The sequence below is a fragment of the Molothrus aeneus genome, chromosome 26 (assembly GCF_037042795.1).
Source record: "Molothrus aeneus isolate 106 chromosome 26, BPBGC_Maene_1.0, whole genome shotgun sequence".
Taxonomy (NCBI): Eukaryota; Metazoa; Chordata; class Aves; order Passeriformes; family Icteridae; genus Molothrus; species Molothrus aeneus.
In genome coordinates this window covers 5,741,645-6,318,360 of record NC_089671.1, presented here as the reverse complement: position 1 = coordinate 6,318,360, position 576,716 = coordinate 5,741,645, and the positions used below count along the sequence as shown (strand labels likewise).

At 41.4% G+C, this 576,716-nt stretch overlaps 2 protein-coding genes across 2 annotated transcripts; one reads left to right on the top strand and one right to left on the bottom strand.

The window, feature by feature from the left end:
• The first annotated feature begins 52,846 nt into the window (after positions 1-52,846).
• Positions 52,847-110,904, top strand: LOC136566656 (E3 ubiquitin-protein ligase TRIM58-like). The gene is given in 8 exon segments (XM_066565896.1): positions 52,847-53,098; positions 78,544-78,658; positions 102,904-103,056; positions 103,334-103,501; positions 105,313-105,477; positions 106,380-106,544; positions 109,363-109,408; positions 110,340-110,904. Coding segments are annotated over 8 exon segments (1,629 nt in total).
• A 112,754-nt stretch (positions 110,905-223,658) lies between these two features.
• CA10 (carbonic anhydrase 10) lies at positions 223,659-437,213 on the bottom strand. The gene is made up of 10 exons (XM_066566019.1): positions 436,974-437,213; positions 435,887-436,381; positions 397,975-398,049; positions 357,904-358,046; positions 265,146-265,331; positions 234,874-234,969; positions 233,173-233,245; positions 227,107-227,261; positions 225,711-225,885; positions 223,659-224,835 (listed from the first exon to the last, which is right to left on the bottom strand). The coding sequence occupies exons 2-10, from the start codon at positions 435,945-435,947 to the stop codon at positions 224,813-224,815; spliced, it is 987 nt and encodes a 328-aa protein (XP_066422116.1). The 5' UTR covers positions 435,948-436,381; positions 436,974-437,213; the 3' UTR covers positions 223,659-224,812.
• Between the last annotated feature and the right edge of the window lie 139,503 nt (positions 437,214-576,716).

Sequence of the window (576,716 nt, the reverse complement as noted above, 5' to 3'; positions counted from 1 at the left end):
AGCTCCCTGCGCTCGCCACAATGCTCTGTGTGCGAAGAAGCCGCTTCTTCGCCTCCAGGAGAATCGGCGAGCGGCAGCTTCCCAAAGGCGAAGATGCAAGCTGCAGCACACAGGCACAGTGTGGGCAGCCTTCAGACTTAGAGAAAACAGTACTTTACCTCCTTTCTCCTGCCTTTTCCATGGTTATTCTATTGGAAAAGAATGAGTTTTGGACAACTACCTTTCATTCTTGCCAAACTCTTTGCAGACCCCCGTGCAAGCTTTAGAACAAGATTTTGGATGTTTTTCTTTCCTGGCAGAGTTTCTCCTTGCAAGATATGGTGGAAAAGCTTTTTGCTGAGTGTAGAGCGGCAAGACACGCAGAAGACGCAGATACGCAGCTCTCCGAAGCTAAGTGCCGGTCCCGGGCTTCTTTCGGCACAAACCGCTCTCAGGAGCTCCCCCTGCGCTCGCCACAATGCTCTGTGTGCGAAGAAGCCGCTTCTTCGCCTCCGGGAGAATCGGCGAGCGGCAGCTTCCCAAAGGCGAAGATGCAAGCTGCAGCACACAGGCACAGTGTGGGCAGCCTTCAGACTTAGAGAAAACAGTACTTTACCACTCTCCTGCCTTTTCCATGGTTATTCTATTGGAAAAGAACGAGTTTTGGACAACTACCTTTCATTCTTGCCAAACTCTTTGCAGACCCCCGTGCAAGCTTTAGAACAAGATTTTGGATGTTTTCTTTCCTGGCAGAGTTTCTCCTTGCAAGATATGGTGGAAAAGCTTTTGGCTGAGTGTAGAGCGGCAAAGACACGCAGAAGACGCAGATACGCAGCTCTCCGAAGCTAAGTGCCGGTCCCAGGCTTCTTTCGGCACAAACCGCTCTCAGGAGCTCCCTGCGCTCGCCACAATGCTCTGTGTGCGAAGAAGCCGCTTCTTCGCCTCCGGGAGAATCGGCGAGCGGCAGCTTCCCAAAGGCGAAGATGCAAGCTGCAGCACACAGGCACAGTGTGGGCAGCCTTCAGACTTAGAGAAAAACAGTACTTTACCACTCTCCTGCCTTTTCCATGGTTATTCTATTGGAAAAGAACGAGTTTTGGACAACTACCTTTCATTCTTGCCAAACTCTTTGCAGACCCCCGTGCAAGCTTTAGAACAAGATTTTGGATGTTTTCTTTCCTGGCAGAGTTTCTCCTTGCAAGATATGGTGGAAAAGCTTTTGGCTGAGTGTAGAGCGGCAAGACACGCAGAAGACGCAGATACGCAGCTCTCCGAAGCTAAGTGCCGGTCCCGGGCTTCTTTCGGCACAAACCGCTCTCAGGAGCTCCCTGCGCTCGCCACAATGCTCTGGGTGCGAAGAAGCCGCTTCTTCGCCTCCGGGAGAATCGGCGAGCGGCAGCTTCCCAAAGGGCGAAGATGCAAGCTGCAGCACACAGGCACAGTGTGGGCAGCCTTCAGACTTAGAGAAAACAGTACTTTTACCACTCTCCTGCCTTTTCCATGGTTATTCTATTGGAAAAGAACGAGTTTTGGACAACTACCTTTCATTTTTGCCAAACTCTTTGCAGACACCCGTGCAAGCTTTAGAACAAGATTTTGGATGTTTTCTTTCCTGGCAGAGTTTCTCCTTGCAAGATATGGTGGAAAAGCTTTTTGCTGAGTGTAGAGCGGCAAGACACGCAGAAGACGCAGATACGCAGCTCTCCGAAGCTAAGTGCCGGTCCTGGGCTTCTTTCGGCACAAACCACTCTCAGGAGCTCCCTGAGCTCGCCACAATGCTCTGTGTGCGAAGAAGCCGCTTCTTCGCCGTGTGCGAAGAAGCCGCTTCTTCGCCTCCGGGAGAATCGGCGAGCGGCAGCTTCCCAAAGGCGAAGATGCAAGCTGCAGCACACAGGCACAGTGTGGGCAGCCTTCAGACTTAGAGAAAACAGTACTTTACCACTCTCCTGCCTTTTCCATGCTTATTCTATTGGAAAAGAACGAGTTTGGACAACTACCTTTCATTCTTGCCAAACTCTTTGCAGACCCCCGTGCAAGCTTTAGAACAAGATTTTGGATGTTTCTTTCCTGGCAGAGTTTCTCCTTGCAAGATATGGTGGAAAAGCTTTTGGCTGAGTGTAGAGCGGCAAGACACGCAGAAGACGCAGATACGCAGCTCTCCGAAGCTAAGTGCCGGTCCCAGGCTTCTTTCGGCACAAACCGCTCTCAGGAGCTCCCTGCGCTCGCCACAATGCTCTGTGTGCGAAGAAGCCGCTTCTTTCGCCTGCTGGAGAATCGGCGAGCGGCAGCTTCCCAAAGGCGAAGATGCAAGCTGCAGCACACAGGCACAGTGTGGGCAGCCTTCAGACTTAGAGAAAACAGTACTTTACCACTCTCCTGCCTTTTCATGGTTATTCTATTGGAAAAGAACGAGTTTTGGACAACTACCTTTCATTCTTGCCAAACTCTTTGCAGACCCCCGTGCAAGCTTTAGAACAAGATTTTGGATGTTTTCTTTCCTGGCAGAGTTTCTCCTTGCAAGATATGGTGGAAAAGCTTTTGGCTGAGTGTAGAGCGGCAAGACACGCAGAAGACGCAGATACGCAGCTCTCCGAAGCTAAGTGCCGGTCCCGGGCTTCTTTCGGCACAAACCGCTCTCAGGAGCTCCTGCGCTCGCCACAATGCTCTGTGTGCGAAGAAGCCGCTTCTTCGCCTGCGGGAGAATCGGCGAGCGGCAGCTTCCCAAAGGCGAAGATGCAAGCTGCAGCACACAGGCACAGTGTGGGCAGCCTTCAGACTTAGAGAAAACAGTACTTTACCACTCTCCTGCCTTTTCCATGGTTATTCTATTGGAAAAGAACGAGTTTTGGACAACTACCTTTCATTCTTGCCAAACTCTTTGCAGACCCCCGTGCAAGCTTTAGAACAAAGATTTTGGATGTTTTCTTTCCTGGCAGAGTTTCTCCTTGCAAGATATGGTGGAAAAGCTTTTTGCTGAGTGTAGAGCGGCAAGACACGTAGAAGACGCAGATACGCAGCTCTCCGAAGCTAAGTGCCGGTCCCGGGTTTCTTTCGGCACAAACAGCTCTCAGGAGCTCCCGGCGCTCGCCACAATGCTCAGTGTGCGAAGAAGCCGCTTCTTCGCCGTGTGCGAAGAAGCTGCTTCTTCGCCTCCGGGAGAATCGGCGAGCGGCAGCTTCCCAAAGGCGAAGATGCAAGCTGCAGCACACAGGCACAGTGTGGGCAGCCTTCAGACTTAGAGAAAACAGTACTTTACCACTCTCCTGCCTTTTCCATGGTTATTCTATTGGAAAAGAAACGAGTTTTGGACAACTACCTTTCATTCTTGCCAAACTCTTTGCAGACCCCCGTGCAAGCTTTAGAACAAGATTTTGGATGTTTTCTTTCCTGGCAGAGTTTCTCCTTGCAAGATATGGTGGAAAAGCTTTTGGCTGAGTGTAGAGCGGCAAGACACGCAGAAGACGCAGATACGCAGCTCTCCGAAGCTAAGTGCCGGTCCCGGGCTTCTTTCGGCACAAACCGCTCTCAGGAGCTCCCTGCGCTCGCCACAATGCTCTGTGTGCGAAGAAGCCGCTTCTTCGCCTCCGGGAGAATCGGCGAGCGGCAGCTTCCCAAAGGCGAAGATGCAAGCTGCAGCACACAGGCACAGTGTGGGCAGCCTTCAGACTTAGAGAAAACAGTACTTTACCACTCTCCTGCCTTTTCCATGGTTATTCTATTGGAAATGAACGAGTTTTGGACAACTACCTTTCATTCTTGCCAAACTCTTTGCAGACCCCCGTGCAAGCTTTACAACAAGATTTTGGATGTTTTCTTTCCTGGCAGAGTTTCTCCTTGCAAGATATGGTGGAAAAGCTTTTGGCTGGGTGTAGAGCGGCAAGACAGCAGAAGACGCAGATACGCAGCTCTCCGAAGCTAAGTGCGGTCCCGGGCTTCTTTCGGCACAAACCGCTCTCAGGAGCTCCCTGCGCTCGCCACAATGCTCTGTGTGCGAAGAAGCCGCTTCTTCGCCGTGTGCGAAGAAGCCGCTTCTTCGCCTGCCGGGAGAATCGGCGAGCGGCAGCTTCCCAAAGGCGAAGATGCAAGCTGCAGCACACAGGCACAGTGTGGGCAGCCTTCAGACTTAGAGAAAACAGTACTTTACACTCTCCTGCCTTTTCCATGGTTATTCTATTGGAAAAGAACGAGTTTTGGACAACTACCTTTCATTCTTGCCAAACTCTTTGCAGACCCCCGTGCAAGCTTTAGAACAAGATTTTGGATGTTTTCTTTCCTGGCAGAGTTTCTCCTTGCAAGATATGGTGGAAAAGCTTTTTGCTGAGTGTAGAGCGGCAAGACACGTAGAAGACGCAGATACGCAGCTCTCCGAAGCTAAGTGCCGGTCCCGGGTTTCTTTCAGCACAAACAGCTCTCAGGAGCTCCCCGGCGCTCGCCACAATGCTCTGTGTGCGAAGAAGCCGCTTCTTCGCCGTGTGCGAAGAAGCTGCTTCTTCGCCTCCGGGAGAATCGGCGAGCGGCAGCTTCCCAAAGGCGAAGATGCAAGCTGCAGCACACAGGCACAGTGTGGGCAGCCTTCAGACTTAGAGAAAACAGTACTTTACCACTCTCCTGCCTTTTCCATGGTTATTCTATTGGAAATGAACGAGTTTTGGACAACTACCTTTCATTCTTGCCAAACTCTTTGCAGACCCCCGTGCAAGCTTTACAACAAGATTTTGGATGTTTTCTTTCCTGGCAGAGTTTCTCCTTGCAAGATATGGTGGAAAAGCTTTTGGCTGGGTGTAGAGCGGCAAGACACGCAGAAGACGCAGATACGCAGCTCTCCGAAGCTAAGTGCCGGTCCCGGGCTTCTTTCGGCACAAACCGCTCTCAGGAGCTCCCTGCGCTCGCCACAATGCTCTGTGTGCGAAGAAGCCGCTCTTCGCCGTGTGCGAAGAAGCCGCTTCTTCGCCTCCGGGAGAATCGGCGAGCGGCAGCTTCCCAAAGGCGAAGATGCAAGCTGCAGCACACAGGCACAGTGTGGGCAGCCTTCAGACTTAGAGAAAACAGTACTTTACCACTCTCCTGCCTTTTCCATGGTTATTCTATTGGAAAAGAACGAGTTTTGGACAACTACCTTTCATTCTTGCCAAACTCTTTGCAGACCCCCGTGCAAACTTTAGAACAAGATTTTGGATGTTTTCTTTCCTGGCAGAGTTTCTCCTTGCAAGATATGGTGGAAAAGCTTTTTGCTGAGTGTAGAGCGGCAAGACACGCAGAAGACGCATATACGCAGCTCTCCGAAGCTAAGTGCCGGTCCCGGGCTTCTTTCGGCACAAACCGCTCTCAGGAGCTCCCTGCGCTCGCCACAATGCTCTGTGTGCGAAGAAGCCGCTTCTTCGCCTCCGGGAGAATCGGCGAGCGGCAGCTTCCCAAAGGCGAAGATGCAAGCTGCAGCACACAGGCACAGTGTGGGCAGCCTTCAGACTTAGAGAAAACAGTACTTTACCACTCTCCTGCCTTTTCCATGGTTATTCTATTGGAAAAGAACGAGTTTTGGACAACTACCTTTCATTCTTGCCAAACTCTTTGCAGACCCCCGTGCAAGCTTTAGAACAAGATTTTGGATGTTTTCTTTCCTGGCAGAGTTTCTCCTTGCAAGATATGGTGGAAAAGCTTTTTGCTGAGTGTAGAGCGGCAAGACACGTAGAAGACGCAGATACGCAGCTCTCCAAAGCTAAGTGCCGGTCCCGGGTTTCTTTCAGCACAAACAGCTCTCAGGAGCTCCCGGCGCTCGCCACACTGCTCTGTGTGCGAAGAAGCCGCTTCTTCGCCCGTGTGCGAAGAAGCTGCTTCTTCGCCTCCGGGAGAATCGGCGAGCGGCAGCTTCCCAAAGGCGAAGATGCAAGCTGCAGCACACAGGCACAGTGTGGGCAGCCTTCAGACTTAGAGAAAACAGTACTTTACCACTCTCCTGCCTTTTCCATGGTTATTCTATTGGAAATGAACGAGTTTTGGACAACTACCTTTCATTCTTGCCAAACTCTTTGCAGACCCCCGTGCAAGCTTTACAACAAGATTTTGGATGTTTTCTTTCCTGGCAGAGTTTCTCCTTGCAAGATATGGTGGAAAAGCTTTTGGCTGGGTGTAGAGCGGCAAGACACGCAGAAGACGCAGATACGCAGCTCTCCGAAGCTAAGTGCCGGTCCCGGGCTTCTTTCGGCACAAACCGCTCTCAGGAGCTCCCTGCGCTCGCCACAATGCTCTGTGTGCGAAGAAGCCGCTTCTTCGCCGTATGCGAAGAAGCCGCTTCTTCGCCTCCGGGAGAATCGGCGAGCGGCAGCTTCCCAAAGGCGAAGATGCAAGCTGCAGCACACAGGCACAGTGTGGGCAGCCTTCAGACTTAGAGAAAACAGTACTTTACCACTCTCCTGCCTTTTCCATGGTTATTCTATTGGAAAAGAACGAGTTTTGGACAACTACCTTTCATTCTTGCCAAACTCTTTGCAGACCCCCGTGCAAACTTTAGAACAAGATTTTGGATGTTTTCTTTCCTGGCAGAGTTTCTCCTTGCAAGATATGGTGGAAAAGCTTTTTGCTGAGTGTAGAGCGGCAAGACACGCAGAAGACGCATATACGCAGCTCTCCGAAGCTAAGTGCCGGTCCCGGGCTTCTTTCGGCACAAACCGCTCTCAGGAGCTCCCTGCGCTCGCCACAATGCTCTGTGTGCGAAGAAGCCGCTTCTTCGCCTCCGGGAGAATCGGCGAGCGGCAGCTTCCCAAAGGCGAAGATGCAAGCTGCAGCACACAGGCACAGTGTGGGCAGCCTTCAGACTTAGAGAAAACAGTACTTTACCACTCTCCTGCCTTTTCCATGGTTATTCTATTGGAAAAGAACGAGTTTTGGACAACTACCTTTCATTCTTGCCAAACTCTTTGCAGACCCCCGTGCAAGCTTTAGAACAAGATTTTGGATGTTTTCTTTCCTGGCAGAGTTTCTCCTTGCAAGATATGGTGGAAAAGCTTTTGGCTGGGTGTAGAGCGGCAAGACACGCAGAAGACGCAGATACGCAGCTCTCCGAAGCTAAGTGCCGGTCCCGGGCTTCTTTCGGCACAAACCGCTCTCAGGAGCTCCCGGCGCTCGCCACAATGCTCTGTGTGCGAAGAAGCCGCTTCTTCGCCTCCGGGAGAATTGGCGAGCGGCAGCTTCCCAAAGGCGAAGATGCAAGCTGCAGCACACAGGCACAGTGTGGGCAGCCTTCAGACTTAGAGAAAACAGTACTTTACCACTCTCCTGCCTTTTCCATGGTTATTCTATTGGAAAAGAACGAGTTTTGGACAACTACCTTTCATTCTTGCCAAACTCTTTGCAGACCCCCGTGCAAGCTTTAGAACAAGATTTTGGATGTTTTCTTTCCTGGCAGAGTTTCTCCTTGCAAGATATGGTGGAAAAGCTTTTGGCTGAGTGTAGAGCGGCAAGACACGCAGAAGACGCAGATACGCAGCTCTCCGAAGCTAAGTGCCGGTCCCGGGCTTCTTTCGGCACAAACCGCTCTCAGGAGCTCCCTGCGCTCGCCACAATGCTCTGTGTGCGAAGAAGCCGCTTCTTCGCCGTGTGCGAAGAAGCTGCTTCTTCGCCTCCGGGAGAATCGGCGAGCGGCAGCTTCCCAAAGGCGAAGATGCAAGCTGCAGCACACAGGCACAGTGTGGGCAGCCTTCAGACTTAGAGAAAACAGTACTTTACCACTCTCCTGCCTTTTCCATGGTTATTCTATTGGAAAAGAACGAGTTTTGGACAACTACCTTTCATTCTTGCCAAACTCTTTGCAGACCCCCGTGCAAGCTTTAGAACAAGATTTTGGATGTTTTCTTTCCTGGCAGAGTTTCTCCTTGCAAGATATGGTGGAAAAGCTTTTGGCTGAGTGTAGAGCGGCAAGACACGCAGAAGACGCAGATACGCAGCTCTCCGAAGCTAAGTGCCGGTCCCGGGCTTCTTTCGGCACAAACCGCTCTCAGGAGCTCCCTGCGCTCGCCACAATGCTCTGTGTGCGAAGAAGCCGCTTCTTCGCCTCCGGGAGAATCGGCGAGCGGCAGCTTCCCAAAGGCGAAGATGCAAGCTGCAGCACACAGGCACAGTGTGGGCAGCCTTCAGACTTAGAGAAAACAGTAATTTACCACTCTCCTGCCTTTTCCATGGTTATTCTATTGGAAAAGAACGAGTTTTGGACAACTACATTTCATTCTTGCCAAACTCTTTGCAGACCCCCGTGCAAGCTTTAGAACAAGATTTTGGATGTTTTCTTTCCTGGCAGAGTTTCTCCTTGCAAGATATGGTGGAAAAGCTTTTGGCTGAGTGTAGAGCGGCAAGACACGCAGAAGACGCAGATACGCAGCTCTCCGAAGCTAAGTGCCGGTCCCGGGTTTCTTTCGGCACAAACCGCTCTCAGGAGCTCCCTGCGCTCGCCACAATGCTCTGTGTGCGAAGAAGCCGCTTCTTCGCCTGCGGGAGAATCGGCGAGCGGCAGCTTCCCAAAGGCGAAGATGCAAGCTGCAGCACACAGGCACAGTGTGGGCAGCCTTCAGACTTAGAGAAAACAGTACTTTACCACTCTCCTGCCTTTTCCATGGTTATTCTATTTGAAAAGAACGAGTTTTGGACAACTACCTTTCATTCTTGCCAAACTCTTTGCAGACCCCCGTGCAAGCTTTAGAACAAGATTTTGGATGTTTTCTTTCCTGGCAGAGTTTCTCCTTGCAAGATATGGTGGAAAAGCTTTTGGCTGAGTGTAGAGCGGCAAGACACGCAGAAGACGCAGATACGCAGCTCTCCGAAGCTAAGTGCCGGTCCCGGGCTTCTTTCGGCACAAACCGCTCTCAGGAGCTCCCTGCGCTCGCCACAATGCTCTGTGTGCGAAGAAGCCGCTTCTTCGCCTCCGGGAGAATCGGCGAGCGGCAGCTTCCCAAAGGCGAAGATGCAAGCTGCAGCACACAGGCACAGTGTGGGCAGCCTTCAGACTTAGAGAAAACAGTACTTTACCACTCTCCTGCCTTTTCCATGGTTATTCTATTGGAAATGAACGAGTTTTGGACAACTACCTTTCATTCTTGCCAAACTCTTTGCAGACCCCCGTGCAAGCTTTACAACAAGATTTTGGATGTTTTCTTTCCTGGCAGAGTTTCTCCTTGCAAGATATGGTGGAAAAGCTTTTGGCTGGGTGTAGAGCGGCAAGACACGCAGAAGACGCAGATACGCAGCTCTCCGAAGCTAAGTGCCGGTCCCGGGCTTCTTTCGGCACAAACCGCTCTCAGGAGCTCCCTGCGCTCGCCACAATGCTCTGTGTGCGAAGAAGCCGCTTCTTCGCCGTGTGCGAAGAAGCCGCTTCTTCGCCTGCGGGAGAATCGGCGAGCGGCAGCTTCCCAAAGGCGAAGATGCAAGCTGCAGCACACAGGCACAGTGTGGGCAGCCTTCAGACTTAGAGAAAACAGTACTTTACCACTCTCCTGCCTTTTCCATGGTTATTCTATTGGAAAAGAACGAGTTTTGGACAACTACCTTTCATTTTTGCCAAACTCTTTGCAGACCCCCGTGCAAGCTTTAGAACAAGATTTTGGATGTTTTCTTTCCTGGCAGAGTTTCTCCTTGCAAGATATGGTGGAAAAGCTTTTTGCTGAGTGTAGAGCGGCAAGACACGCAGAAGACGCAGATACGCAGCTCTCCGAAGCTAAGTGCCGGTCCTGGGCTTCTTTCGGCACAAACCACTCTCAGGAGCTCCCTGAGCTCGCCACAATGCTCTGTGTGCGAAGAAGCCGCTTCTTCGCCGTGTGCGAAGAAGCCGCTTCTTCGCCTCCGGGAGAATCGGCGAGCGGCAGCTTCCCAAAGGCGAAGATGCAAGCTGCAGCACACAGGCACAGTGTGGGCAGCCTTCAGACTTAGAGAAAACAGTACTTTACCACTCTCCTGCCTTTTCCATGGTTATTCTATTGGAAAAGAACGAGTTTTGGACAACTACCTTTCATTCTTGCCAAACTCTTTGCAGACCCCCGTGCAAGCTTTAGAACAAGATTTTGGATGTTTTCTTTCCTGGCAGAGTTTCTCCTTGCAAGATATGGTGGAAAAGCTTTTGGCTGAGTGTAGAGCGGCAAGACACGCAGAAGACGCAGATACGCAGCTCTCCGAAGCTAAGTGCCGGTCCCGGGCTTCTTTCGGCACAAACCGCTCTCAGGAGCTCCCTGCGCTCGCCACAATGCTCTGTGTGCGAAGAAGCCGCTTCTTCGCCTGCGGGAGAATCGGCGAGCGGCAGCTTCCCAAAGGCGAAGATGCAAGCTGCAGCACACAGGCACAGTGTGGGCAGCCTTCAGACTTAGAGAAAACAGTACTTTACCACTCTCCTGCCTTTTCCATGGTTATTCTATTGGAAAAGAACGAGTTTTGGACAACTACCTTTCATTCTTGCCAAACTCTTTGCAGACCCCCGTGCAAGCTTTAGAACAAGATTTTGGATGTTTTCTTTCCTGGCAGAGTTTCTCCTTGCAAGATATGGTGGAAAAGCTTTTGGCTGAGTGTAGAGCGGCAAGACACGCAGAAGACGCAGATACGCAGCTCTCCGAAGCTAAGTGCCGGTCCCGGGCTTCTTTCGGCACAAACCGCTCTCAGGAGCTCCCTGCGCTCGCCACAATGCTCTGTGTGCGAAGAAGCCGCTTCTTCGCCTGCGGGAGAATCGGCGAGCGGCAGCTTCCCAAAGGCGAAGATGCAAGCTGCAGCACACAGGCACAGTGTGGGCAGCCTTCAGACTTAGAGAAAACAGTACTTTACCACTCTCCTGCCTTTTCCATGGTTATTCTATTGGAAAAGAACGAGTTTTGGACAACTACCTTTCATTCTTGCCAAACTCTTTGCAGACCCCCGTGCAAGCTTTAGAACAAGATTTTGGATGTTTTCTTTCCTGGCAGAGTTTCTCCTTGCAAGATATGGTGGAAAAGCTTTTTGCTGAGTGTAGAGCGGCAAGACACGTAGAAGACGCAGATACGCAGCTCTCCGAAGCTAAGTGCCGGTCCCGGGTTTCTTTCAGCACAAACAGCTCTCAGGAGCTCCCGGCGCTCGCCACAATGCTCTGTGTGCGAAGAAGCCGCTTCTTCGCCGTGTGCGAAGAAGCTGCTTCTTCGCCTCCGGTTGAATCGGCGAGCGGCAGCTTCCCAAAGGCGAAGATGCAAGCTGCAGCACACAGGCACAGTGTGGGCAGCCTTCAGACTTAGAGAAAACAGTACTTTACCACTCTCCTGCCTTTTCCATGGTTATTCTATTGGAAAAGAACGAGTTTTGGACAACTACCTTTCATTCTTGCCAAACTCTTTGCAGACCCCCGTGCAAGCTTTAGAACAAGATTTTGGATGTTTTCTTTCCTGGCAGAGTTTCTCCTTGCAAGATATGGTGGAAAAGCTTTTGGCTGAGTGTAGAGCGGCAAGACACGCAGAAGACGCAGATACGCAGCTCTCCGAAGCTAAGTGCCGGTCCCGGGCTTCTTTCGGCACAAACCGCTCTCAGGAGCTCCCTGCGCTCGCCACAATGCTCTGTGTGCGAAGAAGCCGCTTCTTCGCCTCCGGGAGAATCGGCGAGCGGCAGCTTCCCAAAGGCGAAGATGCAAGCTGCAGCACACAGGCACAGTGTGGGCAGCCTTCAGACTTAGAGAAAACAGTACTTTACCACTCTCCTGCCTTTTCCATGGTTATTCTATTGGAAATGAACGAGTTTTGGACAACTACCTTTCATTCTTGCCAAACTCTTTGCAGACCCCCGTGCAAGCTTTACAACAAGATTTTGGATGTTTTCTTTCCTGGCAGAGTTTCTCCTTGCAAGATATGGTGGAAAAGCTTTTGGCTGAGTGTAGAGCGGCAAGACACGCAGAAGACGCAGATACGCAGCTCTCCGAAGCTAAGTGCCGGTCCCGGGCTTCTTTCGGCACAAACCGCTCTCAGGAGCTCCCTGCGCTCGCCACAATGCTCTGTGTGCGAAGAAGCCGCTTCTTCGCCGTGTGCGAAGAAGCCGCTTCTTCGCCTGCGGGAGAATCGGCGAGCGGCAGCTTCCCAAAGGCGAAGATGCAAGCTGCAGCACACAGGCACAGTGTGGGCAGCCTTCAGACTTAGAGAAAACAGTACTTTACCACTCTCCTGCCTTTTCCATGCTTATTCTATTGGAAAAGAACGAGTTTTGGACAACTACCTTTCATTCTTGCCAAACTCTTTGCAGACCCCCGTGCAAACTTTAGAACAAGATTTTGGATGTTTTCTTTCCTGGCAGAGTTTCTCCTTGCAAGATATGGTGGAAAAGCTTTTTGCTGAGTGTAGAGCGGCAAGACACGCAGAAGACGCATATACGCAGCTCTCCGAAGCTAAGTGCCGGTCCCGGGCTTCTTTTGGCACAAACCGCTCTCAGGAGCTCCCTGCGCTCGCCACAATGCTCTGTGTGCGAAGAAGCCGCTTCTTCGCCTCCGGGAGAATCGGCGAGCGGCAGCTTCCCAAAGGCGAAGATGCAAGCTGCAGCACACAGGCACAGTGTGGGCAGCCTTCAGACTTAGAGAAAACAGTACTTTACCACTCTCCTGCCTTTTCCATGGTTATTCTATTGGAAAAGAACGAGTTTTGGACAACTACCTTTCATTCTTGCAAACTCTTTGCAGACCCCCGTGCAAGCTTTAGAACAAGATTTTGGATGTTTTCTTTCCTGGCAGAGTTTCTCCTTGCAAGATATGGTGGAAAAGCTTTTGGCTGGGTGTAGAGCGGCAAGACACGCAGAAGACGCAGATACGCAGCTCTCCGAAGCTAAGTGCCGGTCCCGGGCTTCTTTCGGCACAAACCGCTCTCAGGAGCTCCCTGCGCTCGCCACAATGCTCTGTGTGCGAAGAAGCCGCTTCTTCGCCTCCGGGAGAATTGGCGAGCGGCAGCTTCCCAAAGGCGAAGATGCAAGCTGCAGCACACAGGCACAGTGTGGGCAGCCTTCAGACTTAGAGAAAACAGTACTTTACCACTCTCCTGCCTTTTCCATGGTTATTCTATTGGAAAAGAACGAGTTTTGGACAACTACCTTTCATTCTTGCCAAACTCTTTGCAGACCCCCGTGCAAGCTTTAGAACAAGATTTTGGATGTTTTCTTTCCTGGCAGAGTTTCTCCTTGCAAGATATGGTGGAAAAGCTTTTGGCTGAGTGTAGAGCGGCAAGACACGCAGAAGACGCAGATACGCAGCTCTCCGAAGCTAAGTGCCGGTCCCGGGCTTCTTTCGGCACAAACCGCTCTCAGGAGCTCCCTGCGCTCGCCACAATGCTCTGTGTGCGAAGAAGCCGCTTCTTCGCCGTGTGCGAAGAACTGCTTCTTCGCCTCCGGGAGAATCGGCGAGCGGCAGCTTCCCAAAGCCGAAGATGCAAGCTGCAGCACACAGGCACAGTGTGGGCAGCCTTCAGACTTAGAGAAAACAGTACTTTACCACTCTCCTGCCTTTTCCATGGTTATTCTATTGGAAAAGAACGAGTTTTGGACAACTACCTTTCATTCTTGCCAAACTCTTTGCAGACCCCCGTGCAAGCTTTAGAACAAGATTTTGGATGTTTTCTTTCCTGGCAGAGTTTCTCCTTGCAAGATATGGTGGAAAAGCTTTTGGCTGAGTGTAGAGCGGCAAGACACGCAGAAGACGCAGATACGCAGCTCTCCGAAGCTAAGTGCCGGTCCCGGGCTTCTTTCGGCACAAACCGCTCTCAGGAGCTCCCTGCGCTCGCCACAATGCTCTGTGTGCGAAGAAGCCGCTTCTTCGCCTCCGGGAGAATCGGCGAGCGGCAGCTTCCCAAAGGCGAAGATGCAAGCTGCAGCACACAGGCACAGTGTGGGCAGCCTTCAGACTTAGAGAAAACAGTACTTTACCACTCTCCTGCCTTTTCCATGGTTATTCTATTGGAAAAGAACGAGTTTTGGACAACTACATTTCATTCTTGCCAAACTCTTTGCAGACCCCCGTGCAAGCTTTAGAACAAGATTTTGGATGTTTTCTTTCCTGGCAGAGTTTCTCCTTGCAAAATATGCTGGAAAAGCTTTTTGCTGAGTGTAGAGCGGCAAGACACGCAGAAGACGCAGATACGCAGCTCTCCGAAGCTAAGTGCCGGTCCCGGGCTTCTTTCGGCACAAACCGCTCTCAGGAGCTCCCTGCGCTCGCCACAATGCTCTGTGTGTGAAGAAGCCGCTTCTTCGCCTCCGGGAGAATCGGCGAGCGGCAGCTTCCCAAAGGCGAAGATGCAAGCTGCAGCACACAGGCACAGTGTGGGCAGCCTTCAGACTTAGAGAAAACAGTACTTTACCACTCTCCTGCCTTTTCCATGGTTATTCTATTGGAAAAGAACGAGTTTTGGACAACTACCTTTCATTCTTGCCAAACTCTTTGCAGACCCCCGTGCAAGCTTTAGAACAAGATTTTGGATGTTTTCTTTCCTGGCAGAGTTTCTCCTTGCAAGATATGGTGGAAAAGCTTTTGGCTGAGTGTAGAGCGGCAAGACACGCAGAAGACGCAGATACGCAGCTCTCCGAAGCTAAGTGCCGGTCCCGGGCTTCTTTCGGCACAAACCGCTCTCAGGAGCTCCCTGCGCTCGCCACAATGCTCTGGGTGCGAAGAAGCCGCTTCTTCGCCTGCGGGAGAATCGGCGAGCGGCAGCTTCCCAAAGGCGAAGATGCAAGCTGCAGCACACAGGCACAGTGTGGGCAGCCTTCAGACTTAGAGAAAACAGTACTTTACCACTCTCCTGCCTTTTCCATGGTTATTCTATTGGAAAAGAACGAGTTTTGGACAACTACCTTTCATTTTTGCCAAACTCTTTGCAGACCCCCGTGCAAGCTTTAGAACAAGATTTTGGATGTTTTCTTTCCTGGCAGAGTTTCTCCTTGCAAGATATGGTGGAAAAGCTTTTTGCTGAGTGTAGAGCGGCAAGACACGCAGAAGACGCAGATACGCAGCTCTCCGAAGCTAAGTGCCGGTCCTGGGCTTCTTTCGGCACAAACCACTCTCAGGAGCTCCCTGAGCTCGCCACAATGCTCTGTGTGCGAAGAAGCCGCTTCTTCGCCGTGTGCGAAGAAGCCGCTTCTTCGCCTCCGGGAGAATCGGCGAGCGGCAGCTTCCCAAAGGCGAAGATGCAAGCTGCAGCACACAGGCACAGTGTGGGCAGCCTTCAGACTTAGAGAAAACAGTACTTTACCACTCTCCTGCCTTTTCCATGGTTATTCTATTGGAAAAGAACGAGTTTTGGACAACTACCTTTCATTCTTGCCAAACTCTTTGCAGACCCCCGTGCAAGCTTTAGAACAAGATTTTGGATGTTTTCTTTCCTGGCAGAGTTTCTCCTTGCAAGATATGGTGGAAAAGCTTTTGGCTGAGTGTAGAGCGGCAAGACACGCAGAAGACGCAGATACGCAGCTCTCCGAAGCTAAGTGCCGGTCCCGGGCTTCTTTCGGCACAAACCGCTCTCAGGAGCTCCCTGCGCTCGCCACAATGCTCTGTGTGCGAAGAAGCCGCTTCTTCGCCTGCGGGAGAATCGGCGAGCGGCAGCTTCCCAAAGGCGAAGATGCAAGCTGCAGCACACAGGCACAGTGTGGGCAGCCTTCAGACTTAGAGAAAACAGTACTTTACCACTCTCCTGCCTTTTCCATGGTTATTCTATTGGAAAAGAACGAGTTTTGGACAACTACCTTTCATTCTTGCCAAACTCTTTGCAGACCCCCGTGCAAGCTTTAGAACAAGATTTTGGATGTTTTCTTTCCTGGCAGAGTTTCTCCTTGCAAGATATGGTGGAAAAGCTTTTGGCTGAGTGTAGAGCGGCAAGACACGCAGAAGACGCAGATACGCAGCTCTCCGAAGCTAAGTGCCGGTCCCGGGCTTCTTTCGGCACAAACCGCTCTCAGGAGCTCCCTGCGCTCGCCACAATGCTCTGTGTGCGAAGAAGCCGCTTCTTCGCCTCCGGGAGAATCGGCGAGCGGCAGCTTCCCAAAGGCGAAGATGCAAGCTGCAGCACACAGGCACAGTGTGGGCAGCCTTCAGACTTAGAGAAAACAGTACTTTACCACTCTCCTGCCTTTTCCATGCTTATTCTATTGGAAAAGAACGAGTTTTGGACAACTACCTTTCATTCTTGCCAAACTCTTTGCAGACCCCCGTGCAAGCTTTAGAACAAGATTTTGGATGTTTTCTTTCCTGGCAGAGTTTCTCCTTGCAAGATATGGTGGAAAAGCTTTTTGCTGAGTGTAGAGCGGCAAGACACGTAGAAGACGCAGATACGCAGCTCTCCGAAGCTAAGTGCCGGTCCCGGGTTTCTTTCAGCACAAACAGCTCTCAGGAGCTCCCGGCGCTCGCCACAATGCTCTGTGTGCGAAGAAGCCGCTTCTTCGCCGTGTGCGAAGAAGCTGCTTCTTCGCCTCCGGGAGAATCGGCGAGCGGCAGCTTCCCAAAGGCGAAGATGCAAGCTGCAGCACACAGGCACAGTGTGGGCAGCCTTCAGACTTAGAGAAAACAGTACTTTACCACTCTCCTGCCTTTTCCATGGTTATTCTATTGGAAAAGAACGAGTTTTGGACAACTACCTTTCATTCTTGCCAAACTCTTTGCAGACCCCCGTGCAAACTTTAGAACAAGATTTTGGATGTTTTCTTTCCTGGCAGAGTTTCTCCTTGCAAGATATGGTGGAAAAGCTTTTGGCTGAGTGTAGAGCGGCAAGACACGCAGAAGACGCAGATACGCAGCTCTCCGAAGCTAAGTGCCGGTCCCGGGCTTCTTTCGGCACAAACCGCTCTCAGGAGCTCCCTGCGCTCGCCACAATGCTCTGTGTGCGAAGAAGCCGCTTCTTCGCCTCCGGGAGAATCGGCGAGCGGCAGCTTCCCAAAGGCGAAGATGCAAGCTGCAGCACACAGGCACAGTGTGGGCAGCCTTCAGACTTAGAGAAAACAGTACTTTACCACTCTCCTGCCTTTTCCATGGTTATTCTATTGGAAATGAACGAGTTTTGGACAACTACCTTTCATTCTTGCCAAACTCTTTGCAGACCCCCGTGCAAGCTTTAGAACAAGATTTTGGATGTTTTCTTTCCTGGCAGAGTTTCTCCTTGCAAGATATGGTGGAAAAGCTTTTTGCTGAGTGTAGAGCGGCAAGACACGTAGAAGACGCAGATACGCAGCTCTCCGAAGCTAAGTGCCGGTCCCGGGTTTCTTTCAGCACAAACAGCTCTCAGGAGCTCCCGGCGCTCGCCACAATGCTCTGTGTGCGAAGAAGCCGCTTCTTCGCCGTGTGCGAAGAAGCTGCTTCTTCGCCTCCGGGAGAATCGGCGAGCGGCAGCTTCCCAAAGGCGAAGATGCAAGCTGCAGCACACAGGCACAGTGTGGGCAGCCTTCAGACTTAGAGAAAACAGTACTTTACCACTCTCCTGCCTTTTCCATGGTTATTCTATTGGAAATGAACGAGTTTTGGACAACTACCTTTCATTCTTGCCAAACTCTTTGCAGACCCCCGTGCAAGCTTTACAACAAGATTTTGGATGTTTTCTTTCCTGGCAGAGTTTCTCCTTGCAAGATATGGTGGAAAAGCTTTTGGCTGGGTGTAGAGCGGCAAGACACGCAGAAGACGCAGATACGCAGCTCTCCGAAGCTAAGTGCCGGTCCCGGGCTTCTTTCGGCACAAACCGCTCTCAGGAGCTCCCTGCGCTCGCCACAATGCTCTGTGTGCGAAGAAGCCGCTTCTTCGCCGTGTGCGAAGAAGCCGCTTCTTCGCCTCCGGGAGAATCGGCGAGCGGCAGCTTCCCAAAGGCGAAGATGCAAGCTGCAGCACACAGGCACAGTGTGGGCAGCCTTCAGACTTAGAGAAAACAGTACTTTACCACTCTCCTGCCTTTTCCATGGTTATTCTATTGGAAAAGAACGAGTTTTGGACAACTACCTTTCATTCTTGCCAAACTCTTTGCAGACCCCCGTGCAAACTTTAGAACAAGATTTTGGATGTTTTCTTTCCTGGCAGAGTTTCTCCTTGCAAGATATGGTGGAAAAGCTTTTGGCTGAGTGTAGAGCGGCAAGACACGCAGAAGACGCAGATACGCAGCTCTCCGAAGCTAAGTGCCGGTCCCGGGCTTCTTTCGGCACAAACCGCTCTCAGGAGCTCCCTGCGCTCGCCACAATGCTCTGTGTGCGAAGAAGCCGCTTCTTCGCCTGCGGGAGAATCTGCGAGCGGCAGCTTCCCAAAGGCGAAGATGCAAGCTGCAGCACACAGGCACAGTGTGGGCAGCCTTCAGACTTAGAGAAAACAGTACTTTACCACTCTCCTGCCTTTTCCATGGTTATTCTATTGGAAAAGAACGAGTTTTGGACAACTACCTTTCATTCTTGCCAAACTCTTTGCAGACCCCCGTGCAAGCTTTAGAACAAGATTTTGGATGTTTTCTTTCCTGGCAGAGTTTCTCCTTGCAAGATATGGTGGAAAAGCTTTTGGCTGGGTGTAGAGCGGCAAGACACGCAGAAGACGCAGATACGCAGCTCTCCGAAGCTAAGTGCCGGTCCCGGGCTTCTTTCGGCACAAACCGCTCTCAGGAGCTCCCTGCGCTCGCCACAATGCTCTGTGTGCGAAGAAGCCGCTTCTTCGCCTCCGGGAGAATCGGCGAGCGGCAGCTTCCCAAAGCCGAAGATGCAAGCTGCAGCACACAGGCACAGTGTGGGCAGCCTTCAGACTTAGAGAAAACAGTACTTTACCACTCTCCTGCCTTTTCCATGGTTATTCTATTGGAAAAGAACGAGTTTTGGACAACTACCTTTCATTCTTGCCAAACTCTTTGCAGACCCCCGTGCAAGCTTTAGAACAAGATTTTGGATGTTTTCTTTCCTGGCAGAGTTTCTCCTTGCAAGATATGGTGGAAAAGCTTTTGGCTGAGTGTAGAGCGGCAAGACACGCAGAATACGCAGATACGCAGCTCTCCGAAGCTAAGTGCCGGTCCCGGGCTTCTTTCGGCACAAACCGCTCTCAGGAGCTCCCTGCGCTCGCCACAATGCTCTGTGTGCGAAGAAGCCGCTTCTTCGCCTCCGGGAGAATCGGCGAGCGGCAGCTTCCCAAAGGCGAAGATGCAAGCTGCAGCACACAGGCACAGTGTGGGCAGCCTTCAGACTTAGAGAAAACAGTAATTTACCACTCTCCTGCCTTTTCCATGGTTATTCTATTGGAAAAGAACGAGTTTTGGACAACTACATTTCATTCTTGCCAAACTCTTTGCAGACCCCCGTGCAAGCTTTAGAACAAGATTTTGGATGTTTTCTTTCCTGGCAGAGTTTCTCCTTGCAAGATATGGTGGAAAAGCTTTTGGCTGAGTGTAGAGCGGCAAGACACGCAGAAGACGCAGATACGCAGCTCTCCGAAGCTAAGTGCCGGTCCCGGGTTTCTTTCGGCACAAACCGCTCTCAGGAGCTCCCTGCGCTCGCCACAATGCTCTGTGTGCGAAGAAGCCGCTTCTTCGCCTCCGGGAGAATCGGCGAGCGGCAGCTTCCCAAAGGCGAAGATGCAAGCTGCAGCACACAGGCACAGTGTGGGCAGCCTTCAGACTTAGAGAAAACAGTACTTTACCACTCTCCTGCCTTTTCCATGGTTATTCTATTGGAAAAGAACGAGTTTTGGACAACTACCTTTCATTCTTGCCAAACTCTTTGCAGACCCCCGTGCAAGCTTTAGAACAAGATTTTGGATGTTTTCTTTCCTGGCAGAGTTTCTCCTTGCAAGATATGGTGGAAAAGCTTTTGGCTGAGTGTAGAGCGGCAAGACACGCAGAAGACGCAGATACGCAGCTCTCCGAAGCTAAGTGCCGGTCCCGGGCTTCTTTCGGCACAAACCGCTCTCAGGAGCTCCCTGCGCTCGCCACAATGCTCTGTGTGCGAAGAAGCTGCTTCTTCGCCGTATGCGAAGAAGCTGCTTCTTCGCCCCCGGGAGAATCGGCGAGCGGCAGCTTCCCAAAGGCGAAGATGCAAGCTGCAGCACACAGGCACAGTGTGGGCAGCCTTCAGACTTAGAGAAAACAGTACTTTACCACTCTCCTGCCTTTTCCATGGTTATTCTATTGGAAAAGAACGAGTTTTGGACAACTACCTTTCATTCTTGCCAAACTCTTTGCAGACCCCCGTGCAAGCTTTAGAACAAGATTTTGGATGTTTTCTTTCCTGGCAGAGTTTCTCCTTGCAAGATATGGTGGAAAAGCTTTTTGCTGAGTGTAGAGCGGCAAGACACGCAGAAGACGCAGATACGCAGCTCTCCGAAGCTAAGTGCCGGTCCTGGGCTTCTTTCGGCACAAACCGCTCTCAGGAGCTCCCTGCGCTCGCCACAATGCTCTGTGTGCGAAGAAGCCGCTTCTTCGCCGTGTGCGAAGAAGCCTCTTCTTCGCCTCCGGGAGAATCGGCGAGCGGCAGCTTCCCAAAGGCGAAGATGCAAGCTGCAGCACACAGGCACAGTGTGGGCAGCCTTCAGACTTAGAGAAAACAGTACTTTACCACTCTCCTGCCTTTTCCATGGTTATTCTATTGGAAAAGAACGAGTTTTGGACAACTACCTTTCATTCTTGCCAAACTCTTTGCAGACCCCCGTGCAAGCTTTAGAACAAGATTTTGGATGTTTTCTTTCCTGGCAGAGTTTCTCCTTGCAAGATATGGTGGAAAAGCTTTTGGCTGAGTGTAGAGCGGCAAGACACGCAGAAGACGCAGATACGCAGCTCTCCGAAGCTAAGTGCCGGTCCCGGGCTTCTTTCGGCACAAACCGCTCTCAGGAGCTCCCTGCGCTCGCCACAATGCTCTGTGTGCGAAGAAGCCGCTTCTTCGCCTGCGGGAGAATCGGCGAGCGGCAGCTTCCCAAAGGCGAAGATGCAAGCTGCAGCACACAGGCACAGTGTGGGCAGCCTTCAGACTTAGAGAAAACAGTACTTTACCACTCTCCTGCCTTTTCCATGGTTATTCTATTGGAAAAGAACGAGTTTTGGACAACTACCTTTCATTCTTGCCAAACTCTTTGCAGACCCCCGTGCAAGCTTTAGAACAAGATTTTGGATGTTTTCTTTCCTGGCAGAGTTTCTCCTTGCAAGATATGGTGGAAAAGCTTTTGGCTGAGTGTAGAGCGGCAAGACACGCAGAAGACGCAGATACGCAGCTCTCCGAAGCTAAGTGCCGGTCCCGGGCTTCTTTCGGCACAAACCGCTCTCAGGAGCTCCCTGCGCTCGCCACAATGCTCTGTGTGCGAAGAAGCCGCTTCTTCGCCTGCGGGAGAATCGGCGAGCGGCAGCTTCCCAAAGGCGAAGATGCAAGCTGCAGCACACAGGCACAGTGTGGGCAGCCTTCAGACTTAGAGAAAACAGTACTTTACCACTCTCCTGCCTTTTCCATGGTTATTCTATTGGAAAAGAACGAGTTTTGGACAACTACCTTTCATTCTTGCCAAACTCTTTGCAGACCCCCGTGCAAGCTTTAGAACAAGATTTTGGATGTTTTCTTTCCTGGCAGAGTTTCTCCTTGCAAGATATGCTGGAAAAGCTTTTTGCTGAGTGTAGAGCGGCAAGACACGCAGAAGACGCAGATACGCAGCTCTCCGAAGCTAAGTGCCGGTCCTGGGCTTCTTTCGACACAAACAGCTCTCAGGAGCTCCCGGCGCTCGCCACAATGCTCTGTGTGCGAAGAAGCCGCTTCTTCGCCGTGTGCGAAGAAGCTGCTTCTTCGCCTCCGGGAGAATCGGCGAGCGGCAGCTTCCCAAAGGCGAAGATGCAAGCTGCAGCACACAGGCACAGTGTGGGCAGCCTTCAGACTTAGAGAAAACAGTACTTTACCACTCTCCTGCCTTTTCCATGGTTATTCTATTGGAAAAGAACGAGTTTTGGACAACTACCTTTCATTCTTGCCAAACTCTTTGCAGACCCCCGTGCAAACTTTAGAACAAGATTTTGGATGTTTTCTTTCCTGGCAGAGTTTCTCCTTGCAAGATATGGTGGAAAAGCTTTTGGCTGAGTGTAGAGCGGCAAGACACGCAGAAGACGCAGATACGCAGCTCTCCGAAGCTAAGTGCCGGTCCCGGGCTTCTTTCGGCACAAACCGCTCTCAGGAGCTCCCTGCGCTCGCCACAATGCTCTGTGTGCGAAGAAGCCGCTTCTTCGCCTCCGGGAGAATCGGCGAGCGGCAGCTTCCCAAAGGCGAAGATGCAAGCTGCCGCACACAGGCACAGTGTGGGCAGCCTTCAGACTTAGAGAAAACAGTACTTTACCACTCTCCTGCCTTTTCCATGGTTATTCTATTGGAAATGAACGAGTTTTGGACAACTACCTTTCATTCTTGCCAAACTCTTTGCAGACCCCCGTGCAAGCTTTAGAACAAGATTTTGGATGTTTTCTTTCCTGGCAGAGTTTCTCCTTGCAAGATATGGTGGAAAAGCTTTTTGCTGAGTGTAGAGCGGCAAGACACGTAGAAGACGCAGATACGCAGCTCTCCGAAGCTAAGTGCCGGTCCCGGGTTTCTTTCAGCACAAACAGCTCTCAGGAGCTCCCGGCGCTCGCCACAATGCTCTGTGTGCGAAGAAGCCGCTTCTTCGCCGTGTGCGAAGAAGCTGCTTCTTCGCCTCCGGGAGAATCGGCGAGCGGCAGCTTCCCAAAGGCGAAGATGCAAGCTGCAGCACACAGGCACAGTGTGGGCAGCCTTCAGACTTAGAGAAAACAGTACTTTACCACTCTCCTGCCTTTTCCATGGTTATTCTATTGGAAATGAACGAGTTTTGGACAACTACCTTTCATTCTTGCCAAACTCTTTGCAGACCCCCGTGCAAGCTTTACAACAAGATTTTGGATGTTTTCTTTCCTGGCAGAGTTTCTCCTTGCAAGATATGGTGGAAAAGCTTTTGGCTGGGTGTAGAGCGGCAAGACACGCAGAAGACGCAGATACGCAGCTCTCCGAAGCTAAGTGCCGGTCCCGGGCTTCTTTCGGCACAAACCGCTCTCAGGAGCTCCCTGCGCTCGCCACAATGCTCTGTGTGCGAAGAAGCCGCTTCTTCGCCGTGTGCGAAGAAGCCGCTTCTTCGCCTCCGGGAGAATCGGCGAGCGGCAGCTTCCCAAAGGCGAAGATGCAAGCTGCAGCACACAGGCACAGTGTGGGCAGCCTTCAGACTTAGAGAAAACAGTACTTTACCACTCTCCTGCCTTTTCCATGGTTATTCTATTGGAAAAGAACGAGTTTTGGACAACTACCTTTCATTCTTGCCAAACTCTTTGCAGACCCCCGTGCAAACTTTAGAACAAGATTTTGGATGTTTTCTTTCCTGGCAGAGTTTCTCCTTGCAAGATATGGTGGAAAAGCTTTTGGCTGAGTGTAGAGCGGCAAGACACGCAGAAGACGCAGATACGCAGCTCTCCGAAGCTAAGTGCCGGTCCCGGGCTTCTTTCGGCACAAACCGCTCTCAGGAGCTCCCTGCGCTCGCCACAATGCTCTGTGTGCGAAGAAGCCGCTTCTTCGCCTGCGGGAGAATCGGCGAGCGGCAGCTTCCCAAAGGCGAAGATGCAAGCTGCAGCACACAGGCACAGTGTGGGCAGCCTTCAGACTTAGAGAAAACAGTACTTTACCACTCTCCTGCCTTTTCCATGGTTATTCTATTGGAAAAGAACGAGTTTTGGACAACTACCTTTCATTCTTGCCAAACTCTTTGCAGACCCCCGTGCAAGCTTTAGAACAAGATTTTGGATGTTTTCTTTCCTGGCAGAGTTTCTCCTTGCAAGATATGGTGGAAAAGCTTTTGGCTGGGTGTAGAGCGGCAAGACACGCAGAAGACGCAGATACGCAGCTCTCCGAAGCTAAGTGCCGGTCCCGGGCTTCTTTCGGCACAAACCGCTCTCAGGAGCTCCCTGCGCTCGCCACAATGCTCTGTGTGCGAAGAAGCCGCTTCTTCGCCTCCGGGAGAATCGGCGAGCGGCAGCTTCCCAAAGCCGAAGATGCAAGCTGCAGCACACAGGCACAGTGTGGGCAGCCTTCAGACTTAGAGAAAACAGTACTTTACCACTCTCCTGCCTTTTCCATGGTTATTCTATTGGAAAAGAACGAGTTTTGGACAACTACCTTTCATTCTTGCCAAACTCTTTGCAGACCCCCGTGCAAGCTTTAGAACAAGATTTTGGATGTTTTCTTTCCTGGCAGAGTTTCTCCTTGCAAGATATGGTGGAAAAGCTTTTGGCTGAGTGTAGAGCGGCAAGACACGCAGAAGACGCAGATACGCAGCTCTCCGAAGCTAAGTGCCGGTCCCGGGCTTCTTTCGGCACAAACCGCTCTCAGGAGCTCCCTGCGCTCGCCACAATGCTCTGTGTGCGAAGAAGCCGCTTCTTCGCCTCCGGGAGAATCGGCGAGCGGCAGCTTCCCAAAGGCGAAGATGCAAGCTGCAGCACACAGGCACAGTGTGGGCAGCCTTCAGACTTAGAGAAAACAGTAATTTACCACTCTCCTGCCTTTTCCATGGTTATTCTATTGGAAAAGAACGAGTTTTGGACAACTACATTTCATTCTTGCCAAACTCTTTGCAGACCCCCGTGCAAGCTTTAGAACAAGATTTTGGATGTTTTCTTTCCTGGCAGAGTTTCTCCTTGCAAGATATGGTGGAAAAGCTTTTGGCTGAGTGTAGAGCGGCAAGACACGCAGAAGACGCAGATACGCAGCTCTCCGAAGCTAAGTGCCGGTCCCGGGTTTCTTTCGGCACAAACCGCTCTCAGGAGCTCCCTGCGCTCGCCACAATGCTCTGTGTGCGAAGAAGCCGCTTCTTCGCCTCCGGGAGAATCGGCGAGCGGCAGCTTCCCAAAGGCGAAGATGCAAGCTGCAGCACACAGGCACAGTGTGGGCAGCCTTCAGACTTAGAGAAAACAGTACTTTACCACTCTCCTGCCTTTTCCATGGTTATTCTATTGGAAAAGAACGAGTTTTGGACAACTACCTTTCATTCTTGCCAAACTCTTTGCAGACCCCCGTGCAAGCTTTAGAACAAGATTTTGGATGTTTTCTTTCCTGGCAGAGTTTCTCCTTGCAAGATATGGTGGAAAAGCTTTTGGCTGAGTGTAGAGCGGCAAGACACGCAGAAGACGCAGATACGCAGCTCTCCGAAGCTAAGTGCCGGTCCCGGGCTTCTTTCGGCACAAACCGCTCTCAGGAGCTCCCTGCGCTCGCCACAATGCTCTGTGTGCGAAGAAGCTGCTTCTTCGCCGTGTGCGAAGAAGCTGCTTCTTCGCCTCCGGGAGAATCGGCAAGCGGCAGCTTCCCAAAGGCGAAGATGCAAGCTGCAGCACACAGGCACAGTGTGGGCAGCCTTCAGACTTAGAGAAAACAGTACTTTACCACTCTCCTGCCTTTTCCATGGTTATTCTATTGGAAAAGAACGAGTTTTGGACAACTACCTTTCATTCTTGCCAAACTCTTTGCAGACCCCCGTGCAAGCTTTAGAACAAGATTTTGGATGTTTTCTTTCCTGGCAGAGTTTCTCCTTGCAAAATATGGTGGAAAAGCTTTTGGCTGAGTGTAGAGCGGCAAGACACGCAGAAGACGCAGATACGCAGCTCTCCGAAGCTAAGTGCCGGTCCCGGGTTTCTTTCGGCACAAACAGCTCTCAGGAGCTCCCGGCGCTCGCCACAATGCTCTGTGTGCGAAGAAGCCGCTTCTTCGCCGTGTGCGAAGAAGCTGCTTCTTCGCCTCCGGGAGAATCGGCGAGCGGCAGCTTCCCAAATGCGAAGATGCAAGCTGCAGCACACAGGCACAGTGTGGGCAACCTTCAGACTTAGAGAAAACAGTACTTTACCACTCTCCTGCCTTTTCCATGGTTATTCTATTGGAAAAGAACGAGTTTTGGACAACTACCTTTCATTCTTGCCAAACTCTTTGCAGACCCCCGTGCAAGCTTTAGAACAAGATTTTGGATGTTTTCTTTCCTGGCAGAGTTTCTCCTTGCAAGATATGGTGGAAAAGCTTTTTGCTGAGTGTAGAGCGGCAAGACACGCAGAAGACGCAGATACGCAGCTCTCCGAAGCTAAGTGCCGGTCCCGGGCTTCTTTCGGCACAAACCGCTCTCAGGAGCTCCCTGCGCTCGCCACAATGCTCTGTGTGCGAAGAAGCCGCTTCTTCGCCTCCGGGAGAATCGGCGAGCGGCAGCTTCCCAAAGGCGAAGATGCAAGCTGCAGCACACAGGCACAGTGTGGGCAGCCTTCAGACTTAGAGAAAACAGTACTTTACCACTCTCCTGCCTTTTCCATGGTTATTCTATTGGAAAAGAACGAGTTTTGGACAACTACCTTTCATTCTTGCCAAACTCTTTGCAGACCCCCGTGCAAGCTTTAGAACAAGATTTTGGATGTTTTCTTTCCTGGCAGAGTTTCTCCTTGCAAGATATGGTGGAAAAGCTTTTGGCTGAGTGTAGAGCGGCAAGACACGCAGAAAACGCAGATACGCAGCTCTCCGAAGCTAAGTGCCGGTCCTGGGCTTCTTTCGACACAAACCGCTCTCAGGAGCTCCCTGCGCTCGCCACAATGCTCTGTGTGCGAAGAAGCCGCTTCTTCGCCGTGTGCGAAGAAGCCGCTTCTTCGCCTCCGGGAGAATCGGCGAGCGGCAGCTTCCCAAAGGCGAAGATGCAAGCTGCAGCACACAGGCACAGTGTGGGCAGCCTTCAGACTTAGAGAAAACAGTACTTTACCACTCTCCTGCCTTTTCCATGGTTATTCTATTGGAAAAGAACGAGTTTTGGACAACTACCTTTCATTCTTGCCAAACTCTTTGCAGACCCCCGTGCAAACTTTAGAACAAGATTTTGGATGTTTTCTTTCCTGGCAGAGTTTCTCCTTGCAAGATATGGTGGAAAAGCTTTTTGCTGAGTGTAGAGCGGCAAGACACGCAGAAGACGCATATACGCAGCTCTCCGAAGCTAAGTGCCGGTCCCGGGCTTCTTTCGGCACAAACCGCTCTCAGGAGCTCCCTGCGCTCGCCACAATGCTCTGTGTGCGAAGAAGCCGCTTCTTCGCCTCCGGGAGAATCGGCGAGCGGCAGCTTCCCAAAGGCGAAGATGCAAGCTGCAGCACACAGGCACAGTGTGGGCAGCCTTCAGACTTAGAGAAAACAGTACTTTACCACTCTCCTGCCTTTTCCATGGTTATTCTATTGGAAAAGAACGAGTTTTGGACAACTACCTTTCATTCTTGCCAAACTCTTTGCAGACCCCCGTGCAAGCTTTAGAACAAGATTTTGGATGTTTTCTTTCCTGGCAGAGTTTCTCCTTGCAAGATATGGTGGAAAAGCTTTTTGCTGAGTGTAGAGCGGCAAGACACGCAGAAGACGCAGATACGCAGCTCTCCGAAGCTAAGTGCCGGTCCCGGGCTTCTTTCGGCACAAACCGCTCTCAGGAGCTCCCTGCGCTCGCCACAATGCTCTGTGTGCGAAGAAGCCGCTTCTTCGCCTCCGGGAGAATCGGCGAGCGGCAGCTTCCCAAAGGCGAAGATGCAAGCTGCAGCACACAGGCACAGTGTGGGCAGCCTTCAGACTTAGAGAAAACAGTACTTTACCACTCTCCTGCCTTTTCCATGGTTATTCTATTGGAAAAGAACGAGTTTTGGACAACTACCTTTCATTCTTGCCAAACTCTTTGCAGACCCCCGTGCAAGCTTTAGAACAAGATTTTGGATGTTTTCTTTCCTGGCAGAGTTTCTCCTTGCAAGATATGGTGGAAAAGCTTTTGGCTGAGTGTAGAGCGGCAAGACACGCAGAAGACGCAGATACGCAGCTCTCCGAAGCTAAGTGCCGGTCCCGGGCTTCTTTCGGCACAAACCGCTCTCAGGAGCTCCCTGCGCTCGCCACAATGCTCTGTGTGCGAAGAAGCCGCTTCTTCGCCTCCGGGAGAATCGGCGAGCGGCAGCTTCCCAAAGGCGAAGATGCAAGCTGCAGCACACAGGCACAGTGTGGGCAGCCTTCAGACTTAGAGAAAACAGTACTTTACCACTCTCCTGCCTTTTCCATGGTTATTCTATTGGAAAAGAACGAGTTTTGGACAACTACCTTTCATTCTTGCCAAACTCTTTGCAGACCCCCGTGCAAGCTTTAGAACAAGATTTTGGATGTTTTCTTTCCTGGCAGAGTTTCTCTTTGCAAGATATGGTGGAAAAGCTTTTTGCTGAGTGTTGAGCTGCAAGACACGCAGAAGACGCAGATACGCAGCTCTCCGAAGCTAAGTGCTGGTCCCAGGCTTCTTTCGGCAGAGGCCGCTTTTATGTGCTCACCGCGACCGGCCCAATGTTCTGTGTCCGAAGATGCCACTTCTTCGCCTCCGGGAGAATCGGGGAGCGGCAGCTTCCCAAAGGCGAAGATGGAAGCCGCACCATGCAGGCACAGTGTGGGCAAAATGCAGAATTAGAGAAAACAGTACTTTACCACTCTCCTGCCTTTTCCATTGTTATTATATTGGAAAAGAACGAGTTTTGAACAAGTACCTTTCATTCTTGCAAAACTCTTTGCAGACCTCCGTGCAAGCTTTAGAACAAGATTTTGGATGTTTTCTTTCCTGGCAGAGTTTCTCTTTGCAAGATATGGTGGAAAAGCTTTCTGCTGAGTGTTGAGCGGCAAGACACGCAGAAGACGCTGACACGCAGCTCTCCGAAGCCAAGTGCCGGTCCCCGGCTTCTTTCGGCAGAAGCCGCTCTTAGGTGCTCACCGCGACCGGCCCAATGCTCTGTGTGCGAAGAAGCCGCTTCTTCGCCTCCGGGAGAATCGGCGAGCGGCAGCTTCCCAAAGGCGAAGATGCAAGCCGCACCATGCAGGCACAATGTGGGCAGCATTCAGACTTAGAGAAACCAGTACTTTACCACTCTCCTGCCTTTTCCATGGTTATTCTATTGGAAAAGAACGAGTTTTGGACAACTACCTTTCATTCTTGCCAAACTCTTTGCAGACCTCCGTTCAAGCTTTAGAACAAGATTTTGGATGTTTTCTTTCCTGGCAGAGTTTCTCCTTGCAAGATATGGTGGAAAAGCTTTTTGCTGAGTGTTGAGCGGCAAGACACGCAGAAGACGCAGATACACAGCTCTCCGAAGCTAAGTGCCGGTCCCGGGTTTTTTTCTGCAGAGGCCGCTTTTAGGTGCACACCGCGACCGGCCCAGTGCTCTGTGTCCGAAGAAGCCACTTCTTCGCTTCCGGGAGAATCGGGGAGCGGCAGCTACCGAAAGGCGAAGATGCAAGCCGCACCATGCAGGCACAGTGTGGGCAGCATTCAGACTTAGAGAAAACAGTACTTTACCACTCTCCTGCCTTTTCCATTGTTATTATATTGGAAAAGAACGAGTTTTGAACAAGTACCTTTCATTCTTGCAAAACTCTTTGCAGACCTCCGTGCAAGCTTTAGAACAAGATTTTGGATGTTTTCTTTCCTGGCAGAGTTTCTCTTTGCAAGATATGGTGGAAAAGCTTTCTGCTGAGTGTTGAGCGGCAAGACACGCAGAAGACGCTGACACGCAGCTCTCCGAAGCTAAGTGCTGGTCTACGGCTTCTTTCGGCAGAAACCCCTCTTAGGTGCTCACCGCGACCGGCCCAATGCTCTGTGTGCGAAGAAGCCGCTTCTTCGCCTCCGGGAGAATCGGCGAGCGGCAGCTTCCCAAAGGCGAAGATGCAAGCTGCACCATGCAGGCACAGTGTGGGCAGCATTCAGACTTAGAGAAAACAGTACTTTACCACTCTCCTGCCTTTTCCATTGTTATTATATTGGAAAAGAACGAGTTTTGAACAACTACCTTTCATTCTTGCCAAACTCTTTGCAGACCTCCGTGCAAGCTTTAGAACAAGATTTTGGATGTTTTCTTTCCTGGCAGAGTTTCTCTTTGCAAGATATGGTGGAAAAGATTTTTGCTGAGTGTTGAGCGGCAAGACACGCAGAAGACGCTGACACGCACCTCTCCGAAGCTAAGTGCCGGTCCCCGGCTTCTTTCGGCAGAAGCCGCTCTTAGGTGCTCACCGCGACCGGCCCAATGCTCTGTGTGCGAAGAAGCCGCTTCTTCGCCTCCGGGAGAATCGGCGAGCGGCAGCTTCCCAAATGCGAAGATGCAAGCCGCACCATGCAGGCACAGTGTGGGCAGCATTCAGACTTAGAGAAACCAGTACTTTACCACTCTCCTGCCTTTTCCATTGTTATTATATTGGAAAAGAACGAGTTTTGGACAACTACCTTTCATTCTTGCCAAACTCTTTGCAGACCTCCGTGCAAGCTTTAGAACAAGATTTTGGATGTTTTCTTTCCTGGCAGAGTTTCTCTTTGCAAGATGTGGTGGAAACGCTTTTTGCTGAGTGTTGAGCGGCAAGACACGCAGAAGACGCAGACACGCAGCTCTCCGAAGCTAAGTGCCGGTCCCGGGCTTCTTTCGGCAAAACGGCTCTCAGGAGCTCCCTGCGCTCGCCACAATGCTCTGTGTGCGAAGAAGCCGCTTCTTCGCCTCCGGGAGAATCGGCGAGCGGCAGCTTCCCAAAGGCAAAGATGCAAGCTGCAGCACACAGGCACAGTGTGGGCAGCATTCAGACTTAGAGAAAACAGTACTTTACCACTCTCCTGCCTTTTCCATGGTTATTCTATTGGAAAAGAACGAGTTTTGGACAACTACCTTTCATTCTTGCCAAACTCTTTGCAGACCCCCGTGCAAGCTTTAGAACAAGATTTTGGATGTTTTCTTTCCTGGCAGAGTTTCTCCTTGCAAGATATGGCGGAAAAGCTTTTGGCTGGGTGTAGAGCGGCAAGACACGCAGAAGACGCAGATACGCAGCTCTCCGAAGCTAAGTGCCGGTCCCGGGCTTCTTTCGGCACAAACCGCTCTCAGGAGCTCCCTGCGCTCGCCACAATGCTCTGTGTGCGAAGAAGCCGCTTCTTCGCCTCCGGGAGAATCGGCGAGCGGCAGCTTCCCATAGGCGAAGATGCAAGCCGCAACATGCAGACACAGTGTGGGCAGCATTCAGACTTAGAGAAACCAGTACTTTACCTCTCTCTCTTCCTTTTCCATTGCTCTTATATTGGAAAAGAACGAGTTTTGGACAACTACCTTTCATTCTTGCCAAACTCTTTGCAGACCTCCGTGCAAGCTTTAGAACAAGATTTTGGATGTTTTCTTTCCTGGCAGAGTTTCTCCTTGCAAGATATGGTGGATAAGCTTTTTGCTGAGTGTTGAGCGACAAGACATGCAGAAGACGCAGATACGCAGCTCTCCGAAGCTAAGTGCCGGTCCCGGGTTTTTTTCGGCAGAGTCCGCTTTTAGGTTCACACCGCGACCGGCCCAATGCTCTGTGTCCGAAGAAGCCGCTTCTTCGCCTCCGGGAGAATCGGCGAGCGGCAGCTTCCCAAAGGCGAAGATGCAAGCCGCACCATGCAGGCACAGTGTGGGCAGCCTTCAGACTTAGAGAAAACAGTACTTTACCACTCTCCTGCCTTTTCCATGGTTATTCTATTGGAAAAGAACGAGTTTTGGACAACTACCTTTCATTCTTGCCAAACACTTTGCAGACCCCCATGCAAGCTTTAGAACAAGATTTTGGATGTTTTCTTTCCTGGCAGAGTTTCTCTTTGCAAGATATGCTGGAAAAGATTTTGCTGAGTGTTGAGCGGCAAGACACGCAGAAGATGCAGATACGCAGCTCTCCCATCGCACCGCTAGAGTGTGCGTAGATTTCAAACTTGCAGAATACCCTATTTTCCACTCTCTTGCCTTTTGCACTCCCCTTACATTGGAATAGAAAGAGTTTTGGACAACTACCTTTTCCTTCCTTCTAAACACTCAGAAGACCACTGTGCAACTTCAAGAACAAGATAGGGGATGTTTTCTGTACTGGTAAAGATTCTCCTTGCAAGATATAGAAGAAAAGGTTTTTGCTCTGTTGTAGGCGACAAGAGAGGCAGAAGATGGAGATCCGGAGCTCTCCGAAGCTATGTACCGGTCCCAGGCATCTTTCGGCACAAGCCGCTCTCTGGACCACAGCGCGACCGGCCAAATGCTCAATGCGCAAAGAAGCGAGATCGTCACCTCCGGGAGACAGAGAGAGCGGCAGGCTTCGAAAGGGTAAGAATCAAGGGCACCACAGCGCTAGAGTGTGTGAAGCTTTCCAACTTACACAAAACAGTACTTTTCCACACTCTTGCCTTTTCATTTACTTTATATTCGAATAGACAAAGTTTTGGACAACTCTCTTTTACCTCATTCTAAGCAGTCTGCAGACCAATTTGCAAATCTGGAAAATAATGGGGATTGTTTTCTGTACTGGCACAGTTTCTCCTAACAAGATATAGAGGAAAAGCTTTTTGCTGTGTGTTAGGTGACAAGAGAGGCAGGAGACGGCGATACGGAGCTCTCCGAAGCTAAGTGCCGCTCCCGGGCATCTTTCAGCACAAGCCGCTCTGCGGCGATCTCTGCGACGGGGCAAATGCTCTGTGCGCAAAGAAGCCGCTTCTTTTTCTCCGGGAGACGGAGAGAGCGGCAGCTTCCCAAAGGCGAAGAACTAAGCCGCACCACACCAGTATACAGTGCGTAGCTTTCAAACTTATAGAAAACAGTACTTTACTACTCTTTTGCCTTTTCCATTCACATTAGATTGGAAAAGAAGGAGTTTTGGACAACTATCTTTTGCTTCTGCTTAACAGTCTGCAGACCTCCGTGCAACTTCTAGAAGAAGATTGGGGATGTTTTCTGTACTGGCACTATTTCTCCTTGCAAGACATACTGGAAAAGCTTTTTTGCAACTGTTAGGCGACAAGAGAGGCAGAAGACGGAGATACGCAGCTCTCCGAAGCTACGTGCTGGTCCCCGCCATCTTTTGGCACAAGCCGCTCTACGGAGCTCCCTGCCACCAGCACAATGCTCTGTGCGCAAAGAAGCCTCTTCTTCGCCTCCGGGAGACGGAGAGAGCAGCAGGTTTCGAAAGGCGAAGAAGCAAGCCGCACCACACTGGTATAGTGTGGGTAGCTTTCAAACTTATAGAAAACAGTACTTTACCACCCTCTTGCCTTTTCCATTCACATTAGATTGGAAAAGAAGGAGTTTTGGACAACTATCTTTTGCTTCTGCTAAACAGTCTGCAGACCTCCGTGCAACTTCTAGAAGAAGATTGGGGATGTGTTCTGTAAAGGCGGGTTTCTCCTTGGAAAACATAGTGGAAAAGTTTTTTTGCTAAGTGTTTTGTGACAAGAGAAGTGGAAAAGGGAGATACGGAGCTCTCCGAAGTTAAGGGCCGGTCCCGAGCATCTTTCGGCACAAGTCGCTCTGCGGAGGTGTCTGCGACGGGGCAAATGATCTCAGCGCAAAGAAGCCGGATCGTCGCCTCCGGGAGACGGACAGAGCGGCAGGTTTGGAAAGGCGAAGAATCAAGCGCATCGCACCGCTAGAGTGTGCGTAGGTTTCAAACTTGCAGAATACACTATTTTCCACTCTCTTGCCTTTTGCACTCACCTTATATTGGAATAGAAAGAGTTTTGGACAACTACCTTTTCCTTCCTTCTAAACACTCAGAAGACCACTGTGCAACTTCAAGAACAAGATAGGGGATGTTTTCTGTACTGGTAAAGATTCTCCTCGCAAGATATAGAGGAAAAGATTTTTGCTCTGTCGTAGGCGACAAGAGAGGCAGAAGATGGAGATACGGAGCTCTCCGAAGCTATGTACCGGTCCCAGGCATCTTTCGGCACAAGCCGCTCTCTGGAACACAGCGCGACCGGCCAAATGCTCTATGCGCAAAGAAGCCAGATCGTCGCCTCCGGGAGACAGAGAGAGCGGCAGGCTTCGAAAGGGTAAGAATCAAGGGCACCACAGCGCTAGAGTGTGTGAAGCTTTCCAACTTACACAAAACAGTACTTTTCCACACTCTTGCCTTTTCATTTACTTTATATTCGAATAGACAAAGTTTTGGACAACTCTCTTTTACCTCATTCTAAGCAGTCTGCAGACTAATTTGCAAATCTGGAAAATAATGGGGATTGTTTTCTGTACTGGCACAGTTTCTCCTAACAAGATATAGAGGAAAAGCTTTTTGCTGTGTGTTAGGTGACAAGAGAGGCAGGAGACGGCGATACGGAGCTCTCTGAAGCTAAGTGCCGCTCCCGGGCATCTTTCGGCACAAGCCGCTCCTGCGGCGATCTCTGCGACGGGGCAAATGCTCTGTGCGCAAAGAAGCCGTTTCTTTCTCTCCGGGAGACGGAGAGAGTGGCAGCTTCCCAAAGGCGAAGAACCAAACCGCACCACACTGGTATAGTGTGGGTAGCTTTCAAACTTATAGAAAACAGTACTTTACTACTCTCTTGCCTTTTCCATTCACATTAGATTGGAAAAGAAGGAGTTTTAGACAACTATCTTTTGCTTCTGCTAAACAGTCTGCAGACCTCCGTGCAACTTCTAGAAGAAGATTGGGGATGTTTTCTGTACCGGCACTATTTCTCCTTGCAAGACATACTGGAAAAGCTTTTTTGCAGCTGTTAGGCGACAAGAGACGCAGACACGGAGATACGCAGCTCTCCGAAGCTAAGAGTCGCTCCCGGGCACCTTTTAGCACAAGCCGCTCTACGGAGCTCCCTTCCACCAGCACAATGCTCTGTGCGCAAAGAAGCCTCTTCTTCGCCTCCGGGAGACGGAGAGAGCAACAGGTTTCGAAAGGCGAAGAAGCAAGCCGCACCACACTGGTATAGTGTGGGTAGCTTTCAAACTTATAGAAAACAGTACTTTACCACCCTCTTGCCTTTTCCATTCACATTAGATTGGAAAAGAAGGAGTTTTGGACAACTATCTTTTGCTTCTGCTAAACAGTCTGCAGACCTCCGTGCAACTTCTAGAAGAAGATTGGGGATGTTTTCTGTACTGGCACTATTTCTCCTTGCAAGACATACTGGAAAAGCTTTTTTCCAACTGTTAGGTGACAAGAGAGGCAGAAGACGGAGATATGCAGCTCTCCGAAGCTAAGCGTCGCTCCCGGGCACCTTTTAGCACAAGCCGCTCTACGGAGCTCCCTTCCACCAGCACAATGCTCTGTGCGCAAAGAAGCCTCTTCTTCGCCTCCGGGAGACGGAGAGAGCGGCAGGTTTCGAAAGGCGAAGAAGCAAGCCGCACCACACTGGTATAGTGTGGGTAGCTTTCAAACTTATAGAAAACAGTACTTTACCAAACTCCTGCCTTTTCCACTCAAATGATTTTTATAAAGAAGGGGTTTTGGACCACTATCTTTTGCTTCTTTCAAAACACTTGGCAGAAGTCCGTGCAACATCTATGTCACGGCTGGGAAAGTCTTCTGTACTAGCATAGTTTCTCTTTGCAAGACATAGTGGAAAAGCTTTTTGCTAAGTTGACAAGAGGAGCAGAAGACGGAGATACGGAGCTCTCCTAAGCGGAGCGCCAGTCCCAGCAATCTTTCGGCCAAGGGCGGTCTCTGGAACACACTGCGACAGGCACAATGCTCTGTGCTCGATGAAACCTCTTCTTCGCCTCCGGGAGTCAGAGAGAGAGGCAGCTTCCCAAAGGCGAAGAACCAAGCCGCACCACTCCCGTATAGTGTGGGTAGCTTTCAAACGTACAGAAAACAGTACTTCACCACTCTCCTACCTTTTCCAATCACATTATTTTTGAAAAGAAGGAATTTTGGAGCACTATCTTTTGCTTCTTTTTAAACCCTCGGCAGACCTCCTTGCGACTTCTAGAAGAAGATTGGGGATGGTTTCTGTACTGGCACTATTTCTCCTTGCAAGACATACTGGAAAAGCTTTTTTCCAACTGTTAGGCGACAAGAGAGGCAGAAGACGGAGATACGCAGCTCTCCGAAGCGAAGCATTGCTCCCGGGCACCTTTTAGCACAAGCCGCTCTACGGAGCTCCCTGCCACCAGCACAATGCTCTGTGCGCAAAGAAGCCGGATCGTCGTCTCCGGGAGACAGAGAGTGCGGCAGGTTTGGAAAGGCGAAGAATCAATCGCACCACACAGCTATAGTGTTCCTAAGTTTCGAACTTACAGAATACTGTACTTTACCACTCTCTTGCCTTTTCCTGTCATCTTATTTTCTTCAAGAAGGAGTTATGGACAACTATCTTTTGCTTCTTGCTAAACGGTCTGCAGACCTCCGTGCAACTTCTAGAAGAAGATTAGGAATGATTTCTGGATTTCCACATTTTCTCCTTGAAATTATTGTGGAAAAGCTTTTTGCTGTGTGTTAGGTGACAAGAGAGGCAGAAGACGGAGATACGCAGCTCTCCGAATCTAGAGTGCCGTACCCGGGCATCTTTCGGCACAAGCCGCTCTCTGGAACACAGCGCGACCGGCCAAATGCTCTATGCAACTTCACGAACAAGATAGGGGATGTTTTCTGTACTGGCAGTTTATCCTCGCAAGATATAGAGGAAGAGATTTTTGCTCTGTGTTAGGGGAGAAGAGAAGTGGAAGACGGTAGATACAGAACTCTCCGAAGTTAAGGGCCCGTCCCGGGCATCTTTCGGCACAAGCCGCTCTGTGGACATCTCTGCGACGGGGCAAATGCTCTGTGCGCAAAGAAGCCGCTTCTTTCTCTCTGGGAGACGGACAGAGCGGCAGGTTTGGAAAGGCGAAGAATCAAGCGCATCGCACCGCTATAGTGTGCGTAAATTTCAAACTTACAGAATACAGTATTTGCCACTCTCTTCCCTTTTGCACTCACCTTATATTGGAATAGAAAGAGTTTTGGACAACTATCTTTTACTTCATTCTAAACAGTCTGCAGACCACATTGCAAATCTAGAAAAAAATGGCTGTTTTTTTCTGTCCTGGCACAGTTTCACCTAGTAGGATATAGAGGAAAAGCTTTTTGCTGTGTGTTAGGTGACAAGAGAAGCAGAAGACGGAGATACGGAGCTCATTTAAGCTAAGTGCCCCTCCCGGGCATCTTTTGGCACAAGCCGCTCTGCGGCGATCTCTGCGACGGGGCAAATGATCTATGCGCAAAGAAGCCGGATCGTCGCCTCCGGGAGACAGAGAGAGCGGCAGCTTCCCAAAGGCGAAGAACCAAGCCGCACCACACCAGTATACTGTGGGTAGCATTCAAACTTATAGAAAACAGTACTTTACCACTCTCTTGTCTTTTCCATTCACATTAAATTTGAAAAGAAAGAGTTTTGGACAACGATCTTTTGCTTATTGCGAAACAGTCTGCAGTCCTCCGTGCAACCTCTAGAACAAGATTTTGGATGTTTTCTGTACAGGCGCTGTTTCTCCTTGGAAAACATAGTGGAAAAGCTTTTTTGCTCGGTGTTGTGTGACAAGAGTAGTGGAAAAGGGAAATACGGAGCTCTCTGAAGTTAAGTGCCGCTCCCGGGCATCTTTCGGCACACGCCGCTCTGCGGAGATCTCTGCGACGGGGTAAATGATCTCTGCGCAAAGAAGCCGCTTTTTCACCTCCGGGAGATGGACAGAGCTGCAGGTTTGGAAAGGCAAAGAATCAAGTGCATCGCACCGCTATAGTGTGCGTAAATTTCAAACTTACAGAATACAGTATTTTACCACTCTCTTGCCTTTTGCACTCACCTTATATTGGAACAGAAAGAGCTTTGGACTACTACCTTTTCCTTCCTTTTAAATACTCAGAAGACCACTCTGCAACTTCAAGAACAAGATAGGGGGTGTTTTCTGTACTGGCAGTTTCTCCTAGCCAGATATTTTGGAAAAACTTTTTGCTGAGGGTAAGGCGACAAGAGAGGCAGAAGATGGAGATACGGATCTCTCCGAAGCTATGTACCGGTCCTGGGTATCTTTCGGCACAAGCCGCTCTCTGGAACACAGCGCGACCGGCCAAATGCTCTATGCGCAAAGAAGCTGGATCATCACCTCCAGGAGACAGAGGGAGCGGCAGGCTTTGAAAGCCGAAGAATCAAGGGCACCACAGTGCTAGAGTGTGTGAAGCTTTCCAACTTACACAAAACAGTCATTTACCACTCTCTTGCCTTTTCCATTTACTTTATATTCGAATACATAAAGTTATGGACAACTATCTTTTACTTCATTCTAAACAGTCTGCAGACCAATTTGCAAATCTGGAAAATAATGGGGATTGTTTTCTGTACTGGGCAGTTTCTCCTAACAAGATATAGAGGAAAAGCTTTTTGCTGTGTGTTAGGTGACAAGAGAGACAGAAGACGGAGATACGAAGCTCTCCGAACCTGAGTGCTGGACCCGGGCATCTTTCGGCACAAGTCGCTCTCTGGAACACAGCGCAACCAGCCAAATGCTCTATGCGCAAAGAGGCCGCTTCTTTGCCTCCGGGAGACAGAGAGAGCAGCAGCTTCCCAAAGGCGAAGAACCAAGCCGCACCACACCAGTATACTGTGCGTAGCTTTCAAACTTATAGAAAATAGTACTTTACCACTCTCTTGCTTTTTCCATTCACATTATATTGGAAAGGAAGGAGTTTTGGACAAGTATATTTTGTTTCTCTCTAAACTGTCTGCAGACCTCCGCGCAACTTCTAGAACAAGATTTGTGATTTTTTCTGTACTGGCACTGTTTCTCCTTGGAAGACAGACGGGAAAAGCTTTTTGCTGAGTGTTGTGTGACAAGAGAAGTGGAAGACAGAGATACGCAGCTCTCCCGAATGTATGTACCGGTCCCAGGCATCTTTTGGCGCAAGCCGCTGTCTGGAACGGACGGCGACCGGCCAAATGCTGTATACCCGAAGAAGCCCCTTTTTCTACTCCGGGAAACCGGAGAGAGCAGCAGGTTTCGAAATGCAAAGAACCAGGCTCACCACACCAGTATAGTGTTAGTAGCTTTTAAACATATAGAAAACAGTACTTTACCACTCTCTTGCCCTTTCCATTTACTTTATATACGAATATTCAGAGTTTTGGACAACTATCTTTTACTTCATTCTAAATACTCTGCAGACCTGCTTGCAACTTCTAGAACAAGATTCGGGATGTTTTGTCTATTGCCACAATTTCTATATTCTAGACATATTGGAAAAGCTTTTTGCTGAGTTTTCGGTGACAAGAGAGGTAGAAGAGGGAGATACGGAGGTGTCCGAAGCTAAGTTCCTGTCCCGGGCATCTTTTGGCAGAAGCCGCTCTCTGGAATGCACCGCGACTGGCGAAATGCTGTGTATGCGAAGAAGCCGCTTTTTCGCCTCCCTGAGACGGAGAGTGCGGCAGCTTCCCAAAGGCGAAGAACCAAGCCGCACCACACCCGTAGTGTGCGTAGCTTTCAAACTTATAGAAAACTGTACTTTTCCACTCCTCTGCCTTTTCCACTCACATTATAGTCGAAAAGAAGGAGTTTTAGACAACTATATTTTGCTTCTTTCTAAACCCACTGCAGACCTCCTTGCAACTTCTAGAACAAGATAGGGGTTGTTTTTTGTACTGGCAGTTTTTCCTTGCAAGATTTAATGGATATGCTTTTTGCTGAGTGTTAGGCGACAACAGAGGCAGAAGACGGAGATACGGAGCTCTCTGAAGCAAAGTGCTGCTTCCTGGCATCTTTCAGAACAAGCCACGGTCTGGAGCCCACCGCCACCGGCACAATGCTCTGTGTGCTAAGAAGCCGCTTCTTGGCTTCCGGGAGACAGAGAGAGCTGCTTCTGTCGAGAGGCGAAGAACGAAGACGTAGAACACCGGGATTGTGCGCGCAGCTTGCAAACCGTGAGGGGACAGTACCTTAACACTCTCCTGCCTTTTCCTTTCACATTAACATTCAAATTGAAGGAGCATTGGACAACTTTCCTTAATTCCATACTAAACTCTATGCAGACCTCTGTTCAACTTCTTGAGCAAGATCAGAAAATGTTTGCTTTACTTGTACAGTTTCTCGTTTTCAGGCATTTGGAATAGCTCTTTGCTAAGATGTAGGCAACAAGAGACACTAAAGACTGTGATACGCAGCTCTCCGAAGCTAGGCACCTGTTCCGGGCGTCTTTTGGCAGAAGCCGTAATCCGGAGTGCGCTGCCATCGGCACAATGCTCTGTGTGCCAAGAAGCCGCTTCTTCGCCTCTGGGAGACAGGGAGGGGAGCTGCTGTCGAGCGGCGAAGAACGAAGCACCACATCACCTGGATTGTGTGCGCACTTTACAAAACGAGAGAGGCGATTACCTTAGCACTCTCCTGTCTTTTCCAGTCACATTTGAATTGATGGAGTATTGGACAACTTTTTTCCACTTTTGACTAAAAGCTATGCAGACCTCCATGCAACTTCTAGAGCAAGATCAGGTGTATTTTTTCTGTACTGACATAGTTTCTCCTTTTAGGCATTGTGGAATAGCTCTTTGCTAAGGTGTAGGCAACAAGAGAAACTAAAGACGGAGACATGTGGCTCTCCAAAGCTAATCTCCATTCCCGGGCGTCTTTCGGTCCGCGTTCCGGAGGGGACCACCACCAGCACAATGCTTTGTTCGCGAAGAAGCTGCTTCTTTGCCTCCGGGAGATGGAGAGGGCAGCTGCTGCTGAGCGGCGAAGAACGAAGCATCACATCACCAGGATTGTGTGAGCACATTACTAAACGAGAGAGGCCAGTTCCTTACCACTCTCCTGCCTTTTCCAATAACATTAATAGTCAAATCGAAGGACTTTTGGACAACTTTCTTTTGCTTCTACCGAAATACTATGCAGACCACTGAGAATATGCAAGAGTATGATCAGGTGGGTCTTTACTGAACTGACAGAATTTCTCCTTGCAATTGTGGGAAAACATTAGCTTAGATGTAAGCCACAAGAGACACCAAAAGGGAGATACGTGGCTCTACCAAGCTAGGCGCCGTTCCCGGGCATCTTTTGGCAGAAGCCGTGATCCGGAGTGCACCGCCACCGGCACAATGCTCTGTGTGCTAAGAAGCTGCTTCTTCGCCTCCGGGAGATGGAGAGGGCAGCTGCTGTCGAGCGGCGAAGAACGAAGCACCACATCACCAGGATTGTGTGCGCACTTTATAAAATGAGAGGGGTCGTTACCTTACCACTCTCCTGCCTTTTCCTATAACCTTCATAGTCGAATCGAAGGACTTTTGGACAACTTTCTTTTGCTTCTTAGTAAATGATATGCAGACCTCCATTCAACTTCTAGAGCAAGATCATGTGTATGTTTTTCTGTACTGGTACAGTGTCTCATTTCGAGACATTGTGGAATAGCTTTGCCAAGAAGTAGGCAACAAGAGACACAAAAGACGGAGATACGGAGCTCTCCGAAGCCAAGTGCTAGTCCCATGCATCTTTCAGCAGAAGCCACGTTCCGGAGCGCACCGCCACTGACACAATGCTCTGTGTGCGAAGACGCTGCTTCTTCACCTCCGGGGGACGGAGGGAGCGGCAGCTTCCGATATGTGAAGAACATAGCTGTACAACACCGGGATTTTGTGAGCAGCTTTCAAACTGAGAGAAGCCAGTATCTAAAAACTCTCCTGCTTTTTTCATTCACTGTAACATTCGAATAGAAGGAGTTTTGGACAACTTTCTTTTGCTTAGCATTAAATATTTTGCCGCCTTCTGCGGAAATTCTAGGGCAAGACCTGGAAATGTTTTCTGTACCGGCATAGTTTCTTCTTCCCGGACAGAGTGGAAAAGGTTTTTTCTAAGATGTAAGAGACAAGAGATGCTAAAGATGGAGATACGGAGCTCTCCGAAGCTAAGCACCGGTCCCTGGCGTCTTTCGGCAGAAGCCGCGCTTTGGAGCCCACCGCGACCGGCACAATGCTCTTTGCGTGAAGTCGCTTCTTTCCCTCTGGGAGATGGAGAGAGCAGCAGCTTCTGAAAGGTGAAGAACAAAGCCACACAATAGTGGGATATTGGATGCCACTTTCAAAATTAACTTGGACTGTTCTATACCACTCTCCTACCTTTTACATTCAAATTACCATTCGAAGAAGAGGTGTTTTGGACAATTTTCTTTTTCTTCTTTCTAAACACTATGCAGCCCTCTGTGGAAATTCTAGGGCAAGATCAGGAGATGTTTTCTGTACTGGCACAGTTTCTCCTTGTGAGATATTGTGGAAAAGCTTTTTGCTAAGATGTTGGAGACAAGAGACGCCAAAGACGGGGATACGGAGCTCTCCAAAGTTAGCCGGCGGTCCCGGGCGTCTTTTGGCAGAAGCCATGCTCTGGAGTGCACTGTGACTGGCACAGTGCTCTCCGTGTGAAGAAGCCGCTTCTTCGCCTCTGGGGAACTGAAAAAACAGGTGCAAGCTTAAGATCCAATTGCCACAATTGTGTAGAGCTTTGGGCGCTCCAGCCGGATTAATAGTGCCATTACTTATGGCAACTGTCCCTGCTAGTCAAGAATTTGACTACGCTTAATAAGTTGGGATGCTGGATGGTCAAACAAGTAAAGGTAAGGTTAGCTATTTTAAATCAAATCTCACTGTTGTACATACCATTAAACATGGCACACTGCAAAATAGTGCTTCTTCCAATTTCTTTTTCTTAACATATGGGCACAAGTGTGAAGATTTTGAAGGAATGTGTTGTATGAACCTCTCTGACCATTCTGCAGTCATTAACAGGAAACTCAACGACAATATAACATGAAGAAATTGATTAGGAATAAGTGGGGTATGCATGAATGGTTTGAGGGATGGGAAAGAACTGGATGGTTGAAAGATCTCGTAAAGGGAGCTTAGTTATTACTAGTAGTCACTATTATATTGCTTTGTGTTATTCCATGCATCATTAAATTGGTCAGCCACTTGGTAGAAAATATGGTGGAAAGGGTGTGGCTGGTGCAAGAAGAAGAAGGGGAAATCGTAGCAATGTATCTGAACCACTTAGACTACAGGGTGCACCAGCCATCCAGCTTGGAACTGTTCTTATCAGAATTTTCTCAGGGCCTTCTGGAATTAATCAAGGTTACTAAGACATAAGCTGTGCTAAAATAAGAAAGGAGAAGCTGAGAAACCAAATTCCAAGACCACGAGAACTTGACAATGGGGGGGGGCAAAGCACCTGGACTGTAACCAAACACATCTTCTGAGAGGTGCACACAAAATGCCTGGACAAGACAAAGGCATCAATAAGAAATGCGTGACTAGCTGGTACCGAGAGTTAGAATGTATAAGTGCATCATGTAAGCAAGAAACGGCTTCTGCTCAATCATATTGGGCTGTTGTCCAGGAGTCCTGAATTTCCCACAAGAGATACTTATAAAAGGGCTTAGATTTTAATCATAGAGTTACTGTCTATATGATGATTGAGCATAGTTCTTTCAAATCCTTCCCTTGCTGACATCAGTAAGTTTCATCTTTTCCTGATTGTACTGGTGGCTATACATTAGTTATGAACAGAAGGGAATGAGTTTTAGGGATATTTTGGAAGGAAACAGATTAGTAGCTCTGCTTCCATTTCCATTGTCTAGGAGGACTCCGATTATTTTTGGACTTTTCATAGATCTCTGTCTAGATTAGCATTTGTCTGTGATCGACCCTGTAAATTTTAGGCTACTAGGCTTGACCAATGAATGGAAAGGGGAAAGTCACAGAGCTTAAGTGGTTCATTTGTCAGCAACTTCTCAGTAGTAGGGAAATTTCTGTCTTCAAATGTGTGTTACTTCAGCTACCAGATTATGCTCACTCCAAAAGAAAGTGAGAAGGTTGCTTCCCTAAATGGTCCAATAATTCTTCCTGCTATTTGTGACCCTTTTGTATGACTGGATTTTGTATTCCTGGAGTTTGTTAGAGAAAGTTGGATTAAATTGCATGCATCCACTCTTGGGGGAAAAGGAGTATTTAGCCAATAGCATCTAGGCTTTTATTGACCTGAGATTGTCTTACTGGACCAGACGCTTAAAATAGCAGTAATTCCTGATAGTTCCAATTCCATTTTTAGACTCGACAAAGCAAATGGTAAACCTGCACCAGTAGGGAGGGACATTTAATTGGACTTACTCCTTTCTAGAGAGAAGCTAATGAAAAAGTTTCCCCAGAACCAGAGAAGGTTCCCTCCTGCAGTTCCATTTGGAACTTAGTTGATATTCCAAAGCTAAATATTCCAGGCCTGTGAACACAAGAAACAAGAAGATCATTATGAAAAGAGGCCAATGCTAGTAATGCTCTTAGTATTATTATTTTTATTTGAACTTGAATGAAATGTGTCAACTCTGTGTTCCTGGGTAGCACATCAGTAATAGGTACTTCAACTGTTGTACTTTTCTCCTAAAGCTAAAAATATAATCCAAATAATCATGACTTCATGGTCACAATTCAATTGTGATGCTGACAGGTGAAAAAGGAATGGAAGGTGCACCTGTGAATTAACATGAATGGCCTATCTAAATCAGCGGTCACTGATTTCCTGAAGGCTTAAACTGGTCAGTTGCCCATGTTTTTCTTGGGATTCTTTTAATCTTTTCCCATTAGTTCAGCCACTGCTCCCAGTCCTTTGCTGACATTTGAAGTATCTCGATAAGCTGGAAGTGTATTGTTTTTATTTATCGCATCATTATTTCCTTCAAAGGGTTGTTTGTCTCAAGTCTCATTTTGAACTAGCATTTTCTGCTAGTTCATTGTCAGATGGCAGCAGGTGTTTTGTAATAGCATATACACAATCCTATAGCTTGCATTTCTTTTTATTTGGCCTGTCTAGAAAATGGAATGACTGAACATCTCCAACAGGATTTTCTCTCCACAATATGTTTCACTGGATGGGCATAGATTTGTATCTGCAGGATTATCTACCAAAACTCTTGTCACTGAAGAAACCAATGGTTTGCTGTTGCATACAGGCAGAACCTTACAAAAGGAAGAAAGGTCTTGTAAAACAATGGCCTATTACTTTGGCTAAGTAGAAAAGGACTATGGGAAAGTGAGGCAGCTGAATTAGAGGTAGATCAACAAGTTCTAGAACCATTGCGTGTTCACAGCCTGGTCTATGGTGGTTGGTTGAATGATGTTTGTTATGGCTTAAAGCTATGTAACTGATAAAGGCCCGACTGCTGCAAAAGCCTGGTTTTTGCAAAAAAGCAGCTCTCCTTTGCACCTGCCTGGGGACTCTGCATCACTACGGACCCTCACTCCCAGTTTGCCAAGGAGATGATAGGAATGTTGCAGAGCTCCTGTGTGCGTATTACCAGAAGGGCAGAGAGTGAAGTGGTGGACATTTCTGGGGTTTAGCACAATACTGCTGCATTGGAGCCAGTTTAGTCGGTTTTCCCTCAGTGGCATTTCTGTCTAGAAGTACACTGCCCAGAGTCTTTCTAGCATTTGATGCCATTTCCTTCCTGTTGTTTTAATACCTTCCTTCAGTTTAAAGGATGATACAATGTTTACATTTTGAAGATCCCTGTAAGGAAACAATAGGCCAGAGTAGTCATTGCTCCCTTTTCTTTTGCCTTGTTTATAATTTTCATAGACTCATTTCAAATTTCTGCTAATGTCAATAAGAATACTGAGACTACTTAGCAGGGTTGACGGTCTCAGCTGCTTTCCTCTTTCATACTGCTTCATACTGTATGTGACCTAATTGCCTCATTTTGTCATCTGCATTTTGCTGTCGTTTGGTAAAAACTGTCTGTCCTGGTTTAGGGAGATTCTGGGAGAAAAACCTCTAAAGAGGTTTCCTCTAATAAAACAAATTTAAGTGGCCTCTGCCCCAGCTGGTTCAGGAAATACTTCCTTGGAGAAAAGTGGAAAAAACCTGTTTATTTGACAGGCAAAGCATTCATCAGCACAAAAAATGAACAATATTAAACAATAAAACCTCTTGCCATTCCAAAGGAGATGACAAACTCAGAAAAGTCCCCTTTGTGGGCTGTAGCTTGACTCACTCAGTCTCTTATCAGTCCCTCTGGCACTGGAAATGCCACAGCCCAGGCTCGGCCTGGTGGGCCACAGGTGTGAGCTGCCGGTGCTCCTCTGGGTGTTCAGTCCAGAGCAGGTTTAAACAGGTCCAAAGAAATAAAAAAAACCACAGTCCAGGGAACTTGTCTCCCTCAGCTAGCTAAAAAGTAACGAAAAGCAAAGGAGAGCTCTGTCCAGCTGTGTGTCTGTCTGCAGACAACACAGTCCAGGAGCAGCATGCAGAGGAGCAAGTGCAGTTCTGATAACAAACTGCGCACTTCTTCTCTCCCTGCTTCACCCTCTGAACAAGTCTTAAAGGTGCAAAACTTATTATCCACCATAAACAAAACAGATTATTGGGGATACAAGCATCATATAGCCAACCCAGGACACTGGCATACACTGCCAAGTCACAACTTGTGTGTTGAGATTTAAAGGACTTTAATGGGCTCCTTTCTGAGACTGCCACGCGCTAGACTTTCACATTCAGAAAGATTTCATCTTACATAGGTCGTTTCAGTGTTTAATACTCTTTCTTGGAATGTAGGCAATATAGCAGCAAGTACTTAATTCCCTGCAAGTCTTTCCAAAGGACCAGTTAAGAAGTTTGCTTTTCCCCTCTGACTAATCTGCCAATATTTGGAGAATTTGGTAACTTAAATGAACCTCTTAGAAGGGATCTCATCACAGACAATATCTCAGGCTTTCTTGAAATACTTGCTCCTTTGGATCCTAATTCCATTCGGAGTGCATTTAAGATTTTTTTTCACTGAAGCCATTCAACAATTCTCTTATAAAATGTGATGTGCGTGACAAAGACGGATCCCCATGAAAGTTTATCAAAGTTAATCATAAGAATGGTGGCTCCCTCCTGCAGTTCCATTTGGAACTGAGTTGATATTCCAAAGCCTGTGAACACAAAAGGAAGTCTTTGTCTTTTTCAAGACTTACACATCCTAGGAGGATTTGTGTTAATTTTGATTCCTATGGTGTTAGCCCTGTTGCAGAAAAAAAGTAGATTGTACTCTCTTCTTGTGCTCTCGTTCCCCCCTCTCTGCTTTGCATGCCCTAGTTAATCTACCAGCGTGACTCATTTGGCATCATCTCACAGTGCAAATTCTGCGAGAACATTAGGACACAAAACATCTTTGACCTATGTTATGCTGTATTGATTTTAGTCCACTAATTACTATTATAGTGTTTGGCCTTTAGTACATAGACTTTGAAATCAAGCCAAATATTTTGGCTATTTTTTTTTATTTCTAGTGGAGGCTTTGTTTCTTAAGGAATATTCCAGAGCAAGAGCATCCATGGTAGAGTTATGCTGTCATAATCAAAAGCGCCATAAATTCTGGTACAGTTTGTGCTGGTAATACATCTAGAAATGAAAGGTTTTATATCTTTTTTTACTTTCAAATATAGCCATTGCTTGAAACAGTTAAGAGTTGGGGGTTCCCCCCCCCCCCCAATCGCAAAATAATTCTCTCTGAAATGTTACTCAGGGATTACACATAAAAGCCCACCCTGTTGCAGATATGTTGCAGATACTCTGCAGTAAGTGCAGCATAGCAGCTAGAGAAGATAACGTGGGTTAAATGGCATTCCTTCTCCAGTGATGGAAACTCTGTCTATGAAGACATACTCAACAAATGTAACGATGGCTTAGCTCCATGTTAATGTGCATTTTAAAACTTCTCAAGAAGGTGAATTCAAGCTCCTTCACTGTTCTGCGCTGGAGTCCAAAGAGAATTTCAGTGTGCTTTTTGTCATTTGCAGCTGTCATTGCTTAGCTTTTGAACATGAGACTCCCTTATGACTGATAAAAATTGTCTAGTTAAGAGTGGGTCAAAGACACGCTCCTGCTCTAGAAGGAGATGAGAAGGTTTCTGCAGTCTTTGTCATCTCTACTGCTTGTGATTTCTCTACAAAACCAGTGGGAAGTTTTCTGAAGGCAGTCCAGAAGCTGGCAATATGGACAGCTTAGAACTGAACACTTGCTGCACTGCTACCATGGCGATAACAGAACGGACTTTAAAAATTTAAAAGGGTAAACAAAGCAGTTGAAAGGAAAAGAAAATCAACCATTATTCCATTCTGAAAATATATCATTCTCTAAATCATCATTTTCATGAAGTTTCATGGCTTGCGTTGGTATCCCTGAAAAGAAATCTGAGACAGAGTAAACTTTTTAATAGAGCAGATATGATATATGCAGGCCAAGTGGCAGTTTTATACATCAAATATCAGTTATGCTTGAGCTACACTTTCCTTAGGGTTCGCGCTTGCTCAGAATTTTACTGTCGTGATTGTCATTGAAACTTTTCAAGGAAAGCTCTGACTAGCAACGTTTGAGTAAAATAGTAATTGATCTGCCATATTTGTGTGAAGCAGGTAAGTTTTTTGCCATCAACAGTGTTGCTTAACCTTTTGTCTTATCCCTCTTCCATGTTGTGCTTAAGGGTAATTAATCTACTTCAGAAATGGCACGTGGAATAAGAATCCTTTTTTTTTTTTGAAAGCTCATACAATTTGGCCTGCCTTCAGCAAATATTTCATTAATTTTAAGTCCCCAGCTAGCATCTTTTACACATATTCTAACCTTCTAAAGAAGTAACAAAAGCACTCTAAAATACATTTTTAAGCACAAGAAATGCTTCCCTCCTTTGCAGTTGGCAACTCTAAAATGAACCACATGTCTGCAGTATTTTAACGTGCGCCATATTTAGCCAAGTAATTCAAAACAAATAAAAACTAGTCCCTTCAATTTGGAAATCTTTTTACGTTGTTTTTGAATATACAAAACATACCCTTACCGTACGCATTGCATGTGGATTTAACTGTCGTGAAAGCAAACTTTATGTTTCTATTCGGATAGCATAGTTTTCCACAGTTTTTCACGATTGTTCTTGGCAGAGTTTTCCACTTACGTGACTGTTAGGACACTCGAAGGTACTTCTAAGGTACTGTAGTAAGCAGAAAAGGAGGAGAGGTTGTGCCTTATTTCTGGCTTCCTTTGGTTTTCTTTTTGGTCTTCTTCCTCTTGTTCTTTTTCATGTCATCTTTCTAGATACTGTGATTTAGATTTGCAGTTTACTAAGCTATGTTTTCTGTCTGGAATTCTTGTCAATTCTGAAAGAAACCCAACCTGTAAATACGCATCTGTTTGCGATTTACTAGCTACATATAAAATCTTCCTGCTTCTCTAAAATGCTTTAATTTGATATGCATTTTTATCACCATTCAAATCAAAAGAGAGCAGTTCCTATATTCACTGCTTTTGTACTGGACTCAGTTCAATGTGTGCTAACGCTGCAAAAAAGTCCTGCTGGAAGAAAGGATCTGCATACAAATTGACCAAGACACATGGTACAAGGGTCCTGTAAAGGTTCAAAGTTTCTCTACTTTCTGGCAGTCTGTCTTCACAGCAAGACTTGATGAGGTATTTCGCTAGCATTTCTTTGACAGAAAGCGATAGCAAAGCAAGGCAAATGGAGCAGCAAAAGAAGATAGCAGCAAAAGGTACATTTTCCCCTCTGTTATTTATCATTGTCAAAACAATTTTTTTCTTGCCATGTTATATAAAATCCCTTAGTAGAGCTAAAGACTAGAAAAATGCAACTCTGTTCTGAATTCACTAAAACCAAAGCTATCTGTGGACAGAAGTGCCCAGTGTGGTGCTGGGAATTCCTAGCTGGTTTCAGTAAGCTGTCTGGAGAACTGCATTTTCAGTGGGCTTTACTTGTGTGTCTGTAAGGTGGGGAGTTTATGTGCGGCCTTGAGCCCTGAGAATGCCATGGGCACAGAGACCCATCGTGTAGGTCTCTGACCAGCCGCAGCACATGAGGCATGATGGATTACTCCCAGAGTTCATGTGGTAGAAAGTTTTCTGCTCCTTTGAAGAAGGAGATTTACGTTTTCCTGTACAGAGCCATTCTGTATGTTACAATGATACCGTGAATTAATCAAGTGCTATATGCACAATGGCCAGTGAGCTTGGATTCTTAAGCTTCTCGTGCTTGATCTGTTTCCTGCTTCAGTAAATAGCAAAACTTCCAAGGGCTGCAACGACAAGAAGATGAAGCTCCTACCGTATTTCAAATGTTTGCGTAATAAAATGGTAATTCTTGCAAATATTCGCAATGGTAATTTCAGGTACTGAAACACCCGAGCTCTGCTCGGGGCAATTCTGAAATGGACTTGAGCTGTTTTCCATGTTTCTTAGCCGGGGAAATTGAAACACTTCTAGCTTTCAAGGCAAGGCGTTTGACAGCAGCCTCAAAAAGGCTCAGGCTTCTGGAAGAAAAGGTGAAAAAACTGGGGTGAATGGGGGGAAATTTCACTTCTGGTTTATGTCATAGATTCAGCCAGATGATCAACAATCATTAGTTTAATGAGGTAGCAACACAGTCTTTCACTCTCGCAGATCCCCAAAAGCTTAAACCATCCAGCAGCTTCTTCCTTTCAACACGTACTACAGCCAAAAGCCAGGCCTGGCCGTCACCTTCTCCTCGCAGCCTACAAACTCTGCCAAAGGTACTGGTGATTCTCACTTTCCTTCTCAGCTACATGGACAAGCACATCCTCTCAGTGCCACTGAGCCCTTAGTGAAACCAAACAGTGGCTCCCCCTCAAACAGCTCAGTGTGCCAGGACAGAAAGCTTTCACTGACCTGTCCCCATGCCTTTTCCTGTTCCACAACCAGGAATAAGCAGGCACTGCGTGTAGCCAGGTAGAGGACAGGGACAATTCCATCTATTGTCTGTGTGGTCAGCAAGGCTTATTCACCTTTCAACAGCCCTATATGGCCAGTGCATATGTCCAGTGGAGAATGGAGATTGACAAGAGATTACTGTGGCCTGAAGGAGGTCACACCACCATTGAGCGCTGCCGTGCCAGACATGTTGGAGCTTCAGTGCAAGCTGGAGTCCAAGGTAGCCAAGCGGTACGCAACCATGGATATTGCCAATGCCTTCTTCTCCATTCCTTTGGCAGCAGAATGCAGGCCTCAGTTCGCCTTCTCCCAGAGGGGAATGTGGAACTGACTGCCCTAGGGCTGGAAGCACGGTCCCACAATCTGCCACGGACTGATCCAGACTGCACTGGAAAAAGGCGAGGCTCCCAAACATCTACAGGGTATTGATGACATCATTGTATGGGGGAGCACAGCAGGGGAAGTCTTTGAAAAAGGAAAGATTATCCAGATTCTGCTGAAAGCTGGTTTTTCCATTAAGTGAAGCAAGGTTAAGGGACCAGCTGAAGAAATTCAGTTTTTAGGAGTCAAGTGGCAGGATGGATGTTTTCAGATCCTGGCAGAGGTAATCAACAAGATCACCGCTATGTCTCCACCTACCAACAAGAAGGAAACACAAGCTTTCCTAGTTGCCGTAGGCTTTTGGAGAATGCACATTCCTGAGTTCAGCCAGATTGTGAGTCCTCTCCACCTGGTCACCTGCAAGAAGAACGATTTCCACTTGGGTTGTGAACAGCAGCAAGCCTTTGCTCAGATCAAGTGGGAGATCGCTCATGCAGTTGCCCTTGGCCCAGTCAGGACGGGACCAGAGCTGAAGAATGTGGTCTACTCTGTGGCTGGGAACCATGGTCTGTCCTGGAGCCTTTGGCAGAAGGTGCTTGGTGAGACTTGGGGTTGACCACTGGGATTCTGAAGATGGAGCTACAAAGGCTCTGAAGCAAACTACACTCCCCCAGAGAAGGAAATCTTGGCTGCCTATGAAGGAGTTCAAGCTGTCTCAGAAGTAATTGGCACTGAAACGCAGCTGCTTCTGGCACCACAGCTACCAGTGCTGGGGTGGATGTTTAAAGGAAATGTTCCTTCCACACATCACGCCACCGACACCACATGGAGAAAATGGATTGCCTTCATCACCCAGCGCATTCATATTGGAAATATGAATCAAAACCCTGGGATTCTGGAAATTAGAACAAACTGGCCTGAAAGGGAGACTTTTGGATTATCTTCTGAGGTCAGAAGAGGAAGAAGAGGAGCAAGTGGCACATGCCGAGGAAGCCCCACCATATAATGAGCTACTGGAACGTGACAGACAATATGCTCTCTTCACTAATGGTTCCTGATGAATTGTAGGCACTAACTGGAAATGGAAAGCTGTAGTATGGTGTAGCATTGTGTGTTTATATGGGTTTTGTTGTAAAGTTGGCTATTTTTTAGAAGTTAAGATTTTAGTTTGACCCTCGGTTCCCCCCATGTTCTCCCTCCTAATGGTTTGCTCCTCCCACCTGTTACCTGTCAGTCATTGTAACCATCCCCTTTCATTTCAAGAGTCTTCTATGTCAATCATCCCTCACCTAGCATATGATTTGTCCCCCAAGCCTTTTACCTCCCCTGGGCCCTTCCTATTGGTTCAGTTGTGTCCCTCATTCCCCCCCCCCCCCCCCGGGTCTTGCTCATTGGTCCCTCGTGTCGCTTTCCGTTACACCCTCCCCTTTATAAGTGCCTCCCTAATGGTTTTTACCTGACACTGTTACTGGCCCCGCCTGGGTCAAATAAAGCACCTTGGCATCCACACGTGTGTCCACTCCTTCATTCCTTTACCTCAGTTCTTCGCAATCCTGCTCTCGCCTGCATCATCACGCCGCAGACGGAGCCACTACTCAGGGTTCTTGTAGAGAATCTGGGAGTGGCGGGACCTGTAGTCTCCACCAGTCACTCCGAGAGTGGCTAGCCAGCCTGTCAGCTCCAGTGGCCACAGACAAGGTGGATCGAGTCAGGTTGCAGAGCGTAAAGCCAGCCAGCTGGTTTTGGATATTGCTGAACAAGAGAAGTGGCCGAGGCTCTATCTCTACACTGACTCATGGATGGTAGCTAATGCTCTGTGGGGATGGCTGGATTGCTGGAAAAAGGCCAACTGGTGGCACAAAGGGAAACAACCCATCTGGGCAGCCGAGATTTGGCAGGACATTGCCACCTGAGTAGAGAGGCTGACTGTGAAGATTTGACACATGGATGTGCCAAGAATCAGGCTAATGAAGAGCATCACAACAAGGAACAGGTGGACCGAGTTGCCAAGGTGAAAGTATCACAGGTGGATCTAGACTGGCAGCACAAGGGAGAATCATTCCTAGCTTGTTGGGCCCATGATGCCTCTGGTCATCAGGGGAGAGATGCAATATACTGATGGGCCTGTGAGCGTGGGGTGGACCTTACTATGGACAGCATCTCACAGGTCATCCACAACTGAGATCTGCACTGCAATCAAACTGGTCAAGCGGGTGAGGCCTCTCTGGTACAGTGGGCGATGGTTGAAGTACGTGTATGGGGAAGCCTGGCAAATTGACTACATCACACTTCCCCAAACCCGCCAAGGCAAGTGCTACGTGCTGACCATGGTAGAAGCTACCACAGAATGGTTGGAAAGCTACCCTGTGCCTCACGCTACTGCCCAGAACACACACCATCTTGGGCCTAGAAAAGCAAATCCTGTGGAGGCATGGCATTGAGTGGGACATCAGAACCCATTTCAAGAATGGCCTTCTAAACACCTGGGCCAGAGAACATGGTATTGAATGAATCTATCATATCCCCTATCATGCACCAGCTGCCAGGAAAGTTGAACGATGCAACGGACTACTTAAGACTACCCTGAAGGCACTTGGCAGAGGAACCTTCAGGAACTGGGAATTGAACTTAGCAAAAGCCACCTGGATGGCCAACACCCGAGGATCTATCAATCCTGCTCCTGCCCAGTCTGAACCCCTGAACACAGGGAATAGACACATGGTTCCTGTGATACACATGAAAGTTATTTTAGGAAAGACTGTTTGGATTAACGCCACAGCAGACAGGGGCAAACCTATCTGTGGGATTGGTTTTGCTCAAGGACCTGGTTACACTTGGTGGGTAATGCAGAAGGACGGGGAAACTCATTGTGTACCACAAGGAGACCTAATTTTAAGTGAGAACTGTGTAAAGTTTCCTTCTGTGTTATACATACAATATATATGTATATATGTATGTATGTATATGTATGTATGCATGAAGGTATGTATGTAAGTAAGAGGATATTGATTTGGGTACAGATGGCAATAGAATAAAGAGTGGATTATGTCCTAGGTTACAATATAAAAATGTATTCTGTTCCCATCCTCAAGAGCTGCTGAAACCAGGAGGGGCATAGTTTTTTTCCTTAACTCCTGTTAATGGGCCTATCAATATCTTGTAACATGACCCAGAGATAACTCCCTCTGGGAGCCATTTCTGTCTAATGGGTAATCAAGGACCCATTGCATGATTCAGAATGATATCAGCCCATTGTGAGATGCTCTGCCCAGAAGGAGGAGCTAAGCATCTCCACCTGGATATAATCTGGGTTTTGGGATGCCACAAGCAGTCTTTCCACTGGATTCCCAGAGGAACGGCCGCCCTTAGCCACTGGTTTTCCAGAGGACAAGAGCTACCAGATGGTTTCTACAGGATCACCACTTCAACAAGACCATTGCATCCAGCCTGTTGCCACCACCCTAACTAGCAGGGTGTCAGGTTGTATTCTGACTCTGTCAGTGGTGTTTTCTTTTGTATTATTTCATGTATTTGGGTTTTTTCTCTTTTCCTAATAAATTGTATTTCTGACTTGGAGCCTCTCACTGGTTTTGCTTTCAAACCAGAAGAGGTGCCAGCAGAAAAAATTGCAAACTTAAGAGTTAACTGGCTGCAGTTTTGATTTCCATCTTAAATATATCACTGAGGCACTGCCAGCTTCTCTAATTGGCTTAGCAGCATGTCTGTTCTTAGTGCCAAGCAGGGATTCACTTTGCCAGGCATGGAGGAAGCTTCGAGGAGCTTTTCACAAAAGATTCACTTCTGTGGCTGGCTTCTTCCCTCCCCACCAAAAACCAAGCCATGCAAAACCAACACCTTAACTAATCCCTAGTACTTAGTATGCATCCAATAATTTCTTTTAAACAATACTTTACATTTTTTACCAAATGCACTGAAAAGAAATGGATCAATAATATTGATTGGGTCATGCAACTCTGGTTTACATAACCGTTTTTTGTACAATACACAGAAGCTTTTTTCGCCTCTAAAGAAATATTTTTCTGATGTTTGGATCAGAAGATCCAGTATTGACATCCTGAGATTTTTGTTTTGAAGGCCATAAGCTGTGCTCAGTGTTTTGGGTATAGTCTTTGTTGTGCCTTGCGTGTATTTTGGATAGAAAGCCAGTATAGATGGTGTCCTTGCTGCAGTAGCCATGCTAAATAAGGCAGAGTGTCTGGCTGATGTACTGGGGCTGTAGACTATCCACCACTCGCCCAGGGTGGTGAGGATCTCTAAAGGAATATAATCTTGGCTATGCTCTGGAAGTTTTACAGAGAGAAAGAGCCTCATAGCTCTAATCATTTGTCTCCTGGAGTTCTGAAGAATATGTTGTAAAGAAGAAGGCTGCTGTCTTTCCCAAAACTCTTGTATGCATTCAAGAGGATCATTTAACTTGTCTGAGAATGAAAGAAATATTAGTAGTAATTAGTTCTTTTTTCTCTGTCGGTGCATCACTGATTGAGTTTGGGTAGGTTACATTTTATTTCTTTTTTTTCTTTAAATATTACATCGTAAGGTGTTCCAAATTCCCAAATTCTGCTTCACTTTATTTTGTAGGCCAGACTGGTTCATCTTCTCTCAGCTGTATTATTGCAGACCATATCTGAATGGATTTTTTTTTTCATTTTGAACATTATTAGATTTAAACTATATGAACAGAACACTTTATTTATCATTATTTTACCAGTTTGCAAGGAAATATAGAATTTTGAAGATAGGTCACGTGACTCCACTTGTGGTTTTCAATGGAAGAGAAGAATAACAATGTCCTACATTCACAGCATTGTTTGCAGTAATATTGCAGCTAGTTTCCAGCAACTTAGGTCAGGTTCTGGAAGCAGGCACCCATGATAGTATAGAAGTCTAAAAAGTTTGGTGGCTTTTCTTGAAAAATAGCTAATATGTCTCAACGTTGTGCTGAATCTTGTTGTACAGACACTCCTTTTGATGACTGAACTCCTTGCTGGACTTCTGTATCTCAGAATCAGCTACAGTAAACCTGTGTTTCCTTATATAATTCCTTTAAGAATTTGGTTCTAATCTATAAAAGCAAGAAAAGGTTGCCATATTAGTACAAGATAAAGAATATGTCAAGAAAGCAGTTAATGGACTGCTTTTTTTCTACAAATTGGAGCAGAGATTTAGTTGTTTGATGGAGTTTTTTTTGCTTCTCAATAGAATTTTAGAAGTGGTGGGGTAAGAAAGTGTGGCTTTTTACAGGTTTACCTTAAAAGAAGAATTACGGGGGAAACTGTTGAAAATAATTAATCCAGAACTCTATGTCTTTCATACAGAGTTTCAGAAGTGAAAAGCAGGAGAAAAGAGCGCAGACAAAATGATTTAATAGAATGAATTCAAAATAGCATTCTTTTCTCTCTGAATTACAGCTCTAAACCTCACGGTATTAATAGGAAATACATCACAATCTCTAAGATTTAAAAATGGATGATGAAGTTTTATATCCAGTAAAGTGTAAGGCTTCACATTTTAATCTGATTTCCATTTTGGTGAAAGCCTGGAATCTTTTGCAATTTGCCAAATAACAAGGGATTTAGAACAGTAAGTATACAAGTAATCTTTTGGACCCTTCATCTCCCTTCTTGTGACAATGAATACATTTATTATGCTCCTATTTTTATTCCATCAGGGGATTTGATCATACAACTGTTTTCTTGTTTTCAACCACTAAAAGAGCATTAATCAAAACTATTCAGAAGTTCTTGATCTGCAACAGTGACAAGCACTAGACTGGTAAGAGTCAGTGGGCATCAGCAGATCCCCTATGACAGCACATGGCAGGCTGTTCTGGCAGGACTGATGTTTGAGGTCCTCAAATTCTGTGAAATATAACATTCGAGGGATGAGAAAAATGGAAACAGATTCTGAACTTTTAACCCAACACATGAACAAGTAATAAGGCAGGTAATTTTCTGTGGAAATTTATTTAGCCCCAATGTTGTGGGTGATGATTACTCTTCCTACCTCCTTTGGCCAGCTACCAATGTGGACACGTTACTCCGCTTATGGACAGAAAACCAGAAGAAGGGATTTTTGACCAAAACACCTATCAGGACCTTAGAGTGTTTTTTGCTCCAAAATGTTTCAAGGCAGATAGGGAAACAATTCCATTTTCGAGAGTGTGTTGAGAAGACAAGGTTGAAAGTTAAAAACCATGGGTTCTGTTTCTATATGTTACTGATTGTGCTTATTATCTTAGTAATGTTAAATATATATATATATATATATTTGGTAAGATTTTTTCTTGTTTTCTTTTTCTTGTTTTCTTTTTCTTTTTTTTTTTTAATGCATCCTTGAGATTAAAGCTTAACATAGAAAAGTACTGTAAGGTTAAAATAGTTTTTGTCGGGTTCGGCTGTCTGTCTCTGCCCCGACACGGGTAGAGTGGTTCTTGGGTGGCCCGCGTTTCAAAGGACGAGTCTGGACTCTTCAGCTTTTCGATCTTCAGATTGTTTATTGTTTCTTATCTACAAAATTTTCTGTCTGCCCAACAGAGGTCTGATCTGCAAGGCAACCACAGGCACTCTCTGACCACCCACGGGCGGTCATGTCTTTTTATACTAAAATCTACGTACATAATATTTACCTTTATTTTCCAATACTTTTCACCCATGTTAGCAAGTGCACCTTCACTATAAACCAATCCCCAAGTGGCAACATCACCACAGGAGATGGAGGACAAGAAGAAGAAAGAAGAAGGACGAGACATGCCCTGATCCCTCCATCTTGTCTCCATAACCCCCCTGTACCAAAAACCTTAAAGTCTATATTTCACCCTCTAAACGTGTTCCTTTTACACCCTTCACTCTAAAGTGATTCTCATGTCCTCAAATTCTTGTCACTTCTGTGGATGGATCAAAATCAAGCCACCAAACACTCTTGGCAACATTCCAGGATTTCCGAGACCCCCAAGGGTTCTCCTGGCATCTCTGGACATCGGGAACGATGTGCTGAGATCCCACAAGTTTTGAGATGCCTCATGCTGAAAAACTTGTAGCTACTACTAAGGCCCATTGGCCAATTCCTGCTTCATTTCTGAGAAGCTATAAAATTCCCATCTGTATTTTAGTACTAATGATCTGTTGTTATGGTGGAGATGCAAATTAAGAACAACCATTTTTGAATCTGTAGGGATGTATTCACCATTCTGTAGCTGCATTTTCAGTTTCTGAGCCATTAATGAAAAAAAGGAGAAGTATCTCCAGTGTTTTCAACCTGTAGACCATCCACTACTGTCCACGTGCTCAGATTCAAAGCCAAACAATCCTGTCTGGCCTCATTGGGAGGAAGTATTTGCATTCAAAATACTAGACTAGTATTTGATTTCCACCAGCAGAGTCCATTGGCCAGCTTCTATCATCTTCATTTCAATATTTAATCCTCCTCTATGTTTACCGTGCAAAGCTCTTTCAAAATGATGGTGTGCCCACTGTCTCACCAGCTGTGATGTTTGCACCGACTCTCCCATGGAAAGGAGCTGTAAAAAAGGCAAGCCAGGGCAGTGATTTCTGTTGCTCACTTGCAATACTCACAAATCAAAGCTATTTAGCCTAATTTAAGGCTGAAAAAGAACATGCCTTCAAAGGATTCAAAAAATCATCATTCAATACTGCAGTTCAGTATACAGGACAAGAGCACATCCCACAGGCTGAGAGAATTAGAGCTCTTTAGCCTGGTGAAGGGAAGGTTGCATGGAGACCTCACAACACCTTCCAATATCTGAAGGGAAGCAGGAGAGGGACTCTTCATTAGGAACTCTGGAGACAGGACAATGGGCAATGCCTTCAAACTGAAAGATACTAGGAAGAAATTCTTCCCTGTGAGTGTGGTGAGGCACTGGCACAGCTTGCCCAGAAAAGTTACAGACACCTCAGCCTGGTGTTCAAGGCCAGGCTGGATGGATGGGTGTCCTAGGGTGACGTTAGGATGCTTGTATCCCCATTCATGTGTTCTGTTAATGTTGGATATTATGTTCTGTACCTTTAAGACCGGCTCTGAAGAGGGAAAGTTTTGTTTTGGTTTTCTTATCAGCCTGGCGGGACACAGAGACTGCAGTTTTTTTTGCTTTTGGCTTTTGCTCTTTAGCTAGTTCAGCTAAACTGTCCAATTTCTTCCTGGACGGTTTCTCCTTTCCTTTTTCTGATCATTTCGAACCTGCTCCGGACTGGGACCTGAGAAACACCAAGATCCTGCACCTTCTGGCCTGCAGCAGCAGCCCCAGCACCGGAGGGACTGAGAACACAGTGACTACCCCCAGAGAGACTTTCTGAATTTGTCATCTTTTGCAGAGTGGTGTCATCCGGTATTGTTCATTTTGTGTGCTGGGGGGTGCTGTGCTTGTTAAATAAACAGGTTCTTTCCACTCCTCTCCGAGAAATCCTTCCCGAACCGGTTGGGGGGAGGGGCTGTGTGGGTTTGCTTACTGGAGGAGCCCTAATTTAGAAATTCTCCTCCAAATTTGCCCCTAACCTCAACAATGGGGCTCTGAGCAACTTGGGCAGGTAAAAGGTATCCCTGCCCATGTCAGAGGGTTGGAACTAGATGGCCTTTAAGGTCTTTTTCAACCCCAGCCATTCTATGATTCTGTGATTCTGATGTGGTAGCGTTCAGGATGGAGTGTGTTCTGCATGTTGGCCATTTCCAAAGCACCACTGGTTCCAGGTGCCATACACTAGCTTGCTACCTGAAAATTTTGTCAGAATGAGGAACATATCTATATATATATCTTATACGTATAATAAATGAACAAATGGGTTTGCACATTTGTCCACTAAGTTTTTTATGAGATTTCTGTGAAGTTTCTTTTGGTTTTCCTGTTTGCTCATGAGGCCAACTGTCCTTGTGTCAGCTATCTCAAAGGCAGCATGTGCCTCCTCCTCCCTCCTCCCTCTTTCCCTTTCTTTCTGTCAACAATTTAATGTGGTTTTCCCTTTCATACCTGAAAATCCCTGCATGCTTCTGGGTTTTCTCCCTTTTCATACAGATCTTCTTCCATCCTTGACAATCCACACTTTTTGTAACATAGAGGCATGTTTGCAGGCATAAAAGACTTTGATTCCTTATCGTATCTATGGGAATTCAGTTAATTGTGGAGAGCTTTGTGGACAGTTGGCTAGCTGAGAAAGGTCACATAGACATGATACCGCTGGTTAAGATAGAAGGAGGCAAGTCTAGGAGTCAGCAGTCAGTGTCCAATCACTGATGTGACCTTGCTGCAACATTAGGATGGGGGAGAGGATCTTTTGCCAGAAATATGGAGATAGTTTCAGCAGAATAACCACAAGAATGTAGAAGTAATAACAAAATAACTATAAGAATATAGAAGTAAGCGTGGTTGACCCATTGCAGTATCAGCTTCTAGACAGCACCCTACCCATGCAAAGTCTTCCCTCTTCAACCATTCTACACTTGTTTCATTTGTGGAAAGATTAATACATAAAGCAAGAAATTGCTGTGCTATTGAAATGTGCCCTGTCAATACCTATTCCATCTCTCCAAGGAGCTATAAATTTGTGGGAAAGGCAGTTACTCCAAAAAGAGAATGAATTGCCCCTATGAAGATTAATATTCTAATAAGAGGCCATTCTTTGCATAATCACAACTGTTCTGCAGGAGATTTTCCTTTCTTTATGTGTCTCTGCCTTACTGTCCAAACATTTGACTGAGGAATACTTTTTTGTCTTGGTTTTGGTTGGGGGTTGCTGTTACATTGCTCTACATCAGTGGTTCCAGACTCTGCTCCATGCCATTGGAGCCCCTGGGTTGATAGACAGGGACCTGCACCTATCACCTTCCAGCCTGGCCCACAGGTGTGGTAGTTTGACGGTTGCCTGTAGTTTTAATATAAAAGTTAGAGTTTTTATGTTAGTTAGTCAAAATGGTTTCTCCGATGTACCCCGTTCTATTCCCTCATATTGGTTCAGTCCTAAGTTGTTTACCTCAAAGTTTTCCCGCCACTTGTCTGTCCCTCATTGTGTCAGTCTCCCTGCTCCTCCCCTCATTCCTTTATATGCCCTTGCCAATCCTGGTCACCCTGCCCCTTGCTCCTGACAATTACTGTTACCACTCCCTTTGTGTTCCAGAATGTTCCCCATCAGTTAGCCCTGCTTCTATGATTTATTGGTTCAAGAGGCTTCTTCCCTCCCCTGAGTGCCCCCTCTTGGCTAAGTTAGGTGATGTTGTCCTCCCCTAAGATCCCCCCATTGGTTAAGAGTTGTATCCACCCCTCATGCCCTCCCCTCTTTAAAAAAGCTCGCCGGACCCCCTTTGCTTTGGCATTTGCTCCTGACCCCCTTCAGGAAATAAAGTTTCTTTGGAGACTCAGGCAAGTGTCCTTTCCCTGCTTCCTTTGCTTCATGTTCCTAGTGCTGAGCCTCTGCAGTGTCACCCACACCGCTGCAATTACTGCCACCCAGGACGATCTCAGCAGAGATTGGGGGCAGCCATCCTTGTGTGTGCCCTCCAGCCACCAAGGGTGTTGCTAGCCTGCAGACCTTCACCCCGTGGCCGCAGACTGCTCACACAGCAGGTACCTCATTAGTCAGGAGTTGGGCTGTGTGAGGATCAGACCAAATGAGCTGGGAGTTTTGAACTCCCTATAAAAGTAAGCTCTGAACAATAAAACAGGCTGTTTGCCACAAGGACCTTTGGAGTGTGTATCATCTCTATCTCCAAGCTACAGCCCTCCCCATAACAGTGCTCTGCTCTTACTGCATGTGTGTGTGAGCACATACATCTCATTGATGACACACAAACCTCTGTCTACATGTTCCATAGCTGGGACATTTGATTTTTCCTTAGACAGGCAGTATTTGCATGATCTAGCCAGAAAAAGCCCACTTATGAAGACCCTGAAAAACACTCAAGTTGGAATTTCCTGAGTGTTGGGGAAGATGAAACAGGAAAGCCTTATAAATATGATTGTCTGGCAAAAGATTTTGAGAATATAGAAACTATAAGCGAGATTGAAATGAAAGCAAGCTTTGAGATACCTTAGTTACAGAACAACTGGAAAACAATGGTGTGGCCGGCTGAAGGTAATCCCCTTTTGATGAAATAAGACCCTCTGCTTGCAGGCAGGTCCAAGGGTCTGAGCAGACCCTACCAGCTTGGCAGAAGGGGTCCAAAGAGTATTTTTTAGGGTTTAAAATGTAACACAGTATGGTAATGTAGTGATTCTTATAGGCTGTATGTAAATGCTGCAGAATTTGTATATTGTACTAGATTGGTTAGTAAGAATCAAAATATTCAACACAGAAGATGATTTATTGTATTCTAACAGGAACTTTGCACTCTTGCCTTTTACTCTCTTACCCCGTTTATTCTCTTACCTCTTTTACTCTCTTATGCTTTTGCTCTCTTCCCTCTCTTATGCTCTTTCCCTCATCCTTTCTACCCCTCTCTTCTCTCGGGCCTGCTCTGAGCTGTGGCTGGCAGCTCCCAGCAGGGCCCTGCACCCAGGCCCTTTGCAATAAACCGCAAGTTCCACAACCTGGCTTCAGAGATCTCTCGTCTCCATCCGTCCTGACCATGCTACCCCCGATGCTCCTACACTGAGAGAACTGGAAGAGGTGTGGGAATTGGAAAGATAGAAATCTTCACAGACTCAAGAGGATTTTATTTACAGCCTTAGAAAAAGCTAAGATTGATGTGAAAGCACGGTGCACAGGCATTGAACAGAGAAATCACCAACTTAGGTTTCTATTGTTATAAGTAAGAATAGGCTTTAAGTAAGTAGGAAACTGTATTAGATAAGGGAGGGTTTTATAGTATAGTAATGTAGTCATGTGATTGTAATAGAATAAACTGAGAGTTTAGATATTATAATAGAGACATATATGTGTACATGTAATCAGACCTTACTGGGCAAAGGTATCCACATTGCAGTAGAAAGAAGTAAAGGTGACAAGTTAGAAAAGCAAAACATACTCTCTGGCAACTCTCCATTCGATTAGAAAGTTCTATGGCTACAAGCATATTCTCAACTAACTGTGAACGAGCTCTTTCTCAACTTCTGCAATGAGGTACACTGCACACAACATCGCAGTACTCTGCTGCTTCATTCTGTGATCTGCACAGAACTGAAGCTCAGCGAAGGCATTCAGCTTTGCCTCTTTTCAGCATCTGTGCTGCACAAATGCACTGTCACATCCCTCCGGATCTTTTGCCCTTGCGAGGCTCTAACGTGCGCACTGGTACTTCAAGTTAAGAAGGAGTGGGCAGAGAGCACTGCCATCTGACAGTGGTTTGCAGGTTGTATAGGAAAGAGGACTGCCCCTTGAATGTGGTGCAAATACAAATTACCACCAGTTTCAGGGCTACGCTCCAGCCAGGCTTATTGTCTTGGGACATTTTCTCTCTGTGAAATGCTTTCCGATATGATATGGATGACAAGAGACGCAGAATACAGGGCTACGTAGTGCTGAGAATGTAAGTGACTGGCCCGAGTGTCTTTTGGCAGAAGCAGTGGGCTAGAGCCCTTCGCTGCTGCCACAATGATCTGTGAGAGAAAAAGATGCCTATTCCACTCTGGGAGAGTAAAAGCAGGACTGGTTACAAGAGTCGAAGAATGAAGCCACAGAGCACTGGGCTGGTGGCTGCAGCATACTGGCTGTAAAAAGAGCGTGGCTGTTACTGGCCTGCCAACTGAATTCACAGTGGCAGTGGTAAGGATTAATGTTCAGCAAGAGCTACTTGTGCTGCTACCTATGCCTTTTCCAACCCTTCTGTGAAAACAAATGTGCCTACCTTTATGTTCCAAGATCCAGAGAAGACAATGGTAGATGCAGTGGAGAAGGGAAGGACAGAGTGCACTGGTGAGTTTGATGTGGCTTATGTGGGACAGGCAGAAGGTGCAGCCCAAGGCTCACTTTTATTTCTAGAGCCTTTTTCTGCGCAAACAGCTGCTGGATGTTTGCAACAAAGATGTGAGAATGAAAAAGTGACGGTAGGTCTATCTGGGAAAGAAGATACAGAGCACTGTGTGCAGTTTAAAAGCTGTAAAAAAAAAAAAGGAGGTACTTTGAGAACATCTTCTGTCTTGACACTTCCACCTGTGTGACCTCTAGCTGCTTGGACACAGCCACAATGAAAGAATGTGAAAATATTTGCGCTGCCAATGTCAGTTTGCACAGGAAAGAGGGTAGTGGCATTTGGCAAATGCCTTCTGTCCTGGCACATCAGTCAGTCAGAAGTGCAGCTGAAAACACTTGGCTGTAATGATAGTCTCTGCCACTTTGAGAGAATGTGCTGATGCTATATATATGTGGTTGAGAAGGAATGTGCGAATCACTAGCGTGTTTCAGTTAGTTGACAGACTGCAAAGGGACTGTTATGGCCAGCAGTGCCTTTTTGTTGTAGGACTTTTTCTTTGAGAGCAGCTGCTGGACATTTTGAAGTGGTTTAGGATCTTCAAGAGTTAGAGTGCAAGATGGTACATAGATCTTGAGGGAAAGTGCATATCTCCAGGGAGCTGGATGCAGTTCAGTGGGTGCGAGTTACATATTGAGCAGCTGATGGCACAGAAAATATTCTAAGAGGAAGAGGCCGTGCTGCAATTGCCTTTTATTTTGAAGCTGTGCAGCCAATAATGAAATGATTCCTCTTCCTTCTCTGCTACATGCTGACATTCTGTCAGTGCCCAAGAACCAGGATCCACAGTGGAGTTCTTGCCCCATCACACTCTCTGCCCCATCAGACAGTCCATGAAATGTAGGATAATCCACATCATACATCATGCTCTTCCATCAAAAACCCAAACATTATCTCCTAAATGGATGGTATTCAGCCAATACACTCACCAGACACATTCTTGTTTCAGGTACCATATAGTCCAAATGCCCCTACTTATGGCCAAGCCACAAGCGTTACCCAAACGACCGGGGCTGGGCTAGAAAAGCATTTGTCTTTTTCCTGGGCACTGTCAGCGCTCATCTAAATAACCACACCATGGCATTGTCAACTCACAAAACAAGGACACGCACCAAGCCCAGCTCGAAACCACCCCCAGGACCCAGCCAAGTCAGAAACGTCCCTGCTCTCCAATCAACTGTGTCAGGACAAAAAGATTTCCAATTTTCCCCTTCCAAGTGGATACCCTTCTTTGCCTAGACTCAAAGGCCAACACCAGCTCTTCTGCCCTAACAAACTTTTTCTCTCTCGTAGAGTCTGGTAACAAACTTGAAAACATCTGCCAAAAACAGAGGTCACAAAACTGTTGGTGGAGAAAGCTCTTTGCTGCCTGCAATTTCAATTGCACCTATCAAACTACAAACACACACCCTGCTATCGCCACTTTCCTTCTCAGCTCTAGGTACCACTGTAAGCCTTCAATCTCACAAAGTCAGCATCCAAATTGTATGGCACCAGGACTGCTCACACACTAAAGCTACAAGGGACAAAAACTTCTGCAGAGGACTGGTCTCTGCATTCCCACAGACAGTTCAACAACTCTAACCCAGGGAACTGCCTATTGGGAAAAGCATTTTAATTCACTGAGACCACCCAAAGTGCCCATCCAAACTATGCCAAAGTGAGGAGCTAGAAGCCCATCTCAAAAGAAATGGCATCCCCTCCTCCAAAATCCAAAACATCCAGGGCCTGATCCTATACAAAGGTGTCAGAACTGCTATTGGGCATTACCTGCACAGGGCACTAGATACGCTGCACACCAGGACCCAGCGCAGCTCTTTACCTTGTCCAAAAGAAGTGTGCTGGGTGAATTTCAAGAAGGCTGCCTCGAGGAAGTGGAAAACACATGCCAAATGGATTCTTTCAGGAGGGAGACCACTTTCCAAAGATGGATACTCTCTCCATGATTGTATGAATTGAGTCAGTTCTTCCAAATTAAATATGCCAGGATAGAAAGTTGCTGCTGCCCTTAAGCTGCACGACACAGCTTCTTATCTGCACCTCCAACACTGGGGCTAAGTTCTTTCCTTCCCATGAGAAAGCATTGCTGTTCTCGTTCAGGAACTTACCAAACAAAAGTTTCATACCACGCCCCGTACTGACTCTGTCCAACAATGGCTCCTACACAGAAAGGGCCAGGAGCTTGTAGCTTTAGTATGTGAGAAATGTCTTGCTGGACTCTAGCTCCCCACGATACCTTATCAGCTGCCCTACCAACATTGCCATCATATCTTTTACTTCCCAATGAAAGGCACTCCAAGTCACTTGGCTTTGCCTTGCCTCCAGTACCATGCCTAGTTTTCCTAGCCTACCCTAGCTTTGCTTGCTTGCCTATGTCTGCCTTGCCTAGCCCTTCAAATAACTTCCTGGCGTTGCTTTGCCTTGTCTACCACTCTTTGCCTTGCCTTCCATGCAGGTAAGGCAATGCAAAGCAAGTGTAGGCAATTGTAGGCAAGTCAAGGGAGAGGCTGGCAAGGCTGAAGCCGTGAGGAGAAAGCAAATGGAGTGGTAGGTGAGAGAAGTCCCAGAAGTTATAGGCAAGGCTGGGCATAGTAAGTAATGGTAACAGGAAGGGCTAGGCAAGGCCAAGCCCTGAAGGAAAACTGTAGGCAGGTCAAATGTGGGGCATGGGCATGCAAGGGAATGCAAAGCAATGGAGAATCAGCAGGGCAAGGCAAGGCAACTGTTGTGTTGCCAAAGCAAGGCAAGTGGCAGGTCCATTCAAAGATTGCTGGTACACAAAAGCGGCCCAGACAGACTGCTCTGTCCAGCCTTGGTCTTGCATGGGCCATGTCTAATCTGCACCTAAGACACTTGAGTTGCCTGCTTTCCTTTATATGCAAAAGAACTGTCATTCTGGTCCTGAAGTCCAAGGGTGAAAGATGAATTCTGTGTCCAAAATTCAAGACATGTAAGGATAGATGTCAGAAGAAAGCTGTCAGGACAGACAGGTGCGCTTGCATGTGACATCCTCCAGGCTTCCTCTCACGTGCTCCTGAAACACTGGGGCCTGAGAAAAAAAAAAAGACAGTGAAAGACTGGAGAATCCTAGGAGAAACAGGCAGGGCAATGCAAGTTGAAGAACTTCCACAAAAAGAGAGGTTGTGAATTCCAGGTGGGGGACTGGTGAGCAAGGTAATGCAAGGCAAGGAGAGGGTTCAAGGGCAAGGCAAGACAAGTGGTGGTTTTGCCAGGCAACACAAAGGAGAGGAAGGCAAGGCAATGAGAGTCCTAGAAGGAGAAGGAAATGAAAGATTGGAGCTGGACAAATGGGAAGGAAAAGAAGGATAGGTGATCAAGTGAATGCAAGGCATTGGGTTGGTATGAAAGGCAAGGGAAGGACATGCATGGGTCAGGAAGGGGGAGTGGGAGGGGGAGGGGGAGGGGAAAGGGGAGGGAAGGGAAGGGAAGGCAAGGCAAGGCAAGGCAAGGCAAGGCAAGGCAAGGCAAGGCAATGTGGGAGAGGGATAGGCAACACCATGGATATCTTAACAGGAAATGTCCATGCACAGCAAGGCCAAGAGAAAAGTGGTAGAGAGGTCAAGGTGGGAAATAGGTGAGTGTGTGCAGCTAAGAAAGAAAGAAAGAAAGTGCATAGCTCTCGTGTGTGTGTGTGTGTGTGTGTGTGTGTGTGTGTGTGTGTGTGTGTGTGAAGTTTGCGGGATGTAAAGCAAAGAAAGCTGTCTCTTCATGGAGTGGAATGAACAGATGTTTTTGAACGTAAGTGGCAAGGTCCAGCAACCTTTTCATCCTAGCATGTCTGTGTGTGTGAGACATAGCCAGAAACTTCTCTGTTTAGATTCAGACTGCAAGCAGGACACAGAATGTGACGGTGCGAATAGCTGAGCAGGAAAGCACATAACATCTGCATGTTTCAGCAGAAGCAGTTTGTGCAAGAAAGAGATGGACACGTGAGACCCTAGCAATATGACAATGCACTCAGCTGAGAAGCAAAGTGCAATGCCTCTGCGTCATCTGAAAATAAAAGGTTGCAAGGAAAAGGCATGGGGACAGGTCAGTGAAAGCTTTCTGTCCTGGCACACTGAGCTGTTTGAGGGGGAGCCACTGTTTGGTTTCACTAAGGGCTCAGCGGCACTGAGAGGATGTGCTTGTCCATGTAGCTGAGAAGGAAAGTGAGAATCACCAGTACCTTTGGCAGAGTTTGTAGGCTGCGAGGAGAAGGTGACGGCCAGGCCTGGCTTTTGGCTGTAGTACGTGTTGAAAGGAAGAAGCTGCTGGATGGTTTAAGCTTTTGGGGATCTGTTTGGAGAGTGAAAGACTGTGTTGCTACCTCATTAAACTAATGATTGTTGATCATCTGGCTGAATCTATGACATAAACCAGAAGTGAAATTTCCCCCCATTCACCCCAGTTTTTTCACCTTTTCTTCCAGAAGCCTGAGCCTTTTTGAGGCTGCTGTCAAACGCCTTGCCTTGAAAGCTAGAAGTGTTTCAATTTCCCCGGCTAAGAAACATGGAAAACAGCTCAAGTCCATTTCAGAATTGCCCCGAGCAGAGCTCGGGTGTTTCAGTACCTGAAATTACCATTGCGAATATTTGCAAGAATTACCATTTTATTACGCAAACATTTGAAATACGGTAGGAGCTTCATCTTCTTGTCGTTGCAGCCCTTGGAAGTTTTGCTATTTACTGAAGCAGGAAACAGATCAAGCACGAGAAGCTTAAGAATCCAAGCTCACTGGCCATTGTGCATATAGCACTTGATTAATTCACGGTATCATTGTAACATACAGAATGGCTCTGTACAGGAAAACGTAAATCTCCTTCTTCAAAGGAGCAGAAAACTTTCTACCACATGAACTCTGGGAGTAATCCATCATGCCTCATGTGCTGCGGCTGGTCAGAGACCTACACGATGGGTCTCTGTGCCCATGGCATTCTCAGGGCTCAAGGCCGCACATAAACTCCCCACCTTACAGACACACAAGTAAAGCCCACTGAAAATGCAGTTCTCCAGACAGCTTACTGAAACCAGCTAGGAATTCCCAGCACCACACTGGGCACTTCTGTCCACAGATAGCTTTGGTTTTAGTGAATTCAGAACAGAGTTGCATTTTTCTAGTCTTTAGCTCTACTAAGGGATTTTATATAACATGGCAAGAAAAAAATTGTTTTGACAATGATAAATAACAGAGGGGAAAATGTACCTTTTGCTGCTATCTTCTTTTGCTGCTCCATTTGCCTTGCTTTGCTATCGCTTTCTGTCAAAGAAATGCTAGCGAAATACCTCATCAAGTCTTGCTGTGAAGACAGACTGCCAGAAAGTAGAGAAACTTTGAACCTTTACAGGACCCTTGTACCATGTGTCTTGGTCAATTTGTATGCAGATCCTTTCTTCCAGCAGGACTTTTTTGCAGCGTTAGCACACATTGAACTGAGTCCAGTACAAAAGCAGTGAATATAGGAACTGCTCTCTTTTGATTTGAATGGTGATAAAAATGCATATCAAATTAAAGCATTTTAGAGAAGCAGGAAGATTTTATATGTAGCTAGTAAATCGCAAACAGATGCGTATTTACAGGTTGGGTTTCTTTCAGAATTGACAAGAATTCCAGACAGAAAACATAGCTTAGTAAACTGCAAATCTAAATCACAGTATCTAGAAAGATGACATGAAAAAGAACAAGAGGAAGAAGACCAAAAAGAAAACCAAAGGAAGCCAGAAATAAGGCACAACCTCTCCTCCTTTTCTGCTTACTACAGTACCTTAGAAGTACCTTCGAGTGTCCTAACAGTCACGTAAGTGGAAAACTCTGCCAAGAACAATCGTGAAAAACTGTGGAAAACTATGCTATCCGAATAGAAACATAAAGTTTGCTTTCACGACAGTTAAATCCACATGCAATGCGTACGGTAAGGGTATGTTTTGTATATTCAAAAACAACGTAAAAAGATTTCCAAATTGAAGGGACTAGTTTTTATTTGTTTTGAATTACTTGGCTAAATATGGCGCACGTTAAAATACTGCAGACATGTGGTTCATTTTAGAGTTGCCAACTGCAAAGGAGGGAAGCATTTCTTGTGCTTAAAAATGTATTTTAGAGTGCTTTTGTTACTTCTTTAGAAGGTTAGAATATGTGTAAAAGATGCTAGCTGGGGACTTAAAATTAATGAAATATTTGCTGAAGGCAGGCCAAATTGTATGAGCTTTCAAAAAAAAAAAAGGATTCTTATTCCACGTGCCATTTCTGAAGTAGATTAATTACCCTTAAGCACAACATGGAAGAGGGATAAGACAAAAGGTTAAGCAACACTGTTGATGGCAAAAAACTTACCTGCTTCACACAAATATGGCAGATCAATTACTATTTTACTCAAACGTTGCTAGTCAGAGCTTTCCTTGAAAAGTTTCAATGACAATCACGACAGTAAAATTCTGAGCAAGCGCGAACCCTAAGGAAAGTGTAGCTCAAGCATAACTGATATTTGATGTATAAAACTGCCACTTGGCCTGCATATATCATATCTGCTCTATTAAAAAGTTTACTCTGTCTCAGATTTCTTTTCAGGGATACCAACGCAAGCCATGAAACTTCATGAAAATGATGATTTAGAGAATGATATATTTTCAGAATGGAATAATGGTTGATTTTCTTTTCCTTTCAACTGCTTTGTTTACCCTTTTAAATTTTTAAAGTCCGTTCTGTTATCGCCATGGTAGCAGTGCAGCAAGTGTTCAGTTCTAAGCTGTCCATATTGCCAGCTTCTGGACTGCCTTCAGAAAACTTCCCACTGGTTTTGTAGAGAAATCACAAGCAGTAGAGATGACAAAGACTGCAGAAACCTTCTCATCTCCTTCTAGAGCAGGAGCGTGTCTTTGACCCACTCTTAACTAGACAATTTTTATCAGTCATAAGGGAGTCTCATGTTCAAAAGCTAAGCAATGACAGCTGCAAATGACAAAAAGCACACTGAAATTCTCTTTGGACTCCAGCGCAGAACAGTGAAGGAGCTTGAATTCACCTTCTTGAGAAGTTTTAAAATGCACATTAACATGGAGCTAAGCCATCGTTACATTTGTTGAGTATGTCTTCATAGACAGAGTTTCCATCACTGGAGAAGGAATGCCATTTAACCCACGTTATCTTCTCTAGCTGCTATGCTGCACTTACTGCAGAGTATCTGCAACATATCTGCAACAGGGTGGGCTTTTATGTGTAATCCCTGAGTAACATTTCAGAGAGAATTATTTTGCGATTGGGGGGGGGGGGGAACCCCCAACTCTTAACTGTTTCAAGCAATGGCTATATTTGAAAGTAAAAAAAGATATAAAACCTTTCATTTCTAGATGTATTACCAGCACAAACTGTACCAGAATTTATGGCGCTTTTGATTATGACAGCATAACTCTACCATGGATGCTCTTGCTCTGGAATATTCCTTAAGAAACAAAGCCTCCACTAGAAATAAAAAAAAATAGCCAAAATATTTGGCTTGATTTCAAAGTCTATGTACTAAAGGCCAAACACTATAATAGTAATTAGTGGACTAAAATCAATACAGCATAACATAGGTCAAAGATGTTTTGTGTCCTAATGTTCTCGCAGAATTTGCACTGTGAGATGATGCCAAATGAGTCACGCTGGTAGATTAACTAGGGCATGCAAAGCAGAGAGGGGGGAACGAGAGCACAAGAAGAGAGTACAATCTACTTTTTTTCTGCAACAGGGCTAACACCATAGGAATCAAAATTAACACAAATCCTCCTAGGATGTGTAAGTCTTGAAAAAGACAAAGACTTCCTTTTGTGTTCACAGGCTTTGGAATATCAACTCAGTTCCAAATGGAACTGCAGGAGGGAGCCACCATTCTTATGATTAACTTTGATAAACTTTCATGGGGATCCGTCTTTGTCACGCACATCACATTTTATAAGAGAATTGTTGAATGGCTTCAGTGAAAAAAAATCTTAAATGCACTCCGAATGGAATTAGGATCCAAAGGAGCAAGTATTTCAAGAAAGCCTGAGATATTGTCTGTGATGAGATCCCTTCTAAGAGGTTCATTTAAGTTACCAAATTCTCCAAATATTGGCAGATTAGTCAGAGGGGAAAAGCAAACTTCTTAACTGGTCCTTTGGAAAGACTTGCAGGGAATTAAGTACTTGCTGCTATATTGCCTACATTCCAAGAAAGAGTATTAAACACTGAAACGACCTATGTAAGATGAAATCTTTCTGAATGTGAAAGTCTAGCGCGTGGCAGTCTCAGAAAGGAGCCCATTAAAGTCCTTTAAATCTCAACACACAAGTTGTGACTTGGCAGTGTATGCCAGTGTCCTGGGTTGGCTATATGATGCTTGTATCCCCAATAATCTGTTTTGTTTATGGTGGATAATAAGTTTTGCACCTTTAAGACTTGTTCAGAGGGTGAAGCAGGGAGAGAAGAAGTGCGCAGTTTGTTATCAGAACTGCACTTGCTCCTCTGCATGCTGCTCCTGGACTGTGTTGTCTGCAGACAGACACACAGCTGGACAGAGCTCTCCTTTGCTTTTCGTTACTTTTTAGCTAGCTGAGGGAGACAAGTTCCCTGGACTGTGGTTTTTTTTATTTCTTTGGACCTGTTTAAACCTGCTCTGGACTGAACACCCAGAGGAGCACCGGCAGCTCACACCTGTGGCCCACCAGGCCGAGCCTGGGCTGTGGCATTTCCAGTGCCAGAGGGACTGATAAGAGACTGAGTGAGTCAAGCTACAGCCCACAAAGGGGACTTTTCTGAGTTTGTCATCTCCTTTGGAATGGCAAGAGGTTTTATTGTTTAATATTGTTCATTTTTTGTGCTGATGAATGCTTTGCCTGTCAAATAAACAGGTTTTTTCCACTTTTCTCCAAGGAAGTATTTCCTGAACCAGCTGGGGCAGAGGCCACTTAAATTTGTTTTATTAGAGGAAACCTCTTTAGAGGTTTTTCTCCCAGAATCTCCCTAAACCAGGACAGACAGTTTTTACCAAACGACAGCAAAATGCAGATGACAAAATGAGGCAATTAGGTCACATACAGTATGAAGCAGTATGAAAGAGGAAAGCAGCTGAGACCGTCAACCCTGCTAAGTAGTCTCAGTATTCTTATTGACATTAGCAGAAATTTGAAATGAGTCTATGAAAATTATAAACAAGGCAAAAGAAAAGGGAGCAATGACTACTCTGGCCTATTGTTTCCTTACAGGGATCTTCAAAATGTAAACATTGTATCATCCTTTAAACTGAAGGAAGGTATTAAAACAACAGGAAGGAAATGGCATCAAATGCTAGAAAGACTCTGGGCAGTGTACTTCTAGACAGAAATGCCACTGAGGGAAAACCGACTAAACTGGCTCCAATGCAGCAGTATTGTGCTAAACCCCAGAAATGTCCACCACTTCACTCTCTGCCCTTCTGGTAATACGCACACAGGAGCTCTGCAACATTCCTATCATCTCCTTGGCAAACTGGGAGTGAGGGTCCGTAGTGATGCAGAGTCCCCAGGCAGGTGCAAAGGAGAGCTGCTTTTTTGCAAAAACCAGGCTTTTGCAGCAGTCGGGCCTTTATCAGTTACATAGCTTTAAGCCATAACAAACATCATTCAACCAACCACCATAGACCAGGCTGTGAACACGCAATGGTTCTAGAACTTGTTGATCTACCTCTAATTCAGCTGCCTCACTTTCCCATAGTCCTTTTCTACTTAGCCAAAGTAATAGGCCATTGTTTTACAAGACCTTTCTTCCTTTTGTAAGGTTCTGCCTGTATGCAACAGCAAACCATTGGTTTCTTCAGTGACAAGAGTTTTGGTAGATAATCCTGCAGATACAAATCTATGCCCATCCAGTGAAACATATTGTGGAGAGAAAATCCTGTTGGAGATGTTCAGTCATTCCATTTTCTAGACAGGCCAAATAAAAAGAAATGCAAGCTATAGGATTGTGTATATGCTATTACAAAACACCTGCTGCCATCTGACAATGAACTAGCAGAAAATGCTAGTTCAAAATGAGACTTGAGACAAACAACCCTTTGAAGGAAATAATGATGCGATAAATAAAAACAATACACTTCCAGCTTATCGAGATACTTCAAATGTCAGCAAAGGACTGGGAGCAGTGGCTGAACTAATGGGAAAAGATTAAAAGAATCCCAAGAAAAACATGGGCAACTGACCAGTTTAAGCCTTCAGGAAATCAGTGACCGCTGATTTAGATAGGCCATTCATGTTAATTCACAGGTGCACCTTCCATTCCTTTTTCACCTGTCAGCATCACAATTGAATTGTGACCATGAAGTCATGATTATTTGGATTATATTTTTAGCTTTAGGAGAAAAGTACAACAGTTGAAGTACCTATTACTGATGTGCTACCCAGGAACACAGAGTTGACACATTTCATTCAAGTTCAAATAAAAATAATAATACTAAGAGCATTACTAGCATTGGCCTCTTTTCATAATGATCTTCTTGTTTTACAAGAAGACCGTCATGAAAAGAGGCCTGCTCTGATTCTGGTGAAATTTTTTAATTAGTTCCTCTCGAAAAAGGAGGAAGCCCAATTAAATTTCCCTCCCTACTGGTGCAAACCATTCAGTTTGTGGAGCCAAAAGATGGAATTGGAACTAGCAGGAATTACTGCTATTTTAAGTGTCCAGTCCTTTAAGACAATCTCAGGTTGATAAAAGCTTACATGCTATTGACTAAAGAATATTCTGTTTCCCCCAAGAGTGGATGCATGCAATTTAATCCAACTTTCTCTAACAAACTCCAGGAATACAAAAGAGTAACAAATAGCAGGAAGAATTATTGGACCATTTAGGGAAGCAACCTTCTCACCTTCTTTTGGAGTGAGCATAATCTGGTAGCTGAAGTAACACACACTTGAAGACAGAAATCTCCCTACTACTGAGTAGTTGCTGACACGGGAACCACCTAAGCTCTGTGACTTTCTCCTTTCCATTCATTGGGCAAGCCTAGTAGCCTAAAATTCACAGGGTCAATCAAAGACAAATGCTAATCTAGACAGAGGTCTATGAAAAGACCAAAAATAATCAGAGTCCTTCTAGACAATGGAAATGGAAGCAGAGCTACCAATCTGTTTCCTTCCAAAATATCCCTAAAACTCATTCCCTTCTGTTCATAACTAATGTATAGCCACCAGTACAATCAGGAAAAGATGAAACTTACTGATGTCAGCAAGGGAAGGATTTGAAAGAACTATGCTCATTAATCATCATATAGACAGTAACTCTATGATTAAAATCTAAGCCCTTTTATAAGTATCCCTTGTGGGAAATTCAACACTCCTGGACAATAGGATTGAGCAGAAGCTGTTTCTTGTTTACATGATGCACTTATACATTCTAACTCTCTGCCCAAGCTAGGTATGCATTTCTTATTGATGCCTTTGTCTTGTCCAGGCATTTTGCATGCACCTCTCAGAAGATGTGTTTGGTTACAGTCCAGGTGCTTTGCCACCCCCCCCTACCGAGTTCTTCTGGTCTTGGAATTTGGTTTCTCAGCTTCTTCTTTCTTATTTTAGCACAGCTTATGTCTTAGTAACCTTGATGAATTCTTCTTCATTTTAGTCCGCATTTTTAGAAACTAGGCAAACCTGAGAATTAGGGCATCATGAAACCACAGACCACTGCAACCGGAGAGAAAAGATTTTAGTAGATTACTAGGAAAGCAATGTTACTCCTTTCTCTGGAGATTTTCTTCTGTTAAGATAAATGTAAAGCAATGCAGTAGCATTTGCTTTGTGTTTTGGATATTCTTTGCACAAAAGGACTCATATTTTTCATTACCAAAAACATACATGGAGGAGCACATTGATTCCTATTATCAAATATTCCAGACCAAAGGCTAAGAAGAATGGTAAAAAAGACACTTCTGACAGCTCTCTCAGCTATTCCTAATTCCTGGAGTGTGTGGCAGGAAATCTGGAACACTGGTGTGAACTCAAGTCTGTCCATAATTCTGTCATGCTGACTGAATTATGTTTTCACATCACACTGTTCCCCTCTGGTTCTCTGATGCAAAGAAGAATTCCAAATGGGTGCACTCCAAACACATGCCCAGCTGCACCCATTCACTCCTGCCTGGAATGGACGTCTTACAGATCAGCTCTTCTACTGGGGGAATATGCAAAATCACAGGGGTTTTTAACTTAATTTTTGTTAAGAATTGAGGAACACAGAAAGACCCACCACTTTTTTTCAGAATGCCATCTAAACTGCTCCACTTACTTTACCAACAGTCCACCTAAGGTCATCTGCAAATACTGATCACAAATACCGTTCCGGTTGATACAAATCCCCATTACCTAAGAAAGAAACAACTTAGCAAGGAGTTTGCAAAGATAAATTATTTAGCTTTCTGTGGCTGATTACATGCCCTGACCATTTTTTTGCCTTCAGCTAAGGATGTATACCCTCCTAGCTTCAGACATGCCACTGAAACCTCCTTGCATTGAGCTCTCACACCACTTTTGGTCTGTGCCAAGCTGCCCCTCTTCAGCACCACCCCACCTACCACAAGGCAGCTGAATCGTGGGAGAAAAAAGAGGTCGCCAGTGGATAGAAGTTGCTCCCACTGACAGTGTACCTCCAGATTCGGTGTCCCTTATGTCTCCTTCCCAGGAAGGGTGGGAAAAACGCCTTGGGGGAGTGAGGTCCTGGGCAGGAGTGGCTGGAAGGGCACTAAGTGTGCTCCCTATGCCTGACCAGCTCAAGCCAAATGATTTATAAAGAATAAGAGGCGGGATTGTGAAAAATGCGTTTTATATGATTGGCTCTTCACAAGTATTAAAATGAATACTATATGTGTTATGTTGGGAAGTTATGCTGTAGTGCTGTATTAATATCTTTTCAGTAGTGTGGTAAATATAGTTTTTGGGCTATAGCATAATATTAAAATAGAAACTATGTGATATAAGATACTTTTTGTAACTAGCTCAAGGAATGGATAAGATAATCAAGAAATTCTTCGCAGAGAGAAAACAGTAACAAGACACCAAGATGTGATGAGAAGGATTATTGCCTCCTTATCAGGATAGCCCAGACTTTAAGGGACCTAGATGATTGATTTACAAGATGAGGGGTGGAAGCTGACATTAAGCAGAAACACCCTTAGTTGGAAAGGAATGTTTGAATCATGTATGAGATACGTGAATATGCGATAGGCTATTGCTTTTAAGGGTTAATGCTTTGTTAGCAAAATGTGCTTTGTGACAGAGCAAAGCACCCAGACTCCATAAGTCTTTGCTTTTTATTGTCTTTTATTGTCCTAACTTTGATTGTCCAAATTCTTATTGTCCTAGTTTTTATTATTATTTTCATGACTATTTATATTACTATTAAACTTCTAACATTTTAACACATAAATGGCATTTTTCACAACATGTGATGCCTAAAGAGGCTACCTAGAATGGAGGCTAGACAGTGTTAGAGGAATAAAGTAAGTATTTATTAAAAAGGCCTTCAAAGGATACACCTTGGGCAGTACCAGAGCCCAGCCATGGCTCCACCCGAGATGTAATAAAACCTCCAACTGGCCTTATCATAAAGCAGAGCAATAGAGCTCAGGAGCTCAGTCCCTGAGTGGGGACCAGGTGCCCGAAGCTAGCTCGCTCATGCCAATGCCATGGGTCAAACCCCTAGCAAGCTCAGTGATTCTCAGCCCTTATAGTGAAGGCAAGCTCTTAATATTTCAGCCCTGCTTTCTAGGTAAGTTTGCCCTTGGCTTGAGGTTGAAGCAGATGGAGAGGGAGGAGAAGGAGAGGCGCAGGCTGTTCCACAGAGATGGCTTTATTCGGGGAGGTCCGTGAAGGGTCTCTGCTCTTCTTCTTCTAACTAATGGGGAACAGTATGCTTCTTTTATAGGGTTGGAAAGGATCCAAGCTTGACCAATGGTAAGGGGTTAGCATGACATTGCCTTATAGGGTTACAGAGATAGGTTAAGGGCGGAGGACAGGAATATCCTTTGCTGTTTCAGCTTTCCTATTATTCAGATTCTCCATGGTGCTTTTCCTAAATCTATGGGGTTTACTACAAAGATGGACCCAAGATGGACTGCGTGTCACAAGTTTTCATACTTTTATAAATTTTTGTCCATTTGCATATTGGGGTTAATTGTCCAATAACTGCTTCAGGTTATGAAGTCCCATCCTCCCAGATTGTTCTCCTCAATTTGCTGTTTTTTATACTTTTTGTGCCTGGAGCTGCAGTGGTGTCCTTGGTTCTCGGGCTGGAAAAAGGATTGTTTTGTCTAACTAAACTGTGAGGGGAACTTGCTAACACTTTATATGAAGTTCAGATTTACATACTAAAGCAGTAGAGAATCTGGAAAATATGAAAGCTAAAACTCAAGTATCACCTCCTCTATAGGCCTTATGCTATTGATAGTGGAGCCCCGAAAAATGTTAAAAATAGTCTTTGAAAATATTAGGCTTTGTGTTTTCTCAGATCACTGCACCTGCATAAGCAGTATGATAAAAGATATAATTGTTAGATGTGATGATTGTTTACTAATTAAATATAATTATTATATAACCATAAGAAGAATCTATGTGAGAGACTATGTTGGAAATTTAAGGGGGCTATATTTAGCTGAAATCTGTGTATACAATAGAACAATATAAGTTTAATAATTAACATGAAAGTTATGTAACAATAGAGTATAAAACACGTTCACCTCGAATGTATGGTCGGAATCAGATTTGGGTGGAAACTACCCCGATTCCCAGAGCTCTTAAATAAAAAGCACCGCATATAATTGCTTATGTGATTATGTGTTTTTGAACGCTAACATTTTGGCGACCCCAGATGCTACTGAAGCAAGGTTTGCGACTCGACCATGCTCCAGCCGGCACTGAGGGATTCTCGGGGAGCTCGATCAGCCGCGACCACTTCTGCCACTCGCAACGTCCCCAGGAGAAAGGTAAGGTGCTTTTTACTTTGGTTTGGGTGCCTGCCAATAAGACGCAGCGAAAGCGTCTGCCAAATTCCTTGGGCTAAAGGAATTCCTGCTGGTACAAGCCTAGACGCCGTTCCATAAGACAATTGCGAAAGCGTTGCAGGTCCGGCAATTTGTGGTATATTTGGAATGGAGAAACTGAAAGGGATTTTGGGCGGCAACACCTCTATCCCGCAAAGTTCTCCTTTGGGGTGCTTACTAGCACATTGGAAACAGGGTAATTTTGGGGAAGAATTATGTAAAGCTAAGTTGATTGATTATTGTAATTCATGATGGCCAGGATATGCCTTGGAGAATGGCAAAAAAATGGCCAAAATACGGTACTCTGCAATATAACACTATTTCACGGTTAATGTCGTTTTGTAAACAAGAAGGAAAATGGGATGAGGTTCTCTGTGTTGATTTGTTTTTCTATTTACGGGAAAGCCAGAATGGCAGGATGAATGTGGATTAATGATGGTTAAAACATCTGCAAGCAATAAGTGTGGGGTTTGTGAGGAACGTTGTTTAGAACACTTGGCATTGAAAGAAAGCCTGAGTAGGGAAAATTATACAGATATTGATTTACAGGTAGCTCCAATAGGAACAAGAGAACCTAAACCTATCCCACCTGTTCCATCTGTCCCTATCCCACTGCCTGCTCCTACCCCACCTAGTCCTGAACTTGTCTCGTCTAGTACACCTTTCCCTCTTTATCCTCCTCTCCCATTGTCACCTGATCCCTCTTCCTTGGAGGATGAGCAAAACCTAACTGTGGTAGAAAGGAGAGAGAGAGAATCAACGACCTTGGTACCCCACAGAACCAGGAGGTGGTCTAACCTTGCCCCAGTTATGGATAGAAAAGACATAGGCAGACAAAAACGGACTGTAATTGCCCCCTTGCGACAAAGTGTAGGAGTGGAAGGACCAGTATTTATAAAAGTGTCTTTCTCTCCTGCAGATTTAGTTATTTGGAAACAATCAGACAGAACTTATGGAGAAAATCCTGATAAAATCCTGATAAAATGGCATGAGTAGTAAAATGGTTATAAAAACTCAAAATCCTGACTGGGATGACATACAAGTAATATTAGATACTTTGATGGATTCTACTGAGAAAGAGATGGTACTTAAGGCAGCCAAAGAAAGGGTAAGAGAGGACATCAGAAACGGACTCATAACAGGGAATTTAGATGAGAATTTCCCAATTGAGGATCCAAATTGGGACCCTAATTTATTTTGCGATATGGGGAGACTACGGAAATATCAAGAGTGGATCCAAATAGGAGTTCAGAATGCTGTGCCCCAAACTATAAATTGGTCTAAACTATATGAAGTTCGGCAGGAAAAGAAGGAACCTCCCACTGCGTTTTTGGAAAGGCTTAAGGAGGTAGCAAGAAAATATACAGATCTCCAAATAGACACAGAACAAGCAAAGCTTCAGCTCGCTCTCATATTCTTGGGCCAGTCACAGGATGATATTCGTAGAAAATTGCAAAAATTAGAAGGGGAAAACTAAGGAATTTGGATAAGCTACTTGAGGTAGCCTGGAAGGTATATAACAATCACAAAAGAGAAGCTAATAAAAGAGCGCAGCAGAATCTTTTGGCAGTAATACAAGGAAAAGGGAACCCAAATTTTAGGGGACGTAACAGAAATGGTCGAGGTAGGAGACCAGTTAGGCAGGGGTTAAACCTAAATCAATGCACCTATTGCAAGCAGGAGGGCCATTGGAAGAGACAATGTCCAGACTTGAACAACCAGTTTCACCAGGGCAATCAGTTCCAGCAGGTTACCAAGAGGATGGTTTTGGGGGAGTATACCAGCTGAATAGACATAGAACCGGTAGAACAAGTTAAGGAACCTGTTATACAATTAGGACATAAAGAGGTCAAATTTCTAATAGATACAGGAGCTACTTACTCGGTATTGAATGATTTGCAAGGACAAATTTGGGACAAGGAAACAATAATAGTTGGAGCTACAGGGAAAGAGGAAAAACGGCCATTCTTGCAACCCCTAGATTTGTGTTTTGGGAACAAAGTTATAACACACAAATTCCTATACGTACCTGAGTGTCCAATTCCGCTTTTAGGAGAGATTTGCTAGCAAAACTTGATGCAGTAATAACCTTTGAAAATGGAGAGCCTATAATGAAAATACCTGAATCAAAGGCGTGACAGATATTAATGATCAAAGAAAAACCTGTTCCCTCTATCCCTAGGGAGGTAGAAGATGCAGTGATTCCCTCTGTATAGGAGACAGATATACCAGGGAAATCTAAATTGGCACAACCAGTGCATGTAGAATTAAAGGAAGGGCCGAGGGCTGTACAAGTCAAACAGTATCCCATAAAACCAGAAGCACGGCAAGGAATATTAAAGATTATTGAGAAATTCTTGAAATACCGAATTTTAGAAGAATGTGAATCAGAATTTAATACACCAATATTTCCAGTAAAGAAGCCAAATGGTGAATATAGATTAGTGCAGGATTTGAGAGCAATAAATAAAATAGCAAAGGAAATTTATCCAGTGGTAACAAATCCTTACACATTGCTAACATCTGTAAAGGAGATATATAAGTGATTTACTGTAATTGATTTTAAAGATGCCTTTTTCTGCATCCCCCTTGACAACGAAAGTAGGAAACTGTTTGCCTGTGAGTGGGAAAACCCAGGGAATGGGAGAAAGACCCAGCTCACCTAGACACGATATAAGAACTCGCTGACCCTATTCGGAAACCAATTGGCAAAGGAGCTGGAGATTTGGACCGAAAATGGGCAAGTACCAAGAGACCAATACCTGTTGTTGCAGTATGTTGATGATATACTAATAGCTACAGAAGAAAAAGCAACCTGTATAAAGGTAACCATTGAGATTTTAAATTCACTGGGAATGGGAGGTTATAAAGTATCCAGAGGAAAGGCACAGATTGCCCAACAGACTGTGATTTACCTGGGATGTGAAATTTCACAAGGGCAACGAAAACTGGGTACTAATTGTACCAAGCTATTTGTGCTATTCCAGAGCCCCAGAATTTACGTGAGCTGCGAGTCTTCCTCGGGATGGCAGGATGGTGTTGCCTGTGGATTGTGGACTTTGGACTGATTGCAAAGCCCCTGTATGAAGCTCAAAAGAGGCAGCCATTCACCTGGGGCAAGCCACAGAAAGAAGCCTTCCTAAATTAAAGGAAGCACTGACAACTGCTCCCAGAGCTCTTAAATAAAAAGCACCGCATATAATGGCTTATGTAATTATGTGTTTTTGACACTAACACTATGGAGTACTGTTTTCTGTAGCAGACACAGGGCGTTCAAGGCCTCCCTGGTGGTCAGTTGCCTAAGATAAGAAATGCCTAGTCATGATGACTGGACCAAAGAAGTCCCTCTTCCGCCTTCGGACCCTCGTTATCTCCCTGTAAGACCATAGGTCATATTCACCTCGACCCTTACTATTGGACTGTTTCCCAAAACCCCTACACCCTATATAAACCCGTATTTCTGCGCTGTTCAGCAGAAGAGCTGTCACTGTCACCCTTTGCAGAAGCTGCCAAAAAAGACGCCTCTGTGGAACAATGGGGGTCCTTTCCATAAACCCAGGATCCCAGATATTGGAGGTACCTCTTCCTCCACGGGGGGGGGTTTGGCGGGCACAGGAGGGACTGGTAGGGGTGGGGCAGGTGTTATAGATACATATTATAATATTGGCTTTTTGTGAATACTAAAATGGATTTTATATGTGTGATGTTTAAGTAACTTCATTATAAAGATATAGTTTGTATTTCTGCGGTTAATTAAGCTTAGATGTAGTAGGGAAATAGCTATGCTTGTGTTAAAATGCCTGCTTGGATGGGATAACATTCAGTGAACATAGGATGAGGACACCTGCTACAGATATGCCAACTATCAGCACTCACCATCTGAAAACAGTGAGGACCAAGGCCCAGACTGGAAAGGACAAAGAGAAGGAGCCAAACCCCAGCCAAGAAACACGCATGCTCTAAAAAGGCGGACCCGAGGAAGGGCTGTGTAAAATAGTTCCTGCAAAATTTAAACTATTTTATGGCTATGCATAAGGGTCTATGAATATGCAAAAGGCTGATGGAATTAAAGGGGTATCCCCAAAGAAATTTAAGAGGTAACCCCAAAGATAACTGTGTGGTCTTGGCTGAGTGCCAAGATGCACCTGGCCCTTTGCTCTATGGTCCATTGTCTTCTGTTGTCCTTTATAAACTTTTTAAATTTTCACAGGAGAGTGAACGTGTTTTTCACACAGGGAATACCAATAGACTGGGGAGATTTTGAGCAGGAGGGGACACAGATACACACCAGAAAGCCCCCCCAGATTGTCCCTTTTCCCTCCCTGCACCGGCCTAATTAACCCCTAAAATCCCTCCAAAGTGTCCCAAGTCTTGTCCATGGGTGGGGGAGTGAGTGGGGGCATTAGGACACACCTGTGTCTCAGCAGATGCATGCCCAGCCAGGTTGAGGAGCGAGGCTGAGAATGCTCCTAAATTTCCCCCGGCCTGATGACATAGCAGGGATTATTGCATCTTGCCAGCCCACATTTGTCAGAACAGGGCTCAGGCTAGTCATTGAGCTTGCAGAGCATCTCTTGGCACTACCCCCAGGCTCTTTGTAGCTTTGCCAATCTGTTCCTACCTGCTCCATTTCACCACACAATGCAACTGCCTTTGAATGTGCAGTTCAGGCTCTGGTCTCCTGGAACATTCAGGTTTAGAGCTTGACTAAACTCAAAAAGTTGCCTAAGCTTGAAAATTTTAGGGTTCCTTGCCTAAAACTATGAGGACTGTCATGACCATCATGGAGCTGGTGAGATTACCAGTTCTTGGATTCCCTCTTGGGTGGCAGCACACACATTGAATTTTCTTGGCTCCTTACGGATCTCTCAGCAACTTAGAAATAAAGTATCATATTAAACAAAAGGCAGGTGCCATTTAGCCCATGAGCTGCTGGGAGCCAGTGCAAGAGATGCTTGCTCTCATTTCTTCCACTCAGTTTCTCCAATCTCCAGCTGTCTATTTCCCAGGTAGAATGAAAGTGCGGATCTTACTCCTGATCCTATGGAAGGGCATTCTAAACTGTTTTTACATGAAGTAAGCAGAGAATCCTATGATCAGAACCAGGGAGACCCTGCATGCAGCCAGGAGGAGGAGAGGGACAAATGGGTATATGGAGTGTGTGCATCTGAGGGCTTGGCACAGGAGCCCCACCAGAGTACAGAGTTCCAGCAGACACTGGGGCACAGGGTATCCCAATGCCATCAGGCTACAGAGGGACAGAACATGTCTGTATTTCTGGAGTGATGTGGGATCCCAGCAACTGACTGTATTGGAGGCTGGAATCAGCCTGACTGGGAATGAGTGGCTCAAAATACCCCACTGTTACAGTCCCAGATGCTCTGTGGATTCTTGGCAAAGGCCACCTAAGGAGAAGGTGTGAAAAAGGAGGTTCACTCTCCTGTAAAAATTTAAAAGTTTAATAAAGGATAATAGGAGACAAAGACAGTAAAGCAAAGATTTATGGCTGCATGCTTGGCATTTTGCCAAGAGCACATTTTGCCAAGAGCACATTTCTGTCTTTATGTAAAGATGCCCTTTACATACCTTTCCTATAGCATCGGCTTATTGCATATTCATAAAGAATTATGCATATTTAATTTTTTCTCCAAACTAGTTTACATGTTCCAAGAACTGCTTAGCGTGGCTCCTCCTTGGGTCTGCCTTTTTAGACAATGCATATTTTTTGGCTGTAGTTTTGGTCTGTTCTTGTTACCACCTCCACTTTGGACTTTGGTCCATATTTTCTACAGATGGTGGGTGCTGATAATTGGCAGTAGTAGGGGTCTCCATCACTTGTTCATTGAATGTTATCCCAACCAAGGAGGCATTTTAACACAAGGATACTATAACATCTCACTACTATGTCTAAGTTTTGTTAATAACAGAAATAATAAAAAACTCCTGTATCTTTATAGCAAAGTTACTTTAACATATAGCATGTACATTATACATATAGCATCCATTAATATTTGTGAAAAGCCAATATTATAACATGTATTCATAACAAAGGGATTTCAGTTTTCCATAGCAGCTTCTCACAGGACTTGTCCTCCAACCCTTGCATCAGCTTTGTTGCCATTCTTCAAGTAACTTCACATTCTTCTTAAATAGGGGGCCCAGAGTTGCACATGAGGTGAGGCTGCAGCAATGTCCCTTCCAAAGGAGGCTCCTACCTTCCTTAACAGACACCTGTCTTTCAAACCAAGACAGTTTTCTAGAGCTCTAGGAGCCCTGGCAATCAGGCAGTTCTTCACTTAGGGTACCATGTACCAGCTTGTCTCACAGCCAGGCAACTTTTCCAGAAGGCTGATGTTAGGGTCACTATCAAAGGCCTCACTATAACCCAGAAACCTTCAGAAAACATCTTTCTGTCATGAGGCAGGTGGCTCATAGTAGGATATCAAATTACTTAGAGAGGATTTTCCCAATATCAAGTAATTTCTAGGGCAATGAGAAATACTTCTGGCACAGACTTTGAAGGAAGAAATGGCTGTGAGAAGTGACACTAAGGGGCAAGTTGAGTGGGAAGACAAGAGTACTTCAGATGTCATCCTCTAGAAAAACAGAATTGCTCCCATTTCAAGTTAATTTCTCTAAAGGGTGACTGTGAAGTCCCAGGAAAACCCCACCTTCATTCCTTAGGTAACCTGTCAACAAAAACATCAGTCTTACAGAAGAATGATCCTTGATCTTCAAACAGAGTCACACCCCAAGTTAATCCCTGGATGTTTAAGTCTTCATTTCAGTTTAAATCTTCAAAGTTACTTCCTTAAAGAGCTGATCAAAGTTCACCTTTCACCTATAGACTGGAGACGTGGCAATCATTCTTACCTGACAACAGGTAAAATCCAGCTCTAATTCTAGAGTGGCATATTTTGTGGTGTTGAGCTGGATCTCTGCTTATCTTAAAACTCTCATTGACATTGAAGCTCCATTTGCATCTAATTGCCTGTCACCAACAGAGAGCCCTCATATAGCAGATAAGATTTGACCTTCAGGCAGCAAAGTCAGTTTTAGGCAAAGAGACACCACATTTAAACTTCAGGATCTGATTCTTCTGTTCATTTTCCTTCCCTTCTGCCACTGGAAATTTCTCGGCAAGAAGAAAAATACCTGTCCGATATCAGTGCTCATCTTTGCTGACTAAGGCAGGTAAGCAGATCTCTGTTATTTCTTTCTCTCCTGAGCAAGTGGTGAATGTGGTGCTGCTGTTGGGGTGGAAAGGAACTGGTCTTTTCCCTTCATCCCAGCTGTGCACACAGGGACCAGCAAGCTCTTCCCATCCCCCAGGTCTCCTCAGGTGCAGGTGGCAAGAACTGGGGCATCAGCAGCACAGCTGTTCTCAAAAGGGCTCAGAGAGGAGCTAAAAGTTATAGGGGATGGTCATTTGGGGGGAAAGTTGAGATCTGGACTGGTCCTCTGATGTTTGTTTTCCAAGGACTGTTCTGCTACTGTCTGGGAGAGGCAGCAGAGCAGGAGAGAATTCCCCCTCTGGAAAGGACAGTTGGGCCCAGGGTACCCCCTTAAGGCAGGACCTTGAGGCAAAGTAGGACTAATGATAATGCTGGAACTTCGTTCTCAGTAAGTGAGGCTGGTTCCAAGTATGACCACTGAGAACTCTTTCCTGTTGGAAGTTTAAACAGTGTGAACTGCGTTGATTTTGAAGTAACTCAGGATGATAACTCCCAGAGCACCCACAGGTGAGTTGCTCATACAGAAATGTTATTAAGCTTAAAATTTCCCAATTAGTACCTTGATTGATTGATTTAGGTTACCAATTTATAAGCAGCAAACCTCAGGTCATCATGGCATTATCTTTGTTTACCCATTAAATAATTAATCTCATAATTCCACAGTGTTCAGGGATTTTTGGGGATCTGACAGGAGTTACAGAGTCAGTGTCAAACTCACTCCATTTTCTGCCCTCCTGCTGTAGCACTGATTCTTGCTGTTAGTTGCTCTCTGTCCCCGTGTGTCGGTTTAGCAGGGCTGAACAGGAAGCTTAGAGGGATGGAGTAATTCTTGCTTTGTGTGTTTCTTGTTGTGTTGAGTTTTTTACACCTATGTTCCCATGGCAGGGCTGCTTGAGAGGGCTTTAAACTAGATTTAAAGGGGTAGGGGGATGAAATCAGGCTCTCCAGAAAGAAGCCCAAGGGTGGTAAGGCAGAGAGTCTAGTGAAATCTGCAGCCCAGCTGAAGTGCATGTACACTAGTGCAAGCAGCATGGCTAACAAACCAGAGGAGCTGGAAGTCACTGTACAGCAGGAAAGCTATCATGCAGTCTCCATCACAGAAACGTGATGAGATGACTCTCATGACTGCAATAGATGGCTACAAGCTCTTCAAAAGAGGAGGTGAAGAGGTGGAGAGGTGGCTCTGTGTATTAGGGAGGCTCTCGACACCATGGAAATTAAGATTAATTAATTAATGATAAGGTCGAGTGCCTATGGGCAAGAATCAGGGGGAAGGCCAACAGTCTGGTGGGAGTCTGTTACAGATCACCCAACCAGGATGAAGAGGTGGATGTATTATTCTACAAGCATCTGGAGGGTGTTTCAGGATCACCAGCCCTTGGTTCTTGTGGGAGATTTTAACCTGCAAGATCTCTGCTGGGAACTTAACACAGCAGAGAAGTGGCAGTCCGGGAGGTTCTTAGAGTGTATGGAGGAGAACTTCTTGTCACAGCTGGTGAGTGAGCCTACCAGGGGAGGGACTATACTTGACCTGCTGTGTCTGGTGTTATAAATGATCAAATCTGTAGCCAAATTTATAAAAATTTAACAGAGATTTATTAGATTGAATAACAAAAAAATAGAGAATTTTGAAATCCCACCACAGCCAAGACAGTGTCAGCCCCGGGTGCAGCCGCTGGGTGACCTTGGGTTTCTGCTGACAGAGTGACAGTGTTCCCCCTCAGGTTCACACTGAATGCTCTTCGCAGCCAGCTTATATACAGTTTATTCTGCCGGAGACAGAGATGACCACATATTTCTTTGTGTCTCCTTGTATGTAAAGTTGAATCCATACATGTGCAGAAACAGACAAAGACAGTGTCCAAGACCGAGACAAGTGTCTGAGTACCCAGGCAGAAGATGTATTCACATGGAGTAGGTGATGCCAGCTCCTTGAGTACCATAGATTTAATCAGTCCAGGTGCATGGTCTTGTGAGCTTCTCAAGACATTCCATTAATCATCTCCAGGAAGGTCCAGGTGATATCTTCCAAATGCTGGTGCCAGAGGAAACCCCCTCTGATAGCTCCAGTCTGTCCTATTCAGATCTGGTATTGTCTCTGCGTTGTTGTCCGGGAATCCGTTACAATGTGCATAATTCCATTCCCAGTCAGAGCGACTGCAAACGTAGCTCATGGCCCAGGGCTTCCCCATTCATAGAGTAACATATTATCTTAACGCCGTCTGGGAATTGGTTATAATGTGAATAGAATGCTGTTCCTGGCCAGAGTGGTTACAAACATAGGTTTGATTTTCTCCTAATATTTTATACAGACATATATCTATTTCTACAGCATGAATTATCTCTATCATATATAACACTGGGGTACAGTGATCATGAAATAATAGAATTCTCAATGTTCAGTGAAACAATGAGGGGCATCAACAAAGCTTCCACTCTGGACTTCCAGGGAGTGGACTTCAGCCTATTGAAGAGACTGATTTGGAGAGCACCTTGGGAAAAAGACTCTAGGAAGGACATCCAGGAAAGATGAACATACTTCAAGAAAGAAATCTTGAAGGTGCAGGAGCAACCTGTCCCTATGTTCTGAAAGATGAGCTAGTATGGAAGATATCTGGCTTGAGTGGGCAGGGAGATTTTAAAGGAACTGAGGAAAAAAAAGGCATATTTTCTTTAAAAAGAGGGGCAGGTAACTCAGGAAGTGCTTAAGGATGTTGTTAGGTCATGCAGAAAGAAAATTAGAGAGGCTAAAGATCAATTAGAACTTAATCTGCCACTTCTGTAAAGAACAATAAAAAGCATATCTATAAATACTTTACTAACAAAAGGAGGATCAAGGAAAATCTCTATTCTTTATTGGACTTGGTGGCAGGGGATATAGTTACCAGAGAAGAGGAAAAGGCTGAGGTATTTAAAACCTTCTTTGGCTCAATTTTCAACAATAAGACATATTGTCCTCAGGACAACTGGCTTCCTGAGCTAGTAGATGGGGATGGGGAGCCCCTCTGTAATCTAGGAGGAAGCAGTTAGAGACCTGCTGAGCCACTTAGATGCTCACAAGTCTATGGGACCAGATGGGATTCATCCTAGGGTGATGAGGGACCTGGCAGAAGAGTTCATGAAATCACTCTCCATCATTTATCAGTTTTTGCTCACCAGATTGGCCCCAGAGGACTGGAGGTGCCAATATGATGGCCATCCACAAGAAGGGCTGGAAGGAGTGATTTGTGGAAAGAAAAAAACTCCACAACTTTGTAAAGTTGTAAAGCCAGTATGTTTACTACAGCACTGGACACATGTGGGGATCACTCACCTTAAAAGACATGCATACCTCTGGGAACTCTAGATCCTTTTTTTATTTCCCTTATTAATCCATATGCATGGAATTTCACAATAGGTTGATACATATTCATTTTACTGATTTCACATTATATTTGTAGCTAGTTACACTTGCAGCTAGTTACCCCTGCAGTTAGTTTTTTATCTTAAAAAATAGAAAGAACTCCTGAGTCATCCTTCCCTGTCTCCCACAGCCTCTCTGTCTGTTTTAAAGCTCAAGGGGCCCCCCTCTTATCTCTGTCTTTTGGCTGAAGCAGTTTCTTTGAGCATAGATTTTTTTGCAAGAGTAGGCAGTAAGACCAAACGGCTATGTTTGCAAGTTACAGACTTAATTCAAGACTTAATTTACCTAAATCCAAAATGGATTTCTACTCTGGAAAATTTCTACTCTGTCTTAGGAGGATCTCAGAGTGGGAAACTCTGGGCCTGTCAGCCTGACCTCAGTGGCAGGAAGGTTATAGAACAGTGCCATCACCCTGAGTGCCATCATATGGTATCTATAGGGTGGCTAGGGGATCAGACCCAGCCAGCATGGGTTTAGGAGGGGCAGGTCCTGCCTGACCAACCATATCTCCTTTTATTAAGAGGTGGCCTGCCTGGTGGATGTGGGGAAAGTTGTGGGTATATCTACCTGGACTTCAGCAAAGCCTTTGATGTCATCTCCCATAGCATTCTCCTGGAAAAGCTGCAGCCCACAGCTTAGACAGATGCATCTTTGCTGGGTTAAGGACTGGGTCATGGTGGACCCAGAAAGTGATGGGGATGGTGCTGTATCCAGTTGGTGGCCAGTCACTGTGGTGTCCTCCAATGATCAATGTTGGTCCCAGTCCTATTCAATATCTTTACTGATGATCTAGATGAGGGGATTGAGTCTACCACTAGCAAATTTATGGATGACACCAAGCTGTGTAGGAGCATTGATCTGCTGGAGGGTAGGAGGGCTCAGCAGAGGGACAAGGACAGGCTGGATAGATGGGTCAAATCAAACTATACGAGGTTCAATAAGACCAAGTGCCATGTCCTGCACTTCAGCCACAAAAACCCCCTGCAGCACTACAGACTGGGGACAGTGTGGCCGGACATTAGCCAGGCAGAAAGGGACCTGGGGGTACTGGTTGACAGCTGATTGAACATGAACCAGCAGTGTGCCCACATGGCCATAAAGGTCAATGGCATCGTGACCTGGATCAGGAACAGTGTGGCCAGCAGGACTAGGGAAGTGATTCTTCCCCTGTACTTAGCACAGGTGAGGCCACACCTTGAGTTCTGTGTCCAGTTCTGGGAGTGGCCACCTCACTCCAAGACCTTTGGCTTCATGAATGATATGGGACTTGATGGTGATTTAACATCAGATGGCCACTAAGTACCACACAGTTGCTCACTCACTCCCTGGTGCCCTACAGCCTCTTGGAAAACTAAAACTTGTTGGCTGAGATAAGAAGAGCTTGAAACAAAATAAAACAAGCAATGGCAATTTTTTAAAAAGTGTTGAAAAGAAGAGAGGGAAAAGAGAAAGAGATCGAGAGAAATAGAGAGAAAGAGAGAGAGGAGGAAAACCCAAGTGATGCCCAAAGTAATTGCTTGCCAACCACTGACTGATGCACAACCTGTACTTGATCACAATCAGCCCTCTTCCAGCCAGCTTCCCACAGTTTACATAAAGGTCATGATGTTCTATGGTCTGGAATATTCCTCTGGCCAGTTTGGGTCAGTTGTCCTGTCTGTACTTCAACCTCACTTCTCATGCATCTGCTTGCTGGCAGAGCAAAAGATGTTGAAAAATCCTTGACCTGGAGTGAGCACAATGGAGCAATAATCTTATCAACATTGTTCTCATACTGAATCCAAAACACAGCCCTGGACCAGCTACTTGGGAAAAAAAGCACCTCTATCCCAGCTGAAACAAGAACAGAGAACTCACAGTGCTCATTTACCTCCATGTACCATAAATAGAGCTCAGAGCAACCAGTGAAGAGCCTGTGCTATGGAGATCAGAGTGGACATGAATCCTCATCTTAGTGGTCAATAATGAATTTGAAGAAATATCTCTGGAAGTCCCTGTCTTTCCTTAGGAAGTGAAAAGGGGGAATTTGTGACTAAAACCATGTGAATTGAACATTTGCCCTGTCACTGCTCTTGATCCATCACCATGCCTGTTCTAACAGCATCCAATTTAGTCACATGAGATGTTGCTGTGAGGCCTGTAGGTCATCTTCTCTGGGAAATATCCACACACTACAGTGTAGGGTGATTGACTCCTGCTTGGAAGTCAACAGGATGTCTCACCTTCTTTACTGTTAATTAAACATGGAATGTTGAACATGAATAAACTAATAAAGATATCACACCAAATGTGCTGCTGTGGGGGGTGAGGTCAGGCACATCCTGGAAATGTGAAAATGCACTGAGAGGGCTAGAGCCAGAGAAGGACAGGATCTTTAGTGGAGTGCAGCAAAGTCAACCCTGGTGCAGCTCCCTAAATGAGTTTTGGTTTATTCTGGAGCTGATGCACTGCACTCTGCAGCCTAATTGTTTCCAGAGGGTGATAACTTTGGGATAGCAAGTGCCATGGATTCCCCTTCCTCCAAGGGTAGGCATGGGAAGGCATAAACTGTTTCTTCCTACTTTTCCTCCCATTTCAGTGTACGGACAGAGACACTCTCACAACCCAACCTTCCAGAAAGGCTGTACATATTTTTAGGAAGAAATCTTGAAGGTGTAGGAGCAACCTGTCCCTATTGCTGACAGATAAGATGATGGAGGAGGAGATAGGTCTGTCTGAATGGGGAGATTTTGCAAGAAGTCAAAATAAAAAAGATGGTGTATGACCTTAAGAAAAAGGGGCAGGCATCGCAGAAAGAATACAAGGATGTCATTAGCTCATATAGAAAGAAAAATAGAAAGGCAAAAGCTCAGTCAGAACTCAATGTGGCCACTGCTTTTAAAATATAATAAAAAGTGGTTTTATAATTATATCAACAACACAAGGAAGACCAAGGAAAATCTCTATTCTTTATTGGATGTGGGGGAAAGAGTATCACCAACAATGAAGAAAAGGATGAGGTTCCTAATGCCTTCCTTGCTTCATTCTTTAACAGTAAGACTTCTAATCCTCAGCACAAACCTGAGCTGGTACATAGGAACATGGAACAGAATGGATCCTCTGTAACTCAGGGGGAAATAGTGACCTATTGAGCCACTTAGACTCCCACAAATCTATGTGATCAGATGGGATTCATCCGGGGGTGATGAGGGAGCTGGTGGAAGAGCTTACCAAGATGCTCTGTATCATTTATCATCACTTCTGGCTCATGGGGGAAGTCCCAGATGAGTGTAGCTGCCAATGTGATGCCCATCTACAAGAAAGGCTGAAAAGAGGCTCTGGGAAACTCCAGGCCTGTCAGCCTGACATCAGTGCCTGGCAAGATTATGGAGCAGATAATCTTAAGAGTGACCACAAAGCACGTACAAGACAACCAGGGAATCAGGCCCAGCCAGCCTGGGCTTAGAAGGACAGGTCCTTCTTGGTCAACCTGATCTCCTTTTATGACCAGGTGACCCATCTGGGAAAAGGCTGTGAATTTGTCTACCTGGACTTCATTAAAGCCTTCAAGCCAGTCTTCCATAGCATTTCCTGGAGAAGTTGCAGCCCACAGCTTAGATAGGTGCATCGTCACTGGGTTAAGAGCTGATTGGAGGCTGGGCCCAGAGGGTGGTGGGAATGATGCTGTCTGCAGCAGATGTCTGGTCATCAGTGGTTTCCCCTAGGGATCAGTTGTGTTTAAAATCTTATTAGATGAGGAGATTGAATGTACACTCAGTAAATTTGTAGATGACACCAAGATGGGTGGGAGCATAGATCTCCTAGAGGGTGGAAAGGCTCTTCAGAGGGAGTTAGGCTGGATCAGTGGGCCAAGACCAACAGCATGAGGTTCAACAAGACCATGAGTTTTGTCCTACAATTTGGCCACCACAACTTCCTGCAACACTACAGGCTAGGAGCAGAGTGGAAAGTGGCCAAGCAGATAAGGATCTAGGGGTACTGGTAAACAGTGTCTGAACATGGCCCAGCACATGGCCAGGTAGGCAAGAAGACCTCTGTTGTCATGCTTTGTATAAGGAATAGTGTGGCAGGGTAGACATTGTCCCACTGTACTTGGCCGTAGTGAGGCCATACCTTGAGTGCTGTGTCAAGTTCTAAGCCCATCAAAGACATTGAGGCGCTGGAGCAAGTCCAGAGAGAAGGGAAGTGAATCTGGTGACAGGTCTGGAGCACATGTCTGATGAGGAGTGGCTGAAGGAGTTGTGGTTATTTAACCTGGTGTAGTGGGTTGACCTTGGCTGGATGCTACCAAGGTATCCATCAAAGCTTGCTCCATCACTGCCCTTCTCAGCTAAACAGGGAAAGAAAATATAGCAAAAGATTAATGAGTTATGGACCAGGAGATATCACTCACCAAATACTGTCAAGAACAAAACAGACTTGGGGATATTAATAGAATTTGTTACTAAAAAAAGTAGGGCAGGGCAATGAGAAGTAAAATTAATCTTAAAAACACCTTCTCCCCACCCTTCCCTTTTTCCCAGCTCTACCTCTTCCCCACAGTGGCACAGGGAGATGGGGAATGGAAGCAATGGTCAATTCATCACACCTTGTTTGTGACTATGCTCAGAGAAGGGAGTCAGAATCCTTCCTCTGCTCCAGTGTGGGGTCCCTCCCAGGGCAGACACTTTTCCACAGACTTCTTCAGTGTGTGTCTTTCCCATAGGGAACAGTTCTCCATGAACTGTTGCAATGTGGGCCACACATTCATGGGGTCTGTTCTTCAGGTACAGTCCATGCCAGTGTGTGTTGCCCACAGGATCACAAGCCCTACCAGCCTTACCTGCTCAAGCCTGGGCTCTTCTCTCCATGGGTCTGCAGGTCCCTGCCAGTACTCTGCTCCAGCACAGGCTTCCCATGGGGTCACAGCCTCTCTTGGGCATCCACCTGCTCCAGTGTGGAGCTCCTCCAAAGGTTGCAGGTAGATCTCTGCACACTGTACCCTCTATGGGCTGCAGGGGCACAGCTGCCTCACCATGGGCTTCCCCACAGACTCTCAGGGGAATCTCCACTCTGGTACTGGAGCACCTCCCGCTCATCTTTTTGCACTGACCTGGCTGTCTGCAGAGCTGTTCTTCTCACATGCTCTCACCTCACTATTTTCTGGTCTCAATTACATCTGCACAAAAACTTTCTTTTTAAATATATTATCACAGAGGCATCATCACAATCCATGCATAGCTCAGCATTAGCCAGCAGTGGGTCTGTCCTGGAGCCAGCTGGTGTAGGTTTTGTTGGACATAGGGGAAGCTAGTCACAGAAGGCATCCTTCTGGAACCCCCCTGCTACCAAAACCTGCCCATGTAAACTCAAGAGAGTGAGAGAAGGGGTGACCATATCACTCTCTGCACCTGAAAGGAAATTGTAGCAAGCTGGGGGTTGATCTCTTCTCCCAGAAAACTAGCAAAATGCCAAGAGGAAATTCAAGCCTTAAGTTGTGCTGAGGAGGTTTAGGTTGGATGTCAGGAACAATTTTTCACTGAAGGGGTGGTCAGGCATTCGAACAGGCTACCCATGAGGCAGCGGAGTCAACATCCTCAAAATGCTCAAGAAAAGACTGAATGTGGTGCTAAGTGCCTGGTCTAGTTGTCAAAGTGGTCTTTAATCAAAGATTGGACTCTGTGATCTCAGAGGCCTTTTCCAACCTAAAGATTCTGTGATTCCAAACCAAAGATTTAAACTGGTGTTTTAAGGTGTCCATTAAATTTCACAGCAGGAAGTAGGGACTGGATTGAATTTTCTCTTGCATTCCCTGTCACAGCTTCCTGAGAGCATGCTAGACTGAAATTCCTAGAAGCTGCAAGTATAATTGAGATCTCTGGAAAGGCACAAGTTTTCTTAATTTCTGATCTCAACTGTTTGAGATTTGGCACGTTCAGGAGTCACAGCTGGTGACAAGTGCCAGGAGAAAGATCTGAAGAGGTTGGGACAGGATTTCCCTTCTTTTCTCACTTCCCTTCTGTGACTGTTCCAGGTCAGCTGCAGGATCATCCTACCCCTTGGACTGCAGGGATGGAGCAGAAGAGATGGCTCCTGTTGGCTCTGGCACTTCTTCTGGCTATCCCTTTCTCAGGTAATGCTTCCATGAGCTGTTCTGTTCCTTTCATTCTGTTCCTTCCTGGGGGATTCCAGCCTGCAGATGATCAGAAATTGTGGAGCTGAGGGTTATGGTCTCCTGAGCAGCCCTGATTCGAACAAGAGCCAGAGCTGTCCTGCCCCTCTGGTCCTGGGGAATCCAGCCGTTTGAAGTCAGATGTTCTCTCCCCTGGCGAAGCCAGGGAAGATCTAAGCCAAGACAACTGTGCCCTGTCCAGCTCTGCCCCAGTGCCAGGAGCATTTCCCTGTCTGCATTGGCAGTTGACATTGTCACAGCCACCTTGCTGCTGGTGACACAGGGCTGCAAAAGGGCAAGGCCAGCTGGGGAGGTGCATGAAATGGCTCTGGATATGCTTTTATGCATTTATTTTTTTCCTTTTTCCCAAAATAATCCCATCCTGTACAACTTATATCATCCTGTTTTCTCCCTCTAATCTATTACTTTCAGTTGTTCCCCACTGTGACTCCTACCCCTGTTTCCTTCACACCAGTACATTTTCTGATGGATTTCAGCCAGATGCTCACTCACAGACAATTTTGAGCTCACCTCTCCTGAAAATGTAGTTGGAATAGGATACAATGTAGTTGGTCAGGATACAATCATTCCTTGCACCATCTCTTCCACAAAGCCACTGGACAATCCCGAAGTGCAGTGGAGAAAAATCACAGATGGGCACAGAGAGGACATCTACACACGTAGGCAGTTTAGGGGTGAACAGATGCAGAAATACCATGGATGGATATCAGTGCCAAGAGATGGATTTGACACTGGGAATGTGTCCCTGACACTGAAGAACGTCCAGCCAGCACTGTGATATCCAGGGATCAGATTGTTGATATGGCCGCCAAGCTCAGCATTGCAGGCTGGAGACTTTCTGGGCTGGGTAGGGAAGGGGGGAAACTCTTACAGAAGGAAAAGAGCTCTCCAAAATATCACTGTCCCCCAGCTGATGCCCCCTCATATGACCCAATACATCACCTCCCCACTCCCAGCATAGGCCACCTGTCAAGATGTTCTGCAACTTCCATGCCTAGCCTGAGCCCTGTTCTGACCCACATGGGGCTGGAAAATTGCAATAATCCCTGCTGGGAGGTGTGAGGCTACCTGACAGATATCCAAGCGCTCAGCATCCCGGCTGTGGGACTGATGGGAATGAGGCCCTCTGTCTTGTGACTTCTCAGCTGGGGTAAGGGCTAAGGAGATGTTCTGTGCTGCCAGTTCCCCCCAGCTGGACAGTCAGCACCATTTGTGTGCAGGTATTGATAATGTCAGATGGAGCTGGTGAACCTTGATTCACTGATGAAAAAGAGCATAGAATGATGGAATCAGGGGATCTTCGAATCATGCAAAAGCATGAGTTGGAAGGGACCTTAAAGAATTTCTCATTTGAACTTCCCAGCCATGGGCAGAAGCAAATGCTGTCCAACCTGGCCTTGAATACTTCCAGGGATGGGACATCCACAGCTGCTCTGGGCAAGCTGTGCCAGTGCCTCACTCTTAGTCAAGAATTTCTTCCTAAGATCAAATCTAAATCCCCTCATCCAAAGGGGATTAGAGATGCTTTTGGGAAAGGAGAGAGAAAAAGCTTCAAGGCAGCGCCCATTTCCTACTATTACACAGGACAAATTCCTATGAAATCCAGCTTTGACCAGGAGTGTGACTCTGAATTGTGTGTGGTGCATCCCACCTCATCACACTGGTGAAGCTTTGGCACAGTTCCTGTCAGTGACCATCTGTGCCCACCTGTAGTTCTGGCATGGAATGGGGAGGTGCCTGGGCTCTACTGTGCTGTGCCCTGCTTTACCAATCCTCAAAATTGGATGGGGATCCTACAGAGTCATTCCAAAAGAAGAATACAAAGCACACACCTTCTCCCTGCCTGCTCCATGAAATAATGGGGAGCTGAGAAGCAAATCCATCCCACACCATAGCTCTCTCTAAGCCAAAGGAAATTTGGCATTTATGGCAGATGAAGTGCGGGATGACAGAAAGACCAATGTAAAGGTTTTGTGAAAGACTGACAAACTGGCCGGAAACTCTGGGTTAAGAAAGAGCTGTGAATCAAAGGAAGAGCTGCTTTCAAGGAAATAAACTTCTCCCACTAACAAACTCCCTTGTCTTTAAGGTACCAGTGTAGTGTTCATTGAAATTTAGGGCCCCCAAGGGCAAGGGCTAGAACTTGGCTGCAGATCACACAGATGGTTTCCAGAACCTGTTGTCCAGTGGGTTACTGAGGATGGGCAGGGGCTCTCTGCAGACACTGAAAGTAACCAGGACAGTGAGAAGTTCTTCAGTGTGTGTAGCTGAGTCACAGTTACAGGAGAGTAAGTGGGAAAAGTCACCTGTCAAATCCTGAGCCCACTGGTACAGATGGAGAAGAAAAATACTGTGCGCATCTCAGGTGAGTTCTGTTGTCCCCAGAAGTCTTTGCTGGAGGCTCACTGTTTTAGGAGCCCTGTGAGGCCCATTCCAGTGCTAGGGAAGGCAACAGCAATCCAGTTCAGCCAGACCCATCCCAGAGCACCACGGGGCACTGCAGGCAGGACAGGTTGCAGTGTGAGATGAGCAGGATCCCTCTTGCCCCTAGGGATGTGCACATCCCGAGGGAAGGCAGGCTCTGACCACCTGTGTAGGATTGTGACTATTTCTCTATTTATCTCTACAAAATCTCTTGGGGTGGGTTTTTTTCCCCAAAGGAATTTTGGAATTTTTTTTCCCCCAAAGGTTCTGTTTTTCCAGGTGCATCTCAGTGGGTTCTTGCCTCCTGGATACAGCTCCCTTTATTCCTTCTCACACTGGCTGCTGGTGCTGTTCTAGTATTTCAAGGTAAGGCCTCTTGGTTCACAGGACCTCATGTTCTTAGATGTGAGGCTGCAGGATGTAATTTCTCAGCCTCTTGTAAGACTACTCTCTGACAAATAGGATGAAATACCATGTAGGGTCTACTTCTGGCTCACAGATGCATTAGCTTCCACTCAGCTCAAATTCTGAGTTCTCCTGCAGGTAGAATTTTGCCATCTGTCATCTAGAGGCAGAAGAAAGATGCCTCTGCATGCATGAGAGCTTGGGTGGACCATGGCATCTACAGGCAAGAGAAAGAAGGAGGATGGGATTGAGGTACTTTTTTTGGGGTGAATTAGAATGGTCCCTTCCTCTGCCTCCATTGGTCTCATTCTTCCCAATGCTTCCAGTGGAGCTCATTCATCAGATCTGGACCTATTTTCCTAGAAGTGTCAGTGGTGCCTCCCACCTTGGCAAGGGCCTGTCCAGAGATCTCTGCCTCTGCAGCCATGGCTGGGGACAAGTCTCATTTCCCTAGTCCAGTGGCAGGTGTTCCAGCTCTGTGGTGTCTGAGGGCACAGCTATGCTCAGTCCTTTCTGGGGGGCTTTTGTGGACTTGGTTTTCCTTCCTGGTTGGGAGCTGGAGCAGGGCCCTGCCAAGCCTTGGGAACCTGTGGCAGAGTGTCATGGCCAAGGGCCCACACCAGTGCCTCATTGCTCATGGCAAGGCAGGCAGGACTGACCGCTCCCCAAAAGCTGTACTGACTTCACACCAGTTGCCTCTCTCAAGCTCTGTGCCTTCAGCCTCATCTCCATTTCTGTCTGTATTATGGTTTAGGAATGGAACTCCCCAATTCACTGCTCCCACTTAGACTCCCTAATGACACACCATACTTTCAGTCCCCTATTCTTTCTCTCTTCCTGCTGCTACAGGATGGAGTTGAGAACAAAAGATGAAGATCATGGTTTTAGACAAGAATAATTTACTGGAATCAGCAATGAGATAAGAAAAAAAAAACAATAACAAGAACAATATTAATAATGGAAGTGTAAAAAAAGAGAGAGTCATTCGTATGCAAAATCCACATCAAGGACGCCATGACAATAAACAAGTACAGGATGACTTCCCTCCCTGCCCTTTCTTTTTGACCAGAAGGAATCCCTTTTCCCCAGAAGAGACAGTGTCCCTTTCCACTTCCCCCCAACCCCATGCCAATGATGTGAGTTTGTAACAAATCACATTAGGGTCCTGGTCATGCCCCTTTCCCAGCCACTGCAAAAATTAACCCTGTCCTGGCCTGAACCAGGACATTTTCCACCACTTAATCTATACCATCTACTCATTCAAACATCCTACACCCTCCAACATACATACATAAACATTCACATATATATGTGAAGTATGTTTGTATGCATAAGTATACAAACATAGGTATCATCTCCATAGTCAACAGCCATCCCACCAAGATGTCTGCTGACTTCATTTTATCAATGACTGTGGGTTCTTTCTGTCCTAGATGTCTTCCAGAGCAGGAGGGTTGGTGTCTTGTCAGTTGTTTGGCTGCATCAGGACCAGCCACCTGGTGTATCTAGAATGGTTCCATATTCATTGCCTATGGTAGTTATGACAAACAATGGAAGCAGAGAGGGCTCTAGGCAGACTTTAGAGACCCTTTGTTACACCCTGAATACTTAAATCCAGGGGTTAAACTCAACGTTCCTTGATTGTAGCTAGCACAATGGAGAAATAAATCCCCACCAGATATTCTCAAGAGCTGAAAATCACACAAAAGTTTACTGCAAAAATATAGAAGATTAAGCAAGCTTTGGCAAAAGGATTAAATACAACATGAAATTCAACATGAAACCACTTATAGTGGCATTACTTAGCATTAGTTTGATAGCAACTTCATTAACTTAGCCCATTTACTTAGCCCACTTAACCTAGAAATGTTTAAATCCTTAAGATGTGAAGTTACCCACAAAGTTCCATGAAAAGATAATTAGGAGAAGACAGAGAGAAAGACAGAAAAGATATATAAAAACCACAGGCATAGCTACCAACTCCTAGGGTTATGACATTGGCAAGACCAGAACCCCAAAAAAGCCAGCAAGGCCAGACAGTTTGGTACTGGATGGTCATCCCTTTTAATCCCTTGGCACTTTGTGGGCCCCACCTCCTAGATGGGATTTCTGGAACTTCAGCCAATCAGAGGCTGAGCAGGAAATTCCCCCTGCTGTTTGATTGATTGATTGACAGCTCAGTCAATCTGAGGGGTCTGGGGGCAGGGCGCTGTCTTACCTGAAAGAAAGGCCTGACCTGCCTCCAAATACACACTCACACACACACACACATACACACACACACACGTGCACGCGCGCGGGCGTGCGCATGCACCCACACATGGACGCACACATGGGCGCACACAAGGACACACACATACACATACACAGAGACACACACAGACAGATACACAAACACAGACAGACACATACAGGGACAGAGACACACACAGACACAGAAACGCAGAGACACAGACACACAGACAGATACAAACTTAGACACACACAAACAGATACAAACAGACACACGCACAGAAAGACACACACAAACAGATACAGACAGACACAAAGACACACAGACACATGCACACAGACACATACAGACAGAGACAGAGAGATTCACACATGGACACAGAGACACACACACACAGACATATGCACAGATACATACACAGATACACACACGGACACAGAGACAACCAGAAACACAAACACAGACACCGGCACATAGACACACAGAGACACAGACAGACACACACAGGGACACAGACACACAGACAGACACAGAGACAGCACAGATGCACAGACAGAGACACACAGACACAGACACACAGGCATGCACACACAGAGACAGACACGGAGACGCAAAGACACACATACACATACACACATACAGACACACAGAAAAGAATTGGCTTGAGACACTAAACTTACCCAGTCTCTGACATCTTTCCAGTAGCTAAAGGTAGCTTACAAGAAGGCTGGAGAGGGACTTCTTACAAAGGCACAGATTACTAGGACAAGGTGGAATTGATTTTAAGCTGTAGGAGGGTAGATTTAAATCAGATAATAGGAAGAAAATCTTCCCTGTGAGGGCGATGAGGCCCTGGCACAGATTGCTGTAGGAGCTATGGATATCTCATCCCTGGAAGGGTTCAAGGCCGGGTTGGATAAGGCTTGGAGCAATGTGGTCTAGTGGAAGGCTGGAAAGAGATGATGGTGGATTGGAAAGAGAGGTCTATAAGGTGTCTTAAAACCCAAACCATTGTTTGATGAGTTGACTCTGCAATTCTGCATTTCTATGAGACTCATTCTCTTGTTAGACTATCAACAGATGACCAAGGGGAGGTTCTATGTGACACAAAGAGAAGCCTTTCCATCGGCCTTCTCTGAAGGATCAGTGCCAGCACATACCCACAATCCTTGGAAAAAAACCTGTGCCAAGCAAGAAGATGCATGAGGGTCTAGTGCAGTGCAATCAAACATCTCGCCCCTCTGGAAATTCCCATTTACACTGTCCTCCAACAAGTCCTTTGTTATATTTCCCATCCCCATGCAGATGCTCAGGACTCCAGGTTCCCAGGTGCAGAGCTGCCCCAAAAACGGGCTTTTCCCAGCACTGACCAGGACAGCCTGGACTCTTCTGGATCCCATCCTCCCTGGGATCTAAGGCCATCTTTTCTCCCATTCCCATTCTTTCCAGCTGGGATGCTGGCAGAGGAATGTTCTTTGCTCACTTGGCAAGCAGCATAGCCTGGGCTCTCCCCTGTGGCCAGACCATTGGGGAGTGAGAAGGCAATGGGGTCCCTTTCAATATTCCTCACCAGCAGCACAGGAGCTTCAAGCTCATGTTTAGAAGGGCTCACAGTGGTGCTGAGACTCCTTTCAACAGGTAAAAACTGTAGTGGAAAAAAAGTTTCCATGTCACAAGACTGCAGGTCCAGAAGAGAGGCCAAGGCTCCTTCCCAGAGCAAACTCTTGGTGGAAGAGGATCTGAAAGCCAAGGAAGAGATCAGTAAGAGTGCCTACAGATCCATCAGAATGTGAAGTCCCCATCTTTGTTTTTCAGGGCTGAGTTATTTTCCAAGGCCTCTGAATTAGAAAGGATTGTCTGAGGAAAGAAAAGTCTGGAGAGTATAAATTAGAAATAGGCAGGACATGAGGAAACTTGAATGAATTGAATTTCTTGTGCCCTTCCCACATAAAGAAAGAAAAAGGAAAAAAAAAAATAGATAAGCAAGGCCATTCCCCATCAGGCCTTTATCTTTTTGGAAGCAAACACTGCTCCACAATCAAACTGACTTGTGAGTTAGTCCTTGGAGTGTGTGCCTTGTGCAGAATTTCCTTGGGAGCAGCTCTTATGTTCCATGCCAGTGGAACACCTTTGATTGCTGATATGGCAACTGGAGGTCATCAAGGTCCCTTTTCTCTCCCCTGTCCTTGAAGGTGGTGAAAGAACAGCGTCTTCTTGTTCTTTTCTAGGAGCAAAGGCCTATGTCACTAGAGGAACAAGTCCTTGCCTCAGGGGAGGAAAAATCATTACCTCTGTGACACCAGTCTTTTTTCACAGGAAGGAGAGTGGACTCTCTGGAAACTGTTTGGCTGAAGAACCACCAGCACCTCTACCAAAAAATTCAGACTCTGCAGGAAGCTTTCCAGAATGAGCAGGAGTCCACTCGGTGTGATATTCAGCTCCTCAAAACAGACCTGGTGAATGAATTAGGTGAGCAGGGCCATTCCCCAGCAGGCTGCCGTTTCCCTGGAGGCAAAAGCTGCTCTACAGGCAAACTGTCCTGGGTGATTGCCCACCACAGCTTCTCAAAGCAGATGGAGAAGTACAATCCTTATGTGGGGAATAGCTTTTTTGATCAAGAATACTCAAAGGGAAAACCTGAAGAGACTCTCTGGCATTGAATTTAAATCAGGACACTGCTCTCTCCCTCAAGAAGGTAATGAGAGTGTCCCAATGACACTGTTCTTTTTCTTCTTTTTCTTTATAGGATTGACAGTAGAGGCAAATACTACAAACCCTTTGGAATCCATGTGGAAGAAGGACCTCCATGAAGTGTCCCAACAAGTTCAAACTCTGCAGAAAGCTTTTCAAAACACCCAGCTGTACACACAGCGAGACCTTCAGATGATGAGAACAGACCTGAAGGATGAACTAGGTAAGCAGGGCCATTCCTCAGCAGGACTTCCTCTCCCTGAAGGTCAATCTGACTCTACAGGTAAACTGACCTGTGAGTTAATCATTTGCCTTTTGTCAGAGTGGGCAGAACTTCCTTGGGAGCAGCTCTTATATCCCAGTCATCTGGAACACCTTTGATGCTGAGGTGGCAACTGGAGATGGTCAAGGTCTCTCTTCTCTCACTTGTTGTAGAAGGGAGTGAAAGAACATCACCTTATTCCTTTTTAAGAGGAAAGTTTTGTGTCATTAGTGGGAAAAGACCTCACCTCAAGGGAGAAAAATCATTGTCCCAGTGACACCAGTTTTTTTTCACAGGAAGGACAGTGGAGGCAAATGTCACAGGGAATATAGCACTCATGTGGCAGAAGGACCTCCTGCATCTCTCCCAACAAATTCAAACTCTGAAGCAAACTTTCCAGAACATGAAGGTTGCTATACAGCGTGACCTTCAAATGATCAGAGTAGACCTGGAGAACAAGCTAGGTGAGCAGAAGCATTTCCACAACAGGCCTTCATACCTCTGAAGGCAAAGGCTGCCCTACAAGCAAACTGTCCTGGAACTTGTCCGCCACATCTCCTCAAGGGGGATGGGGAAAGACAGCCCTTACACAGGAAACAGTTTTTGTGCTCTGTGACACCACACAATCTTCATAACAAAGAATATTATCTCCCAAGAGTACTCTCTGGAGAGATAGAGTGGGATCATTCCTACCCTCCATCCTTCCCAGGAGGCCTTGGTCAAGCCATTAGGAAGACCCACAGGGAGTGGGAGAAGCCTAAGAGAGCCCTAAGAGATGCTTTGACAGGGATTTCATATGACCAGCTGTAATGACAAGCTTTTGGGCATTGTCATTACAGATCAATGGTCTCTCCCTCAAGAAATCCATGAACCACGAAACCTTTGTCCTAATGAAAATGTTCTTTCTTCTCAGAAGGGACAGTGCAGGCAAAAACAAGCACCTTAGAATCCAGGCTGGAGAAAGACCACCATGAAGCCTCCCAACAAATTCAAACTCTGCAGGAAAATTTCCAGAACAGATATGAGACCACACAGCGTGACCTTCAGATGATCAGAACAGACTTGGAGCATGACCTAGGTAAAGTAGGCCATTCCCCAGCAGGCTTTCATCTCTCTGAAGAAAAAAGCTGTTCTACAGGCAAACAGTCCTGTGAACTCATTCTCCACAGCTCCTCAAAGTGGTTGAAGAAGGAGAGTCCTTACATGGAAAACCAGTTTTCTGCTCCGTGACACTGAAACACCTCCAAGTTGAAGAGCCCATGATGAGCCCCACCCCATGCTCACCTGCTTGGCTAGGGGGCATCTCCATTGCCAGTGCATGAGGTGGGGGCAGGGGAGGGCACTGGCAGCACCCAGAACTCTCTGCCAAATGTCCAGGGACCTTGCCCTGGGCAGGCACAGGGTCCATATCCAATCTCGGGAACCACTGACCCAGGCTGAGGTACAGTGAGCATTCCTGGGACCACAATGGTGTCTGAGGGACAGGTAGGGGATGTCCCACCACACCTTCCTCATGAAAAAGAGTGTTGTTTCCCAGGGCCCACACATGTTGTCTGGAGGGATGGATTGGGGTCAGTGCTGCCTTCAGTGCTGCCCAGCAGGCCTTGGTCAAGCCTTTAGGGAGGACCACAGGGAATGGGAGAGTCCTAAGGAAAGATGCCCTGGGGCAGGAAGTTTAGATCAGAGCTTTCAGGCATTGTGATTACAGGTTGCCAGTCTCCCCCTCAAGACAGCAATGAGACTGTTCCAGTGAGATGGTTCTTTCTTCACAGGAAGGACAGTGGAAGCAAACACAAGGGCTATGGAATCCATGTGGAAGAAGGACCTTCTGCAGCTCTCCCAGCAAATGCAAACTCTACAGGAAGCATTCCAGAACATGGAGGGGTCCACACAGTGTGACCTGCAGATGATAAGAGCAGACATGAAGAATGAACTAGGTAAGCTAGGGCATTCCCCAGCAGGCCTTCACCTCTCAAAAGGCAAAAGCTGCTTTATAGGCAAACTTTCCTGAGAGGATATCGTCTGACAGCTCCTAAAATGGGATGGGGAAGGACAGCCCTTACATGCGTAATAGACTTGTCATTCATGCCACTGGAACACCTCCATGCTAAAGTGTTCTCTGCAGGGGCTCAAGGTCCCTCTTCTCTCCCTTGCTTCTAAGAGAGTTTGAACTCTGAGTCCTCTAACTGCCTGATAGTCGATAAGGTTTCCCCTTGAACCCTTGTCCCTGTCTCTGTTGCTTTCCCCACTACCCTTCTGCTACAGCCCCACTCCTGATGCTACACAGGGTGAAGCCAGGCTGTGCACACCCTGCGTGTCCATGCCCATGATGAGCCCCACCCCATGCTCACCTGCTTGGCTAGGGGGCATCTCCATTGCCAGTGCATGAGGTGGGGGCAGGGGAGGGCACTGGCAGCACCCAGAACTCTCTGCCAAATGTCCAGGGACCTTGCCCTGGGCAGGCACAGGGTCCATATCCAATCTCGGGAACCACTGACCCAGGCTGAGGTACAGTGAGCATTCCTGGGACCACAATGGTGTCTGAGGGACAGGTAGGGGATGTCCCACCACACCTTCCTCATGAAAAAGAGTGTTGTTTCCCAGGGCCCACACATGTTGTCTGGAGGGATGGATTGGGGTCAGTGCTGCCTTCAGTGCTGCCCAGCAGGCCTTGGTCAAGCCTTTAGGGAGGACCACAGGGAATGGGAGAGTCCTAAGGAAAGATGCCCTGGGGCAGGAAGTTTAGATCAGAGCTTTCAGGCATTGTGATTACAGGTTGCCAGTCTCCCCCTCAAGACAGCAATGAGACTGTTCCAGTGAGATGGTTCTTTCTTCACAGGAAGGACAGTGGAAGCAAACACAAGGGCTATGGAATCCATGTGGAAGAAGGACCTTCTGCAGCTCTCCCAGCAAATGCAAACTCTACAGGAAGCATTCCAGAACATGGAGGGGTCCACACAGTGTGACCTGCAGATGATAAGAGCAGACATGAAGAATGAACTAGGTAAGCTAGGGCATTCCCCAGCAGGCCTTCACCTCTCAAAAGGCAAAAGCTGCTTTATAGGCAAACTTTCCTGAGAGGATATCGTCTGACAGCTCCTAAAATGGGATGGGGAAGGACAGCCCTTACATGCGTAATAGACTTGTCATTCATGCCACTGGAACCCCTCCATGCTAAAGTGTTCTCTGCAGGGGCTCAAGGTCCCTCTTCTCTCCCTTGCTTCTAAGAGAGTTTGAACTCTGAGTCCTCTAACTGCCTGATAGTCGATAAGGTTTCCCCTTGAACCCTTGTCCCTGTCTCTGTTGCTTTCCCCACTACCCTTCTGCTACAGCCCCACTCCTGATGCTACACAGGGTGAAGCCAGGCTGTGCACACCCTGCGTGTCCATGCCCATGATGAGCCCCACCCCATGCTCACCTGCTTGGCTAGGGGGCATCTCCATTGCCAGTGCATGAGGTGGGGGCAGGGGAGGGCACTGGCAGCACCCAGAACTCTCTGCCAAATGTCCAGGGACCTTGCCCTGGGCAGGCACAGGGTCCATATCCAATCTCGGGAACCACTGACCCAGGCTGAGGTACAGTGAGCATTCCTGGGACCACAATGGTGTCTGAGGGACAGGTAGGGGATGTCCCACCACACCTTCCTCATGAAAAAGAGTGTTGTTTCCCAGGGCCCACACATGTTGTCTGGAGGGATGGATTGGGGTCAGTGCTGCCTTCAGTGCTGCCCAGCAGGCCTTGGTCAAGCCTTTAGGGAGGACCACAGGGAATGGGAGAGTCCTAAGGAAAGATGCCCTGGGGCAGGAAGTTTAGATCAGAGCTTTCAGGCATTGTGATTACAGGTTGCCAGTCTCCCCCTCAAGACAGCAATGAGACTGTTCCAGTGAGATGGTTCTTTCTTCACAGGAAGGACAGTGGAAGCAAACACAAGGGCTATGGAATCCATGTGGAAGAAGGACCTTCTGCAGCTCTCCCAGCAAATGCAAACTCTACAGGAAGCATTCCAGAACATGGAGGGGTCCACACAGTGTGACCTGCAGATGATAAGAGCAGACATGAAGAATGAACTAGGTAAGCTAGGGCATTCCCCAGCAGGCCTTCACCTCTCAAAAGGTAGAAGCTGCTCTACAAATGTCCTGTGATCTAGTTATTTGCCTTCTCTGAGTGGGTGCATGAGGCAGAACTTCATTGTGAGCAGCTCTTTGTCCCATCACAGTGGAACATCTTTGATGGTGAAATGGTGTTGGGAGTCAGTAAAGGTTTGTTTTCTCTCCATCACATTTGGAGGAAGTAAAAGCACAGCGTCTTTTTGGTCCTTTCTAAGAAAGGTCCGGTGTAATTTGTGGTACTGTACCTCATCTCAGGTGAGGCAAAACCACTCTTCCACTGACACAAGTCTTCTCTTACAGGAAGGAGAGTGAAGGAAAATACCTCAAGGGTCTTGGAATCCATGCAGCTGATGGACATCCAGCGGCTCTCCCAAGAAATCCAAACTCTGGAAAAAACTTTGCAGGGCACATTGCAGTCCACAAAATATGACTTAGGTGAGCAAGGCCTTTTCCAGCAGAACTTCATCTCTCTGAAGGCAAAAGCTGCTTTACAGGCAAATTGTCCTGTGAGCTTCTTGTACACAGCTTCTCAAAGTGGATGGAGAGGGACAGATTTTCTTGGCAAGTAGCTCTTGTGTCCCCACCTGCAAAGACACCTGAACACTGAAATGATGACAGCAGGTGGTCAAGGTTCCTCTTCATTACCTTGTCTTTGAAAGGAATGTGTAGTTTGGGCTCTCTATGACTCAATATGTGGTAAAGGAGCCCACCTCCATGCCTTTAGTATTGTCTTCTTGCTTTCCCCACTTCTCTTCCCCTTAAGAGAAACAAACATTGTTGTCTCCCACAGCCTATAACTGCTGTTTGGAGAGATGGAGGGGGCTGATCCCAACCCTCCATCCTGCCCATCAAGCCTTTCTCAAGCCTTTGGGAATGCTCACAGGACCTGCGCACCGTCCCCAGCCCTCCAGCAGTCAATCCATCCGAACCAGTTCTAGTGAGCTGGGAGAGTCTTTGTCCTCCTTTTTCCAGAGCCCATGTGCCCCAGAACACTGGGAGCTGGAGACTTCAGGGAAGGAAGGACCACCAGGAGTGTGAGAGTCCCAGATGAAATGTAGGGGCTCAGGCCTTGGGCAGCCCTGCTCCTCTTCCCCCTGGCCCAACAGTGCTCAATCACTTTGACAGGGTCTCCAGGGTTAACTGGTGCAGGAAAGTCACCTTTGCTTCCTGGCAAGTCTTTCTCTGTGAAAGCCTTTACTTTAGGGTCTGGCCATTCCTCTGGCCTCTCTTTCCCATTTGAAAAGGAAAGAGAGGCTGAGCTCATCTCATGGCACATTTTAGTCCTCCTCGGTCCTCAGAGGAAGCAAGTTGGAGGCACATGCCCCATGTCTGGAAAACAAAATTATCACACACCCTGATGTACTGTTTTCTCTGGGATTCTTTGACGAAATGAGAGTAGAACTGGTTAAGAGAACAGTGTATGTGTGTGTGTGGTGAGGGAGTAGGAGAGCATGGGCGTGGCATCAGTGTCATGAAGGAGAGAGAGCTGGGTGTCATGTTAAGAGATATCCTCAATCCCATTCTGTTTGATTGTGTTGTCAGCGCCCCAGCAACACTAAGAGCCTTGTGTCTGACTGTACTGTCAGGGTCAGAGTAGGGAAGCATGAGAGTGGCCTCATTGTCACCAAGGGGGAAGAGTTGGCCAATTTTGCTTCATTGCCAGAGCAAGCCTTGACAAATCCACTGATTTCCTGCTTTTCTCCTTTCCCACAGATCTTCCAGTCCTACGGTCCTACAAAGGTAAGCATAAGTGAGATGAAGAAGTGAGTACTCAAGAGCCCGAGTGCAGCTCTGGAAAACACACCCAACCCCCTCAGATAGCTGTTTGGTGAAGAACACACTCAGGGAAGGGTGGTTGGCTGACTTTTTGATGTTATGTGCTGCCCAAGGCCCTGCCTGTGTTCGTCAGGAGCCTTCTCAGGTGGGGGGAGCAGGCACAGCTGGCTTGCAGTGGCCACTGCAGCTCCAGCTCTCACTTCTGATTTGGCTCTTGGGCCTCTCAGGAAAAGTGTCTGAAGCTGATCTTGCTTCACAGCAGAAGCAGCTCCTTCTCCTTTCAATCAGAATTGAGCTAGAGGACCTCAGTTTGTGACACTGCACCTTGCTTGAATCCTACCAGGGTTCTTCCCATCCCCTGATGCATGTAGAAAGCTGAGGCAAGAAACATTCCCTTATCCTTGTGGCACTGCAGGGTACTCTTCCACTCTAATCCATGTGCAAGCAGTATCATACACTGGTTATTGAGAAAAAAAGTGCTTAAAACTTGAAAATCCCCTTCAGACTTTGGCAAGGAGTTAATCCAAACCTAATTACTGCTGGCAGCCAAACCTAATTCCATCTGCTGCCAACTCCTGGTCCTTTCCCTCAGGCCACTCCCTGCCAGCAATGCAGAGATGGAGGCAGAGAAGGTTGAGCAGCACAGCCTCCTCCTTGGAGCTGCCTGCTGTAGTCCCAGGAGCACTGGAGGAGTGCCTGGCATTTGGTATGTGCTGGCTGCCACTCTCTCTGGCAGAAAGGGACATGGCAGGAGGGGAGGGAGAAGCTTGAGGTGTCCTAAGACAAGAGGCTGCTGAGTGCACCTGAGCATAGAGGGGGGGAAGGACAAATGAGAGGGGGATGAAGGCAGAGAAGGGACAGGTTCAGAAAAGCAGAGCTTGTGTTTTCTGCTCCTAATGGCCTGACTTGACCATTGCAGGAGATGTCATCCTGGATGCTGACACAGCTCATCCGAGATTGGAAATCTCTGCCGATGGGAGGACAGTGAAAGATACTGGTGTCATCAGATTCTTGCTCAGAAATCAGAAGAGATTTGATTCCCATCTGTTTGTGTTGGCAAAGGAAGGATACACTTCCGGGAAACACTATTGGGAAGTAAATGTTGGGACAAGAAGAAACTGGGCCTTGGGTATTGCCTGTGAATCTGTGGCTCGCAAAGGGACTTTGACTCTGTGTCCTGAGAATGGCTTCTGGGTTATTGCATGTGTAGATGGGCAAGATTATTTGGCCTGCACGAATCCTTGGACCTCTCTGACTGTGACTGGCTATTTGTCAAAGATTGGGATCTTCTTGGACATCCCAGCCAAGAAGGTTTCTTTTTATGATGTCTTTAAGGCAGTAGCTTTGTACACTTTGAGCATTGCTGATGGCAGCAGACAGGAAGGCAAATTCCTTCCCTTCTTCTCTACAGGCCTTGCTGCTGCTGAGCCTGACACTGAACCACTAGCAATACTGCAGTTTTCTGATGATGATGAGTAGTTTACTCTGCATTTCAAAGGTCAATACTGTGATTGAATCACATTGTAATCAGGCTGCTGATTTGTGTCTTCTGAACAAAAGTATTGAATGAGAGGACAAATCTGCCATAGCAGTCAGCTTTCTAAATTATGCATCAGAATGAAAAGTTTTTTGAGGGAAACTTTATTTTGTCAAGGGAAATAAATTTTCTTTCATGATAGTATGAAAAGAGCACTTGTGCAATGTGAATTTTCCTGAAAAATTACTATCTTGGGATTTTTTTTTTGATCTCATAAAATTTTGGGGTTTTTTGTTTGTTTTGTGTCAGTGACACTCCCCCTCAATCCCCCAGACTTTGGGATCATCAGGATGAGTGAGAGCCAGACCAGGGTTTCCAGTGAGAGCTGGGGGCAGAGTGGGGGGCAGAGTGAGGGGCAGGCTTCTTGGCTGGCTGGGCAGCTGGTTTCTCTGACTATAGATACTGTTGTTCTGTGGGTTTGACCTGTTTCTTTTTGTTTCTTTTCCTTCCTCTGTTTTTTCTGGATCAATATTAGTGTATATCCTGGAAGTAGCCCTTAGGCATTCTGCAGAAACAGTTAGAGTCTCATGAGGTTCTTATTTCACCTCATAAAGTTAAGAACAAATGATTTACCTTGGCATTGCTTGTTTAAAGCCAAATAATATCCATTTTTGGTATTGTCCCAGGAAATCCTTCCCTTCCCTGATATTGGGGTCTCAAAGGGAGTCCAGGGAGGGAAAGTGCTCTTCAGCAGTTTCTGGTAGCCTGCCCTCTGTGTCTATAATGTTCACCTCCTTCCTAGTAGTGTGTAGTACCGTCTCTTTTTCTGTAGAATCGACTAGATTATCTAGCAGAACCTGTATATCCAGTCAGTTTGGGTACTGAGAATGGTTTCAAATATTTTAGGTAGTCTCTCCAGATATTCTCTATAAAGAAGAGGTGAGGCATCTCACCCATGCCTCAAGATCAATTGGAAGAGAAAGGTACTTTTACCATTACCAGGCCATGAGGAACTTTCTGTTTACCCCAGTACCCCCACACTGGCTGCTCCATTTGCAGTTTCAGACGGTTTTCCAAATTAAAGAATACATCCACATAAGGCAATACATTCCATTTCCCTCACTCCTTCCCTAAACTAAGGTACCATTCTCTGGCCACTTAGTCTGGTAGTTAGCTGGTATACTGGCCACTACTGATGACAATATTGGATTAGTCTAGGTTTACTTGGTAGGTCTCCTCCAATCTGTTTCCAGTTTTTCAATATACATTTCAGTGGAGAATTGAAATCTCCCACTTTAGTTTTAGAAGAAACCAGCCCCATTTTCAATAATTACAAATATACAAGCTATTATCTCTGAAAATTATAATGGTATTTCCGGGTTTGTAACAGAAGGGAGAGTGGGGAAGAGAAGGGAAGACTGCTACACCGGCAATCACTAAAACTGACACAAGAGGGTGCATCAAGTCCACAAATGCAATCTCAGCCACGGATACAAAATTAGAGCAACTCCAAAACCCCAGCAAACACTCAATCACGCTACAACACCGTCTCAGCAAATTAATTTTTATATCACCGGCATCCGCATGTTGATATGCTGGAAAACTCAAATCAACACAACACTCTCACATGAACATACTCTCAGAGTTCAAGAAGAATGCAAAGAATGCAAAGAAATTAACCAAACTGCACCACAAAAGTGGCTCCAGATGTGGCCAGGGCTGGGTTTCAATTGTAAATTGAGACTGGTTTTTTTTGCTTTCTTCATTCCTCCACCCAAGTCAAAATGGTGGTAGCCTGTGCAACGAGACAGTGGAACAATGATTTTACTTTAAACTACGAGTTTAGCTTGATACAATGATTCCTGATACCTCCTGGGGACAACCTCTAATACCTTCTAGGGGAGTTGAAACCCTAATATTTCTTGAGGACTTGAACTCCGGAGAGGGGAAACTCTGACCCCCTGAGGTCAGCAACTCAACTCTCCCCATGATAAGCTTAGCCAGGCACTCAAACCCCCCTAACCAGTAACTCTGTCTGGGGATCTTCTGGCTGGCTCTCCAAAATATTGGAATAAGACTCCTTAACAGTAATTTTGTTTAAAGAGGGCATAATTTATTCCGTCCTGAGGTTGCATGAAGGATACCTCTAACCATTCATGCACAGACTATTTTACAAGTGAGTGCACATTACAATTTACCCATTACCATAAAACCCACCCAAGTTCCCAGATTCAATCTTTGTTTTGTCTATTACTACATTCTTGAGCCAGATGTTTTCTTATCTTCCAACTGTCCTCGCTGGGAAAGCAATTTTGCATGCCTAGTTTCTCAGGTTCACAGGCACAGTAAAAATGAAATTAACCCTTTTGGTATCACACAGGATGACAGTCTCTCTCCGGCTTCTTTCCCTGTATACTTCCATTCCTGTAGAACCACCCTGATAATGGACCTCTGTGTGTTGGACATGGTGGCTGTCACCTTGACATGGCCAACACTCACCTGGATGGGCTCCTGGCAGGTGTCCAGGGTGACATGGGGGCACTCAGTTGTCCTGTTGGTCAGCAGGGTAGTCCCCCTCTGGGACATATGGGTGAAGATGTCCTCCAACCTGCCCAGGTGAGCTTTGAGCAGGATCAGCTCCAGGCCCAGCTCCATGGGAAACAGGTTGTAGTCCAGGGGGTTGAAGAAGAAGGCCATGGTGAAGGTCATGGCCTCATAGACCAGGACTCTCACAGAGCCACTGGGGCCTGGAGAACTGGCAGGCGCCGGAGGAGGCAGGGGCATGGGAGGGCTGGGGGGGCTGTGGCTGCTGTAAAAGTAGGTCCTGGGGAGGAGAAATGGAGGGGTGGGATCCGGGGAGGATGGTGAGACTGCTGGGAGATTGTGGTGGAACAAGTGGTAGGTGGTGGACTAGTAGGAGACAGTCTCCCCAACACTGGGAGGTGCTGGAACCAATGGGAGATAATGGTGGGACTACTGGGAGATGGTGGGAGCATTGGGAGACCAGCAGGAGATGGACCAAACCCTGGGAGATGTTGCCACCGTGGAATGGTGACCCCATCCAAACCTTCTCTCCTGCACCCCCAGGGGTCCTCTCTGCCTTCCCCTCACCTGGAGTTCTCCAAGGTGACATTCTGGGTGGTGTTAGATAGCTGGATCTCCACAGTCTGCTCCAAGAATTCCCACATCCTGGCATAGGATTCTCTGCTCCACAGGGTCAGAATCTACTCCAATCTGTGGTTTCCTCAGAAAAACCTCAGAGTTTCCTTATCCCTCTCTACAACTCCCTGAAAGGTAGTTGAAGTCAGATGGGGGTTGGTCTCTTCTCCCAGGCAACCATTGACACAACAAGAAGACACAGTCCTAAGCTGCGCTAAGGGAAGTTTAGGTTAAATGTCAGGAAAAAATTATTCACTGAAGGAGTGATTGGGTGCTGGAATCATTTGCCCAGGGAGGTTGTGGAATCACCATCCCTAGACATGTTTAAAAAACGACTGGACATGGCACTGTCAGTTATTGTTCTCTGTCAATGAAGTGAATTCCAGTGATCTGAGGGTTAAGTCTGATAATTAGAGTCTGTAATGTACACAAGAGTAGAAAGATCACCCAGCAACTGGCAAAAAGAAGAAACTAGAAGAAACTGTCTAAAAGAACTTTCATCTACAATGATTTCTGCAGGCTGCAAGACTCAAATGAAAATTTGAAAAAAATGTTCAGTAGCATGCATCCAGCATTGGACCTATTGCTAAAACAATTTATTAATGCTATATTGCTTCTCTGAACTTGGGATGTGGTAGTAAGCAAGTGTCTCATTACAATTCACACAGAGCTGTGCAGTGTGTTCCATACTCTCTTCCCTCTATCCAGAAAGAAGCTGAATGATACCTCTGGAACTTGCACTGAAAATTAGCCATAGTAACTCAATGATTTGTTTGAACATATCCTCCAGCAAATAGATCCTCCATCAACTCATGGCTTTACCTCAAAGCAATTAAACCAGTAGAACAAGACTTCACTTGAATACATTTACTGCTCTAATCCTGCATTTGCCATATGCTGATTTCCCCCAGAGGGAGGAAGCCTGAGTACCATGCAAGATTTTTCAAATAGAATAATAAATGAGTGGGTGTTTGAGCTCTGAAAGGATGTGAAGCCCTGAAGCTGGTGTAGTTGATTTGGTATTTTACTTGCATAGAATAACCCCAACATTTTCCAGCATGTTTTCAGCTCAGAAACCTGTGTGTGCTTATGCAAAACATTGCCAAGAACAAATGAAAGTGAAGCACATATGACAAATTAATGAACAAGTGAGGCCTCTGCTATCCCACTTTCCCAGCTGTAGATGGTTTTACTAACTTTTAAGAACACTAATTAACGTGTTTCTGCTGGAGAGACAGGAAGGGGAACCTGTGCCCAGACTGTCTTGCCTGACATGGGCAGGGCTATTGGTAGCCAAGCCAGACACTCCTCACAAGGACACACCGCCCTGCTCCTGCCAAAAACCAGCTTATTTATCCTGGTCAGATGTAAGGGAATGCTATTTGGATGCTTTTCTGTGCAAGGAGGCTGCAGAAGGACTGGCAAAGAGCTGTGGTCAAAGAGAAGGTTAATGCTCCACCAGTGGTACACCTCAAGACTGCCATTCAATGTGGGGAAGCTGATCATGGAGAGGGGAAACCTCATTTTTCTTCTACTGCTTATAGATAGCTTGATTTCCAGACACAGGGTGTCTCTGGACATCATATTTCAGTTATATATTCAGTATTCACCTGTAAAAACTTCAGACAGCTGGTTCCACAGCCCTGGAGTTATCCTGGGTGTGTGTCCAGCTCCTGTTTAAGTAAAAGAAGTGTGGCCTGTGGCTGCTCCAGGCTGATGCTTTAAAGAATCCCCAAATTCATAAGTTTTTTTCTGCCTTTTCCCCAGTCTATCCTCTGGGAACCTCTTCTGTGCTTTCAGTCACACGGAGAGAAAGCTGCATCAAGTCTCAAGCTCAACCAATTCCCCTTAATCTAAAAATATGAGGCACGTAATTGCTGTTGCCACTCGTAACAGCCTTAAACCTGTGCAAAGTTAACCAGGGGCTTTAATGGGGCTACTCTCCATTTAGATTATGTTCCTGATGGGCTTGTCATTGCTTCATTACTTTACTCCCTTCATAGTTTTCCTGCACTTTGATACCAAATGATCCTTTGCTCTCAAGGACACAGAGCACATGTGAAGCATGTGATAATCTCGCTTACAGACACAATTTGCTTTATGAGTGGCCATGCCACCTCCAGAGATCAGGCTAGTAAGGAGGACTAGAGGAGAAAATTTGCAAAAATTGAGCTCAGTAAATTTTTCTGGTGATGAATTTATATATATTGTGATGAAAGGGAAGAGATTAATATACTCCAGCTAGTAGCATATACTTCATTAATTTCATTAGGCAAAATTACTTAAGACTTCAGCAGTACCAAGGGCTAGCCCCTGCCCAGAGTAGTATCACAACACTTACAAGCATCATTAATTGCCAGACCATATGCTTGCACACATGTAGTAGAAGTGACATCACTCTAAAGAACTCAGATGTATATGCTTATTTATATGTCACTCAATCTCCTGGATAGTTGCTGCTACAAGTGTTGACTTTGGTCACTCTGCATGCAGCCACTTATCCTGGAGGTCCTGTAGCTTGGTTTTAGCCCTGGTGCATCCGCAATGTGCTTTGAGCTGTGATGTTTAGAATTGCACCTGCAGTTCTTTCTGGCAATATTTTTGCTGATGTGGTTCCTCTAAAGCTAAAAGAACAGTGAATGGTTTATAAGCATGAAAAAAAGACCTCTGCTTTGTCAGAAGAAAGCTTGTCTTAGGTCTGCAAAGGAGCATTGTGATTTCAGGTGCAAATAACTGGGAAAACTTCAGCTGAAAAAAAACCAAAACCCATGTCAAGATTTTAATAAAAAGGGCCTTCCGGTGCTCTTACTCAGAAGAACAATATGCAGAGTAGTTGGTGTGGGTAAGTGTTCTTTGTGATGCACTCTGCTACCCCAGAGAACAAGATGTTCTTTTAGGTTCAAATAAAAATTTAAATACTTCATATGTTCTCCTTGTCTAATACTATGTAAAAACACACAGCTCTGATTTGGGGCATTTTTCCTCCTTTTCCCTTTCTCTGCTCAGGCAGAAGGATTCTTATTCTAGTAAATCTTTACCCAACTGAATAAAACCATGATTTTTTTTTTAATACAGGGAAGAGAAGTAGTTATTAGACTGTGTGACAGCATTTTGTTCTTGTCTGCAACTCCTGTGGGACTGGGCTGTTGAGGTTCTCTGGTCCTGCAGCCCCACCCAGGAGTGCTGCCTTTGCCATTCCTGATCCTGACAACTGCTGCAAAGAACTCATTTGCAGGGCTAAATCCTTTTCAGCGTGATAAATTCTATTCAATGCCCCACCCCTTCACCACCCCCCACCACATCATTACTTTCCAACCTCACTTTTTCCTTTTTAATATAACTAAGCCAAGTGGGATAAAGCAAGGAGTAGGTTTCTGCACACCAGGTAAAATTTACAGCTTTTGAAAAGCTCCTGTGGTGCAGGTTGTTAATTGTAACCTGGGACTAGAGCTAGAAATAGTAAATCTTTAATAACCTCATGTACTGCTGCTGGGAAAGGGGGAAAGATTGAACAATCTGTTCCCCTAAGCACACCACTGTGATGTCCCTTGGTCTCAGTTTCAGTGATGGCACAAAACTTGGAATTTTAAAAAAACCCTAAAAGTAGTCCAAGGCGCACATATATGAACAAGGGCTGTCTCCAGATTTCTCCAGTGTTCAAGAAAAATTTGATTTTTCATGGTGACACATGTGGGAGGGCAGGAGTCATGGATAATTCCAGGAAGAGGTGGGAGAGCTCAGCTGGGCAAAGGAGCCTGTTCAAGGACTGGTTCCATGTCTGGATTTCCTCCTCTTCCATTTTTCCTGGAGCTTATCTTGTTTGTATGCACAGAGACAAAAATCCATTTTTAGCTTCTCCCTTGTATTCCTTTCCCCTGTATAATTTTACTGTGTATTTAAGGGGACATCTGCAAATCCAGCACCAGACCAGAACTCCTTTGCTGTAGGCAAGCACAAAGTGAAAACATGTTGTCTGCCCAAAAAAGGTTTGCAAGGTTATATTTTTGTAAAAGTAAATCCATTTTCCTCAACTTTGTTTTTCATTCTCAGGTGGTAAATTAATCTATTCTGCTGTTTAGCTGTGAGTTAAATGCTAGAGTAATTTGAAGAGTATGAAAGAGGGTTAAAAAAACTGTAACAATCTTCTAAAAACTTAAAATAAACAGGTTTCGTGACCCAGCAGAACAATTAAGAGAGAATCAAGTGATATATGGCAGAGGTAAGACATCTGATGCATGGCTCCAGTACAGGGGGGCAGATGATGTCAACATCATTTGCAAGTAATTGTTTTTGTACATGGCTGGCATAAAATCTGCAGCAATCTGGCATTTCAACATGCTCCTTGGTACAAATAGGCAGCAAAAGCAGATGCTTTAATATTCAACCAGCAGCACTTCTACTGTACCAAATTAATTTATATAAAACATCTATCTCCTGGAGAGAGAAAGAGCACCAAAACCACTGTAAAGTTGGAATGTTGCTACAAGCACGGATCTGCAATTTTTCTGATTTTCAAAGTGTAAGTTTATTTCTGGGTTAAACACACCAAGGTAGGGTAGGTAATTCAAAACTGGCTCAGGAGGTAAGGCACGGTATGGTGGACTCCAAATATTTTTAGTTCTCTGACACAGTTTCTAGTTTATGAACAGAAACTAATCACCTGATGGCTGTCACTATAGGACACGAAAGAACACAAGCTCACACCGCTGTTCTCAAGGTGAAGAAAAAAAGGGAAGTTTATTTTCTGACTCTAACATTTATAGTTTTCTAAAAGTGACAGCGGATTGGAGGGTGACAGTGCCGCCTCTCCAATGACACTGGTCAAACTCACAGTCCATCAATGTTCTCTTCCTCCATAAAGGAATGCAAACCAATGAGTTATTTACAGAAAGTGTGTGAGAAAGTTTACTACAAGAATGTCAACATCAGAAGGTTTAGAAAATCTTAAAAAACCAGGGTGACAGATGGTTGCTTGTTCTAGTCTGCAAACTAAGCTGTTGGTCTCATTTTATTCTTTATAGACAAGTATGCTCATCATCCAAATATTGCCTACAGATCTCGCACTAATTAGCTGCAATGCTGTCGCATACAGGTAAAGCATTATAAAATAAGAGCCTTGTTTCCCTTGTAAAATAGTAGCTCAGGCCTGCTACTTCAGCTAAGTATGGCTAACGGCTTGCCTGACAAGTAACTGTGAGAAAAGAATTCATAACCATGAGAACCATCCTTATACCCATGTGAAAAATGAATGTAAACATCTTTAGGGAAGAAAGTTTTTGGCGAGCATATTCTAGCAACTACTAACCAGTGAACTGGGGAGCAACAAGTTGCTAACCAATTAGAATTAAACATGATGCTTTTAGAAAACTACAGAAATGTGAGCTGTGAAGAATGAAGATGAGCTATTGCTGCATGAAGGCTGTGACATCTGGGAATCCCAATGTGATGCAACAATAGCTGGCTGTGAAGATAGTGGTGGAGAAAGGGGTCAGCAGCAGGTATGTGGCCGAGAGAGTCGCGAGACGTAAGGCAGCCAGAGAGATGCGAGAGGTAATGCAGCCAGAAGAAGAGCTGCAAATGGTCCAGACCTCAAGGTGAGCTGCTGGGGATAATGGGGGTTCAAGCCTCAACTGAAGACAAAGCTACAGTGAATATGTGGACACTTATGTTGGGCAAACAATGGATAAAATCCTATAAACAGTCATTATGAACTTATTACTGTGGTGCAAAAGAAATGGGGTGAGAGTAGTTGTACCGACTGCTTTTTTTGTCAAAATGTGGGAGGAAGTGGGGCAAGGTTATGGGAGGCAGCTACAAAACGAGATGAAATAGCCACAAGATCGCTAACAATGTGGCGCTTGGTTCGGGACTTACTGCTGCAATCAAAAGCCAATAGAGAAGCAGCAGCTGCTGCTGCTGCTGCCACCACCGCCTGGCTCATGAGAGACCCTCTGTTTAACATCCCGTTTTGACAAACCTGTTCTATCCTCCTCTGCCTATGGATGACAAGAGATAAGATTACAGTGAGGAGGATGACTGTGACTTGGCAAGGCAGACCTTTACGACCTTCAGACTGTGAGCAGAGAGCAGAGGTCAGACCCTGCAACAACAGGGGACTTTCTTTGCCAGATACAATCTGACAGAAAGCAAGATGCCGGTACAGCTGATTAGGTCTGTGGTGTTTGCTGGATGAGGAAACACGGAACTGTAAGTATCCTAAGAGTGGGATAGTGTTCTGATAAAGTCGATGCAGCTTGCAGATATTGCAGCACTTTCTCCAAATTAGAGCAACTGTTATTACGGGTTAAAAACACCCCTTGTAACTCTTTTCTAAATGAGAGACCTTGATTTAAAACTCCTGTGAGCAGCTGCAACAGGGAATGCTACGAAAGATACTGATAACGAATCTGGGCACAGATCCAAGGCATGGATCCTGAGAACGGATCCTGAGAATGGATCCTGAGAATGGATGCAGGGAAAAAGATCAATCCCCCTGCCCACAGTTTGCCCCATGGCTGGTTTTGGGTCTCTGGGCTTGAAAGCCCCCTCAAACGTAAGAGATGGTCCGAAGTCACTGGCCTGACTGAAGCAAGATGTCTGCCAAATGTTGCCTGCAGGTGTGTTTGCTGGACCAAAACTGGTTTCCCATAGAAACCAATCCTGAAAACAATGGGTCCCGCTCACTGCTGAGATTGCTTTGACATGTTTCGGAGCTGAACTGTCTGTACTCGTTTTCCAATGGCCTTATTCCTCCATTGTCTTTTACCTGCTCTCTCCTTGGTGGTTTCAATAGACTTATTCTTCATCGTCTTTTACCTGCTCCCCCCTCAACAGACGACTATAATAGACCCCTGAGTTAACCAAGACTTTGAGATGCTCCCAAATGTGACAACATGGATCTGTGGGCCAGACCACGAGGATTTCGTCTCTCTGTTGGTAACTATACCCCTCCCCTCTTTTTCTCTCTCTCTACCCTTTATCTCCTTTCTAAATCCTTCTATCACATTTGCTGTGGGCACTCAATAAAGGTGCATTTGTTTTGATTAATACTGAAATCCTCTCTGTGTTGTTTTTGCACTCTGAGATCAGTTAATGAACCATCACTTGTATGAGTGGATCGTGACATCAACTCATCAGAGCTCCCTCACCCCTTCTCAGGCCCCTGCGCCATGTGGCTCCCCCACCTGATGCCTGCAAGGAGCCGCTGGCCAGCTCCGTTGCATGGCAGGATCATAGCCTGCATGAAATGCTGAAACTATGGCACATCGCTATCAGAATGCCTAGAAGATGCTTTGAAATACATTTGCTAAAATTCACCTTTTATTCTCAGTAAGCTGGGATTTTTAACAGGATTGCTTACTAGAGAGATTCAAAGCTGCCTGTGTAAATGTAGTTTCTTCCTACATTTTGTTAACATAACAAAAGCTAAATCCTTTAACAAAAATGTTGGTATATTGCATGATTGGTAGAACATGCCATGTAGGATGTGTACTCCCTTTTCAAGAATTTTGATTTAAGGTCTGGTTGCACTAAATTAACACTGATTCTTTGCTAAGTTATAATGGTGCTAGCAATTACCACAATAATTAGAAACTTATATTTCTAAAATATTTGCAACTGGATAATATTTCAGTTTGTAGACAAGAAGGTTTACATTTGTAAGATTGGATGTCCCCTTAAAAAATCTGGGGGACCCCTCCTTGCAAATATTTAGGGTAGGTGTTAACAGGACAGCAATTAATTTTCAAACCCGAACTCAGCACATTGCATGATGCACTGGGAGCAATTAGCTAAGTCTTATATCAGGCTTTCATTTGCTAACATTGAAGGCAAATCTTCAATTTTATCTGCAGCAACCATTTGAGGCTTAGCTAAAATTAGTACATGAAACTCCACTGCAAAGGCAGACAAATTATGCCAGCTTTACAAGTTTGCTTGCTTTTTACCCCACATCTTTAATAAAGTAATTTGTTGTGAATCTTTTGCCATAAAGACACTTGTGACAGCATTTTGATTCCATATACCTATTTAGTGATTCAAGAGTGGTTATTCTTCCTTGCCACATATGAATTGAAATTGGACTAGATATCAAAACAGTTTAAGTACATTGATGGACCACAACTGCCATGAGCAGTAGCTCACTCCATAAGAATAATCTGAAACCCTGACTTTGCAGCTGCTTATATAAAAGTGTCAGTCTTACACACCCATTGTCCTGAGTTACTTGTGCAAAACTCATAGCAGTACTATATAAGTAGGTTCTTGTTGTTTTAGCCTTCAGTATTTATGTCCCATTACCTTTATTAGGCCAAGCTCAAATCTATTGTACAGACAATTTCAAAAAGGTGCAAGTTTGAAGGGCAGTTTGCCAAAATCTACGCTGTTGTCATTTTTCTGAGTAAAGCTGCACTTTGAAAAATCCTGACAAAGTTATACTTAGATGAGAAAAATCCTCACTACTAGTAAGTATTTTCAATAATATTTCCAGTTACCATGAACTATCCTCAAAACTAAATTACGTAAAATCATACTTATCACACTTTTATAATCTCCCCAGTAAATCCATGTTGCTGCTATTTCAGTCATGGAACAGTTGTTTACCTGCATTGTTCATTGTTGTTTAACTGTTGTATGACAGATTTCTAGTAACTTTTTCGTAATGATAGAGTCAAAATGAGTTAAACCCAGTTGTTTCTGGAACTTTTAAATGAACAGTCTCAACTCTGACCTCAGTTCTGTTACATTTAAGTGATGTTAAGTTCTATTAAGCTTGAGTGATGTTAGGTTTACATTCTGTTAATTTGAAGTTCTGTTACATTTAATTTGTGTTAAGGTTCTGTTAAATTTCAATTCTCTTAAGGTTAAGTTCTATTAAGTTAATTTCTGTCAAGATTAGGTGTTAGAAAGATTAAGCAAAGTTAAGTGTTGTACAATTTAAGTTGTTATTTTAAGTTCTGTTAGGTTCTATTAAGATCAATTTCTTTTCAGTTTCAGTAATGTTAACTTTAAGTTATATTAGATATACTTTCTGTTATATATAAATGATATTGAGTTTCAGTGAAGTTAATTTTAAGTTCTGTTGAAATATGGTTGTTTGCATTAAAAAATGCAATTCTTTTGTTATAGAGATGAATGATGTGAAGTTTGCATGAGGCTAACTTCTGCTGAAATCTGCTCATTTAACTTACAAGATATAGTTATTTTGTTATAGAGATAAGATGGAACTGACTGAAACAGCTATGATGAAGCATTGGTAAACACCTGCTTAAAGATATAAGATAATAACTTACGTAAAATATGAGAAGATACAGTTTGTTAGACTCTTGATTTCATTGAAGATTCTATAGTGTAAATGTTTTGCACTGGTTAATTAACATAATTATTTATAACAACCTTTGCTGTTTTATCTTGATAGGTAGCACAGAATAATGACTAACAATTCCAAGTTAAACTAAACTAAACAGTAGTAAGCTGTTTAGTGCTTTCTTTCTTACTTTTATTTTACTTTAATGTCATATATGCATAGATGTGTGGAAAAATATGATCTCAGCTTCTTAGGACAGTTACTGCTGATATATTAATGATTCCTATTATGTGGTTAATCTCATAATGTGAATTCACTGACTTTTTATTATAGACATTATCCATAAGATATTATTTGAGGTAATACATATGCATTCCTTTCATTGTTTTCACTTTGTTTATGGTACCATTTACTATTTAACTAGGGATAAATGACAAAGCCAGCCGCTTTTCAAACTTTCACTTACCGTTGTGTAAGACATGTATAATTTTAAGGAACTTTCCCAACTGCTATTAGTGGAGACTTGTTTGTAGGATATGTAAGTCAGACCTTTCCAGTTAAGACCTGGGCTCTGGCTAAGCCCTGGCCCCACCTGGTTGGGAAGTAGGCAACCAGACCCAGGTGTTTTCTGCACCAAAACTGTACTCAGGTCACTTTGACTTGCCAATTTAAGCTTATACAGTTGGATCCCCGTTCAAGGTGAACTTAGGAACCTTTCTCAGGAACGGTTTTCCAGGTCCTCACTGTGAAACGAGGCTTGCCAGCTGTTGAACACTCTGGGTGATGGTACAGTATTTAGAGAATTAATGATGTATTGTTCTAAATCACCATCCTATCTCTCATGTGCTACTAATTACGCATATTACCTTACTTATTTCTGCTTAGTATAAGTTTGTTGTTTTACCACATGTAAGTTTTGCTTCAATGATGCCTTCATGTTTATAGCAAAAGACATGCATGCTGTTGAAAAAACAAAGAAGGGGGAATACAGATCCTCAAGAACATTTAAATGGTGCATTATTTACACTAGAAATCTTCAAAGCAGATCATCAAATCTCATCCCTAGCAGAGCGATACTGCTTTGAAGATTTGCATGTGCCGAACCAATTTCTAAAAGCTTCTATGTAAGGATCCCCAGCTGAGTGTGCAATGGCAAAGCCTAGCCAGTAATAATCTTAATAAGATAATGACCTTACAGGTGCAAACTGTTTTAACACCAGGATACACAAATCCTTTGCATAAAAAACAAAGGGTGAACTGTTGCATATGGGTAAAGCCTTATAAAATAAGAGCCTTGTTACCCTTGTAAAATCATGGCTCAGGCTTGCTACTTCAGCTAAGTATAGCCAACCGTGAGAATCATCCTTTTACCCATGAAAAAGGAATGTAAACATCTCTGGGGAAGAAGGTTTTTGGCAAACACATACTCTAGCAATGACTAACCAATGAACTGGGAAGCAGCAAGTTACTAACCAATTAGAATTAAACATGACGCTCTTAGAAAACTGTATAAATGTGAGCTGTGAAAAATAAAGACAGGCTATTGCTGCCTGAAAAGGTGAAAAAAGGTGTCTTGTCTGTCTCTACTGTGACATAGTGCTGGCTGTCTTTGCCCAGAGATGTAAATGAAAGGGGAAATTTTAACAGATGTTAAAATATCCATTTATCCCCAGATTTCACTCCTTTTCTGTCTTTGTTTTGGTTCTTTGTTGTACTTTCTCATGTACTTTGTTGTCAGTTATGTCTGTGCACTGTGAAGATTAAGGAATGTGGATGTGGCCCTCTGTCTTTTGGAAAAGTGATTTTTTGCAAGCAATCACTACTTTTATGAAGCCTTGATAGCAGCCAACATCCTGTCAGTGGTTTGGCATGAGGCACTTTAGGGTGAAGCCACAGGTGGGGATGTTTGAAGCTTTGTTTTGCAGAAGAACTTTGTGAAAGGGGGAAAAAACCTTCTATCCCTTCCCAAGCTTTTTTGCTATCCTGCTGCTAGGTACAAATGCCTTCCACTGAAGAGATCTGCTGTTAGCAAATACCTGGGAACCTTAGAATAAATTGCTGGAATTAAATAATAGACCCCAATATTGGTATTTCTCTAGGTCTCCTTGATCCTTATAAATCCACAGTAATCACAGGCTGCCTTTTCAAGTTTTGCTTTCCTTATGTTGTCCCAAGTTTTAGGGAAATGTGGGCTTCTGTGGGCTTCAGGAGTTGTATGAACTGTGATGCAGAACAAGATTTAGATGTTGGTGATGTGGCTTGATCATGTCTAAATGATGTGCTGTGGACTTAGTAAATGTTTGAAAGCAAGATATTTATCTAAGAATTAAAACTCTGTCAACTATTTGACTACCTGAATGAAGAGCCTGAGAGTTCAAATCTCTGTCTCTCTTTACATTTTTCTCTGGCTGCTGAATGATTTTTATTGTCTTTCATTTTATTCAACAACCTTATCACAGACTTGAAATTTATTTATCTCCTGTTTTCCCCCCTCAGACAGAAGCTAGTGAGGTCTCAATTTTTCAAATAGGCTTCACTTACAGTTGCAAAAACCTCTAAAAACTGAGGCTGCTTTCCTTCCCCCACTTGCAGTCCCAGAGAGTAAATGGTATGCAGTTGTATGAGGAACACAGCCCAAAGCTTTTCAATTAAAAGTTTCTATTTCCAGAGCTGGCAGAAGTATTTTGTCAGTGGAATAAATGCAGAGCAAAGCAATGGCTTTCCATTTTATTTGATCCAATTATCTGAGGTTCAGTCCCAAGCAATATTCTTGCTCACTTGTGTTGTGGTTCAGCATTGTACCATCTACTTCCAACCTGCATGGAACTGGAACCAATAACACAGAATTGAAAAAAGCACATTACTGATTACTGGGGGGATGTATCCTACTGTATATAGCTCTTTTGAAATTATTAAAAATGAAGAAGCAGTGAGTTTTAATTTGGCACTTTTTGGCAAAATATGGACTGACTTTGTTTTCTTTAGTGGGCCATACTTGTGTATCCATGTATTTCTTTGCTGCTACTTGGAAAGAGTCATAATTTTACAGGAACATAACCCATTTTCCCTTTATTGTAATTGTTTTGAAATAAGAAGTAATCATCCAGGACTGAACAACTTGCTCTACCAAAAATTTTGTTCTCAATCCCAGTAAATTGCTTTGAGAATTGAACAAAGCTCTGCTCAATCATGCAAGATATCCATTCCAAATAACTCCAGGAAAGTAAACCTGCCTTAGCCCATTGAAATAGTCTTTTCTACTTCTCAAAAACTGTAAGAGCATGATTCCAAATGCACAGGAATCTGCACTCAATGAAGAAATTAGTTTAATAAAATAGTTTCATGTTCCTCGTCTAAATCCCCTAACCTGACAAGTGTTTAACTTTTAATTTACTACTAACAGAGCAATTCTGCCTTCCCTCTGTGGGTATTTGTGTTTTGCAGTTAGGAATGAAGTTGTTGAGCTCTTCTGGAGGGACCTGCATGGGAAGGCAGAGTGGAGGGGACGGAGTGTAAAACACTCACTTGTGCTGTTCATTGACAGTCTGTCTACAGATACTGTCTGCACCCCTGTGCTCCAGACAAGATCCCACAGGAACACGCTGTCCAGATTACATCATTGCCTTCCCTCTCCCCCCCTGCCTTTTTTGTTTGTTTGTGTGTGGCCTTTTTTGCTTTTTTGTTTTTGTTTTTGGGGTTTTTTTTTTTTGTTTCTGTTTTTTCCCTGTAAGTACCAAGTAGATATTTGTATGGATGGGAAAATCTCAATTGAAATCTTTCCTCTAATGTGCAAGCACATTCCCTTTAAAATTGGAATTTCAATCTTTCAACTTTTTTTCTTCTTCCCTTCCCATGTCACTTGTTGGTTTTATTTGTTCATTAAGTCTGAAATTGAGTGTATAGACTTCACACCATGTTCTTGTTCTGGTCACAGTGCAGACACTGGCACATGTGCTGCTTGCCCATCTTCTTAGGGAAGGAAAAAGTCAATAAAAGTTTTTATGGAATAAGAAAAGTGATATTGGTGATAGTTATTGTCCACAGAAATGCAGCATTTCTCAAAGAGTTGTGTGAAGGTTTCTGGTAATTTATCATTTTGATTTGCAGCTATGGGAGCTTTGGAGTGACTGCTTGAAAGAAACCATCCACCTATTGAATAAATAATATTTTACAGGTTAGTAAAGAGTTCCTTTCCTATTTCTTTTAAAGATTATATCATAGTAAATATGACAGGAACAAAAAGTTACAGTTTTGAAACTACGGGGTTGAAACAAGCTAATTATGATAGAGCCTTGGAAAAGAGCAATGCACCTGGGCATTTTCAGAATCTTTGTAAATACAGGTTGGTTAAACAGCTGAATAATGTTTATTTTATCACTACAAGTGTCTTCCAGCTCTGGGCAAAGTGCTGCTCTGTCTTCAGTCTCCTGCTCCACGAGGCTTCTGTTGTGAAATAGTTTCTTCATTAGCAGAAGCTGTTTGTGGTTTGGTCTTTCTACAAACTCCCATTGAAAATGTTCACAGCAGCATCTTAGCTTTGCATGACACAGATAAAGTCAAATATGGGTTTTAGAATGTTATAGAAAAGACAGGTGAAATTGCATTTAGTAAAATACCATGAAAGGTTTGTGCTTTTAAATAAGTCTTGCAAATAAAAACAACTTTAAGCCTGAGACACCCTATCAAATGCAATCTGACTTCATGTTGTAGAAATGTGTTTCCAAACACTTGGAAATTGGGCTAATTTTTCTTTATACAGTCTGCACATACAGCAGAGTTGAATATTGCAAAAACAACAACAACAACAACAACAAATTTTGTAGGCCAGGACTCAGAGCTTATGTCACAGTCTGGGAATCCACCTGGCCATGAAGATTTTCAGTAATCTGTATATACTCTGTATACATATAATCTATAATACCATTAACATGTATAAATTGGAAGCTGTAAGAGAAGTCCATCCATTTAATTTTGGATAATAGAAAAATAGACCATAAAAATAAACAGGTGAACAATATTGTAGTATTTTCAGTTAACACTTTTCCTTGTTTCTTGCAGTTAAAATTAATTAATAGTCATCTGTTCAAAAAAGTGAATGAATCATTGTGCATTTATTACTGTTGAAGACTTTTTGTTCATAATCTATACACATTTTATGTTCACATACAATGCATTGCTTCTAATTCCTCGCTAAGGTGAGGGAAAAGTGATTTTCTGTCAATATCTGTGTTATTAATGTTGGGAATTTGTGCAAGGAAATGGAACTTGGGTGGATAATGAACATAAATAGTTGCAGAGAAGTGATGGTATCTTGATTGAGATTGAGATGGGCTGGTGCTGGGCACCCTGGAGTAAAACCCTCTCAGAAGAGTAAATAAATGTGGTGTCCAAACAAAAGGACAATGATGGTGCAAAGAAAAACATATTTATCCATGTTTATAGACAAATTTGAAAGAAGAAAGATATTTGTAATAGTTGATGTGATTAGGTTTGGAAACAACCTTCCTGTTGGAATTGTGGAAGGCAGAAATCTTATCTGGTTTTAAGATAAAGACTGTGGTTTGATAAAAGGGGCAATTATGCTGTGATTTCCCATCACAGGAGGGTGTACAGTAGTATTGCGGGGGGGGGGGGGGGGCACATGTTTCGTGGAGTTGGTGGTCAGAGACAGGGATGACACACACCCTGATGTCCTGTGGCAATAGAGAGCATTTTTCTGTACAAACCCAGTCTTATGTAGGGGGTTTTAAAAGTCCCAGTCTAAGATGCTCATTGGTTTGCTCTTAACACTGTCCAGCCCCCTGACCAGTGAGATGTCTGCAGCTTAGGATGAAACATGATTGTTGAGGTACCTGTCTGTCAATCCAGGGCCTGATTTATGGAACCAGGCTGGGTTTCCTATTTAGAACTGAATTGATTGCCCAGTACAAACCAGCTTGTACAGTAACAACTCCCCCTTCCTTTCTTTATTAGAAATTGCAGCCTGGTATCTGTCACCTATCTGCTAGGGCCCTTTGCAAACAGGGTGACAGAAGACAACATTGGTTTAATTTGAACGAGGCCTTTTACTTAGACAAAGCTAGCTTCTTCAGCTAGTGATGCATTCCATGTACCATTTGAGCTGCAGCACTCACGTCTAGGAGCTGTTAGACAAGATCCCAATCCTTTAGGCTAGCATGCCATAGGGCTACTTAGAGTTACAAGTTACAAATTAAGTTTAAAAATAAGAAATTATTTAACCCTTAGGCCACTTAACCCTTAGAACTGTTTGAGAAAAACCCAATTAGCAGAAAAACAATCTGTAAAAAGAAAGAACAGTTTGTCACCCAGAAAAAATAATTTCTAAACAAATGAAGTCCTTATATGAACTGTCACTTAAAGAGTTCCAGATTTCCCTGAGGTAGGTGATTAATTGTTCTGGTTACACAGCTCTGTGATGTCTGTTGAGGGGTCATCAGGAGGATGCTGCCTGTGGTCCCGAGCAGGACATAGTGCAAGGCTGGACACATCTGGCAGGTGTCCAACATGTCCCATTGTCTGTTGAAATGCACGCGTATCCCTGTCCCCAATTAATAAGATCCCAAGGACCCCCCCATGTATTGGTGAGGAGGTCTCTCACTATTACCTTGGGTTTGGGCAGCTGAACATCACAGGATGATTGTAGTGATAAGAAATGATAAGAAGTGATTTAAAACAACAGGGTTCTGGGACTTTTCTGTTAAATACTGTTAAATGATTTAGTGTGTTCTGCTCTGTCGGGTTTCACCTCACATACCTCCTTTTTGTTTATTAAGTATATGTTTTAAAGTACTGTGTGCTCTTTCCACTATTGCTTGTCCAGTTGCTAAATGGGGAATACCAGTTTGGCATGACACACCCCAGAGCTGTAGAAATTGTCTAGTTTTCTGTGAAATGCATGAAGGGCCATTGTCTGTTTAGATGGCGTGAGGGATGCCCAAAACTGCAAAAGCTGATTCCCAGCATGTGATGACATCCCAACCTTTTTCTCCTGTGTGTACTGTAGCTCACATTGCTGATTAAAAGGTATCAATTGAGATGAACATATTTTAAATGGCCCAATTCAGGGATGTGTGTGACATCAGCTTGCCAGATTTGCAAAGCATGAAATGCACGGGGGCTCACCCCCATCTGTAGTGGTGCAGTGAGGCCTTGGCAGTCAGCACAGGTACTAACAATATTACAAGCCTCTGTGTTTGACAGATGAAATTGCTGCTGTAAGGCTCAAACACCTTGGTGGAAAAATCATGTGCTGCCTTTGCTTGTGCTAGCATATCTGGTTGTGGTGCTGTCCAAGCAGCCTCTGTGATAAAACCTGGTAAATTTGTGTGACTCCTGATGTGTAGGATGTAATAAGGGCACATTCTGGCTTGGATAGTAAGGCACAGACTTATTAGTAATTTAAATAGTTGTGAATTATCACTCTCCTTTAGTAATGCTCAGTCTAATCTTTGTGTGATGTCAGCCACATATGCAGAATGAGTTACAACATTTAGAGGAATGTGGGGAAAAGGTTGGAAAGCCATAGCTACAGCCCATAGTTCTCCTATTTGAGGTGACCCTCTCTCATATCCCTCCAATGTTTGCCACTCACCTTCCTCTTTCCATGTCACAATGGCCATTCCTGTTACCCCAGAACTATCAATAAACACTATAGCACCTTTTAAGGGTGTTCAGTTATTTAGGGGTTTCAGAGATAGTGTAGTTTTTCCACTTAACTTTAGCAATCTATGGCTTGGTATGTGGTAAGTGATTTGTCCAGAAAAATTTTGCAAAACACTTTGCAAGGCTTACAGTTAGCAAAACACAATTCAAACTGCTCTTGTGTCACAGGAATAACAAATTTGGAAGGATCTCTTGATGTGTAATTAGCTCAAAGACCATAGGTGCCATCTTTTTTGGCTGGTGAGGTAAAAACACCCACTCTATAATGTTCAAAGGGTCAGGCCACTGTGTGTTCCACTGTCCAATAATACCTGTAGGATGACAATCAACAATGAGAATGAACACAGTGATACACGCCTCTGGGCATATCCCGTTTGTGGTAGCTTGCTCTACTGTTTTGAGAACAGCTTTTGCCTCTGGGGTTAATTTTCTGGGGGAAGTTAATTCAGGATCACCTTTTAGGAGGACAAATAAGGGTGCTAATTGTGAATTGGTTAATCCTAGATACAATCTGACCCAGTTGATAGTACCCAAAAGTTTTTGTGCACCATTTAGAGTCTAAATTCTGATCGAAAATTGAATTGCTAGTGGCTGTAAATTTGGTTCATTATTTTGAGTCCCAAATATTTCCAGGCTGCTTGCTACTGCACCTTCTCTGGTGCTACCTGCAGCCCAAATGTTTTTAATGCTTGCAACAGGTTTGGCTGAATCTGTGAGAGTTCCTTTTTGTTTGGGCTGCAATCAAAATGTCATCCATGTAGTGATAATAGTATGTGCCTGGAAATTGCTCTCTCACTGATGAGACTGCTTGTGCAATGTACCATTGACAGATTGTGGGACCGTTTCTCATGCCTCGCGGAAGAATTCGTCATTGCTAACATTGCACTGGTGCAGTGTTATTAATGGGAGGCATTGTAAAAGCAAACTTTTGGGATACCATCTGGGTGCAGTGGAATTGTGAAAAAACAATCCTTTAGGTCCACAATCAGGATGTGCCAGGGGCAGGTATTATTGTAGAAGAAGGCATACCAGCTTACAAAGCCCCCATGCCCTCCATCACCAAAATGATTTTTCTTAGGTGATGGAATGACCTCCTTTTACGAGATTTCTTTTTTACAACAAATACAGAGCTGTTCCAAGAGCTCATAGATGGCTCTATGTGTCCTTGAGCTAGCTGTTCTTGTACTAATTATTTTAGGGTGTCTAGCTTCTCTTTCTCAAGGAACACACAGGCTGAGTTGTAAGACATGTCAGAGCTGGTGTGGGATACCTTAAGCTCTTTAAAACTGCGGCCCCTGTTAAAAGTCATTTCCACAGGGGGTGTTTCAAGGACAGAAGGGAGCAAATGCAAGCTGCAACTGATGTGGAAGGACCAGTCATGTGACCAAGGTATGCAGGTCCAGATTTCATGCTAATGGTCAATCTCTCAAGAACTAGGGAAACAGGAAGCCAAGCGCGAAAGGGAATCGCATGACCACACAAGTAATTTCCCACCCTCCGGTTAAAGCCTATGTGATCAGCTCACAGGAAGGACTCGAGGAAGAGCTGGAATGTGTCCACCTTCATCACAGTAACCATAAGCACTACAAAGGTACATAAGGTCCCTCTTGAGGCTCGGGGCCCTATCGGGAAAGGATTAAGTGCACTGTTAATTGGAATGTTCAGGGCCACAATGCAAGGTATCATTGTGTACCCTGGTGTTGTTGACCCACCTGGACTCTCCATGAAGACAAAACATCCCTCCACCACAGGTTCAGTGGTGCAGCAGTGATGTATGGCCAGATTGTAGCTTTTTGGCCCTCAGGATTTTTGAACAACACAGGATTGCTGCTCAAGCAGCCCTTCCAGGCTGGCCATGGCAGATCCTGCAGGTGTAGTAGGTCACGATGGCCAAATGTTGGCAGAGATGATAGTTACTTCTGCCCCTGTGTTAATCATCCCACTGACCTTTATCTGTGAAGGCTTTGCCTTAGGCATCATGACAGTACAAACCATATTAGATCTTTGATCACCCATGACCTGAGTCCAGTTCACCTGGGGCTGTCCTGTTAATCTGAAGTCTTGGTCTCCTCACTTCCTAGAATCTGTTTTGGGGACACAGGACTTAAAATGGTAAGTTGAGCAATTCTGGTTTTTTCAGGGATAGTCACGGGTGGAGTAGAGGTGGAAACCATTGCATGTGTTTGTCTGGTAAAAAAGCAGCTCCTGGCTGTTATGCAGCATTGAGGCTAAATGTGCAAGGGAACTGGGGTTTGTGATGGCTCAGGGCTCCCCTCTGCCCTTTGCTACTTTGCTCCTGGATTTCTGAGACACAGCTGCAGGCAGATCTGGAGTGGAATTGGGAGTGGCTTTTTTGATTACATCTGCTACTAGTTACCTCTCTTAAAATGGCTTTGCTTCACTCTTCTTTAATGTACTGCAAATGTTTATTTTTCTCATGATCAAAGTTGTTTTTTCACAGTGAGGTAAATCCACACCTAATGTTTTACTGCCTTTTTTTTTTTCTGCAAGCAAATTGAGTCTGATCTCTGTGTTATGGAGTTTTTGTGCTACAGGAGGGAGATGTACTAGTTGGGTGGGTTTGGCTCAGTGTTGAAGATTGCAGTGTCATAAGGAAGATGAATACAGAGCAGCTGGGATTGCAGCCCATGCTGGATGCTCTCACTGCTTGCAGAAGACCTTTACAAAAAGATGGGGAAAACTGTCAGGCTGAAGATTTGTGTTTCTCCTCTGTCATCTTGGTACTGATTGTTGCTCTCCAGAGGGGCACTGAGTAAAGGAGGAGGGAACCTGAGGGGTCTGTGTCCTTTGCTCAGCTTAGTGAGAACAGGATGGCTCAGGGATGGGAGGCTGAGGGAGAGGCAGGTCCTGAAGGGAGGAGGAAAGTGGTGTTTTTGTGTGTATAAAAGGTGTGATTCTTTCTATTTCTAATTTGCAACAGGTTTAGCTGTAGATTTTCCTCCCTCTTGTCTGTGGAGCAGGTAAAGGACTGCCTCAAGCACTAACGCGCTCCTGCTTTATACTTGGTTGGTTAGTTCTGATCTCAAGAGAAAGGTCTACCTGTTGCAGTGGGGTTGGGACTTCATTTCTTTTTTAAACAAAGAACTGGTTTCCCCCCCAAATAATTAAACCAACGAGTCTGTTCTTTGTGTGTGAGCCTTGGATGGAATAATTAAGCTGGTTTTGTTCTAAAAGCACTTACATGTTGATCTGTGCTGGGAGACCGCAAATGCCATTCCCTGGTTGAAGTGGTTTGATAGCATTAGCAGATGTTTCTGCTTCTCCAGTCAGTTCTTTGGAAAAGGGGAGGCTAAATATCTTAGAATGGGGATTATATTGGGAAAAATATTCTGTGGTATTATGCTATGGACAAGACACGGTTAGATGTGTTAGATGTGTTAGGTGCTGTAATTTGTTGCAAGAACTGGCATACCTGGAAGTTCTAGAGGATACAAAAACTGGGATAGAACAGATTGCCTCAGGAGAGGCAAGGAAGAAAGATAACAGGTATCTCTTATCTGCATTTGGCCCTGTTTATATAGGCCTTAGGATAATTGAAAAAAACCCTATTCTTTCTGTATAACACCTTCTAGACCCTGTTAAAATAGGAATTCTTAAAATATAAATCTCTTCTGGTGGGTAAGGTGGATGCTTTCAGAAAATCCTACAACACAATAAAAGGATTGTGAGCGACCATGACACAGACTCAGACTGGCAGGGAATCCGAATTGTTTATTCAAAGAAATGAGCTGGTTTTATACACTTTTTCCAGGCACAGTATTTCCTTACATGGTAATTCTCACTATGAGACCTATCTCATGTTGCCATGTCAGCAATACATGTTCTAAATATCCTTCTGTGAGGTGATCATGTGCTGTTCACCCGTCTGTCAGCTTCCAGCAGGCTCCTTTCCCATAGGGCTCTGCCACATGGCACCTCCTCCTGCCAGGGTCCAGCAGAGACAAGTCTCTCTGTGCCTCCATGTGGTCCTTTGTGCTGCCATGTGCCTCTCTGTGCTACCATGTGCCTCTCTGTGCTGCCATGTGCCTCTCTGTGCTACCATGTGCTCCTTTGTGCTGCCATGTGCTCCTTTGTGCTGGCATGTACCTCTCTGTGCTGCCATGTGCCTCTCTGTGCCACCATGGCTCCTTTGTGCTGCCATGTGCCTCTCTTTGCCGCCATGTACTTGTTTGTGCTGCCATGTGCTCCTTTGTGCCGTCACATGCTCCTTTGTGCCACCATGGCTCCTTTGTACTGCCATGTGCCTCTTTATGCTGCCATGTGCTCCGTTGTGCTGCCATGTGCTTCTGCAGGCGCATCCCATAGCCTGCAGCTAAACTCCATCCCATCTCTTCCACAAGGGACCAGCAAACTTCAGGATCTAGAATGGTGCCCAATTTAGAGAGAGAATTTGTAAGAGAGAATTTGCTGTTGGGTTTGTGTAGGTGTTTTTTATTTGTTTGTTTAGTGTTTCAACTCTTGTTTAGGAAGCCTTAAGGCTACCTTTCTGTTTGAACCTGTTTGGGAAATTTAAGACTGAATTACATTTGTCTCTTTAATGAGCATTCAAGAATTTTGGCAATTTCTCTCCCTTACAGTCCTTGCTGGGAATCCTTCCAAGTGCCTGCCTCTGGGTTTTGTGGTTGTTGGAATTACAATGTAGTCATATTTCATGCTGGAGATGTGCTAAAGTACACAATAAGCCTGAGAACAAGGATCAAAATACTCTGTTGGTGGCATAGATAAAATGATGTTTTGCATGCCAAACTTTATAACCATAGCAGGAAAGTCTCATTTGCCTTCAGATTTGTAGTGTCTCACTACATGAAATACCCTAAGCTCATGGCAAGACACTCTGTGGGTGGTAATTTTAGTAATTTTTTTTGTGCTTATGCCGTGTAGCAGTGTGTGTGAATCCTAGCCAATACATTCTGTAATGAATATATTTGAAGAGATGTATTTTTAAGATACTCATCAAAAATAGTATTTGGTGTTTGTTCAATCAAGACATGGTAAATTCCGCTTAAACCAGCATATGTGCACTTTCTCAGGTGGGTTCAAATAAGGATAAAAGATTTTATTGTCAGAATTGCTGAATTCTTTTATTGTAATGACTTGCTGTGTGACCTCAGCTGTATTTCATTAGTCATCAAATGATGATTTAACGATCTCATTAATGACAACAACCAGAAACAGTTTCCATGCTTTTGGGAAAGCAGAGTCAGCTGCTGCTCCTGCTGTGCTGAAGCCATGGAGCACCTGGGAGCTGCTCACCTTCATCCTTTCCCACCAATATTTAGGTGCACAGGGCTGGGGGTTTGGCTGAGCTGTTAACAAGGAAACCACAACCAGTCTTTTTGTCAACCAGAGCTCTAAATTATCCCTTACAGCTCAAGGAGTAGCCAAAAGGTTGCCTTTTCCGTAATGGATTTGCCTGGGAGCAGTAAACATGGAGCAGGACAGGTTTCTGTGGCCACAAGATGGCAATCACAGAACAAACATCCATTCTCTCTGCAGGATGCAGCTTTTACATTAGCACTGGGCTCCTTCAGGCTGCAAAGATCCCAGTAAAATATAAATGGTCTAGCAGGTAGAGAAAAGTGCTGGGCTATGTATATGTAAAATGCACATGTGCTTATTTAAATGGTATTTCTTCCCTAAACCCCACAAAATGTCCCGTGCAGTATGTAAATACACTGTTCACTGCTCCAGGCAATTGCTGGGATAACTTTTTCTGTTTTATCTTTATCACTTTTTCCACTGTGACAAGTGGAAGGTGGCCATGTTATTTTAATATATGTATGGTGATTCCAGCATACTGTCGTTACTATAAAGCTGTTTAATAGTGGCCTTTTTATTTAATCTCTTACCAGAAACTGCAGAAATTGTCTGGTTACTTTTATATTTCAGTCCTGAGGGCAAAAAAATAACTGTAAAAATTGGTTTGGAATGTTCCCTGTTAAACTATTTTCATGGGTCAGGGGCATTACATGAAATATTTCTACAGAGAAAATGAATTCTGTAGTATGTCACTGCTATAGGCTTCATTTCCACATCCTGTAAAATAGCTTCTATCCTTTCTCCCCATTTTTCTTGCTGCGTGAATGGATATGGAAGTGTTATCAGAGTTATCTGCAGTACTGTGTGCTGATTTTGATGGAGCTATTTCAGAAACAAAAGTTAGTGTGAGCCTCTTCTGCAGGGAACAAGAGCCCACACAGTGTGATCACTGCATTAAAACACTACATTAAAACACCTCTCTGTCTCCACCTGAGTCTGCTTCTCTTAATCTACAGAGGTCAAGCACCACTTCATGTGGCTGCAGCAGTGAAGGGAAGTTGAGGGTGGGTTGCAGAGGATGATATCCTCTGGAGCAGAGCATGCTTATCTGGGGTGGGCATCCTTTTGGGAGAGCTTGGCTGGAAATCCTGCCTGCAGCCATCAGACTTCATGTCTGTGCAATGTCTCTTGGTGCCTGTGCTTGTGCCTATCTGTTTGAAAGGCTCTGATCAGGTCCATGGCGTTGTTGCCCCACTAGTCATGGGATTGAGTGTCTTCTCTGGGGGTGAATGGTGTATCTGATAGTCAGTGGTTGCCCTGGGCCACCTGCTAGTAAGAAATGTGCTTTGCCCTATCATGGGCGTAAAGATAAAAGAAGATAATGTTATGAGAAAGTAATTTGGGTCCGGATTGATTTCTAGGTACAGGACTCTGGGGTCCTGATATAACTCTGAGTGTTTGGTAGCACAACCATCTAATACACTGACAAGGGGGAATTATTGGGTGACTTTTTAAACTTGGGGAACAGCCTGAGTTACCTATGTTACTACTAAACCTCAAAGCACCCTGTAGAGTGTGTAGTTTATTGTTGGATGGGGGCTGACACAGTGGGATAGTGAGGACATGATCAAGATGGTGCGATTAACTGCACTAGGCATGTTTTAGGCAACTGCACTTTCCTCCAGAATCAAAGCAGGGAGTGAGGGGTTTCTGCTCTCAAGCACCATGATTGAAAACATCCTCATTACCTTTTGAGGCTGGGACAGCAATTAATTATACAAATAAACAGCATCAGGAGGCAGTTCAAATTCTTTCTCTGGTATTTCTACTGGCTTGAGTTTGTGCTGTGGTCTAGCACCACATGAGGCTTTCTAGGTTCTTTCCTTTAACTGTTGTCATGGGATTGTTATTTCTGTGGTTATGCAGGCTGCACAAGTTTAAGCTCATGCCAGACTGAAACCAGAAAGAATTACATTTTCTGCTTATATGTGGAGCCTGTGTGATATTAGTAGACTAAATATATGCATGTTTTAGTGAGTAGCTGGAAAAAATAATCAATTGATGGTGTTGCTGGCTTTTTATTCCCCATGTAGGTCTTTTTTTCCTCTCTGCAGCCAGGAGCTTAGTGCTGGTTTCTTTTCTTGACTCACCACTTGGATGTTCTGGTCCAGTTGTAAGTGGAGAGTGGCCAGAAGGATCCTGTAGGGGAGTAGGGAGACAGAGGTGGCTTTGTGGCAAGGCATGTGTGTAATGAAGAGAATTAGAGGGAGAAATGAGAACCCAAGAGATCAGATGAAGGGATGGGATGGCAAAGAAGCCCCTCTAGGCCTAGTGGAAAAGTTGAATCTAACAATAAAATAGTAATGTATTAGCAAACATTAGCACCCCCAGTGTCAGCTCTTAATATTGATTTTTTTTTCAATAAAAAACAGTGTACCTCTGAACACTGTAAAGCTAAATATGAACAGAAACAGTGCCAGAATCTCCATTTTGTTTTATAGATGTCTCAAGTTTAGCCCTGGAGAACAGGAGTCAAGGCATAGCAGACATGAAGGCCTTGAAAGAAATACCTTTCTCTTGGGTGGTGTATAGCAAGTATGAAAGGATTAGTTTTAAAGAATTAGTCTTTTGTTTAATTTCTTTGATTAAAAGGAATTACAAGAATAAGACATTGCATTAAATCCTCTTGATCTTTTGGGATCCAAATTGTCACCAAGGTAGGGAAGCTAAAAGCTTGGATTCAAAGCTGAATGCAGAACATTCTTTATCTTTTGGCATAGCTGCTGCCCAGACCCCATCTCTATTCTGTTTCCTTTTTGCCATTGAATGGAATATGGTTTGGGATCCCCAATAGAGCTGGCACAATTTCAGGCTGATATGGCTGTCCTGGCAGTGTCAAGCCTGTCTTGAGCCATCAAGACACAGTGACTCATTACATACTCATTGTTATCACCTCCTGCCTCACTCTGCTGGAAACATGGAGCAGAGGTTAAAAACATGGAGCAGAGGTTAAACACATCCTCTGCACTGGGAGTCCTCTCCAGCTGCTAGGGGCTCACCTTATCTCTGACCCTTCAAGGTACCAAAGCCAGGCTGTCAAGTTACAGCCAAGCTGTCACTGGCTTGAAAGGAAACCAGTCCCTTGGCATGCTGCATCATTTATTCCTGTTTCTTTTTGATCTGTGGACTTGAAATCCACCCTACCTCCCATTAATAAAGGTTCCACCAGATGCACACAGCGGAGACTGGTTGTAAACAGGAAAATATCAGGATTTTTTTCACATGTGGTGACATTGATGATTTGAAATTAATCTGCGCTTTGTAATGCAAATACATCACGTTGGGTGTTTTCAGTAACTGGGATAGTTGCTTATTAGCTCTGTTGGGCTGGCTTTTAATGGGCTGTGCTGTGAGCATTCTGTATTTAGGGCTGCTTGCAGTTAGTACTGGTCTGAGTCTACTTTTTTTTTTTTTTTTTTTTTGCATTACCCACACATTTCTGTAATAAATTCCCTATTTGAAGTTGGTGGGGAGAGAGGCCTGAGGCTTATGCAGTAGAGCAAGCCTAGACATTACAATAAGAATGGCAATAAATGTAACCATAAAAGGGTTTTTAAATCAGCAGTCACATTTCTCCACACCACCTCCCTGCCCTGAAAACTTTTGAAGTGTTTTCTCAGTATTCTGTCAGAACTGCTGTTCAGGTGCAGTTAAGGACTTTACCTATTCTGCAGCTTATTAATTTAAAATATAAACATTAAATTTTGTCTGAGAGATCTGTTGGAACTCATTGCTTCACCACAAGGACTTAATGTTTGCAATAGCAATGAGAGTTATCCTGAGGACCCTTGAAAACTTGTAAAATAGGAAAATTGGCCCAAATTGGATGCTGCACCTGTTTTTCTGTGTTAGCTCAACTTTCTTTTCTTGTTGTCCATCACATAACCTGTGGGGTTCTGCTGAGCACAGAAGCTGAGCACAGCTTCTGATTTCATGTCCAATGTGCTCACTGGAGGCAATGGGATACAGCTGTGCCTCAGTTCTAGCAATACAAATATGCTCTCAAGTATTAGTTAGTGCCAAGAGTAGAGCTTTAGTCAGAAGCTAAATAGGGTACAAAACTCCACTGAAATACAATGGGATTAAATATGTGGAAGATCTGATTTACTTCCCAAATATACTCAAGGTGAAGACCTCTAGCAGTGGGTGGGCTCCTCTTGTCCAGTGGTATGGGCCAGACACTTGCAAAGTGGTTTTTATTTATATTTAGAGGGAAGCTGAAGAATTGTGAAGCTTTTTTTTTTTTTTCAGAAGATATTGATTCTTCCATTTGATAAACTGATCGCCTTAAAACCATAAAACCAGCTTTTCAAACACTGTCAAATTTGCCCTGTGACAATGAATACAAGTAAATGGATGTTGGAGCTTTTTTCTGTTTAGGTTTTGCTGTAATGTAAATTCAGAGCATTCCTGTAGGTTTCTGGGAGAAAAATCCTAACTCTTCAATGTAATATTTCAACAATGGTGACAAAAACTTAATGTTACTAAATCACAACTTTTTACTCCAGCAATTCAAATTTCACTTATGCTGATGAAATTAAGTGCTCTGAAGTATTGTAGTGATGTTAAAGATCACATGTGGACTGTAGGTGATGCTTTGGAGACTAATGACATGGTGTGTACAGAAAGATATGGAAGAGGTCTAGAAAGTGAGGCTTTGACACAAAGAGAATTCACTTGGAGCAAATGAAACCTTCAGTGCAGCTCTTATGAAATTTGAAAAATTGTGATGTTTCAGCAGATTCTGTTTCAAAATCTGAGTAATGATATTGACAATTACACTCTTGTAGGCAGTTTAGTCTTGGTCACCTCTGCTGAGCTGGTGCAGAGCCAAACCTTCTCCATTGTGTGTGTATCCATCATGGTCACACATCTTCATAGGATTTTTTCATGTTGCCAGTGGCCTTATTTGAAGCAGGGCTTGATTTAGGATTTGAGCCTTTTACAGTAATTCCTTCTAGTATCATCATATACCAAAATTTTAATGAAAATAATATTACTTTAGTCTATAGTCATAAATAAATCCATGTGCTTTTTTTTTCCCTGGCTAAGGAATCAACTTTATTTTTTTTTATTTCCTTTTTTTTCCTTCTTCCTTTTAACAAATACAGTTAAATCATCTCATGCCAAGACTGAAGAATGTATTTAGATAGCATTACCTATTCCTGTACTACCTGGAGGAACTGTCTTAGTGGTATCAAGAGAAGTATTGTTTTATTTAAAGAAACAAGGTTGAAGCAGCAAGTATAAAACAATGTCCAACACCTGTACATCAACTGCTGAACTGATGGGCTCTGCCAGCCAAAGGGATTGCAAGTGGCAACCAGTGACAATATTAGGTGGGATCTAGTGGGATCCCTACTGCAGAAAAATTTATATGGATGCTTCTGGTCAAAACCAATAGATTTTAAGGTTGTATCTTTTCTTGGTTTACATGTTTTTGTAACTGTTTATCTGCATTCCAAAATGATTGTAGTTAGAGAAAGCATGAACTTCAGTAATATCAGACCAGAGATATTACCTGACAGCAGCACTGGGCTGGGTTATAGATGAACTGGACTCAAACTCTAGTCTGGTAATTTTAGTTCTGTGACCTTAAGCAAGTAATTTAAACTGGTGGTGCTTTACCATCTCCTGCAAGATGGGGATGACACTCTCTTTTGTTGAGGAAATGAGTGTGAGGTCGTATTTGTGGGTACCCAGGAAACACCATGGCTATTTGTGAACTGGTAGCAGGTGGCCACCTCAGGGCTTGGGTCAATAATCCAACTTTTAAAAAAGGCAGCAGGCAGGTACAGAAATGAACTTAACTGAGCAGAGGAAGAAGAGCCTGGGACTACATTGCTGCATGATTCTTGGCACTTAAGCCAATTGCAGGGATGGCAGTCTAGCAGTGCTCGCTGTTTTTACTGAAATCTAAGCTCCTGGAACCATAGGAATCTCAGCTTTAAATAAAAGGGGGGGAAATAATCTAATCTTCATGGCTTTGCTCATGGTTTATAAATGGAGAGCTGGCTGTATTAAATTTGATGTAGCAATGTGTTTTCTTGAGAATATGTATTAAACAAAATTTGCTTATCTCTTGCTAGCTCTCCTGTGTTGTCATAGCATTGGGATATTTTTTTATGTGCATGGGATTAAGTTATTTTGGGACCCTAAACTGTGAATTCCTTCTTAAAAACTGTCAGAAAAATGTAGGCAGCCTTTTTTTCTATCCTGCCAAGTGAGAAGAGCAGAGGTTTTAAAAAATTTTTGATAATTTTGTAGAAAATAGACCCTTCTTTCTTGATGGCATTGTGTGGCTTCTCTCAGGAGAAGAAGCAAGGGTTTGGAATACCACTAATTTGAGCAGTCAAATGGAGTTTTTCCTCTAGTGGTACATGTGTGCTAGGAAGAAACTCATGGATCATTTGCCTTTGTATACCTCAAAAGTTAGAGAGTAGTTACGCTTTCCTTATTGGTTTAAATTTCCTAAGGACTTTCCCACACACATTCAGTTCTCTCCTGCTCTGACCTCCTAGCAACAAGGAGAAGAAGGGAAAATAACTCAGGAGCTCTAAGAGATGGAGAATGGACCTGCTCCAGGAGTACTCTGGGTCTGTTTCTTCAGGCATCTGGTTGGTACCACTCTGAGGACTGATGGATGAAGGATGGGGAAGGGCTGCCAGCAGACTGGAAAATGGTTCTGAACTACACCAGCTCATAATCCTCTTGACAGTTACATGGAATTATATGTCAAAATTTGTGGGGTCTGAATGCTCTTGAGTTTTGGAGAAAACTCAGAACCAGCAAATGTTGTGTGTTTGAAAAAGCACCCACCAAACCACGAAATGAAGTCAAACATGCAGCAGCAATAGGCTGCACAGCCAGGCAGCACAGGGAATCTGTGGCGTGTCTTTAGTGGGGGTATTGGACCCAAATCCTGTGAAGGTGGGTGACCTGTGACAAGCCTCTGCTCCTCTGTGCCAACAATCTCCTGCCTCATTGCGGAGATCAGGCAAGATAACACTAGAAAAGCTGTCACAGTTTCCAGGTAGTTTTAGAGTTCCAAAACCTGAGGGATCCCACCCTAACAGACATCAGTGACACAGGAAATGCTGAGGACTCTGCTGCTATTAGGCAAGTAATTGTATAGTTTGTATTTCCTTGGAGTGCCTTGCTATGGGGATCTCTAAGTGCCTTAATCAGGCTTTATTCACATGTGGTTCTGAAATTACGGAGGATTATGAAGTGTTAGAAACCTGATTATACAAGCAATGGAGGCCCAAAGTGGTGCTGAGATTTGACCAGTGGGGCACAGCAAACTTCCTGAGCCATGGAAATGACTCTCCAGTTCTTGATCCCATTTCTGTCCTCTAATCCAAAGACCACATTTGGGTTGCAAAAATAGCTTCAGCAACCTGCAAGCACAGAGATGTGCAGCTCCCCTTTATGTGTTATAGTTGCTGCTCAGTCCTGTAGATAAAAATTGCTGGGAAAGCTATTCGCTTCCCTGCAATAAAGGGGCATTTTATCCATGGAATTAAGGCAGCTTCTTATTTTGACCATTTGCACAAAAAAATGTAAAGGGAGACTGGTATGTGAAATCTGAATGTGGTAAACTTTTAATTGGGAGTAGGGAGCAATTTTCCCTGATTAAAACACAAATGCTGAGGAAGACAGTAAAACTCTGTTCTCTCAGTCTTTCTCCTTATGTGCCTGTTTGTTCTCCTGAGGGACTTCTGGATGAGGCTGGGGAAATAATTTTGTGAGAGCAATTTCTTCTGCAGCAAAGGCTTCTGATGATCTTTAGGAGCTTCTGATGAGCTTTTCTCCCTCCACCTCTTTAACCAACAGGGATTGCCCAAAGCCATGTTATTTTTATTTAGATATGTATTTAATATATTTATCATATCTAACACACAAACACACACACACACACACACACACATATATATGTATGTATATATGTATATATGTATATATATATGCACGTGAGCTGTAACCATTTTTTTTACAGTAGTTAGGGACTATTAGCAGGGGTGGTCTCTTTTTCCATCATTGCTCTGCCGGTAATGTCCCCTGAGCGCAACAAATATCAATATGAAAACCAAAAAATATCCAGCTGGGAATTGTCTGCACGACTTCACTCATGAGAGGAATTTCTCCTTCACAGTTTGGAAGAGTTGCAATACATCCAATTCTGCTGGGCTAACCACAAGGGAAAGATTCATAAAAGCTGAACCTTCTGTGTTTGTAATTTGTTTGCTTAATAGATTTGTTTTGATGAGTGCAGCAATAATTATAAACCCTTTTACTGGGCATAGATTTGAGCCTCTCTTAAGGGGCTGTTTTGGTAAGCTTTTATAAAAGGTATCATCACATGATAAAAATTGAGCATTTCACAAGCTTTTATAATACTGGGAAATGAATTAGCTGCATTTCACTAGAAGTCTGGAATAGAAACACAAAATTATTTCAACGGTTCGTATAGATTGGTAAATTCCTAGGAATATTAATAATGTCACCATTTGAAATTAGGATTACCTAGTGGCAAGGCTGTTGGGAAGCCCTCAATTAAGTGGGTTTTTGCTTCCCTCTTGCCCTCCTGGAGGCAGGATCAGCAGAGCTGTGTGGTGGGGAGCTGCACAAGTTCCCTGTTTGTTCCACAAACTGCATGTTTTGGCGAAGGTGAGGAATTTATGACCCTTTGAGCCAGGGGAAGTAACTGCTAATGCAGCTCTCTATCCCAAAATCCAATCCTTTTTTGATCTGCTTCAAACTTATAGGCACTGATGCAAAATCCATCCATGCTATGCCTGCAGTACTGGATTTACCTGTGACGTGAGTGAACTGTGCAGAGCTGAGTTCTGTGCAATCCCCTGTGTTACTAGGACAGAAAAGTGGATGGCGAAACACACATTGTGCTGTCCTAACCCATCACAACAGAGATCTGAGTGTACACTCAAGTCGCAAAAAGAAAAAAACACTGAGGTTTGTCTCCATGGAGAAGGTGTATAATGTCTTGAAAAGACTTTCCTTCTAAGTGATCAACCCCTTCAGCCTCCCTTTACTAAAAATCAAGCTATATACTAGAAATCAAGCTCTGTTCTTAGGGGCAGTGCTTTTCATGATTCCTGACTCAAAATCACAACCTTGGCTCTCTTTAAAAGAAAATCATACTTACAAGCTTTTAGCTGACAATTCTTGGTATTAAGAAGATACTTAGAATTTCTTTGTTGCTGCCCTCCACACACCTCTATCTTTTTATGCTGGTATCAAGAACCCAGATGTTGTAGTGTGTTTTGTTAAGTTATTAGGTTGGTTTATTCCAATCCCCTTCTGTCTGAAAATGGTTCTGCCCCAGTTCTCCCTTCCCACCTTTGGAGCTGTCTGTCTTCCTGGCTCCACCTCAGCCAACAATGTATCCCCTAAACTCCGCCCTGGTTTCCCTGGAAACCCCTGTATTTTTTCTTCTGATCCCTCCCTGGTACCCCGCCAATTACTCTCACTCCCCACCCTTACTGCTAGAATGTTCCAGCAGGGGAGTTCGATGGTTGGCTGAGGAACCGGGGCCCCTCCCCAGAATGTTTCCCGTTGGAGTTACCACGTGTCAATCCCTTGGACCCCACTCCCCACTGCATCCCCATTGGCCCAATGCCTGGCACCTCCCTACCCCTTAAAACCTGTTGTCGCCTGCCCCCCCCCCCCCCCCCCCCCCCCCCCGTCTTCTCCTGTCAGTCCCTCCAGATTCATTAAAGCCCGGATTAAGCCACAGTTGGAGTCCGCTGTCTTCTTTCCGCTGGTTGCAGCCTTTACTAGACTCTGTCCTGCACAAGGTGTGCCTACAGCCGCAAGCTGGGCACTGCCTTAGGCGCTATCCCGAAGCCAGCTCTCGGGAGAAGTGCCCCTCGTGCTGCTGGCAGCGCTGGAGCTAGCCGGACGCTGACAATTGAGAGTCACTGCTGCAGTTCTTGGCGCCCAACGCTGAGCTCCGAGGACACCGCCGGACCCTGCGGACAGGATTTTTAATTCCACTGGCCGCCGGACTACCCCTGTGGGAGCAGACCCCTTTTTGGTGGGTGGCGCTCCAGGGGACTGGGGACGGCAGCTCCTTGCACCCGAGGAGTCGTCCCTGCAGCGGAAATCACCACCCTTGGATTTCTTTTAGCCCTTGCTGGGATTGGTGAGCATTTCTCTCTTTTCCCTGTCTTTCTAACTAATTTGTCCCCAAGTGGACCCTCTCTCCTTTCCTCGCTGCGCAGCTCTTTCTCGGCAGGGACCGGTGGGGGGCTCTTTCTTGTTTTCTTTACTCATTTTTCCCGGGTGGTGTGCACTGTAAGCCGCAGATTTTAATATCTTTCACCATGGGTGCGCAGTTTTCTGCGGCACAGAAGACAGCTTCTGCCCAAGTTGTGGGGATCCTTTCTGGGAGGGGTTTTGTTGTTCATAAAAAAGTATTAAAAAAGCTAGTGAAGTGGATATTTTCCCAATTTCCTGACGCTTCCCCGGAGCAGTTTTGTGACTCCCACTTTTGGGACGCAGTTTACAGCAAATTACAAAAGGAAATTAAATCCGGGGATTGCTCTCTAGCTGAAATCAATTATTGGGTATTCCAAATCAGGCTAGTGTTAAGATCTTCAAAATTGGGAAAAGGTTCCACGAGTTCTACTTTGTCCCCTTGTTCTCCCTGCCCTTCCACCCCTAATCCTTCTTCCTCCCCTGCTCTTCCTAAAGCTGGGATCTTAAGAGGAGCAGCTCGCCCCAGCACGGCACAGGGTGGCCACCATTCCCCTGGCTGCTCTCAAGGCTCCCAATCCCCCCACCCAAGGAGTTCTGGCCAGACTTCTCGGGGTTCTTCCCACTCCCCTGCTACCCCAGTTCAAAAAACCCCTGTTAATACCCCAGTTCAAAAAACCCCTGTTAAAGCCCCAGTTCAAAAAATCCCTGTTAAAGACCCCTCTGTTCAGTCTCAGCTCCCTCCACAAGATGGCTCCTATGGAGCCCAAGATGGAGGGGGCCACATGGTCTTTCCCGCCTTTTCTCCTTCTTTATCCCAGAACCCCCTCCTGTCCCTCAACCCCTCCCAGCTTCCCTCTGCCCCTCCTCCCTTGCTGGTCACTCCCACCCCTCCTCCCTCTTACTTAACCCCGCCCCCTGACTCCTCCCGTGGGGCGGGAACTTTGACATCTTGTGTTTCCCGCCCAGCTTGCCCAGTCCTCCGCCCAGTCCTTCGGCCGCTCCCCCTCCTCTCTCCCTTCCGGTTCCCACGCTCCCCCTTCTGGTTCCCATGCTTCGGCGTCCGGGGGGGGAGGGGTGGGAGGGGTGGGAACCCCTGAGCCAGAGCCTGCTCCTATTCCATCAGCCGCTCCAGTTACTTACCATCCAGGAGGGGAGAGAGGAGTGGTGGCTCAGTGGACTCCCTTCCCACACCATCAGATTAAAGAGCTCTGTAAGGCCCAAAAGGATTTCTCCCGGGAGAGTGAGTACTTCCGGGGGATCCTGAAGGCCACAATAGCAGGGCCGGAGGTCACCCCTAGTGATCTCCGAACCCTTTTCTCCTGTCTTCTGAGCCCAACTGAATTACCTTTATGGGAGACAATATGGAGAAGGGAAGTGGTAGAGGTGCTACCATCATTGTGGGAAAATCCCCGCACTGGGCTTGACTCAAATGGGGAGATGATTTCAATTGATCATATGTGTGGTGTGGGGAATTGGGCAGACGGGCACACTCAGGCGAGGGTCATCCCTCCTGAAGCATTGCGGGAAAGCAGTAAGGCGGCAGAAAGAGCCTTCCTGAGATTACCATCAACTGCACCCCCCATTTCCTACTCAATAATTAAGCAATGTGCAGATGAACCGTTCATTGTATTTGTGGAAAGGCTTCGCAAGTCTGTTGAGTTGCAGGTGAAAAGCGAGGGAACCAGAGCGGAGCTCTTAAAGGAGGTGGCCCGTACTAACGCCAATCCCGCTTGCAAGGAGGCTATCCTTAGCCTCCCACCAGATCCTCCGCCAACCCTGCAGCAAATGATTGAAGTCTGCATGCACCGGGTCACCATAACAGCAGGAGACCCGGACCAGAGGGCCCGCATGCCACCTCGCCGAACAGCTGCTGCTGCTGATACCCTGGATGATTCCTTAGTAGACGCCACTCCTGTCAACGACCACCCAACACCCCGATCCGCCCCGGGACCACATGGGAAGGCAGGCTCTCCGTGCCACCTGTGCGGCAAGCTGGGGCACTGGATGCCAGACTGCCCCCTAAGGCGGGAGTTCGTGGATTTTAAAAGGGGGAAATCACAGAGGGGGAATCCCCCACAAAAAAACTAAAGACGTGAGTGCAGTCCCCCCCTGCGCTACGATAAAAATAAGGCGGGTTCAATAACATTTTGCGGGGAGGGGAAAGGGGGAGAACCGCCTGTGCCCAATGCTATTTTCTCACCAGACTTGACTTGTTGTCCTAGGGTGACGTTAGGATGCTTGTATCCTCATTCATGTGTTCTGTTAATGTTGGATATTATGTTCTGTACCTTTAAGACCGGCTCTGAAGAGGGAAAGTTTTGTTTTGGTTTTCTTATCAGCCTGGCGGGACACAGAGACTGCAGCTTTTGCTTTTGCTCCTTTTGCTTTTTGCTTTTGCTCTCTCGCTCTTGCTTGCTTCGCTTCTGCTTGCTTTTGCTCTTTAGCTAGTTCAGCTAAACTGTCCAATTTCTTCCTGGACGGTTTCTCCTTTCCTTTTTCTGATCATTTCGAACCTGCTCCGGACTGGGACCTGAGAAACACCAAGATCCTGCACCTTCTGGCCTGCAGCAGCAGCCCCAGCGCCAGAGGAACTGAGAACAGAGTGACCACCCCCAGAGAGACTTTTCGAATTTGTCATCTTTTTTCAGAGTGGTGTCATCCGGTATTGTTCATTTTGCGTGCTGGGGGGTGCTGTGCTTGTTAAATAAACAGGTTCTTTCCACTCCTCTCCGAGAAATCCTTCCCGAACCGGTTAGGGGGAGGGGCTGTGTGGGTTTGCTTACTGGAGGAGCCCTAATTTGGAAATTCTCCTCCAAATTTGCCCTAAACCTCGACACTTGTTTAGCCTGTCTTGAGCCACAGCCTATTCTGACCACAACATCTAAATCTGCTCCCTATAGGTTGCAGCTGACTTGACCTCTGCATCTAAGAAACACTGATTTCCAGCTGGTGACCGTGTGCCCAGAGTGCCCCGGCCACTGGAGACGGCTTGGACGTTGTGGGTATGTCGTTGTCGGAGACACAAAATTCACTCCACTCGAGATCAATGTCATCCCGGGCTTGTTGACAGCTGACCCAGGGAAGTTCTCGATGGGGCTGTACTGTGTCCGCCCTCCCCTCTTCCTCCCCAAAGGCCAAGTGGTGGCTCAAGCCATCCCAGTGCCAGAGTTGAGGCTGTGTCCAGAGCTACTTTCACCATCTCAACAGAACACCCCTCCAACAGTAGCCTGGGCTCAAGTCTTGGGGAGAGAAAAGCCCCGAATTACTTGCCAACTCTCGAGGGGAGGGGACCACAGATCAATCAGAGGTCTCCTGGACACAGGGGCAGATGTGATAATCATTCCCTCTCGGGAATGGCCGTCACATTGGGAACTGCAGGACGTGGCTGGGCGCGTACAAGGTGTTGGGGGTATGCAATTGGCCCGACAATCTAAGAGCATTGTCCAAATTCGGGGTCCGGATGGGCAATTGGCGTCAGTACGCCCATTCATTTTAGACTACACAGAACCCCTGTGGGGGAGAGATCTCCTCGCCCAATGGGGAGCCAGAATTGATCTCCCGATGGCTCCCCAGATTTTTGGGCAGCGGCCACTGAAGAGCGCTCTACCCAGAAACTGAATTGGAAATCAAATGAACCAGTATGGGTAGAACAGTGGCTGCTCAACAAACAAAAATTGAAAGCGCTCAATGAGCTCGTCCATGAGCAGTTACTTAAAGGAAACCTGGTGGAGTCCATGTCAGCTTGGAACTCCCCAGTGTTTGTGATTAAAAAACCTAATAAAGACAAGTGGCGGCTCCTTCACGACCTCCGCAAAATTAACAACTTCATTGAAGATATGGGATCTCTCCAACCAAGGATGCCGTCCCCAGCGATGCTCCCACAAAATTGGAATCTGGCTGTCGTAGATATAAAGGACTGTTTCTTCCAAATTCCCTTACACCCTGATGACGCGCCACGTTTTGCCTTCACGGTTCCTTCCATCAACCGTGAAGCCCCAAGGAAACGCTACCATTGGCGTGTTCTTCCACAAGGCATGAAGAACAGCCCTGTCATCTGCCAGTGGTATGTGGCTTCCTTGCTGTCCCCAATTCGTACAGCCGTGGAGGACGTTATCATCTATCACTATAGGGATGGCATATTAGTTAGTGCTCCGACCGATGACATGCTTGCCCATGCGCTTGACCTAACAATCAATGCATTGATTGCTGCAGGGTTCGAGCTCCAACAAGACAAGATTCAGCGGACGCCACCCTGGAAGTACCTGGGTTTGGAAATCACCAAGCGGACCATTGTTCCGCAAAAATTGGCTATTAAAACGAAGGTAAAGACCTTAGCGGATGTCCATCAACTGTGTGGGTCTTTAAATTGGGTGAGGCCTTGGCTAGGCATTCCAACCGAAGACCTAGCCCCCCTTTTCAATTTGTTGAAAGGGGGAGAGGAGCTCAGCTCTCCCAGGTCACTCACCCCAGAGGCCCAGGCAGCATTGGAGAAAATCCAGCAATCCCATCTCGGCCAGGCAGGCCCACAGATATCAACCGGGTCTGCCATTCAGGTTCATAGTTTTGGGGAAACTGCCACACCTACATGGTATGATCTTTCAATGGGACAAACCAGTTAGGGGCAAGGACCAAGGCTCGAGAGACCCTCTTCTGATTATAGAGTGGGTTTTTCTCAGTCATCACTGGTCCAAGAGAATGACACAGCCACAGGAGCTGGTGGCAGAACTCATCCGCAAAGCAAGATCGCGGATCAGGGAGCTTGCAGGCTGTGATTTTGACTGCATTCACATTCCCATTCAATTGCGATCGGGCCAATTCAAAAAGAAAACCCTTGAGAGGCTGCTTGAGGAAAATGAGACACTACAATTTGCACTGGACAGTTACACCGGTCAAATTGCTGTTGATCGGCCGGCCCATAAATTATTTAATCAGGACGTCCAATTCGCATTACCAATAAAAAAGGTTCAGAGTCAAACCCCTCTGAAAGCCCTGACCGTTTTCACTGACGCGTCCGGAGCATCCCATAAGTCTGTAGTGACTTGGAAGGATCCTCAAACTCAGCAGTGGGAGGCTGATGTTGCTAAAGTGGAGGGTTCTCCACAAGTAGCTGAGTTGGACGCTGTCGTCAGAGCCTTCGAGAGGTTCTCTGAACCATTCAATTTGGTTACAGATTCTTCATATGTCGCAGGTGTAGTGTCCAGAGCAGAGAACGCAGTCCTTCAAGAGGTGTCTAACATACCTTTGTTCAATTTGCTCTCAAGGTTGATTACTTTAGTCTCCCACCGAGAGCAACCTTTCTTTGTGATGCATGTCAGATCACACACTGACCTGCTGGGGTTCATTGCAGAGGGCAATCGAAAAGCTGATGCCCTTGGCTGCTGCAGCCCAGATGGCCCCACTCCCTGACATATTCAATCAAGCTAAGATTAGCCACCAGCTGTTCCATCAGAATGCCCCTGGTCTTGTTCGTCAATTCCAACTCACGCGAGAGCAGGCCAAGGCAATTTTGGCTACATGCCCTCAATGCCAATCCCATCAGCTTCCGTCCCTCAGCTCTGGGGCAAACCCCAGAGGCTTGTCTAGCTGTGAAGTGTGGCAGATGGATGTGACTCACGTCCCCTCTTTTGGCCGGCTCAGTTATGTTCACGTCTCTGTTGACACTTTTTCCAGTGCTGTCTATGCTTCTGCCCACGCAGGGGAAAGAGCAGCAGATGTAAAAAAGCATCTTGTGCAGGCCTTCGCTGTTCTGGGCATCCCTAAGGTCATCAAAACTGATAACGGCCCAGCGTACAAGTCCAGGGAGCTAAGGAGCTTCCTGCAGCAATGGGGAGTAGAGCACAAGACCGGCATCCCCTATTCCCCAACAGGCCAAGCCGTGGTAGAGAGGACCCACCAGAGCCTGAAAAGGGTACTCGAACAACAACGAACGGCTGTGAAGGTGGAGTCCCCTCACATCTGGCTGCCGAAGGCACTTTTTACCATCAACTTTTTGAACTGTTCATTTGATAACTTAAATCCCCCAATTGTGCGGCACTTGGGTCACCATGAGCAGCTGCACCTAAAGGCCAGGCCTCCAGTTTTAGTCAAAGATCCGGAGACCTGGAAGACAGAAGGGCCATACGACCTGGTCACCTGGGGAAGGGGATATGCCTGCGTATCCACCCCCTCAGGTTTAAGGTGGGTGCCATCGAAGTGGGTCAGGCCCTTCCTCCCTAAGCGGTCAAGACAAACTGGCAGTGTGGCACAGGTGGAGGAGGCCTGCTGGAGAAGGAAGCGGAAACCCTCCTATTCAAACCTCACCCCACTCTGAGGGCAGAACCAAACCTCAAGCTTTGTTTTGTTAACTCTGTTCTCTTGCTGTTTTAGTTATTCTCTCCGGATGGCTCCCTATTCAGTTATGTTCCTGCTGGCCATCATTCTGTGGCCCGTTATCCCACCTGCGAGCCCGTGGATCATCCCCCAGCCAAGGGCCAACGTTTGGAGAACTCTCGCTAACACCCTCGGCCAAGAACACATTTGCCTCAGTATGGCATCAGCAGAGGACCCGATGTCGACCTGCCTCGTGGGGATCCCTCTCTCTCCCGATGAGCTGCCCTCCCCTTTCAACTCCTCCCTTGTCCCATTCGTGACCCAAACCCTTTCTCACCGTAGGAATCCCAGCAATGTCTGGAGGGACGGAATCAAGGGGCTGGCCCCTTTGACCTCCGAACCGCCAGAACTGGATTTGCTCGGCTCCACTAATGCCTCGCTTTGTTTTCTGTTTTGGTTTTCCCCAGTCCTCTGGGACAGCAGGTATACTCGTATAAAACCAATAAAGAACAAATACGTTGCTGCCCAGTGGTGTGAGACGGCCGTTGAAATACCCATTGCATCCACCCTGGGAAGCGAGCCGCTGTCCCTACCCTGGGGAATTTTCTTTATTTGCGGAGACCGAGCGTGGGCAGGCATCCCCTCTCGCCTGGTCGGAGGTCCTTGTACTTTGGGTCAGCTGTCGCTGTTTACACCCAACCTGACCAAAATTAATGATTGGAAGGTGAAAAGAGCCCCCCCGGAATCAGTCTGGTCCAAAAGAGACCTTAAGGATCTCGATCCGGAGTGTGACTCTGAAACTATCCATTGGTCCAAGCCAAAAATTGTAGCCGTCACCTTGTTTTTACCTTGGGTGTCGGTGGCTAAGTCACTAGGAGAATTGGCTCGCCTAGAGTGTTGGGTTGCTAAGCAAGCTAATCTTACATCAGCCACCTTATCAGACCTCCTATCAGACGAGGAAATAATGAGGAAGGCAACGCTCCAGAATAGGGCAGCAATTGATTTCCTGTTGCTTTTACATAATCATCGTTGCGGAGAGTTCGAGGGCCTCTGCTGCTTGAACTTATCATCCTGGGCCGAGGACGCAAGAGCCTCCATTCAAAAAATGCAGGACATGGTCCATCAGATCAAGCAAGACACATCGGATTGGCTGGGGGACCTTTTCAAAAACTGGGGCCTCTCCGGCTGGATCGGCTCAATCTTAAAGACAGCTTTGCTAGTCCTGTTAGTTATACTTGCAGTTTCGGTTGCGTCAACGGTTGTTTGGAGATTAGTTAAAGGACTTTTAGTTAAGTTGACATCCCCCCCTAATGTTAATCAAGTGTCGGCCGAAGAAGAGGGACAGTCTATTGAGTTACAAGACGCTGAAGACTTACACATGGACTCTGAACTTGAAGGTCAAGACCCGCAAGATGTGTGTTAAGCCTTCACTTGATTTTTCTTTTTTTTTAAACGAAAAAGGGGGAGATGTTGTAGTGTGTTTTGTTAAGTTATTAGGTTGGTTTATTCCAATCCCCTTCTGTCTGAAAATAGTTCTGCCCCAGTTCTCCCTTCCCACCTTTGGAGCTGTCTGTCTTCCTGGCTCCACCTCAGCCAACAATGTATCCCCTAAACTCCGCCCTGGTTTCCCTGGAAACCCCTGTATTTTTTCTTCTGATCCCTCCCTGGTACCCCGCCAATCACTCACTCCCCACCCTTACTGCTAGAATGTTCCAGCAGGGGAGTTCGATGGTTGGCTGAGGAACCGGGGCCCCTCCCCAGAATGTTTCCCGTTGGAGTTACCACGTGTCAATCCCTTGGACCCCACTCCCCACTGCACCCCCATTGGCCCAATGCCTGGCACCTCCCTACCCCTTAAAACCTGTTGTCGGCCCCCCCCCCCCCCATCTTCTCCTGTCAGTCCCTCCAGATTCATTAAAGCCCGGATTAAGCCACAGTTGGAGTCCGCCGTCTTCTTTCCGCTGGTTGCAGCCTTTACTAGACTCTGTCCTGCACAAGGTGTGCCTACAGCCGCAAGCTGGGCACTGCCTTAGGCGCTATCCCGAAGCCAGCTCTTGGGAGAAGTGCCCCTCGTGCTGCTGGCAGTGCTGGAGCTAGCCGGACGCTGACAATTGAGAGTCACTGCTGCACCCAGACACACCTGTGAACAATGTTTCTGATGCGATTTTATTTTTCTCTTTGTAAGCTTAAATTCTTTGAATTATTATCATACTGTCAGCTTTTCTCTAGGCATTACTGTGTATTGACATGTGATCCACGTTAATATAGATAATTCACAGGGGGTCGAATGTTTTTGTGATGTTTAATGGTTGTTGGTTTCTTATCAAGAGTTTTCTCTGACATGAAACCAGGAAGGGTTTTTATACTCAAATTTAGGGGCAGGAAATAAAGGATGCTTAAATAAGAGTGCTTAAAGTGCACTCTGAAAATGAGTGTAGAGAACTTGTCTTCTCTATTCATAACCTCCAATTGCTCTGAAGGGATTGATTAAAATTCAAAGTATCCTGATGTGGAATTTGGGACTGATTTTGTTTATATATAATTTTTTATCTAAAATGTGTGTTTATATACAAATAAAACACTAAGTATTGCAGTGCAGATTGGCCTGTGAAGCTCCATTCACTTACACTGAACCCACCAGAATAAGACTTGTATTGATACAGAATTATAAATCTGGAGAAAATGGACCAACCCATTTTTAAACTATGAGTTTCTTTAGAGTTTTCTAGAGCTGTTGAAAAAATATACATACTATTTTCTGTACGTGTAATAAATTGTGGTGAATGGAGCCCTCCTTCTCCTGATAGCTCCAATGTGCCATGAATTGATGGAGCATGAAAAGCTATCCTATTTTTGGAAAAACAGGCTCAGAAGATATGTCGAATAGAAATACAGACTTTCAGAATTCAAGCTTTGCCAGTGATGCTGATGAAGTAATGTTGCCATTTATCTCTAAGTATGAGAGCAAGACTGGCTTAAAACTCTGACAAAATCTTCTATTGCATCTCTGCACTAAATTCTTCCAAACGTACTCAGACATGTTCCAGGAAGAGATGGAATCTGAATCTACTGTTAAAGGGTATATTGGAAAAAAAAAGTGTTTAAAAGGCCCTATGTATTTAATAAACCAGAGAACATGAAATAACACTGGGGATATTCTTTTTCTTGCTGGTATAAAAGTTGGTTAATAAATCCTGATCACATTCTAAAAGTTGTGGTTCCCATCTGATGAAGATGTGGTTGAAGAGAGGTGACTGTTCATTTCATTTATTGGGTCTTAATACATTTCAGTTTCCCTCCCTTTGATTTCCATTTGAAGCAGTGTATTCTAGACAAGTAACATTGAAAGAAAACCTTAATGGAATCATGCATTTTAAAAAAAATTACAAAGTAAGGAAGGCAAATTTTCTCCTTTAAGTTCAGAGGGCTTAACTAACTAAGTTCTGTTCACTTCTTTGTATTACATGTATCTTCCTGAGCAGGTTCACCAATTCAGGAGAATTTGTGTTGCCTAAATTTTCTAGTGCACAGGAGAAGTTCATAGCACACCCCATGTGACAAGTGTAAAACTCATGCTCTGTGTGTATATATATATAAATATATTAAAGATTTAGCTGAATTTAAAGCTCTGACTCTGAACAAGAAACTGTAAACTGGATGACAGTTATCTGACTGTAGTTGAAACAAGTCTACAGTTAGAAAAGGGCAAAAGTTTGGGTGGCTCAGGTAGTGTGCATGTATTTATGGATTTTATATTTGCCTGCCTGTGGTGGTACCAGCTGTCAGTTTCTCTGAATCTGAATTGAAGGCACCTGAGATGGTAGTTCATGTTGGGACTCAAGTGTTTATTATTTCTTATCAGTAAAACAGTCTCACTACTGTGAGTTTGGCAGTTTTTCATTAGAAGGCACAAAATGGCCAACAATCTCTTGGTACAAGATCTTTTAAGACTAAACTATCCAATTAAGAACTGACACGGAGAATATTTTCTCTTTTAACCCAATAACTGATCCCAAAGACCTCACAATGCGGACTCTTCTGCCCAACTACAAAATGCCTCCCAAACCCATGAAGAAGAAAGAAGCATGAAGAAGAAATCCAGGAGGACACTCTGTGCCCTCTATCTTGCTTCCATCCACAACATACTAAAAATCCCAAAACCTAAATTTCTCACCAAGTGATACAAGTACACTACTCTTTATAATCTCTTTCACATTTCTGTGGATTCTAGTCTATCTTGAAGTCTAGGAAACTTTTTCCATGAATGAAGGTCAAAGTGAGTGCTCCCCTGGGGGTCAGGGCACCCCAGAGCAGACAGAGAAATACTCCCAGTGCCCTGGGTTTCCACACCCACACTTAACTAAAAAGATGTGGAAGGCATTCAATTATTCTGGCCCTAATCTGCATCTGGTTTTGTTTTCTACTTTTTAAAAATTAAACTTGTGAAGAACCTTTTCAAGACAGGGGTTATGCTGCCCTCTTTTATGATAATTGAGAAATATTGGTGAAAAGTACTTTGTGCCTGAGGGATCTGCTCCTTGCAAGAGGCTGTACAGATCAAACGAATTGTTATTGAAGACAGATTCTTGACTGATAATATCATCCACCATCTGGGAGCAGTGATTGCAGATACAAAATTGGATTCACCATGGGAGGTGGTTGGTTCTGCTTGATGTTGAAATAGCCTTTGATAGGATAGGAAGAAGAGCTGTTTACAGGGGATAGACTTCCACAAATTTCTTGCATGAATCCATTAAAACTCTGTTTATATCCTGGGGCAGTGGATGCTAACTGAGTATTTTCTGATATCATTTCACATTGGAAATGAGGGAAAGGGTTTATATAAAGATGTTTTTCCCTTATGACATTTCTCTGATATCCTCAAATCCTGGCAGAGAAGTTTAGAACAACCACCAGATTAATGACACTTAAATAGGTCTTTCTTTGTAGACAAAATCTGAATTTTTTTAAAGCACTGACTACTTAGAGCTATCAACAAATGCTGAGCAAATCTTTGTCTGACTTATCCTTGTTTCCTGAGGCTGCAGAAAGACTATGTAAAAAAGGATGAAAACTGGGGATTTTAGCATTCCTCTGCTGTCACTCCCAGCCCTGAAACCAATACCTTTTTCCCACTGCAGACTGTGGTAAATTTGCATTGGAATGACAAACCTCATTGCTAGGAAAACTGAATACTTTGGTTTGTGTTTCTTTGGCTGTATTTTTATAACTTCTGCAATTTCAATCAAACTTTTGCACAGACCAAGGAGTAATAAAACTTTTCCTGGGAGAGGATGAACTGGAGCCACCAAGCACAAGCCTATTCTCTGCATTAAATTCCTTCGTATGTAGAACTTTATTTTGTCAAAGTACTCAGTGTTTTCCACCACTGCATTCATTGAAAATAAACTTTTTGGACTTTGTGTGCCATGGTCAGGGGAGATGGAGAGATGACACGACATCAGAGTTCATGAAGCAGAGAGAGTCTTATATAGGCTTATATAGCACAGCTCTTATATAGGCTATTCAAAAGACTCCACGTTTGAACCTGATTGCCTATGATTTGGTTACCACTCAGCTCACTGCCTATGATTTGGTTACCACTGGCTCACCTGCTTACGTTCTTGTCAGGGATTGGCTGGCTCACAGTCCAGCTGTTCGCCTGTCATACTTGTGTAGAAATCAAGCACATCATCATTTAGTCCACATTATGAGGATCATCTGCTTAAAGGTAGATGATCACCTGCTTAAACACAAAATTACCTGAACTAACACATTACCAAGACACCTCCTGACTTGGAAAATGATTATCATGAGTGAACTTTTTAGAAATCCAAAGCTCTTTGGGGTTGGAAGAAGGGGTGGGAGAGGTGCATGGAAAAGATGATACTATTTAAAGATGATACTTCTTCATTAAGCATTCAAAACTCCTATACAGGACTTCTGCAGGAGAGCTGTAACCCAGAAATATCAAAGTATTCACTACACGTCAACAAGAATAAAAGAACTTATAATCGCTACTTTACCCGCAGATTGGATGATAGCTGTCACCTTGCAGAGACTGGAGTTTTCTGACAATTCAGGCCTCCTCAAGAATGAAGTTTCCATATAAAGAGATTTGTAAAGAAATTGTTATATCTAGTGAGGGATTTTTGTTGTGATTTCATTCCTTTCTTTTATAACTATAATCATATATATATATTTCTTTTCATAACTGTCACGGTATTAAAGGCAAGGAAAGAGAGCCCATTGCCTGAGATGCACTGACAGGGGATTTGAAATACCTGGATTTCACTTTTTCTGGGCTGCAGATCACCCGTATTTTCTTAAGCAAATCACGTGGATTAGATCAGAGAGATATTCCTGTGGATATTCCAAGCACAATCCAATGTTTAGTTTTCCTTCCCCCTGACTTGGGTGTCTTGGCTCTCTAGTGTGGTGTATGGGAATGTCACCTGCTTTATGATGAGATTTTATCCTCTGCTGCTTTCTTTTTCATAATGGCAAATAAAATCTGTAACTGCAGCTGTAGACAGTGATTTAAAAAAAAGGGGAGGATCCTTTTGTAAGGATCTGAGCAAAAGTGAGGTTTAAGACCAAAACTACTAAAGACATAGCAAAAGCACAGTGATTTCAGAAGGATGATTCTGTTAATTGCATAATTAGTAGTATATTTCAAATGTATCAGATTTCCTATTCCATGTTAGTTTGATGCCAAGATGATATTTTTGTCTTCTCTTTTATTTCCCTTTTATATACTTTTAAAGTATTCTCAGTGCTCTTAGCATGCATATTTGTAATTCCTTAAGTCTGATAATTTAGCATAGTCCTGGTATTCTGTTAAGCCAGAGGACCAAACATCCTAAACGCCTCACAGCTGGAGGCTGGAAAGCCCTGCACTATCTTGGGAAACCGAGGCCCCTCTGGTACACATCCTGTAAACTAATATTTGGCCCATCCAGGGGGGAATACTTTGAAATTGGAGAATATCATGCTATTCATTCAAGCCTCTCATTGGGGCATCTTTGTTAGATATGCTAATTTGTGAGGTCTATAAAATTGTATACAGAATCTATCAGGGGTGTGCATTTTGGTGTGCTCCAACTTGGCAAAATGTTGCACTATAAGGACCCTTATTAAATACCAAGGTAAAAACCTTTTATCCCTTAACTGGTCTGGCTCCTAATTTTAGGACCAAGGAAAAAGCATCAGTTTGATGAAAAATCTCTGTAGTTCTTATCCCCATTAAAAGCGGCCTTTGCTGAGCTCATACCAGGATGATTATTTGATGTTATATGGGGAAAACAAATCAATCAGTTTACTATTCATGAATTGCAACTTGCAAAGCCTCAAACTATCATTTAATGTTCTAAAGCAAAATGCATTGCAACAATAATTCATGTTTTATTGCTTCTTCATGCCAGCAAGGTGCCCAAGTCTCCCATCAACATATAAACCTCTGATCTTGTGAAAATGGAGTTCATTTATTTGGTGTCCCAGAGCAGATCAAATCTGCCAAATGTTCCGTGCCCAAAATCTGATTAATTGTCAGCTCCACTGTGCACAGTGAGGCAGAGAGGGGGCAAATTTAAAGGAAGATGCTGGGGGAGGTTGTGTTTGATCTGGGTCCAGCAGCCCTGAATTGTCACAGCAATTTTAGGTGTTACTTACAGGTGACTATGGAGACCTGATATGCAAAAAGGCAGTGATATGAAATACTTTTTTTTTTTTGCTGGTTGTGGTGTATCAGGCTGAGCAGCTTCTTGCTTCCTTGTTTACAAGCATTTAACAACTACTCACTACTCTCAAGTACTCTTTGGAATAATAATATATTCTAGTTCTTTAGAGAATTATTTTATATAATTTTAGTGAGCAGACCACACCGTGCAGACTTGTGTGAGCCTGAAGTTGGATTTGCAGCTTATAACTGTGATAAATATTTGAAATACTAACAGGTCATGTAACAAACACCAGAGGACAGAGGTGGAGGGGGGCATATTCCTGACCTTCCCCTAGCTAAAATGTTTGCATGTTTTCCAAAGATTTGATTTCTCTGCATGCAGGACCAGTCTTTAGCTTGAAAACATTGTGGCCTAGGAGGAAGTTGCATGCCTTGGACAATTATTATTACAAAATCATCGCATAGGTACAAAGTCAAAAGCAGTTTAATCTGTAATTTCTTGCTATCTTGTAATGCTATCCAAAAGAACCCTTTTTAAAAACATTTGTTAACTTTTAAATATTGGGGTTTTTTTCTGTTAGAATGTTTTAGAAAATATAAAAAATTTGTAATTAAACCTACAAACACACCCCCCCTCCCTCCCCCCCCATGGTTATCAAGGCTAAAACTTGGTAGATATTTACTTGGGAAGGCCACTGTTAAAAGGCTGGGATTTATATGCCTTTAGAGTGTATCTATGAAGTGGTGACAAATTGACAGCTTGACTAACAGTAACTGTATTCAGACAGGAAAATGTAGGCTGGTAAGTAAGTAAAACTATGTCCCCTCTTTGTAGTATCCCATGAACCCTCTCCCCCCAGCCAATTCCCAAGGGAATTGCCTTGGAAAGACTCACCATAGAGTTCATTCCTCCTGTGGGACAGACAAGACTCCCTCATGGACCTCCACCATATTTCACAACCTCCTCTGGTTTCCCTTTCCCTGTTTCCTCATTGGTTGGGTACCCCTAGTGGCTACCCCCTCTCCCCTGGAGACCAATCCCCTTTGCCCTGCCCTTAGCTCCACCCCCACTCCCCATTATTAAGCTGTCCACAGGATGTACTGATCCTCTTTTTATCCGGGTTTCTCTTTGGTGTGCTCTGAGTAAATCTCGCTGGAACTAACCCTTACAAAAGAGCCTTCTCTCTTTGCTGAGCCAGCTGTGGTGAGTGTGGTGTGTGGCTATGACTGCATTACCTGAATACTAATCCAACCAGCTTTGTCCCAGGAGATGCTTGTTGGGAACAGATAATAGGTAGCAGCACCCACCATCCAACTCTTGCTTTTACATCTTTTCTGTTGAAATACCTTGAAGATTTTGTACGGGGAGAACAGGTTTTATCTGAGATGGAGTTACCAATTACTCCATTAAAGGTGCAGGAAATTGATATCTTAAAGGCTGTTACCCCTGTGCTGACTTTATTAAGGCTAGATAACAAGTTAAGTCGTTATTACAAGGATTGATAGACACACAGGTACAGTAATTGTTTAAGCCTCATTTCATAAATGAATTAGGCCAAAAATAGAATGGAAAAGGCTCTGACTGGTGAGACTTGCAGAGCTGGAGTTTTAATTTTCCACAACAAGGCCCATTAGAAACATACTGAGTATATCAGTGACTGTTCTTCCTTACAGACATACTGGTAAAATGCAGTGTTATAAATGAGCGATTGAAAGCCAAATTATCAAAAATGTGAAAAGATTTATTTATCGTTTTCTGCGACCAAAATATGGTCCTCAAAATCACCACAGCCAAAGAGACAGCATCGACCCCGAGTTTGGCGCTGGGTGAACTCTATCGCATTGGACCCCCCCCCCCCCCCCCCCCCCCCGCCTCGTTCACGAGAGTCGCTTCTAGTGGAGATGTTTTATACAGTTTATTATGCCCGAGGCGAAGGAGTCCAAGTTTCTTTTGTAACTCTTCACATTCATAGTTGGTTCTTTCAGTGTGCAGAGCTGGACAATCGCTGTTTCCTGGTTGATAGCCAGCGTTGATTCCAGGAAGAATCCCAGGAAGTCACGTATTCACATGTATCTTTCTGGCGACTTCAGCTATCTTGATCATTGTTATCCACAGGGTAATGATCGCTCTTAGGCGTCTTCCAATGCCTCGGGATAATGATGATCATCGCACTGGGTGTGTCTATTCATAAGCTAACTGCCGATTGTTCTCCTAACGCCTTCAGGAATTTCAGAATTTGAATAGACATCCACCTCTCAGGCTGCTTGTGGTCAGAGACTCGTTTGGATTTCACAATCTTTATAAGATACATTCTTTTATAGCATGAATTATTTCCCAACATATATTACATGCAGGTTTCTAACCCTGTTATCTTTGTACTTCCTAACTCTAAATATACAGGATTTATGAGCACCAGAGGATGTAATGAACTGGGTCTGAGCTGTTTTGCTCTGCTTCTCATTAAGGGCAATGCATAGGTAGGTACATTGGAACTGCCCACAGATATTCAGACCTGTATTATGCCCCTTCTTTTGTGAGGAGCTTTCCTGTAGTAAAATGATAAACCTACAGAAGGGCAAAATATGTAGCATTAATTGCTTTTGGAGATCAGCATCTACAGTCTGCTTCTTCTCATCTCTTGTCATTAAAAATGGTAATAGTCAAGGACAGTGCTTATCAAATATGCAAAAAAAGATCACTAGGGGAGTGCAGATGTGGTGTGGTTTTAGAGCATTCCTCGCTCCAACTTTACATATGAATGAAGGTAAAAAATATCTTGTGATTGCTTTGTATCTGCTTTCTTTTGGCATGAGCTTCCAAAGCCATGAAGTTCCATTTAAAATGAAGTTATTTGCTTAAACTTCTAGTGTGGCTATGAATGAAGAGATTGGAATCAGCAGCATGCTTTTATACAGGCTGTTCATTTTGCACTGGACAGGTAGTTAATGGTGTTCTAATTCACATTATTATGTAAATGCCAGAAATGACAGATGAAGTAGAATAATGCTTTGTTTTAAAGGAAGTTGGGCAAGTTTACAAACCTTCTGATTTAAAGTTTCCATTTACTGTGTCTGTTTTACCAAAACCTGTTTGTTTCTCAATGTTCTGAGGGGGTGAAGTGACAAGAAAGGGTTTTTGGTCATAATTTCACTTCTGAACCAGCTATGATAAATATGCTGAAATATCTGCCGTTTGTTTTTCTGACATTTCCAGCAATCCTTACTATTGAGTGAGTTGGAAGCACCATGTAGATATTATATTATTCCCGGTTCTGTTTTGCTTGAAGCTAAAGGAGTGTAGATGTGCCTAAACAAGGCAAAAGAGATGGGAAATTCAAAAGCAGTAATATCAATGTAGAGATTTTTTTTCTGTCCAGGCTGGTCTTTATAGTCTTCTATTGCAAGGAAATAACTGGTTAAATAGGTACAATAGTGTAAGGGCTTTGATTTTAAAATAAATAAATATTTTTCTTAGCTTTCAACAATAAGATGGCCACTAGTAAAAAAGCACTATATAGGAATTCTCAAATTATGGTACAGAGATATCTGAACTCTTATTAGACTCTGTGTTTCCTCATTGCTCCTAACACAATGAACATTTTTCTTTCCCCTCCTAAAATTCAAATATTACCTTATATTTCTTTATCCTTTTTTTAATCAATACCAATGTATGGAGACTGTGGCAACCTGAGTTCCACATATTTTCTCTTTCCCTGATTCCCTGCATACTTTTATTTCTCTAAAATAAATGAGAAAAACATCTGCCACCAAAGCAAAATGAAACAAGAAAAACAGATCATTAAACATCACACTTGAAAATGTCCTTTAGAGAGAATAGAATAATAGTTTATAAGTAGCAGAGGTATAGAAGGTACAAAGTATATTCAGGCTCTTTCTGATCCTGTCTCTAATGCATGTTCCTTGTGTTCAGGCTTGTCAGTGTATTCTGAGTTCTTGTAGTAGATAACACCAAGAAGAAAAATGGGAGGTTTTTTTTCCTATTTTTCTTTTTTTCTTTCTTTTCTGCATGTCACAAAGCACACTGCATGTTGCTTCAAGGACACAGTATTGAAAAGATTTTGGGCCTCACATTCTGCAGGACTTGCCCATAGTAGAAATTTGTAGGCTTTACTCAAATTTCTTTCCAGAAGTTCATGTCAGTGCAAAGTTTTACTTGTGGTGAGGAAACAATCTGACTTTGAAGGTGCATCACCTCTCCCAGTCACCAAAACCCCGCTCCCTTGTGTTTGCAGAAGAAATAAATTGTGAGAACTTAATACTGCTCACTAAGCATTTATAAACTCCACTCCTGTGTGGCACATGGACAAAATTGTGCCACAGCAGCTTGGACTGGCTGAAGTATGAGGGAACCGGGCCAGGAGTGCCCAGCCTCTGTTTGCCTTTGAAAGGCAGCAACTTAAACTTCAAGTTGTTTTGGATAGTAAGTTTGACATTTTGATTTGAATTAATTTGTTGAAAATGTTTTCTGTTGCTTCCCACATTCTTCACCTGCATTCCAATAAGTCACAAGGATACTGAGCTGAACCTCTTTGACACCATAAGGTGTCTGTGGATCCAATGTAGCCTACGAGGGGTTTGTTCCCTCATGGCAGAGCCAAACCTGTACTTTGCCATCCTCCCAGAAAATCCTATTTAGGAAGAGGGCAAGCCTGTGAGGATGATGTGGCCCTATTTTACAAAAAACCAAAATATTTATTTGAGGAGAGAGGTTCCCAGGGTTTTCCTTGGGGGGGGGGGGGTCTAGGTTTTGCTTTCCTGTCTTGACTCAGCTCCCTGCTTGTCTGTGCCTGGAAGCTGTGTGTCTATACCTGTACCTGGTTATATAGACACAAAGCTACATCAAATTTTTTTTATTCCTTGTTTAATATCTGGGACAAAGGAATGTGTGGCTGTTGCCTGGCAACTGGTGAAGTTCAGGTGGAAACTAGGAAGAGGTTCTGTGTGTGTGGATATTGAAAGTCCGTCTTGCTGCTGCTCCTGCTGCAGCCACCTCCTTGGAGAGGTGAATCCCTCCTTAGAGAGCTGGGGCTCCTAAAACTGGAAATTAAAAACCTTTGTGTACATTCTGACCCTCTCTGTTCTGGAGAGAGAGTGCTCATTATTCCCATCTCCTAATGGAACAAAACACTGCTTTCATGTCCCCTTTCATGCAGAAACATGGCTCTGTGGAGGGCAGCCCTGTCTCTCATGCCAGTGAAAGTGTTTGGCATTACAGATTGTATTGATGTTTAGCACCAGGCCCTGCAGCTGGGCTTACTAAAAATAGCCTTGGAGAGAATTCAGTGAGGAAAAAGTCAAACTGTACAGAAGGATTTTATTTATTTTTAAGGGCTAAACTGATGTTAAATTTCAGCCTCTCTCTCTCAGTAATGGGTACTACTGAGTGCTCTGTGTAAATGGTGTCAAGCCTCTGGGTGCTATCAGCTAATGGTTCCTACCCAGCTGTGTATAAGTCTCTTCCAGCTAGGTGGGATGGTGTATTTACTGAAGTGGAGGAAAAAAAAATCCTACGACAATAGAGGAAAATTGCCATGAAAGAATCATCACTGCATCCTTAAGAGTTGTAGAGTCAGACCTTTCCCCACCTGAGGATTCCTTTGCTGTCTCCAAGCAGTCTCCTTATCCCTCTCCACTGTACTGGTGAGAGTTCTGCTCTTTTGTCCATCCCTATAGTGTGTAATCAGCAGCAACATCACCTTGTGTTCTGGTTTGAAAAGGAAGTGAGTTTTTTGGGATGCTGCGGTCAAACCAATAGGTGCTCAGATTTGAATATTGGCACCTGGTGTGGCTACTGAAGACATGGATACACCTCTGAGAACACAGGGGGTTAAAAGCAGAGAACTCCCACGGGGCAGCTCTCTTGGGTTCCGTCAGTGAAAGAAGTCAGAGCTCCCCTGCCCAGCTGCGGGCTGGGCAAGGGAGGGGAAGCCATGTGGCCGGGTGAGGTAGGCTGGAGCCTTGGACAGAGAAGGGAGGTGAAGGCCCCTGCAGGATGGAAGGGTGGAGGAGTACTGAGAGGCATTGGGCAGCCACCCTCCCCCACCCCCCAGGAGAGAGAGAGAGAGAGAGAGAGATGGTGTCTGTGCTTGTGCCACCTTGAAATTTGGTAGCACAGACAGCCGAGAAGGAGAAGAGAGGGTGCAGCGAGAAGGTGCCCAGCAGGGCAACGTGGGAGTTCTGGACAGTCAGAGCCTGAGATTTTTAACCTTTTCTTGGTTGATGGAAACCTTACAAATGCTGATTCTCCTGGAGTTGAATGAGATGAGAGATAGAGATGAGATAAGAGGAAATGGGCCGCAAGAGAAGTTGAGAAGAATCTTAGGTGAGAGGAGGTGATGGAGTGGCCTTTGGCTGGACTTTACTAGTATAGCCATGGACAGAACCATTTTTCCTGGGGTGCAGAGACTGCATTTAGGGGGAGGCAATGGCTTGGAGCCAAGAGAGTGTAGTGATGTTATGTGAAGGAGTGCGTGAACAGAGACAATGGGTGAGGAGGGTGGTGATGGTGCCCTCCTTCTTCAGGGAAGAAGATGATCTCTGTTCTCGAGACCCCTCAGCCCTAGGGGGTGAATTTGAGGGGGACTGGTGTCCCGAAAGTGAGAGACTGTGCTTTTTTTTTTGGAACTGGGCAAAGCATTCTTAAAAGGGGAACCCTAGAAGCAGCTGCGGTCCATGGGCAGTGGTGAGAGCACTGGGCATGGAAGGAAGATGTCACGATGGCAAATGATCTCTGGGCGGTGCCAGGTGTGACATGGAAACACAAGAGGTTTCAACTGTTTTTCCAGAGGAAGCCTATGGTACAAGAGGGACTCCTCTCTCCTTGATGAACTGAGAATTGATTATCTAAAGGATGGTGATGGACTGAGAGTTAATGACTGAGGGGTGGATGTATTGGAAATTTGCTGGGGGGGAGGAGGAATGTTTTTTGGAAGGTTTTCATTCTGAGTTCTGTGTGTGTTCCTTTTTATATATAGTTGTAGGTTAATAAAGTTTTTCTTCTTTATTCCTAATCTGGAGCCTGCTTTGCTCTATTCCTGGTCACATCTCACAGCAGACACCAGGGAGCATATATTTTCATGGTGATAGTGGAGCCCTGGAAAATGTTAAAGATAGACTCTGAAAATGTTAGGCTTTGTGTTTTCCCAGATCACTGCACCTGCGTAAGCAGTATGATAAATGATATAATTGTTAGATGTGATGATTTTTTAGTAATTAAATATAATTATTATATAATCATAAGAAGAATCATGAGAAACTATGATGGAAATTTAAGGGGGGCTATGCTTGGCTGAAATCTATGTATACAATAGAACAATATAAGTTTAATAATTAACATGAAAGTTATATAACGATAGAGTATAAAAACATGATCATGTCGAATCTATGGTTGGAGTCAGATTTGAGTTGAATACTCCACACACCCAGAGCTCTTAATAAAAGCACCTGCATATAATCGCTTATGTGATTATGTGTTTCTGAACGCTAACAATGGGGGCACTGGCATTGTGCCAGCATCAAACCGTGACACCTTGGAAAGCCCTGCTGCTGTGTGGTGTAGAGAGAACTTCAGTGGATTCTGTTTTTCCTAAACAGGAGCTGCCACCTGGAAGATGAGTAGGTAGAATCTAAACTTCTCCCTAAAGTTTTTCTAGCTGCTGTTAGACAACTTTTTGTTAGCTGTTGGTGATGGGATTCAGAGAGGTTCAGCATCTAATAAGTCACTCTATTTGGTAAATGGGAGATTTCAACAGTAGCTCTGTGTTCAGGTTGTGAGTACTCACAAACTCTTCTAACACGATGCATCCAAGACAAATTATTTAGAGGGAAATGGTTCTTGCATTCCACGATACTTGTGATATTTTCAGTGTGACAACCCTACTGCTTTTGTTATGTGGGAGATCCACATTCCAATTGTAATGCTGAATGCAACAAGCTGTGGAAACAGCCCATGCTCTTTAATTCAAGGAAATGTCTCAGAATCAGACTGCAAACAACATGATTGTGTGTTGCAGACATCTTTTCATGAAAAATCCTTTCCTTAGGGTTTTTCCTCCTGAGAAGCTGAGAGGCCTCAGGAACAAAATGTAAACAATGATTATCTGCTGCTGTGGAATGCAACAGGTGAATCTGTGATTGGTCTCATGTGGTTGTTTGTAATTAATTGCCAATCACAGCCCAGCTGGCTTGGACTCTGTGTCCGAGACAGACGCTTTTGTTATCATTCCTTTCTATTCTTAGCTAGCCTTCTGATGAAACATTTTCTTCTATTCTTTTAGTATGGTTTTAATGTAATATAAATCATAAAATAATAAATCAAGCCTTCTGAAACATGGAGTCAACATTCTTATCTCTTCCCTCATCCAAGAACCCCTGTGAACACTGTCACAATTGTGTTTTTGGTGTTAAATCCTCTCTGGATCAAGTGCATTGAGTTCATTAAAACACAAGTACAATATCTATTTGATAATGTTTTGTTGTTGCTCTATAGAGTTATATCGAATATTCAGACATTTCCTCAAAAGATAATGTTACTCCTCATCTTCTGTTTGATTCAAATCACTGTAGTATGTGAATTATAATTGCATGAAACATTCAGGAGGATTACTTTACCTGAAGATGTGTCATGAGTGGCCAGTAGCTCTTTTCCTTTTGTCTTTTGATGAAATAGCAATTAATTTATTTGAGTATCTGAGGGAGCGATTTAGAAGTAGCATGCAGACAAGAAAGAGCGTGTATTTCCCTCTTGACTTTTGAAGAGAATTGGTGTAAACAAGTAAGTTGGGATGGTCTCTCAGGGTTTGTTGTACTGGTGGAATGCAAAGACAGAGTTGTGCACTGAGCAGAAGGAAGGTTCTGTGCTCATTATGTGAGAAATGTAGGATAAACTCAGGTTTAGGTCATAATGAAGTTCTTACTCTTGATTACATTGGACAGATAGAGAAGCCAACAGGACTCTTGTTTCAGTGGGAGCAGAATTTGACATATGAATTACATTTTCAGCTCTAAGGATCTAATTCTTCAGAGTTTAAAAGCTGAGGTGAGAGCAGGCATATTCCTTACAAAGGTCTATTTGTGTGGAGTCCATTAACACAGTTGGAAGACAATGATAATGCTATTAAATTAGTAGATTTGAAAAATGCTTGGGAAAATTGTCTTGTTAACAGAAACCAATGAGCTGGTAACCTGAAATTAGACCAGTGGGACTTATTATACTTTAGAGATACTTGGAGCTAGAGGCAGAAGGCTCAAGATTTCAAGCACAGAAAATATGTATTTTTAAATTCCAGGTGAAATTGAAAAAGCATGATTACATGTTGTCTTTTTATATATCCCAACTTGCAAAAGTCTGAAGTTCTGTAAGACCTTTGTGCCAAAATGAAAATAACAATCTTGACTTCAAAGATTTTGTAGCCAAGTATAAAGGAACTTTGGCACTGGGTGATGATGGAAAGAGATTATTGCAGGAGTTTGCTGTTTTGTTTTTTTTTTTGTTTTTTTTTTCTGTAATTTTAACTGTTGAAGGCTTTGCAGAAATGGTACCTCCATAAATGCTTTTTCCAGGAATGATCTGCTCTTTGCTGGTGGAATATTCTGCAAGTTTGTTCCTTTAAAAAAAAAAAAAATCAGAATTATGTGAGATTTAGAAGTTGTCACTAATATATTGCACAAAGTGTTTCATGAAGAGAGAATCTTAAAAAATCAGATTTAGCTGATTTGTATTTTTTTATGAATGGCATTTCATAAATGAGTAAATTTGGCCAAGGACAAATGGGGGAAAAGCCGGTAAATCAGCAATAAATAAATTACCATTTTTGTAGGGCTAGGGATGTTCAGCACTGGTTTTCTGAACAAAAATAAACAATTTTCTTAATTACAGAGAATGTTTGATGTTAAATAAAAAATCAAATAAAAGGGCCATGGATAATCTTCATGATTATATTGATAGGGTGTTGTTATGACACACCTGAATAATGAACATATGATACCATATACTCCTAGCTAATTAATATTCTTATTGTGACTTGATCTTAAGTAGATAAAAACTCAAGATAATTTAACAATATTTTAATAATTTAAATATGATTGATTTACATTTAAATTATTAGGAAAGGGAACTTACAAACATGATGCTTCAGGCATGAAGTAGACAGGCAATACAAGGTTTAAGAGTGAGTGAGTGTTTTACATTCAACTCTGACCTGGTGGCTCATCTAAACCACAGAGGGAATTCTGGCCTCACAAAACCTCTTGTAACATCTTGGTACAACATTGCACCTACAGGGACTTAGGCAAAATGAACTATTTTTTGACTTGTGGGAAGGAATTGCCACCTGGAAGGAAATAAGACTAGAATTTCTTCTCGTGGAGCTGCCTTGTACCCTTCTGTGTTTTTCCTAAATCTCACCAGATACAGCTGTAAATCTTCTCAGTGGAATTTCAAACTTTCATTTAATAACACATGCAGCAAATCTGTAATTTAATTTACGTATCTGTGGAGGTTGTTAAACAAGATAAACCCTCGCATATTAAAATCATTATAGAATTTATGCAAATCCCATTTCCTGCCTGAAATAGGGGGTACTATTTGTCAAAACACTTTTTCTTTCCTTAACACAAGCTCTTGTTGCTGGTGTTTTTCATTTTGTTGTTTTAAGCCAAAGTAGGAATCAAAAATAATTCCAAACTGATTTGATGCTTAATTTTTCATGTAGAAAAATCTCACAAAACACTACCAACCCCTATGTTATGAAAACAGTAATTCTCAAAGGAACAGCCTGAGCCTCTACCTGAATTTTCAAACTTTAAATCTGAATTGTGCACTCAGGTCAAGTTCTGGTTTAGAATGTTATGTCTTTATTATAATAATGGGAGAATAATGATGTTTTGGCTGGGGAAATGCTATATGGCCTTATCCCAGGCTTTACATCCTTCCCCTTCTCTTTGCTTATGCACATTTTAAGACTGGGTTATTTTCCCCTTTTTGGGGAGGAGGAAAATTCTTTCTCTGATGTTGTCTCCCTGCATATATTAGTAGGAATGACTTCCCAATTACCTTTTTTTCCTTAGCAAAGTGAAAATTCAGATAGTGAGCCCAGTGGTTTTAGTTCTGTGTCATGCTGAGAGCCTTCTCCCAAGGTCCCAGATCCTGGTAGTTTCTGACACATGGGGTGAAATGTTTGGTGAGAAGGGTCTTTTTTAAACAGGGAATGCATGGAAGTGCTTTATTTTCTGTTTCCTTACTGTGCTCCTGTAGTTCTGCTTTGTGACTATTAGTCATGGCTTGTGTGAATACAATTTCTTACATCTGATTTGTGAGATGTGGTCTCCTTAACTATGGCTAATCTCAAATACTCTTTTGTAGCATGATTTCTAAAATAATAGGATTTTTTTTGTTCTAGAGATTATCTAATTCATTCTTTTCTCTGCAGCCAGTATGATGTGGGAGCTTGCTTTGGGTATTGGTTTACAGTTCTGCACTAAATTGGCATATGTGTTTCTCTTTTTTCCCCCCTGCATTTATAATCTTTTAGTCTTTAATGACTGTTCTGTTATATTTACCAAACTTTGAAGGGCTCAGTTTGAAGGTAGAAGAGTTAAGTTCATCTTTGCTGTATGTAAAGAAGTTTTTAACAGGGAAGTGCCCTCTGGAGTGCTGGTTTGCCTGCTTTGTTCTTGAAAAACTGTAGCTACTTTAGGGATTCTCTAAGCTTCTGATTTAATTCCTGGATTTTCATTGTAAGTGAGGGATGAACGAAACAAAAAATAGGTCAAGCTTTGGAGACATTCAAACCTAGATTTGTTGAAGAAAATCCTGCTTTGTTCTGTGCATAGTTCGTGCTGCTCTGGATTTATGCCCAGGATTTATGCCCATGTAAAGAGGGGTATAATTGGAACTCTGAAATTTTTGGGGTTTTGCTCTATTTCCATAAGCATTTCTGAAGTTCAGCCCACCTTACACTGAAATGTCAGTGATTTATTTATTTTTTTTTCATCACATTTTAAAAGGTGACTCATTGTGAATGCTTTTATTGTATATTGTGCTAGGAAGGACAGATAATGGAGCGTTGATAACTGAATATCAGAAAGTAGAAGAGATCTCATTACTGAAGGAGCTGAAAAGTTAAATATTTATTAAAGTTCTGACAATTAAGACAGTTATCCTTGCCTGCAAATGTCAGTGCATTATAAACTTCCATAGCTTCCTCCTTGTTTCTCAGACTCTTGTCAATCACTGCAATTATCACATGAATCAAAAGTCACAACATAAACTTTCTTTACTTCCCTGCTGCATCATTTTTAGTCTTAACATATGATGGAAGCAGTGGGTTTTTTTCTTCCTAGAATATTTGACAGCTGCTTGCAATTAACAGAATTTTTTTGAAAGCACTGCTTTTGAACCCTGCACACTGCTCTGAATGCCCAACCACAGAAGGGCAAGCCCTGGCCTGTGTTTATTGCTCTTAGTGCACCTGGATTTTAATGCAATATTGCAAACAGTACACAATCTTACATAACTGACCCAAAAAGGGAGATGCAGAAAGGGAAAAATAACCAAGAAGGGAAGAAGTTATAAGATGAAAGCTTAGAGAAGAGGGAAAAAGTTTAATGTAAAGACTAGCAAGTTGCCTTTTGGTAAAAGGCTGGACATCACGGAATTGGAGGTTTTTATTTTTGTGCATCCTGGGTACCTCAGTCTGTTTTAAAGACAAATCTATTGTGCACCATGTTCTGGTTGCATTTTTCTATTCCATATGCAAAATGCTGAACAATGAGATGCTAAAGACAAAACATGCTGGGGCTTCCCCTGCAGCTTCCAGCTATGGCAATAGACAGGGCTCCAGGTTCTCCATAAAAGTGTGTTTCCACTGAACAGACTATGAGTTTGGACTTTAATTTCTACTCCCCCCTCACTTTTAAACTGCCTTTTATGTCTATGCTGACTAATGCATCTAGAAGCCTGAAATAAATGGGTTACAATAGTTGAGTTATTAAATTCCTGATGGTGCACAACTGAAGTAAATGGTGACTCACTACTTATCTCTGTGAGTGCAAGATCAAACCCTAAAGGAGGCTGTTGCTGCCGAAACAATTCCATGTGTTTTATCTGTTTTTCACAAGTACGTATCTATGTATATAAATACCGACACACACACACACACAGTAGCAGGCACTCAGCTGTGTCGTTAATGGCTTTTCTGTTGCTTAATACAATCTGATGTGTTTGCACAAATAGCTCTCAGATTTAATTCTTTTCCATTCTTTGTTTATGATTTCTAAGCTTTAAAACGAAATATTTAGGACAGTGATTAACAAGTCATAAAGTTACTGTTTTATTTTAGTGTTTGTTTAGGATATGGAAGGTTCTATGCTTTTCATAAATTGGTTTCCCAGGAAATTAGTCCTTCAGTGCTATTCTGGCAAAATCCAGCTGGCAAGGATGTCTTGAATTGGCACTGTATCTGTCTGTTTGGAGCTCTAGCTATATTTGTATCTGGAAAGGAAATGGTAATCAGACTAGTTACAAATTGCCTGAATAAAGGCTTAAAAAATCCTGTCTACTGCTTGGGTCTCTCAGGAGCTCAGTGGTGTGGCATTCCTTAGAGCAATTTCCTCCTTTTTCTTCATGTAAAGTTTGTTTCAGTCTGGCTACAAGTAAATAATGAAGTGATGGGATTTTTTGTTTGTATTTGGTTGGTTTTTAAAAAAAATCGAACTCATGTATCTTATAATCTCCCAAATTTAAATATATGTAATAAGGCCTAATTTTCATGTAATAGTCATAGTGATTAATCATTCGATTAGGTACAAAACTTGATTAAGGAAAGATGTTTCTTCTCATCATGACCGTGAATTATAAAAGCTTTCTCCAAAGACTGAAATGCCTTTTCCAGAAATAGGTAGCCTGAATAGCATATCTGTTATAAACTGGCTTTCCTCTTTTATAGTAATTGAATTATTTTTTTGAGCAATATTCTGGAAGTCAGTCTTTTCCTGTTACCAGGAAATTCAATGACTATATTTCAGATTTCTCATTATTGAGGCATCCAGCATCTTGTTCAGGGCTACATGGATGCTTCCCTTGTTTTTCACAGTATCGCAGCCTTTCAACTTCTGATTTTATTGTTTTGAATTTTACCTGTTTTTTTGGCTTTAAGCACTATGTACCACAAAATAAGTTTGTGTACACAATGGGTAGCTATCAAAATGCAGATAACTAAAATAATATTTTGTGTCTAAAATAAATAAAATAATTACTGTAGTTAACATAAATAATACACTTCCATAGGAAATTTTAATTTTGCCAACATTTTGTACTTTGTGAAGTCTAATCTTCAGTTAATTGTCTTTGTCAATGTACCTGGCATTGACAGATGTTGCTGCTTTGTCATTCACCTGCAAAATAAAATCAAAAAAGGTGGACAGCTTTTCACATCCAGTCAGTGGTAATTAACTTAAATCTTTGACTGACAACTACTTGGTCAAAACCACTCTTATAATACCAGTTCAGTTTGTAGAAATTAAAAAAAAAATTGTGGGTGAAGACTTTGACTTATTAATGACAAAATTAGGCAATTTATACATCCAGTGAAAAAGCCTGAACTGTGCTGGTGTTACAGGTGACAAACATTGATATGCCATGGTCAGGATATGACCGTGGTGAAACATGGTTTGATTACAGTACAGTGTGGCTGATAAGGCTGTAATTAGTGCCACCTGAATACCTACACAGTATCTGAGCTAGCCAGGAGCATTCTCCTTCAAGAGCATGTCTGCCTAACTCCTTATGCCAGGCTTCACTAATCCACTTCACTGGTTCCCCAGAGCATTGTTTTCCTTGGCACTGCAATTTCCAGCATTAGAACTGCACATCTGCGGGTGCTGTGGTGGAGTTGTGTTGGTATGTTCCTTACAAAGCCCATTCCTCTCAGCCTGCTCACTCCTGTGTGAGCAGGAACATAGCCTTTGGCCACAGCAAGTTCACACTGGCCTTTAAAGGGTTGGCCTCTCTCTGTTTGATGGGAGACTTCTCTGATTTTGAGAATAAAAGTTAGAATCCGTCCTTGCTTTGGACACAATGCCTTTCCCTTAGGTACATGCCAGTTTATATTTCTGGCTGTGGGGAGAAATACATGGAGTGAATTAAAACCACCAGGTAGTGGTGAATTAAAACCAGCCAGTTACAAGAAAGTGGATTTTCACACTGCCATCCATGTCCTCACAGGTTCTTCTATTCTTGCACAGGCAAATCTACAGTTTATAGAAATAATTTCTTAGGAGAGTGCTTGCTATTTATAATTTTTGCTTGATAATCAACTACTGACACCTATGACAACAGGGTACAAAATCAAGTTAGTCAACTTTGTATTATTTGATCAGAAATGTCTATCTTTTTGCTTGAAACTCTAAAACAGAGCAGTAATATCGGTGACATGAAAGATCTAGGTTTGATTTATCAGTCTCCTTGCTACCCTTAAGGCCCAACTTTGCTTGCTCTTCTTTTTAGTCTCTACAAACCTGAGCAGATCCATGGGGTCTGTGTTCTTTATGAACCATCTGAAACTGTGAAATTTGGAGAATCTGGAAGTGCTGGGAGAATTAATTATCTGTAATAAATAATTCTGCTAAACTTTATGCCACTGTACTACTGATTATTTACACCTAAAATAACAAACTGATGTCTTATGAGGCAGAGGTGATTTGCAGGAAGTAGCATCACCTGACTCACCAGAAATGTGGATCTTATTGATGCATCATATGGGACACAGATATTCCCAAATGCTACCAAAATAAAGACTTAAATATGTCTTTCATGTTTTCTCCCATCCACTCTTATTAATGGAGTTTTTAATTCTTTGCTTTCTGTGTCCAGCTGAATTAATGAAGTCAGATTTCCTATTTAGACAGTATTGAGCAATTCTTCTCACACTCAGGCTTTTCTAAACCAATACACAACATATTTTTTTTCCTGCCTGGATTATTTTTTATCTTCTTTAAGTTAAACAAAATGTTAAGTGCTTTGAGAGGATGATTAAACAGACCATTTTAGTAAATGACTCTGACCTTGTCATTTACTTTTAAAATCTGGTTTTACATCCAGACCATATTCTTGTTCCATTTCACTAAGGATGTTCTCAATTTGCAGGCTGTGCAGATGTTTGTTATAATATATTCCAGCAGTTTGAAAGCTGTGTGTAAATTGCTGCCTGTGGAGGAAAAATATTAAAAAAAAAAAAGGCAATGAATACTTTTGGGAAAGTGGATCATTGCCACAGATGCATATTGGAACAGCAGTGGAAATTGGGTGATTCTTTCCCACAATTATTTAAAATTTATTTTTCTTATTTTTATTTCTGAATCAGAATTGCACCTGTAGAGGTGAGGAAGAGGAAACGTGCCCACTATCTTCAAAGCTGTTCATGTAGCTTTCTACACTTTCTGCAAGCTGTTCATACTCTGAATATTGAGCTGTTTTTCTTTATAAAGAGCTGTAATATATCTTTTAATTTTACTAATTGTATTTTGGCTTGAGATAGAATGACACATCTTCGAAATACACCATTTCCATAAATGCACAAATGAGGTGTTTTTATAGTACATTTCCAATGTGATTTACCATCCCATATGTCATCTGTTAATGTGGCAGTGGCAGCATGTAGTGAATAATAGCAACAGGGTACAAGTTTTAGGCTTTCCAGAATTTCTCAGTGTTACATCCTTTTGGTGTGTGTGTGTTTGTGTTTTGTTTTCATTTTTATTTTCCTCTTGGACTTACCACAAAACATTAGATCATTTTGTGCTGAAGGGTTTGCTTCTCCTGTGAGCCCTGGTCATTCTTGGTGTTGATCCAGAGTGTTGTATTTATTTTCCTCAGACTTGAAGTAGTACTTTCTGTGCTATCTAATAGATCAGTAGGATCTGATTGATGAAGGAGGAGCTGCTATGAGATCCTAGTTCTAAAGACTGTCTTCGGTGATTTAAAGGGCACTTAAAACTTGGAACAAGTGTTAAATATGTGTTCTGGGACCTTATGTAAGAGCAAGATAAGAGCAAGAAGTGGTGCCTGTCTAAGATGTAACATTATTAAACTTTGTCATTTATGCCTTTTATTTTCAGTCCATATTCACCCTCCTCTATGCATCCCAAAATTTGGATTTCACAGTAAAAGAGATTGTCATGATAACAAAAGCATGTGATATAACTGTTCATTTTTTCTTTCCTTTTTGTCTGTACTTGCTATGACTGCTGTATGAAAATGTTCTGTCTGTAAATCAACTGAAGCTGGAATGGAAATAGCTCCCTTTATCTGCAACCATTGTAATAACTAAAAAATAAAAGATATCTATAAAAATTAATACAATTTTTTGAACAGCACTGTAATACATGTAGCTTTAAATACTTGAAATCATATGATGGGCTCTATGTGTAGTCAAAGCCATGAGGAAGACACTAAAATAATGCCAAAAGGAGCAGTCTATCTTCATAAAGACCTTTTTTAAATTTCTATATTTAAAATATGCTTTTTGACATAGGTTTTTCTTTTGTTGATGTAGTCTTTATTAGGCTGGCAGTCTATTTTACCTTAAAATCTGCACTGTAGATTAATACTGAACATGGGACAAGTGTAAAGAGAATTAATTACCTGTTTGTGAGTTCCCACAGGCTGAGCAGGAGTTTGGTGGATTACCGTGTGCAGAGCCGGGCCTGCACACAGCAGGTGATTTCCCCGAGTATTTTTACCCTGTACCTGTTCTCAGTTAATCACTGCAGAGCCAGCAGGGTTTGAGAGGCTCCACTGAGGAGCAACTTCCAAAGCCGTGTACAATGCTCTCCTTATCTCCTGCTGTTGGAAGCACTGTCAGTGTGGAGTAAAACTTACACTTCCTAAGGACCTTAAAGCAGAGGTTTTCTGACTCTTCAGCAGTGCACAGGAATGCTGGTGTTGCTGCCACTTGCAAGCAAAATGGCAAATGTCCTGGAAGTGAGTTTCATCTGGGTGCTGCAGAACTTATCCTTTGCCCTGTCTGCATTTTTATTCATTTGTAAAGCTGACTGGAATTTTAAAGAGAGGAGAAGTCCTCATTTGAAAGAACAACTGTCCGTTTTAATTCACCCTTTATTTTTTGGAAAGCATTAGTTGCAATTAAGGACACTCCAACAAACTAAATCAAATCATCTGTCTGGAACTCCAGAGGCAATTACCACCAGTGTTTATTATTATTTTTCAAACTTCCTTCATAAATTTCTTAAAATACTTATTTATTATTCTCAGAAAAATTACTTATTTATTTTTCTGAGGGGCTCTGATTTCTTCAGCGAGTAAACACATTATGGAAGCCTTTTAATAAATAGTTTAATAGTTTAAACTTTTAAACTCTATGGCTGCTTTTTATGATACTTGCTGACCACTTCAGTGAAAATTAATTAGAATTTCTTCCTGAGCCTAGAAATCTAAATGTCTTTTTGTATCCAGTTTTTGGTAACATCTTGTTCTACAGCTAAATTATAACTTAAGGTCTTAATATAATTAGCCTCATCTGATTTTAAGAATGTTGAACCATTATAAATGCTCCAATAGCTTAGAAGATTATGTAGTGTATAAGCCAGCTGGCAAGCACTAAAAATGGAATATCTGTTGTGATGGTCTTAACAAACAGCAGAGTCCCTCTTATGTATTTGGGTGCATTTTTAGGATTCTGATTCCTCCACAATAAAGTGCACAAGTCATTTTAATTGAAACACTTTTTAAATTTGGAAATGTTTTTATTTTTCTGTCTTAGCATTCTGAACATTTGAGATGTGGAAAACTTCCAGCAATTGGGCTGTATTCCCCTTATGTGTTCATTTGTTTTTTTACTGAAGGTACCTCTGTATGTCCTACATACATACATACTGGTGTGCTGTTGCCTATTCAAGTTTTTCCTGTTGGATAAACCTGGCAGAGCCAGTGTGAATGAGACTCACTTGAATTTGTGAATGAAGGATATTTGATATCACAAAACCAAGCTGGGTAGCCCTATTCAGCTCCATTTAGGCACTTAACAGGCAGATTTTGCTCAGTAGTTCCCATTGCTCAGGGTTTGTTCATCGTTCCAGATTCTTATCCACAAAGTAATTCCTCTGAAATCAAAACCATTGCTTGTCCTGAGTGCTACCTAATTGTGAGAAGAGGTAAATTCTCAGTTCAATCCACTGTAAGAATAAAACTGTTGCTTATTTATGTGGGAGGGCTGGCAGCATTGACTGTGTATTTATTTTATCCACTTGAATTCCTCTGTGACTTATATATGTGAGTCTGATTATTTGTAAGTTGTGATCCTGGCACAGCATGAGCTGGTTTTGTCTTACAGTCATGCACAATCAATAATTGAGCAAGCAGCTCCTGATAAATAGGAAAGAATTTTGGCATCTTTCTGTTGGCAAATTACTTGTGAACAAATGGTAGAACTTTCAGATTTAGTCAGTTTTTCCTATTCTGCCACCTGAAACAATCAGATCTGAAGCCAGTTGAGTGAGTGTAAATTTACTGCCAACATGTGATGGAATAATGTATGCTCTTCAGTCTTGTAGATGACTTGAATGCATAAACATCAACTTTTCAGCAAAAGATTTTCTGAGAGTTCTCTAGCAGTGTGGCTGTTGCGTTGGTTAGTTTGGCTCGTGGTTTTTGTGAACTTTGGTTCCTAGTTACAGTCTGATCTAACTCCCACTGAATTAAACCATTTCTCCCACATAGAAATGGTTTATGAATAGGATGTAAAAAACAAAGGTATTTATGTAAAGTTAAATAAATATTTTTACCCTGGTTCTTCTGTAAATAATAGCATTTCAACCCTGTTCTTTATCAGTGTATTTTGAGGGCTTCATTTCAGACCTTCATTTCCTCTTGCACCATCCAAATGGTGCTCAGGGATACAAAGGATGCAGATGGAGATCCACTGCTGCATGATATTTCGATGAGAATTTCTGTTTTGATGAGGATTTTGAATGAGAAGAGAAACAGTTCAGGTTGAGAAGCAAACAAAACATTGGCAGGGATGATGTCTTGCATGACAGCATTTGAAGGTGTTACGGAGAAATTGGCATCAGGACCTAGGTTCTGCTTGAGCTCTTTCATTCACAGTCTTGTCCAAGACAATATCCAGAAAATGTCTTCAGTACGATGATTATAATAGCTAAGCATCTCTGTGTGGTTTTTTGTGTGGGGGAGTTTTGTTGGTTTTGTTTGTGTTTTTGTTGTTTTTGTTTGTTTGTTGCTTGTTTTTTGGGGTTTTTTGTTTGTTTGTTTTTATGTTTAATTAGTCAACATAGTGGGAAACTTCCAAGAATATATTATTGTATAGTTAGGAGAGGAATTGAATTTAAAACCAACCAGATTTTCGTACATTTTTGCATTTACAGGGCTTTCTATCCAGTATTATTGTCTCCATTTCTGATTTATCATTGAGTATGGAGCAATTGCAAAATAAATGTAGTCACTGAGGCAAAAGTAATGCATATGACAGGTGCATTTAGATGAGACAAGACTTAAAGCTACAGGCTGCCTTGGTAAATTAAGATGCTGCTTCAGTGCTGAGGAGAAAACCAATGTGGTGATGTCAAGGGTGAGTTACACAAAGAAACTAATGATGTGCATTTCCGTTCTCTCCTGTTCTTCTGTGGACTTTAAAGAATCTCAGTCTTTTAAAATTCTAAGATACATCTCTGACTCTGCATGATAAATTTGTGATTATCTAATCCAATTTATATGGTAAGAGGGTAATTTCTTTATTCTCTGCATTACAATTTGTGTTCCTGACTTGGTAATTCCCTGTGGAGGACAGGTTCTTTTATAGGGGGCTTAAATCTGATTCTAATTTAACATAAAACCTAAAAGAATGAGGAAGCTTTTAAAATAATGCTTGATCACTTGCAACAACCATATGGATTGTTTTAAAGGGAATTGTAAACAATTTTTTTTCTGCAACACCATAATGTAATGAACATATGATAATGAACTAATGAAAAACTGTAATTTATCAAGCTTTGATGACTGTTCCAAGTGATCTGTGCTGTGCCCAGGAAGGTTGTGAGAGAGTGGTGAGTTGTGTATTTGTAGTGGGTTGACCCTGGCTGGATGCCAGGTGCCCATTCAGTTGCTGTATGACTCCCTTTCCCACTGGGAGAGGGGAGAGAATAAGATGGAGTGCAACCAGCAGGGTGAGATAAGGCAGTTTTATTATAGTAAAAGAAATAAATAAGTGGAGATCTGCATGTGCAAAAGCCAAAGAGGAAGAAAGTCAGTCTGCTTTCCATCAGCAGTGATACTCAGACACTTCCTAGGAAGCATGGCTTCAGGACGCATAATGGTTCCTCCGGAAGGCAAACACCAAAAACTCACAAATGCCCCCCCTTCTTCCTCTCTAACTTAGCTTAAAATATCTGAGCCAACGTCATATGGTATGGATTATCCTTTTGGCTAATTTGAGTCAGCTGGCCTGGTGGTGTCCCCTCCCAGGATCTTGCCCACTCCTATCCACTTTGGTGGGGGAAGGAGTGTCAGAGGGACAGTATTGCTCGGCAGTTGCCAAAACACTAGTCTGTTATCAACACCCATCCAGCTACCAATACAAAGCACAGCACAGTAAGGGCTGTGAACTTACCTTGGTCAGATCCAATACAGTATTCTGCAACACCCAGGAATGGACCTGGGATCTGTTTTTACAAGGAAGATTGAGAAATAAGAATAGGGCATTGGGAGGCTGAGGAAATGGAAACATATCCTGACTGAGTGGGTCATCTGAAGATGTGGACTGTGTTTGGAGAGAGAAAGTGACAATAAGGAGGAATAATGTGAGGTGAATTTTGGGTCTGTGTTGACAAGAAAAAGTGTTTGGGGAGGAGGTTGTAGAGGTGGTTTCATAGAATTGAAGATGGGTGTTTTGGGGATATTGATTTGCTGTGTGGGATGTTATTGGGGGGGGGTGGGTTTTTTTGGTGTTTGTTTTTTGGTTTTTGGTTTGTTTTTTTTTGCTTGGTTAGGTTTTTTGTGTTTTGTTGTTGTTTTTTTAATTAACTGTTCTTAGGGCAATTCAGAGCCCTGTGTTCAAGCCTTGTACAGCCTGAAGCCAGTGTGTTTCCAGACTGGTGTTTATAGCCTCTGCTGCCCACACCAACACTGTTTCTCTCTCTAGCACTGCTCGTTTTCCTTAACAAGGCATATTATTTAAGCTCTCAGCTCTAAATTTCCCCTTCCCTTGCCTCTCTTCAGTTTTGTACTGGTAGATTGTACAAGATTTATGTACAGGTTCTATACAATAAGATAAGGGATCTTCAGGGAATAAAGTGGTAAGACTGCTCTGTCTTTCTATGAACTCTAGAGGTGATAAGCATGGTCATAACCAAGTACATGTATCTGATATATCTTGTGTGCAGGGAGTTTCATAAACTCCTATTATGTGGGTTTTAAAAATAATTACATAAAATAAATGAAGCCACAGAGTGAAAATAGAGGAAATAACACTATTCAGTTCTTAACACAAATTCAGAGTCCACACTTGAAAGTTTCTGTCCAAAGTTTCTCTCATCTGCCTCACGATCGTCATTGGGCACCACTGAAGAAAAGACCCCTGTCTGAAGCTTCTGGCCCTGTTGGAGAAGTTACATGCCAAGGGCCCCAAGACCTGAGCACAGCTCCTGGCATTGCTAAGCTATTGTTCACAGGTGTGTTTGCTGTATGCTACACTGAACCCAATGAAAGAAGAAGGGGGCATCTTGCCTTTTTGCAACAATACCCTTGGAAGTTGTCCCACCTCTCGGCCTGGCTGGACTTCTGAGTTTTGGGTGGTCCCCCACAGAAGACCCCTCACTCGTTTACAGCCACCGTGACAGACAGACTGAGATGTAAGAAGCCTCTCCATTGAAGACCAAGACATTAAATCCCTATGTGAAAGGCTCCCTCGCTCTTTCTAAGGACTGGGACTGAAACCCCTAACCCGGGGAAGGTGTGTGGGGAAGGCAAGCTAACCAAAGCAAGACGGATGCTGCAGGTACGAGCAGTGGACCAAGAAGACAATAGCTGTTGCCCACTGCTGAGAACATGGACTGTGTGTATCCTTCTCTAAATGCCATTTTTTCCCCCCAAAAATACAATAGACTACCTTTGATTCGGTTTCAAGATTTACCCTTCCTCCATCAAAAAAGAGTATAATAAGAGTTTGGATGAACTGCAACCCTGAGATCTCCCTGGACATGACCTGGTGAACTCCATTGGCTGGACATTGAAGGACTTCACCAGTTCTACGTTTGGTAATTATATACCTTCCTTTCTCTTCCTCCTTCTTTTTCCTTCTTTTTCCCTTTTTCCCCAGTTCCTCCCCAACGCATTTTGCTGTGGTTATTCAATAAAGGTGCATTTGTTTTGATTATCACTGCAACCCCCTGTGCTGTGTTGGTGTTTTTTTTGCACTCTGAGATCAACCCACGAACCATCACAAAACCTGTTTGTAAGGACGGATCGTGACAACACTGAAAACTACAATAGTTTCCTGAAACTCCTCATCTGGCTCCTAAAAACCACAAGGGCTTTCAAAGTGGGCACTGCTCTTCCTGCTGTGATTCTGACCCTTGGAGGAAGAAAGACCCACTCTAGCATTGAACTTTTTGGACAAGATCATGCTTCCAAATTTAAATTGACTTATGCAGTTTAAGGTATTTGACTTCCAAAATCATTGTCTTGACCAGAGGAGCTGGAAAAGGGCCAGGTCTGTCTTGTAGCTACAGTGGTGCTTGATAAAAGAGTAGCATGAAAAACATTTAAGTGAGAAAAAAAAAAAAAAAAGAGTGCTTTGTAAACAGCTTTAAATGGATTCCTTGATCATTGACACTGGACATGAGTTCCTCCTTCCTCAAATTTTTTTGCTGTGGTAAGAAAGCTGAAGTTTCTTGCACTACTAAAGCAATGCTTATGTATACTGACTTGAAATCTAATTTGCATGTTTTTTTGTAAAACAACATGGAAAATTCTTACAGCACCCAGCAGATACCTAGACTTTGAATTATACCTAAACACTTAAATTTCCCCGTGCATCAACATATTTTAACTTCCCTTGTTGTATAATCTACTTTATAAATTAATTGCTATATTAAACTGTGCAGATTTATATGAATTTATTGGCTTGTTCTACCTGATTTTGCTCACAAACAACAGTAAGTACACTGATTTACAAGTGCTGTTGATAACTTATCAAATACAAATGTGTTGCCTTCTTGTGAAGGCCGCGATGACCTGGTATCGGAGTCCAGCACCGTGATCTTCCCCTTAGGATCCCTCATGGCCAATAACGGACGCTGACACCAATGTGGTGGACGGTTAAAGGCCTTTATTGAGGGGTCTCGAGGGTATTTATGGACTAAGGGGCTTCTCTACGTCAGACAGGGGTTTGGCTATACTTTCTAGGGTTAGTATGGAGTGGAAAGTTACTGGCATGCATAGGTTAGGGGGGCTACACGTCTGGCTACATTCCAAGGGTGATCCTTATCTATGGGGAGGGGGGCAGAAGGATTCCTGTAATTTTCTGTCACAGCCCGAAATCTTCCGAACGCCTGTCCCTATGCCTACTACACTTCCCCCCCCTCTTTCACAAATGAACGAGGTAGTCTTATACATAGGTACTGAAATGACGTAGGAGGTTGAGATCTGACTAGGGAAAAGGGTCTCGGGAAACCTGAGTAAGTTTCTGCCAGGCAAGTCTCTCGTGACTGGCAGCGTTCTCTGTTGAGTTCACAGTAATTGTTGCTGTCCCACAAACAGGATGTTAGTCCGTTCTAGGCGGGCCTGAACGAATGAGACTAGCTTGTTCAGCAGGCATGGCCCGAAGGTAATAGCTAAAAGCAGCATTGCCAATGGACCTATTAGGGTAGAAATTAGGGTGGTTAACCATGGTGATTGATTGAACCAGGATTCGAACCAGCCCTGTTGAGCTTCCCTGTCTTTCTGTCTCTGAGCCAGTCTGTTTCGGAGTTCTGCCATGGAGTCTCTAACGACTCCTGTGTGGTCAGCGTAGAAACAACATTCCTCTTTCAAGGCGGCACACAGGCCCCCTTGCTGCATGAACAGGAGATCCAGTCCTCGCCTGTTCTGCAGGACCACTTCTGAGAGCGAGGAGACTGACTTTTCTAGAAAGGAAATGGATTTCTCGATCCTCTGCAGGTCCTCATCGATGGTCATCTGCAGCTGAGACAGTCCTTGGTGTTGAGTTGCTAGGGCTGAGACACCTGTTGCTGTTCCAGCCGCTCCTAGGCCGAGCAGCATTGTGATAGTTATACCTGTTAGTATTTCTCTCTTGTGGAGCCAGCTGTTTTCTTCGAAAAGGTGGTACACCTCTTCGTCTGAGTGGTACAGGATCCTAGGGATGATCAGAACTTGAACACAAAAGTTGTTAGAGTTATCGAATTTGGCAAGAGACACGCAGGGACTCACTCCAGATCTCTGGCAAACCCACATCCCAGATGCGGACGGGACTACCCACTTATTATTCTTCCTGTCAGGCTCAACTACTTCGGTGCAGACGTCGCCTTTCCGCTTAGCTAGGGTTGCATTGCCAAAGCATCTGCCCTGACCTGTGACTTGACTCAGGGTAATTCCTTTGCGGGGTGTGTCCCATCTGCACTGGCGAGGGGCATCGGCTGTGGAATAGCTGAAGGGGGTATCTAAAGCGATTCCTTCATAAAAGGGGGGTTTAACATCGTAACAAAGCCAGCAGGAGTCGGTTAGGTTAGGGTTAGATTCATTCAGGGATAGAAAGGTAGCTTCTAACATGCGAAGGATTGGGTCCGGGTCCGACCTGGCTGAGTGGCCTATCTGGAAGGCTTCTTCATCGCCAGTCGGGACCTCGGTGACCCTTGTGGGCAAGGGTTTGGGGTAGGTCATGTTTCTCCCTTTCTGTGTGCTTTTGATTACTTTGTTGGGCCCAACTGCTCTGGGTGCTGACGGTTGGAGTCTAGTAATTCGCACATTCACCCATTTTCCTGACCCTCGAAGGACTACTGTCCACGTTTTTCCCACGGCCCAGCTAGGGTGATTTGGCTGCAAGACTGTCATGGTATAGTGAGTGCATTTCCGGAATTTGGGGACTTTGTGGTGGTTTCGATAGAAACTTCCCTGAAGGAAGACGGGTGTTTTGCAACCTGCGGGTGCCCAGGTGAACTGTAGGAATCTGTCGGGCTCTTGTGGGTCCCACCCAGGTCCCGACGGCCTGGCGTCTGTAACTATTGTTTCGCAGCCCCAGTGCCCACAGTATCCCCACTCTGGGCGATTGCAATAACTTTTTCCTGGGTTTGATGCTGGGCACCAGTAAGTTAGGTACATGTGTGTGGCGTGTGAAGAATAGGGGTCTACCTTTGGCTGTTCCGGAAACAGGTCGGTGATGCTAAGCACGAAGGACAGGGAGTTTGGCGTGGTGATGTCTCTGAGCATCTTGTCACCATCAAGATGTTGCATGACCCACCTGAAGGGCTGGTGAGGGTAGTGGTCTGGGCTGGCTTGCCCTCCGGTGACGAGCCCCAATAGCATAATCACACAGAAACACCGTGGTTGCTTGGGTCTCGCCCGTGCGGGTCTCTCGGACGCTGTCCGGCGGCTCGGTGGACTGTCACTTTCCTCTGGGAGGGTAACGTACGCATTCCGGGGACGGCCCATAAGCATGTCCTGTAAATAGAAACTCACAATTCTCATCAGTCTTGTCCCGCCCAGTGTGAAGGTCGGGCTTGATCGACCTAAGCGGACACCACCTAATTTCGCCGTCCTTTTTGACAGCCGCGTACCCTCGTCCCGTGAGCATCAACCTCCAGCCCTGTTCCCATTCGCCTAGCTCATTTCTAATTGCAACCTGTGGGCCTTCCTCTAGCGCCTTGGTGGCCCAGTGTTTCTGGACAGGGCTGTTTGTTTCATCCCCCCTAGGAAATTGATTCAGTGCTAGCAAGGCGGTTGCTAGTATGCGTGCCTGATCTCCCAGGGGAATAGAACTGGCAAAACCCTCTGCTTTTGCCAACACCTCCAGCCTGGTTTTCAGGGTTTGATTTGCCCGCTCGACTATGGCCTGCCCGGTACTGTTGTACGGGATACCCTGTACTAATGTGATGCCCCATTTCGAGGCGAATTCTTGTACTGGTTTGGAGGTGAAATTGGAACCGTTGTCAGTTTTGATCTGTTTGGGATGCCAAGCCACGCCATGGCTGTCAGCCAATGCTGAATTGTGGCTTTAGAGTTAGTTTTGGGGTGCTGTGTGGCCACGATCATTCCGCTGAAAGTGTCCACCGTCACAGCAAGCCACGCTCGGGGCTTCAGCAGTTGACACAAGGTGAAGTCTGACTGCCAGATTTGTGAAGGCTTGAGACCTCTCGGGTTGACTCCACTGGTCCACAGGGGTGACTTCTGGCAGTAAGGACAGGTCGCCACCACATGTCTTGCGTCTGCTGTAGAAATCCCGCATCTCTTCGCCAGGGCCTTGGCCCCGATATGGAGTGATTCATGCAGCTGACGAGCTTCCTGCAGCGTCCATACGCCTTTTGCTGCGGCGTCCGCCTTGTTGTTGCCTGTCTGGAAGTAACCTTTGATTGGGTTGTGGCTGTTGGCGTGAATGATGGATACGGTGCCCTGCTGTGGTCGGTCCTTGACCTTTAGTGGTATGTCTATGTCGACGATGGTCAGCAGCCGAGTCCAGGGTGGTTTTGCAGAGTAGGAGATTTCTCCTCCGAAGCCAGTGAGACCAAGGGCTAGGTGCTCTGAAATTGCGGGTGACTCCGCAGACTCCAGGGTTGCTTGCGAAAGGGAAGGTGTATTCTCGTTGGCTCAGTTCCTAGGTGTCTCAAGGCGAGTTTCCTGCCTTTCCTGATGAGGTTGGTGACGCATTCGATTCCCGGGGAGAATGCACGAGCAGGTCTCCCGAGGACTACCCATTGGATCGGCCGGGATTTTTCGGAAGGTCCTTGTGCTAGTGCTCCCACTCCGCCCTTTGGTGTGAAGTGGACATATAAGTCCAGAGGCATGGCCGGGTTCCACCTGGCTAGCGTGCTAGTGGACATCTGCTGGTCGATGAAATCGAGGGAGCTCGCCGCTTGTGGTGTCAGTTCCTTGGGTTCCCAGGGGTGTTGTCCCTTCAGGAGGTCATATAAAGGGTCCATGACCTCGGGGGGGATTAGGACGACGTTGCGGACCCACTGCAGCGATCCCACCAGGCATTGCACATCGTGAAGTGTCTTGATATCCCGGTTGATCTTTACCTTGGGAGGAGTCACGTAGGAACTTGTGATTCCTACTCCCAGGAAGGTCACGCAGGGTCCTCTCTTGACCTTTGCGCTTGCGATCTCGAAGCCGTTGGCCTGGAGGGTTTCTGTGATTGTAGACACCAGGTGGTCCACCTGGCTCGTCGATGGTGCAGCGACTAGGATGTTGTCCATGTATTGAATGATGGTTGCGGCGGGGTAGGAATGTCGGACTGGCATCAGTGCTCTGTCCACGGTGATCTGGCAGATAACAGGACTGTCCACTAGGCCCTGTGGAAGCACCCTCCATTGGAAACGGAGGTTAGGCCGATTACCGTTTGGAAACGCCACGGAAAAGGCAAAGCGTTCTCTGTCGTCCGGATGCAGGGGTATCGAGAAGAAACAGTCTTTGATGTCCAGCACTGCGCACGGCTGTCCTTCAGGGATAGCTGAATTCATGGGTAGCAGTGTCTGGACTGGACCCATGGGTCGAATCGTCTTGTTCACTTCTCTCAGGTCGTGGACGAGACGATAACCCTCTCCGGACCTTTTGGGGATTACAAACACAGGGGTGTTCCATGGACTGGTGGAGGGTTCTATGTGACCCTTTTGCAGTTCGCGGTTGACCAGTTCCAGCAAAGCTGCCACTCGAGGCTCTGACAAAGGCCACTGCTCCCTCCAAATAGGATCTGACGATTTCCAAGTCAATTTGATTGGCAGCTGAGGGTGTACAGCAGTGGCCCTTATGATAAATTTGTAATCTTGACTCCTAGCATGGCAAGGATGTCCCTTCCTATTAGTGGCGGAGAGTTTTGCAAAATGTAGGGGTAAATTGCTACTGTTTGTTCTGGTCCCTTGTTCGTGTGAAGCGTTATAGCCACCAGCTGGGTGCTTTTCCACGCCCGGGTTTGTCCCCCCACCCCGTTCACTGGAGGGACTTCCTTAAACTGCCAGTGCCTGGGCCAATGCGATTGGGGGAGAATCGTGCAGTCTGATCCCGTGTCTACCCAAAACTGAAGTCCTATGATGTGGGGGTCCCGACTGCCATAGAGGCGGCATGTCCCCCACACCCTCGGGGGTTCCTTCCCTATTTTCATGGCCAGGGCCACCCAGGGGTCCCGGTTTGGGGCGTCCCCTGCTGGTCCTGTAGCGCTTGCTTGGCTTGTGATGATGGGGGGTGTGAGGGCACGGTTGGTGGTACTGCATAGCTCTGCCATTGTATCGCTGGCGGGGGTGTGATACTGACTGCCTCCTGTGGGAGCATAGGGTATGAAGGTCCCCTGCCCCACTGTGGGTTGGCATAGATGGGCCGTCTCGCATCCATAGCGGGAGGGGGCCGAATATGGCCCGCACGCCCCCCCCCCTCCCGTTTCCCCGGGGCCGGGATCTACAGTCCCTAGCGAGGTGACCTCTCCTCCCACAGTTCCAGCAGATCCCTCTGGGGCGCTGCTGGGGCGAGGGTGTTGCCTGAGGAAGCTGTGCCGGTTGGGGGCAGCTGGCCGCGACATGACCTGACTGGCCACATTTAAAGCAGGCCATCGCACTGGTTAGGGTGTGGACGGCTGCTTGGAGTGGGGTCAGCTGTTCTTCCCTCACAACATGCTTAATCATGTCAGCCAGGCTGGCCCCGGCTGGCAGGGAACGCAATATATCTTTGGTTACGGTGTTACATTGCTGCCGAAGGCAGTCGGTTATCACCGGACCTTTAGCAACAGCGGGTAAATTAGAAGAGTCCACCGCAGCCTGAAGGCGGTCAACAAATTGTGTAAAGCCTTCACTCTCCCCCTGTTTGATGGTCGACCATGGTGTTGGTCTGTCCACAACCCTGGATGCGGTGCGTATAGCTTCTCTGGCCGCCCGAGAAGTTGCCCTGACTTCCTCAGTCCGAAGCTGCGCAGCTTGTTGCTGGGGTGTGGCTACTTCGTCATGCTTCCCTAACAACCTAGATAAACTCGACCCGTGGAGTGGCTGCCCTTCTCCCGCTGCCTGAGCGAGCATGGCCGTACATCGGTCTGTCCATTCCTGTTTAAATATTATCAAACCCGCTCCATCAAAAAGCATACGGCTTATTTGCACTATATCAAAAGGGAGTAAATCATCATTGCTAAAAAGACCGTCCACGAGAGTGGAAACCACTCCTGAGTTAATTCCTTTTTCTGAAATAGCTTTAACTATTGTTTGAACGTCTTTGGAATTAACGGGAGTATACGTTCTTTGCTGGTTCCCCTGGGGTCCTGTAATTCTCACCGGGAAGGCATGCACCGATGCTGCAGGCGCCCATCCCGCGCATTCGATTTTGATTTTACCCCAATCGGTGAGTTCGTATTGGGGCTGGTTCTCAATTGTGTTAAAGGTTTCATTTGGTTTCGTCCGAAACCGCATCGATTCAGTTTTCTCTGCCTCCGAGTCGCTGCTGGACTCGGTGGGCTCCGTAGAGCAATCCGAGGAGCTGTGGCTTCCTTCAGAGTCGGAAGTCGACTGCCAATGAACTTCCGGTCTCTGCTGCCGTTTTGTTCGGCTTCGGCCCCGCTCCTCCCCTCGGGGGCGGTGCCGCTCCCGCCCCCTGGGCTCGCCCTGCCTCCCGCAGGGAGGGATCTCTCCCATATATGGTGGCATCAGTGGGTGCGGCTCCCGAGTGAGTGTCCCCCCTCTGCCGCACCCCCACGCATGCACGTCTGCTGGGATCCACAGCTCCCGGCTGGGCATGGGCTTAGCGCTGGTTTCCCGCGCATGCGTGTTCGCGGCTGGCCGCGTCTCCGGGTTCTTCCCGCCACGGGCCGGCGGGCTCCGCCCCTCCTCCCGGCCACCCGCGCCATATTCAAACGGGTAGGGCGGCGGATCCCCTCCGCCGCTCGCCCGCGCGCCAGCCCTCTCGATATTTCGGGCTTCTGCCGCCAATCCCTCCCAAAAGGACCGTGCGAGTCCCTCCGCTTCTTGCGCTAAGTCGGCTATCGGCGGGGAAGGGATGGGCGAGGGGTCCGCGGGCACCCCGGGGGGCTCCGGAGGTGGTCTGGGCCCCGGCGGGTCCCCCGAAGGGGTCCGCGGGTCCCCCGGGGGCTCCGGGGGCTCTGGGCTCGGGGAGGGATGGGATGCGCCCGGCCCCTGCGTTTCCCCGTTTTCAATCGGTTCACCACCGGGGGGGGGTTCGCGTTATCGCCCCCTCCCCCTGCTGTGGCGTGATTAACAGACAGGAGCGCGCAGTGTTCCACGCCTCCTGTTCTTCTAATGCTTTGCGTAGGGCAGCTTCTGCCTTCCCCCACGCTTTCAGGCTTTTGCTGCTGCCCGTGGTTTTTGTGTCCTCTGCTAGCGCGACAGTACATTTCTGCCACACTTCAGAGTGTAATATATCTATGGGTCGATTAACAACCCCAAGCTCTAAGAGTCTCGTCAATGCGAGATTAAAATTCTTGAGCTCACATTTGATTCCCCATTGCATATGTATCAAACTTACGACCTTCGCTATCGCTTCCATACGAATCGCGGGTCCTGGGACGTCCCCCTTCTTTGCTATAGCCGTTCCGGCGTTGAGTGCTGTCCCCTGGCCAGGAGTTCCCCCGTCGCCCGGACTCGTTCCCGTGTCCCGGGTTTCGGCACCACTATGTTGCCTTCTTGTGAAGGCCGCGATGACCTGGTATCGGAGTCCAGCACCATGATCTTCCCCTTGGGATCCCTCGTGGCCAATAACGGACGCTGACACCAATGTGGTGGACGGTTAAAGGCCTTTATTGAGGGGTCTCGAGGGTATTTATGGACTAAGGGGCTTCTCTACGTCAGACAGGGGTTTGGCTATTCTTTCTAGGGTTAGTATGGAGTGGAAAGTTACTGGCATGCATAGGTTAGGGGGGCTACACGTCTGGCTACATTCCAAGGGTGATCCTTATCTATGGGGAGGGGGGCAGAAGGATTCCTGTAATTTTCCGTCACAGCCCGGAATCTTCCGAACGCCTGTCCCTATGCCTACTACACAAATGCAGGTGTGTTTTTGTGGGACCTGTTAGGATGGAAGCAGGGAAATAGTTCATTTGAATACATTGCTATAGTGCTCTCAAATTAATGCCATGGATGTGGGGATTTTTGCTGCTTATATCTCTTTTCTAACTTTTTCTTTATGTGGTGCATGTAACCTCTGTCTTTTTAGAATGAGCTAGAAAGGTATAAGCATATGTTCTTAGATGATGATTACAGACAATACTTTGGCAATTGTTATAAATGATCAGTCAGAAATCCAAATTAATAATTGTGAAAGATTTTATTTCCGCGACCAAAATATGGTCCTCAAAAACCTACAGCCAAAGAGACAGCGTCTAGCCTGGGATCGGCGCTGGGTGAACCTGGATCTGACCTCTATCGCATCAGATCCCCCTCTGTTCACACATGCCCGTTTTATACAGTATTTTATGCCTGAGGCAGAGGTGCCCCAATTTCTTTTGTAACCCCGCATATGCATGAGAGTTTCTTTCACTGTGCAAGGCTGGACAATTGCTGTTTCCTGAGTAGTGGCAGGCGCTGATCATGTCAGGGGAAGTTGCCTATTCAGATGTATCTTTCTGGCAACTTATCTGTTATCTCGATAGAAGGTATCAGTTGAGTGATGATCACTCTTTCACTCTTGAGTGTCTCCTGATTACCCTGGAGGATGACAATCTTCGCTCTGGCCATGTCTATTCATAGGTAAACAGGGGTATTTTTCTCCTGCTGCCCTGAGGAATTTCGACATTTCAAAGTGGACATCTGTCCTTGGGCTGCTTGTGGTCAGAGACTTGTTTGGATTTTACAATCTTATAAAATACATTCTCTCTTTAAGCATGAATTACTTCATAACAAATATTACAGCAATCGTTTTGGGTCCAGATGGCCATCAAAAATCCCAGCAAACTGAAACACTTACTGGTTTGCCAGAATTATTTTCTAGAAACTGAAAAAGCTGCATGTGGGATCTTGTCCTTCTGGTATTCCTTACCTCAGATGCTTTTACAGAGGGTTTTGGCCATAGACCATGGCAGGCAGGGCACTGAGGGGAGGGAACCTGACCAGGCCACAGTGAGGAAGAGTGGAAACATGGGAATTAGTAGTATGCTAATAGATCCATCCTGTATTTGGTGAAGTTTCCAGTTTTTGTTTCCAGTTGGCTCCATGCCTCGTTCAAATAAGGTAATATCCTGAGTTCATGTTGTGATTGGACCTGTGATATACCTGGCTGTGTTTGCCCCACCCCCGGCATCTTTGGACTCTAGTCTCTGTACCTGTGCCACGTTTGCTATTTTCGTTATTAAAGTTTTTATTTTCTGGGCTAGTTCCATCATTCCCATTTGTCTTTATTAGCCAGCTCCTCCCGGCTAAGCCGAGCAGGGGGACCCCAGTGGTCTTCTAAGCCCATATCTGGTGCCCAAACAGAGACCTCACATTGAGGTACCCTCTTCGGTTTGGTTTGGCCAGGTCTTGGCAAACCGGTTGGGCTTTCTCTCTGCTGTGGATTATTTGGGTCAGGCCTGACATCTACGAGTAACCTTCAGAGGAAGTCCTGTTGCCTCAGGATGCCTGCATGAAATGCAGGGTAAGCAGAGAGTGGACAGTTTTCCCCTGTTGCTTCTTCCCCAGTGCAGGGGCATTGCCTACTCCAATCCAAGTTTCACTCCTCAGCAGGATGGGGTTAAAACTGTCCACACCAGAGAGGGACTTATATAGATGTTATAAAATACTTTTAGCAGACCACAGGAAACAGGCTGGAAAACGCGAGTTAAAATACTTTTAAAATGGCTGGTTTGCAATTTCCTGGTTGCTGTAGGGGGCTCCGCAGCGCCAGCTAGCACCATCCTGGACTGCACAAGACTGCACAGACTGTAAAATCTATACCGTAGCATTTTGGGACTCAGTAGGAATTAAGCTTTATGACCTATCTACCAGAGGAGACCCTCTAGCACCCCACATGTTGCCTGCCTTTCACACGATTCCTGAGACCTTAAAAGCCAAAGAAAAATGGCGCAACTCCAAGTCTGACCCCACCCCATCCCCCCTCGCCCTGCCATCACAGCAGGACTCTAGGGGGTCTGAGACCATCTGGCCACCGGTGACCCATTCCCAAACTGAGATGGCTTTTAACCCTTCATACCTCCTCCCCCTCATCCTTTGCTCTACCCCAGACCTGAACTTGGGATCAATATTGCCAGCGTGCTCAAAGGAAACATCGGTCTGCCCTGTAACTTCGTGGCCCCAAGTTCAGCTTTTCTTCCACCCCTTGGGGTCCAAGACTGCAATGGCCAGGCTGTCTCGGATTCCCTCTCCTCCCCCATCTCCCCTGCAATTCCATCACCTCTCCTCCCCTCCTATTCCTGTAAAAATGATGCTAAATTGCCTGCTAACGACTCTGCTAATGTGTATTCAATACAAGACAGTGTGTTGCTTCAGGTTTCTCCCCTCAGCCGTGCCTGTGGCCCCGCATCCGGCCGCTCCTGCGCTGGACTACAACTCTCAGCATGCCTTGGGCCACTCCCCTCCTTGGGAAACCAGAGCCACACCCACCGCAGTCCAGAAGCACTGATCCTCATGCTGGCCACGTGGGCAGAGGTATTGGGGAACAAGCTCTGCTTTCAAAATAACAACACTGTGCTTGCAAACTGCCCCCCCTACTCGGTTGAAGACCTCATTTCTCCTACATCCAGCAGTTCTGTTGATCCATGGCAGAAGACCCAGCCAAGTACGGTAATGAACAGGAGGGGGAAAATTGGCCTTACATGGAAACCTCTAGCCTACAGGAATATAAAGGGACTGAGAAAGACTGCCAAAAACTATGGAAGGAATTCTTCTTTCTTTAAGAATCTAATGCAAGCTACTTCCTCTGTTTATCCTTTAACCCCTCATGACTTAAAACACGTGATGAATGTGCTGCTATCTCCACTTGAACTCACACTGTGGGAGAGGGCTGGAAGAGACTGTTAATTCAACTGTTGTTTGTCTATGCTGAGGACCAAGCACGGTCAGTGCAGTACAACACCTAGCTGGAGAAGAGCCATATTTTCAGCCCAGTGAGCAGGCTGCAAATCTCCCAAAGGCAGTGCTTGATTATATTAAAAACACAACAAGGAAAGCATTAATTCAAGTGCCTAATAGTAATACACCTGCTTTAGACTTTATAGATATAAAGCGAAGGCCTAACAAACCACGCATCGCATAAAGTCTTGGCTTCCCTTTGCCAGAATCATTCACAGATAATTGTTCATCATCATATGGATAGTATACTTACTGCAGCTAAAAATAGTCCATCTTTAGATGCTACTTTAAAAGCTACCATCACAGCCATCCAACAAGCAGGACTGACCATCGCAGAGGAAAAGATACAACAAACATCGCCCAGGAAATATTTGGGACTTGAAATTCTCTCTCAGACTGTACAGCATCAACCATGGCAGCCAAATGAGAAACCAGAAACACTCCACAATTTGTAAAGACTGTTACAAACCATTAATTGGTTAAGCTTTTGCTAAAGATCATTAAAGAAGATTCAGTCCTGTTGTTTATTTTGTTACAAGCTTTTTAATTTGGTAACTAATTCTGCTTATTTTACAGGTACCATTGAGAGAGCTGAAAATTCATTCCTGGAAGCAGTTACTAATGATCAGTTATACCCTTTGCTTAAAACTTCAATTTTTATTCTTTCTCAGAAACAGCATCCCTATTACTGTCATGTATGTAGATTCTCATACTTCTTTACTAGGATTCCTAACAAAAGGTAATAAACAAGCTAACACCCTTACACTAACACACACTGTCACTATATGCCCTGACTGCCAGAAATATTCTTTGCCATGTCTCAGGGCAGGAGTAAATCCTACAGGGCTTCACAGTTTACAAATTTGGCAAAGCAATGTTAATATATACATGTCTCAATAGACACTTTCTCAAAAGCAGTCCCTGCCTCTGCTCACATAGGTGAAGTGGCAAGAGATGTTATTAAACATTTTCTACAAGCATTTTCAACTCTAGGCATCCCACAAGAAATAAAACCAGATAATGGGCCTGCCTATGTCTCCCAGAGATACAGCATTTTTTTAAATCTGTGGGAGATCAAAAATATCACAGGCATTCCTCACTCTCCCACGGGCCAATCAATTATTGAAAGAACATATGGCTCTCTTAACACCTACTAGAACAAAAGATCCCCACTACTAATTAAGGATCTTAAAACAAATTATAAGACCCTTTCCTCCTATTACTTGGGGGGAAGAGTATGCTTGTATCGCTACAGGTAAAAGACCTGGGTTCCAGCAAAGAAATCAAGCTGTATCTGCAGCCTCTGCAAGATCAGGAAAGTCTACAGGAGGAACCCCGAAAAGAATCTGCAGAAAAGACACCTTGAGGCTTGCAAATAGCCACCCCTTACCTCTTGTTCAAAAACTAGAACTTATTGGGTTGGGCTTTATCTTTGCTCAAAATGGGTTTACTGATTTTTGTAGTTATTGTGTTTATGTGGTTACCCTACTGTCCTGGGTTGACTATATGATGCTTTTTTCCCCAATTGTCTCGTTCTGTTATGCTGAATAATAAGTTTTGCACCTTTAAGATGTGTTCCAGAGAGTGAAGGGGTGGAGAGAAGAAGCGCACAGTTTGTTATCAGACACTGCACTCACTCCTCCGCATTCCTGCTCCTAACTGTGTTGTCTGCGGATGGACAGACAGTGGGACAGAGGTCTTTTTTGCTTTTAGTTAATTTAGCTAGCTGAGGCAGAGAAGTTACCTGGACTGTGGTTTTTTCCCTTTTCTTTGGACCTCTTGAAACCTGCTCTGGTCTGAACACCCAGGGGAGCACCGGCAGCTGCACCTGTGGCCCGCCGGGCCGGGCCTGGCCTGCGACATTTCCAGCACCAGAGGGACTGATAAGAGCCTGAGTGAGCTGAGCTGCAACCCGGGGAGGGGGGTTTTCTCAGTTTGTCATCTCTTTTGGAGCGGCAAGGGGTTTTATTGTTTAATATTGTTTGGGTTTTATTGTTTAATAAACAGGTTTTTTCCACTTTTCTCCAAGGAGGTAGTTTCTCCCGAACCGGTTGGAGGGAGGGGCCGATTGATACTGTTTTCCTACAGGAACCCCTTTGGGGATCCTCTCCCAAATTTGCTCTGAACCAGGACACCTACTTTGTAAGTTGTCGGTTTAGAGTTTTTCAGATTTCAAAAATCTTTACTCAGTATTTTTCTAAAAGGCAGGGGAAATTCTGGGATCTTGTCCTTCTGGGATTCCTTACCTCAGATGCTTTTACAGAGGGTTTTGGCCATAAACCATGGCAGGCAGGGCAGTGAGGTGGGGGGACACCTGACCAGTCCACGGTGGGAAAGAACAGAGTCATGGGAATTAGTAGCATGCTAATAAAACATCCTCAAGTTTCTGTGAGTGTTACATGGTGGGGAGTGGTGCAGGAGACAAAGACCAACCCCCCAAGTTCATGTGGCAACAGAGAGCATTTATTCCCAAGCCCTCCCTTATAAAGGGCATTTGAAAGACCTAGTCTGGATAATTCCATTGGCTGTAGCTCTATGCCCTTTCAGGTTCTGGCCAGTGAGATGCCTGCGGTCTTGGGAGTGGTGTGGCTGGGTGAGGCCCCTGTCAATCACGGTAACAGTTTCCAGTTCTTGTTTCCAGTTGGCTCCATGCCTAGTTCAAATAAGGCCATATCCTGAGTTCATTGGACCTGTGTCCCTATACCTGGCTGCATTTGCCCTGCCCCCAGTGTCTTTGGAATCTAGTCTCTGTACCTGCGCCATGTTTGCTATTCTTGTTATTAAATTTTTTTATTTTCCAGGTTAGTTCCATTGTTCCCATTCATCTTTATTAGCCAGCTCCTCCCGGCTAAACTGAGCAGGGGGACTTCAGTGGGCTTCTAAGCTCATAGCTGCATATTTAAAAATGAAAAAATGTTGTAGATCTGCATAGCTACATTTGTTTAGTTTGAGAGCAGCCATATGTTTCCATGTGGAGAATCCAATGTGTCACTGCTGCAGCAGATGGAGGTGCAGCTCATCATCCACCTGGGTATGGGGAGTTCTGCAGGAAGTTGTGGTGCCCTGCTTGGTGTACTCATTTAAGGTATCCCAGGGACTCTAGAACTTCACTCAGACTGTATTTATACTGCTGAAAGGAGCTTTATGTAGATATTAGGACACACAAGTTTCATTCTTCTGTTCTGTGATTTTGGGTACCATCACATTTGAGAGGTACAATCACTTCTGGTCAGGTAGTTGTTTCTTAATATGAAGATTTTCCCCCTCTGGTAGTTAATTAAGTAATATTGCACAGTATGATACACAGAATATCTCCAGAAATTACTTCTTTTGAATACTAAATACATCTATTTTCTGCTTAGGTTGCCCTGAATTTGATCCTTCTGGCTGGTATGAGTTCTGTAAGACCACTGTAATGCAAAGTGATGGTGCACATGCAATTTCAGTTTCTGAGAACAATTCCTCAGTGACTCATTTCTTATCTCTCTATAAATATGGTCAAATGCCATGATGCACTGACCAGGGTGATGATCTGTGCATTGGGCATGTTAATTTGAGGGCATGTTTTTAATAAGAGACTCTTAATCCCTTGCCATGCTGAACCCCATTATGGTTACTACTAGCTCTTGGAAAATTCAGAATTTTAACAAATAGCATTCAGTTTTGTCTGCAGTAGGAAAACTATTTATGCTTGTTGTTTACACAGCAGAGAGTGTTTTAACAGGCACCAAAACAGCAACCACCTCCTGCCTCTTCCAGGTCACTGCTCATCTAAACATTGTGTGAAAGTAGTGCTATTTTTCTTAGAGTTTTAACTGCTCAAAAAAAACCCCCTGCTGGGTACTTTCCCATTACATTCTCCTCTAAGTAACTGATAAAGATTTATCTTTGTAGTTACAAAAAAGTAAAGACTTTATCTTCAATGGAAGCTTTGAGGGGGTGATCTCCCCTATTTGAACTCAAAGAAATAAGGATGGAAAATTTTTGGTATTATGTGGGCTCCAAGCCCTTAAAACCTGAGAGAAACATGAAAGAAATGTGATGTGAGCACCTTTACCCTCCCCAGCGTAAGTCTTAAGGAGTGTGTGCCCTGATGCATCTCTGGGTACCTCCGCATTCCCAGCAGGATGACTGATCATTGAGGTGTGTGCAGATGGACATAAAGAAGCTACTCAAAGGGTGGCTTGGTCCTTTCAGCTTTACTGGGGATTTTCTGGCTTGTTTAAATAAGGTGATAAACCATGCTGAGCAAGTGATTTATAGCAGGTGGGAGTCCAGGAGGGTGAGTATATCTAGCACTTGAGGGAAGCAGAGGACATAGAAATAAATGTGTCAGAAACATAATAAAATGTTTTGTGTGGCTGCTGATAGATGTATAATTACAAATGCCACCAGCATTACATTCCTACAGGAGGGAACTATGAACATTTGCGAACTTCTTGCTCTATAGGAATTCCCCAGCTTTTCTCTTCCCTCATGATCCTGCTGTTTTTCTTTGAAATTAAAAGGAATAATAAAATGTTTTCCTCTACCACAAATGCAAAGTAAATTAATTCAAACCTGTATGTATTTTTTTTCATAAAATAGTAAAAAAGTGAAAAGACCACAAACCTAAAATCAAACTGTCAGCTGTGGTGAAGATGTAACTCACTGTCTGGGATTTTTTGCCATGACTGTAACCTGATCAATGAATTTGGATATTAAACTTGAAAAATTCTCCTTGTTGAATGCAGATAAGATGTGGTCCTGCCCTTTTGAACCCTGACTTAGACACGAAGCTGACCAATGACCCCAAAGTAAGTTGTACCTGGAAGCCCAGTCCTTTGACTCACAAATCATCTTATTCCAAGGTCTTTGTAGGAGAACAGATTGTAAGAGAATAGAGATAGCGCTGAAGGCAATCTCATCCCTGATGAGTTGCAGCTGTACTAATTACCAAAGAGTGGACACAGCCTTGCCTTTAATAGGTTGCAGCTATGTCCAATAAGGGTGGGTGTTATAAAAGAGTGAGTTAGCCAGGCAAAGTTTGCTGGCTGTACTGTGAGGAGGAAGGGTCAGGCTGTTGTGTGAGGGACATAAAAGGTTAGTTTGGTCGTTGCATAAGGGATGGGAGGGAGCTGGCTGGTCATGCAGTTAGATGAAGGAGAGAAAGAGTCGTTGCGTAGTGCTGCCCGTAGGAAGTTACAGAGAAAAGATATGAAAGTTTTATTGTAAGATAATAATGAACTGATGCTTGTGTTAGTTGTGAATCCAGTGTCAGGTCTTTGCCTGAACCACAGAACTACCAAAAAAAGTTTTTATTCATAGCATAGCAGAGACAGCTACAGTCAAAATTCCAAGTGAAGAAAGATTTAGGCTTTTAGGAATGTCAGTGTGTCTGTCTTTCTCTTCACTATGAAGAGTGCATCATGTATGCTTAAAACCAGCAGCCATCCAAATCTCCTATTTGCAATTTTTTTTCTGTTCTTGATTTGAGTTTTACAACATGCTGGAATGAAAGATACTCATGTGGAGTTCTGGCAAATTAAAATGCAGTATTTGTGTAACCTAAGTTAATCCATACCCAAAATCCATCAGACTTTTTTTAAACATTTTTTGAGGTGATAATGGACAAGAAGAAACACCAGGGAGGAGCCTTTTCACGAATCTGAGTTGGTGTCCTGGGAAATCAGCTGGAGCCACCTTGCTTCTGGTATTCCAAAAACTGCCTGAATCTTCTGTGATCTGACTTTGCCATTGTCCTTGAAATCAAGATGTTTGATTACATACTGCAAATTTTTGGCCAAAAGGTATGGTTGGCACTTTTTTTTTTCCACTTTGCTGGATGAGGCCTTCAGTAACATTGGGATCTGATCAGTGTTTATGAAGATTTTTGAAAGAAGTATTATTTTTGCTGTTCATAATTGCTGAAGCAGTGACTACTATAGGAAATGCTGTAAAGATTTTTCAATAGTTGTGTAATCCAATACAAGAATACAGCACACACAGTCTTGATATTTAAATTACAATTTACGCTTGGCATGGTACCTTGAGTTCTGCATGAGCAGTGATTGATTATATTTGAGATTATGGTTAATTTAAGGCCTAAATTTAGGGGATGTGCATATATAGTGTTTTAATGCCATATAGCAGGAGGATTTAAATTGAGGATTGAAAATTGGGCTGGTCATGCCATCACATGCTGGAATTTCTCAGTGCTTTGAGGTAGAACAGGAATGTTGGTGCTTATCTAGTGTGGGCTTTTTGTCTGAAAAGTGTTGCCACATTTTTCTGTCTGAAAGTGAGAACAGGTGGGATAAAGAAGGTCTTTTTAGGTAGCAGTACAATGCTCATGATATTTATGTTTTACCTTCTAGCTTAGCTTACCTTTTAGGACACATGGTTATTTTACTTCTTGAAGAGTGTTTCTAAAAGGGTGAAGAGACGCCCTCAATTCATCTCCTCAATCATCTTCCTGTTGAAGAGAATTAAATCCCAGCAAACTGTTTTATTTTCTCCAGTACTCCTTTGTAGCAATACTTAGTGCTTTCAAAATATGCTTTTAAGGTGTTAGTTTTGCTGCAACCCCTTTTGATTCAATCTCAGCTGTATTTGCTGGTTCCTTCAGTGCCCAAGAGAGGCTGCCTTCCCTATTAATTGTGTTATTGAGTATTACCTTGTACACTTAATGGTATCTTAAGCATAACAGCACTATATCATACGGTCAGACTTATTGTACTAATAAAAAATACACTGAAGTTGTGGTTTTCTTCAGATCCTTTAGTAATAAGAGACATTTCATTCAGAATGTGAAAATTAATATCCAGTCCACATACTTTTATACTCTATGTTGTTCAGGTGTTAATAATTAATTTTAGTAATGTATGCATTGTTGGAATTGGAAGGTGATGGCCTTGCCATTACCTTTCCTATAATAAAAATATTTCTATAAGTAAATACCCTACAGCTTTAAGGTTAATGTGCACTCTGTACTCAGCTAATCTGCTTGGTGAGTAGTGTCATTTATAAAACCCTTTAATTGGCTTTTGCATTAGTGACTATTTTCCATTTGTAACCGCTAATTAGCTTTTGCATTTATAACTGTTTAAAGTTGGTAGTTTGAACAATTAAAAGCGTTCAAGCTAATGAGGTAAATATTATAAAATCATTCTAAAGTTATAGTAGTTATTCAGTACACTCCAATTGAATGTTTAATAATCCTGTTAAAATAGTTAACAAAATAAGAACCATAGTATTTTTATAATCCTTTGTTCTTAACCTAATTACATTGTTTGTAAGTTTAATGATCTCTTTTAAGTATCACACTTTCAAAGATCCCGGTGCAGTTTCCTCTCATGCAGCATGCAACATTTTACAGAAGATTTCTAACCCACTCCAGGGAACTTGTAACTTGGGACCATAGCAACTGTGCATACCAATGAGAGACCTTCCCGCCAAAAACCTCAGAGATAACACACCCCAATGACAGCACACTATTGGAAAGAAGATCTCACCTCATTGTCTACCAGCACCAATTACCAGAGACTATGGGGGCGGAACTGCAAGTATAGTCTGAGGGAACTGAGAATATAAAAGGGACAACCTGACCTGAAGAGCTGTCTTTTAGTGTTCCTTTGACTGTGAGTTAGCTACAGCAGGGGACCTGACACTGCAGACTTCGGTCGAAATCTCTTCTTAGAGACCTTTTTTACAGATTTGAGGGCAGACTATCTGTATTCACTGCAGTGTCGTTGGGTTCTTGCCTGGGGCCAAATGCCAGTTTGGCTAGAGGTTTCCTCAATCCTTGGACCCAGGACTTTATCTTCTTTTCTTTTTTCCCTTCTCCTTTATCCCTTACTCGTCTTTGTTTTTCCCCTTTAAATAAACACCCTATTTTTGTTCAAATCCCCGAAGTTGTCTCTTTTTTTACCACAATTAGGAATGTGGGGTTAGAATTGTTTGATCTTCATTATATACTGAAATTATCAACCTAGCTGGACTAAATCACTCATTTTTAGCTTTCATTAAAACAAGCCTGTGACAGGGATTGTTTAGCTGCTGAATTATGGCCACACAATTAGGTGCTGCTTAATGCCTGAGACCTAAACTTCCTTAAGAAAAACCTGTATCCCCCACCATGTTTGGTATTTAAAATATACAATATAAATTTATATTATATATATATATATAAACAATTTAAGTTTTTATAATTGAAAAAAGATCATCTTCTATAGTGATCATCCCTTCTTATTCCCTACACACCTTTTAAACTTTTGCATTTGTACCTGTAATGAAAGAGTGATTCTTACTTCAGTAGTGAAATTAATCAATAGACTCTGCTTGGAGAAATTATGTGGCACACTCATCTAAAAGCAAACAAAACCAAGTGCTTACCTTGTAACAAATTGAAAAATGCGCTTCTTTGATCTTCCAGATTTTTTGCTGGGGAATGAAGGTTGCACCTACGGTGCTCAAACCTTAACAACTAAAATATTATGAGTATCAAATCACAGGTGGAAATTGATGACATGAACTATTCTGAAAGGGAATAGACACAGAATCAAAAGAAGAAAAAGGAGATATGTGCAAAACCACAGAAGATTGAAGGTCAGCTTCATCATACTTTCAGAGTATGTAAAGGAAATGTTTAGTGGTGGAGATTTGAACTTTCCTGGAGACAAGATTTAAAAGCTGTAATGGTAACATCAGTTTTTTGCTCTGCACAGGGAGCATGAAAATCCTTCTCATAGATGTGCATAATGTCATCAAAGAAGGAGAGATTTAGGCATCAGCAGCTGTAACTTTAAAGGAACCTCTTAAACTTACTGTTTAGACATGTTGAGGATGGCTTAGTCCAGGGGGATTTTTAACCAAAAAGAAGAGATTCAGGCAGATGTTGATCCCAGTAAACTGCCCATCCTGGATACTCTTCCCTTTCCACATGGGATCGACCGCTGCTGCTTTGGCTCAGTGCAGTCCCATACTCCCATGGACATGTTAGCTGGCATGAGATTCAGGCCTTTTGGATGGATTTTTTGCTGTTGTTTAGAGGAAACAATTTTGGTTTTCAGCAATGTGTTCAGCATTTTCTGATCAAAATGTGTGCTTGCTAGATTTTGGGGCAGCTTCAGCCATTTTAGTTCTTGTTACAACATGTCTACCTTAAGCTGTCTAGGTTAGTAATAGACACAACCTGACATGCTTTTTCAGGTAAAACTTGCATGAAATCCTGGTGAAAAATCAGGCCTTTAGGAGTGTTCTAGAAATGATATTTCAGTGCTGGGCAGGAGCCAGTGTGTGAATGGAATCATTCCCATTGAATTGAATGCATTTAGCCTGAAGGAACTCACAAAGATGTGTCCACTGCTCTTGCTTCTAAACAGAAAAAGCAACAAATGATTGTCACCTTGGGGTTATGATGGCCAGGAGGTTTTTTTCATAAATATTAGCAGCTGTTTATTACAAATGCAGACATCTGTGGTACAATCTGCTTTACATATGTGTAAAACCCTACAGTGGGTGGTGGTTACATGGTAAGACATGGTCTGTGAGGATTGTCAGACACAGACTCCGCTTATGCCAGCAAAGCAAAGCCAGTTTATTACACAGTTTACTAGTATTTATAGGTCACTCTGTTCATACAAAGTTTTCCACTCTGACCCCTTTGTTCTAGTCCCTTTTAGAAACAATTTCCTGATTATTCTTCTTGCACTAGTAATGTACTTTGTTATTTCTTTTGCCAGTAAAGTCCTTGTTGCATCTTCCTTCATCAAAACAACCTTAGAGGGTCAAAGTGACCAGACTGTCACTTCTGATGATGTGACACTGATGATGTCTTCACTTCTGTTCTTGCCTTGAGTTTATCTCTCCTTTGGCTTTCACTGTACCAAGGCCAAAAGGTCTGTAGTGCTACCCAGTTCAGCTTCTGTAGCTGTCTGATCTCAGACAGTGATCCACAATAATTACAGGGGTTTTTTTAACAGAGAGAGATGTGAACTGTTGAAGTCTCTAGGAGGTGATAAATGTTTTTTGGAGTTAGCATTTTTTGTGGTGACTGGAAATAAAGATTAATTTTCAAGAAGCACTTCTTTTAGTGGGCTTATTCTGCAGCTGAGAAGAGGCTATTTCATAGAAATTGCTTCATGTCTGAAAAGCTCTACCCATTCCTTTGTAAATAAATGGAAGGGAAACAGGAAGATTTGATTACATGTGAAGGCTTATCCTACAGGCCTTTAATATTGCTAAACAATTTGCATGATTAGATATCAGGATTATTAACAAATTGTGAGTGTTTTAGTGTCTTGACAAGTTTGGTTTCAATTAAATACCTAATTTGTTACTGATATATTGCTTTTATTCTTGAGGACTCTTCTCTTAATTATCTTTCACTAACACCTTCTTCTACCTGAATATCCTATTGATGTGGGTTTTACAGCTCTGGTAAATTTGATATTTGGACTCTGGTTACGTTTTGCAGTCATTCTTAGTCAAAAGAGTTGGTTTGAGGAAATACAATTTAAATTTCTGTTTATTTACTGCTCTTTTTGTAGAAATTCACCCATAGTATTTTTCATTATAGTGACATCTATGATGGAGAGTTCTAAAGTACTAGTGCTAAGATACAATATTTATAATGCATAAATATGATTTTTCTATGTCATGAAACTGCATAGAAACTTATTTAATAAAATAATCAGTTGAGTTCTAGGTCCTCAACTGAAAAGCTGGATATTAGTTAAAAGACAATAGGCCATATAAAAATAATGCTTTGTTGGACAGGAACGACTAATTGTACTGTAAAATAAATAAATTTAAATGCATTGTCTCCATTGGATTTATTTATACCTTAAAGGCTAAATTATCCTTCTTATAATTTGAAAATCTTTAAATTAACTGAGGGAGAGAAAATAAATGCATGAAAGGTGACTTCTTGACAGTCTTGTCAATAAATCCTTGGAACTGACAACAAGAGAAATTATGGTATCAACCTAAAAAATGGAACTCCTCCTGGCTCTGAAAACATGAAGATGATAACATCAGTATGCCAGTATGAATCAGATAACATCAGTATGATGTATGAATCCCCTATACGACACTTTGTATGTGTGTATAAAAATGCGTAAATAAGTGTTACAATGCTCTGAGCTGCAGGGGAGAGAAGAACTGATATATTTATTAACACTATTTCTTGGACAAGGAGCACAAAGGCAGATAGATGTAAGAAACTCTCACAGAGTTAAGAGAATTCTGCAGTTAATTTAAACTTGCATAGGTACTTTAAGTGCAAGGCCATAATATAATGAGCTTTTTACAAACATGTTCATCGTGTACTGGAGAATAGTGGGCAAAATTTTGGAAAGGTGCTTTAGCTTGATGGAATAAAGAAACACATTGGAATATACAGGGGGAAGAAAATTTGCTACTGAAGAAATGAGTAAATGTAATTCTGCTTGCAGTGCTTAGATAAACTTCAACTATGCTGGCTCAGGGGTCTTTATGTGAGGATACAACACTTGTCTGGCTCAGGTTTTTTTTCAACAGCAGAGTGTTGTTTGTATTCTGTAGTATAGACATATTGTCATGGTTGATGTGGGAATCTTCTGTTTCACCAAGTCTCTGAGTCTTCACACAGCTTCTGCAAAGTTTGCAGGTGCTTGAGTTTTTCTGTCCACTAAAGCATCTTGAAATAAGTTTTGGCTGACTCAGTAAAGGTGGAGAAATAAAAGTGTTTCTGTCTGACCTCTGTTCGTTTTTGGTTTCTGTCTTTAGGACTGAAGCTTCTGCTCATCTGCTTTGCATGACAACGTGTCAGAAAGCTGAGAACATTCTTCCTGGTGTCCAGACAATACAGAGTGAGGATACCATGCTGATTCATCAAGATTCAGCTCCCTGCATGTAACATTGCTCCTTTCAGCAGTTTTGGCATTGGGATTCATGAGGCTCTGGGGCCAAATCAGGACCCTCTTGCTGGGGAGTCCACAGTGCTCTATGAATGGTGATGATTAGGTTATCATGTCTTTGCTCTTTCATCCCTTCTAAAAGAAAGGCCTGGCCTACAGTTTTCCTGTACATGAATGAGACCACAGATATCCCATGAAAATCTGAGGGAAGAAAGGGGCATCAGGTTTGAGGCATTGCCTGTAACCTAGTCACTGGGAGCACTGGCTAGTCCTGGTTTGACAGGCTTTTAATGTTTTATTCCTAAACTCAGCAAGCTCTTTCATCAACTGCCTATCTGTGATACTTTATAAATGAATACAAATATTTTGCTGGCTTTGGCTCCAGTCTCAAGTGTTCAATGAGTGAACTTGAGCAGAAGATCTTGCCTTACTTACTTGTTTCCCTTGGGTTAGTAGAGAAGGTGAGTGCAGGACATCTGAGTCCTTTTCCAGGTCTATGGATGTTTGTAAGGGAAGGGATGTGGCAGTGCAATGCCCAGGGGATCAGCTGGTGAGGTATCAGTGATACAGGATGTATCCATAATGAGATTCTGTGTTATTTTTCATTTAACAGAGTTCAAGAGTGACAGCAGTGCATGAGATGAGATGCATCAATTTTAGCTTGTTTCTCAAGCATTTGTAGGCACACAGGAGGTTTGTGTGTGGTGTCAGGGGCCTTGCTGCCAGTTTTTGTCATTGCCATTTCCAGGTAGGCTGGGAGGGTTCTCTCACAGCCCATCTCTTATGCCCGTCTTGCATTTCTGTATGACCTTCCATTTTGAAGAAGCACAAAATAGTTAATTAGAAGGGGTCTATTCCCAGTAGAATCAGTCCAGATATTCCTGGGGTGCTGGGATGCATCTGGGAGAAAGGGGCACTTCATCTACTACAAGAAAAAGAATCAAAATGCTAGGACATTGCTTAAGCAGCAGTAGTCATTGCACAGCTGCTGACAGAAAATAAACTCAAAAGCAATTATGACAGTTTGTGAGAGAAGGCTTTCTCATTTTTGTCCAAGTGAAGAATGCAATAAATAAATTAAAAAATCAAAGTAATGCTTAGGGTTTTGGGGAAAGGTCCTACTATGCAGAGTAGGATATCTCTGTTTTAGAATTACATCATGCACATGCTGGAGAGCATTGGTTAAACAGTTGTTTATGCTGAGGCACTCTTAACAAGTATGATACTTCATGCTTTCCTTTTGCCAGTAAGCATTGCTCTGTAATTTGTTTTTGTGCTCATATCTTGTGTGGTCTCTGAAGTCACCATCAAAAATCAATCACTGATAAACCTGGGCCTTCAAGTGCATGCAAAAAAAAATATCTGGCAATATTTGTCTCATGGCAACTGCTCTTCAGGGCAGTGAAGGTTCATGCTATTTTAAAAACACCACACCTGTGTATTGTGAAACACAGAAATCTCTGGAGAAGAGATTTCTGTGTTTCACAATACACAGGTGTGGTGGTTTAGAACAGCTTGATTTTTGGTGCGGAGGAAAAAAGCCAGCCATGGAAGTGATTTTTCTGTGAGGAGCTGATAGCAGCTTCCTCCATACCTGGCAAAACCAATCTCTGTCTTGCTCTGAGAACAGGCACACTGCTAAGCCAGTTGGAAAAGCTGGTAGCGCCTCTACGATAACATATTTAAGAAAGAAGAAATTGCGGGAAGCTCTCTTTGGAGTGGTGAGGAGGCTGCCCAGTCCCTTCCTGGGGAGCCCACCAGTCCTTTTCCTGGTGATGCTGCCCTGACGACACTGCCAGGGGCCATCCCAGTGGTGTGCGCAACCATGCAGCTGGGAGCAGCCCTGCAGCCAGCGCTGGGGGAGGCCCTGAGGCTGGGAGCAGCCAGGGCCAGGAGAGGCTGCACAGCTGGAACTGCACAGCCAAAATCAGCACAGCCGGGCTGCTGCTGCAGGGCTGCGGCTATCTTGGCATGGCTCACAATGAACTTTATTTGCTTAGGCTATTTTAGCCAGCCGTGCTGTGGGCAGAAGGACAAAAGCAGCAGCAACAGCTTTTTTTTTTTTTTTTCAGTGCCCTGCATAAAGAAAAGGCATGGAGTTGAGCTGGCAGCCAACGTGGCTTGTGTAGTGCTGGTGGAGACCAGGTGACCAACACAATGAGATGCATGAAGAGCGATTCCCTGATTGCAAAGCCTGGACAAGATCAACCTTTTAGCACTGCAGAACTCTATAAAAACTGTTTTAATTGACAGAATTTGACAACAAATCAACCTATGAACATCAATTCTCTCCTGAGGCAGAGAAAAGGAAAAAGTGAAGACATGTTTGGAAAACAACATGGCAACACTAAGATCGGTGCAAAGGAGGGGGAAGGGGAGGAGAAGGTGCTCTGGTCATAGAATTGGAGATTCTTCTGCAAGCCATGGTGAGGACTATAATACAATAAACTGTTTCTCTGTGTCACTGTCATATTTTCTGAAAAATCCTCTTTACCCAGGATTTTTCTCCTGGGAAGCTGAGAAGCCTCAGCTTCTCCTCTTTTGCTGTTTTGGAATGTGGTTTGGAGATTGTTTATCCAACATGTGATTGTTTCAACTTAATGGCCAATCATGGCCAGCTGTGTCAAGGCTCTGAGGAGCCACGAGCTCTCATTATCATTCTTGTTAAGCCTTCTGTCTGTATCCTTTCTCTATTCTTTAGTACAGTTTTAGTATAGCATAATATAATATAATATAATATAATATAATATAATATAATATAATATAATATAATAATAAATTAGCCTTCTAAGAGCATAGAGTCAGATTCATCAATTCTCTTCCTTCGTCCTGGAGACCTCACAAACACCACATCCCTGTAATTAATTGAGTACATGGGGAGATGCAGCATTCACGCACAGCTGTGAGAAGAGGGTGTTCACACTGGAGTGTGCAGATGCTGAGAAACTGGCGATCTAGTTAGAGGCTTGGACAAAGAGAGAGAATGCTTGCTTTCAGAGATAGAGGAAGAGGACCCATTCTTTTATACTAGAACAGCTCATCCTTAAAAATTTCACCCCATAAACTAAATGCCCCCCCCCCCCCCCCAAAAAAAAAAAAGGCAGTTGTGGAAAAACTGTGAGAGGTACTCACGTTAAAGCAGGTTCTGGGCAGGACTGTGACTCGTGAAAATTAAAACCACGCTGAAAAGGTTCACAGAACTGTCTCCCTTGGGAAGGACTCCATGACATAGCAAAAGAGACTCCTCTCCAAAGTGAACTGAATAAAGATTTTTAGAAGTGATAAACTGAGGAAAAATTCCATGCTTTGTCTTCCTGCGCTGTTAGTGGGAAGGAAAGAAGGGCTGGGGGAAGGGAAAAGAGCTCTAAAGGTTTATTTTAGTTCTCATTATTCTCTTTTAATTCTGTTAATAAATTTTTCTTTATACCTTTTTAAGTTTTGAGCTTGTCTTGCCCTTAAAGTGTCTTTTCCTGATCTTTATCTCACCCATGAACTTTTTAATTGTTCTTTCCTCCTCCTCTGCTCAACTATGGCAGAGGAAAATGAGTGAATGATTTTTCATAGATGCCCTGACATTCAGTGTCAAACCCACTACAATAGGGCATTCATGTTTCTGTGTTTCAGTCCCCCTCAGATAAATCACCCTCAACGTCTAAAAAATGTGTAAGGATTGCAGATTTTTATAAAGTATTAATAATTTTCCTGAATCATAAAACTTGTAGTGGTCTTCTTGTTAAGCATTGAATTTTTGTTCATTTTCTGTTTGCTGTCAGACATTGTTAGTTCTGCCCTCTCTGTACTTTGCCAGTATTCATTGTTGACAGAAACATTTGTTGCTGTCTCACTTCAGTTATTCTGATCCATGAGATAAAAAAATTATTCCTACTGTTTTTATTTTACACTTGTTTCATTTCATTATTCTCTCCTTTTTTTTAATCCTTAACCTTACATCTTTGCTTTTAAAGTAACATTTTTCTTTTATCCTAATATTTTGTTTATCTTGGTGTTTGTGGAGTTTATGCAAGTCTGTTCTGAGCACTGACAAAACAGACCTCGGGTATCTTTTTTTTTTCTTTAATATGTATATTTTTTTACACAATCTGATCCTGCTCAGCAAGGTTTTCAGTGTGCTTATCTTTGTGTTCACTGTGGGGAGTGGGAAGATGCAGAGAAAAATATGCAAGGAGTGAAAGTAGCAATTTGAAGGTGCAGCTTGGCCTCAAAACTTGGCATTTGGGTGGAATGACATTTTTTTTAGCAGCCCCTGTATCAGCCACCAAAGTCCACCATGGTTACACATCTAGAAAGGGTAGTGTGTCATTTTGAAGGTATCTGGAAAATTCACATAATTATCTAAATGCTAAATGTTGTTATCTTAACATCACTGGCTGTAGGTTAATAGGTCAGTTCACTCTGGTCAGGAAGACTTAACAATTCCTCATGGCATGGGAAGGGGATGGGGTTTCTCTCTCCCTATGCTTGGAGGGATTGTTAAATAAACCCCAAACCACCAGTAATGGAAATATTGCACAGTTGTGGCTGTGCCTGTGCTGCAAATCCATCCCAAACTTTATAAGGGCTTCCATTGCTGCAGCATCTGAATTGTTTATGGGGTGGTTCCTACATCAGCCCTTCCCTATTGGGCCAAGGCTTTTTTGTGTTTTCTTTAGGTGCGAAAAGAGACCTAAGGAGGGGCAGGGATTTGTCACAGATTCCAAGAGCAGCCTCTGGTGGAACAAATGTCTCCCAGGCCCCCAGCCTGTGGGGAAATCCCAGAAAGCTGATTACTACTTCCCTTGAAAGACCATATTTCCTGCTGTAGTGCTTGTCAGCTTCTCATTTTGCAAAATTCACATTGTACTTAACAGTGCAAAGGTGGAATATTTTAAAAGATGGCCTCTCTTGTTGAGCTCTCTTCTCTTGTGTAATCCTGATGGCTACTGAGAGAAGTCAGCTCCTTCAATTATTTTTTAATGGATTCTTTTCCCCCTGGAGTTTTCTTTTATCAATATTTATTTTTCTAAAATATTAATCGTATTGGATCTTTCTGTTGCTTGTAAGTTACCTCAAAGCTAAGGGGAAAATTAGGAATATTTTCATGAATGAATGTTTTGAATTCATGTTTTATCATTAAAAAGGGTAACAGAGGTTTAGGTTAATGTATTTATGTCTTAAGTTAGCAATGGGAGGTGTATTCTATTCCTATCTGATGGGGCAGTTATCTTCTGTTAATTGGGCAGTTTTCTTTATCTCTTCTACAACCCATCCTTCCTCCAGGGAGATATCTTCTGTTAATAGGCCATTGAGTGTCACTGCATGACTGATAAAACTACATCATCCCATAGTGAAGAACTCCGCCCAGAGAGAGGAGCCAAACATTCCTAACTAGATATAATCAGAGATCTGGAAGACCACAGCCAGCCTTTTCCACTGAATTCTCAGAGGAGCAGCTGTCTTCTCCACTAGATCTTCAGAGGAAGACTACACCCTTCTACAGGCTCACTGCTGCGACAGAACCACATCTGCCACTCCAGGAGGACTGCAGCCACCATTTCAATTAGACTGCTACCAACACCCTGACCAACAGGGTGTCAGGTCCTATTCTGACTCTGTCAGTGTTGTTTTGTATTACTGCATTGTTTATTTTATTTTTATTTTCTTCCCTAATAAAGCACTGTTATTCCTGCTCCCATACCTTTGCCTGAGAGTCCCCTAATTTCAAAATTATAACAATTCAGAGGGAGGAAGTTTACATTTCCCATTTCAGAAGAGTCTCCTGCCTTCCTTAGCAGACACCTGTCTTTTCAAACCAAGACCATTTATCTGTGCATTAATGTAGCCTCAGCACTTATTTTGTGTGCAAGTGCTTCTAAGTAGCAATTAGAAAATATATTCAAAGTGAACTTGATTTCTAGTGACTGTGCATAATAAATGTGCTAAACATAATTACGTATTTAAATGCATTAAACTGCAAGAATGATTTGAAATATTTCAGCAAAGCTCAGTGAAGAAGTATGGGAACTATATGCAGTAATTGCTCTAGATTTAATTGTACCATTAAAGGCATGAGTGTTTATATTGTAACAATATAATCTGATTTAGGAAGAACTTGCAAAAACATGGCAAGTAATTGTAAGTTTTCTATAACCAGTATTATTTGTGTAGCAGCACAGCGTTAGCCCTAGTATTATAGCAAGGAGAGACGTTCCAGTAAGATATCATTTAAAAATATAAATAATTTATTTTCTGGAGGCATAACATGCTTGAGATAGAATAGATTTCATTTTTAGATCTTCACATAAACAAAGTATCCTTGGGGGCTTTTCTTAAAATCCTGTAGAGGAAGATGGTTACAGAAGAAAAACTCTTATCTAACAAGAATGTTGCCAAATAATCTCTGTGTAGAACTGGTGCTTTCAAAAGGTAAAATTTAGATGAAAAAGTTTATTTTTATTTCTTCAACTACCCAGCTGAAGGGCCTAAATCATTATCTTAGGAACACTAAGGAACACTTAGGAACATTAAGATTTCTGAGGGTTTTTTTTTTCCCCATGGACTGGGCTGGAAAGACTGATGTCCAGAGACGACCCAATGCAGTGACACGGCAGAAGCTGCCGAGGTCACTGCCTTCCCAAGAGCGTCTCCCTTAGGGAAAGCCAGATAGCTCAGGACAAACACCAGATGCTCGTGCCGCTAGGTGGAAAATGCACATTGACGTAATGAAGAGGCAGGAGGGGTTCTTCATATGATGTTCCAGTGGCAGTTTATTAACTGGCACACTGAAGGGGTTCAGGGACAGAAGAACCAACAACAAAGGAGGGTCCAGGGGTTTATATGGAATGAGGGAGGTGGAGCATCAGGTCTGAGGGCCAATGGGTAGAGGGTTTAGGGGTGGTGCAAAGGGGGGGTCAGAGGGAAACAGCCAACAGGGATACAGGGGAGGAGTTGCAAGAAATGGGAACCAGTAGGGAAAGCAGTAATGGGGACCATTCTAGAACTGGGGAGGAGAGCAGGGGTGATGTAACTGGGACCATTAACATAAGTAAGCAAGGAACTGTGGGAGAGTGTCTCACTGTGTTGCCCTATATCTAAAGTCACTGTGTCACCCTGTATCTAAAGTGAGTGTCCTCCCAAGGCATCCCACTTGCCTCACTGACCTGGGATGTAACAACCCAAGGCAGCAACTGCTGTGAGGTGAGAGGCTGCTGGTTGGTGAGATGGTGTTGTACATCTAGGTTGGGAGGTTATCACAGCAGAAAGACGGATGTCGGCTCCAGGCCATGCAGGATACAGAGAACTGCAGTGTTAGCCCTCGGAATTAGAGATACTTGAAACCCAGCCAAATGCTGCTTGAAGTATTTCAAAATGCCCTTTTCTGTGTACACAGTGCTTTCAACGTGCAAACAGTCTCAGGAAGTAGATGTTGCCACTACTTGTTTTTCTAAACTAAGCTTCTATCACTTTTTTTAGATTGGATACAAAACTGGAAAGCAGAACAGACAGAAAGACGACATAATTCTGAATTTCAGTACTATGCCACTGAGCCATCAAATAAGCAGTAGGAGCTTTTTCTTGGTGTTCTTTCTTGTTTTAAAACCTATTCAAGGTCATGGTTTAAATAGAAAAGTAATTGGATCTGAGACACCATATGTTGTGGGATGCTTATGTCATCCCTAATGAATCTTATAAGGGTACTACTTCCAAAAAAGTGTTGACATTAGCATTGTAATGACTGTTGGCATGAAAACGTTCATTAAAAGAAACATCTTGAAGTCAGTGTCATCTGATGTTTTTTTTCTTTCTCTCTCCCACCCATCATAATAAAATGCCCATCCCTGAGACACAAAGGGCTTTGCTTACCTTGCCAGGCTCCAGCCTGCCACAATCACTCACTAGACTTTACTGCCCTTTCACAACATCTCCTGATTCACAGTGACAAATCCTACACTGTAAAAATAGCCAGATTGCATTGCTGTGTGTCTCTTGTTAGTCATTTCACAGTATTTATGGTGTTGCTTGCACAGAATGTTATTTCTGTGCTCTGTTTTGTCAATCTACTACAGGTAAATTCTGTTGAAAGAAAAAATATTTTTAAGGCAGTAAAGTTTGGAGAAGTTTCTTTTTTGTGTGTTTGTCTCTTTCAGTGTTTTTGTCTGAGAAGCATGAAGGTTATCTCAAATATGTTCTCTTCTTGCTTGTCAGTGTAGCTTTGAAGAATCCTTTATTTAAGGAACCTTAATATAATTTGTGTAGGACCTGGTCTTCTCCTAAGTGTCCCAAACAAGAAAATTTCTCATTAATTTGTGAAAATTTATCATAAACCTGCAAATAAAGAATAAATAAATGAAAAAGAATTTGATACTATCATTCTCAGGTGTTAACATCAAAGACATACCAAAACATCAAAAAATTCAGAGTGACCATGCAAACAAACATCACAAAGAAGCAAGCTGTTACAGTCAAACCATCCAACCTCATTCCTGTTTTGAGATGTTTACTTTCTCATTCATTTCATGGGGGTATTTAAGATCGCAGTCCTTTCCAAATCACATGGCATTGTAAATAAAGCATGCACACTTTAGTTATTTTGCAGGTCATAGTTTCTCTAAACTTGGACCTGGCCCCAAGTTTCTTCTGTTTCCATGGTTGCTTGCACTGGCTGGGAATGACAATGATCCATGAAAGTGGAATGTTGGAGTCTGTACTTTAGTAGAAACATTTATGTGTTGGAAACCACAACTGTAATGTGTGTGTGACACTGTGACAATGGTAGGGAATGCCGGTTGGCTTGTCCCTAATCCTTGTTTGATTGGGGCAGCAGGACACACCAGGCATAATCATCTTCTGCATGTTTGCTCTCTGTTCTGGCTGCTACTGAAATTCCTGTGATGAAAACAAACTCAGAGGCAGGGCAGCACAAGGCTTTCCATGTGTTCTGGCACTCTACCCCAACAGCAGCAGTCGGTGCGGTCACTGCTGCTTCCCTTGATCTGCGGGGTGGTGAATCCCAGCAGCAGATCCATGGATGTATGTCTGGGGGCTGGCACTCAGCCTGCCGGGGACTCTCTCCAGGCTGGCAGCCCCAAGCTCTGGGCTGTGCAGACGAGCCTCCAGTGAGACTCAACGCTCACACAGAAGCACAGCCACCCTGACTGACACTGGCACAAGGGGCTAATTTTCCCATAAAATGGCCCAGGGCGCTAACATTCCCATAAAATGTTATCAATCCCTGCTTTGAGAACTGAGCTGGCAGTTTGCCCTTTTGCTGTTTGCATGTGCATAGGAACCCAGACAATGCTGTGACTGTTTTATGGGCCAACATAATTTGTCTAGTTTAGAATTATTTTTTTTTAATAGGACTAATTGCTGCTTAAAGGCTGAGACAATGGTGCTCTGGTGGCAACATGGGAACTATCTGCGAATAGGAGAACCTGAAAGACACTAATAGTTAAACTAAAGATCTGTCTGACCTGACAGAATGACATGGGGAGGAAGGTGGTGGGTGCGTTCCGAGCTGAAATCCAGCAGCAGGGCTGTGCATCCTCAGTGAAGCCCCTCATGGCACTTGTCCATTATGGCGAAAAAAGACAGCACTGAATGATAGGTCTTTAGTAGAAATAAGCTGTTTATTAGAATACTTGGTGAATTCCACCTGCTTAAGTATTTTTGTTTGTTTGTTGTGGCATGCACATTCTCTGAAAAATCCCTTTGCCCAGGATTTTTCTCCTGGGAAGCTGAGGAGCCTCAGAGAAAAGGAAAACAATTCTTATCTCATTTGTTTCTCCTGTGTTGTGCACACATGTGGAATGTGTTTGGAGATTGTTTACCCACAGGTGATTGTATCATTGGATTCTGGTGTGCGTTTTGACTCTTGGGCCAATCAGGGCCAAGCTGTGTCGAGACTCTGCACTAAGTATCCTTTCTGTTTCTTTAGTTTAGTTTAGTATAGTATTCTTTAATATAATATAGTATTATAAAGTAATAAATTAGCCTTCTCAGAACACGGAGTCAATTCATCATTACTGTCTTCGTTAGGTCTTTCCAGCAAATACAATAGTTTGTCTGTTTTTTGTTTCGTTTTATTTCATTTTTTGTATAAGCCCTTCAAAAAGCAGAGCTGTGATATTTCAGTTGAGATTGTTTAGACTCCCCACAGAAACTTTACCTGGGATAACAACCATGTCCTCTGACATCTTCCATGCTGACAGGAAAGTTTGATCCTGTCCTGGATTGGCAGTAAAATGCCTGTATCCCAAGTCATCTGTTCTGTTTATCCTGGATCATAAATATTACACCTTTAAGACTTGTTCCAAGAGTGAAGTGGGGAGAAAATAAGTGTGGAATTCGTAATCAGAAACGACACTTACTCCCCCACATCCTACTTCTAGACTGTGTTGTCTGCGGACAGAAAGACAACGGAACAAAGCTGTCCTTTGCTTTTAGTTAGTTTTTAGCTAGCTGAGGCAGAGAAGTTCCCTGGACTGTAGGTTGTTGTTTTTTTTTTTTTTTTTTGTTTAGACCTGTTTAAACCTGCTCTGGACTGAACACCAGAAGAGCACCAGAAACTCACACCTGTGGCCCACCGGGCCAGGCCTGGACCATGGCATTTCCAGCACCAGAGGAACCAATAAAAGACTGAGTGAGCTGAGCTACAGCCCACAAAGAGAACTTTTCTGAGTTTGTCATCTCTTTTAGAACAGCAAGAGGTTTTATTGTTTAATATTGTTCATTTTTTCTGCTGGTAAATGCTTTTCCTGTTAAATAAACAGTTTTTCCACTTTTCTCCAAGGAGATCTTTTTCCCCAAACAGTTAGAAGAGAGAGCACTTAAATTTTTTTTTCTACAGGAAAGCCCTTTAGAGGTTTTTCTCTCAAAATTACCCTAAACCAGAACAGTCCCCTATGAAGAAGTTCTCTCTGTAAGACAAGCAACACATAAGGAGTGGAAAGAATCAATTTCTGAAAGCTGAAACATGGAATTATTCCACAGTTCTTCATCCTTTGTATTTGGAATTACGCAGGGATTCATCAAGACTTTTAAAAGCCAAAGTCCTGTTCTTCTGTAGCTTGGGCTACATGATTTAACATCTCAAGAGGTGATGCTTGCCTTTAATAGTTCACATGCTTCCAGGAGACACCACTGCTTGCAGGAGGGCCAAGTCTCAGTGATTTAGTTTAAGTGTCTCGGCTGTGTGGGAGGAACACAGGGAGCGGTTGGGTGAAATGCTTGTCAATGGAGTTCAATTTTTCTATCTTTTTTGCAGCTCAAGGAACACAGATATAAATAAATAAATGTTTAATGAGAGAGGTTTCTGGTATTGTGAAACTTTGGCATGAATGTCTGAAAATGCCATTATTACTCCTAGTGCTGTCAATTTTAAATTATGTCTGAAAGGAGGCAGCAAGCTGCAATCAGCTTGCTGCTATATTGCTACATCATTAAGAAAAAAATTCAGGGCAGAAGGAAAAGATTGGTCTTTTCCCCTTGTGATTCTCCCAAACTCTGTTTTCTGCCATTGTGCTTCTGACTTTCTGTGTTGTCTTAACATTCATTCATAAGATTTTAATAGCATTTTTGAATATTAATATGATATTTCCTCATCATGTTGGCATATTCCCATCTCTTTACCATGTGGGGTTTACAATTGTTTTCTCATCCAGCACATTAAATCTTGCACTTATCCAGAAGTCCTTCAGGGCAGCTTTGCGGGGATAAACTTCCAGGGAGTCTCACTAAAGCTTAGGTGGGACAGCAAGACAGCAAGTGAAGCAAGCATGAGGCATTTCTGGTGATTTCTTTGCAGAATCCTTGAGGAAGGTTCACAAAATCCTTGAGGAGGCAGATCTAAAATGGCCCTTGAGCAATTGGGAAGGACATTCTGATCCTGACTCAGCATGACTTTCCCTTGACCAAAATCATGGTCCTGGTGCATTTGGACATGTGCCATGGGTGCAAATACCTGAATGCTTCCGAAAATGGGATGTCAGGCGTTGGCTGTCTCCTTATGCTGGGAATACCCACCCAAGGGTGAATTTCATGGCCTTGACCTTCCTTCTGGGGCAACTACACTATTTTCCACTGTAACTTTGCTCCCCTTTGATTTACTTTTGGCTCCAGCTCTTTCTACCCTAATGGGGTGGGAGCATCTGCCTAAAATAATAAACTGTGTCAATCAATATTTTTGCTGTTTTTCTAATACTTCTAAGGATTTTTTTCCCTATTCAAAACCTAAGTGTTATTTTCCTGTCCTTAGAAGATTTATTATCCTGTTTTTCATTTTCTGTTCTGGGTATGTGTTTGACACATCTTTAGTTATTAGAATAAAGCTTGACACTGTAGGAAATAGAAAATGCTTGCCCGCATTACATTTCATATTATAAATGGTGCTTGTTCTTTGCCATACAAACAGGCTCCTTGAATAATTTTAGTGTGTTGTTGAGAACTGTGGTGAGCTATTTGCAGTAAATCTGCATCTTGTACAGTAAACTCTCCAGGCTTTGTCAGCCACTACATCTGGGGAATAAAATCTAATAAAAAAATCCAAACATAGAGTAATTAGAGCTTATCTCCCTGAAAAACTTACAGTTTTTTGTGTTTAGGAACCAAATATCTGGGGGTTTTTGCGGTGCAGTTGTTGTAAAACTTTGAGCAGAGGAGTATCTCTGAACGCAGAGGGCCGAAGGAATTACCCCGGCTTCCCCCGCTTCCCGCGGGCTTAAAGTTACAGGAACCATTTCTGGGTTTAAAGCAAACGAAAGTATTATACAGTCACTCCAAGACACTTTGTTTTCAGACTGAGATGGAATGTTAATGATAGTGTTAACCCTGAGCACTTTAAAAAGTAAAATAAAAAGAAGGAGCATCCTCCTTCTTTAATGTTAAAGATCATGAGGAACACCCTAAATGTTGGAAGGGTTTTATTTGCCTTTTGGTCTTTTGGTCTTGGCATTCTGGGTACAATCGGATCCTCCACCTTGTCTTCACCAAATAATAGATGTACCAGCTCATTCTGCATCATTACTTAAAGTTTTTTTGTGGTTGCTGCAATGTGTTGATTCCAGCAATAGTGAGTATCAAGAAACTGGCTAATATGTTCATGGCAGCATTGTGATTCTGTGGGATGAATTTAATTTACTGCATTCCTCAGAGCTACTTTTGTAAGAGGAGGTACTAGTGGAAGTAATGAGGAGTGAAATCCCCAGAAAATGAAAATAGGAAGAGCAAAGGCAGGTCCTGTCAGAAGCAGGAAGGACTCTGAAGTTTTATCCTGGTTTTTTTTCTTTGTTTTATACTAAATGTCTTGAAAGATCCTACTGTTTGACATACAAAGTATATAAAAATTATTTCCACCAAGTCCACAATGTCTATGCTGCCTGACAAACTAATGTCACGTGAGCAATAATTAGTGTTGACATTTCTTAAGGCCATGATGTGGAACACAGAGCAAGCAGAGCTACTCATAAAAACAAGAATTCACAGATTTCAAAGTTGTTCTGATCTTTGCAGACCAACTTATTTTGATTGAGTTCCTTGTCTGTGTTTGAGTGTTTGGATCAGTACAGGAAGTATAACCTTGCACACCCTCAAGTATCTTTGTTCCTAGTGTTGTGATCTCAAGTCTCAATTTTTCAGCACAATTTCCATTGTCCCTCTTCTTTCAGAGTATCTACTTGATAGATAAGTGAGAGGTTTTGAATGTCGAGAAAGGATTTTTTTTGGTTTATAGGAGTTTCTTTTATAATAAAATAGCCAAGCTTCCAATCATATCCATGAGGTGTTTGCTTGCTGGTTCAGCTTTGAAGGCTGGAACAGGAAGGTGGATGGACAGATGTATGATATCTATAGGTACAGTTATGCTGAAGGTTTTTGCTTTCTGCTTTCATCCCACAGATCTCCTTTAGTTCTGATTTTCTGTATAAGAATACTTTTTCTTTTTGGTTAAATCAAAGGAACTTATAAACCTGAGCTTATAAAACTCAGCTATTAAATTTTTTTACTACTACTTGAAACAGAGGATTTTAGAATATTGTAAATTTGAATTTTCTCATGTTTTTTATCATCAGATGAGCTTCATAGTTTGGTACCTAAATTGTTTTGATATCATGTTCTTCAGTGTGAATGGATAAATCTAAGCATTTCCTCCCATTATTAGGTTCTTAGTGTTATCATCATGACATGACAACTTGGTCCTGCCTGTGGTGTTGCCTGTTCATCGAAGTCAACAGTACAGGCTTCCAGGTGTGCATTACCTGCCAAGTACCTCCCCTCTGTGCTGAGCCTTATCACCAGCAAAAAATCCCATTCCTGATCTGAATGGTTCAGGCAGAGATGGCAATGAGGCCACATTCAGCCCTTCCTAAAATATTGGGCTCTGTCTGCAGCCAGACTCTGCTGAGTGCTTTGGACAAAGTGCTTAGGTTGGAGGGATTACTCTGGGCAGGTGTTGTGTGGGCTCTAAAAATAAGCAGCCTGTGCCAGCTGCTTGATCCTGGAACTTTATGTTTTTGAAGATTTTGTGATAGGGTGTGGCTTTCTTTGGCTGCTCAGTGTCCTGACAGAGCTCCATGCCTGATCGGAACAGCTGGTGCTGGATGTCTAAATGTGAGCGTTACTGAAACAGGCAAAACACTTAGAATGCTAAGTGTTTGGGTCTCTTTATGCTGTAAACTATGATTAAAACAAAAACCTAAGCAATTTATGGCAAAATTGAAATCTTAACTCACAAAATGGAGTTGGAAATGTTGACAAATCTATTTGTGGTGTTCCAGTATAATTGCTTCCTTTCTCAATGTGCAGGGTTAATCCAAAGCACAGCATGATTCCTTCCTAGGAATAGTCCCTTCTATCACATATCTCCCTCCCCTTAAATCCCTTCTATCAGCTTTCATTAAAATAGAAAATAGTGTTTATTGCTTATTACAAGCTTTATTATCGAGGCCTGGCTTATCTTCCTTCTGTTATAGAAAAACTTGGACCAACAACTGCCAGATATTTGTCCAAAAATATAGATTGATGCATTGTGGATTTTATGCTCTCATAACTTTATTCTGCACCATAAGTGAAGCTTAAAAGACACCAAATAAGTAGGATAAACAAGTTTATAAATTCACTCAAAAATATTGAAGGCATGTGGCTTCCATTGTTTTTATTAGCTAGGTAAATCTTGAGTTGGAAATTTTGCTTTTTTTCAATTACAAGATTTGACAGTATTAATCTACAGTGTAATACTTGCTGTGTGACATTTCTGTGGATGTGTTGTGGATTTTTCTGTCACTGTACGGTGTTGGAAGCCATTTGAAATACTTCAAATGAAGTAACTTGAGAATCACGTATTTTACAGATATCCAAAGAGGATCCTGGAAATTAAACACCTTGACAATCAAGTAATTTACCCATGTGCTGAGAGAGTCCTAGGCCAGGGTCACTGGTCCAAGACCCGGTGCAGACAGGGCACCCTTATGTCAGCCCATCTCACCCAAGCCTTCCCTGCACTTTGCACTGAGCAGTTGAACTGTTGACAGTTCTGGGTTCCTCACCATTTTATATCTCCATCCTGAGGGTCCCCTGAAGGCCAGTCCTGGCCTCTTCTCACTTTTCAAGCTGCAATCTTCCCAAACCACAGACTCAACTTTCCTGTCAGGTGCTCCTTACACTGTTCTCTTCAGGCACAGATAAAATAACATTTTTGTCACATTAAAGCTCCCTGGCTGTTCCCTCACACTTCTTGTAGTGCCTGTTCTTCCATTTGGTGTAAACAATTTCTTGGTGCCAGAGCATTGTTTGGCTTCATCTTGCTTTCTGTGAACTTAAATGTGGTACAATGTGAGCATTAGGGATGGGAGATCATGAGGCCTGACCCCTCTCCAGACTGAAAAAAAATACCAACCTGAAAAATCCCTCAGTATTCAAGAAGGTCAAACATGTGCTGTGTGAACTTGTTAAACACATTTATTGAGTTCTTGACAGTAACCAAACACAGTGAATGACCATTATAAATAAGAAAAAAGGCATTTGTTTTTACTAGGCCAGCTCCTGCTTTATCTGTAAAGAAAAAATATCCCTTTCACCACCAATTTACAGAATTGAATGTTTGTCCCAATAATGGCTTCAGCAAGGAAATTGACAATTTTAAACTGAGATATGTTTAATCTGCTTTCTTCTTCTGAGCCCAGTGGAGTTAAAGTTATACCACCTTTAAGTGCATTCCCAATTGTCCTTCACTCACTTGAATGGGCTGCAAACAAAGAAATTAAGTAAAAAAAAAAGAACAAAAAAAAAAAAGTGGAAAAAAATAAAACCACAAATAATGCATCCACAAGTAGTAGAGGCTTGTCATTTCAGAAAGGAAAAAAAGAAATCCATGCAACTTAACTAAATTAATTTGTTAAACACATTTATTGAGTTGTTAATAGTAGCCAACACAACGTATGATCTATTGTAAAGCAAGAAACAGAAAATGGATATATTCTGATTTTGCCAAATCCTACTACAGATATGTGACAGAGGGAAATATTTAAATTTCCTTTATATTCTGCAGTGATATATTTACAATACTTATCTATCAAAGTCTGTCCCTTTTAAAATTAAATGAACAGAAAGATCATACCTAGAAACGATTTCTTTACAGGAGCCTTGTTCTGTCTTGTCAGTATCCATTAATGATAGTGAAATAATGAGAGCTTTCCAAGATTACTTGGCACACAGAACACAACTCCACTTTGATGCTGTACTGATCCACCTTTTTTCTTTTTTTTTCTTTTCTTTTTTTCAATTGAGGGAGAGAGAGGGAGAAGAGAAAGAATTTCATATGTACAAAGTCTGAAAAGTCTTTCTTTGTGACTCCAAATTAGTTCAGGAAAATTGTAATCACATTTACTGTAATACTTTTGTTTTGTCTTGTTTTGTTTTGTTTTTAAATGGCCACCAATCACATGAATAAATTTTGAGGAGTTTTCCAGCATGGCAGCTCTTTTCCCACAGCACAAAGTGCATGTGAGCTAGAGAGGGAGGTTGGGTGCATTGTAGATGATGTCAATTCCCAGAAGAAGCATTACACTGAGGATTTGGATTTTGCCTGCTCTGTCTCATTTGAGGAGCCATTCATTTACTGGAAGAGAAACAAACAAAAACAATTATGCTTCAATTAACTCCAAATATGAAACTGGTTTAACACTGTGAATCAAATTTAACTGCTTTAACACTGCACTAGGCACTTAGACAAAATGTCTTAAAAAAGCCAGGAGGTTCAGTTTCCTCCTTTTTCTAGAAAAGAATTAAGTCTGAAGAATGACTCTTCCTTTGAAGTATTGCAACACAGTCATCTGTCTTGCTGCTGAAAATTTCCTTTCTTTTCCTTTAGTGCTTCTCCTTCATAATGATGATATTACTGCTGTGAGGGCACTTTAACACCATTATTTCAGGCAACACAGTTGTGTGCCTGGGCTCAAAGATGCATGAGACACATTAAAGCTCAGTTGTGAGCCACAGCCGTGGCAGTGTAGGACTCTAGCTGCAGGTGACTGAGCTGCTTCATTGTTTATATCTCCAGCTTTATATCTACTTAGCAATTTAGGTGTTTGTTATGGTGGTGCACCTTGAAAGTGAAATTAAGTCTTATCAATTACTAATTTTGTTTGAGATCAGTTGTCATCAAGACTAGCTCATCCCCCTTTGTAGATGAGTAAACCAGAGCAAAATGCACTTTGTAAGGGAAGAAGACTTTAAAATGAGGCTAGAAAACCAAGGGCCTGTCCTATTTACTTCTAAAAAACATATTTGATGTCCCAGGCTGGTTTTTTTGTCATGCTTTTCCTACACATTTACTCATATTTTTCAAATGTGTGGCATTTGACTGACACAGTTATCCCCCAAGATATGGAGTTTTATGTGTTTTTATTTGTGTGCCTTGTTATGCCCTTGGATTTCTCAAAGAAAGGAGCTCAGTGAAAGCATAGAAAGGGTTATTCTGGAAGCAGAACGTACCTCTATACTGTAGTTTCTGTGCTCTATTGTTTGGACAATCTTTTCCCTGTAAACTAAAGTTGATATTGGTTCGGATACATCGATTGTTGAGAGGCTGGACTGGTCTGAAATTGTCGCTCATGCTCAGAAATATCTGTGATGGCTGATTCTGGCTTAGGAGTCGCAAAGAATGCATCTATAAGGACAAAACAAGGGGGTTTTAGTATTGGTCTTTGCTGTAAGTAAACAACATACAACACTATTAAATAGATTAGTTAATAAATGGAAGTAAAACAGAATTTCAGTGAAACAGAATTTCAGTGAAACAGAATTTAAGTTAACTCTGCCAGTTTGTAGTCAGAGTTAAAACCATTCCTTGTGTGTTCCTCTGTTTCATTCTCCCAAATCACCCATTTAGAAAGGAAACAAAGTGCTTTCACTATCTCCAGACTAAACTGGACAGAAGGAATATCACAAAAACATCTCAGGCTTTTAAAAGTAATCTTATTTACAATGTTAATATGATTTTAAATCCCAAAGTGATATTTAGGGTTGTTTTCTTGTTCCTCATTTCATTTCTCAGGCCATATTTCTTCTGCTGCCTGCTTGGGCCGAGCAGACGGTGGTTCAAGTATACAAGAGAGGAGGTTTTAGTTCAGCTCACAGCTCTGTAGGCAACTCACTGATGGAAACTGGAGAAAAGGCCAGTTGGTGTTAAATTTGCTGTTTTCTGATGCCAGGATTTGGATTGTAAGTAAGTTGTACAGAAATTTAGTTTTTGAGATTTTTCCACTGGTGTGTTTCCTCAATAGCTTCCTTTTGGATGTGAAGTTGTGTTTTCTCTTGCATAATTTTTCTTGCTTCTCTCTAATAGGGGCTTCAATACTTCAGTCTGATTTTTCCAAATGTATTTGTGGTGTGTATCCTGTAATTTTATTCTATACCAGAAAGCACTGGCTGATTTTTTTCCAGAAGGCTCCATATACCGTATCTCTGTCACATTATGTGCTATTGATACGTGTTTATTCAGACCTAGGAATGACCTCTGCTATCCTTAATAACCTCAGTTATGTTTGTACAAAACTGATGTACTTGTTTTAGAGTCTCCAAGTAACTGTTCACAGCATCATAGAATGATGCAGTTGTGGACAGACTGCTGAAAACCTTTTGGTTCAAACCCTCACTGAAAATAGGGTCCCCCTTAAAGTTTGTGTGTGTAGATACTGATGGAGTTCTTAACAGTTAGTATTTTTTTTTTTTTTTGACAAAAAACCTCTTCAATGCTTTTGCAAACTGTATAAATAGCATGCAGGGATCCCTACAGCACAAGAGTTGAATCTAATGTAAAGCTAGAAATAGTATGTTTAAAATATTACTTTGTACCTATCCTAGATGAGTAATTTGTAAATTGCTTTACCTGCATCCTTGTTATGTAGACAGGTTTGTTCATTATTATCCAGCTTGCTGTTTCATAGCAGGGTGGAATTGTCATTGACCCATCATACGTAATGAAACTAGATGTCTCTGGATAAAGTTCCTCAATATTAAGCCCCTGTAGTAAGTATGCATCATCTGGAGAACAAAGGAGGAAAACAACTCGGGTAAAACAGCAGCATCACAAAACAAACAACAAAAAACCCCAACAAAACAAACAAACAAACAAACAAAATTTAAAAAACCAAACAAAATCACCCTTTTCATGTCTCCTAATTCCAGAACATGATGACATGATGTTCAGTTCTACCAAAGAATGAAGTTTAACAGATGCACATTTCTGGATCCTCCAGCAGTTTAAACAAGAACAAGTAACACAAGTAATATCCCTCACCCTGCTGGGTGGATCTGCACTGAGATTCCCATTCACACACTCTGGGAACTGAGCACAGGCACTCACAGGGCAACTCTAAATCACACTTAGGGACTGGAGTCAAAAGCTTCTTGAAGTTGCAGTTATTGATTGAGATGCAGAAGCCTTTGAAGAATGCTGACTTTCCATCTTTTGGGGTCATTAACAATTTTTGCTCGACAAAGCTTCAGAAAGGCCAAGAGAATGAAAACTTAATTGCCTTCTGGCATGAGAGGAAATTGCAGTTAATGCATGATAATAAAGCTACTCCATGAAGCCTCCCAGCCTTTCATGTGCACAGTGGTGTGGGTGCAGTGCCAGCTCCCTCAGTGTTGCAGTGTGATGCCATTTCCTGTTTCAGCTCCCAGGTGTAGCAATAGCTTCTCCCTTCCCCTCCCCCTTGCCTCCTTGCTAAGTGCTGTCAGTCAATCTTATCATTCCAGCAGGGGCGTCCGTGTGATTGGCAAAAGTTCAAAAGATGCCCCACAGCCCTGGGGTCATTGGCTCATCCAAGTGTCATTGTCCCCTGAGCCTTCCCCCCTCCCACCTGCTTGGTGGCTCACCTGTCCCTTCCCTCCCCCTGCCCCCGAGCTTAAAAGACATGGAGACCATGTGGTCAGGTTTCTGTGGAGCCGTTACCAAGATTCAGACATATGTGACTCTGGAATAAACTCTGGATTAAACCCTCTGCAGAATCCGTCTCCTTTTCCTCTTCACCTAGCCTGGAGCCTTTCCATCAGAGTAAACTGAGTTTCTACCATGCCTGGACTTGTTCTGAGTGCCTAACTGCAACTTCCAGCCAGCCAAAGGTGTCTCTGAGGTGAAATACCACAGCTGCTGTCTTTTGCCCAGCAGCAAGGATCAGATGAGCCCAGGCACGTTCCACCTGGTAATATTGGGATTATATTCCAATACCTCAGAAAGCTAAACTCTAGGTTGAAGGCTTGCTGGGAAGCAGTACCAGGATTCCTGCCTTTATTGTAAGGCTCCCTAGGAATTAATGAAGTGTGTTCCTCTGCAACAGAATTTGTTCTGTGGATATGTACCTAAATATAATGAGATGTATCTTTCAAAATTCATCAGAGTTTCTCAGTGTTGTCTGTACTATCTGCACTATTTCTCTTGGGTAATGCTGGTCTTACAGTACTTTTGGCAGTGCTGTCAAAGCTAAAACTCAGATTTTCCTGCCAAATCTTAGGCTGTAGGAGTTCATCCACTCAGGGATAAACATATTTTATTTCTGATACACTGCTGCTTGTGTGTATCTCAGAGAAAGCTGGGGTGGTTATGATTTGTAACACTGTGAGTTCTCTTTGAACCCTTTCACCTGTGTGCGGTGTCTCCAATTTGGTTCATTTGCAGAGAAAACGTTAAAATGCAGGCAACGAAAAGTGCACACTGAGGTGTGTTCCCTCTTTCAATGCTCAACATAAGCTGACCTTGATTTGTAGAGAAATCCAAATGATCAAGGAATTGTATAGGAGCTAAAAAAGAAAGGTGCAATTTAACTTGAATTTAACATATTGTAGCTGAAGGACATAACTTAGATGAGTAAAATACTTGTCTTGTACAACCTAATGGAAAAATAAGAAGGGCTGCAGATTATTGTCTTGGGTAACAGAAAATCAAAGAACACGGGCAGAGAAAATGTGGCCTTGTTTTTTTTTATTTTAACACAGCAGAGTCAACATGGTACAGGGTTTTGGGGCAACAGTATTGGCAGCTACAGCGTCAGTTAAAGTGTCAAGGTGAGAGTGTAATGTTTCTGCCTCATTGACCAGGGCCTTACTGTTATTTAATATTTTAAATGCGTTCATTGTTTTACAAAACAAAATCTTGGCAGGTCCTCTCATGTTTTTAGAAAAAGAGCCCTCTGCTCTGCCCTTGCAGCTTGAGCTGGGTGATTGCAGTGCTGGATGGCTGGCTAGATCCTCAAGCAGAAGGGGAAATGCCATTAGTGTCTGGGAGGTGGCTGACTGTCCCCTGTTTTAATATGACCAGGCTTCAGTGGCCCATGGCCCATGACAGCTTCTTTCTAAACCCACATCTTCCAGACACAAGCATAAAATCACAGTCAAAATGCAGTTATATTTGAACAAGTAGAGATGACTGAATACATCTGGTCATTAAAAACATTATTTGCAGTGCACTGGTAATTTTGCTGGAATCTCATTGGAAGAGAACTGATGGACTTTTTTCATGCCAATGCCTGTTTTCAATGAGTCGTCACACACTCTTCCCTTTCCCACATGAACATCCTGTTCATTATTTATGAGCCATGGAAAGTGGTGTGTTTTAACACCAAGTGGCACAGAGTCAGGCAGAAGAGATCCCTAAAGACCAAATCTGCTTTCTCACAGCCATATTGGCTTCAGCTGGGCTAAAATTATTTCAACCAGGTAGAATTTGCCCTAAAATGTTTACTAGGAGATGGAAAACTAACTGAAGATTAATATAGATGAGAGATATTCCTATGAGAAACTGGAGGAAAATATCACTTCAGGAAAACTCAAAGATAGGGGTGAATGAAATAAGGGTTTGTCCAAGAAAACACAGTACTTGTTAAAGCCTGTGTATGAGTATATTCCCATGGGAAATCAGATGATTCCATGAGAGAAGATGACACAATAAGAATTTGGTTACCAACATTTTTCCCATGAACAGGTCTGTCCGTTCCCCACATCTTGGTAAGGGTTTCTTGTTCTGGAGTTGAAGCAGACCTGGTGCGTTGGTATTAATACCAGACTGCCGCCCTTCAAATTCTTGCTTATATTTACTGAAAATACATTCAAAATGCTCAAAATCACCCTGATATGATCTCTTGCCAGTGACAAGCTTCCTTTCATAAATCCAGCCTTTCCTGGATCCTCTGCATCATTCCTATCTGCAGTCCACAATGTGTTACTCTTGATCTGCTGGTGCCTTATGGTGATTTCCAAATCCAGGAATTTTTCTCTCCACAAATTAGATTTCATTAAATTTCACATTCATTTACATAAAGGCCTTGACTCTGGCAATTTACCTAGAAAATAATGTAAATCCTTTTATCCCTAGGCTTGTAATAGATGTGTGGGATTGGCTTTCACAGCGAAATCTGTGTATGTTGCCTTTATAATAATGCTTTTTATAGGGAATATAGTGTTTATTGAGTGGAGGAAGGTACATTTGATTTTAAAGTTCATATCATGATAATCCAGAAGAAGATCTAGGTTAGATTTACAGGGTTAGGAATTAAGAGATCCTCAGTTTCTCTGCCTACCAGACAATGAGAAGACCAAATTTTTATGTGGAATTTTGGGAATCTAAAAAGTTAATTTTTTCCCTGATGTTAAGCAAATACTGGATGAAAGCTCGTGTAGCATAACTGTTTTGAAAGAAAACTAATTTGTCCCCTCAAATGGCGCACTTAATGAGGAATAATAAAACAGTTTTCTTCTGAGATACCTACACAGCTTCTGACTAAAACCTGCTTGAAAAAACCCTTGTTTCAGTTTGCTCACAGTCAATTCTTTGGGCTGCGATAACAGAACCAAAGAAACATTTAAAATCTCCTTAAAAATTCCTTGGAGTCCACTTACTTTACTGTAGCCACTAATATCTGTAAATAAACATTTAATATCTTAATAAACATTTAAAATCTCCTTAAAAATTCCTTGGGGTCCACTTACTTCACTGTAGCCATAAGAGTAGAAATTTCCCTTTTAATGCTCTTGGCACGTGGAAATTTCATGCAGCAGGAGAGACAGCACTTAATTTTGTTGCTGTTCTTTTAAAAAAAAAAAACCAACAAAACCTTTTATTTATGTTATGAACTGTCCTGACTTTGAACCAGCATTTTTTTTTATCATTCCCTCCACGCTCCTCTTGAGCACATGAGGCCTGGGCATTTTGTCAGCACCGTGCTGAGTATTGACTTCAGAAGTGGAGCCTTAAAGCAGAAGCTGCAGAACTCCAGCTGCTAAAGGCACACTAGAAATCCTTGCAGTGTAAGAGGTAAAATTAGTTTTCAGCAATGATGCTATAATCCATCATGCAAGACAACTGCAAAATTACTTTCAATAACACTTTCATGTTCCCAATTTACACTAAAAATTCACAGTCAATACTTGTTACTACAGTAAGTAACCCAATGCCTTGTGGAATATTATGTGCATTATGTCTACCAGTGATTTAATTTTAACGGATAAACTTAGCAAAAACCGTGGTTAAAAATTAAAGCAATTCTGTTAATCACTGATTTTCCAGCCTGTGTTTTATGTGTTCATCTTCATGAGATATTGCATTTAGTATACCCAAATTAGGTGAGATTGGAATCATGTTTCCCTTGTAAGGAGACAAAACAAGCAGTGGGAGGTAGTGGGATGCTGCCAGCTCTGGAGAGGAGGAGTTTTCACTGTAAATACAGCATACAAATGAAATATTTAGTTTTGGGAGGGTGGGCCCCATGGGAGAACATCTGGCTGGTTCCCAGAAGCTGGGAATATCGAATCTGTGGGTGAAGGAGCTGGAAAAAGCACTCTCAGCCTTAACAATAATTCCCTGTTTCCAGGATGCTGCAGCAGCACTAGTAGGCAGGAAGCAGCTCTTGCAGAACATCCTTGCTGCATTTTTGCAAGGAATCAGGACAAGCAGTTTAAAAATGTGACTGATCTGCTTCTTCCATGCAGAGAAGATGACATTTGATACTGATAGAACAATCTGGAAAAAACATTCTGAGAAGAACCCTCTGTTGCCTTCCTTTCCATAGGTATTGTAGAGAACTGAGTTTCATTATCATAGAAGCCTCTTATTTGGACTAAAGGTGTAACGAGATTTGTTACCTCTCAGGTAAAAGCAGAGTAGCCTCAGTGGTGTGGAGGTGTGTGTGTTGCAGGAGAGAACAAGGAATTATTTGTGTTATCCCTTTGCTGTGTACTTTCTGAAAGTTAAATTCTGCTATTGTTGAACTTACAAACTTCATAGCAGCTTAGAATGTTTGACAAAGGAAACGAGGTTTTCAGGAGAAGAGGTTTAATTTATATATATGTATTTTTCATTATTTTCTCTAAAATATCTTAATTAAGCTCCGGTTTTCCACAAGGGCAATATATGAACATGGAATTATTGAGGATCATCAGTTAAAGGCTTTTCAAATGTGAATATTACAAACATACAAGCTATGTTAATAACCTCTTTCTATATCTGTTAAATGCAGCAGTAGTTGAATAGGAATGTTGTAACTTTTCTTTCAAAAAGAAAACACTGATGAATACTAAATCCAGTGAATTGTGCAGGATCCTGACATAACCAGATCCAATATAATCCAGGCTGCTACACATGTCCCTTATACTGCTAACAGTAGACAGGTTCTCCTGAGCATTCTGTGTGAATACAGTATATGTATGTGTCAAATATAATTTCATTAATTTGTTGTTGCACCTTTAGATGTAAAACAGACTTTGAAGTTCAAAATTCATTTGATTAAGTGATGACCTAATGAGCTTTTTCACATTCCTGAGTTTATCATGCAGAGTTCCTGACAATGCAAACCTGGAATTACCGCCCATAATGAGGTGCCTCTTGTTTCAGGATCACTAAATGTGTTATTTGATAGTGAAAGTACACAGCTGTTTCCAGAGGAAATGAAAAGAAACTTACTCTTATATGTTATTCTTGTTATGGTGTCTCTGTTAAGCATACGATTTAGAAATGGATTTGATGATTCAGATACCTACAGAAGAGAAAATGCACAATGTCAAAATCTTCTCACAAACATTTCCTTGCCAGAACTGTAGCTTTTTCATGTGTGCACACAGACACTCTCTGATACTCCTCCAGTTGAGTTCTCCTTTTTTTTTCATTGTTGTGGGAGAAGGAAATAATTACTCACTTGTTTTTCTAATGAAACTTGATAGAAAGTTGGTAGAATAAATAAAACACAAGGAACAGGGTGAACAGAAATCAATGCCTGAATAAAAGCATGAGCACAGGTTTCTTCTCCAACAGCTTTGATGAAATTTGCAGGTGGTTGATATATTAGGCAGGATTTTCACTAGTATTCTATTATTTTATTTATTGATAAATATAATTTCCTTGCAGTAGGCTATTTTAATTGCAAATTAAAACTCTCTTCCTCTGGTTTATGTCTGAGTAATATATGAGGTAACACCTCATGTTCAGGTGGAACTTTCCGTGTGTCAGATTCTACCCCCCTGTTGCTCAGCAGCCCTGAGCAGAGTCTGATCCATCCTCTGACACCTCCCTGCAGGTACTTCTAAATATTGACAAGATTCTATCTGTCTTCTCTTTAATTTTTGCCTTTTTCGTGAATGCAGGTCAGATTGTTCGGTCATAATACAATACTTTTTGGATAAAAAAAAAAAATGGTAGCATAAATATCTTTCTTAAATATTAGACCCATTGAAAACTGCCCTTTTATATCTAATTATCCAGTATACTCTGTGAAATGCATACTTTATATCTGAGGTTAATGCTTTGTTAGGACCTTTATGAAATGGGATTAGAATACTGAGGGGAACTAATAGATATCCCATACGTAAGGTGTGATGAGGTGAACATCAGCATTACTCAGAAATACACACTTTTTTAGACTGATGAAACAGTGATACATAATGACAGAATATAAACAATATTTGGAGGGGAGAAATAATTCTATAAAATGAGACAAAAGTTTTCTCCAGTGTAATTAAAGAGGCTTGGGAAAACCATGAAGTTTAGAGTTTAGTTCACTATAAATGAGTTCACTATAAATGATTAGTTTAGTTTAGTTAGTTTAGTTCACTATAAATGATTTAGTTCACTATAAATGATAGACTTAACTATGTACCTTGAATGCAACAGGATGGAGACAAAATATTCACGTCTTTGTGGTTCTGTGAAATGCAAGATACTAGAAGTTCTACTTTTAATGTTCTTTCAGTTTTCATAGTTTCAAGATGTTTTAAATAACACAGAAAATAACTGATTTTGCTGGCTCTGAAACATCACCATGCCCTCTCTCCCAGTGCCTCAACTTACTAGACGGGATTTGAATGAATAACATTTCATGAAGAAACACTAAATCTGCAAAGCTAGTGACTTCTGCCATAGCCATTAAAGTGTTATGAGTAATGTTTATGATTTTAGGGTTTTTTTCCCCCACCTCCCTTACCCTCTTTAATTTTCTTTATATTGTAAAAGCTTTGAGAAGAGATGGCATGCTCAGTTTAGGAAGAAGCTGTCTCTGGATTCCAGATCAGAGCTTCTGGGCATTGCTGTAGCATAATTAGGAGTCTAACGCCTACATTTACAGTTCATGGAAAATTTACTGTCTATATATTAGGAATCTGTAATACTTACTTTCATAAATATGGAAACTACCACCAACCCATTAGGACTCTTTGCAGCTTCTGTGACATTTGTGTACAGCTCATGGTTATAGTGGATCAGCTGAACCTAAAAGAGGGTGAAGGGAAGGATTACAATTAACCAGTGGCAAATAATCCCATACAGTGTTTGCAAATACTACCCACACACTGCTTAGTTTGTATCGCGATCCCCTCTCTGCTTTGGGTACTTTGTAGCAGGGTAATTTTTCAGGCATTTGCAGCACATATCATTTTAACAATTTCAGTCACCATCTGGCTCCAAGAGGTACAGCATCAGCATGTTTTCCTCTAAATTGCCAGCCACTGAATTCACCCACATCCAGTTACAGATTGCACTGCAGGGGCTGACATCACTTCCCTGTTCCAGTAGCACTTGCCAAGGGCACCAAGTAATCTGTACTCTGCAGCCTGAAGCCAACCACAGAAGAATCAGGGGTTGAAATATTTGAGGAAACACATGGGATATGAGTTTAGAACTGTGAAAACCACCACTCACAGAATTCAAAGTACTGGTATTCATTTGCCCCAGATTCTGCAAACTTGGTTACAGAGGCTCCTACAGTTAAGCACTTACTGTATTGTTAATCAGGTTCTCCTTAGCACCTGCAGCTTTCCTTCTGCTTTTTAGTTTTATGCTTGGCTGGAAGTTTTAAATTACAAAGGCACAGTTCCCTTCTCTCACTACCTATGTAAAGTATCTTACCCAGAACCTTGATATTTGATTTGTCTGGGATCACCAGACAGTGTTACAATTTACATCGCCAACTTTTCTTTTTTTAAAAAAAAGATGAACAAATTTAATGAACTCTGGTGGCAGTTAAGTACTTCTAAACAGATGACAGCTAGTCAGCTTTATTTAGCCTAAAGATCTTTCTTAGTTTTCAGATGTCAATTAGAAAAGGAAGGTTCTTGTTCTGGCATTGTCAGAATTGCAGCAGCCTGATGTTCACATTTAAAATCAGGTCTGTCTTTCATGTGCTGACACTTCCAAAAGCTGTTTAGAGAAATTTCTGGACTTACATGCTGTGAGCAAGATCAGTATTAACTTGGTTTATATCTGGTAATCTTTGTAACTATACGAACTATACAAGACTAAGACTGCCAGTAAAGAAATTTCATTATAATGTGCTGTCCAAGTTTATAATGAGGGAAAAAAACCAACCCCTAAACATCACTGAAATAGGGTTTACTGCCTGTATTGGTGAAATTGTCTTTGGATGAATGTGAGGTCTGGTTATTCAGAACTGAAATGTAATTGTGAGCATTTTTCTGCAGGAATGATGTTCCTACAGGATCTGAAGTACACAATCAAGTTACACAGACTAAACCTTACTTTGCCACCCAAAGGGGTAAGTCCAGCAATCCATGCTGATCTGATTATAGCAGTATCCCAAGTTATGTGTAACCCATACCATTATTATCTCAGTCCAAGATAGGGTAAGAAATAAATGATGAGTTCAAACAGTTCTATTTCCCACATTCTGCCCTGACTGGAAAATGTATTATTCTTTTAAGTGAATCTTATCAGCTTTATATAAAAGGCCCTCAAGCATTGTCCTCTCACCACCCCCGAAATCCCTTTGTGATGCTGTTTTAGTGCTTGTAGATGTAAAAAGGGGCAGTGGAAACTCTGAAAGAGAAAATTTGCATTGGTAAGATCAGAAGATTTTTGGTGCGTGGCTTTGTTATTTACAGCCAGCAGTTCAGAGACCAAAAAAATAAGGTGAGGGTCAAAAGTACTGCTATGATGTGTTAATTTCAATTACTTTTGTCCTGTCTCAATTGGGCACTATCTAAAAAATGTCAAAGGAGCCAATGGAGTCCTCTACCAAATTCTGACAGTCAGAAAGCAGGCGAAGTGAAGGTCTCATACAGCCACAGAGGTTATAATGCTCATTCATCATCACTTTGTGGTACTACTGAACTTTGATAACATCCCTGTTCTGGGGACTGTGCACTCACTGAAATTTTTAGGCTTAGTCACATATTTGTCTTTTTATGTACAACTCTTTATCCTGGCAGCCAAACTAACTTGTGAATTATCAAGGAAATAAGTAATGAAATCTACTTTAGACTAGATGTCTTTCTGTACAAAGTCCCAGAATAACAATGAATTAGATAAACTCATTTTATATAATAAACCAAAATGCTGGGTGTGGGAACGGCTAAAAGCAAGGGACAAATTCTCCTTCCACCCATGGGAACCCTGAGTCAACATCAAACTCTTGTTTCGACTGATGGCACTTACAGAAATAAAACCTCTCAAGTATATACAACCATATACAGGATATTTGTCCCAAACAAAGGTCTCAGTGCCTAATGAAGAGACACTCTTTTTTTTTTCTTCTCAAACCTGTCACTTTCTCTGTGCTGGAGTTGTATCCTGTTGTATCCTTCCTCCCTGCCCCCAAATTAATTTTAAAGCTGTTTCCATGGTACTATGGTTAAATTCATTAGGTTTATCTTTTTTTAGAAAAAGGTTGACCATCTAAGGAGGCATAATTTTCAAAGTTTCTCACATGGAACAGGCTAATTTAGAAATATTCAAATGAACGAGTGTCTTAAACACACAATACAACAGGACAGAAAACCATAATTCCCTATTAAATTTCCTCTGAGAATAATTTCTTTAAGTTGCCTAAAATACCTGTAAGCATTTGGTCTGTATAAAATATTACTGGGGTCTTCTGTGAAGGTGAAGTCACAAAAATAAAATTGCTCATATATGAAAATCTCACTTTTCAAATGATGACACTGTATTAAAAGCACATCACAATAAGAGCAGATCTACAATGCTGAAAGCACCCTTTGAGTTTAGTTTGGGTTTCAGGGCTCAAAGGCAATACTAAATCTTGTTTTAATCCACTGCTTTTCTTAGGAAGATTCCCCCTTTAAGATTAATTTGCCACAGAACAAGTGATACCTCTTTGTTTTCCTCCAGCTAGAGAAGATCTGTTTTGCAGGAAAAAGATCAATTAAGATTAATTACTCTCTGATGAAAAACCAGAACGTGGCCTTGTTCCACCACCCAACAATGTGCACTGGACCAAGACCAGAATCAGAAACAGAGCTTTTTAGCCTCTCAAGACTGTCCATGTTCTCCTGCAGCCAAAAATGGAGCAATAGGAAACTGAGGGAATTTAGAATATTGCAGTAGTTCACACACAGTTTTCCACAGTCCTCTTGGGAATAATAGAATACCCTTTTTTCTCACTTGGAAAATTATAAACATTTTTGATTTGTAAATTATGAGAGAAGTAAAGCATGAAGTAAATGGCAGCAGGAAACAGCTCATCTGTAACCATAGTATTTATAGTATGCTGCAATATCTGAGAAACTGTTGGGGTACCTCATTGAGAGCAAGCAGAAAGTGTGTTTCCAGCACAGCAGGGAACAAAAGCAAATGAAATTGTTCAAGAAGGCAGTTAAATGTTTGTTTTGATTCAGAGTTCCTGTAAGAAGTATCTAAGATATCTTTAAGGAAAATAATTATGCATTTTTGTTCCTCAAAAGTTTAATAAAAACAGCAAAAGAAATGTAGTTTCTGCACGGTGGGTGCCTGGAGAGAAAAATAATTTTACTGAGTTAAAAGCCATTAATAAGAACAGTTATTCCACTTTTAAAATATAATTGCTCTTACAGGTCTTGTAAAACCCAAGAGTTATTTATGGAACTAATTTTGTTGGTATGAACAGGTATGAGATCAGTGCAATTTGTGTGACTGACAAAACTGTTTTTAAAGTTGTCCTAAATTAAATTAAATGTACCTCCTGCTTTGTGGAAAGGCATAGCAGCAGCTGGGAGAACATGGACCAGCTCTGTGGTCCTGATTTGTCTTGTTTTCCTGGACCAATCCCTGGCAGTGATGCAGGGGAATTTTCTTATCTTTGAAGAACCAACCCATCTTTTCATGCCCAGGGTACTCAACCATGAAATGTTAGTGTCTGATAAGGTGGTTTTACCCATTAATTAATCCACAAATGTACCTTTTACTCTTTATGTATACGCACACAGCAATGCAGTGCTCTTGCTTTGTTAATAAATTGATAACATGAATTGTAGATGATCACCTGTACTGCAGTTTACTTTGCACTTTAGGAAACTACTGCAGTTTTAAGATTAAAATCTGTTTTAAAAAAATAACTTTGCTATATTAAGCTAAGGAGAAATGCAAAAAACCAGTTGCTTGAAATAAATTTTTATCTCTAACTCTTTTTGATGTTCTCTTTATTAAAATGCAGGTTATTTAGTCTTCTGCTGACAAATGTGCTTTGTGCTTTGTTTTGCATTTTTTACTGATTTTGACAGTTATTTTTTGATTTAAAAGAAATGTATATAAATAACTGGTTTAATAGATAGGCTTGTCATCCACATTTATAGCTATATGTCAACTGTTTTATCTGTGGTAGGCTAGGGACAGGCGTTCGGAAGATTTCGGGCTGTGACGGAAAATTACAGGAATCCTTCTACCCCTCTCCCCATAGATAAGGATCACCCTTGGAATGTAGCCAAACGTGTAGCCCCCCTAACCTATGCATGCCAGTAACTTTCCACTCCATACTAACCCTAGAAAGAATAGCCAAACCCCTGTCTGACGTAGAGAAGCCCCTTAGTCCATAAATACCCTCGAGACCCCTCAATAAAGGCCTTTAACCGTCCACCACATTGGTGTCAGCGTCCGTTATTGGCCACGAGGGATCCCAAGGAGGAGATCGCAGTGCTGGACTCCGATACCAGGTCATCGCGGCCTTCACAAGAAGGCAACATTTATCCTAGATAAATAAACAATATTAGAATTATTTTTTACTTTAAAGAATAAGACTAAGAATGCATGGAAGGAATTCATTTTTCTTCTGCTTCTGAGCAGACAGCTGTGTAGAGAAATGCAATAATCGTGCAGTAAAGTGGAAATACAGTTGGGTTAACTACTCTTGGCTTCAAAATCTACTTTATTAGAAATAATGGCATGCTTGGAATTAGCACTGAAGCTATAAATGGCATCTAACCATTTTGTTAGAGCCATTGGTAACAAGAACTAACTTGCAATAAAGGGTGTTCAACAGTGAGCCTATGCCAGTGTTCCTTGGTAGCATGTTAACATGGGGTGTTATTTCCAGCATGTATTATGGCTCCTAGAAATAAATCCATAATAAATATATAAAAGGCTCTGCCATAACCTGCTTTAGGGTTGAAGTAGTTTTCTCTAGTTATTTCTAGATGCCATTTGGCCTGCTGACCTGGTATCTTAGAGCTAATAAGGCTCTAACAGAGCCTTATTTTTTTGTTTATATGCAACCACTGCAGCTAGAAAATATTTTTTAAAAATTACCTAAATGAAATGTAGACGATTAAGTCTTTCTCCTTTATATTTATATATACTCTGAATACTTTCGTAAGTCTTACTTTAATTTATTTGCAAGTAGGAAACAAGACTAGTTTAGATAGTATTTAAAACTTGACATTTTTCTTAAGCATCGCCAGGACTATAGTAACAAGTACAAATTACTGTTTGAAGAGACCAGATTGGCCATGCTTATCTCAGAATTTGCTTTCAGGACTTTCACCTTTGTGCCAACAACAAAAAAAAATTAAGTAAATAGGCTGAAAGAATAAAAGTGAGTGGTGATGGATTCCTGACATCCAAATGCTGCTGGAACTGTTGCAAGTGTTACAACTATTTGTACTCCCTTCCACACAGCAGATAATTCAAAGAAAGAAAAATCCAAATTGAGCCCCAGAGGTACAGAGGAACTCCTTGGCTGCTGGTTGCTGAGTGACTTGGGGAGGGTTTTTGACAGGGGAGTCATTGCTGAGCCAATTGCTCCAAACATGGGTATTTTTGGCTGACCTGCCACTCAACCACTTTTGTCACTCATCGTTAGCAGATGAGCAAGACCTGGATAAACATAAACAAATGACACTTCTCTGCAATTTGCTTTGTGTGAGGATCAAATTGAAGTTTGAGGCTCAAATGATTAATGTTGATTATGTCTTAGCTGATGCAGAATTTCACTGCAAGCTGTAATTTGGCACTGACCCAATCCATCATCTGCAAAAGTTGTATCTTAAGAGAGAATAAGGGTAATGTAGGGAAAAAAAACCACTATTAGATGAGTCTATCATCATTTCTGGATTCATGCAGGATTTTCTGACTAAACACTGCATTTAAATTGTTTTCTCATTTTAAATACTGCAGATGGTCAGACACCATGATGATGAACTCGATATAAATGCTCCATTTGGTAGATTCAGTTATATAATGGTGCTCTGTATTTCTGTTGGAATTCTGTTTCTTTAGCAATGAGCCCAGAAAGCAGCAGAAAATGGTTCCTGCATGTCAAGAATGTGGGGAAGTGGTGATTGATGCTATTTCTGTTGTTCACTGCATTGCCCTGAGACATTGAATACAAAGGATGTAAGAGGAGGTCACTGACAGAGGAATTAGCAGTTCAAGCCTTCTCCAAAACCCACCAGACCTCTGAGTCCACCTTGTTAAAGAACCATCTGTAGTTCCATTTCTGTTCAGGGGCTGGGCATGATGGACAAGGGCAGACAGACACATCACAGATTGATGGATAAAAGGATGAGTAAAAAAAAGTTAAGAGAATTTGGTCTAGTGAAAATCTAGATCTTGTCCCTTTTGTCCTCATTTCATCATCTAGTAAGGAAAAAACTAAGTTTAATTAACAAGTAAATGTTAACTAACAAGTAAATGTTAGTGTTAGGGTTTCAAACCAGAAGCAGAAATAAGGAATTATCAGTTTGACCTGCTCTCTTGAGCACAGAAGTGCATTGTAAATTCAGAATGTTATTTTTCTTTTTGTGCCAGAAATGAAGCATGGGATTTTATATTCTTAAGATGCCAGCAAGATGTGTATATGAGGAAAGCACAGAATAAAACTGAGGATGTATTTTAAGAAGTGTTTGGTACTGTCCATTGGAGAAGATATGGTAGCCAGGTGGGGGCTGGTCTCTTCTCCCAGGTAACAAGCAACAGGATGACCTAAAATTACCTCAAGTTGTGCCAGGGGAGGTTTACATTGGATTTTAGGAAAACTTTCTCCCCCCAAAGGACTGTCAAGCCCTGGAAGAGGCTGCCCAGGGCAGTGGTGGAGTTACCATCCGACAAGGACGTGTGGATGTGGCACTTGGAGACGAAGTTTAGTGGTGGCCTTGGCAAGTTATAGGATAAAAGTGGAACTTGTTTAAATTAAAAGGTCTTTTCCAAAAACTCTATGATTTTTTTTTCTCATGGTCTTCTCTCAAGAATCTCCTTCCACTTTCGTGACTGAGTTGCTCACCTGTGACTTAAAAACTTATGTTCAAGTCCTACTCTGCCTTTGAGCAGATCTCCTTCCCATCTTGGCCCAGCTTGTCAACTCCAACATGAGAATAGCTGCATTTTTCTCCAGTATCAATATTGTGAGAGGATCAGATGTAACATTACTGGTATTGGGGAAAGCATCTTAATAATGAATGTTATGTTATGGAGTTCAATCTGTGTCATTGATCCATGACAATGACAATTTGTGACACATCACCCATAAAAGGCACAAAAAAGATCAGAATCCAAATAGTTCTGGGAAAAGACTGTGGGATTTCCACTTGATTTCCAGCACCTCAAATTATGGTAACAGGAAAACTTTTAAAGCCTGATAGAAGAGAAAAAAACTGAAATGGACATAATTGCTGGTTAAGTTACTGTTTGAATGTAAGTTGAAAGTTCAAATACAGAAGAGTTTGAGAAAGCCCAACCTGATTCAAAATAGCCAAAAGCATTTCTGGAATTATGCTTTATTATTGAATTTTCAGAGGTTCTTTAGGATATTAATGCTATGTTTGGTGAGACGACAAATTAGAGTAAAAATTTAGAAATTATTCTGAGAAATCTAACACCTGTCAGAGGTGCAGAGTCAAAGATTCAGCAAAAGCTGGCACAGATCTGCCCTGCAGGTAGAAGATAAGTGGTTTTTTTTTCATTTTTGTTTAAGAATATCCTGGAAGGGTATCCTAAGGGAAGTGCAAATGCAAGCACCTTTTGCTGTTCATATGAATTGCAAAAAAGCCACTTTCATGTTTGTAATTTAATAGGCAAATATGAAGTTGAGAAATAGCAAGCAAGAAAAAAAAATACAAGAGGACAGGGATTATCTAAGAATGTGAGATAGTACAGCTTAAGGCAGACAAATGCAAAATTATCTTGTTTCTGAATGAGTTAAATGTTGTTAAACTCAGTAGGGAAGATAAGTGACACTCTGGAGCCAGAACAAAGCCAGTTATCTTTCTAAAGTTAGCCCTTTAGCTTCCTCTGAAGGCTTTGGTGAAAGAAGCAGGGTGCTGGTAAACACTGCTGAACAAATGCAGGACATTAATGTGATGGTGGTGGGAGGGGCAGCAGTAAAGTCACATTAGCATTTTTTATCAGCTGATTTTCTACATCAGACAATGAAGTCAAAGCTTTTTTTCCCTATTAGACAACACAGTCTGTATTCATTTGCAGGTGAAATGCTGAAGTGCTGAAAATACTGGAATGGAAATACCTGAAATGCCAAAGAGATATTTTGCCTTAATGAAAGAAGATCAGGGAACATGCCATCCTCTAACATGCTGAGTTTTTTAAGAACCAATCTTCTGTTTGTTGGACTTTCTTCAATTAGAAAAGATGACTTTGGGCAGTGATTTAAATAGAAGTCTTTGGAATTTGCTTTGTCCATGTAGTAAACTCTATCTACTCTAAGAAAGCCAGATCTCAGTCGGGCTGTGAAAGCAGCTCTTTACTCTGGTTGGCAAAGGGCCTGGCCTTAAGAATGTTCCGACTGCCATGCAAACAATACCCACTATTCACTTCTTGCTGCCACCAGCTCCCACTGGGAGAGCTACAGACTCCTGAAATACCAACTGAGTGGAGATGTTGTGGCTTCCACGGGAGAATAATGTCTGAATGGGGTGTGAAAGGTACAACCTGCTTCCATCTCTTCATGGATCACCATGTCCTTTAAGACAGCACCTCAAGGTGGTGAGCAGTCAAAGGTTGGGACCAGGGGTCTTTTCCAGCCTGAATAACTCTGTGGGCAGTGAGGAGGGCAGGCAGAGAGCAGTAGTGGTGCCTGCCCCTCTCCCACCCTGACAGCTGCCACCTCCCCCTGCCAGGACACCCTGAGGAGGATGAATGGTTCAGAGAGTGGATGACACTGCTGCTGTCCCCAGTTTGGGTGCTCCCAGTGTGACTGGAGTGCTGCACTGTGGTAAATACTCTGGTTCCCTTTGAATTTATGCCAATCCCATAAAATCATGCCAATATTTGACTGTGCACTGTGATGGAAATGTGTTGTTCTTTTTTAGGTGTACAAGAAATGATGGCTTTATACAAGCAATGTCTCCTGTGGGTTTCTCTTAGTCTTTCCCCCATGCAATTACTATTCACCAGTTCTCCCAGATGTACTTTCTCCAGTTAGTCTGAGTGCTGTGCCTGACACCTCTGCCTTTATTTAATTTTTTTGTTATGTACCATATCCTCTGGTATGGCTTTTGTACAGTGAATTAAAAAAAAAAAAACAACAAAAAAACCCCCAGCCCTTTCTCTTAGTGCACAGATGAAATGGAGCTGAAAATTACTGAAGATAAAAATCCAGATCTTTGAACTGTAATGCTAAGAATTCTTCAACAAAAGTAAACACCTAATTGAAGATAATGTTGACTCTCTCTATAACTTTATTACTTTGTCAATCTTACATCATTAAGTATGTATTTAATTTCATTATCCTGCAGTAAACAGTTTGTTGTTGAGGTGAGATAGACTGGTTTGTGGTGTCTGTAGGCAAAGCTGTGTTTTACTTTAAATGCAGGTAGTGCTGTCTTTAGCTTTTGAGCTATGTAAAAACAATGTAATTATCCTATTACCTTGCTAAAACATCTGATAATTTGTCAATGATGTGAAAACATGAGAACTTAAACGTGAGAAATTCAAATAGGAATGTAGCTGTTATTTTCTTTCCATGATACTTTAACAATATCAATTTGCCAGGCTGTTGTGAGGAAAGGATTCCATATGAAACTGTCGGTGGGGGATGGGGTATCACTAAAAGGATTAATAAGAAAAGATTTATTTCTGATTTTAGTAATCTTAATATATATGCAAAGTAAGTGTTTAGCTGTATAAACCATTAATATATATACAATTTAGTTTTACTGCATACCAAATTATGTGCCCCTTTTATCTAGGCTTTGCAAAGCCCATTATCTCAAGTTTACAGGGAGACACATAGAAGGAAGGCAAAGAGAAAAAATCTAGTTCTTCCTACTTTAAAAAAAATGCTGTAGAAGTGTGAGCCCAGTATAAATTCGGAATTCTGTCTCCAGAGTTCCCTGATCTCCTCAAGAAGTCCCTGAATCCCTGAAAATTGCTGGTTTTTCAGCAAACAGCATGAAGAGTTTTTCCTGGGAGAAAGGTTTTAATAATTAAAATTAGTCAATACTGAAGTGCAGAAGGTTATTTGATCTTGCTCAGAAACTGACACTTTCCAGAAGAGGAAAAAAATGCAATCTGTCTAGTAAATCACTTTGTACAGAACTGGGAGTCAAGTAGAAGAAATTTGCTGCAGAAGAAAGGAGGGCAACTCACCAGGGAAATAGGTTTGCTGAAAACAATTGTGAGTTTGAACATCAAGGTTGAGATTTTTAGGACATTTCCTGAAAAAAAAATCTCTAAGTCTATCAAGATGAGATGTAAAAATGCATTTGTTAGTACTTCAGGGCACTACATCTCTCAACCACATAATATAAAGTTGCTGTTGGCTCTGGTGCTCCAGTCCAAATTTCAGTTTGTCTACTTTCCCCCTGTAATTCCAATTAAACTCAGCTGTTTTATCAAGTCAGTCTATATTTCTGCACAGAACTGAGGCTTCCCACCTTCATTTAATGGACTGAAATTTTTCTCCCTTCACCCCTGTCAGCTCTGGACAGTGTCAGTAGATGACAAGATGAAATCAAAGCCATGCCCATGGCTGGCTGTGCCCAGCAGAGCTGGATTCCCTTTGAGCCTTGCTCTTTTCCAGCCTTTCTTTTGATACTGCATGTGCCACACAAGCTGTGGCATTTTCCTTATATATTCCCATTTTTATAAACAACAAACCTCTCCTCTGACCTTTTCTGATCCATTTCTTTCTGTCACTTAAAATCTGTCATTCTTCCAGCATTATCACTGCCATCCAGTTGTTCCATCCCCCACTGTGCATCTCCTAGGGAGGCAAAATGGTCCTTAAATACACCCTGGTTTCCTGTCTCAGTAGGGTTCAGGGGTTAGTGAATACCAGTCTGAGACCAGGCCTCTGCTTTTCCACAGGGTTGTCACAGTGGGAAAGGGCAGTGATGCTGCTCCACTACCTGCATCACTCTGGGGATATCACAGGTGGCTATTGCAAGTGCTTATGGAAGCAGAGAAGAATCAATTCAAGTGCTCTGGCAGGTTGCAGTATCTCACCTTTTCTTTGAACAGCTAAATTGTGTCTTTGCATTCTGAATTTTAGCTCTTTTGTAGCATAATTAGAATCAACTAATTTCAGAAACAAAAAAAGTATACCAAATGTTGCATTAACTGTGTTACAAAAGTATTTTACTTTATCGTACAATGAGGGCAGCATTAATGTACAATCTAAATGTACAGTGATGCTGCAATTCAGCAGAATTGATGTTGTGGCTGAGAAAACTCCCGACCTTCTGAATTACTTTAATTTGTTTGATTCACCTTGTTTGACCTCTCTCTGTGGCAGATCAGGTAAGACAGCAAAGAGGGAGGCACAAAAAGACTGTCAGGGCAAGCAAACTAAGAGAGGCACAACCAGCTTTTCTGCTCCCACTTCTTAACTCTGGAGCATTAAACTTGTGCATTCTGTAATTTTTTAGCTAAGTTTATTCTGTGTTATTTGAAGCACCACAAAATACATGTATTGTTTTGGAAAAAAAAATTAAAAAGACAACAGAAGAATTGCCTTTAACTCAGAAGATAGCTGGGAGAACAGGCACAGGCTTAATCTGCTCATACTCTGAGCAGGGAGTAGGAAGTACTATATTTATACCCTTGATAAATTATTTGATGTTATTTTATATTTTCTGGATCTTCTAATTTTTAAGTAAGGAACACTAGAACAGAACATATTTTTTAGCATCTTTCATGTTTATACCATACTTTACAAGAGAAGTACTCAAAATTCATTAAGTAATAAAGGAACATCTTGGAGATGGGCATCTGGCAACTGTCACAAATCCTGGTGTCGGGAATCTCATGGGTAGGACAGGCACATATTATTCTGCAGGCTGAGGTGATTGGAGTAGTTTGCTCACAGATCTGTGCAGTTTTATACGCTTATCATATTTACACTACTATTGGCCAACCAAAGGCCTGGTAAATAAACAATTTAATAATAAAAGTAGATCTAATTGGACAAGGTAATTGCTACTACTTGAAAAGACCCAGATAAAACCATACAGTCCCTGCAGCCGAGGCTGGATACAGGTCACTGTTGTAGTTAGATTAGAAAGTGTTCTGTGAGGGATGCTGTGGAACAGCTCAATTGCCAGTGACTTTTGCAGGATCTGCTTGTACCTTCGAGGAAATGTCTCTCAACAAAGTACTTTTGACCATACAGCTCTAATCTCAGTCCAGACAAGACACCAGAGCAAAGAAAAGCAGGAATGAAGATGGTGCTGCCATGGCAAACTCCTCTGCAGGCAGGGGAACCAGCAGCTTGGGTTCTGCCAGTTCCCCCAAATCCCATTTCCTTCTGGTTCCTCTACTGCTAATAACAAATGGAGAGAAGGGTAAAACTGCCAGCAGCAATAAAGGGAAAAAGAATTCAGTGCAACCTATCTAAAGCAGAAGCAGCTCACATTGCTTCAGAACAGGAGGATCAGGAGGAGGGAGGAGGAGTAGGAGGAGGAAAATTTTTCATGAAACAAAACAACAAAGACAGCTTCTTAATAAACGTAAGAAAATATTTTCACCTAACCAACTATTAAATAGTGGATTATTCATTCAAACCAGCTCAGCATTCACCTCTTGCTGGTTTTATCTCACGTTTATATATGTATGCACACACACATATGGTTTTTAGTTCTCACTATGCTAATCATTTGAGAAAATTTGGCCCAAAAACCTGAAGGTTGATGCATCACAGTAGGACACAGATTTCAGATTACAAAGGATGTGCTGTTTTTTTCTCAAGTTGTTGGCAATAGTTTTACTGTCTGTGGCTGGAGGTGTTCACCCAGCCATATGTAGCTCTTTTTGACACTTACTTGCAGTGTCACTGCTGCAAATAAGATTTCCAAAATGAATTAAAATCACATGGGAAGCATGCTGTTGTTATCATAGTGCAGTTTGCTCATCAGAAACTAGTGCAGCTCTACTTCTTCACAAAGAGATGGTGTAAGAAAGGTGTACAGATGAAATCTGTGCATGCTAAGGATAGCTTTATTTGCTTCATTAATAGCCAGTTTGATAAACAGCTGTTCAGTTACAGGTCTTCTAATCAGAATCCAAGTGTGAAGACTGTCAAAATAATTAAATGGTTCAATAAATCTGAGGCTACACGTCCAAAGAAAAATTACTATACATTAGAGACCTTTTAAGAGGTATTCACCCCATCTTTGAAGTTTCATGAACTTCAAAGACACATCTTGTAAATTATTTTTCACTGCTTCATTGATTTTTAATATTGTCAAATACTTATGGCCCTGCAATCCAGAAGTACTTTGGGATCTACTTAGCTTGGTGTATTTATTATACTACAGTCTTCTCTATCTGGCATCTGTTCTATCAACCTCTTTTTCTATATTTACGAGTTTGGAAATTTAAAAGGTAGCTGGTGAGAGGCAGGTTCAGGTATGGATGATAAAAGGCTTTCTGGATGGCGCAATATTGTGTATATATGACGGGAGGTTCGTGACTGTTCTTTGATGCAGTTGATGTTGCAGCTTGCACATCTTAGGATGATGAACTTTGACTTGAGCAGCAACAGTGCAAGTTCTGCCTGCTTAAGGTGCCCATTATTATTCTGTTCCATATAAATGGAACAGAATAATAACAGAATGAATTTTGAGAAATCAGGTGGCCAAAATTTCTGGGTCTTTGCAAACACCATGAGCTCTAATGGCTTCACCCTGCCATGCCTGTTGTCCTGACCGCAGTTGACTCACCCTCTATCATTTGTAAACTCAGCACAAGAATTACCCTGTGAGGCAATTGGTAGTTAATGGGGAAACATGCTAATAGCATTCCAAGGGCTGTCATTAGTGTCTGCTGTGTGCAGCCATCCGCAGTTCCAAATTTCCAAGGGGACCATGACATGACAGCTTCCAGCACTGGACATTTCTGAATTAGGATTTTGGTTCAGGCCCAGCTTGAAACAAAACAAACTAAAAGGAGACAGATGGTCTCTTCTAGCTCCTCACTGCACTTTTATTTTCCTCTTCATAAACATTAAAGGACAGATTTTCAGCTGATATAGGATGATACAGCTCAGTAATTCTGTTGGTTTTCTAGAATTCTCCTTTTTTAATATTATTTTACTTTAAACCATGTACATCTTCAAATTTAATAATAGTAATTCACTTTTAGTTATAAGTTGCCACTTATAAGGAAAAAATAAGCACAAAATAAGGAATAGTATCTAGCAGTACACAGATAAAATTGATCTACTTCAAGCTGCCCAAAGATAGATTGGTGATCACAACCAAAACATTGATGAGTTAAAAGATCATTTGAAAGATAGATTACATCAAAAAACTGATGTGATATTCTTTGTTAGGAAATAAGCCTGTGTCTTAAAAATTCTCTTTTCACCATAATCTTTTGGTAATTTCTACAGTATTAGCAATTTCTGGATACTTCATTATTTGGTAATACCTTGTGTACATAAAGTAAGAAAAAAAAAATCATGAAAAAGTTCCCAATGGAGTTTGCATTTTAAATTTAGGTGAATTTAAGTATTTTGAATCCTAGAGATTGCATCCTGTTTTTTCTTGTATTGTGCCCCCCATAGTTTATGTGCTTGTAACAGTTACAACATGCATCCCAAATTACATCTGTCATCGTCCCCATGGTTTCACTTATTTCCAGGGATTTTTTATGTATATGAAGATTAGTGGGAATAAACCCTGAATATGCTGCCTGACAGCTCAAAATTCTAACAAAAGATTTCCAACTTTCTTTGACTATTCAGTATTCATCTTCAATACTGACTATATCTAAAAAATAGTGAGGTATTTTCAAATTGGCCATGGGTAAAAGGCTTTTGGAACTGTTTGTTGTTGTCGCTCTTGTTTTTGGGGATTTTTCTGCCCTGCCATTTTTCCTTTCATCATTTTCCTGGATTTCTGAAACAAAATCCTATGAGAATAGAATAGACTGACATTCATTAGAATCTGGAAGAATAAGGGTGATTCCTTTTTATTTCTAATTAACTGCACCAGGGAATGGCGCTACCAGTTAGGAGGAAGAACAGTTCCTCTATTGTGCCTCTTGTGACTTAGGAACAGTAAATGGGGAGGCTCTAAGCTATAAATCAAACAGTGAAAATCCTCTTAACTGAACACACCCTTGGGCTTCACACAGAATAAGGGTTTGCACTAATCATAAGCAGAACTAGTTGGGTTTTTTTTGCTGAAAGAGGGTTTTGCTGGAAAATGCTTATGTGTCAAAACCAAAGTACCTTGTGGAGGTAACTTGATTAAAAAGAGATTTTTTTATGAAAGACAAGCAGAGACTATCAGAAATTTCCCTGATTTCCTGCCAATTTGTCTTGTGATTCATCCAAAAGCATGAAGATCAGATGCCTTCAGGAACTGGCTGGTTTTCCTGTGATGCCCCTCCCCAAAGAAGGGCTGGCTGAGTGTGAATAAAATTATGTTTGTGGGTACAGACAGACTCTCAAAGGGACAACCTGGGTACCAAAAGCATGACAGCTTTAAGGCTCCCATAGAGTACTCTGACTTACACTAGAATTCCTGGGGTTAGGCTGTGATTTGCAGCCTTGGGTGCAGATGGAAATATTCCTGCCTGATGCCTCTTTCATGGCAGTAATTGTGACCAAATCAGGAAGGGTCGGGGCTAGGTTGTACTGCTGAAACCACAGCAGCACCACCCTCCCAGCTTGTCCATGAGCCACCTCACTGGAAATATCTCACTGCCTCCACTGCTCTGAAAGAAAAAATGGAACAAAATGTGCCAAAATTGAAAATAACTGAAGCAGTTTTAGTGTAGTAATTTGTGATTTGAGTAAAATTGTCTCCACAGGTGAGTGCCACAATACTCTTCAGAACAGCCCATGAGTTCCAAAACCACAGTACTCAGAACGGGGATGAGAGATCTGCCTGGCCCTTTGATTATTAGTTTTTGTCCTTGAAATACAGGCACATCCTGCTAAAGGAGTGTGTGGTAAAGAGGGCTTCACCTTCTGCCCATGGTGGATTTTTCTGCAAATGCTTTATGTATTGTTTTCATTGGTAGCATATTTTTGTGATATTTTATTGATCCTTACCTGTTTTTTTAATGCGAAGACAGCAAGCAATGAACACTAATCTGTCTTCTAAAGCACTTGACAGTGGTACACTTAGTAGTACTAAGAAGTCTTTTATCCTTCTCTGAATCAGAATTCCTTATTTCAGGCAAGTATGCTAATTTATCATTTATGCACATTACCATAAGCTTTTCTGTTCTCCCAGAAAATAAAATAAAAAAGAGGGTAGAAGTTTGTTTCTTCTGGAGAATCTCAGCAGAACCCCAATTTGAAAGCCATGCTCCTCTAATGCATTATTTAATGAATTTTAGTGCAGTGCAAGTGCTGCACTGAGAGTTTGGTGGATTGGAGCAGGAAGAAGAAGTTGGGTCTGCACAACCTCACCAGGATACTTCAGTCTTCAGGGGGGCAAAAGAGCAGCAGGTAATGAGAACTGGGTGGCTGAGCTCCTGTAGCCATGGATGCTGTCAGATTAATTCTTGTGTCAGCATGGGAAGTGATGGGACCATCCCCCCATGCTGTGCTGTGAACATGGATTTCAAAGTATCAGACTGGGCTGGAGGTGCTGTATGGGACTGATAGCTCAGGCCTTGATCACTTTGTGCTTTGATTGTCAGAGAAAATGGGAAATAAATGGCTGAAGTGGAGAAGAGCAAAGATTCATGTAACAAAATACACCAAATATATACTGTTCACATTGAACATGCCTTGGAAAAGAAATTTTAAAAAATCTATTTTCGTTATTCATAAGAATTTTGCATTTGAGAGAATGTGACAGCTGCTTCTTGCCAGTCCTATACTGAAGGTTAAGCAGATGAAGGCTGTGTTGCCAGCTAGTTCTGTTATTAGCAGAGTAGTACAGTAGTGGCATGTTCATACTTAGATAAGAAAAAGTAAATAAAGTTCAAGATGATGGAAGGAGATGGTTAGTAATGGACTTGCCTTTTCTAGCTAAAATCCAGAATTCTCTTTGCCTTTAATAGAACTTTCAGAGTAATAACTTGCATATGGCAAGTTGTGCCTATGGCAAATCATCAGTGACAAAATGCTTTCATGGCAGGTACATTAAAAATGCCAACCAAAGCACTGAAAAGTACCTGAACATAATTCATTAATTCCTACTGAATTTTAAACCACCAAATCTTGGTGGGTGTATGTTGTAACATCCAGTTAGTTTATACAAAGAATAATGCAGACACATAAACATGAGATAATAAAAGATAAATGGAAAGAAAACTGACTTGGAATAAATGTGGTTTAACCTTGTCAATTTTAATTCTTCAGAGTGTTAGCACTGATGCCATTGTGGCTGCTACCACTTGCACGCTGTTTTAAAAGTAGCTATGCCTGAGAAACTGTTCTAATTTAAATAATTTTAGAAAGACATCCTTCTGAAATGATAACAAAACTGAATTTTCCTTCCCTTATTTTTGTAAAACATCCCAATCCATTATCTATCACAATTTTGTCTAAAGAAAACAAAATTCAGAAGTATTTCCTTCTCAGTCTTTATGGTAATTACAGAGATGGCTAAAATGAAATATCTCAAATTTAAAGTATTTTCACTTTCTGGGAGGCAGTGCATGCTAGGAAAGGTCTACAGTGATGGGGGAAAGTCAAGTCTGTATTCTAAATGAAAATTCCAAGTCTGTCACTCCCAGCAATCTCTAAAAATGTAGTAAAAAGGCAGCTAGAAATGACATGACTTAGTTGGCTTTTTGCCAAGATATTAAAATGTGTCATACGAAACTGTTAAACATAAAGTAAGGGACAAAGACCTATCAAAAGAGTCGCTGAAGCTACAGAAATTATCTGAAAGTCAGGGAGCTGTGTATTAGGAAATGGATTATTCCTGGAGAGGACAGAAAAGTGGGAGCCGGAACACCTCCTGGACTCATTCAGTCCTAGACAGATGTGGTGCTCCCATTCTCCATTTGGGTCCCAAGGGACAGCGACCAGCACATCTATTTGGGATGAAGAAAACCTGCTGCGTCTGCCTCCTATGCCTGTCCTGGGTACAGGAATGAGCCAGGAATTCCCATTTCCCACAAGAGACTATGCTGCAAGTTCAAACTCTTTGGAATTAGGGTCAGATTCGTTGTCTTAAGCTCTTCCATTTTTATGGAGTAAAATAAAAATAACTAAAGATAAGTTTCCAATTTGACTCCCCACTGTCTGGATGCAAGGCCTGAGCTTGCTCTCAGAATTATTTTGGTTTGATCCCACTTAAGCTTTTACTGAGACAGACTTGTGTGGGGTGTGAGTGTTCAGCACCAAAAAAGCTCAGGAACTTCACTGGATCCACAGTGTTGTGGCTTATCTGTCATTAACCCTGAACTCTCCTATTTATTATCTGATATCAGCATCCCGCATCCATCTCGGGGGTGCTATCAGTGAAGACAGATGGGGCCAACAGGGATTTTTGTAGTCCACACTTAGTACAGAAATACCAAATAATATTTTTACCCCAGACAAGTCTCCATAAGGGTTTTGCCCAAGGTAATGTCTACAGTAACTGCTTGCTGATTTTTTATTGTTTTGCTAATTATAACAATAAAAATACTTTTCATTGCTTCTTATTTTCTTTTGTGGTTGCCCATAGTATCTGCAAGGGCTTTTGTACAGGTTGTTAGTAGGATTGCTTCTTTCTTTGGAACAATACCTTAGATATATTTGGGAAAAAAGTTAAAACTTACAAAAGGTGTAAAGGAAAACTGATAACCAAGTAACAAAAAACCCATTTCAAAATGAACATAGTTTTTTGCCTGCAGAGGTAAATTGCTCTTTAATTAAAGAAGAGTCACTGTGTAGCAAGTGAAGTCACCCCAAGCAAATGATTATAATTTGGAATGAGGTAAAGTGAATACTCCAAAAGTGAAACTGGAGGTTTAGAGTGCTGAATGTTTTCATGTTCCAGTGGTTTAAAAAAGCAAATCCTACAGCTGCTACTCTAAGCAGGAAAACTCCACCTTATTGCTTTATAATGCTGGATTTTAAAATTGAGGCACCAGAGGGATTTAGATTACAGTCAGTGACAGACTGTGCTCTCAGTACATTGACACTCTCTTTCACTTCTCCCTCCGCTCAAAGAGGAGAGCCGTTGGTAACCAAAAAGTAAACATGTGCGAAAATATATTTATTACTAAAGGAATTTTCTTCACTTGGTATCTAAGAAATTCAATATTTATTATTCCATGCAGATATTTTGCTGTGTCACATGCTACATTAATGAACTGACATTGTCATAACAAAGCTTGGCATTTGTGTGGATGGTTCCTGCAATTCTTCTTATGGATGGAGAGTTCATAAGATTCAGAAAAGTAGTTTCCAACAAAGGAAAGTTTTCTGGCAAGAAATGCCCACATATGTGTAGATAACGGAAAACAACCCCTCTAAAAATCTGCCTGTAGAGTTTCTTGAAATTTAGTATAAAGCAGACAGTATCTATAGGGCTTGTATCCCAAAATCCTCAGAAAGCAAAAGACAGAAAGAAAAAATGCTGGCCCTCAGAAATAGAGCTCCTTATAACAAGCACCTGGAATTTGCTATGTAGAATCCAGGAATAATCATGTGCTTTAGTAAAACATGAAGAGATCTAGCAAATGTGGATGTTTTCAGGCTTCAGTGAGCAAAGAGAGAAACATTTCTGGTTCTTGCTAGAACTAGAATTCACTAGGGAGTGAATGTCCTGTTGCATGTCAGTGGGAATGACAAAGAGAATGTCAATGTAGTAGCAGCTGGTACCCAAATTCAACAGCCTGGCATTCAGTTCTTGAGGGGAAACTCCCTTAAATACCATACACAAAATTTTCAAATATTCAAAGACGCAATTTAAAGATTAAGATACACAAAATTTTCAAATATTTAAAGATGCTGTCTAGAAATCAGCTAATGATCTACAGGAATTAGGTGGCTTCTGTATTGTTTTGTTGTCTGAAATTAATGTATTCAATTATTCCAAAAAGGCTTAGTGCAATTTTAGCATAACTAAATAATCAGAATGATGATGTACTAAAAGACTGTTGTAAAGGTTCTTCATTTGATGTGAACTATAACTTTTCACCTCCAGTGACCATGGAAATACCTCAGTAATCTGAGAAAATGGAAGCCTAAAGCAAAGATCAAAATCCTACTTGGATACCTAAAATTCAGTCTCATATTTTAGAAGGGGTTAAAACACTTGTTCTGAACATCATTCAATCTCCAAATGGTTTCTAATGATCGTTTGGGATTATAAAATTACATGACTGTCCCTTTAAATTATGTTATTGTCAGTCTTTCTGCTAAAAGACATAAATACGACATTCTGCCCCTGTATCTTTTTCTTTGTTTGTAACCATGAAGAGCTACAGCTGCATCAGGTCTATTCTCAGTTCCTGTTGGGGCAATAACTGACTTTTTGGGATTTATGCACCAAAAGAAACATCCTTTTACAACTTGCTACAAACAAAACCATCTGACTTTTCCTGTTTTGCCTGAACTATCATAAAATGCACACTTAGGCCTGTAGTATGCACTGTGACTTCTTCCCTTGGAAAAAAAAATCAAAATACTTATTTGTATTTCCACTGCTAATCAAGTTTTGGAAAGGTGAAAAAAATAACAGGAATGCTATTTATTATAGGAGAAGCTGATTATACACAAAGTCTTTATTACTGTTACAAAATTTGGTCATTATATAACTTGATTTGTGTGATTAAGGGTTTTTCCTAAGGGAAGGATAAAAGAATCTGTTTCTAAAATCTAATTTTCCTTTAAAAATGGCAGCATGGCTACAGTGGCACTAAATGTAAACCTGTGACTGTGAGAGTACCCTGCTGCTGCCTGGCGATGTGGCCATTCCTATAAAAATGAGTTGTATTTTTTCTATTTATATATTTTTGATCAATGATTTATAGTTGATACACCTTCAATTGATTATAGAACTTCTCCTGGCTATTGAGGTTTGGGATTTTTTTATTTAACAAGTGTATTTCACCTGTAGCTTGAAGATGCAGCTGTAGCTGTCAGCTGTCAGATGTAGCTGTCTAGACAAAAAATTACAGGAACATAAGTTAAAAGTCAACAACTCCAACAAAGTTAAACATGAAATTGCTTTTGAAGGCCAGTAAGGATTAAGATGTATTTTTATCACTTTCTGTCTTTTGATGTAAAATACAACACAAAAATTTCAGTTCCCTGTTTTTGGAAAGTAATCTTTCTTGGGGGCTCCAACAGAGTAGTTCAGAAGGAGAGGCTTTCTTGGCAAGAAACACCAGATGCATTTTGTTATGTTAACAAGCAGTAAAAGCCCATTTAACTTAAAACATAAAATTGAATTTGGTTTAGAAAAACACAATAACCCTGTACAGGCAGTTCACTTAAGGGTTGCATTTGATGATCCTTCTGGATTCCTTCAATGCAGAATATTCTGTAAATAAATATCTTCTTGGACTTCAACCCTGCTTTTTATTGATATTGTATAAAATTTTGGGTGAAGCAATCTGTAATCTTTAGTGAGGACAGGTGCATTCTTACAACCGAAACAAATATTCATGTCCTAGTGATTTTGAATTACTCATGTAAGCAGTCTCCCTATACTTTAGTGATGACAATACTACCACCTCTCCCTGATATTCTGTTGCTATAGCAATTTAACTTATCTACTGACTTTCTCCTTTGAAGCTCAACATTAACCTGACGGTTACAGAGATTTTACTAAGTCTCCCTTCCTTTAGACACATGTTCCTCAGCTGATACTTCTTCCAGAGGCTGATTTTTCAACATAAATAAGCATTGGAATATTGTAAACTTATCTTCTGGCTGAAATACGTAAAAATTACCTGCTCCAATTCCAAGAGAGGCCAGTGGCCTGTGACAACTGAAAAATCAAAATTTTGAACTTCCTTCTTTAAGCTGTTGGCAGCAATGCTGGGGTTAACTGGTGTAGTAGGGGCTGCTCACAGCTGTCTCTGTGAGTGCCTGGAGGAGTGGGGTTAGGAAGAAGCAGGTGATTCCTCCCTCTTCAATGGCATCACTATCTGATTTAATCGTCCTCCCTGAGGAAGGTGATGCGCTAGTAGAATCTGATTTCAAGATTTTCCTCCATAAATGACACAACCATGAGGTGTTTTGCGGAGGTTGTTTGGAACTTCACAGGCAAGTCTGGGGTGTACAGAAGGTCTCAGTAACAGAGCCACTGTTTGTGATTTAACAATTCAGAGTACTCTGATTCTGGTACAGGCTGGATTCAACAATCCTAGCTGGCTGTCTGGTTTTCATAGGCTGTCTATCTGACAGTCCTGGTTCTAAAAATATCCCAAGTTGGATTTACTACACTGATTTTCCTGTAAGTAATCCTTTAATATCACTAGAACTCCCCTACTCACACAAAACATGCCTGCAGTTAAAGAAATGGCAGTAGCAAGAGGAGACTGGTGTTTCAGAACTTCCAGTTTCTCCCTTTTATCTTCATTTTCTTGTATTTTTGTGTTGGTTTTCTCAGCAGCTTTTAGCAGCAGTAAATCTCAGTTCCAAAACTGTGTGTACAGCAATACTTATCCTTTTTATTCAGATCCTGTTCTCACTTTCATTTTAATTCTTCTGTAGTAAATTAAATAATTGTCTGTTTATAATTGGTCCATGGGTTTTCAGAAGGGTGGGCAAAGAAGAAATTTGATTTGTTTTTTTTTAATGTGTTGTGGACTATGGTCTCTTGTTTGAAAGTCTCCAGCCACTGAGTTTGTGAAAAGTGCATAACCCCAAATAATTAAGTTCCTTGACTTTCTACCTTGGCAGTGATAAGGCTACCACAATGCACAGCTGCGAAGTGACTGGAGGTCTCCTGCAGCACATTTTTCAATTTTATGCTTAGGAAAAAATAAGGACCAGAAAATTTTTTATGACTTTGCCACATGGTAAAGTTAAAGGGCCCATTTTTACCATGAACCTTTTGGAAGTTGCTACCTTTTTATTTTAACAAGGCAGACAGGGCCTGAGCTATGGCACTTAGGACAATTCTGCTGATTAAATGGAAAATGGGCTTTTTCATTATAGATACAGACTCTGAAGCATTAAAACCTGTTTTGCATAGAGGCATTAGGCAGCAGACACAAATGATTGGTGTCTTAGTTAGAGACTTTGCCTAAGCCAAAATTTTCTTTTAATCATTATAATATAGTAGGATGCTCCTGCAAAGAACAGAGAATTAAACTCACTCGAGTCTGTATCATAGGGACAAGTAAATACTCGATTTATTTATTTAAGCATTCCAAAGCCTGCCTGCCTTTCTATATTACCAGTGCCAAACATATTGATAAAACTGATACGCAGTTTTAAAGCCCTTAAACTTGAGCTGTTTAAACATTACTTCAATTATTCTGTCTACTGAAGTGATATTTGGGGGCTAAAAAGTAATGAGATTATTGTAGAGATATTTTTTGACAGCCTTTAACACCTAGTTGTAAGCTAAAGCCTGGAAATTACAAGCTTCTTGGTATCATTCAGTCCATAGCACATTCTGAAGCAATCTGCTATTTCTAAGCTGTTTTTCATCCCACATTACTACTCCAGTGCTCTTCAACTTGCTCTGAGTGCCTGCCCACTTGCAGAACTAGGCAATAAAGGTCCCTAAAATAAACTACTTCCTTAGTGTGGACATCAGGTAGGCTTTCCAGATGTGTAAAGAACGTTACAGGTGGTTCAAGGTGGATTGGGGCTGTTTAAAGGGTTCTGCTTTGTCTGGACTTGGATTTAATTTAGGCCTGAGCCAATCTAAGTCTTGCAGTGCTAGGAAGGAGAGGTGCTGTCCTGTCACCTGTGTCTCTGCAGTGTCTTGATTCTAATATGGCTTGGAAACCTCAGTGAAAACGAGGGGAGAGACATGGATGGGAATGGAGGAAAGGAAAAGCAGGAATAATTCTGATTGTGATCCACTGGAATAGATGAATGTGGTGGTTCTAGCACTGGCTGAACGCTATGCACCCACTAGAATATACTTACTTATTTTCTGCTATGAGACAGGATTAGGAGAAGAGCAAAGCAGGCTTAAACTTTGAAGAGTATAAAGAAAAACTTCGTTAACAGAACTAAAGGAATAATAAGAATCAGACTAAACCCTTCAGAACACTTCTTCTGCCCCCCCCCCCCCCCCCCCCCTTTCACACTGACAACATACAGAAACAATTCAGTCATTTTATCACTTCTGGAATGGTCTTTCTTCAGTTCACTTAGGGATAGAAGTCTCTCTTGTCATGCTATGGAGACTTCTTCACAAGAAAACAGTTATCTCATGGCTTTTAATTTCTATGAATAGCAGCCCACCAGAAATCTGCAATCATGAAGTCCCTCCCATCTTTTGCAGCCTTCCCACAGCTGCCTTTATGGGGGATGTCAACTTATGGGGTACTATTTTAAAGATGAGCTGTTCAAAAGCTAAGGTTCTCTTTATCTATCTCTGAGATCATCCTCATCCCTGGGAACAGAGGTCTTCTTCTTTCTATGGGGGTGTTATGAACAAGTTTATGGGATAACTAAGTAAATCAATGTTTGGCCTGTTTCTTGGGTATTAAATGTTGATTACCCAGTTGAATGTGTCGATTTTGTTGACTGTCAATGTTGTTGGTCACCTTACCCAGCAGCCCCTTGCCTGTCCTTTTTTTCCCATCAAGTGTTTCCTCCACTGTTTCCCAAAATGGCTTTAGCCATGGAGATGGTGACGTCACGTGTGTAATATGTAAACTGAGACACAACATACAATTCGAGAGAAGAACCTCCTTAAAAGATGAGCCAACTTGCAGTGTAAGAGACTGAGTGACATGTCCTACTAGGGAACTCTTGCCGTATTCCATCGGTGTGATTTCAGGTTGTCTCCATAACCTTACAAGAACAGGACTAGGATGAGGACTTCGGACAATGAACTTAGAGTTGTCTTCCTAGGCACGCTTGTGAGGATGGAAGCCCCAGCTCTGCTACCTAGCAAAGCTGTTTACCTCCTCCTCCATGTTGTCAAAGGGAGCAGCGGCAGTGTGTGCGAACCCTCAGGCCCCCACCCAGAGCTGATTTCATAAATAAAGGTGTTAAAAAGGAGCAGGTCTCCTTGCCCATTTATTTCAGGGGCAAAGGGTCTTCATCACTCTTATTTCTCTCTCTGTTCAAACTTCTCATGGGATCACAGCTACTTCAACATCTGCTTGCTTTAGCATAGATGCCTTTGCTCATATCTACAATTTGAATGCTTCATCCCCCCATGCTTTTCAATGAGTTACAGGGAAAAGGAGTCTGATATACCAATTATATCTTCTCCGTAGCCTTACAAGAGGATTTCAGCCCAGGACTGAGGCATCTCCTCAATCCCTCCCATCTGGGACTTCTTTACTGACCTTCATGTCTCATGTTGGTCTCTCTGTATCTTCAGTCTTTCCTTTTCTTCCACTTGAGAGAAAGATTTGATGTTTGTAGGTTTCATCTGTGCACTAAAAAGGTTAATATCTTGCCTGGGCAGAGGGTGGAGCAGTTGAGGTATTTTAGTCTTCGCTGGAGGGGCTGGGCCAGAATAGCAAGGGCCCAGGCCAGAACAACGGCAGCTGCTCTGGGTGGGGAGGGGATGGGCAGCTAAAATCTCAGCAGCCAGGCTAGAACTCAGAGGCAGCACCTGTGGGCTTCCCCTCCCCCTTGCCCAGCTGTTTCTGGCGAAACTCAGCAATGGCAGAATTGCAGCCAAACTGTGGGCCCACCTGGCCGCGCTGCGGGGAGCGGGACCCAGCTCAGCCAGAGCTACATTGGAGCAGGCCCTGTGCCTGCTGGGACGGGGCTGGGTGGGCTCCCTGGGAAAGGGCCCGGCCCTGTGACAGAGCCCATCTGGCCTGGCTGGGCCGCGCGGAGGGGTCCGGGCTGGCCTGTTACTGCTGTTATGAGTAGAAAAGTTGTCAGTTTTTTTAAAAAGGTTGCAGTATTAGTGTGAACCCCCGGTGTTCACAGAGGTTTTCAGGTGAGGGAAGAGACGAGAATGTTGACTCTATGTTCAGAAGGCTTGATTTATTATTTTATGATATATATTACATTAAAACTACACTAAAAGAATAGAAGGAAAAGTTTCATCTCAGAAGGCAAGCTAAGCTATGAACAGAAAGCAAAAGAATGATAACAAAGGCAGCTGCCTCAGACTCTCTGTCCGAGTCAGCTCTGCTGTGATTGGCCATTAATTACAAACAAGCAGATGAGACCAATCACAGATGGACCTGTTGCATTGCACAGCAGCAGATAACCATTATTTACATTTTGTTCCTGAAGCCTCTCAGCTTCTCAGGAAGAAAAAAATCCCAGGAAAAGGATTTCACAAAAAGATGTCTGCAACAAGTTAACAGGTAAAACCAATTGCTGCTAAGTTAGTTTTAACTATTTGTTGTTAATAATTTCATGTTGCAATCACCTGTTAATAGTTTTTCTTTAATTACCTGTTGCTGATGGTTAGAAATCCCTCTTCATCGAGTATCACCCTGCTGCTTCCCAGAAAATGGCACCTGGGACTGTGAGGAGGAAGTGACATCGGGGCTGGTATGCAAATGTGGAAACACCTCACCAAATCTAGCAGAAAAAACCCTAAACAATGAGCCACCACGGAATTAAGAGATCTAAGTGATGTCTAGAGGTGAGGAACTGAATCCAGTGTCTGCTAAGATCTTTTTTACCTTTTACCCTAACCTAAGAGGATGTTGGCTAGAAAGAGGACTTCAAATGTCAAACTGAAAAATGGGGATCTCCTGCTGCTCTCATGAGGGTGGAAGCCCTAGCTCTGCCTGTTACAGACCAGCAGACACAGCTGCACTCTTCCTCCTCCTCTGTGCCGCTCCTGGGAGCAGTGGTGGCGTGTGTGCGACCTGTAGGTTCTCCCCACCCAAGCTGATTTTTAATAAAGGCAATAAAATGGAGAAAGATTCTCCTGCCCTATTTATTTCACCTGTACTTAGGGCAGAAGAGAAAAAAAGTTCCTGGGCTTTGTTAATTTTAAAATGTGCAGGGGTGTGTTTTACTCTTTATTTGGCTTATCAGCATGCCTATTCTCAGAGCCAGCCAGCAATTGGTTTTTGCCAGGCTCGGAGGAAGCTCTTAACAGCTTCTCTTAGAACATCATTTCTGTGCCTGGGTTCATTCCCTCCTCACCAAAACTCAATTAATGCAAAACCAGCACAATCACCCTTTTTGGGTAACTTGGGAATTGTTTCCCCAGTGAAACAGAGGTTTCTGGAAAGCCTACAGAGAGTTTGTCCAACACAGCTGAGACTAGCAGTAACAGGTCCAGCCCTAGCAGCTCAGTCTGCAATTAGCAGTCACACAGTGGAGTCCTGCAATGATTTTTCCCTGGTTCCTAAAGCCTAAACCAGCAAATATTCATTGCTGTTCTTATCTGCACCAGCTAAATTAGACTAGTGAACCTAGGCAGTTATTTTTCTTTATTCCATCTCCACTGACAGCATTATCTAAGGCAGGCATGAATAGTAATTAGCATCAAGCCTTGAAAGCACCCATGACATCACAAAGACGCTCTCCCAGGAAGTCACCTGGCTTATTTACAGCATTCCCACTCTCACTGCTGAGAGATGAAGATGTTACATCCCCCAGTGCTGAGAGCTTGTGGAAGAGCCCTCATTTATACAGGCAGCACTTGCATGGGTGGATGGACACTTGAAGAACTCCATCAGCTGCTGCCCTTCCCTGGAAATCTGCAGCCATTCAGCAGCACTGATTTGCATCTGGGCTTGTACTTTGGAATACTGTATTCTAGAGATAAGACTTAACTGTGCAGGTACATGCTCAAATTAGTAATTAATGCTTGACCTTGCTGGAGTTCATCTGTCCACCTGCCCAAAACAGATTTTGAAACCTTAAAAAACACACCTTCAAAGGACAGAATTCATCTCAGTATCTGAAAGGGAGTCCTTGAATCTCAACTCCTCTGCCTGCTCTTTGTCTGTGCTCTGTTGTCAAGGAAAATGCATCTCCACAGAGTGATTTGCCCTGTCCTAAGAGACCCAGCTCTTGCTGTCAGGACTGATTAATCCTTTGAAGGTGCTGAGCTCTTTCTATTCAGTGCAGGAGGATTCAGACAACAAGATGAATCCTGCACACGCTGCAGACCCAGTTGTGCCTGACTGACTGACAGCAGTTTCCACTAAGCTCAGTTTTATGCTCTTATTAAGAAATGTTGAAGTCTCTGTTAAAAACCACCAAATATTAATAGTACTTCAGAACTCCAACTTTCAAAACTAGAAGAGCCTATAGCTAATAACAATAAGTATTGCCAGACAATGCTCTACATTTTTACATTGTTATAGTCTAGGACCGATGAATTAAAAACTCTTTTTAAAGCATCTGAAATGGTGGTGATACATTACAAGTGCTGTGGTATGTTTCAACCAGATTTTTGCTTTCATGTTCAGTCAACTTTTTTTTTTGAATATTGCTCTCATGTGTCTGAACAGCAAAGCAAAGATCTTGTTTACTCCAACATCCTTTACTTTCTGCGCTTAAAGGAGCAATACATGATGAGTTAACTTACAGAATTGAACAAAGGCAACCAAAATCAGTTGCGTAAGAGTCATTAGTAATTTCACAAAAAAGCTGCCACAGGCTATATGTAGCTTATAAAACAAAGCCAATGATTACCATCAATTATAACATCATCATGTAACAATGCTTCAATTAATTTCTTACTCTTAAATAACTGCTGTTGCTCAGTGCCAAAGAAAATGCCACACATGAAGTGACTCATCACCAGTCTGTGATGCATAGTACAGATGTTAATTTGATTACTCATCTCTGAGAAAATAAGTGCTTTATGATGAAAAACTTTTTCTTTTTTGGTATTCTGAAAGAATGGTAAGAGAGTGACTTTAAAAATAATCCCTAAAGTAACATAGAGTTATTGTGAAGCATTATTTTGAGTTGTAGAGTTGGACACTGCGTAGTTCACAGCCATGGCCCAAGCTGGAGGACGATAGGGTACTACAAACCTCATGCATCTCTTTTATGTGAGAATGTTCCTATATAAGGAAAATGGAAAGATCCCATTTTGTCCCTCCCAGAAAGTCCACAAACTTTATTGTAAATCTTGAAAAAGGGCTCCATCTAAGCCACTAAAATATTTATCCAGCAAGAATAATGAGCCATTCTAGAATAGGTATCAGAATCAAGAAATTATGGTCTTTCTTGGGACAGGAAATACATGTTATAGACATGTATTTAACATAAAACATTACTATTCTGCCAGGGACTATGTATGCAGTTAACTTTATTTCTTGAGCAGAATTCTGTGGAGTCATCTCCAGAATCAAGTATTGCCTTGTTTCTTCATGAATCAAAGGCAGGATGGTACTCAATGTGAAGTTTTACACACTATTGAGAAGCAAAAGTAGCACTTCTGTGGGAATTTGAAGCACTTCCAGCATTACTTTGTAGTTAATCTCATACTTCCCTTTACAAGAGACATAAAGGCCCCATCCAAAGAGACCCGATTACTTTGTAAGTAGCACAGATGAGGATAGAGTGTGTCTCTACATAGAATAAACACAGCAGTGTCATTGTAGATATGAGTCACAAAACTTGCAGTGCTTGGTTAAAAAAGAAAAAAACAATTCCCCGATTTTCAGAATGGCTACAGGAAAACAATTTTTACAGATTAACTTGCAAATACCTTCAGGCAGAAATAAGAGGTGGGTAATTCCTAGTGGTACCACCCCCCACAGTGACATACCTCTCCAGAAAAGGCCTGGCCATTGAGGAGGTGCTCTGATCCCTGGCTGTCCTCGCTGCCAAAGTGTAACCGGATTTCCTCCAGGCGGTGACTGTAGGTCATTGGGCCCCCAGAGATGTTCACCAGGTGCTCCTTATCTAACCGGAGGGATACGTGTCTCCCTGTGTTGTACATGGTCCCACTGACCTAAACAAAGTGGAGAGGAGAAAAAAAAAAAATTTTTTCAAAACAATCTCCAAAACTTACAAACTGATTGGGGATTTTGCTCTTTACACACCTTCACTCAAATACAGCGACCCATCTTGTGGTTGTGAGATGAAACAACCAACCTCAGGTCACACTTCAATTTCTGCTTTGAACCTTACATTGTGTATTCAAATATTTTGCTAAAACCCTATGTACACATTTTAGCCTTGGGCTGACATGGTGAATAGGACTGTTGCACTTCTAATTAAGTAGGTTTTTAGAGTACTTTTCTTGCCAGGTCTGAATAATGGCTTCATTTGAAAATTTCTGCACAGGAAATGGGAACATTTCAGCTGACATAAATTATTAAAGTACACTTGAACAAATCTAAAATTTAATTTTTCCCCCTTCTTTTAATATTTATAACAAAGTTACCCAAAAGTAAAGGTGCTGCAAAAAGCTGAGATGCAATTTTTCATTAATACGGAACTCTATGTCTCCTGGAGCTGCAGATAAAAACTTTCACTGTCTTCCCATGCAAGTCTCTTTGTTTTGTTATAAATATTTTATGTGTACAATTGCCAGGTCTTTTAGCCAGAGAGGTACAGAACTAATTCCAATTTGATTATATATGTCTAGTTCATGCTACACATCAAATAGCTCCTTAAGATTCCTCTTTATTTTTTAAAAGGCTCAATGTTGTGCTTCATTTGCAAATTTGCAAACTGATTTACAGCTACTGTAATGAAAAATGATTGCAGAAATTTTTCATATGGAATATAATTCTGTCATGATTTCCACTGTCTTAGAAAAAGTTTCTAGATCTAGAAATTCTTTAATTTATGCCATTAGAAAGTCAAACATACCAGCTTGAATTAGAGTTATTATTTATTTAAAAACATTCTGCATGGATACAAATGTACACTTGAATAACATTCATTTAATTTAAGAAGCAGAAGTGTAGCAACAATATGCTTTGTTGCACTTCAATGTAAAATTAAAGACACTGACTATTATGTATTATATCCTATACTACATCAGTATTATGGTAATTATTACCATAATTAATATTATGGTAATATGCTGCAGTGCCATTTTATCTATAATACTAATTACTAAATTTACATGATGTGTTTTCTTTCACAGTATGTTGTAAAAAGTTACACAGAACAGACTGTGCACTTGAGCTAAATGTAGGAGATTAAATAGCTTTTGATTGTTGTGGTTCTTTACACTTTGATACAGATGTTCTACTTTTTTTTGGTGCTTATTCCAATTCAAAGTAAGCAGTAATAAATTTCTTATGAAAAGGCATAAAGACAGATATTCCTGTTCATTGCAAATAAACCACAATGATTTTATTTATAAATGGTTCTTACTTTTTCTACTTGACTTTGCATGCATAATAATTAAATACCAAGTTTAGCTTAATAAGTCAAAGAAGGTTAGTTTATTGAACTCAGTTTCAGTACACTGCATATAAATGACACAAAATTGCTAATCATAAATAACAAATGGAATTTAAAAACAAACAGGGGAAAATGGATAAATCCTCTTATTCACATTTAGAAGCTCATGCTTCACTGAACCCTCAGTAAAATTCAGCAGCTATGCAAAAATATTCAGAAACCTTTTTCTTACTTAAACTGGCATAAATCTCAAATGATGTTACCATTATTTTCTCTCTCCAAGTAAAACAGACCCAAATAACCCCCAGTGTGAATCAAATCACTCTCCACAGAGTAGAGAGGGGAAATGATAAGAGGCAAATTCATGAACAGGAGTAACATTTGTCTTTCTTATTTCCCACTTCATAAAAATGCAGTGCTCATAATGACATGGTACTGACTTTTTGAAACCAGAATTTTCCTGCACAGGTGCAGATGGGGAATACCAGTAAAGCAGTGAAGCATCTGAGGTGCCTCATTTCTGACCTGATGGGAAGTGTGAACACTAGAAGTGAGACTGTTAAATTCTCCTGCATGGACACAGACTGCGCACCAGGCAGAACAAAGTCCAAGATCTTCAATATGAAAATACAAGGCCTGGCCCTTTTATGTGCCTTCTTAGGTTTAAAGGCAGCGCTGGTTTTATTGTTGCGTGTACCCAAAGAAGGAGGAGCTGCAGAGATCACTTGAGATTCAGCGCCAAACTGCACCTTCACAACATGCCCATTTATGAAGTAGGGTCTTATATTTTCCATGTATTGAGATTACAGCTGAATGAAAAGGCTGAAATATTGAGGAACTTTTTTTTGTGAGGAGACATTGTGACTTGCCCAGGCTCTATAGTTGGCTGTGCTTGATTATGGGAAGGACCATCATATGTGAATTTCTTTCTTGAAGTTCAGGATATTGTCTGGTTTATACACAACCCCAAAATCTTACCACCTTTGCAGGTGTACGTTTCAAGTATAATCATTTACAGTTAGGACACAGAAACACTTGAATGTGTTCATCCTCTGTTTGCAAGCTCAATACCCACAAATGCCTTTTGCAGAGCAAATATGTTTTCTTTTCCTTATGTACAGTGTTAACTGCTACTGCAGGAAAATGAGGTTCTGATCTTGTTCACTACTGGTAAGAGAAGGATTCTCCATATTTATAATACTGAGCCTTTAAAGTGATGGTGACTCATTTCAGAACAGCAAATTAAGTTGGTTTTGGGGAAAGCAAACTTGCATGTGGCCTTACAAAAGGTTGCAGGTGTAGAAGTTGACACGGAAGTGTTTTCTGCATTTTGTACATTACCCTACAAAGTAAATGGTATGGAGAGTAGGCACCTTATGGGAAAGATGTTCCCGTTTCCTGTCTTAGTGAACAGTCTCTACTACTCCAAAAAGCACAGTATTTAATTTTTATATGTGGACTGGATAAAATGTTATAGGGTAGTTTAAAAGGCTCATAAAAAAGACCTGTTGAGATCTATATAACAATTTCCTTAATTAGTCAGATGGATCTCAGGTGTTTCAGCATGGTGGCCTTTGTGCTGCTTCTTGCTCTACTTTGTTCTCTGCATGCTTGACTTGAAAGTTACACAAAGATGAAAACTCAGCAAACAAACCTGGAGATAAGCCCTAAATCTTGACCTCCTCTTTTTAAAAAAGATTAATATTCACATTTATCTGATGTGCTAGAAATGAGACTGCAGTGGAGAAAACATAATAAATCATCCATAAAGCTGGTCTGAGAAAACAGAAAAGTCCAAAATCCTACAAGTTAATGATTAGGCCACAATCTCAGTTGACCTCATTTTCCTCACAGATTTAGAAACATTTCCAAACAGGTAATATTATCCGTGGCAAAATCTCCAGGTAGAAGAGAGCACTCTCATGGGCTTCAGTCTTAATTATGGAACACTTCAACTTTGGTAGGCTTTAATTAATTTATTAACATATTCCTGATGTAGTTATTTTCTTTTTAATCTCATTGCTTTTAATTCTTGCTTCACAGAGCTTTTTGCACATCATTCTCCACCAGCATTTTTCTCTCTCTTTATCTTGATGCAAAACATCCACACGGGCATAGGCTGCTGATATATTCGATACTTCATTTCTCAATAAGATCTGGATATCTTGTGGTAGCTCTGTATAACTTGGCCCTGCGACCACAAAAAAAGGCACAATTCTGCTCTTTGAAAGGTGGAACATAAGCAAAGTCAGTAAAAATCCACACCCAAGAAACACAATCTCTTTGCTGCACATTTATCTTGAAATGCTACAGACTTTATGACCATTAGGAAAAACCCCACAATAATAAAAAAAACCCCAGCAAAATCCCTAAACCAAAACAAAATCCACATAAAAACCAGTCCAAAAACATTATTCTCACCCCTCCCCCCCCTCCCCTCCCTCCGCCCCCCCCCCCCAATGGTGGTTTTTAACCCAGCATCTGTGAAAACAGTTTTGTTTTGTCCCAGCTAACTCTGTATCTTGTTCCCTTCGTCTTTTCTTCCACAGATAGTACTGAACAAAATACTTTTCAGAACTTCCTTTGTGGCCTACATCTTTATATTACAGCCTCTGTTATAAGAGCCTTCAAAACCCTGAGCAGGAGAAAAGGAAGCCTGTTTCAGGGTGAAGCCATGCTAGAAATGTGAGCCGGGAATGCAAGAGGAAAGGGGATGGATGCTTTGCCTTTCAATTCCATGCTACATCTGCAGTTCATTGTCACCTTCAATGGGTGGCACAGACCCTCTGCTTCCTGGGGCCTTTACAGATAGTGAACTATTACCTTTTGGATTTATTTAAGTTAAAAGTGAGCTGAAGATTAGTTCCAAGAACATTTTTAAACTTGTATCAGAACCTGCCATTGGAGCAGCACTGAATGTAAGGGAGCAGGAAAATCAATTGTGTATGGCTGCCTTCTCTGGTGTCCTTGGATCTTATCTGCAATATTGGGTGTTTCTTTCTTTACGATAAAAATACATACAGTCCAAAGAAGGCTTATTGCTTTGGAGGGAAACAAATCACCAAGGTTTGAGTTGTCTTTTGGAGGAAATATAGTGCCCTGGTTTAATGTGCTGCAATAACCAGTTTTTGATCATCTGTGGCCTGGCTTTTCCATCTTTTCCTCCTGGAGTGCCATGTTCCAGCAGAAGAGGAAAGCAGCTGTGCAGACTCTGGGAGGGGTGGAAATTGGGGACTTTCCTCCTCTGTGAGCAGCACCTGAACCACCCTACCATTACCTTTGGTTTCTGCTCCTCAGCAATGGCAGCAGTGCCATAGGGATCCCAAGGAACCTGTGACGTGGCACTGGACTTTTGCTCAGCTCCTCTCCCTGAGCAGCTCCATGGAGGGACAGGTGCTCCATGAAACATTAAATCATTAACACTAATATTAAATATATCATAGAATCCCCCATCTATGCATCTTAAGGTGAAAAAATGCAAAAATAAGTATGCAATTGTTTTTTTTTGTTTCACTGGGATATGTCAACATCTTTGCCAGGGTGATTCATTTTCCTCCTGACAGTTAGGAAGAATTGTCCCATGGAAAATTTCACTCTCTAACTAATGTTATCTGAACTTGAGTTTCTATGTGCAGTAATAAACTGAATCATTCTTCTGAGCCCCTCAAGCAAATTGCTTTCATTTAATGGGGTTATTTTGGTGGTTGTTCACAGTATCTTGACCATGTCCTGTGATATAAAGTTTTTTCCTCCCTGATTTAAATTGACTGGACTATAGAAAGTACCCTTACCTCCCTTGTGCAAAGCAGAGGCTGCTTTTGCTTCAGAGCTTGAAAGCAAAGTTGACATAGACTTCAGGTCTGTGATCTGAAATCTTACTTTAGGGCAGTGTGGAAGCACTGCACCAAACCAGAATTTCAGAGGTAACCTGCCAGAGCAACCTGCTTTGCTCTCTGCAGCAGAAATATGTTCCTTTATTTCGTGCAATAGCAGTGGCTACTACATGAGAGCATTTGTTCTCTTATTATTGTGCTTATGGTATCTGGTTAGTTTCCGTAGTTTTATGGTGTTGATTCCTTGAGCTGCTACTAGAGGGGGCCCAAGCTGGAATATAAAATGGTTTTATAGAGTTGTTGTTAAACAGTTCTTTAAAGAAGAAGTGTTTTGAAGTCTTCTCTTAAAGAGAATATTCCCATATTCAAATAGGAGACAGCTGTTCTACCAATTTTCCAAACTTTTGAGATCTTTATTCTGGTCCTGAGGAATTTTCTGTGTGTATGGAGATACATGTACAAAAGAACTTCCAAAATTGTATTTAAGCAGTTATTTTCTACAGAAGATGCAGTTTTATCTAGGTTCTTTCAACTAATATTTATAAATTTGAAGAGTTATTTTATCCTAATACCTTTCCCCTGCCTTTATGCTTAATCACTGTATGCAACATTATGTAAAGAAATTGTGGAAATGCTTTATTTTTGAAAGTAATTTTAGGGGAAATTCCGTTTCCTGCATGCTTTCCTTGCTGCCAGCAGAGAGCAGCGTCCACCCATTCCACACAGCCTTTACCTGTATCCCACAGGGACGGCCACAGCCAGGAAGAAAAGGAAAATTCATCTGGTTTATATGGCACTGCTGTAGTCTGCGGCTTTAATTCAGGAGTGGTGGATTCAGCTGTGGGACAGAACTGTGGGATCTTTTCCATAGCTCAGGAAGAGTTTGGGGGATTCAGGCTCTGCAGGTTTCTTGGTCACCTGATAAAACATCCAGAGTGGCTTTTCTGGCAAGAATTCAATGGACCTTATGTTGTGTTTATGAAAAAAAATGTGGAGAGAGGGAAATAAAGATAAGAAAACACCACTTACTGGGAGAGAGCTGCAATCTAATTGCTGGGCTTTGAAGAACAACAGGCACCATCATCAATATTTGATTAAAAAAGGCCCGTGTGAAAAATGTAAAATGTAAGAGAGAAGTGTAAAGATTAACATAATCTTTTCATCTTCTCAGTTGAAAACTTTATAAAAGGAAATGATGTTAATGAGCCTAATTAACCCATTTACCAGCCTAACGTAATGTGTCATCTACCAGTATATGGCATGATACACTTTTTTCTGCTTTTAAAGCCCCATTTTCAGCAGAAACTTTTCCCATTCACTCCTCTGCATTTTTGCCGGTTTACTTCCCTTAAGTGACTAGTCTGTAAAAAATGTAGATTTAACATCATAAATTAAATATTCAGGCTTACTGGCTAATGAAAACAGTATGTCATATTTCAGTAATCAAAATAATATGCTTCAATAATGTATACTCCATTCTGTAACACAATATAATTTTAATAGAGTATCGCAGGGTCATGGTTAGTCTTGATATAATTATATGCCATAGGGTGTGCAAGAATGAAATTGCTCCAAGGACACTAGTAACACCCCACAGAGTGCACGAGCCACATGCTGCCTTTTAGGGATAATAAAGTGCTTCATTGTGATGCCTTGTGAAGGCTGACCTAGAACAGAGACTAGATGAAGCTAAAGAATAAAGTAGGGTTTTATTAGGAGGCCTAAATAGATCCACCTTGGGCAGCACAAGAGTCTAGCCAGGGCTATGCCCCAGGTGAACCCAAAATGGTCACAAAAATGGACCAACTGTCATGACATTTCACACTTTTTAAAGTTCTGGTCCATTAGCATATCGGCGCTAATTGTTATGCTCCATCATATTACAGCTCCAGCCCATGAAGTCCCATCCTTCTTGTTTTTCTCTCTTCAGTCCACCATTGTTCATGCTCTTGGGCCTGAGATCTGGATTGGTTGTCCTTGGGTCCCCAGCTAGAGAAGGAATTGTTTTGTCTCCCTACTCTGTGAAGAGAGCTTACTATCCCTTTATATGAAGCCTAGATCCCACACACTAAATCAGCACAGAGTCTGAAAAATATAAAAGCTAAAACCTGAGGCATCAATTCTGTTTCCACTACCCCATTAATACAATGATTTCTGCTTGGAGCCTAAAGCAAATGCAGCCAAATTTATGGTGTCTTGCACTAATAATTGCTGGGCATGTTGACACCAGCTTTGCAGTGACATCATTCTCTCCTTAATATAAAGCATTCCATTGTGAGTAAAAAAGATATTTTGGGGCATTCTAAGCCAGACTGCAGAACTCAGCTGTTAAAAATCCTGTGTGTCCACTGCCACTTTTTTACCACTGATAGCAACCCTCATCCTGTGCTGTGACAGTCACAAGCATTACATGAAGGAGGGAAAAATACATTTGCATGCTCCTCTTAGTTTATTAACCTTAGTTTATAAATAGGCTAAGTCAAAAAGTAATTAAAGGAATATTAAGGGTTTTGGAGAACTCCTTACCCTAATATAGTCTTGCAGCCTATAAAGAGATTTTAGTTTGGTTTTGTTTGAAGAATCTGCATTAAGTTGTATTAAGGATAATTTTTGTCTCTGCTAAATGGATGTCAAAAGAGCTGCCTTTTCAAAATCTGAAGGATTACATAAATATTTAAAAGGTTGTAAATGGCAGAGAAGCCAACAGATTTATGGGAAATACAGATAAATGAAAAATTGCTCTTTCCATTTTTATGTGGGTTCAAAAGGTAAAATTGAGTATGTTAAAAAACAGAGGCCTGAGTTCCATTTTACTGAGTTACACTGATACACTGACCTTTGGAGCTGCCTGATTTCAGAGCTCTTCTTTCAGAGAGGTCTTGGCTTGAAAAGCTAGAGGTTTTCCAAAGGAATCCAGATCAGACAGAAATTCATAGGATGTAAATTGAAATTAGTGTGTTTTAATTTCCTTATGTTTACCATTTAACAAGACAGACTTAGACATTTGATGCTCAAATCTCATTTGATCAACAGTGTCTTAATAAATATGTTCCAGCTTTCTAAGATCTTGATTTTGCTTCTACACTTTCTTCAGTACTTTCATTCCTAACACATCCTTCCCTGCTGAGAGGATGAGATATAGCCAGTTGATTGAAATTCTCATTTAAACTGTTGGTGCATCTTCCACTTTACTGTTTGTGCATAGTATTAGCAAAAATTTAGCTGTGCTAAATTAATTTGAGAAGTATCTTTCAGGTTACAATTTGAGAAGTATCTTTCAGGTTACGTAATTAACAGTGTAATGTTGTGTAGGTTATTAATGTACTCACGGCTTTATTTACCTGGATCTATATATCTTTATACATGTATGTATATGTATCTCTATATATACATCTACAGAAGTGAAATATTTTATTTTTTACTAACTTTATTAATAGAAAGGAGGAGAAAAATGTCCTCTCACACAGGCCGAGATTAATAAAAAACCTTTGTTCTTTGTTGTTGTTTTGCATGCAGAACCGCAGATCCGAGTGCCTGAGAATCACAGAGCTTCCTGCCCAAGGTAAAGGATGTACCCTCAAAGCTCATCTGTTTAACACCACAGTGAAAATACACCATTATTAAGGTTAATGATTCAATTTTCCAAGAGCTAGAAAACACCACATGTTGTAGTTATTTATTTCTCTAGTCCTTTGCTGCCAGGATGTTCGAATTTCTAGGCCTATTACGTTTTCATAAACTCTCCAAAATAAGGAAGGGACTGCTGTTGTCTTTTGTGATCCTCTGCCTACTCCAGCCATGATCCATGAACTGATCCTAAAGAAAACTGCAATGACTGAGCTGTGGTTTAGCCAAAGAAGCATGGTGATGCTTTAATTAAATGATAAATGAGTGGAAATGTAGAGTTTATAAACTCAGCTTTTTAGCCATGAAAGGGAAAAAAAGTTTTATAAGCTTTTTTTGAAAGTTTTTGAGAATAGTGTTACTTATAATATTCACTGCTTCTCAAATCAATGCCAAGAAAAAAAATTCATAATTATTGCAATATAATTTCCTGAGCCCTGTATCTCTGGAGGTAAACTGGTATTTAGATAACTTGAAATTTGACCTCAATAAAACTCATTATGTGTCAAGGCAAATCCTTTGTGGCATGCAAAAATTGTGGGCTATTCTGCCTAGTAGCATATTTTACTGGGAGGTGTTTTTTTTTTCTTTTTGAGCAGAAGAGAGCTGTTTTGTCCTGGCCTGCTTTTTCTATTTCTTTAAAGAAGGTGAATAAATTAGCCTTTCTAGTTCAAATTATGACTCTTCCAGTTTAACAGAGAATTGTTTTACTCTTCTCATTTTGTCTGCCTCAAAAGGATCTGTGTACTTTTTATGTTGAGAAAACAGCAGAACTGCAGAAGAGGTAGAAATACAAGAAAAACAAACAACCAATCCCTGTCCTGAACCTATCTTTTGCTTTTCTTGTCACTTCCCTCTCTGCCAAAACTCTTCACTTTTTCTCCTGACAATGCATAATGCAAGGTGGATAGAAGAGTAGGAAATTTGGGTTACAACATAAATTTGAGCTCCAGATTCACTTAGGAGCACTCCTCTGCTTAACTTGGTCAAGAAATTTTGTGTTAACTCTTTCATCTTTTGTTTTAATTTCTGGTTGGTTTGGGGTTTTTTGTTTAGTTGGTTGGTTTTTTTTCCCATTCCCTGCCATGTTTATGGATTCCATGGCTACAGGGGAAGAGCCAGTCCTTTGTTCCACATACCGATCTCCTGTAAATCTCCATGTACGCAGCAGTTACATAAATCAGTATTTTTACAAGTTACCAAAACCAAGGCTCTGGATACCAAGAAGAAGCTTGCCCTCTTAGATCATTCCCACATATGCCTTATTCCACGTAGAGTGAAAGACATTTTTCCATTAGCCCAAATCCTAAAGAAATTGTGAGAAACTATTCTGAAAAAGGCTATTAGAAAACCAATTTTACTACTGTGACAATTTGCCACCAATTCCCCTTTGTTTTCTTGGTTGCTTTGCTTACAAAGTACAGATTTATCTGGCTCTGCAAAAGAATCCCTAAGAAAAAGAGGAAGGAGTTATGGGATAAAGTTAGCTAGGAATCAGCATATGAAAATGCTTTTCCAATACAGATATCATTTAGACCAGAGAGAATCTCAGCTTTCCACATAGAAAAGCTAATTTTTAAGAAGTACTTTATCACCTACATTCTAAAAGTTTCAGGAATGTTTCATCTGTTGAAACCTGTTGACAAGTTAATCTTTATTATCTTCCCAGGAAGACTAAATAGTCCATTTTCAGCTATGGATCTACAATCTATTTATCAGCAATTGCTTTTCCTCCTGTTTTTTTTTTTTTCTACCTTTTTTCCTTCTTTGTGGCCAGCTGGGGCTGGATGCTCTCAAATGCCTGTGTAGGAGGATCTTCCCCAGCTCTCGGTGTTTGCACAAGTATTTCTGTGCTCACAGTTCTATTTGGGATAAATTAAAGCTGAGGAATTGTGAGGTGCTGAACATCTTACTGACACTGTAAAGACAGCCTTCCTCTCTTTATCCCTAATGAAGATGAGTTTTAGAGTTTCTTCTCACAATCAGGTTTGCTGTTCTTGCCTGCAGAAGAGGAAAATACTTTAAATGTGCTTATGTTCATACTAATTAGACAGTGCTTAGGCCGAACTGGAGCTTTCAGAAATTAACTCTCGCAGATCAGAATAAATATTGCTTACAAGAGTCCAGTAAAAATTTCAGCACACTTGGTATTTTTAATGGTTTTAAATTCTCAGATTCTGCTGCCCCTGAGCCACTGGAATCTGTGAGCATTACCAGGTTTTGGTATGTAATTGGTGACTAATATAGGCTAAAGCAGAGATAGGAACTGCTCCCAACCCTTCACTTAGAGAAAAATGTCCACTCCCTGATGTAATTTAAAGATTTGTATGTCTAATATGGCTTATGTCTTATTATTTTCATACCAACTATTACTAAAGCCTAGATGATGCCTAATAAACAAATCCTTTGATCATCTTTAAAATGACAAACCTATTGATTAATTTAATTTTCTCCAACAAGATATTGCTATATTGATTTTAGCACCCTGTTTTTAAGAAACAGAGAGTACCCAGAATTGCTTGCTATGACAATCTTGAAAGTAGGGCATCAACAGATTTGGCAAAGGACTGAATTTATAAAGGGAACTTTTTGCTGGAGATCTAATCCATTATCCCTCTGTTGCTGACATTCACTTGCAATGAGAACACTAGGCCAAAGTGCCCAATACTTTGAGATAACATTCTGGCTCACAGAGGAAAGGTGGTGGGAACCCTAGGGCTGGGCCACATTGGAACATTAAAAAAGCTGCCTCTAATTGCAGAAATATTTTTCATCACTGTTGGAATTTACTTTTCTCTGAGTATATGAAACCTCTGCACATGTTCAGGAGTGTCAGGGTGTCTTCAATCAGTCTGCCTTACACAGCTGAGTGCCTGGGCAGAAGGTTCATGTGATGATGGCACAGCTATTAAAAACCAAACAAATAAACCAGAAACAACAGAAAATTCTTGTAGACCTCAGACTATAACAAAATTCATGTAGGGGCAAACATCCTAAGAATATCAAAAAGACTTTTTCATTTCAAAGTTCCACTTTAAGACTGAGTGCAGCTTGTGTATTAAAACTGTGGGTTTGTATATATATGGATCCACTCGGGGACTCAAAGCATCTGTATAATTACCCAAGTACATATGTGGCTATTGGCATGTCAAGTCAGAGATATGTATTCAGGGTATAATTCCAGCTGTTTTAAAAAAGTTTGGGGTTTTTTGATTTCTTGGTTTTTGGTTTTGTTTGTTTGGTTTGGCTTTGTTGTTTTTGTTGGTTTTGTTTTGGTTTTAGTTTTGGTTTTGGGTGGTTTTTTTCTCTGGTTTTTTTCTGTTTTTTTCTTTTTTCCCTGTTTTCTGTACCAGCTTATGCTCTCACAGCATAAAAACCCCAGCTTGAAACATAAATTTATAGAGCTTAGAGCATAACAGAAGCACCGAGGGATTACTGAATATTATGTGATACCCACAAGCTGATAACTGACAACTTAGTAATAAGTACTGAGTAAAACCTGAATAGAAATATTATGGCCAAATCGCCTTTAAGGGATTTCAGATTGGTTTAAATACTGTTGCTTGTTGTCTTTTTCATTTATATATTTAAAAAAAAGGTTGATACTCCGAAATCCCTGCCTTTCATTGTATGTTCTTTCTTACAAAAGCAAAGCAAAGTCAAACCAACAACCTCTTAGATAAAATATCTACACTCAAGGTGAGTGTTCCTCAAAGTCTGGGCCACCACCCTGAATTGAGGCACAAGGTGGCAGATACCAGTGATTTAATTCCCCCTGACCCACAACTGTTTCCAGCAGCTGCCAGAGGCTGAAGCCCTGTGCTGAAAGCACATGGAGACGAAGAGTGCTCCACACGTGCTCCAAGTCAGAGAAATCCTGATCTAGGCTAACTTTTTCCCTATCTAGGCACCTTAGCTGACATAAATTCCTTCTCTGAAGTGCTAATTAAACAGAATTCTGTAAGTCATAACATTCTAGGTTTCTAATAATCCTCAGAAGCTCCTAAATACCTCCCTTAGGCTTTCACATTAGAAAAATGTGAATCCTAATGTTTTTATCTGTAATTGTGCAAAGGGATTTTTCCTCCATCTTTCAGTGAATTGGTTAGTTTGATCTCTTTTTTTTTACTGTCCTATACATAGAGGATAGTCATAATTTTAAATCTGTTTTTCATGTAATACCTGTCCCTGTGTTACTCAGGAAGTTAAACACACATGGGGAGGTCTCAAGTGTCTCCTGCTTTTCTGGGTAAACTCATTGTCTGTTGTGCATCTCTGTTCTTGGTGTTTGGAGAAGAATTAAATATTTTCTACATGTCTGAAACTCACCTAAATCCTGACAAAAGTGTGCAGCACAGGGATCTCTATGTTCTACCCAAAAGGAAATGCTCAGTGAACGTCCAGCTTTTCACTTCCACAGCACAGTGCTACCTAGTTCCCAGCTACCTGAACACATTTTCCTCCCCACCAAGGTAGTGGGACAGATTATAAATTCTTACTTAAATATGGATCTGGTAGTGCTGCAAGGGCATCTGAGGTAGGAACAATTTAAAACACATCATCAGCACTGACCTACCTTCATTCCTGAATTTGAAGGCATGAACATTCTGTTCTTTACTGTGGTTGCAGCCTGGAACTCTCCTATTGGAAGTGTCAGAAGCAAGATCAGGTGATAGTTGTCCAGATAGTTGTTAAATTTGAGTAACTCTTTATTAAAAAACCTCTATCTCCATGGAAGATTCCTGGTTAACTATAGAGAAGTTTAGAAGCTTCTCTAGAAAGCATGGGAAAAAAGACAATTATGGTCCTTCTTTAGGATCCTGAAAATATTTTGCTACAAAATTTGATAGGGACAGAATTCTCCAACATATGTTTCAAATGTTCCAAACTGGCAGACTTCAGATTCTGCTCCAGGGTAAGGGTGAAGAAGAATGCTTGGTGGCTACCTTTCTTACATCTCTGTTTGTTAAGATCATAGAAAAGGCCTCTCCACTTATTTTATGTATTCACAAAATAAATTAGAAGACATTTTATCAATGTCTAGTAAGGAAAAAAAAAAGCCCCACCTCTTGATTATCCAATACATACTCAAAATATCTGCAGAATAGTTTATTCTTATTCCTAGAAATAAGATATTCACTTGGTACCCTCCTGCCCACTATCCCAGCACTGCTATTTGTAAGTCTAATTCCAGAATAAATACAAAAATAAAACAGCCCCAGCTGTGGCAAAGAGATGAACAAACCCTCGTGAAACACAGAACAGAGCATGGATTAAAATCCTGAATGACTTCACATACTTTTAATGAATATTTTAGCTGAATATATCAGCCCACAGAGAATAATCCTGGGCATTCCAGCACGAGGCTGCAGTAAGAGCTAACCTACCAACATGCTGCTTCCAGCAAGTCAGAGACCTAAAACTTAATCTACATCATCTAGAAAGCATGTGTGCAGAAAATGTGTCATGCCAGATCATACTATAAAAAAGAAGATTAGGGCTGAAAAAGGATTAGAAATTATTTAAGGAGCTTCTTCATGTTTCCTGATATCCTTCTGATCTGTGACCAGCCTATCTTCAGGGTCTCTGCTACTGATGCAGTTGTTATAGTTCAAATCACAAACACTACAAAGGATTATTATTAAGCTTTAGGAAGAGCTGCAGCTTGGTGGTTTGGGGTTTATTTTCCCGTTCCACACTTGCAGATCTGTTGCAGGGATCAGGCTGGAAGCTCAACTCTCCAGACTCACACTACGAGGAGCAGCAGTTCTTTGGTGGTGGCAGAGGTGAGATGATATCTCACTGTAGGGCTACAACAGGGAGCTGGTACAGCCCCTTCCAAAGGAGCAGCAGAGTCCTGACACAGCCCCAGCCAGGGAAAGGGGCCAACAAAACAATGGGGAGGTCTGAGCTCCTCTCTGATCCATTTTCTCTGTTCTCCAAAGTTAAGCAAAATAATCCTGGGCTCAGTTTTGTGAGGGGGATGGCTGTGGGCTGGTGATGGTATAAACACACCATACAACTACAAAAACAAGTTAGACACTGAGAAGAAAAGTTACATCTTATGAATTTCAATTCAAGCTTTGCAGCGGGCTCACTGAAAGTTTTAAACTACATGTACTTGACTTATAGGTTAAGAGTATGCATCAGGGAAGAATTAATTCTGATTGATATTAATTATTGATATTAATTAATTCTAGTAATATTAATAAATTTTTAATTATAGTATTTACGATGCAGGTAGTTTCTTACTTTTGACACGGCATATTTCCATTTTCTGGAACCTGATCATAGTCTCAAGATTCAACAATAACAAAATTGTTATTATTTTGTTTGGAATTCCCAACTTAATTTCCACACTATGGAATTAACATGACTGTAAGAGATATTCTATAAACAGGGCCCTCAAGCTTGTTTCAGTGTAAATCAAATGTATTTTATCACCTTAATGAATAAACAGCTATAAGCAGGTTCTGAAGTAGAGAGGGTATCATGTGCGCTGACAGCCTTTATGAAAGCAAGTGACAATAAAAGAGCAGTAAACATTTTTTAGGGAAAGATTAGACAGTTTGGTTTCAAAGAAGTGAGCAGGGAGGAGCTGGCTTGTCAAGATAAAAGATTTTTCCTGATTGTATGAATTCCAGCACAAACAAAAATTACTCCTGAAGCCCTCCTAAACTCATGATAGTGATAAATCAGACAAAAAAGAAGCTCTGAATATTAAACATTTCCTTCAAAAAATGTTAATGGTATCTGGAAACTAGTGTTATTACTGTAAGATGCAGCATGATTCAACATGAATTGAGACAAAAATCAAAGCATTGACTTCTTTGTACAAAATGTTATTACATGAGTAATTCTGCAGACCTATCATGCTCAGCTCTGTGAAATTTACTGCATTCCCTTTTCCAGGATAAATTTACAGGTGGAGCCTCTCCTTTCTTGCACACATCTCAGGGGTTGTTTAAGTTTCCATTTTCAGCTGCAGGTTCCCACATTACCATATTGCAGAGTTGAAATTTTTTTCTATTTTAACTCTTGTGGTGCAGTGTTTTGGGAGGATAAAGGAGGACACTTTTTTTCATCAACACTTACACATCCCTCAGATGTGGTCTCAGGGGCCCAAAGGCCTCTGTCCCCTTTTCCCTGTGCTTGGCTTCCTGTCACCAAGATGTGCAGGACGTCTCCATCTCAACCTTGGTGCTGAAACCTTTGTGTTTCCATGAGGCGTTGGTACCAAACCAGCTCTGCTTCCACTTAAACACATTCCAGGGAAACAAAATGAGATCAACAGTGATCCTGTCCCTGCTGCCTGATGTTTCCAGCCAGAAAACCTGGAGTTGCTGATGGCAGAGATAGCCCTGGAGCCACAAACAACATGATCCCACTGGCAGGTAATTGGTTAAATCTGTTTAGCTGGAAAGCTAAATCTAGAAAGTTGTTTTAAAATTGTCTTTGCTGAAACCTGTGCAGCTGTGGGTTCACACTGTCTCTGACATGCAAGGGAGCTGCTTCCAAACTGCTGTCAAAGGATGTTATTTTTGCCAAGAGCCCCAATGTCTGAAGTCTCTGCAATGCCTGCAATATGGTGCATTGATAATTAGGGAATTACCTCTTCATTGTTCTAAAGCAAAATCCTATTTACAGCAAAACCTGTCACTTCACAGAATCTACAGATTTCTAAAGACAAAAACTTTTGCTTACAGCCAAAGAATATAGTAGGATGTATAACTTCAGGCAATATTTAACAATATCTGCAAAATACAGGATTCCAGTCTGTGCCATATTTAAGTTCATATCATTTTTTAAATTATTATGAGAAAAACAGCTAGCAGCTGTTCCTCTCTTCTAACATTAAATTAGTGACCATTTTGTGGCTTGTGCGTACAAATATTTATTTATCATTAGCTTTATGAGTCTCTTTCTCTTTTTGACCACTACAGCTATTCAGCTCCTCTAAGTATTCTAACAATCATGTAAAGATGCCGTTTGGGAACCCTGAATTGTAAATTTTCTCCATATGTTATACATCCAACCTCCTCACATATACATATAGATGACTGCATCAAAGTATGTTACATTTCATACACTAAACCACTTTCTAAGCATTACCATATAAACATCCGGTTAAATGTAACACAGCCTAAACAGACTTCATTAAAGTGTATATATTAAATAACTTCTGTCAAGTGGAATGGACTTAAGGAAGCCTCTTGCCATTTGTTTATATGGAGCCTGGTGCTAGGCTGGTGCTTTTTTTATTGATACCAATGGGGAATTGACTGATTCTCTTCTTGTGGTGGCTTTACTGCAGTATAAATTTACTGGCTCCAGCAGAGCTACTACTTCTGATTTGCACTTTTGTGAGAGTGTTAGCATTCAGAAACACATAATCATGAGAATGATTATATGCAGGTGCTTTTATTGAAGAGCTCTGGGTGTCAGGGATACAAACCCAAATCTGACTCCGACATGGGTTCGGGATGAACATGTTTTTATATTCTATCGTTATATAACTTTCATGCTAATTATTAAACTTATACTGTTCTATTGTATACATAGATTTCATTCAAGCATAGGCTCCCCGTGGTCCTCCTCAAACTTCTAACATAGTTTCTCATGATTCTTCTTACAATTAAACAATAATTATATTTAATTACTAAACAATCATCACATCTAACAATCATATCATTTATCATATACTACTTACGCAGGTGCAATTTCACATGACCTGGCAAACACAGAGCCTAACATTTTCAGAGTCTATTTTTAATATTTTTCCAGGGCCCCACTAAGTCTAGCTTCTTTCTAATTCCCCAAATTTTATGATTTTAAAACCTTTTACTATCAAGAGGAGTATCAAACCCGGAGTTTACAGCTGAGGATTTGTATCAGATAAAGCATTCAGAATGCACAGGGAAGGCCCCTTGTGAAGATCAGTGGTCATTCTTTATGTATAGATCATTTGGTTGCCTTCTTTAAATACTCAGTTGATGACCACTTATAGCAGAGCACATATAAATCAGGCTTATGAGGTATTAATCAGATTTAGGGTAAATTTTCAACTTGCCCTAATAACATGGCTGAAAAATTGAGGGTATATTTACTAGTACAAGTCAAGTGGCCACTCACCCCTTATTAGCACAGGCACACAGGAACTATGAATTTCGGCAAATGCATTTGCCTAAAAAACTATGGCGATCCCATGGCAATTTAGTCCACATGCATGAATTTTGAGTTGAAATAAAGTATTTCATGATGTCTAAATATTTTTTGTCCTTATGATTCAAAATTCCTTGGATTTTTTTAATGAAACATTTTCTAGCAGTACAGGAGATTGGGGATTATTGGGAAATACAATTTTGCAGATATGTATATTTACAATGAGTTAATTAACATGCAGATTTTCCTAAAAAAACCCAAAATCCACCAGGCTTTGGAGCTGATCAAAGATCAGGTGGAATTAGGCTCTTTCTACTGAGGAAAAAAGCACCACACTACCCCAATTTCTTGTGAAATTTTCAGCTCTAAGCAAAGCTTAATATCTTAGTTTTTGATGGAAGGACTCTGCAGTGAGGCTGAAATGCCACCATACCATCCCAGGAACAAGAGCCCCCCACAGAGCTCCCAACAGTGCCCCCTTCTGTGCCTGTCCCCTGTTTGGGGACAGTTTTATAACCAGCCAGGGTTCATCACATGCTCTGTGCAGGACATCACAAAATGCCCAAAGGGCCTGACTGGGCCATTCTAGATGTATTGAGGAGGATGACAGACCTTGAGCCCTTATGCTCAAATGCCAGAGCTTTGTATTTAGTTTCAGGAAGAACGACATTTATAAGAAAGGATGCAACATAGCTTTTGTTCATAGTTTTAGATGGGTAATTTTCCACCACCAGATGTGTGAGCAGCACTGCACAGATAAGGCAGCTTCCTCTCCAGAGCAATCTGTAATGAGCAGGGAGGGTGTACCAGGTAGGGGATTCATGGGAAACAGCTCAGTCAGGCATCATTTCATCAGAACACTTGGAAAACAACCTTACAGTTTGATTTCCCTTTGCCCAACACTCTTTCTTCACCCTACCAAATTTAGAGATCTTGGAACACTTTTCCCTTTCAATTTTGTTCCTTGTGTGGTCTCACCATTTTTGTATTCCTTGTATATAACATCCAAATGTGTGTGTGTATGTGTGTGTGTGTCTGTATATGAGAGACCTGGTTACTTCTAGATTAATTTACTTTAATTGCCTCAAGTCTTTATCTGGAAACTGTGTAAGAATTTACATGGATTTACTTTAAATTGATAGGGAAACTAAACACAAGACATTGTTTAAGAGGGGCTTTATCTACAGAACAAGGCTGATTTATTGTTACGTAAACTGATACAAACTGCAGTGTAGACAGAACCCTTGGATTTGGAGCTCTGCAAGCATCAGTAGGAGCTAGGGGAGTTTCAATCCAGGCCTTTTTCACTCAAATGATGACAGCATAGGCACATATCATTTATTTCATGCATCAAGAGAGATTTTAAGAGGCCTAATCACTCAGAAAATGCAGACCCCAGTCCTCAGCTCTCCTGAATAAAACAGGCCTTCCTGAGCTGTGTAGATGGCTTAAGATTCCCTCCAAATGACCATGAACCTTTCAAAAGCTGGCAGCTCATACATGCTGCTCTTCAAGGCAGAACATTTATGCTCGGATTACCCCATGGTCCTTCCCAACTCGTTCCCTTATTCAGGGTGCGTTTTGAAGTGCGAGCAATATGCACAAGGCAGCTCTCCCTCCATCAATAGAGACAGTGCTGCTGGGGTATCTTTTCAAGTTCTGAGAGACAACATAACAGCACCTCTGTCTTGCCTTGTTCCAGGCAGCTGAATAGAGGAATAAAGCTAAAAACTGGAGAGTCAAAGAGACAGGATTTTACTAGCAAGTGGCATTAGTCACCCAGTGTAGAGAGGCTGCCTGCTCAGAGACCTTTAGGAAACTGCCTCTGTTCCTGAACACTCGCACGGTGTCAGAAACCACAACACAGCGTGTCCTCAAGATATTAATGACTTAATGGGACATACTCAGTGTGTGAAAGAATTCCCTCCAGACAGTCTGGGGAAAGAATTTACTAATGATCTGAGCAGTTGCAATTCCATGATTTTGCTAAGGTGCATATGGTTAAAATCTTGAATAAACATATGCTGAAACGAGCCAAGTAGGAACGTGTGTAATCGTGTGATGGGGCAAAGCTGAAGGGTTTTAAGAAAACACTAGTTTCTCACACAGTGAAGAGAAAAAGATAAGATCACCCTGTGCTCCAAAATGCAGCTTTTGGGCACATGCCCAAGGGAGCCTGAGCTGTTGAAGCCCAGCTCCCAGCAGGGAAAAGAGGTGGAAGGTGGCTCCTCTTCTGTTTCTGGAGGAATATTTCCCTCACTGCTGTCTCCAGACTCTGGGGAAGATCATGCTAATTTGCACTGGGCTGGCAGTGACACACAAGGACATCAGTCATAACAATGACTTTATCACTTCTATTCTCCTTTGTAAAACGATGTTGTGCAAGAAAAGACATTTGGTAGATTATTTACATCATTATTCTAATGATTTTGGGTTATTTACTATTGAAATTAATCTAATGCTTGTACAGAACTTGTAAAGAATAGTCAGGTACACTGGCAGTTTATAAAGATATCCTTTTTTGCTTGTGTATTCCCTTGGCAACACACTATGATAATCTAGAAAATACTAAGGAAGTTTCCAAGCAACAGAAGAGAACTTGAAAACATTTACTATATGATTAACTGCATCACAGTAATTGAATTTCCCTAAATCAAGAGGAATAATTAAATTAATGGAGCAATAGTTTGACAAGTTTGGTTGCAGTTAACAGGCATAAGCAAAATCATTACTTAAGCATATTGTTAATTATGTTTGAATCAAGAATAAATTGAGTGATAGCTGTTAATTTGGCCTCTGTGCACAATGCTGGGAGGTGTGAGTGAGGAAACAGGAGAGCATGTGGGTGTGAGGCTGGAAGCAGGTGCCTTGCCTGCTTGGTTTCAGGTGAAAATTATTTTATTTAATTCAGATGAATGAACAGAGGCTTAGGTTCTGCTGTCAGTGATTTTAATTTTTATTTTTCAATTTTTAATTTTTCAATTAAACTTGCCAGTGAGGAAACCCAAAGAAGATTCATGATCCTGATGAAGTGCAATCCTCACACACACTTTTAGAGAGCCAAGGATCTCAGTCCCAGAGGAACTGATGGTCCAAGCAGTGGGATGAGGGCTGGGTCATGAGGGGGTAGAATCTGCTAAATACCTTGGACCCTTACATATTTTGCATCCTACAGATTGTAGTAAAAAGCTATGCAGGTGTTCTGATGGCTTTAAAGTCTTGGTAAAGGAAAATACTTGGTTCTGAAGTAGATCAAATAGTATTTCTTGTCTTTGCATCCCTCTAAGTCACTTGTGTCCACATCCAGATGTGTCCATAAACAGCCCAGGAAATGAAAGGTGAACTTAGATTACCTGATTGATTTGGTGAACCAAGCTGAACCATTCTTCTATATCTGTATCCAGATTTCTCTCAATTAAACAGTTCAGCTAAAAGGACAGAACCTGTGAATGGGGTTCTCTGGGTCATGAGAGTAACCAGGTAATGAGCTGACCCAAACCCGATGTCACCATCACAGCAATGGCAACAGGACAGCTCTGTAGTTGACATAACCTGTGAAAAAGGTCTTAGGAATTTTGCATTTAAATTGTTAAAATTTCAGCCTGGGCTGGCTTGTTGTCAGTGTAACAGTAAATTAAACAGTTACACACTTCTGTGCCTTCCTATGTCCTTTTACCAAACCCAGCTCAGTGGAATCTTCGTCACTGTAAGAGACCAGAGTCTTCCCACCGCCAGTTACAAAAATATCGTCTGAGGTGCCCTGGCCAACATATCTCCAGCAAGTTTTACTTGAGAAATCTGAGGTACAGCTTGACTGAACAAAATAAGCTTAAATACATAGATGGCCTGGTATCAGCCTTGGCAATGCAATCATGGTAAAAACTGTCTCCTTTGATAGAGTTCATGCAGCCAAACCACAGCATTAGACCTAAAAACCAAACCCTTCACCTTAGTGAACCTCCCTGCCTGTGAAAGAGAAGGCAGGGTGCAGATTAAACCTCCTCCACCAGCTCCTTCCTATCTCCCACAGCAGGAGACAGGACTAGCAGCATAAGTTGAAAAGCAGCAAAATTTAGTTACTGTAATGCAGTGCTTGGATTTATTTATAAAGTTCCAGGTTCCCGAGACTCTGCTATCAGAGCTGCCACATTCCAGCAACACATAAAAACTGGACCAAAGGGAGAAAAGGGGAGCTATGGCAAGCATTGCCTCCACATTAAGGAATGATTTGTTTTTCAAACATGCAAACAATTTATAATAAATGGAATCCAAAGTCCTTGTACTAGTGTTTGAAGTAGCTATTTAATCAATTCTGCAGTATATCTTCTGCACTACATTATTAAACAGACAGCCAGAAGCCTCATATCATCAAACTTACTGATGCAAATGACCCATATGAAGCTATGACAACTTTTTTTTGGGTGTGTTGACAGACCAAATGGGTGACAGCTAACAGCTGGCCTGAAGGCCTCACAGACACAAGTAACCCTGACCTTGACTTGATCAGTCTGTACCTGTGAGGAAAGGAAATAAAACATCTTTAAGGAAGAGAGCACTGAAAAGCAGAAGGACTTAACTACAGGGAATGGATGCTGGGCAATCTTTGGCAAGCATGTACACAGGAAGCTATTGGCAGGTGAACTGGGTGGTAACCAGTTACCAGCCAATTGGGATTGAACACATGATTTTTGAAAACCATATAAAAATGGGCTGTGAACAATAAAGATTGCTATTGCCACATGAACATTGAAGTGTTGTGTCATGTTGGTCTCAGCTGAGACATATGATGACTTTGATGGGATCGGTAATAGCTGGCTGTGTGAAGAGCCAGAGTCCAGCAAGGAAAAGCAGCCTGCAGAGCTGCAGACAGCATGGAGACCTGCAAAAGTCTGGATGTGTAAATAAGAAGGTGCGCTGCTGGAGACAATGGGGGCTTAAGCCTCAGCCAAGGAAAAAGCTGTAGTGAATGTGTGGACCCTTAAGTGAGGCAAACAAGAGTTAAAATATGATGAACAGACACTGTGAACTTTATTGCTGCAGTGCAAGACCCAAGGGTAGATACCACCATAGAAGCCACATTGAGTATTAAGAACTGGGAATGGGCTGGTGCATTGATTTTTGAGTCAGCCTCTTGAGGCAATGAGACTGATAAAAATACTATGACTGCCTGGACGACTGTGTGTGAGGCACTCATGGGGCATGCGGCACCCACAGACTGGACAAAGAAGGATGGTTGTGCCACTATGGCAGCTGTGCCAACCCTTCTGCAAATGACCATGAGTCTGCCAGGGCTGTGGGAGGAGAACCAGAAGATGGCCCCTGGTTCCCCAGTCTGTTTGACACTGGAGGGGACCTTGATGGTATCACAGAAGAGCTCTTCCTGCCCTGCGCCACGCAGCATCAGCCGAAGCAGCGCTGTGGCAAGTGGCTGGAGCCAGGAGAGCCCTTTCTGATTAGCATGTATAGCATGTTCCCTCTCTGTTTGCCCTTTGCTATAGTGTAGCAGAGGCAGAAGGGGAGTGTGCAGAGCTCCGGGGGTCGGGGGCGGGGTGCTGTAGTGGTCACAGTGAGCACATGGCCACACTCTGCTGGCGACCACATGGCACAGCTGGGTGACAGCAGCAAGCAGTGGGCCACCTTGTCGGCAGGTCCGGTGGGACACCTGCAGCTCTCTGCACGTGGGCAGTGAGGAGATGACACAGGGAGCCTGGTGGCACCGGCAGGGGAAGCACCACGCCTCTGCTCCCCTCATGTGGCTGGATGTGCCTGGGGAGGCACAGCTGCCATCTTGTGCGCTGGCGGAGCCCTGTAAGCCACCCCAGCGCAGCCCCTGACCTGCGCCACCCCCACTGCAGCCAGAGCCCCCCTCTGCTGTGACCCTCATGAGTTAACAGTGTGCTGGAGAAAGAACCTGGATGGACGGGTAGTCCCTTCCTCAGGAGGACTGCAGCATTTGCCGTGGCTTGTGCCACTGGGCAGGTGGCTGTGGACCCTGGGCATGTCATTCCTGCAGCTGGTCCGTGGAATTCTCCAGTTTTTTACTATTCAGATGGTGATTGCTGCATGATTTGGGGGGTCAGTACTGTTGTTGTGTTTGTGTTGCCACTATCCTGGACCCTCACTATTAAGATTGTCTTTTTTACCATCCCACCTTGTGAACCCCTGCATTGCCTGCATTGTGCTGATTGCTTTTTGTGATAGATGCTCCTGTAATAATTCTAAATTGTAAGCTATCCTTTCAAGTGGAAATTAACTGATATGTTTTTTCAAAGTACCCTTTTCCTACCCGAAGAAATGGGAAGAATGGTTCCCACCTTGCTGCCTCCTTGATGTAGAAAAGGTTACCCCTGGAATGAAAGACCGTAACCCTCTCATCCTGCAGCAGCTTCTGACTCAGGCCTTGTTATCTTTTGAAACCGCTTAGGTAGTTAATATAATTGTATTGTCCCAGGCCTGGATTTATATACCTTCTGTGAAGGAAAATTGGCAAATTTGGGTATTGTTAAGTCATTTTCTGCTTTTGCTAAAAACTTATTTTCACTAAATGCCTGTTCATTAGAGAAATTTAAGGTTAGCTATGTGATTGTAGATCCATACAGCATTAATACATAAAGGTTTTATAAAGAGGTTTAGTTGTAAGTTAATTATTTAATCCTACTTATATGCATTCTTTGATTATATTAATAAAGGTTTGCTTGTAGGTATTTTAGGGAAACCCTCTCAGTCAAGAGTTCAGGCTCTGGCCAAGCCCTTGCCCTGGCTGACTGGGGATTATCCTCTCATACCCAGGTATTTCTGCATTACAAGTGTTATAAAGTCACTTTGACTTGCTTATTTGGTCTTATAAAAGCTGGACCCTCTTTTTGAGGTCAACTTGGAAACCTTATCTGGAAAAGGTTCTCCAGGTCATTGCTGAGAAATGAGGCTCCCCAGTGATGGCAGACTCTGGGTGATGGTAAAGTATTTAGGCAGTTGTAAGTATTAACTTGTTGATTTTTGCTCAGTAGAGCTTGTTGTTTTATTATATGTATTGTTTTACTGTTTATAAAAAGAAAAGCACATGTTATTTTAAACACTTTCCTGAATTTAATAGGTTGAAATACATTCATGTTATAGTTGCAACAAAAAAGAGGGAGTGTGGGGATGGTATATGCCCCCCACAGAAGCCTAATATTGGGAGTTAGAGATTAAGAATTTACTGGACAGATATGTGCCATGATATCAACACCCACTCCACCTGTAACCGTCCCATCTAAAAGTTGCATTGCTCAACTTATACTTTTTAAGTCTTATGTCCCTAAAACAGACTCAAAGCTGTGAGGAAACTGAGGCTTCAAATCGATGAGGGAACCTCAAGTATACTGGATTCAGGTTGTATCTGATTGAAGACCAAACATGATTTGTACTCTTACAATGCTTTAGGCAAATGAGTCCCACATTAAGGTTAGTGGGATGATAGATACCAGAGCAGATGTTACTATCATATCTGTTAACACATGGCCTCAGTCATGGCCTATCACAGCTGTGGGATCTGTTGTTGCTGGCCTCAGAGGTACCACACAAAGTTATTTAACTAGTAAATCTGTGTTAGTTAAGAATACAGAAGGACAGATGGCCATGATCCATCCGTATGTTACTGCTGCTCCACTCAACCTATGGGGAAGACATGTTGCCAGCATAGGGAGTTCGGGTAGGAACGGATTTTTAATGAGGGCCACTGTGCTGAAGGATGTAAAGCATCCTACATTAGCCTTGAAGTGGCTCACTGAACAACCTGTGTGAGTTGATCAGTGGCCCCTTGAAAAAGAAAAACTAAACCCCCTTAAATTGTTAGTTCAGTGTTGTGTTGTGTCTGTATTAGTTGGACTGTTCTGTTCCCCCTATGTAATGGTTCTGCCCTGATTCTCCCCTCCCTCCTTTGTGCTGCCAGTTATCCCAACTCCACCTCAGTTGCTTTGGAGATCAATGTACCCTTTCTCAAATACCTCCCCGGTGCCCTGTCCATCACTTGGCGCTCCCACCCTTCTCTCTAGAACTCTAGAAACTTCCAGCTAGAGTGTCAAGTGATTGGTTCAAGGGCTGGGGCCCCACCCTCAAGTTATCCCCATTGGGGTTTTCCCTAAGTCAATCTTTTGTATCCCACTCCCCTCTGAAACCCTATTCATCCAAGGACTGACTCCTCCCCTGTGTCCCTCCCTCCTTATAAGCTGTTGCAACCCCTCCCTCACTCTCTTTGGTTGTCGGTTTCCCCTGGGACCCAATAAACCTGGATTCACCACAGCTGGAGAGCGCTCTCTTCTTGTTTCTGCTGACTGTAGCGATAAGACAAGCCATGTCCTACCACAAGGTCACGCTACTGTCATAGCACAGAGCGTTTGCCTTAGGTGCTGTCCCGAACCACGGAGATTGGGATAGTGCCCCCCGTACTGCTAGCAGTGATGGAAAGCTAACGGGGATGTCCGAGAAGGACAATCTTTCTCCAGCTGGACTGATTCAGTTCTGGAACAATTAAATCAAGGACATACTGAGCCATCAGCAAGTCCATGGAACACTCCTGTGTTTGTAATTAAAAAGAAATCAGGCAAATGGAGGTTACTTCATGACTTAAGAAAAATTAATTAATAAAGAAAGTATGGGTGCTTTGCAGCCTGGGATGCCATCCCCAGCTATGATACCTGCTACCTGGGACATTTTGACTGTCCACTTGAAAGATTGTTTTTTAACTATTTCTTTATGTCCTGATGATAGCCCAAAATTTGCATTTACAGGGCCCTCTATCAATCATGCAGTGCCAGTCAAACTATATCATTGGAAAGTGCTGCCACAGGGTATGAAAAATAGTCCATGAATTTGCCAATGGTATGTTGCACGGGCACTCTCAATAGTGAGAGAACAATTCCTGGGAGCATACTATTATCATCATATGGATGACATTTTAATAGCAACCCCAACAAAAAAGGCCTTTTACAGATTCAGCCAAAATTGATGCAAGCACTGCAAGAGTTTTAGTTGCAAATTGCACCAGAAAAGGTGCAGCAACTCCCATGGAAATACCTGGGAGTTAAAATATTAGCTCAAACAATACAGCCACAAATGATACAATTTTCAATTGAGGTTCAAACATTGAATGATGCACAAAAACTTTTGGGTATCATCAACTGGGTATGACCCTATTTAGGGTTAACCACCCCACAGTTATCATCCTTGTTTAATATTCTTAAAGTGACCCTAAGTTAACTTCTCTAAGGAATCTACTATTTTTAAGTTAATTGCACAATTAATTATTAAATACCATGAAAGGTGTTTCCAGCTGAACGCTAAAGATCCCTCAAAAATTATTATACCAGCACAACAAAAATACTTTGAATGGTGCTTTGCAAATAGCACAGCACTACAAAGTGTCTTACAAAACTTTACAGGACAAATTACCTATCACTTATCCAGTCACAAACTGTCGCAACTGAACGGGACAACTGTGTTGTCTTTAAAGCTGCATAACAGCTGCACACCCTTGAAAGGCCTCCCTGTTTTTACTGATGGGTCTGGGAAAACAGGAAAAGCCATCATGACCTGGAAATATGACAATGGATGGCAAACACTAGAGGGTTACATTAGTGGATCACCTCAGTTAGTTGAATTACGTGCTGTAGCCATGGCTTTTCAATTTTTCCCTCATATTCCCTTAAATACTGTAACTGATTCTTCTTATGTTGTACACATCACACAATCAAGGACTGAGCATTATTAAAAAAATTTGATAATGCTGCAGTATTTGAATTGTTAAAAACTTTGTGGCATGCAATCCAAGCCAGAACTTGTCCCTATTATGTGTTGCATGTTCAGAGTCATACAAATTTGCCAGGCTTCACAGCAGAAGGTAATGCCCAAGCTCATTGGTTAGCCAGCCCTGCCTGGACAGTGCCACAGCCTGATATGCTAGCACAAATGAGAGCATCACACGCTTTTTTTCACCAAGGTGTTCGAGCCCTACAATAACAGTTTTTGTTAGCAAATGCCAAGGCACATAATATTGTTAATAATTGTAGTGATTGTCAAGGCCACGCTGTGCCACTGTAGATGAGTGTTTACCCTGGTGGTCTGTGAGCCTTACAAGTCTGGCAGACAGATGTTACACACATTTCTAAATGTGGTGGTCTAAAGTATGTACATGTTTCAGTAGACACCTTTTCATCTGCTATATGGGCCTCAGTTCATGCTGGAGAAAAAGGCTGTGATGTTACTGCACACTGGCAACTAGCCTTTGCTGTCCTGGGCATTCCCCATACTGTAAAATCTGTATCCCCATGATAATGGTCCTGTATATGTCTTGCAGAACACTCAACAGTTTCTGCAACTCTGGGATGTGTCGCACCTTACTGGTATTCCTCATTCCCCTAACCAGTCAAGCCATTGTTGAGCATGCCCATAGCCTTTTGAATGCATCCTTGAAAAACAGAAAGGGGGAATACATGGTGAAACCCTGCAAAGTAGGGTGGCCAAAGCTCTGTAAGCACTGAATCATCTCATGATATTGCCAAACTCCAAAAACGTTATTATCTTAAATCACCTTTTGTCATTGCAGTCTTCTAGTGACATCCAGTTGCCCAAGCCTAAGGTATTAGTATGGGACCTCATTACCAACAAATGGGAAGGTCCTTAAGACCTTCAGTGGTCCTAGGATGCAACCTACCATGGGTATGCTTGCATTTCTACAGATGCCAGCATTCGATGGGTACCTGCCCAGTGTGTGCGCCCTGCTCTACACTCTGCTCTGGATCACAACCAGCAACGCCTCCCTGACAGCCCCTCAGCTGATGCGGTGGAACAGTGACAAGGTTTGAGTATTGTTGCTCCATGCATTGAATCAGATGCAATTTTATGTATCTATGGCACAACCAGAATAAGTTTTTTGCACCTGGTTAGTGGGAGTACCCTTGAATGGCACACAAGGTATACAAGTACTACAAAATGTCAAAATGTGACGCTCTTCCCAGAACAACTGTAATAGCACAACCTGCTGTATGGAACTGTGGGATTTTTGGAATGATAATTTACCTGTTGTTTCACTTGAACCCCAAGAGTTAGACAGGGACATAATCAGCAGAAGGATGTGTACTTTCAATTATACACCACAACATGATATGTGAGACCAAATGGAAATAGGAAAGCAAAATGTTACCCCTGATAGCTTCTGAATTAAATAAATTGGCTTGTTTTGTAGCAGAAAAGATAAATGAAACTTCCTTAATTTTGAGTGCTTTGGCTATAGATGTAGATAGCGTGTGGCATGCTACCTTACAAAATCATGCCGCTATTTATTTTCTTTCGTTAGCTCATGGATGTGGTTGTAAAAAATTGATAGATCACTGGCTGGAAGAGTTAGGTTTATCAAGCTGGGTGAAGAGCCTTATTCAAACTGGGCTTATAATTTTTTGTATTATCATAATTATTTCACTCATACCATGTTTGTTACCCAGTCTACAAAGGGCCCTGTAGGGGATGATAAAGACCACCTTTGTAGTAGAAAAACAAAAAGGGGGAACTGTGAAAGCTGACAGCTGGCCTGAAGGCCTCACAGACACAAATAACCCTGACCTTGACTTGATCAGCCTGTACCCATGAGAAAAGGAAGTAAATATCTTTAAGGAAGAGAGCACTGAAAAGCAGAAGGACTTAACTACAGGGAATGGATGCTGGCTAATCTTTGGCAAGCATGAATGCAGGCAGCTATTGGCCAGTGAACGGGGTGGTAACCAGTTACCAGCCAATTGCGACTGAATGCATGATTTTTGAAAACCCTATAAAAGTGAGCTGTGAACAATAAAGATTGCTATTACCACGTGAACCTTGAAGTGTCATGTCTTGTCCATCTCAACTGTGACAAATGGGCATTCATGTTACAGTGTGTTTCTTGTTAATGGTATGTTTGGTTATTGCCCAGGTTAATGGTTTGGTCCAAATTATACCCTCCCACCCCCAGTGTCAATTTATCTTGATACCTGCCCTTGCTTCAGTGTGTTCCCTGTCAATCCTACCTTGTACCAACCCCCTGCTTGGAAATCCCCTTTGGAAATCCCCCAAAGTTCAAGGTCCCATTAGTCCAGGTGACTCAATCCTTGCCCTGCTACTTCCCTCATTGGACGATGCTTTTGTGAACCCGCCTTTTACTCCTCCCCATGATATCCCCAATTAGTTGGTGATTTGTACCCTCCCTTTGAACCTCTCCTATATTTAAGTTGCTGCACCCTTGCCTTTTTGTCTTTTGCCCCCAGATTCCCCAGAATAATAAACCCTCTTATATCCTATGCAAAAGGCCTCCCCTCATCCTTGCCTAGTCAGAGCGCAGACTGACAGCCAAAAAGGCAGTAGAGCAATTGCTCTAGCCGCACCTCGGGTCATCCTGCTCCCGGGGTGTGACCCACTCTCGGCGCCAGCCGTATTGGTAGAGCCAGTGCAGCTCTGGCCGATGCATCACACTCATTGCAATTTTGATCTTGTACAAGAGAACTCAGAAATTTCACTTCCCACTAATCATCGGGACATCAAAATTCTTAAAGTTTCTAAAACCTAGGTCTCCTCCAGTCTAGGGTAGAAGAGATCTTCCATGATACAATAATAAAGATATTAATCATGCACAAAGTAGTTCCTAACATCAGTTATTGTAGGAAGGAAAATGTTGAAAACCATCTAAATTTCTCACACATTACAGTGCCTGAATGCACTTCTTTACCTTCTTCTGATAGGAAATATTTCTAATGTATGCAATTTAGTTCTCACTATTTTTGCTGCTTCCCATTACACAAGTATAAGGAAATTAAACGTTATCATTAAATTGCACAAGTTACAAATTAAAGGAAATGTCAGTCAGTATTAAAGTAGTTTAAAAACTGAACAGATGTTGATAGGTAAATTATTATATGAAACAGTCTATCTGTGGAGAAAAGACAGTTTCATCCTCCCTGGTGTCACCAGGCACTCGCTCCCTTTCACTTGCGACTTTTCTCCTATTTAATTTCTGACCTTTCTTTGTCAAGTGCTCATTGAAGGTGAGGTTTGCATTTATCCACCCACTTGGTTCCCATCTGCTTCTGAATCATCTGAAACCCAGACACCCTCCTGGTCACCAACCTGACAAACATGGGCAGTTTTTTTGTGCACTTTGCCTTTTGTTGCAACCACTGGCAGCCTGGAACTCTTCAAGAACTCAGGAAAAGTGTCCCACTCAAGATGTTCCATGGGACAGATGCTGGGATGTTCTTTGTTGTGTTCAGATGGCCCCAAAACAGGTTCAAGGTCATGTTTATGTCACCTTCAGTACAGGGATGCCACATGTGATCTGATCAGTCTCAAGACACCCATGAGGGCTGTGTTTGCAGTGGTGTTTTGAACCCAGGAACTCAACCTGAGAACAGCAAAAGCTGCTGGGGTTTCAAAAAGAGTGATGGTTTCCAAGCCACCTACTACTATTTGAAAATCTGACTAAAAAAGCAAAGTGCATCCAGAATATCTGTTATTATTTGTTAAGGCATGAGTGATAATAAACATCAGACATTCAAAGGACTCACCTATACATTAACATAAGGAAAACAAGATACATATAAGCAGCTATCATTGGTTCTTTTCATTTTTTGGCCACTCCAAATTATTCTAACAAACACACTGAAATAATGAGAGGCTCATAAAATATATGGAGGGATTCTTTTTTTACTGACTTTTACTGTTTCTTTGTCATATTTCCATATTTTTCTTACATATCCATTGGGGGCAAGGACTTTTTTTAATACAGAGAAGGCTTCCTTTTGTGTAAATCCACTTCTTAGACCAAACTGCAGGACTTGGAGTAATTACAGGAACTGGGAAGCCATGTTATCGCCACAGTGGAAATCAGGCTTGTACACTAAGGCAGTGATAAAAAATAACAGGATTCCTGTTTTTACTCCAGGTATTACTAGGAAAACTTCCCCATAAAAGAGGGCTTAACTTTAAAATGAAAATCTGAGAAAGGGTGTGAATGACCCCTTGTATTTAAAGCATAACTTCCATAATTATAATTGGTAAAGTGAGAGAAAAGCATTCAACCGCAAGCATAGATTTCCTTTTCCCAAAAGCCAACTAAGCTCAGCACAGCTGAATTAAATACCCATGAGAAGAAAGCAATAAAAGGAATGAAGGAAAAAATAGTTATAAACTATAGGATATATTTAAAGTCAAATATAAGAAAACAATGAATGAAAACATTTCATTGAATGCTTTGAAAGCATTGAATGAAAAAGTTTTCCAAGAAATCAGAAGGAAAGTAAGATCCTGATTAAGTAATGTTAATTAATAATAACGGTAGGTCTCTTCAGGAGGAAAACACCTACAGTTAAACAATGAAGTTCAATTAGTAATTACTATCCAGTGTGTCTAAATATCATGCTGCCTTGGAAATGCAGATTCATGAATTCTGATTTCTGATAGCTTGAGGTAAATACACAGTAACTGCAGCAAAATTATGTGCACTGCACCAGCTATTACTGAAAGCACAATTTGGCTGTAATCTATGACTGGTAATTCCCACTGAGTTGATTATGCTATTTCAAGCTCAGTCAATGATGTCCTAAAAGAAGAGCCCCTATAAAAATGTCAGTGCAAACAAAAGGTAAGATTAGGATGATTTCCCCAGTGCTGATGGAGTTCCTAGTGCTCCAGATGCTCGTCAGCTAAACAGCTAAAGGCTTTTCCCTGCCACCTATGAAGGCATTTCTGAAGAAATATTTTGCTGCAAACAAATTAAATTGGTCAGGATTTCAGGCATTTTGAAGGCACTTTCCAGGGTGGTCTCTCACCCAGGCAAGTCATAATTTTCTACCTCCTTGTTATAAATGGCGAAACACCTAAGAATAATGACAGGATTTGGAGGAATGTTTCCAGAAGGTGTGCAAACTGCATGCCAGGTCTCTGTGCTGCTGCCTGCTGCCTGCTGGAAGAGCTTCCCCAAACTCAAGAGGAAAGTGAATGAAATAACAGGAGATTGGAACTGAGCACATTTCTGTATTACAAAATCCAGCACTTGCCCAGACATCCCCAAAGATGGCATCTGAAAATTGTCCAGCCACAGCAACATCTTCATAGGAGGGTTATTTTAAATGTTTAAATGTTGTTTTCCAGTTTATATTTTATCCTCAACACACAGTTAAAATCCAAAGCCAGGTACCAACTTAACCAACCCAGATAAAATGTCAACAATAGAATTATGACAGCCAAAAAAGAGAAATCAGAATTCTTGAAAAAGATTCTGCTATCTTTCTCTGCCTCTGAAACTCCTCACTAGCAATAAGAACTTTTCCTAACTACAAGACCTTGGGTGAGATGACACTGCTCCAAATAGCAGAAGTTTTGGATTGCTGGACAAGGATTTTGCTGTGAGAAGTGTGTTTTTCAAATGCCTTTGAAATCCCCTGCACACCCCTCTACATCCTCTTGCATGCTGCTGCCCACAAACACAGTGATGTCAGATTTTTCTGCCTCTGCTCTCATATTGTTTGGTTCCCCCGTATGAACTGAATCTCAGTGAGTGGGGATGAGGAATTTGCTTTGAAAGCACACCTGGGAGTTGAACTGACATTCTGAAGTAGATGCACATTTTCAGAACTCCAGATGATTTTACAGGACTAGGTTGTGCATATTTTTGCTGGAAATACTGACTTGCTGCTTATGGCTGTTAGAAAGTCTAACCAGTGCAAGCTGCAGGTGATTATACAGTTACTAATGGGTTATTAAATCTCCTCAAAATCAATGACTGATCTCCTGGAAATGGATTTAAAAAGCTGGGGAGATGCATAAAAAGTCAGGTGAATCATACAGAAACCATCTGTTATGTTTTGAAAATCTAATTAAAGTAATTTGACCCCACCAAGACCATAGTAGCAGGGATGTCAGAGAAGGAGCACTAATTTACCTTCCTTCCTATTGATTTCTGGAATGTAACTGAAAAAGACAGGTATTTTTAGTACATCTTAAAAAAGAGTTTATAAGTAAAGCCTTATTGGTGCTCAGTGAGAAGAATCTAAACAACATTTTAATGCCTTGTTTTGCTGCACACTCTATTCACATATTTCAGCAGTAAGTAGATTGTTAGTAGTAGTAAAGATGGGCTGGTCTGTGCTGTTGAGTTTTAACAGGCTGTGCTGAATTTTACACAAACCTGTCAATACAGCACATGACATCACCATTCTGGAGCTCCTCAAAGACATACATCAGCAAGATATTCCCCCTCATCATTTACTGCAGCGGTAGTATTTTGTCTGTTATTAACTAACTTCTGCTCCTGTTTATGCCCTGTTGGTTGTGCTTTCAGAACATCTCAGGCTCATTGTTGTTGCTGTACCTGGTTCTGCTCTCAGTAATAGAGCAGCAGCATTAATTTAAACTGTGATGTTCTGGCCTTCTCCATGTCTGAGGACATGCATAAAGGCTGGAAGTTCAATGAATGGAATCCCAGCCTCCAAACAAATCCAAAATCCATATTGATGTTCTTCAGGGATTTTACAGCTGCAAAGAAGATGGGATGGTAAAGCGTAACATAAAAAATGGCTTAATTTTGCCTGGTGCATCTTTTTAAAGACTTGAACAAGAAACATGTTGTAATTTTGATGTCTTTATGAAGACAATGACAAAATGGGACCTGAACTAGCAAGAAGTGAGAAATTACTTGACTCAACTGCTACTGGTTTTGAGATAAAGCCTTTAATGTTGTGAGGAATGCATTGTTTCTGAAATACCATGTAATGATGCAGGTATTTAATTGAAAATATATTTTGCAGAAACTAGGAAAATTACTTCTGATCTTACCTGAATCATGTTAAAACAACAATTAAATAGTAAGATTTCACCAGGTTTTAGCAGTGTCTCCTTTGGGTTGGCCACATCTAGTAACATACCAGATGAGCACTTTATCTTTGAACAAAATGAGCTTTCCAGCTCAGTGTCACAGTACCCTGGCTGTGCTTTAGCCCTTATTCCAGAAGAAAAATCTGGGTTTGGTGTTTTAAAAGTCACCTTCTCTCCATTGCATTAATCTGCCAAAGTTGGACAGCTGCAGTTAAACTCACTCCCAAAACTGATGACAAACATACACACACAAACACAGAGTCTCTCACACTCTCTCTCTCCTCCCCTCACACTACTCCAGCTTATTTCTGGCAAATAATAGGTTTTCCTTTACATTTAAATCCGTGTTTTAATTTTGGTTCCCTCTCTCAAAAGCAGAAGCTTACAGTCTCCCTACTCCTAATTTTTGTTCAGTTTGCCTCTAAACTGCAGGGTAGATATTCAGTGTTATGATAAAGTGAAGCACTTAAGGAAAAATTCTTATCAAAAGTCTTGTTTTTCAGAAGTAAAAGCTAATACACAATTTTGAGAGAAACGCTGCAGTTGCAATCCTGTACAAATAATGCAACTATTTGTCATTGCTGGCCACTTCTGACTGGATGATTGAAAATTTACTTCATTGATTCAAGACATTTACAAGAAGTTAAAAGATTTGATAAAAGATAATCGCATACCTTATAAATAAAGACTTCTCTGGTGTCACCATAAAGTATCTTGTAATAACGAAGCAAAGCGAATAATTCACACTATTTTCTCTTGGTTTGAAAAATGGGATTGTTTTTTAAGAGCTAAGGGAACGATAAATTTCAGTCCCAAATGAGCAGCACTGCAGAAAGCCTCCAACCTTATGCAAACACCTACATGACTAAGTAAATAAGAGCAAAGCCTAGTGAATGTTGCCATTCTCTGCTTGCACATTATGCCAAACCAGTATCACTATAACACTCTCTGGCAGGGTGTGCTCCACCCCTTTAATGATTTTTAAAGTCTTCTCAAGCCATTTTCAAATACCCCTAAAGTTCTGTTATAATTGTTATTCCAATGACAACTGAAGTATTACAGCAGCAATCAACTAGTTTGCTCCTACATTCTAAACTTGTGCTTTCTTTTTCCATAGATAGTTTCTTTCTTCAGAGAAGTGTTAGGTGCCTTAAGTTCTTCAATAAATTTGTAGGTTTTTTATTGCATTTAGTAGCAAATGCATTTATTGTAAAATACACTGTGAGTGCAACTAAATAAAAGCAGAGGCTGAATCTCTGCTACTTCCTAGTCAGCAAGGATGACACAGCATCCAGAAAGCTCAGAGGTTAACACTAATAAAATTCAAGTCAACCCCAGTGATTTGGTCTGATGCATTGTCTACTAGGTTTGGGTAATTCTATCCAGAAATAAATAGCCTATTGGAATAGTAAGTATTCATATCAGTGTACTTGTGAATTGTTATATGCATACATGAAATAGCATGTGAAAGACAAACAAGGTCCTAAGGAAGGAAAATTCCTGCCTATTTTAATAATGTTTTCAGAATTAAAAACCCAGATAGGGAAAAGTAGCCTATTAATAGTAAAGTGATTGCCTACAAAATCAAAACTCAAATCCAGTTATTAGAACATTTATTATCCTTTTAGCCCTGTCCAACAGCATAGGGATTGGTTTTCCCCAACTGAAACAATTAAAAAATGAAATTTAAAAAAACCTCTCTGATTCTAAACTTGCACAACATCTATTCATCATGACAGAAAACCCCTTGACACATTGTGCAATGGACAGGAAAGAAGATTATGGCTGTGGTAGTTCACTGCGGTGGCACATGCCAGCTGAATTTTGGCAAGTGGCTTTTCCAGTAGAGAAGAAGGGTTTTCAATGCCAAATGGGTCCTTAGGAATATAATTCCTCCTTGTGGCTTTGGAATAGTTCTGCCATAATCTGGATGGAGCTGCAGGGCGCAGGTGCAAGAGGGCCACGGCAACTGTGTGGGGGAGTAAAAGACTCCTCTACTTTCTCACTAGCACAGAAAATTGGATTTTCTTCTTAATATTTAGCAGTTTTCTGTGTGGCTGCAGATATAAAACTGCTTCCCTCCTTGTATCTGAGGGCTGCTTATCTTTGTGTCACACATGGACTGCAGGAGGGATGGGGACAATCAGGATTTTGCTGGTGCCACCAGGACACTCCTGTGAATCCACAGCAGCTGAGCTCAAGCCAGGAGCCTCCAACTCCAGCCAGGCTGTTTAATGACCAGTATGTAAAGCTGCACACCAGGAGCTCTCCAGTTTTAATGTTGCATCCATGGCTCTGTCAGTTAGCAGTATTTGGGTTAATAGGAGCATGAGAATACCACTGATTTCTCACAGATTTGGATCCAAACCCTTTCCTCAGGGCCTGTTGACAGCTCAGGGCAGAACTTCATCAAATCTCCCCTTTCTAACAGCTAGGTTTGGCTTGCAAATTGTATCCAAGTTGAGGGTTTTTTGCTGGAAAAGAAGCTTCATTTCCTTGACATTAGGAAAGAATGTTTTCAAGTTTTCTTTGGAAATTAAAGGTGGAAGGGGTTTGCTTGAGATGAATTCTCTAGGTCTGGACTTAGTTGTATAATCAATTCCAGAAGAAACAGCCTCTTCCCACTCCAAATCAACACTCTTCAGTAGGAAAACAATTCCATACAAACAGCAGCTTGGCAACTGCCACCAGTGACATCCTGGTTCTGCTGAAGAAAAAGAGACTGCTGCCATGGATTTCAGCGCAGCCAAATTTTCTTTCCAGGTCATTTGAATCCCTTTCTCACAGCTGGTTGCCCAGGTTTCAAAGCAACATGGAATGGGTTCTGGCAGCCGGATGCTGCTGGAATACTGGATTCCACATGCCTGCCTGCAGCATTTCTTCAGCCAGAGCTGGTGTGAGGCAGCAGCAGCTGCAGGCTTCCAGTGCAGAGACATTTCCTGAGTAGGAAAGTGATTTTTCAGGTTTACGTGCATTTCCTATCTGCAGTTATGGCTGCTGGAAACACAGCACAGGTCAGTGTGCTAATAATCACTCCATCTGTGGGATTTTCAAGGAAATACCACGTTCTGGTATTTAACTGACAGTAAAGGTAAACACAACTGCTCACTGCTCTGCCTAATGACTATGGCATAAAAGAATGTCCTCATGGTAGGAGACTCTAGCAGGCTTCATGTTGACTAATTCTATAATCAATCAGTGAATCTTCATTCATTTTTCAGCAAGAGAACTGGTCAGTGTTAGACCAAGAAAGTCAACAAGTCTTTTGATGCTTTCAGTTCTTCATGGTCTTAACTTCTAACTAGCTGTATGGGTACCAAACTGAGTTTTTCAGGGAAGCCTGAGGAAATTATAATAATTACGAAATTATTGAACTTCAGGAGGGATTTAACACTCAATTTTTTAAAGATCTACCTAAATCTACCTTCACAGAAGTCATAAGAAACATAGGCATCTCTTTTATCCTAAAAATATAATTTTATAACATCCTTGAATTATCAATATATGAAGCATCAGGAATGACTTGATCACATCAGTGAATGTTCTCTAAACCATAGAGAATATTTCCAACATAATTATTTCTTCTGCAGTACTTTCTCCTTTTGGACTTCACATCTAACTAACAAACCTTTCTTTCATACTGATATATTATCCTTCTTCAACTGAGAAAAACCCCATTCTGACTTATGTGCAGTCACTAACACTAGTCACTTACAGATGTTCATTAGTTTTCCTTCCCTTGCCATCTTTCTTGACATTAAAAATACTGTCCATTGTTCTGCAGCAAAAAAGTACATTTAGAATATTCATACACACATGGATACATGTTCACCTTGTGATTGCTATGTGATATGAGGAATAAAAATATTTTCAATCATCTTCAGCCCCAACCCATAGACGAGATTTAAGGAAATGTGTGTGGGGTGATCCAGCTACTACTGCAGGAGTCTGGAATGACTGTGTATTTTGAATTTGTATGGATTTTTTGTTGCTACCTTTCAAGTTCAGAAGCTGTTTCACAATGTAAAGTCTTTAAATTTAGGACAGGGTTTGTATATTTATTTTTTTTAACTGTCAGAAAACAGGAGTTGGAAAGATCTCATGTTTTCATGTTCGGAATTTTATAAAAAATAATTCTTTTCTTTATGTTCCACTTTGTTTGATGAGTTCTTGTGGATGATCTTGACAAATCAGATTTTCTGCTCCAGAACTTGCAACAGAGCTTGCAAAAATCTATTTATTGTACAAAGAATTTAACATTTAATGTAGCTGGATTCATCCCTGCACTGAGCCTTTCCCCTCTTACTTAGTCTTTGCTTCCAGGTTCTCTTTACAGCTGTTTAAAACTGAATGAATAAACATAATGAAAATAGAAAAGTACCTTTTCCAAATGTGAAGTTATTGTTACAGCCTGGTTTCAGCTGCAGAGTCCTTGCAATGCATTAGGATTTCTGCCCTGCTGCTAAATTTGAAGGGTTGGGATGAGTTTAGACATGGGAGTGAGAGGTGACTGAACAGTGCTGCGTCAGGAGAATTCTTTGTGTTCATTTAGCCATCCCTGACTCTAGTCCTGGGCATCCAGGGCAATGAGCTGCTCAGCTGCCATCAAATTTCAATTAGGGAATGGTCCCCCAGCACCACCAGGGACTTCTGACCCTCGCTCAAGCCTAAATTGTCAGGCCCAAAGGCAATGAATGGTCAGCTGTGCCTGGGCTGCTGTGGCAGCTCTGGGCACCTCTCTGCATCCTCAAGTGCATTTTAATATTCTCATTCCCATGGACCTGTGGAGATGCAGAATGAGCTGCCTTTATTTACTGGGTCCCTGGAGGAATTTGGGAATGAGCTGCATCAAGAAGTTGCTGATGCCTTGTGGGAAATCACTGAAACACATTTTGTTTGGAATCAATTCTTTATGTGCCCCATAGCATATTTTCTCTGTCTCTTTTCTTTTGCAGTAGAATCCTTATGAGATAAGTTGTTGCCTTTTTAGGGGCAAGATTTCCAATTAATCTCAGACTGAATTTCCATGTTTAAGTATATGCTGTTTGAAGCATATACAATTCATGCAAACTCTATTCCCCAGAAAGAAGAGGTTGGGATTTTTTCTCAGGGAGGATGAACAATAAATAAAGGAGAGGTATTTGTTCAAAAATTCTGTTAACTTGCCTGATGAGGGTGCAAGAGGGATATAAAAGAATGAGGAGAGGTCTTTTCCCCTCATTCTATCCTAGCTGGTAATTTTTAGGCACGTCTTTTGTTTCTCCTCAGGATGACCTGAGAGGGTTTCAAACCAAGGCCATGTTCTGCAGTATTAAATATGACAGAAGACATGTCAGCACTTAATTTGTTTTAGTTTTAATTTTTTTTACAACACAGATAACATAGCACAGTAAGTGCATTGGATATTTTGGGACTGCCATCTCCCATTTCACTGCTGTTGTCTCAGTTTGTCAGCAAAACAGTATTTTAATAAGAATGAGCCAAAAATATTGTCCAGGATCCAGGACAATACCTGAATCTATCTATGATTCCAAGAATTCTTCCACTTTCATGTGACTACAAACTCTATAGGTATGGTTAGACAAGCTCTGTCTGCAATTACACATGAGCAAGTGTATTTTCCATAGATTACACTTTGAATTACTACCAGAAAATATTAGTCCTTATCAGTGTAATGTGTGAGAGGAATCAGGTGGAATCACAGCAGCATTTATTTTTTGTCAGAATATGGCGTTGAGGTAGTGGTTTGACAGCCACAGGCCTAGCCAGCTCTCCATAAGGGCTGGTCAGGAAAATTAAATCATTGATGTAATTAAATTACAGAATCAGTAAAATGGGGTTAAATCTGGACTAAATCCTTACCACTTAACTTGCCTTTCAGAGGTGAAATTCTGTTGGTCTCTTCCAACCCAAGCCATTCTGTAATTCTATGATAATGATAACAGAGTGACACAGAGAACTGCAATTTCTTAACTTTTGGTTAACAGTGACCACTGCAGTTGCTAATGCATGTATTTCTGAAAATGAAATTTTAATGCTGAAGGAAAGTCTTCACTTGCAAAAAATGCACAAAAAAAAAAGGTAATTTTTAAATTATGGAATTTATGTTTTAGGATTAGATCCAGTCCTAAATACAGCTGGATAATATCAGTAATTTGTATATAATTAAAAGGTGAAAGATCTTCTCCTCCTCTGGTAGTTATTAGAGCAAATCCCAGGTGGGAGGAGGAGTAACAGCATTTGTCTCTTTGCAACTGAGAAATCTAATAAAGAACAGCTTTATCCTGCATTTGTAGAGTTTCATGAAGCTGAACTGAAATCTCAAGTAGTTTTATGTTTGTTCAAAAATACTACACAATGTTTAAAGGTGCTTTACCAGGACTAAGCTGCTTCTGTTGCCTAATATTGTGCAATAGCTCCCATTGGAGCTACTACTGAAATAAGATAATTTTCTAAAATAAAGGAAGAAAGAAATGCATAAAAGAGATTAAAACATACGAAGCTCAACAGTTTATTATTGTTGGAGAATTAGGTGTATATGTGATTGCACAGGATTGCCTGTTAAGGATTTATTCATTCATTTTGAGGATGCTCAGTACCCTAAATGTTATTTTGTGTTTAATAGCAAATTCCTAAAGCCACTGGGAGACCTATTTGCAGAGCTACTGCAGTGATTTTCTTCCCATTCTGGTTTTATAAGGATACTGTTCAGATAGGGTGAAGTATAGCAGTGCCAAATTCAGAAAACTCTTATTTTCCCAAAGTAACATACAATCCCTTTTCAGCCACTGCTTTCAGTTTTCACTGAGCACTTCTGCTAAATATATTTACTGTTTTCAAACCATTACACTGCAAAAGTGTAAATGACAATTTTCAATCATTCATTTGCAATTAAATCCATCTTTTAATTCCATTAAAAAAAAAAGGTTAAGAGGCTCCAGTGACCAGAAATATTAATTTTATTTTACATGTATGTCAGAGCCTTTCCAGAATATGGCAGATGCAAGGACCTCATCCCCTATGAGCAACACCCAGGAGTTAAAAAAGGTACTCCAGTGCTACTGAGAACATATCCTAATTTAATATATTGAGAACTTTTCATTAGTAGGAAGGAAAAAAGGGATGCAAAATTAGTATAGCATTAAAAAAAAAGACTGTCAGAGAAAAATCCACCTTTGGTTTCAGAGCACAGAGGGGATGAGGAGGGTGAATGATGGAAGAGTGGCAGCAGAAGTGGCTCCTCTCTCTCAACTACCAGAGAGACCAGGGAGAACTCCCTTGGAATAAAGAAGACATGCTTCACACTCATTATTTTATTTTCATATCATTATTTTTAAGCAATATTTGCCCTCCTACCATGTGACATTGCCTTTTATTTATTGCTATTAGTACAAATTTTTCCACAGAGCTGAAGTGGGAAATTTGCAGAAATGTTTTAATGACTCTGAAACAAAATTACTTTCTCAAAAATCCTGGGGGTTTTGCTGCTGGGGCTGCACCATGTTCCAAGCGTGGCCAGGTTTTATTGCTCCTGTGTTGACTCCAAAACACATCAGCCTGTTTGTTGTCAGGCACATGCTCTAGGATCCTCATTTTCTGCTGGCTCCCAACTACGCGTGCAGTGCAACAGATTCCAGACCAGCACACTGAACCCCAAAAAATGACATCAGCAATTATTTCTATCCTTTCACTCTGCTTTTTACTACCTTTGGATGTGATTCATGCTTTCTTTTTAACATTTTCAGGTATTCTTTGGCATGATTAACTTAGTTGCTATTTTAGAAAAATATATTGGCAACATGATTGTTGAGGTTATACAAATCTATGCACAGGGAAAAGGCAGAAACAGGTGGCCAGAAAAAAAAAAATCTGAAATTACTGTCTCATTTTAGAGTCCTGAATATTACCTTCAGAAACAGCAAGGCAAGACACAAGTGGTTTATATTTTTCAAATAAGTGTTTTGGAGCAGGTCTTCACAGAAGAATAGTATACAAATTTTCACTGATTATTTATGATAAATGGTAAATGTTTTTAATCTCAGCAGGAAACTCACTCTTTACACTTACTGTAGCACAATGTAAAATAATATTACAGTTTGCTGGCATTAATTTATCTTGATTATTCTAATGGTTTGATATTTTTATTGGTATGCTGGATTACAAAAAATGCAGTATAATTTATTTTTTATCATCATATGTGCAGAAAACACTGGAGGCATTAAAATGATGAAAGAAGTGTTATGCTAAGATCACAAAAAAGGATGCAAAGATTATTTATGTTACTTTCGTCTCCTATTTGCAGTTCATTATGTTACTGTCTTCTTGTAATGACTAAATGAAAATTAAGTTATTTCAGAGAAGAACTTTGGGTTCAAGCATCATTAGAGGAAGAGAAATTCAAAGGGTTCTTTGATGAACTTGACTGCAGAAATCTATAGGGCACAACTTAATCAGACTGCACATTGATCTCTAATGCTAGAAGGCAGACCTATGATTGAGCAAATCTTTTTAACGCATATTTTTTCTTTAAAAAGCATGATATGATGCATGAGAATGATTTATTTTTAATATACTTCCAGTTTATAATGTAATATGATACCCTGCACTTGCTTTTTTTACTCACTGGAAACTGAAATCTAGAATAAAATAGGTATTGCTGAGGTTATGTATCTCCTTTTACTCTCTCTATTATGTAGGATCTGTGACTCTGGGAAATGAGCTATTGTTTCTAGCTAATGAACTCCCAATTCACTCAAAAAAAAAAAAGCATCATTTACATTCCTTTGAAACATGAAACATGAGTTACAGTTAGGTAACTGTAGATGGTAAAAATAACTTCAACCTATTTGCTGTCCTTTCTCCAAGAAGAGTTTTTTAACAACTTAATGAGATGGTAGGTTGAATTCCACTCAGATATTTGAAATGCCTCTGATTTTGTAAGGTTACTGCAAGGCTGTAATTCATAAAATCTTATTCATAGAGTCTGACCCTCTGGAAAGAATAGTAAGAACTTGCATACAACACTACAGTGCAGTGTAGTAGTGATTCTGCTCCAGCAATTTCTACTAGTGTACAAGAGAATAAAAAGCCTAAATCTAAATTTCAAAAGGAATACAGACAGTTAGAATGGAAATCTAAAATCATTACTTATGTTTCATAATTAAGACAAAGTTTTTAACACTTCCATTCCAGAAGGATCCCTTTTCTAAAAACTGTAATTCTAAGGCTGTATTCCACAATTTCTACTTGTTTGTTCCAATTACAAAAATATGATGTGCTAAAACATCAGTAGCAAATTTTAACATGTTTTCTTTCCTTTTGGAGTTCAGGAGTCAACACTCTTGGAAAATCTTGGCACTACTACACTTCACTTTTTTTTGGTTTCATTGGTTGTAAGTGCAGGCATGGAAGCTGGAGCCAAAAGCATCCTCCCCAGATGTCACTGTAAAAGAGCTGTACCAGGACAGGATGGAGCTTTCTGAGCCTCCAGGAGTTTGCTCTAGATCCATGTCATGCATGAGGAAAAACCCTTCAGCATTTCGAGCTATTTCTGAAGTATAGTCTCCCTTTTTCCCATGAAACTGTTATTGCTGGTCAAATAAACTCACAGGAAACTAAAAAACTGCTTCTAATATTACAAACTTCTTTTTCAGTTTCAGCTGCTCCTGTTTCCCCTCTTTTATCTGCTGCTGAACTTGCCTATTCAACAGAGCAATCCCTTCTCAGCATAAACCAATACTGCCTCAGCAGCAAAGCTGCTGGGTATTAAATAGAGGATGATGGAGATAATTTTAATCAGGTTAGTGCTTTAATTACTATAAATTAGATTTTATTTTTCTAAGCAAGCAAAGGGAATTATTTGGGCTATTTAAAACAGGAACTCTTTAAACAGTCAAAGTCATTTAGAAAACAGATAAGCATTTTGATCTTTGTTCTGATGTGACAGTAACTTTATGCCTTGAGAAGCATTTTTCTGTGAAAATACGTCTCACAAATGCCATGAAATTGAATTTAATGCTCATTGATACCAAGCCTCCTAAAGTCAAAAAACCCTTAAGTTTAAGCATGAAAACAAAACAAAAATAAAAGCAGAAGTAACCTACGCACAGGGAAAATTCAGTACATAAACCAGTAATTCCTGCCTGGGAACCCCTGTTTTATCTTTTCATGGAATTAAGCCCTGTAAGCAGCGCATTATCCTCATGTCCAACACTTAAGATTCCCTTGACTGGATCTCTGCACCCCTACACCCTTTTAATCATAACTGAGTTCAGAAAATGCAGTTCCCAGAACAAATTTTTTGTGTCAGCCAAGCCACATTTAATGAGCAAAATGGTTTTGTCTGGAATCATCTCAACGGCTGCAATTTCTGACAACATGAAAACACTTTGCAAAAGGCACTGCTGATCTGCTAGTGACACATTTTACCCAGAGATATCCTACACTTAAATCATTTTGTCCAAATTAGATGTTGAAAAGAGATTTTTATCCCCCTCAAAATGCTTATCAAAGCTTGCCCAAATGTAAGACCAATAAAGCCTGCCCCTGAATTTCAAGATAAAGGGCCACATAACGGACATGAAAAACAAATGTGTGATGGGTTTGTGTGACAGAAGGCATGACAAACACCTTGTCACAGCTTCATACAGAAATCAGATGAAAAGGTTTCATGTCTGGAAAATGGGAAATCTTGATCTTTGGCAAGCAAGACTTGGTTTTCAGCTGAAGTAACCCTAAGTCTCAGTTTTATGCCTTCTGTTTTGTTTTATAAATGGAAATAACAGATAACACTGAAGGTATAGAAAATGAGATGTCCCAGCATCTTTCTTAACTGCTCAAGACTGTTCTGGACTTAAATTTATTTGGCACAGTGCACTGTTAACTGAACCTTTGGAATACAGACAGGATGGGAGCAGAGAGGACTTAAAAGTGCTTATATCATTCAAAACAAACCTGTAAAACAAAGTGAAAGAATGGAGACAAAGTGATTTATAAACTGAGAAATGACTCTGCAGGTGTTTAGTCTTTGCCTGGATTCTGCTAATCAGTAGTGCTGCCTTTGTTGCTCATCTTGTTTCCTCCACCTCCACCCCCACCCCCTTAGGTTTTGGGGAGTCAGTAAAAAGATTCTATGAAAACCCCTCCATTTACAGTAAGTCTGAGGATGTGAAAACTTCAGGAAACTTCTCCTACTTTCTTTGTAAACCTCCTGACAGGCAGAAATGCTCAGAAGAGACCCTGCAGCAGTGTAATTTTTGGAGCTCTGCTATTTAGAGATTGCAGGGATGCTCTTGGCCTCAGGTAGATGTTAGTGCTGTTGTGGGTAACTGGACTTGAGACACAGAGTTAGCTGAAATCACACAGTTTCTGAAGGGATTGCAAGAAGCTAATATTGAGGAGGCCCAGTGAGAAACTTTGGCAAGCTGAACACAGTTTTTGTTTTTACTTTCACAATGATGCATCAAGGAGTATCTGGGGTATTTCATATCTGGGCTGAAAAGGATGTGTAATCAAGAGGCAGACTGTAAGAATATATCATGATCCTCTTGTATGTTTAAAAATTAAACACTTCACTATCTTTAGAGTAGGAACTCTCTGCCTTACAAGCCCTCTCTGTGATCCTGGGATTCCATTTCACTTCTGAGAGCGACAATGACAAAGCTTTCCTCTGTCCTTTTCCTCCTTCCATGCTTGTGGTGTGTTTAAAGCTCTCTGTTACATTTCTGACTAATGTTTTCTTAAGAGATTTTCTGAATGTTACTCATGATCAACTGAATTTGAAAGAATACAATAGTTCTATTGTGTAATAAAAGAGGATAATTTTGATGGGTTTTATATATTAGGTAATCAGCTACACGATGATCAAAGATTAACTTTAAATGAATGCTGCTAAGAAAGATCTTCAGTCTTAAATCAGCTTTTCTGCTTTAAACCTTTCTCTTTAATCCTCAGCTTCAAGTAATTTTATCAATAGATACAATTGGAAAATCTTCTAAACTACAGAAGTATAATATAATTAGATAACCCTCAATGCTATCTTTTCTTTTCTTGAGATAACTGTAAGAGAGCATACTTTGTCTTCTTATAAGCTGCCCTGTACATCAGCAATGATATAAAATTATTAATAAACAAAATCTGGATACTTTTAAAAAACAAACTGAATTAACCTACAGCCTTTCTCAGTTAAATAATATTTCAGAGACAGGATTTAAGGCCAAGCTGTACACACCCAGCAGCTCCTCCCAGCATATGTGTGCAGGACTCATTAGGGCTGCAATGACGATGTCCTGCACTGCACTCAATGCACCTGGACAGGAATTGAAGGTAGCCAAGATAATCAGTTCCACCAGTTACCTCATCTACAGCATAAGTACTTATTCAGTGGCATAAATAGCACCCAAATGAAGGCTAAAGATTTTTTTCTAGGATGGTTTGCATCATCTATGTTTTTCTGAGTAATCTTATTTTTGCTGTTTAATACCTAATTATCTTGCTTTAAACTAATAGTCTTCTGAACCATCACGCTTAGGGGAGAGCAAAGGGTACCTACAGTGTACAATTTGCTCAACCATCTTTTTTGATCAAATTGCTTCTGGAAATGCCCATCTCTCTGCATGAATGCAGCCTCAGTGAAACTCAACAATTCCAATCACAGGAGCTGAATCTCACTTTAGGAATCAGATCATTAACTCAGCTTCATTGGTATAAATCTGGAGTAGTCTGAGTTGCATTACTCAGTTTATGCTGATTCACCCAAGCCAATCCCAACCTCAGCATGCTTCAATCAACTCCAAATACCCAGCTTAGTAAGGAAACGTTAAAACCAGATTTGATATGAAAACATTCCCTGAGATCCTTGCAAATTGGTACAGGATCATATCCAAAATAATGAATAATAAAGTGCAATAATGGAAAAATGCTATCACTACTGCAAAAAAATCCACCTAAAATGAGGAAAAACTGATTATAGGAAGTGTAATGAAAGGAAAGAAAATAACCAGGATTTGGAAAATATTTTTTGCCAATTTTAATTACTTTTAGCCTTGCTAACAGCAAGTAAAAGGTAAACAGTTTTCAAATTAAAAAGTCATCTTTAAACCTCAGTATTCTTGTTTATCAGATTGGGAGATCTGATTTTACTGGCATTTAAAGTGGGTTTGCAGAGATATTACTCCACTATTTCCAGTGCAGTTAGTCCTGATTTGTAGAGTGTAAGAGAAAATACAATCCTACACTCCTTGTTTTGACAGTATGCATATTTTTCCACGCAATTTAAATAATCAAATTCCTTTTCCTCCTTATTCATCGGTCACATTTCATGAAGTTGGTAAATACTTCACAACTCCAGTAAACAGCAGAAGAGGCGTTTGGAAGAAAAACTACACATAATCATTAAAAAGACAGAGCATAAAAAACCACCAGAGCTGCAGGGCAGCATTAACATTATAGACAAATTCTACATTTCTACTCAGTAATAAAAATAAAACCTGATAAAAACTGTCACACCCTGTGCTATGGAGGCTCAACTTGCAAAATCAAACTGCAAAGAAATGAATCGAGATGGTTATAAACTGCTCTAGAAAAGGCTACAGAGCCCACTTACACATTTGAGGTTAAAACATTTAAGATTGATGTTACAAGCCCTATGTTTCTAGGAAGAATAAATAAAGTGGAGCTGAGAGAAATTCCTGACTGAAAAATAAATGCCCTTTGTTGTGTATATCAGACAATGACAGGTACCAATTGATGAAGACTTCATATAGTGAGAGAGCAACTAAATATATCAGCTGAATATTTTTAATCTCATGTAATACCAAACTTAAGGAGCATCACTGACAAGGAAAGTAGAGGAATGGAGGCTTCCCCTCAAGACCATAGTGCCTTGTGTACAGGAAGAAAAAAGGATCATTTTGCAAAAGTTCTTCAGGATGTTCCTCACAGAACACTCAGTTTTGAGACTCTCAAGTACTAAGAGGATCAACTGTTTCACATGGGAGATTCCTTCATAATCTACTAGCTCTCACTGTTGGAAAGTTTTTCCTAATATTCAGCCTCAATTTTCTATTTATTTCTTCACATAGTTCTAGGTATATGGTTCTTATGGCCCAGCAGTGTAATCCAGGATCAAAGTTTTGCCTTTTACTATTTTACTGCCTTCTTATAATTTACAGCCTGCAAAACTCACTAAGGAGATACTCAAGTGACCAATTGAAGAAGAGGCATTTCCATGCCTTAGCACTGTTACCTGAGGAAAGAGAACCTGTGATACATTACTCCTCTGAGTAGGATGTAGTGTCAGGCACAGATTTGCTATCCTGCCTCTATAACCCTGCCCATGAGTAGCGTGATTTTTTTTGTTGTTTCTTTTTTTAATTTTTTTGTTTGTTTGTTTTTTTGTTTGTTTGTTATAATAAACATCTAGGGCTAAATCAGACTCCGGTTCCCCTTATCTGAGCATGTTAGGAACAAAAACACTTAGCAGCAGTACCTGGAGCTATTGGGATGGCTCAGAGCAGACACATTTCATTTGACTTAAACTTGAATCAGCACCTGAAACAAACTCAGGTGCTCAGAAAGTTTTAAATTCTCCCTCATAACTTTCAGGCAATTTTTCTTTATCTTGTCCCACCCATCCAGTGTCAACTGATGAAATCACAGAAACAATAAAGGTGCCACGGCAGTTGCTTTCATTTATTCCTTGCTTATTGTTTGAATCCCATCTTGATGGTGCAGAGTATGTTGGATTACAAGGAAAAACAAACAAAAGCAGAATGGTAACAATTATTCATTCTGCTGGCAAAGTATAGAAATCAGGGATTAAAGCCAAAGACCTGTAAGGATCCTTGTACAGAACTTGTATGTTTTTCTGAAGGTTGTATTATCACACGAGCTGGTGACTAAGCAAGTCTACACCATGTCATATTGGTCTCACTGACCCTCTGCATGCTGTTTTTATCCTTTCCATCAACAACAAAGTCATCCTTAATAGAAACCTAGATTAATTATTAATGCTATGTGAGTAAATAAAAATGGAAACCTGGGTTCCTTTTTCCAGACCTAACATTTTTAGCCTAACACTAAACCTCTTGTACTGTAGCACTTTATTTGTTAAAGTTTAATATGGTTCCAGTGCATGTTTCAAGCATTCTGTATTCAGCCATACTTAAAAAACAAATAAGATAAGTTTAAAACAGTCACATAAAAATTCAGCTCTTTTAAACAAAGAGCAAAAAAAATGTTAGTGAAGATGAGCTACACTTTTTTTTTTTTTTTTAAAGCTAGATTTGATTTTAACCTGTTAAGATTTCGGCCTGTTTGACCTGGACATTTTGGGGCCAGTTCCTAACTGAAAGAGAAAAACAGATTTATCCAGACAACACACTGTCACTCAACTTTCCAAAGCTCCAAACATGTGTGTTCCATCAGCAGTTTATTTCTCACTGAATCTTCCCAGCACTGCTGTAAAACTCACCTGCCAGCTCGGAGGATGTCAGCCTCAAGCAGGCTCCCTCCCTACCTCGCTCCCTTCCCTCTCCCATTCCCCCCATGGAAAAACATTACCATCAGGTATCCACCCTCTTCAGGGCAATAAAAATAGCATTATCACTTTGATTGCCAGTATTTTATAGCTCTGTGGAGCAGGTGCAGCCTGGAAACAATGGAGCTGTATCCTGAGAAGTTGTGGGGCTTGCTCCTCCTCTGCTGCATTATCTGCATTAATGTGCTCTGAGGATGCAGGAGGAGACAAAAGGAGTAGGCAGAGCTGATGCTTCTATTTTAAGCCTCCTAAGAAGGTAGATTGCCCCAGTTTAGGAATTTCTGAGCATCTCAAAAGGTCCTCCTGTCAAAAAAACAAATCATTCATAAAGCTTTGGGTTCAAAACAGATGGAAGGACCGGCCCTGTGTTCCTTATTTGTAAGAGGGAATGGGAAAAACTTGGCAAAACCAGTTTTGGACAGCTTTTTCTCACGTATTTCCTTCTTTTATCCTCAACGTCAAAGGACATAATGTGACCCTTAGATTTTATGCAGGCTCTCCAGGGTTAGTTTGTGATGTTTCCAAGTGAGAAGCCTCCCAGAGTATCAGATTAAAACTTTTGGGTGTTTTGCTTTGTCCAAGAGAAGCTATGGGAATCAAATTAGCCTGAGCAGCAGCCTTAGGGAGCCTGATTGCAGGGGGGTTTGCAAAACCAGCCAAGATACTGCTGTTAGCTTTTTAATCTCCATTATGCAACCCCTTCATTATACAAACCCAAGATTTGATGATGTGTTTGTGGCCTCCACAAAGCAGCTGCTCACTATTATGTTTCTCCTGTGCCTGGGGACTGCTAACATGGATTGGGCATCACAGCTATTAAGCCACGTGCTATGAAATATATAAAGCTATTTCCCAAAGAGAATTGCTTCCATCACATATATATTTTTTTTTCTTTTTTTAAACAACTGTTAAAATTCTTCCTGTAGCTATCTGCCATCTCAGATATGGCATGCCTATGCATCTCACTCTGGAAATGCATTTCTCAAGCTGATGCTTCAGAAAGCTTTAAAGGACAGCCTGCAGAGGAGCACAAAGAAAGTGAAGAGAGATCACAAGATTGAAGATTTTACTTTTTCTTCTATTAGTATAAATCTGGAGTAATCTTAATGTCCATTGTGCATGCACTGGTGTATACATAATTTCAGCCCCTAATGCTTTGCTTTGTTCCCCCCCCCCCTTGAACATGCTGGGCAGCTACACTGCTAATGAGACTATTCTGACTTCACAGCACTGCAAAAAACCAAGACAGTGGCTAAATTCAACTTTTTTTTATAATCTGTGCATATATAAAGAAGCTATACCTATATAAATGCATAGGAAAGCATCCCAATAAAAATGCGTACTGAAAAATAACCTTGATAAAAACACATTGGCTTTCTGAGGAACTACTGATAAAAAAATACATATGAACAATGCAATGGCTAAAACACATGACTGAGTATATGTTGCTTTTCAAACCAGTAATTAGAAATGAAGCCTTTGTAAACACCTGCTTGGCTGTTTGAAGAGCATTTCATAAAGAGTCTGATGAAACAAGTTCAGATGAAACTGGAAGGGCTACACAGGTAACACACATCCAGTTCTACTGAGAAAGAAGTACCACAGGAGGCTACTGGATGAACCACTGTTGATATTTTTATGTTCATAATTCCAATTAATTTTGCTCTTTATGGGTGAAATGCTTGTTTTAAAATGGATAAAAATAAGAATATTCAGCTGCTGCCAAAGTGTCATGAGCATGGAAAACCCCAGGGGAACAGGCCTATGGCTTCAGCTCATCATCTCATAATTCTAAGACTTTCCACAACTACCTGTAAAGTATTACACTGCCAAACTTATATAGTGGTGGCTTTTATTTTCCCAATTCAGCTCTGAAAAGTTCCCAGTAATCCGAATTTCTCCTCTTTCTTTCTCTTTGGTTTCTTTTTTTTTAATCTGCCATCAGCATGTACTGTGGCAGCTGTGTAATGTGTAATGGCTTTATTTCTGATTTTTACACAGACTTACACAGGACTGTCAAGACAAATATGCTCAGGAGAGCACTGATTTGCCACTGGTATCTCAGGGCATGCCCTTGGCTTTGGAGTCATTACAGATAAAGATTCCTTTATCCCTTATAAATATGAGAAACTCTCTTGGCTTGGTTGGATTATAAGGGGCTGATCATGCAGGTGAAAAGGGATCCTTTATCAGGAAAATTCTTAGAGTCCAGTGTGAGGGGCTCACCTGCTATGGTGAGGGGTCCGAGAAAGGACTTGAAAACACAATAAGAAATGCACCTTGAATGACCATCTGTGCAGGTGGAGAGTGTATTATTAACATGGAACACTTTCAGCTGTGAGACCTGGTGAGCTCCTAGGTGGACACAGTTTCCCCTTTGTCCAGGGAACTGGATGTGAGGTTCACAAGGGGGTTTCACACGCCAAGTTATTTACTTGTGCCTGTGGTGCTCTGCTCTGGCAGTGAAAAATGGTACTGTCATTAGGTGATTGAGCATGGTTAGAGAGACCAGAAGTTGTCTTCCAGCTGTCAGAAAATCTGGATACATGGGGAAGCCTCTTACTAGTGGAGTGTTGGTCCTGGGTCTCTAAGCTTCACTGAAAATGGGTGAAATGAAGAAAAAAATGGATAATTATCCCACAGAAAGCTTTTCCTGATGTTTCTTCGCACAGCAGATGCAGCCTGAATGAAACCTGAATGCTGGGTAAGGGGTGGGTAATAGCTCTGTTTTCCCACATCTGTCTATTACTGCTCTTCCTTAATTTCCCCTCTGCTTTTCATAAGACCTTCTTTATATTGTTCTACTTTTGAGGCCAGAGTTCTAAAAGCTGAATTCCTGATTAAGGCCTATTTTGCCTTTTCCGGATCTGCATTGTGTCTTTAACCTTGCTCCAAGACAAAGCCAGGCAGAAACAACCCCTGCAGTGAGTGCTCAAAGTGCTCCTGGCACAGGGGCTGGAGGGAGCTGGGACTCCACCCAGACAGGTTTCTGCCAAGGCTGCACACAAGCACAGGTGCAGCAGGACACTTGATAGAGAAGCTTTATACTGGACTACTCAACTACTCTGCTAGTCAAGCTTCTGCCTTGAGAAACAATTCCAAGTGCTCAGTGATGTTCTCCATGCAAACAGCAGAACATTTTCACGGGCACTTCTTCTGTCAGCATGTCTGGCTGCATAGAATAACTTTTTCTGTAGTTATCTGAAAGACCATACTGTCTTTCCTTTCCTGTTTGTCTGCATTTCCTTGAAGTACATCTGTTCTCCAGATTTCTTCATAACCTTCTCAATTGAAATACAAACATGAGTGTGAACTATAAACACTGCCTTGACATTCTGCCCTTGGGTCCCACTTCCTCTAGTCTGGAACCTGTCTCTTCTAGAATAACATTTTTATTTCTGACAGAGCTTTCACCATATTTAATACAGAAAACTGCAAATCTGTCCTGTTCAAGCTCGTAACACGAGTGTGGCTATTTTTAAATGGGCTAAAAGTGGGATGGTGGGGATGTGCATCAGGTTCACTAATTTTACACCGGAATATTAGGAAAAATTATAAAATGGGCAGAATGTGCTGCTCTAGAAATGCCTGTATTTCCAAGAAGACAGGTTTGCAAGTGCCTCTCTGATCAGCAAATTAGTCAGTTGTCTACCAAAGAGAAACTGAGCATAAAACAATGCATTCAGTGATAGGATGAACAGAGAAGTGGAACGAGATCCTATGGAAATACGTTTAAAACACAGATTTTTGGCATTCCAGACAGCTGTGAGAAAATAGGTTTGGTTTGTGAATGTTCAATAAAGCTGAAGTCTGTCAGCTCAGTAATGTGACATGTTTAACCCAAACACTTCTAAACGTATTTGCACGGGGGATTTTTTAGTACTGTATTAATTCAATGAACAATGTAAATTTGTGGTGTCAGAGTAAAACTGTAGCTATATATGCATGGATTTACAACAGTACATGTTTATATTTAGGGATTTCAAATAGGCTCATATTATGGGTTGGTTTAATTTTTTCCAAATTAATCATGTACAACCTGTATTTTAACAGTTCTCACCTGAATTTCAGAGATGTGAAATGGCTCCAACTCACTAGGAACATGCAGTACAGTCAGCACACTCCTCATTTCTTAATGGAGTACTAGGCAGAAATATCCTACAACATCTTTGGAAACATTTACATTCTCTTGACAGCACAACTTAACCCTGTTAACAAGAGGCTAGTGGCACAAAAGGCACAATCTGTGGAAATGTAGCATTTCACAAGTCACCAAAGATATTTAGTTGGTGTCAAATTATGTGTGGACACATTACAGGAACATTTCAGTTCTACTCATCTGTAATGCTAAAGCTCAGCACTTTATTCATAGATAACAATAAGATATTTCTGGGTTGTGTCCTGGTATTTCATTATTCATTTGAAAAATGCATTTAAATAAGTGTAATAATCTCTATAAGGGAGGAAAAAAGTTGTTTTTGTCCCTATATACACCATTATCACCATTATTACTTCTGAAAATCAAAATATGCTAGAGTTAATGGAGTTTATATTAATGCCAGACCCACCCTTTCAAAATCTACCCAGAGGGCTAGTTCTCCAAAGAGATATTACCAGTGGTGCCACATGTGTGTAGGAACCACAGGCAAAGTAGAACAGAATATGAACATATTTTTCAGAAATTTAAAGAGCACAGAGACATTGCTGCCCTGACCATCAAAAGCTGCTCATTCTTTTAATTTCCTAGTAAACAAATTGCCATTTTTACAAGTGTTTACATTTCAGCAACATTCATTGTTCTGAAATCATAGGTGTTTAGAAGAACATTTATCAATCATTTCCCAAATCCAAGGCCCAGTCCCACAAACACAGGAAGGGTTGTGGGATGAGTCACACATATAAATTCAAAGCAGCTCCATTGTCCAACTAATTATTTTTCACAGCATGAACAAAGTGCATTTTGACAGATACAAACATCCACCTCACCCAGGTGGGAGTGGAAGATGAGGCCCTGTAGTTCTTCTATTATTTCTAGAGTCCCATATTGTTGTTATTAGATTTCTAGAGTCCATACCTCTTCGGCATATTCTCATGGCTGCAGATCTCCACTGACTCCTTCTGCTGCATGCTGTTCTCTCTCAGGTCAGGGCTCCTCCAAGGCTCTCCCTGACTGGCTTTCCCACCCCCTTTTATCCCAGTCATCTTCATTGGTTACAGCTGCAGCCCATCAAGGGCAACTGGGACCTCTGGGGCAAAGCCTCTATACACATATTTAAATACATTTCCTCTATTATAGTACAAACATCCACCTCACCCAGCTGGGAGTGGAAGATGAGGCCCATCAGAGAAATGCTGCCTCACAGGTAAAAAAGGGTAACTCCATTCCAAAGGAATACATCTCTTCTGATGGAATAATAATTTCCTTGCAAAACTTACAGAAGTCAATCCTAATACAGAACTGTAAGAAACAGTTTCTGCCATTTACTCTCTGCAGGATGTAAATTAACTTGAAATCCTCTGCAAGTGTTTGGGCTGTGAAAGGAAGAAAGGAGGGGAGATGAAACAAAAGAGAGGAGCAGCCTTTACTCCAGCAGTGAAGCAAAAACACTGTTCCAATTAAGCTCTACACTCTGAATTTCTGTACCAGTCCATGAAGCTGCTCTGTGCTTCACAGGAATGTTTGTGACAGACTGAGAGCCACACAGGCACATTCCCATCCTCAGCACTGAGAGGCTGTCATGAATATGCACACAGCACAAATAAAGTGACATTGTTTATCCTATAAAGGAAGATAACCCCATCCATCTTGTTCTCTTGCTGTGAGATGCCTGGTTTTGTGTATCCTTCTTAGCTCCTGCTCCACCTGTGTGCAGGTTCCATCCTTCCTTACCCATTCCACCAGGTATGATCCTACAGCTATATCCCACCTCTAGCCCCAGATCCAGTCCAGCTGCCTCACCTGTCACCTGTCACTCCAGCACTTGGAATACTTTGAGAGAAACAACTGTTCTTCTGAGATGGAGCTGACATTTATCCATCGAGGAGACTTCCATGGAGAAACTGCAAAGCCATCTTGGTAAATTTTAAAATCGACCCACTACACTGTAAGTAATTAATACTTCATCATCATCATCATAATCTTCTTGTAAAATAGGTAAATACTGTGATTTGCACCTTCCATAATTCAGCCTAAAACACTTCAATGTCTTTAGATACCAACTGGGCACCTCTGGAAAAGCTGAAATGAGCCTGGGACAGAAAATTCCCTCTGAGGTTGAGCTGACAGCTCTCTTTACCTCCACGTCTCTGGCTGCAAAACACTTTGAAGTTTACAGTCTCAGGCTGGGGTAGGTACCAAATAAACACTTTGATGTCTGCCATGCTTGTTCCCTCTATCTTGCAAATATGGTGTAGGAAAACTTGGGTCAAATTAGATGTAAAATGCACTTTTCCAAATTACACACCAGATAAACAAGGTAAACTCCCACTTGCATCAAAAGCAGTTATGCTCACCTAAGCAAAGCTGTAATTTGGTTCCTCTGGTCCCAGATACTCATTTCTTAACTAGCATCTTTCTAGAGAAAAATATTGGTTTGCAAAGCTGACAAAATAAGAAAAATGCAAGGGGAGCTCACAGACAACACTCAATATATTTGAAAATATTAATTTCTCTCTAGTTCACAATCAGGCAGCTTATTTACATAAAAAGTGTAAACCAAGCAATGGACAAATGCAGGTTAAACAAAACAAGAAAAAAAAAAACCAAACCAGAATAAATCAACTTAAATCATACAGAAAATTGCTAACCATTTGAAAATCATATAAAGTAGAACTGCATGATGAATCACCATAAAATTCCCATTTAGAAGAATGGACTTTTTCCCTATCTTCCCATAGCTCTCTGACTTTTTACCTCTGAAAGTGCTTTAATGAATTCTATAAACTATTTCCTTGGCAGAAACCTCTGTGAATGAATCACCAATGCTACAAAAAGGGGAAAAGACAATCTTCAAAATACCAGAATCAACAGACTTGCAGCTGCTCAGGTAGAATACTCAGAGAGAGGAGAGTTGCTGGTTCCACAGCACTCTCCTGTGCTGTGCATGTGCAGTCTGTTGTCACCAGTCTGTCCCAAAGGAGGACAGAGCAGCCTTGGTGACACTGTGACACATTTCTGAGACATTCCTTGAACCAGGAGCTCTTTGGGATATTGTGCCTTACTATTAACACGGAGGAGCAGTAATAGACTGACCAAAGAAGTACAGTGAATGGAAATTAAAAAACAACAAACCCAAGTGCTACACTGACTAAAATTCATTGTTTTAAAGGAATTTATTCTAGGATGCAAGTTTTCAAGAGAGTGGGAAATATCCAAGGGACAAAGGCTTGCTTTTCACTGATGACCTTGAATGTTACCTCTGGTTACCCCTGGCAACAGTCAGAGAACAGCTGGGTTTCAATAAAAGAAAAATGCATGGGAGAGCAAGGACCAATATCGCCAGTGAGTTTAATTACCCACTTTCATGTTTGTATTAGCAAGCGGTTTCTGGGGTGCTGGGTTTTTTTAGTGTTAAGTCCATGGGGATGTTAGCACCCTGTGCTGTTGCTGTTCCTTATGCAGGGCCGAGTGTCTTTTTTAGGAACAGCACGCTCTGGCAGTCCTGGATGGGGCAGCTGCCCCTCTCCTTGTCCCAACCCTTGTTGCCTTCTCCTCTCAGAAGGCTGCTAAGCGCACCATACCGTGGATCTGCCTTCCCTAGCACTAGTGTCTGATATTAGCCATCAGAATAGAGTAAAACATCCTGTATTTCAGGGAAATAAACAGGAATATTGATCAGGAAACCAGGGCAAGTATTGAGACCTGGTTTGGTAAGCAGGTACTGTACTTTCCTTACTTGCCCTCAAGAAATAGTCAAATTAATGATCCCATTTCCTGACAAACCCAGAAATTCTATTAATTTTACTGATGAATCCTAATACAGTGATCACTGCCAATAATTAATTTTGGTGTTTGATGTGTGGTGAAGCTGATGTAATTTAAAATTGTAACATTGTAAAATATGTAGTGACATAGGATTGATTTATAACCAAAATTTAAATGAATCACATGCTCAATCACCTGGAAAGATTAGTTATGGCCAGTCAAAAAGAAAGAGATGAGACTGAAAACAACAGGGGTGTGAGTTGGAGGTAGCTGAGCTTCCCCATATTGGTTGTCACTGCTAATCCAGCCAGGAGCACACACACTGGAATGCCTTTAAATCACTGTACTTGTTGGGTGAAGACATTTTTCTTGGATATGAACACAATAACATCTAAAAAAGGTGTTCAACCAATCTGTAAGAAAATCTACTCAATAAATTCTCCACAGCTACCAGCTCACAAGAATCTTGGTGATCTGCAATCTCCAAATCAATCAGCTTTAAGGAAAGCTGGAATTGTTTCTCCTAAACAATTCAGTCATGTGATTAAAAGGGAACAGGTGTAAGATGCAAGAGTCAGGGAAGAGATTGTACTTTGGGGCTTTGTGTGATCTGAAAAGCCAACCATCTCATCTGTTGCATTCATTCTCCTTTAGGAAACATTAATCTGCACAGATGGTGAAACCCAGTAAATCTCTGCTACCAGCTGCAGAGTGGAATTTTTAATGAAATGGGAGTTAAAAGGTTTTCACAGAAAGCACTAGAATCACTCCTATAATTTCCTGTGATGCCCAAATTACTCTGACTGTTGACAACCCCTGTGCTGTAAATACAACCTCCATGTGGGTTCAGTCACTGCCCAAACACCATTTCAAAATGGCCTTTGTTTGCCAAAGTCAGACATTAAAAGCTTTCCAGCTGAAGAGAAATAGGTTATCCATTTATAACCTGTTATTTGGACACTTTATTTTACCTTTCTCTGAGATTTAAAACAGTCTTGCCATGTTTGTAAACTGAAGTGAAGCCAGAGGATGAAACAGAAAATAGGATTTGTAAAGAAAGGTGACACTTAAAAGCCCCACAGTCACCACCACTTTTTCATCCTTGTGATGTAAAGATTTTGGCTGAAGAATGTACGCCAGCACTTAGGGTTTTGGATTTAAAAAATCACAACAAAACACAGAAACAAACCAAAAAAGGAAACCTGAACTTGAAGAATTATAAAGTAACAATTTGGAGCAGAGTTCCTTGCCAATACTAAGTCAACCTACAACAGAGTATGTGTATTAACAGTTTTAAAATTATAAAACTAGAGATAAATAAATTTTACCTTGAAATTCAGGTTAATAATGTGATTTCTTTATTAGCTGATGATACCTTTGAGAATAGCAGTAATTTCTATTAGAGAATTCCTCCAGTACTTCTTTTATAGGACATTAGAATTACAATTCATCATATTCACTGAGCAGGACTTTACACACATGTGCAGGACAGGTGTTTCTCTTCCTAATGAGAGATTATGGATTTGCCTTTCTGAAGTTTTTTTCTCTGCAACTCTGCCACTAAAAAAGTTTGCTTCAGGGGTTGCAGGACCATGACCTACTATAGGAATATATTTAAGACAGTTTTGCATTTATATTGGAATCCTTAAGTATATGTATGGGAGCAATCACAAACGTAAATTTATTGAAGGTTCTGAATGAGCCATAATCCCAATCAGAAACACATTCACAATTGTGAAAGCAGTAGGAAGTTTACTGCCAGAGGGACCAAATCCTGTGATAATCCCCAGGTTACACAAAACTCTCTTCATTGGCTTTTCTGCATTGTGATGCAGGAACACGGAGAACAGAAAACCGGAAAACAAAACAGATAAAGGGAAAGAAATCTTAAAATATACCCAAAATTACTTTGCTATTTGCTATTTTCTCTAAAAATACTTTAAACACTTTTTTTTTTTTTTTATTAAGAATTGATATCTAGGCCGCATTTCCAATTAGTTTATTAAGGGCTTCTTGCTAATCAGTACAATAGAGTTCTAAATTGTTTCAAATTGAGGAAGGATAATGCAGAATGCCTGTTTGTGGGAGCAGCGTTTCAGGCTCTGCTTCTGCCTCACCATCACAGTTACTTCAGATTTTGCAGGAAATCCAAGGTTTTGGGAATAAAACTTATCTTGCCTTCCTGTGTCACAAAATGAGCAAATTCAGACGAGGTGAGTCAGTATCGTTCATGTGACTTCAGTGGGGATGAAACATGGCAGTCCAGATAGAAAAAAAAGGACCAGGAGGTGCTTTGGAAATTAGACAAATTCAGGGCTAAATTCTGAAGTCTTTGCTGCGCTGTATTTTAAAGCACTGCAAATATGATGATATAAGTGAGTAAGTAAGGATTTTACTCCTGGGGACTGAGGACTTGTGTTTTACCTGCCTTTGTCTACTGGTTAATCTGTCAGAACCAAAAGGCCAGAAGTTCATAAAATAACCCAAGGGCAAGGTAAATAGTTTTGAAAAGAATCAAGTAAATGATTTGTGTTATGTGTATGCAGCCTCCATTTGTGTTATGTGTGTGCAGCCTCCAAAGGTGCCAAAGTGCTGACTCAAACCAACTCAATCAGTTAAAGTACTATAAAATATGAATGCAGAGGGAATAGATGAGATCTTGACGTGAATAATAAAATAGCCTATAAAGTACCTGAAATAAATCAATCTTCCTTTCACGCAGCAAATACAAAATGCAGTGTATTTCATAATAACTCTGGATGACAAGAAAATCTATTCAGATGAAGATATGAAATTAGAAGTCTGTTTAATCTAGTGGAAGTCTGTTTAATCTAGTGGAGGACAACACTGCCCTAAGTGATCACTTACTTCACAAAAGTTTAATAGTCAGAGTTTAAAAACTAATTCAGTCTTTGAGATGCAAGTAAACACTTGAAGTGATTTTTGAAAGGCAAAGACATATTCTGGCACTAAGTTTTGTTAATGGAAATGGGATTCAGAACATTTGTAAATCTTCATTAGGTATGGAACTATGTTGAAAATATGGTCCCAGGAGTCTTGCAAAGTTTCCTCTGAAAATTCTGTAATGGGAATGGCTTTATGTTTCAGATTAAAAAAACCAAACCAACAACAAATACAACCCCCCCCCCCAAAAAAAAGAAAAAAGAGGAATAGCTTTGTTTCTCTTTAATTAGTCTTTACTGTGACACTTATCTCTATAGTGCAGAAAAAATCAGAATTTATGTTTTTAGTTGTAATGAGCAGCAAACATTTTGATGGAAAGTACAATAGGAGGGGAAAACCCCACCAAATCCATTTCAACCCAAGAACTCCCACTAAAAGCATGTGGCTTTACTGAATGCTCATCAGGAAAACATTCTTTCAGTTATATATAATCTACAGGTGAAATTCATGAATGAAAAATGTAACACATTTGGCAAAAAAAAAAAAAATCTGTTTAAAAAATCAGTCTTGCTTAACTCAAAATTATCAAAAACTTAGAAGAATAAGCATCTTATCTTATTTCTACAAATCTGTTCTCTGTATTATTCTCACTATATCTGAAGGTACAAATAAATATCAAAAGCTACCTAAGGATGTTGTTTACTTCATATTCATTGCAGAGTCCAAAAAGAGAAGAGTAAATGGAGAGCAAAGTTTGATGATTAACCTTTGTGAGAAACAATCCAAATCACTCTCTGAGAGCTTCTTTCCCAACCTGAAATGGGAACAGCTCATATCCCTTTTAGAGAAAAATGAGGTTCCTAAAATATGTTTTCTATCATTAGTTTTAACTCCCATTCTGAATGTGACACCTGAAATCCTTGGCATGTTTTCAAGTGATACCTGAGGATTTTCTACCTTCCCAGGAAGAAGTCAGTTGTACTCTTCCTCTTTCAGGATGTGACATCTCCCCTGGAAAGGCACAGCACAATCCACGATGAGCAGAGCAGTTACCCTGGATGTATCCCAGCAACTGCAGATACAGCATATTTTTCCTGGGTGTGTTTTTCTTTATCACACCCATGCCTGCTCTGGTTTGCCTTCCCAAGGACTCAGCACAAGCGCTGCCCATATCTACAGGCAGTTCTTGCATTTTCCCATAGAGCTGCTGTGCCAGGAATGTCCTGGTTGCTTCTCCATGAGGGTAAGAAATCTCCCCCTCTCCCCGTTGAGCCATGGTTTTAGTGGTTCAGGACTTGCCCTAGATAACCTTAAGAGAGCACAATGGATAAAGACATTCAAGGATAAATTTGCATTTCACTAATACTAGTGCAAATCCAGAATTATGCTGGATTTGTGTTTATCTGCGACAAGAATGTAATGTAGACAGGGTTTTTATAATGCTGATGTGATGTTCTTCCATGTATAAAAGAATAAATAACCAGTTTCCTGAAAACATTGCTCTTGTAGAAATTATTAAAGGACAAGATGAAAGAAAAAAATACCTCAGCCAATTCCTAACTGAAATTACCAACCAGATTTTTTTCTGATCACTTTATCTATTAATTCTGTTTCACAGCATACAGCTTCAGTCTCAGCTGGTTACCAAACTTAGATTATTCCTTTTGTATTTTGCTTTCATAGAAGGTACTGCCTCAAGGTCTTATTTATAAATGAGAAAGACTGTACTACAATTCTCAGCAATAAACAGCAAAAATGTTGTCTATGTGAACCACTGCAAAATATTAAATATTCTTTCATTAGACTGTAAGTTTCCTTCCATTGACATCTACTGGAATACAGCTGGAGAGCAAGACTGAGTGCACTGCTCGTGACTGAAGTGGATGTGCTAAGCCTACTAGGCTGCAGGCCCTTGCAAGTCAAGGCAGAACCCTGAAGGAGGAAGCAAGAGATAACAGTGTGTGTGGTATGTTTTGTTTTTGAGAAATCATGCAGGACTGTAAGTGCCTGTGCAAGTCTGTGCAAAGCTATGATTAAGCAATGTTACTAGTAGACATAAATTTTGTGGTTAGTGCTATTTTTAGTTATAGCTGAAAAGGTATATATACTGAGCTTTGTAATCAATAAATTGGCTTCATGCATGCAAACCAAGGAGTCCTCGTCTCTATCAATCACTGTCAGACATCCATAGAAAATTAGTCTTCTGTGAGGGTTATTGGCCTATGACATATTTATCTGCCACGCAGTTCGTGTCAGCAGGTAACTGAAGTCTGACTGACACAAATAGCCATGGTAGTATCTACTATTATAACTGCCAGTAAATTGGGGCTGGAAAATAATAAATGCAGCTTTATTCACTGCATTTGATAGGAAGACCCACAAGAATCTGCACAAATTTATCAAATGTCGCTCCATTGGAATAAAAAGTGTGTTTTAAAGAAAATATTCTTGAAGATCACAAAGTTTAGTAAATTATAATTGCTAAAAAAGGCTGTTTGGTTTTAGATAGCTCATCATTACCAAAGCAGTGCTATTTGAGGAACAGAGATTCCCTGGCACTACAAATGTTGTGACTCATAATATTTGTCCTCCAACTTTTTCCTTGAAGTGTCTGAATGTTCCAGCCTCAGGCATTCTTGTTAGGAAAACTCCCCGAAGTGCTGGGGAAAGTGGAGGTGATGACACCATTGAGAAGAAAAAAACCTTACCAAAACAAAATAAAAACCAAACCAATAAATTAAATGATGAATCAGACAATGGAAGTAGTAGCAAGAGGGGAAAAATAAGCTGGGAATAAAGGGGGTTTCTTGTGGGGTTGGAGAGGAGGAAAGGACTGTCTTCAAGAACCTCCAAAGTGATTTGAAAAAAGACATTTTGCTGCTTTTATCCCAAGCAATTACTCAGGACCCAACTCCTGTTAAACCATAGATGAGACAAAGTAAGCCACCTAAAGCATTAAAAATGAGAAGCAAAGATCTATTTGGAGGACAAAACCTCTCAGCACTTGCAAGACAAGCAGAAGCTTTTATTTAACGTTGTGGCTTGTTGAACCCAGCTGACGTGTTGCTGTGCTTACAATAAACAGCTTTTGGGGTTTTCCAATGCCTCAGCTTTGCTTCAGTGTGTTTAACCACCTGCAAAAGCTGTTTATTGCCTTGTATACTTCCGTCATCATGACCACTATCCTTTAAGGATGAGGCTTTATGATGTGTCTAAGCAGGGCAGCGTACAAGGCACCATCAAAGCTGTGTGCAAGCACAGATGAAATAAATCCATGTGAGGACTACAGACCATGGAAGTAGAAAGATAAGAATAAGGCAGTGCAATGATTTCACAAGCACTCTGCTGATTGTTTAAAATGTATCCTTGTTTACTGAAAGCCACTCTACAACCCCATCTGCAACTACCAAAGGAAGATGTATGCATTCCAAGGAAATTATTAGGGCTTGTGAGAGACAAAGCCAGAAAGGCTCATAAAGGGCATTGTGTGTATTTTACTTCAAAAGGCTTTAGCTAAGGTGCTTTAAAACAGCTGCAAACATAAAAGAGCAGAACACTGAGAAAGTATTTAAATGAGAAAATGTGATATTACAGAGAGCTCTTTCTTTGGCAACAGAGGAGCACTACTTGCACTTGCGAGGAACCTTTTCTAAACAGATACCAAGACCTGGAGAAGATAATCAAGGCTTTATAGGATAAAAGAGTAGTTTTACTTCCTGCAACAGGCAGAGATAGAAAGATGGTGCATTCAATGCAAATCTTTGAAGTTATTTTGCAAGTATTTTTACTTTGGTCAATACATCACAGTATCAAGGTATGCAGGAACTGGGTTCAAGAACAAAGACTCAAAGTGGAGTCCAGCATAACATCAAATAAAGCAGTGACAGACACATCTCACTACTGCACAAAAACTCCCATCTCACTAGAATTCCTGACTTATGTGTAACCCTGTAGCCCAGGGAAGACAGAGAAGAAAGGCTTACTGGAAAACAGAAAAATAAAGCTGACATAAATAATGTATTAAATGCAAAGGCATAGGTCCAAATACCCTGCTTTGTCTTTAATGTCCCAAAATACTTCTGCATAAAAGGCATTTTACAGCTATTAACAAGAAGTTTGACAATTCTCACTCAGTAGAAATTATGAATTTACTACTCCTCTGTGGGGTTTTTTTTCTTTTTTTTTTAATATCTTCCTTTTATTTAGAACTTTGTCTGTTAAGTGGCTTTTCCATTCCTAGGAAATTCTAGTGACTATTTTGCTTTTCCATTAGGCTAATTCATTAAATCATGGTATTTAATTCAGTAATCATTCTTTAACTTCCAGTGATTTCTCAAGACAAAACTCACCATGTTCTACTGCAGAAACATAGACATAATAATTAAAATTATATTAAAATAATTACAGCTTCATTACATTATGCTCTTTTTTTATGCATTAAACTATTTTCTGTTTCAAATATGTCTGGCAAAAATCAGCAGTTTTTTACTCCTTAGCAGTATTTATGCTACTTAACATTTTGTTGTGGTTTAAAGGACAGGTGTCTATCAAGGAAGCCAGAAACCTCCTTTGGAATGGAAAATGTGACCCCCTTCCCTCTAAATTGTCATAGCTTTGAAATTATGGGGCTTTCAGGCAAAGATATGGGAAAAGGAATAACAGTTCTTTACTAGTATGTAAATATACGCGCATATATATCTATATACGCATATGTATATGGCTAACAAGGCAAACAAACAACAGCAACAGCAGCAACACCCAACAGAGCCACGAACGCAGTGACAGCCTTCGCTCAGCTGCAGGCACCTTTCCTTTCGGTGTCGTTCTGGTCACAGCCGGCAGGGGCGCTGGTGGCCCCCGTCCGGGCCGGGCAGCTGCGTTGACCCCCCACGGCTGCACGTGGGTAATGCTGGGGGGGGCTGGCGGGAGAGCTAGAAAGGGGCTTCCTTTACAAACCCACAGGTGTAGCCAGTCCTGGTGCGCCTCCGGATGGCGAAATGGACTGTAGCAGGAACCTCGGAGCGGCGGCTGAAGTGGCAGAGGTGGGCACACTGGGGTAGTAAACAAATAGAGAAGAAACTCCACAGCCGTAGCAGAAAGCTGCGGGGTATCCAGATGTTGGATTAAAATGCAGCAAGAATCTCTGAAACAGCAGCAGAGAAAAGCGGAGCTGGGCAGTGTGGAGAGCTAGGGACCTGCGTGCAGAAGATCTCGGGCTGTACGGGTAGATAAGAAGCTCCCCCTCACCCTGCAGTCTGACCTTTGCTCTGTACCCGGCCGCACCCGGCCGGACGTGAGCAGAGGGAAGTGACACAGACTGCCCAGTCCATAAATGCCCCTGAAACCCCTCAATAAACGCCATTTGCTGTCCACCACATTGGTGTATGTAGCATTGGACCGAGTGACCCTGGGCCTTGGGTCACCGTGCCGGACCTCCTGAACCAGGTCGCTGTGCCGTAACGGCAACATCTGGTGCCGAAACCCGGGACAATTGCAGCGCCCGGAGTTCAGGATTTCGCCTGGACAGGGGACCGGCGGCTGCACAGCAGGCCTAGTGCCCCCGGACCAGCGTGGACCACGGAAGCCATAGCGAAGGTCGTAACTCAGATGCATGCTCAATGGGGGATTGATTGTAAGCTAAAAGATTTATGTCTTGCTATACCGAGACTTATTAAGCTGGGGGCGATAGAGAGCCTGGTGGATATTCTCCATCCGGAGATATGGGATACTTGTATAAAGGTTTTAGCTGAGGAGACTGTTTCCTCAGGCTCAGGGAAAGCTCTAAAGTCATGGGGCAGAGTCGTGCAGGCTCTGCAGAAAGCTAGAGAAGAGCAGGAGACCTGGAAAGCCGCGCAGGCTTGGTTATTAGCCACGCTGCAGTTGGGGGTGAGCGCGGCAACGCAGACCGCCGAGGGCTTTGATCAGATCGGCACCGCGGAACCGTGAACGCTGGATTCCCCCGAGCAGACCGCTTCACCATCAGAGGGGGGGAACGCGCACGGGCGTTTTGGCGGGGGTTAACGGAGGAAGCGCGGGAGGCGGCGAAATCGCCGGACCCCGAAGGGGTGGATAAAAGCGCACCCCCTCCATATGCATTTGAAAATGGCGCCGAACCGCGTGTTCAGGGCGGAAAGGAGAACACGGGGGGCGGAAATGCAGTCAGCCTGCTTAACAACGCATGCGCGGGCGAGCGGGGGGACGGGGCGGCCCCCGTGGAGGAGCGTAAGGCCAATCAGAGCGCTCAGTTCACTTTAGGTCCTTATAGGGCAAGGACCTCCCCCAGTAGGAGGTGGGGGGACCCCAGGGGGAGGGAACGGCCCGACCCCCGCAAGAAGGGGCGGGGTCGGAGCCCGAGAAAAAGGCAGAGCAGCCCGGAAACGTCCGGGCAGTCGACTTCCGGCTCGGACTCGGACTCGAGCTCCGAGCTCGAGAGGGGATCGGGGAGTTCCGACTCGGATTCGGGTTTTAACAGAAGGAGAGCAGCGGCATACAAGGTCACTAGCCACAGCGCTCCTGCATGGGTGAAGGGGATATCGGAGAAAGATCTCCACTTACAGACTGGCGGAAAATAAAAATAGCGTGTGCTGAATGGACTCCGTCGGCGAAACTGGTGTTCCCCGTTCGGGTGGGGGGAGCCGGCGGGAATCAAAGGACCTATTCCCCGGTAAACCCGAAAGACATGCAGGCAATTATTAAAGCAATTGCAGATAGGGGAATTAATTCTGCCATGGTTTCCACACTCATTGACAGCGTTTTTGGAGGGGATGACGTTACCTTTTGATATTAAGCAGACTTGCAGAATGATTTTTGATGGGGCAGGGATGATCGTTTTTAAGCAGGAATGGGAGGATAACTGTATTAAGCAGCTAGCCCTGGTAACAGGGGCAGATCATCCACTGCACGGCTCCAGCATACAGAGGCTAATGGGCACAGACCCTACAATGATCACCCCCCAGGCATAGGCTGAGGGCTTGCGGGCACATGAGGTTATGACAACAACCCGTGCTGCCCGAGAAGCCATCCATGTTGCTTCCAAAGTAATAGCCAAACTGTCGCCTTGGTCCACAATAAAGCAGAGTGAGAGTGAAAGCTTCACTCAGTTTGTGGATCGTTTACAGGCTGCCTTGGACTCCTCAACACTACCCTCAGAGGCAAAGGGTCCTGTGCTGGCAGAGTGCCTACGCCAGCAATGCAACTCAGCCACCAAGGACATTTTAAGATCACTGCCGCAAGGGTCTAATCTAGCTGCCATGATCAGACACGTTGCAAAGGAAGAACACCTAGCTCCCATTCAGGCAGCAGTTCACACTGCAATAACGAGTGTCATGGCATGCTTTAAGTGTGGCCAAGCTGGGCACGTGGCAACAAACTGCCCCCAGTCAGGGCGCCCACCAGCAGCTCCTCCACCATGCCAGGGGAGACCTAGGGGACCATGCTGAGCATGTGGAAAGAAAGGGCATTTAGCTAAGGAATGCAGATCCAGGCATCAGGGAAACGGGAGAGGGAGGGGGCAGCCGGTCCGTATCCAGCCTCCTCCCACCTGGAACATGCAGCGGCCCAGCTACAGCAACCCCCAATGGGGCACACGGCTTTCATACCCACCACCTCCACCCTCTCAGGGAATGACCAACTTTGTCGCCCAGCCAATGGCTCAACCGAACCCATCTGCACCTCAGGAATACCAAGAACAGCTCCCTGGGGCCGAGGCCCCTGGGTGGCTTTGGCCATGAAAGCATGGGAACGGGACCCATGGGTGGCCTTCGCCGCGAAGGTGGGGAAACACCCACTGATCGTGTGGGCAGTGTGTCATCTCCACAACAGCTCCGACGACTCGGCCATCTGCCTTCCCTTTTGGGTGGACACAGGGTCTGATGTCACCGTCATCCCAGACATACATTGGCCTCCGCTATGGAAGCTAGAAGTAGCCTCCATGGTGGGCGGAGTTGGAGGGCTGTCCCGAGCCCACAAGAGCACCCAATCAGTGGCAATAACCCTCTGCACCGAGAGAGGACCGGGAAGAACTATCACCCTCACTGCATATGTGATGTCGGACTGCCCACCCTTGCTAGGGAGGGATGCCCTAGCCCTGCTGGATGTTAGGGTGACAAATTTATTCTAAGGGCCACTGTCGCGTACCCGCCATTGCCCATCAAGCTGACTTGGAAATCAGCCGACCCAGTGTGGGTCGAACAGTGGCCCTTGTCAACACCTCGAATGACTGCCCTCATTGAGTTAGTTAGCCATGAATTACACAAGAATCATATAGAACCCTCCACGAGTCCATGGAACACTCTGATCTTCGTAATACCTAAGCGATCTGGTGAAGGCTTTCGACTCCTGCACGACTTGCGAGAAGTGAACAAAAGAATCCAGCCTATGGGCCCTGTGCAAACTTCGCTGCCCATGAACTCTGTGATACCAAAAGGACAACCCTGTGCAGTGCTCGACATCAAAGACTGCTTCTTTTCTATTCCCCTGCACGAAGACGACAAGGAGCGTTTCGCCTTCTCCATCGTCTTCCCAAACAGCCAGCGGCCCAACCTACGCTTCCCATGGAGGATGCTTCCGCAAGGAATGCTCAACTCCCCGACTATCTGCCAGATCACCGTGGACCGAGCGCTAGCACCAGTCCGGCAGAGCAATCAGACTGTAACCATTGTGCAGTACATGGACGACATCCTGATCGCTGCACCATCCACAAGACAAGTGGATCAGCTGGTGTCTACCATCTCCGAGACCTTAACGACAAATGGCTTTGAGGTAGCGAGTGTAAAAATAAAAAAGGGACCATGCGTAACCTTCCTAGGAGTGGGAATCACAAGCTCCTATATAACTCCTCCCCAGATGAAAATCCGCCGAGACATCAAGACGCTCCACGACATGCAACAGCTGGTAGGGTCCTTACAGTGGCTCCGCAACATCGTCCTGATTCCTCCCGAGGTCATGGACCCTCTGAATGACCTCTTGAAAGGGAAGAACCCATGGGAGCAAAAAACCCTGACACCGGAAGCGGTAGGCTCACTCGACTTCATCGAACGTCAGATGTCAGAGAGCATGCTCACCAGATGGGACTCAAGTGCTCCAGTCGATCTGTATGTCCACTTTACAAAAAAGGGGGGAGTGGGAGCCTTAGCCCAAGGACCCCCCGACAAGGCCCAACCAATACTATGGGTGGTCTTGGGGAAACCGTCACGTGCCTTTTCCCCGGGAGTAGAGTGCCTCTGCAGCCTCATCATGAAAGGCAGGAAACTTGCCCTAAGACATCTGGGCATCGAACCTTCCAGGATAAGCTTGCCTCTCCACAAACAGCTCTCTGCGCAGTCAACAACAATATCGGAATATCTAGCCATGGCCCTTACAGGCTTTGGAGGAGAGATTCGCTACGCGGAAAAACCCCCTTGGACTCGGCTGCTCACAGTCATCGATATCGACCTCCCACCAAAAGTACTTGACCGACCGCGGGCGGGACCAACCATCTTCACGGACGCATCATCGCAGACCTCCACCGCGGCGGCAGTATGGCAGTCAGGAGAACAGTGGCAATGTGTCAAGGCAACCGACCCCACGCTTTCGGTCCAACAGCTTGAAGCAGCAGCTGTAGTGCTAGCGTGCGGACTGTTCCCAGAAGAACACCTTAACATTGTGACTGATTCCATATTTGTGGCCAAGCTCTGCCTAGCCATGTCCGGACCAGGTGTGTCAGTGTCCACAGTGGCAACGATGCTGGAGGAAGCACTCTATTCACAGAAAGGCACCATATCAGTCATCCACGTCAACAGCCACAACCCGATCAAAGGATTCTACCAAATAGGCAACGACAAGGCTGATGCTGCCGCAAAGGGCATATGGACACTGAAAGAAGCTCGTCAGTTGCACGAATCCCTTCACATCGGAGCTAAAGCACTTGCGAAAAGGTGCGGGATTTCTACCGTGGACGCAAAGCACGTTGTCGCTACGTGCCCCCACTGCCAGAAGTCGCCACTGTGGTCGAGTGGCGTCAACCCCAGAGGCCTCAAAGCCTCAGAAATATGGCAAACAGACTTTACACAATGCCAGCTGTTGAAACCCCGAGCGTGGCTCACGGTTACCGTAGATACATACAGCGGCATGATTGTGGCCACACAGCATCTCAAGACCGATTCCAAAGCGACCATCCAACATTGGCTAACAGCCATGGCATGGCTTGGAGTTCCAAAACAGATCAAAACAGATAACGGCCCAAACTTCATCTCAAAGGTAGTCCAAGCATTTGCCTCGAAATGGAACATCGCCTTGGTGCATGGCATCCCATACAACAGCACCGGGCAAGCCATCATCGAAAGAGCAAACCAGACTCTGAAAACTAAGCTGGAAGTGCTAGCAAAGGCAGAAGGCTTCACCAATGCCATTCCCCCGGGTGACCAGGCGCGCATGCTGGCAACTGCACTGCTAGCGTTAAATCAATTCCCTAGGGGGACGAAACAAACAGTCCTGCTCAGAGACACTGGGCCACTCAGGCGCTAGAGGAAGGCCCACGGGTGGTGGTCAAAAATGAACTAGGGGAGTGGGAACAGGGTTGGAGATTGGTGCTCACGGGGCGGGGATATGCAGCCGTTAAAAAGGACGGGGACATTAAATAGTGTCCACTCAAATCTATCAAACCAGACCTTCATAGAGAAACTCATGAGAATTGTGAGACTTTGTTTGCAGGACTAGATCATTGGACGTCCCCGAAACTCATATGCCCCACTACTGGGAAAGAGAGAGAGGCCAACGAGCAACCCGACATCTCCTGAGAAGCTCGTGCTATCAAAATTAAAGCAACAACGGTGTTTCTGTGTGATTTTGCTGTTGGGGCTTGTCGCCAGAGGGCAAGCCAGTCCAGACTACTACCCTCATCAGCCCTTCAGGTGGGTCATGCAGCATCTTACTGGTGACAAGATGCTCAGAGACATCACCACGCCGAACACCCCGTCCTTCGTGCTTCGCGTCACCGACCTGTTTCCGGGACAACCAAAGGTAGACCCCTATTCTTCACACGCCACACACATGTACCTATCCTACTGGTGCCCAGCCTCAAACCCAGGAAAAAGTTATTGCAATCGCCCAGGGTGGGGATACTGTGGGCACTGGGGCTGTGAAACAATAGTTACAGACACCAGGCCGTCAGGACCTGGGTGGGACCCACAAGAGCCCGACAGATTCCTACAGTTCACCTGGGCACCCGCAAGCTGCAAAACACCCGTCTTCCTTCAGGGAAGTTTCTATCGAAACCACCATAAAGTCCCCGAATTCCGGAAATGCACTCACTACAACATGACAGTTTTGCAGCCGAATCACCCTAGCTGGGCCATGGGCAAAGCATGGACAGTAGTCCTTCAAGGGTCAGAAAAGTGGGTGAACGTGCGAATTACCAGACTCCCAGCTTCAGTATCCCAATCAGTCAGACCCAATCCGGTTCTAGTAGTAAGTAGACCCAGGGAAGAGATCGCAGCTAACAGTAGTTCTAGCCGCGAAACACAGAGGTCGAAACTAGCCTCCCCATCCGATCTCTTAACCAAACCAACCCTCTCCAGTCCATTCTTAAGCGTGTTAAATGCTACCTTCTTATCGTTAAACCAATCCAACCCGAACTTCACAGAATCATGCTGGTTATGCTATGATGCACAACCCCCTTTTTACAAAGGTGTTGCCTTCAATCTCCCATTCATCTTCTCTAAGTCAAACAATCCACGCCAATGCAGATGGGACACCCCCCAGAGAGGTATCACCCTAAGTCAGGTTACGGGCCAGGGCAAATGCTTTGGCAATGCAACCTTGGCAAAGCAGATGGGCAACGTCTGCAAGGAATTCGTCAAACTTAAGGGAGGGAAGTTCCAGTGGGTGATCCCAGCTGCATCGGGAATGTGGGTCTGTCACAGATCCGGGGTAAGCCCATGTGTACTCCTTGACAAATTCGACCATTCTACTGACTTTTGTGTCCAAGTTCTAATTGTCCCCAGAGTCCTGTATCGCCAGGAAGAAGAGGTGTACCGCTTGTTCGAGGAACCCAACCGGCTCTACAAACGAGAGGTGATAACAGGCGTCACCATCGCAATGCTCCTCGGTCTAGGAGCTACCGGCGCTGCCACAGGCATCCTGGCCCTTGCAACACAACATCAGGGACTGGCACAACTGCAGATGACAGTCGACGAGGACTTGCAAAGGATCGAGAAATCCATCTCTTCCCTGGAAAAATCCCTTTCCTCACTCTCAGAGGTTGTCCTCCAAAACAGGAGAGGACTGGACCTCTTGCTCATGCAGCAAGGAGGCCTGTGTGCTGCCTTGAAAGAGGAATGCTGCTTTTATGCAGACCACACCGGAGTCGTCAGAGACTCCATGGCCGAACTGAGAAATCGGCTAAACCTAAGGAAAGCAGATAGAGAAGCTCAACAGGGCTGGTTCGAGTCGTGGTTCAACCGATCTCCATGGCTCACCACCCTGATTTCTACCCTAATAGGCCCAGTCACTATAATCTTACTAACCCTAATCTTCGGGCCTTGCATATTAAACAAACTGGTGCAATTTGTTAAAAGGCGTTTGGAAACGGCTAACATTTTGTTTCTCGAGCGCCGACAATTACTTTAAGGCGTGCCACTTACTAACACACTTACGATTTTACGCTAATTCTACTAACCCATGAAATTTTGTAACCTTTACATTTTATAAGATTTTTACTAATCATGATGGGGGGGGGGGAAATGTGGAGAGCTAGGGACCTGCGTGCGGAAGATCTCGGGCTGTACGGGTAGATAAGAAGCTCCCCCTCACCCTGCAGTCTGACCTTTGCTCTGTACCCGGCCGCACCCGGCCGGACGTGAGCAGAGGGAAGTGACACAGACTGCCCAGTCCATAAATGCCCCTGAAACCCCTCAATAAACGCCATTTGCTGTCCACCACATTGGTGTATGTAGCATTGGACAGAGTGACCCTGGGCCTTGGGTCACCGTGCCGGACCTCCCGAACCAGGTCGCTGTGCCGTAACGGCAACAGGGCAGGGAATCACTCCCCTGGGTAGCTCACCGGCGATGGCTGATCCCTGGGTCGGGCTGAGCAGAGGGGCGGCCCCAGTGGGGGACGGCATGCTCCCGACACAGCATGCACTGGCTCTGGGCTCCCAATCAAGGAAACGAGCAGAGAAACTAGCTGGCAAGCCCCCGTCACAGCGCCGAGAGAAAAGGAAAATAAAAGAAACGGTCAAAGCCCATATGGCAACAGTATCTTTTGTTAGAGCTACCGTGCCCCGTGGCCACAGAGATGATCACTCCACCAAAAGGACGCAACCATCCCCCGCCCCCAAAATCCTCTCAGGAAATCCTGGGCTGGCTCTCATCCATTGCAATACACCAGGAGCTGGGGGCGTGACCATTCCAGACCCCAAAACAGAAACAAAAACAAAGAAAAAAAATGGATACAGATAAAAACCATCCCCAAGACACATATCCACCAGTTCCTCAACTAGAATAAAGACTGTTTGCTATCGACTCCCAAATACTTTCCTTTGATTGCCAAAAGCTGCTCCACTGACTGCAATGAGATTCTGTGTTAAAGTAAAATAAGTAAAATGTGGTTAATGAAAAATTAAGCCAGTGAGATGTGCTGCATCCTCAGCTTCAAAAAGTTGTGAAGAAGCTCAAACCCATACAAAAGAGTCTCCAAAAGTTCTTAATTAAAAGTTAATTATAAACACTAACAGGCCAGAAAAAATACTTCTCACTGGTCTCTGTAGAGTCAGTGCAGAAATGCAGGAATTCAAGCAGAGAGAAAGGAAAAGGACAAGAACTAAACCTCGCTGTTTCAAGTAAAAATATTACCACAGATTCTTTGTAGAAAAAATGATAAAAATTTCTCTAGGTAGGCAGGGCTCCTTGAGAAAGTATAACTTGGGCAGTTGTGGCATAAAAGGCCTAGTCATTTCAATATGTTACTGACTTTCAGGAAAGCAACATAAATATCAGTGCCTGGTTCTGGTTCTTCACCTGCATGGAATGATTTGGGATTTAAAATCAAGTACTGCCAGCTGAACCAGTAAGAGACAAAGACATAATGCTTGTAATACATGACTGTGTTGCACAAAGTTGCAAAAATAATTAAATAATCTTGATTGTTAAAGAAAAAGTTATATCAAGTATATTTCACTGTGCTTCTAAGATGATCAGTAGAATTAGTAAGATAAAAATTATGATCTTTAAAGCAAGAAATATTGCAGATGCTAAATAACTGATTTAAATTTAAATATGAAGTCAGTAAGGGTTTCCATAAATTCCAATCCATTATGAAAAATATATTTCTAGTGAATGCTTTACCCATTCATCTTGTCAAATTCCCTGAAAATTTTTTCTCATCTTTAATTTATGATGCATTTACTCTGAGTCTGAAATGCTTTATATTCAAGAAACAAGGGGGAAAATTAATTTCATTAAACTACGAGCATCTAAAAGCTAGTTTTTTCTAACCAAGAAAAGCAGGCATTTCCTTAGGCTTTTCGTAGATGCCTGTGTTAAGCAGATGAATATGAGTTAATGTTTCTGGAGAGAAATCAGGATTAAAGCAACCAGGTTCTGTTCAACAGACAGTGCTGGCTGACAGAGCTTTCTGTCAGTCTTGCAGAAAGCAATCCATGACTTCATCCAGCTTAGCCTTTTTTCCTTTTCCTGTTGAAAAGGAAAAAAGAGGGTGTCCCTGGCACACAGTCAGTGTTCAGACAATTCTCACTGACTGAGTAGTACTTGTGGAAGTGCCAAATCAACGCACACACAATCAAGATGTTGAATTTTTGGTTAATGAAAAGCCCTAAGCAGCCACAAGTCCTTTGCCCGCTCAAAGACTGTGTCCTGAAGTCACCAAACAGCCCAGTGACAACTCAATTTTATTCAACTGAGACTGCAATGTGCCCACAAGACTCAACATATGTATTACAACTAAGTGACAATTTTCAGCCACAACTGGCCTCCTTTAGATGGAAAAGTTTCTCCTGAATTTTTAAATCCATGAGCAGCAAGTGCTGAAAAGCAACCAGCGAGTGCTCAGCCAGTTCAGACTTTCTGGGTAGCTACAACTGCCTCACCTTGGAGGAGCACTGGTAGTGTCATATTTGTTCCTAAATCTTGCTAGAGAATGAATTAAATTTACAACTTAACCAAGCATGAAATTATGTTTTCAATAATAATTCAATAAAAGTCGCATGTGCTGGGAACAATTACATATCTCATTGAAGTATCCAATATCACCAAAGGTGTCAATTTGAGTCATTAAATAATGTGTGATTGCCCATCTATAGTGCACCAGGACCAAAAGCTGATAGCCCAGTCAGCTTCAATGAGCCAAAAGAGAATGCAGGTGTGAGAAATAGTTACTCACTGTTCTTAAATTTGGAAAGGTTTATTAAACCTTATCAAAAATACAACAGAAGACTGAATAGAGAAAATAGTACAGCGCGGGAAGCAAAGGATTTTTCCCACGGTGTGCTCGCCCACACAATGGAGGTTTGGCCCTTTAACCCTTTAATCCCTCCCAAAGTTCTGTTCATCGACTCCTTCTTTGCTGTCCAGTGGTGGAGTTTACTTCCTCAAATCCTGATTGGAGGTCAGATGTCATGATAGTGACAAGCTGATCCTCCCAGATACCCCAACCTTGGCTGTCCCTTGATAACAATGCAGGGGAAAAACATAACTATGAATCTAAAGAACCTTTCTTATATACATGATATTTGTCTGTTAATTGTGAGATTCAATCATTGCATTACTCATCTATCACACAGATCGCAAAGCTTATTGATTGGGCTTAAAATACCACAAAAAGCCAAAGAAATGTAACTTTCATTTTGCAAAAAGTTGGAAAATGCATCTCTTTAATGCTTTGTGGACTCCTGCTATCATGGCAGATCTTGAGATGAGAACTATCCTTCTCATTCTGGAATTGCTGTTCCAATTCCCTTGTTTGCAGCCAGTTTCTGTCTGCTGTAACTGGGAGCTGGTTCTCCTGCTCTCTATAGCAACATCATTCTTTTTCATAGCATTTGATGTGCAGAACTCCCCTCTGTCTTCTCATGCTATTAAAAAATGATTGTATTCAGCCTAACAGTAATTATAAAGTTTGTTGTAATAATTTGACATACTCAATATTTCATCCAGCACCAGCTGGTTTATTCTCCCATTACAATCACCAGATGCTGTAATATTATTCATAACTTCTGTGTGGAGTGTTCAGTCAAAGGCTGCTGCATGTTCCCACACCAGCACAGCTCTCTGTCTCCAGCAATCACCTCCACAAGAGTACCAAATCTTCTGAAGATAACAGATGGTATCTCCCAGAGGCAGGAAGAAAAGTTCAAGTTTTTCACTCCTCCCAGTAGTTCCTCTCTTTAGGAATCTCTTCAGTTCACTGCACATCCCTTTGCTCATGATTAGTTATGCAGGGCACAGTGGGGCATTAAAAAAAGAACCAACATTACTAGACAAAGGATTTTAGATGTAGTTTTATAGCTAAAGGGCTTTCAGGAAAAGACAAGTCTAAGTGGAGGAGAGGATATGTTATAAATGAGAAACTTGACTAGGCCAATATTCAAACAGCAGTCTATTAATTAATATGGTAAAGTATGAGCAATACAGCGCTGGGTACAGTGAGGGAAGTTTTCCCTCCAACTGCACACCGATAGTTGAGGCTTACAGGTATTTATAGGGATACTCATAAGCTTTCTCAGCAGTTTCTATTCCCAATTTTTACTCATCAGCAGTTTCTATTCCAAATTTTTACGTAACAATTCTATACAGTATTGTGATTTAGTTTTCTCAGGATGTACATCCCGAAAGGAGTATCCCCGTATGGTGGGGTCCGGCTTCCGAAAGAAGAAAGTATCCCAGCTGGTGGGGTCCAGCTTCCAGATGTGGGTTCAACTTTTAATTGCAAGGACTATAAATCTTATGATAGTGATGTCCAGCTTCCCTTGGTCTATTAATCACTGAGCTGATGTTCATCTTCCTTTCTCAAGCTGCTTTTTACTGTTTTGTTAAGGCCTCGAGATAAGCATGTTTCCTTTTTATATTTTCTAAAGCTATAGTTTCAAAGATCCTTACTACAAGCAATATTCTAAAATTATACTTCAAAAGGTTATTATTGGAAAACTCTTTAAGGCTTAGCTACAAGCAGAAAGTTCTTGTCAAAAAGCAACATCTTAAAACTTTAATTCAAATGCACCTGAATCAACTTAAGACTTATAAAAGTTAACTGCAAACAAAGGATAAGTTCAAAGGCCTTCTTCCATGCTTTACTTTCCTCAGTTATTTATTAGAATTCGTCTTTATAACTGTCCCATGGTTGGTCTCCACACATCTCACAATCACAAATACACGTTGCCTATATTTACCTGACACGAAACACAGCTTTGTATTTCACAGATATGAGCAAAATCCATTAGTCAAAATCATACATAATCCTTTAAATGACATAATCAGCTCAGAACCAGCTGAGAAAAGATAAAAAAATACCTCATTATTAACAGCATTATCAGACATCTGGGAATGAAACAGGTTTTCACCCAAATAATGATGGAGATGCAAGTGAAACACTTCCTGACTTGTGATGATTTCTGGGTTCTGACCTATTACCTTTGTTGAGGGTTAGGATTTTTCCTTTTGCTTCTTTCTCTCATGGAATTTTAGTCCCATCTGTTGCTAACAGACCATAACCACCGGTACTTAAGAGAGACAAAAGATGTAGCCAAGGGGGAGGGGGAAAAGAGCCACTGGCTGCACTATCACAGCAGAGGGGCATTCTCTTGCGAAGGGCATAGATATAATGCGAGATTTTGGCTGGGAGGTGAGGGGCTGGGCTCAGCACTTCATGCTCTCAACATTGGAGGAGGACGGTCGAGCTGTTGCTTACTGCAGGGAGAATTCACTGCTGCTACCGAAGCTCAGCCTTGTACTGCTTCTTTCCTTACTGTGGGTGAGCCTTTGCTCGTGAGAGCAGCCATTGCAATGGGACCTTGCTGATGACTGGCCTGACTGGAAAGGACCCTCCTCATCTGCTTGGGTGCCTCAGGGGAGAAACCTGGAGCCCCGACCCCGTCCCCCTTTCCGGAGGGCGCATCATCCCGGCTGCGTGTGGTGGCTGCTGCTACCCAGCCCTGCTGTTTCCTGTTGCTGCCTCGGGCTTTTTTGCTACACTAACCCAGCATCCAGTGTCCACCTGATGCCTGTGGACTTCTGCTGGGTCTGTGGAGTTTTCTGTTGCATTTTGTTTGACACCCTGAAAAGTGTGCCTGCCTCTGCAGTCCCAGCTGATGCTTCAAGGTTCCTACTGCAGCCAATTTTTTTACCTTCCAGTCTGCGCGCCATTCCCACGTGAGGGAAACATGACCGACCTCGCGCCACAGCGCCCCCTGCAGCCGTGGGGGGGTCAACGCAGCTGCCCAGCCCGGACGGGGGCCACCAGCGCCCCTGCCGGCTGTGACCAGAACGACACCGAAAGGAAAGGTGCCTGCAGCTGAGCGAAGGCTGTCACTGCGTTCGTGGCTCTGTTGGGTGTTGCTGCTGTTGCTGTTGTTTGTTTGCCTTGTTAGCCATATACTTTACATATACATATACATAGAACTGTTACTTCTTTTCCCATATCTTTGCCTGAAAGCCCCATAATTTTGGAGTTATAATAATTTGGAGGGAAGAGGGTCACATTTTCCATTCCAAGAGAGGTTTCTGCCTTCCTTGGCAGACACCTATCTTTCAAACCAAGACAACCTTGTAGAGGTTTTCATTAGCACAGCCTTCAATAAGCAATCATATTTTAGAGTTCGTGAGGAAGATATTCCTAAATGTGTTTCTGATATTATATTTTTGGCTTATTTTGTAGAGTATGCGGGGTAACCATCAGCAGTCCAGGCAGCTATACACACACCATGACAGTCACTGAGAATGAGGGATTGGTCCTTTCATGATGATATTATCACTTCACTTGCAGAGGTGAGTATTTATCATGAAAATGGTTTCAGACTTCTCCCTGCTAAATAATCTCTCCTGTTTCCTACTGTCCCTGTTTTGGGACAGTAGGAAAAGGAGGTGATGAAGCAGCTGGACACATATAAACATCTTGGCAATCTTTGCAGTGATATTCTAAGGGGAACTGAGCAAACCTTCAACTTCAAACAGCACTTAAAGAACATGACATTGGAAAAATACCAGTCCAAACAAATATCCTACTGTTTGGGCAGAAGTTTCCCCCAAGCCATGGACACCAGTGCAGAGATGGCCACTGTGGCTAGCTGAGCTCCACAGCAGCTGTTCAGTGCCAGCTCAGACACCCTGTTTTCATAACTTAACTGATTCCTCTGCTGGTTCTCTGAGCTGGCTTTGGTACTTCTGAGCAGATTTCCTTGTGCCCCTTTGGCCTGTGAGCCTTGACCAACGAGCTGGGGAGGATTTTGGCTGTGCCCTTGCTCAGCACAGTCCTTACAGTGTCCTTGCACTGCAGTTTTCAGTGCCTCTCAGAAGGCTTTGTGCTGCTTTACCTCCCTGACTGACATTTATCACAACTGTAAGGAAATAGCAGATCATCAAGCAAATACTGCAGGATCTTCTAAAGCAAGAAGGAAAACTCCTTAGGGTGAGAGACTCTAAGATTTTTATCCAAGCAATGTTACATTTTTACTAATTTATTAACTTCATTTTGCTTATGAGGATGAGTCCTCAGTGCTCCCTGAAAGATATTGAAAATTATGCATTTGTGCTTGAGAAAACAGCAGCCAAACACTGTTGTGGTGATGTGATAGGTGGCAATCTGCAGGATATGCAATTTCTTCCTTTAATATACATCTACCTGTGAAATTCCCTGTTTATCACTTAGCTCCTTAGCTCCTGTCTTCACAGACACTGCTTTTAGTAAGTGCCTCTGATTAAATATACTGCAAATAATTCACTATAATAGCAAATTCACTACAATAGCAACTGTTTTGAGAAGAGTTTCCTATTTTCCCCACACTAACTCCTTTATCTCCTGGCCAGTTTTATCCAGCTTTGACAAAGAAGAAATCTCAGTATTTTGTGAAAATTGGCTGAAAGAAAAGAGGAAACCAACTTTGTGCTGAGGACCAGGCAGGTAAAACTCCATAATACAGATTAGTATAGGGCTCCTGTCAGCAGCTGTCAACTGGGCAGTCAGCAGGAGCATCCACTGGCACAAAGCACTTGGAAATAGCCACAGCATCTTCTGCCTTTGTCTTTTAATGAAGGGATCTGTGGAGTAGTGGAGAAGTGATAATGAGAGACAGAGGCTAAAATGAAAGAAGCTAAAATGAGATTCTGTAGAAAACCATACTACATTTTTTCTTCTGCTTATGGAACACTTTGTGTTAACAGACGACTTGTCACAAAAAGGCCTCTCAAAAAATCAAACAAGATAAAAAAATCACATGAATCACATGATGCTAGTTCAAAGACTTGGGAGATTAGGTTGAGACAAATGGGTAAGTAGATGGCACAAAACTTTGCATGATAAGAGGAATAGTCTGTCAAAAACTGGCATACATCCCTGTGCTTCCAAACAATATTCTTCTGTAAATATATATCTATAAAAGAAATGTGGTGTAAGCTGTGAAAAATCTGGATAAAACATCCATTTGATCATGGGTAGCCTGTGGTTTACTTTTACTGAGAAGGCTTCTAATAAGACAAGACAAAGTGCCAAAGTTTTAAACCTGGAGTTGAGATTTAGGGGCATGGATTTCCTGTTGTGGCTGATGAATCCAAGGATCTCCAATATCACTGCCTTCTGTCCATGCCAAATCTATCTTCGCAGGGAGGTTCTGAGGGCAGAATTTCTGTCTCCAGCATTCAACATGTCCCTGGGCAACATCAAACCAGGAGTGTTCTTTAACAGTGTTTCTGTGCTTCTAATTGAGCAATACCCAGAAAATAGCCCCATATCTGTCCAATAGTGATTTATATTCCAATCCATCTTCGTGCTACAAAAACCACAGCAGCTCTGTGGTATTTTAGTACCATACTGAAAGAAGAGATCACAAATGTATATCTGCATCATTTCAGTCACTGAAAAGTAGCTATTAATGTCCATCACATAAATAATATGCTTAACCAAAGTAAACACACAAATAAAGTTATTTGGAAGGGCTGTGACAATATTGTAAGTACATTTGTATGATTTAAAATAATTCACATTTTAATCCTTTTTTTTTCCCTTCAAAGGCTTCTTTGCTCAGTACGTTTGAACACTGTTTTTGGTAGAGGTCTTAACTAGTCCTATGTGATACAGGACTAGAGGACATACACAGATAAAGCTAAACATTTAGTGGAGGCAAAGGAACTTCAAAGGACCTTCTAAGTGCCACCTCAGCACAGCTGTGCTGCCATTGGCATAGCCCTGGAAGATGCTGTGATTTAAATTCATGTATGTGATAGGTTTCTCTGTACTCTTCGCAGAGTGGCAGGAAAAGGGGGACTACAGAAATGTGAGTGCGCAGGTTTAATATCATCAGTAGCCAATTACTGTGTTGCTATGTTGCCTCCAGTTGCTGGCTGGGACACAGAAGAAAGCATAAAGGAGTAAAGGCTAAAGCTGTTCCTTTTTTCTTTTTAATAATTTCTTTTTAAACATCTTCTGAGAGAAAAGAGTCACAATTAGTTCTTATTAGCCCTTGCCCACTCTTCTCCTTCCCCTTCCTCCTCATCCCAGCGTATATCCCACATGTATCTCTGTGTCAGCATGACATATTACTGTGCTCTGTGAAACATCCTCTCCTGCTGAACAGCCTGCCTGACACAGGTGGCACTGAGTGGTTACAATGAATAAGAATGCAGTACACGCTCTTCTTCTATGCAAACTTACAAGAGAAAATGCTTATTTTCATCATCTTCTTCACATTTTTCAGTTCAAACTGCACAATGATTTTTGGCAGTCAAGTAAACTTTATTTTCTTATTTTCCCAGCTTAAAAGCTAAAATGTCCATTGTCAGACCTAACCTGGTAGTTTGGGTCTGGTTGTTGCTCAGGATACAAGAAAGAACTTGATAAAAAATACCTTGCTGGAGGTAAAAGTGCTCAGTTCTAATTGATTCTGTTGGAAATTACATAACACAGACAAAGAATTACTGATTCAAACACTTACTAAGTTACACGGCTACCACACACCAACAGCACCACTGTGAGCTCTGAGTGTCTGTCACTTTCTGAACAGGAACAACACATACCAAATAAAAAAGGGTACATGCAAAAGGATTATTTAATCTTTCCAACTTTCTTGTAAGGCCTATAAGCCCCTGTAATACACACTGTCCTTTATAGTAAGAACAGTTTTATACCCCAAATTTATGTACATGTTCCTCCTCTGCTGCAGAATCTACTGATGTTTTCCCTCAGCCTGCTGGATGACACACAGCTTAAATGCTCCCACTCCTTCACCCTCTAGATCCCATGCCAATCCACAGATTTGGTTTTGATTATTACACAGAGTTCATTGACGACAATTTTTCAGTTTTTCCCCTTAAGCTCCTTTCTAGTATCTAATCCTAAAATACATTGTTTCATTCTTCCATCTATAAGCAAACGGTGCCTGCTTCAGTTTTCAACCATCACAGATTAACACTTCTGGGATGAGAAATATTGAACTTGCACTTCTCTCCAGCATCAAATGCTACTCAGAATTGGGAATGGCAACAGTGTCATTTATCTCACAGCAGAACTGACATGTGTCTTTAACACAGTAGCCACTCCAGCTGCAAGGTAGAAATATCTGCTGAATATCTGGTGACTTCTTGATTTAACCATTTTGGATGAAAGTGAGGAAAAAATAAAAAAAAAAAAAAGGAACATTTCCCCTCACTTCCTTAATGGCTAGGTTCAATTTGTCAGGAGCTGAGGCCTTGACAGCTCCCACTTCACAACTGCCACCAGCAGAGCTCTTTGGAAAGCCAGATCAGTACCTTGCTGCCACAAACAGCCTCAGCCAAAGTGTGGCACCTTCCCAGATAGGCAGCAGACACCTTACACACATTACGAAGTTCCCACTCATGTCCTAATTCACACTTTCAGAATTCCAGAGCCATTTCAGCCACAGGGGATGGCAGACACTAGTAGCCACAGTAGCAATGTAGCTGCTTAAATGTTGAATGTCACCATCCTAAAGGATGGACTGACCATAACAGGTAACTAACATTTGCTTTCTGAGAAGAAAAAGTAATTTCTGATATACGGAAATTGCAGGCTTTTGCCATTAAACTGCAAACACAGACTTGTAAATGCTGATGTCAGGATTTACCAGGAGGAGAGTGACGTGGATTCTTATTAATTCTGTTTAGCATGGCAAGGCTTTTGCCTCATGAACTGGTGGCAGCTGAACAATAACCTTGGATATGCCTGCGCCTTCCCCAGATATCCTGACCTTGGTAATATGATTCAAATTCTCTGTACAAAATGACATGGAACATCCCCATCCATTAGAGTGGGCTCTCAGTTAACAATATTTCATTGATGTTGTGTCAAAAATACACACTTTAAATAACATATTATTATATATTATTGCATTTCAATATGTCATACATTTATTAATGTTTGTAACAAGAAAAAAAAAGGCAAAGAATCATCATTTTTGAGTCCAGGAAATGTATTTTAACAGTTCTAAAATACAAAATTATATTTCATTTAAAGCATATGGTGTGAGGAGACCTGCACACTTTTAGTATAACAGCAGGATCAGTGTGAGAGAAAAAAATCTTCAGCCTTTTCATACCAATGACTATAACTCCAAGTAGAGAATCATGTACACAGACAAGATATATGTTACTTCTACTTCTGCAAGGCTTGAAATAAATATCTATGTTTATAAATAGACCTAAGTGCAGGATGAAATAAATCCAAATAAGATACTATCAATGCAGCGCATAGGGTCTACTAGAAAATAGGAAAGGGGCATTAAGAACAAAGTGGGCAAATTTGAAAATTCTTTTGAATATATCAAACTGTAGCTGGAGGCCAGCTGCTGCTCCAGGCATTTTTTTTCTAAGTCTCATCATTAGGAACTGAAAACTGGAAAGCAACTTATTTAAATAAACATGAGGAGGGAGAAAGGATGGGCAAGGCCTTTGGTTGGGATCTGTTAGCCCAGCTTCAATAGCATCTTTAACCTTCTAATGGATCTGCTGCCCAATGTCCAGAAAAGCAGATCCTGTTGATGTTTCTGATGACATCCAGTGAGTGCATTTCCAGGGACAGCACACCCACCTTTGGAAGGGCACCATGGTCTGCTTTGAATCACTGCATAACTACAGCTGAGAGACAGTAACATGATTTGAAAGGTCCTCCTGCCAAACTGAGATCATATCCCAAGCTCAACATTAGAGTACAATGCTGTTCATGGAGTGAATCATTCTCCAGGTCTAAGATCTCCCAGGAAACTTCCCACGGCAGATAAGTGAGCTCGTTTTATGGCACCAGACAAGATTAAATGTCAAGCAGAGCAATGAAGAAGATGCAGAAGTATATTCTTGTGCCTGTTCAGGACTCATTCCATGGGTGATCTGTGTCAGACAACCAGAAACTGAGAACACACCAAGATGCCCATCTGAGACTTCACATATTCCAAACTGATGCAATCTCATGGACAACTGAAGCAGTAAGGAAAGAAAGGTCCTAATATAGAGTAAGGTGAAGATCCTGAACTTGTTTTCTCCTGTGCATGATCTACTAACATCAAAGTCTGCAGTCTACATCTGAAAAAAACCAGCATTTTTTCCTGTTTTAAATTCCATATTGAGGGTGAATAAACGAGTTACTTTAACCTGCTGGTTCCACTGCAAGTTCACTCACTAACACGCAGAGCACGCAGAACTGTAGAAGAATTAGAAATGGTAAACAACTATTTAAGCGGCAATACTATGCTTCTTTTTTTATTCATTAAAGTTTTTGATGTTTGCATCAGACTTTTGACTTTCCAAAGCTACTCTACATCAAAAATCACGATTAAGACCTCTAAAAGTATATCACAAGTCAGTTTACAGATGATTTTGATGTCTTATTGCTATCCATTCCTCCTGGACCATATATAACATTTAATTTTTTTTATTCCTGCAGTGCTGAAATATGGTTCATACCAGTATCTGTCCTTTTAGTAATCACCAAAGCAAACCTTGGCAGTTGTCATATATTGCACTCTTGAGAAAAATGCTAGTGATACTCTGAATTGATTGAATAGCATGGAATCAGAACTAACTGGCAGAGGAACCATTTCACTGATTTCAATCCATAAATCTCTTTTCTCCTACCCTGTTTTAGTTTAGAAGCTGCTGAATGTAGCCATTATCTTGTAATGTACAGAATAGACCAATTATTTATATGGATATTAATTTAAAGACATGATTGTATTCATTAATGCCCCATATGAGCAGGCAGATGTGTGGATCTTGCTGATTAACTTTCATTCATGCACACTGAGCTACAGAATAACAGTCCTTGGCCAGCAGACTTCAATTCCTTTTATTTCCCCAGGGATCAACATCAGGTATAATGTCCTGGCTTGCCTTAAAAATAAAGTGGTTTCAAACAGAACTTTACCTGCTTTAGGCAACAATTTCAGTCCTTGAGTGTGACCTAAAATGACTCATAAGACATAAGGGCACTGATGTGGCAAGGTTTAATTACTTGGCAGGGATGCACTTGCTGTCTGTTATATATGATAGAGATAATTCATGCTATAGAAGTAGATATATATGTGTATAAAATATTGAAAAGATCCAAAGTTATGTTTCTGACCACTCTGGCTGGGAACAGAGTTCTATTCTTATTTAACCAGTTCCCGGACAGCGGTAAGATAATATCAGGTCTGTTACCGTATGAATGGAATGGTCCCTGGCTGTTATGGGGGATTTCCTCTGGCTTCTGCATTCAGGAGATAGCATCTGGACTTTCCTGGAATGGAATGTCTCAAGGAGCTCACAAGACATACACCTGGACATTACTTCATCGTGGTACTCAGAAACTAGTACATGTGAATGCATCTTCTGCCTGGACACTCAGACATTCGTCTGCATCTCTGAGCTCGCCTTTGTTTCTACATCTGTGTGGATTCAATTATACATGAGAAGGAACACAAAGAAATATGTGGTCATCCCTGCTCCAGGCAGAATAAACTGTATATAAGCTGGTCACTGGAAACACTAGGTGTGAACCTGAGGGGGAACACTGTCACTCTGTCAGCAGGAGCCCAAGGTCACCCAGCAGCTGCACCGGGGGCTGACGCTGTCTTGGCTGTGGTGGGATTTCGAAATTCTCTATTTTTTTGTTATTCGATCTAATAAATCTCTGTTAAATTTCTATAAATTTGGCTACAGATTTGATCATTTACAACACTGTCTAAAGCAAATGCTGCTGCTCAACATGTTTTTATGAGAAAAAAGAAAAAATGTATGGCCAAGAACTGTACTGAGTCTAAAAGAATTCTAGAAATGGGGCTTTTGAAATTAAGTCCACAGAGAACCAGGAGACCAAAGTCAGATGGGCTACAGAAAGGCAAGGGACAAAAATTGGGGGACAAAAGGCAGAGCTCTTGCAGAGGTGAATTGAGGAAGGAGTCCCAGCAAAGTACCAGGTCAGTAGGAAGTGGAGTGGTTTTTTCATCCACGACAATCACCCATGACAGGCTGGAAATCCCTGCTTTGGAGATTGAAACCAAGGTGCTTCCTGCCCAAATATAAGATATTCTATTGTGCTGATTGCTTTGGTGCTCAAGTGAATCCAAGGCAAAAAGAGCAGAGAAAGTAAAAGGGTGCCATTCTTTGTGACATGGAGGAGTGTGATTTGCAAATTAATAAGGATTGGCATTGTTTATCAGAAAGGGCTGTTTATCTGAAATGGACTGCTTGCTAAATTCATTAAAATGGATAACTAAGAGACAAAGCTCGGCCTGAGAGAGAACTGGAACCTAGGGAGTTTCCTCAAAAGCAGCATTTCTTCTTCTGCATGTAAACTCACTAAAAATATCTTGTGCTGAAGTTCTGAATCTTGAAATCCAATTATCTGTGTCAATGACACTCAAGGCTTCAGGACCTGCTAAGCCACTTTCTCAGGAAATGGAGAATCACACATACAGAATAAGAGCACAACTCAGAATAACATCTGATGGTGCTTGAATTGTAAATGTGTGACCTGATACTGTCCTGAAATCGTTGGACGGCACAAAAAGTAATACATCACGGGTCACTGCAACCTTATTGCAAAAAAGTGGATCAAAGAGGTATAAATATTTGGCAAATAGCCCTGCCATCCCTTTTACTCCTGTAATATATGTTAGAAACAATTCATGCTATAAAAGAATGTATTTTATAAAGATTGTGAAACCCAAATGAGTCTCTGACCATAAGCAGCCCAGGGACAGATGTCTACTTTGGAATGTTGAAATTCCTGAAGGCAGCAAGAGAACAATACCCTGTTTACCGATGAATAGACGTGGCCAGGGCAATGATTGTTTTCCTTCCGGGTAATCAGGAATAATCATCATCGCTTGACTCATACTGCTGAGATAACAGAAGTTGCCAGAAAGATACATCTGAATAGGGACTTCCCCTGACATGAACAGCGCCTGCCACTACTCAGGAAACAGCAACTGTCCCGCCCAGCACAGTGAAAGAAACTCTCATGCATACGCGGGGTTACAAAGGAAAGCGGCACCTCTGCCTCAGGCATAAAAAACTGTATAAAATAGCCTCGCTGGAAACAGCATGTGTGAACAAAGGGGGATCCGATGTGATAGAAGTTGGATCCAGGTTCACCCAGCGCCGATCCCGGGCTCGATGCTGTCTCTTTGGCTGTGGTGGTTTTGAAGACCATATTTTGGTTGCAGAAAAAGATAAATTTTAAAATCTTTTCGCATTTTTGATAATTTGGCTTTTTGATTGATCATTTATTAACACTCCTGAATGTAATGGGAAGAATTTTCTCAGCCTCAGACCAGAAATAGCTATTAAGTTGCCTTCTGTGTGATGGCCACAGACTGGGCTTTTCTCCCCTTGTAGGAAAACAGTGATGTTGTCCTTTATACCCTCCTATCCGATAATTTCTTCTCTTAAGGAGAAAGAAAAATATTGCTTTATTTCCAAGCAGTCTAAAAAATAGTAGGAAGGTCTCAATCTGGTTTACTAAAAGGCTTTCACTATAAACACTGAAATAAAATAATCTAAAGGAACTAGAAAGGGATGTGCTTAAATGGAAATTTTAGACACAAATTCTGTAGTGGAATAGAACAGTTCTGGTCTGCCAAGGTGAGAAGGGAGAACTAAACAGGTAACTGGTTTACAGAAATTAACCAATGCTCCCCACTAAAACTAAAGCCATGGGGAAAGGAGTGGCAAGGAGTGAAAGGAGTAAGAGGAGATATTAAGTCAGTGATCATAGATTGGTCTTGGATTCTGTTCCTGTGGGTGAGTCATTTCTGTTCCTCATAAGCTAATTTCCAAAGTGAAGCACACGAAGTAGATATGTTGCTTTCAAAATTAAATAAATATTTTTAAACCTGATAAAATTGAACTTCTAAATTAATAGCAAAAAAAAAAATTGTTAGGAATTTGAAATTACTGTTCCAAGAACAACTGAACTGAGTATTTCCTTCCATCTTGCTCTCTCTTAGAGCTTGAGTCTCCTCCCAGCCCCTTTTCCAAAAGAGGTTTATTATTGTAACTGTGTGCAAGTAGCTGTCTCACTTGTTCACTGTGCATGTAAGCTAGCTTATTATAACTTTGATTTGAAACCACATCAAATCCCTTTTTTATTTATTCATTATTTTTCTTAGGATCAGTTCCATAAAACCCTTTCATATACAACATAATCACAGTTAAATCTTCTCCAAGAAATTCCCTGGCTGCCACAGCAATTGATTCTGAGCGCTGAGAGCTGAAGTGCTTCAGCCCATATGAAACACACCTCTATTTTTAACATACAAAAAACATTACTGAGGAAGTGAACACAAATACACTACCTGCCAAATCAAATCCTCAGTGAAGCAAAGAATGAACAAAGAATTTTTTATAAGGTATCAAAATTGCAATCTTTTTTCTCAGAGGAGAATTTTGATTTAACCATTTTGGAAGTCTCTCAAGACAAATAACAACAAGAACAAATCCTGTTCTTGTAACATGATAGAAGGTCATCAGTGGCAGTATTTGTGAGCATGGTAGGTGTTAAAAATAGGTTAGAAATTGTTGTAAAATAGTTGATAGATCATTAAGCATGTACTGTTAGTTTGGTTATTATATTGTAAAAGGGGTTAAAAGGGTAGTTGTAAGAACTACGGTACTCAACATACCGTAACACACCTTGGTAAAGTGCGTCACCCCACAGCGAACTGTACAGAACTGTAATGGGCCAATCAAGCACCTTAAACCTTCATGCAAATGAAGGATCCAAAAAGAAACCAATCCAAAGGGACAACAAACAGGATAAAAAGGGGCTGCTGACCCACTGAATCCTTGCCACTCCATCTGGGACATCGGGGACATCGCTGCTGAGCAGCCCCAGTGCCGGCGCTGCAGCATCCTTGACGGGAACGCTCCTGCTCGGCCCAGGCCCCCAGGGTACTAAAGTGCTCTCGTTTTTATCAGTAAAAACCTCATCACTGATACAGCATCTCCCAGTCTGTCAGTGCCTCCAAATTTTATCAATAATCAGACATTTGCTTCACTGTGAGCTGGTACAAAAACCCAGCTGACTTCTTAGAACTGCTGAAGACATTGAATATTCTGAACCTCCTGCATTTGACTCACTGACAACTTCCATGTCCTTGAATTTAATGTTTTGTCATTCTGTAATTTATAAATTATATGAAATGTGTAAGCCTTTGTGTACATAGCAGAGTCATCAAAACTCTGAGTTTTGGTTTTTTAGTTTTTGAGGTTTTTTTAAAATCAGAACAAAAAACCTCTACACATTTTCATTTAAAAAGCAAAATGTAAATATTATCCTGAAATTTGGGCCAGAGTTGGAAGCATTACTGTCTTCCAGTAGTAACAACATCACCATTTCAGCATTTCTGTGATAAAGCCCAGATAAATTCTGATGTATTTGCACATGTGCCACGAGGACTTCCATGGGAAGTACAGAGCAAATTCCTAGAATGTCACACTGTTTCCAGTGGACATCTCATTTGTCATGACTACAAGGGAAGATAAATAATTTTCAAAAACCTTTTGCTGGAGTCTCTACTTGCTCTGATATTGTAATTCACAGTGCCTTTTTACCTGCATGGTCTTACCCAACCTGTGTTACACTGGTCTGTAACATATGTAGTATATGGTAGAGATAATTCATGCTATTAATGTATAAAATATTGTAAGATCCAAACTATGTCTTTTGACCATCCTGGCCGGGAGCAGTGTCTTATTCATATACATCTAGTTCCTGGACTTTGTTGAGATAACATCAGAGTTTTTAACGTAAGAATAGAAGCTTCCAGGGCGATAATTGCTGGCTTCCCCGGGTATCTGGGTCCACTCAAGAGTGATTATCGCCTCGATGATTACATCTACCGATGATCGGTGGCGCCACACTGATGCATGTGAATGCTGACTTCCAGGAAGTCTTCTGATAACATCGAGACACTGGACTGAGTCTTTGTCTACCTCTGCACATGTAAAGCCACGGCGATGCATGTGAAGAGACACAAAGAACATCTCTGTCATCTCTGCCTTGGGCAGAATAAATTGTACAAAAACTTGCTGCGCGAGTCAGCATTCGTGAACCGAGGGGGAGACTCTGACATTTTGGAGGTCAGATCCAGGTTCACCCTGTGCCGATCCCGGGCTTGACCCTGACTCATTGGCTGTGGTGGTTTTGACGACCGAACTTTGGTCTCGCGGACAAATTAATAAACCTTTTCTAAATTTTCTTATGAATTTGGCTCTCGATTTGATCATTTATAACACACAGGTTGGGTAAGAAACAACTGCCTGCATGGAAAAAGCAATAAATACTTTAAAATACCCTTTTAGGCACCCCAACATAAGAAAATCAACACAAAACCATTATAAACTAATGAGTATTGCCAAGACTGCTAAAAGGTTCAAGATGTTTTATGTATAAAATAATTTCAGAATTGAAATATCAATCCTTCAGCTGGATAAACAGAACTGATTAGTTCAGTGATGTCAGGACAATCTTTAAAACATGCTACATTTTTATTCTGCCTCAGAGCTGACAGATAAAAGTAAATGCTTTAGAAAAATAAAATGTAGCAATTTGGGTTTTTTTAAATCTACTAACTCTATTTATTTTATACCTCAGAACAGAGACCACCTACCTTTCTTCCCCCTGTGTTTAGGCGAAGAGGAGTTAGGAAGGGATCAAAAATCATATGGCTGGTTTCAATATTGACAGGTGACTGTCTTTTCCCAACAGAGCAAAGATTCCAAGCTGAGTTCACCAAACCCCAGAAGGAGGGTACTGCAAAATATAAGAAAGTGTAAGTTTAATGGAAGTCTGGAAAGACTGTGGCAGTGCATGCCAGGCAGATGGCCAGGTAATTAATCTTGTCCGATTGTCTGTACCCACACTTTGAAACTGAAAACAGGCAAATTCATCTTGCATCTGAAATTTAAAACTTCATACAACAAGACCAAAACATATGATTTCATATAATTTTGTATCAGGAAAGAAGGTGGATTAGTTCTTTTCCTCTTTGATATAATCCCAGGTTCAATAATAAACAGCTCTTTTGCTATTACAGAATATTTACTGAGGAATAGGAATGCGAGTCACTAGTCCTTATGCTAACTTTGCATATATTCCATGTGTCCTTGGACTGAAATGTTTCCATTCTACTCAACTTAAAAAAAAATACTTAAAATATTTAGAAAATTAATTAAAACCCACAGAAATGTTGTAAGAGAAACACATGCTGATACTGGAGAACAGACTGTTCTCTTGAGGTTCTACCTATTTCTGTTCTGCTCACTTAAAATCTTTCTTTAGATAAAGTTTTGATATTAAAAAAAATCTTGCTGGAGAAGTCACACCCTGGTGGTGAGAAAGTTTAAGTTCCTTCCCTGGGCATGCGATGGCTTGGAACAAGGAGGAAACACTAACTGTGGATAAACTGAGTTACTTCCTGCATTTTCTAACTGGAAAAAAAGTGTGATGTAACTACATACTGCTGCATATCAGAGAACTGCAGCTGAGGGTCGCATTGCATCTCATCTGCTACAGAAAAGATCAACCTGGACCTCTCTTTGGCTACTGAAAACTTTTCTGTAAACGAGTGGAGTGCAATTACAAGATACACAAAGGACATATTTAGATTTGTGTCTGCAACTTTGACCTTGTCAATTGTTCTGTAGTTTTGTGTAGCAGCTGAAAATTTTGCAATCTTCTTGTAAGATATTTTTGGCTTGATTTTTTTCTTTTAACATGTTGTTAAAAGCTTTAATAGCCTTTAAGCCTCAAAGCATTCTTCTGATGCATGAACCATGTGTGACAAGGCCTCCAAACCCAGACTGGGGAAGACTGGGGCCCTGGGGCAGGAACACAAGTGCTTTGCCTGGTGGGTGGAGCTGAAAACAACACAGTTGGGCTATAAAAAGCTTTTTTTGTTGCTGTGGTTAGTTGGATGCAGGAGTCTGTAGTGTGAATATTTGCTCCTGATTGCAATTTTTGGCTACTCTAGGGGGAGCAACAAAGAATTTTGGCTGGACTGGAACCTCATGTTTACATTGGGTTTAACACATTGAGAGGATATTCCTTGGAGGGGAGAAAGGTGGAAAATATTTTCTGAATAATGCAGCCCTAGGATTACGGTGATCTTGATATTTTCCTTATGTTTTATACAACTCAGCTTTTTTTTGCCTTCAGAGTTTGAGTGTATGTAGGTATAAAACTTTGGTTAGGTTAACCTGTATTTCATGTCACTTTTTCCACAAAATTAGATAAACCTTCTGGGGAATTCTTAGGTTGCTGCTTGCACAGCGAAACTTCGTTGTGTTTGTGCAGGAGTGATGGAAAGTGTTTTGCAGCTGTTGCCTGCTCCAGTAGTTCAGGTGTTGTCATCTACAAATGTTAACTCTTATTACAAAATATGTGAAAACTCAATTTTCAGTTGAAACTTTTTTATTCTTAGTGCCAGTGTGTCTGTGCAGCCACAGGTGCTACACATACAGGTGAACTCTAACAGCCATAATTGACATGGTGCTGCCAGCAGAGCTTAAAGCTGCCTTGCATACAAATTTTATGTGACTATGTGCTACTAATCCCTTAAATTTGCTAGTGACTTATTTTTTTTAACACCTGAAACAGACAATCAAATCAGCAACTCCTCTTAGGATATACTGCATGAAAATCTCAGAGGAGGGATAATGGTGGAATGCTTCAGAGCCATGGGAAAGCAATGATCAGGGAATAGCACCAAAAATAGGTGGAATTGCAGATGCCCATATCAAATTATGTCAGTAGTCTTTTATTTGAGTAACCAACCCTGTGTGCCACTCCAAAGAAGGTCAGATGGAAGGCCCCTAAAATAAGTGAAGCTTTGAAAAATAAATAGGCAGTATGGTCTTAAAAGGTTTTTTGGCTCTATTTACCCTCCCAGTCAATTCCCATTTCCACTGTGGACTTAGAAGCTTAGAGGAGCTCACAGAATATACTAAACAATAGTGCTAATGCTCTGAAATTGAATAGAATAAGTTTAATGCAATTAAAACCAAGCCATCTCACAACTAGTTGGGCTTTTTCTGAAGAGAGATACCATAGCAGGTCACTTCAGCTTTTGTAAGACAGAAAATCCCTTTTATACAGAGGCCTAAAATAAAAGTTTAGGTTAATTGAGAGAGCCTGGTTTCCCTTGTTGTGTTATTGGTCGTATTTTAAAAAACAGAATTAATGAAACTGTAGAGCTGTAGAATCAAGGCGGGTGGGAATATTGCATGAGAAATCTGTTGCTTCAATAGTATCTAGTATTACTTTAAAAAAGCCTAAACATTCTGGCCAGAAATATTCCTGGAATTGGTAAAAAACAAGTATTTAGCAAGTTTTTTTTTAAAAATAAAAAACCTAGACAATCGTAAGTGCAATAAAACAGCAAACCAAACACATCATGTCACTATCTTCAAGCTGATAGCAAAACAGTTTATGATGCAAGTGGGATTGACCCAGAAAAGCTGCACTGGAAAAGGGCTGCTAGCAGGGGTTGTTTTATAATGTTATTTCCTTTTTGTGACAGGAAACCCTGCATTCTCTGCTGTGCCTGTCACAACAGCCTGGAACTTGAGGGGAGGGAGCTGCAGAGTTGTGGCATTGCCCTCCAAAGGTCACAGCTGTCAGCAGACATGTGAGTCTGAGCTGAAATCTTCAATTCCTCTCTAAACACCCAAGACTGGAGCTCCAGGACCTCTTTAGTCCTGTTGCTATTTCTGGGCACACAAAGAGAAAAGTTCCCCACAGCTGCACTCACCCCACGGATCAGAGTGATTCTTCCTGTGCTTCAGCCCAAGGTTAATTAAGATGACTAACTTAGGACTGCACACCTAAGTTGACTAGAGGATGGGGCTGCTAAAGCAATATTAATGTCTGATTACATTTAATTAATTAGTGCTGCTGCTTAGATGCCCAAAGTGATCTACAAGTATTCAGAACTGTAACAGAAAAATCTAAGAATGTTCATGTAGGAAGCCAAGGCTAAAATTAAACATAGGTACTGAATTAACTGTTTAGTCTGAAGAAATCAGGTCTATGAATGTAGGAAAACATATACAAATAGTCATCATTTTTTATTCCAGCTTAACTAGCAGACAAGGTTCTACTTGGGCTTAAATCATTAATGAAACAGTATCTCCTTTCCCATAATTATATTCTACTTCCATAAAAATCTACTCATGTGTGGAATTTGCTGCTTTTTTGTGTGTAGACCTCTGAAGCATTTAGACAATTCCTGTAATGTACAGGAGCTACTGTGACTCTCTAGTTTGCACGCAGGCCAAATACCAGCTCTAAATATCATTTAACAAGGTGCTCCAGCTTCTGGTTATTGTACCCAAAGCCTGAATATAGTGATCGTGTCATCTCTTCCTCTATAAATCCCCCTAAACTTGCACTGCTTGGGAGCTGAGTTGTTGCAAACATATTACACAGATATCAGATCATAAGTTTGTGTCTGATCAATGCCTTCAATCTTCTAACAGAAAATTCAAGAGTTTATATGCTGTGTATGCTGGCACACTATGGACAACAGATTTTTGTGTGTGTGTGTGTGTGTGTGTTATATGGTGAGGTGGATTACTTACATTTTATACCTGTGCAGGAATCTCTGACTTCTTTATTTAATTTGTATCTTATTGCAGCTGCTCTCTTTTCAATTTACTGGGAACAATTTATATTGAGATAGATGAAGATGCTTCAGCATCAGCATGACACAAAAGGATGAGGGATTCTAATGCTTTTACTAAACCCATGCAAAACAGGAGTGAAACAAAAGCAGCTAGAAAAATAATGGAAGAATTGAGAGCTATTCTGGTGATGAGTACCAAGGATTTGCTGAAATAAACATGAGCCTCCCCTCTCTAGAGGAAAGCAATGAAAGGTGTCCCAGAAGGATGTCCTTCCATAGAGACAGCAAACTTGCAGATAAGCAGAATGGTATAGTCTGCAGGGAACAATTTGCATTTGTGCTGAAAGGAGCCAACAGTTTTCCCAGGATAGGAACTGGGAAAGGTGTGTACTGTGTATGACATAGGAATTGCCTAACTGCAATAAAAAAATCATGCTGGACTCAAAAGATTTGGGTCCTGGAAGGGCTGTGGACAAGTATCCAGTATGAAATGACTGGAGGCAAGGACTCTGCTTTAGCAGCAACTATAGAAACAACACTTTTTGCATCCAAAAAATTTGTAGGTTTGGTGCTTGGTTTGGTGTTTGGTCATGGTTTAGTTGTGGGTCTGGGGTGTTGGGTTAAGGGTTCTATAATCTCAGAGGTCTTTTCCAACCTTAGTGATTTGATGATTGTGTAATAGATATCCCACTACAATGAAGTCACATCTCTTTAGGAATGAAAAGCCTTGTGTTGTTTTTTGTGTAAGCCAGTGAAGAACCAAATAGAAATGAAGAATCTTATTTAATTGCCACCAGAATGAAGGTGCTCTGGGTTGTTTTGAGCCTTTGTTTAAACAGGGGACAGAAGCCAGAAAACTTCAAATACAGGAAATAAATAGGGTGGCTGGAAGTAAGGGAGCATTTTCAAAAAATGCTGTCCAAATAAGAAAAATGGAAAAGGTGATAAACTCTGACCAGTTAAATAAGAAACTAAAATAAGACATGCCAGAAGAAGATATCAAAGAACAATTTCCAAGGGTCTTAAAAGCCACTAATAACTTTTTTAAGAGTATGAGAAGCAAGGACACTGGCTGAGTGTGTTGGACCAGCTGGTGATCAGGTTGTAAGAGCAGTGCAGGAAGCATTATGTGTCAGTAAAACTGTATGAATTCTTTTCCTTACTGCTCACAAAATGGTGTCAAGGGATGTTCCCACACATCTTTTATGAGCTCTTTCATGAGGAATGAATCTGAGAAACTGTCTCAGAATCAAGCACCAGAAAAGTGACTTTTAGTATAAACAGATAAAATTAACAAATTCATTCAGGTCAGACAGAACTCAAGGATGAATACCACAGTGATGTGAACTGCCAAAATCCTTGCTTAAAATCTGCACCAGTCTTGGAGAGACAAAAAGTGGCAAATGTGATCCAATTTTTATGGTGTTTATTTTTATAGATGCTTGTTTTTCCCAAGGTATCTGCTATGATCCCTGTCAATGACACAAGGTGAAGTCTAGGCAGGACAGTCAGGTTATTTCTGTTTTACTGCACCAAGCCTGTAAATTCCTCTTTGAAGTCTGCTCAACTTCCAAGAGCACAGATTCTCTGAATTTAAGTTTCTCTGAATTTAAGTTTTAAGAGTTCAGGAATTTAAATGAAAAGTGTCAACTTATCCATCAGCACATCTTTGTTTATATTTTTAAGCCTTATCACTGGCCCTGGCAATGGTGTAAAACACCATAAAAGATTGTATTTGTGCAGTGATTATTCTTGCCCTGTGTAATTACTGGTACCTCAGATAAAATCTCAAGCTACTTTATTGAGGCTGGAAATTGGAACCACAGAGAGAATCAGTAATCTGTGTACATCAATAAAGCAGTCCATTAATTATTTCCACCTACTCAGCTTGAAAAAAATTATCATACCAATTCCTCTGGATAACCACATGACCTGCTCTGTCTCTACATAAAAGCCAAAGGTAAAGTCATAAAGGCTTTGAGAGATAAATCAGGGACACCAAAGAAATGACAGAGTATAGAATGACATTCATCTCAGTAATTGGTCACAGAAATCTCCAGACTGCTGTAACATTAGACACTATCACAATGGCTTCAAATTTGAGAACTGAAAGTGTTCTGTTTTCTTTTTAGCAGCAAAGTGTTGACAGCTGAAATATATCCTCCAGAGTAAGACAGCATTGCCATTATTCAAGAGATAGTAAAAAAACTTAAAAATTTTAGCAATAAATCTTGAAACATATAAAAAATTAAAATTTTTAAGAACTCCAGCAGCATCATATTCTATACTGCTAATTCCATACTGGTCCATTCAAATGTCATCTTCCCTCTGTATGAAGGATTCTCAGTGACAAGAAATGTTGAACCACTGCACTTGTTAAATGAGAGATAACAAAAAACAGGAAGGGGAAAATGAGGTTTTGAGATTCTGGTATGATACTGTCTTTTAAAAAGTGGCTATTTTCTGCTATGCCTTTAATAAAGACATCATGCAATACCCTCTTGAATTTACCTTTTAAATTATAGCTACTTATTTGTTCCTACTTAGACATTTTCTTAAATTAAGAGTTAAATTACCTGGGAAAAAGTATTTAGCAGTCAAAATTAGTGACCTCTGGCCCTGCAAAGCTTTTGCTTTTTTTTTTTACAAATTTAGGATACAAGTGTAGAACACAGTACCACTCCTTTCATTACAGTGATTAAAACAGACTAATTCACTTCTATAAATTATGTCAAGCTAGGGGTAAGGAGTAGTTATACAACAGTATGTAATTACATTTTTCTCTGCCACCCTCTGGTGAGTTCACACATACTAGAACTATACAATCAAACACTAATGCTACTGAAAAATATAGGTCAGCTGCCTGTAGAGGTATTTACAGATGCTTCTCATATTGACTTTTCTCTTTTCATTATTCATGTGCCAGGAGTAGAAATGGGCACCTAGAGGGAGAGGTATATCCAGGTCCAAAACTAAGCAGGTAACCCTTCTAGGGTCAGGGTTACTAAATTTCTGAGAAGATAATGTGTTTCACTCTCACTCTAGTCAAAAAGATACTATAGTTTTGGGGGAAATGGGTTTTTCCCCCAAAAAATACTTTTTTGTAATATGAGTGAAGGTCCTGTTGGTGAAAGAGTTAGCACAACTATGGCAAAAAAAAAAAAAATTGGAAATGAAAACAGATTAAAGAACAGTTTGGTTTAAAGGTTAAAAAGCAACTGGGATGTTTAGTGGAGCTGGCACAGATTGTTCATTAAAGTGTCAGTCTTGGGTAAGGGAAATCCTTCTTGGCAAATGAACTAAAAATGAGAAAGGGGAGGACAGCAGCATCCTACCCCTCTTTTCCATCCCCAGTCCCTATGGGCTGGATCTGTGCCCTGCCTGCCTTTGAGTGGGACATTGGGCCCACTTCCTCTGCCTGCCAGTGCCCAGGCTGTGGGTATGACTAATGAGCTGCCATGAATTACTGCCACTCAGCTGGTAATTTCTAACCAAGTCTGGTCAGCCATCAACCACTGACAGAGTTCAACAGATTTCCCTCAAACCAGGCACAGACACAACTGAGAGCATTTGCCTGGCACTCATTGTAATTTGGGGGGTGGAAAACAGGGAGAGTTCAGCCTGGAGTTGAAGCGTGGACTGAAAGGGAAAAAGCTGAAATGCAAAAAAAAGCTGTCATGGTCGTTCTGGACTTGAAATGGGACTTTGCATTAAAATGCAGGAAACCTAGATTTTGAGCTATCCTGTGATCTCTAATCTTTCCTCTTCATGTTCTTCATCTTTGGGTTTTTTTGTGGCTCATGCTGTAGAACTGGGGACTAAGGCTGTGCTGTTAAAATGAGTAACTGTTCTGAGACAGGATGAGTGAGATGTAAGACTTTAAAGAGGATCCAGAAGAAAGGTGAAGAAAGCCTCAAATAGATGAAATTGAATAGAAAAAGTTGTTCAGAGAAAAGTAATTCGAAACTTATTGTTTTAAGGGAAAAGACTGCTTACCCAGCAGATACCTTGAGCTCTATTCTGTAGATTCAGCTTTATTTTAATGTATCTGGGTTACTATCGATCCTTCTGCTGAAAAATATAAGTTAAAGTATGAACAAAAAAAATAACAAAAGACAGCATATTTATACTATCGAATGTGTTTTTTCTAGGTATCCCCATGCCTTACAGTATACTGTTACTAAAATAAACATAACTTTCAGGTATTAAGTTGGGATTTAACTATTTATTGCCAAATCCAGTGCATGCCCGCTGGTGCATCCTTTATTAGAATGGGTTTACTGAGCATCTCACTCTGGAACTGCAGGGCATTAGGAGATTCAGTTTGGAGAAGGCAGGTGTAAGGAGCACTCAGGAGAGGTTAAGAAGTCCCATTCTCAAAGGCATTTTTGTGTGTGATAGCAACCCCTTGAGAATTACTTGTAGCTCTGCACTATTTTGGTTTCCCACAAGGCTCCTGCAGGTAATGACAGGCAGGAGGCAGAAATGTCCAGCCTCTGCTGACTTGCAAAGACAAGTGGGGAGCCAGCACAGAGTTCAGCACTGAGTGCTGCAGTTTGTATCTGTAATGACTATTCAAGACAGTGATGTTCTCTGCTCTGGTGTTTTCTGGAGAAATCAGATTTCTCTGACCCCATCCCATAGGGCTCTGGCTCTGCCTGGGAATGCTGCTTCTGCAGTGAGATTACCAAAACACTGTAACTTTGATTACTCTTGGAAAGGCCAGAAGTGAGCATAGCTGACTTGATAAAATTACTCACAGGCTGGAAAAAATGTTGTCTGGGCAATCCTGATCTCTTAGAAGTCCAACCTGGTACTGCCAAGCCACAACTCTAAACAGAGTCAGAACTACAAAATACTTTGGAAAGGAAAGAAACCTTGGCTTCTCCTCAGAGAGTACATCAAATTATTCCGGTAATTGCTGGGCAGTGATTGATCCTTCACTGAATGATTCATTTTCCTTTTTGTGGTGAAGACTCTCAAAGTCTCATATTTCTTTTGGGACAGAATCTAGTCCCTGTTTCCCTGACCAGCTATTGGACACACAGCAAGTGGCACTCAGCCCCAGCAGACAGGCTGCTGAGCACAGCAGCCAGTGAAGTCCTTATCTAGGAAAACCTCCATGTTCATGGAGAATCCAGATCTCTTTTACCCAGAGATTCATTTGAAATACTTTTCTGCGTTTCTGTGTGTGCAACAGGCAGAAGCACTTTGTGGTCCCTCTCACTTGGGATAAACCTGTTTTTATGGGAGTCTCAGTAAGGAGCCTCTAGGGAAGTCTCACTTCTGCTCTCTCTTCCTCTTGAGCAACACTGGTATCTTGCAGGTCTCTGAAGCATCTGACAAACTCTTTGCGCAGGAGTTACTCTCTGTGATGTAATGGGATAGCTGAGTGCAAGGGTATTTCTTGTTTCATGCCACATTTTCTGATTTCTGTATTCTGGACTAATACACTGCATAGCACATAGAACTGTTTCTTACCCAAGAAGTTCCTGCATCATCAATCAGCTGAATGTCAGGTGGTCACTACTATGATAGGTGTAAGGCTGATCATTATTTACCTAGTTTTCAGAAAGACTGAATGAATTGTCTGACTTCTCGGAAATCAGGTAAAAATAAGGGAAGATAGGAAAGGATGCACTTTGTCTTGAAAAAATGGGCCACTTACATAATCTAAAAAGTCTGTCAATGTGCTGACTAGTCCAGAAACATAATTTATCAACAACATAAATACCGAAGAACTTCTTAAATAGGAAAGAAACTGCACTGCTATCTGTAAATCCCCTGCAACCTAGAGAACAAATGAAATTAATCATAATTAAACCTTCACCAAATAGCTAAAATGTGATACATGGATGGGAAGACATCTAACATTACATGTAAACCTACTCTTTAAGTTCCAAACCTGCTTGTTAGAGCTGTTCAGGTGGGTCTATTCATGACCCTCTTGGCTTTTCTAGAGAATGGAAGGCAAATACTACATGCTTACTCATGTTTTACATACTATTAAAGTAAGTTTTCTGCTTTAAATCCTTTATGAACTTTCCAACATTAGAAAATCGTATACCATTGGATTAATTGCTATTTGTGATAGTCAAATATACTGCTTTTATATACTGATATACAAATATACTGATTTTTTTTTTATTGACAAGGTCACATTTCAAAACTTTAGGTCCATTAATGCATTCAGTTTTGAACTGTGCTGTGAATCTGAACTTCCAAACAAACTTGCTGATCTTGCTGAGGCTGCTTTTGGACAGAGATACAGCAGATGCTGAGTTTTGCTGTCAGTGAGGAAACATTCTGAAAATATATTTGTTTTCACAAGGCTGTGAAGATTCTTAAATACTCACCTAAATGTGTATTAAATGATAGTAGCAAGTGTGTTTTCATTTACTTTGACATTTCTGTCTTGGCAGTTGAACACAAAGGAATGTTCTGCAGCTATACCACTGCACAGGAGAAATGGCAAGGTTCTCAAACTGGTTTTGTCTGAAAACAAACCAACTAAACCCTTCCAAAATTTCTCCAACCCCAAAAAAACTAGAGTGAGGGTGGGGAAGGAAGCAAATAAATACTTTAGGCATTGTTTGGGAGTGGAGAAAGGGTGGAGAGGTTTGGATGTGATGGGACAGTGCAGGCAGGGAAGTGTGAGGTGAGGAGGGTGTGACTGACCCACTGCCATCCCACACCCTTTGGAAAAAATGATCACTTACAAATTTCAACAACGGGATTCAGAATGTAGAGCTGAAATTCATGTTCAACGTAGCACAGATTAGAGATTTTGATCTCTACTCTCACATCCTTTTTTTGTCTAGATTTAAAACTCACTCTCTGCAAAATACAGGTAAAAGTGTACATGTCTCCATCTACCTTTACTCTATTACAAGGACTAGATCTTGAGTGCCAACAAATTGTAGTAGGTAAGACCAGGATGTCAATGATTTTCTATTTTTCATGCTTGAATTTAAGAAAAGGCCTTTTCAAGTTCTTTTATTAAGTAAGAAGCGCTGAGTTAAACCATTCCAAGGTATTGCCTTAACTATTCCACCAAAAATTAGCTAAGAGAGGACAGATCATGTGCTCTTAAATGATTTGTGTGTTGTGCCAAGGCTCTGAAATGGGCAGGATCTGCTTTGTGCTTCCCATGAGTGCAGGGTCTGCAGTCTCCTTGGATATGGCTCATAGGGTGGATGGGGGAGAACAGGTCAGGGGTGACACCAAGGAGCCAGAGCTGGACAATGGTGGGGGCTGTGTCCTAAAGCAGGGCTGAGCTTCAGGGCAGAGAGCAGACTCCCAGGACAGGCTACTCAGGGGATGTCTTGAACACAGCTCAAGAAGGCTGTACATGCGAGCCAAAGGGCCAGAACAGCCAACAGGCACTCACAGCAGCAACCGAGGGACAAGATCAACTCTGCTCTGAGTGCAGCAGCAGGAATGGATGCAGGGAATGGAAAAGGAGTGGATGCTCCCTCTTGGATGTAAGACAGAGTTTGGGACTGTGCTGCTCTGTTGCCCATAGTGCACAAAAACACTGTGACACAGGAGTAATTGAGCTGTGAAAGTCAAGTGTGCTCAAAGTTAGCTGAAACAGCACTGCAAGCAGAACCCTTTGTTATTTCCAACTAGCAACTCCACAAACTCTGACTGAAAAGCTGTTTAGCACAGCAGTGATCTTTTCAGAGTGCTCCTTATCCAACTGTTTCTCTAACCGGTGGGTGTCTGCATGGCTCAGTGTCAATCACATGGCATAACAAAAAATGCTGCTTATCTGATCAGTGCTGGCAGGGGGCCTGAGTTTGAAACGCAATAAACATGTGAAATTTTCTTTCTGTGGCTTGTAAGGACTTACCTAAGCTTGTGAAAAGTGCCAGTACACAGCACACTGTTTATATGAGAAATGCAGCAGTGCATGAGCACCTTTTGAGTTGCAAAGTAACTGCTCCACCTCGAAGAACATCTCAGTAGCACCAAACATCCTCCAGCAGTGCAAGGGGATGCTGGTCAGAGTGGCTATGCCAGGATGAAGAATCCTAAAATCTCTTGGAAGCAGAAAGAGCAGAAACTGCTCTCCAGTGTGTCACAGAAGGGCCATAGCTCTGGAACACTCCTGACAGCCCATTCCTGCCAGAGACTGTAACAACTCAGATGGAATGAGCATCAATTGCTTCCAAGGGAGATGTGTAAAAGATAATGAATGTTGCCTTTTTGGCTGCCAAGATTCAATATAAGATAGTGCCTTGGAGGCTTAATTACTTGTGACCTTCACCCAGAAATACATCTTAAGTTGTGGATACAGAATTTGAAGATCTTTCTAGCAGTAGAGGAATAAAATCACACCTGCCTTATGAAAAGGCAGGTTTTAGGAAGAAAAGTGTTAAATGGTTACATCAAGATTGATTAGAAAATTTATAACTATGCACTTTGAAAAGACTGCAGAATTCAAGAATTACCTTATGGACCCAAGCTTCTAAATCAACTCTGAAATTTATTATGAATATCAAATACACAAGGTAATAAAAAAAAAATTGCTCAGAGGCAGAGGCAAAATCTGTAGCTTCATAACCACTGAAAATATACGTTTCAATTCACCTCTGTGTCACAGGCTAATACTTTTAGAAATTAATGCACAGAATAATCCTGGAAACGGAACTAACTGAGCTAGTTCATGGTAATTCCTTAGACTTTGGAACTACCAATGCTTAACTGTTCCTACATAATATTTTATTAGGAAAAAAATTATTCTGACTTATGTTTCCACTTGATATTTTAGGTTTAATTTGAATTAGCTGAATAAGCCTACAGTTTCCTGCCAAAGGGCTGTTCAGAACAAACTGGTCCCATAAACTGACCAGTACCTTCCATTAGTGAACCAGTCTCGTTTTAACACAAGCAAAAAATAAAGCGCAAATTTTGAAAACAAATTGTATTAACTGACCTGAATACATTTGGTGTTAGTTGACATGATTTCAGTTTGTGCTCTCAGGGAAAAAGAGAACACAGACTCTTATTCATGGCCACAATATTTATTTTTCTGTAAGAGCCTTGTGTGTTTCAGGTATCTGGCAATGTGATTTATTTTTATTATTTATACATTTCTAGTAGAAGTAATATCCAGAAGGCTTAGAAGTACAGATTAGCTCCATTTAGCATTCTTACTTCTGTTTAAACTTCTAACACAAAGCTATCAAAGTCAGTATCATAAAACCCACTAAAATTGCCATATACAAATTCATTACAGGTGCCTACTATTAAGAGGTTTTTTCAATATGACCTGTCCAAAGAAAAGTGAACATCAGTCTTGCAAACCAAATTGTATTTTTCTGGTTTATTTAGCCAAGTTTCAGCACTGCCCCAGGCAGGGAGGAAATTTAATGAATTTTTGAGATTTTTGGGAGAAAGAGAGCTTTTTCTTTTAAAAAAAAGCTCTCCATCTTGATCTGTGACTATACATAAAAAACCTTTTTGATCTGAGGTTTAAGAAAGGTATTTTAAGAAGTTCCTACCCTGCTTTTCAAACAGCTGTAGAAATATTGCTGAACTGGAGTGGTACATGTGGAAATAGAATCCCTCTTGCCTGAAGTCATCTTAGCATTAGAGCAGCCAGAGTTTGGCAACTATAAACTACATGTAGTGACTAAACTTGCTCCACTCTGCTTTTCTTCTTTAACAGAAAAGAATGAACATGTTATGAGGAGAATGGAATGTGCGTATTTCAGAATAGTAGAAGGTTGAATATGAATCACAAAACCTTAGCAAAACAAATACTCTCATGGCTGGTATTAGCTGCATTATTTTCCTAAAGTCTGAACTGTACTACCCAAACTTTCCTTTACTATTTAACTTTTGTGCAAGAGGAACAGGGCCAAGTCTGTGTCTCTCAGGCAGGCAATTGTCATGGGAGGCTTTACCTCCATCAATAGTGATGCCTTTTCTTTGTTCTGCACTATTTGCTGTTGTCAGCTGAAGTAAGAGATATATCTATTATGCTGCCAAAGGAAACCAGCAGAGCAATAGAATTACAATTCCTGCACCACTTAAAACCAGCCTGCTACAAGAGGAGTATCAGTTTAGTGTCTGTAGCATTAACTGTGGCAAATTTAATAGAAAAAAAAGGTCTTTATACATAATTTCTTGGGATTTGGCCCAGTGATTTGCTTGTCAGTCTTATGATGTGAAATAATACCTTTTTCTGTATTTGCGTGCAAGTTATTCAGAAACGTTGCAAGGCCTGTGTTCTTGTTACACCACTGATTTGCTATGACTGTACTTTTTAGTAATAATCACTCCTTTGAAACCTTCAGCATCACCACATCATAAGTTTAACAGCTTTAGAAGGGAACAATGCCATTTTAGTGCTTACAGTTAAGTGCTTCCCTCAATCACAGATACATTCTGAATACACAGCACTTGACAAAAGATACTAAACAAGCTATCCACATCTAATTTCAAATTTATGCTTGATATCTCTTAAAATTTCTGAATTTCCCTCTTTAACTTCCATGTGTTTTGTGCCTGTTCTGGTTTTGCAGTGTATCATATAATAAAATCAAAATGGGCACAACCTTTTAAACAGAGGGGATCATTTCAGGGATTTGAGGAAGAATCTCTGTTTTTGTTCACACAATTGACTTAGTCTGTTTTCACTTTCTCTTCTTTCAAAAAATGCACACCCAATCTGCAAGAAATAAAACCCCATAAACTATAACCTTAGGAGCAGATAATTGCCATGGCCCACCAGATCCCTGTTACAAAGTGCTTATAGGTAACAGTTAAGGTTTAGGTTGATCACTGCAACTTGCTAGCATGAATACAAACTAATTTAATTTGAATTAGCTGAATAAGCCTACTTTTTCACATTAAGATATATTTGCTCTTTTCAAAATACCTTCAAGCTGACTACTAATTCTCCAGTCCTTAACTTCATAGGCAGTATAAAATTTTAAATGGTAATTGAGTCATCTTTTGATGGGCTAAAAGGGAGAGCAGAGTATGATGTTACCAACAGCATGCTGTTTGCTCAGCAGTAAAGTTTATGGAGTACTGCTTTATTCAGACAAATCGTTAGGTTCAGTACAGGTAGTAGCTGGATGACAGAGTCATGATGTACAGAAAATCCATACCCATTATCTGGCACCATCTTCTTGATGTGAAAGATGTGAATTTACAGCTGCCTTTGGAACTCTGGCGAACAGTGACATTCAGCACGGAACCTGTGTCACTCCCTGTGTGCAAGGCAGAAAGCTCACAAGCAGAAAAGGAAGATCTATTAATTTTTTTTCCTTTTTTTACTATTAAAATGTCTTTTTTTTTCCTTGACAATTACTAGCAGGACCACACATGGAGGAACAAGACAGTTTTCTAATATCCCCTCACTGCAAGCATCACATTTTCTTTTGCTACAGTGAATGCATGAGCTCCTTATTCTGTTGTTTTTAAACTGAGTCTGTCCAAATAATTCGTAAGTCAATAGTGCTATATTTTCTGCCAGGTTTTTATCTCATTGACAAATGCAGCCACTGCACAGAAAAATCCTGGTGCAGCCCATTCATAACCATCTCTTTCTGTTGGAAAAGAGAAACTACTGTTTCCATTTTGCAACAATCCTTGCACCCGCACTTTCACATCATGAGTTGTCTGCTGATTTTCTGGATCAATTTTTTTTATTTTCAATCTCACCAAAAGTGCCTGAAACTTAGAAACTGATTTAGAAAGTGGTTCTCCTCCTTCTATTAAAAGGCTGAAAGCCTAAGTGCCTCTTTAGTAGTCTAAATCAGATTTCAGGTAGACACTGTCCGTCTCCCTTTAGATGAACTTATATCTTCTATTTTAAATAGAACTCAAAAGGATAAAGTAGGATTTCAAATTTATCAGCAGATTCAAACTATTGAGAAATAGTGTGAACATAGCTCATTTTATGCCCCTTTAAGAGAGAAACTTTCACCACCTGCAAGGCATTTGCACAGGGCCGAACCCCTGAAAATCTGTGACTGTTATACAGGTTCTGATTAGGACACAGGGTTAGGAAATACTTGGAGTCGACTTAGCATTTCATTTGCTGCTGATAACACTCCTATCAAAACATGGTAAAGGACAAATATTAACTGCAAGGAACAGGTTCTGAACTGGTAAGAGCTCTGGTTAAATTAATGTAGTTATGCTGATGTTTATTAAGAGTTGAGGGTTTGATTCTCCACTGTTTTCTGTTTTAAAAATATAACCAACTTAGCCTTAACCTCTAATATTTTTTGGATGAGTTGCTAAATCCTCAGATGGCACTACTTGCTGAACATATAGCATAAATAGCACTCCTCCTTATGTAGTTCTTGGCTGACCCAGTTTCTCTGTTCTGAGAAATTCTGGCTGCTGTGCCTTCCTTTCATGTATTGTGCTTCATTCTCTGGTCCTCACTTGTCCTCAAGAGACTTGCTGCCAAGTACGGGGCTACAGGTCCCAAAATAATGACACCACTTCCAATTCAGCCTCCACTAGTTTCACCTCATGGATTGAGGGATTGGATGGTTATGAAACCTTTGATTTCCTTGGATTTTGCATATTGCAGGTGACAGGAACAGTATCAAAAAGCCAAGGTAAAAGAGACAATCTATTCAGGTGGAATACAGTCAAGTGTGACTTGCACATGCCTTTCTGTCCCTCCAAAACAGGTTTCTGAATGTTCTACAACTCTAAATTACTTTCCAACAAAATTTCCTTCAAACTCATGTTGTGGACTCCTGAACTCAGGCTCTTGGCAGTAACCAAAAGCTGCAACTGACATCTTCATTTCTCTTCTCCTGGTAAGATGAAAAAAAAAATATATATATAAAACAGCATGCTCTTCTGCCTTTTCTCTGTAATGTCATTTATCTTGCTGTGATTCTTATGACAGCTTGTAATGCTTCCAGAACTTGACTTTCAAAGCACTTTTCAAATCTCCTTTTGGATGCCAGGGTCTGGCCTCAAGTCACCCAGCTGAAAAGTAGTCAAGGGCTTTGTGGAGCAGCAGAGATTTATTTCAGAAGAATTAAAGGTGGAATAAGCAGTGTCAGGCTGCTTCCCTTCCCCTTCAGCAGTTCTTAAGATTGGGCTTAGCTTTTCCAAAGCCTCCTGGGTGAGATTGGCCACAGGTAGGACAGGAGGGGATATAATGACAAAGCATTATTCTCTCACCTTCTACTGAGGAAGGTTTATCAGCTTCTGAGAATCAAGTCCCTCAATGGCACAAAGAAAAATACTTTGGAAACCTTCATTGTCCTTTATCTCTTCCTGGAGGCACAGAAAGAACAAGGAATACAAGCCACAGCAAGTGGCACAATCAGGGCTATTCACAGGAACTGAGGGTGAGATCTATGTTACACACAGAAAAATACAGACCCCCAATAGGAATGTTTTTTAGAACCAAGACAGAAATTAATTTAGCATTTATCCTTTTCAGACTAGTAGAAATTCTGCTGTGGCAATCCATGTATCTGATTAAAGCAATTATTTAAAAAATTGAGGGGGTTGAAAACACATGGATACACCATTTATAGTTATTGCTCAGTAACTTGGATGATACTAAAGATGTCATCAAGGAAGGGAAAAGAAATTAAACTTGTTCTACCACTGTGCACTAATTAAACTGTTTAGTGCAGAGATCAGCATAAATAAGGAATTAGCGAACAATAATGTGAGTAGAGGATGATTTGTAATAGCAGCACGTTGATGCACTAGGCTCAAATACTATAATTTGACTGGCAACACTTTATTAAAGTTTTGGCAGCATTTAAGCAGACTGGGAGTGCTGTGATGAAGCTCAAGCACATTAATCCAAGCTCCAGCTCTTGTTAATACTGATGAGTGAAGGCAGTTAATTAAATTATGTATGAAGTAGTGCTGATTAAATATTTCGTTCCTTGCTACAGAATTAACTCTGCTTTATTAACAGCCACTGTTGTCTCTAATAGTGAATGTCAGAGGGACCTCTTCTCAGCCATTTACTTTCATTTTTCTAGCCATCTGCTCAGGTTGCTTATCTATGTACACATCTATTCCTGCTTGTACTGGCCTTTGAAAGAAACATTTTTGCTTCTCACAAATGGTTGTGTGATAGTGTAAAAGTTTTATTTCCTTACAGAACAGGTTTCAGTGAAACTCTTAAATTAATTTTTCTCATTGACAATAGAATAGGATTCTACAGATTACATAGACACAGACTTTTGAATGATGCCGTCTCCAGAATGAAATGCAGCATTAATGGGCAATTTTCATTTTGCTTTGATGGTGATTTCTACTTCCAGTTTTTACAACATTTTAAAAAATTGTACATAAAACCTTTGGTATGAGGAAGAGAAAGGAAAAATCCAGACACATAATCTTAAGTTACACAGAAATTGCGAAGCTGGGCTTTACAAAATAAATAAACCAGTGTCCTTTCGGAACTCTGCTGAACAACTACAAGAATTACTGTCCTCACCAGCTGGCAGATGTTTACAATTAATCTCAAAGACAATACAACTGAAACCTCAGTTATTTAGCTGTTCAAAGACAAACATGGCAAAAGCTTATCAGGACAGTGGCAATGGTTTGGCAACAAGTACAACAAAAGCCTCGACATTCTGCAGACACAACAGTTGCTGCTGGACCATGTTTTCACAAAGCCAGGTCGGTGCTCTTTCATTCTTTCCTGAGATATGTGTGAAGAGTTGGCAAAATACAGTGAAATTTGGTACTGTAATATATGTTGGGAAATAATTCATGCTATAAAAGAATGTATCTTATAAAGATTGTGAAATCCAAACGAGTCTCTGACCATAAGCAGCCTGAGAGGCGGACGTCTATTCAAATTCTGAAATTCCTGAAGGTGTTAGGAGAACAATCGGCAGTTAGCTTATGAATAGACACACCCAGTGCGATGATCATCATTATCCCGAGGCATTGAAAGACGCCTAAGAGCGATCATTACCCTGTGGATAACAATGATCAAGATAGCTGAAGTCGCCAGAAAGATACATGTGAATACGTGACTTCCTGGGATTCTTCCTGGAATCAACGCTGGCTATCAACCAGGAAACAGCGATTGTCCAGCTCTGCACACTGAAAGAACCAACTATGAATGTGAAGAGTTACAAAAGAAACTTGGACTCCTTCGCCTCGGGCATAATAAACTGTATAAAACATCTCCACTAGAAGCGACTCTCGTGAACGAGGCGGGGGGGGGGTCCAATGCGATAGAGTTCACCCAGCGCCAAACCCGGGGTCGACGCTGTCTCTTTGGCTGTGGTGGTTTTGAGGACCATATTTTGGTCGCAGAAAAAGATAAATAAATCTTTTCGCATTTTTGATAATTTGGCTTTTGATTGATCATTCATAACAGTAATAACATTTATATTTAAAAATATGGAATATGTGGAGTGTGCAAAGCCACAAGCTTCTACTGTTAAAAATTATTATTAACATTTTTAAATTATACCCTGTTGGAGGTCTGACAAAGCCCTTTCAGATCAGCCTTGAAATATTCTAAAAATAAGCTTTCCGGTTTGGCCCTATGTAAGAGGTTTTCAGTGAAAATGAAACACTGTAGTGCAAAAGTAACAGAATAGAGAAAATATATTTAAATAGTAGCAGAGATCAAGGCTGGTAAGTTTTAATACTGTTGGGGGTTGGGTTTCTTTTTTCTTTTACTTACAGAATTTTTTTCCCCATAAGTTGCTAAGAAACTGCTGGGTACTTATGGATACTTATGGGTACTTCAGAAAGACAAAAGACTCTGGCTAAAGTCGGGAGAGGAATAGAACATCTGGCTATACTTCTTTTTTCTCTGGGAGTTTCTCTCCCAGGTACAGAGATACCAAGAGAGTGGGAGGCAAGTAAAAAGATGGGGTTGGGGGCAGCTGGGTACTCTTGCTCTTCGGCATCGGAGGATGGCCAGGCTGTCGCTTACTGAGAATTCACCAGCACCGCTGGAGCTCAGCCCTGAGGGACCAATCACCATCTGCTTGTGTGCCCCAGGAATCCTGAACTTCGCCTCTCCCTGCCCTGCTCGGAGCCAGGCCGTCTCTGTCCCGCCCGCGCTGTTTCTTCGGTACTGCTCTGCATTTTCTGCACGTCACAGCTGGCACCGTCCCAGAATTTCAGCTACAACCGCAGAACTTCTGATATGTCTCGTGGGCCACCCCGGGATTTTTGTTCATTCCTGCTGGCTGTGACGGTAACTGCACCAAAGGGGAATGTACCAGTGGCCAAGGCAGCTTTTTATTGGGTCCCTGGTTCTGTTTGTTATTAATGCTGTAGTTATTGTTGTTTTGCATACCTTGTTATACATACTAGTAAAGAATTGTTATCCCTATCCTCATATCTTTGCCTGAGAGCCCCCTAATATAAAAACTATAATAATTCGGAGGGAGGGGGTTTACATTCTCCATTCCAGGTGAAGCTCCAGCCTTCCCTAGCAGACATCTGTCTTTCAAACCAAGAAAATACCTAGCAAAACACAGAAATCTGCAGGTCCACTATTCCATGTTACTTTGTAATCCATTTATTTCATAAATGCAACTGAGGAACAATCATTTTAAAATGTCTTTGGACAACACAAAGCCCAGAGTAAGTACTTTTGTATAGATGTTTCGGGACTTCTCTTCTATTTGTATTGCTTACACTTCTGTGTCCCCAGGGGGAAAAAAAAATTACAATTAAGTTTATGTAGTAACATGAATCAGTGAAGGAAATGCTTTTAAAGCAATGTTTAATGAAAGTGAGTTAGGTATTTCGTAACTTGAACTTTACTCTTAACTTTACTTAGTGTGAAAAATGACTGCTGAGTTTTAAAATTTTAAAACTAAAATTTTTTAAAAATTTTGTTAAGGTTTATTAAACCTTAACAAAAATACAACAAAAGGACTAAATAAGGAAAAGTTACAGTGCTGGAAGTGCCCCTCCCCCCACCTGTGACTACCCGCCATGTGGCTCATCTTCTAAATAGATGGTCCCCCTTTTATATCTCTAGCCACTCCTAGAGTGCTGTCAGTAGACTCCTTCCTTGCTGTGCAGTGGTGGAGTTCACTTTCTTACATCTTGATTGGAGATCAGGTGTTACCATAGTAACAAGTCAACCCTACCAAATGCCTACCAAGACCATCCACTGAGAGCAGTGTGGGGGGGTGGGGGGAGAACATATTACAGTAACATAACTATACATCTACAAAACTTTTCTTAGCATATATATAATGCTCACCCCTTAATTGTGGGAGCCAACCATCTCATTACTCATCTATAACGCTTAGAATCTGAGGGTACAGCAAGGCCTCCAGTATTACTTTCACACATGACTTTTCCCTTGGTACTCTTTTAATTATGGTGGTTTAAAACAAAATTTCAAGTGTGCAAATACTGTTATCTGAAACTTTGGTTCATTGTGTAAGTTTCAAGACAGGACTAGTCTTGATTTTTCTTCTACTCAAACATGATGCGAAACTAGAATCCTGTATAAGACTAAGGATATTCATTAACAGAAAACAGAAGGTGCCTCTCTGGAACCCCTGATTCTCTCTCTCTTGAAGGATGAGTTCAAGAACTCAGAAAAAGGGCCAAGGGCAAAGGCAGAAACTAAAGCTAGAAAGTTATTAGTTATTCAAGTTAGAATCTGATCCAATTGCCATTGCAAAGCTACTTAGTTTTGCTCTGGTAGATCTTTAGAGGAGAGCAGGGCTCCCTAAAGACAAACTGGATGATGCCATAATTTTCTTTGGAAAGTGCAATCCCTGGTGATTGTGGGTTAAGACTCTCCACACCAGAAACCACTGGCTAAAGCCATGTAAAAACAGAAGAAAATGGTTACCAGCAGAGGCGGGAGGAGTGCACATCCACAAAAGGTCCAGCTGTGTTGGAACTCTGATGGCTGAAACCTTCAAGCTTCTTGAATTTAAGGGTGCCAACCCCCAAGAAAACACCTTGTTCGACCCGAGACCTTGAAAAAGGCTTCAATAATTGAGTGATAGCACAGAAACAGTGTGTATGTAGTTTGGACAGTATTGTGTGATCTCATGGGGTGAAAAAACTTTGATTTGGGATTTTAGTATATATGGGAGCCAAGATGGTGATATATGGGAGCCAAGATGGAGAATTTTGGGTGTGGGTTTGCTGTCTGTTTTGCACCTTCTTCTTCCTTCTTCTTCGGGAATCTAGATGGTTCCCTCTAATTGGGTGAAAGTTGCCTGCATTGCCAGTTTCTGGTGATCATAATTGGGTTAGAAGCATAAATAATACAGATGTCAACTGTTTATTGGATAATTGGAACTTAAATAGCCTTGAATAGACACCATTTTAGGTCACTGTCACTTTCTTCACTTGTTAGAGAGAGCTCACATCTCATGAGTTTGTAATAGATAAGGATAATAAACTACAGAGTGAGACTTCAAAAACAACATCTCCTGAGTTTTATTCACCCTGACCTTGGAGCAAGAAAAAGCCTGGGATTCCAACACAGCTGGAATTTTGAACTGCCTATGAAAATATTGATTTGGGAGTCACAGGCTGTGGAACGGATGAGGAGGAGGCTGACAGCCATCTGTGGAGGAAGCTCTGCTTGTTTCTCAGGGGTTCCAGAGATCATGGCGTGCTGCTGAGGGTGCCAGCTGGCCTGCTGCCGCGAGGCTTTTCTGTGCCACCAAACAGTCTCTGGGAAGCCTGCCCATGGAATCATAGCACATATTCCAAACAAGAATTGCTTGGTATTTCTTCACTATGAAAGCTGATGAGCAGCAGATTTTCTTTCAAAAGCTCAGACTTCCAGGGCTTCACCTGACTGTTTGTGGTGGGGGCATGGCTGTGTGACTCTCAGGAGAGTCGCTGACAGCAGAACTGGAAGTGTTTGCTTAGGACTTTTGTCTTTATTTTTTTTGGCTGCCCACATGAACACTTCCCATGATCTATTCAAGAGACCATAGCTGAAGAATACCCAATTTACATAATTTTTACATATTCTTGAATCACTTCTGTTCCTTGAGAACATGGGATGGTTTCTCATGTTACCTTTCTGTTCTCTCAGTAAAACAGGACTTTATCTAGTAAAGAGAAATGGAATCCTCTTCTTTTTTTGAAGCAAGAAGTAACCTTGAGGCTCCCTCTTGTTTACAATCACATTTAACACTCTGAATGGCAATGCAGTGCAGAGCTGAGGAATTAAAACCTCAAACATACAGGATGTTGGTTATTGCTTTAAGACTGACATGCTTTGGGATGCTTTATAACAAGGAAATCTTACTTCATTTTATTCAGTTAATTATAACCAGTTTAAAAATGGAGATTAGAACAGGAGCTACAAACCAGTCTTACATAATTACACACAATGTGTACCTACAAACACATTTTGTAATTCTTCCTGATCAAATTTTAACTTTTTACCTCATTACTACAATTTTGATTGTGGTAGAATTCAGAAGCAATTCCACACACCCAGATTATTCTCTACATCCTTTATACTGGGGCAAATCTGAGGTAAAAATGGTGAGAAGAGGCTCAGTCCTGGAGACACTAAATTTAGAACGAGAAATACCTACAGAATACGGTGAACTCAGTAGGTGATTCATTTCCTGTTGAAGATGATTCCTAAAAGCTCAAGTATCTCCAGAAGGTCACTCCCACCTTCAGAAAACAAACACAACAACTTATTTTTAGTTATGTAGAAATATCTTGCCCACACAGTAAATTGGACATATGTTCTTGGATTCAGCTGCCAGTTTTGTTGAAGAATTCTGGTCTCACTGTTTTTACTAAATAAAATTTTGCATTTATTTTGGTCAAAGCAAAAACCAAATCTGGATAAAACCATTGCTCATGGACCTTGCAATGAGAGCTAAGTCTGCTGTTGACATTCTTACGCTTGATTGTGGGTTGCTGTTACTCCTCAAAGTACATTTCTAACTTTAGATTACTGCAACTGAAAGGAATGCTGGGTTGAGCACTTGCTAAGTGGCATTGCAAAAACAGATTGAAAGTGGTAACTCTTCTGCTGCTATCCTTTGCACAATATGGAAATTGTTGTTCCTCTATCCCAAACATCCTCTTCCTTTGCTGATTGGCCCCAGTAGCTTCCTGTATCTGCACAGAACACTGCACACTCACCAGGCCATAAATGAGGGAATGAAATACCCAAGCTCTTGTGATCTTTTATCAAATTTATTACCTGCAGTAGACTCCATGCCAGAAATGTGCACAAAATTTCTCATGTGTAAAATTGGGATGTATTTTTTGTAGGTGAAAGTAGAATCAGGCTGGTCTGAGGGTTCAATGGTTAATGTTGTATTTGAAATTTTAAATAAGCTCAGATCCCCAATTCAGCTATCACTGAAAACATTGGTTTGGATAAAATACTCTACATTATTTGCAAATGACAGGGTACAAGCTATTTAAAATAATCACAAGAGTATTCTGAAGGTGTATGAAGTAACTAGAGCTGAGCATTGTGTACAGTGTAGCATGTGGAGTGGTGAAATTACAAAAAAAAAAAAGAGCAGAGTAAAAAATTTTGAAGAACAACAAGAAATGGGGTAAAAAGGTCAGAGAGACATTGGAAACTACCGAGATGATCCACCTTCTGCATGTACAAATAAGACAATAGGCTTTTCCCAATATTCGTTGGCTGATATTAATTTGGAATTAGATATTATATCCTGATTTCCTGTGGTTTTTTTCTGAAAACCTGATTTTTAAAAGCCCAAATCCTATCAGTGACATGTTCACAAAAAATATTCAATGTTAAAAACCATTAAAAAATGCAAAAATAAGGGGACAGGCTCTTGAAAAGACAATGCTAGGAAAAAAAGGTTTTGCATCCCAATAGTTGTTTCAATTCTTAAAAGCAATTTTTAAAAAATAAAAATCCAACCTGAAATCATTTGTGCATCTTCATGCAAAGACCTTGGCATTCAAGGAGAACTTTATCCATCTTCACACATCATAAAATTCTACTAATTAAGTTCTTGCTTGTAAAATATTTCATATTTGCTCTTCTTCAACCACTAGATTAATTTTTACCACACATATATTGCTTCCTGGTGTTACAGAAGGCATGCTGTAGATAAACGTTTTGTATATCAAACATTTGAATCTTAAATGTGAAAAATCCCTATAGGTGTAGGTATACATACAAATATAAATGTTTCTGTATGAAGCTCAACTGTAGAGCGATATGGGAAGGAAGATGGTTTTAAAAAAGATGCTTGACAAAACCCAAAAACGCGGTATTAGCATGAAGAGAACAATGACATTAGAGCCTGGTGAAATGTAATACTGTGATCTTCTTTGGCTGTTGGTGTTTTGGATTGCACTACACAATGGCTAGGTCTGTTTGGAGGTTTTGGTTGCAAATATAGGAAGCAGAATTTGATCATTTATTAGTGCAATGCCTAAAGATACAGGAATTTCTGCTTGTTCTTTGGAGCAGGTGGTTTTATGGAGCTCTGCTGGTGGCTGAATGTCTCTGCTGAAGCACTGGGGTTTAAGGGATGAAATATCCAACTGAGCTCATGAAAATGCTAAAGTTTCATCATTTCTGTTAAGCTTCTAGTGAATTCAGACTCTGACAATGAACAAATCTGAGCATTAGCTCAGCCAGCCAGTGAGGAGATGTAAATATAGTTGGGATTATGTCCATCCATAATGTGAAATTCTCTATGTATCTGTAATTCTGTCCATTCATAGTATGAAATTCTCTCTGTATTTAAGTTACTTTCTTGTGAAGTACAGCAGGGACAGAACGGAAAATCAAGTTGTTCTGTGACAAGATTACCCACAGCTATACGGAGGTGAGGCACTGTATCATCTTGACTTCTCTTAAAATATGTCACAAAGTGAAGAGGCAAGTTAGGGAGTGAAAACACACACCAAATTTAGAGTCTCTGAATAAGGACACTTGAATCTCATTCTATTTGTTAAACTCCTGCTGTAAAAGAAAAGCACTTTCCTAAAACACCAATTTCCTGCATATTTAACACTACAGTATGGAGGACTCCTGTGAAGTTCAAGACAGTTTTAGAACTTACATCAGTAGGAGCTTTGGCATAATCATAGAAGAGCATGTTCTGGGCTGGAGTGCTCAGTACACTGTTTTTGACTGCAGATTCTGGCTATAAAAGCAGATATGTCAAACCACAGAGTGGGACATTTGGAGGGAAAGTGGAGCTTTGCTTTACTGACACAAGACAGAAACATTCACTGCCTCTCTCTGGTATGGTAAAAGGCAGAGTTGCTGACAACTCTTTAGTGTATAAAAGTGTATGGAATTCAAGGAAGAACCCAGTGCACCCCTCTCCCCTGTCCCACAGAGGTGATGTCTACAGACAGGTCATGGTACAGGATTTAGTACCCTGTTCTTCTCAGAGGCAGATGTTACTGCAGTTTAATGCAGCTTAGAAAAACTGTAGGTGTGTGATTGGTAAGCAAAACCACATGTTTAAAACACTTGTGAAAACATTTTCTTACTAAAGCCAGGTGTCATCATTCCAAGACCTTTGTATTTAAAAGTCTGCAACCTCAGAATCCCCTCTCCTCCAATTAGGATCAGCATGCTCCACAAAATCCTCAATGTAAATATATGGCCCAGCAACACTATCAGGTACTGAGTAGCTGAACGTGTCTTAATGTACATTATGCATGAAAACCAATGCAAAATATTGCAGGACAAGGTCAAGCAGGAAATTGAAAATTAAATGCCAGTATCTCAGTAACAACTTCCTGAAGGGCACATTAGAAACAAGTTTACCGGAAATCTTTCCAGAAGCAGGCAAGGAACAAGAACATCTTTCACGCGAACCCATTTCTGCTGCCTATAGTTCTTTAAAGTCATTTAACTTTCTCTGGATTTCCATTTGTAGCAGGGTTTAGGAGGTGGGGGGTTAACTGATTCTTCAGTTTTTTTGCTCCACTTTCAACCCCTAAGAGAACAGAGGATACTCTTCCAGGCACTGAAGTTCTTACCTAGAGAGTATTTAAGTTCTTTGGAACTTTACAGAAAGAATGATGAGGGTCCTCAGGCACTAAATGATACAGTAGGTGCCTCCTGGGATTGTCTTACCTAAGCCAGTTAGATGCCAGAGACTTTTGGAAGAAGCTGAGTATCTCAGATATTTACCTTCTTTTCCTTGGCCAGTCCATTTGCATTTTAAAGCACTTGAATAAAGTTTGCAGATCTGCCCATCAATCTTAACAAGCCCACAAACTGAAACTTATATTGCTAAACTGTGGAGGTCCATGAGCCTGCCAGGGAAGGATCCATGGCCATGCCCTGGAAGGGTAGACCATAGACTCCAGGTATTCCCCACAAGTTAAGCTGAGGAAAAAGGCTTCTGCCCTGGTGCTCTGCAGTGCCATGTTAATTGATCCCAGTTCTGCCTTCCCCATTGGCCAGTTGACTTTACCTAACCCTTTTACCATGTTTGTGCCCCAGTTCTAGAAAGTTCTCTGTTCCCTGTTTCCTCATTGGACCTTGTATCCCCACCTATCCACCCAGGCATTTCCTATTGGTTCTTGCCCTTTGCCCAGACGACTTCCAGTGGAGACACTTTTGGGAAGGTAGCAGCAATTCACCATCTACTCACACTGCTACACTAAACCAGGTCTGAATGTGAAAACTGTTGGAAAAAAAAAATCCTGTGTTTCAATCTGCATTTTCTAAATTAAAATGTGTTGTCTGTGAAGCCAAGAAAGTTTCTTTTTCTCTCTATTTCATAATATTCACATTCTGGAGCTCCTTCATGTCTTTATGTTTACAATCTAATGGTATTTCAGACAGAGTTTTAATGCAAAAACTATGCAAATGCAAAATGTTTATTATGAGAAACAGATACCAATAACCATAAATACTCATGACTTGATGTAACAAGCTGGAAGAGTTTCTGAATCATCTTCTACAGTGATTACTTCCTTAAGCAAATATCTGAGCCTGCCCAGATGTAATTTATTAATGTATTAATTGAGAGAAGGCTGTGAAAAGAGGAGTTACAGAATCAGCAACAAAGGACAAATAATGGTAAGGCAGACAAACCTGCAAATAGGAGAAGAGCTTCATGTCTTTTATTCAATGAAATTTTTGCCACTTTAATTAGTACCTTTCCTCTGGCCTTTCCAAAATTCCATTTGAGTTTCCCCGAGAGGTGTAGGAATTGAGTCATATCTCTACACAAAGTGTAGTGACTGGAAAAAACACAGACCCGGTTTTAAGTCAACAGAATCACTTTATTAAGCACACACCAGTATTTATATGATTTTTCAGTGTACAAGTTTAGGATCAAACTATGCAGCCATAATGATTAGGTGACTAACCAATCAAGCAAAGAAATGGCAGAACAGATGTTTCTTGCTCTTTTATCTTGGACACTGTCACACATTCCACACAGCGCCTCCACAGTCCAGTACTCTGGGCTACTTAACTGAAGCATTCTCACATAGGTTTTTACGGCTGCAGATGATCTTTGGTATGCACCTTTTTATGGGAAAAAGGTGCTTGTTAAGGTCAAGAGGAGCAGCTGCTTCAACACACAACTCTTATGTCACAGCTCAACAAATACGTAATTTTAATCTTTTTTTCTCATCTTGCTTACTCTTTTTTTACTAAACGAGGCACATGAGTTGCCTGAAGAATCATGTAAAATAAGTTGGGAAAAGTATTTAAAATTCTATCTAAATATGAATTTTCTCTGGACAATGCTCTTGACTGGGAAAGTAAATCCAAGTCTTTGGCAGTGAGAATGATGTGACCATTGCCCTGAGACAGTTAAATGGCAGGAGTTCCATCGGTTTCACCAGGCTCTGGGTAAGGCACCACCTTCTCCCTACTGCACTCTCTAAAAATAAACCAACACAAGTCCTGCCACAAAGCAGTGAGCCCATAAACATAAAATTACAATGAGCAATAAAACCTTGAAAGACAAGTTTCGCTATTAGTTTAATTTATACTCCTGTTAACCAATTTTAAATGCACATAAGTAATTCTGAAGATGTCAGTGTGTGGATAATAGAGCCTGCCAAGGTCATGCAATATAAGTGTTTCAGCCATAGCCTATTAGACTTTAGTCATTTGTTCTTTATTTTAGGAAAGCCTAATCTGAAGGAAGAAAAGCCATTTGAAGATGTCCAACTGCAGGATAGGAAAAGCAAAATGGAAATGCCCAGACATGCACTGGTGAAAGGGAATTCTGGAGCCATGACCTATGTAGCCCAGTTTGGAAATACAGAAGAGTTGACTCTACAATCTGAGATGTTCTCTCCTATGTCATACGCTGTATTCTGAGTCATAGAGACCAGCTAAATCCTGCAGTTCTAAATTGGGACTAAAGCTGGGAATTAGCTATCACTCCCAGCTGCATCCTGATATGACTTTAACTGCACCTGACTGAGGTTTGGAGGAGCAGCTCCTCTCACAGCTGAGCATTCTGTTCATCCTGTCATTACCACACCTGTTGCTGCCGTGGTAACACCAGCATGATGGCAGTGCACAGGTTTAATCCTCCCATTCAGCCCCTCTCCTCCATGAGAAGCAAAGTATTCAAACGTGATTTCCTCAAAAAGCACATCATTAGTGGAATTGCAGTGTGAACACTCTAGGACAAAAGAGATGGTGGCTCCCTGCACAGCTGTGGAAATAAATAATTTCACTGCAGTTTAAAAACTTGGAAGAGATGGTTTGAAATAAAACCATTATAAAGGGAATACAACCTTGTAAATATTGATTTCTAATTTTTTTTTAAGAATCAGCTTCTGATGGCCTTTATTCAAGGGTTGTAGCATTGTCTCAACAAGCAAATCCCACTGTTTTCAGTGTGGCCTATTTTCAGACAGAAGTAATAACCTAGGATTTTCTAAACTGGCAGCAGCTCTTCCTTTTGTAGCAACTACTTCAGCCAGACTTGAATCCTAATTATTCTAGTGTAGAAACCACATGATGCCTGGATTTCAGAGACTCAAATAAACCCAACTTGACCAATTTTATAAGCAAGGAGGAAAAATCTGATCTCTTCATCTATCAATTAAATGTCATTGTTTTACTGCAAATGTTTTCAGCCTTTGGGTTTCATTTTGAACTGCAACAAGTGGCTGAGGAATGGGGCTGTTCCTTGGCCTGAATATATCCGCCCTCTTCCCGCCTTGCCTCTGAAGTTATAGTATGAGATAGAGCCAAAATGTCACTGCAGATAATAATTTGTAACATTCCTCAGCTCTATTAAAGCAGTGGGAGCTCTGGTAATGCCCGTGCAAGAGGTGCCAGGCCCTCGGTGCCCATCCTGCTGCTTCTCTGCTGGGGCAGCTGCACTGCTTCATGTCACTTAGCCAAAGCACAGGGCTGATTCAAAGGATCTGCAGGAACATTTTTTTTCTTCTTTAATCAACAGCACAGGGACGCCAGGCAGACCAGCTTGACTGGCTGAACTGGCTGCGTGATTCTCTCCCAGCCTCCAACTGCTGTCCTGAACTCAGCTTATCCATTTTTCTATTTATTCTTCCTCTCATTTCATATTTGTAAAATGATCTCTCTGAATAAAGACCCTTCATTCTTCAGCAAAACCATCATGACAAACTCATAAAGACACTCATAAAGACACAGGAAGAAAAAATTAGAGGAGGTCATAAAAGTAATCTAAAGAACCACCTCTGTGTTGGGGTAGAACATCTGTCTGCTACGTGCTCTGGTGTCAAGTGAACAACTTCCAGTGTGATCTGGTTATTTTGTGCTCCATCCCTGACTATTTTTATCGGTCATACAAGCTCTGAAAAGCTTCAGGCTCTGAAAGGCTGCAGGCCAGGGTGTTATCTACAAGCACTTGTGAATTACAGACACATTTGCGCTGCTGTAGTTAACGACCTGTCAGGTTTCCCATTATGATGTTCTGCTGTTATTTTCAGGGTTTATGTCCTGGCGATAAAGCTGGTGACTGCTTGGTCTGGAAACACTAATGCATTTTTTTTGGTACGTTTTATAAATATAAAATGAACAAGTGCCCTAATATAAAATCAGTTGCTATACGGAAAGGTAAAAGGTGACAATTTTAAGTAATATTTTCAGTGCTAGGAAAAAAAAATCAGTAAGATTCAGGAAGGTTCCTTTTTTGGGCAGATTCATTAACCATAATAATGTGATTTACAGCTCGCAGGGGCAGCAGGTACCCGGAAATGCATTAAGTAGGTGACTGTATTTTGTGATGAGTTCTGAGAGGATAAATATTTCACACAAACAGTATGTGCCCAGATATGCCATGATGGGGGGTGATGGTATAGAATATCTGTATTTTAATCCGTGTAAGTAACAGCATGTAAAACTTATCCAAATAATAATTCCACATCCTCCTAGACAGGCAGATTTAAATGGTAAGCATGGATTTTGCTCCTGAGTATGTTCAATGCATTAATGGTTCAGTGAATTCAAAAGTGACCTTTTTTAGAGAGGTGTTATGATAGGAGGAAATTTTCACTAAGTAGAAATGAGTGGTTTCAGACTATCAAGTCTCCAGCAATTCTCTATTTGAGGAGTCTGAGGAATCCTACGCGTATACGGACTTTCAGAAATAAAGTCAGCTTAGCAGGTTATTGAAGAAATGCTATGATCAAATAATGTTGTGAATCTGTATTTACAAGCAAAATCATAGCTGTCTATTAGGAAAGTACTTGCATACCATAGGATGTATCCACCTTTAGGTAACAGTCTCATTTCCTTTTCTTTTTGATTTCTTAATTAGGCAGGACAGGATTTGACAGAGAGGTTTTTTGTTAGTACCAGTGAAGCTTCAGTGATAATAACCAACAGGCAGAGTTACTCTGTGGAACCATGCACAGAGCAGTGGTGTGATTTTACTTCACAAGAGTTTATTTTAACCACAGATGAGGGTGTAGCTGTAGTGACCATATTTTTCTCTGTATGATGTGGCAAATTCTACACTAAATTGCACTAATGAGATGTGCAAATAAAAGGCTGTACACTGTGTTTATATAAAGTCCTCATTGGTGCTGTGTCCATCACCAGTGTAATCGGAATAATCTTCCTGAAGTCACTATAATATGCTGATGTGAACAGTCTCAGTGAAAGAGAAGCTGAATTCCTACCTGACAATCGCAACTGTAATTGTAGTACTCTTGAAATTCTTTCGAGGTATTTTACAAGACTAATTTCTCTAAGTGGGATAATGACATGAGTAGCAGTGGGGCAACATTTTAGTGCCGCTCATTATCCCTGTTACCATGTTATATTACAATCCCTTCCAGTTCTATCTCATCCCACACAGATTTATGGCAGAAGTACCCAAGCAAACATAAGCTGGAGCACTGTAACCCTTCTCTCATTAAGTCCAATTACATTCCACTGGGGAAGAACATTATTAGCACAGAAAAATACTATTCCTTATTATTCTCGGTGACTTCTTTCTCCAAAGGACACTTAACTTCTTTTACCCTATACCATGAAAAATATATAAAGAGGGTTTTTATGTAGGAAGTGATGATTGCTACTGTTTTGTACAAAAACACATGCACACCCACAAGAAAACTACTACTACAAGGTAATAAATAGCCAGAGCTCCAAATCCCCTCTTTACATAAGGAACTTTGGCAGATGCCTACTCATTTTCAGGTTGAATTATTAGCTTAAAAAGGTCCTTGAGTCTCTGAGCAGCAACTAATTCTTCTATCAGATTTCTTTGTGCTTCAATTCTACTCCTCTAAGTCGTGCTTACCACTAAAATGTCCAGTGCCAAAGGGTGTCAAGAACTCCTTAGATACCCTGTGAAGATTAACCTGTGAAGGCGCAAGGTAAAATAAAACTTTTTGAGTGTATCAATACATACATCCAGCATTGTACAGGAGCCTTGCTTCTGGCCCTTAGAACTTTCCTGAATAATCCTTCCAAGTAAGTAGCTATGAGCTTTCAGTTATTAATGACTTAGTCACAGACCATTGTTCCAACTGCTTTTATACTCAGCTTGTCAAGAATATCACAGAATGCTTTGGATTGGAAATGACCTTAAAGATCATCCAGTTATACCCCCTAAACCCTTTTCTGTATAGACCAGTGCTTATCCTTGGGAGTCCTTCCCTTGCTTTTAGGTCACTGTGAAGAACCTAAGAAAAGAAAGATTCCTAATACTAGTCTTAACCTTTTTATCCCAAACCCCAATTTTTGATGGTCCAGCTAAGGTAGTGCACAGGAATGATCCTTCTTTTCTTCAACAAAAGCTCATCATGTAAAGATGAACCCTTGTAAGATCACACAGGTGGCTTGCTGCCTTTTCACTTCAAGGTTTTGTAGAGATTGTAAACACACAGTGTTGTGGGACAGCACGTTTTGGATACTGCTTTCTGAGTATATGACTGCCCAAATGGTATTAACCTCCTGAACTTCTTGCCAGCTAGAAGCCATCATCCATGCAGGTTTTGGTAGCTACAGTTGTACAAAAAATTCCTGGTACTTAATTGTTCTTTGTGCTTATAACCCATATTTAGTGTCACTGCAAGATAAACAGCATCTACTTCAGGATAGTGGGAAAGAGGATTTTCAACTTCATCAGTAAATATCTGGAGTAGTCCCACATCAAAAATATTATCTAACCTAGCAGAAAGTGTGAGGGACAATAACTGATGAGGATCTGCAAGTCACTGCCTTTGAGGTTTTCCTTATTTGCACTTTCCTGAAGCAGAAGAGGGACACTGCTCATGTCCTGGCAGGGAAACCTGTGGGTACAGCAGGACAGGCCCTGGACAGCTGGTGGCACAGCAAGGTCCAACCTGGCACTTCATGTATTGGTTATAACAAGGGAAAGCTTGACCTTTGCAGTGCCTGGTGGGACTAGGAACAGGCAGGAAGACAATTTTAATCTTTTGGTCATGTCAGGATAACAAAAAAAAGCCAGGGTACATGTGCTGCATGCAATTTTCCTTTCATGGATACCAATTGTAACTGAGGAGGAAAAGCCACAGCTAAGAAAGATAATCACGCTGTTAAAAGAAAAGGGATCTGAGACCACATTAGCAAAGAACTGTGTTTCAGTCACAAGTTTGTAAAGGTTTAAAATTTTAGGTCTTCAGAGTGCTTTACTGCGGTTAGTTCACTTTGCTGGCCCCCTAAAACATTTTTTTTTCCTTTCATGGAAGGACTGAATTAGAGGGAAAAACAGCATTTAGAGATTTGTTTGCAAAATGGCTGCAGTTAAAGGCCATATGTGAAACAGTGACTTTATTGAAAAGGCTCCCTTTTAGTAAGGACAGCATAGATGTGTGTTCAAAGGCATGGGAAGGACCTGAAGACAGCCAAGTTTTGAATTTCATGGCGGTAACAAAAGCACCTGTAAAGGGTGATCCTCAGTCCCAAGCTCCTTGGTCAAGTGAGAAGAGGGGCTGGGGGAACCAAATCACAGTGCCACCAGGTATTGTAATTGGGAAAAGTCCATGTTGTATTATATTTAACTCCCACATAAATTTTGTTTAAAATCTAGCTACATGATTTTAAAGAGTCCCATTTTTGCAGAATTACCAAAGAGTCTTTCTAGCTACATGATTTTAAAGAGTCAATTTTTGCAGAATTACCAAAGGAAGTGAGAAAAAGGAAAATAAATGTTATGAAATATATTTCCTTCAAGCTATCTTTAACTAACAACCAAAGCTAACATATTATATATACTAACCTAAATTCAAATCAGTAAGTGAATGATTTCCAGTATCTATGTTCTATCACCCTGAAGAAATGAACTGTTCCAAAATACTGCTTTATAAAAGAAAAACTGCTATTATCGTTCCAATAAATAATTATATAAGGGTGGTTAACTCCTCAGAGGCAACAGCAGACTGCATGATTTTGAAGGGTGTGTGCAGACTGTTTAAAGTACTGCTGTAGCTCAGACAGCACCACTGTTTTCACTGATAAGCAAAATGCACCAGATGGTGAGTGACGCTGCAGCCTCCTGAAGTTCCAAAATAAGACCAGGAGAGATGTTATAGTTAGAAAAGTGAGCAGTGCAGGAGTAGGAATCAGCAGGTTTGGTTTTTGCTGTTCAGGCAGCCACATTTAAGTGATCACCATCTCAGTGTATGATACAGACCCCTCTGTGACTGCAGGGTGGCACAAACTGAGAGCTGAAAGTTTAACAAGTGTGTGGGTTTGAAGTTTTTCATCTTCTCAGTTTCAAGCCATGGACAAACAGTTTATGGTTCTTACAGTGACCTGCCCATCAAAGGTTATTTCTGAACATGTACATAAAGACATTTCTAATTAAAAAAAAAAAAGCTCAAAGCTGTAATAAAAGAAATTTTAAACCCAGACAGGAGAAACTAGGGACACTAGAACTGCCTCTGTGGGCCATAACAAAAACACAGGGGGATAGCAAGAAGTTTAAAATGAGGTTTTGGCACTCATGATCAAGCTTGTCAATTGTTTCAGACTTCTTCTCCCTTGTATATTGTTATGAAATGCATTTGGAGGCAGTTTCTCAGTGCCAGCTGGTCAAGGTTAGGGCATAACCCCACCAACAGGATCCTTGCAAAAGGTAGGAACAGCATCACAGAACTCCAGCAGTCTTTTCCCTTTTAGTGTAAAACAAGTTGTGAAGGAACCATGAACAGGGAATTTCTCATCTCAGAAACTCAGGGAAAAGGTGGGCTTTGACTGGTGATCTGTGGCCAGTAATGAATCCTAGTGGATGGAGATCTTCATCTGGAATTGGAGTTCATTTACAGCTTTTATTACATGGAAGGAGAACATCATTTGCTCCCTCAGCAAGGTTCACTCATTTGATGGATTTCCTCCTGTTAGCTGAGGGTGGCACTAGCACCCTATAAAGTAGCTTTAGATGTGGTATAATTCAGTAGGGGGGCCCAAAGACAATGTCTTCTCTGGGAACAAAACACTTACATGCTTGTACTATCACATAGTCCAGAGTTTCCACAACAGGATGGAGGTTTGCTAAGTGCACTCTGTGATCACAAATTAGATTTAACAACCTTTATATTTTATGCTTACCAAAGGTTATACACATCTATTTGAAGAAACAACAAGGTTACCAATGAATTTGGAATATGAGTATCTTGGTCACCTGGAAATTGCTTGCATCACTTCAGTGAAACCACATATTCATAGTCACAGCCAAAGAAAAGACATGAAAAAGGTTATTTAAAGGTGTTTTAACCCATTAAGAACTACTTTGATATTCCACACTGGAAAAATTCTATGTAGTAAATGTTTGTAATAATATAAATTATTTTACTATTATGCAAATCACCATGCATAAAGTATTCCTTCTTCATCCTTGAACATTCCCAAAAGTTTAATTTGAAACCTAATTTGCATTCAATTAACATTTTGAAGTTCTACTGACTTTCTACTTTGTTTGCCTACATGATTTAAATTATAAGAGCAATTCTTTGCTTGTAGAACAGGTGAGAGATGGAGAGTGGTTTCTGCTCCAGTAGCACTAGATACACAAACCCAGCCTCGATGAACTTTCCCTCCTGCATTTGAGAACTCTGCATCTCTCTTTCAATGCTGGGCACACCAAGACAGACCTGAGCCACAGTTCCTGTGCTGAGAGAACCTGCCAGCTCTCAATGCTGCCTTCTCTTGGAGCACTGAAAGAAGCAAATTTGGGAAAGACACTGTGAGGAGTCTTGTAACCTCATTTCTGCCTACATCTTTCCCTTCTGTGAAATACACATCACTGACTGCAGCTCAGTGGCTTATAGCAGGAAAAAACCCTGTGTTCAGATGAACATTAGAAAGGCATTTAAATTATTTTTTTCTAAAATCTATCCCAGAATATGGGTAGTCTGGATTTGGGTAATATAATGAAATATGGCCTGATTTCATGAACTGCTCAATGGCAAATCTGCACAGGATCCAATCCGTTTTTAGGACTTGGCTTAAATGCTTTCAAAACAGACTAAGCAGAAAAACTTATGACTAGCACATTCTAACCCAGGCATATAGTGATAACACTCCTAACTGCATTCTTACACAGCTCTCCATAAAAGAAGTGAGAGTTCAAAGAGACACAGTGACTTTGCTTTGAAGTAGGTGAAAAGTATTTACCCAGCTACAGCTGTGAGAGACAAACTCTGGCAACTCCTCATGGAGCGTTTTACAATTATATTGCCCCTAATTAATCATCTCTGCATTTGTGGCTGCTCCCCCAAGCAGTTATAGAGCTGGATTCATGTCAGTCATATTAACCGAGATGCCAGCCCTGAACTGCAGTGACAGGCTGTTGGACAAACACTCCTTTCTAATATCTTTGGGGGTGTTCACTTCCAGCCCTGGGTCAGGACAAACAGCTGTGGGAAGAAAACATCCTGGCAAGATGGCTGTAGCTGTTTGCTTCAGTGCACATCAGCAACTCCAGCAACAGCTCCTCAGTCTGCCTGGCAGCTCTCACCTCTCAGGTGCTAATTAGCATCTCACGTGAGATCTGATATGGGACTGCCACCAACATGGATAAACTTAATATGCACCAGCAGATCCTTTGTGATGTGTTAGTCTGAGAGCACAGCCACAAATGCAGCCTTGAAATACTTTAAATATGGTTTTCAAAGGTTCCCAAATCTAGGAGAAAAAATTGTACTGTAAAGTCTCATGGGATTTTTCTCTTCTGCTGAGGCTGACACGTTGCAGAGTTGAATTTGAAAGAAAGGTACTCCCAAATTCCTCTTGCTTTCTTCAAGATTGCTTCAGTAAGCTATTCATTACTGACTTTCTGGACCAGTTCTTGAGAGTGTGTGCTGGGTTAGTCAGATATTCAACACATTGGTAATTCAGGTTTCCCTCAGAAAGGAGGTGTTCTTCCACACTATCTAAAAGGTCTTCCTTCCCAGAAGTTTCTGAGTCATCACTGTTTCCTCATTCATATTTCAAGGATGTACCTAAGCCTAAATGTCTCACAGTATTAAGACTAGAACACCACAAGCATGAACTGATCACAGGTTTCTTTACATTCTTGTTGGGAAGGATGAAAGTTTGACAAGAAAGTCTCACAGATATGTATGCCTGGCAGAAAGATTTTTCAATGTAGACTCTGAAGAAGGAATAGAAATGAAAGCAGGTTTTGATATAGAAGAAAAGAATTGCTGATCCAGTTTTACTGGATAACTAAGAAGGCAAAGGGTATGTTAGTTAGAAGGGATTTTATGGCTTAGAGCAAAGGATAAACCCACCTCAAACAAGATGTTTTTACCAAGAAGAAAGATACCACAGGCAAACAAGACTGCCGATGTTGCAAGTAGAAAAAAGGTCTCAGAATTTTCCACCGCAAGAAAACTGAAAAACAACTTCTAGCCTAAACTGTAACGTACTAACTTTTAGTGATTGGAGAATAGTAACATGAATATGGTAATTATAGTAGTTATGACAGGCTATAGGTAAAAGTCAAGGTATAGAATGGTTCTTCTGTATTAAGATGCTGAACAAAGAAAAGTATATAACGCATTGAAACCAAAATTAAAGGGTCTTCAGGCTTGTTTGCAGCTAGAGCTGACAGCTGTAGGCACAGGCTCTGTTACCACGACTCTGGACTGCTGTGACAACTTAGATGTAATAAATCGTCTGGAGTCCCACATCCCTCATTACGGCTCTTACACATTCTGACAATTATATTATTTTTCTCAGTAACTTTAAGTTTAGGCCTGTTTAGCAAATATTTTTTTCATTCATTTTCTGCTGGGCATCTACCTGGGTTATGCAACTCAGGAAGGCTGAAATATCTTGAAATCAGGTGATTATATTCTCCAGGTTTTTTCCCCTACTGTCACTATGAGGAACTAAACATGCACAATACACTGGAGTGTGTCTGACAGCCCAAACCAATCTCAAGTACATCTGAAAAGCTACTTTATGTGGCATTAATATGTAATTAAGCTCCAGGCCTGTAGATTTTCACAACCATTTCAGTGCCAGAAATGTGTGGGCTGAAATACTTAATCTCATTTGCACTAGAATTCTTAACAAGGCAATCAGCATTTTGGGAATTTCAGATGACTGTCAGGTTGTAACAGTTCTCTCAACAGTGAAAGAACCTGATGATAGGTCAAATCTACAGATCCTCAGGAATAGCTCACATGTCGCCCTGTTCTTGTAAGTTCTTCTAACCTTCCAATGTTTTCATTTTTGTAATGGAGTTTCTCATGCACTTTTCATGTAAATAATGATTGGTTTGCATTCCTTTCTAGAAGAGGAGAAAATTGATGGACTGTTAGTTTAACCAGTGTGGTTAAAGAAGTAGCAATTTCATCCTCCAATCCATGGTCCATTTTTAAAATTCTATAAATATCAGAGTTCAGAAATAAATAGCCCTTTTTTTACCTTAGACATCTCAATGTGTGTGTGTCATTCATTTCATGTCATATTGCAACACTCACACAACAGCCAAACAATATTTTCTACTATTAAGAGAAAATAAGGATCACGTAGCAGTTTTCTCGATGCATTCATGATAAAACTTGAAGCACTACTTTACCTTATAAGATATAGCTAATACACATCAATTAATGCATGTTAATCTCAATCACACTGAAAAGATGCTGCACAGAATCTATTTAGCTGACACTTGATTATTTATCATTTACTAAATCTCAATGAAGCCTAGTTATTTAATTTTTTTAATTCATAATTTGTTCACTAAACAAAAATCAGTGACAATTGCATGTAGTGGGTTCTTGTCCTAATCTACTCTAAAATCTAATCTAAAATTGTAGAAATGCTATTACCTAGAAGTGCTGCAACAGATAAATTATTTCAGTTAACAGTAATACTTTTCAGTTCCTTTCCTTTTTCTACATTCAGAACACATACACTCACAAAGCAGCATCACGTTGGTTTTACTGAGAGAAACCAGGAATGTCATCAAAGTGATTTCTTCCCTTAAAAACAGCCACAGTCTTTGGATGATGGATTAACAGAAACCTTTCTGCACTTCACAATAATGCGATGTTGAGTACTTGTCAACTAAAAATCTTTGCAATGAAAACAAATCAACCCAAAATATCTTCTCCAAACCCAACCATATTAACTCCAGTGAAAAAAACTTCTAAGTAAATCTGAAATTTTAAAATTCCACTTACCAGGAACAAAGCTTCCCTGGACCACCTCCTTATAAGCCCACCAGCCTTCATGGATTTTTGGTGAACTTTGTTGAGCTAGAAAGAAATAATCAAAGAAACTATAAAATTAGGGCAAAACATAGGACTTAATTAGCTAAATTTTAGGAATTTGAAACAGGGTACTATCCTCTACAGAAGAGTCACTCAAATTCCTAGGTGATCTTTATTCAATCTATAGAATCCTACTATGCATATGTATCTTGGAGAACTTTGTCCCTGTTCATCACACAGTAAAATATACTCTGCTTTGGAAGAATTGCAGCATCAACCTTATTACATGGTTGAGACAATAGAAAGATGGCAATAGCTCACACCTTGCCAGCAGCAGCCAAAGATTTATTTGTTGCAGAGCATTTAAAAAACTTTATAGCCAACAGCATATTGCTAAAGCTTAAAATTGTTCTAGGCAATCACTAAAAGTACACATACACCTGCTTCACACAATGCTTGCTTGTATGCTCTCTAATAACAATACACAATACTTCATTATTAAGCTTAAAACATTCAACTATTTTGCTAAGCATATTTTTCTAGAGTCTAAGGTCTATCTTAGCCAAGCCTAAAACTCAAGCTATTGTTTCATGTCCTTGCTTACTATTGTAACTTTTTCTACATTCAGACTTTGCAGCTGCAGCTAGTTCCAAGTTTTCTGTTCTTTCTTTTTCTAAGGCCTGCTTTTACAGTGTTCTGGAAATCTTTTTACCTTTACTATTTCCCACATTTCCCCCTCTTGGTACAGCCACAGATAAACTCAACTTTGTTTCTTATTAACTACCTTGCTCTACAAAGCTCTACTACAATACATATTTCTGTTTGTTTCAGGCACCTCTCTTACTTGCTTTAAGCATTAGTATTTTACACCACAGCAATTTTAATGCTATAAAAGATCTGCTCTATTCAAAGGATATAAGTCAAATCTGATAGTAGCTACTATTTATAGTTCTAATAAGTCTCATCCATTCCAAGGTCTTAATTCAAAGCCTTCATATATGTCTATACTTGTATCTACCATCTCTGTAAGATCTTGAGAACTTTCTGTGATTTTATTTCCTAGATCTCTCTTTTATACAATAAAAACTTTGATATTTTTGTCCATCATTTGTCGCACACACCAAAGTATATTAAGGTACTACTACTAGTACCACCACTTAAAACTACTAACATATACAAACCTATTTTATAAAGTTCCCTTAACTAAGGTGTAAAGCCCCATCCTTTGAACAAATCATCTAACCATGATTCACCATCTTCTTTCATTTGAGCTGTTAGATCTTTCAGCTTTTGTATGCTTTTGTGGATGGATTCAGAATGGTCAGACATATTCATACAACACAATCCTTCAATTCCTCACAACCATGTCCATGTGCCAGTAAAAGAAAACCAATTGCTGCTCTATTTTGAAGGGTAGCATATCTAACACTGCTGATGTCTGTCAGCATATCACTGACTGCAATGGATGTGGCATTGGTTTGTTTACTCAGCCAATATCTAACTGGATCTAACTGTTTCAATGCCATGGCAGAAGCAAGTTGGGATAGAAGTAAACCTGCTGAAACTCTTTTCGCAGCTTTCCAGGGCCTAAAATCACTGTTGCAATTTTCTTAGTATTGATGGACAAATCTTTTTCCTTTATGTTTTTTCTTAATGACTGTCTTAGCACTAGCTGCTAGTATAGTAAGTTGTCCAATACTACATGGACTACCTTCAAGGCATGATGGAATATCTTTTCAAGCCCTATCTTCACAAATGAACGAATATCCTTTTCATAACTGTCATGGATATTGGTCAACCCCAGAAAGTCCACTCCAACTATCTGAGTAATTACACCAAAAACTTGAGTTTCTGTAAGTAGGGTAATTGGGAGTGACACTGTATTTCAGAGGATCATTCTCTCGCCAATTGCCATCTGAAAATGTAAGAGAGAAATCCATTGTTAAGGAACCAAGAATCTCCAATTCTTGGGGTTCAGAAGGTGCTTTATGAAGTTCTTTGGTCCAAATGTCCCAACCAGCTACAGGATTGCTCCCTTTGACAACCTCACCTGATTTAATATTAAGTTGCTTTTTGTCAAGAGATCATAATATATAGATATCGGCCAATCCTTCACTGGCACACCAAATAGACAGGTTGAAAAAGGCTTTTCTGAGTTCGAACTGGACAGGCATATGGTGTCCAAACCTGCTGCCTTGGCTAAGGTCACCTAAACATTTGGTTTTGGTTGTTCCACAGGCAAATCTGCACTGCAAGAAGTTAGCAAAGCTAGCCAGCACCAGCATTAACACTCAATTTTGCTCTATACATTTTGTGAGCTATTTTTTGGCAAAAGATTTTCTCATGTATTTCAACTGACAAATTCTGGAGCATCCACGCCTGTTCCCCCGCTTCAGCCACCCAGGTAACTTGCCAAAAACTTGCTTGTGACTGATGTCTCTGACATGCAGCTCTTTCAGTGTGAGAGCATCTGGGAGCCCAATGGAGGAACACAAGAAAAGGCTTCTCCGATCAGTATTCTGAAGGTTGTAGCAACAAAAAGCCTAAGCTTTGTATGAGGTTTGCCCCTGATAAGACTTGTTGCCTAAATGATTTCTCCAAAGTCCTGAAAAGCCAAGAGCAGAAAGGTCTTGATTGCTCATGTTTGCTGTTCTTCATCATCACTTCTCTTTGTCTTTAAATTGGAATTCGAGCAAATTTTGTGGTCAAAATGTAAAGTCACTATTAATTGGAAGCATTTTCTAAAGGGCACACAGACACGCAGCAAGACAAACGTTCAGCTGATCTCCATAAGAGCAAAGAGCTGATATACCAATATGTTCTGCCTTCACCTGTGGTTTGCTTGGTACGTTCCTACTTAGAGCAACTCTCCCTGAGCTACAGAAAGCTCTGCTACCTTGTGCACCATTTGACTTAGATTTTGGGGTTGTCTTCTTTTTAAGACACTTTCAATCTCTTTCACTAGGGCCAAATTTTTTTTTTACATACATTTGCAGTTACAGAAGATACTGGATTTAACAGCTTTTTGCTGCAGTTTCAGTTCTAAATCACATATTATTTAGGAAAAACACAACTACCCTGGGAAAAGTTCCAGTAGTGTAATAAAAATTGTTGCTGTCATTAAAAATTATGAAGAGGATGTGAAATTCAGCCTAAAAGGGATACAAGATAAAGACCATTAAATACTGTTCTATCAAGTTACAAAATAGTATTTATGATTTAACTGACTGCATATTGCAGAAACAAAAGTAAAACTTGTCAATTAAATGTACTTTAATGAAATGTACTGACAGAAGGACCAATACGCTGCCTTACCAAAATCCAGCCATGCCAGTGGGTTGGGGTACATGTGGACACAGATTTCTCCTTGCAGAATAGATGTTGTCCCATTAACTGAGTAGTGATGGGTTACACTGAAAGGACTGTTCCACTGTGCACCGTTTACAGACTGCAGATGAAATTTTCCTCATATTTTAGTTTTTATAACATTGCCTGGAGAACTCCAACTGTGCATGGCTTAGTTGTGCTAGACCGCACTGTACAAACATTTGCAAAATGGCAAATCCCAACCCACAATCAAAATATATGAGCAGAAAATTGTTACTATCCAGTCTGAACTGCAATTTTTTTTTATCTCAACACTTGCTTTCATGTCCTCAGGAGGAGAAGTTCTTAAGGATTCCAAAATGGCAGTAGGAGAGGATACTAAAGAGTCCCAACAAAGTAGAGAGAGCCATAATTCTTCCACTTAAAATTTCCCAGGAAATTACACTGCATTAAAGTGCACCTTGTAGTCATACACACAGCTCAAATCATTTCAGCCAGGAAGAGGCATATGCATTTTAGAAGTAGCTGAAAAAATCATATATATGTAGAGAGAGAGAGGTAAAAGCAAGCTAAGAATTAGGGTAGGACGGGTATTTTCAGATGCAGCTGCCTAATATCAGCATTCACCAAAATGTATACAACTGAAAAATATATTGTTTGTTCCCACTCTGGGGCAATCTGAATGATACATGCAAGGTCCAGAAGAGAAATATAATCCATTATTTGGAGTTTATATTAAACCAAAATCGAAATATGCTGGCTCTGCAGTTCTGCTTCAGTGGGGTTACCCCAATACTTACAATAGCTAATTCCAAAAGGAATAGCAGGAAAAAATAGCTTTATGACATTTTTTTCATATCTGCTTCATTAGTATGGAACAGGCTGCATGAAATGAGCAAGAAACTAGATTATCAAAGCTCTGTACTAAATATTTGGATGCCAGTGCAGTTGCTTCAGCTATCAGAGAAGAGCATGACCTGGCATCACTCCACACATTCCTCAGATATCAGATCCTTATGTCTTCAATTCACATGAAAATGAAACACGGGAAATACGATATTAAACTAAGATGTTGTACCCTAGCTTTATCTAAAGTAGAACAAGAGCAATGCTAGCAGCACTGTTGATGTACAGAGAACTGAGTCTGCTGAGGAAACCAAGAGGCAAGGCAGGTGGGGTTGTGAGGGGGCAGTTAGGGCGACAATCTCCAGTGCTGTGCTCTTTCCTGAACTCTGAAACCTCAACATTTTATAGCAGTCCAGGCAAAATATCCTGCAAAGTAATGCAGAGAGTGACTGAACACAGATTTCCACTCTGCAGTGCATGTGAAATCCAGCTTGGTGCCAAAGATTTACTTGCATGGAGCCCACAGGGACTTAACTTAAAAAGGGAAAAAAATTATAAAGCTCTAATTTCTCTGAATGAAGAAGGAAGAAGTCTGGTAAGGCCAGGGAGAAAAGTCTGTCTTCCAGAAACTTCTCCAAAACCATCACTCCAATCTGTCTTATGCAAGTGGGCAAGAGGACTTACCAAAGGGGGAAAAAGCTGTTCCCTATTTTTGACACATAATCAGACCCATACCTGGATTAGTAATGGTACAAGGGAATATAAAATTAGAATGAACAGCCATATGGACCATCCTTGCTGAGAATCCTATCTGGGACACACACACCTGATGCACATACAAACAGGCTCTCTGCAATTGGAGTATTAATACCCATCTGACAGAATGGCTCTGTGCCTGAGTAAACAGGTTCAACCTTATGGCTCAACAATTGTTGCCAAGGAAATGGATTCTTCCTATGTGCTATCTCGTGACACATGAAAATAGCAAAATTCTCTCAGCATCCTTCTGATTTCAGTTAAACTACTGTACCTCTTCCTGCAATTCTTCCACCCAAGGACCACATAAAGAGACACATGGTCTCTCTGTGTGGCCTCTGACACTGCTGTGGTCCTACCAGAACACTGCAGCTCCTCCATGGCAGCAGCTCCTTGTTGGCAGGGGGAGAAGGGTCTAGAAAGCAATCCTGTATTTCTGAAGAGGGTTAAATATCTTAAAAAACAAAAAAACCCCGACATTGTGTAACCTCCAAGGCTCCTGCTTTTACCATTAAAACCCAGAGTACGGCTTTTGCTTCGTAGAAACACTGTTGGTTTTGCAAGATATGAAAATAAACAAGCCCCTCTGAACAGACACTGAAGGTTACCTGCAAGGAGCTCTGCAACCATTTTTAGCAGTAGCACTGCATTCTGCCATTAGGAGGAACAGTCCAAAATGACAAAGTTGTCCAAGTGCTTGAGGATACTGAATGACCTCCATTTGTGCAGTGTTCCCTCCTCTAGCACTGAAATCTCTGGTATCTGAGATTAGTAGCTTTTCTGATACAACACCATTATGTCAGATCTCTTTCAATAAAGCTGCTGCAGAGGAAATAATATTTATTTGAAGCTTATATGACATGTGTTGCTCTCATTCTGTCAGATTACTGTAGGTATGTCTCATTGTGGAGCATACAATTACAGGTTAAGTTCTGCAAGTTGTTGTGCATTCTTGTTTCCTAGTGGCTTCCATGCACAAGGAAACAGCATCATATAGGATCATAAAAATGCACAGTAAATGCAAACAGCAAAGGTGCCAATGACCCATAAAGTCAGCAGTTAACTCTCTCGAGCTTAGAGGCTAAAGTGAGTAGCCTCATGTTTCAAAAAAGAAAAGCTCTTACTAGGTGAATAAATGGATTTTAAAATTATCTGATAGCATTGTATTGGATACCAGGTATCATGATGCAGATGCTGGAATATCTGCACAGCATTTGCAGTGCTAAGAAGTCTTCATCTTGCTGGAATGCTGATGTTGACATTATATAAAAAGCTGCAGCGAATACAGAACACTCCTCAGTAAATATGCTTATTTGCAAGATATAAAAAAGCCATTCTACATTACTTATTTACGTTCTATACTTTCATGAATCACAGAAAGGCTTTTATCTGATGGCACCATTTATGTCACTCACATATGAGCCTGAGCCAAGAGTAGAACCCTGCCAGATCAGAATTCTCCATTCACTTTACTGCCATTTCACACAGATGAAAAATGTTAGGCTGGGGAAGAATCAGGCTTGCAGCAGTTAGGAAAAGATTTTTCTTCACCTGTATTTTATTGATCTGAGCTCTTCTGATTGCTCTATTAATTATTCTGCAGGTTTATCTCATCTTACATCATAGAAGCCTTGCTTATAACCTGACAGTATTGGCCTGGCAGTAAGTATATGACAACATTTTTATCATTGTTGCCCCTCTGCATAGTTATGAGTTTATTAAAAATAAAACCAGCTGCAACTATGAGCCATTAGTTTCATAATAATCTTAGTGTAACATTAAGTCATTGCTAATGCTTTGATAGGAAACTCACAGAAAAATGGCAGAGGGTCTGCTACAAGAAAAAGAAATCCTCAAATCTGTGATTACAGTGGTGAACACTGCAAGTGGAAGATATATTTACATGGTGTTAGATGCTGGTGTGATCTTCACTTAGAAACCTTATCCTGGTTCCCTCCCAGCCAGCATAAGCCTATTGCTTTAGCTATTTAATGCTACTCAATTTTCCATCAGAGTTCATTATGAGCAGCTTCCTCACACTCAAGGTGTCTTACTCAGTCACTGATGAGTAATCTAAAATGCCTGTGCCTAATGGCACAGATTAAAATTAGAGGAATTTCCCTGCAGTGTTTCAGAACATAATGAGTCCTAACAGAAATGTAGTCCTGTAGATAACAGGAAGGACAGGGCAGTTTAAAACAAAATAAAAATAAAAGCGGTGAGAAAAATTTTTATTGTTTTTGCTGAACTCCATTTCCACAATCTTATGCAACACCTGCTTTGTAATTATTTTAAGTAGTTCTGATTTCTGAATTTTACATGGATATTTTGTGGACTGCTAAACCCAAGGGTAGGTTACCTAAAATTTCGAGGGAAGATAGACTTGCTCAATCTAAAATACAACTTTCAACACCTTCAGTTATAACAAGTACCAGTTTTTGGCTCACACCAACAAACGCCTCTTAAAGCAAATATGATACACATGTACAAAGTGGACCTGGCAGTAGGGGAACTAAACAGATAGTGCTTAGTTCCAATAAGCTAAAGATGTGACCCTCTATAATTAATATTTAGTTTGTATAAAACAAGTCTGTACATAATTGCAGCTGTATTTAAGATGTTTTTATGCAGCCTTTTTATATTAAAAGACCCTAACAACAGACATTTCAGGCACAAAATAAAGCATCATTTATAGATGAATAGCTACAGGACAAGAAAGGCTGGCCTGCTTATGAATCTCACAGCCGACACTGTGGGCATCAGCATATGCTGAGAGAGGAGAAGCAAAACAAAGGATTATAAAGGCACCAATAAATAAAATGCTTTCATCAGCTAGGCCATTTTTTTTCTCTTTTTCCTTTTTTTTTCGGGTAACATTTTGCTCAAAAAACATACAAATGCTCTTTCATTAAGTTAATACTTTCCAATTCCATAAATCCTTCTTCCTCCATTCCCACGTGAAAAAGCTCTCACTGCTGCTGTGAATTCCAAGCAATATTCGACACAAGAAAAGCAGACCTGATTTTATCACATCTGAGGGCAAAAGTAAGGCACTACAATTGGAACTCTGCTCTGGCACAGAGACTTGACTATTCTGTCTATTTTCTGTTTATTATGATTTTGTTTTCTGATAAGATTCCAATTATAAACCTTGGCCAAAAGGTTAGATTTCACAGAGGCAGGCTCATATGGATGCAGGGAGCAGTGACAATGTGGTGTTACACTGTAACAAACCAAACTGTTGCACCTACTGGTCCCCTGTAGCTGGCTTTTTAGGAGGGTAGAAATAAAATTATTTAACAACTTCTTCTGACCTCTTAATATTATCAAATGTGTTGAAATAAGCTTATCTGTAAGCAGGAATGATTCCCAATAATGTTCATGAAGAACTCCCAACTGGACATTAAACTCTTCACCACTAACTCAATTTGGAGAATATCAAACACCCCTAAAAAGCTGCTTTCCTTTTAATGTGACTAAAACACATGTTCAGGAGTTAGACCACATAATGTAAAAGACAGTGTTTGCCCTCCCCAAGAACTTTCTGGGGGAAGGAAGCATTACACAATGTTATTTGCTTCAATTTTTAAAATAATACATGTTTTGTGTTTTCTTTGGCAAAATTTCACTTCTGGAACAATTGAGAGACAGAGAACTTCTGTATTGCTGTCTGAGGAAGTTGAGCAGCTCTGAGTGAAAGAATACCAAAGGTTTTACCTAGAAATTACTACCAACTAGGGATGCAAGTCTGTGCTTCCTCAGATCCTATTCATATCTATGGGGTTCATATTACTTTTGAAGGAGGTACTGCTCTCTTCCTTCTCTGGCACAAGAGTCAAAACTTCTCCAGAGCTGAAGTATTGTTAGAAATGTTGCGGGAAAAAATATAGCTGTATAGCAGTAACTGGAACATAATATTGATTGCAAGGAGTGGGGAATTCACCACCTTTCGCCTCAGTCACTGATGGCACACTCAGGGCTTCAGGGGACCCAAACCACATTAATATAATTTGGCTGTCTTGGTGTTTCCCCGAATCTCTGATGGGAGCATCAGCACACCCATCAGCCTATTCTATGTTATGTTAATTCCTCTCCCTTGAGTTGTTTAATTATGTCTAGATATAAAGTCTGAAAACCTCTATAAAATAATGCAATAACAAGCAGCAAGGTATCTTACGATACCAACTTCACAGCAGCTCATATTTTCCATCACACTGCACACCCTCCACTCCCACCAATTATCAATTTCAGCATGGTTTGGGGACACTCGGCAACTTCAAAGAAATGGCCTCAATATCCTTGAGGCTTTAAAGTTCAATGCATTATTAATGCTAAATTAATAGGGTTTCCTCTAAAAGGAAACCATTAAGTTCCTTCCTGAGCAGCACATTCAAGTATCAATGTCTCATTGGGTTTCTGCCCGCAGCTGCTCTCTCCACTCTCTAAACACAAAATTACTCATCAGGAGTAGCACAAACAATTGGGGACTGTCCTGTTAGCTACCACAGGCACATTTTTTTTTGTTGTTTTTCCAAATCTCTCACTTCAGGAAAGAGAAATTGCTTCTTCAGCAGTCTTCCTATGAAAGGACTGTGTCCAGAATAAGTATTCATTACTGCTTAGGCAGACTCAAGGGGTAAAAAATCAAGGTCTTCCAATTAACCTCAAAAATAAAGGTATGGCATCATTATCAGGTGCTTGATCCTAGAAAATACACATAGCCTCGAATCCCATGGAATTCTGCAGCATGTAGAAACTTGCAGTCCATAACGCGATTTGGAAACATTTTAAAGAGATTAATATTATACAGAGAGTTCAAAATGCTTAAGCAATATTATTATGACCATTTCCCATGGTTTTGACAAGGGACATAACTGAGAAAGGGGAAGGGGTGCCTTCAATGTCCCTTGAGAACCCAGCAGAACTAGGAGTGGCAGCTTGTGGGTCTTGTACAAACTTTACTCAACTTGAGTCAACACAAACTGATGCCCATGCCTGAGACAGGCAGAATCCTTTTCTCCTGGCTGACACCCAAGCAAAAGCAATGTGACAAACAACACCATCCTTCAAAAGCTAATGGCAAAGGAGAGGCAAAATTATTTTCATTATATTGACCTGGATTCAGAGTCCCAGATTTTCAGTCATCCTGGGGCTGACAGGGCACTAATCCAGATCATCTCACAGCTCACTGGACAACCTAAATCCTCAGCACTTAAAACTTTATGTCCTGGAGTTTTCTGAGATCACCAAGTAAAAAAAAATATGTTTTTCTGGCCATATGAGAGGGACCAATCTGATTTTTATTTATGCCTCAACATATGCTACTCATGAGGTGAAGAATTCCTGTAAAGACTGTACATGTGCTGTTAGCCCTGTCCCTGGGGAAGGTTCTCCTGGCAGCCAGTCCAGGGAGAGGAGACTTCCATTATGGGGCTGTGAGTGACCCCCCCACTGGCCAGCGGGGCAAAAATTGCCCAGATGCCTGGGAAAAAAGGGCTTTGGGAGGAGACTTGGCAAATAAAACCAGTTAACTGCGACACAAGCAGGGAGCCAGTTTCTTTGTTTCCGTGGAGGGAGTGGGGGCTCGTCTGGATGGTTAGCTTGGCCCTCCTCCTGCCCTCGCCTTTTTCTCTCTGCGGTCCTGCTTCTTCCCTGGCTGTCTTCCCTGTCCACACGTCCTGCCCTGTTTCAGCACTTCCACGACGCAGCTCCTTGCCACGGACGCCCTGTGCTTTGCTACTTCTGCAATGGAGCAGACACTGCCTGCACCCAGCCGTGGCCGCTGCTTCCCACATTGCCCACAGCATGCACAACCCACAGTGCCAGCCAGGGCCTGGTGCTCCGCTGTTCCCCTCACTGAGCAGCCATGGCCCCAGTGCCAGCCAGGGCCTGGTGCTCCGCTGTTCCCCTCACTGAGCAGCCACGGCCCCAGTGCCAGCCAGGGCCTGGTGCTCCGCTGTTCCCTGACAGAGCAGCCATGGCCCCAGTGCCAGCCACGGCCTGGTGCTCCGCTGTTCCCTGACAGAGCAGCCATGGCCCCAGTGCCAGCCAGGGCCTGGTGCTCCGCTGTTCCCTGACAGAGCAGCCATGGCCCCAGTGCCAGCCACGGCCTGGTGCTCTGCTGTTCCCTGACAGAGCAGCCATGGCCCCAGTGCCAGCCAGGGCCTGGTGCTCCGCTGTTCCCTGACAGAGCACCCATGGCCCCAGTGCCAGCCACGGCCTGGTGCTCCGCTGTTCCCTGACAGAGCAGCAGCCATGGCCCCAGTGCCAGCCAGGGCCTGGTGCTCCGCTGTTCCCTGACAGAGCAGCCATGGCCCCAGTGCCAGTCAGGGCCTGGTGCTCCGCTGTTCCCTGACAGAGCAGCCATGGCCCCAGTGCCAGCCAGGGCCTGGTGCTCCGCTGTTCCCCTCACTGAGCAGCCATGGCCCCAGTGCCAGCTAGGGCCTGGTGCTTTGCTGTTCCCTGACAGAGCAGCCATGGCCCCAGTGCCAGCCAGGGCCTGGTGCTCCGCTGTTCCCTGACAGAGCAGCCATGGCCCCAGTGCCAGCCACGGCCTGGTGCTCCGCTGTTCCCTGACAGAGCAGCCATGGCCCCAGTGCCAGCCACGGCCTGGTGCTCCGCTGTTCCCTGACAGAGCAGCCATGGCCCCAGTGCCAGCCAGGGCCTGGTGCTCCGCTGTTCCCCTCACTGAGCAGCCATGGCCCCAGTGCCAGCCAGGGCCTGGTGCTCCGCTGTTCCCCTCACTGAGCAGCTGCTGCCTGCACCCAGCTGTGGCTGCTGCCCCCATGATCCTGGGGTCTGCGGCTGCTCCAGTAGCGCGCCTGTGGCCAGGGCAGCCTGTTCTCTGCCAATGGAAGGGACACGCAGCCTGCTGCTGTTTGGAAATCGCACCCAGCCCGCCACAGGAGCCCCGCAGACTCACCCCAGCTTCCAGCACGCCTGCTCCCGTCTGCCGAGCTGATGCTGACAGAGCACCAGGGTTCTTTCAGTAATGCTATCCCTGTCTTCTGTTTCTCTCTCCGTCTCTCTTTTTCCCTCCTCTCTGCTCTCTTTTCTGGCCCCCTTTTGGTAGGAAAATATACCCTTTTTTATCAATAAACAGTTCTTAGATATAATATTGCTGCGTTTGTGCTTTATTTTCATCCGAGAAATCTATCAAAAAGAATCCTCCATGACTCCCCTTTTACAGTGGGACAGGACACCATATAATAACATCTTTTCTAGCATCAAGAAGCAATCTAGTGTTAAGATGATAAGCCAAGCTATGGATCCACTGAGGCAGTGGCATTATGACAGAAAATTGAAACAGTATGGCTTTATTGCAATTGCTCCTCACCATCACCACCACAGTTTATACATGGCAAGTGTAGCAGAATCTTGGAATAGCAATGAACTTATGAAACTCCTTTTAAACTGTCCCAAAAGGTTAACATCATCAGGTCTGTTTCTGTGTGCTACCAAACAATGACATGTCATAGGTTATAAAAGAAGTCCAAGGTCCACATTAACAATATAGGGATTTTTTATGCTCTCTTCACTCACATTCCTGGAAAAACTGTGAAAAATAAGTGTTTATCACTGGAGGCAAGAAAAAAGATTAATGAAGGATATTTGCTTCTGAGATGTTTGGGGGAAGTTAGAGCAACGAGTTTTAAGAGTCCTCGAAAAGCCAGTAGATAATCTAGCTCTGCATCATCCAAAGCGATGCTGCATTGTGAAGTGCCATTATGCTTCCCGACCACACCATTAATGAACCCAAAATAATTTAATAAAATTAAGAGTAAGCCCAGAATCCAATTTGTATTAAACTGGTCCCAAGATAAACTTGAACACTGTGTGCCACCAGCAGTAACTTACTTTGCTTAATTTGAATTTACAACACAACATGAAGGTTAGAAAAGTAGAGAAGAAAATTAAGTAACCTTATCAACACCTCAATCCACTCACCAACCTGTAGCCCAAATGAAGAGTAACCTTGATGGATAAAATGGAGCATACTTTTTACTTCTACTTGTTTACCCTACACAAACAATAATGTTAGGATTAGAAGTTATCCAAACCCAGAGGAAAGGGAAGAGCAGCTTTTTTTAGACTTCTAAAACAAGAGATGGGAAACCATTATGGAAAAACTGAACCTGCAGTGGAGGAACTGAGGAGCAGGAGGAAAAGACATTCTAGTCAGAACAGCTGCCAGAATAAGGCAAGACAGATAAGAAAACATGTTTTGTTCATCCCAGTTGCCAGCCATGTTGTGTGTCAACATTCCAATTCATTAATTACTGCTTAGATATTACATTGACGGCATCCATACCAACTGCCTAAACACACAGCTTTTATAGTCCCATACTTGGGACTATTTTCAAAAGACATTCCTAAGAATTGTACCAGCTTGGAAGCACTGTTTATCCTGCGTGTCAGGTAAAGATGTGAAAGAACTTTTTTAAAATACTTTTTTTTTTACTTTGTCATGATCCCAACCTTGCCAAGAGAAAAATCACTCTCCATACCTCCCTGCCAACGATTTCTGGTTCCCTGCAGTTCTGTGGACTATTGCCCAGAGAGTATTTCTACCATCCATCTAGTTGTGTTTATCCACTAATCTTGGAAGAAGTCATTTCCTTCCCACTCTCTGGGCTGATTCCTGAGGCAGCAGTGTTACTCTGGCACTTGGATACAGCTATTCTGTTATCCTATCCCAACTAACAATATTCCTGACTAGAAACAGTGCATCTTGAATTCCTTCTGAGCCCAACTGCATTTCTTGGCTTCCTGATCCTTGCAAGGGTGTCCCCTATTCATCCTTCCCAACTACTTAAGCCATGAGTCAAAAGCAGTAATTTGGATTTGCTTCTTTTCCCTCTCCATTTTAGTTCTGAAGTTAAGATGGAAGATGTTTCATGCTGGCTGTGATGAACCTGCCTGCTTAATTTTTCTGGTCTGGAATTTTAATTGCTTTCTAAATTACTGATGCAGAAATCCCAGGAAGAAAAAAAAGCCTGCCTTCATTTAAGTACCTATTGCTCATGGCTTTGCCCACCAGTCTTTTGACATATGAGACTTTGGATACAGATAAAAGAAAAAAAATGTAGAAGCCACCAAATGTAGGAATTTTAAAAATGTATCTATTTCAAAAGAAATGTAAGGAGAATTATGCTACTGCAGAGATTTCATCAGGGGTTTCCAAGCTTTCCCTCTTTTCATCTGTGTGGTCCTTTTTCTTCAAAGTCAAAATCCACTAAAGTTTCAGGCAATCATTTATTCTTCCAGTAGCAAGAGGAAAGAATTTTTTTCTTGTGAGGGCAAAACCAAGGAACTGGAAATACAAGTCACAGATTTTAAATGTATGTGTTTCCTTTCTTTCAAGCCTGGGGTATCTGAAGCAGAGATAACTAGGAGTTTTCAATGTCCTTTGAAGAGAGGAGAGCTTTACACCTTGTTCAAGTTTACACCATCTTGTTCAAGTTTCTGATGCCTGGCCATCAATAATACTCCCTGGCTTCCTCATTTAATTTATAAAAATACTAAACAGTTGTCCATCTATTAACAGAAATAGATTTTAACCTTAAAAACCACAACCACAATGCAACAGCACAAAACAATATACTCTAACAGCAGTAACTCCTAGAGGGCCAGTACACCAGCTTTCAAAATACCAGAATAGAAGGAAATGTCCTTGAATTGATGCCAATTCAGAGTGGCTTTATTTCTTTCAGTTAAGATTCTTACTGTACTCACTTCTGATCAGAGACTGCTTCAATGAACAAAGCAGAATAATAACCCTGGCAAATTCATTGCTGTGCAGCTGCCTGCATAACATACTACAAACCCTGGAGACACAGCCAGCCCATACCTGATTATCCATTAAAAAATGCCTGCTGAGTCTCCCTCATATGCTGAGCGCTGTGGAGGAGAAAACAAAACAATGAGATATGTGTACCTACAGATCTAATTCCTAAACACAGTGTCTCTTGTACTCACCTCCTTCGCCATTTTTCAGCCTTTCCCACTCAAGCCTTGGATTTACAGGCAAAGAAAAGTTCTGAGGTACAAATGAAAAAGCCAAAGAAAGGGTGGAAAGGCACACAAAAATCAGTAATGATGCTGACAGGAGAAGTCTGATTCCAGTTACTTCCAGTCTGTTGATCTTCGAAGTAGAATATACTGAATTTCATGCATAGGATCTCAGCCAGCCTCAGAAATCTTCAAGCCCACTTGAAATAACTTCCTGAATGCTATGCAAACAACTCAGGAGATTACCAGTTTCTAAATAAATACCTGGAATACTGAAATTAATCTATAATAAACAAAATATTGCTTGTGTCAACACAAAATAAGGAAGTTTGACATTAGCCTCAGAGATATTAAAATTGTCAGGAGACATTGAACTAATTCATCTTGGTTCTGCCCTTGGCATAAATTCCTGCTGAGCTATTCATGAAACTCTACAGTGACCACCAGGGAAACCCAGTGAGGGCTCATGAATCCTGCACACAAGCAAAGTCCACCATCTCTGGCTGGGTGACCATACAATTATGCAACAAACAATACCACTGATTCTGTAAATTTGATTTTCAGACTGTTAGATAGAATCTTAGGGTCAAAACTGAATGACAGAATGGCAAGGAACTCACACTAAGGTCATTTACCCAGTTTTCAACTTCATCCCAGGCCAGTTTCACAGCAACTGGCATGAGGCAAAGCCAGGTTTTCCCTCAGCTACACAGGAACCTAAGCACAGTACCAGAAGATGCCAACTGACTTTATGTTACTCAAAGTCATCCTCACCCTTCCACACGACTGGAGTTAATCCAGTCATGTACCTAAAAGGAATCATGTGTTTTCTTAAACCCTTATGGTACTGTGTCTGTGGCATCTCTTTGTTTTTCCCCAACACAACTTTGTGCAGCAATATGTTGATAAGACTGGTTTTGTTTGTGGGTTTTTTTTTTTGGTTTGTTTTGGTTTTTTTTTTTTTTGTTGGTTTTTTTTTAGCCCCCAGGAAGTTGTTGTGGTCATACAGTACAGCCAGTGTAAAATACAGGTCACTTGGACGACCCCATTATTGCACTGGAGAACAAACAGTTTAACCAAGCTGCAGCTGCTTCAAACTATTCTGTCAGACTTTTGGCCAAATCCCTTCTGTGCGTGTCTCCAGCTCCCAAAGTTAGATCATGTTCTCTTTCCCTGGCTCTCCAATTCATGTGTTTTTATGGTCCTCTTATTGGCACAGCATAAGGAACTTGAGTCTGTAACTCTCCTCTAAGTAATGCCAGCAACCAGTCTAACTCCAACAGTTTTCTTGTCCATGTGATGATTAATCAGATTTAACAAGACTGACGCAGCACTCTGCTGAACACGACACTTTGATAAATGCTGCTCTCACAGCAGCTTACACCTGGGGCATTCCAAAGCACTCAGACTGATAGGAATTCTCCTGATGATTTCAAATATGCACCAATTACCAGTACAGAACAAACACAATGTTTTTTGTGACCCATCTGCATCAGAATCTTTCTTTCTGAGGAGGAATTTCCTTAACTGTGATTTTCTCAACCCTCAGCTGGGTTGAAGAAGAGCTGAAGAATGTGGCACTGGATTTGTGCTGCTGCTGCCCAGCTCTGCTGGTTGGATGTAGGTCTATGCCAGGAGCACATTCACACAATGGTGATGATATTTACTCTAGCTGATTATTTTCTGCCCTCAGAAAGCAAGCCTGAGTGAGTGGGAGATGTCAGGACAGTGCAAAGAGCAAACTCGGATGGTAATGAAATAAGTAGTATCTGTTTACTCCCAAAGAACCAGGAGACTACCCCAAAATAATAAACTTTGAGTTCAGGCTTTCTTAAAAGATGCTTTTCTTCAATGGCAATCTAGTAATGCTCAATATTTATCCCAGCAGTTGTAAGGCAATATTTAGTCTAACAGTCTTTATAGGGATAACAGTAGATTGGATTTGAGTGGAAAGGAGATCTACACTCTTCCCTCTCCCCTATCTCAGAAACAGCTCACAGTAAAAGAACAATTTTTCTCCTTTGGGTGGTATTTTATTCAATTGCTCAACTTTTTGGTATATTTGGCATAAGTAAAATGACACTGGCCTGACTGGCATTTAGCAAACTCTACCTTTACTACATAAGCATGTCAATATATTACTTCCTTTAATTCCTTAAGTAGCTATTTTACATCAAAGAGTAAAAGAAAAAAAAAAAAAGTAAGGTTTTGTGGGCCATCAAGCTACATTACTGTGTATAAAACAAAGCCCCAAAGATTAGACATTCCATTTTGGAAATTAAATTGATAATCAAAAAGTGGTCACTAACCACTTTTCATCAGACATTTTTAAAGAATTTTCAATACACAATCATAGACATGTCACAGATCAGAGGCTAAGCACACATTAAAATGTTAGGCATTCCCCATCCTGTTGTTATTAAACACAGTGGGAATCCACAGATAACTGCTGGAATTTGAGTAAATGTCAAGGTGTTCTGGAAGGTCAGCAAATTTTAACTGTCTCAAAAAGCACAACAATTTTAAAATCCTACCACTGCCAATGTCAAGAGCCAGTCTTTCTGCTCTTCACTGAACAACTTTTCAGTCACCTCAGCTGTAAAAAAAGTGACAAGAAATGCTAAAAACAGACTAAGAAAAAGAAATTAACCTTGGACTCCAAAAGCCTGCTTAAACAATAGCACCATTTTCTGTCCATTTGCACTTGGCAACATTCTTGAATTTAGGGTGGCATCATCTGCACTGGTGCTCTGTTGAAACGTGGTTGACAGTAATAAATGACATGAGGGACATAAAATGGCCTATTTCCTTTGGTTAATTATCAACCTAAAGAAGCATTCTGTATCATTCATCATATATTCATCATCATCCTTCTTCCTAGCACTCTTTCTCAATGAAGTCAGAGTCTTGTGGGGACACCCAGAAAGGCTCAATCAATTCATGTGAAGTCAGTCAACAGAAACTGGTACAGTACTAGCAGGGTTAGTGTCACTACTCTGCTAGTAGTGACACTACTAGCAATTTCAACCATAAATCAGCATAAATGAGGTCAGAATCCACTTAAAATTTCAACAGAGACATCTGTATTGAGTTTAAGTAGTGTAATAAAAACTGGCATAATTTACCCTATTTTGAGTATCAACTAGCTCCAAGCTGCCCTGCCTCACATAAGTCTGTCTTAAGAATAATACAAGATTTGGACCTGTGAATTTTTTCATTACTTCATAGTTTGTCTAGGCAATTATCTCTGTGAAACGCAGTAAAAAGCATGACCATTCTGATTTGGCAGTGAACTGTGAGTCAGCTGTCTCTGACCTACCAAGAGGTTTGTACACCCTGAGCAGCAGCATCTCTTTATTTCTATATAATGAGTGGTAGAAAATATTTTGAGATATTAGACTAAAATGTATTGTAAAAGTAGAAAGTACTACTTTAATAGCTTATACTTCTCCAGGCTTTGAAGTAAGAACCACAGTCATTCCTAATGCATGAGAACAGGACATGTTTTACTTACGTCCTACACATGCTGGTATCCTTTTATAAAAGGTTAATATCGAAATTTGTTAATACTTTTCCATGCATTAGTAGAGCTGGATGGTCTGTGATCCTCAGTACACAAATTAATCAGCACTTTAGGGGCTGGATGAAGCCCCTAAGTTACGTAAGGTCCACAGTCACATTAACAGTATCCTACAGTAACATGACAAAAATGAGATGAATTTTAGTGTTTGTTCTTTCCTCTAAAAAAGGTATCAAAAAGACCTGTCTGGACTTCATGATGGAAAAGATTCCCAACCTTTATTCTAAACCACAGTGAACAAGAAGACCACTCTCCTTACAAGGCTGTGATATCTCTGCTGAGCAGACACAAAAGCTGTCTTGTTAAGGGCTTGATCTTCTTTCTCCTCCACTGCATCTGGTCAAATCCGCAGTGACTTCAACAGAACATGATCTGAATCCAGATCTGCACCCAACAATCAGGAAGAACCTTATGGTTCCTAGGTCAGATATCTGTTAGAACTTCAGCTGAGGCTCGTAGCTGGAAGTAGAAAAGCTGGGTAAAAGGAGGGGAAAACTGGCTTTGTTTTATGCTTTCCTTAAGATGGCTGTTTGATATTTTTTCCCTCACCCCGTCACTTAGGACTGAGCTTAGAGAGAAAGGGCTACTGCTGAGACCCTCAGTGCTGAAGAAAACCCTCAAAGGCTCATTAACTGAAGCCAACCGGCAGTGCCATGAAAGGCCATGTCAACCAGACTTCCTGGCATATCAAGGTACAAGTATAACGGATTTTTAGCACACAATACAAACTCCCAGTATGTTTCAGTTTCATTCCCTGAATGTTTCTGAAGAGGTGGTGTCCCTTTTATTCACATGTGCAAATGAAAGCCAGACTCCGAGAAAGATTCTCTACCTTTTAGTAGACAATTTATAGCCCCAATGAACATTTAGACATGCAGGTCATTTGATACGTATAGAATATTTCTTCCATTGACCTGTTTCAGCTGTAAATACTCAGCACTTCTCCAAATCAGGCCTTGGAGGAAACAAGGAACACATAATTAGTGACCACCGTCAAAAAATTTGGTCAAAGTATGCAACACAATTTCTGCTGGAGACAGTGATAAAATTCTATTCTCTAGATAAACCTTAAATTCCTTTGTGACTATCTTTTCGTCTTCCTGCAATCCCTTGCTTTATTCACTGCATCCCACAACCTCTGCATTAAAACAATAATGTTCTCAATTAGTGTCTTTTCCCACACAACCTTTGCAATGGAATTTCTAAAGTGTCAAGATAATTTTAGTTGTGAAGATGTACAAATTCCTCACTTGCTTCTTCTCTCATTTTTAAAGATAACTTGAAAGAAAACCCTTTACCAAATAGCCTGATTTAGTGCCTACCAAAGTGATTACAAAATTAGGTCCTTCCAGTCTTTGTCCCTCACCTCACTACTTTCTCAAACTAATTTTCTCCCCTTTTTCTGCTTCCACCATTCTATAGCTTCTCACTTGGGCACAATCTCCTCCACAGCAGGTGTCTGCTCATCTGCCCACCCCAGCACAACTGTCTTCACCCAGCCATTCTAGTTATAGCAGATCCCAAAATCTAGCCTAAAGCCCTTCATTTGATAAGACGTAGGCTTTGGAACTTATTTTGAGCTTACCAAGGAAATCTGTTTCCTTCAGATGCTGACTCCATTTTTATCACACTCATAGATGCAAATCTATGCATGCGTGTGATGTGGTGTGCATCTGTGGGCATAATATTTGCAACCATAATAAATGTGAATCTGATTTATATGAAAGAACAACAGCAGATGAGATCAAGCAACCTGGGAAAAACCCAGATGAGACCCAAGTGCTTCGTGTAAGAGTGGGTTAATGAAGAGCTCCTGGGAGTAGGAGAGAGGATATGCCTGGGGAAGTGAGTCCCTAGACGGGCAGTTACAGCAATGAAAGGACATTTGAGGAGCATGGACAGAACCAGGCGACACGGGTATTGAGCTAAGCACTGGCTTTTTCAGCTTTTTTTCTTCAAAGCTGCTCCACCTCCACTTGTCCCACACCCTGGATTCAGGTGGAAACAAGTTTGGTAACTGCACCAGTAAGTAGCAAAACGTCGGAAAAAAGAACACAAAAATAGGCAGCAAAGAGAGATCCTTCATTTTAAGCCTTCCTGCCGTAACAGGTAGAGGTTTAGGAATCTTCCAAGCCAGAGCTTCCGCTGCATTAGGAATAACAGAACAGTTATAACAATAACTAGGAATAACAGAACAGTAATCCTTACTGCTCTCACCTCTAGGAAGAGGCAGTCTCTAGCTAGGACAACTCAGGTGCATATTTAGAAAGATCAGTGGAGCTTTGCTGACTTACTGTGCAGAATATAATTTAGGCTGTAGTAGCATCCAAAAGCTCCAATTAGGAGGAGAGTTCCATCTTGTCAGGCACCAGATGAATACCCACAGTCAAGCATGCCCTATTCCAGAGAGACCAGCCAGGCTGCCTTCATATGCTTCTAACTGGCCTCTCCTTGAAATTCATCCTGATTCTGCAACATTTGCAGATTGCAGCTGTTTGTTTACTTCACTGGACTGGAACATGAGAATTACTTTAGTGCATTCTCTTGTGGAATGCAGGCCTTGCTAGAAGACTAAAGGATGGAACCCAGGGCCTAATGGTAAGTTATAAAACATACCTTCGTCCTCTAGGCTCCAAATATTTGACAGGATCATCAATTTCATTCTATCATAAATAAAACTGATCTCAGCCCTGTAGGCTCAAGAAACAGGACATTCACGTTTCAGACATCTTGAACTGCCTATGGGAAGTTGATAGCTTCATCCAGATCTTTCAGGTGACATTCTGACCTTCCTCTCCTTTTGGGGAGTAAACCATGGAAAGAGAATAAAAAGAAGAGATGACGTACATCCATCTTCCTCATTTTTTGTTCTGCCTATGAAATAAATTGAAATCAGCCCTTTCTGAAACAGCCTTTTCTAGTGCTTTATTCACGGGGATATTAACATGTCATTTTAAACTCCTTATCTAATTGTCTTCAACAATGCACAAATTCTGAGCACCTAAATATGACATGAGGTCCATAGTATCACTTATAACTAAACAACTCTATGAGAGGGATCATTAAGCTCATCATTGACATCTTTAAAAAAAAACCAAACCTGTTTTGAGGCTGATGAAAGAACAAAGCAAAGTCAAGGTCCCAAGTTCAAATAAATTCTACCCTGTAGATAGCAAGCTGAAGATTCTCTTGGTGACAGTGGGAACTAAAACCAACTGTTGCCTTTCTTCAGGAACAGGGATGTTAGGTAAGGCACAAGAAAAGGAGGCCACATAAAACACTTGCAATATTTCAGCCTCACCACAGCTGTACCTGGGAAAGCTTTCACTGGCAAGCATCTGATTCTGTCAGCTCTTTGTTACATAGCAGATTTTATTCCGCAGCTGATGACCTTCAAAATAACAAAACCATGCAAAGGAAAAGCAGATTGACTTTTTGGCAGGAAATCAATGTGCAAATACTAATGAAATAATCTCAGTAAGCAGTCAGACTCTTCAAAGGTCAACAGCAACACAGTGAAGAACTTCAGCATTTAAGTTATTAACAATTCTGTCTTCAAGTATTCTAGCAGCTTCTGTGCTCTAAGTAAAAGGTTTTAAAAAAATGATCAAGATTTGATGACTGAACAGTCAGGGCCTCTACACCTCTATCTCTGTGACTCTTCAGACAAAGAGATTGTCTTGTTCCTATGGGAGCTACCAATTCAATTCCTAACTATTTAGGACCAGAACCAAAAGCAATAGGAAAGTGGACTGTCATAAATGCTCTTTCTCATTTGTTTCTGGCGAAGTACAATATGGAACACCCAATCTCAGTGCTATCTTCCATTACTTGCATTCTCCCTATTAATCTGTATCTCGTTCTTCTATCTGTTTCTCCACTCTTCTACTTCAACCTCCACAAGCAAATACTCTTAGTTCCTCAGTAACGGGGATCCCTCACTGATCTCCCCATGTCCTTCTTCTCTCTTAATGCAGAATACAGGGTTGGGGTGCAAGCAATGACAGACAATGGTGAGGAGAAAATTATGCTCAGGAATGAAAGTCAATCACTTCAAACTGACTAAGTTTTGAAATACCTTAGGTGAAAGTCACTTGCTGCCCCACAGTCCAATTTTGGTAGAGTGAAAGTTAGTGGTGACAACTTCAGTTGTCTGGTTTTACTGGGATCAGAAGCAAGACTCCTGGAAGAACTAAGCATAGCTAAAGTATTCCAGTTACTCAGTGGAGCACCTTCAATTCTCATGTTTATTACTTGAAATTATGGAGCACTGATACATTTCCTATATAGCACCTTTAGGAAACAGGATCAATCCTGCTGCGCTCCTGACAAAAACCCCATCATTGGCATTTCAGTAATTAACAATTAATATAAGTTAATTCTGTATTAATCCTTCTTAGGGACACAATTTCTATTAACTGTATATGAAGGAACACTTTATTCCACTCTTCACTATCCCACTCTTCATTTTATTGATGCTGGGTACTTAAAAAAATCTCTTTATTTTCTGGTTGCTACTTTAGATGGCTCCTTCATATTGCAAATCTCCCTCAGTAAATTGTGAATTGCCAGGAAAAAATGTGCATATAAGGTAGACAATCCTCTTGTCTATGCCCAGAAATTGTACTGGAGAGATTTAGATTGGTTTAATTGGATTCACTTCAGCATCTTCCAAATAAACAAACTAAATTAATACAAACCAGGCTAACTTCATCCTAGGACTGCCTAAACAGTATTTTGTAGGCCTTTATTGAAGCTGGTATTTAATTTAAAATACCTTTTTATTCAGCTTTTGCTTTCAGAACATTAGAAAACAAAAAATCATAAACAACAAATGCAGAATTCTATGAGAGATTACTTGATTTTTACTCCTTGCTGTGCCTAGGTTCAAACTAAGAAGTGTTGTTTTCTTTCTGTAAAAATGGTAGGGGTAGATTTCATTTCCACTTAATGCATTTGAGCTTCCTTATCCCTAACATGGGTCAACTATGAAATGAATGTGAACTAAATCCTAACTCTCCATGAATCATGGAATCAACGATAACTTAACCTTTCTGATCCAGCACTTTACTAAAGAAAATAAAAGCTTCAGAGGAACAAGAAGGGAGCACTAAGTTTCTGGTTATATTGATGTGTTTGGGTTTGCCAGTCAGATCCCATTAGTGCCAAATCAGAGCAATCAAGAAGACAAAATGAGAATTCTTATCTGCTAGTTGGGTTTCTGCATCTCTCCCCTTCAATTTAGAAACGTATGGAAGGTGAATTCCACACTGGCATGAAGCCCTTTTGACTCACAGCAGCGTGAGCCTCTTTGGCAAAGACACATCCAGGGTCAGACAGCCTCAATGGAACATCTCTGTATTTCACCTCCTCAAAGTGTCACATCTGGGGACAGAACAGCAAGAAGATCTCAGCATTATAGAGAAAGTGACCTCAAGGCAAAGAAAAAGCAGCTCAGGTGACATGGAAATAGCAGTGGGCCACTAAAGGCTACAGATATATAGGTTTTATGTCCAGCAAGAAGTCATTTAGGTTAAAGGGAAGAGCTGTTGACTATGACACTGCCAAAGCACAAATACAGCAAGTGTGGAAGAAACACAGACATTTTACTCAATCTGTGAGAATTTGTTTTTGTTCTTTTATGAGTCTCAAAACAGAGTTTTTTTAAAAGATGTCCATGATGAGTTTAATGATCCCTTTCACAGAATTGTTTAGTTCTAAGTGGCAGTATGGACCTCATATCACATTTAGGGGCTCAACATTTCTGCATTGTTGAAGACAATTAGACAAGGTGTTTAAAATAACATGTTAATATCCCAATGAAAAAAGCACTACAAAAGGCTATTTCAGAAAGGGCTGATTTGAGAGCAGATTTACTACTAGTGGCCACCAGGAAAATGGAAATTCATTTCAGATGCAGAAGAAAGAATGAGGGAGATGGATATACATACCTGGCTAAGTTAGAATCATTTCACCAATGTATTTATAGTCTATAGCAACAGCTCAAAATCCACTGATAGTGAAAACTGCGTAGGAACAGCACAGTAAGTTCCAGGCTTCTAAGCAATCACTACAGTAACATAGTCTGTTTCCCAACATCTTTTGCAGTCCTTGGAGAGGTGTAGATGCAGATTTAATGAGCAATGCCTGCCATCTGTTAATATTGCCTCTAAGAGCAACTGAGAAAAAAAACAGGAATACCAAAAGTGCACGAGATGGCAGAAGCTTTAGAAAAATGGACCATCAATAATTGGGTTTTCTATGTATGACTGCTATAGAAACAAATTCCCAGAAATGAGCAGACTACATATTTATTTTGCAAGAGTTACAATATTTAAGTCAGTCTTGAACCTGGATTTAACCAGGCAATAAACATTCAGGTTAACAGAGCTAGTGAGCATATCAGGCTCACCAAAATGCCTGGAAAAATGCCACATCCCAGGACTTGAACCTGCAGGATCCAAACTCTGGGCTCACTACTTTGTTAATGAACTAGAACAGCTTTTTTGAGTTATGCTGATTTACATTAAGCATTGCCTATACAAAAAAAGTAAGAGAGTATTTCCTTATAGCTGATAGGACACAACCTTCATTTTCTTCATCCAGTCATATATATTTCAGTCTTATATTATTAATTTCTTCTTCCTCAAGAAAGCTTGCCAGAAATTCATTTAAGTACTTTGGGTTTACTTCCACAGTCCCAAGTTTATTTGAACACAATATTAAATCTGTAGGGAAAGACATACATAATGGGAGGTCCATAGTTTGCATGATGAGGTATCTTTGGCCTACTTTATCCTACAAAGCTTTGTGACAAGAAGAGATGTAAAAGTGCCTTGCAGTCCTTAATCAAGACATACTATTAACTGAGATAACCAGAAGGCAAAAGAATAAGCCAAGTCACCAGGGTTCAGAAACAAAGATGGTTGCAGGAGATAAAGGGTTTATTTTAACCCCAGGAATTCCCTGGCAGAGTTTAAGTCAATTATAATGTTAAAGGCATATTACCTTGCTGTATGCTAGTAAAAAGATGTAGAATACACTCATAGTAATTTAATAATAATCAAATTTTACTAAATACTGACCATTTGAATCAGAAATGCATTATTTTTCAGTGATTTTAATGGGTTATTAATTTAGGCAAGTTACAAAGAGACATTACTTCCATTTTCCAAACAGATTATTCCAAGCACAGTTAAAACACAAAACTATACTGTTTCATAACTTCTGCAGAGAAACAAAGGCAAAAAAAACCCTGCTTGTTTAATTACAGAAAGACAGGAATCAAAACCACATTCAGAGCAAGATATAATTAGGTGATAATTCAACTCTGTTTCCTATTAAGGAGACAGTCACATTGAACTTTAAACACCAAACCTTGTTGTTTAGACTGACATTATTTATTCAATCAAAACAAAAATAAAACACCCCTTCTGTATGTCATACAGATATTGTGTATGCCCACACCACTTTGGCAGGCACTAGGTACTCAGCTCCTTTCATCAAAGGAAATAATCTTTGAAAAACTGTATTTTGCATTCTTCTAGAACTCAAAATCAAATTCTTTCTTTAATTTTATTTTTAGTATGGGGCATGGCACCAAACTGCAAACACATGAAAGGCAAAAAACTTCCAATTCTCAGACTTTCATATAGAGGTGGAAAATTGAGTCCAAAACACACACACACACAAGGCGCTCCATCCTTATCCCTGCCCCATGTAAAAACATTCCCACAGATTAAATGCCCCTCAAACTCTCCCAGCCACAACCAGTCTGGTTTCTTCCACAGTCTATTTCCTCTGCCCTAACTTTTGTCTGACTCATACTGTACTGATGAAGACCTATTAAAACTCTTATTTACAGACCCCTGCTGAAACCCCAAACCACTGCACTGTAGTGTCCAAAGTTATGTCATATCTCAGTAGACAGATTACTTGTTTCATTATTTTTTTCCTCTGTGTCTCTGGCATTTTTAAAAATCTGTACACTGTTTTTAACCTGGAGATTTTTTTTATACCTGCACATAAATTAAATACTGAAAATAAGTCCAGACATTCTGTCTCACTGTGCTAGATCTCTGCGAAAAGCCCTGTGCCCTGACACTCCAAATACTCTCCTAGTTTAGAAAATGTAACTCTGCAAAAGCTTAAACAGCCATTTTGACTTTGGCCACATCCTCAAATGTCAGTAAAACCCACCTGTGGTAACAACCACCCCTGTTAATGGCAGACAGACTGAAGGGACATAGGGGCTGTTTTAAAGGTTAGGGAGAGTTGTACCACAAAGTAAATCCAACATTTAATTTCTGTACTTCTTATTTTAGTTTCTACTAATGCCAGCTCATATCTAAACAATGTAACATTTCATCCATATTTATTAGAAATTTGAATTAGTAAGAGAAACACTCTTACTATGCTATAGAATAGGGGAAATAAAAAAGCATAAAGTTCACTTCCATTCAAGAATAGCCAACATGAGTCTCAAAGAGCAATAAATAATAAGATACTGCTAACACCAAACATGAAGAAAGACAGTTAAAACTGTTACAAATCCATATCTCTCAGTTACTTAACAATCTATAGGTTCAGTCAATTTAAAAGATCTAGGAACAGAGGCTTAGTGGATTAGTAACAACAGACCATTAATCTCTGCACCCTCAATTTTAATCCAGCAATAACCAAAGTGATTGAAAATCATTCTGACACGTGACTAGTAAAGCTCCTGAGCACGGTCCTCTTCCATACCTTCATCCCCACTGCAGAGGTCATGGCACCTTTCTAATGGGACTATTTACCAAGGGACCTCTGCTTAATGTTTAACTAAACTCTAGGCCAACATTTATGGCAGAGTAATTCCTCTGCACACTACCTCCCTGAATAACCAGCTGATTTTTAAGATTTTATTTTGCATTTCATTTCAGCCTACATTAGCAAAGCTTTCTTTCTTTCCTGGAAAAACATACAACACAAAATTGTTGAAAACAAATACTCTTTTTCAACATAAGAGTTTAAATAAACATGTAGGAATTGATGACTGTCATCCTAGGCAAATGCCAGGAGATTATTTCTGTACAGTTTATATAATATCAGTTAAAGTTACATCCAAAAAACTTGAGTTTTAAAAATAATGCACTAGTATTACATCATATACTCTGGTTTTAAATATAAGAATGCTTTATTCCAAAGATGTTAACTTCTGGAGTATTTAGTGACTAGAATCAATTCTTGAATGATCAGTAATGTGACAATATTAAGCAATACAGACATGTTTCATCATTTAGTCCTCCACAACAGTTATCAGGATATCAGTAAAGAAGTCACTGAAAGAGACATCTTGCAAAAAGGATTTAAATTCAGCTGTTGTTACCTGTGGCCTGAAATCTAAGCCACAGGTTCCTTTTCAGGAGCATTAAAAGTAAGATGCTGACTACCTTGTAGTCCGAAACACTCTTTTATTACTGCAAAGTAAATAAATATTTAAAAACATAAAAACACAGCAGACACAGAAAGTCCCAGTTACATAGAGCAGGGAACTAAAAAGGGGAGAGTTCTGAGAGTTACTTGCTGCTGTTTGTGAAGCATTAAGTAGCACCAAAGTAGGACAAGGGCCGGAGGAGACAAAGGAGAAAGTCTGCAAGCTCTGTGCCCTTTGGTAGATATAATCCATAAATACATAAATATGATGTAAATGTATTACAGAGACGTCCAGCTGTTTTTATAAATAGTACAAAACTTTTTTGTGTATGGTAGAAATTGATTCATAATACTATAAATGAGCCTTACCTCATTTAAAACATGCGGACCTTTTCTGCTGACACAGACTGAATATGCCACTAGCAGTGGAGAAGACATGTTTGCCTTGCTTGGTCCCAGACAGAGGAACAGATCCTCAAGTATTTTACATTTTCCCCCCAAACAGTTTTCTCTCAGTCTGACTAAACTCTGCTTATCTAATCGAAACTCTGCCAGCTGCTTGCACAGAACTAGCATGAGGTGTCTCAAACATCTCTGTAGGTACCACCCGGTCCACAGGTGAGTTCCCATTCCACTGAATGTCCTCTTTATATCAGGACTTGAGGTCAAATCAAGAGAAAATTAAAATCTGTGCTGGGAAGAAACTGGAACAGAAACATATAAAAAGCACTGCATATTACAATTCACCTCTTGTAATTTCACTTTTTAGTCTTCTGGTCTGTGTTTACTGTTGTGGAAGATCGTGTCTCTTTCTTTCAGGGCATCCATACACTGAGAATTAACAAAATACAATCCATTTTATATGAATTCTGATTGTACAGTTTCTCTTGCTGTGTTCATCACCCTAGAAAAGCCTGCATCTTTGCTTTACCACATAAAGAACTGAGATTATTTTACCCAGATAAAAGCCTATTTTCTATACAACTGTATAATTTAAAGAGAGATTATGAAAATTTTTGCTCATTTTAGCTGGGCTTTTCCTAAGATTTTGTATTATTCATGTATTACACCACTGCTACTCCTTGCTTCAGCAAAGCACTTCAGCACATCCTCAATCTAAGTTGTCTTATACAATTACATGTTAAGACAGATTCAGCAGAACACTTAAGCATATCTTTTAAGTTTTGAATTTTGCTGAATCTGGCTGTTAAGTATCAGAATAAAATGTAAAGAGGATGATTCAGTTTTTAGCTTTTATACTTATGCTACCTAATAAAATAAATCATATTATTTATTACAGTATTTTTCATCCTGTTTCACAGTGTGCTAAATACCTATGACTCTAGAGCAAAGGCACAATTACAGACTGGCAAAGATGAATTGTTAACAATTTGAAGAGTTCGGGGATGCTACTGAAGATAAAAAATTATGCATCTGCAGGTAACTTGAAATTCCAGTTGGAACTACTGCCACACAGTACCCTCAGGATTGTCTGGGCAAGCAAAAGGAGACTGTGGAGTCTTTATAGATTACTTTGTTTTCTAGCAGGTACAAAAAACAGTATGACAATAAGATAATGCTTATAAATGTGAAAAAAAAATATCCCAAAACACCACATATGTTGAATCCAGGTGATTATAATGCAAAATAAAAAATGGGAGGAGTTAGACATGATAGGCAAAATGCCCTGGGGTGAGGTTTCACCCTCAAAACTAATTCACGTATCCAAGAATTCCAGCAGTACAGAAAGGAAACTGTTGGGCTGCTGAGACCTAATTTCAGAGAGAAAATTTAGGACCAAAATCTCTGGTGCCCTTTACTGTGTGTTGTCACCTACACCCACATTGAGGGGATGTGAAACACGAGGCAGCAAAGTGCTGCACTTGGAGGAACCCACTCGTTACTCACAGCCCAAACAGAACCAGAAAAAGACCAACGGAGTGAATCTCAGTAATTTAAACAGAATTTAAATTACACACATTTATGGAGGAACCTTGTCTGGATCTGAAGTTTTCCTTAATATCATGCTAACTCCTGGAAAGCAATTTTATTCTAATTTATTTAATTCTTGTGTATGCCGTAACTGTATCTCACAATAACTTCGCTGCATGTATGATGAGGATAAAAAACACCTTGTAGTAGAAAGGCAAAGAGAGAAGGAGGATCCAGCCCGTGAGGGGACACACTTATGTGACCCGGGACTGTGTATTCCCTGCAAACTGCTCCAAGTTCTGACACCAGAACTCTTTTTAAATTTTTTTAAACTGAAATGTAATGCAAACCTCTTTCATTCATACCTTTTGTTCGTAGAAAAACCAAGACAAGCAGTCCCATTCAGAGAACTCTCCTGTCGGTTAGTGTTTACACACAACCCAGAAGTAGGATTAAGACCAGCATAAGGTCAGTTAAACTCCTTTTCTTTCCAGCAGTGGGGACAATCATAAGGTCACTCAAACACCTTTCCCTTCCAGCAGCAGCAGCCCTTCCCTTCCATAACTGCCACTTCCCACGTGGGAAATAGGAGGCCTCAACCCCAAGTCATGTGGCATTCCACTGATGTAGAAACAAAGAGCTCGTTCTGCATAAAATTTCACTCCCAGGAACACTACTGAAGTACTGTGATCCTTTTTTACCAGCAGGTATAAATTTTCAGCACCACTTTTTTCCTGAAGTTTCTTTTCTCTGCCATGATGCCAAATGAAAGTTAATGCTTTTTCTTAGCCCAAGAATGTCAAATTGCCAAACAAACTTCAGCTAGGCAGCAGGAACCCTTCTGACCTGCTCCCTTAACTACCCAAACACCATCCTACTGGGAATGGTAGGGTTTGCTGGTAGGATGGTAGAATGGTGGGACATAGCCACTTCAACATCACTTCAAACACTTGTTTTCCATGGTCACACGTACAAAAGACCCTTCACTGGCACTCATTATCTTTTTCTTTTAGCATTAATAATCCATAGGAGTCCTGCTGGCAAAGCAAAAAATCCTCTTAGGATTATTCCTGAAGCAGAATAGGGCTGTATAGTAGTTAACAGCAGGAAGGAACTTAAATTGGAAACAACCCACAAAAATGACAAGAGGATGATTTTTCAGAAACCACGTTTCCCTCTAAATTCATCTACTCAAATGCTATTTCCAAAACATAGAGATGTCAACACATTTAGAGGGGAAAAAAAAAAGGATAACATTGCTTAGCTGCCTCCTCCTTGCATGTGCTTAGAAGCCGCTTTGGTTGACTCAGTGCACGATTCTTTCCATTCCATACTTAAAGCTTGACCAAGTTAAGGACTAATGATAAAGGGAGGGAAAAAGACTGCTTATTTTAGTATTTTTTTAAAAAGTACATCCTAATTAATTATTTGTGGCTTACAGCTGCTGTGGTATTTTTCTGGCAACAATATCAGAAAACATAAAAACTGTGGGGCATTTAAATTTAATGCTGTTTTTACTACAGAAATACAAATGTTACAGATTCATGAATTCAAAACAGAAATGTTTTCATCGGGAAACATACATCTGACAATGAAAGTATTTCTTTAGTTCTGACCACTGATTTCAGAATGCAATGTATGTGGAAACTGATCAACTTCTACTTTCCAAGATGAGTAAAAGTAAATTAATATTTTAGGGCTATGATCCTGAAGGGCTTTACCTGGCAGTCTACAGGAGGACAGACACCTGCCATCTAAAGCTTTTCTCATTGTTGACAGTTCAAGTTTTGCAATTTTTAAGGCCCAAATCTCAGTAGCACCAAAGCCCTTTATAACATTTTTGGGAGATGCAAGGACTATTAGGGTGGACATAAATATAGGTTACCTTTACCTCAAATGTCCCCTGCTAAGCACTACATGACAAATTCTGCCATATTGGCAAATTGGAAGTTTGCACTTATGAACACCCAAGTGCATGAATGTGGCACTACATCACCAGAAAGGCACTACGCAGGATATAGGTCTACCATGTTTCAGCCCTCTATTTTCATGACAATAATAATTTGCTATTTTATTTCCAAGAAATTCCATTAAAAGACCCTTGGCAGCTTTTAAACTATCAATGGTTAAAACCAACAATAAAATACTCTAGAACTTTGAATTCAACTGTAAATAGGTTCGGCTGTAAAGCCTCCCCTCTCTCAAATGCCAGATTATTATCCTTTGAAAAAAAATTATTTCCCGTTTATGTACAAATAATATTTCAATTCATTTACCATAGTGCAATTTTTTTGCTAACTGTACTTTCTGATTGCATTACAATGGAAATGCAGTCCCATTGTACAGTGTTGCCTCTAAACCAGTAAATTACAATTTGATCCCTATTTCCTATTACTCCTAACATGGTGTGCAGAAAAGATAAAAACAAGACAGGAGAAAAATAACACTTATCACAGTATTTCAGTATTGTCCATAACTGACTGTCATCTAGTTTTGTCTGCTGCTTGAGCTGGTAATGAGATAGTGATGGAACAGTTTCATACAGTTCACTATTAACACCCCAGATGAGCCAATCATCCCCTCCAGTCTTTGCCATGTTAAGTTTATTCATAAACAATCAGCAATGATGAAAACAGCAACTCCCTCCTCAGCTGAATTACCACCTTTCAACCAAGTAAGAAAGTGATACTTTGACCAATAGCAACAGAGAAAAAAACCAATCTTTTAGAGAGAGCAGGAATTCCTTGTTCATTCATATGCAATGAATATTCAAAATGCAAATGGAAACCCATTTCAATCCTTGCTATATTTAAAATCTAGCTGTTGTAGAATTAAAAACTGAGAACTTTCCAAAAATGTCAAGGGCAAAACTTCTTGATAGCCTCAGCTGCATTTTAAAGAGCACCCTTAAATTGAGAGCACTTAATTTGAGTGGGGTTTGATTCCTTATTTTAATAATTTTATCTTGGAGGCTTAGTATCTAGTTCAATTGGATTACAATGAGGCAACACAACAAAGTGAAGAGGTTTGAAAACTGGGTATCTACATCACTGAGATTTGGAAAAGAATAGCAGCAATAACCAGTTTCTTTCCACCAGTTTATTGGATGGAAAATAGCTCAGCCTAATATGTGCAAAAACTTCATAAACATTCCCTTCTAGTACCTTAACATAAGCTAAAAATATGTGTGTTGTTCCAGCACTTTAGTGCCTATCTGGTCACGCTCTAGTTGTAAAACTAAAAATAAAAAACAATAAAATTATAAAAATACAAGATACGCACAAAAAAAAAGGTAAAAGCAGACATTTACAGAAGACTACATAGGCTATTTCCATAGAATTTTCAAGCAGAAACATCTTCACACCTTTTGAGAAAGTGGAAAAAAAAATCACTAAAGTGAGAAAGCATTCCAGAGCTGAGGAACTGAGAGTCTCTGGATCCAACCTATGGTCCCTCCATTCTGTGAATGTGAGCAGACAGACTGAATCCACGTGGATTTTCAGTAACATCAACAAACTCCATGAAGACATGAAGGTTTGCCCACAGACATGAGGCTCTGGAGATGGTATTAAAGCAGGAAAAAAATACTGTAATGGGTAAAGTTCTTAGTTACCAGAAACCCTCTACATGTTACACCTTCCTTTATGCCTAGTGCTCACTTTTATATGTGTGTATGTATGTGTATATTTATATGTATGTGCTATATTCCCTCCCCTAGAATATTACATATCTTTCTTCAAAAAAGTCATTAAAGAAGCTATTTCTGTGACACTAGTTGAGGATAACTAACGCAGTTTCAACATTTTTGTCCTAACATAATGAACCATTCACTGTTCTAATGTTGGACATTAGAGCTTTGATATTCTTCTCATCTACAAGAATACTTCTGTCTGAATTATCTCAGGTTGTGTAATGCTATGAGAAGAAGAGTTATCAGACTTTACAGACCATGATTCCACAGGTAATTCCAGTCCTGGCGTAATTTAGAGTTCATACAGGGCATCTTTGTGTTATGCCAGGTAACAAGAGCTCAGAGACTGCAGAAGCTCCAAGACAGAAAATGAAGTGTGAATGTGCTCCAAATCCACCTCTAGTCCTCAGTGCCAGGAGATGCCATATCAGATGCTCAATACATACTGGAATTCCTGGATAGATGAAGGGTTTTTTTTACACCATCTCAGTTGTTTACCATACATGATTTATTGCTCTTGTATGCTGCCAAATAGGCCACAGAAGGTGCATCACAGAAGGGATTTGGCCCCATGTGCCTTGACAGCATGGCAAAGGATGAAAATAGTTCCAAATAACAAGACAGCTTTCATCCATATTAGTTCCCAGAAGCCAAACCAAGAAGAGGTAGTATATCAATTCATAGGAAGGCACAAATATGTTGACCATGTAGGTTTTAGAAATAATTTTGTTGACGTATTAACAGAAAATGCACATGGAAATCTTCTTAACAACTTCACACAACTTCATTTTCTTATTTAACCAAGAATCCTGCAAAGTTTTGAAAACAACTTCCTAGCTTTTTTTCTTGAAATTGATTACTAGTATTTAAATTCACAAAAAACCTTCCTTATGGCTCATACAAATTATTGTGTAAGCAAAGGTGACAGCCACCTGAGAATACTGATACTAGTTCATATTTGGTGGTATTATTACTCAGGAAGGAAATTCTGAACATCATACATCCATCTTCTTTGTACGTAAACAGTGTCATTCCTGTGCCACCAGTATCTGCATCTTCAAATGAACAACATCTAGTGAAGGCTTATTCCAGCATTCTGTCCATAGGACATCTTTACTTCCTTTGCTCTGTGTTCCTTCTATGCTGAACAATATCATTAAAAGGACAAAATCTCTAAAGTCATAATACAAATAATGACTATTCTTCCCAGAAACTATAACTCAAAGGCCTAAATATGACTTTGAAGGAAAGCAAGGGCTTTCATTTCTGTCTAAAGGACAGAAATGGTTTTTGTGGTCCTTCAGCCTGTTTGTATTTCGCATTTGCATCTGCACAAGGAAACTAGATTCTCTTTTCAAACAAGCAATTCCAAGTAGCAAAAGCCTTAATTCAGTATGCCAAGAAAATAAAAATATTGTTCCTGAAGTTCACAGATAAATTATTTCCCAATCACATGGAAGAGCCAATAATTAAAAAAAAAAATTCTAAATCTCAGTATAATTTCTTCCAAAACAATCAATCTCTCATATGCACAAGTAACTGACTCATAAAAAAATTAAGTATAAAATATTTTGAAAATATATATACACCTCTTTTTAATAGATTACATTACTTTCCATATACTAAGTCTCCAATAATTTATGAATGTAAGACACCAAAGAGTCAATTGTATACCTTTATCATTACTTATTTTAAATAAGAAACACAGCACAAGTGCTGTATTCAGCGTAATTTATACTTAAATGTTATATAAATACACAGCCAAAGAGATAACACTGAACCTTTGTTTAATAAGTTATATTAATAATGATTAAAGAACAGTGTTCAATTCAGTGAATGACATTATCCCTTTGAAGAGCACCCCCTAATAGGCCCTAATCCAAATAACCACTGGAATTAGCAGGAGGAAGATCACAGGTTTAAACAGACACTGAATCAAGCATTTGCTAATGTTCAGGAAAGATCCATGTACAGCAGACCTGTCTTGAGTCTTCACTTCTGAAACAAGTGAATGAATAAGAAAGGAAGAAAAAAAAAAAAGAAAATACTGCCACACTCCTTAATTCACATTCACATTCCAGGAATTTGCAGCACTAGTGCTCAACTAGTGGGTTTTTTAAGTAACACGTTGAATGAATGACCAGTGCTGAAGTGCTAAATACAATCTGCAATCCTGTGCTGAGGCAATCCCTTAACAGGCTTCATGACATCACCTACTTGCACTGTTATCCAGACATTCCAGCTAGATAATTTGCTACAAAACCCAGTGTAAAAAGGATGGCAGAGGCAACATACAGAGCATTAGGGCCACTCAGATATCTACAGATCTTAACCCTTTTTACTAAGACAAAAGATAGTGAGGAATCCTGAAAAAAACCCCAAAATCCCCAGGGGAAAAAAAAAAAAAGAAAACAAGACTGAAGCATGTATACATCCTCTGTGTGGTCAAAATTACCTGAAACCACAGCCTTAACCATGTGGCAGAAGCATCCCACCATTCACTCATTCCCTTTATTCCCTCCAAAAAAAAAAGGAAGAAAAAAGAGAAAAAGCAAGCAAACACGGTGTGAGTGTGTACAGTATCAGGTATTAGTGCTAGAGGGAGATGGAGAGCGATGGGAGCCCCTGCAGGACTGATCCCACTGGTTTAGAAGCCTGGGCTCCCCTGTTTGAAAAGGAAAGGAGGGCGGGAGCTCAAGGAACACTGACAGCTAAATGCATGGCATAAGCAGCTGCACAGAATGGGACAGCTTCTTTCTGTCTCAGGATATTACTGTCACAATGGCCAAGAGAGCAGTGAGCTGCAGTTTGCTATTCTCACTGTGGTACTTTAAAAGTACCTGATCTGAGGAGCACTGGACAGCTGGCATATCCCACTGAGCTAAATAGGTAAGTGTGAGATTTCAATGACAAGAGGCAGCAGGTTTTGCTGTTCTAAAAAGCAAGAGAGAGAATTTTTCTGATGGTACCAATGGGCACCCGTGGAAGGTCAGCCTGGGGTGCTGGCAGCGTCACCTGCGTGCCTAGTGGCAGATGGTGCCAGTCTGTAGGGATAAAAGGAAGGCTGACGCACACTGTGGGCTGACAGCGATGTTATTTGCTCAGGAATAAAGGAGCTTTGGGGCAGGTGCAGGCAGGACAAATTAACAGGGATGCTGAGCCCCCAGTGTTCATGTGTGCCCAGCCCAGGGGCTCAAGGGGTGGATAAACTGGGAGGTGCTGCAGGAAGCACAGTGGGGCTGCCAGGGGCCTGTGGCTGGGACACAGCCCAGGCCAATCTCTGCATAGTCCCAGGAGAACTTTGGAGCTGACTCTCCTTACGGACATCCAGGCTGAACACTGAGATGGCCACCAGGACCCCGGATCTCCCTCCAGCAGTGGCTTGCTTGTGCTGCTTGTGTTCCCATTTCTGGACTTCTGCAATGGCTAGAGGGCAGAGGCAGCCTGTGGGAAGTGGAGCAGTGGGAGATGCAGGCAGCCTGCACACCCATGGGGTTCCCCAAAGTGTCCCGAACTAGAAAACTGGCCACCTCACCACTCCTGCCTCCTCCAATGTAATTATTCCAGCATGACCGACATGACAAATTAACAAGGGCTTTTGCAGTCAAAAGAGAGTGTTTTCCCCAATAATAAATTGTTCAAATCCTTTATGCTAGACAACTAGCCATGCCTATTCATTAATTGGACAAGCTCTGGTGACAACTGAAATGACCTGACTTTCTACATATTGAAGGGAGAGCAATCTTTGCAAGCTTAAAATAAAGCTGTAAATCCCAGCCAGCACAGAGGCTCCCTGAATGGGATTTTTTTTTTAAAGAAAAAAAAAATTCACAGCACAGACATACTAAAGCTCATTTTAAAAGCAGAGACACTTTACTGTTACCCTTTGCAGACCCTGAATTGTGGTACCAGAACATGACAACTCCATCAACAAATCACAAACCCTTCAGGATCTGCACATCAGCCAAGCTTAAGAACTTCAAGAGATATGAAATTCTGGGATCACGGCAATGCTGGAAATAATTATCACGATCAGGTACACTGGAATTATAAGCATCTTCTTTATCAGTACACCGTATTGTCTACTGCAACCAATGAATGATAATTAAGACACACGTACTGGAATTATGGGGGAGAGGGAAGTGATGAGAGTCGATTTCTGTCACAACCTACTCACACTACATCATTCATGGATTTTTCGACTACAGTTTTGACCTGGGTTTAACTGTTCCTCTTGCCCCTTAATAAGGGGACACTTGGGAACCCTGTACGGTATCTCCCCCCCCCGCTCCCGCTCCCTTGCCCTTTCTGTGCTTGCCGCATACCTGAAATGCAGACGATGAAATTCGCTTGCAGAAGAAAAAGCACCTCCCAAACAATTTCCATCCTCCGATTCTCATGCCAAGTGCATTCCTCGGCGAAAAAAAATAACAAAGATCAATATCGCAGTTTGAACGATCCCAGCAAATTTCCTTTCGGACTTGCAGACTGTATTCCCCAGATGTGCTGACAACACATGTCCGAGCTCTCTCTCCGCACGGCTCAAGTGAGATCCCTTCCCTTTCTTCGCCTTCCAAAATAGATCACGAAGCCAACTGCCAACACCGGGCTCTTCCTCCTCGAGCGAGAAAAAATTCCACCAGATTTCCCAACACGACATAGACAACAAACCCCGACCGATCCGATATCCGGAGAGTCTCTATTCCAGGGGCGGCCAGGCGCAAATTAACCCCAAAACTCTGCACGTCTCAGCGGGGCAGTGCCGGCATGCCGGGCAAGGAAGCGGCGGAGGGAGGGGGATTCCCCTCCTGTTGCTGCTGCTACAGAATGAGCGGAAAGAGATTAATACCGGCTGCAAGCCCCGCCATCCCCGCCGCGCTCGGAGCGCGCAGCCCCGGCTCCCCGGCCCCGCCGCAATCCCGGCGCGCCGCGGCGGCTCCGCCACGCGACTGCAGGGGTCGGGCTTGCCCCGCGCACCGAGCGCCCTGCCCCGGCATGCACCCCCGCAGCCCCTTGCAAGTGAGAACGGGGCTGTATGGCAGCGGAGGATGGGTGTGTGTGTGTGTGTGTGTGTGTCCCAATGCGAACAGCACAAGTGCGGAGTCCGCATCAAGTGCGGCTTGTGCGCATCGCCCGGCTTGGCCGAGGACGCCAGTATTTTAAAACTTATTTAAAGAAGAAGGAAAAGACATTCAGACTCAAACTTCTGTCGGGTTGGTGGCGGAAGGGCACCGGGAGGCTCTAACCGAGACTTAGCGAATTGCCTGCGCTGCAGTGCATATCTGATAGCTTTCCCCGGGTACAACATTCTGCATAGCTTCCCCTCCCTCCCCCGGCCACAAAAAAAAAAAAAAAAAAAAAAAAAAAAAAAAAAAAAAGGCAGCTCCAGTTTTGGGGCAATCCCTCACTTACCCCCAGATATCCTCCTGGTTTTTATCTCTCCCAGCTCACCGGACGTGCCGCTCCAGCCTGCAGTTCCAAAAACAAATCGAGGTCAAGCTGCGAGCCGTCGGCTGCCACCGCCTACCTCCACCTCAGCTGTCGGGAGGTACCATAGCTGCTCGGAGCTCCCCCTGCTCCCCGGACCACAGCTACTCCGCCATGTCCCCGGGCTGCAGCCGGTGCTGCGGGGGCCGCTAGCGACAGCTGCGGGCACGGCGGGGCTGGGGCGGCGGCGCGCACGGGCGCGGGCTGGGGGGCGCGCTCCGCCGCGGAGGCGGTGCTTGCGCGGGCGGCGACGGCGGGGCTGCTCTGCGCCGGGACCGGGCCGGACGGAGTGGGGGCAGAAGGGGAGGCACGCCCGACCGACCTCCCACGGGCGCCCGGCTCGCCGGGCTGTCTTCTGCATTCCAGAGGATGTTGCTCTCTTGTGTTTAAATGTGCGGCCAATTTGATTTTGCTCTCCTCCGCTACCCCAGGGGGAAAAAAAAATAAAAAGAGGCGCACCTGGCGCGGGGAAAGTCTGGTTTCCTGGCTGCGGATGGGGAAATTGGGCACAGCAGGCAGCGCTGGAAGAGGCAGGGGGCCGTGGGCTGCGGTCGTGCGCGGGGCTGCCCCGGGCCGCGCCGCCCGCCGGGATGGCTCGGGCTGTCGTGGAAGAAGGGAGGGGACAGGGGCTCAGGGCAGATGTGAGTAGGTGCAACCGCTTCGACTGCGGATGCCTTCGATGATCACGGCAAGGCAGAGGAAAGGGGGAGGGAGAAAGATGCTTTGGGTAGCAAACTGATCTCCCAGCTCTTGGAAGGTGTGCGGAGGTCATATTACAAACCCTCCAGAGGGGGATGCATGCAGAATAGGTTGAAAACAGATTGGTTTGTAAACAGTTCTCAAACCTGGGCATACTTGGGGCAAACTTGTAAAATGCACCTTTGTGTGGATTCTAGCAAAAGGAGGATGCCTAGATCTCTGAATGGGGAAGGAAACCATCTTGAAGAGAAGAAACTACAGGGCTATGTTATTCCCATAGTCTCTGAGAAATGTGTGGAGCTCCCAGGTTTCAAATATACCTGATGGTATTTAATTGTGGCAGATCAAGAAATCCTTGAGTGCTTCAGAGCAAATGGATGGGACAAAATCATCACTGTTTTGAAAGGAAGAATTAGACTGCAGGCACTTAATAGTCAGTGTGATGCTTGTGTTTATTTTGCTGGTTTCCAGGGTAGTGCAAGTGCTCTTTGCGCTGTAGCAGTGTCTACCGATGTTTACTCCATCTCTTCTTATGGCTTACAAAGAGATTCAGGATTCTATGAAATTAATTGCTATTATCTGCCCACTGAGAACAGCGAGGCTGGACATGAGGCATTGTCATTCAAGGTTTATGGACAAGAATTCTCATATATATTGATGGGGCTGTACAGCAGGAGGAAATCCTTTACCTGACAGGTTTGCAGAATGCTGAGCTTCATTTTAATACTTAAGTATTCTATGCAATTCTCTTCTTTAGGCCTTATTAAAAACGAGATTAATATCTCCTCTTCTGGGATTATAGAAGGTATGAGTAGCATTATCTATCTCTAGTGTAGATGTATGTAAGCACACCTAGGAAATGCTCAGTAAAGATTTCCACTGATGTTTACTAAACTCCTTTACTCAAACAGATTAATGTTTTCCATGGATTTGCCTGTGAATTCTCTTTTTGATTTTCCCAAATAATTTGTTACAATAACATCCCAATCTAGAACATAATAAACCCCCATAGAGACCTTGTCTTTTATATTTACACAGTCATCCTTGTTCCCAAACTAGTCTCCTTGAAATTATGGCATCACCTGTGGGGAAATAAATGTCACAAGCAAGTGAGATGACCTGTTGTAAAAGGATGTGTTGACCACTAGGTCAGCAAAGAACTGAATTGGTGATGAGAGAATGCCAAACCCTAAGGGCAAGCTCATGTTTAATTCCTACTGACGATCAATCACACTTTAATATGAGTTTAATGGCAGAAAAAAAAATAGGTAGTTGATGCTGGCTGCTAGCAGGTAGCCAAAATTCCCAAATATATTAAATTTTGTGCATGTTTTTAGTAAGCTTATCATCCTCATGCAAACCTTATAATTATTTCAGTCGCCTGTGATAAATTAGTTCATGACTCAGACTGAAAAATCTGTAAAAGATCAAAGGTAACTTAGAAGTTTCCTTCACCTGAAAAACACAGTAGTGAACTTGGAAACTGGATGTTTTTTTAAATCTAGATAAATAATAATGAATTAATTCTGCTGTCATTTCCTCTCTGTGATGTGATTTGACTGGCAGTGGCCTTCATGCTTGGTTTTGAAGTCATTATGCCCATATTGGCTCCTGCAGCTCCCCAGGAAAACTTAGTTCAATAAAGTTGAATAGATGCCAATATGGGCCTGTTCCAAAGCCCACTGAAATCAATTGGAATATTTCTGCAGACTGAGAAGATGTTTGGATCAGGCTTTCACTGCAGAATTTGGCATAGTCTGTTTGATCCCAAGGGAAATGGTTTAATATAGTAGGGTGTATTTGAGAGAGGAGCAGAAAACATCACTCTGCTGTGTACATTGCAGGGTCATTCCAAACAGACGAAAATTCTGGCTGCAGCTCCCATTTTTTTTATTGTAGGTGTTTCCATTCAAAGCTCCTGTAGCTCACTAAAAAGAAGGGGGTTGATATTTACTGCCCTTATTTGAATTCCATTCCTATTTATACAGTTGACTAAACTTCTTAAACTTAATCTTGGCAACCTTTAAGCTGTACTGGAGTCATTGGACTGACTACTCATGTATGGAAGTTAAAATGACTACAAAGTGGATTCAGACAGGTCTCTGAAGCATATTTGTGTAGGTCAGTTGTGAGGATTTTGCTATCTCAGATTTTTGGCTGGGACTTCTGGCAGCTTAGAAGCATTCAATATATTAGTTACAAGCTGGACACCCAAGTTTCTTCAGGCCAGATTTACATAGAAACACCTTTTTAGCTCTGTAAACAGAGTTTAAAACATACTTACTAACTCCACATGCTGAAAGGTTTTTTTAATACTAACATAACAGAGGTTCATACCCGCTCAGAGGAGCCAGCACTTGACTCATTTGACTCAAAATTAGCTTGGATCAGGAAAGATCAATTGTAGAAATTATTCTGAACTGGGGAGCTTCTGAGCTAAATAGGTTGACCTGTGGCTTGCCCTGTGTCACTGGAAGAGGTTGCTGACATTGCTCACTCCTGCCCTGCTGAAGGTTCCCCCAGTCAGGTACTGGAGTTTTCCTGTGCATTCCCTGGCTCAATGCTGTTAAAGTAAGTCCCATCAGCAAGGGCCTTCTATTGAAGTTGGTTAAAGATTCTGGCATATTTCCAGCAATTAAAGAGCAGTTCCCACTCTTTCTCGATTTCTCCCTGTCCCAGGGGCTTCTCGCCCCATGGCAGGGATGATGGAAGAACTTGTGAGTTTTTTGTCTGTGTCTGAGCTCAGCCCTCTTAGCCACATGTCTCATTATAAGTTTTTAGGTAGCCTCACTCAAATTACAAAGATATTTAAGTAACTTCTTAGTTCAGAGGTTAAGGAAGTCACCATTGAAAAGCCACTAGTGAATTGCTGAGAATGTGGCTATACTCACTGGTAATGTTGCCACATCATTTCTAGTGTTCCTGTTCCACCTTTTGTTACTGCCATGATTGTATTTGCTGATGTCTTCAGTGCTTATAAATAATGCTGATCTCACTAGGAAAACTGATAAAAAATTTAACATATCATTATAAAAATACAGCCCCCTAAGAACCCATCTGTTCAGTAAGCATTAAAGTGATTATTTTCTCGTATTGATAGTCCTTATCAAAACTGAGATGGAATTTCCATTTTGCTGGTAGAGATAATGATGCAATTTATTTAAAATAAAAGCACCCCCAACAAAGGAAGAGGGTAGATGATTGACACTTAACTATGAGGTCAATCAATGTGTTTTTCCTTTGAGTCAGTCTATTCATTATCATAAAGACTTACTTTCAGTCCAACTCCCCTTTTTCATGTCTGAACTCCAGCAAACAGTGCTAAGACATCAAGTATTTGTGAAATAACATTCTTCAAATTAAAAAAGCCATATGTAAAATGCTGTGATTTAGTTTCTCTGTGAGAAGTCAGTCACAAAAGTGTTTAAAATGTCATATGATCCTGCAGTTCCTCAACAAACCCCAGTAGGTTTCCTAGGATTCTTATCAGTGTAGCACCCACAGATTTGGGGTTTTCTGAGTAGGCACATAGAGTGGGAAAACTGATTTTTTTTTTGCTAGTGTCAAAGTCACCAGATGAAATTGACTTCAGGTGGTAAGGTGGTTACAGTCATTGTAGTATTCATATTTCATATCATATTTCATATTTCCCGTAGCTGGGGAGTAGATTAGGAAACTTGCCTGTTAAAAATAATTAAAAACATGAAAAAATAGGGTTTGGGGATTGAGTTGTTTTTTGTACTAACTGACTGCAGTATACTCCAAGAGAGGTGGATGATAAGGGACATTCTTGCAATCCGGCTTTTGGCTGACTCACATCAGAGATTATGGGCAGATGGAAGTTTTGCCAAACTCCCAGTGTTTCAGCAGGGTCATTAAGGCAAACAGGGATATTTGGCCTCTATTGGTGCCTCTTCTATGACCCTTTCTTTTATCAACGGTCGCAGGTGACTGGTTTCCCACGCTGCTTGTAACTGCACCTTGGCCCAGAACCTGTGCAAGACCATTTCTGCCACATTCAGGCATCTTCTGTTGGTGTGAGGGAGACTATTTCTACAACCACCTGCACTCGCTACAAAGCAGAAAAGAGAACTTTTTGCTTTCTGTTTCTCTGCCTTCCTCCTTATCGCTTGCAAGCTTGAATTAATTAAAAGATCAAAAGCAAATGTATTTTCTGATATTGAGAATTCTTTGTCATCTCACTATAAAAGTAAAGAACATGAATCTTGAAACATTTCCTGAAATGGATCTCACTACTTCCACATTACAGACTTTGACAGCCAGTTGTCACCTGGTGCCTGTTTAATATAATTTCTTAGAAATGGTGATTGCAAAATCATAGTAATATTCTGGATGTGTGAGTCGAGGTAGCTATGCTGGAAATTTTAAGTAGATGTTGCTTTTGAGGTGGATTGAGTTGAATACTTATGTTCCAATGTTCCACTAGAACATGAGCTAAGAGGTATTTTGCTACTTTTCCCATTGTGCTAAGATTTGCTGCCAGGATGTTTGTCAGGAAAAAGGTAAACTCTGAGCACACATTGATTCCTGTGTGACTGCCCAGGGTGAGGTGCATGAATTCATTAGAAGTTGTTCTCTCCTGAGCTTTGTTCTAGAACCTAAAGGAGGAACATTTAGGAAAAAAAGTCACATTCCTTGGCTTCTCTCTGTGTGGAGGGTTTGGTTTGTGCCTGTGTGGAAAATGAGGCACAATCTTGTTGAAATTGTTGCCTGTTTCTAGTTGCTGTTTTTCTGTATTAACGCATTTTGTTTTTTCTGGCAAATACATTGTCTTTTTCTGCAGTTATGAATAGCAATTAAGAAGGAAGAGAAGCATGCTTAGTAGCTAGCATCCTTCTTGTCTCTCTAGTTTTTTTAACATTTTGTAGTCAAGGTTTTCTTTAAACAGATTTTTATTCTGCAAGAAAATACATTACATCTCCAGTATATTTTTTTTAAGCAAAATCAGTTGAGTACTGCAAAACCAGAGATTAACATGCTCAACATTAAATGTTGTTCTGTGCAACTTCTCACATCTTGCAAATGTCTGTAAAGCAGCAAATATGGGCCTGAGCTCCTCCCCATTAAAGTGAGTGGGAGGCTCACCCTTTGATTTTTGGCACATCTCCATTGAAATTAAGTCTCAATTTGGCTGGATAACTTTCATCACAAAAGTAATTGAGCAAATGGAATTATTAATGTGCTTAAAAGAGACCGTGCACTCAGGTTTTCGGGTTTTTTTTTAAGTCCTGGAGAGGTGCAGTGTCTCATACAGTGCAACTGCAGTTTATAGTCAATAACTGGAATAGCGGCAGCTGGCACTTCCGCAGCTCCTGTGTGAACTGAACTTTGGTGTTCATTTGCAGAAGAAAGCATTTCTCTCCTAACTCCTTCCTCTAAATCTTCCAGGTTCTGGGATGAATTGCTTGTGCTGATGCCTGCTTCTAAATCGGCTTCATCTCCCTCACTTTTCCTCTGTAAAATGCTGCTACTCCTCACAAAGATGTAAAAAAACCAGCAGATAATGCTCGCAGTAAGCTCTGGTGATAAATATTGTGTGAGTCCTAAGAAAAGCTGTTATTTGAAGGAAGTCCATGATGACTGCTCTGCAGGTGCTACCAGTGGATTTATGGGACATGTGAAGCTTATGCTTTGTATTTTTCTAGAAGGAGAGTGGAGGAATTGACATCTATCACAATTCAAAAGGATGAGAACAAGCCCACAAAAAGAAAAGAAGACTCTTCTGACTTTTAGAAATCTTTATAAATATCATGTAATGTCATTTTCAAATACCTTGAAGGGATCATAAAACTTTGCTCTTCTCTGATCATTGTACCACTTAGAAGTGGAAAGGTATGAACAGCCATAACCCTGGCACATTTTTAACAATACTCAGGACCAAAGGGGATTGTAAGATGGAAGCTTTGATAACAAAAACATAAAGATGTCATTGTCAACTATCTCAAAATATACATGCTTGTTGTAAATGTCACATAAGCCCACAGCTAAGTGATGAATCAGAATTTCCTGTGTCTTCAAAGTGCTTCTTTTGATAAACACTTTTAACTCCTTCATGAACAAGTTACTTCGTGCCCCACAATTTGCTTTCTGTCCTTGTACTGTTAATCACTGAAACAAAAAACCTCATGCAACATGAGTTAGCTGGATATACAGGGTAGAATTTCAGTTATAATCTGCATCAAGGGAAAAAATACTTGGAAAGTGTTTGGAACTAACATGCATAACATTGTAAATCACTTTATTAGCAATAGTATGAATTTTTTCCTCTTCATTAAAATAATAGAAGTGGTAAACTAAACTAAATGTTGGAGATATATGGACTAATTTGTCGCAAGTAGAAGTCTTCATTCAGTGAAATACTTCAGCAGATGATTAGGATTAAGTATTTGATTGTGTCTTGGATCAGCTTAGAACACTCTGCTGAGAGGAAAAGAGATGAAAATTATGATGATTGAGAACACCAGATATGTCAAGACAGATTTTGACCCCTTAGGCCCTGCCCCTGTGGTCACTCGTGGAGACAGGATAGTCATGATTGCAGTCAGGCCATTTCTGGAGAGCTGGAGATCCCAGAAGTTGAGATGCCTGAGGGTTTCTATCTACTGGCACTGCTAATCCCTGCCACACATGGCTCCTCACTGTGGGACAGGGAGAACGTACTGCCTGGTTTTATGTACATGAGGTAAATCCCATGGGCTAGAGAGGAGAGAGGCAGTATTTTGGAGTTTTTAAAATTATCTATCCACACTATCTATGAACTTTGTTATTACTTCTTCATGTCATCTCTTATACACTCACCTTTACCAAAACCAAGAGCCACCAATCTGTTCTGCTTTATGGTTTGCTCACATAAATTTGGGTTTTTCTGCAAAGCTATTGAACTTTTATTTGGGGTTAGAGATGTTTGTACTATTCAAGTGCCCTGCTATTAAATAGAATCATAATAACAATTTTTCAGTTGAGCTGCAGGTGCAGAATACAGGAACCATCTTTTGCCATATATTACTAAGTGCATTAGATATTCATCACTTATTTAAATCTGTAATCCTAGTAAATAAAAGACAATTTTAAAATTACTGGCTGGTGGGTATCCTAACTCAACTATTAAAAACCTGTTTGTCAAGTTGTAAGTCATTAATAATTAGTATTACAAATGCTATTATGCCTTTGATTGGGGAGAAATGGACTGAAGCTAGGATTACATTATTCAATTAGATTTAATTCCATTTGGTATGTGTTTTACTTTATGTGAAGTTCAGCCTGTAAAAGGATCATGGTAGCAACCATCCAAAATGTTAATTTGTGTATAGAGCAAATAGGATGCATAATAACTTCATCATGTATTACAGCTCTGTTGACTGACAGTGTAAGTGCTACTAGACTCACTATGGTTAATTAGATTTCTTTATGCACTGTACAGTAGCATTACACACAATCATTTATAAATGAGTTTATTAACATTTCTATATTCATATAGTGAAAGCACGTTAAAATCTTTTGCCTCTTTTGTACAAAAAATGTAAAATGCCACTAGGAAAAAGTAAAATAAAGTGAAATTCTAAGTCACATCAGTCTGTGAGTTAGCAGATCAAGTCAAAAGAACTCATGTATAAGTGGCCTGCTAACTGTTGAAAAGGTTACTAACGGCCTTGTATTTTCTAGATTTTATCTTCTGCCAGCTGACTAGAATTACATTCCCAATTTATAAACATTAGTCATATCTATCTGAGCATCTGGAAGTTCAATATTTCTTTCCCAATTTGTTGTATTTTCCTCCACATTTCATTCTATCTGTTAGCACTGCAATAAATCCATCTTTGCATTTATTTCCCAGTCTTTATCATCTGTTTCTCCCTTGTTCCTCATTAATAATTCCTTGGTATTATGGTCTTGCCATTGTGTGGATTTCTTCCTCTCTTCCTAAAACACTACTTGCCACCATGAAGAAAACAGCTTCGTAATGTGTATTTCTGTGGCAGTATTGCTCTGTGAAACACCAAAAAGAATACATTCTGTATTTCTGGCATGTTACACAGAAATCATCCATTTTAGAATCTCCACCTCTGGACAAGTCACTTCATCAATATCAATGTCAATGCAAAAGTAAAAGTCGAGATTAGGAAGGATATCTTTAAGATGTCAGGCAGAGAGTTCTCTGAAAATTCTGCCTGCAGCTGCTGTCCTGTCTGAGCTGAACAGTTCAGACACATAAAACAAACAGGAATTGACCAACAACTTTAAGTTACACCCATTCATTTCAGTTGTTTTCCCCTGTGCAAGGCATTCTTACATAAACTCACTAGTTACTTTCCCCCAGAGATCCAGGAGCAAGTGGAGGGCTTCATAATTTATCGGTGTAGTTGGGAATTACTTTGAAATTACAGTATTGTGGGGAAGGCTCTGTAACAATTTAACTGAGCTCTAGTGACAGGAATTGGTAAAGGGGACAACTGGAAGACGAGGGCAAGGAGGCAGATCTTGTTATTCCAGCCATATGTATTAATAGTGTTCCAGTAAGTGAAACATTTCTAGATTCAGTGTGTTTGGGGACAAAAAAAAAAAAAGGCAGTAGAGGATTTAGTAACCCTAAGAGCAACCATTTTCAGTGTGATTCATGCATCCAAATCCTCTGGTTCTTGTTCAACACTCCTGTCTTCTTTTTGTCTCACCTATTAAATGTGTCATGCATGGTCCAGCAAACAGTGAAGTCATCCTATTAGACAGCCTTCTGCAAGGCAATTGATAACATATTTTTGTTGCTAAATTAGTTATAAAGAATTGAAACGTACCAAATTTTTTGATCTGAGTCCTGTCTTGTGATGGCTGATCATGTCCACAGTAGTACAGTGCAGGAGAGCACCAAAGTCTGGACTAGGAACATGTTCAGGATGAGATACTTCCTAAGTGCAAAAAGACATTCTGGAATTAACATGATAATTCCTTGCAAATTCCTATCAGTTCTTATCAGTTGAAGAAGGAATGACTGGGAGCTCAAACCTGTTGAAATGTCTCCACTCAAGGCCATTGGTCCCGATTTTTCTGCACTGAGAGAGTCTAGATGTGAGAGCATGAAATGTGCATGGAAGAGTGTATTTTTTATTGTCTGCCTAAGATAGGCTTATAAAATATATGTACTGTATATAGAACTTATATTTGCTTTAACAGAGATAAATCTGGATTTTTTAAAATTATTCTTCTTTTTGTTTAGTAGCTCCTCACCACTTTGCCTCATAGATGTGCTTTCAGAGATGGTGTAGTATTAGAAGATGTACCTATGAAGTCATATAGTATTTACATACTTAAATGTAATATGAGACCTAAGGCAAATCAGAATAAGGAATTACTATGAAAAACTAATTTCTGTGATGTTCTGGGAGCACAGATCTGATTTTTTTACTCATAAAGTGCAATATATATATACATATATGTGTGTGTGTGTGTGTGTGTGTGTGTGTGTGTGTGTGTACGCAGGAAAATATTTCCTAGGATGCAGTTAGCAAGATTTGGAAAAGGGAACCCATAGTGGACCAGAACATAGGAAAAAGATTTTTATCTCTTCATATAGTATGAGGTTAACCTTCATACTGCTTTTTACCCTGAAATAATTTCTAAACAGTGGCCTTTTAGCAATACATTTCCATTCAAGTTTTAATTTTAAGCTGAAATACTAATTTTTTTTGTGAGGCTGCTTTCAAAAAATCAAATATTGCACAGGGAAAACTGGAACAACTGGTGGGGAGCTGCCTGCATAGAGAAGATGCAGAAGGGATACCCCACTATAGTATTTTCTGGTATTATAATTAATTACCTTTTTCTTTAGCAGAATTGTCAACAATTGAGCTGTTAGATGCTGCAGGAAGTAAAGTTTTCACATGCATTCTATTTGCACCTCAGAAAAAGATTTCAATGAATATGCCTTGTAGAATTCATGTCCTTCATTCTTGAATCTGTTTCCTACAGACATTTGAATCATAGATGGTACTAATGGGCTTCTAGCACAAGACTTACTATTCTTTAGGAAAAGAAAACTGAAAAGAGCTCTGTTCTCTCTTTTTTTTTCTTTTCTTTTTTTTTCCCCACCCAGAAAATAACTCAGCTTTACAGAACTAACCTGGCTCTTGGTGCCAGGGAATTTTCACTCTGCTTGGCTGAGGCAGTTCTTTCACCTGTACTTTACTTCTTCTGCCTGCATCCAAGTCCCTTGGGGTAATGGGTTCAGAAGTAAAAAGTCCAGCACACATGAACCCCAAATAATTTGACATTGTAAGAAATACAGCTTCCACTGCTGAAATTGAAAATTCTGTGGCTTTGATCTGTTTTCCCCTGACAAACACTTGGTCAGTGTTCTGTTTTCTGGCAGTGTTAGGTCTTACTCATGGAGTTTTCCTGTGGAAACAGAGATAAGCTATGTTTGTGTGAGCTGCCTCACCTCCAGAGGGATGCGTGATATTGACTGGGGTTCACTGAGACGTGTGATAACTAGGGTGCACTCCAGTTTGCGAATCACCTGTTCACCATCTGGGTGGAGTATGCTGGCCTCCAGGTAGGGGAAATTTGTTCCCTTCTGGAGGTGCTTAACCTCATATTGACCTCTGTTTCAGGTCAGGAGTTCTCCCCCGTGCCATCACTTCAATCTTCAGGTCATGTCATGCAGATGGCCTCATTCAGGAGCAGTTCAGACTCCTGAGACCTCACTGTGTGCATGGATCCATGGGCTGCCATGACCCAAGGCTAATGCAGAGCACCTGCTCTTCTTGAATCCTTCTTGATTCTTTCTCCAAGATGCTTTGCCCTCACATTTTATTTTTAAAATAGTTTATGCTGCCAACTCAGATTTTTCAAGTAGGGCCCTTCTTCACCTTTGAGTTCACTGCAGTCAGGTTTCTTTCCTCAACACAGTTGTTGATAAAAGGTCCCTTTTGATCTGGCTACATCATCACCAAGACCATTATAAGATTTTATAAACCATGAAGTACAGTGGTTACACAGCACTTAACACTGATCTTCATCATGAACTAGACCTGGCACAGAGGTGGTGTAAATGAAAAACTCAATGGTCAGAGTACTTCCAAGGCCCCTCCACACTTCTGTCAAATTTAGGAACACGTCACTGGGTTTGTGGGCTTCCCCTAAAGAGACTGGACAGCAGGATTAGACGCAGCAACACAGTGGGACTCTGTGGTGAGAAGACATAAAGATCTTTCAAAGTCACATTGGAGATGATTGCAACTAATGGATTTCTCTTACAACATGAGGAATGCTTTATTAACATTATTAACTAGCTGTTCTTAATTCGTCATTTAGCCTTCTGCCCCCTTTTATTCTTTATTCTCATTGCTGCATAAGTTTTCCCTTTTCCTTAAAATGCCTAACCCCAGACCTATGGCACTCCAGAAAATTAAAAATACATTAACTCCCTACTGCTTTCATTGAATTTCTCCATGAGTTTTTTGTTTCTTTGGGGCATTTTTTTTCATCATTTACCTTAGTGCATAACCTTTTGGGGAAATCTCTCATGTTTTTTGGTAACTTCCCACTTGAAAGCCTTTCTAGAATTTCTCCAGAGCTTTCTAAGAATTTCTTGCTGTAGATTTTTTCAAGGATGTTGCTGATCTAGAATTTTTCTAGGAATTTTGTAAAGCTTTTCAGAGATATCCCAAAGGCTTTCCAAGAACTAGTAGATGTGGTATCCCTGTCATGTTTACCCAGAATCCCTGCTATGTTACCTAAAACCCCACGGACAGTTTGAGCTTTACTGAGATGGTTACCTAGAATGTGTCCCTTGGTATCTCAGTCCCTTGGTATGATTAGCTACACCCTGTCCCAGCATATCTGTATTTTATCTTACAGTTTTAGGGAACTTTCCAAAATGCAATATGGTGGAAAAAATGCCAAAAGAAGTCCAGAAATTTTCCTATTAAGTACAATGATGATCCCTGTAATTGGTTATGGTAGAAAGATTATTAAAAGGGAGAAAATAACTTTTTTCCTTTATTTTACTAGCTACTAGACCTGGGGAAAAAAGACCAAAGAATATTGCCAGAAAGAAGAATCAAATTGGCTCAAAAGTTTGAGATGTCACAGGAGCTGAATTAAGATATCACCACCATGCTGTGAATATGGAGCTGCTGTTGATGAATGAAGTACTGATTGCAGACCTGGAGTCAGAGCAGAACTGCAAATATATCTGAAAAAATGAAAATGGCTCAAGTTCAAAACACATGGGCTTTCATTCACCTGTCACTCAGGATGTGACTTGAACTAAAAGCTTACTCTTCACCTGTAGCGTTCTGGTATTTTATTAAACATGCAGTACTCCAGGAACACTCGCTATAGTATCGAGCAATACCATGCAAAAGCACAAGAGAGGACTGAAATATATAGACAGAATTGAAGATAAAACACAACCATATTAAAGTCACTGTATTAAAAATAAGTAGGCCTGATTTACTTCTGTATCAGAGGTTCTTTACTCCACTTTGTTGGAATAATAGGGCCATGAAGTGTGCATATCTGTAATTACTCCTGCTGCAGAGGTCTTCTGAGCTGACAAATTGGTGCATTAAATGGAGCATTGTATAAATGGGAGTTGAGTTCTGTGTGGTATAGATTGCATGTTCCTCTGAATTTCCAATACATTCTAAAATTAAAAGTAGGGAAAATGGCAGAGGTATCTCCCTCCCTCTGTGGGAAATACATGTATTTCAGAGTCAACATTTTGTGTATAGGGGAATTTCACAGGACTTCATTGTATACCTTTCCCCTTCCCACAGGTTTGATCATCCACAGAAGAGTGTTGGAAATGCTGCCAAGTTGTTCTGTTAAAATTTTGTACCACTTTTTGTTCAGCTATGACTGCGAGAGAGAGTCAGACTGTGCTGTCTTACCTGGTGTAGAACAATTCAGGGGAATGTCCCAAGATGCTGGAGGGAGCAGAGTAAAGAAAGGACCAACACAGTCCCCAAAAAATGTTAACCCTTCTTGTCTGGCATTGACTCTACAACTGCCATTCCAAGCAATTAATCCAACAATTGTACTGAGACCAAAGGAGGTTTAATTAGAGATTCCCTCTGCCAATCCTTTCTAGACTACAAGGCTGGCATACTGGGGCAGTTCTTAGGTATCAGAAGGCATGAAATACCGTGTGGAGTGTGTTCTCTACTTACATAATAAATAGCTAGCCGAAAAACATCCTTTTAAAATCGTGAGATTTCTCTAGGTGAAGGATGAGGTCAGATGAGCTGGGGCTGTAATGTAAGTTTCTAACAGGAAAATTGAAAAGCAAGTGAGGGAAACTGCCTTTCAAGATTTCCTTTATTATTTCCCTTTCTTCCTGGAATTTCATATCTGTACAAGACCCACACAACACTTCAACAGTCTTGCAAGTCTGTTACAGTGTAAAATGTACTGCTCTGCTCAGGTGAATTGTACCCAGTGTATCTGTATAGGTTAATGAAATCTAATCCTCCACTCTTGATAAAATCCATTTAGCAGTGACCAGATGCTTCTTTTGGAATCCCAGCTCCCCTTTGCTCCTATCTGTCAGTCAAGAAAGTTTCTCAGGGAAGATTTCCTATTTATCCTATTGGCTTTTGCAGCCCTGCTGCTTTAGGATCACTCTGAAAAAGAATTGCTGCAAAATGCAATAAAAAGGATTATATCTGGAACCTGATTGTCTACATGTTTTGGATTGCTTCATTCTGGGAGCAGGCTCCCTAGAGTGTATTTGATAATTTTAAACAGGATTACCAACTATATATGATGTTGTTGGAAAATATTTCCTGAAGCTCTTACACCAGTACTATCTTTTCAGTCTAAATATGGCTGCTCTGGAGTTTTTAACAGCAAATTTCACTAAGTAAATTATTGTGATAACAACATATTTGGGCAGACTTCTGGCAAAATGCAAACTTAAATGAGAAGAATTAACTCTCTGTAATTGGTGTTTATGGAATTTTAGGTTGTGAAATGATTGTGGAGCCAAGATGTACCCACCAAAAAGCTGGTGCTGCAAAGCACTTGATCATGATATTCTTTGCTGAATTACAGCCTGCGGCTAAAGAAGTTTCAAATTGAAACTTCACCTTGACTGCCAGATATAAATTGGTAGTTTACATAGAGAAACCTTTATTATTATGTTTTCATTCAAAAAATGTTATGGAATTAGTCAAGAATAATAATAGTGCCATAACAGACAGTCCTAGAAGATTATCCTTGATTAGAAATGTCCTCCACGGTATAGCTTTTGGTATAAGCCTAATTTTAAAAATGGAGGCTTTGTGTTACTGAGGAATGTGTGTTTTTAACAAGAAAAGTAGAGCTGAATCACATCCTGCAAAGCAGTCTGAGATATGTGCAGTCTCCAACTCTGTAGCAGCCCTGGCTAGTTAGAAATGCATCACACAATTGTGCTGTCTCAAAAGGCAGCGCTCCTCTGCAAACCAGAGACAGTGGGAGCACGAATGGATGCTTGAGAGTACTTCAGTGAGGAGGAAAGGGAAAAAAAAAAAAGGATAAAGAAAATCCAGTCCCTGTTTCTCCTTCTGCTGGAAAAATAGTGATGCTGTGATCCCTGACCTTTTATTAACAAGCCAGTCCCTTGCAGAGGACAGTGATTCATTGCAGGGCACCTTATCTGCATGTGAGCAGGCTCACCCCCAAGGCATTCCTTTGTCATCTGCTGGAACAGTAGATGACAGTAGATTCCCTGCACCAGTTATAAAGTGCTACTTTATCCTATCTGCAATATGAAAAACCCTTTAATGAGATTTAGAAAATTATGGATAAAGCTTAGTTTGACTTTTGTAATAAAGCATACATTGACATCTCTAACTAATGTGCATTGTTGCAGTGTAAGCTTATAGAGAAGAAAGGGTGCATTATTTGAATTATGAATTGATGAAAGGAATATGATCCTGTATTTGAAGGTAATACAAAGGCAGAAATTTTCCATAGGAGTAAAAAAAAATAAAAATGTCTCTCTTGATCTTGTCAATTGCCAATCAAATTGGGGAAAAAGTCCTGCTTTGAATCAAACGTTGGACAGTCAATGAGAGGTAAGGAATATTCTTTATAAGGAGTGGGTAAATGGTTCCACTCTGATTACTCTTTCAGACAAAGTTTGGTGTGCCATTACTAACTATGTTTTTTGAATTGTCTCAATGGGAAGTAATCAAGCAGCTAAGAGACCATTTTTTAAAAAACCTTCTCAGGAAATGCTCAGTATCAATATACAGTCCTTTCAGATATAACCAAAATAAATTATATACTGTGTCTGAGTGGTTACAGTTTGAAGGGGAGCTTTTAATCTAGTAAATATAAGGTTGCTTTCTTTTATTTTTATGACATCTGGAGTTCCTTGAGTTCTGGATGATTTTCATTCCTACACACACCTGTGTTTATTGCTTCAGAATCAAGTGTTGGATAGAAACACAAATGCCTGGTGACCCTGTGTGGGGCTAATAGCCTTGGTATTTCCCAGTCCTGATTTACAAATGGTCAGGATGTATGTAAATTATGTAAATGCCTTTGCTGTTTCCTCCTTAGTCCAGGCTATTTTCCCTTTGTTCCCCATCACAGCTGGTTAATTGTCACTATCCAATCTGGATGGTTCTCTTTAACTCTCCACACATAATTAGGGTTTCTAGTACAGTCATATTAAATATTTTATCAGACATAAGGCATACATGCATTTTTTTAGTGCTGGTGACCTGTAATGCGTTATCAAAAGCTACACCTGAACTGAAGGATCTAGGAACAACTCATAATATAAAGGTCCAGCCACACTTCTCCACTCTCCTACTTGGTTTCTATTCCGTGAACCTGTTTTCAGGGGAAAACCAAAACACACAAATAGAGCAAGAGCTGGGACTCAGTCCAGTTTTCCAGTTTAGGTGTGGGAAGACTGTTCGCACTGTGAAGTGTGCCTCCTTTGTCATTAAGATGTATTGACTAGAGAATGGGTATGACACATTATCAGCCAGGATGATAATCTAGCATCATTCCACTTTTCCCACATTGTTTTCTCCCATACTTCTATTTCCTGTAGTTTCTTAATATGGATGCTTGATTCCAGGGGTCTTGGTAATGGGTAAAAATCAGTAAAAAAACATTTTGTGATCATTATACCTCAGATCCATTACCTGTCCCAGTAATCCAACCCCAAGGTCAGTTTGTAGATTTTTCCTTTCACCAAAACTATGAAGGCTTGAAACGCAACTACCTTAACCTCATATTTGTTATTCCAATTCCCTTACTGCTTGTCAAAGAACATCCTCTTAGAGATCCCATTTTCAACACCTGCAACTTATTTTCTGTTTATTTTGCTATGTTACATAGACTAATGTAGCATTTGTGAACTCGACAAGGTGAATTTTTATTGTCCTCTATACCTGTAAGTCTTTTCAGGACTTCATTTTGAGGATTCACATCTTTTCATAATACAGCACCAAATTCTTAAATTTACTAGACAAATTTATGTGATGCAAGTGGAATCACACAGTGCCAAGTCTGTTTAAAGTAATCTGAGAAGTGTTCAGGGGAATCCTCCTGATTAAGAGAAAATCTGTGTCATCAGAAAGCTGCTGGAAGTAGCTGTTTGCAGCCATCCTTTCCCCTCTTTCTAAAAAGGTGAGGAGAGGGATTAAGTCTGGAGGAATTCTGGAGGGGACAAGGCACAAGGCCATAGGGATAGTGCTAATGGAGCAATATTCCCACTTTGCTACCAGCAACAGGCAAAACTGATTCTTTCTACAATACTGAGGATGTGGGAGGTGCAGTTTACTCTCTGTTGCCACTCTCCTCCAGCTCCAAATGTTTGCCCTGTTTACTTTTCTCCTGTTCTCATTATAATACATTCCTTTTTGGGGTTGAGTCTGTGTTTTGATTTAGTGATCTCCTTGGGCACCTTCTGCTCTTGCAAGTAATCCTTATTCATAAAAAGCTCATTTACAGGCAATAGGGCCTTAAATCTAATTTTTTGGTGTCTCTGCTGTATTTATGAAGAACTACTCTTGTGAATGAAATGTTAGCTTGTGGTAAACAATGGTAAATAATGCCAACAGCTACAGTGTGGTTATAGCTATAGCAGTCAAAAGAGCTGAAAACTCATCTCTCTGTCAGGCACTGTCATGTTTCTAATATGGAAAACTGAGTAATTCCATGATATTTGGAAACATTTCTCCCCCTAGCAGATGATGAATTTTCAAAGTAATGCTTAATTAGTCTTGTTACTTTTTAATGAACTAAGGAGAGATATTATAGAACTGCTAAAGGAGGATAAATCTGTGTATCAAAAACTCTTCGTAGCTGGGAAGCAGATAAAACAAAATCCCACTGCTTTACCTTTGTGCAACAAAATGCTTTAATCCCATTTGAACTGTACACTCAATATCAATACAGCACTATTTGGGTAACAGGGGACAGTGCAGGTAACAAAGAATGTGACTGGAAGACCATAAGAAATACACGTATTCCTTATTCTTGCTTGAAAAATACTGATGAAAATGGATTATTTTGGTAACTTTTGATGTGACAAATAACAGAATCATATTGTCATGAAATTGTAGCTGCTTTCTTTCAATAGATAGATAGATATCCAATCATTAATGTATTCTGCCTCTCCTACTAGTAAGATGGGAGGGTTGCCCTGGGTAATTACTGGCTGCCTTCTCTCCATTTCTGGCCTTCCAAAGTCAGCCAAGTTCAGGTGACAAGCAATTGAAGAATGCAACAAGCTATGTCATTATATTAACAATATAGATCATTAAGCTGTATAGGAGAGAAAAAATGTAATATACAGGTGGTTTGGGGTTTTTTTTCCTCTTTTGCTGTAGATTGTTCTCCCATTTCCAAGAAATAGACATATGAACAAAGCCCCCAAATCTGCTATGTCCCCGTAACATCCAGTGACCCTTCCCTGCTCTGTGGCCATTATTTCCACATTTAAGAAAGGTGCCTAACTAGCAAGATGGAGTGATGGAAGATTAATACAGTCCAGAATTCTTAGTTTTTGAAGGATCACTGAGTGGTGCAACACCTCAGCACACTTCATCCCCTCTGACCTTCCCTTCTTCCCATGCATAGTTCTGGGCCAGGTCAGGTGCTCACTTAGATGGAAAAAAGTATAGCACTGTTGGACACCTGTTGAGTCCTTCTCCTCAGCTGTGCTCCCCACCTCAGGCAGCACAACAGAGAAATCAGAAGGATTTTAAAGATGTTCATAGGTTGCACATAAGCACTTACAAGGCTTTGGAATTGAAGAGGAGCAGCATCACTTCAGCAGCATCTTGGAAAGTCATGGACAGGCACCTAATTTTGGTACAGCCATGCTCTGTGACCTTGCCAAGGCACTTAGCACCTGTGTTTCCCTATTCCCCTCTGTGTAAAATATTGCTGATGCTTATCTAGATTAAAGAAGAGGAGCAAGGATATGTTCATTAATTATTGTTGGAGGGTGTTCTGAGATCCAGTCCAATAAAAGTTTAGGATACAATGTTTTCCCATCTAGAACACATTTGTTTGGGGAAGGTAAAACTTTATATTTTACGCTTTTATGTAAAAGGAAAAAAGAGTAAAATGCAACTTGGGAGCCTAATTTTGATTTGCTTTGTTGTTATTTTTTAGTGCTTTTTCCTGTACTGTACCCAAGGCTTAATTCACAGAGGTGTTTATAAAACAGGAAAATATGCAGACAGGCACCTTATACAATTTGCATAAATGCTCTGGGAATCTGCTCCCTATGGAGTCAGGCATCTCATGTGCTTGGGTGGCTTCATCAGTCCCTAGGGAATGCCCACCTACATCCTTATGAGTTCAATTTTCCCTTGCAGTCTAAGCTGCGACTTCAGTATTTGCAATGCTTAAAGACACAAAGTAACCTTTCTTAAACCATTGTGAAGCCATTTTACAGCATATCCCTCACTATCATGTAAGATTTTTGAAATAGTTTCCAATTTGAAGTGTTAGGATGAGTCTTTATTAAAATGTTGCCCTCATTTCTTTTTGCACATTAGTCCCATTTTATTTCTGAATTGAATTTTATTGAAGCAAAAGACACTGACTGGCTCCTCAGATGTAGATTCTCCCAGGGCTATGAGAGCTGGATCACACAGACAGCTGTAGAAACTGTTATTCCTGATGGAAGGGATTTGCTTCATTGCAGCTGGTCTGGGTATGACTGGAAGAAATTTGGAAGCCTTGACATGGTAAGGGAATGGTTGGGTGATACTGCACTGGGACTTCACCTGGAATATGCTGTTAGAAGTTTTTCATTGAGATGTGTGTTCAAACAATTCCTGCCTCTGTGAGTGTTACTTAGTGCACATACAAATCCTACAGGAGAGGCCCAGTTCCATAGCTGTAAAACTAGAGTTGTTTTCCTGGGTACTTTCTGGACTTATTATAAGCTCTGTAACCATTCTTCTCACTATGCATCCCTCAACTGATGCTTTCTCCTGAAAGAGGAATTTCTGGCTATCTCATGAGACACAAGGAAATAGCCATTCAGTTTGTCATTGTTTCATTACTAGTGTGAAAACCACTTCAAAAATGAATCAGAATAGCCCAATCTTTGTATTTGAGAAGAAAATAAAACTATTTTACTTACTCTTCAAGAAATTGGTAGGTACTTCTTTTGGGCATGCTGGCAGGAAATTTAGATTCTTTGGATATTTTAAATCCTAACTAATAGTTTAGACAATATTTTTTGCATTTGGAAAAGAGGGAAAATTGTTCAGGGTTCAATTTTTCTCTGCTCAGCAACATCTAAGTTAAAAATACAGGTTTATGTCATAGCCTGTGAAATGTAAAACTCTCCTTTTAAAACTGGCCCAGGAGGGTGGACCATCAGTCCTGTATGACCTTTTGCCATGGGGCAAACAGGGCACTTTTTAATAGAATGGAAGCTTTTGACCAAAGTTGGTGCCTCAGGCATTTCTAAGTAGCTTGGCAGCTACTGGGCAGGTATGGTATTTCCCCATAAAGGGCGCACTCTCAAGGAATATTGAAAATCTGCTTAAGGCTGTGATTGTGTCCAGGTGGGTCCCGAGTGCCACAGAACATCGTAGAGAAAGCAGAAACTGTGACCTGAGAGATGTTTGGGCCCAAATTTTTCTTTTTTAACCAATTTCAAAATTTCTGTAGTGAATAGATGATATTTCCATTTCAGTTTCTGCCTCTTGTCATGGCATGGATTTCTACTGCTGGATTTGAACTCCTTATGGGGTAACTAGAAAGAGTAAGTGAATTAATTGCTGAAGAATGCAAGCTGTTAGGCAAGATGCTTTCACTGGGGCGAGAAGAGATCCTCTTAGCACTTTATTGTTACAGATATTTTAAAACCTCCTGTACAGGTGACTATGCTACTATCTATCTTAGTGGCTGCAATGTCCCCTTAAATGTGACTTCTATAAATGTATGGGTTTTTTTACACTTTTTTACTAGATTGAAAGCAAACCAGTGTGAGATTCCAGGTCAGAATTGTAATTCTGACCTGGAATCTCACACTGGTTTGCTTTCAAACTAGTACAAGAGTGTAAAAATCTGACTACAATTTAATAGGAAAATTAAAATAGAGGCAAGAGTACAGAAACACTGGCTTAAACTGACAGAGTCAGGATACGACCTGACACCCTGTTGGTCAGGGTGGTAGTAGCGGTCCGATTAAATGGTGGTTGCAGTCCTTGTTGGAGTGATAGATGTAGCTCTGTCAAAGCAGTGAACTTCTAGAAGGATCGGGTCCTTCTCAAGTGGTGATTGTCTCTTGTCCTCTGGGAATCCGGTGGTAGGTGCTGCTCTGATGTTCCACACTCAGATTGTATCCAGGCAGGAATGCTCAGTTCCTCCCCCTGGGTGGAACATCTCACAGTGCCATGATGTAATCCTATAAGTCACGTGGTGAGACTTGATGGCCCGTTAACAGAAGATAGCCCCTGGAGGGAGTTATCAGGGATGACTCATGGAAGAGCTAAAGAACACTGCCCCACTTAACTTAAGAGCTTGCATAGATGGTAATAGAATACATACTTTTGGTTACATCTTACATTGCAACCTTAGACAACTTTATAAATGGTGAGCTAACCTGAGAGTGTGTGATTCAAATGGTGAACTGAGAATGTTCTTTGCATCCAGCTACATGTTGTCTTATGGTGGATTCTGTGGGAAAGCCCTTCTTGGTCCTTGTGGTGGCTTTGCTAAGTGTGGAAGTCACCATGGTGCTCCCTGCTTGTTCTCCACAGCTTCTTCTGTAGAAAATAAAAGTAAAATAATCTCAGGGAGGGGAGAGAGAGGCTCCACTTTGGCAGTCACTGAGTATGTGCGTTTTCTCCCATAACATTCACACTTGATTTTTTCCCATTGTGAGCTGTCTGGGTGATTGTTATCATCCTAAATGCTTAGTAACAAATTAGACACTTTTTTCCAGTTGCTGCTTTGAGAAGCAGCTGTGTCACTTGGATTACAGTTTGTTTTGGTTTTTTTTTTAATACAGTTGGAAGAAAATGAAATAAACCAGGGGGAAAAAAATCAATAATTCTGCCAGTAATGGAAGGGATGTGCATCTAGCATAGTTGTTGTCAATATGCACAGTGAATCATTCTATATATAACCGAAATTAGGTGAATTTTCTTCTATTCTTACTCAGAGGTGTAGTTTCAGGTTGCCATCGACTAGAAAACAAAGTTTTCTGTACCTAGAAAACAAAATTTTGTTCTTCTTAGAAATTTAAAATTTAAATTCTCTGTGATAGAGATCCCCAAAAGAGATCCTGCTCAATTTGTTTAACTGGCTGCAGATGTTTAGATGCTTGGTCTAAAAGAGATTATTTTGTTGGGTTTTATTTCCAAATTGGTGCTACTCCAAATAGTATCAAAAGATAAGGGTGATAAGTATCATAAGATAAGTGTAAGACAAATCATGTCTTACACTGATTAAAAAAAAACCTGTTGGGTCTTGTCCTGGTTTAGGGCAAATTTGGGAGAAAAGCTCCAAAGGAGGCCCCTCCAGAAAGCAAACCCACATGGCCCCTCCCCCCAACTGGTTCGGGAAGGATTGCTCAGAGAGAAGTGGAAAGAACCTGTTTATTTAACAGGCAAAGCAGCCCCCAGCACACAAAATGAACAATACCAGGTGACACCACTCTTTCATCGCTCTGAAAAAGATGACAAATTCAGAAAGTCTCTCTTGGGGGTGGTTGCTCTGTTATCAGTCCATCCTGTGCTGGGGTAGCTGCTGCAGGCCACAAGGTGCAAACTCTCAGTGTTTCCCAGATTCCAGTCCAGAGCACGTTCAAGTTGGTCCAAAAAAGGGAAAGGAGAAACAGTCCAGGGAAAATTTGGACTGCTTAGCTAAACTAACTAACGAGCAGAAGCAAAAAGCAGGAGCAAGAGCAAGAGCAAACTGAAAAGCCAAGCAAAAACCAAAAGCTGCACCATGTAGTGCCCCATCTCTGTGTCCCACCAGCTGTGGGGGAGCAGCTGATAACAAAACAAAACAAAACTCCGCTCTTCAGAGCCAGTCTTGAAGGCACAGAACATAATATCCAGGATAAACAGAATAGACAGCTGGGGATACAAGCATCCTAACATCACCCTAGGAGAGTCTTCTTTTTTTTTCTTTTTTTTTCTTTTTTTTTTTTTCCTTAGATTTATGATTTTCAATTTGCAGTTCTTTCCTTGCCTGGGATATAGTCAAGATTCTTTGGAAAAGAGCGAGAGAGGATGTTTCTGAAGGAAAAAAACTACCAGAAAATGTCCACCTTCAGTGTTCCCTTCCCTTTCACAACCAAGGGAACCAAGTTCCTTCAGTGTTTTTAATTTGCTACTCCTGGGGCTGACTCAGGAGGATAAACAGGGAGGTCATGAGGGTTTTCTGCTGAACTGATGTTGTGGTTCCTGCAGGAGATATTTGATGTGTGAACCCAGTGGGTCAACACAACTGAACTTAAAGATTCCAAAACCTTGCAAAGAGACAGAAAAAAATAATAAAAATACCATGGCAGATACCAAAGAGGAAAAGGAGTACTTTAAATAGACAGGAATCCAAGAGGGGCTTAATAATCGCATGAGGTATATTAAGTTGTTGTGTTGCTTTTCCTTTTTAAGAGGCGTCCTGCCTTCTAGGATTAGCCTGGAAAAGATGTACTGCATTGAGCCACTTGCACTGACAAACAAATGGCTCAGATGGGCTGCTGTAAATAGTCTTACAAAGTTTTTCCTTTGACCAGTAAATTTCACTTACCTTAAAGAAATAATGTGTGAGATCTTTAGCTTGAATGAAACTTAGTTCTTCTGGACTCTTCAGCGTTGCTGCTCTCATTCATCTGTCTGAGGACCATTCCCTGCAATCTCTTTCCTCCTTTTCCAGCCTATTTAATTTAAAATTTATTTTAAAACCTGTTGAAGTGTCAGCTTCTGTAACAAATCCTAGATGCACATCTCTTTGACAGCAACTCTTGCACACACGATGATGTAGAGTGAGGATATTTTCTTTGTTCTTAGTTTCTTTTCATCTGAGGCAAAAAATCCCCAAAACAACCAACACAAAACCCTGAGGTTAACACAAGATCTTGAAAGAGAAGTGTGAAATCTTTCTTTTTCTCTGGTTTGTTAGTTTTCCTCCACCATGCTGAGGATAAGCTAATCAAGAACATGAGCCAACAAGGCCAATATGCTAAGTGTCCACCAAGTCATAAGGAATAGAAAGAATTTGTTTTCCCTTTTCTCTGTGGTTTACTTCTAGTTTATTAGTACAGATTTTAAGGGAGCTCTTTGTGAGACCTGAAGGGGCTTTTTGTCTTCTTATTATTTTTTCCTCCTTTTTCTTTTTTCGTTTTAGACTGCCACCTTTAAATTACACTTAGAGGCTTCTGATCCCTGCAGTGTACACTACAGTGGCTTGTGACACTGCTTTCTGTTGTGATGTTGTAGTCATTTAACACATGATAGTTCCTCCAGCCAGCTGGTGCAAAGTCTTCTTCAGCTTATAGTATTTGGGAACTGGAGGTCTTGACTCTAAATGCAGGGATGATTCCAGCATGCAGAAAGCAATTACCAGCCCTGGAACCTGTCCAGAACAGCAAGGCTGACAATGCTCCTTTTTGCAGTCCTGCCCTGGCAATGCTAATAACCCAAAGTTACTTGTTAATATATCTGCTGGGAGATGTGCATTCTAATAAGCACTCACAGTCATATACTTACTTTTCTCAGTTTTCATTTGAATATGTATGAATACATATAACATCAGCCAGAGCAGGTTGAACAGTGAATTTGCAAATAGACATGCAGTATGGAGACGTACAGAATGCTTGCCTCAGTAAAATTGTAGCAGGTAAATTATGAGTGCTGTAGTCTATAATCTGCACTATTATCATAATTGCTATCTGCATTATCTTTTTGGATGGTGATGAAAATATTTTATATAGTAGAATTAAATACCAGTGTTTGTTGTACTATGTTTAGTACTTTGATACCTTTTAAGTATGCTGTAAAGAATAACGCAAGGGGAATTTAGATCAGTGATTGCTTGTAAAATGCCTGAGATGAAATGTTGGAAGATTGAGTGTAAAGATACTTTGTGAATGTAAGACCTTGAAACCAAATACAAGGTCATTAAAGCGCACTGCTAATTGAATAATAAGATTATTATTATAATCTTTTGAGAAACTGTTTCAAAATAAGTCTCTTTGTTCTCTAGGTGTTTTCTATGATTAAATGATTTATGGCTAATTATCCCCTAAGACTCTCCTGCTCTAAACCATCTCCTTGTCAGAATGCTGCCATGGTTTCCCACCCTGGGGCACTTGGCAGTAGTCGAAAGGGGTGTGTCTCAGCTTTCTGCTCATGAAGACTTATGTGCCTTCAACTTCACAGCAGGCACTTGGTGTTCACAGTTTTGGGCTCCCAAACGAAGTGTGGTGGGAGAAGCAGCCACACGTGTGGGATTTGCAGCTGCTGACAGGCAGGACCTACTGCATTTAATTGCCTGTTTTTAGGAAGCTTCTGTTGCAGTTATATTTTTGTCCTTTCTATTATCTAAACCAAATATTAATGCATTGAAAGGCTTGATAACACCTCAAAATAAATATCTAGGGTTGAGACTTTTCTATATGGACAGACTCAGCCTCTTCTGGTGATGTGCTTTCCCTGAAATTTTCGCAAGATGGGCTCGCAGCAGTGGGGTTATTGGTGGGTGTGGAAGATTGAAGCAGGACAAAAAGAATGGTAGTAAAAGATCATGGAAGCTTTTACTGTTTCTAGAATACCTGGGGATGAGTTCAGTCTTCTGCTTCTGCAAGGTTCTCGTGTTAATTTTCTATCGATTGCAAAAATAATTGAGAGGTCAAGCATTTAATCAGCCACTATTATTACATCAAGTTCTCACCTCCTGAGCCTTCTCTGACACTACAAATGTCACTGTCATGGGTTTTACATTCATTTCATGCTGTTCAGATAGAGGATATGGGAGAGAAATATCTTACCCTCCATGTAACCATTCAATAAAGATAAGAAAAAGTGAGATAAATTCATGAAAAGAGATGCTGGTGTTGAGACATTGTAGAAAAGCAGCACAAACTCTCCTTTGTTCACAGCAGCTCTTCTACTTCAATCCCAACAGAAAATCCAGAGTAGAGAGTTTTTTTCGAAGTATTAAATATATCTTTTACCCTAAATTCAGACTGGAAAACATCCAAGCATACAAGAAATCTGTTTACATTTTATGGACTAACTTGATATGCTTTCATGCTGTCAGGGCTGACTAAACCCATACATCAAGTTCGTGAAGCAACCCAGAAGCATCTCGTGCCTGATTATCTCACCTGTGTCAGAGCTAGCTATCTCAATTCCACTGAAATTGTGAATGAGTCTCTGGTTAGAGCCATGGAATGGTGAAGGCAAGGGAGATGTTGGTCTAAACACACCCTGGCAGCTTCTGGTTTTGTCTCTGTGGAAAAGGGACAAAGCCTTGGAGGCCAAAAGCACACATGATATTATGAGAAACAAAGAAAGGCCCCCTACTGTTATGGTCAGAGTCATCCCATTTCTTCCCTGTGCTGTGACCACTTAATGAGTGCTGCTCAGAGCTTGGAGCTTTTAGGACAGAGAGGTTTGTGCGTCTCTGTTGTTACATTCTGTTCTGCCAGTATTTACTGGTGTGTGGTAATAAACCTCTTTGTAAGCAAACAAAAAGCACGTTCTGCTTTGATTCACAGGATATTAAATCTCATGTTGAGTCAAAGAAACGATTTGCCATGTGGCACAGAGTGACCTGTCCAGCTGTAGTCAGTGACCTTTATCCAAATGAAAAACCTTCTTACAAACATCTGCCTTAAGTGGGAGAGATTTCTTGCAAGCATGTGTTGAGTGCTTAAGTCTTGGGCACTGTGATGCATTTTGACAAAATAATAAAAGTTTGGCGAACATTTCATTATCATAGGAAATGTGATCTCAGGATACTAAATGTAAGTCACAGGAGAATGTAATAGGAGTTCCCTGACTTTGGTCACTTTGGGGTTTCCTTCCCACTTATAAGATTGTGAATGTAGTGCACATTTGACCATTGTTGCCTAGGTCCCTGAGGACTTACCTGGTTATTTACTAAAGGAAACAGGTATATAAATATTATGCAATAATTGGATTCCTGAGAGCAAGTAAAAGCTTGAACAGGATATAAATTTGTATTAAAGCTATGTCCAAAGCTGGATTTTTAATTGAGCTTTGATAGGCACTGTTTTGGGCACCTATTAATGTGGAAATTTTTGGGGTTTTGTCTGGATAAGTGTGTGATACACTACAGACACTGGACTGTGTTTGTTTGAGTACTGTGCTTCCAGTACAAAGCAGGCTAATCTGTAAGACTGCTAATTGCCTTACCTGAAAGCTTCTAATTCTACATATTTCACTATATTATCAGTTGAAAAGTAGGCTAAATATCTGATTGAGCAAACAAAATAAAACTTCAGAACTTCATGGTGTTTCTTTAAAACTCATGAAGCAATGTTAAAAATCTGCCAGTGAATCATATTAATTGAAACATAGATGGAGGTAAATTAATTTAAAGATCTGGATGGCTTAAATTATTCAAATGTGAATTGTGTGTGTGTAGGGGCTTAATATTTCTTCTGTAGTTTGGTTGCCTATAGTTACATGTGAACTTTTTTGTCAGGCTAAATGAGCCTTCCTTCTCTGAGGTGTTCATCCCTCCTTTCAAGGGCCTGTGTGATTTAATTTAGGAGGTCTTGGAGAAGTGGACAGGGCAGCTGCTGCTCCAGCTGTTGTAATCAGACTGATGGTGAACATCTCACTGTGGCCTCATTCTCTTTGGATCACCATTTTACAGAGTCGTCATGAAATGGGTGATCTAATTCCCATTCTTTGCCCTTTTTGTTTTTAAGGGATCACTACAAACATAGCAGGATGCACTTGGAATGCTTCACACACGTTTTTGTTTTGTGTCCCTTTTCCTCAGGCTTCCCAAGCAAAATGAATTGTTGAATGTATTTACATGCTGTTGTGCTGCAAATTATGTATTCAGAGATTATTTTTTTGTCTGCACACAACTAGTTGGGTGTAGATGTTCATTTTAATAAGTGGCAAGGTTCCAATACATTGTTTTCTGCTTTTTTGTTTTTAAAAAAAGTGTCATTCTCCCTAAGGAATTACAAACTAAGATAAGGCCGATTGAGGGCAAGCATGTGGTTGCAAACAACTTCTGAATAATTTCATTTAAGATGCTCAGTAATGACTTTCAAAACTTTGCAGGTAAAATAAACTTTTTGAGTAAAGCAGAATCCTTCAGATAACAATTCCCTGTGTGTGCATCTTCATTTTGTTTTGTTTCTTTACATTTTTTATTTTGTCTCTTGCAAGGAAAGTCTAAAATTATCCTGATATTTCATTCAGGCATAAATTTTAAAAAAAAATCAATATATTTCAGTTCTCAAACTTAGTTTATTTTCTTAATTAAATCTCAGCTCTTGTGCAGTGATCTCTATTGGTTTTGTGAGAGGATGGTGGCCTTTGGAAAGAAAACCTGAGAACATGAGATGAGCCCGAGCAAAATAAGTGGTTTTTTGTCCCAACAAACTCTGGAAGACTTTGGCAAGAGTGCCTTTTGCCACAGTAGCTGATGGATCTCAGTTTAAATGCCATTTTTTGCCTGATTTGGAATTTTAATGAGCCATTCATAACCAAAATACCTCTGTGCCTCCAGCTGAGCTGTTTCATTTTGTATTATCTAATTAAAACCATCAAGTACAGAGCAAGTTGCTGGCTCAGAGGAATACACAGTGTTGATCTTGCCCATTACAGGTTGCTGATCTACCATGTTAGACTAGGACATTGCATATTTTCTGTGGAAGAACTGGCTTAAATAAACCTTATCTTGCAGTCTTTGTCCAGGAGTAATCACAGGGCTCTGGACACTTGACAGCAATGACCATGTGGCTGTTCCACAGCTCTGCCCCAAGGTCTGAGGTTGGAAGATGTAACAGACCTCCCTTCCCTGGGAATAATACAGTTCTCTGGATCTCATTTCTCTGGATCTCATACCACAGACTTCAGCACAGTGTCCCTGGGTGCTGCTGGGTTGATGGCTGGATTAGATGATCTTGAAGGTCTCTTCCAACCTTGACAATTCTGTGATTTTGTTCCTAAACTGGCCAATCTTTGGCTGAAGTCTTCCTGCAAAGAAGGAAGTCGCTCTGCTGGTTCCACGTGTAGCTCTCACAGTATGGAGGGTGATGAGATATTCTGGCTTTTAGTATTGACTTCCCAGTCCTAAAGCAGGCAACATTTTTTTCCTCTCAGCACATCCTGCTCCTTTCCTGGATGTGGTAGTGGAGTAAAAGCAATATATAATAATTTGTTTCATTGCTTCAAAGAACCAGACGTGATCACAGCGGAATCAAAAAATGAATTGTAAAACAGAGGCAAAAGGGTGAAATATATTACATGGATGACATTATGGCAACATAATGAAGAAACTGAAAGGCGCAAAATGAGATCTTATACTTTCCTTAAGTTTAGTGAACCCATTCTTTTCAGCTTTATGGATGTGATGAACAGCAATAAGATTGATTAAAAAAGGCTGTAGAATGTTAAAATTATACCATGTTGCTCCCAGCTTCAGTATTATTCATGCTTACAATGGGCCATTACCGACACACCATTCTTTACTGAGGAAAATAATAAATTAATTGCTTTCTTCTTTCTGTTTTTACCTTACCTAAAGCTTGTCAACAGCTTCTCTGTAAAGATTGCTGCAATTGCCATTTGCATAGTAAAGTCTGCTTCTTCAGCTTGGGAGATACTTTGCCACCAGCCTGGTTTGCTCTGAACAATTTTCTATGCTCACTTACAGTGCCCAGCCTGGTGCTGTTTGCTGGGAGCTATGAAAAAGGGACAGAGCTCTTGGAGGTGGCAGTGACTTTGGAGGGACAAGGGCAGTGGATCAGCCATGTTTCAGATGAAGTTTATAGCAGCCTTGCTGTTACCACCATAACCAAACCCAACTTGGAGCCTGTGGCTGCCATAGGTCATGTGCCACTTTGATGTTTTGTAGGATATGTGATTATTTAAAGCCTTAAATTCCTATTTATAAGGTGCAAAAATTTTCCACAGAGAATGGTTTCCCCTTGACTCGACTGTATACCAAGAAAAGGAAAATCTGATTTACCACAAACACATTTGTTCATCCAGAAGACAAGGAGAAGGATTAGGGGCAGTACAAGGTTGATTTGAAGTGAAGCTGAGAAGGAATGGTCAAGCTGTGTTTATGTTTATTTAACTGGACAGATGGTTTGTACTTCTGGGAGGGGAATGTTCACATGGGGGAAATGTAAGGGGATAAAAAAAGAAATTTAATCTTTCACTACTTTCTCCATAGAGCTGACAAGGTTTGGGTAATTAAACTGTTTACCTATATTTTGTGTGCCTGGTGTTACAGCTGGATGCTGTCACCCTCACTTTCCCCCACTGTACAATTTACTGCATTAGCAAGTTGCTGAACCTTCACCTGCCTGCAACCACGTCATCCTTGGAATGGAGAAAGGGGTTTGCACTCAGGGTACAGCTACTTAGGGATCCACTGAGGGAGGAAGATAATTTTGATTATTATCTTTATATTTTTAATTATTTTTTTCTGAATTGTTCTTTTTCTGTGAAGGAAAATTTGTGCAACTGCAGTTCTGTAGGGAAGCCAGCCAAGCAATTTTTTTTTTAATCTTCTCATGCTACTCAGAGTCTCTTACTAGTAAAGATAGTTTATAAACAAGAGGACCATATGTGGCATTTTCATCATGTAAATGTTGTGTGACTTCCTAGGGCTTATTTGGGAAATATCCTTCCTGGATAGGAGGCTGTGTGGGCTCCTTTCAGTGCTTTTTTTTTTCCTCATAGGAAAGCCAGCCAGACACCTGCTGGCAGGAGCAGTAGCAGAAGCAACCAGGCAGGACTTTACCATGTTCCTCTCAATTTGCTTGACTATTTCCTTAATATTTTTCACTTCATACCACCTGCTCTTTCTTCAGTTCTAAGTTTCACTTAGTCTTTTCTTGGTTTTTATTTTGGTTTGGTTTTTTTTCCCACATTCCTTTACCTAATCATTACTAACTCCTCCCATACCTGAGAAAAAGACCCAAGGTTTGTTTGAATCAGTTCATGTATTGTATTTTTCTTTCCTTGCCAGATATTTTCAGGGCAGAAATACTTCTCTAATCCATATGTACAACACAATGCCATCTAAATGTAATTCTAATAAGCTTTATTAACAGTATTTATCTCTATCATTGACTTCATCCCAAATACATGGAATGGTCAGTTTGGCTTGAAAAATCTATGGAAAAATTAACCCTTATTGCTCTGAAAACTCATACATTAATTTCAAGAAGTGTTCTTTCCAAAGATGTCCTCCGCTTTCAGAAGAAGAAAAGCCCTTTTGAAAATATCAGTCTTAGAGATGAACCCAGATTCTCCTTTCCTTTTTCTCCAGTAGAAACAGAAGCACTACCTTAGCATGGCCTTTGAAACTTTGGCTTTTCTGATGGTGCTTTAATGGTTTCACAGAAGTTTTACATAGAAGCAGATATTAAATCTACCCAGCTACACTCACTTGCTTTCATCTTCTCCTGATGCTTTGTGGGATATAGTGCCAAAATTGCCAGTGAAATTAAATTTTCAGAAGGAGGCATAAAGAAATGTCATTTCTTAGCACTGAAACCAGACTTGGGAATATCTCTGCCATCTTCATGAGTGGAAAAGCATCTAGAAAGTGAGCAAGGGTGATGCAAGATGGACTAATGCAATTAGTGGTGCTGGGCATAATAAGAAATTTCTTAAAGAGCTGTGAATATTTACTGTGTGGTAAATTCCTTGAATGAAACCAGAGGAACAGAGATAGATGCCATACCAGCATCTGCTCCAGGCTAAAGAAAGAGAGAGTAAAAAAGCACAGAGAGTTTATGCAAAACCTGAAAACCAAACCCAAAGAACCTGTTGAGCTCACAGTGCATGTTGTGGGCAAAGGCAAAGCCGAGCCATGTAGATCCCTCTTTATCTCAGTGGGATGAAGTATTTGGTAGGTGGCTTTTCAGGGATCCCCTGTAGGCTCTGGATGCTGTTCCCAGCAGGATTCCTGATGGGATTTCCCCTTTGAGAAGCAGCTCATAGGAACCCTGCAATGCCTGACATGTGAATGGGGAGTTGCTGATCCTGTGAATTCACATTGAAATGGTATCCTTTTTACTTTTCTTTAGCATTAAATTTATACTACATAATATGGAAAATCTGAGTTCTTTTCTGTTAAAAACTCACATGCTTTTTTCATGCAGAGGCAGACTTGATTTCGGTGTTTGTTTACCAAACTCAAATTATTTTTTTGTTTGTTTCTACGTAATTGTTTGTGTTATTCTACATTAATTTTCTCTACTTAACGTCTTACTGAAAACAATTCAATTATTCAACAATTTTGCAGTGCAAGAAATAAGAATAAAACTCACATGGAGTAAACGGTAAATTTTTAAAAAATTAAATACACTTTAGAATTGCTCTTGATGAAACAAAAGCAAAACTTACCAAACATGGTGTCTTTAAGCTTGAAGCTAAAGCTGGTCTTATTGTTAAGCTAAAAAAAATAATGACTTGCAGAAGTTGTGAGAAGATTTGTCTTTTCAACAAGATCCAGTTTTAACCCAGCTGTGATTTAACATGGGCTGATTTGATTCCTTGTATTTTCAGGGGGAAAAGTCAGTGATGGATGTAGTTCTTGAACAGCATTATGTAGTGGCGTTGTACAGAAGACACTAAATAAGGTAAGATGGTTCTGGTAGAACTTGTGCAGGCATGTGAAAGGTAGTAATTCTGGGGAAACCCAAGTCTTTATGAATACTTATTTTGATTTATTGCATCTACAAAACACATTAGCACTCTGAAAAAGACCATACCTATAAAAGCCGATGGCAAACAGCAACTGTATACAAATGTACTTAGAGATGCTGTAGGCCACTTTCCACTCACTTGAAAGAGAGGAAATATGAGCAAACAATTATGTCTTTTTCCTGCCGTTGTGGCTCTGACACTCATTTGTTTCCGCCTCAAGAAAAGCTTTTATTCCTTCCTAGGCACAGTATCAATTTTCATCCAAGCTTCTATAGCTTATCTTCAGGACAGTAATCCTGTTGCTGCAGGTTTGGGTTTGGCTTTTTTAATACTTTGGGGCAGGTATTTTGCCTTTGCATTGATGAGGACGTACTCAGGGGCCGGTTCCACAGCTGACCTGGGCAAAAACTCAAAAGTTCAATTATTCTACCTCCCTTAACAGAGATGATTAAAGCAGTGCATGGGGAACATGGGGAGAAGGGAGTGCACCAGGCTGAGGAGGAAATAAATGTGTAGATAGAAGCATCAGAAAATTTCTTTTGTTTCCTTCATGTAGAGGACAGAGCAGAAGGGGGTTGGAAATCTGCTTGTTTGTAATCTCTCTGTTATGGGAAGTTCTGACCAGTCACACTGACATAGTCCTGGAACCAGGGCCTGGGTTCTCTTATGCCAAATAAATTTGAAAACTTCTGTACTGGGATCAAAAATGGAAGGACAATTCTGGCTTTTGGGTCTGGTTTGTAAACAGTGCTGGTGTCACAGGGGAAGATAATCCCCTAAACTGAGCCCTGTTTCCATTTGTCTCAGTGGGGTTGCTATGCCTGTCCTGTTGGACCGAGCTGTAAACAAGCTCTGTTCCATGTTTGAGAAAAGCTGAGCCACTGACACTCCATGGTCATTCCCATTCCCACCTGCTCCTGGGTTTTATGGACCAAGGAGACCCCTGTGATCATCTTGCCTGACCTCCTGCCTAACACAAGCCATAAATTTAATGTAGGAATTTTCGGAATCAGTCTATAAATTCTAACTTCCATAGTTTCTGCAAGACCTACTGCCAGCTGCAATACCTTATAGATGAAGGATAGATCTCTTATTTGCAAGGCAGTTCTCAAAAACCATTCAAAAACAAACTACATGTGCAATTCTTGCTAGAAGAACCAACCCAACCCCCCAAAACCTTCCAAATCCAATCAAATATTTTATTGTTGCTCCATATATGTTGACTCTTTTAGTTCTGGTAACGCCTAAGCTTTGTTGATTCCTCTTTGTGATGGACAACTCTAGAAACTGTTTTGCAAATATTGCAGAATCTTGGCATTTCTAGTTTTCAGCAGTCCTACTTTCTCACTAGTGTGTTTTTAGTGTTCTTTGCTTTGTTTCAGATTACACTGATTCTACACATTTGAAGTGATTTTGTATCTGCTTCGTAGGTGGCAGCTATTTAATTCAGAAAGAGAGTGACTTCATCTGACAGCTTTGGAATTGTACAGCTCAGCCAGTTACTATTTATTTCTAATAACAGCAAACTGGCTTGGTTTTTTTAAAATTATTTTTTGTAATAACACTGTTATATAGGCATTAAGAACTCCTGCTTTCTGTAATGGCTCTGCAATTTAAATTACATGTAACTTGTGCTTACCTTATTATGAAAAATACTACCTTCTTTACTTTACTCTGAACTGTATTCTAATGCATAAATCTCAACTTTCTCTTATTAAGTACTGGAGTGTTTCAGATGTTTCATACACTGACCTCCCCAAAAAAACATCCCCTATAGATCCAGTGTGCTCTCCACCATTTAAATGGGTACCATATTTTATAGCAACTTAGACGCATTCTCTTTAATTCCTTTGTATAAATTATGATCCATTAATATTTCACCATGAGGAAAACAGATGCGCCTATCTTTAAAGAGGGAATGCAGGCTGGAGCTGGAATGAATAATAAAATCTTTTCTGTCTAATGAACATCTGATCTTTTAGAAAAATATTTCTGAGGCAAGAGTGTAAAGTTCAAGCCTTGGAATAGTTTGTGAACTGAATATAAAAAAAATATGAAGTAAGTTAATCAAGGCACTTCATTAAGTTATTGTCCTACATTTAGAACAAAACCTAAAACCATCAAAACATTCTGTAATTCTGAAGTCTATGTGAAGAAATTGGTTATAAAATGTCAAAACATGACTTTTCAGCAACTTAATACTTTTCTATTTGCCTTTTTTTTTTCTGCCAGAAGAGAAAGTTCATCTGCATGACGAGAAAATAAATTTTAAAAATGGCCCATTTCCCCAAAAATGATTAGCAAATCAGTATTTATTAAGACATACTTTAGAATAATGAGCAATTCTAGTGGAGATATTTTAGAAAATAACTCAGACAAGACCACTGAACATTAACTAAGAATGTAATGTCTGGCCTCTCTGTTGGCAATCAGAAAGAGCTGCTTGTGTACCTTAATCCTGGATATTTTTGTTCTGTTTTGATATTGCCTGCTACAATCCATGTGCTGTCTTTCCTCTAACCAAATAATTTAGGTAGTCAGCCACTTAAATACTAATAAAAATACCAGATGATATCTTTGCAGTATCAATGTAACACTGTATGGGGCATTGTTTCAGCCAGAAAGAATTTTCTCTTGAAAAGTGATCATGGCTAGAGGAGTTTCTGATGCTTTTTTTCCTGCATGGTGCTCAATTTAGCATAGGAATCACCTCATCAAATCGCTGAGTAAGGCAGGGGCTTATGTGCTCCCCTCATTCTTTTATTCTTTCATCCTCCGGTAGAGAAGCAGAATGGAATTTCTGGGTTTCCCAGGAGTGTTGCAGCTGATGCCAATGCAACAAGCCTTGTTATTAGGGCTAATGCTCCTTGCACTCTCTCTCCACCGCTCTCACACGCACAGAGGAATCACAACAACCTGACATGAAATGTTTAGTACATCCACTCTCTGCTATGCAATTATTGATTTTTACACTGCATTCCTACTATGCATTTCAGTCATGCTTCAACATTTTACTGACTCAGAGGTAATGTGGGTCTGAAAGGCTTGAAGGCTATAAATTTTATATTGATTGACATTATAACATCTGAATTTAGAAATACCTGGCATGAATAAAATGTAAAACAGGATGATTATGTGTGATTAAATAGTTTACTTTTATATTGTATATTAGTCATGCCATCATCCAATTAAAAGGATAATGGAAACAATAGTGATTTTAAATTTTTAAACCAGTGTGGGCTGCATTAAGGGGATTATGGATCTTTATGAAGTAGTTTGCATAATGTAATGCTCAAGAATAGAATCTGAGTCAAAGCTGAGCTGCACATGGTAAATTAGGCAACTTTTACTTTCTCCTTGACATAAATCCAGTCTATAAGTTTTGCCTGTGAAATTTAATGCAAATGTCTCCAAGTTAGGAAGAGAGTTTCAAAACAAGGTTGCAATTTGCGCTCTTTTTTTCAAGAATTCTCCTCAGACCTGACTTTGTCATGTGCGTACTGACACCAGGATGGCTGGCTGTGGGTTTTGTGCTCTGCTAGACCAGACTTTACTTTGTCTTCAACAGAAACTGATTTAAATAATTGTTGCTACTTCATGCCAGTAGCTGCCATTACATGTTATCCACTGAAGCCTGCTCTATGCATTCTCTTGCTTATTACTATTAGTGAGCCTTGTTCACCTAATTAACCCAATGATCCTCTTCATTTAATCTGATTAACTGCAAATGGGTAAGAATATATTAATGTGGCCCCTGATACCATTGGTAAAGATCAAATGCATTGAATGAGGCTTGTTTGCCTTTGTGGCCCAAGAGCACAAGAGCAAAAGGCAGAGAAGTTTGAAGCACTGTGGGAAAGGTGTTGCATTCCCCTCCATCTCGTTTAAAACTGGCAATGGTTAATTCAGCATCTTCAATTTAGTTCTGTTCTTCCCCAAAAAACAGAGCATTTCAGATACTTGATTGTTATTGAAGTGGAGACATTTTTATAGTGAGGCTTTTTCATCCTGCTTGTGTGAAAGTCTCAGCCCTCGCATTAATCTTGTCAAAGGCAAAATGTTTCATATGTTGTATAAAATAGCTGCACATTTGTTGTTTTTAATAATGTTTTCACTTTCAGGACTCCTTTGGAAAAAAAAAATTATAATCCAACATTTTATGCAATCTTATTATTCTGTAATTCTTCATGAGTTTGTTTGAATTGACTGACAGTTTTAATCTGAAAATCCCAGATCTTCGTATTTTGTCACAGAGATCATGAGTGAAACTGAATGATAGATTTATAAGAAATAGATTTATACTGGTGTGTTAATGACCTAAACTAAAAGATCCCAGTGCTCAGTCATGTCACAAGAGAGAAACAAGCTTCTTCTTTTTTTTTAACAGGAAACCCTTTAATGCAACAAGAGATTTATAACTTAGCTGCTCTAAATTCCTCTTGGAGTTTCAGTGGTTTAATGCAAAGATAGTCACTCTAGGGCTACCTGGCTGTAGGAATGTCTAAATTAAAATGGTTTCCTGAAATTGCAAAGGAGACATTTGCAAAGCAGTCCTAATGATATGTAAAAGTAATTGAAATGTGAAGCTATTTTTCCTGATTTCCTATAGCATTTCACAGCCCCTTTCTTCCCTCATTATTATGTGTGAATATAAGGAAGGAAAGAAGAGATTGGGGTACAGTCTGTGGGAATTTTGTCTGAAGCTGAGGCTGCACAGCCAGCATGAAATACCAGTACTGTGAAAAAGATAGAAGCCGCCTCAGCTTATCTGTACTAAGAGGTACTAAAATGCTATTTTCCCAGGAAGCTCTGTTGGATGACTGGGGGTGTTTTACAGACCCTTGTCTTGCAGGGCAGAGATACCACCTGCTCTGAACATCCCATGGCTCACCAGGAGTTGGTTGCTGTAGTTTGGTGGTGGCAAAGGACAGGGACATGAGGTTCAATGTCCCATGTGGTTTACCCACAGCTTGGACTGAAAACTTTTAAGTAGCCACAATGCTTTCAAGCATGTAAGTGAATGATTCCCTGTTAGGGGGGAGAAATTTAAGGTGCTTGAGTGTGACCGCAAGGGCTGTGTAAAGCAGAGGATGGATTAATTGCATATTTCAAAATTAATTGCGTATTTATATTTCAAAAAATAAAAGCATTGCCTGAACATGGTAAGAGCCATGTTAGAGGAAGAAATGTACAGAACAAGCTATGCACAAATTTGGTGCACAAAGAACTCGAGTCATCCTTCATGGAGTTGTTGAAGTGGGTTGTTTCTGAGCCTTTTATTTACTTTGTCTCCCTCAGCAAGCCTGGGAATTCTTTATATTTAAGGACTTATCTTCTACTTTATTATTGCTGTATTTTGTAATAAAATGTGGCTTTAGAGACTGTGAACTTTTACTGTCTTTAGGTCTGTCTACTTAAAGGAAAGACTGATGGGGAGAACAGTCCACTCCAGAGTTGTATCTGAATTACACCATCAGTCAGCTCTCAAAATGAGCCTTTTTGGTGCTTTAGTGGAAGAGAACCAGATACATGAACTGATATTCCAATATTGATCATTTTTGAAAATACTTTTTTTTTTAAATGGCTGCTTTAGAGGAGCAACAAAAAATTGGTTTCCCAGAATGTCATTGCCTGGAAGTTTCTTTGTCCAGGTAGTAGGTGCATTTTTAAGTGATGACCATCCTGGAAAGTTTGTTACTGCAGTGATTTGCACTCCTTTGTGTCTTAGCCAGGCACAGGCTATAGTTTTGTGCTTACCTGTGGTTAATCTGTATCCAAATGGCATCACTTTGTGCGTGAAGAATCAGGGCTACTAGGCAGTTCAGTTCTGAGTTTACCTGATTCTTCATGCACTTGCAAAAAAAATTATAAATTACCCAGGGCACCAATTTCTTCAGATTGGTGCTTTCACTGTCATGCCAACTTCTGGTGACTTCAAAGCAGGTAGGACCTGGCCACTGGTACTCACACCTTGCACTGAAAGCTGTGTGTGGTGGATTCCATTCTCTGCTGTGTGTGGTGGAGTCTCCACTCCATTCTCTGCTGTGCCTACAGCTGATGGAGCAGTGGCTGCCTGCAACTGGCCACTGACTAACTGCTCCTCATGCCATAAACCCCACAGCAGGGCAGCAGGTGGTGTGTAAGCTGTGGGAGCATTGAGCATAGTGGGATCTGAGAAACAATCCTGTCGAAGGCACAGCAAATTACTTCCCACAGTGAAGCATTTGGGTAATCCATTTGCCATCTGGCTTTATTTTGCGAACCCACTCAATTGGCCAACACATTCAAAATATCACTTCAACTTCTTTCTCTCATCAAGAGTCTTGAAAAAAAAAAAAAAAAGCTGATAAAATTACCTACACTTTTTTTCCCCAGTCCTGTTTAAATTGTAAAGGATTTCTTTATATTCAGGTTATCATTAGGTTTTGTAAAATAGCCTTTTCTTGGACTAAAAAATGTCCTTCTGTGGGAAATGAAGATACAGGGTACCTTTTACAAATGCTGTGATTTTATTAGCTCAAATAAACTGTGGTAATGAGCTGGTTCAGCCAAGTAGACTGAGAGGCAGTGACTCAGGGTTGTCATACCCATATTTATCAGGGTATGGGTGGTCTAACACTTCGAGACGGAGATACTGGTGCTTGAACTCAGCTCTCTGGTTTCTCCCCTGCCTTCCAGATGCAATAGTTGCTCCTGTCCACATTTGCATGATTGGAATGGCTATGCCCCATATTTGTGTGGGTTTTGTGGGGCAAATCCAGAATAGATAGGAATAGGAAGTCAAATGACTTGAAAATACAGCTGTTATTAATTTTGGCTCATCTGACAATGTTTTGTCATAGAAGGTATTTCTGAGGAATTAACAAGGGCAAGGATTATAAAGGAATATGCTTTATATCCTTAAAGTTTCTTGAAAGATGCATAACTTAAACTTCAGTCTGTATTTCAGACCCACATGTGACTGTTGTAGAATGCAGGACATATTCACTTAGATAAAAACAGCTAGACTATAAAAGAAAAATCAAAACCAACAATAAAACTACACCACACATACAAACCCCCCTGAGCCAAGACTCCAAATCTCAGCCCTGGTGCAGTCGAATAGTCTAGTACTGTTCAAATATGCCATGAAAAGCTATTTTGTATATCTCACTGTTAGATAGTTGGGGAAATTAATGCCCTAGCTTGAGGCCTCTGTGTTAATGACCCCCAGCTGTGCAGGGATGAAAGGTTTTGTACGTCAGTTTGTTCCCACAGCTGAAATTCTTTGTGGAGCAACAGACTTTCATGCAGGATTCTTTAAAATTTAAATTCATAAGTGTATCGAACATGGGCATTCTTTTTCATACCTCCCTCTTTGCATTGAGATGTGATCATGTTAGAGTGGATGTTTACTAGGGAGAGGCTCCTTTTCAGAGTGATGTTTATGGAGTCTTAATTGGTCTGATGAGTGTGCTCTGCAGATTAAGCTACTCCCCATAGAAAAAAAGATTACAAGGGCATGCATTGATAGAACAAGGGAGAATGTCTTCAAACTCACAGAGGTTAGTTTTATTATTAGCTCTTTGGAGAAAATTTTTACTGTGAGGATGGTGAGGCACAAAGTGACCACTGAAATTCTGGATTCCCCATCCCTTGAAGACCAGATTGGATAGGTCTTAGAGCAACCTGCTACAGTGGAAGGTGTTTCTGCCCATGGCAGGGGGTTGGAACTGGATGAGCTTTGAAGGTCCCTTCCAATCCAAACCCTTCCATGAAAATTATAAAGCAGGCTTAACTGAAGGATAATGATTTTTCCAGCTGTTTATGGTTCAGTAAATGTCTTCCTCATTCCCCTACTTTGCAGCCATCATTGATTCATTCAAACTCTGCCTATTTCTAACTCATATTTCTGAGAAGGCATTGACTGTACTGAGCATATCCTGAGGTCCTTTGCTTTTCCATACAGAGCCTTTGTGTTGCTCTGGCTTAAGAGTTGCTGTTCCATTTTCTCTCTGGCTGCTTCAATCCTTTCAATTTTATGGTATTAAACAATCTCAGGCCAGGTCTAAGAATGGTTGATTTGTTGGGTTTTCAATGAATTATACTCAAAATCAGGCATCTAAAGGCACTTACGCTCCATTTGATTAAAGAGGCGAGCATCCTAGCGATCTCTGACAATGTCTTGATGTAGATATTTCAGTATCTCCAGCTACATAAACTCAAATCTTGTGAACTTTTATAGATAAATATGCTTTAGACCTTGTCCTATGCCCTGTATCCTTTGATCAGTGTGATCACTGACACAGGAAAAAACCATTTGAAAGCAAGCTTGAATATAGCCCAGAGGAAACTGAATGTAAACATGAGAAAATGTATAGGTCCTGGGGCCAAAGAAAACATTCAGATTGGCTACTCTGCGCTCCTGTAGTTGAGTAATTCATGTTTATTTTGATCATATCTTATTTTCCCAGGAAAAATGACAGGTCTCTGTGTCCTTTGCATCATCTGTAACTTTTTACCTCTGCAGCTGCTAGGCAGTAACTGCTTGGCAGTCACATGCAAGTTTCTGGACCATTTTGCTCTAGGTTGCAGTGCTGTTGTAGACTGTATATAACCCTGGGACACACTGGCACCTCTCATTCTAAGAGAGCAATGTCCCACTCACAGGAAATACCTGGTGTTGGGGATTTCAGGGCATTTCCAGTCAACTTGGACTAAATGAGCTCATATTAATGAGAAACACTGCTACAGGCTTCAGAGGTGAGAAGTTATCTTCTATTTAATTTACAATCCTTAACCACATTGTGAAGCTGGATTTAATTCTGAACCAGATCGTGATTGTTCTTAACACCTTTTTAATTGCAATAGTTCCTGTTGGAAGGGACAGTGGTCATTTTAAATGTAAAGTGCTCAGCTTATTGCACAGGAGCACAGCTCAATTGAACTTGAGTATTGTGGGATGCTTTCTAAAGCAATGTAGGAACAATTAATTCATTTCTGATTATCAAAGTTGTGCTTTTGAACACCTTTCTTTGATCAATCTACAATATATTTTCTTTCTTTGTGTGGGAGTGTACTAGTGTGAGGATGGCACATATGTTATTAATGGAGCTGTGGATGACCTGCTTGTTAGGATTCAAGCCAAATGAAAAAATACTAAAACTGGGCTTAATAAGGGTATTTTAATATATTTAATTATTAGTTTTCTTTAGTTGCTTATTTAAACTTAATTTACTTGCATGAAAACTGGATGATACAATGCAGACTTCTCAGTTCTGGAAAATACTGTAAATTGATTTACTAACTGAAGTTAGAGACTCAAACATATATAATAAGGCCAGTTGTTCTTGCATGGTAACAAAATGAACATAATAGGCAAACCAATCAACAGTAATCACTGGTTATACCTCTGTCATTCATATGGGTGGCATTAAGAGATCTATTTGGAATGGAGCTCATGTTGTCAAGAACTTATTAATTCAGAAGTCATTGTAGAATTAAAGCAAAATGCCATTTTTTGTAGAATAATGAGTGGAATGAGAGATGGGACAGGGGGAGTTGGATCTGAAAGATTGTCTGACTATTGCAATATTGTGCTGTAGGACTGTAAATGAGACCTGGCTGATGGCTGGGCAGAAGAGCCCGTGACATTGTCCTAGGCACATACTTGAGGAGGAGATAAATTTGTTCCTGCAGCTCTGTCTGCCCCCATGCCACCTTCACACTGGGTTGCTCATTATCTCTATGCCAATTTGCTGTGAGGGTTTGATGAACATTGTCAAGCTCCACCCACCCCTGACAGACCACATCTCCTGTTTAGATATTTCTTTTTTTCTTTATCTGCTGAAAACCAAATAATGCAGTTCTTTAACTCTGTGTCCTCTTGGCAGCTTTAAAATTATAAACATTCACACATCCATCATAAATATATATATATATATATATATCTGTTGTTTCAGGCTGCTGGCAGACCCAAGTTGTAATCAGTTTAGATTTTGACAAGAATATGCAGATGCTAGATATTCCATGAAATTTTTACTGAATTACAGTTTCTGGAAAACCAGCTACCAGCAACTTAGATGGTTTCTTAGACTGCTTATTTCTAGTTCTCATCATGCTTGAGATGATGAGAACTGTTCATCCTGAACAGCAGAAGAGCCTGACAGCAATATCCTTGGGACACCTGTAACACAACCTGTATTTTGTTCTGAGTGTGCTCCTGCACTGTTTCCTGCCTCAGCTCTTGGGAGTTTGAGCTGTTGATTAAAATGACAACTATTTATTTATTTAAAACTTAATCACAACTGCATTCAGGGATCTGTGAAAAGGTGGTTTTGACATTTTTCACACATCAATGTTTAATTAAAAATCACTTGAAAACAAATAAATAATTGGGGACGACATTTTACAGGAGTTTTTACCTGAGGTCTGTAATTCCTGATGAGCAAGATGTGAAGGCAGGCATTATAAAGCTGTTGTGTGGGATGTGAATAAAATACTATCCCTTTTCATGGGTCTGAGAGACCTGTAAGGACAAGTCATGGCAGAAACTCACAGAATGATCAATATTATAAGCAAGAACTCTGGACAGTAAAATATAAGCTTAAAAAGTGGTGGGAAATGCTAAACTTTGGACAGTAAAATAGAAGCTAAAAAGGGACGGGTATTGCTTAAATATTTTGAATAGATTTCACTTTCAAAGCAAACCCTTACACACCCTAGTGCTCTGCGCAATCGATAGCAGAAATTAATATCCAAAGCTGCCAGAAAAATGATGGTGAAATCTAAAGCAGCTGTGAGCTGACAGTGTTGTTGCAGCCTAAGAGAAGTGTGCCCTTTTGGCAGCTCTAAGTGGACATCTCTATGCAGTTTTGGGGTGATTGTACTCCTAGGGTAGGTCCTATGTGATGTGTGACATAATTAAGGTGTTATTTGATGAAAATTAAGGTTGTCCATATGTCATATTCTATCAAACTATAATTGGAAGAGAAATAAAACCTTAAATAACTATTTATATAACTATATGAGTCATCTTCAATTATTTCTAATAGATTTTTTTTTTCAGGGTAATGAATTTAGACAATAAAGTGGGCTTGATTTTTAAAATCTTTTAATACAGATAGACTTCCTGTGAAGTCGCCAAGAAATGCAAGAGCAGCATAAATCCTCACAGCTGATCATCCCTCAGCATAGGCTAAAGAGGTTTTACTGGTATGAAATGAGAGGCTGCCATGTGGCAGTGGCATTGTTTTTCAAGTAATGCATCTGGATAGAGCATAAATTGTGATACCTCTGAAGCAAGAAAAGGCAGTTTTGCTAATGACAGTTCGTTAAGGTTGGCAAGATGCCTATTGCATGTTTTCATTTTTGCTGTATTCTTGCCTTTTGCCCAAAGAATTGACTGTGAGAGAAATTTGGCTGTTGCTAATAAGCACTTAATAAAATAATCATGGTAGAATTACCTCAGCACTGACATGTACCACAGCCCACAGCATGTTCTGTGGAGTTTCTGATAATGGCCTTTTGGATTGACAAATTCATAAATTGTGATGTGGAATAAGGGACTCTTATTTGAGTCTGGTTTACACTGCAGGATCAAAAGAGGAGTCTGTTACTTCACCTAAGGATAGGTCCCTACATGATTTTTAAATGACTGCAAAAATGTTGACTTGAGAGGAGTGAAATCAGGCAATTCCCATCAGTGTCAAGACCAAGTGAAGATGGATAGCTATGAATCCTGACTATGTCCATGGATCAGAAAAATCCTGACTCTATTCCACGAAACCAAAGTGGAGAGATGCTCAGCAGATTGCTAAAATAAAAATCTGGCAAATCAGGAACTTGATCCTAGTTCCTTTTGACAGTTTAAAGGATAAAAATAGACTACTTTCTCTCCTCAAGGAGAAAATGTTCAGTTGCAGAGCAGGTATCTGATAGTCAACTCGTGGCCAGAGCAAAGCAAAGACTGGCCCATTGCTGACAGATTTACTCTGACTTGGGGCTGCATTCTGGTATAGATATGCCTGAGCTCTGCTTACCACAATATATGTTCTTCTAGTGGTCTCAATTTCCTTGCCACCCAAAATTTAGGAATTCATTGGCTCAGTCCCTGAAGTAGGAGAAAACAGACAACAAACTTTATGGCAAAGCTAGTAGATCTTGTTTTAGGTGAGGGATCCCTCACAGGGGAATTCTGTCAAATATAACTCTGATCTTACCTTAATTCACAGAGAATCTCATAAAAAATCTACTGTCTTCTTCAGCTGAGCGTGTTAGGGGATAAGTAATTTGTCATCAAATGTGCTCAGAACCTTTCAGAATTTGACCTGCATTTATTAAAATCTGTGATACAATGTTTAACAAAGAAACAGCAAAATGCTCTTCAACTTCAAGAGTTTACAGCGTCATGGTCTTGGGGGTTTTCAGTTTTTTTGCAGCTCCATTACTCGTATCTTAAAAAGAGTTACAGGTTTCCGATTTAACCCCCCATGCAACAAATATGACAATTAAAAGTGTTTTTCTGCTGATTAATAGCTGTGGATCCCTGCATGACTCTGCATTCTATTCTGTTCTCTCTGGAAGTCCATGTTTTGATATGATAGTAAAATCGAGGGAACATCTCCACACAGCTGGGTGGGGGAACACATTTATCTGGTTCTGTTCTCCACTGTCATGCAGAAAGTATTTTGTCTTCTATAGGTGACTGCAAAATTACTTTCTAAAAATTCCTGGGGAAGTTACAATTAAGCCCATATTTACTGGAACTTTCACATTCAATGGTTCTGCAGAATATTTTATTTCACAGTTTTGGGAGTACTTCATCTACATTTATTGGTTCCAACAATGAATAAAAATAATTTTAATATTTTAATGGAAAAATACATGTATAATAAATAACTTCTTTGATGAAAATCAGTTTCAAATGCACCTAAGTGGGCTTCTCCAATGCCCCTTTATTCACAAGGGTTCAAAACTGGCAACCCACAATTTCATTCCAAAGCAATCCAGTTTAGTTGCCATGGAGACAGTCAGGATGTTAGTGATCTGGATTATTATTTAAAAAGCTGAACCACTTCCTTGTGTGCTTCCTGCTTCCTCTTCCCTAATTCTGAGATCCCATCAGGCTTTGAACATGCAACCTGCTCTTGGCAGTGAACTGGCTTTTTTAATCCTTCTTCCTGTTGGAGGAATTTTGAGGTCTGGGCATACCCCACTCCTTAGCTCTGAGCCTTACATGCCCTTTTCCCCAGGAATTCATGTGTAGGGTGCTCTAGATATTAACCCACACATCAGTGCTGGTCAAGGCTTTTGCATTTGGGGTCAATTCATGTTTTTGCATCCTCCTTCCAGTGCAAAGTACCAGGGTTTACACCTCTACTCTCTATCAGTGGTGAAGCTCAACTTCTCTTTGCATAAACCCCAGATTTTTTGGGGAATATATCAGGTTTTATCTTCAAAAAATATATATATTTTTTTCCCTCCTGGCTAACTGCAGAATGTGGGGTGGGCTTTGCTTAATGTGGTCAGGTTAAATGTTTAATGACATCTATAGCAAAGTTGTCATTAGCTCTTGTTTGGTACCCTTAGGCAAAAACTAATTTGAAGCTTGAATTATCAAGACTGCTTCTGGTTGACAGAAAAATATGATATTATTTTTTTAAAATTAATTACCAGACCAAAGTATGACAGATGTTTGTCATTCCTAACAGTGCATGAGGTGTTGACAAGTTTAAAGAGAAAAAAAAAAAGGCTAAAACTGAGAAGGGGGAAAAGACCAAAACAAACACTCCCCCAAACTTTGTTTGTAGTTCCTGTCCTTGAAAGGTACAGTATAATCTTTCCTTATTTATTCATTCCATTCCACTTTGCCCTCTCTGCCATTATGCAGGCTCCAACAAGGAAGGTGACCCTTAACTATTCAAAACAAGTCTGGAGTAATATACTAATAAAAATTCATGTGGTGTTTAAAAAAAATGAAAAAGAAAAGATCAAATCTTTGTTCAAGGTCCATTAAAATGTACAGATCATTCTGCAATACTTTCATTAGCAAGCTCCTTGCTTGGAAAAGTCCTGCCTATTGTGTGATGAATCCCCATATTGACTGTCTTGTCCTCTCCAAAGGTAGAAGATAAATATAACAACAATAACAATAATACTATGGTGGAAGAATGATAGCAGACAAGTTTCATATGCAGTCCAGTATGAGATGCATTAGCTTTTGGCAAACTCTGTTTGATCTCACATCATTTGGCCATTCAACATCATTGAAGGGATCTGTAACTCACACTACAAATAAATCAAAATGTTAGCAAAGGTCCACATTAGTTTGCAATATAATACCTGAGCCCTAAAGAGAACTCTTCTAACGCTGCCATGGGGAAGTAAAGGGCAACAAAAACCAGAGGCAAATGCAAACTTTTGGACTAGAATAATTTATCATGCCTGAAAACCCTGGTGCAATGAATGATCCGTTCAAAGGGGAAGTTTACAATCCAGCAGATCTTTCCTCAGCTTTAGGGACTAAGGGAATAATGTTGCTTAGGAACAACCTGCATATTTAAACACTGTTTTAAACAAAAATGCCATAATCCAGTTAATGAATTCCTAACTCTGAAACTCTAATTTCTTCACTACTGTCTTGTCTAAAGGCTGTCTTTGTTAGAAGTATATGAAAACACACAAGAGCAAGTTCTCAATCATTCAGACAATCTTTATTTCTATTTTACTGTCTGTCAGTCAAGATTTTCCAACTGGTGGCATCCCTGTGTATTTTAAGTACCACACCTTCTTTCAAGGCTGTGTAAGTAATTGGGTCACTGAGCTGTCACCATTTGGTTCTGTCTCTACAACTCCAGAGTCTCTTGAGCTGTAGACAACAATAATTCCTGCTTATGAATCCAGCAGCCTTGGGCCTTGTTCTTCTCTTAATGCAAAATCAACAATGAGGAGCTGCTCAGTGAACTGCTGTGACTGCAGCATTGGAAGGCTGAGAAATTGCTGCTTGTCTGGCTGGATGATGGACTGTGAGGATGCACAAAACCATGGGTGTGCCTCTGGGGCAGCACCGTGGGACCACAGAGCTGAGATCTTCTGAGTTGTGTAAAAAAAGTCACAAAAAACCTGTTCAGCAGCAAAGTTGCAGATATTTTAGTAAGGTTTGGGATCATTATCCTAGTGAAATCTGGAAGGGTCTGCTCCTACCTCCCAGCACTGTGGGTCTCTGTGAGTGCTGCTGCTCAAACAAGAGCAAGATGGAATGCTGCAGATGACACAAGTACTTGTCCCATAATATCATCCTCCTCAAAGAGGCTGTTCCTGATAAATTTCAGCTGTCACTGAATTAATAGTCTTCTTAGGGATATTATGTCTGTGGCAGGTCTTTCCTAAATATTCTGTTCTGTTCCATGTTAGAACTGAGAAGGATCAATGCATCCATGAGGAGAGGGTTTGGTTTTCAGTTGGATTTGCCTGAATGCACAAATACTTTACCAACTCATTTCTCTTCTGTGTTCTATTGAAGGTTTTCTAAACATACAATAAGCTTATTAAAAAAAAAAAAAAGGAAGAAGGGAAATCTAGAAGATAAAGGGCTTAGAATCAGCTCAAAGAAAAACAGTCACTTTTGATAAATGTAAGGTAGCTGGTAATTGAGCGCAATATTGAAGACTTTTGCTTCCATTAGCCTTATGGTCTCCTATTACATGCGCTCTAATCTTAAATAAAACTAGATCCATGTGAACCTTTTGTAAATAAGATCAATCAAAGCTACTTTAAAGATTACCGAGATGATGAAGATATTTTTTCCAAGTATTGCTCTGCAGCCTTACCCATACATTTTGCTGGGAATTAAAATCTCTGGTTTTGGCAATGGCAATGGGGGGAAAACCAGAGTCTTTGGCTTTACCAAAGCCAAAGAATTTGATGAACTCTGTGTCATAAGGTGAACACAGGAGCACTTTGTAGGAGATGAATTTTGAGAGCTGTCCAGGTTTCAGTAAGTGCATAAATATGGGATCAGTATCAAAGTACAATTCACCTAAAATGCAGGCAGAACTTTGGGTTTTGGATAGCAAGTTTTTTTGTGTGTAGTTTTCTGCTTTTGTCTTATGAAAGGGATGAGTTTTCTTTTCCATTTTCTATTGCCTTTGTGGCTGCATTTATGCTTCCTGCTGACAGTTAGTAGAGGTTTCAAACATCACACTTAGTGCTTATTACTATTATTCATCAATACAGTGGCACGCAATTCCACTGATTTTAATATAATTGAAGCAAATTAATTTTAATAACTAAAATCTGAACATTAGCATTAGTTGAAATGGAAATAAAATTGCTCCCATCTCGTGTTTAAATTACTGCTTCTTTTTATAAATTTTAAAACAGCTGACTCTGGATTCCTACCTGCATTTTGGAGGAAAATTTATTGCTACTATTTTTTAACAAGGACTCATGCAGAATTCTATGGGAGCTGTAGTTATGCAATAGGTAAGTACAACAAAAAAGGCTGAGGACTGCTGCTCTGCTGCAGGAGTCTACAGCAGAGAACATTACATCATAATTTCCTAATACATAACTGGGCATCCTCAAGGGGTGCAACATATTATTAACCATATTTTCAAACTGTGCTAATGGAATTAATTGGAAATAAAAAAAAATCAAATGTTTGCCTCATTGAAATAAGTGCATTTTATTTCAGGTTTTATGGAATTACTTGTTTTATCATTTTGCATAAAAATCTCAAAATGTTTAATGCTGGAATTATTTTGACTTTTGTTACAGCTTTTCCTGGTGGACTTGTTCTGCTGTTTTGGCTTGAAATTATTTTTTCCTTAGTGAAGTGGGGCAATACTTCTAATCTTTTATAATCAAAAATAATAATCAAGCTGCTAAAAATGCTCTCCTACTGCTTTAATCCTTGCTGAGTCTCATGGCGGCCTAATGTCAATGTACCCAGCAGTGAGAGAGTTCTGAGACCTGTGACTTGTACAAAACTAAGGGAGTTCTCAGTTCATCTTCTAATCCCACCCACACAAAAAAACCACTAGAATTTTATAACTGGTTTTAGATTTCATTTTCCCAATTATGTGTCAGTAAAGGAATGCTCTGAGGATTTCAAAACCCTGGGGATCTCTAGTCCATGTTTACAGGTTTGTAAACTGAGGGCAGTAAAAGTTGTGGCTTAATTGATCTGATTTTTCCTGCTTGGGCAAACGGGCTTGACAGAGCCAGTAACTTTGACAGAGTTCCACTGTTGGAGTGTAACTTCTTGGTATTCAACAAGATAAATGTTTCTGCACAGGTCTGCTTCTACTATGCTGTTTGGTATTTCACTTCTGTGCCATGCCTATGGCTCTGACCTGCAAGGAAAGTCTCTATCTGCAGAAAAAAGCTTTCTGTCTGGCTGCTTTTATTGATTTGGAAAGTTACAGTGGGTGAGCATATTAGTAGAACTGCCCTTCTAGAAAACTGCATCTGGTGTATTTACTTTGTTTTCATCCTTTCATGAGCTGGTTGATTAAGCAGGTGATATTCCAAACTTTTACCTGCAGTAGGGAGTTGAACAGTGCTTTGAGGGCTGTGTTTAGACAGTGAGAATATCCTGCTCTGGCAGCAGACATTTCCACAGGCAGGACTTGATGTCCAAGGCTGAGGGGCCCTGCTGAATTTTACTGCTATTGCAGTTTGCAGAGGTGCTTTCCTGTTCCTCTCATTCAGTAACTTTCCTATATGTAACCTAATTGCTACTTACAAAACTATGTGCAGGAAGCAAGAAATGCAAAGCACTGTGGTTGATGCAGACTGCCTCTTAATTTAAAGTAACGCTTGAGAATAATGGTGTGTTTTATCTCTGCTCAACTTAACGGAGCCTTATTAAATTTTAATTTTTTACTTCCCTCTTTTCCCCAAGTGCAAAAGGTGCACAAACCTTACTGGATGGTGGTAGGCAGTATCATGTTGGAGCAGGTGATTTTGGAGGGAGGATTAGAGACCTTGAATATTAGAACTGCTACTGCTGCATTAAAATTTAATTGTTGATGTGCAAGGGTGCACGAAGGGAGTAGGCTGACTTCTTACTTTGGGATAGTGGGTGCCATTAACTTTCTTCATGTTTATGAAAATTAAAGTTTATTTATGAGGCACTTTTTTCTCTTTGCCTTGCCTTTGTGCTCAGGTTGAGGACTGGAAAGTGAGATTACGTAAATTGTTTAATTTAATTAGTAGTCTCATGGCAAATGTTCTGGAGAGCATTAGTGACTGACCTGTGCCCTGACATTATTGAACTATAAAGCAAATACCCATGAGAAGAAACTATAGTGAATTAGCAAATTTTCTAGCAAAAGCTGAAAATTAAACTCTCATAGAATTGTGTCTATGAAAATCCCTTGGACTAACTCTGAGACTGTAACTTGAGGAGGTGAAAAGCAATTTTTAACTCTTTGTTGAGCTGACAGGATGCTAGTTAACCCTTTTTTCCCATCCCACCCCAAATCCTTTCCCCCAAACCTTTGTGTGTCAGAGCTGTAATTCCCTGAAGGGATGGAGGGAGGTCTGCAGTGTGTATTAGTGACTCTTAGAATCTCTTGTAATCACTATATTTAAAATCTATGGAAAAACTTTGTGAGTGGTGATAAGAATTTAAGCCATTTCAGTGTAATGCCAACCCATTACCAATCATTCCTTTCTTATTTTTTAAACATAAATTCTGTAAGTGGAGCCTAAGAGAAATCAATAGCACATGGAGGATTTAATGTGGATCAAAGTGGAATTACTTTAGGTAATTTACCTTTAGAGATCAGTTGCTAATAATTAATGTCTTTAATTTTATGAGAAGCTATTAGCAGCTTGTAGAGGAAATGTAAACTTCTTTAGATAAAGAATGCTACATGTGTGAATATATGTGCTAGCTTCAAGTGTGAATATATGACTCTCAAAATGTTTCTAATGCTGTCATCAATCTAGGAAAACCAAGCCATCTGCCACATTGATTATGAGAGAAAGCTGTGATAATTTAGTTTCCTAAAGTAATTAAACTTGTGAATTTTCACCCATGTTGAAAGCTGTATGTTAGAGCAGAAAGTGTGTCCCTGCTCACCAGCATTTCATGAGTTGCATTTCTTAAACCCAGACTTGTTTTATTTTTGTGATGGTAGCTGTTGTTTGGTATTTGGGTTTTGGTAGTGTGTTGGTTCTGTTGTGTGTCTTTGAGATTTTCCAGTATCTCAGAGCTGTTTTGTCATCCCTTCCAAGGCTCCTGCCATTCTGAAGGTATCAGTGCTGATGATTGGACTAAGGAAGAGTTTTGTATGTCTTAATGACACCTTAATGATAGCAAAAACATTGCAACATTGTTGCATAATATCTTTAAAACATTTTAACAATTCAATAGCTTTTTTTCCCCTTTGAAATCTAAATCTCTGACACTATGTATAGCTTAGATTCCATTATGGGTGTGCTGTGATATAGTTAAACACTTTCCAGCTTGCTATAAAGTGATCTTATCTTCCTTCCTCAAAAGTTTGGTTTCTAAAGACATCCTCTTTTATTTATTCACATCAGCTTCTCCATTGCATCATCAAAAACAAAATGTGTATCATAGCTTGAAAGCAGCACCCAATCAACTGATCAGTGCAGGAGTGAAACAGGGCTTTTGAACAGCTTTCCCAAGAAGGTGCAATGAGGAGGCTTGGAATTATCATCAGGTCCCAGCTTCATCTTTCTCTGAATTCTTCAAAGCAGCAGCAGTGTTGTTAAAAGAATATATCTGCTTTTAAAGGAGGAGATTGTTAATTAAGTGATGTTTGCTGCCAAATATTGGTAATATTTGACGTGCAAAGCCAGGGTTTGTAGAACAGCTTGGTGTGATGATTCTGGCTCCTGTAGGCCTTTCAACAAGCTGGACAGAACTCAGCAGAGCCTGGCCTTGGTTGGGTTGCTAAAGGTAAATCCTTAAACCTATTGAGTCCAATGTACTTCTGCTGAGACCACTGATACTAGAGGGTGAGGGACACCAACTGGCACTGTGACAAAAATGAGCTGATTTTACATCAGTACTTCTCTGGGTTGTTAATGGAAATACTGACATTTACCTCCAGGAGCTCCTGTGTCATTATAGCACAATTGTTTGGTTTGGGTTTTTTTGGATTGGTAAATACTGAGGTCAGCAACTGCAGGTACAACATGGGGCTGTGCTTTCTGAAGCTGACAATCCAGATCTGGCCTAACAGCTGAACATGCAAAGAAAATGCTGTCCAGTTTTTAGGACCTCAAGCTCCAAAAATCAAATCATCCATGTGTGGGAATCACCCTGCACCAGACTGGGAGATTGGCTTGGCTCTTTCAGCTAGATTAGAGAGCCAGAGTTAACACAGCTCCCCAGCAGCAAACAGCTGAAGTAATGATCACAATTTACAATCAGGATGCTTAGGGCTTTAGGGTAAAACAGGACAGGGGAGGAGGAATGTGTCTGAAGGCAGGAGCTGGCAGTTGTCTAAGCAAGCCTTAACTTCATATGGCTTATCCAATTAATCCCTGTGACTCCTTGGACCTTCTGCTCTAACTAGCAGGTGGGCTTAATGTACTGAAGAGCCCTGGAGCTAAGTGTGGAGAGCTCCTGGTACTAACAGTGTAAAACAGTTCCCAACAGAGCAGGGAGCTGGAGAGAAAATTGTCTCCTCAACATGATGCAGTTGAAGAACCTCAAATAGTACTTCTGGAGCACACTGCACAATCACTGAAATAAAGCCCTTAAGCAAACCAGGCAGAAAAGTATAAATTAGCTGAGCAGGAACATCTGTCTGAAAAATCAGTTTAAGTCCTGCAAGGATCTTGCCAGCAGAACCACACTCTTAGACTTTTCAATCCAACAGAGATGTTCAACACAAATGTATTTTTGAGTACCAGCATTAAATAAGAGTCCTCTGAAGCAGTGACCTGGAGTCTGCTAAATTATCCTCTGTCTCAATAAGGCACTGTAGAAGTGTTCATAACTGGGCAGTGTAAATGGACACGAGTTGATTACTGTCTCAGTCCCTTTGGAAATGAAATTCTGCAAGTCTTCACAGAGAAGGGCAAGATGAAATTACACCTTTGCTAATGTTTTGTATTAGCTTCTATCTGCACCATTGCTTGAAAGCATTTATACCTTTTGAGGAGGATATAATTCAAGGTGTAAGGGAGATGGATGCTGGAGTTACAAGACCTCCCTTTCCCTATGCATGGTACAGTGACAAGTGTTAGCTCCCTCATTTCTTGGCAAATGCTGAACTATAGAAATCACTGCAATTGTTTGTTAATCATTGAAAATCAGAGCTGCCCCAGGCACACACATAACACAAGCTAATGATTGTAGGGGATGGATTGGAAGGCAAGGATTTCCAGGATTAGCACGGGGGAAGTGCTTCACACCCCTCAGAGTGCTCTGTGTGCACTGAGCTCCCATCAACCTTGGTGAGGGTACAAGCATGGCACATTCTGTCCTCGTCCAAACACATGCCTGTGACTGTGGTCACAAGGGTTTTCAGGATGAAGAAGAGACGAGAATGTTGACTCCATGATCAGAAGGTTTGATTTATTATTTTATGATATATGTTACATTAGGACTATACTAAAAAGCAATAGAAAGGAAAGGTTTCTTGAGAAGCTAGCTAAGCTAAGAATAGAAAAGAATGAATAACAAGGATCTGTGTCTCAGACAGAGCAAGAGCCAGCTCTGCCATGAGTGGTCAAGAAATCCAAACACTCACAGGAGACCAATCACCTGTTGCATTCCACAGCAGCAGATAACCATTGTTTACTTTGGTTGCTGAACTGCAGCTTGTCACAAGGAAAAATCCTAAGAAAGGATTTTTCATGAAAGATGTCTGCGACACATGCCCTGACCTTTTCTGTTAATTTTGCACCTTTCAGGGTAGATTCAAGCGCAGTTTACCATGCTTATTAGTATTCAGGGAGAAAAGCTGACACTCCAGAGAGCAGGTATCTGAGGGTCATGGTGCAAAAAAAGTCCAATTATGAAAGAAAACAGAGTAATGGAAGAACAAATATATGAGGTGGCAGTTTCTATTCCTACATATCATATGAGAACTTCTGGCTGCAAAATTAGGGGTTTCCTTTGCAAACCCTTGTTCACAAGAACTATTTTTGCTCATCTTCCTTACTTTTTCCAAAGGATCCTAATCTTTCAGTGTATGACACCCTCTTTCACATGGCTGCTGTGTGACAGGTGGCTGAGGGACACTGTACTGGTTATTAAAGCCAAGCAATCAGCAGAGATTACACCTTTTGGTTCTGTGGACAGGAAGTTGTCAGCCACACTTAATGGCAAAAGGAGAAAAGTCAATAAAAAAAGTTCCACAAGTTTCTGACAGTGAGATTTTGGGATTCTGGAGATAAATGAAAAATTGGGTAAAGATGGCAAGTGAAAATACAATGAACTTCTGCAATCCACCAGGAATTCCATCATATAAGACAAGTACTAACTTTTACTTTTCTGTTTTGAATATTTTGATTTCCCACTTGCATTTCACACCCATTGCATATTAATTCATAATTTTTACTGCCTCAGATCCTTCCGAAAGTAGCTTTAAAACATGCCATAAACCCCCTGCAATTTCTGCTTGTAGTGATCTGTTGGGCTCAGTGATTGTTCTCCATTAATTTAAGTGAACAGCTCTTTTTTTAATTGATTCAACCTTTATTTTGGATCTCAGAATGGCTTAAATTTGGAGCTCCTTTAGCAAAGGAAATGCAATTATGACAATGGGGAGCAGAAGTGTGATGATGATGCAGTAGCCACACTCTAGGGAAGGCACTGATTCCTGGAAGGCTTTCCCCATAAATTACTGAACTGTTTTAAATGACAAACTACTGGGATGTGATGTACCTGCATGTATGAAAGTTGGGTCTACCTTTTTCTCTTTCAGCTGTTGTGGATGATGTGTGTGAATGATGAATGGTGAAAAGCTTTTTTTGAAAGGCTTCTTTACTTATTTTATAAGCTGTTACTTCAAGGGAACAGCAATAGTTCTACAATAGGATCGTTGGTAGGATCTCTGTGGTGTGGCTGTGAGGGAGACAGGCTTTCCCTGCTTGTCTCCCTGTGTCATTCTAATACTGAGTGATGTGCACAGTGGTGCTGGGAGGGGAGCACATGATTTCCTCCCCCAGTCAGGAGCTTCCAGCACAACAGAACCTGCACTCTTCATGCCTGTCTCTCTGTCCTAGGTTACAATAGTAAGATATATTCTATTCCCATCCTTAAGAGCTGCTGAAACCAGGAGGGGCATAGTTTTTTTTCCTTATTTCCTGTTAATGGGCCCCTCAATGCCTTTCCACACAACTCAGAGATAACTCCCTCCAGGAGCCATTTCTGTTTAATGGACCCACCACATGACTCACAAACCCATATCAGCCCATTGTGAGATGCTCTGCCCGGGGGGAGGAGCTAAGCATCCCCACCTGGATAGAATCTGGGGTTTGGGACACCACAAACAGTCTTTCTGCATGATTCTCAGAGGAATGGCTGTCTTTTCCACTGGATCTGAGGAAGACGACACCCTTTCTACAGGATCACTGCTCCTACAGAACTGTATCTGCCACTCCAGGTGGACTGCAGCCACCAATCCAACTGGACTGCTACCCCCACCCTAACTAGCAGGGTGTCAGGTTGTATTCTGACCTTGTCAGTGTTTGGTTTTTTTTTCCCTTTTCTATTATTGCATGTATTTTGGTTTTCTTTTCCCTTTTCCTAAAAAATTGTATTTCTGACTCAGAGTCTCTCACTTATTTTGCTTTCAAACCAGAACACTCTCTCAACACCTTTACTGTATATCATCATTTAATGCCAACTGAACAAATTAACAAATCTCTAAAAGGATTTCATTGTTCCCTGCTGCCAGTCTGGGATGATGCTGGGATCAACTTCAACAATGGCCTTGACATCCCACTGTGCATTAAATTGAGGGTGAAGGGAGAGAGGGGGAAAGGAAAGCAGAGGCAAGTGGAAAATCCCTCTTGCTCCAGTCTGTCACCTTATATCTTGCCCAGTTTGTGATGCATTGCCACACCTTGAACAGTCCTATTGAAGGGGCTCAGGGTGTTCATGTTTCCCCTATCTCCAACAGATCATGTTATATTCCTGTAGAAAAGTAAGGCATGTGTTCCTCATACTTCAAGCAGCTGAAGATGAATACAAATCACGTTCACCAAATCCTCTTTTATCACCTTGTAAAATATTCCAGGTGATTTTTCTATTATTTATTTTAATGGCCAGAAAAATATTTTTATTATATTGTGTGAACTCACTGCTCCATTCATTGTTTTCTGATTTTAGTGATTCTATGTGGCCACTTTAGTCTAAAATCCAAAATCTTCTGTTTTATTCAAAATTTTGCTGCAACATACCATGGAATGGTTTGAGTTGGCTTGGAAGGGACCTTAAAGTTCATCTTGTTCCAGCCCCTGCTATGGGACACCTTCCACTATACCAGGTTGCTCCAAGCCCCATCCAACCTGGCCTTGGACACTTCCAGGGATCCAGGGGCAGCCACAGCTTCTCTGGGCACCTGTGCCAGGCCCTCCCCACCCTCACAGGTAGCAATCCCTTCCCAGTATCCCATCTATCCCTGCCCTCTGGCACTTTGAAGCCATACCCCCTTGTCCTGTCCCTCAATCCGTTCCCTCTCATCCATTCCCTCCATCAAAGGTCCCTCTCCAGCTCCTCTGGAGCCTCTTTAGCCTCTTGCAGGGGCTCTGAGGTCTCCCTGGAGCCTTCTCTTCTCTGGTTGAACACCCCCAGCTCTTCCATTCTGGCTCCAAAGCAGAGGAGCTAAGCCCTTGGAGCATCTTCCTGAAGATTTACAGTCATAAAAATGTAGCATTCTAGCATTCACACCTCACTTATCTTCTAATTAATGTGAGATGTACCTGGATTACTAAAGACATTCTGAAATAATACCTGATGCTGAAAAGATACCTGAGAACCTCTGCTCAAGGAAATTTTGACTTTTCTTTGGAATTTGGTAAAATATCTATGCTTGGCATAAAATAATAAAAAGGAAATCTAGTCCACCTATGGGAATAACACTCTTTCTTTTTTGTTTATACATAAACAGGCACAAGACTGAACAATGGCTGAGCATGATACATTTTGTTTCAAGAGATCTCAAATGCCTACAGCTATTCTTGACTCCAGCAAAAATTCTTTGTGTTCACTCCTGAAAATTAGGTTCTTTGGTCTTTTCCTAGAGCAATGACAATCTGGGTCTCAAAAGTAAAACCACACTGTACCTGGTAGTGAAAAATATGCTTGGATTTTTGTAAAGAAATTTGCAAGTCAAAAAAGAAAAAAGGAAGATTTGAATTTTTAAAAACTGGTTTTGATTTAACACCACCTTCAAGATTTTAAAACATTATGCTTCTACTCCAGTCAGTATTCCTACAGACAATTCTCTGATTCTTTTCTATCCTAATAAAAATGGAGTAAAAATGCATTGCTCATGTGTTTTAATTGTGAATAAGAAAACATTCTAACTGCTTCATGTAGGAAATGGGAAATGGACAGTTCTTTTCTTTTTCCAGATCCCACTGACCTCACATAAATAAATGTTTTGAGTTTTCATCTGTTCTACACACATTTTTCTGAAGTCTCTCAAATTCCCTGTGAAGCAAGTTGTTTAAGTATTTGTTTAAGTGTTTCTTATTTAGAGGGGAAAAAGTCCCTTTCCCCAGAGATGTTATGTGTGCATTGACAATTACATTTTGCAGTGAAAAGTCTTTTCTTTATGCATACATAGGGGAAGCAGATCTGTTCACAAGGAAATATTGATTGGAGAGCAACATTCGTCCTCTGAGTGTTGTTACCTCTGAAATTCCCACCAGGAATCCTCTGCTGGAAGCTGTTGGATGGCAGCAGTGCCTCTCTCACATGATCATTCTCTGCAGGTCATCTTTGTATCCCATTTTAAATGGGGCAGGGTGAGAAGGTCAAATCAATGAATGTTTCAGCTATCTCCTGGTTTATCTGTGAGGCTAATCTGCGTGTTCCAGCTCCTTATCTCCTCCAAGAATTCCTGTCTTTAATGTCGACTGGGGGTTTGGTGTCTGTGTGCATAAAGTACAAATCCCTCTCATTAACCCATAATTTCATACTTTGAGCACTTATATTTGTTCTAAACCTATGGATGTCAGCATAATGGGACAGGATCAGGCAATTAATTACATAGACTCCATGCATTTACAGAGGGCTGAATAATAATCTTTCTTAAGAAGTCCACACTTTTATAGACAGTTATGATACAGCTGGACCTAATTGGTCCTCCAATCAAAACACCATCACTATTGGCTAATTAAGAAACCACCCTTTGGTAAATGAATCTTCATAACACATTCCACATGTTCACAATACCAGGTGCACCAAGTTAAGAATTGTTTCTCATTCTTTTCTCTGATCTTCTCACAGCCCTTCCCAGAATGATGCCTGGGAAAATTGTGTTCCTCTCTCTGGCAGGGAGCTTCTGCCACATAAGTAGATGTTGTAGGAGAGAATTTGGTGTTTCTTTCAGTCATTCAAGCTGCAGAAACTGGACAATTACATGATTGGAAGAAAACAGATGGGAATTTTGCTAAGAACACGCAGTTGGAAAAGAACTAAACGACCCACTGGCCATATGTGATGTCTTATGGATGAAGTACAATTATTATTAAAATAGTAGAAATCAATAATTATATAAAACCCATCGCACTGGCTGCAAATAGCAATTACTCTTTCTAAAATAGAGTAATTAGTGGCATTTAGTTGAACTTTGATGGTGTTCTCAATATAAGACATGTTCTCCACTAGTCTTTCCCATGGTAAATGTAATGGCTTTTTAATAGTAATTGTGGGGTCTCGTCCTGTTGAGATCTTTACCACAGATGCTTTTACAGAGGGCTTTGGCCACAGACTGTGGCAGACAGTATACTGAGGGGAGCACCTAGTTGGGTCACAGTAGGAACCGTGGGTTCTTGGGAGCCAGTATGCTAGAAGGACTAACCTATATTTGGCCAAGTTTCCAGTTCTTGTTTCCAGCTGGCTACATGCCTAGTTCAAATAAGGTCATATCCTGAGTTCATGCTGTGATTGGACCTGCATCCCTATACCTGGCTGTGTTCGCCCCACCCCCATCATCTTTGGAATCTAGTCTCTGTACCTGTGCCATGTTTGCTATTTTGGTTATTAAAGTTTTTATTTTCTGGGCTAGTTCCATTGCTCCCATTCCTCTTTATTAGCCAGCTCCTCCTGGCTAAGCAGAAGGAGGGGGATCACAGTGGGCTTCTAAGCCCATAGTAATCTGTAAACTAAATGAATTGAACATTTCAGTGGAGATTTGGTAAAATGAATTGAAATTCAGAATCTTCTGATTGGTTTGTTAATTGCTTGATAGTTACATTAAACTGAATAGAAAAATTGATAGTATTCAAAAGAATAAGCTGAAAGTACTCTTCCAACTCCAAGATAGCATGTCAATTTAGGTTTTACAGGCTTTCTCATTTACATTATTATCTGTGCTAAATTTTACTGTCTGACATTTTATAAAATCAAAGTAATGAGCTTAATATAGAGAACATATTTGAAAACATCTTTGTTGGAGCTGGATGGAAATTTCAACAACTGTGTTTGATCACAAATAGCAATTTCATCAAATACAAAATGTTTTCAGAAAGTCTGAGTTGATTTTTTAGCATGGTGAAGTTAAAATAATACCTTCAGAATTTCTTTCTTGTTCCAGTTATTAAGATAAACAAAGAAACTGTTCAGATGACTTCTTAATTCCAGTTCAGGCTTTTCATACTGATTTGAATTTTGAAATGACAGGATTACCTGTGGAACACAGGTTTGATTTCATGACAAAGACTAACCTTATTAATCAAAATAGTTCAATATTTCATTTTGCCCTTTGGTGAAATAAATAGTCTATTTGACTCAAATTGAAGACCTTTAATTTTGCTTCTGGTCTCAGTGATACTTTTTCCTGCTATTTCTCCTTACAGTAGAACAGTCCAGACTTCATGTTCAAGCCCACTCAGCTTTACAAAGTTTGTGTCTGGACTCTGGTTGAGAATTGTTTAAATATTTCTATGTTCCTGTTGGCAGCTGGATGATCCCAAACCTATTTGAAAGATTTTGCATTCTCCTAGAATGGATGGATCCAGACTAGGCAGACACAGGAGGTGATTTTGCTGTTCTTAATTTACAAGAAATGCAAGTTGCCCTTGATAGCAGTGAGCAGTTCGGCAGTGTTCCAGCATCATTAAATTTTTTTTATTTGTTTCTTTGATGGTAGTGCCTGCGTTACAGCATGTAATGGGAGAGAAAAGGTGATGCACATTCCTGTCCCTGCAGGATTTCTTTCTCCCTTTGTCTCACCTGTGGACTTGAAGACTCCAGGATGGGTCTGGGAGCTCTTAAACTTTTGTACCTCAGCAGTGAGAGCTGAATTGCTCCATGACTGTTGCAGTCTTGCACAGATAATAGAAGTTGACAAACTTTCTCTTATAAACTGGATTTCCTAATAGCTTTTAGTTTCTTTAATTGCTTGTCATGGTTACAAGGAGAGCTTTAGTATAAATATTTATGTTATGAATGAAACATGAGACTCTTATTTCAGTAGTGTCTTCAAACTCAGGGTTTCCTTCTAGTAGAATGATTGATAGAATGTCTTGTTGAGAACTGGACTGACAGCAGGAATTGTAGTTCAGAAGAAATAGCTTAGATTTTAAAAGCATTTAGCTCTTGTTATGTTGCAAGAAAGAGTTGAGCACATTTTAAATGTCTTTAAAATCCTCTTGAGTAAGAGCTGACATTCTGTGTCACTTGTAGATATTAGGACAGCTTCCTATAGTGAAATTTTTTTCTTTAGTATTCTCTCATCCTGCTTCATAATCCATTGTCCTTTCCATAAAAATGTGCTATTTATTGCAAAGATTTTGCTGGGTAATTGAAACAATTTCCTGGTAAGAAACCTGTAGCTGCCTCTAAGTCCTATGCAAGAACAAGGAAATAATTATTATGCTTTAAAAAATTAAAAAAAAAAAATCACTTGTTCCATAAGTATCTCTTATAATCTTTGCACTGGAGCAGGAATAGTCCTGGATTGAAGTACATAAGTAACAGCAATAGTTTGAAGAGAAGACAAATTTATAGCAGTTTTTTTCCAAAGTGGCTAAGGATTAGAGCTGCAATTCCCAAAGTTCTCTGCTGAGAAAACTTAGGGGGATGTTCCTAGAGTGTATTTGGCTCTACAGAAGAGTTTCTCAATAGTCAACATTAAAAGCCCTGGCCATGGGTTACAGTCTTTAAATGTGCCACCATAATACTGGAGACAATTTGTCTTCTGAATCTTATTTAGTACAGTGTGGCCTTATCCAGTGGATGGAAATCATAGGAGAGTCTATGATGAATCATCATCTTATGGGATTTGGTGGAGATATTCTGTATGAACAGCCAGCTCCTACATCCCCTGCCCCACCGATAAGATCTTTTTAGATTATATTTGCCTTTTGTGGAGAATATTTTTCTTAGGCAGATATTTTATTCCAACAGCATCTTGCCCTCAAAATCTGAATCTAACATGATCCATTCATTCCTATTTGACCAGGGATTATGAAAGCTGTATGCACACATCTTTCCACTGGAAATAAGAAGTGTGACAATAGGATAATTATATTTTTAAACACTCCTGCATATGTATTAAGTCATCCATAAGTTTACTTCAAATTTAAATACTGATGTTCACATTTTCATCTGTATATGAATGTCCCTGAACACTTCTTGGTTTGGGTTTTTTAACAGATTTCTCTTCTATATTAATGCAAAGCTTTGAAAAATTAGTATTGCGAGAATTATCATCCCTGGCTTTAATGTACTCTGGAAGCAAATGTAGTATCCTTAATCAGTCATAGCAGCCAGCCTTAAATAGGATGAGAGATATTCTATTTCACATTCCCTATTTTTAAAGTGAAAATTAAACTAAGGAACAGCCAGTCAGTAGACTACATAAACTTTATAGGCGAAATCATGGGGCTTTTAACTTGTCGAACAATTTCATACACCATATGTAGTCTAATTCAACAGTTTCAGTGAGAGTATGGAATCATGTCTGACACTTTTTACCAAACATAATGGATCTCCTTTAATGTTTTCATTATCACATTCTGTAGCATTTATATAGTAATTATTTTATGTATGTTTAAAATTTTAAAGCTCCAACAAAAATCCTTCCAGATGAAAATCAGAAGTGTAAAAATGACACTTGGAGCTGGGTTCCTTCTGAGAAGGTATCTTCACCTCTCCCTTCATTCTGCATTTGCCTTATAACTTCCAGGCTTTCATTTAAAAATAACTTTTTCCTCCTTTTCCGCCAGGAAGTTATCAGCTAAGCTTGTGTAAATCTGTGCTGACACATGTTAATTCATGTTTGCTGAGAACTGTCTACTTTTAAATTGCAGTGGCAGCAAATCTATAAACTCTAGAATTTACTGAGGGTCACTTCAGTATTAAGATGCATTAGCACAGCTATGGCAAACCCTGATCCTGCAAATGGCCACACTCAGACTGGAGCTCTGGAGCAGGGACCAGGTTCTTGTGAAGACAGAGCCTGAGCACTACCCCTCCTAAAATATAAGCATATTTATTCAAAGAAAGTAAAGATCTGCTGCTCATTGGAGCTTAATTCAGCTGTCAGGTCAGATATGAGCCCCGTTGAAAGGTTTGAGGTCAGTTTTGGAAGTGTGTGCTAAGTTTTTAGCACCTTGTGCCATTATTGGTGTCTCTGGTCCTGTAAGAAGTGGTTCTGGTCATGTGTAAGGTCAAAAAAAAGTCCCTGTGAGGAGTGGAAATGTCCATGATGAGCATAAAATGAGTGTGGATGATCACACAGATGAACAAATCTCACAAGCTGATCTCTTGCCTGCCCAGGGGTGCAAAGAAAACCGATTTTAATAGCTGGTCAATGAAGATTTTAACCTAAGCACAACAAAGCTCTGGTTTGTTTACTGTGTCTCCCGGGCTGGGGGAGGTTGTACTCAGAGAACTAAAAGCTCTTTCACCCTCAGACTGAAAAAAGATGTACAGATGCCTTGAGTGATGTGGACAAAGGAATGGGACAGCCCTGCCCAGCCTGACACAGTCAGTTGTTCTGGAGGTGATTTTTGTCTGTGGCTGCTGTAAAGAGCCAGGCTTGGAAAGTCTTAGGAAAATCCTGTGTCCAGGAAGATGTACACGAGGTGGACATGTGCAGACGTCTGTTTGCAGGAAGGGTTTTATTTCTTGTACATTGTTTACAAAGATAATCCTCTCACAGTATTTCCTTGTGTAACAGTTTCCTTCATCAAGCAGAAATATAATAGAATTCTTTCCTCCTTCATCCCTTGGCCCCAGAACAGCTTTTTTATATCATTTAAGAGTCTGTCACAGATTTTCACCAGTTATACTGAAACAAAGGCTAAATATTTAGAGCAAGTAACACTTGAATTTGTCCTTCAGCCTTTCTGGGGAAAAAATCCGTGTTCACCTTATGCCCTCATTTGCTATCCTCAGAGGAAAAAAGAGTATTTTTTCCTCAGTGGTAATGGTCCAGCCAGGGGAATGTCATTTAGCACCAAAGGATGCCAACATCACAGAGCATTTGCTAATTTTATCAAGATTAATATGATCCTTGGCACTTGGTCCTAAATCATTACTGACAGCTCACGGCAAAATGGGAAATATCACAGGGATGAATGACACTTACTCCAGCTTCCCCTTCAGCAATAGCACTTCTGATGTATTTATCTTAATTAGCAGCAGCAGGAGGAAAAGAAAGAAATAGAGACAGAGAGAAACTCAATTGAGTTTGAGCTTGATCATAATTAAGAAAGCAGTTGTTGTACAATTCCAAATGCAGATTTCTGACAATGAGAAAGAAAGGCAGTTCACTTACATGAAAGGCATAAATGTAATGAAGTTTAATGAAATATTTGTCATCATTTTTCCTTTTCTAAGCATCAACTCTAAATGCCATTCCTGGGTAACTCATTCATAAAAGCTCATGTTCCTTTATAGTAAAATCTTCCTATCAATGGAAAAAAATAACAAAAGTAAGTAGCATCATTGCTGAGAGATGAATCATTCAAGTTGTTTAAGCTTTTGAAAAATGCCTTTGAAAATTAAAATTAAATGGGTAGAATTAAATATAAAATATATTTTTCTAGCTTGTTTGATTATTACCCTGTTTTCTGGGTGGTTGCATTGTCTTTACCTCCAGTAAATACCAGACCAATGTGCTGTGTAACTCAGCAACACCAGGCTGGTTGTCCCTAGTTTTGTGCTTTTGGAAATAAAGACTCAAGTATTTATTTTTATTAGTAATGTGCTGTTTATAATCTAACAGCCTATCACTAATATTTATAAACAGTTATAAAATTTATAAGTATCTGCATTTTTAAATTATTAAATTAAAACCAGGAAATCTGCTACTTCTGAGTATTTTGTTTTTCTCTTCAACAATTCTATGTGAATTTTGCTCATAAATTAGTGTTCTCTAATGGCTGATGTTTTGTGGGTTTTTGTAAACCCCGCTAAACTAATGGAACAGCACAAAAACTGTTGGAATAGTTAAAAAGGTATTGGAGAGACTGGGGCTGCATGATGATAGAGGAGGAAATTCTGTCCAAAATTGCTGGAAAAAAGTGTGGTTTGGGTCTTTATAGAGACAAGACTAGAAAAACTCCAGTAGTTCAAGACACAGGATAAAATTATTGGGAAAAGTAACTGCCAAAGGACTCCACAATAATAATGGCCTTAAAATATCTTCTTTCATCTATATTTTTAATTGTTTATTCTGACAAATGCCAACACAAAATTAATACAGTTTCTTTTTAGGGAATCTTATTAGACTAAAGGAACTTGATGCACAAAAACCACATTTGTGTGGGTTGGAGGGGTAGTTCCCCTGTCTCACATGATAATTATGTGGCAAAAATATGAAAACCTCTGCACTCTGTAGGAAAACTGGAGAGCTGAAGGCCAGCTGAGTGTGCAGCAGTGCTGCTCATTCCAATATTTCTGCTCCCTGCCTAACTGGATTGCTGCTGGGATGGCAGCAATATTAAAGTCATCCTTTTTACCTGCTGTCACCTGCATCAGGTGCAGCTCCCCAGTATTGACAAGTATCTAATAAGCTCAGATCTGCTCACTGCTATTTTTTTGGAGATACTGTGCTTCTAGTGAAGGCTATTTGGTCCAGCAGATAGATTTACCCTTTTGTCACTTAGGAAACAAAATGCCTTGTCCAGCTTTACCTTAGAAAGCAGATATTCATTATTACAATTTACCTGACAGAAGAGCACCTGCTGGCTGCAGAACCTGTCTCAAATTTAAATATGTAGGAACAATCTTTGTGAAAACCAAACTTTCCCTGGGGGGAAAAAAACCAAACAAAACACAAACCACAGTGTATTTGAGAATTAAATGTTTAACAGTGTAAGTTAACTATTACTAATTAGTGAACCGTGCTTATTTAAAAAACTCCAATAAAATCAGCCACAAAAAAGGAAGGAAAACCCCCAAAGCTTGCAGAAATATTTGGTTGCTCTGAACTGACAACTGTATTTCACAATCTTCAGTTTGTGTAAGCAAAGGAGAAACTTCAGGCTCAAACTGTCCCAAATTCTTCTTGAATTGAGCAGAATATTTAGGTATTAGATTCAAGATCTCAGTTGTTTGTAACATCCTTACTGGTGGGTTCACTTGGTGGGTGTGAGCAGACAAAATTTTGAGCAATCAGCTCAATCTCCCTTCAAGTCATAACAAACTGAATTTGGCTACCTTGCTAAAAATGTCTGTGGGTAATCTGGACAGACTGTGTTGTGACTCATTCCTAATCCCTCCTGAGGAAATATAGCTGTGGAAAGGCCTGGGTGACCCTGATGTTCCTGCAGTGTCTGAGGAACCTGAGCTGCTCTGGTCAGCCCTCACCTATTGTAAGTGAGGGCAAATATGGGGTTGGATGCCACCAAAAAGAGTTCAAATGTGGGTTTCAGCCATTTCTGGATCTCTGGTTCCTTTTAGCCAAAGCGTTTCAAGAACTGATGACTTAAATTTCACAATTCCAATCCAGCAAAACTTATGTTCTAGTGATGAGAAGATCCTGAGCCTAGTGATGTCTTTGTTAAGGCTGAGGGAGTTTTGATGCCTTGACTAAACTCTGTGGATGGCAGTGTGTGGAGGGGAAATGTGGGGCCTTTTTGCTTTTCTTGGGTGCATTTTCCACAATTATTGGCAAATCCTGGATGTGTCACTGGGCAGGGTTGTCTCCAGCTGCAGGTGGGGTAATTTTGGTCCATCCCTGGTGTGTTGGACCCATTGTGCAGGCTGGGAGAGTTGTTCTGTACCTGCCCATCCATAAAGCAGAGGTGTCTGTGCCCTGCACCTTTGGAATACATTAGAATGAGATACTTAGATAATTATCCCACCTCAGTGTGTAACTGTGGTTAGAAATACTGAACACATGTAAAAGGAAAGGGTAGATGTTTTTGTGTATCCTTCCTGAAATATTTTTAATTTTCCAATTTGGCACTTTTTTGGCATTTCCTCTGAGAGACAGCTTTCCTTTCTTATTAGACTCCAGATAAATGTTCTCCTTCCACTGAGCCAAATTACTTTGTTACATCTCAGTTTGAGCTTAACGCACAAAAAAGTTCTGCCACCTAGCAATTAGTCAGATGAAAAAATGGAAACCTTCAAGACTTGAGACTTAAATTTTCAGGGGCTTTATCTCAGTCTTAGACTCAAATAAGTTCATGTAACCTTATAGCTATGATTAAAATCTATTTTTTATAGAATGTGCTCCCGTATATCATCATAATTTTCTTTCTGTCCTGTTTCTCACTTTGGGCTCTTTTTTCTCTCTTTGTGTGAGATCTGAACACCTGTTCCATTCTTCATCGGTAAAATTACTTCTTTTCCTATAAAATGGTGATAAGGTCTTTATCCGAGTTCTGCAAATGGGTAGAAGAAGACAACTATATCTGTGTGTGTGTGTGTGTGTGTGTGTGTGTGTATACGTCGGTGTGTATTTTCAGTGATAAAGTTTTTGGTCTCCTTTTTGGACATTTTCTATTTTGGTTTCTTCTATTTGGTGCAATGAGTGACGAAATTTAATTTGTTCTGCAAGAGGATACTTCCACAAGCACACACTAATCCAGAAGTAGCTACAGGACTTGATGAGTGAAAAATAACTGACATAACACAAAAATATTTAGAAAGAGACTTTAAGATAGGAAATTTGCTGATTAAATTCAAGTTATTTGAAAATATTTGTGATTTTTGAGATCAGCAGAAAAGCAGCAAAACTACTCTTATGTATTAAAAACTATACATTCAGGATGTTACAAGCAATGGTTTTTCATGTCAGGGAAGGACAGGTCAAATATGTGCTCTCCAAAAAAGAAAAGTGCTAGGAAGTTACTACAGTAGAATTGATTGAATGGCTTACACCAGATTTTTGTGTAGCTGATATGATCATCCTAAATAATTCCTTATTATGATATATTTTATTTTATATAGCTGAATCCCCCATATGGCAGGCACAGCCCAGCCCATTTCTTAAGTGATCATTTAAAATGGTCAGAATGGCTGCCCTCTGTGTTCCTAGCACAGTCTGAGTCTGGCTCATCAACATTTACCTTTTCAAACACCAAACCTGACACAACAGGTAATGATTTGAACTATTGCCCTCTGTTATGGCATTAACATCTCAATTTACTTTATATTACTTCATTCTCACACAGTTTTCTTATTTCTGAAACTACTGTGGTTGAGTTTAAATCTGTTTATTCTGGTTTTGTTTTAATGAGCAGTGTGATATTTGATTTTAATTTCTTAGTGAAGCTTCAATATTTCTAGCTATAAGATTATTACAGTGTTTCAAGAATAACAAAAAAATTGATGCCATATTTCAGTATTATTTACTGTGACATCTAATGTGAAAGTTGAGTACTTTCATACTTACTGAGACCCTAATTTAGGAAAACACTGGAAGGAGTGTAGGATTATATGACATAGTTCTCCATAGTTATGGGTCCACTAATCCTGGCCCCACTTAAAATATTTGGGTTTCTGTTTTTCTTCAAGACAAGCATTTTGAGGATTTCTTCTGTGTAGCATTTCTGGCTCTGAACGGGAGTTGCCGTGGAAGAGGATGTGCTTTATGCAACAATAATGTTTTGAATAAGGGACTTGCTGTGGACGCAGTAGAACTCTGTCAGATAGGAGATCATAGAACCATGGAATGGTTTGGGTTTGGAGGGACCTTAAAGTTCATCCAGTTCTACCCCCTGCCATGGACAGGGACACCTTCCCTATCCCAGGTTGCTCCAAACTGGCCTTGGACATTTCCAGGGATGGGGAATCCATAACCTTTGTGGCTAACCTGTTCCAGAACCCCACCATCCTTACAGGAAAGAGTTTCTTATTGTACATAATCTAAGTGTAATCTCTTGTACCATAATGCCATTCCCCCTTGTCCTGACACTGCTTGGCCATGCAAAAATTCCTTGCAAAAGGAGATATGGACAGCAATGCATCCCATATGGTCACAAATAAATACTGACAAGTTTTATTTTAACGTCGCTTGTGATCTGCTGGTGGTTCCACATTTCAGGTTTCTCTGTGCAATACAGGGTGTGGGGAACATTGTGTGTGTCTAAGTACAGAGACATTGCTCCTGATTATAGCTGGTGGCTCTGCCTTGTGTAATTCTGTCTGTACTGCTTGGTAATTCTGTAGTTTCCCAGCAAAAAAATTACAACCTGATTTGAAGAAGAGAAGGAGGGCAAGAAATTAGTCTGGCTTCTGTAAAGTAAATGTGAGCTGTGAGCCAGCCCTTGGTGCTGTTGCCTCTGGAGAAGCCCCATGAGCACCATGCTCAAAAGCTGAGATGCCCTGGGTCATGTGCTGGTCCTTTCCACAGGGATGAATTTTTCCTCTGACATGGAAAGGGGCTACAATAGCTGCTACAAATGTATTTTTTATTCATCTTCTGGTATCTTCATGCCTCACAGGTACTCTGTGGGGAGCCTCCCATTCTGTCTGCTCCGAGAAGTGGAAGGTTTGGTGCATATTTTAGGTTAATTCTAAAATCTCAGATGTCACCTCCTCAGCCCATTTCTGATAGTGGAGCCCTGGAAAATGTTAAAGATAGACTTTGAAAATGTTAGGCTTTGTGTTTTCTCAGATCACTGCACCTGTGTAAGCAGTATGATAAATGATATAATTGTTAGATGTGATGATTGTTTAGTAACTAAATATAATTATTGTATAATCATAAGAAGAATCATAAGAAACTATGTTAGAAATTTAAAGGGGGAACCATGAGAAGCTATGTTTATGTGAAATCTGTGTATACAATAGAACAATATAAGTTTAATAATTAACATGAAAGTTATGTAATGATAGAGTATAAAACACGTTAACCTCAAATGTATGGCCAGAATCAAATTTGGGTGGAAACTACCCTGATTCCCAGAGCTCTTAAATAAAAAGCACCGCATATAATCGCTTATGCGATTATGTGTTTTTGAACGCTAACATTTCCATAATTACTTATATTGTACTAAATCAGGCAGCCATGATGGAAATGAAAAAAAAAAAAAAAGTTAGGAGTTAAATAAAATAAAGCAAAATTAAGTTAAATTAAATTAAAAATTTCACACACTCCCTCCCCACCACCCCCCTGCCACACCTGTGCCTTCCCAAAATGTGGGCCTGATCCCTTGCCTATGGAAACCCACACAAAAATCTTAGTTCTGTGTGTTTTTATGCTTTTTCCATAAATCATGATTTCAATTTGTGTGTGATAAGAGTGTGTGTTTTCCAATGTGCTCTTATTAGCTGTGGTCTTCACAGCACTCTTAACTTATTTATCTGTAGCTCTGATCTACTGACCCTCTCACAGTGTGGTTATTGGACTTGTGTGAGGTTTTTTATTTGTAAGACGTTTTCCTTGGCTTTAATATTTAAATAGTCATTCTCAGCTCTCTGAAATGCCCATTCCTACACTCCTTGCCCTCTTCCAATTAATTTATCCTTTCATAGGGGCTGAACTCTTGGATCTCTTGGATTTGTGACGAATTTCCCATGAGCTCAGTGACTAATCCCAGTCTTCCCAGGTTGTTTCTTGCTTTGGTATCTGGTGGCAGCTGAAAAGCAGACACAAGATTTTCAAAGTGAACTTAGTGGGCAATATCTGCCTCAGGCCCCTCTCCTTCCTTTCATTTCAGGGTGTTTTGGGGTTTGTTTTCATTCAACCTTCATCCAGTCCTGTGACTTAAAGAACCAAACCAGGTGAGTTTTTTTGTTGATGGGCTGAGTAGTATACATAGCAAATGTCTTAATTTTGGCCTTTCTTTGAAGTCATAAAGTTAAGGAAATTAATTTGCAATTAATTATGCAAAAAATTGCCTAATTACGTTGCATTTCTTCCTGAGATGACTGAGCAGATATAATTCTATTATTGTCATTGCTCTGTAAGGGCAACTGTTTGCCTTGTCTAACCTAAACTTAGGAGTTTATAGTCTTGTTTTATTACATATCTCACAAACATATTTATAGTTTCCTCCAGCTCTGTCTTCCTTTATATGAGGCACTTCTCTGCAGGGAGTGAAAAAATACTTCTAAGGCTGTAATGTTCATCTTTCGCTGACACGCTTAGTTGTGATATATTAATTATTTTTAAATAACATTCATTAGAACTGTGCTCATTTTTTCAAGATTTTAGAATCAATGTCAGAGAAAATGAAAGCCCTTGTTGCAAATTCTCTTTCTGATTATCTCCCCTCTAATTGACTTTTGCTCCTTTCCAGTCACGTCTTAATTTCCTCATGTGGACATATAATGCTGTCTGTTTCTATTTTTCTTTCCTTTTGCCTAGCTTTGCCTTTCTGACCTAATATTGTCTCACTTTGATTAGTTTTTATCACATACTAAGGGCTGTGCATAATGAAGACCCTAAGGGCTACATATGGAAAAGTCCTAGTCAAGGTGGGCTTTGCTTTTTTGAGAAATTCTCAGTATTTCCCTGAACACCAGCTGGTACAGAGGCAGCTCAAGGTTATTTTCCAGTTTTCATATTTCACAGGCACCATGTACATTGCTGGAGTCTGGGGACAGACAGCCTCTCATTTTTGAGCAATCTTTCTGACAGACCATTTTTAATTTGATGTCATTTCTGAATTATATACATATAATTCTAGATGTTTTTACCAGTTTCAGCTATAATACCAGAGAAGTTCAGCTCCCTGGTGAGGAGGAGTGCATGTATGAAAGTGTTTAGTTAACTGCAAGAATACCAAGACATAGTTTAGTTATATTACAACTTTATCAGGTCTGCACTGACAAGAATTTGATCAGCCAGTGCCACTTAACAGATTTTCTCCAAAATTTTATCCTGTTTTTTGGCTGTGTTAATAGCCTGATAGACATTCTTAATTACTGCATATTTTGATGACAAAACCAAAAAAATCCAAAACAAAACCCCTAAACTAAAACCATAACAGCTTCATAGAACCATCTGATAAGCTCAACTATTTTAATTATCTTAGTTATCAGTATGTTTGTATGACTGTAAGGGAAGGAAAACATAGTCTGAGGGTGGAGCTGGCAGAAACCTGAACTGGGTACTTTGATTCCTTTGCCATCTGAGAGTAGGAGACTTCTCTCATTCCTCATGAGATGCTCTACTGCATCTGTTGTTACAGTTTTTTCCTGACTGCTGATCAAATGGAATGTTTAAAAACAATCCCTACCCCACCTGAAAATGTGATAGGCAGGAAGATATTCGTAAGAATGCAGAGAATTTACCATATTACAGGGAAAGCACAAGTAAAGCTTGGGAAAAGGCTGTGTCAGAGAATCACTTAAGTCCCTCTTGTTGGTAAATATTGGCTTCATAAAGTACAGTGCAGGATGCAGCATCTCCCTGGAAGATTTTTTTAATACTTTCCTCAACATGAGAAGGAGCTTTTGTGTTCCACAATACATCAAATATATGTTTGCCAGAAGACTTTATTAACTTATTAAATCAGCAAGATGAAGTAGCCACTTTGTTCTATTTAATTTAAAACAATAAACTAAATAATAAAATTGTGGCTTCATAATGTAGTCTTGTGTAAAATAAGAAAATCTTTTATTCAATATTAGGATTTCTTCCAGTGATATTTTAGTTTGGTTTCCATCCATATGTTTAAGTAGTGACACTACAAAAGGATCTGTATGTTTGACACCCTGTGCCATATAATTAAGTGTGAAACACTTTTTCTGATGCAAGTAATGAGGGTATGAATTTAAATGCACACAGGTTTAGAAATGAAGACTTATTTTAAAAAGAAAGGATAAAGACACCAAAATCCCCAACCAAAACTGTGTGTATCCTACATGGTGGTGAGTAGGACAACCATGTCATGTATCAACTTCCCAGTGATAATTTCTGTATTAGGCTGATGTTGCTCATGTTGAGGAAATGTAAATTTGTGAACAGAAATTCACATATTTAATGCAATACAGAATAGTCTTTTGAGCATGTCCCCATAAAGTGGTATTGAACACAGAATTTTGAGAATGGGCATCAGTAGAAGTGATGGATCTTGAAATTGAGGATTTAAAAATCTGTCTTCTAACTAAGCAGGGCTACTCATTTTCAGGTTACTTCAGTTGTCCATTTCTTGCACCTACATAAAAATTGTCCTTTCTTGACCTCCTGTTAACCCAAGCTCCTGTTGGGGGTAACCTTGGTCTGGTTACCTCTTGCTAGGCCAAGAAAAGGCTCAGCCGTTCAGGTGCAACTCTGGGCTTTGATTCTTGGATTGTAAAAAAGGAGCAATATTGTCAAAAATCTAACTTTAAGGTCTGAGTGTGTAATTTTTTATTCTTCAACACCTTTAGAATAGCAATTTTTTGAACTGGCAGAGTCTTTTAAAGTCACCATCAGTAACAAAGCTGGTTTTTGAATGTGATTTCAATGTCTTCTGTAAATTTATGAAACAGCTGTTAGATTATTTTCAATGTTTCTGGTTATTTCAGTGATTAAATTTTTCATTTGATATAAATATCTTAAAGATACCCATTTTTCCCCCTAGGATTTTGTTGTTGTTGTTGTTTGGTTTTTGTTTGTTTGTTTGTTTTTTAAAAAATAAGAATTTAACTGAAAAATAGAATGGACAGAGAAACTGAATAGCCACAGTCCAGATTGCACCTCCATTTTCTATAATAATCTGCAAAAGATTTAGCAATTCTTTGCGACATAATGCCATTGTTTGAGCTTAAAGCAATTATCTGTTCTCAAAAATCACAGTAGTCTACATCAAAGGCCAAAAGGTTCTGGAACAATTTTTAGTCAGAATCTGTTGATTTTTTTGAAGGTACACTTACTGCTTTTGTATCAGTGCTTAAATTTTACCTAATCAACTTGCTTTTCTGCCTGTGCATGTAGAGGAGGCTTCAGTGGGTACAAACATTCCCAAGTTCAAAATCCCTTGTAAGAGCATAAAAAACATGGTGCATTGTATCTTTAGTTTCCCCAATAAATTTTTTTTTTATTTGGTTTTTGATACTGCCTTTGGTGGAGTAGTTTTTAATAAAGGCTGCAGGAGGCATGACTCCCTGTGTACTATAAAACCTGCACACTAGCCTTCTGTAGAGTTTAAGGAAATGTGAGATCCTATGAGATCCTATTGCTTTGAAATAGCTGCTTGTTGACATTCTTGCATTATTTTTCTTTATATGGGAGCATGTAGGGCTCAGAGTCAGGGCTGCTGACAAAAGCTGTGGGAGAGATTTCTTACCAGTACATGGCTTATCAAAATATGAAACATAGAATGCTGAAAAGGTCACCATGGCAAACAGCTGGGTTGTATTTCATGAATATATAAAGCATTTCATTTCTAATGTCTCGTTCCAAAGACAAAGATTTTAATGAAACTGGAAAATGGCAGGGAGCTGCTTTTTTAATCTGTCTGCTTTTTGAACTGGCAGTTTCAAAGTCAGGTTGCCATTATGCATTGAGAGCTTTCAGGGCACATAAAGTCTTGTTAGAGCTGGCCACAACTTTGCTGAAGTACCCAGAGATTTGATTAATTTATTGCTATTTTATACAAGTAGAATAATTAACACCTGCTGCTTACAAGAGTTCCCACTTCCTTCTTATCTGTACTGTTCAAAATGAAATATTACTTCAGGAGCCACAACCCATAGAAGGAGTTCACTGTGGGGTCTGGCCTTCAGTGGGATGATCATGGAAGAGCTTGATGAAAAACTGTGCGCTCTTTACAGCTTCAGAACTTAGGGGGGGTTTGTCACATTTTCAGTGCAATAAGCTTTCTGAGTTTTATGAGTACATTTAGGAATAACATGGTTTTGATGATTGAAATTAAATGCCTTGTAGGGTATATCTTTTTAATTTGTGCTGAGATTTTGCTTAGTACAAAAGTTATCTATTAAAAATTTTTATTAGTATCTTACTGTGCCCTGTAGCCAGTGCCATGACAGCAGGACAGTGATGGTCACTGATGGTCAGTGACTGGTCTTCAGAAAAGCAATATTAATTATGACAAATACCATGGGACAAGAAAATACTTCAAGCAGCAGCACATGAATCATAGCTCAATATGTGGAGCGGGGATGGAGCTTTTTCCTTAATCCTTTTCATGGCTGGATCCCGTGCTGGAAAAAGGACAGATGGACACACCCTGGATAGATGGAGGATCTGGATACATGCCCTGCCCTGCCCTCTGTTCCTTGCTATGCCCAAAATTAGGTTAGAATTGCTTAGGTAGGAATGATGTGGGTAAAGACTCCTGGTGTGGAGTACAGTACTGGTACTGTCTTGTCTTCATCCCTGTGAATTGCTACAGTTTTGAGGATGAGATGCAACACTTAAAAAAAAAAAAAAGATGAGAAACTCTTTTGGTTTATAGCTTTATTTGTGGCCTTAGGCTATAGACTTGTGAGTGGAAAGAAATGTGGTGAGGATGAATTTCAGGTCTCTGCTAGGCCATTTAAAAAATACAAACCTGCAGTACACAGTTTCTTCATAAGATTCAGCTGCTATGGAAGGGGATACAAAATTTGCCAGTGTGTGTCAGATGTTTAATTGGATAATTTCCAGGAGAATAAGGTTTATTTTGAGTAGTGATTTGACATCTTCTGTATGAACCACCAAGAGCCACTCCCCCCTCCTTTAATTATGTAAGATACTTGATTTTGTATCGAATAGTTCTAATCAGGAGTTCAGTTTGTAGTGGCTATGAATTATTCATGCATCAGCCTTTCTCTTTTGATAGAGAGAAAATTGTGCCACCATCATAAATTTTACAGCAAATATTTCACATTCCCAGTCCTACTGGGACAAATGAAAGGAGAAAATATTTATTTTTCTTGCAAGACAGAGAGCAGCTGTGCTGCTGGGGCAAAGGAGGCAGTGGCACATGCTCTGTGCCGTTTGTCATGTCCCAAGCTCCAGGGATCCAGGTTCTGCTTTCTGGGTAAAAGCATCCAGCGATGGATTTGCTAGTTGCAAAGAGTGAGGGATCATTTCCAAGAAAGCTGAGCATTTCTGCACAGTTGGGGTGGGTAGGTGTGCTGGAATTACAGGTAAACAACAGCATATGGTTTAACTTTAGTATCCTGAACCTTACAGGATTTGGAGACCAAGGATTCCTGTTCCAAGTTACTTTCAGGAGAAGCTGCTTTTTCACTGCCTCAGGGAGAGCCCAGGTGTATGGCCAGGGTAAAGTTGGCTTCTCTGAAACCCATCCAAGGTGTCCCAACAAGTTCTGTGTACTCAGAATCTTTTGTCCTTTAAAAATAGATAAACCCCAAAAAGATCCTGTTGCATTTCTTAATGTGAACAGAAAATTTCCATTCCATTTTTTTGCCTGGCTATGGCTCTTTTGGGGACTGTAATGGTGTGAGGGCAGCATTGTTTTATTTTATTTGTCTGTTGTAAACTCTGTCATAGTTATTTCTTCACCAACATTTGGTGCAGGTGTGATAATGTAGGTAGGATTATACTATAAATAGTGAGGACAGGCTGGTGTTCTGAAATCGGTGTCTTCGTAAGATATGATGACCAAAACAGTCCAAGAAAGCCTGATGAGCCTTTCATTACAGGAGGGCTGATCACTTGGGAAGTTGGTTAAGGTCTAAGAGAATCTCTTCAATGTAGCGTTTTGGACTTTTCTTACTTCTTCAAAATGCATTTTGTCACAGCTTTCCTGTACAATTATAAGGGATTTTTCTGAACTTTAGGATTTTTGAGTGTTTTACTGAGGGGTAAAGAGTACTCCTGCTTTCAGTTTTTCCATTTCAAATCATGCTTCCTTTCTCCCTATCCTTCCCCCAAATCTTTCCGGTTGCCCCAGTCTCCACCAAAAGACCAGTCTTGAAAATGTGGCCAAAGCTCAGCTGTACATTAAAAACTGGAGCCCTGAAAGGAGAAAGCCACAACAACTAAAGAAAATACAAACAAAACCTCCCAGCCCAACCAAGCAAACAAAAAACCTCATGACAACCACAAAAAAACCAAATATAAAAAGAAAACAAGCAAACAAACTCAAGCATCCTACCTCAGATTTCTGGAGACGCTTCTGTGACAATTTTCTGAGTTGGGAATTTTTGACATCATTTATTCAATGTGGCTGAATGAAGAGGGTCCCGCGAAGAGCCAGCTGAGTAACAACACTCACACCCATACGGTTACATGGCGTTCTCCCTTTATCGCCTGAACAACGTTCTTTTTATACACATTTCCCTTGGGCACGCAGCAGCCAACTATCTACAACTGGTTGCACAGCCTCCATCGTGCATCTGCTACTCTATTTCATTGGTAAGCATCAAGGCACCGCATGATCGGGCACAGCCCTTTTTGTGTTAAAGCATCCGCTCTAACATCTGTCTTAGCTCTTGCAACAACACAACATTTCCTCTTTCTGGGTCTTCAAGGTTACGCCAAGGACATCAGTCCCTTGTTAGGTTAAGGCTGGGTTGTCCAATCCCTCTAGGGGCAACCCATGCCCCTGATCAAAGAGGAATTCCTCTACAGCTGAAAATACTAATTTGTTAAAATTCTGCTTTTGCTTTAAGATGTTCACTTATTTCTTCAAGTGAATGGCCTTTTGATGAATTATTGCTCATTTTCTCTCTAAGCTGAGGTTTGCTGTGTTGCTCTGTTTTACCATCCCCTGGGTCTGACTAGCTCCTTTGACATTTCCAGGGAATAAGTTGATATGGTGAGAAATAAGTGTTTGTTTTTCCTGCTCAGCTGCTAAGATTTGTATATTGAGATATGCACTTTGTGTCTTTTCCTCATGCACCAACTTTTGTCTGTAGACTGATAAAACTGTGAAGTTTATCCTCCCGTTAAACTTTTCTACTCTGGTTTTGATAAGTGGATTAATTAATAAATTAGTGCCAATTTACGATCCAAACTCAAATTTTCTCATTATCTGTCTTATTCACATTACTTATTTTACTATGTTTATTGCTGGAATTCAGTAACTCAAAGTGTAAACGAGATAGATATGAGGAAGAGAGAGAAAAGATAAATTTATACTGAAATTATTAACTATTACTTTATAAGTGAATGCTTGTAGGAATTTGGACTAAACAAATATATATAGGAAATACGAAAAAGTCAGCATGAAAGAATATTTTTGATGCTTTTGGCAGAAGAATTTTGTTAAGTTTCTTTAAAGTTTCATGTGATATTTTAAAAAACACCCTTTGAATTTCATACAAACAAGCAACCCATCACTGCAAAAACTGATAAGAATTGTGTTAAATAGATGTGCTTCTTACATATACTTAACTATGCTTCTTAAATAGAGTTAACTATTCTTTTTCATTATGTCAACACAAAATTCTGCAACTCCCTTTAAATTTGAATAGATGTTTTTTGGCAAATAAGTGAAGATTTACACTGTGGAATATTAGAACAGATGCACTATTGCCTTGATCCTGCCTGCTGCTTTGTCTGGGTTGAGTTAATATTGTCTCTGTTCAACGATTTTGATGTTCACTTAATATATTAATATGTAGGTTTGAGGTATAAGATTGTTCATCTTTCATGCTATTCTGCAGGCTCTTGTTTACTTCCTTGTAACCATGCAAGTATAATGAGTGCATTGATTAATCATTTCAGTGTAAATTATTTATATTCCAAATGAAGAAGCTTGAAAAAGAGCTGAGAACAAGGGTCTTTTTAATTCCTGTTGCCAGAGCCTGACCTGTCCATCCCACAGATGCACCCTACACCTCCTTTCTCCAGCCCAGTTCCTAAGCAGGGAAGTCACAATAGAAGCAGGAATAGCCTCCAGATACAAATTTACATATTAAGGAAATTTTTATATATTAAGGAAACATTATAATGTTTCTGAAGCAGAAGAGCTTAGGATAATGCAGGCGAAAGAAAGTTTCTTCCCTCTCATCTCGCCTTTTTCTCTCCATTTTGGAAGAAACACACACATAGAGCCTTTCCCCTTGGGATGTTTGCAGCTTCCAGAAGGTCTGAAGGTTCAATAAAAGTGTTGCCCTGCTGACTGGTAGAGTATTTGGGTGTTCAGCAGTGAAGTCCAGAGCCAATTAGGCACTGCTTCCACCTGCAGATGGACTCTACAAGCCCTTTCAGATCCTTCTGGAACACTCTGCTGCCAAAGCTGATAGTAAAGAGCACTTACACAGTGCTTTGCAGGGGAAATCAGTGACATGATGTGCACTCCAGCTGGGGAAGTTGAGGCACAGGAGGGAAAAGTGGCTGTTAAAAGAGCTAGGAGTAAGGTCCAAATCTCTTGACTCCTTGCCCTGGGCTCTTCTGGAATTCTGCCAGGCAAATTGACTCTAAACTGCTGCTACATCCACAAAGTCTTCTCAATCTCTTACATCAGCACTCAGTGTGAGGGGTATCAGAACTGGGATGTTGTATCAGCCTGTTTGTCTGGAACTCCTGAGCCCAGCTGCATAATCAGGGCATCTAAGACAGTGGCTTCCTTAGAAAATACTATTTCACCCAACTATTGCTCTAAAATAGCAAACAACAGGTTTTATTTCAGAAATCTTTACACCCAAATGGACAAAAATTTATCTGTAGCCTGACAGCCAATATGCATAATCCTCAGGTTCCCTGCTAAACTATTAAAATTAATCAGGTACCCAACTTTCATTATGCTGGCTCTAATAAACAAGAAATCCAGGCTCCTAGCACTGGCAACATCAGTAAATAGAGCAGTACAATAAAGTGGATGATGAAATTATCCAAAAGATAGTCACATCAAATTAAACTGTATGTATACCAAACTATATTTTTTGTTTGAATTTTTCATAGAGAAGTATCACAATCCATTATCTGCTATATTGTAAAGTGCGAATGTCAGCAGCTGGGAGTGAGGCTTTGCTGTGTCCCCCTTTGGCAGCTCCATTACTGTTGATGATGCTATTGTGGAACCAGCATCTCCAGGTAAATTAGGAGGAAGTTTGGCTCAGAGAACTTGCTTTTCTTAGTTAGAGAAGACAAGCTGAGGCCATTTTGCTTAGGATTGGACTGTGACATGACACAAGGTCTCAGCATTAGGAAAATGCAAGGGAAATTAAGAAGGAAGCAATAAGAAATGCATCCAGAGCATTGGTTAAAATTAATAAGAGTTAAAGCATAGGTGGTCACAAGGTTTTCAGTTCAAACAGACATGGAAAGAGAATAGAAAAGCTGAAACTTCAGCAGCTGAGAACTGATAGGATCAAATAATTTGCAGTATGAGCTGCACATAACTTAGTAGTAGTGAACTAATCAGCTACTGAAGCCTTTATTTGTTAAGCACGAGTGAACAGAAGAGAATGGACCAGGGAGCATGGAGCTACTGATACACCTGAAGGTTGTATTTATTTTAAATTCCTGAGCATTTATGGAAGTCACTTGAGAAATACAACCATGTCTCCAGAGCAAGGGGAAGAATAGGCTGCAGTTTCTAAAGGGAAAAGGCTGCATTTTCTAAAGGAGCATGGGCAGCTGAACAGCACTTCTGGTGGTATTTGGACACAGAGCTTCCTCAGGCTTTTCTGAAATTTCCCCAGGGAAACCTCATTAGGTTTATGGGATCCCTGAATTTAACCAGAGCAAAGAAAACAGCCTAAGGAGGAGATGTTTCAAAGTAGAAGCTGCTGGTGTGCACAGACAAACTGCAGCTGTCTGTGAGAAGGCAGGATCCCAGAGGCTGGGTCAGAGCTATGCTGCCTGGTGCTCTCACAGGGCAGAGTGGGAAGGGGGGTTTTATCTCTGTGTCTGAGCCCAGCAACCCTCTTTTTCCAAAGGTAGTAGACTGAGCAGCAGTGCATTTGTTTCTGGCACAGATATGAGGAAAATCATCTCTGTATGTGCAGCAGTCTGGACAGGATCTAGGCAGCCCTGTCACCATCTCCAGATCCAAAACAGGAGCTCTGCGAAAGAACCGTGAGAGTTGTTCACTAAACTGGGATTAGGCTCAACAGCTGCCAAGTCTTTGTGTTTGGCACTTTGGGAATACGAACTTTCTGCAGATGAGGGCTCTCACCTGGCAAATTAATTTTCACTTTTGAACTGATCCACCCCGCAAATAGTCTGGCCCTGGTTGAGGCACAGATCCCATCACTGCAAGCAGTGGATGCTGCTTGGCTGTTGCTTGTGCAGCCTGATTTGGAATTTGTGCAGAAACTGCCTCACTGTGTATTTTATGACTGATGTGTTGGTAGAACATCTTTTTTCTGTTTCTCTCAGTGCATTCATATTTGTGCAATTTTGCTCCTCCCTAACCTGTGTTGAGGGAGTTGGTGATTACTCATCACCTCTTGTTTTATATCCACCCAGAGTCCGTGCTCCTCCCAGAAGTCTGTGCAATCCCCTCATGGAAGTGGCAAAGTTTACCCAGCAATGCAGGACCCTCTCCAGAACAATCTGAGAATTTTAGTAAAATAGTATTACTATTGTAATTAAATTGTATTATTTTTTGCATGCTATTGGTAGCCAGGCCATGCAGAAATGTAGTCGATAAGAATTATCTCTCTGATTTTTGGGAAGTCTTCCTATTCCCCCTCCTCTTTCTTTTTATTTTTTTAAAGTAAATAGAAGTCTAAAGGTACAGTCTAATATTAGGATTAGCAGCTCGATGTAGTGCTCTGCACCTCAGCAGGCAAATAATCAAGGTCTTCTCCCTTCTTGTGGCTGCATGCTAAGTAAAGCAAATAACTGAGCTCATAAATTAAACAGAGATGGCCCTGCCAGAACTCCTTACCTGAGCCCATTATTGCCTGCTTTTTCAAAATCTAAGCATGATGGAAATTTCCATGTTCATAGAATTTGTTTCAGGAGCTGATGTTGATATTCTGTCACATTCCAAAATCCTTCTTGCTTGTTATATGCATAGGTGACAAGGGAACCTTTGAGTTTAATGTGAGGCTGCCTATAGTCGGTTCCCACCAGATCCCAAATAGGATCATTCCACAACTCAGTAATCTTCTGATGTTTCTTGAATCTGTTACATGGAAATATAAGATGGAAGATAAATGCAAAAGGAATTTTTAAGGATGAAAAAGGAAATTATAAGGATGAGCCTTATAGAGCTTTTTATGGTCTACTCAGTAGCTCATGGAAGAGTTTAGTGTTCGAGTTTGTTTGTTTAGTTGGTTTCTTTGGTTGGTTGGTGGGAGTTTTTTCCCCTAAATACAGACTAGCTCCTTTGTGTTAGTTGCAAAAGAGAATCAGACAAATGTCTTGAAGAATGAGTGAGTGAATAAAGTGACAAATTAGATTAGAATATTTTAGTTTGGTTTGTTCTGGACATGAAACAAATGAAATGCCTCATTAAAAGGGGACTGACTGTTGTTTTCAAACTGGACATGGTAGAAAAGACTGCACTTCATCTTGTACAACCTCCTAAGCACATCAGTAGCACAGGCTGACCCTCAGCTCCTGTGAGTGGCTTGGGAGGGACGTCGTGCATGTGCAGGAAAACCCATTGCTCCCTGGTCATTTTGTACCTGAGCCTCTGGACAGACAGGTTTGGAAACCCACCTTGTGGAGCAGACGGAGGCAGAAGTACTCCTTAAAAAATTTATGAGCCCTTGAGAACATTTTCCTAATGGGTAATGAAACAGAATCCAGAGAGTTGTGAGTGGCTTCAGGAAGAGGTATGTGTTTGAGTTTCCCTTTGAACTGGAATAGCAAGACTTTAGTTGATACTGGAAAGCTTTCATCCACAAGCATCAAAATAATTTCTAGATAAAGAGGGAGGTGGTTGGGCTTTTTGACTAAATACATCTTTCAGTTGCTGCAATTAAATAAAAATAGTGGAGAAATATGATGTACATGTGATTCAGTATTAAGTTGTCCAGGCATTACAGTTTCAGACGTCAGTTTAATCAGGTGAGTCAGAAGGAATATGAAGGAGAGAAATCAAATAATATATGGTTTCTAAGAAGGAAATGTAGGCAGATTAACCTGAAAGATTTTTTGGAAAAACCTTTTTTCATATGTGACTTCTTTTTTTCTGGTCCAGGAGGAGCCATAACCATCCAAAGCAGCTCTTTCCCAGATTGAACCATGTGAGCTTGGTCCCCCAGTGTAAAGGAATGGTCATTTGTTTGGCTACCAGCTGGCAAGTCCTGAGTGAAGAAGTCTCTGTCTCCTGTGACAGTGGCAGTTCTGCTGCTGAAACCCTGAGCAGAACTCAGGTCTGGGCAGTGTAATGACATTTTCCTGTAGAAAAAGCACAAAATATTTGGGAACAGAATCCATACAGTCACACATTCAGCCTTGAGCAATGGCCTTGGCAGATCTCAGATATTAAATAACTTAAAGTCTATGTGAGAGCCTGGGAGAGGAAATTGGTGGGGAAGGAAGGCAGGCAGAAGGTTCAGCTCTGAACCAGCTGTCCTGGTTCACCAGCTGTGCCCCACTGGTTGGATGTCACATCAGGTGCTACTCTGCAGTGCAGGTCCTGCCCTGTGTAACTGTGGCACAGCTGCACATGGGGCAGGTTTGTTTGGTGTCTGGATATTGAGTTGTGACTTGAGAGAAATGAATCTGATTGCTGGCTTTCCCATGGCTGCCTGGGTGAGTGTTGCTTACCCACTCCGGGCCTGTGAGGGGTGGATTCAGATTTGTGCTGCTCAGCTGGAAGAGCCATGTTATCTTGAAATACAAGTTTACTACTAATTTCTCCCCTTTCTGTGTCAATCACAATGACCAGCCCAGAAGTGTTATGTTTATTATGTTGGTATTAAAGCTGCCAACCACAAATGAGGTCCTAAAAGACTAGGAACAACATAAAGGGAGAGCAAAACTCTCTGTTCCCCATGGTATTCATTGTTTTAAGGTCATGTCTAAAGCAGTAAGCTATTATAGTGTCAGATAAGGTGTGAATAAACCCACATTAACCAGTACAGCTTCTCAGGGCTTCTCTGATGTCAAATTAAATGCAACTTCTCTTTGGTTGTATTTTTTAGTTTGTTTTCAACAACTATACTTTTATGTAGGGTTTCTAGTGAGGAAACATTTTAGAGTATTCTCTTCATCTCCTAAATTTCAGTGTGTTGAGCAGCTGCTTTCTATTTTTATATATAACTATATGGATATATTTATATGCTCTGCATCCTTCCAGAGCTGGCGGTGAACAAAACGATTCCATAAAATAGAGTCTGTAAAGAACCTGGGATCCTGGGAATGATACATGTTCTGTAAATGTGTGGCCAGTTGCCACAGTGGGGTTTTTTGATGTGTGAGACCAACAAGGTGAATCTCTCCCTTGTGCTGGGAGGTGGAGATGGAATGTAGAGAATGACAGGAAGTAGGTGGTATAGAAATGAAATGAAAGGAGAAGGATGTGTCCTCCAGGGATGCAGAATCAGCTTCAATAAAGTTTCTCCAGTTAAAGATCTGGCCCAGAAAGTATCCTCGTGCCATGATTGATGTAGAAACTATTTGCTGAACCTGTTGCTGTGGAAACTGTTTGCTGAACTATTTGACAAATCTTCATCTTTATGATCAGTGGTTGAAGCTCCATCTATATTTTAATATACTTAGGATATGATTAAAAACATGAACTTAATGAATAGGGAAAAATTGCTTTCTTACTTTGTTAGTATAAATACATTATGTCTGACCTAGTTCTGCAAATATTAGGAAGGAAATAGGTAAGGGGAAGGAAAATGTGGCAGCTGATTTTTAATATACTGTGAACTGCTTATAGGGTGAGAACCATTCGTTCCAGTGATTATTTTCTCATCCTTTACATATTCAGCTGCATCTGTTCCTAAGCAAATTCACAAACTGACTTAATTGTTTCTAAGCCTATAACTATAAGGGGTGTATTTTAAAAAGTAAATCCAACAGTACATTAAATAACAACATTTTAATTAACTCAGGAATGGTTTCCCTTATTTGTTGTGATTTATTTTTCCCTTCTTACCTAGCTCTTAAGAGCAGAAGCTTACAGGTTCCCTATGGAATTCTGTTACTATAGTGAAGCTGTTCATTGAAATTTGAACAGACAAAGCCTTGAGGGTATTAGAAAGTTTCCTGCCAAAAATTTAGTATTTCCAGGAATTAATGGGAACAACTATTCCAGTGATCTGCTAACTGCTGTTCACTGTGGTTTTATCCCTCACCAACTTGATTCAGATTTTCAAGAGTTTGTAAAGTTGTGTTCAAGATACTGCTGAGATGCATGTTTAATTTCATAGAATAAATATATTCAAATAATCCATAAGAAAAATTAGGGAGCTTTATTACTCTCCCTGAGATACACCTAAAGGACATAATCCTGAGAGAAGGGAAATTCTCAGCTCCCACTGACTTATGGTGCTTCTAGTTAGCAAAGGCACAGGGACATCTGACCTTTAGACAGTAAAAAAGAGAATGATTTAGGAGGCAGGTATATAAATAATTTTCTCAAATTCCACCAGGTAGTCAACTCAAGTTATTTAATAAAGCACCAAGGAAGACTTAGGTTTATGGCTGTCACATGGGAGGTGGAGAGCAAAACAAAATTGACATCTGTGTGGTTCTACAGGGCAAGTTCTCAAAGCTTCATTAATGGGGCATTAATGAGCAGAAGAGTAATTGTCCTGGCTAATCTGTGCCTCTGGATCCTGCATGTCAGGAGTTTATGATGGACCCAATCTTCCTCTGTAGCAATGTATCTGAACAACTTAGGCCACATTGTGCACCAGCCATACTGCTTGTAGTTCTTCTTATCAGAGCCCTCTGGAATGCATCAAGGTTACTAAGACATGCACTGTTCTAAAATAAGAAATAAGAGGCTGAGAAACAACACCAAGACCGCAAGAACTAGATACAGAGGGCTGTGAACCACCTGGACTGTAACTAACCACTTACTTTGAAGAGGGCATAGAGAACACGTGGACAAGATAGAGGCACCAGGGAAGAAATGCGTGACTAGTGTCTAGTGAAATGCGTGACTAGCGTGTGCAGTAGTTTTTAGAATCTATAAATTTAGTGCATGATGTAGTAAAGGGCTTCTGCTTAATCATATTGGTTGGTCATACAGGAGTCCTGTTTCCTGCATTCCTCCTCCTGCAGTCCATGGCACTGCAAACATCAATTATTTGTTACATTCCTCATCTATAAAATATCTCTGTATTCAAGCAATTAAGGGCTTATGAAATATCCCAGCTGAGCCTTAGAGATTTATTTGCAAAGTAGGTTGAGTTCAACCAAGTGTGCTTCTGGAACTCCATCTCCATGCTGTTGCCCCTGGACCCTCTCTATGGGCAAGAAGTTTCCTCATCAGCAATTTCCTTTTATTTATGGTAGCCCAGAAATGCTCAGCCAGACATCTTCTACCCTCTGAGCATTGCTGTTTTACCTGAGCGACAAACAAGAGCAGGTATAAATGAGTGTCTGAATTTCATTCATGCCTAATATGCTCTATTTATCATCAAGACAAGTGCCTCACTTCTGTTCATTTTCCATCCTGTTTGGAGGAATTTCCTCTGTCATGCCCAATCTGACTGCACTAGAAGTTGAATTTTAAAGATCGAGGTTTGCAGACCACTGAAGAGCCCTCAAATGTTAATGAGTTTCAGTCGTGGCCAGCCAAGGGCACTTTAGAAGCAACAAACTATGGGTGAAATGTTCAATATCATCTTACCAAACCTCTGAGGCTTCCAGTCATGTTGATGGATTTCTTTTCTTGTTGCTTAGATATTAACTCTGCATACTAGGTAATAAAAACATAAGGCATAGTCTGAGAGGGAAGAAAACTTTTTAAAAATCAGGGAAATATTAATAATTTTTATTAGTATTTCTAAATAATAATAGTATTTTATAGATCTGTAAAAGAGGTCATCTGCAAAACATTAAAAATCATAGACATTTTAAATTGAGATTATATCCTTGGGGAAATCAACAGGAATTTATTGCTATGTATTTAACTTCTGTTTCATATGAGGCTATTTGAAACAAAATTTGAAACTAGATGCAGTATGCCTCAGACCAAAAAAAATCATTCATCCTCTGCTAATTTGCCCTATGATATAGAGCACAATGTATGAAAATTTTTAAATAGATTAAAATTGTATTTAGGAAAAAAATCATCTGGGGTTTTATGATCTGCAAAAAGTGCAGTTGAAGCTGTGACATTTTACTTGGAAGCAAGGAAATATAACTCATTTAGGGGACAGAATTTGGTAAGCATTAATATATACCTATAATCTATACAGAAAATCTCATTCATTAAGTCTCTGGCTAATCACAGATGATGCATGGAAGGGATTTTTTTTCTACATATTGCAATTGCATCCAAAGAGTGGAGCAGTTTTGAGGCTTAATATCAGGCATTGCCCATTCCAACATAGGCCAGCACTTACTTACAGGAGAGGCCTGATCCAAAGAAATGCATTTCTACCCCCAAAACTCAGAGAGCAGTGTCTCTCAAATGGAGCTGCTGCTCCTCTTTATTTTTATGAGCACTCTGAGGCATTACATGAACGATATGAATAAATAACCCTCTTTCTGCTACAATTCTCCAAATGCACTGAATAAATGGCCATATCTCTTTCTAGAAGTTGAGCCTAAAAGGAACAAGATCCTGCCACCACTCAGGTAATGGAGTTCTTTTTTCACTGTCAGTGGAACTGGGCTGGTGTTCCTGGCATGCTGACAGGCCATAATAAAGGTCATCATACTTGCTGTCTCCAAACTCCCAGCACCTTGAACAGGAGTTTTGAGTGCACAGAATGGAGCCTAAAAATTATGGCTTAAGAGAAATGTGTCTGCTAATAGTAATTTCTGATAAACACCAGGTGAAAACCAGTCCTAGCTCTGCTTGGCAGGGAGGAGTAGCAGGGGCAAGCTGTGTGCAATTTCCTCATTTCTGCTAATAAAATGAATCCTTGTGCTGTGTGTGTTTTATCTGTGGACTTCTGATAATAAAGATGCAAGTGCCACAGAAATTATTTTAGGCACAGGGAAATGAGTTGATTAATTCAAGTCCTTTGATAGAAACAGGAACTTGTTCTCGAGCTTCTGAACTCCTGTGTACCCCTGAGAAATAGCCTGGGATTTCATTGCTTCCTGTGCTAATTTCTGCAGAGTCAAACTGAAACATTTTGTGACAATCTGAACTACGTTTTAAAAACTTTAATGTAGAGATTTTGCTCAGTATAGAAAGAAAACTGTCTTTCATTTAATTTTTATATATTTATATTCACATATATTTGCATATCAATTTAAATTTCCATTTTTTCAGGCTTCTTTTTAGTGAGGTGCATTTTGTTCTGAACTGTTTAAGGCAATAAATAATTCATTATAAGTATGTTAATCCTGTGAGATGTATTTAAGGCATGATCAGGATGACAGTGGGGCTAACATGTTGTGCAATTAAATTATATTTGACAAAAGTCCTTTGCATTCATGGGCTTTGTGGACAACAGTGACCTAAAGATCTACATGAGTTCATTCCTACACAACCCAGCATATGTACAAAAGTTATTACATTGCTGATTTAATCATTTGTAACTTGTTTTGTACTCTACCAACATACTTTTCAAAGTTTGCTGTCAATGTTCTCTCTGATTCCAATTGTTTGTCACTGAATGTCATTTATTGCAGAAAAATGGATTATTTTCTCAGAATGTTGATGGGAATGGTAACAGAGTTGGGAGTAATGCTGCTAAAACTTTTCAATTTTTCAACTGGGTTTGTCATGGAGCCAAGGACTGATTCTGATGTGTCCTCCCTTCTTCACTCTGTCAGGCCCCACATCAGACCCAAGGCCCTGGCCAGAGGGGAATCAGTAAAGTTTGGCTAAATTTGGGGATGGAAAACTAAAGAATGAAAGGATAATAAGAATTTCTCCCAAAATGTGAGACAAAGTGTCCCAACTCTCTCTGAGAACTCAACAGCAGACACCAGGCAGGATGGAGAAGAGTAAAGCAGAACCTGTAGTTTCAAGACACATTTATTGACTAAGCATAGGGAAAAAAAATAAATGGGAATTTTATTGACGTCATGCAGTCCCTGGGAGAGGTTCTGGGAATCTCTATTCTGAGTTTATTAAAGGCTGTGATGTGCCCCACAATATTTTTTTTTCAACATGAATAGTTACCTACCCAAACTGCTCTTGAGTGGCTGCAGGATTGAAAGCCCTTGTATCCACACAAAGAACCAAGAGCTTAGTGCCCAGGGAGAGGGAAAATCAGCTTACAGTAATCACCAGAAGCCAGCCAGGTAAATTAGTACGTCTGTTGCTGTCAAAATTGCTGGTAGTGGGGAACCTTTTAAAACCAATCTATTTTCTCTTACATGCAGTGTAATAGGGACTTCTTTTCCCAGTGAACAGAATTCCTGAAAAAAAACCCAGTAATTTTCTCTTTTGTGACATTATTATATTATATATTATGTGGCATATTTCATTATATTGTAGACTATGTGGCATATTTTATGATGGCTGTATGAAGTCTGCCTTCCTGTTTCTTCCTCTGTCTTCAAGCAATTAATCTTTTTGGTCCCTGGTTGTAAATTAGTTTGTTTCTTGGGACTCATATTTTGTCAGAGGGATATTTTGGCATGCTGCTGGGCTGAGTGAGATTATCCCAATTACATTTTACTGATAATGTTTGGTGTCTGATGCCTTCCACGTGAATGAATACTTGCTTGGGTTGAAATGCTGCCTTTCATTTCTGTGTGATCTGGCTTTACTCGTATGTAATCTGTACAGAAATTACGAATTCCAAAGCAAGATGTCCATTATAAAAATCAGTGACTAATGGAACTGTTAACACCTTAATTCCTACTAATGGGAATTTTCAGTGATTGTGCTGGATTCCAGTAATCTCTCCTCATGTCTCTTCCACTTTTACGGATGGCCTGTGGGAACTCTCTCAAATTCTGTGCCCCAAAAGGCGTCTTTTTGTAAGGGTGAACCTTCCTTATCTATAGGAAGGTGCACTTTCCTATCTTCTTCTCTATCTTCTTATCCTCTATCCTCTCTTTTATAGAGGACTTGTGAAAATAAACCCAATCCTAGTCTGTGACGGCAAAGGTGCAAGAAGTGTAATGTATGAAAATTATTTTCCTGGTTAAGTTTGGATGCTTCTGAGGGTGATCCAGATCATCTGCCAGGATTCACTATCCCTGTAGTGTGACGTCCCAACAGGAGAATTGGCCCTTTCCAGAATGAGACAGATAATTCATAGGAGTCCTAGAGGAGGGAGGATATTGGAGACCTAATTATTGCATCTCGGTTAGCTTTTCCTAGCTGAGAGTACAATTAAAAAATGTTATATTATTTTTAGAAAGTTATTGTTAACTGTTCTTTTCAGAAATCACACTTTTCATTTCCATATTGTTGTGACATCTCCTCTCTGGGCATGGCAGTTGCATGAATTAACTTAAGTGCTGTTGTTCAGCTTGATTACAAGGAAACTGAAATATGGCCCTCGTGGGCATTATCTGTCACATTGCTGAAAACAAGACCATCATAAAGCTCTGCCTGTTCTGTAAAAGCCTCGCAGTGTATCCATCTCTGTGAGGTACCAAATGTCTGCCACTCCTGCCAGACGCCTCTCGGAGTTACTCTGCTGTCCTGTGACATGGGAATTTGCTGTGTTCCATTCTCCTGGAATTGCTGCAATCTTTCCTCAAATTCCCCAATCCAGTCTTCTCCAAAATGAGAAATTTTTGTTTCAGGCTTCCTCTGGGGAGGAAGGCACAAAGTGTAATTCCTAGACTCTTTACATCTATAGGCACATGTTCCTCTCAGTTGTAAAGTGTGACAAATTCATAATTCAATTGCTAGAGTAAAACAATACACCTCCCATAATCAGTAATTCTATTTATGCCTCTAAGTCCTCACATTTGTGAAACACACAGAGGTGAAAACGGAGATGGAAATACTGTGGTTAATTCTTCAATGCACAGTATCTTCTCAAAACTTCTGTGCCATTGTTTCCTTTCTGGCCTCCTTGTGTCATCCTGAACATAACCTGTGTGGTCCTGCCTTCTGTGCATTGTTTATTTAATACCTGTCCTTTCACTTTTACAACAGAAGTGCCTATTTTAGGCTTCCTCAGAAGCTTTTCTCTAAGTGGTTTGAGCCATGTCATTTTCATGCCCTACTTTGAAAACATATGACTCAAGAATTACTGAGGGTCTTAAGGAGTTGGAACATGAAATAATATTATTCTCTTAGATTTAATGAGAAAATTGACTGCTATCAGCTGTATGAGCATGCTTTTGCTTTTCAGCTTGTACAGAATGCAAGCATCAGCTAATCTTATACTTTGTCAGAAAAATTGCACTTTCTGTATGCTTAGGTCTTTGTTTGATTAACTCCATCAGTGTTATAAAAGATTTTTTTGTTAAAGAGTGCACAAGACTAAAACAACAAGTAAATTATTCTTATATCTCTGTTTTGAATATCCTTTTTTTTCTCCTTGTCTTTATCTGTCCTCTCCTTCCTCAATTAATAAGCCATGATTTCATCCCATCCCCAATTAGGCACTCCCGGTATCATGGACATTATCTGGTTTTCAGGGTAGAACTGAGACCTGAACTGTGAGTAGCTTCTTTAAAAACTGTTGACTTAATTGGTTGACTCAGACTGCCTTGAAGAACATCTAAGGTGCTCAGAAAATATGTCACTGCATGTAATATACACAATGAAAAGAGATTTTTGTCTCCTAAATGCTAGGATTCCAGGAAATGAATATTTCACTGAGACCTGATTAGAAACCAACTCTTTCATTCAAAGAAGTTGCAATTGAAATGAGCTTTGAATTTCTTTATTAATTTCATACTTTGACTTTTCTGTGGGAACTGCTTTCATTTTTGACTGTGTGTGGTTAATAATAGCTGGGCAGACAGTAGCTGTCCAGTCCTATTCAGGGATTAACGAGTAGCTCGCAATCCAGTTTTTAGCAAAAGTTGTTGCTTTGTTTGTAAGTCAGCCCCTGAAAAAGGCTGTACTGAATGAAGTCACTGTATCCTCTCATATCCCTGCTTTCCCTCTGGAAAAGGAGTAGCAGCAAGTTGTTGCTTCTTCTATCTCTGTGTGTGTGTGTGTGTGTGTGTGTGTGTGTGTGATTGTGTGTGTGCTGCCTGTTAGTCAGAGGCTGGAGCAGGGAAATTCAAGATGTCCCTGAGAGCATCTCAGTGTGTTTATCTCCAGGCTGTACCCTGGATATGGACTAATGGGTTTGTGATGGGTTTGTTCCCTCTTCCACGCACCCAGAGGTGCCCTGAGCAGCACTGGACTGACTCTGGAGTGGTGCTTGCTGGAGCATGGTGACTCAGCCCTGTCTGTGAGGAGCAGGGTGTATTGACCTGCCAGGCTCCTGCAGCAGTGCTGGGGATGCTCCTCAAGGTTTCCAGTGGCCCTGTGTGTGCTGTCACTTGTCCCAAGTCACACTGCCAGGCTGTGCTGGTTCAGCTGCTCCCAGACTCTCCTGTTCACTGTTCTCATGCAACACTTCTGTGCAGGGTGTCTTTCTCCAGCTGGAAAAAGGTCTCAGTCCCTCTGCTTCAATCAAAACCCTCTTCATGCAGTGGCAGTTCTGTTGTTGACAGAATTGGTGTTCATCTCAGCTGGAGCATCTGCATGGAGAATTAAGCAGGGAGCCCATGGCAGTATCTTTTGAATAGGTAACTTAAATATTGGTATTATTCTGAGCTCCTATTAAAATTTGTCATGCATTCCTAATGACCTACAACTTTAGGGCTGACTGGTCCTTTTACAGGGCTAACTTGACATCTTGAAAGACTTCTCACAAACAACCAAATTCTCTGTAAATCAGAATCTTCTAAAATGGCTTAAGTTGGACCCCTGTATCATTTCAAACATTTTCAGGTGACTGTCCTCAGAAACTTGGGATTGTTTCTCATGATATGCTCCCTTGTGCTTACCTTTGAGAGTGCTGTAGAGAGATTATTGTGTCAAGCTGGAAAAAAAAAAGCCTAAGGAAAGGTACATTTTTACAGCCATTGGGTAATTTCAAAAAGTGTAACAAAAGATGAAATAAAACATAAAGTGTTTTATAATACATAGTATAGTTCCTTATCTAGTCATGGTTATTTACTTTAGAGAAGATGTCCTTGATGTGGCAGAGAAACTAATATATTGAGTTACATATTTTTAGACTGTACCCCGTGCTTTAGTAGCTTTAAAAGTAACAAGTGAGGAAGAAAGAGATGATGAGTAAAATGTTGAACCAATAATGAATCCAGAGTACTAGGGTAACTTAACATGCCTCAAGACATGCTTTTTGCCACAGGAATAGGTAATCAAAATATTCTGCTATGCAAAATGCTTTGTTTTAAAGAGGAAAAGAACAAGAAAAAAATCAGTTTAGGGAGAACATTAAACTTGTGCTCGGCACATGAAGGTTTCAAGGCTAGTGATATGCAGAATTTATGTCATTAATATTCTTGCTTTCATGCTACACTCTGTGTCCTGTGACCAAATAATTGGAGTACATTTTACACACCATTATGCAGCAACATAAGAGCAGGGTATACAGTTTTTCTGAAAGCTTGTCTACCCACTCTTTGAATTTTTTATTCCTTTTATGAACTATTCTGTGACATAAAAATATACACCCTATTCCCTTTATAGTTGAATAAATACTGATAGTTAAATTGTACAAATGGTCTATGTCTAAACACTTGATATCAAATCTACATAGCTTAGTGAGGAGGATGCTCTAAAGAACCAGATAAATATTGGAGAGTGTTGATAAAAATCCAGCCTGTCCTTGTGTGATGTGCATAGACAGAACCTGCTCTTTCCAACCCCTGAGCATGGTGGCTTAGCGAGGACACCAGGGTTAAAGCAGCAAAGCAGAAGCACTCTGTGACAATTCAAATATAGCCTGAGCTGATGCCATCCTTCAATAAGTAGAAAAATGCTATTTTCTGTAGTAAGAAACTCATTTCACCAAATGATAGGAAATTGAGATCCATGGAAGCTTGACTTTCTCATCAATGCACTTTGTTCACAGTTTGAAAAGTTGTTTTTAGAAAACATCTTTCATTACATTGTGGGAGAGAGAGCTTGTTGCAAGGAGTTTAGAGTAATAGCGAAATAAAATGCAGCAGATGTCCATTCTATTCAAGAAAGAAAGAAAGAAATTTACTGTTATCTGAGTTACAAAGTGTTCCCTGAAACTTTCTCTCTGTGGGAAATGACATGGAGAATACATTCTTTAACAGTTTTTGGTATTGATTTGGCATTGGTTTTAAATGACCGGTTCTCTTCAGTGTACAAATGTGTAATAATTTTATTAGTTATTAGTTTTATGTTGCATCCCAGGTCGCTGAAGGGGATGTGGAGACTGGAATGCCCTGGGAGGACACTCATTTTTGAGATAGAGTGACACAGTGAGACACTTTCCCACAGTTAAGAGAACTGTTTGTGATTTGTACATAGCCCCTGGCTGGCAATACTCTTCTTCTTTATGTTAATGGTCCCAGTTACATTACTCCTTTTCTCCTCCCCAGTTCTAGAATGGTCCCTGTTACTGCTTTCCCTATTGGTTCCCATTCCTTGCAACTCCTCCCCTGTATCCCTGTTGGCTGTTTCCCTCTGACCCCCCCTTTGCACCACCCCTAAACCCTCTACCCATTGGCCCTCAGACCTGATGCTCCACCTCCCTCATTCCATATAAACCCCTGGACCCTCCTTTGTTGTTGGTTCTTCTGTCCCTGAACTCCTTCAGTGTGCCAGTTAATAAACTGCCACTGGAACATCATATGAAGAACCCCTCCTGCCTCTTCATTACGTCAATGTGCATTTTCCACCTAGCGGCACGAGCATCTGGTGTTTGTCCTGAGCTATCTGGCTTTCCCTAAGGGAGACGCTCTTGGGAAGGCAGTGACCTCGGCAGCTTCTGCTGTGTCGCTGCAGTTTTATTAGTTATTGTTATGTTTTTCTATGTGTAATCCTTTTGACATGCTCTCCTAGGAGTTATTTTTACATTATGGAAGATGTAAGCTGCTTCAGGGTGGCTTTTTGTCTACATTTTTTAAAAAGCAATTGCACATGCAAACATTAAAATAACTGCCTCATTTAGAGTGGGACTGTAGCTAACAATTTTAATTTATAAGCCTTACCAATTTTCAATGCTGTTAATGAATTTTGGTAAAACATAACTGATTCCAGTTGTTTTACAGAGTAATTTGTATGGTCTATTTAAAACAAGCAACTTTTGCAAAAAGAATCTGACCATAGAATGATTTATTTTACTCTACTCTGCCAAGCCATGAGGTGCAGTCCAGCAGCAGATGACAACTAGCTAATGCTATCATTTATATGCACTTCATAGAAAGTTGCTTTTTAATTTGATTTTAATCAGGAGCAAAACAGAGACTAGAAATAAACAGCTATTGGGAACATGAAGCAGTGAAGCTCCCATCTCCAGCAACAGTTCCCAGAAGGATTCCTTTTGATCTCAGTCAGATCTAGGTTAAGGGTGTGGATGTGCAGTCAGAGTTCTTAGAAATCTTGTGATGCTCAAAATGCAAATCCTGCTGCCAGTCATTAATAAATAAATAAATTTATTTCCTCCTCAGGTAAAATATGTGGTGTCCATGCCCTGCAATGCAGGACTTGACCTGACGTTTGATCTTTGAAGGAGAACCAAACTGCCCTGATTGTGAGTAGCACTTTGCTACAGGAGCTGGGAACTTCAGTATCTGTCACATTTCAATGCTGTTGATACAATTTGTACAAATGAGCCTAGGAACTGACACTGGAGGAGTATGAAAAAGCAAAAAGGCATTTCAGATACATCAAACAGCACAGAGTTTTCAAACTTTGGCTCATGAGGGGTCCTTGTAGCTCTTGAGATTCAGCTTCTGTCTTCTCTCCACAAGTTACAGCAGAGCAGTTGCTGAAATATGGTACTGCTGTTTGAAAAAGAGGGGAGAACGTGGAAAAAAATATTTTACCCAATTTTGCATACACGTATGGGGATAAAGGTAGATGTTAAAGCAGTTTAGTGCTCTAAGTGAAGTTTCAGGGGGAATAACGATCTTCCCTCCTTTTAACAATGCAGATCCAAACACATCATTCTGTTTCATAAATGAGTTTAGCATGACACGTAATCCAACCAAAAAACCACAACGCATCTATGATTTATTTAGCTGAGATCAAAGACATACAGCTGCAAAGAACCTAATGAAAATTTGATGATGCAGCAGGCAGGCTACATCTATTATTTAATTTGAAGGTTGTGATCTTACACAAAATTAGCTTCCAGATTTCTCTTGCACTCTTGGGCTGCAAATATACTTGTACTCTATCATTTTGATATGGAGTTGAATCACCCAGATTTCACAGCTGATCCTTAGATGTCCTATGCTAAATTTGCTGTCAGGAAAGGAGATAATAAATTCTGTCTTTGGATCAGCACAGATACATTTCTGACCTCCTGGTGCTCAGCACTTGAACAGTTCAGCTTGTTTTACTTAAAGGACCAAGACTGACATAATTTTGAAACATGATTGATTATTGAGGTGTGTCCAGGGTGGGCACAGACCCAGCTCTTTGCCTACTGAAAATACCAATAAAGAAGTAATCTCTAGAAAATGTTGAAAAAAATCCATTAGATTTTTGAATTATTATAGGTCTTTATTTTATGAAACAAAACAGCACAGAAGTAGGTCTAATTAAAGTACTTTTGTTGTTTCTTGTTGAAAATAAGAGAAATCATGTCCTTTCTGTTACCTTGTTGATAGAAGGTTGGGTAAGCAATTACTAAAATAATTTCACTGGCTTTCTTTTGCAAATCAACCAGCTTATCTTTGTGGCAGTAGACCTCTCATTAGGGGTAGAAATGAACCAAGACACAGACTCTCATTTAACAACATGAAAAGGGTCCCAGTTTATTCTTTACAGCTTAACCATGCTGACTCTGACTACAGCAAGCTCCTGCTGTTGGCTTCTCTGACAGACTCTGACTGCTGGCTATTCCTGCTGGAGCATGACTGCAAGTATTTCCTTGCTGCCTCTGACTGCAGGCTTTTACCTGGCTTGACTGTGACTGCAGGCTCTGACAGCAGGCTCTAACTCCATCAGACCCAGCCTGATCTCACAGCAGATCTTTTGCAGTAGCAACTCTCTTCCTTGTCTCATTCTTTTTTGTGTCCCCTTTGTGTTCCTTCTTCCTCAGGGCTCCTCTACCTCCTCAAGGTCTTCTCCCTCTAGGTACTCTTAGAGCACTCTCCAACCATCCGACCCACCCCTTTTATCACACTTATCTTTATTAGTTACAGTTTTATTAGTCGAGGCTGTTCTTCTTTGGTAATTGGTACAACTGTGACTTATCAGGAGTGAAGTCACTTGTAATCCCTTCTTCTACACCTACATACCTTTGTTAAAATGAGAACGCTTTAGGTTGATGTTTTTGACTCGAATTTTACCTCAGTACAAGTTCTGGACATTGAACATGCTTTTGTCAATAGCTTTGATTTCCACATGCGAGTATAGTGCATTCATAGAAGCAACATTTGGCTCTAGTTTTATAGTAGCAATCTCAGCCAATTTACCTAAAGATGAGTGAGGTAGGTCCAAAAAGCCTGACTGAAGTACAGGGAGCTCTATGGAAAGGGACTTTCCATCCTCCCATATCCTCACACTCCAAGTCAAGCATGTGCTAATTGTGTCCCCACTCCCTGTTTGCTGCCCACCTTCAAAATTATTACAGTTTTCATGTCAACAGTGCAACTCTGCACCTTTCAGGGAGTGAGAATCTTGCCTGTCCTATTTCAAACTGAGGCTTTCCCTTGTTCTTCTGCAGCCTGGAAAGTGATAGGATGACTGCAGAGAAAGGGGAGCAGGCTCAGCTTTGAGGAGGAGAATGAATGTAGGGTGAGAAATATTGGTTCCACTTTCTTTAATGCCTTTAGTCTTTGGTCTGGAGAACTGGTGTAAAATACAAATTCACGTTTCCAGAATCCGTAGGGTTTACTTGAGATTTGGTGCTTTTGCTGAGTGCATCAAGGGAGCCTGGGGATTGTCTGTCCTTGGCTGTTTTCTGAGATACTCCTCTGCATATCTCATTTCTTTTATGCCCACTAAATATGTTGGCACTTCTCCTTTTTGAAATACCCAGGGGTCTAATTCTGGCTTTCTTCAATTGAATAAAACATCAAAATCAAACCCAGAAGCTAAGTGATAGATTTTTTTTTCTTTTTTAATAAATAAGGTAGACAGAAAGCTCTTAAGGTTGTTATTTTTATTTCACTACTGAGAATTTACCTAGAATGTATCATGAACAGATTAAAAGATTAATTAATTGTATCACTAACAAAAGTTTCAGATTTGAGATTCACCTGCTTTGAATTTGGATATTCTTGGAAGGTCATCAAATGTGTCAAAATACAGCAGAAGGCAGAAATACGCCTAGCATGGCACTATAAAAGCTCTGGGTTTGAGCAGAATTTTGATAATTGGCAGATAGATTATTTCTAAGTGAGTCCACTGCTGGTGAAATATCATGCAAATTATTGAAATGAGAGATTTTAATAATGCAGAGTGGGCGTAAGATGATACATACCTTTGATTATTACTCTGTCTGTTTGGGTTTTTTAATATAAACTTTAATCAAAGAAAAAAACAAATTTCAGTTAATGAAAGGAAGAAGAATGTGATCCAAATCTCTGGGGAGATATAACAGTTAATTGGGTTTCAAGTACTGTAGCTCCATTCTCAATAGTGTCCATTTTCTTTGCAGGATTACAGTTGTTTAGTTTCATTAGCCTAAATGTACAGGGTCAGCTTTTAAATTATACTGCATTATGCTGTTGCTCTCTTTTGCTTCATCCCTTCCCTTCTTGCTGCATGGCCTCTCTCATGGCAATGACCCTGCCTTGGCAGAAGTCACTTGTTACTGCCACCAGAGAGCTGCCACTGGAACTGCCAGTCCCCTTCCTAATGATTCCTGCCTTCTTCCCGAGCCTCCAATGTGCTCCTGAGAAGGCAGAGCTCTGCATGTGACTCTCAAAACAATGAACTGAAGCTCCTTTCTGCTTGTTAAAATCAGTGTTTACAAATAAACTGAGCCTTGCAAAAAAACCAAATCAAAACAAAACAAAAAACAAACAAACAAAAACCCAAACAAAAAACCAAACAAACAAAAAACACCACCACCACCAACAACAACAAAAAAAACCCCAGAAAAACCCCAAACCCTGGAAGGACTTCTGTTTGCAGCACTCACTGTGACTGCAGAAAAGAATTCAGCATCACATCAGGGTTTATTTTAAATTCCAGATTAACAAAAAAAATTATTATGGGTGATGCTGGGATAAGTTTATATTCTAAGGGAAACATTTTCCATGTTGGGAAGGAGAGGAGTTGCCTTCTTGAGCAGGGCAAGCTGTTAGGTTGTATTTGATAGGATGAACTTCTTTATTTCTCAGTGACTGAAATTTCAGCTTGCAAATATTGGTGCTGTTTGTGTCTAGAAAAGAAAATGTTAATGAATTTAGTTTAAAATCAGAGTTGCTAAATGTAGGTGGAATTGGGTGACAAATACAAGTGCTTGTTATGGCTCCCTGCATAATGAGATTTGCTAAAAGCATTGACTTTCCTTTTTTGAAACTCATTGGTATTTGATTTTGATGAGTTCAGGTAGAAAAACACCAAGTACTTTGCCAGATTTTGATATGAGCTTCAAATCTGGTTCATGTATTTGGTTTGAATTGTGAATGCATCTTCCTGGTGGAAATAAGCTCCTTTTGCAAGCAATGGATGAGCTTGGCCATCACTTTTGTATGTCTGGATTAATAGCAAAACAGTGTGATAAGATGCATGCCAGATTTTTCTCTCAATTCTACCCTTAAATTTCCACATCCTTGAAAGAAGCAAGCATTCCAGCAATATAACTGAGAGTAAACACAGGCAGTGATGGGGAGAAGTTACAGAAGTGCTGTTGAAGTGCCAACCTCTAGAGACAACATTTAGTTTACCCTAAGTTTTAAAAATGTGTCAGCATTGTTTCTCTTTCAAAGAAACACTCAACGCTTCAGTGAACCTGACATCTCTTGGAGCTGACCCTATTAATTATTTTTGACTTACTGTGTGCTATACATCCACAGGGATTTGCAGAGAACCAAGTACACTATTGTCAAGGGCTTTTATTTCTTCTTTATATTTCCTGGTGTGTGTAGAGAGTATACAGGTAAGGCTAATAGCAGGTGCTGTGTGATGGATTTGGAGATAGAAATGTTTTGAGGGGAGAAAACAGGCAGAGCAGATTAGGGAAATGCACTGTATTTTTTTTTTATCAGTACAGCTCAAAAATTCAGACATCTTACAGACCACGAGGCACAATACCTAATTTTCCTGCAGATCTTAAAAGGGATGATTTCTAAGGACAGGTTCCAAGCCTGGAATACACTCTCCAACAGAGAGGACCAAATTTTGATCTTGACTACACAAAAATTACGTTTGAATTCCTGCACCAAATGTGCAAGGCCTGCTCTTCATCAACATGGCATGACTGTGAGAGCAGCTTCCCTCCCTGTGCATTTGCTCTTTGAGGACCACTGACAACTGAGAAGGTGGGGAAGGGAATGCCTTGTTAGGCTCAGGGTGAAGGGAGAGGTGTGAACATTTGGTGCAAGTAATGAGTTGAGGAGAATCTAACACAGATGCTGAGGAATTTCATTCTTTTCCCAATTCTTCTGCAGTCATTCATGGGAGAAAAAATAGGAACTGTAGGAAGAAAGACAGGAGGAAGAAAGTAAAATAATAAAAATATGCCTTTGTCCAATGAAAAGTAATTTCCTCTTTGCCCACACTTGCACAGATTTTAAGTAAAGAATATATTGTTTCATGTAGCAAACAAATATGAAAGGATGGAAAACAAAATATGGGGGTATGTTGTTTATGGTTCTTTCTTTGTTTGGGGTTTTTTGCTTAGTTTGTTTTGGTTTTGTTTGTTTGGAGGGTTGTTTTTGGTAGGATTTTTGGGTTTTTGTTTGTTTGCATTTTTGGTTTTGGGGTTTTCTTAGGATAAATCCGTAACTTTTTAATTTCGATTTTATTAGAAACCCAGCTGAGCTCTGTGGCTCCATGATCGAGACAGCTGTACCCAGGATGGCTCTGATACTAAGGGAGAACCAAATCCTGCCTGTGTGGGAAGATTTGGTATAGAAGGTGACAAAAAAGCTATTGAAAATCAGACAAGAGTGATTTTCCTAATCATTAGCGTGGATTTCTCTTGCAAGGCTCAATTTAAAAGAGAGTAAGGGAACACCATTGCCCTGATTGATCAATATTTAGCACTGTAATATCTGCACTTTTTTTTTTTTAAATTCTTTTAATTCAATTGACAAGTCATGATACACATGTGTGACTATTGTCAGTTGTCAGGAATGTGGGAGTATAAATAGGAGTGTCAGTATAAATGTGCTGGAACAAGACTGACTCCTAGAGCAATATATTCTTGCAATACAGGCTGCAATTTGGCACTCTGCTCTCTGTGGATAAACTCTAATAAGAGTTTACTATTTGAATCGGATTTCAATGTTGGATCGCTCTTTTTAATTGGTCTTTTTTCCCTGAAAAGTACCATTTCCACCTCTAACCATGAGACAATCCAGCATTTAGAAGCAACTGACTGCTCTAAGCAGGGCTGCTACCTCTGCTCTGGGTTACCTGTAGGGTAATTTGACTGTGCCAGATTTTGACCTCCTGAAAGCAGCAGAGATCAATGAAAATTGAGTGCAGTGGAAGGAAAACATGGATTATTACTGGGATCCTGCTAGTCAACTCGAGGAAAGAGAAATGGCTTTGGAATCATTGCATTATTGAATCCAAGGGTGTGATTCCTGTGTGCTGTGATGCAGGAGGGGACACCACTGTGAAGGGTGGCCTCACAGTGGATCCACTAATCCAGGCTGCTTCCAGTGACATATGGGGGTAAGTGAAGCACAGCTGAGTATATCAGAATCTGTTTTCCATGAGTATATTTTCACTCCTCTCCACAGAGAAGCCCAGCATTCAGCCACTTTTTTCAACATCTTTCAAGCTGTTAAACTGTTGTGGGCCAGGATGAAGCTGATGTTGAGTATGGAGCAGGGAGGAGCTGCAGACAAAAGGCCACATCTGGGTTGTAGTTCATCTCTTGCCGATCTTTTTGTTTTTCCAAGCTTTGAAATAGAGGAGGTTCATCAATAACTTTTCACCTAAAAAAATGATGGTAAAATAGAGAGTGAAAGTTCTGAAGAGGCTCATTTGAAATGTTTGAATTAGTGGAGGGATCCTCTCTGAATTCAGATAAAATCTCTACAAAAGCCACTCAGAAAAATTAGCCATAAAGAGCATGGTGAAGATAGTTATCAAACAGCTTCCCACCTGAAAAGGGATCTTAGCTAGATTATAAATTCCTTTGAAACTTGCATATACTTGAGACTTTTTGTCAGGCACTTGTCATAATTGCTGATTCTTTTGAAACCAAGAAGAAAATATGAGAAAAATGTTGCAAAGAATACTGTGTGAATCATTGGGTGATTTTTTTTAAATTCAGCATCTTCTTTTAAATAAAATTAGCTTGACAGAAAAACCATTCTTTGTATTTTTTTCTTTGCATTTTCCTGTTGGAATATAACAATCCCCTCTTACTTTATATCAAATGTTTAGCTATGAAATATGGTATTGTGCTTGGGATTTATTTAATATTTTACTTAGGTATATTTTACAATTTGAATTAAAAAGTGGCGTTTTTAAAGTGTAGTGGGGGTTTCAAAAATGTTTTTCAATGATTCTTCAGCTGTAGGAGTTTGAAGAAAAATACTTTCTGAGATTGTGAAACATGCATTTTTCAGCTGAAGGCACAGACTGAGTGAACAGTGTCAGACCCTGATCCTTCAAAGGTTGTGTGTGCAATTTTTCACTTTAGACACAGCCCTGCTCTCTGCTAATGGAATTTTGGTAGGCTGGACATTCCTGTCTTCCAGGAGTGGCTCTAATTGCAACAAAACACATAAAACATTTAGCAGCATTTGTTGGTGGGTTAACACAAGGAGATGGTTCTGTTTCCATCCCAGAGTATTGAAGGATGGGTGTCATCCTGAACACCTCTCCAGGAATAGAAAGCGGGGACAGCAAGGACTAGTAGCCTTATTCCCTGAGCAAAGGGGCAAACCAGACCAACCCAAAAATACAGCAAAAATTTAATTTTTAATCCAAAATTTATCTGCCTTCCTCCCTGAGAATGACTGCTTGGTCATGGGCTGTATCCCCTACAAGCAGGACTCACAGGCTTCTGGTGATTCCATGGCAGGGCAGACTTGTGGCTGGACATCCTTTCTTCCTTCCATGCCTATGCTCTCATAAGTTCTGCAATTATGAAACAAATTCTCCTCATGGCTGCTGAGTCCAGTGCCTTGAATGCAGGAGATGTAAAATATACCAGCAACAGACTTTTTTGAAAGGTAGAACAAGCTGCCTTCTTTCTCTCTGTAGCAAATTTCCCACTTGAACTCAGCTAAATAGCACAAAACTAATAATCACCATAAAATAATATGATGGCTCAATTTTTAAATTTCATTTGGTTTTGCCTGCTTAATTTAATTTGCCTGCTATTATTATTTGGTAAGGAAAAGCAAATTGAGCCACAGGAAACAGCAGTACTATAGAGCTGGCCTAAAATCTTCAGAGTCTAGATCGGTTTTTCCTCACTGACAGGGTAATTTTTCTTACTGTCACCAGTTGCAAAAGAGTTTAATTTTATTGATTCTTTATTCATCCATTCACTCTCTAAGTGAATCTCCAGTGAGAGTTTACTTTTTACAAGACAATACCACATCACCAGTTTTCTCTGTGATGGATTTATTCCTCCTGATGCAGATAAAATGAACTCCACCTGCATGTTAAAAAATAATATGTTGATTTTTCTCAATACTTTTTCCACTAGCATATTGCTGTGCATGTTTTTGGTATTGGAATGTCACCAAGCCAGATAAAGTTTGATGGAAAATATTAAAACACCACCCCCATCCTCTCCCAAAATCCAACCAGATGAACTCTCCTGAAGTCAGGAAGGTATAGATAAAAGTCGTTGGCTTTATATATGAAGTTGAAAGGACTGGGCTGACTGGTATCTCCTGGTGCTGCGGGAACTGCTCATTTGTCTGAGCCTGAACTTTCATCTATTTTCCCTTGTTTTCTGACAAAATGGAAGCAGTTTGGGAGCCAATGTCAGTCCATTTGAGCAGCTTGTCCACAGCAGTTTTAGATGAGTTGAAGGAAAAAACGTGTTGGTAAATATAAGCTGGTGTTTCTTGGAAATTTTTAACTAAGTAGTTCATTCTTTATTTTCCATAAATAAGCTAATAGAAGAACTTAATTATTGGAATTCTAGATTTCAATACAAACACTTCTAATAAGTTGTGGACAGACAGCAAGACAGCAGAATCCCCTGTTGAATCATCCTTCTATTTGAATCCTAACTCTAAGCTATAAATAATCTCATTTCTAGAGGAGAAGGAAAATTCTTCAATATTTTGTCTTAAAAAATGGGCTTAGAAACAACACTTCAATATATAAAATATCAAAAATATCTAAACTTACAGGAAATGGAAGAAGAGAATGCATTGGAAAGAAGTATAGAAACATGTTGTCTGTGCCATTGTTGAGTAAATTCTCAGATTTCCTGTTGAATTCAGTAGACTTCAAACTACCCTGGAATTATGTGCCATTTTCATTATGCTTTTAATCAAAAATCTATTTTAGGTTGCTTTTTTGAGGTATTTCCTGCTTGTTTTGAATTGGGCAAACACATGAAAGATAAGCAGCTAGAACGTCAAGAAAATATTTTAGTTTAGAACATCTTTAAAAAATATTAAAAGCACTTAGATACTCAGAACTCATTTCTAGTCACCATTCCTCTTTTTCAGTTCTTATTGTCCCATAAAATTCCATGTTGTTGTTTTAAAGGGATTGAGGCATAAAATTTATTTTAAAAGTTGAGTGGAAATGGGGGGTTTTATTGTTGTTGTGTTTTGGAGTTTTTTTATTGTAAATTTATAAAGTGAATCCCTTATACATGGTAATTTACCTGTCTCCATATTACAACCTGCAAATCTACAAACTGATCAAAATCCTTGACTCCCTTAATTTTGTTCCATTTTATTACCTCAGATAGCACCTGGTGAGATCTTGCAGCTCTGTGGAGGCCATTCTTGGTTTATGAAAATCAGCTATGAGATGTGTCAGCTCAGACATGAGGACCACTGTTCTCACATACAAAAACACAGAAACCTGACAAATCCATCAGTGTATAAAGACATTTGGAGGAGAATCAGCACTAGGGAATACCTGAGCATGATTACAGCTTCCAGGGTTACCTGAGACTTAAAGGCAGCCTAAAAATGCATTTTCATTGCCCCAGAAAAGGAGAATAATTTAAATGAATATGTAAAATGCAAACACCATGACATCTGCACGCAGGAGCTGTGCGAGTTTCTCAAATTAGTTTAGACTTCACATATTCCACCCCCATCTTCTGTTTAACAAATGTATGCATAGATGACAGAAAAAAAAATGAAGTCTACAGGAAAAAAATCCCAAACCATGGGAATGAACTAATTCTCCTGTCAGTCAAGTAGTTATAAAACAAGCCAAGCATATACTGAAGGTGAATGTTAATGACTAAGGAGGCAGACAGATGGTCCAACTTTTCTTTAGGTGGTTCATCATCCTTTATTATTCACAGAAAATTGTCTTCGATAAATGCATCCACTGTTAAAAAGATTCAGGAAACATATGGGTCACCTTGTGATTATGGCCAAGCAGAGTACAGTTGATAGATTTCTGCCACTTTATGATTTTATTGCAAATACATGGTGGGGGTTTGATATTTTGTTGTGAGGGGTGTGTCTTTGTTTTGTTTTATCAGAGTTTATCACCATTAAACTCCATGTTTGTTTCCTGCACTTAAAAGCACAATGTCATTCCCCAGGAGCCCTTATTTGTATTGAAGTCTAATGTTCCCTCCACAGTAATGACATTTCCTCACTAACATAATTACTGAGAGCTCCAGATCACTGCTGCAAGCATTGCTACCTTGGGGGAAGTTCAGTGTTCTGGGTCTTTCAGGAAACCCTTCAGTGTCTCTGAGGGCTCAGCCAGCTCCAGACATGTTTTTGAGGAGGAGGAGGAATTTTTTTTTTTCTGTGTTGGCTAACAATTAGGAAAGCTTTATGCATAACTGACTGAAGGAAACTGAAAATTAGCTGGCTAGACACCAGCTGCTGATCCTGATACAGCCAAGGCTCTTCTTTGCTCTGCAGGCATGAATATATTTGTGTCTCAGGAGGGAAGGCAGCTTGTCCCATGACATCTTTTGCCTTCCAAGCCTCACCATTGCTGAGTTGTGGCTGCAGGTTTGGACAGGCAGTCATTCCATTGCACCATTTTTTTAATACAAATTTTGGGGTGCATAGGTTAACAGTGACCACTTGGTACAAGTTTCCCTCTCTGCAATCAGACACAAGGCCCCTCATTGGCTGCAGTTGTATGGAAATCATCCTTCCAGCAGAGAAGTGCTTCCAGGAGTAAGTTTTGCATGTTTTGTGAGTTCCAAAATATAGGAGCAACAATTGCACAGAGGATTTGTATTTACGCAGGTGGAAACCAAGTCAGCTTTTTAAACAAGCTCCTCTCACCACATCCTCTGACTACTGCCCACTTGATTTGGAAAAAAGCCTCTACTCTATTAACCTCAATTTTGCAGTGTTGCAATTCAATATGCCCTCAGCAGTTGTGTGCTATTTACCCAAAATATTAAAATATTGCTGCTGCATAGTGTGTAACTTGTATTAGACTTCCCATTAAGGTGTAATATTAAATCAGGCAGCCGTACTTTGAATTTGTCTCTCAACTCACCTGTGTAATCCACCAGTGTCTCCTGGTTAAGGAGACAGCATTTCAGAGGAGTTGAACTCCAGCAAGGTGGACAGGGAGATAGTTCTGGCCAATGTAATTATGCAAATGGGAATTCAGTTTCTCAGGACTATATTGCCAGTATTACTTCAAAGACTTGCACAGAGTTCTCTCCTATCATCTTTTTTTATGGGTTCTTTTTCTTTGTTGCACAAATGAAAATGAAATATTTAAATACATTGTGAAAATTTGGAGAAAATAAATGAGCCCTGATCCATTTGCAAATGCTGCTGTTCCAGCTGGAGACTCCTTAGCCAGAAGTAGGGAGATAGAAATTTTATTCTTTTTCCCCTCCTGTCTTGCAACTATGCTTTTGCAGAAAATTTCTGTGGAATTCAGATGAAAACAGCATTATGTGTATTTTAAATAGCATCAAATAATTTAATAGAATGTCGAGGTGGTACCTTTCTAGTACATATTTTTAAAAAACTATTTTTTTAGCACTTTAAAGGATTTTATGTAAACCTGTAAGGGTAACACAGCTCAAATATTTTACGCCTTTCAAAAGTTTCTTTTGTGAAATTAGCTGGGAAATTGAAGAATAGCACTTTGCGCTCTCCATGAAAACTTGGAAATTGTATCCTAATGCATGTAAAGTTCAAGGCACATGAATGATTCTCTTTCCATATGAAAATAAGTCTAATTGAGGACATCATCCCATTGCAGTCTGTCTACTGTAATGAAATTAAATAAATAGAGATGTTTAGACTTTTAAATTATTTAATTTTATTTTTTACAGCTCATATTAACATCGATTCTTTCCTTTTCCCATCTTTTCAGCCAATTGGACTTTTTCTTGGGTTCACTAGGAGGAGACTTGACAGCAGAACTTGAGTACAGGAATATTTGATATATTGGGGCTGAAGGTACTTCCCTACCCACTGACTCTTTCTCCGCATTAGTATTAGAGAGATGCCCGAATGTCTGCTCAAAGTGGACTTATCTCTGGGACCAGTTTATGATTTTTAGCCTTTTATTTAATTAGCGCATAATTTCCATTTGAAAGTGAATTCTTTGAAGTCATTTCCAATATCTCATGGAAGTGGTTGTATTTATAACTTTGGGTCTCGTTCCCAAGGAGTGATGGCAACTATAATTGTGACTGCAGGTCAGAGCTTATAACACTTCCCAATAGTTTTATGTTTTAAAAAGACATAAAGCAGCTTCACATTTCCATTTTTATTGTATGAACAAATCTTTCTACAGTGTAGGACAGCTTCTGGTGATCAGCCTGTCTCGTGATCTCAGCCAAGAAGTGGACTTCTGAACATTTTTAAAGGCCAGAAGCACAATGTTAACTCAGGGCAAAAGCAGTGGTTTGCTGTCATAAAGAATAATGGAATTGTCCTGCCATTGAGACTGAGCTGACTGAAGCCTTTCTCTTGTGTTCTGTTTTCGTAACCTATTTTTGACTAATATAGCTCTGCACTGAAGTCAACCATTAATAGTAAAATTAATCTTCTTTACTTTTAATGATGTAAAAATAAATTATCTTTAAAAAGTGCTTAAGCACCCTCTTTAGTCAAACAAGAATTATTCACACCCCCAAAGCATGAATAATCTCACCAAGAAAAACACCTATGCCAGTGCTCTCCATTAATTCCATAGAGAAACTAGATGAATAATGGGAACTAGGATGCTCCAGTTAGGTGAAGGGAATCACTCCTAAATGAACAGATCTCTGCTTTGGATAATGCTACAGATAAGCTACTAAAGATTAATACCCTGTCGCCTCTCTACAAGCATTGTACTCAGCCAGCCTATCTTCACCTTGATATATTGGCATTTTATTGTGGTTTAGAACCAAATAAGATGAAGAAATGTGATGCAAGTTTCTGGCCTGAGGTATTTTAAAATAATAGAGTGAGTAAGAAAGAAGTTATTTAACATAAAGATGAGATTAGTGAATAAGCCATTGGCTTCTGGGTCCTTTTTCCTCCCTGCCATGAGCTGCCTTTTTATTCCTGCTCTTCTTTTGTTTCTTTTGTCTACAAAGCATGAGATTTTCAGCACAGTGAATCATCTGGAGTACTTAGGCTCTTCTGGGCTTTTAATCAATCATCCCATTTTTATTTATTAGTCCAGGCTCCATTGATACTGCATAGCATAAGGCCTTCCCCAATGAGCTTGTAATAAAACCAGGAGGAACAGTAGATAATCAGTCCTTGTTCGAGAGGTAGTCACTGCATCCAGGAATTGCACTAAAAAAGTAATTATAGCCCAAACTGTGAAATTCTCAAAGGCTTTTGTGAACACGCTATTCTGGATGCACATTTCAATTTACAAGGTTCATTTGAATCAGTGGCTGAAAGAACAACGCGTAACATGGGTGACAGACAACCAATATTTCAGATTTACACATTCAGTTAATTCTTTAAAATCACTGTTCAGTGACACCATCCCTTTCTTCGTTGCCTAATTCATTGGTATCATATTTTTGATTGAAAGACAGTTTGACACTCTTGCTTTTGCCCTGCATGGGATTCTCTTTCTGTCTCATCCTCCCTGTTTCAATTTCACACCAATATACAGTGCAAAACTGAGTGAGAAAAGCACAAAACTCAGGCCTTTTGAATACATGACTGGAAATGCTTTCAGTGTTGGAGATCCAGTAACTGATCGCAGAAGCTTTGCTGGTGGGCTGCTCTGTAGCACTGAGAGCACAGCCTTTGCCATATACATTGTACAGAAAAAAAATCCCTGCATTGCCTAGAAATGCATCCTCTTAACCACTATTTGGTTATTGGTATGTTCAAACAAGATTTAGAAGCCAAAACCTGCCTACCATTTAAAGTAAACTGCATGTACCACTTAAAGTAAACAACATATTAAATAGCATTGCTGCCAGCCTTTAAATTGGCAAACATCCCCAGCCAGCGCTTGTTAAATATCATTAAAAAATTATGGTCAATGGGAAGTATGCACATTAATACTTTATGATAGCACCTAGGAGTGCCAGACTTCAATCTGAATGTAATTTACCCAGCAGTCTAAGCACAGAGAAATACCTGTCTGGAAGGGCTTACAGACTGCAGGGAAGGCAAAAACCCAGACAGGGAGCAGGGGGAGATCCAAAAAATAACATCAGTCAGCAGAGTGAGTGATGACCTGGGCACAATCATTTTCTGACCTCTGGGTTTAGTGGCTTTAAGTCTCAAGCTGGGAAATTTTGCTTAATTTGTTGCTAACCGGCCCACATTTTAGAGGTGGATGTGCTCCAATTTGAGCTGCCCAGTGGGATCGCCCCCAGAACTCACCCCTTGTATGGAGGCTCTCATTGAGCCCAAAGGTATGGTTAAGGAGATGAATGGAGAATGGGAATGAAAGCAGGGACTACCAGGTGCCTAATAGGCAGCAGGGATTAGGAAAGATTCCAGGAGGCTAAGAAAGGAGCTGCTGTTGATTGTAAATTTTGGCAAACCAATCTCCCGATGGAAAGAATCATCACACAGTAAATATTGGACTATTTAAATGCTTTTTATTTTTATTTTTTTTGCTTTTAAAGTGTTTTTTTCAGTACTAAGTCAAGTACCATTCAATTGCATTTGCAATGTCTACCTTAAACCCCATTAAAGACAAGAACATAGAGTCCAAGATCAAGCAGTACCTGCAGTCCTGCCCTGGCCAGCTGAGATGCTGTGGCTGTTTCAGGGACGGGCTGCACACAGGAGAAAATAATCCACCTTCCAACAGCTGCCTCCTGTAACAAGTATCCCACAGCACTAGGAGTTGAAATTCAGTAGTAATTACTACAAAAAATTTGATACTTGAGCTTACATTTTGCACTATGCCAAGATTTTCATGTCTTTTTTTTTCCCTCATCTATGCATCATTAGATTAATATTGAGTATTAATATTGATGAAAGGCTTGGGACTCATTTCAGTCACACCCTACTGGTGATGCATGTGATGAATACTGTAAATACCACAAGAAGGCAATTTATCTTTAATAGAATATTTCAGAGTGCATTGACTGAGCAAAATCACTTTTAAACCAAAGACAGACCAGTGTGGGAGGAATGGAAATAGCAAGAGTGGGACAGCAACATTGTATCAGTTTAAATTGGGATGGGCTTTTTTTCTGTGATAGTGCCAGAGACTAGCATTGAAATTGGTGCTCTTGTGACAGTTAGTGAAAAGGGCACAGATCAAGAGATTGTCCCCAATCTTACGAATTCAAATAACAATACAGACCAAGGGCCAGAGACAATGTATCACAGAGGGTACAAACTGTAATGCAGAGAGATTTAATTACCTGCCCTTTACTGTCTGGAAAAAAAATGGAGCATTTCCACTGCAAATTACAACCAGGTGCTGGGAACCTTGGCTCTCTGAGCTTTAAGACATCCAAACCACATCCACAAGCACTTCTAAGACAGAAGGAAAGCTCAACACCAGTGTGATGATTCAGAATATATTCTAAGAGAAATGGTAAAAGATACATTAATTATACTGTTATAGATAAATATTGTGAACCAGTGGACCATGAGACAATTACTTTTCATGCTTTAAACATTTCCTGGTAATTTTTACACACATTTCAGCAGCATCCATTGGCCTCAAGCATCATCAGGGCACACTCAATACAGGCACAGCACAGTAATTAATGGGTCCCTGCTCTGAAGACTCTATAGAGAAGATATAACATGTCCTAGTTGGAAGGAGGAGAAAAGCAGAAGTTGATGAAGAACCACATGGTTGAAGTACAGTTGAGAAATATTAGAGCAGAAATGGTTTTCTTCATGTGTATTAGGCTCTTTGGTATAACGTGATTCTGCTGCATGTCTGGATGGCTTTAAAAATATGTGTATAATTAATAAAATTATTTATTACACTTTTGAGCTAAATTATAAATGTTAACATGTGAAAACTGAATTGACAAATGTTTACATACATGTCATGGTAGTATTAAATAATACAAGCAGTTAATTTACACTTATATTGATAAAACTTATATTGATAAAAAAATTATGAATAAATTTTTGTATCATACATCCAGCCATAGTCATATAATCATTAAAGATTTCCCATATTTATTTTAAAATAAAGAAGGAGGAAATATTATGGAAAGATTTTCAATAGCCAAGAAAAATACAATATATTGTAGAGTTTTTCAAGTGTACAGTTCTATTGATTTAATCAACCTTTAAAAAGAGAACCCTAAGAGCAATGATACACCAGCCCAAGTAGCAATTGTGTATTTACTCTGAATTACTCATGCTTCCTTCTAAAAATTCATAACCCAAGGTAGAACTGAACAATGAAAGCGAAAAACCAAGCATGTAAAATCAATTGATGTTCTGGCTAGCTCCCAGAACATCTTTATTTTCTATAGCCATATTCAACCACATTTTGTATCTATTTATCACAGAACTCATTGGGCAGAAAAATGAGGCGAATGTTAATGCCTCATGAATATGCACATAAAGTGTTCTTTTTTGTTTAAATATCAACATTTATATTAATCTTTTTGTTCTTCTGTGTTCAATAGGAGTGGCAGTAGGTGCTGTGGGCTAAGATTCTTCATTAACATTGTTTTCTTGGTTATTCTTGACATTTAATTTCAATACACTCATTGTGGTAGATGTTTTTCTGTTGTAATCTTAAGGTGCTCCTTTTTGTGAGTTTACAGTGGTTTGTTCCATGTACCCTATTTGGTTTCCTCAATGGTTTTGCCCTGAAGTTATTTACTACTATTTTCCCGCCTAATCTTCTATCAGTCCTCATGTCAATCTTCCTTGCACCTCCGTGATTTCCAGACCCTTCTGTGCCAATCCTGGAAGTACTGGCATCTTCCCTTGTTCATCAACTGCAATCCCCACCGCTTTCTCTAGAACCTTGCTTATCTATTACCCTTCCCTCGAAGTTCCATTGGTGTGCCAAGACTGATCCCCACCCATGTTATCCCCTATTGGTTACCTAGAAACTCATCCCCGCCCTATGTTCCTCCTCTGCTGTTTTATTATTGGTTATCCTCCCCTCGTACCCTCCCCTGTTCTTAAGTTGCTGTTGCCCTGTTGGAGCTTTGTTACTTGTCACTTGTCTGTGGGCTCCCTCAGAGATTAAAGCCTCTTGAGAACTTCTACATTGGCCCCTCTTGTCTCCTTTGTTCTGGCTTCCTTGACTCGGGGTTCCTATCAGCAGCCACACAGAGCAGCTTTGCTGCCTCTGGGAGTTGGGCAGCCCTGCTCTGCTGCCACCCAGACCGGCCCAAGGGGTGGAGAGGGGGCAGCCACTCTTGGCACAGGCCAGGAGGTGAGGGCTAGCCGGAGGATCACCAAGCATCTGCCTGTGTCAACTCATGAGATTAATATAGATCCTGTATTCAGTTTTTACACATTAAAATACTTTTGAAACTGGGCATGTTCTCAGAAACACCACACGCTTTTTGAAAGCAGACCTTTATTTCTGGGGAGAAACATCATCTGATGACAAAAATTAATCCTCAAAAAACCTGGCTGACATTCAGAGGATGAGATGGGAGCTCCAGGTGAATGTTCCCACCAAACTGAGGTACCTGCTTGGGCCAAATACAGCCCATCACCATCAAACCAACCAAGTACAAGCCCGTGTTCCATGCCATCAGAACAATTTGCAGTTTGGTGGGAGAAGTCATGTGAACCTATGGAAAAATTGTGGATTGTGTTTTGGAGTAAAAGACAAAGGAGCAGATAGAAAACACCAAATGATGACACAAATTGTAAATACTCCATTGTCTCAGTTCTGTGTTTGTTGATTATTACTGAATTTGCCATCATCTCATGCAATCACATATTTGTGGCTGTACCTGTAAATATTTTATGGCACATCTGGGATTCAGGGGTTTTTTTTTTTGTCCTGAGTATTTTGGTCCATTCCAGTACATCTACAAAGTTTGTTACTGTCCCCTCCATGTACAGACAACTTGTAGGAATTCTGTGGAATCTGACAGGTCACAGACGCGTGTGCATTCCGTCAGTGGAAAAGTGTCATGCCTTGATACAAGGTATTTGCAAAACCACTTCTGCAGTGAGGAAACTGTCAGAGGGGACAAGTGGCCTTGCAAAGTCCAGTTCTAGATGTGATGTTATACAGAAAGCAACTCATTCTTACCTGAACTTTTTCTTAAGTTCTTCAACCTGCTTTATGCAGATGTCTTTAGTGTGGTTAGGTGTGAAATACCCATTAATCTGCTTTATCTGTGTTTCACTTGATTTCTGGAGCAGTTCTTGGAGGAATAATAAACGACGATAATTGATTGTAAAAATTTATGTGTATCCCAAGGTCCTAAATTACTTGGTTTGTCCCACAAACTCCAGTAGAATTTTTAGTGACCACATTTTAATCTTTCACAGCCATTGTGGACTCCAACCATGTCTTCAAAACCAGACTGAGCATTTAGAATGAGCACTGGCTTGCTGTGTATCTGATAGCTGTGTCCTAACAAGTGTTGACCAAAAAAGTGTTCTCCTGAAAGAGAAGATAACTAGCATTAGAAAGTTGTCCTTATGCAGCAAGCCTTGTTTTTATGAGTTCAGAACTAAATTTAGCCGATGGCCCTGTGATGTAATTACTGCTACTTTCAACAGACTTTTTCTTTTCCAAAATTAGAAAATTTCACCACTACAATTATTTGAATGAAAAAGATTGGGAAGACTTCATGTTGTTTCTACTTAAAACTCACACATAGTTTGCAGGAATTATTGCTCTCCTGTTTCTTAATCTTTTTAATGGAAAGAAAATACTTGATACTGACAATGTCCTGTGCTTGGGCTTGTCTTAGGTGAATCCTCTTGTGTTCTTGCATCTGTTGTACAGTCTGCTTGCTCATATGAAATGAACATACGTACAAATGGCATTGCGTTTCTAACTTTTTTGAATAATCTAGATCTTGGTTGGTAGCAACAGTATTTATTTCTGATATATTTGATAAAAACAAGTCAAAACAAAGAAAAACCCTTAGAAAAGTATATAAAGCACTTAGAGGAAGGTTAATCAAAATTTCCTCAAGGTGATACAATGTGTTGCCTAATTTTAACACACAGTCATATGTGAGGATATATTCAGATATCAGCTTTCAGCAATGCTTTTATTTCCAGGCTTCTGTGTTTGCTTGCTTTTGCAAAGATCATCACATTCTCCAGAGGATTAACTTTCACTGTTCTCATTCTCTTCCTGGGAAATCTAGGCATTAGTATTTGACAGTCTAGCATCAAACTTCACCCCAGAAAAAGAGAAGGAGTATTAATTAGATGGTAGGCCAGATGCCTGTGGTTTGCCAGCAGATTCTGAGGCTCATCTTGGGATGAAATCACCAACACTAGGTGCTGAAATATTTTTTCCTAGAAAATGAAGCCAAATGGATACAGTTGTATGGGATAGAAAGAAGAGCATTTGCTCCTGGAGCTCCCCCAGATGGTGTCTGTTTGGACCACAGGCTGCTGGAGGAGTTTTTAACATTGCAAGGTTCATACGGAGTAGATCAGTTTGAGGCTAACATGAGTTTGGAAGCTAGTGATGGAGAAGGGATGAGGGGTTTATTTTCTCAGAGAGAATTCAAATAATTTACCTCCATATTCTCTCTTTACTCCCTGTTCCACCTTGTTCAACTTGCTTTGAGTTGATAAATAAACCTTTGTCATGGAAACACATGGGGAAAGGATCAGTAGGGAAGCTTCTAAATTTATGGTAGAAGGCTGTGTGAAAGATGAAAAAGTACCAGCACAGAGAGGAAGGTACCATGACAACAACATCCTGCAATAACCAAGTCTTGGCCTGCCTGAGGATGCAATGCTAAATGGATTTTCATCTAATGTGCAATCAGAACACCTTGTGTGAAAAGAAGTTCTCACTGATGATCCAGAGATGGAGGAACCAGTGAGGTCAGCAGGTTTTAAAGGAAATAAGGGAAAATGGTCCTGCAGATGCTACTGCTTCTTTATGTGCTCCATTGTGCTGATAAGATACAATGATGAATCATTTCAGTGTGTGACACAATATATTTGTGATGAGTAATGTCCTGAACAGAAACTTCATTGCACCCCAGCGGAATTTATCCATCTTATCCTTAACCTCTATGTAACCAAATCCATCAGGGTTGATTGTGCCCTGTGCCCAGAGGGTCAGTGCTCTGTGGCCTCTGAACCACCTTTACCATGGAGCAGGTGGAGGCTCAAGAGGCAGGTGATAGTTCATCACAAAATGGAGATCAGTTTGTGATGGGGTGGGAAATCTGACCAGAGGCAGGGAACCTTGGAACAAAAGTGCTGCCAGTTAAAGCCCTGATTGCAGAGGGTACAGTTGCTGGGGCTGCCTGAGGGGAGCTCTGGAGGGCAACAGAGCAGGAGCTCTGAATGGTGACAGGGCCTAAAAGGGGACAAGATGTTGGTGGGAGGCCAAGGGGAGCCTGGGATTTGCACCATAATCCCAGAAAAATGTGGGTGAAGCACTTTCAGAAGCTTATGATTATGGGCAGTAGGGTTTTGAAAATTCCTTCTGAGGAATTTCAAAGGCACCAATGGTTTTGTCAATGACTAATCCGAATGAGTCGTGTTATTCCAACCAAAATTTTGGGCTTTATTTTGTTACATAATGTACAAAACACAGTTTGGGAAAGGCAGAGCCCATAACATTGTATATGGTTGTGTTCTAGGTGAGGAAAATATTTGCAATCCCTTAGGTTTAAACAGGTAGCACACAAGTGAACTAGAGAGTGTCTTGTGGGGGAAAGCAGAGAGGCATGTTTTATAGTATTTTTCTTAAGTGGTTTCCTAGAGCTGCTTGGAGGCCTGAGCTGCCTGTTCCTAAACAACAACAGATGTTATGGCCCTGGGTCCCCTGCCTGTTCCTAGCAGCCATGGGACATTGCCTTTGTGCCTTACGTAAGACTGTGCTGGAGCGGAATAACAACATCCAGGCAAGGGGGGCTCCTCTCTGTGGGCCACAAAAACCTTGTGTGAAGATTTGTAAGAGGAAACAGGCGCCCTACAGACTTCCTCTTTCAATTCTTTCAGCTGCTCACTAGCAGAGGATTCACAAAACACAAGACAGGGGCAGTAAATTTTCTGAGAGAAAAAAGGGAATTAAAGTAAAACTAGGAACTGGGGGACTAAGGAGTTTCAGAGGGCTCTCTGCACACTTTAACCCTTGTGCCAAGGGCTGCTTACAAGGCAAAGTGTTTTTATTTCAATAGCTTAAGGCTATGCCTGAAGACGCCTTTTAGAGTTACCCATTTATACTAAGTCTGCACACCTGAGATGACCCACAACAGTTGAAAAGATTTCAAAAAGGAAAATAACAGTCTGCATGTGGATCTCTAATAACAAAAAATAAAATACAGCTGGCTTTGTTTATATAGGGTATGTGCCTCTTAAAAACAATAGCTGCTGCTAATCTGAATTAAAACAGATTCTCAAAAGCAATTTTAAACCAGTAATGTATTGTCACAGTTAATGTCCCCCATTCTTCAAGAAATGGATGTTTATGCATGTTTAAATTTACTAGAATTCCTAATGCACCTCCTTCTAGTTTTTTTGTTTGTTTGTTTGTTTGTTTGGGGGGTTTTTTTGTCAGTTGGGTCTTTTTATTTTCATTTTTAGTAATTCCTTTTTAATAGTACCTGTCAGTTTGGAGATAGATTTTTGCCATCACCCTGCTACTATAAATCAGGTCCTTCTAAAGAAGCATCACAGAATTTGTTTAACATTCTGCCATCTGCTTTACACAGAGTCCCTTTCCTGGGGAAAATTCAATCAGATCTCTTAAATGTGCGTTAACAGAACTCTGAGGATTCTTCCTTGTGCTTCTGCCACTTTCAGGAAGGTTTTTAGTTGGCGTTTTGTGCTTATGCTGTACTTAGGTGATCTGGAGAAGAGGCTCTTGTGTGATAGTGCTAATTTCCCTTTATGAAGCAACAAGAGCTAGATCTACTCAGTGAGAAACTCTGTCTTAGTACAGCAATTTACAGCTGAGCCGTATTACAAAATCGTCTGACTTATGTGAGAGGCCAAGGTGTATCAACCTTCAGCTGCCGAAAATCAGTTGTTGAGATGATGGGAAGCAGCAGATCAGCTGCACACTCCAAGCTTAAATTTGAAGGCAATTCTTGTTTCAATTTCATCAAGGTTCCTTGGAAACTAGATTGCTAGTTAATATCACATGTTTGTCCCCAAAATAAACAGTGATGCAAAATTAGTGAATGTTGGCTGATAGAATTGAAAATATGATGGGCATGCAACAAAATGGTTTCCCAGACTACAAGTTGGGAGTTGTTGTTCGGAATAAAATAACTTGGTATTGATTCCTCCCCAGCTGTGATAGCTCTGTACTTTATTAGTATTTCACCTGTGCTGTGATGAGGCTTAGCCAGGACTTTGTGCTCCTTCACATACAGAAGATTTAAGGTAGGACAAAATGATAGGGAGAGAGAAGCTCCTCTTGTGAGGAGCACAGCTGGGTTTTGACCACCCAAAATATACCAGAGGCAAGTTTTACTCAAAAAGCCATCATGAACGAGAGAAACTTGACAGTTTGATTCCTCGAGTGTGTGTGTTTTTCAACCCTGCATGTTGCTGTTGCTGAACTGACTCTTTTTCTACACTGTTAACTTTTCCATGTGTGCCTCTCCAGTGATGCGAATCTCCCAGCTCTGATTTGGCACCCTTTCCCTCCCTGAAGTTCAGGTGCTGCTTTACCCTTTGGATGGCAAGAGCAAAACAACAGAAAAAAATCCCTTTGTGTCCTGTAAATATCTTCATGCAAAGCGGTAACAGGGCTGTTTGATAGGAGGGAGTGGGTGGTAAGAAAATAACATCCTTCAACCTAAAGCAAGTTTCATATCATTGTTATTACTAGAGAACTGTGGTTCCTTTTGTTTAGGGGTGCCTAAAGCATTTCTCAGCTTTACTGCAGTTTTCATGGGGATTTTGCTACCTGTGTCCCTAAAAACAAGGTGAATATGTGAAAACAAATGGATATAACCAAATTAAAAAAGCTCAACAAAACAAATGCATGAGGAAAACAGATTCTCTTAAGTCAATATATGGACTTCAAAGGACTTTGGCACTTCTCTGAAGTGGTGCTAGCAGAAATTAAAGAAAACAAAGGGAAATAATACAGTCTCTGTGCGGCCCTCTTTGCATACTAGTGGAGACACACTGATTTTCATTATTCTTACAAGAGCAGAAGACTTCAGGTTGTGATAACAGGATTACCTCATTTCACAGCTGAACAAGAATTCCTTCTTTGGCTGCTCTGCATCTTGCCAGGACAGGGCAGCACAATTCCTATTGAGCAGAACAAAAGTTCTCTGTCCAGTTTCATCATGGTACTTCAGGATCAAAACAATATTATTACCTTTTCCTGGTACCCCCTTCAGCCCAGCTGGGTTTGTCCCCTGGACTGTGAGAATTGCACTCAATCTGAAGTGACTTCCCTGAATTCTGATGTCTTTTGAGGTGTAGTAAGAGATTAGAGATAGACCTTGTGGAGTTAGGTGTCAAAAGGGAAAGCTAATAAAAAGAAATGGATTCCAAGGAAGAGTGTAAACATGCTGGATGCTTTGTGAGAAATGCTGATAGAGAGGAGAAGGAAAATGAGCAGAAAACACAGAGTTGGCTGCTGCTGAATGCAATATTGGTGATGGAGAACTGTGCAGGGGATTAGTGGCAAGAACAGGGTAAAACTTGGCATGGAGAGAAATAAAACAGTAGTAAAGGCTTGAAGGGGTTGTATGCTGGCGAGGAGAGAAAAGGTCCTTCAGTTTCTCAGCAATGCTGGTCCTCAGGGTAACAGTGCAGCCAAAGGATGGCTCAGGAGAGGGAATGGAGGAGAAGCCAGAATCCCACTAAAACTGCAGGGCAGGAATGCCCCTTAAGGTGAATTTAGCCATAGAAGCTAGGGATTATCCAGGGTAATGAAATAAATGAAAGGATGATGGCATTTGCTGTTAGCTTCAAAATTACTAAATTCCTACCAGCCTTGTACAAGTCAGATCACAGAGCTCTCACAATCCTTGAGGCAAGGGGCTTCTCAAGGCCAGCATGTTGGGATGACTGTCAGATTTCTAAAACATTTAAATGGTGTGCAGCTTTCCAGGATCCCCATGTAAATGCAAGAGCGTTTACTGAGAGCAGCTATGCTAAATCACTACTTTGGAGACTTGTGTTGGGAAGCTGAGCTTAAAACATGGAGAAAAAGAATGGAATGCTGACTGGACTATGCTCTTCCCCCAGAAAATATCACATTTTAGACTTGAAATGAGTATTCTACTCCCCAGATTAAAGCCACAAAAATTTTTGAGTTCTTCTTTGTGCATTGAGAGTGTTTTGCACAATGGTAGATTAAATGGAATAGATTATTTGTGTAGGTTTTTAAGAAGAAGCTGCCTCAAGTAGAAGGAAGACAATAAAAAACAAATAAAAGAAACCACGTAAAAGAAAACAAGCAATTTTGATTACATTTTACGTCCCCTAAACAGTATTTCACAGAAAGATAACTTTACAAAACACAGTATTTCTCCTATTTCTGCACAGAATGATTTAGGGAATGCCATACAGTATATGTGTGGTGGCTCACAAGCCACATTCTTCCTGAGTATTTTTGAGGATGCCATACACCAAACAGGTGGCCTCTTGAGCTCAGCATGTGACAAATATAGATGTGTGTAAAATGTTCTGCTCCAGAGAACTCAAAAGATAAAATTCTGGATTGGAAAGAGGAACTCAAGAACAGGCAGAATGAATGACATAATTTCAGATTGTTCAGTGCAAAGAATGTTTTGGGTGGAATGTTCATTCCACCCAAAACAAGTTGTATTTTACATTTCCAGTGGTGTTAAGTGGTGTTAGAAGATCCTGATTCTTTACAATGTATTTTCTTGCAAGTCTCTGTTCCAGATGTGAAGCAGCCCTACATGATGGCTTTGTGCTAAAGATTCTTACTAACCAGGTCTTCCTTTTATTTATTCTCCTTGTATATACAGTGTGTTTTCCATACACAAGTTTTGTTTATTTTACTGAGTGAAGTAACTGCAGTGTCATATTAAATCCCACTTGAAATTGCTTATCTGATTGGGCTCAAGTTGGCTGTGAAAGAAAGCAGGTTTTGAACAAAGCTCTCTGGAAATTATTTGCATCCTCTGTAAGAAAATTACTCACTACTAACCAAGAGGCTCAGAAAACATGACCTCACACTGTGATTGTATTTGTTGTAGAACTATTCCAAAGCACCCAGTTCTGGTGTTGCTGGTACTCACTGCTCTTTTTGTCCCCAAGGTGCACGTTGAATTGCTAACTGCAGAACTTTTTTGCACCTCCACTTGGAATGTACTACTGGACACGGATTCATATAGGATTCACAGAGGGAAATGACTGAGCTTTTACTGAATTTTAAAACTTCTGTTGAAATTGCTTGCAATTACCAGATTTTTTTTTCTGGTCTTGATTCAGCTATGTATGTGGATAAGAGTTTTTGCTGTTAAGGTTCAAAAAGAAAATATATCTGACTAAGGTGACTAAAAGAATCTCAGTGTCCTAAAACTGACTCTCTTGCTTGGACCAGTGTTGGTCTATTGACAGAAATGAAACTGAAAAGACCTATGGGCTGAGAATGCTGAGCCCTACTTGTGTAACAAGTTTCCTGTTGCCTCCTTTCATTCTGGAGTGTTCAGTCAGCGAATTCTCAGTAAGAGCTCTGAGTAGTGAAGTGATAAAACTTGTGTTGTTCTTGTGCCTTCTCATCAAGCTTTTCTAGAACTTCTTACAAGCATAATAGTCAAGGAAAGAAGACAAACCATGTCACATTGTCATAATTGTTGGGACCTCCTCCTTAGCATGAGAAATAATGTGGGGAAAAGCAGAAAAATACACTGTTTGAATTTCCATCACTGTGGGCAGTAGGGGTGGCTTCAGTGAATCCATTAGAGTCTGGTGTAAAAGTCAGGAAAAGAGTGCACTTTTAGTCCTACTATTAATCTGAGAAATTAATTTATGGTTACTTGTTGAATTCAGGATTCTGGACCTCACCAGAGCCAGCCCCTGTACCATGAAGTGTGCTTTACTCCCTTGCTTTCTCCCTCAGTGAATTTGAGTATTACATCTCTTCTGTTTTTATTCAAGGAATTCCCTTCAATGCTTCATAAATAACAATACTCATCAACCTACACCAGCAGCGCTTGATGTGTTATTTATTGGTCACTGGATGTGTCCTTTGTGGTTCTGTAATTTAATTAGATTTTTTTCAATTTACCTTTGTTTGTGTCTGGTATATTGTAAGCAGAGTTAATTGCATGTTGAAGAATTTCTCCCAGAATAACTGTATTAGAAGCTGGAACATTATGGCTGTTTTCTCTGTCTACTTATCAGACAACAGTGTCTTTATGTATACTTTTTAAATAAGCATTAGCACAGCACGTTCTGTAGGATGTGTAGATATGCCATAAACACAGATTGTGTTTTGCTATTTAGATTAAAATTTTCTTTTTGAATACTGCCCTTCATATTGTGATCTAATCCAAGCTCACCTCTTTGCCCCTTTTCTCTTGTGCTTTTCCAGTTCTGTGTCTGAATTCCATTTCTTGGCCAAAGGTCTAATTTCAATACTTCAGGTTTGGTGACTGGTATACTTAAGATTGTCTGGGTTTTGATTTCCCTGTCCCTTATAGCTGAAGTTGTTGGTATTATTTTGCCTTCAGAAGTGTGGTTTACATGACAATGCTCTCAAGGACTGTTCAATTCTGCCTGTGTTATGCTCTGGTTTAGGACCTTGCACTGAACACTAATCTATTGTCACATCTCTGATGTACTTAAGGTGCAGATCCTAGACTTGCATGAGGCTTAGAATATCCCCATGTCTTGACAAATGCAAACTCTGTATCTGAAGCAGTTCTGGCTTCCCAGAAATTCTGTCTGCTGAAACTGTATTTGTGCCATGGATTTAAGGAGGAAGCTCTATGTCATTCTTGACTGGGATGGACACCATGAGCAGGAAAGCACTGTTTGCTGTAATTTGTTTGCTGATATCCATTTCTGCGGGGGAAAGATCTCAGAAAGATCATTTTTTACTTCTCCCAGTTAGCTGAGTACATCTGTTTCCCAGTCATACTTGAAGATTTCTGTCAGTTGGGGGACTTGACTGGGACTCAGAATTTTAAGGGGAAGATGCAGGTCAGTAGATTCTTGGCATGAAAATATCTCAAATGTACCTGAAGAGTTGCATACTGATATACATTCATGGAGATTTCAGCCTATCTGGTTAGATGCTTGTTTGGCTGAGCAAATATTATGGTATCTTAGGAAATTTTGAGGGGAGAGTGGAAAATATTTCTAAAAATACCCAGTGAGCTGATTCTTTATGTTGATGTATGTAGGTGTGCAGAAGAGACAAAAAATGCAAGGCAGGCTTGGCAGTTGGTCCAGCAAGATCAGAGTAGTGGAATAAATGTCCAAATGTATTCACCTTTTGCCAGAAAGTGAGGTTAAAGATAAAAATACCAGGAAACTGCTGTCAAGGTCTGGGCCAGAGACTCATAACATTTGTCATTCAGCCCTCTTGTTGTTTCTAAATGACAGCAGGGAAAAAGGAGGTGGAGCAGTGCTTTCCTGAATTTGGAAAATTTGATTATTTTAGTATTGAGGTGGTGCAGCATTATTTACCACAATACACCTGCAGATGCACCCCTCTGTGTGCTGGGGATTTTAGAGTTTTTTAGACTAACATTATGTAAAATGAAGAAGCCAGGTGAATTTTTAGAAAGTTTGACTGGGTCTCAACATAGCTGGAAATCGCTACTGACTAAATAATTCTTATGAAAATGACAAAACATTAAAAACCAACCCTTGAGGTGATCATTCAGAATTAATTTATCTAGCAAATCCTCTTAGTAAAAATGCCTTTAATCTGACAAATGGAAGGATGTTCACTACTCTGAAGTCCTCCTACCACATATTCTATCTGTATCACATGGGGAGTTGTCTGGCTTGGAGCTTTCAGGAATTCAGGAAAATAGTGGTGAGGTCCTGTGCTTGTAAACTTGTAAACCCACATCATTTTTGTAGTGGTTATTCCAGGAGTTTTGAAGACTGGGTCAATGTGCCTTGAATAAGACATTTATAAATGATGAAAAGTTTTGGAAACTTTAGATCATTTGGTTTTTAAGCGATCAGAAATAAAACAGCCTTTGGATTTGAGCTTGCTAAGTAAGAAGGAGCTCTCTTTATCAGAAAGAGAACTCCAAATAACAAGCCCTCTAACCCAAAGTAGAGCAAAGCTCCACTCCTTTCCTCTGCTGTGCTCACCCTATTGATTGATTCCTAAGCAGAGCTTCCTTTGTCTTTTTCACCAGTTCAGTTATAAGACTGAAAATTGACTGGCTATTCATTGTTAGGATTTTTTTTTATGATTTAAGAGTGTTTGCTTTAAGAGGGAATATAAGAAATAACTTTTTACCCTTCTTCTAGCTGGATTGACATAATACCCAAAAATCCAGAAGATCAATCCCTGCTTTGAACTTCTGGATCTAGGGCAGACATTCTGTCTTGACAGAAGACAAGGTCAGCTCCTTTGTAAAACTGGGTTCCTATGTAAATACAAATCTAAGTGGAGCAAACAATGATTTTTTTCCTGATTTATGGTGTGACCCAAGTCCTGTAATGTCCTTCGGTTCTGATTTAGTGCTGGCGCAGTCTCTGGCTTTGACTTCCCAGTTATTGGCTGTTCATCAAGGAAATGGATGAATTTGATCTAATTTTCTCAGGTGGGCCACTGCTCTTGCTGCAAGCTTCACAAAAATTCAGAGGCATTGAAAGCCAGAAGGATTTTCTTTTAATTTTCTCCCCCTATTGCCTTAGATTTTTCAATGTGGGGGGTAGAACAAAAAGTCAGGAGAAACAAATGTTTTCTAATGTTGAGTTATTGTCAACAAGGATCAGGCTGAAGATATGCTGAACCACAAACACTCTGACAATTCCATATAGTTCTGGAAGGAACGAGCAGGAAGTGGTGGAAGAAAAAGTATTACAAAATATACAGGTATTTTAGAAATATCTTCTGGTATCTGAATGCACAGAGATGACCTCTGAATAATGTGGAAGATACTGAAATGTCACATGCTGATTCTGGTGCTGAGGGTAAGAGCCCCAGGAATCAGGCAATGAAGTGAAGCCATTTCACCCTGTTGTCTTCAAATGAATCATTAACACCCTGATAAATATGCACAACAATGAGGAGGCTACTTAATTTGACAATTAAGCTGAAATGCTTGGGAAATAACCTGCTGGCTCTACCTGGTTTTAATTATTATTTAAATGATTGGGAAGCTCACTTCACTTAAGAGAGGGCAAAGGAGAGCAGAATGCAACCTGTTGAAGTGATGACTACTCCTCCAGCAGCTGAAATTGAATACTCACCTGGGATTGTTCCAAACACAGCACAATAGCTAAAGTGAGAAGAGTTCCTGTACTAGACCATGGTTAAAACAGAAAGTAGATTTCCCTGCTTATGTGCATCTTTCTCAGATAGGGACATGACCTGGGGGGAGAGAGGAAAAGAGGTTGAATATTATTTCAATCTCATCCAGGAGAAATCTGCTACACCTGCTCATGCCTTGGAGTGGCTACCCAGAATAAAGACTAGACAAGGTCAAGAGAATAAGAGAATTCTTAAAGGCCTTCAACAGATACACTTTGGGCAGTCAAAAGCCTCCCAGAGGCTACACCCAAGATGGACAGTGGTCACAAGTTTTTCAGACAGAAATAAGTGTGGTCCATTTACATATCACGGGTTAATTCTCCAATTACAGCTTCAGGTGATGAAGTCATATTCCCCCAGTTCGCTCCCAATACACTTTTGTTTATGCTTTTTGGGGCCTGAGGCTGTAGGTTGTCCTTGAGTTCCAGGCCCAAAGAAATTGACCAAAATGTGACGACAGCAGTTAACACTTTATATGGAGTTTAGAGTTAGGCACTAATGCAGCTCAGGATTTGAAAAATATAAAGGCTAAAATCTTAAGGCATCACTACAACCAGGAGGTCCCTCCTAGCCCCTGACCAGGATGTCTGCAAGGTTCAGTGCTGATAGACTGCATATGTTTGAGGTGCTAAATGTTTTCACCTCCCAGTGGCTCCCTGTACCTCAACAGGGAGAGCCCTCCAGCGCTGAGCTCTAAATCATCATATGCATTGTCACAGCTCCCTGAATGGATGGCCAAGCCATAGCTGAGTTTTATTAACCTTGCCTAATTTTAACTTTGGGCCAACTCTAATTCCTTTGTGTCTGTAAATGATCCCATTGGTTCCACCTCATCTAAGTTGCTGAAGTATTACTTGCCTTTGAAATGGTAATTTTAAAAAAATGCATTCATTGATTATAATTAAATATGAAGTATAAAAACTATTCAGGAAGTGAGGGGAGACTTCAAGAGAGAGACTAAATACTCTCTAGTTACAAATGCCATGCTGCCGTGGAAGTCAATTTTGGAAATGAACTCTCATTTTTTAAACTGTTTAAAAAACAAAAGTATCAGTTGTGCTGGTACAGTCATTTGGGCTGTGACAAAACAGCAGGTTTTGACTGAGCCTCATACATACTGAACTTTCTGAGGTGGAGGATAACAGAGGGTTCAGCTAGCCCTGCTTGGCATGGATCTGGATGGCAGGGGTGGGGGTGAGGTGGCCAGTGTCACGGGGGTGACAGGGCAGGGAATCACACAGGGCTTTTCCTTGGGATCTGTGTCTTCTGCCTGTTGAGTGTTGATCATGACTTGAGACCTTCCTGTCTGTGGATCAGACTGCCAAAACCAAGCTGAGGGGTGAAGTTTTTGTCCTAGCTGTGCTAGTGACCTGTGGAATGGGATTTCCCATTACTTCCAGTCCTTTAGCAGCCAATTCAGATGATTTTCAATTCAGTTAACACTTGAGGCTCTATTTATCACCCTGACGGATTCAGCATTAAAGAAACTTTGCAGAGGTGCATGTGGTGGGATGTGTTATTTGGGGCTAAAATACAGAAAAGCATTAGGATAGAAATTGCACCTGAAGCAACTAATGGCTCTGCCTGAAACTTGCTGGAAATTATACTTGAACTTTTTCTGCTGCCTTTAAAGTGGTGTTAGTATATTATCTGTTGTAGTGACTGTTGTGTCACTCCTTCAGTAGCCTTGAATATCTGAGATTACAGGTTTAGAAGGCCTCAGAGATTTAGGAACTTCACCATAAAAGAGTGACAGATTAACAAGGATTTTTGCAAAAAGAAACAAAACAAAAAAATTCTTTGACTTAACCTGAGGCTTGGATATATGGTTCTAAGGATATATGGTTCTAAGGATTTGTCTCAGAAAGCTGCATAAGGACCCCTCTCAGCTGAACTGCACTTAGTCACAATGAAAATAATTTTATCTCTTCTCTGGAGTAGCCTAATTTACCTTTACATACTGTCTATGAAAAAAGATAAATATTGCCTTGCTCTGGATTAAGAAAAGAAAGTCATTCATCTGGCAATATTTGGGTTTTTAATGCAGCTTGACCCCACAGCATATATGCAGAGAGAAAAGCATTCAGTCTCTTTGCCAGCAGAGTCACAGAGGTATCACCTGCTGAGTTGGAGGTTTACAATATGTAGTCAAAATTCTGTGATGAGGAACAAGCTGCACACAGATGGCAGAAGTTAATAGTCTGATCCTGCCATCAGGACACATAAAAGAAATGATCATCCATAGAAGTCAGAGCAGTTCTGATGGCTTGGAATAGATCTGTACTGCCCTGTACTTTGTACCCTCATTTATGTAACAGTGTTATCATTCTGTTGCACACAGTATTATTTCCAAACTGACATAAGTAATTCCACAGGACTGAAGATAATGGGACTGCAGGACCAAGGTAAGGAGTCTGTTGCACTAAATCGTGGAAGAAAATGCTGCCAATCCCAATTTCAGCTGCAACTAATGAAACTATTGCCATGGCCAAAGCAGTAAGTGAATCTGGTCAAGGATGATGCTGCTAAGCTGTAACACAACTAGTGCCCAAATATTTTGTAGCATATAGAAGTTTGCTCCATTTTCCATACTACAGAATACCTGCTGTGTTTTGCAATTAAGATGTTACCCCAAAGCCTTCTCAGTTTCAGAGTCCTGAGCCTGATTATTGTGGCAGGTATTTTTTTGTTCCGCTTTGTGTTTCAATTAAAATATTTAACATTGTGGTATCACGTTGCTATATCTCAACTATTTGGACTATTTTGTTCTTGTAAATAAATCCTCTGTAAATGTAAGAAACCAATGGAAACCATATCCATGTTCATGCTTAACCTGTTTAGCAAGACAGCAGTTTATTGTGTAACTGCTATAGCAAGAATAATCCACTTATACCTGAGAGAGGACAGTTGCTAATTTTTATGACTTTCAAAAAATTATGATGTTAAATATATTATAAAAACATCATTAAAGATAGGCCTGTACTTGCACATTTTAAATGATAGGCAAAAAATAATTATAGAAAAGAGATCTAATTAATATCTGACAAGTTTAAAATACACTAATTTAGTTTATTATGTGATTTATATGGGTTTGCAGCACTCTGAAGAAATAGAATGATACATATTCAAAGCAAAAATAACTGAGTTTAAGCAGCACTTTGGGAGCTGGGGTTCCTATTAAAGTACTTCAAATTTTAGAGGGTGTCAGCTAGGAGTCAAATGAGACTTTTCACTTGCAGTTGTGATGCAAGGAATAATGTAACCAACATGTCAGATACTGATCTCAGCCATTCATATGCCAACAGTTTTCAGAGCATGGAAGGAAAGGCCCTTGCCTGAGCCAATTTTTTTTCCATTTCCACCTGGCTTTGCCCTTTGCCCAAAAGTGATGGATTAGTTGGGCACTGCTGTGTTCTCATGGTGCTGTCCTTACCATCTGCCAGGAAGAGGTATCCTTGCAGACTTGGTTTTTTTTTTTTTCCCTTTCCTTGGAAATTTGATTATGAAGCATCCACTGTGCATAATTCTCTTCTTACTTAAACCTGGCACTCACTGCCTCCCCGGTCAGGGTGCCTGGAGTTCAAAGTCAAAGTCAGAGATGCTGTTGCAGTTGAATTTTCAGTGTAGTTTCTTGTAAGGCTAATATTGCCTTCACAATGTGTGCCAGTACAAGATAATTTGGGACTAATGGGCTAACTTCACCAAAATTTAGATAAATATATGCCTACAGGAGCACAGATTTGTTAAAATAGCCATCAGAGCAGACAGAGGAGTGATTCCTTTACCAGTAATATGTGAATTTCACTCTTACTGGGTTCTGTTTTACCATGAGTGGAAATCACTCTGAATTACTAGTCCCTGAGCAGTTCTGACACAGGAGGAGATATTTTGTTTACCTGCTTCTTAATGCAAAAATGGAAGTAATTTTGAATTAAGAATTGCATGCTTGATGAATTCACCTGATTCTGATATAATTCTTTTCTTTCTCTCCAATTCCTTACTATTTTAATGATGTTCCTTTGAAATGGGTATTTAGAACAAAGGAAGTCATTGAATGGGATGGTCACACTTAGATAAAAGCCAAGTTAAGACTTTGGGTCATATAATCAAATGTGATTAATTTTTGGGTTCAATTGACTAAGGTTTAAGAGAAGTTGAGGGCTGTAGTAAAGCTGAAGTCCTAAGCAGTGCAACCTGGCAATCAGTGACAGATTGTCAGCAGTGGGAATGTGAACTTCAGTCCATATCCCAGTAGAGGCTATTCCCTCTAGACTGACTATGGTGTGATAAACCTCTATTTAAAATTCCCATCTGGCATGGAAAACGGATTGGTCCATCTTATTTCAAAATTAAGGATAAACATTGTATTTCTTCCCTCAGTTTATGACAATGTGCATTTATTTTACACAAATTTTCTAACAATGCAGTTCCAATATGGACTGCAGAACTTAATCTTTTATATAAGTCTTCTCCTTCATCCTCTGGAAACTTGAAAATATTGTAGGATGACGGTATAGGCTGCCAAAGATGAAGCTGGATGTAGAATCTAGTTAAATTTTTGTCAGAAGGATCCATTGGTCTCCAGAATAAGTATGTGCTATAAATGGAATTATGTCGGTATCTGGGAAGCTGGGAAAAAAAAACAGATAAAAGGAGGAATTAAGAGCAAGAATAGACTGAAATCTTATAGGGTACCTAGCATACAAAGTTAGAAATAGTTTCTGGGATAAAGTTAAGGGATGAATTGGTGAAAGAAGCCTGGCATTAGAAATATCAGTAGAAATCCAGGATTTCTAACAGTACAGATGGGGATGTATTCACTCTTTCCTCAGAGCACATCTCTCTGCTACCAAGTCAGGCTGTGTTCTTCTCCATAAGTATGCGTGTCAGGCCATACTAGCACAGATAGTGGGCAGCCAAATAGATGTTCCCTGATAAATAACACTCCTCGGCTTGAGGTTTTTTATTGGAAACATTTGCTTCCCTGATATTTGTAATGCAGCAAAACTTCTATTGCTCTTGTTTCAATTTTTATCCCCCCCCTTTTACCCCCCGCTGCTTTATAGAGCAGTTTGTCTTGTAATCTTTTCCTTATTGCTGGAAAATTGTCCATTTCAAGCCCTGGTTCTGCTATCAGCTATGCCACATCAAATCCAGAGCAGCAGCCCTGGGGACAGACAGTCCAATCTGAGCGCTGCTCTTGTCATGTCAGGGTTGTGTCCTGTCCTTTTTATCAGTGCTGCCTACCAGGAATAAGTCAATAAACATCATTCTTAAGCATTGCTTCTCTCCTACTGATTTCATTTATTATATTCAAACAGCAGAATTTCAGGAAAGCTTTCCTGACCACTCTCAGAGCTGTCTGCTTTATTCAATTAATAAATCTTTAGGTATGCCAGCTCAAACAATTCCCATCATGTTAACTGCAGTACAAAGTAAAAATATTTAAAGCAGTCTGATCTTTTTTATTGCAGGAATTATTTCACTTTGAAAACCCATGTTACACATGAAATGGTAAGATAATTTGTGTAGCTGCAGGGAACAAAACAAGTTAAATTTTGTTATTTTTTTAAATTACAAGACACTGACTTTTCCCCTTTCAAGTCCCATCTAAATACTATGACCCCGTCTCTTCATTTGGTTCACCAATGCAATCTAAAGGTTAGTTCAAGTGTGGACTTTTGCTTAAATGAATGTAAAATTAACTCTACCTTTTGCAGACCTGTAGGAAATAATCCTCTCAGTGTTGCTTAATTACCCAAGTGACAGAACATACAAGTTTTGTTTTGAATAAGAAATATATTGCAGAAAATCATACTCCATTCAGTGCAATTTAAAGGCAGAATGCTGTCATTTCTAAAAGAAAATATTCATTATAAGTAATTTGTTTGGCTGTCAGCCAATTTAACAGCAACATCATCTAGTAAATGCTGTGAGAAAAATTATTTTAGAACTGTTTATTTTCAGTATGCTATCCAGGTATTTCTGATATAGAGTTTTTAATCATATTGTAATTGTTGTAATCATTGGGCTTTTGAGTCACAGACGTGGGATGGGATATCCTGGGAATAATCCTGGGATATCCTCACCTGTTTGGGAAGAAAAAACACAGTCCTCCTTAAGTGCAAATTAAATTGCTGTATTATAGTAAATGCTTGGACATATTAACGTCTAGTTACTTCAGTGTAATCATCCTAATGCCTCTATCTTGAATTCCCAGACTGGAGAAAATATTGTTCCAGTCATGCTTCTAATGTTTTTATTTTTCCTAATTTTCATTGAAAACATGCATCTGGATCAGAAATGCAAAGTTAGGGCTCATTCTTGCTGAAAAACAGAACCTTCCTCATCTCTAAAAATTATTTTAAAACAATTTTTCTCATAATCTGTGTTATTTGAACTTTACTTGAAATTCTAAGCTTCTGCTCAAATGACTTTGTAGGTGTGTAGTTTGTAGTCCTGTTTAAATACAGGTTACAGCAGGTGTTCAGGACACATCCCAGCTGCAAAGCTCACACATGGGACACAACGCTTCCAAAAGCCTGGGACCAGGAGATGCAGGTGAAGTCTCAGGCAGACATGGAATAAATCAGGAGCAAACCAGACCAGCTTAATGAAGCAAGAGAAGCTGAATCAATGTTTATGTTCATCAGATAATGAACATTCTGATTCACAGTCACAAGGCGATGAAGCCTTGCAGAGAAATATCAAGTGAAGAGCAACAGGAATACAAAGACAAGAATCCTGAAGGGAGTGGGTTGTTAAAGTCTGGAATCTGGTGGGATACCAAATTATCCTGAAGCCAAAGGTCTGTTTTAGTCACGCTGACAATTTTAAACCCTCTATTTTTGTGAATTTCTGTATAAAACCTTCAGAAAATCAATTAAATGGAATCAATCACCAAAATCTGGTTTGTCTGTCAGAGAGTTTTTCTTTGGTAAATTTCATAATTTAAGGTTTTGTTATGAAGCCTCAACTGGGATTACAGACTCTTATTAGTGTTATTTGAAAGTTATTTTAGTTTTTTTTACAAAAATTTATAGCCGCTCTTCAGCTTTACCTCTTAACAAAGCTCTGGTAAATTTTCTTTCCTCTGTGTTGTTGTGGATGTTTTTATAACTTTAATGGTCCTGCTGATAGTGGTAGAAGAGTTCTTAGTAATACAGGAATGCAAATTGAAGGAAGCAGCTCCCTAAGATGGGCAGCTAATTAGGAGCTTTGCTGTTTTGTATTGGGGATTGGACTCTGGGAGAGAGGATGTACAATAACTTGCTTTTGACAGAGAAGATACTATTGTGAGTCTGTGTTAATTAAGGAATAGGGATTGTGGCCTCATGTTAATAGTGTAGATATGATAGCCAGATTATTTGTCTGGAATGTACATAGAATGAATACTGAGGTTTTTTTGGTACATCTTGATAAGAAACCTGTAAGGCTAAAATGTAATAATAGTGTAACCATGGTGATGCTGTTGAATTAGAATTGATGTAATGTTAAGAACAAAGGTTGATGCAATATTTGATTAATAAATTCTTCCCCAGCACAGTAACATCCCTGGTTACTGCTTGGGGCTCTGATGTATGATGGGGCAAATTTCCTGGTTTTAAATGTTCTGTTTACTTGTGTGCAAAGGAGAATTGGCAACATAGACGTTTTTTCCTCTGCCTTTGCATGTGTGGGAGGGGGTGGGGGCAGAATATTTGGGGCTCTTTGGTCCCTCCCTGAATTTGGGTGGGAAATTCTTACTTCAGAGCCATAAAAATTGAAATAATTTATATCAATGCATGTTGCTTGAGGAGATGGGTCAAGTCTTTTCCTAAGTACAGGTTTTCCTGAGTTGCTCCCTTCAAGCCCAGATACCTCATTTTTGTAGAACATCGCTGCCTTCTCATTAGTTAATATCAGCTTCTATCCTTCCACAAAAGTAAGCTGTAACAATTAAATTCAATAGTACTGTCTGCAAAAAAAACCCTCTTAGTCTAATTTATATTAAGCTACTCTGCATTAATATTTGGCACTTTATAGTACTACCTACCTTTAGAAATGTAGAGATTTCTTATTTCCTGCTGTACTATATATTTTGCCTCATATTCAGGGTACATGCACTCTTTAATTAGATGTGCATCATTAATCTAGGCTGCATCTCAGGCTGATCTTTCCTTAACAGAGTAACATTTTGCATTTCTTGGACAGTAAAAGAGTTGTGGCTGCTGGAATTCCCTTGCCATCTCACAGCTGGTATCTTATGATATGATTACAGCTCTGTGCAATTCACTCAAAGTCGAGTCAGTGTATTTCACCCTCAGGAGTTTAACATCTAAAACACACTAATGAACCCTAGATGATTGTGCAGTTATTTTCATGCACATACTGATGTGCTCTCTCTATGAAGTTTCATGCAATCCATTTTTCTCCATCATATTTTTCCTGATGCAAAGCTGAGCCACCAAAACAATTGGAAAAGCGTGGAGTTATAGTCTCCATGGAGTTTAGCAGTTGTTGGGTATCTCCTGCTACAAGATGTTCAGTAATGACAGGGTTTTGCCCCATCCTTGGACTTTGCTGCTTGAATTTAAGACTGTTGAACTCTCTCTGCACCAACACACAGCAACTACTTTCACTCACTGCCATTTTAAGGGATCATCTCATGCACACTAAGCTGGGAAACCTATAACCCATCCCTCTCTCCAGCCTGAACTGCCTCTGTGGGCTCACAGTTCCTTCTTCCCTTTTGACCAGGGTTGCCCTTCCACAGTCAGCTTCATCTTCACAATTTGGAGGAATTGCATATGACAAGAATGTCAGAGACTTCTTGCCATCAACATTTATGCCACCTTCTTCAGCTCATCTTTTTTCAGGGGGCTGGGTAAGAATTTTGTCTCTGAAGTTTTTCACTTGGTGAGCTCTGTCCTCATTTCTTGGTGACTTGAAAATTGGGACACTGTAGAGTGCTTGGTTTTCCTTTCAAATTTTATTTTTTTTCAGGACAATAACTTTTCTTTAGAGATTCTTGACATCCAGCTTAACTCCCACCACACTGGGCTAACATGTAATTGCAGTTACATGAAGTAATTGGGTAAAGAAGGCTTCTGGGCACTAATTTTAGTGAGTGTGAGAAACTTCCCCTCTTTGAAGAAAGGGGCATGCTGCTGGGAAAGGTAGGTTCTAACTACGGATGAAGAATGAGAAATGCAGAACATACTATCAATAGCTTCTCCCTGTTTTGGTCTTTGAAAATTATTTCCATTTTGCAGAAAGAGCATTTTGATTTCATTGATTTGTTCTGACACTCTCAAAGTGCTCTCAAAGGAATTAAGATGCACAGTTCCCATTAATTTAAACTGGAATTGCCAAGAGTTAGGTGCCTTAAATGCCTTGGGAAGTCAAAGTTTTGTTGATTTGGGGTTTTTTTTAATTATTATTGTATTATTATATTTTCTTATTATGCAATGTTATTTAATGCAATTAACCCCCAGAGTAGGAGGTATTTCACCCTGGGCAGGTGAAATAGTGATTTGTGTGGGTGACAACTGTTTACTTTGACAATTCTGTCTAGATTCATGGTTCAGGAGCTTCTGCATGGCCCAGGGTAAGAGGCAGCAGAGGCAGGGAAAGGCTGCCCTGGAAGGTCGGTCCAGCTAAGGGATTGCAAGATTTGCAGTCTCAGCTCAAAGCAATTTCTTTCAGCCACTGAAGGTGAGTGGTGCTCCAGTGTTGAGGACCAATTTTTATGTTTAAATCACATTTATTTAACATAAAAGATGTCAATGCTGTCCATAGCCACCTCATCAACTTCTACTGCCCATAAAACTCACCTGTGCCTGCTTCTTGCCTCTTGTACTTATTCTTTACCTGGTCTCTGCCTTCTTTTGCCTATTGTTTCTATTCCCCAGGAATAAAGCTGCAGAGACAGTGAAGCTGTACCTGTATCTTCCTGTAAAAGGGCAATGCTCTCATCCTAACAGCTCAGGACTTTAGAGACCCCAGTTACATCCCCAGCTTCGTGGATAATGTTTGGGAAGTCATGTGCTCTACATACTTGGACATGCTTCACAGAAGCCAAGCAGGCTCTATATATAAATGAAAGGGAAAGTAGAAGTAATATGCAAGGCTCTGACTGAAGCTGGAGGCAAAGTCTTTGTCCCAAAATCTAGGGGAGTATCAGAAATAGTACTGTCAATTATGACGATAGCCAAATTATAATATTTGCATTTCAAGTAGATGTCTGAATTTGAAGCATTTTTAAATTGAAAGTTCTCAACAAAAAATGTATTAAAAGCATAATTAACTTAGTGTTTCAGGTGTTAGATGGTTTGAAAAATGTGAGCAAAAGAGAATCCAAGAAATGCATTCCAGTGGAACTGCCTTTCTTCATCATTTCACTCAGTTTGCCTGATCCCAGAAGAGTAAATCATGTACAGGGAAAATCATCAGTGTTAAACCCTCCCCAGACATTAGAGAAAAATTGCCTTGGAAGATTAGGAATATTTGAAAATGGAGTTCTGTATGAATGGTGCTCCAGGTAAGTCCATGTTGACATACCCTTTATGTCTAAATTACTGGCGGAAATGGATGGGACCAAGCTAGGCTGAGGTAACATCAGAATCCATTATTTCCATAAAAAGGTTATAGTCTAGAACTAGATTTTGCATCATGGTTATAATAGCACTACTCTGGGAAATAAGCACATTAGCTCACACAGATTTCATAGCATCAGCTGTTCCATCCTTTTAAGCCACATTTCTGATAGTACATTTCCTTCTTGCAAATTGGGAATTTGTTCTATTTTTATAGAAATGAGCTGATTGTAAAATGGCATCCTACTCAGTGTACACAGCTTTCTCTGCCACACAGGGACCACAGGGTAATTATCAGAGGCATCCATTGAAGCACTTGAGTTATTTGGCAAATGTTACTTTGTTTTCAGATAAAATAAACAGTTTTAGTACAGAAGGGCATTTGAAGTACTCCTCTTTTGCTTACTTTATTTAAATTGTCCTGTTTCTCTTCCCCCTTTAAAAGCATTTCTCTGTTAACTGTGTTTTACATTTTGATATGCTCATGGCCAGTTCTGGGACTGATTGCCTTTAAAGTCTTCTATGAAGCTGAGCATATGGGTGCTTATCCAAAGGTGGAGTTGTACAAGGATGTCAATTCAAAAGAGGAGGTCAGTGGAAGACCTAATTAACAATTAAAAAATACAAAGTCCTCTGTATGAGAAACAGAAGAATGCTTTTGGCAGCTGTGGTGTTCCCCCTAAAGCAACCTCTCATAGGCATGGGTTCACCAAAGCTTGTCTTCTACTGGTAGTGGATTAGTCCTTGTAGGAATCTGCTGATGCATTGCAAAAAGGACACATAGGCCTACGTCCTGCACATCCATCTCAGAACAGGAAGACTGGAGTATGTGCCTTCAGTTGCTTATTTTTCCATAACTCAAATAATAATGTGGGAAATGTGGATTACAGGCCTTTTAATTCTATCCTCTGCTTCTGATTTTAGCATTCAGCTTCTCAGTGATATCTTCAATGGGAATGCGCACTGGCATATGTTGCATGTGTGTTAACAAAATTTTCCAGTAAATCCAAGGCATTCCTTGAGGACTAGAGCTGAAAACCCTTGAACAGAGCTGATAAGCTCTTGACTGTTCTGCCCTGTTTCCTGCACTCAGACCACCCTAAACCCCAGATAGGACCAGGCATTCAGTGATAATTGCTGGGTGGGTGAACACCCCCTCTTGCTTTTAGAGCACACCTTACCCAGCTCCAGCTGCTCTTTTTATTGTGCTTTAGGAATGCAGTGGTAATTCTGGCTGGCCAGGTCCAGAGGGCATTGCCAAAGACTGGGATCCCAAGAGCCTTGTGTCCTTAAGGAACCCAGCTAAAATTTCTCCCTGAACTAGGAAGGAAAAGAATTGGGTCAGACTGTTTAATGTGTCTCCAGGAACTCCTGAATGACCAGCTGCTTTCATTACCTGCAGCAGTCAGTGCACTCCCTGGCCCTGTCACTGTGAGACTGCCATGGATTTCCTACACCTCCTGATTTCTGGAAAGAACAGCATACCTGCACTGCTGCACAGCTCAGCTTTGCCAGACAGATCACTTTTTAAAATTCATTTTCTTCTTTTGTTTTTCTCTATTTGGTGACCATTGATTCTGCAATAACAGTAGATTTGTCACCACTTCCCTGTTAGTTTGCAGAGAGGAGCAGACATGGAAGACAAGGGACAAGGGAAATGGTGGAGAGCTTTCTGCAGCTGACTTACTCTTTTGCTACTGTGCAGAGATTTCTCTGTGCTGGCTTCTTCACTCTGCTTTATCACCTTCAGCAGCCAGCCTTGCCTAATCCCACCCTACATCAATCAATGATCCCTCTCCTCCTGTGCTTCTTTTCCTTACTTTCAGCTTTTTGCTGTTTTCAACATCTCCTTGTGTCCCTGCTGACAAGTGCCTTTGAAGAGATTCTGTACTGCATCTTGTCAGACCTGTTCAGAAACAGACATCTGAATGGCTTTGCTACATGCAAGAAAGAGAATCAGCATCCTTGTGTAGTCTCCTCTGTGTACAGCAAATCATAGATTCAAAGCAGTTTAACTTGGAATGAAATGTGGTGATTCTTGTGAAACTGATTATTTTATTGTATAGAGTGCAATAAAATTATAATCATCTGCATCTTCTTGTGTAATTACTTTTGCAGCAAGTGTGACATAGTGGAACTGGGAAACAGTGTTCACCACTCTTGAAGTGTCAACTCTGAAGATGGTGCTCTGTCCATACCTTTCTGAGATGACAAAAATAACTGCACCACAGCTGCTTTTTGAGTTGTAGGACTGATCGCTCTGCTGAATTCTCCCCACCTCAATGCTGTGTGTGCTCTGCAATTTGTTTAATTACCTTTTCAGTCTTGACCAAGTCCTCTTGTCAGTCTTTCATTCTGCAGTAAAACAGTGAGATGCAGATATTAACAGTGACTTTCATCTGAATACGTGAACATAGAAAACAAAATGAATAAATGCATTCCTCTCCCACTTCCTTTCAATTTTCATCCTCTGCTACACCTGCGATAGCTTTTTCTGACTCCTCACGCTATTCCCCAGTCTCTACTTTTATGGTATCATCTTTGCTAGTTTTTACAGGTGTATCTAAATCTTAGTGGTGTTAACATCAGATTATCTCCAGCTTAATACCACAATTTGAGAGCAGGATGAATGAATCCTTTCATCTGAATATTTTCCATTTCACATTACTCATCCCTGGCAGTCTGCTGTCTCCCAGGATTGAGGTGGCTAGATTGCTGGATGTGGAAACTCATCAGCCCCTTTGTACATAGGTAATAACTGTGCCTAAAGGTTTTGTGTATGTTTAAATAATTTTCATTAACTTTTTTGCCACAGTTGATTTTGGTCTCAAACTTGCCTTAGCTTTTGTCCCCTCTAAAGTTGTCTTAACACAGGCTTCTTTACGGTTACAGAAGTGAATCCAGGTTTTTTTTTTTTTTTTCACTTTTCACCTCATTAGGTAGTTCTATATTGTGCTTTTATGGAATGGCTCATCATGGAAAAGAAAATTGTGACTGGCAAGCTGTTTTCCTAAAAACAATCCCCCAAAAAAACCCCAACCCCATGAAAAGCCCAAAAATCTACCTAACAAACA

Excerpts from the sequence above, each read along its gene's own strand:
- CA10 (XM_066566019.1), bottom strand. The coding sequence starts at position 435,947 with ATGGAAATTGTTTGGGAGGTGCTTTTTCTTCTGCAAGCGAATTTCATC. Across the intron at positions 234,970-265,145 it reads GCCAGGCCTTTTCTGGAGAG|GTTCAGCTGATCCACTATAA; the intron begins GTATGTCACTGT and ends ACCCTCTTTTAG. Across the intron at positions 227,262-233,172 it reads AACAAGAATAACATATAAGA|ATGATGCATACTTACTACAG; the intron begins GTAAGTTTCTTT and ends TTTGTTCTCCAG.